Here is a 576716-nt window from a genome sequence, read left to right as displayed (position 1 = left end):
ACTTGGCAGTGAAACTTTTGAATGACACAGTGATCAAATTATCTTGAGTTTTGTGTTAAAAGATGCACAAGTGTAATTATGTCTAATAAGAACTTTGCTGAACTCAAAGATAATGATGAGAGATATTCTTTTGTCTTCTCTGCTTCACAGAATATTTCATAAAAAAATCACACTTTATTAGTTTTATTCTTCAGATGTGCATGATGGTTGCATGTGAATTTGGGTAATCTCTTCAACAATGAACAGCAATTAAATAGTCATTGGGTACGTATTGATTTGCATCAAGCAAAAGGAAGAATCAAGCAGCTATTTAGGAATGCTAATTATAATTAAAATCTATATGTTTTGATAAATTTGTAACAATGAACTGGAAATGACAATTTTCTCTCTAAACATGTAGTTACTCATTTATGACATTATCATGACCTCAAGTCAGATCTACAGATCTACAATCTTCAAATTCTCTGTCTTCTTGTTGAGCCTACTGATGAAGCAAAATGGCAATTTCTTTCTTCCTGCCCTTTATACTGTTCAGTGAAGTGAGCAACTGAGAGTAACCCCTTGATCCTGTGTGGTTTGATGTCAGACCTCTATTCTTAGCAGCTCATCTTCACTCTCTTCTCCTAGAACCTTATTTCATTTGTTCATGGATAGAGTCTGAGATGCTTATAAGATACAAATTCAAAAATTGTTAGAATGTTTAAATTTTCCCAGTAGTCTCTGTTGGCTACTGTAGTATTCCTCCATATTTATTCTTCAACATACATTTTTATTCTTCTCTACATTCTGACCCCAGCCATTCAAACATTATGCCAGTTAAATTTACATGCCTTTATGTTTTGGTTGTTGTTTTGTTTTTTGGTGTTGTTTTTGGTTTTTTTTTGGGGGGGGGGGAGGTGATGGTTTGGTTTTGGTTTGGATTTTTTTTTCCCTTTGTGGATACATCAAAGTGGGCAGATCAGCATAAATGAGTTAGATGGGGAACTTCTCCCCTGCCTGATTCCTACACCGGTGTCTACAAGCTCATGAGTAAGGTGTTCCTCTAATGTTAGCTGGTCATGCATGCTTTCCCTATCGGGAAGAATGACAAACAAACACCACTAGGAAATGATTTATCCTATTCTAAAATAGGCAATAGAAAATGCTTCAGTCAACTGAAACAAATAGTAGAAAATGTTAAGTCATGGGTCATGCCTTCCTTCATAATGAGGATTATATCATCCATTCCTGAACCTTAGTTCAGAACTTTTTGCAAGATTGAGACATCTTTCAGCTGCTGCTACTGAAGCCACACTTTGAGAGAGGAAACAGACAAACTGAGCACGGTTGTGTAGCCAAGAGATTACTGCATGTGCTAGCCAGAGAAATTATTAACTGGGAGACCCTTTGGACCTAGAACATGGGAGAGGCACCCAGCTGCTGGACATAGTCAACACTGAGATACTTATGGACATATTCAGAAGCCAACCTTTAACTAGGGGGTGGGTTTCACTTAGACATCTACACTTGAGGTGCCCAATTTAAAATAACTATTGAATCTCTTTTTGTAGCAAATGGGAAGAGAGAGGCACCTCCTACCTGCCTGCTCAGCTCAGAGTAAGAAAAAGTTTCTCTGCATCCATTTCCATAGACACCATTAGTTTCCTATAGCCTTTCTGTGCCTCTGGAAACCATCAGACAACGAAATACCAGGATGAAGGATAGAGGGAATGTTCCACAATATTCTTTGTAGACAGAATCAGTAGCTGTCCCCAAAAACCCTGGGGGACATATCAGCTCTGAACCAGCATAGGACTTAACAGACCTGCACTCCTACTGCTTAGCAGGTCCTGGTCTGTATGTGTGTGATGATGACAGGCAGAGCTTGCCCACTTTGCTCCAAAATGGCCTCACTTGATCTTCAACAGATTGTAAATATTGCTTCAGTCATTTTTCTCTTAGGAAACCCTTTGCATCTTGACGATGGCAAGATGTTTGAAGATGTTTGCAGTTTGCAGCTTACTCATCTGATGTTTTTAATTCCATGCCCCTTCGCTAGAAGCTACTGCCAGATGTCACTTCACCAACCTTCTTCTATCTCACATTAATCTCTTCCTTTCTTCAGCTCACCATCCATCCCTTCTCCTTCTCTCTTCCTAGGAATTCTTTAGCAATCGTCACACTAGCCACAGGCTCCTGAAGTAAATATACATTCTCCTTGTGTTTCCCACCCTCTCTATCATGCCTATTCTGATAGCCTAATTATTAACTTTGCTAACGGGCAATGGAGTAAACGAGAAGGTAGAAGGCATGGTGATTTGGCATGCCTTCAGGTGCAACACTCTGTTGTGGTTAGAACAGTTCTCCATGGAAATGAAAAATAACAGTAGTAGTCACACTGTTAAATTGACCTAGCACTTGAATTTTTACATTTTTGATTCTTTTCTAATAATGGAGAAAAGCACACAAGAAATTATTAAATGATGTAGTTTATTTAATTTTTTTTTTCTCTAACATGGCATTTTGAAAACTTTCACATTGCTTGATATTGTCTATGCTACAGGAGTTATAAAATGTGTGATAGACTCCTTGTGTTAAGAAAAAAGTACCTTAATAGGCTGCATGCAGTTTAAGTTTCTCCACAGAGCATGCTGAAGGTCACTCTTAACAGCCAATTGTTTATGATTCAAACAATAGACAGATTATACCTGTTTATTTAAAGTCTCAGATAAGAAGAAACAAAACTACATCCTTTTTCTTCTGTCTGTTTTGAAAAGAGATGAATTTGAAAACCTTCACTGGCTGCTGAAAGACATAGAGCAAACTGTATAAAGATCAGAGAAATGTAGGTTAACTTGCTTTCATTCTTAAAAACCATCAGATACAAATGCACATTACTTAGCATTGAAGAGCCATCCTGTAGCCTTCGCCTTGCTGGGTTCACGGGAAAGCCCAAGGCAGGAGAAGGAAATAACTTCTCCCATAAAGTATGCTCAGGTAGAGATTAACTTTTCTTCCTCAGTGCTGATAAGAATGAATCAGAAAGTCCTGTGTCTGCTGGAATTACAAAATTTGTTCTTCTCTCTGTTTCTCAGAATGAATATGGTACAATATTTACTGTACCCGTTTCTGAAGAATAAAATGCTTTTCTCCCAAACTACTAACAAGAGCAAATGTTAGTTTAGTTTTACCTGAGGACTTGTATTGATCATTCCGAGGTGATATAAACTTAATTAAATAATAAACTTATTTGTCCAAATACTAAAGTTAGTTACCAGGGCAAGACCTATTGTCAACATGCTTTACCTTGTACTTTTCAAGCATCTGCCACTGGCTGTCATGGAGACCTTGAACCTCATCTAGTACATTATTATCATATGTTTCCTAAAGTCAGTGGCAGCTTTGCTGGAGATTTTCAATTGGGCCAGGATTTCAACCCAAGATGGATTTTATTCCTTATAAGATCTATTAAGAAAGGAGAAAAAGATTTCTTGATTATACATTTACTGTTGACCTTGAATAGCAGCCAGGAAGGGTACAGAATATCTCTCTTGCTAACGTTAAATAAAGTGCGTTACATTTGCAGCCTGAGGTGCTGTGAAGAGTGTCTATGGTGGTGAGGATCTTGAGAAGCAACTGCATTGCATCTGTTAAATTTGACATTTGTGTCCACTGAACATTATTTTCTTTCCTGTGGTGGGTTTTACTCTTCTGGTCACTTCCACCTGTTTTATTTCAACTCCAGTGGGGCTGCATGAGATTTACGGCACCACGAACAAAGGAAGAATCAAGTCAGCTTTTTAAAAGAAGATCCATGTTCTTCACATTCCTTAGTGCTTACTGGTCTTTGCACACTAAGGCATTTTCAGGGAAAAGAAAAACTGCTCTGGGAAAACTATTTTCCCTGTGTATGAGTGTTTCCAGAACTGAAGTCTAAGAAAGAACACTCTCTACTTGCAAGTGCAGGCATAGACATATGTATCAGGAGGGATTTTCTGGGTTTGGTACTCTTTATGGTTTCCTCATGTTTGCTTTCAGAATGAAATCCTTGGGTTCACAAACATTATCATTGTATTAGTGTTCCCTCCCACCCTTAACTCATCTTGTATTTCTGTATTAAACCTGATGATGCTGTTGGCAGGAAGGCCTGTTAGGTAACATAAAACGTGTTTTGATGCACTGAGTACAGAACTGCAAAACATAGCTCCTATGATTCACTGTCATTCATCCATGCACATCCTCAGGGGAAAACGGTGGCCCGGGAATGCTGTGGTTTTGGTATGTGGGTGCTTCAGATGTGCTTGCTTTTTGAATGGGGAATCCAGAGTAGTCAAACTCATGAGCAGCAACTATTTGCAAGTTAACAAACACCTTTAAAAGACAATGCAGTTAATGAAGAGAAAGAGCAGTGTCAAAAGCTGAAGTAAGAGTGCGTCATAGGGAAGTAGAACATGGCTACAATCAGGAAGAAATATGAAGCAATGGCTAGGGAATTTTTGTTTTGATACAGGATGTCTCTGAACAAAACGTGATCAAGGCTTGTTCTAACCAGGCTAAAGGACCAAAGTAGAGTTCCCTCCCACTCCCATTTTTTTCTCCCCTGTTTTCACACTACACACCAGAAGACTTCATTTTTCATTACCATCATAGTGTACGTCTACTTCAGGTGCAGGTCCAAACACATGAACCTGTTGCCTCCCTGACCATCAAAAGTCTCCGTGAGCTACAAAGGTATGTATAAAACCAGGCTTTTCTTTATGCTGCATACTAAGCCTGCTCTTGAATCAACAGAGTAATCCACCACTGAGTTATCTGCAGTATATGCTTAGGAAGTACTGAATGTAAAATTCTGTAAGTTTACAGAGCGAGGACAAAAGTCCAAACACCACTAGTTGGCAGCAATGATTTGCATTGTTGCAGTGAAGAGGAGACATGATTATTTTCTTCAAGTGCATGCCAGATATTAAACTAAAGCAACGACAATTGAATTTCTAGGATATAGAAAATTATGTGGAAAAAAATAGGCAAGAAATAACAAGTAGGTTTCTAATCACCAGAGGAATGAAGCTCTCTAATAGCTCTCTAGTGAGAAGAGCAATTGAAGTTCAAAGCAGGATTTGGCAAATTTATGAAGGGGATTATTCAATGTGTTTGCCTAACAGCTCTAAACTCAGTGAACCAGAATGTCTTTCACAGCCTGGCTCTATAGGTTTAATTGATAAACATTTTACAGCCAATTTGCATTAATTTTGCACAATTTAAAGCCAGGGGTTTAGGTATGTATAAGGCCAGTTTCAGGAGGTAAGGGACCGTCTGTGTTATTAAACCTCGATGCTATAAAGAAAGTAGTACCAATAATAAGGGTTGGCAAAAGGGAGGTGAAATGAAAGGTTCCTATAGTTTGTCTTTAAGCTACAAAATATTGATAAAAATCAGAATATGAAGTACACTGAAGGAGGCATTCATCTAAAGGACAGTCCTCTAAAGGTCAAGGCTCTCCAGTCTCTTTCTGGAGAGAAGTAGGTCTCTTCAGAGGTTTACCCAAACTGCATACCTAAGAATTCAGCAATTTATGTTGCTTTGCCCCAGGGATCCATAGCTGCTCCTAGCAAGTAACTTCTGATTTGAGCTGTATAGCCAAAGACCCAGAAGGGGCGTATGAAGACATCCATACACTCTCATCTTGGTTAGTGCCCAGGCTTGGGACACGTTGTTTCAACAGAAAGCTGCTCCCTTTAACAGAGACTCCAAGTGGATGTTTTGACTGACATCTATGAAGAGGTCTTTCTTGCAAAAAATTCTTTCTCCATGCTTTCCATGCATGGGAGGGCCTATCTATGCCCTACATGCCACTATAAATTATATGTGGGAGCAAGGTTTTGGGATCCTAGCTTCTTAAGTCTCAGGGTGAAACCTCCGACCCCTTGAGGCCAGTGATAAAAATCACTGATTTCCATAAGGCTTGCATTTCCCTTCAGATCTCTTCACCCTGCTCTCACCAGCTGCCACTCTGTCACAACCCATAGAGAAAAAATCTAAAATACTATCTCATTATAACCTATCTGTGCATCAGCCTTCAGTAAGAAAAAAATATCAGTAAAGTATACTGTCACAGTTTCTTTTTTAACTGTACAGATATGAGGACAAGTTGAAAAGCAGACATTATGTGTCTTCAAAGAAAAAATTAAGAACAACACAAATATTTTTTTCAATAAGCAAAAAAATATTGTCTTGCCTAAAATATTTAGTGGTAATAGATGGGACCGTTTTTCACACTGAATCTGGAAAACATTCATTTTTGTAGACAGCTTAGCTAATACTTCAAAAGTTTTTCACTGATTACATGAAATAAGCTTGCTGTTAATTTCATAAATCATAGATATTAAAAAAATACTTTGTGCATAGTGTGTTGCTTTTGGGATAGAGTTAATTTTCTTCATAGTAGCTAATATGGGGCTGTGTTTTGGATTTGTGCTGAAAACAGTGTTGATAACACAGAGATGTTTTTGTTATTGCTGAGCAGTGCTTACACAGAGCCAAGGCCTTTTCTGCTTCTCACCCCATCCCACCAGCGAGTAGGCTGGGGGTGCACAAGGAGTTGGGAGGGGACACAGCCGGGACAGCTGACCCCAACTGACCAAAGGGATATTCCATACCATATGATGTCATGCTCCATATATAACTGGGGAAGCTAGCTGGGAGGCAGATTCTCTGCTTGGAAACAGACTGGGCATCAGGGATTTTTTTTCCTCCACAGGTGGTGAGCAATTGCATTTATGCATCACTTGTTTTATACATATATGTAAAACATACCCGTGTGCGCATGCGCGCGCGCACACACACACACACACTTACACTTTATTATTACTATTGCTATTGCTATTTTATTGTTATTCTCTTCCTTTGTTATCCTATTAAACTGTCTTTATCTCAACTGATGGGGTTTTTTTTCCATTCTTTCCCCATCCCATTGTGGGGGGGAGGGTGGAGGGTGCAGGGTAGGGGGGGCAGGTAGTGAGCAAGCGGCTTAGTTACCAGCTGGGGTTAAACCACGACACACAGTCACAAAACAAAATACTAGGGAAAGATGTACCACCCTTGTGCAAGTCTGAAACTAAATTCCATCTTTTGCAATCTTTTTTTTAATTCAAAAATTTTGGCATGAAAATAATCAGGAAATAATGAGATCTGAATAGTTCAGGTGTACTATGTTACGCTACAATTCTCAAAATTACATAAGAATATATATTTTCTAATATCCTATTTTGTTTTTAATTAGAATATTGTCATTGTTGATGGAACATCAGTGCACAGCATTTTCCTAGAGTTATTCAAATCCAGTTAGCTCATAAGTTTCTTGCCATATTTATAAGTCCATTCAAAAATATTTAAATACAAAAATTATAGATATGAACTGTTAATTTATAAGTCCACAAACAAAGATGTTTTCTACTGTGACAGAGGTGTCACTTGGAAGCTTTATTTTGATTATTTATAATTATAACACACATTTTCTTTGTACTTAGTTATTTATTTTGATGTTTTAAAATATTTTTATTCAATAACCTAGAATATGTGCAAAAAAAAAAGCAATCAATTGCTTAGTGCATATGATCCCAGAAGTAGTTTCATTTCCTCCACAGAGTAATTATTCCTCTCCTTTCTCTATCCACAAGGCCAGTATCTGTTTAAATGTCTGTTTTCCAGGGGATTCTGTTGCAGTGGAGAGATGGTGGTATGGCTTCTCCAAATTTGCACCTAGGAGGTGTATTACTGAAAAAATCAGACTCTTAATCTAAGATTTTGATGACATGGAGAATTCATCTGTTAAAATAGTACCTGCGTTTCTTATATTGGGAAAAGTAATCTGCCTTTATCTTCATCTTTTATGGACACTGTTGCAAAGAGTTACTGTGTTTTCTCATAGCTTTGTGGCTTTGAATGAGTCTCAAATTCTTGACAAATGTTTCCTTGTGTGTTTATACTGATTTTCAGGATTGCTCAAGAATGTCAGCTAAATTCAATAACAGCAATAAATAGCTATTCCCTTTTATGTTTGACAAATCTTGCTTGCACTTCTTTGCTCAAAGAGCTAGAGATGAAAAGAGTTTTGGTTTTCACTGATGGCAGTAGAAAATAAAGGGATATGTATGCAGGACTCTCATTTGGATGTGCAAAACTGGAGGTTATTTGTAGTAGTCCCACACAGGGATAAATTTGTGCCAGCTTTGGATGATAGGTTTTTTCCCCACTTAGCTTTGTTCTGAAGTAGATAGAAAGGAAGATCTATCCTCAAGAAGTGGGACAGAATACTAATAATCATTCACTGAATTGCAGATACCTGGAATGAAATATAACTGTTTTCTGCATAGGTTCCACAGTTTTGAGGGAAGGCGTAATAGATTTATGGTCCACTTTTACCATGGTCCCAGGTTCTTCTGGGGGTTAAAATGGTTTTTTTTTTTCTGTAATATAAGTGAATGGAACAGAAGCAGAGAGCTGTTGCTTAAATTGCTTTGGGTGCAAGTGTTTTACACATTTGTGGTTTCTCTGTAAGCCTGATCCACTGGCCAGTCTTTTGGCAGCCAGTTAAAGAGTCCTGCCTGGAACAGTTTCTGGTGGAGAAAATTTGTGATTGGCTTACAAAGGCACAAAGGAAGGAATAGGAAAGGTACATATGTTTAAATATAATTTTTTTTGTTTGTTTAATGCAAACAACTGATGACAACAAAAACCACCAGACTTCATGCATATCCATACTTTAAACTATGCTTCCTCAGTGTTTTAATGAGTGATATGCAAATCTTCTATCATTTTTTTCAACTAAATATTTGCGTAGTTACTGTGTCAGGCCTCATTCATAAGATCATATCGTAAGTTCTTTTGAACTAAAATGGAGAAATGGTGGTTAGCTTCTGCTCTGTCATCACCTTTTCCTTGAAGAAAACAGATTGTCTTGATGAAAGGTTAGAGTGAAGAGGTTGCAGACTGAACTACTCCAATAATTAGACACTGGATGGGTGTGAATATTTGCAGCTCTGCTCATCTGTCTTCCATAGGACCACTTAAACCACAAAAGAGGTTCTTCATCCAGAGAGCTGCTCTCTCTGGAATATTTTTGCTGGTTCCGTTGGGAAAGGATCTGATTAGTCACAGCTTCTGCAACATTTTCCCATTATGTCACCATTACCCTGGAAATGCAGGTCTTTAGGATGCAGTCAGAAAGGATTTCTCATTGAATTTCATTAGAATTTATTCTAGGTAGGATAAAACAATATTCTGGGTCCAAGAGTTTCTGAGGTGAGACTGAAGCTCTTCAAAATGCCAACACTGATGTATTTATTGGAATAGTTTTATATTATTAGACTGAGTTGTGGCATTCCTCGTGTTCTGTGTTTACATAAAAAGAAAAGCTTAGAAAAGGAGTAACCTTGTTTCTGGTCCTCATGGTCCAGTTTTCACTTTCTTCTACTTCCATCTGATGATCTGCTGAGGACTGTTACAGCAACCATTCTAGGAACTGGTTTTCATAGCACTAATCTCATTTTCTTTCTCTCTGTCATATTTATAGGTGTTTGGATTAGAAAAGAAATCCTTAAAAATGAGAAAAGGAAAAGAGGAAGTCTTCGTTAGAGGAACTAGCTCATTCTAAGGGCTCTGTTGTAACAGTTTGTAGCTACATATGCATGTTGCATAGTGTTCATAAAATCTGAGTGACTTAATACAAGTCTGTATTTCCAGACTTGTTTTCTAGCAACTTTTTACATTATAGAGCTGTAACCATCCTCATAGAGTTTTAAAAATACAGAATTAGCATATAATGCTAAATTACTAGTGATAAGTTTTAGGTCTGGCAATGCTAAGTTTGGGGAGTCAAGTTCAAGCAGAAGTTCACACCCACAGATTTGTTTCTTTTGGTATAGCAGGGTCTAGTATAGGATTCTCAGATTTGGGGTAGCAGGCCCAAAGGTGCAGGGGAATTAGACGTTGAATTCTAGAGATAAGCTTTTGTCTGCCAAATGAAAGGTTTCATGAATGGGAAAGTCCTGGTTTGGGAGCTCAGGCAGAATTGAGACCCGTGACATCAGATGACAGATAAACAAGAACAGACACATTTGATTAGTTCTCTAGGCTCTTCCAGTGTTTTAATTAGATCTCCATTCACTAATTTACATGTAGAAAGCTATATTAGGTTTAGATACAAAATCAAGTATCTGAACCTTGAATCAAAGCCAACTTGGGGACAAAGTTCAATTGCCCACACATAAGTACATACTAAAATCTGAGGTGCAGTGTCCAAGATGGCTTCTAGGTGCTTCTCCAGAAAGACATTGGCCCCCATTTGTTTTGTGTCATGTCTCCCTGTTCTGTGTGGATGTCTTGGGTACCTGAGCCTTTGGCATTAAGTAGTCAGCACTATGCGTGCAGATACAGGCAATTGGATCTTGCCTCAGGTGTTTGACTTCTGAACAGCTAGTGCTTGATGCAGCTCTCTAAATATAAGCATCAGGTGCTATTTGAAAGGCCTCAGAATAACTTACCTGGCCTTCAGATACCTGTCCAGAAGGCATGACCTTACCACGTGTCTTGTATCTCCCAGCCCCATACATGTGTTTTGGACACCCTCAGGCCTCTCATATGGCAAATGAATTTCTGAAGTAAGACAGGATGAACTTAACCTTCATGATCAAACCAGTTTCTAACTTGATTTAAGATAGGTCTATAGTCTACTTTGAAAGCAATGTAGTTCAAAGACAGCCAAGTCAGCTTTCAACTGAATTACTTGGGTGCCATTAAAAGTCTGAGTAGCTTGAAGCTTGCTTTAGCTAAGGATTTACCCTGTTCTTATAGTACGTGCTGAGCTCCGTGCTGCTGCAAATCGAGGCTGTTCCTGAGGTGCTTTATCTAAGCTTAGCATGAATGTCAATGATATGTTTCGGACAGAACAGACAAATTCTCTCTTATACATCTTTAACTTGCTGTCTTGAAGAAAGATATTGGTGAAGAATTTCTGAGATTGAACCTCATGCTTGCCACATCCTGTCTGTGTTCATGAAATGCCCCTACTGCTATCTGTGGGCTAAAATGTCTGTTGGCAAACCCACATGTATGTATTTGCTGTTGAGTCACTGAGAAGGGTTTCACAATCACCTCTAGACAGAGCTCTCAGAAGCAGTTCCTGCTGTTGGAGAGTATGAGATGTGAGCCCCAGTGAGCACCATCTGCTGTGGACTGAAACATCTGAACATCTGCAGAACATGTTTTGTGTTGGATGCATGTCAGTAGCTGTTGCTACCTGCCACAGGAAAAAATGTTTGCCTGGCTGTTACCAATTCTCTTTTCAGTTTTCTTATGCTCTAGACAAGTTATTTATATTTTGAAAAAAATTATCTTTCTTCTCTAAAGTGTTTAATAACTAAATTCCTTTTTCTGAGGTGGGGGTGGGGGGAGGGAAAGGTGATTTATTTTATAGGAACTTCCTTACCTATTTAGAATCATAGAACCATTTAGGTTGGAAAGGACATTTAAAATCATTGAGTCCAACCATTAACCTAACACTGCCAAGTCCACCACTAAACCATGGCCCTAAGCACCACATCTATGCATCCAGGGATGGTGACTCCACCACTTCCCTGGGCAGCCTGTTCCAGTGATTGACAACTCTTTCAGTGAAGAAATTTTTCCTAATATCCAATGTAAACCTCACCTGGCTCAACTTTAGACCATTTCCTCTTGTCCTATTGCTTGTTACTTGGGAGAAGAGACTGACACCTACCTGGCTACAACCTTCTTTCTTCATTGCAGTGATGCACCAAAATAAACATAGCATAGCATAGTATAGCATAGCATAGCATACCATAGCATAGCATAGAATAGTTCAGTTGGGAGGGACCTGCAACGATCATCTAGTCCAACTAACTGACCAGGTCAGGGCTGACAAAGAGTTAGAGCATGTTATTAAGGGCATTGTCCAAATGCCTCTTAAACACTGACAGGCTTGGGACATTGACCACCTCTCCAGGAAGCCTGTTCCAGTGTTTGACCACCTTCTTGGTAAATAAATGTTTCCTAATGCAAAGTCTGAACCTCCACTGCTGCAGCTTTGAACTATTCCCACACATTCTACCACTGGATACCAGGGAGAGAGATCAGCACCTTCCTCTCTGCTTCCCCCTCCTCAGGAAGCTGCAGAAAGCAATGAGGTCACCCCTCAGCCTCCTTTTCTCCAAACTAGACAAACCCACAGTTCTTAGCCGTTCCTCACAGAACATGCCTTCCATCTTGAACAAACTTCAGGAATTTCCCAGTCTTGCTTATCACAACAGTATGGTATTCCTATAAACTCTAGTATTTGGGATTCAAAGCTTTCTTGTTGGAGCTATCATTGTATGAGATTTTCAAATCATTTTTCAAGACTCAAAAAGGGAAGTTTTTAGTTGCACAATAAATACGTATACAACTTTTTCCTAATTGAAATCTCATAATTTTTGTGTACTGTGCCTTTTTCAGCAGAAAACTGAAGAGAGAGAGAGAGAGAGAGTTTAAAAGTAAAACAGAGAAAAATGCTAAACTAAATGCTGAACTAAATCTTGGGATTTGAAATTATCTGATGATTTCATGGCTCAGATGTGGAGCTGATATGTTCCAGAGTCTTTGTTAAAGCAGCTGGACAGGAAATCTCATTCACTTTCATCACAGAAATAAATCAATAAAAATGCTATTTTTGGAAAAAAACATTGTGCTTATATTAACTTCCTTTCACAAAGGACAGACTGGCAGGATCAGGCCCGTTTGCTGTGTAGTTAAATAGGCACCATTCACTTCCAGTGCTGCATCTATGTTGCTACTGTTTCCTCTGAACTCATTATAAATATTTTTTGGATAGTCTTTCCCATTTTCCTTTTCTTTCATTGTAGCTTTGGAAGAAGAAACAATTATTATAAATGGACCAGCGTTAATGCTGTTTTTTTCATACTTCTGAAAATGTGTTTGGAATGGGAAGACTTCTTCGTTGCAATCAATAAATCTATCAGATGCCTTTGATGATAGAGAACTTTGAATGTGTGATAGCAGAAAGAGGATGGAAGCAGCTCTTTTCAGACTATTGGTGGTGTATGAGGAGGCACAAGATAATAAACACCTCCTTCCTGCCTCTTTCTGCTGTCTCTCCATCAGGGAAGCATGCAACCCTTACACTTGCTCACTCCCAGTAGCCCTGCGACAGCTGCCTAACTAACCTTTGCTCCTCACCTATGCAATTGGTTTTAGGCAATTTCACTTGGATTGTACAGTTTACATAATGTAGTCTGCATGGATGCAGTTAGACATTCTCATACCTTAAAAAAAATGGACTACATAGGCCAGAAAAGGAAATGATTGAGGATTTTGGTTAAATGTTCTAAGTAGAAAATCTATAGGGAGCCACAGGAAACTGCTTGATCTAAAAAAAGATATAGAAACTGCAAGTAAGAAACATCATTAAGTTTAGGATAATAGAAATTTTCTAGGATTGGTAGAAAAGGCTCATAAAAACCAATTAAGTGTTTATTTCTTTCAGAAGAGTAACCCACTGTCAAGTTAATAAAATGGAAAATCAGATTAAAAGCTTTGATGCTACTTTAATGTTAGTCTTTGCAGAAAGTTGGATGCACTCCATAGCAACTTTGCTAAGTACTAACTACAGCAGCACAGACATTTGGTTTAGTTCCATCCTTATTTATTTTATTACCCATACCTATGCCAGAAAATACACACGCTCTGTATTCACCAAGTAAAAAGAATTTAATAACTCCTATAACAATTTTACAGCTTTTCTGAATGTGGTTTCTTTAGAATGAATCAATGAGTTTGCTCAGTGGTTTGAACAGCTGTAATAATATTGCATTCACTCTGCATCCTTATTTCATTTGCTTAGTAAGTGGGCACTGATTTTAAGATAGATGTGTCAGAATTTTCCAGAAAACTTTTCTTGGAAAAGTCATGGATTTTTTTTAATACTTTTTTTTTTTGGAGTAACTGCTGCTTTCTTCAATTTTCAGTTTTCCCCATTTCGTTAGGAAAAGCAAAGAAAACAAATTAAAATTATTTAGACAGGTCAGAAAAAATGCAATATGTTAGATAAGACAGAGAAATAATGTAAATTGTTTAGGAAAGCAAAGGTGTAAAAAGATATAATTGTTTTTTCACTGATTCTCTTAGCATGTTAGTAATTTTAAGATATTTGTATTCTTTATTTCCTTAATATTGTAATTGCATTGCTACTCATACAGGGCTAGAAAATTTTAAGGATGATTGATTCTATTTTAAATGCAGATTTGATTAGACTGGCTTCTGGGCTGTGCATATTTCTCCCCAGCATCTTCCTGGTGAGAGAACGAGCAATAGTGAGGGTGGAAAAGGTGCTCGTGGTAAGAAGGGATCTACTACATGTATTTAACACATTATCTACTGATTAAGGGCCTAGGACTAAGGATTTCTCTGTGACCTCTCTTGCTCTCATCCTGTGGTGCAGGCTGGTGTTTACAGATCTTTAGCTGAACAATTATTTCAGGTCTATTTTGTGTCTTGTACTATTTGGGAGAATATGGGATAAGTTTTTTGTGGATCTTCTGAACATTGATACCTCTGAAACTGGAGGAGCCAAGATTTGATGAACCACATCAAAAGTGGTTAGCCATGACATGAGAATGTGTCTCATTCTGCTTATGAAATCGGCAGCCCTGGGGAGGCTGGAGAGATGGCAGAGCAATCTCTGTTTGGTTTTAGCACTGTTCAGTAGAGGCACCCTCTAAATCATAGTTCAGAGATTACAGTAAATCACAGGTCCAGGCTGAGTAAATTGGGAGTCTTGCTTGAAATAGTCATATAGAGCCATATACATTGTAGACATCTACACTTTGTTGTATTCCACCTTTCCAACACTATTATTTTCTCTGCATTTCCTTAGTGAAAAATAAAGCATTTCTTTTCTGATAGAAGAACAGTCCAAAAGGGTCAGATGGTAATGAATGCAAGCGTACCATTCATCTTCCACAAAGAGCAGTATCTCCTTTTCATCCTTTAGGTAAGTCCACTGCATCAATGTACTGCACTCTTTTAAAAAACCCTAAGGCAGAGATGGTGTGAGGGGGACTCTGCGTTTGAAATCTTTGAGTTACGCAGTAATGAGGGACTTTTTTGTTACACAAAAATTGTCAGTTTCCCAGCAGTGCAGTTGCAGATACAGTTCTTGAATCTGAATTTGAAGGAAAAAGATGCCGCTGCTATGATTCAGCACAAGAGAAAATAAAACTGCTACGTCATGCAACTGGTTGTGTATATCAACGGGATCTTGTGCCACCAGTGCAGACCGGATTGAACGATGGTCTTCCTATATAGCTGTTGGATGTGACTGATGATATCTAAAGTTCTAAAAGGCCTTGGATCTGATTAAAGATGTTTCATTTTTCTATGCAAATTAATAGAAAATAGTTCAAATGCTAACACATCTAATTTAATGAGTTGGGAAATTCTTCATCATTTGATGTCTTTAGATAAAGATTGGACCTATTACTTAAAGGTAATGACTCTTGGGTGGAAGATAAGAAATGCTGGAGAAGTTTCTGATCTGCATGTTGTGAAAGGTAAATTGAAATGATGGAATGTAAATATGCATGTAAATATGCTTGTAAATGGCTCCTTCCTTATTAAACCTTTGGTATACTCACCTTCATTTAGCGTTTAGTAGTGTTCACTTACCTTTAGTAAGTGTTCTCCTCTGTAGGAATAACTTTTCTATACAAAGCTAGAACTTCTGTGCAAGACATGTATTCCTAGCTCATATATAATTCTTCCTGTGACTCTTTAGAAAAATATTATATGGCTATAAATTGGCAAAGTGTGGGCAATATGGCTAAGAAGTAACTTTGGAGAAGGCAGAATTTGGTTTAATTTCCTGTGGTGATTGCTAAAGATGACCTTAACTGTTATATATTTGTGGTGGGTTGACCCTGGCTGGAGGCCATGTGCCCACCAGAGCCACTCTGTCACTGCCCTTCTTAACTAGACAGGGGAGAAAAGGTATGACAAAACGCTTGTGGGTCGAGATAAGGACAGGGAGAGATCACTCACTAATTATTGTCACAGGCAAAACAGACTGAACTTAAAGAAAAATTCATCTAATTTATTGTCAAGCAAAACAGAGTAGAGGCATGAGAAATAAAACCAAATCTTCAAACACCTCCCCCCACCCCTCCCTTCTTCCCAGGCCCAACTTCACTCCCCATTTCTCTCCCTCCTCCGCCCCAGCGGCACAGGGGGACGGGGAATGGGGGTTGTGGTCAGTTCATCACACGGTGTCTCTGCTGCTCCTTCCTCCTCAGGGGGAGGACTCCTCACACTCTGCCTCTGCTCCAGCGTGGGGTCTTTCCCATGGGGTGCAGACCTTCAGGAGCAGACTGCTCCAGCATGGGTCCCCTATGGGCTCACAAGTCCTGCCACCAAACCTGCTCTGGTGTGGGTTCCTCTCTCCACGGGGCCACAGGTCCTGCCAGGAGCCTGCTCCAGCCTGGGCTTCCCACGGGACCACAGCCTCCTTCAGGTGCCTCCACCTGCTCCGGCGTGGGGTCCTCCACGGGCTGCAGGTGGAATCTCTACACCCCCTCATCCTTCCTCCATGGGCTGCAGGGGGACAGCCTGCCTCACCATGGTCTTTTCCATGGGCTGCAGGGGAATCTTGCTCCGGCGCCTGGAGCACCTTCTGCCCCTCCTTCTGCACTGACCTTGGTGTCTGCAGAGTTGTTCCTCTCACATCTTCTCACTCCTCTCACTGGCTGCAATTGCTCTTGGTGGTTTTCCCCCCCCTCCTTAATTTTTTTTACCCCAGAGGCACTACCACCGTCACTGATGGGCTTGGCCTTGGCCAGCGGCGGGTCTGTCTTGGAGCCAGCTGGCATTGGCTCTATCAGACACAGGGGAAACTTCTAGGAGCTTCTCACAGAAGTCACCTCTGTAGCCCCCCCCCACCAAAACCTTGCCACACAAACCCAATAAAATCTTTCACCATCTCCAGCTGACTGATCCACTCAAAAAGACATTGAATGGACAGTTAGCTTTAGACATTCCCTTTCTCAGTGTTGAATCTGTACTCTAGTGCCCCAAACTAATGGTCTAAGTTGTATTTATCTTTCAAGAAAGCAGTAAGAGATCTCTGGAGCTCTGGAGAGCTTTTTCTTTTGTAAACAATTTTACTCTTTTTTTTCTTTCTTTTTTTTCCTCCAGAAACAAATGACCTTTAAAAAGTAAACCAAATCGCTCTCGGGAACTTTATAACAGCATTAAACATGAGCTGAGGAAAGGAAGGAGGTCAGTGAGATTCACAGTGTTGTAGATGACTCTGCTTTGCTGAATAGACTTGCTTGCCAGCTTGAACTTTGTGTTCCCTTCAAATCAAGAGGTTCAAGAAACCTGTCAGAGTCGTACCACTGGGCTAGCAAGAAGGAGAACACTAATGTAGATTACACACGAGTCTTTGTCATACTGTCAGAAGTAGGTTTTGATGTCAAGTATGGATTCATCTCTTCTGACTTTAGCTGTATGCTTTAGAATGAAACAGCTCATTCCCCAAAAGTGCTTGTTTCTCTGCACTGACACTAAGGATTAATTTTCATGTAATCACCTGTATAATAGAAATCTGTGGTTAAGTGAAAGGGATGTTACTCTCCAATGTCCTCCCTATTCTTCACCATCTTCTGCTAGGATGGTCTAGCCCAAGACTCTTCATAACAGATAGTCTGGGGCAGCACAAAGTTCTGGTCAAGAAAGCATCCTCCTCCATCCTTGAATGTGAACATGTGATGCAAGCGGAACATATATAAATGATTTTGCAGGGCTTTCATCTGGCGAGTAGAAAACAGATTTACCTTGTAGAGGATCTATTGAGAGGAAGCCATAGAAAATCTGCACTGAATTTACTGCAACCAGGACTGGTGCCTTGGTTACAGTAAACCCATAGCTACCTTGATGAAGGCTGTGTGGGGTGGGAAGAGGAGTGCAAGAGAGTCAAAGGGCTACAGATTTGCTGAGTGCAGCTTTTCCACGTGCAGCTACTACACACACGGAGCACCCCTGCAATATGTTGGTGGGATCCTGCTCAAAGTTATATAGATATATGCACATGTATATATATGCATATGCTTGTGTGTGTGTCTAAAAAGATTCTGTGCAATTTTACTGGGCCAGATCTCTAAGGTAATCTTGTGTCTGTTCATTTTACCACTAGACCAATGTGTTTCACATCTGTTTTGAATGAGCAGTAGCAGTCTCCAAGGATATCCTGCTTTATAATTTCTTTCCTTTTATACTCTGGTGTCATGGCTTTCTACAAGCCACTGTTATGTTGCCTCTTGTGAAACAGCTGCGGCAGTTGCAACTCTGATTCAAATTCTTGTCAGTCATCTAAATTCTCTTGTCAGACTGCCAGGCATAAAATTAAATGGGAACTAACTAAATGGGCATAAAATTAAGAGGAAGGAGACTAGGTGAGAAGAGCAGAAAGCATTTTGCCTTGTGGGTCTCACTGGAAGCTGCTGCACTGGTACCCGTGAGCCTGGTATTTGATGGAGTGTGAGCGAGATGGATGGATGTTCAGGCTATGTCTGGTATTAGTAATTTTTGTGGCACCAAAAAACGTTCTCAGGCACTAGATCTCAATCCTCTATATTGCTGAATTGCTGGCATGGCTCCTGCATGGTTTCATTTCAGACCAACCAGGGTCAGTTGGAACAGACCAACCCAGAACAGTTCCCAGACACTATTCAGGACATCATGGGTCAGGGACCATTCCCAATAACCAGTTTGTCTGTAGCCAACCTATCTTGGAGATTAAGAGAGTTTAATAGCACGGGGGTGTTGGCCTCCATGTCAGACAATGGTCCCAATTGTATTTTATTTCCTACTACAGGTGTAGCCTTAGGTTTTAGACTCTATTCGAAATGCTTTTTTATATGCTTCAGTCTAGTAGCCTCATCATATCAGTCCTATGATTTCTCTTTGATCTGGTCGTATTGGTTATATCTACAGCTCGAGATCAGTCCCCAGCACTGATTAATGCATTAGTCCAGCTACAGTCATGTTACTTCTGGTCTGTCAGGCACTTTTGCAGGTGGTATCTCCTCTAGAAGCCTCAGAATCAGAGACTGAGGGGTCATAAAAAACTTTTTTTTAAAAAAATTTTTCCCACCAGGGATCTAGGAGATGACTCACAGGCCACAAAGGATATGGCAACCAGTTTATGAAATCTGGGGCATTTTTCAGTTCCTGTTGAAAAATGAAAATGTCATAAATTACATTTTATTTTAGGAAGTTTTCCCTGTTTTCCAAAGTATTTTGCTGACAATCATTTTTTTTGGCAAAAAGTGCTATAAGGCACAAGTCCAGCGAAACCCTGCATGACACCCTACCAGCTCGTGGTGGGCTGTGGTGAAGTGTGGTAGCAGTATACGAGATTTCAATGGACTGTTGCTCCAAAATGGTACAAACATGCTGACTGCTTTAAGTCTGGAAAGCCCAAGGGAAACAGTGATTGTCACAGCTTTAAGCAGAATGCTGATTGACTGGTATCTGAAAGAACTTTACATTTTTCACAAAAGAGGTTCTTGGTCCCCTTGGTCCCTAGTTTTGCAGTAGCTGCAAAGAAGTGGCAGGCTGGCAAAGAGGGAGAAGTTGTCCTAGCTCAGCAGAAGAATTAGGATCTGGGATTTCTGCTGTAAGCTTGGGCTGAAACGGATCCAAGCAATCAATGGCTGCCCTCTTCTAAGTGATAATTTGATTGATGCTCTCAAAGAAAGGGGATGCATCGATCTTCACCCTCCCGAGCCACTGAAGTGTCTGCTCAGGAGGTTACAAGTCCAAGTCAAACGGTGGCCTTGCTTTCAAAGGACTCCTTGTAATGGGAAAGGACCACCTGTCCCACAGACCAGACACAGTTGTCTCTCAGAGTGTTTTTTTAGTTAAGATATTGTAATCCTTTGAAGGCAGAATCTTCCCCCAAGTATAAAGGAAATTACGACTGACTTCAGTGCAGTCATGATTTAACCTCTTTGGAGGAAAATAAGTGTTCATCTCCTTTATCGCAGCTGGACAACAAAGTCTTAGGGAAACATACAGTTTCCATATCTTCCAAAAACTTACCGCCAACAAAAACCCTCAGGTTTCAGCTGTTCCACAATGAAACTATGCAAAACATTGAGAAACTGTACAAAACAAAGAAACTGCAAAACATCTAGAAACACTTCTTGAGTCATGACTAGCATATTGGATAACAGAGGGAGTGTAAACCTTACCCGTCTCTGAAGAAGAGAATTACTTTTCCCAGCAGTATAATGGCATCAAAAGAGGCGGAAACTGCCTGCAATTCTTTTCATTTCATGTTAAGTAGATTGTCCTTTAAGAGGTATATAGAATGTAACATACAATGCTTGGATCCCTTTCACGTCATCCTTTGGCAAACAAAATCAAAATGGAGATTGGTATTTGTAAGTAGGAAACATCAAAGCAGATGGATCAGTGGGATGGCCAAGGCCCAGAGCATGTCCAAATTCATGGGCAGCAACAGTGAATAAATTAAATCCTAAATAATTATAAAAACCTCATAGGTATTTCTATGATGGGAAGATGATTATATTTCTTACCACCTCAGGGTTAGATGTCAGGGTTCTGAGTTTACACTGGTTTTGGAAAAGGTAAAAGTTTCCCATATCTCAGAAGACCAAATTTATTGAACATTTGCAGAAACTTGGAGAAGACAGTGGCAATCTGTGCAAGTGCTGATGTTTGTGTCCTTGGAAATGCTTTCACTTGGGTTGCTGATCTATGGCTGGAGTTGGAGCTATCTGGTAAACTGAGATACTGGAGAAATAATGTGGGATTTGGCTTCTAAAGTCTTCAGATGAGACAATCTATATGGATACTGAAATTAGGCAGACAAAAGTTGAGCTATGGGGCAGGTTAGAAAAAAGATAGTCCTGAGGCTTGGCAGAGAGGTCTGCAGACAGTGGCTTGTCAGATACTTTGGATATGTTTGAAGTTTGTTGTTGTTTTGACTAGAGACGAAGTGACACCATAATAGAAGATATTAGTCTTACGTCTGCCTTGTAAAGAAGGATTTTATAGAATGTGATTGGACAAACACCAGGCATTGAACAGGACCTCCCACGGCAGTAGATTTCAGTGGCACTATCAAGCAAACCCACCCAAACAGGACTGAGATGAATGAGAGGATATGCTCTCAGAAAACCCATTATGAAGCAGTGGGGAAAAAAAAAGGCTTTTGCAATTTTTAGAGGATTTTAAGGTTGGATCTCTGACTTCTAGCTAAGAGTTGCATTTGTTTTCCTTATCAGCTCCAAAAAGAAACATTACTAAAACCTAGATGTGCTATTAGAGCACCCTGAACGGGAAAGGATTGGGTAAGAACCACGTGGAAGACAGAAAACCCATCAGATGGGAACAAAACCTGATGATATAAACAAGAAAGCAGGGTCAGGCATGTCATGCTTATCCACATGATTGTGGCCAGCCATTAAGGTACAAAGAGCAAACATTGACTATCACTGTAATAATAAAATGAAAAGGCCTGAAACAAGTCTCCTCTTACCTAAAATTATCTTTCAAAACAGGGCAGGTACATGCAGATTGCTTCCTGAGGAAGGTATCTGAACCATACTGACTCCTGAGTCATGTCCAAATGCTAGTTTGTCCAGGAGAAAGCTGTGCCAGGGACCAAGTTAATAATGTAACAGTATATATAGATTATTACTTCTCTGACACTGCTTAATTTAGTCTACTGAAGGAACCAGTATGTCCCAGAGACATTTCAGGATTTTTCTCATTAACACTACAAGCTGATAAATGTTCCAGCAGTGATCTTGCAAAACTCTTCAGGAATAACATTAAACCAGCAATCACTCATACTGGGGTCATAGACCCTCCTGCTGCACAACAGGGAAACTGTTATCCAGTGGCTCCTTAGCAAAGCACAACAATAAACAACATGATGAGTTTATATATATATACATCTGTTGGTCCTCAGTGGCTAGCAGTAAAAACTGTGGATTGTGCTATTTTATTAAATTACTCTCACAGATAATGATGGAGCAGATTTTGTCCTCCCACCTCCTGCTACACAATGATAGGTCAGAAATAACTCTTTCAGGATTTATTGAGTTAGTCCAGTTATGAAAGAGTAAGATTAGATCCTTTTCTTTATACTTGTTTCAGTGAGTTTGCTTGGGATTAAGGCTTCTCAGTCTGTTCATATAGTATTCACTTTCCAAAATTACCTCAAATTTATCCCCCAGTGTAGGATTTCACAATTCACACTTCCACATTTAAAATTGTTCATCCTACATCATTATGCTGTTTCTCCCCAGATAGATAGCTCAGGAATAGACTGATTTCTGGATGTAAATTTCAAGGATTGTTCCATAGGAAGTCCTTAAATCTGCAAAATTTACAAGCTACTTCCACGTACCGTTTGTTCCCATGATCCACTCCGCTGCACTGTTGATTGTCCCCTCCCAGTCCTTCACTGAGGCAAAAGCATGTGCCAGGGTCCCATGTGGGCCATCAAAGGGATAAGAGTCACAATGATGTAGCAAATAATAGCAGAAGAAAGAGAAAGAAACCACCACCACGTAGGGTTTCAGAAACTATGTCCTTAATATATACTGAGGCCCTTCTTTCTTGGAAGGAAGTGGGCAAACTTTTTTGTCCTGTACTTGCACACAGAACGTTGCCTTTTCCACATCCCTCCCCTTTCTTGTCCTGTGAAGTTGCGACCACAATGACAGAGGAACAGGATTTATGGTCCAAGGCTGGTCCTTCTGTTGGTTGCCAGGATGTGGTCCAGGGCTGTCTTCCTAACTCTGATCTTTGCACAAGGTCCCTTAACCTGCTATGGAGACTGTTCATCAACTCCATGACATGACATAGAGGATGTACCAAGTCTCGTTTTCTTTACTGTGTCCAGTTTGACAACTTGCTTGGATGTAAACATAGCATGATATTTCATCACCAAGCCCCATAGTGAGTTTTATCTAGCCATGAGCACGGAGTTGAAGGGCAGTGCCACTGAACCAGCTGAGTTATAAATATAGGTAAATCTGTAACGACTGAAGGAACTAAACTTCATAAGTTATTTTTTCTTTATATGATTTTAATTTGCATTGGGTAAGCTCTGTATCTGTTTTCTGTTGTTGTTTGGTGTTAGCATTGTGGCAATGCTTAAAAGTTCCTGTAATGAATAAGACATTATTTGAAACATGCTTTAAAAACAGTGTAAAAGCCCAAAGGAATAAAGTGGCCTCAGGAGCTTTCCTGTATTCTTGTGTGTCACAACAGTGTGATTCTTCCTAGAAGATCAGTAATTTAATACTGCCAAAAGCTACAGATCAATAAAATTACTTTTTTTTTCTTCCCCCTACCACATTTTTCCCTGTGCGATACTTTCCTCTAATTCATCTGTTAAACAGATTCATGCATTTGTGGGACTAGTAGGGCTCTTTCGTAATCTGACATCTAGCGGCAATGTTGTGTAAATAGTAACGAGATAAAAAATAAAACCAGAGAAGGTCAGAAATGTCATGCAGTGGGAAAATTTTAGCCATTAATACATCACGAGATCATTTCATTTTGTGATAGCCAACCTATGTTTTTAAATGTGTAGTCTCCTTAATGTAATGCAATGCACTTAGTGGTGCAGTAACAAGTTTGTGCTTCTCACTAAAACAGATGAAGAATTGTGCATTTGAACTTGCATTATGCCATTTTATAATACAGTCTTCCCTTAATTCTAAGTACTAGTAATTTCTAGCAATATCATGGACACTCACTACAAAGTCCTTGCTGAGTTTATAACAGAGATAAAAGATTTGAAATACAAATAGAAGATAACATTGATAAAAATAAAAAAATGTTAATGGTCCTTTTAAATCATCCAAGCGATGCCTACTCATTTCCAAACCCAGAAAACCCACAACTCATCACCTGTGCATTCATGTATTCTTTTCCCATTTGGGCTGTCCTGGAAAGAGCTGGTAGTTTTCTACGTCAGGAGCTCCACACTATGATCTCTGAGTCATGCTCATAGTGCTGTAGTCCAGATTCCCGGTTACCTGAACACCTATGACTGCCTGTATGTCTCTAAGATTCCTTGTTATGCAGCTGCTGCTATCTCCACAGCCTGATGCCTTCCCTTTTCTGTATAATACTTGCCAAGGTACTCCTAAAAATCCAGAAAAAATCAAGCAAATATTGCTCATAGACATGTCAATGTTCTGATTGTTGTAAATGAAGTATTTTCCACAATTTGTATTGTATGAAATGCTGATTAAAAAAAAAAAAAATGTAGCTGAGTATATGGTTAATAGAAAAATCTGGCAATGAAAACTGGGCAGTTATTAACATAAAGAAACACAAATTTTATACTGAAATTAGGTCTTATGATAAATTGAGGTTCAATTCAGAATGAAAGGAAATTGTAATTTTTGAGTTTTCTATGATATCAAGCATTTGGGTTTTGACAAGCTTAGTTTATTTGCACAAACTTTTATCCACAGCAAATAGAAATTTGGTAAAGAAGTCTAAACAATAACTTTATTCTAGTCTATAGAGTGATTGGTGTTTTGTAGATGGTTACTGCTCAGCTTTGCTATTTCAAATACACAGATCTGAAAAGATAGAAGGGAATTGATGTCTACCTGTAAAATTATTTAAAAACCAAGGATATAGCAAAGAGGTTACATGGAAAAAGCATGTGACATATTTGAGAATAACTGGATCACAACACTAGCACATCCGGGATCCTGAGCAGTCCTGGAGATGTCTGTCTTTAGATATCTAAGTCTGATCTAAAGACTGAGGCAAGGTACCCCAAGAATGATTCACCTTATCCTAAGACAGGCATCCTGTGAAAAGCATTTTCATCTAGGATGATCAGATGAATCATCATCTGGAAGAATCTATCTCTTTCAATCTGCTGCAAAGGAAGCCTATGCTTGCATAATCCCAGAAGTATAATTTTGAAATATTACCCATTAATTTGCCAACATGTAGGCAGCTAGTGCTATTTGAGGTTTCCTAGGGTATCCTGATTGGCCACCAGCTGCAGTTCTTGAAAGTTGTGGGTCTTCTCAAGAATTTAAGCCATGTACCATGTCTGCCAGGATACTCTGTAGTCACTGGTACTAAATGCTTGCCCTTAGGCAACTGAATTAGTTGACCCAGAATTAAGTATAGATGAATCTGCTGTGCTTCTTTCCATAGCTGAGGTTTCTTCTACTCAAAGAGCTTGTACAGTAATGATCTTTAAAAAGGAGGTTGGTGGCATGAGGGTCTTTGCACTGAAGGACTCTCTTCTCTCCATTTTATTGAAGTAGCTTCAAAGTGTGACAGGTTACAAACCTCATCTGTCCTTCCAGGTTTGTAATGGAAAAAGACTGTGAAAACAGCACAAACATGTGGAATCTCTTTGCTCAGCAAGGACTGGGACTGAGCTGGTATTTGTCATCATAATGCAGTAGAGGTGTGCTGAAGGTGAAAGGATACTCTGAACATCACTAATGGCTAAGTCCCAGAAAGACAACTGATGCTTCTGAGTACAAATCTAAATCAGTGTCCTGGTTTTGGCAGGGATAGAGTTGGTTTTATTCCTAACAGCTGCTATAGTGCTGTGTTTTGTATTTAGGATGAGAATAATGTTGCGAACACACTGATGTTTTAGTTGTTGCCAAGTAGTCAAGGACTTTTCAGCTTCTTATATTGCCCTGCCAGAGAGAAGGTGGAGGGCACCCAAGAAGGTGGGAGGGGACACAGCCAGGACAGCTGACCCAAACTGGCCAAAGGGATATTCCACATCATATAATTTCATGCTCAGTATATAACTAGGGGGTGACCAGGAGGTGGTGCAGCTCAGGAACTAGCTGAGCATCGACTTTGGTTGGTGAGCAACTGTGCTGTGCCTCACTTTATTATTACTATCATCATTATCATCATTGTCGTCATCGTCGTCGTCATCATCATCATCATCATCTTCATTTTATGTCCTATTAAGTTGTCTTTATCTCAACTGACAAATTTTACCTTTCTTCTTTTCAATTCTCTCCCCCATCCCACTCGGGGGTGGTGTCTTTGAGCGAACGGCTGTGTGGTTGTTTTAGCTGCCTGCTGGGTTATATCACAACAGGTGGGGCATGAAGGGTTGAGATAACGATAGATCTGACCAGAATGTGTTAAAACAAATTAATTGTGAGCATTCATTATATTAGTTTAATAGTCCCTTGTCAGCATGTTATATTATTTCTTTGCATGGTTGTGCCATGTAAGCCCTTGTCTGCATTATGTATTCCCTGCGGTGTTGTTTATCATCTCTGGGAGCTGGATGAGAATTTTCTTTTTGCTGCACTGTGTTCTACTCGCTTATGATAAGATAACATTATTGGCCGTGAGAACGATTCGGTCTGAGTAGCCAGCACTTCTGCCTCTTCGGTACCTCGGGCGCCATCTCCCGGGAATTATTAATAATCACACCTCTCTACCTTTTTTCCCTGAAGAACCCATCTATGGGCGAGACAGGGGGGAATACTTTCACCTTCCCTGTCTCCTTCAGGCTAGTTACAACAGCTCTTGAGAATTTTTAATGTCCTTTGGATGTTGAAACCAGCGTGTTGCTATTGCTATGTGTCCTGACTGTGCTTCACATCTCGTTTAGGGTTAAAAAAACCATTTGAAAATATCACCCAGGGATCTGGGTGAATAGGCTGAATAGTTATGAGTGGCAGGGTGTGTGGGATAGCATGGGCAAGTACCTAGGGTGGTGGGCACATCCAGTGTACCCTAATGCCATCAAGATATGAAGGGGGAGAACCCATCTGTACTTCTGGAGTGACAGGGGGATCCCAACAGTTGGCTATACTGGAAGCCGAAATGAGTCTAAGTGGGAATGAGTGGCAAAAGCACCCTGTTGTGACTGGCCCAGAGGCTCTGTGCATTCTGGGCATAGGCTACTTCCAGAAAGGGTATTTCAAGGACCCAAAAGGGTAGCAGTGAGCTTTTGGAATATCTGCCTTGGAGTCAGAGGTAATTAAACAGCTGCCCACTTTGCCAGGTCTCTTGTTGGAGCCTTCTGTTGTTGGGTTGCTGAAGGCTGAGGAACAACAGGTACCAGTCGCTACCACAACAGTGCACCGGTGGCAATATCACACCAACCGAGACTCCCTGGTTCCCATTCATAAGCTGATTCATTGACTGGAGAGCCAAGGAGTGATCAGCAGAACATGCTTACCCTTTAACAGTCCTCTACTGGCAGTGTGAAAGTCTAATGGACAGTAGACTGTCATGGCTTGAATGAAGTCACACTGCCACTGAGTGCTGCTGTGCCAGATATGCTGGAACTTCAATATGAACTGGAGTCAAAGGCAGCCAAGTGGTACGCCACAATTGACATCACCAATGCATTTTTCTCAATCCCTTTGGCAGCAGAGTGCAGGCCACACTTTGCTTTCACTTGGAGGGTTGTCCCATACACGTGGAATCGATTGCCACAGGAGTGGAAACACACCCCCACCATTTGCCATGGGCTGATCCAGACTGCACTGGAACAGGGTGAAGCTCTGGAGCACCTGCAATACATTGATGACATCATCATATGGAGCAACACAGCAGAAGAAGTCTGTGAGAAAGGGAAGAAAATAGTCCAAATCCTTCTGAAGGCTGGTTTTGCCATAAAACAAAGTAAGTTCAAGGGATATTGGCAGCACATGAGGGGGTTTGAGTTTCTTTGAAAGTGATTGGTACTGAAGCACAGCTCCTCCTGGCACCCTGACTGCCGGTGCTGGGCTGGATGTTCAAAGGGAGGGTGTCCTCTGCGCATCATGCAACTGATGCTACATCAAATAAGTGGGTCACATTGATCACACAGTGGGCTCAAATAGGAAACCCAGTCACACAGGAATTCTGGAAGTGATTATGGACTGTCCAGAAAGCAGATTTCAGAATATTGCCAGAGGAGGAGGTGACGCATGCAGAAGAGGCTCCACTGTATAATAAACTAGCAGAAAATGAGAAGCAAGATGCCCTGTTCACTCCTGGGTCCTGTTGTATTGTGGGAAAAGATCAGAGGTGCAAGGCTGCTGTATGGAGTCCTACACGACAGGTTGCAGAAGCTGCTGAAGAAGGTGAATCGAGCCAGTTTGCAGAGGTAAAAGCCAACCAGCTGGCTTTAGACATTGCTGAAAGAGAAAAGTCGTCGATGTTCTACCTCTGTACTGACTCATGGATGGTGGCAAATGCCCTGTGGGGGTGGTTACAGCAGTGGAAGCAAAGCAACTGGCAGCACAGAGGAAAACCCATCTGGGCTGCCCCTCTGTGGCAAGATATTGCTGCCTGGCTAGAGAAGCTGGTTGTAAAAGTACGTCTAGATGCTCACATACCCAAGACTTGGGCCACTGAGGAACATCAAAACAACCAGCAGGTGGATCAGGCTGCTCAGATTGAAGTGGCTCAGGTAGATCTGGACTGGCAACATAAGGGTGAATTATTTATAGCTTGGTGGGCCCATGACACCTCAGGCCATCAAGGAAGGAATACAACACATAGATGGGCTCGTGATTGAGGGGTGGACATTAACTCACAGGTTATCCATGAATGTGAAACGTGCTGCAACCAAACAATCCAAGCAGTTAAACCCTCTCTGGTATGAAGGACAGTGGCTGAAATATAAATATGGGGAGGCCTGGCAGGTTGATTATATCACACTTCCACAAACCCACCAAGGCAAGCGCCATGTACTTACAATGGGGGAAGCAACCACCGGGTGGTGGAAACATATCCTGTGCCCTGTGCCACTGCCTGGAACACTATCCTGGGCTATGGAAAACAAATCTTATGGTGACATAGTACCCCAGAAAGAATTGAGTCAGACAACAGGACTCATTTCCAAAACAACCTCCTAGACAGCTGCGCCAAAGAGCATGGCATTGAGTGGGTGTATCACATTCCCTACCGTGCACCAGCCTCCAGGAAAATTGAATGATACAATGGACTGCTAAAGACTACACTGAGAGCAGTAAGTGGTGGGACCTCAGACATTGGGATACATGTGTAGCAAAGGCCACCTGGTTAGGCAACACTAGAGGATCTACCAATCGAGCTGGTCCTACCCAATCAAACCTTTTACGTACTGTAGAAGGGGATAAAGTGTCTGTTGTGCACATAAAGAATATGTTGGGGAAGATAGTCTGGGTTACTCCTGCCTCAGGCAAAGGCAAACCCATCCATGGGATTGCTTTTGCTCAAGGACCTGGGTGCACTTGCTGGGTAACGTGGAAAGATGGGGCAGATCCATGTAATACCTCAAGGGGATTTGATTTTGGGTGAGAATAGCCCATGATTTACATTGTATGATGCTGATTGCTACATAATATTGCATGTCATCACTACAATGATTGCTATATGCCGTAACAAAAGTATTAGACTAAGAATCACCTAGAGTAATGAAGAATGAACTTTGATGAAACTGAGCAAGGTGATGAAACCAGAACTGGCTTCAGCAACAAGTGCCCAGTAATGTCCTCGAAAGTGACATCTTCAGCCCGCAGACTGTGAGCATGGACCACGCCAGGTACATCAGCTATGAGCTTGAAATGCAGCCTGCAGCTATCCAATGTGACACACCATCTCCCCTGCCCTGAGACTGTTAGGATAGATGGATCCCAAAAGTCATGGACTAAATGAACTCAACAGACATTTCAGAGGGATGGCCCATAGACTAAGGGAATGATATCAGTGTGTACATATCAAAAGACAGGCAAAGTGATGGTGATTAGTTGGAATGTATTGGGAAGTACAGGACCTGGACGTGACATAGATGGTATGGAATAAAGGGTGGATACTGTCCTGATTTTGGCTGAGAGAGAGTCAATTTTCTTTCTAGTACCTAGGATATGGAGAAGGCTGAGGTACTCAGTGACTTCTTTGCCTCAGTCTTCACTGGCAAATGCTTGAGCCACACTGCCCAGGTCACAGAAGGCAGGGACTGGGAGAATGCAGAACCGCCCACTGTAGGAGAAGATCAGGTTCAAGAATATCTAAGGAACCTGAAGGTGCACAAGTCCATGGGACCTGATGAGATGCATCTGTGGGTCTTGAGGGAACTGGCAGATGAAGTGGCCAGGCCACTCTCCATCATATTTGAGAAGTCCTGGCAGTCTGGCGAAGTTCCCGCCAACTGGAAAAGGGGGAACATACCGCCCATTTTTAAGAAGGGTAAAAAGGAAGACCCAGGGAACTACAGGCCAGTCAGTGTCACCTCCGTGCCTGGCAAGATTATGGAGCAGACCCTCCTGGAGACTATACTCAGGCACATGATAAATAAGGAGGTGATTGGTGACAGCCAACACGGCTTCACTAGGGGCAAATCATGCCTGACAAACTTGGTGGCCTTCTGTGATGGGGTTACAGCATCGGTGGATAAGGGAAGGGCAACTGATGTCATCTACCTGCACTTGTGCAAGGTATTTGACACTGTCCCGCATGACATCCTTGTCTCTAAATTGGAGAGACATGGATTCAATGGGTGGACCACGTGGTGGATAAGGAACTGGCTGGATGGTCACACTCAAAGAGTTGTGATCAATGGCTCAATGTCCAAGTGGAGAACGGTGATGAGTGGTGTTCCTCAGGGGTCGGTACTGGAACTGGCACTGTTCAACATCGGAGACACAGACAGTGGGATCGAGTGCACCCTCAGCAAGTTTGCCGACGACACCAAGCTGTGTGGTGTGGTCGACACGCTGGAGGGAAGGGATGCCATCCAGAGGGACCTTGACAGGCTTGAGAAGTGGGTCCGTGCGAACCGCATGAAGTTCAACAAGGCCAAGTGCAAGGTCCTGCACGTGGGTCGACGCAATCCCAAGCACAACTACAGGCTGGGCGAGGAATGGATTGAAAGCAGCCCTGAGGAGAAGGACTTGGAGGTGTTGGTGGATGAGAAGCTCAACGTGAGCTGGCAGTGTGTGCTTGCAGCCCAGAAAGCCAACTGTGTCCTGGGCTGCATCAAAAGAGGTGTAACCAGCAGGTCGAGGGAGGTGATCCTGCCCCTCTACTCGGCTCTTGTGAGACCCCACCTGGAGTACTGCGTCCAGCTCTGGGGGCCCCAGTAGAGGAGAGACATGGAGCTGTTGGAGCAAGTCCAGAGGAGGGCCACGAAGCTGGTCAGAGGGCTGGAGCACCTCTGCTATGAGGACAGGCTGAGAGAGTTGGGATTGTTCAGCCTGGAGAAAAGGCAGCTCCGGGGAGATCTAATTGTGGCTTACCAGTACCTGAAGGGGCCTACAGGAAAGCTGGAGAGGGACTGTTTATCAGGGGGTGTAGTGACAGGACAAGGGGTAATGGGTTTAAGCTGAAGAAGGGTTGATTTAGATTAGATGTTAGAAAGAAATTCTTTACTGTTATAAAGTGGTGAAGTACTGGAACAGGTTGCCCAGTGAGGTTGTGGAGGCCCCATCCCTGGAAGTGTTCAAGGCCAGGTTGGGTGAGGCTTTGGGCAATGTAGTCTAGTGGAAGGTGTCCCTGCCCATGGCAGGGGGATTGGAACTAGATGATCTTTGAAGTCCCTTCCAACCCAAACCATTCTATGATTCTATATAGTGCTGTGGTTTGCATTTAGTGTGAGAATAATGTTGATAACACGCTGATGTTTTTAGTTGTTGCTAGGTAGTTGTAGTGTCTACACTAAGTCAAGGACTTTTCAGCTTCTCATGCCCTGCCAGATGCACAAGAAGGTGGGAGAGCACAGACAAGACAGCTGGCCCAGACTAGCCACAGGGATATTCCCCACCATATAGCATCATGCTCCGGGTGTAACTGGGGAAGAGAGCTGGGATGCAGGATCACTGCTTGGAAACAGACTCGGCATCAGGTTTGTTTTTTTTACACCTGTGGTGAGCGATTGCATTTGTGCATCACTTGTTGTTGTTAGTAATAGTAATAGTAATAATAATAATAATAATAATAATTCCTTTGTTATCCTATTAAACTGTCTTTATCTCAATCCAGGAGTTTTCTTCCATTCTCCTCCCCATCCCCTTGTGGGGGTAGGGATGAGCAAGCGGCTGCCTGGTGCTCAGTTACCGGCTGGGGTTAAACCACGACACTAAGTAAATAGAAACGGTACAAGTGAATGAAGGCTTAGACAGTATATCCATTCAGGTGATTGTGGTTACCACCACGAAACATAAACTCACAGTTTTGTCAGGGAAAGCTGCCCAGACTGAGTGTTCATCTGTTTGCCTTGAACACCACAATTTTATTCCAGCATGATTCAAGGCATGCACAATTACATTTTTATAACTGCTGCTGAGAGAAACATTACCTGAGGGCTAAATCCATCTTTTTTATAACTCCCTGCTGTTAGCTACACACAAGCAAAGCATTCAGTAGGAGACTTGGGATTGACTTCTGGTCCTAAAACACCTTCTTTTGGCCATGTGGTTTGAAGGTGTCCAAAGGACCATTCTTTGGTCCGAGCTCAGATCTCTCCATTAGGCACTTGGGCAGCTGCAGCAGAGCCTCGCAGATAGCTCCACCAGGAATCTGATTTTTGTGGCCACAAACTGCTCCACAAACTGAAACCATGCATGGTAAGTGAGGGTGATGAGAAGTCTGGCTTCAAAACCACACCGTTCTGAACCAAAATGCTAATGCAGATTCAGCCTTTCTAGGCATGCTTATCCTAATTCATTAAGTCTATCATTTCCTGGTCCCTCACCCCAAAGAATGCTCGAAGAGATAAAATCTTTATTCCTGTCCATTGTTACTATGTTCTCAAAGTTCCAGATCCACGAGTGTTTTAAAGCTTTAAGAATGGGATCATGATGGTCAAATTCACCCCAAATTGCAGGGACTTATATTTTCCTGATGGTTAAGCATCTTTAAAGACTCAGATCCAGTGCACAAATATGTCGCACGGCATAATCAGAAATGAATGAATTACCTCTGTATTTCCCTTTATACAATTTGTGTTTTATTTAGCCTTCTGCCTTTTAATAGCACTGGTTCGTGAAATTATGACATCCAATAATCTGCACCTGAGGATAACCTGTGCAAAACCAGAGGCAGAAGTGTTTGCAGGGTGAGAGGTTAAGCTATAGGGATGAGAGTTGAGGGGACTGCAAGGGGAAAAAAATGCTGAGGTTCATTCTTGTTTCATGTGCAGATCATTTTGAATGTAAGCGTGTGAGTGCACATCTGTTCAGCCAAGTGCTTGAGGAATGGCCACGCTTTGTGTGAACTTTGTTATGGCATTACATTGCTATGGTCATAAGAAGCACAGATGTCTTCATTAGGATTCTGGCCGAGCAAAATATTTCAAAAGCAGTGTTACTTAAATATGTGTTTGAATTTTGGCTTGAGCTTGAATGCTTTGCTGAATCAGCAGCTTCTTCCCTAGTTAAAAATCTGTCCTCTTTTGCTCATGGTGTACTCAAGCTGCACTGTGATACTGGAAATGAAGAAAGAGTTTATCACTCCTGGAAATGAGAAAGACATCTTTAATAATAATCGTTCTCCTTCCATACTCTATGCTTGTTAAAGTACATGTCCAGGTGATGTTTCTGTACATCTCTGTACACAAACACTCATTAACTTGCAGAATTTTGCTCCAGAACATACCTGTAGCAGTTTGGTCTCCTCCTGAGATCAGTGTAACCCTTCCTTGCTTCCTTAAACAAAGTGTATGTCTTTTGCACTGAGAGCCTGCCTTGTTCACAATATTCTTCTTCACAGTAGTATGAAGTGATAAATGCACTGTTCAGCTGCTTGGAAAAATATAATAATCTAAGCTAAATTACACCATGATTTAAAGAAAAGAATTCATGTATTTATTGTATAAATCACTTCCTCTTATAATCTTGGGTGAAAATCAAAAGCAGTGCTTATAACAGTAATGATAATAGTCTGAAACATAGCTAGAGGTAAATATGCATATATATATTTGTATTATATATGTTTGAAAAATATTTTCCAGTGCTCTTTGTAAACTATATATTTTCATCTTTATTACCAAATTCCTCTGTTTAATAATGACATTTGCCATATGTCTGTAAGCTGGTGGTTTGTTTTTTTTCAAAACCACCTTCCTTTTTAAATATTTATTTTTCATCTTAAGCAGTGTAACCTTCTCAGTGTAGGATAAACCAGCTTTTACCAGTTCCATAATAGCTGCTGACAATTTAGGGGACTCAGTCCTTCGGGCCATAATTTCTAGTACTCTATCAATGTTTTTCTCTATGTTTTCTCTTTTGAATCACCAGCAATATGGTAAACACACCGCTCAGTTTATTTAATTTAAATTACACTATTAATTGATTTAACAAAGTATTTTTTCATTTTCAAATCTAAGTGCTCCCCCTTGCATATATTTCTCTCTTTAAAGTACTTTTATGCAAACTATTATTCAGAAAATTGTGAGCTGTGTAATCAAGACTAAGCACCTGAGGATCTGAGCCGTCAGGAGCTAACCCGGAGCCGATGCTGGGGCAGCTGTGACCGCTGGGTGGCAGCTGGGACCTTCTGCTCCCAGCCCAGGGACCCCGATGCGCGGGGTGGTGGGGACCGTCGGCCGGTCCCTGCGGGCCGTGGCCGTGGGATGTGCACGCTGCGCTCTGCAATGTAACGTTCGCAACTCCATCCTCTTGCTATAATCAGCATTTTCTTTGTCAGCTTGTCCTATTCTTCTGTATCCTCGACAACTGCTCCAAAAGTAAACACCGCACGCATCAGTCCAAGGTCAGACGCCCCACAGTCACTTAATATATCAAAAGCCTGAGTTACCCTCTCCATACGTAGTCTTCAATAGCTCTCGTTGGCTTTTTATCTGATGGTTTAAAACCTTGTGTTTGTTGCTCAGTTATATGGAGGCTGTATTGCCCCCAGACCTGCAAGAAGCATTTGTTTGTAAAATACACAAAAGACATTTCCAAGCAGCTGGTGAGATCCGCTGCACCTTTAGCCCCTGCAGACCTGCGGAGCCCCGCAGAGGCTGCACAGACACACATGCACAAGTGGGCAAGGCACTTTTGTGGGAGCATGCAAACACATACATGCATCTATGTCTATTCACTTATTAAAAGGTAGCAAGGCACAGTGCTTACAAATCATAAAAACACGTGAAACACATGGTGCATGAGGAAAACCCCCAACAGACACCCCTCCTGCACAAGTAGATTTAATTAATAAATGCAGACAGACCAGGAAAAACTCTGATTCACAGCCAGAACCACAGAACCCGCATCTTAAACCTTTAGGTTCTGTCTACAAAGTATGTGTATAGGGCATACTTGGTAATGCCACTGAGATGGTTGTCATTAAAAGTGCTCAACCTGCAAGGGTCTCTGCTTTAGCCAGGTACATTGTGCAGCTCATCTGCATTTCCTGCTGGTGTCCTGTCTCGGTACCTGCAGTGGCTGTACTGAGTTTCACTGCTCTGCCTTGGGTATGGTTCTGGCATACCTGAAGGTTCAGAGATCAAAAAAGTTCAAACTTAATAAGCGGTTCAAAGAGTGTGTTGGCTATCAATGCTTAAATATCAGCCTTGCAGCTTCCTTTTCTGTTATCAGGAATTGGGCAATTAGCAGCAAGAGGTTATGACTGAGTGCAGGGAAGAGTGGTTATCTACACCCAGGTAATGACAAGTCCTTTCTCCATATGCGAGCTCCAATGCTTGTTTTTTCTATTAAGTTACCAAATCCTTAGAAAGATTCAGTACCAGTTTTCTCAAGGCTTTTGGGGTATCTGTCTGTCATCCAAGAACAGAGGGGACAGGTTGCTCACCTGAAAGGGTAAGAGGAAGAGGTGGGTTTTAAGCTCTGCTCTAGCAAGTATTTGATTATAGACAGCTCCTGCCCCACTCTGGTGGCTAAATGACTCCCATCGGTGCTGGGAGACCAGGTTCTTGCAGGCAGAGAAGCGAGCAGGACTTTTCAGGACAATCTGCCAGGGATGCTGTACTTTGTGTGTCTCAGCAACACATTACATTAGCATGCATAATGTCCTCATTTCCTAATCCAGTCTCATCATGATGATCTTATGATCCATTTGAAAAACAGCTGTTAAGAAAACATGAATTGGCCAAGAAACAAATTACCATTTTTTCTTTGTGACATGAAACAACTGGGAAGACAAATGTGGAGTTCTCCCTGGTTTTATGTCTTTTCTACCTTGCCTTGCCTGCCCTTCCAAACTCTTCTAGTCAGCAGTAGGGGGAATATGACTATATAACCAAATGGAAATGTGCTGTGGAAAGCAAGAAGGATGTTTAATAAAAACATTGAGAACATTATTTTAGCTTGACTACGCAGGATCCTGTTTTCTGTGTATCTGTTAGTGTGTCTATCTGGTCCCACAGTAACTGAAGGTACTGACCAACTTCAGTCAAGCCAAACTGAGATGCTGTAGTTCCTACAGGTTTTGTGGAAAATGGCAGCTGGGAGAGGAGAAAAAACACAAACCTATTAATGGGAAGGCTGATAATTCATGCCTTGGCTGGGCTGTGCGGACAGCGACTGGTCAGCCCATGGGTTGACACAGCATTACTCAGCTGGTAACCTAAATGCAGTATGCGGACATGCATTATGTGAAACTATAGGTGGCCTAAGAAAGTGCTGAGGAGGTGGTTTTAGGAGCTCTCTAGACTGTGCGAGGATATGGTGAGGTGCACAACGTAATCTCATGTTAGCCAGGCTCCTGGCAGAGATGGAGGGAAAGGACCACCACTAAGCACCCGTCAGTCACTGGATTTCTGCTTTGACACTCCTATTCTGGTTCCTATTCCTCCAAAAAAATGACAAGTGAAGAGGGAAAACTGAGTGACCAAGCTGTTATCGCTAACCAAAAGTCAAATATTTTAGTGTTGCAAGTGACTTTTCAGGCCTTCTTCACAAAGAAAGGAAAAGCAGTACTCATTGCTTGCTTTATTTTTGCAGGTGACCTGTGAACACGCACCCCACGCTGGTTAAACAGAATGCCAAAGCTGCCAGTCAGAAAACATCATTAACAGCATTTCACTGTTAAAGATTAACTTTCCTCAAGACAAGGGATTTATATAAGTTATGAAACTATGTTTCACCTGAGAAAAGAAGGGCACACAGAGCAATTATGACGTTTGTTTATGTACTTGAAGATAGAGGAACTTGCCCATGTATTACAAAGAGCTGACTAATCTCCTTGATGACTGAATGATGTTGCAGCTCAAATTACCATTGTATTACACACTGAGCAGAGTGTGTGTGAAAGAGTAATCTTGCCTCTGAGTATAAACACGTGGGTGTAACTTGGCAGCTTCTATGATTGTGCTGTTAAACTGTGCATTCTACACAGCCATTAATTGAATTGAGTGCTGGAGAAGAGTTTAAGCAGGCTGGAAATACAGAAATAGGTGAGGAATCATCTCCATCCCATCTGCCTCCAGCATGTTCTGCTCTTGTCTCATGGGATTTCATGGTCACTTCATGGGCAGGTAGTGTCCATCCAAGCAGGTGCCTTCAGACAACTTTATCACTGGTTTGTGGTGGTATTAAAAGCTGTTTTTTTGGCATAACTTGCCAACATCAAAGAGGGCAGAAAAAGGATGTCCTTCTATTTTGGATCAGATAGATAAAAACTAAAAAATACCTAGCAAAGAACACTAAATTTCACCATACTTTAGCTGTCTGAAAGTTAGCTACTCTAAGCTAGTTGGCTAGCCTTCCTCTGCAAAGAGATGTTTTCTCCAGGGTCTGGAGATACGGGTTTGCCCTGTCACAGTCTTTGGATGAGAGAAGTAAAGTCGTGGAGAACTTCTCCCTCTTCTTTCAGTACAGCGATCTTCCCTAACTCATGTACATCAGGTATACAGATGGACAGAAAGCTAAAGTTGTCAGATGAATCTCACCCAAATGTCTATGGTTTCACCCCACTTTAAATTTTGTTAGGGATCTGAAATATGATGGTGTTCACCATGATTAATTTTTTTAGATGAGTGGAACAGAGATGAGACTCTACTTCAATTTCCTGGTGGGAACCAAGCCAGCAGGATTCTCATAGCAATAGTAGCAACATAACGATGCTCTCGCTGTTTACATCAAGTTAGGTAGGTAAGGTTCAGGTTGGGATCATTGCATTGTTGTATCTGGTACTGCAAAAGTACATAGCAAAAAGAAAGTTTTTACTCAAACATACAACAGGTGTGTAAAACAGACAGATATATGAGAACTAGGGACCAAGAGGACAAGCCAATGCTAATGGGACCATATTCTCAGATATGCCCAGGCATGCACACAGTATGGCCAGCCATCTGGTAGTGTGTTCTTGGCCTGTTTCTAGAATTAAATGTAAAGGAAATACTTGGAGAGGATATGGCTGTGACTTTATAGATTTTGCCTGATTTTGAGAGGAGTTTGCTCTGGATGCGATGGCAGCATGTAATAAATCTCAGATATATGTGCACCTGAAGCACATACTATGTGATAGCAGAGCAAAGGTTGTGCTCCATGACATAGTAAATGAATCTATTTATTGAATAGGACAGGGTGGATTTGTGAAGGACGTCATTCATAGCTTCACGAAAAATGGCTGCTGATTAAATGCTAACTGTTACACTGGAAAGACGAATCAGGGTGAGATAATGTGTTTAGACACTGGGACAGGAGAGTGATTTTGGTGGCAAACTAATGATGTGATGTGAAAGGGACAAGGTTGCAAAAGTCAAAGAAGAGCAGGAGAAGACTACAGGAGAGAGAACAGAACAACAAGTGATTAGTGAAAAGCCTGTCTCTTGAAGATGTTTGGACAGAAAAAAAGCAAAATACAAACATTGTATGTTGGAAGGATATTAGCGTATTAACATGAAGTCTTTCACACCTCAGAAATGTAAAAGGCCTTCAACAGATGAAGCAGAAAATTGACATCAATCTGAAAATGTTTATTGCCAAAGATATTTGAAAACCCACCTGGAGTATAAAATTGGGAGTATTGTCAGGGGCTTGGATTATAAGTGTTGCTGTTATAGCGGCTAGGATGGTCACACTCAAAGAGTTGTGGTCAACAGCTCAATGCCCAAGTGGATACCAGTGATGAGTGGCGTTCCTTAGGGGTTGGTATTGGGACCGGCACTGTTTAACATCTTTGTCGGCGACATGGACAATGGGATCGAGTGCACTCTCAGCAAGTTTGCTGATGACACCAAGCTGTGTGGAGCGGTTGACACACTGGGGGGAAGGGATGCCATCCAGAGGGACCTTGACAGGCTGGAGAGGTGGGCCTGTATGAACTGAATGAAGCTCAATGATGTCAAGTGCGAGGTCCTGCACATGGGTCAGTGCAATCCCAAGCACAACTACAGGCTGGGCAGAGAATGGATTGGAAGCAGCCCTGAGGAGAAGGACTTGGGGGCGTTGGTGAATGAGAAGCTCAACGTGAGCCGGCAGTGTGCACTTGCAGCCCAGAAAGCCAACTGTGTCCTGGGCTGCATCAAAAGAAGTGTGGCCAGCAGGTCGAAAGAGATGATCCTGCCCCTCTACTCTGCTCTTGTGAGACCCCACCTGGAGTACTGCGTCCAGCTCTGGGGTCCCCAGTACGAGAAAGACATGGAGCTGTTGGAGCAAGTCCAGAGGAGGGCCACAAAGAGGATTGGAGGGCCACAAAGATGATCAGAGGGCTGGAGCACCTCTGCTATGAGGACAGGCTGAGAGAGTTGGGGTTGTTCAGCCTGGAGAAGAGAAAGCTACGGGAAGACCATAGACCAGCCTTCCAGTACCTAAAGGAGGCCTACAAGAAAGCTGGTGAGGGACTGTTTACAAGGGCATGGAGTGACAGGACAAGGGGTAATGGCTTTAAGCTGAAAGAGGGCAGATTTAGATTAGATGTTAGGAAGCAATTTACTGTGAGGGTGGTGAGGCACTGGAACAGGTTGCCCAGAGAGGTTGTGGATGTCCCCTCCCTGGAAGTGTTCAAGGCCAGGCTGGATGGGGCTTTGGGCAATGTGGTCTAGTAGAGGGGTGTCCCTGCCCATGGCAGGGGACTTGGAACTAGATGATCTTTAAGGTCCCTTCCAACCCAAACCAGTCCATGATTGTAGATGAAATTATGTTGGATATTTTGCACTTAATCAGGGGGAAAAAATGCCTTTTTTTTCTTTTTTTTTTTTTTTTTAGCCTTTGGTGATACAATTAGAGCTGACATGCTCTTTTATTAAAATAGTAGGCATACATGAAAAGCAGTCCTCTTGCCTCTTCTGTATAGCAATGTATATGTAAACAATCTTTGAGAAATCTAGACAGATTTCTTTTTTTACATTTGCTGTGTGTAAGAAAGCTTAATGGTATTAACAGTTAAACCAGCTGTTACTCGTTATTTCGCGGATAACTTTATTAGTAGTAGGGTTGAACTCCCACTGCTTCGATCCATGGAAGAAGTAGAAGAATCCTGGAAATAAAAAAGTAAAGAATTATGTTGTGGATACAAGAAATAGCTTCATTCTGACACAGCAGGGAGCATCATATTTGTACACACAGGAGAGCTTGTCTTCAGTTCTTTGTTTTTCAGGATACAGCAATAATGACATTCATCATAACTTCAGAACTTATATTCTTTACAAGTAAACTGATTTTACTTTAAAGCTTATTTCATTTACCTTTCTGTTGGAAAACAGCATCAACATTCTGGCTAATTCCTGGAAAGTCATCGGCTATCTGCCTAGGATAACCCCTCTCCATGGACTGGTTGTTTTCATCAAACCTAATTCATATGAAGAGAGACTTGTAATTTTACAGAGTTTAGACATCAATTCTGCAAAGAATTAAGCAGGTGCTGAAAGGTGTCCACCATCTGTATATAGTTTGACTGATTTCACTGGGGTTACAGAGAGTAAAGCTAGCTACTCGCACAAAGGTCTGCAGGATGCTGGCCGGCGCATTTTCCATGAGGTGGCTACTTGTTTGCTGATAAAGGCAGACACAGCTCCAAAGAAACACCTGGAGTGAGACAAATTGAAGGAATACCCAAATTTTTGACAGCAGGGATGGGATTTACCTCCTCTAATGATAGAAGTGTGACAGGCAGTGCATGGAAACTGGCTGGGTTGATTCCCACTATAGCACATATTTATTGCATGAATTTTAAACTCCTCTTAGGCTTTGATATAATAGTGTACATAGTTCTCTACCAGCTGACGGATTTAGATGGAAGAAAGGAATCTGACTTATTTCTAATACAATCAGGTTGTTCTTAACTGACCCGGGCCAATATTTGTAAGATGGGGCTGAATTTGGGGGCTGAAAGGAGGATCTAAAAGGTTCTTGAAGATTTGAGGAACCCTCTCAGGAAAAAAGCAAGCAAACAAACAAGCCTTTGTTTACTTCTCCTTGGATACAAGAAATACTTTTTACAGGGACTTGAGACTGAGTTACTAGATAAAAAATCCATGCTGTGGTTTTCTTACATGCCGTCTTGTGACCAAGGCAGTAAAATACCAATGCAAGATATTGTAAATACTCTTTCCAAAACTGTCAAAAACAAAGGACAGGAAACAACATGCAGCTGAAAATCCAGCTGACACTGTATGTGGCACTGAGGAGCCCCACAATTAGTCACGATAAAGTCTGTTTGACCCATGCATGCTCCTGGTTGCCTGCAGAAGGCCTTTGCAGCAGTTGTCCTTGCACACAGGAGGACTCTATCACCTTCCCAAAGCTGACTTTTTGCTTCTGTTTGTCTGGTATTTGAATATCAGGAATCATTCATGACAGCTTGGGAACGGAATTTAAAAGAAGCATGTTGCAAATCCAATGCTAACCAGCCAAAGAAAGGAAAATGAACTATCACTTCTATCTCTCTAAAAGAGATAAAATAATCCAGGATTTTTCAGAAATCAGAGAAATCCTGCACAAGCCATCCCAGCAGCCTTCTGAAATAGGTTAGCTTTCATATCTTTACTTTCTAGAGATACTTTTGTCTATCATATTTGTAAAAATTCTCTACATGCTGGAATTTTTTCATCTTCCAAGCATAATGCACCAGAATGGGTTCATATCCTGAATGCCTGTTTCAGAACACCCTTAAGATCTCAAAAGTCAAAGTTATATTCTTCTCCCTGTACAGGAGACAAAGAAACCTTTATTTGAAAAGTAGGATTATTATCATTACCTAGTTACATATAGTTACCTAGAGGTCTACTTTCTGTTTTATCACACGAACGATTTCAATTGCATTCAGATTATATGGGAGTCAATCAAGAAGACATTTGTCAATTTTTCTTACCTCCAGTACTTGTCACCTATGAAAAAGTCTGTCTTCCCTGTATTTTTATTACAAACAGCTGCATCAATTTTCTTGACACCTTTAGGGAAGCCCAGTGTGTTGATATTCTTTGGATAACCAAGCAACACCTGATATCCGCTGATAACCCAGAATTTACTGCCTGTTAAAAAAATATAATTTACTTTCACCAGTGATTTTGCGACACTAAAAGAAAAAATGCACTCCCTCAGTGTAGGTTGTAGGAAAATTAGATGAAATATCCTAAGTTTTTTTTTATTTATTTATTTGAGAAGTTAATTTTATGCACATATAGCTACCCTTCCTTCCTCTCATCTTCCCACAAAATTAAAGGTAAGAAAAATTTGAAGAACATCTCATACTTCACCTTTGAAAAATAGGATCTGATCTTTCATGTTCTCATATGCAGCTTGAATACCAGATGGCAGCATTGGCCAGAAGGTAGAAATTAATTCAAGTTCAACTTCTGAGTTATCAGGATAGACTCGCCATAAGTGCCTGATTTAAATATGAAACAGCTTTTGTAGTAAATAAGAAACCACAGACATTTTTATATATGCACAAGAATGTGAACAACGTTGTGACTTACAAGCTCTTTCTTGTCAGTGGAGCTACCTGGGTTGATGTGTCAGAAAAGAAAACACTCCCCTTGATGGGAACTGAGGCTTGCTTTATTCTGGCTTCTTTCTGTAGTTATCCCTTCTCACTGGCACTGATTGATTAATGGTATCATTTACAAGTAGCTGAAAACTGCTGGTTGTTCTTGTACCATATAATGAGAGAGTTATAGTGTCCCAGATGAACCTGACTGTAAGTTATTCTATGTATACCCAGATGACTTTGGGCTTGCATAGGTGACTGGAGGAGAGATTGGTCCAACTATATGGTAGAAAATACTAATTTCTTAGGAAATGGTTGCAGCATTCATTCATGTCACTGTTTGGTGTGGCCATCTATACGTTCGCGAATAAAGTTTTATTGGGACTAAACTGTTTTCCGGAAAAAAAATGAAGCATGTTTTTTTCAGAGGATCCTGAAAAATATTAATATAACTCATATCTGCTAACAGTTTTGTTTCCATGAACAGAAATCTATCCATTTGTCTCATTATAAATCCCAAATCATAATCATGTGAACCCCTAAAATATTCAGTCTTTGTAGAAATCATGAAAAATTAAACCTCACAGAGACAAATGTCATATCAATATTTACCTGCCCTTTAGAAAAATGACTTCTTGTCGGAGCGTAGTTATTGCATCGAAAGACATCTGGGAGCCACAGGTTTTAGGTGAGGTAGGGGTGGCTGGCCTTTTATCTGGGGCATTTGGTTGAGATCCTAACGGGACATTTTAGAAAAGATACAACAAATTTGTAGAAACATTAAGATTTTCACATATAAATGCATTTTTTACATTATGAGAATACAATAATTTTTATAGTGAAACTTTGTAACATTATTTATCTCCTGTTTAATTCTTTTTCTAAGCCATGGATTTTACTCACCATAAATGGACTGAATGCCACTTATATCATCTGGAGAGAGGGGAAATTCACTGGGGCTGATGTAGGCATAATTGGGGAACATCAATGCCCTCTGGTCATTAGAATGGGAGAGACCTAGGGCATGGCCAAATTCATGAGCAGCAACAAGGAACAAGTTGAATCCTTAAAAAATGGATAGAGAGAAGAAATCAGTCTAATTTTGGTCTGCAAATGGTTGATACATTGTGCACACAGCAGGGCTATTGCTCAGTCATGGTTTTCATACAATATATTGAAATTCACAAGTGTATGCATATAAGTAAACTTATATTTTGTGTAGGATAAGGTTATGTTATTCCACCAATAGAAGGGAGGGACTTTTGGCCCTCTTTCATGCTGTTCTTTCTGTTAGCTACTGAAAGTATGCGTGTGGCATGAGTAGATGTCTGGGGGTGAGTGTGGGTGCAGCTCTGAGGAATGTCCTGGCAGGGTTTCCTGGCTGAGCTAGAGCAGATTAGATAGTGAGTCAGATCAAACTAACAGCTCTCCAGGGCAAGGATAAGACGATGTGGTCCATGCTCACTTGAGGTATCAAAGTGTCACTCTGTGTCACCCTCCCTCCTACAAATCTGAGAAAGAACAATGAGGTTAATAGACAAGGAAAAACATAATGTTAGTAGAATGATTTAACTTTTTATCATTAGGACTTTTGAGTGTATGGGTTCTTTATAGCCTTGTCAAATAAAATATTGGTGTTAAATATTATGCTCCTGCATGCTTATTCCCAGTGAAATATGTTAACACAGTAAATAGATAAAAATGAGATTTCCTTCAACACGCATCCCCTCAAGCAACACACCTTTCTGAATTAGGGAAGAATGATCATCTGCCCTGCAGACCAAGAGCCAGGAATATCAACAGACTTAGTGAAGATCACAAGTCTGTCACAGAGCAGAGGACTGGTCATTGATTGCCCAAGAAAGGCTGGCTGAAGCCAAAATTTCCATTTCTCAGAAAAACAAAGCGTCAGTTTTTCCACACATATTTCCAGTCCTCCCCTCTCACGAGCCCTCTGAGCTCTCCAATGAGTTCTGCAATGCCTGGCCACTGGCGCATGCTGTTGAGGAACAGCAGCAAAACTGGGGTTGACCCATTCAGTCCCAGTGTGGGGGAAACATTACATTTTATCAGCATGACATGTCCACCCCTCATCCTTCATTTTTTTCCACCACAATAAATCTACATCTCCCCTCCTCATGCAGTGCCCTTACAGCACCTTCCTGTTTATTAGCTCCATGCTTTTCCTGCAGCGTGGCTTCGATTCTCCTACTGCAGTTAACCTCTGCAAGTTTTCCATTCCAAAAACTGGTAAGAAAAGGGTCTAAAGCACAATGGGGTAACATGCCCATGTACTGACAGATCTGTCAGAGGCAGTGTGTGCTGTACGGCCAGCCTAGGCGTTGAGGGAGCAGATGGGTCCTGGCTAGAGGATTGAGCACTCAATGTTCCTCTGAACAGCATGTTCCTGGCTGCTTGGAAAACACTTTCATGTATAAGCCCATCCTAGCCTGAATTCAGAGTAAAGATATAACAGCCTCTAGTCAGACCTATCTTGGTATTATTAGTGAAGACTCTTCATTATCACTGGTGGCTGTAATGTTTTTTTAGGTGGTGGGGATCTCTTCTGGGGGCTGCTGCAAGGCATGATGTGCTTCCTCTGCAGTGTGTGCTAGCACCAGGCTTGTGCCAGCACATGCACCGAGAGGGGAAAAAGAGTCATAAAGTTTTTACCACTGTTGGTGAAGCTGTGGTGGGGACAGTCCCTACCAAACCCCAGGGAAGAGTGGTCCATGTCTGTATCGTGGATATCTGAAAAGAGTTGTGCCATTGGTACATTTGTCAGTGCTAAATACGATCTAGAGTTGATCAGGCTGGTTTTGCATCAGCATCACTGTAACTATTCCAGTTGGAGGAAGGCCTATAATATCCTCAGACTGCTCTTGTTGTTAGTGCTGTGCTTCCTCTCAATGTATTCCTTCACCTAAATAAAATCAGAAAGGAATTTACCCATCTGCATAACACTTCAGAAACCCTTTTTCACCTACCAGCTGAGCCTGTGGTCCAATCTTCATCCTCATCGAAGTGCACATCACCACCAAAACCTTTGCCAGGTGGAAAGGCATGAGCGAGGACACCAAGGGGGCCATCAAAATAACGAGGGCAATGTCCATGAGCTAAATAAATGATGTTGAAACAACACTGAATTTATGTCATGACTATTAGAAAATCTTTGAATTAATCTTACCATGCAGTCAAAGTATTACCTTTGGTCCGAAAAGCAATCATCACATCTGCTATACCCTCATAAATACGGGTGAAAATCAGTGGGGTGACAGTGCTCCACACTTCAAATGCCTTCTGGATGGCTTTATCCACGTCCTCTTTGCTCATATCTGGTGTGTGGTTCACAATTCTACAGTTATGAGGGTTCAAGTAATAATACTTAGTGTTTGCAGAAATAATTTTTCTAATGTTAAAATGATGATCAGAAACGTAGAAAAAATTTAACCTGTAATCCAATAGCTCCCAAGATCCATCTTGGACTCGGTGAGTTTGAGGAATGTGATAACTGTCCAACATGTCTTTTTCATAACAATAATTGTGTACATGGTATCAGTTTTTCTTAAAATGACCCTTAGCCAGGAGGTGGTCTCTTGAACATGAGGAAAATTGTCTCCTCAGGTTTCTGTGACTACTAAACTGTCAGTCTTAGCAAACTTTGAAGATAAGGGGGCTTGTAAAGGGTGCAATTGATATTTCTGTTTGGCTCACAGAATATTTGTCAGGAGTGATACATAACAGGCAAAATACGATAGCTGACTCAAAAAATGTAAGATACCCAGCTTGACTCTCAGAAATTCCTCACAGGAATACACATAGCTAGCAGCTGGGGAAAGAGAAACATTTCTGTATTCCTGACTGGAAATAATTGCTATAGAAATTATATTTAAATATAACTAATATGGATATCCACAAAACCAAAATTTAAACTCAAAAAGTAATTATTGAAATACTACCTATATGTCAGTTTGGTTTTTTTCCATCCTGGCAGAGTAACACCATAGAGACCCACATCAGGAACTCCACACCTGGGTTTCTTCATAATTTCTAATGTCTCAGAGTCTGGTTTTCCAGTCACTTTCAAACCAAAAAATTGTTGCATTTTCTGAAGTTTTTCAGCTGTGGATTCAGCATTTGCTTTCCATCCAAGTTGATTTGGATCTGGCTCAACAGCATAGAATTTATTTAAATAGTCCTACAGAAAAAATAAAGCAAACATATTTCACATTTTGATCTGTTTCTTAAATAAATAACTTAGTACTGATATTGTTTGTGTGCTTTGCTTGCAAAACTATCTGCCTATGATTTTGGAGAACAACAGATGTTTTCCTGAGCATTGTAGCTAAACAGAAACAGACCACATTGTCCCTGACTCTTATTCACTTGACATTTCAAGTTTGTACACATTTATCCTACTTTAGTAAAGTCTGGGCAATGAAATTCTGTGTAATAGCATTGTCTCAGAAAGACAGCAAACTGCTGTGTAGCTGGAACATGCAGATTATATCTAAAAGGAAGGGGCTCAGTAGGTCTGAGATATGGACAATGTAGTTACCTGTACAAGCTTTGCATCTTCTTCATTGTTGTCTTTCTCTGGGTAGATGGGAAGAGCGTTAGAAACAGCTACACACGTTAAAAGCAAAAGGGAAAGATCCTTCATTCTTACTCTTGTCTCTGTCCTGGTAAGAGAACAGTCTGCTTTCTGCTCCGTGTGTATCCTCTCTCTCCAGTTTGTACAGTTATGGGGTGATTTGTAGAGTCGGCTGTAGACTGACTCAGAGTTTATCATGCTCTGATTACCTCCACACATCCTATAACACTGTGCTGGCTGACACAAAACTTAATTAAGCCCATCTGATTTTGCAGACATCTGAAGTCACTTAGTATTTGAATACTCCTAAGCTACTTGGCTACCATTTCAAAACTGGCACTCAATTTTAGTTATTTTACACTGAATTTTAGTGAACCTGAGCAATTTCATGCCAGATGAAATGGCAGACAAATGCAAAACCTTTTAAGTTGTCCCAACTCAGCTGTGTGAAATGGGGCCACCAAATGTACAGGGACTTTTAACCATTCTCAGCCTGGAAAATGGGAGTCATGCACCAGAATCCCATCCAAAAAAATTAAAACTTTGGGAGAAATTACTGTAAGCAGAAAGTTTTCTTTTTAAATCGATCCATAAAGTGAGACTGGGTGTTTTGGAAAGTGGATGAAAACCCCAAATCACTCCCCACCATTTCCCTGCAACTCTTTGAAAAAGTGTGTTTCCTTTAAATTACACTGGTGGAATCCAAGATATACATAAATGAAAAAGATTTTACTCTATAAATCCAGCCTAAAGGATGTTAATGGTCTAATATCTCTGTCTGCATTGATGTTATCTTTCTATCTAGCTATCAATCATCTATCTATCTATCTACCTATGTATCTATCTAGCATCTATCTATCTGGCATTTCGTCATGAAACGTTTCTTCAGTTTAACCACATTAGCCACAGGGGATATGATTAGTTCCTGTCTTAAGTAATTCGGAATAAAGGAAGTTTCAAAAGTCACACAAGCTGTGACAAATTATGGGATTTCACCCTGTGCTGGCCAAGCACCTTCCTCTTCCACGGCAGCAATGGGAGCTGAAGGTGTTCGGCACCTCAGAGGAGCTCTGACAACACGCACTCAACTTTTACAAAACAGCTTTAAGAAATACCCTCACGTGGGACTGCGGCGTTTTCAGGAAATCCTTGCTTCCGTGTTTTTGACTTTTTTGCAGCGAACTTTTCTCCAGCTGGAGGCATTAATGACGAATTTTCTAGCCCAAATTTCACAATGTAGCCTTCTTAGTTAAACTTATTTGTAAATGGCATTTCCGAGCTACCATAAAACCAACCAACCAACCAACCAACCAACCAACTAAGCAAGCAAGCAACCAACCAACAAACCCTTCCCTTAATTTTTTTTATTATCTTTGTATTGTAAGGTAAGAGACCTGTGAGGCCTGGATCCCATTCAGTTCTGTAACTGAGATACAAACTGTGACAACAAATTTTCTCAGATGGAGAGCTTGACTGAACTGATATTGTGTTTATTCAGAAGTACAGACTTTCTTTTTTGAGATTTCTCTTATGTTTTTAAATAGATATATTTGTTTGTCTCAAAGGTTTTAAAGCTAGAAGGAATGACCATGGTGCTATCATCTGACTATATACATGGCATAGGTCACAAAAGACAAACCCCTCTTCAGTGGCTTTTGCACCAAACATACTTTCCTATGGCATTAGAACACATTTTTGGAAAACATGTCTTGGGTGATACAAATTTAATTTTGTAAAAAAACCCAAGGCAGCGTTATGAACAGATTTGACAGGAACTGGGAGAAATGGTTATCTTTTTTCTCCACTGTGGTTGGCCATCAGATCCCCACAGTTGTCTGCTGTGTAGCAGATGAAGGATAGAGACAATGAGAGCAGCTAGGTTAAGATTAGTTACACCTAACTTTATACATTTATTAGTTAAGTATTCTATAGAAAATAGAGAAATACATATGTCTGGAGAGTGATTCAACCGTCTATCTTAGAATAGGATGAACTGGCCTCTTTAAGTGCTCTCTGTCTTTATTGAATGTAGAGAAGCTTAAACTAATTTAGACTACATTTCTGGTTTCAGCTAGCAGCTCAAGCTACATTCATGTTTGCTCAGAAGACATTTGAGTGACAGCTGATGGTGGCCTATGTCGCTCAAAGAACTTTTAGGGTTTTGCAACTTGATCACCTACACAACATAGCAGCGAGTTCCCACTGCCTATGGGAGAGAGACTTGAACACATTTTTTTCGGAAGCAATGTTTCACAAATACATCTATAGCTGGCCTTGAGGTCTGGGAAAAGAAGAAGTTGTATAAGCAGTTGCTGGTTATGGTTTCCTAACACTTATCTTTGACATTGGTTAGAGTTGGTGGATGTTGATCTACCTCGTGACTTCTTTTCTCATCCTATCCATTCTATCCAGACTGCAGTAATGTGACCTATGTTTTAATCGAGAAAGGTCACTGCCTATCCTCATCACGTTGGTAGTACCAAGTGACGCTACACAGAACATCACAGGAATCTGCTATACTGCTGCATCACGGTGATCTTAACACAATACCAGCAGGGATTCAGCTTTCCCAAGTGTTCACAATGTGGATGTCTGCACATGAGTTAACTGTCTAAGCTTGCATTATATCAACAGAATCATAGAATCATGGAATCATAGAATCATGGAATCATAGAATGGTTAGGGTTGGAAGAGACCTTAAAGACCATCTAGTTCCAATCCCCCTGCCATGGGCAGGGACACCCTCCACTAGATCACGTTGCCCAAAGCCTCATCCAACCTGGCCTTGAACACTTCCAGGGATGGGGCCTCCACAACCTTTCTGGGCAACCTGTTCCAGTACTTCACCACTTTATAACAGTAAAGAATTTCTTTCTAACATCTAATCTAAATCGACCCTTCTTCAGCTTAAACCCATTACCCCTTGTCCTGTCACTACACTCCCTCACAAACAGTCCCTCTCCATCTTTCCTGTAGGCCCCTTCAGGTACTGGAAGGCTGCAATTAGATCTCCCCGGAGCTGCCTTTTCTCCAGGCTGAACAATCCCAACTCTTTCAGCCTGTCCTCATAGCAGAGGTGCTCCAGCCCTCTGACCAGCTTTGTGGCCCTCCTCTGGACTCTCTCCAACAGCTCCATGTCTCTCCTGTACTGGGGCCCCCAGAGCTGGATGCAGCACTCCAGGTGGGGTCTCACAAGAGTGGAGTAGAGGGGCAGGATCACCTCCCTTGACCTGCTGGTCACACTTCTTTTATGCAACCCAGAACACGGCTGGCTTTCTGGGCTGCAAGCAGAAAATCTACAAATCTACAGAAATCTAATCAATATGGTCAAATGTCATCTAGAGAGCTTTTCATCTGACCACATGTAGGAGGTAAACTTAGGATGATTTGTGCACCTCTCCAGAACTCAGTAAATTTTTTGACCAACACTGATGATTATGATGCGAGCCTGTCAGAGACTGTTGAAAGGCCATAAATACCCTGTTTTTGTCTCATGGGGTGGTGTCAGAGACTGTTGAAGAGCCACAAGTACCTTGTGTCAGTTGTTGTGTGTGGCAAGTGTTTTACCCGTTATCCGCACAGTTGCCAGTTGTTGATGCCTAGCTCGTAGATGTCAATAAAACTCTTTTACATTGTTCCACTGAGTCTTTACCACGGCTCATTCAATTTGTGCCTCCACTGGGCGGGACTTGCATCTTCAGGGGATAAAAGGTTCACCTCCCTTGCAACCCACTGAGTGGGATGAGAAAGAGCCTAAGCCTGAGATCGCATGAAAACACTAAGGCTGCAGTTAAGCTGCCTAAATAGTGATTTGTGAACCCGAGACATTGACACAGGCCTGGTGGCTGTGACCCAGGAGGTAGAGGGGATATATGGCTTTCAGACTGGTAGTTCGAGTCCAGCTGGAAACTTTCAGGCACTTTAATGGCACTAGATATCTGTTCAGGCAGCTGAGTTGAGCCACTGCTTTGCAGACTCAATCCTAGAGTCAACAAAGCTGAATCATTACTCAGTTTGCATGAAAAACATGGGACAATGGTGAACAGTTCAAATAAGGTGCTTTACCCTTGGCAAATCTTTAGCAAAGACTGCAGCCTGTGAGGGCAGGATTCAACCACCCAAACATAGGTGCCTAGAGACAGTGTAAGCTCTGTGGGACTTTGGGACGTGATGGCCTCCCAGAAGTCTTGTTTCATACCTCCATGGGTGACTTGGGTACCCAACAGCACCTCAAATGCACTAAACACATGTTTAGGCAATTGGATTCCTACGTGAGCAAATCTGTCTCAGTTAATAACAGTATGGGCTATGACTACACACAAAACCAGTAACCAAACACTAGGGCGTGGTACGGTACTCTACCATAGTACAGTAATGAGCAAATAGGACTGTAAACGTATTAAAAGGGAGTAAGAAAATGGCAGGTGATTGTGTGGACTGAGCTGGAAACAACACTTAGATTCCAAATTACTGAAAGCATTGCTTGTGCCTGCAGGCAGGAGAGAGCTGCTGGCACCGGACATGCCCTCCTCCTAGTGAATGGTGTGACTGGAATGAAGCAATTGCCAAGCTCACTCAGGCAAAGGAAATACTCACATAAGTACGGGGAATATTTCTCACAAAGAAATCGCTTAATTTTGAGCCCTTGGTCTTCCTGCTCAAGGGAAAACAAATTTCAAGAAAATGTGCCTGGCAACTAAAATTCAGAACTTCACAGGATACCAAAAGGCATGGACTAAAAATATGCCATTACAAACTTCAACCACTCTTTAACATAATCTTCTATGGTTTGTAAATTAACCTTTATCTCTCTCTTTCCTCTAAATCAAAACCACCTCCTTATCCCTTGTCTGCCATTTAACATTTTCTCTGCCTCATGAGTACCCACTACTTTTTTCTTCTAGAGAGGGATTAGTGTTCTGCTCTAAATTTCAGGAGCTATTCTGGAACTTCCTTGAGATCTTCTGGTTCTACTTAATATCTGAAGGGAATGTGTGCCCCTAATTTTGATTTTTTAACATATAATTGGTCTAGTAAGAAATATTATCTTTCCCCATAAACTTTGTGCTATGTTTGTAGACCATCTCTACTAAAGCAACATAATCAATTTAGATTTATATACTTCTGAAACAATTTTTGGTTTGATTGTCATTAGTAGTTCAGTAGCACTGGGTTACACAAGAAAATATGAAATAGCATTGCTACTAAGATTTTGAGTTAAAGAACTGGTACCTAAATCACCTTGAGAGAAAAGGATTCACATAAATTAACTTCTTCATTAAAGTTTAATTTTATTTTTATTATTTTACAAATTTTTTTTAGGTTTTATAAAGAATAGAATATATTCAAGTTAATTTTCAATTATACAATTTCTTATCTTTGAATAGTATTTAGACTAATTTTTACTCCTGAAGTTAATAAAGGTAAGAACTACCAAGTCTGTTCTTTATTTATGAAGGATACAATTTAATAGGCTTCTAATATAGACAGATAAGTAATGAAAAAATTTGAATGGATATGTTTTTATAAAGTTATGCATTCTTTTCTCAAAATGCAATTACTTCTATTACAGTAACCTGAAATCTTCCTCTGAAGTATGTCGAACAATACAGAATTTGTATGAGATAATACATGGTTATGGTCATATGGCTTCTAATATTATCAGCTGAGCTACAAAGACTAAAGAGAAAATGGATAACCCTTCAAACACCATTTTAATTGAGAATGTTTGAAAACATTGCAGTTAAACTGGAAGTCAAGCTGTCTTTTTCATGAACTTTTTGTATCAGAAATATTTTTGGCCAAGCATTTTCATTTTTTAAACAAACTTATTCATCCTTTAACCCACTGAAATTAGGAGGGATTTACTAACTACTAGAGTAGTAAGCACTTGAAAGAGCCTTGAGCAAAGAGGTTTATTTGTGCATTATATGATGTGGCTACCTGTGATAGCAAGGGACTGGTTTCAGTGATCTCAGGGGCCTCTTCTAATCTACATTTCCAGGTTTAAACCCAGTTCCGAAACCCAAAAAACATGAGAAAAAAACCCTGTTGACACTTGCAAACACATAGACCCTCAAGGGAAGGCTAAGAGTGGAACCTGAGGAAAGAGGAACAGAAAGTGGAAGTGTGATTAGTAGGCTGATACTAATGAGCCCCAACTGGCCTAGTTACCCATAAGATTTTCACCAGGGCTCATGTGGGGTGATGGAGCTCATAGCCAGCTGTCTGCTCCTTTCTCTGGCTTTGGGAAAAAGAGCTGATATTTCATGCCAGAATATATTTTTAGTGTTTGAAAGCTAGACTTGGCTCTTGAGAATCAGTGCAAATAAAACATCAAGGACACAATGATATGACAAACATAATTTCTTAGGAAACTTTAATGTAGCAGGTGAATTTGTGATAAATTATATACATGCGTTAGTTTTACAATAAATAATTATTATGACTGTACTCCCACAGAATTTGGGCAGAAATCCATTCTGACCTGATAGCCATGAAATGCTGAAAAATTCAGCACATAAAAACATACAGCGTGCATATGAAATAACATTGCAATTAACAATTAAACCAGCTGATGCTCTTCTTTTGTCCGACAATCCGTTTGGCACGAGGATCAAACTGGAACTGAGTTGTTCCATGGAAGAAGTAGACATAGCCTAGAAAGAAAATTGAATCCCATTATATTTCATATTTCAATAACTAAGTATTCATATTCCAATTTTGAGTATTTTGGAAAAAAGCCCAACATAAACAGCCTATGTGTACTTGCTATTTTCAATTTCCATCTCATTAAGGTTAATAACATTTTTTTGAAAACAAATGATTCTATCTACAGAAGCCCAAATATTCAAGTAAACACAGATTAAGGGTATGTTTTACTTACCATCTTTCTGGAAAGCTGCATCAACTCTGCCAATTTTTCCAAAGTGGGAGACTATTTTCCTGGGATAACCATGATCCATGGATTTTTTGTTTTCATCATATCTTAACACAAGAAACATCATTACAATTTGTGAGGAAGCAGACAATATTTTGAAAGTCCAAAGCAAATTCATACACATATGCAGCTCTACTGTTACAAAGAAGTCTTATAAAGATTAGCTAAAGTAGCTTTTTGTTTCTTCCTATTAAGTATTAAGGTTGTCACACTATGAGTGTCTTCAGATTTGAAAATCCTGTCTTTGGTAAAGTTTATAACAAGGCTTTCCAGGACCTTGGGAATGCAGCCCAGGAATTTATTAATGCATTTCTGGACTGTCCAGAGCCTCAGCCATCACTTGCACATAAAATGAGTTTCTATTTTGAGGCACTGGATATCCAGTTCTGTATAAAAGCAAAAGCTAAAACTTGGGAGTAAAAGACAACAGCACAGTCCTGAAACATACTTGTATTAGTATCAGCCATCTACTTCTTAAACAAAATTACTCTCTGAAATTTGTCGTGAGCTACACTTGAATTATAAATACAACTAACTGTACAATTGGAGAATATTTATAGCTTGTCCACAGAGAAATTAAATTACACCACTCTCTATTATCAGTTCATTTTGTTTGAAATGTGAATGAAAAGTGGACACTATCAAAACATTGCACAGAAAAGCAGTACTGTTCTGGAGAAAAAGAGAATAATTTACTAGAAAATAATTCTTTTATTGGGCAGGTGTTTCATTCAGTTGCAATTACATTGCTGCTACTGGAATCTAATAAATGGCAAAAACATCCTATAGAGAAGTCATCATTTCCTAGCAAATGCTTAAAATTTTTAAACTTCCAGAGAATCCTGTTTAAATTTCTTGAATATACATGGTTTAAACATCATTGCACTTGAAATTTATAGTAACACATCAGTCCTCAGGGACAAGTGAAAATATGTCTTCTAATAAATGAACATTAAATCTTACCTCCAGTATCTGTCAGCTGTAAAGAAGTATGTTTTTCCTGTGGTTTCATCAGTGTAAGCTGCATTAACTCTTTTAACAGTTTTTGGGAACCCCAAACGATAGATTGGTTTAGGATAGCCAGGTGCAATGTCATATCCCCTGAGAACCCAGTATTTATCCTCTGAAAAATATAAGCACATTTAATTTGGTTTTGCTATTTAGAAACAGCATTTAATTGTGATTTAGATGGGTAGCAAACGATGTATCTTAGATATCAGTATTATTTGTTTCATTTCATTACTTTAGAAAATGGTTCTAATTCTTTCACTGGACTATATCATGAGGACAGTGGAAATGTCTTTTGTTTTTATGAATAAAACATTAGAATCATAGGGTCTATGGATAGTACTTTTCCCAGATTTTATTCAAATGAATATGAAGTATTTGTCAGGGTAACAAAGTGGGGAGGGCTGGAGGTTGATGAGCTAATCCACAGACATTGGATTGGGATGTTGAGTTTATTAAATTCCTGTAATATGCTATTTGATTATAGAGCCATATAATATTTTGAAAACTAGACTGTGCATTAAATTAAACTATTAAGAAGGGCATATGTCTAATCAAAATACTTTGGTAATTTTAGATGCAATGAACATATTTATATAAGGTAATATAACATGTACTGTAATATGTGCATAATGAAGTTATCTGAGACATTTAAAGTGTATTTGAAACCTCTAAAGGAAAGGATTGATTTTTTTTTTTTTTGTGAACAATTTTCCTCTCACAGTATGCTTTGCCACCAATTTTTCTTCCCCCAAAATATCACAAAATACATATCAGTATCAGTATATCAGTAACTGACATCAGCATATTGGTAACAGTAGTGTGCAAATGGCTGTATTTGCCAGTTGAATTCACCAAAAATCCTTCTGTATAAAGTGAAATGCTGTTACCTGAAGAGAACTAGACCTGAAGAAGGGAAACTATTTTCATGTCTTGTTTTTCAGAGCATTGACTATAACAGAGGGGAAGTTTTCAGGATTATGACTGCTGGAGATCCCTTACAGCAGTATAACTCTATGATCCTCTGGTTTAATTATTTGCAGACTTGTAAGATTCTCTGTTTCACTAATCTTCCTTAAAAAAACACTTTGACTTCTGTAATTGTATAGTTTGCAAAGGAGCAGGGAGTAACTGGTCAGAAAAAGCAGAGAATTTCAGATTCCATTACCTTTAAAAAGTAAAACTTCATCCTTCTCGATGTTTTCATAAGCAGCTTGAATTCCTGATGGTAACTTTGGCCAGAACAGTGAGATAAAATTGAGCTCTGTCTCTGTCCTCGCAGGATGTTTGCGCAGCATATATCTGGTTTAAACAAAATTTATGTAATAAAATATTTCTACTCCTATCATAAGTGCAACATAACTATTATAGCTCCTGGAGAATAAGAGGGGGGAGATGGGTACCTGGGTGTGAATATCCCCCTCCACTGAATGTCAAGGAAAACTAGAGTGACTGCACTCATAACTTTAGCACCCCAGTTACATGCTAAAAATCAGGCAAGATGAGTATAAGCTCTTCTGTTTCTCTGTAGGACAAGCAGGCTAAGAGTTGGCTTCAGTGACCACCTAACAGACATCTTTCTACATAACAGTGCTTTCAGTTCTGCCCCTGCTCTTGTATTAAGGAATAGCAGAAAGGTTACAGTGTGGGACCCGTGGACATGTTGCTAAAGGATGCTCTTGCTTTGCTATCAGTTGAATCAACTTCAGAGATAAAGTCTGTTGCAGCAGTGGCCACAGCAGCAGAATAGTTGGAAAACAACCTACAAGCCCTCATCTCCTTCACCGCTCTTGTCAGCTAGGGCTCTTGGGATTAATGATTTGAGAACTCTTGCTTGTGTAAATACATGGTGGTGTTCTAGTGCTACTCTTTGCACTACATTCCAAAAGGATAGTTTTACCCCATGGATTACAATCTTTTCCTAAACTACTGATTATTTTAAAAAGATAATATATGTTCTTATTGTTGTTACCTGCCCTTGAAGAATATTATTTCTCCACGTAGGGTAGTGATAGCATCAAATGTCAAATTTGGGTCACAAGCCTGTGGAGTTATGGGTCCTGTTGGCTGTACAGCAGCATTGGACTGTCCTATAGGAAGAATATTTTATCTTTTAGTATGGACAAATATAAAGACAGCATTCAGAAGATCTCTGAGGACACCAAGAACCCTCTTTACAGAGAATAAGAAGGCATGTTGTTTTAAACTAACGGTCTGTCACTAAAAGCAGGCTTTTAATGTTGATAAAACTGGATGTGTTCATCTTTTCCAAAATGAATTTTTTTGCAGAACTGGACTTCAGCTGAAGCCAGCTTCCACAAATTTTCCATCTTTTGCTATCCATTGTTCAGCAACAGTTAAACTTCCAATTTTGGTGGAATAAGCATATTTTAAATATATTAATATTATTGTTTACCAGGCTCCCAAGTAGAAATATTAAATAATTTTTTTTCTTACCATAGATGGCTTGAATGCCATCAATGTCATCCTGAGGAAGGAGGAATTCATTGGGGTCGGTGTAGGAGTAAGTTGGATACATCAGTGCTCCAGGATCATTTGAATGAGACAGACCCAGTGAATGGCCAAGCTCATGGGCAATAACAATGAACAAATTGTAGCCTGTAGGATAAAAATCATAGGAAACAAGGTAAAATCTGTTTCAGCATTCAGCACAGTTGACTAAATGGGAAACACTTATGCATCCTCCCAAAATACACTATAAGAGAGGCTGTAAATAATGCTATCAACATCAGAACTCAAAAACATTGTAACAGAAGAGCTATACGAGTGCTTAAAGAACATCCAGCCTTAATTGTGATCTCAGTGATCTTTCTCTAGTGTCCTTGTGTATTAAAGGCAAATCCTGTTGCTCCTGCTATCACGTAAACTGCTCAGATCAAGGATCACGTCAACGATGAGTGGAGATTCAGTGATCTAACAGAAAAATCTTTCAAACAAACACTGAGATAACAGTTTTGGTGATACTCAAACACACTAGTTAGCACCAAACTTTGAACTGGTAAATTAAGAAAGATAAAGGATTTGACTTGAGAAGTTTACCACCAGATATTCCTCTATCCAAGTTTTAAGTTTCATCTGAACAAAAAATATATTTTTAAGTGCTTAGTTGCCATTATAAACCACTATGACCTAAAAATCTCTTTTCTGCAAATTGTTTCCTACAATGGCAAAAAAACCAAACCAAACCAAAACAAAAAAAAAGAGCAAAGCAATTTAAAAGGACAAGTTCTGCCACTTTTTCTCACTTTTTACCTGTAATCAGGCTCATGAACTAAGATTGTACGAGGTAAAACTATATAAATGGATCCAGTTACAAAGTCCTTACCTCTTCCATCTTTTGTCCAGGTTTCCTCCTCATCAAGATGCACATCTCCACCAATACCTTCGCCAGGCTGGAAAGCATGAGCCAGCTGCCCATTGGGGCCATCAAAAGGAGAGTTGTCTCGGTGGTCTAAAATGAAGAGGGAAAAAATCAGTTAGAATCCTAAAATGTTTCTATGATTGCAGGTTGCTGTTTAATACAAAAAAGATATCAATGTTACCTCTATAAGCAAAAGAGATCATTATATCTGCTTCTTTGTCCTCAACCTTTTCGAATGTCAATGGTGTTACGTTGCTCCAGACACTGAGAGCTTTTCGGATTGCTTCTTCTACATCAGCTCGTCTCATCTTTGGGGTGTAATTCAAAATCCTTCAAAGCAAACACAACACATTATGTATTTTTAAGAATACAGCATTTTAGCTGAAAAATAATAACTTGTGCAAAAATCAGAAGTCTTAGACATATCATTTATGAATGAAAATTAATAATTACTTAATTTTAGATACCATATTCTAGAGTGCCTGTCTTCTTCCAGGAATCAGTTAATCACTCTGGATGTCCATATATGGCATAATATACTTACTTCACCCCCCACCCCCCGAAGTTGAGATGCTAGATTTATGACTTTTTGAACCAGATTAGGAAAAGTTACCTGTATGTCAGATTATTTCTTTTCCATTTGGGATTCCCTGCTGTGAACACATATTGCTCTATATCAGGTATACCACATCTGGGTTTTTTCATCATGTCCAATGTCTCAAGATCAGGTTTCCCGGTCACTTGTAGTCCAAAGAATTCTTGCATTTCCTTGAGCTTTGCAACAAGGGGATTTTCATCCTTGTTTCTTAAATGAGGCTGGTGATCCCTCTGAAGATTGTAGAAATTCTGTAGATAACTCTGAACCAGAGTTTAAAAAAAGAAGAGCATTGTGGCATATCAGTACTGTCTTCAATCACACTTAAATTTTCTAAGTAATCTTGAACTATTTCCACATCGACATCCCCTGTGTTTACCAGGAGAAAGAATATCCTGTTTTCTCCAGGAACTGGTGTGAAGAGTCAGATATAACTTACAGTTTTCATACAGTTTTCTGATTTTTTTGTTTCACTGATGAAATATATAAAGAAATGTCTTTAAAATCTAATACTTACTATTAATAATTAATTCCACATTATTTTTGGTGCCCAATTACCCTAATGGTGAAATTTATAAGAAAGCTTATAACTGGTCTCATTCAAGGAAACAGAGATTGGCAGTGAGACTCCACACAGCTGGAGCTCCCAACAAAGCAAGTGACTGCTACTAGAGAGTCAGCACTTGGCAAATCATGCCATTTATTTTTAGCTATGAAATATGGTATTAGGAACTCAGGTCTTCCTACTAAATTTCAACAATTGTGTCTCCAACAAATAGTGTTGTGTCTATACAAGTGTTCTATTTCTCATAGGTGTCCCTTTTTTCCAAAGTATTTCATAGAAGATCCATTCAGGAAAACATTGAAATACATGCCGGCTTCAAGCATGTTTCCTCACTTACCTTACTGACACCAGTCATAAATGTCAAAGCACATTCTGAAATGTAAATTGTTGCTGAGTTTGACTATTTCTGCACAGCCACAGAGCCTTGCTGCTGGAACTCATGCTTTGATAGTTTTGTTATTACTTTACCGACAATATCAAAAGAGAAGTTATACAATATTAAGATGACTTTTGGGTGAATACATTCCACATAATTTTCACATGTTTTCTAGATTGATAGGAAAAGCTTTCTCTTGAAACCTCTGCAAAGTGGTACATCTTTAATTTCAAGCCATATTCTTTGAAAAGATTTGCAATTATATTTGTCTCTCAGACTACCTTATGTTTCACTTAGAAATGCACTGAAAAATATTTACCTCTACAAGCTGTAGGGTTTTTCCTTCATCTTTTGCTTCTGGAGCCACAGGAAAAGCAGAAGAGATGGCCACATACAGCAGCAGGAGAAGTGAAAGGCTCTTCATCCTCATCTAAGGTTGTCTGCCTCAGTTTCACTCTTGAGCTATTGAACACACTTCTCAGTTCTGTTTATATAGCTAATTTGTAAATCAGTGACAGTCTGACTCATGCTGTATAATATCCTCTCATTAGTAAAAATGATGCATAACAGCATCATCAGGTAGTGACGCAATGTGTTTAACTAATGTTACTGTCCTTATTTTGCCTGAGCCTTCTGTTTTGGGCAATTTTGTAGTGTGTTTAATAAATAAGGAAATGCTGGACCTGGAGCTACATTTCATAGGTGTTTTTTGAATCATGAATTTAGACTATTTATGGCACAGTCTTTACAAACTGGAGAAATAATAGGAAATAACATATAACAGTAACATATTGTATTATAATGAATAACATTATGCTACATAATACATATGTTTTAAAATTTAACAAAATATAGCATATTATGTCATAATATTTAATAATAAAATATAAAAGACAGTACAAAGAACTGATGTTATCTAGGAATAATCAACATCATAACTCCAGGAGGGCTGTCATAAGCTAACTAAAAGTTCTATCATCTCAAACAATATTAGGATGCAAGGAAAACTGAGCGCTAAAATGATTCAACGTTTTTTGACTGATATTAACAAAAATCAGTCATGTTACTGGAATGTATAAACTGGGTTCCCATATGTATGGTAAGTAAAATAATGTTTATACTCTTCTCAGCGCGGATCAGCTGCAATAGCATGTTTGGATCCAGGCAGAGAGATGAGCTCTGGTCAGAAAGGCTCAATGAAGCCTAACAGGAATTTTTGTGAGTCTGCAAAAGGAAGATTAAAGTAACCATTTTGTGACTTTGTATTCACTGTTTCATTGAAGGAAGAGTGAGAGGAGGCATGATAAATGCTGTTAAATATTTCCTAAAAGGGAAGCAATGACTGTTCTCCAAGACTCTAGAATGGTCTTAAACAACAGTGATTTAGTTTAGACATGAGGTTTGGGATTCATCTGGCTGAGCGTTAGTGCTATTTGAGATGCTCTAGGGAATCCCATCTGATCTCCAGCTGCCCTGGAAGGATGTAGGTCTCCATAGCTCCTGTGTCATGGCAGCCAGTCCCAGGTGGGTGTCTCAAGTACACGCAAATGAGTAATGAGGTGGAATCAACTTTAAGTATTTTTTTGTGTAGATATCCATAAGTTATTTAGGTGACTAAGCTCCCATTTTGGACAATGAATTCTAGAGAGTGATTCAACTGACCATATGACATGGACTTTAAGATGAGAAGACTTGCCCTCTATATTTCATTGACTGTATTGGCTAGGTCTCTATCAACAATAAGAGGACTTTAAATACCCAGGACACATGTGGGAACGTACAGTGTAGACCCCTAAATTGAGGAAAATGTTTCTAACTGCAAGGACAGCTAAGCACCAGAGTAGATGGTCTGAAGTGGCTGCATGTTTGCTAACTGGAAGTTGTCAAGTACAGGCTGAACAACTTTCAGAATGGTTCTGGTGTTGCTGTCCTTGTTAAAAAGACTCCTTGGAAACCTTAAAAGGGAAACAGTAAATGTTAGTGTGAGAAGGAGAAATACAGATAAGTACAATTATCTTTTTTTTCTGATATATAAGCAATTTTTGCACTGAAGGAGCTCAATACAGCATGAAAATTTTAATTGTGTTGGGAAGTACTTCACTTAGTTTCCCAAATGTCAGGGAAAAATAACATATGTAGTATATAATTCTACACTCACTGTAGTGTAGTGCCCCATAATTGTAGCTAGGTAAAGGAAAGCAGACATCCTTTCTGGGAAAAGCAAATTACTTTATACCTTCCAATGCGAGTCACATTACTTGTCTGGAGTGATTGACTAAAGCTAATACATAACATGTCAAAAGCAGAAGCAACAGTCCAGTGCTGGTATTTGAAATGACTAGGACAATAATTCTTCAAATGGTACAGATTTTGTACGTGTAAAGAGATTCAGCCTCATGGTTCATAGTCCAAGGAAACTTCATTGTTGCTTATTCTTAATCCATCTTGATTTTCAGACATGAATAAAAAGAATTGTGTGTGGGATTTGTGAAATGCTACTTAATTTCTCTAACTCTGTTTCTAAACTAGTGTTATTTTCCTGTAAATATTTCTCCTTCATGTGTTTCTATAGGCTGGTTTATATAGTTCCTGATTCAATAGCTCTGTTTCTTTCTTAATTTTTTTTTTCCCTAAGGAATAGTTAACTCCTTATTTCTTCTATCCTTTTTTTCTTTTATTTTCTGAAGGCATTCATAGGCATGTTTAAACACATACAGGCAAAGAAGAGATGCAGATTAATCAGATGCGTCTGGTGGCTGAGACGGGAATGTTAGGAAATTTTGCGTTGCAGCTTGCACAGAGAGGTTCTGCTGACTTGCATGTGTCTGCAAAGGGTCTATGGCCAAATTTTAATGTGACCAAGAGGATATTGAGTCAAGCAGAGGATGAGAGGGGACATCTGGTTGTTTTCCAGGAAACTTTAAATAAATTGCTTTTCAAGGCAACCAGTGGCAGGACTAGAAAGTCTTGGGCTCCAGCACTAGCTGTGGGAGCTGTTTATATATTTAAAGAGTCATCAAGTGAAAAACCTTAAACAACATCAGGAAGAGGAAGAAGAAGCAGTGGCTTCCCTCTGTCTTGGGAATTTCCACAGTGTTGGGCTACAAAGTCATGTCCCGTTTCACTGTCTGCATTGGCTTCCTACTGCGTGTCCTTTGGCACATCTCCCTCCAGTGAGGGAAGCAGAGGTTTCAGTCATCTGCTCTTCCCATGGTGTGGCAGCTAGTACATTGCCACCTTCTCCTTTTCAAGCACTTGCTTTCAGACAAAAAACTCAAAACTCAACAGGAGACATGAACATGCCAAAATGAAAGTGAGACCCCTCGCAATACTTGAGAATTTTTACTGAGTGCCAACTGGTGTCTATACAGTCCCTCACTTTGCCTGTGGGACAGTTGTGTTCTACCTGCACCTGACCAGCACAGTCTGTCCTGGCCTCTCAGTAAACCCCTTTTCTAGCCGTTTTCCTGGGCCAGGGGCTCTGTCCTCTGTGCAGAGGTGTGAGTGGGGGTCTCAGTGAGAGCCCCTGGGGTGGGATCAAGGGCTGGAGGCCCCTATGTCTGTGGTGCTGTGACTGGAGAGGCCAATGCCAATGCCAATTGGGTACGTATGTATGTGTGCAAGCACTAACAAAGATCCAGCTGGATGAGCCAATGAATAGGGTAAGTGGTTGGCAACTGAGTGTCAAAGTGGCCATAAGCCAGGGCTTCATACTGGAGAGACCAGGGTTCCGTGGGTTGGCTACTTGAGGGACCAGGAGCCCGAATCAGCAGGTGGGGAGGCTGTGGCATCTGGGGTCGGCAGAGAGACTTGTTTGTGTATGTGTGTGCATGAGGCAGCAGGGGACACCAGCACATCCCAGGGCAGCTGCTGGATGGATGGGGTGTCTGAGCCCAGCTGCTGAGGGATCCATAGTGTCTTGGTGTGTGTGTACTTCTGTGCATGTGTTTGTATGTGTGTGTGCATGTGCCTACTGGGAATACATGCTTGTCCTCGCTGTTAGCTGGACCTAGAGGCATGGACCTGCAGCAGCTTCACTTCTATCAGGGTACCAGATTTGGATAACTCATAATACATTGGGCCTGCATCAGGGGCAGCTCTTGCCTGGACCACAAGCATCGGTACCTCACTCGGGTCGCCCTGAATCACCCCACCAGGTCTGGCTAAGTCACTGCTAAACCCAAACTGAGTAGGTAAGGAAGAGGGGGTTGACACTGTTGTTAAGAAAGGGCCAGTGTTTTCAAGGGTTTTTCCATTGTACACCCAGACAGTACAGGCTTGTGTCTTCCTGTATTAGCAATAATCTTGCTTTATTTGCACACTTTTTCCCCAGCAAAACTGCACCCTTATTGTTCGTGTTGAGGCAAGAGACATCCAAGTGTCCCTTTTATAGGTACTCTACTCACTTTTCCTTGTTCATTAAGTCTGCATAGGAATGTAAGCACTGCAGATGTCTATCCAGCACATTTCTTCTTTCCAGCATTGACTGAAAAGGACATTCAGGCAGAACATAAGAGGAAACATATTTTCCCAGAAGAGTTTCCTAGCCTCAAACAATTTTCTGTCTCAGTAATTTCCATTTGCTTTGTACCTCACTTACCTAGGGCTTGCATTTGACTCTACAGGCTATTTCCCTTTTCTCCTAGTTATATCTGATAATATTTTAAAATTTTCTAATGGCTTTCATCCTTCTTTCCCTAAGGAGAGACTTCCACCCACACCCCTGACTAAATAATGAAAATATAAATTCACAGTGTGAATCATAGTGGGATTTCCCTAAATCAAAGTCTCTCTCTACAGAATTACTATAGAAAAGGGAACTTTGATTAGTAGTTCTGTAATTTTAATATTACAAAAATTAAAAATGGTACTTCATATTTCTGAGAATTGTTTACTGTTATAATCTGTCACAATGATGTTTGCAATTGCTTTCTCAGTAACAGGTGGCACTACGAAGTAGTCATCATTCTTACGGGAAGTACTTTTATGTCCATTCTGTGCTCTTATGCATATCCTAATCTCTTCATGTGTTTCCAATCTATTTTGAAGCAACAAAATAAAAATCTTTCTGCAAATCCAGCATGTTATCCTGAAACAAGCTATTTTCCTTGGAGAATGTCACTTTTCATGCAAAAACTGAAGTGTCAAAGATATAAATCATGTCACTGTGGAGCAATATTTCACTGGTTGCCAGATATTTGCATGAAGTTAGAGAATTCATTAGGAATTTTAATAAGCTAGGTACATTTTCATACCGAGATGAAAAAGCCAAAGCAACCCTCCAAGTCAGATGTCTTAAAGTTTGCACAAGCTCATGGCTTAACATCACCCAATGTTAAACATTTCCTTTATAGAAATGCTGTTGATTGTGCTCCGAGAGAATGATCAGTCACTCTGTTTACGAACGAGGGTGCCATGCTAGGCAGTGTCAGGAGCACAATGGTATAGTTCAAACCACACTCTAGTCCAAAGGCCACTGCGATAGGGCTCAGGATGTCAGGTGCTGAATCAGTCCTAATTATTCTATTGTACAAAAGAAATTCAACGTGACAAGTCACAGACTGGGGCAGTGCCTGAGTTACACCTCAGTGACTTCCACAGTCTCAGACATGGCATCATCAATGATTTCAGTAAAAGGAGAAGGGAAGGACTGCCACTTTCCATGCCAAGCACCTGTTTACTGAACACACAGGAAAACCAAATCAAATTCTTCAGCCCTGCAGCGGAGCTGTTGCCTGGGATAGGACCCTCCCTGCTGTGTCCTAGGCAGACAGGCCCGGGGATGCCTTGCAGAGCCAACCTTACTGGCTTGAAGTCCTTTGCCTCTAAACCTGGAGGTTGTCACACAAGCTGTGCAGATGTAAAACACAGCTGAAAGAGACAGCAAGAAGAGATCAATGTCTCTGCACTGATATAAATCTGCATATGCCCCGGGGCTCTGGACCATTTGGGACATTCTTGAATTGCTATAGGCTCACAGACCTCCAGCTGGATGCGTGACACCAATGCCATGATGTTCTGTGAGACAGCTACTGCTTGTGAACCTGCATGGGCAGTTGTATTGCTGGCAGGGAGCAAACATGAACGAGCTGGTTGGAAACCAGCCAGATGATAGCAGTTCAGAGGCTGCCAGGGAATCATCTGGAAATAAAGCCTGCATCATGGCAGCTTTTAACTATTTTCTCTGGAATACCAATGGCAGCTGAGACATGCCTCTTTGCAGTTCTGAGTTGCCTTCAGTGCTTCTGAACTCACAAATCTGCAGCTTCTGTCATCAAGAAAGGTTTTTTTTTCCCCCCACATTTCCTTAAACCCAAGCCAACTTTACGCTATGAACAACTTCCTGCAAATAGTAGTTAAATGGACTCGTTTTAATTTTGTTCTTTTCTGTTACCTTTGTCTATTTTACTTAGGTGGTAAACTCTCCGGGGTCTTTTACTTTGGGGTGTCTAAATCATTACACAATAGCTTTTCAGTTCACTACCACAGCCCTACCTATTATCATAATACATATGTAATCACACCAAGAACAATATCAAAGGGCATTTATCCCTTCCAGGCAAAGTGAATGTGTGAAAACAAGCAAACAAATAAATGTTAAGAAAAAGAACACCTAAGCCAAACTTTTTTTCCCTGGGCGTTCCATGTTAGACCTCCAGGACTGTGTCTGGTGGACACACTATGGAGTCCTTGGCAAAAAAAAATTGCAAATAGATACATTCAGATGTAGGCAAAATGTCCTCTAAGACAAGACAGTGAAAACCACAATAAACTAGACCCTTGTAAATAAAACATTGAAAAAAACAAGGTCATTTTTGTTATCTGAATTCTAGAGGAGAAAGATCCAGGTGATAAGCCTGTTCCTGGTGAAGAGACTTTTGTCTTCACCCAATTTTCCATGCAAACAGGCTAGAAATTTGCTATAGCATGGAAAAATCTAGTGTGTTTAGAAGACAGAAAATCATAACTGAAATGCTTGGACTTAGTCTACCACAGACAATGAATATACCAACTCAGATTCAAGGTCCAAAACTGCATCTCAGAAGAGTACAGGATATTGACCATAGGTCAATGATCTTCAGTTCAAAAGCTTGATTTCTCTCAAATGATGAGGCTGACTTGTCAGTAGTACCAGAGATTTTCAAAATAAGAATTGTAAAGTAAAAAAAGGCACCAACATCCAACAATAAAATAAGCTAAAATATATAAAGACTGATACTACTAAAGAAGGTTAAACTCTACTTCTGCTAGAGATCCAAGACTTCATATTCAACAATTAGTATGATCATCTATGTGCGCCATTAGTGACATAAGGAAGGAAAGAATCCCAACTAATCATAAATTGTCAAAACCAAGGAAGAGCTAGTCAGGTAAGTATTTAGGAGCCAGAAAACTATGAAACAATCATGAAAGGTCTAGGACAAGCCAGTTTTGCACTGAGAATTATAATCATCTCTGAAAAAGAATATTTTTAAAAAAAAGTTGGAAAGATTAGAGCCAGAAGAGATTAACCCATTTAAAATAACATGATCTAGTGCAGTTAACCACAATGTCAATGCTATGCCAGGCACAGATAATGTAGAGGAGGATCAGCAGAAGGGATAACTGAAGAAAACAGCTCAAACTCAGAGGTGACAGAAAACTCAGAAACTTCCTTAAGGAACTAAAAATCTATAAAGTGTGAGCCAAACCTTTCATGGATCTTTTTTTGGCTTTTAGTGTTATAGGTGACACCATGGACTGATTAAGTCTTGCAGTTGTGAGACCACTCAAAAAGCCATACCAGGAATGTGAAGGAAAACCAGAATTAGAAAACAAGAACAGCATGGGGTGAATGATAAGAAACAAATAAACAGCACTGAAATATTGTCTACTAAATTCAATAGAAACATTCATGTTAGTTAGAAGAACCTGCTTCCCTGACTGTGGCAATATCAGACACCAGAGCTACTCATTTCCTTTTCTGCAGGTGCCGTAATAAAACTAATCATTTTGACTGTAGTTCTGCTGGGTCAGCAAACTCTTGTTTGCCACCTCCACAGCAGGGTGTGGCAGCAGTATCTGTCTTGCTAGACTGAGAGTACCATAATATGTTTTGGACCTTGGTAGAATTCAGATAAAATTTGCTCAGTGTCTAGATCCACACTGGAGTGCCCCATTTGAGTAGTCCTGCCTCTAGGGGTTTTAAAATTTCATCAGAAAAAAGTTCCATAAACAGTCTTGAAATATGTCATTGCATTAATGTAATTCAATTATATGTATCAATGCAATACAATTGCCTTGTCCTGACAGGACCAGAGACAATAGGCACAAACTGAAACACAGGAAGTTCCTTCTGAACATCGGGAAACTCTTTTTTATTATGAGGGTGACCGACCACTGACACAGGTTGCCCAGTGAGGTGGCGGAGTCTCCTGCATTGGATATGTGCAGAAGTATTATATTCAAAACCCACCTAGAGCCTCAGCAACCCACTCTAAGTGGCCCTGCTTGAGCAGGCGGGTTGGACCAGATGACTTCCAGAGGTCCAACCAACCTCAGTGATTCTGTGTTTCCCCCTCTACTCACTCTCATGAGACACCATCTGGAGTACTGCGTCCAACTCTGGGGTCCCCAGTACAAGAAAGACATGGACCTGTTGGAATGAGTCCAGAGGAGGGCTATGAAGATGATCAGAGGGCTGGAGCACCTCTCCTATGAAGACAGGCTGAGAGAGTTGGGGTTGATCAGCCTGGAGAAGAGAAGGCTCTTGGGGAGACCTTAAAGCAGTCTTCCAGTACCTAAAGGAGCCTACAAGAAAGCTGGTGAGGGACAGTTTACAAAGGTGTGTAGTGATAGGACAAGGGGTAATGGCTTTAAACTGAAAGAGGGTAGATTTAGATTAGATGTTAGGAAGAAATTCTTCCCTGTGAGGGTGGTGAGGCACTGGAACAGGTTGCCCAGAGAAGGTATGGATGCCCCATCCCTGGAAGTGTTCAAGGCCAGGCTGGATGGGGCTTTGGGCAACATGGTCTAGTGGAGGGTGTCCCTGCCCATGGCAGGGGGATTGGAACTAGAAGATCTTTGAGGTCCCTTCCAACCCAAACCATTCTATGATTCTATGATTCACAGATGTCCTGGTTTCTGCAGTGACTGAGTTACTTTTCTTTCTAGCAGCTGGTATAGTGCTATGTTTTGGATTTAGGATGAGAATAATGTTGATAACAAACTGGTGTTTCTAGTTGTTGCCAAGCAGTCAAGGACTTTTCAGCTTCTCATACTGCCCTGCCAACAATAAGGTGGAGGGCACCCAGGAAGCTGGGAGGGGACACAGCCAGGACAGCTTATTGAATGCCTCCTTTACTTCAGTCTTTACTGCTAAGGCTGTTCCTCAGGAATCCCAGACCCTGGAGGTAGGAGAGAAAGTCTCACAAAAGGAAGAACTTCCTGTAGTTGAGGAGGATCGGGTTAGATATCATTTAGGCAAACTCAACACCCACAAATCCATGGGCCCTGATGGGATGCAACCTCGAGTGCTCAGGGACCTGACAGATGTTATTGCTATGCCATTCTCCATCATCTTTGAAAGATCATGGAAAACAGGAGACGTGCCTGAGGACTGGAGGAAAGCCAATGTCACTCTCCTCATCAAAAGGGGCAAGAAGGAAGACCCAGGAAACTACAGACCAATCAGCCTCACCTCCATCCCTGGAAAGGTGATAGAACAGCTCATTCTGGGGGGTCATCAATAAGCATGTGAAAGAAAAGAAGGTTATATCAGGAGTGGTCAACATGGATTCACCAAGGGGAAATCTTGCCTGACCAATCTGATAGCCTTCTATGATGACATGACTGGCTGGGTGGATGAAAGGAGAGCAGTGGAAGTTGTCTACCTTGACTTCAGCAAGGCTTTTGACACTGTGTCTCATAACATCCTCATAAACAAGCTTGGGAAGTCTGAGTTGGATAAGTGGACAGTTGGGTGGGTTGAGAACTGGCTGAATGACAGAGCCCAGAGGATTGTGATAAGCAGCGCAGAGTCTAGTTGGAGGCCGGTAGCTAGAGGTGTGGCCCAGGGGTCAGTACTGGGTCCAGTCTTATTCACCATATTCATCAATGACCTGGACGAGGGGACAGAGTGTACCCTCAGCAAATTCACTGATGATGCTAAGATGGGAGGAGTGGCCGACACACCAGAAGGCTGTGCTGCCATTCAGTGAGATCTGGACAGGCTAGAGAGTTGGGTGGAGAGGAACCATATGAAATTAAATAAGGGCAAGTGTAGGGTGCTGCACCTAGGGAGGAATAACCCCAAGCACCAGCACAGGTTAGGGGTTGACCTGCTGGGAAGCAGCTCTGCAGAGAAGGACCTGGGAGTCCTGGTGGACAAGTTATTCATGAGCCAGCAATGTGCTTTTGTGGCCAAGAAGGCCAATGGTATCCTGGGGTGCATTAAGAAGAGTGTGGCCAGCAGGTCGAGGGAGGTTCTCCTCCCCTTCTACTCTGCCCTGGTGAGGCCATATCTGGAATTCTTTGTCCAATTCTGGGCTCCGCAGTTCAAGAAAGCCAGGGAACTTTGGCTTTCAGTACCAAAGAGTCTAGTGGAGGGCTACAAGGACGATTACGGGACTGGAGCATCTCTTGTATGAGGAAAGGCTGAGAGAGCTGGGTCTGTTTAGCCTGGAGGAGAGAAGACTGACGGAGGATCTCATGAATATTTATAAATATCTCAAGGGTGAATGTCTAGAGGAAGAGGTTAGACTCTTTTCAGTGGTGCCCAGTGACAGGACAAGGGGCAATGGGCACAAACTGGAACACAGGAAGTTCTGTCTCAATATGAGGAAAAACTTCTTCACTTTGAGAGTGACCGAGCACTGGAACAGGCTGCCCAGAGAGGCTGTGGAGTCTCCTTCTCTGGAGATATTCAAAACCCACCTGGATGCGATCCTGTGCAACCTACTGTAGGTGATCCTGCTCTAGCAGAGTGGTTGGACTAGATGATTTCCAGAGGTGCCTTCCAAACCTTACCGTTCTGTGATTCTGTGATTCCCCAATCTACCTTGATACTTCCATTTCCCTGCCTTTGGTGTTTCCCCTAATCACCCCATAATAAATCTTCCACATTCCCACAGTCCCCTTCAAACATGATAGAATAATTTTTACAGAATTGCCAAATGCTCTTCCCCTGCATACTGTTCTCCGCTTCCCTGGCAGTGACCCCTCAGCCTGTGAAGTGATGGGGATCCTTTCCCGTTGACACATGGTGATGAGTGTCCCCCAGCCCATAGACTGAGGCTCCCTCAGGACATCTGGAGGGGAGCAGAGGCAGGTCAGGGGTGACTGAGTCTCCCCAACATGCCAGTGCACCCCTCTGTTCCTGTGTTGAGGAAGATGAGCCTTTAATCATCAATAAATATCTTCTGGTAGGGTTCATCGCACCTATCGCACCTAAGTTTATCTTTCTATAATCAGGCATCTAACATAAGATGCTCAAACAGGTTGCCTCTCCAGTGAGTCATGAGAAGGAGCACTTCCACCCCTAGGCACCCACTGCAGGCTGGGAGGGATTGCTTTCTCTAACTCCTCTCTGTGTCTCCATAATTATGAGAGATAGCTTTGATTAGCCTGCTTGCTTAACTTTGAAATACTTAAAACTGGTTGAAAGCAATTCTAGGAACAGAAATGCTCTTCCTCGTGGACTCCTGGCTGATAGGGGTCTGTTTAGGGTGATGTAGAACACAAAGAGTGAAAATAAGATGGTGGCAAAAATAAAACAAGACACAATTTTGTATCAAAAGTAAAACCTGCATTGTTCTTGGGTAAAGTAGCAATTCTGATGTTAATTATGTACATATATAACATATATCAGTATGTTAAATACTGTTCTTTTGTTTTCTTACAGAAACACTAATTGTGCAGGGGCTGAGGTTTGATGACTGATGCTGAAGTACCTATATGTTCCATATTAAAAAAAAAAAAAAAAGTGTTTCTAGTACAATAACACTACATTCTTTCCAACACCATTATAGATTTCATCTTTTTAACATGGAAACCAGAAGTTTGTCTTTAGGAGGTGTGTAACTCTCTTCTTACCAGGGTCAAACTCAAATTGCTTTCTTCCACAGAAGAAATGAAAGAGTCTATGGAAAAAATGCAGATGAACTATGATATTGCAAGTGTAAAGATTAGTGTGCTTTAACAACATCTAGAAAGAGCTCAAAAAAGCTTTGGATACGCTTGCACTGCCAAAAGAATGTGCTCCCATGTGTAACCTCTGCAAAATGGCGCACAGTGGCATGGGGACACCTTCCATAGTAAAACAGCCACGCACACACTCTGTAATATACTTAATGAATCCCATGAGGTGACCCTACAAAAAATTTATCCTGTGTGTTTCTGCAGTTTAAAATATTTGCTGTTCTGCAATGGCTGTGTTGAAACCCCCCAGAAGCGTGTATTTCTAGCCACCCGTGGGGAGGTATTGCACAGCCTGGAGTGTGGCACAGAGCACAACAAGGGTGCAGGGAAAGGAGAGATCCAGCCTGGGGCAGCTGCATCCACACTGCCCTCCAGGAGTGAGGGCTGCAGTTAAGGATGCCCAGCACCACATGTAATACTCATTTTGGAGGAAGCTGATTGATAGATTTGCTGGGAAGCAATTAACATGCATGGGTTTTGATGATCAAGAGATGAGGAGCCAGGAGACAATGAGAAAGCTGTGTCATTTGACAGCGTGGATGTACCCTTGAGTCTGTTCCAGCACCTCCCTGTCTAAGTAACATTCTCCTTCATAGAGGAGAAGCTAGTGCCAATTATTATTCTCAAAGCAGTGCCATTTTATGTCAGAGGGCCAGGCTGTGATAGCCTTGCTCACAGCAGGTAGATCTTACGTTTTTGAGATGCCACTATTTTGAGTGCTGCTCTTCACGGTATGAGATGCATGTCAACATGAATACAGATTTATCAATCTGTCCCTTAGAGCTGGCCTTTCCAGCTGTGAAGTGATTTTCAGCCTGTCGCCAAAGGTATATCCTCACTATTTTTCAAGGGGGTAAAGTGAAGCATGGGAGTGTTACGTGACTATTTCAGGGTCTTGTTGGTCATCCTGAGGGCAATGAGCAACATTTAGAAATGCCTCTCTTTGTCCAAGCACTCTCAGCCCTACAACCCTGAGCATTTCATGCTGATTTTTTAAAAAAGTAACTCTCTTTCATGTTGAAAAACAGCTTTGATCTTCCCATTAATTCCTGGAAATTCATCGCTTATCAGTATGGGCTTTCTGTCCATAGACTGACTTCTTTTGTCATAACTGAGGAAAATGATAAACAACCTGGTGTCAATGAAAACTGTAAACAACTGATGATTAATTCAGCTCACCTTATTGCCTTCTACAGGTAACTAAGTTCACTGAAGACTTTCAGTATCATTTAGGTAGTGTCAAGACCAACATGATGTGCCATAAATAATCATTACTCTATTAGCTGCACTGGAAGAATTGCTTCTGTTTACATCAGCTCAAGATGTCTAATGCCTAATATTTGAACTATAATCATAGGTCTGCTAAATATTTTTTCTAAGAGACTGTACCTAAAGGAGAGGTAGATAATCTTATCATCTCAAACATAGGTTAGATTTGTAAGATTATAAAAAGATTGCTTTCAGGATTCCGCTCTGTAAGAAATGTTTATCAGGAAAAATCCAATGATTTTTTCTTAAGTTGTAAGTAATTTTAAGTCATTTTACTTAAATTACGTATAGCAGGCTGTTACAATTTTAGTGAAGTGCACTTTATCAGTACTGGAATATGAACACTTCTGAAAGCATTTTCCTTCTGATAACTTTGCTTGGTAAGAGATTTAATGATCAGACAAACTGCTCAGCTGTGAGAGTTTGAACTTAGATTTGGAAGTCTGGTCTTCTGCTTAAACTACAAATATGTGGCTGAATAGTTACTTCAGGATGATCTCTGTATGTACAATGACTGGGGCATTGTGGTGGCAGGAAAGAGAGAAGTCATTCACCTGTAAAAGCTCAGGTTACCTGCTGCTTCTGTTATAGGAGCACCTCCTTTGTTAGAAATATATGTCCTGTAACACAAACCTGAGCAGTAGGGATTGGATTGAAAAGAGGAAATAATAACCATGCACAGCAGATAATTCTGTCAGTAACTGGAAGACTTGCTCACCCCACAGAAAAAGTTTTATATAAATAGTGATGTTCTGACTGATTTCTTGACCTGACTTGTGGAGCTGCAGGGTGGTTCCCCCCCCCCCCCAAGGCAGTTAAATTAAAATAAATAAATAACTGAAAGAAAGAACTGTTAAATAATTAAATCAATTAAAAGGAAAGCTAAAAGCACTGTTTCACCTCCCTTTCAAGTTTTTTCTATAGCCAGTTGTGATACTGAAAGGATTACCCAAAGTGTGTGAATAATGCATCCTAACTTATGACAGGATATTGATCATGTGATTATGTTTGCTTTTATTTATGAAAGTAGCACAGGAAATATTACCTCAAAAATTTGTCTGCTATGAAGTAATATGTTTTCCCCTCATTTCCATTATAAAATGCAGCATCAATTTTGGTAATATCCTTTGAAAAACCTAGGGTGTAGATTTTTTGGGGGTATCCAGGAAGTATGGTATCTCCTCTCACAACCCAGAATTTATTCCCTATCAAGAAAAGTTGATGAAAATGTATTATCAGAATCTTCTTCTGGGAATGACACACCTTTTTCATCAAAGCTAATCTTTTAATGGAAAAATGCAGAGAGAAAATAATGGTTACTTGAAAACATTCTACATACTAGTTCCAGTTAAAAAAAAAAAAAAAAAAGCAAGAATAGTTCTTCACACTACATTTTATGAAAACTGAAATTTCAGTCTTCTGTCATGTTAGTTTTCCACAAGCTAGGAAGAAACAAATGTTATCATTATTAATTCAATAGATAATTTTCCAGAAAAAAAAAAAAAAAGGAAAATAATGACATTTATTTTGGCAGAGGAAATTTTCTATATTGACATTAAAAAATAAGATACATATTCCTTATCTTGGATAATATTTTTGTTATCTCTGTGATCAAAATACACCAATTTATTGGACTAAATTAAAGGTTGTGGAATCCTACAGAAAGAGCGTAAGTGTTTTTCAGGTCAGACACAAACTCTCAAGACTACTTGGAAAGACAACACAGGAAAATAAAAAGACAACATTTTACCTTTAAAAATGACATTTTCATCTTTTTCAGGAATTTCATATGCAGCATCAACACCAGGTGGCAGCCGTGGCCAGAATGACGATATTAAATTAAAATCGGCTGTTTGGACTGCAGGATGCTTGCGCCAAAAATGCCTTACATAAATGTAGAACAGGTTTTAATTAAAATCAGGCATTCACACACATTAATGGATGAAACCACATCATGGCAACCAGGGCAGGATTTATGGGAATAAAGCCAGCCATGTACCCTGAGTTAGTCACCCTAAGCTCCCTGTAATACCAACCAAAAGTAAGTTATTTCCATGGTGGAATTCCTCTCATCTTGATGCAGACATCTAAAATAGGTCAGATTAACTGTTTTGTCAAAACGGTTATTATTTTCCCTTACGCAGAAAGGGAGCCTAGAGAGACTGGCTCACAGGGCTGGTATGGGGTAAGATTTTGGGAATGAAACCCCACCCTGGGATTACCAACACCAGCTTAGAGAAACAGTCAGTGTGCGTGGGGATCTTCTGCAAAATATCACTTTACTGGATTTGTGGACTCCAAAGTCTGAGGTCAAAACTCGCTTTAATGTTGATTTTGGGAAGAGTCTGAAGCAGGGAAAGCACAGCCCGACCACATGAAAAGAGGGCATTCAGCTCTTTTACCTCTTCTCCTCAAGTCTTTGGCTGTCTTTATGCCCTGGAGAGGGACAGTTTGTCTGAGTTTAACGCTGAATCAATTATCCTTTTATTATTACACTAAATCACCACTGCAGGGACTCTTCAATTGAGTATTGTGTCAGGACTGGTAATCCCTCAGCTCTCTCAAGGCAAGGACAGCAATGAAGATGCTGAGTGTCCCAGGTCAGGTGGTGCCTTTTTGCCAAAGCTGAACTCTCCCAGATGCCGAATACTTGGGACTTGCTTACAGCTGATGGTTTCAGAGGAGCCATCTCTCTCCATCCTATTCATAGCATGCCCTGTTTCAAAGGTCATCTTCCTCCTTATACATATCTCTCTTCATTTCTTCACCACCCTCTCTCTTTTTACCTCCCACATCTTATCCTGATAGCTTGTCTCACCTTCCTGCCTAGAATAGCTGATATTCTCATAAAATTATTTTTCCATGCTGCAGGGCATAATATAAAAATGATACCCAGCTATTTTACTTTCAGAATGCTGACTTACTTGTCTTTAAAGAACATTATTTCTCCATGGAAAGTGTTAACAGCATCAAAAGTGAAACTGGGGTCACAGGTATTTGGCAACGTAGGTTCTTTAGACTCAGTTGGGTCTTTAATCTCAGTAGATTCGCGTTGGTCATTGTGGGTGTTAGAAGGTCCTAAAAGAAGCACTTTATGGAATAAAGTAAGAAATGAACCAGGTGTATCCAGTACAAAAAAATGTCACTGAAAGGTATTGTAAAGTCTTTGAAATTATAAGCAGTAGTTGATTAGTAATTGTGAATTACCATAGAGGTACTGAATGCCATTAATATCATCCTGATGAAGAGGGAATACTGAAGGGTCAAATTTCCTGTAAACTGGGTACATCAGAGCATTGGAGTCTTTGGAATGGAAAAGTCCCAGTGAATGGCCAAACTCATGGGCAGCAACATAAAACAGGTTTGTACCTGAAAACAACAAACAAAGCACGTAATAGGAGAGCTGTGTCTTTTCACTGGTCCTGAAAACATGAAGGACATAAGGTAGGTCAGAATCTTTCAGAATTACTTGCCTAAGCAAGTGAAGCTGTTATGGGAAATTCAATTGGAAATTAAATTCTATTGAGAAAGAAAAATAATGAAATTATTACAGCAGAGTACAAGGAAACAGTCTGTAAATCCTGCAAAAGTCAGTGTGGGAGAAGGAGCCTGGATGAGTGCAGGTGAGGTAAGTCTGTGGGGACAGACAAATAGGATGAAGGAATGGGGAGAAGGGGGCTGCCAGGTCCTTCAGCTTTCTCCCAAATAAATCTCCACCCAGTCCATGGCAGAAGTTCAGCTGGGGCCTTAAGTTTTTAAACCAGAGGGCTCAGAGGCTTTTTATAACTATGGAAACCAGCTGCCCAATGCTCCTTCAAATCAGTCCCATTTTTAAGCACTTCTTAAGGAAGAGAGGAGACAGACACTGCACCCTTGATTTAATATACACCCTGCTTCAGGAAGGGCTTGGAGAATTTAGTTACCTACCCTCTGTGCTTTTGGTCCAGGTTTCGTCCTCATCGAAATGAGCATCTCCACCAAAGTCCTTGCCAGGTGCATAAGCATGAGCAATGGACCCTCCTGGGCTGTCAAAGGGGATGAAGTCATTGTGCGCTGAGGAGCAAGTCCCATACACAGCTGACTGAGGGTTATGGAGGTAACAGATGTCAGCCATGCACAGAGCTCTCTGCTCTGCAGATTTTGTAAACTTTCAAGTTCCCCTTCTACACAGATTTGAAAAAAGCTCTATTTTTCACAGGGAAAACTTAGGAAGCTTTTATCTGATGCAGTGGACTTTCCTCAAGAAGTGGGTGGACATTTACATACTTCTGCTGCAAGGGAAGAGGAGGATATGATTTAGGATGAAATATATTTCCTTTTTTCCTTATAAGGTAAAATTTTCACAAACTCTGTGTCAGCAGCCACCAGGTGGTTACCTGAACCTGACTGATAATTTAAGTGTTGATGGCAGAAGTAAGATCCTGGAAAGACTGTAAGCCCTTGAATGTAGTCTCCAGAAAAGGATTTAAGGACATAGAGGTTACGTGCAGTGCCTGCACACTCTGCATAGCCCAGATGAGTGGATATGTTTGGGTGGGAACAGAAGAGCCGACTAGAAGAATGCATGCGTGCATGAATGTTAATGAAAGAGGGAAGGCTGCTGGTAAGTCTACCCCTAGGGCAATGCCAAAAATACAAGCCTTGAGTCTGTCTAGAACTTATTTAGCTCACACAAAACATATGACTAATCCCAGGAGTGTGACTAGAGCTACCCACTCCATAATGCTCTGAGCCTGCTTATATCCTACAAGCCATAAACCTCTTGTTGTTTGTGCACACATTGGGGTCATATACCAGGTATAGATCCAGTGAACTACAGGCAGCACGCTTCATTTATTTTCTCCCTCCTTCTCGTCATCTGCCTCTATATCCTCCCCCAAAGTTCTTCAAGAGTTATAGCCATAGCACCTTGAGCAGGAACTGTGTTTTTCTGTCTACTCGTTAAACCTGACACTGAACTTTGCACATGCTACCCATGAGAAGAAATCGTGAGCATTTCAGTTCAACTGCTCTGTATAGACAGTAACTTGGCAATAACTCATAATGGTTACATAGAGTTTTACCTCTGGCTGCAAAGGTGATCATTATGTCTGCATCACCTCTGTTCTTCTTGATGAATTTCAGTGGTGTCACACTGCTCCAAACACTTAACGCTTTCTTGATTGCTGCATTGACATCTACTGGACGTAGGTCTGGTGTGTAGTTTAATATCCTTTCAAATATAAAGTAGAGAAAGAGTAGTGTTCTTACACTGTGTAGCACACTGTCTTTACATTAAGAATGCCACTATAATTACCTGTATGTCAGAAGAACTTGTTTTGCCCATTTTGGCTCTCCTGCAAAGGTGGAGAACCCGGCTACGTCAGGGAACCCACAGCGACGTTTCTGTACCAGGTCCAAAGTGCCAGAATCCACTTTCCCCGTCACTTCCAGACCAAAGAACTCCTGCATTTCTTTTATTAATAGTCATTGGACTATTACTTTTCCAAATGAAAGATTCCCCATCTTTCTTAAAGCCATAGTAATTTTCCAGGTACTTCTAATGAAAAAAAAAACAAACAAAAAAACCCCAACCATTTTAGGACGGTCAATGGTGCTTGTTTTTGAAGCTTGTAAAAAATTATACTAATACTACCTCAGACATGTACCTTTACTACTTTTCTTTCTACTCCTTGGGAACATGGGTAATAGAGTTTGTTAAAGCCTATATGAATATTTTTCTCTTAATGACAATTTTTTTGCATTATATTATCACTATAAATGTTTTGCAGTTTACTCAGAATACATTCAGAATTAGCATTTGTCTAATAAATTGATTATTTTCTGGTAATGTACCCTCCACTTACCCTGTGCTCTAGGGTTATCCAGAGTCCTTTAGAGCAGGCAGTGCAGAAAGTGTTTGAAATATACGACTGAATACAAAATTTCAGCAGTAGTATCTCATTTACCTACCTTTTTTGAGAGTAATAATTCAGAAAAAATAATATTCTTATTTTATGAAGAGTTATGTCTCATAATACCAGAAGTCACATAAACAAACAAATTTCCATCGGACTACAAATCAATGTAGACTGACTTGGGTGTTTAATTATTTGGAGATCAACACATAAGCGAATGCATAATTAGTTCTAATTGTTCTCTACAAAAACATAAAACAAGAATGAGTCAGGGTTAAAGAAGCCTTTGTCATCATGGTACAGAATGCAGCCCCTCTATTTTGAGAAATACTCAGTCATGTTATTCATTCTACTGGAATTTACAGAACTATCTCCTCAGCTACTACATACAGTTCCAGAGACTGCAAGTGATGCTCAACAGTTGCTAAAGATCTCCTCTCCAGAGGTCTACCTTCCTTACCTGGGTAAGCTGTATACCACCTTGTTCCTTCTGCCTTGTGCCTGCAGGAAAAGCACGAGAAAGTGCTGCACACAACAGGAGAAATGGGAGGTTCTCCATTCTCATTTTCACTTGCCTTTAGAAAAGTCTTCTTTGTAGGCTCCCACACACTTGCTTCACCTTTATGTAGTATACGTTTGCTTTATAAAGCTTTCCAATCCCTGACTCACTGATTCTCACAATTTCTAGTTAGCAACAGAACACATGCAAAAAAATGGTTTTATCATAAAAAGGATTAGTGCTGTCTTTCATCTGGTTCCACCCTTATGCAGGTTTTGCAACACTGAAATATGGTTAATGAGGAGATAATAGACCTGTAGTTCTTTTTAATAAGCTCATTAATCTTTTAGTTATTGAAATGTAGTTTTACTCTCAAAAAACCAAAGCATATCTCTTTAATGTTTTCCATTCAAAGTTCCTATTGATTTCAGATGGGTTGTTGAAGTACCTAAGGGGAAAATCATTCATGGAAGGTTGCAGGACTGTAGACTACAAGTAGAAAAAAAAAAAAAATCTAAGGTTTTATTTTTGTAGTTGTCTGTACAGGAGCATGTACTTTTGCAGATTATTATAGTGCCATCACTTCTCCCTTTGGTACAGTCCTTCAAAATTAGAAACTTAACACTGAAACTACCTGCTTGCTTAAGTAGTGCTTTGTTTATGCAGTTTTTCTTTGATACAGTTCTCACCTGGATGAAACTTCCTTTTGTCTGCAGAAAATGTGGAAGTCCTGCAAGGAAATGAAAACACTTTTCTCAGCATAGCTAAACTCATTAGAAAAACTGAGCCAAGATATTTACATGCCACTTTAATTCAGCGGTTTCCACTGTTCTCAGAGAATTGCCCAATTACTTCATATGTCACAGTCTCCTTCTGTAATTCTTATTTTAAAAAGCACCGAGGTTTTCTGGATCAAACTCTTTGACGGCTTTCCCCTTCAGAGGAGACGGTCTTCTGTTCTCCATGTCTTCCATTGATGGTAAGAACTGCTGAGACTCAACATCATGTCTGTTCTAGCACTGGGTCCACTTTTGCTCCACATCCCATCACACCATCCATGCACTGCCACAAATGAGGACAAAGCAGTGAAAGTCCTGGTAACCATGAAGAGAGATGTCTACTGCCATCAGAGACAGCCTTCTGTATCTGAGATTTCTGTGCGGGGCTGACACAGGACTTAGGGTACACCTGCAGCCCTGCAGGACAGGTGGGGCGTTGCATGTGCAGAGAAATAAACATCCTTCCACAGAGCTGGCAGGATAATAGAGCTGTGAAAAGAGAGGTTATAAATATATTGTACACTTGACATATTTGCTGAAATTGTTTCCTGCTGAAGAGCGCTGTGTTGGTACCAGAAGGATCCCCAGAGCACAACATGCCTTGTGGCCATCCGCAGTGGGAAATGGGGGACTGCTAGGTCTGGGCAGCTGGAATAGGGCCAGATCCTGGCGAGGCTGGTGGGGCTCTGCAGGGGTTGTCTGGTCACTGAGGGCTGAATTCCTGTCCTTGAGAGCAGACAGCTAACCCAGGCATTCACATTAGGGCAGAGACCCCCTTCCTGGTCCTGGAAGGAGAAGGACATACTCAAGGAACACCTCAGAAGTGGGGCAGGTGAGCCAAGGGGAAGTGATCCCCTGAGGGAGCTTTTGATAATGATTCTGCTCACATAATTATTTTAGATGCCCCTAATTGGGTGGATGAGATTAATCTAAAAATTTGGTGCAGAGTTCACCTGTGCAGCTTACACATCTACAGTATCTCTCTGCAGAAATAGCTTCCGGTATTTAAAACCCCACTATATGTTTCCAACTTTTTTCCTCTTCCCACAATATCTCTATGTGTATAGTATCTCTATGATTCTAGAGGAAATAAATAACTTTCCAGCCTGTAGGGCTTGATAAATTTTCCTCACTCATCTTTCTCTCTAATGAAAGGGCCATTAGTGGCTATCAAAACCATCTAGGAAGCTATTGATGAAATTTATACAGTTTTCTGATTAAGAGCCTTCTCAAATACAGCCTCTGTCAATCTCTTTCTCACTTTTCATGATACTATTCACCACTACCCTCAATATATCAATCACTTCCCCAAGCATTTTTCAATCATTTAGAATATTCTTTATGCAGAAATTCCCATAATCACTGAGATCTTCTTTGATGTCATCCTTTGAGGTGACTTCATTCAGAACTAGTACAACATATAATGACAATCTCTTGTTTTGGCTTAAAGAAGTGAGTGTGAAAATTACTGTTCTCCTTCTTTCAATCTTTAAAAGTGCCTGGATAATCTCTTAAGATTGCCCTTATCTTTTCCTCTTCCCAAGTCAATCTTCTGCCTGTGATGCATTCCCGTAGCAGCAGCCCCTGCTAGCTGTACCAAAGACAGACATGTAACGCTGACAAGAAGTGTTAAAATTTGCTCCTTTTTTGGCAAGGTTATTGCTAATGCACAGTTTATATATTTAAAACCTAATGCATAATGTAATACAGAGAAAAGTGAAAGAACATGTCCTGGAGCCTCAACATGATATAATTAAGTTCATTTGTTCTGCAAAGGATGAGGGCTTAATTACTGTATTGGGTTTGGGTGGCAAGGTTTTGGTAATGGGAGGGCTATGAGGGTGGCTTCTGCAAGAAGCTGCTAGAAGCTTCCCCCATGTCTGACAGAGCCGATGCCAGCCGGCTCCAAGACGGATCCGCTGCTGGCCAAGGCCAAGCCCATCAGCGATGGTGGTAGTGCCTCTGCGGTAACAGAGTTAAGGAGGGGGGAAAAAACCACCAGGAGCAATTGCAGCCAGCAAGAGGAGTGAGAAGATGTGAGAGGAACAACTCTGCAGACACCCAGGTCAGTGCGGAAGGAGGAGCAGGATGTGCTCCAGGTGCCAGAGCAGAGATTCCCCTGCAGCCTGTGGAGAAGACCATGGTGAGGTAGGCTGTCCCCCTGCAGCCCATGGAGGTCCATGGAGAAGCAGCTATCCACCTGCAGCCCCTGGAGGATGATGATGGAGCAGATATCCACCTGCAGCCCATGGAGGAACCCATGATGGAGCAGGTGGATGCACCCGAAAGAGTCTGTGACCCCATGGGAAGCCCACGCTGGAGCAGTCTGCTCCTGGCAGGACCTGTGGCCCCATGGAGAGAGGACCCCACGCCAGAGCAGGTTTGCTGGCAGGACTTGTGACCCCGTGGGGGACCCACGCTGGAGCAGTCTGCTCCTGAAGGTCTGCAGCCCGTGGGAGAGACCCACGTTGGAGCAGTTGGTGAAGAACTGCAGCCCGTGGGAAGGACTCACGTTGGAGAAGTTGGTGGAGGACTGTCTCCGGTGGGAGGGACCCCATGCTGGAGCAGGGGCAGAGTGTGAGGAGTCCTCCCCCTGAGGAGGACGGAGTGGCAGAGACAGCGTGTGATGAACTGACCACAACCCCCATTCCCCATCCCTGTGTGCTGCTGAGGGGGGAGGAGGGAGAGAAATGGGGAGTGAAGTTGGGCCTGGGAAGAAGGATGGGCAGGGGAGGTGTGTTAAGATTTGGTTTTATTTCCCATTACTCTGATTTGATTGCTAATAAATTAAATCAATTTCCCTGAGTCGAGTCTGTTTTGCCCATGACAGTAACAGGTGAGTGATCTCTCCCTGTCCTTATCTCAACCCAGGAGCCTTTCATTATATTTTCTCTCCCCTGCCCAGCTGAGGAGGGCAGTGACAGAGCAGCTTTGGGGGCACCTGGCCTCCAGCCTGGGTCAACCCACCACAATTACGTGGAGCTTGAAACTGCCCCACTCCACTGCCTTACGCACTCTCAGTGCCCTGGGCAGGCTGGACTCGTAGCAGTGTAGGACCCCTGGCCAAAACCTGGGAGAGCAGGTCCGTGCATGGGAAGCTTCTGAGCAGCAGAACTGCAGCTTCAGCCTGTGCCATGGACGAGCGGTGCCGAACTCAGCGCCTTTGACATTTCCTTCCTGGCTGTGCTGTAAACCCTCAGACCTGGCTGCCCAAACCTAGCCTCAAAAATATCATACTGCTGATGAAGATGAGTGTGTGACCTACTTCTGGCTTTTATATAACAGTCATCCATCTCCAGCATGGTAATGCTGATTCACTGGGACTCTTGTCCCAGTCAGCTTACACACAGGTCACTCTTTGCTCTCCAGTGCTGAGTATTTAGGGCCTCCTGGCAGCTTAATTCTTCATTTTCTCCTTGCTTGTGGCAGTGCTGTCTGGCCCTGAGTGAAGTCTTGCTTTGTATGCAAAACCTGTCCAAGAAAATCTTAAATCCCAGGCACAGAGAATAGCATTAGACATATCTTTCCAAATTTCCCTCACAACCACAGCAACTGTCTTAAAAATCAGGCCAGGAAGAGGAAACGCAGTAGATCCTTGTCATATCAATTCCAAAGACTTCTGTGTAACACACTCATTCTCCTTCCCAAAAAGCAACATATGACAGCCGCGGCTAGTGGGACTAAACCAGTTTTCCAGCTCAAGAGCAAGTGCTGGTGACTGAACTGTCGGATGTTGATGTCTGGAGCCCATTGCTTTGCCGTAACATTTAGAAGTGCTTGGTATATGTGGCTGAAGTGCCAGGAGAGCAGACACTCCCCAGAATCTTTTTGCTTCTTGTGCTCCTTACGTTTTTGTGTTAGTATGTACTGTTACAAGCTTGCACAACTGATACTCTGTAAGGGCCCTATTAAACTGTCAGTGAAGTCATTAAGTGAGTTTTCATGTGCATGAGATTGGGCCTGGGACAACAGTTGTGCAGTCAAGAATTTCAAATGTAACTGGGTTTTTTTGTGTGTCTCTATTTTTGCATGCCTGGTCTCAGATTGCAGGGAAAGTTCACATTCATAGAGGATGAGTATTTGAAATTATGTTTATAGACAAATTTCCCCTGTTGGTATCCAAAAGGCCTTTAATTCCTGCAATCATTTATGAGTTATAACAAAATCATGCTTACAAGAAATCTTCTATTGCCCATTAAGCTTAGACAGGCAGCTCCAGCACTCCTGTTTCCAAAACCATCTGAATTACGTATTATTATGCCATTTGCCAGGAATATCACTGCTTTTCCCAAACCAAAAGTAATGTTCTTTCATTGCTAAAGTTTAAGACATTAGCAAAGCAGAAATACAAATGGAAAATCCATGGTTAACACCTCCCACCAGTCCACTTGTCCAGGTGAAATCCATGCCATGTTGTCTTTCATTTATGGTCTGGATTAAACCAAAACCCAGGACGCTTTCTATATTCTCCTTCACAGCCAAGTAAATATAATTCACTTTTCAGATACTGGTAGTTTAAGCTAATTAAAACCTGGAGATGAGGGGAGTATTTTAATGTAGTTGTTTCCTTGAGGTCATAACTAAAAAGCAGTACCAGCCTTATGTAAGAGAAATAAGTTAATATAATGGCCAATGTGAGTCATCACAAATATTGTCAATGATCTGCTTCACCACTGCTGAAATATTCTTTTTGGTTCCTCCTTAACCACTTTCAAGTCTCAGCCAACAACCAGAGCCTAAAGGCCTGATTTCTGAAGGTAGCCTTCACACGCAAGAAGGTATCTAGTTAGGATATTGAAGTGTATAGGCACTTTTAAAATCAAAGGGAATTAACTCCATGTACAACCACTACTCACAAGTCCCCTGCCTCACCCTGGAGGCATCTAAAGTCCTTGGACCGAAGGTTCTTCTGGACAGGCTGTATACACAGCACAAGCTATTGAGAAAGATATTGGGAGATGTTGGGGCAACACCAGTTTTCCTGTGTCTCTGGCCTGCCTGGACTGCTGCCAGGTGAGCTCACCCACTTGTCAGTCCATGACTTCACTGTGGTGTGCCACTGCCCTTGCAGCAATGCTGAGCTGTTCAGTCCCTACTTGACTTTTAAGCCCTACTGAGATTCATAGCTTAATTTCTCACCTAGGCTGGTTTCAGGACTTGCTTTAGCGGTGCTCAGTGTGTATCTAGCATGGCACAGAGCATACATGAGGAGCAGAACATGGCAGAGGAAAGGTTTATCAAGATCAGACATGGCAGCATCTCGGCTGCCTGTCCCTGGTCTTGTCTGCTAGCACAGTGAGACAGTGGGTCTGTGGGTACACTGGGAGACACATGGCTTCCTCTGGCCCTGATGAATGGTGTGACAGATGTTAGTAGGTATTTGGCCACATGTCTGAGGGATCTGCTCTGTGCAGAAGATCGGGAGCAAATCTTACCTCTGCCTAATGGGGTTTGAGCTATGGTAACTGGAAGACTGTCCTCATCAGCCATTCCCGTACCCTCTTGCTGCCTTTGCCAATTCTGCTAGAGAAAGAGGAATAGCAAGGAGGAGTCTACTTCCTTGTACAATCCCATCATCAGAGCAGCGTTGTGAGAGATGGGATCAAATCCTTTCAAGGAGAGGACAGACTTCAGCCAAGTTTTCTTACAGCCCAAGGGGTGTTTTAGTCATTGAGCTGTTTCCTTGTGAGGGGGACCCACACAACGTAGATGAAGGAAACGCATGTGCGTTTGTCTGTGCCTCACTACTCTTCCTCTGGAGGCTTCGTCTCTAGTAGTTACATGAAAATCCTGGGGGGGCGTTCTTATAATTTTGGCTTGTTTGCTCTGGAAAGTGGGTCTTGTGAGTAGTTTCTTGTCCAGCATTGTGAGCTGGACCATCAGCTCTGACTCCATTACCATGGCACATGGTCACAGCTCAGCAGGGGTAATTCCCTGACTCTCTGGGATGCCATGATATCTCCATCACTTCCCACCCTGCCTGCGTGCTGCCTCCATCCCCAAACCAGACACCTACCCTTCTTTCTGGTGTTTCATGTCCTGCTGTACCAACCCTGCCTACCAAAACCACCCACAGCAGCACTGGAGCAGAGGTTCTCTTAGCCCATTGCCATGTCCCCCATCTACCATCAGGCACCCATCCCCATCCCTGCCCTGACCACTCTGTCCCCATGCTGTGGGGTCATGGCAGATGAGGCCACAGCCACCAGCCTCTCCACAGCCCTTCCCATACCGTCACATAGGATCTCCTCCTACCTCTTCTGCCTCCCCTGCGTTGTTCCTGAGTGTCTTCATTTCCCTCCTGTGTCCCCCGGGTCATTTCTTATTGCCTGTTGAAACTGTCCATCTACTTCTGCTTCTCTTTAACTTCCCCTGCTATGGACAATGAGCTCTGCTAAAAATGGTGGTGGGGTCCTGGAGCCATCCAGGCTTGTGTGTGATTATATCAGATGTCTTGTCACCAGCAGACTGAACCAAAACACATGAATGCTGCTATACTCAAACAAAATATTTTATTACTCAAAAACAACCTGATTAATAAATAGTTGGAAAACAAAATAAATTAAACCTGTACATTGTTTTATATTTTTAAGATTTTAAATTAGAATTATCAAAGGCCATCATTTCAGACGCACAGTAACAGCTGAATGATATTGTTTGTAATCAAAGAACATGAAAAAACATTTCTGGTACAAATACAGCCCTGCACTATCACTTAATATTTCTGGCAATTAAACCAGCTGTTGTTCTTCATTATACGGATGAGTTTCTTGCTCTTGACGTCAACCTCATACTGGTTTGCTCCATGGAAAAAGTAGAAAAGTCCTAGAATTGGAAGGACAAAATATTGGCAAATCAATATTTCCTTTTTGTATACATATTGATATACACTTGCTATTTTCTTGGGTGATTTAAAAAAAATATCAGAACAAACATTTCATAGATATATGTATTTGAAACATATACATTTTGGCTTTGGTTGGTGATCTTTTATTTTGGTTTTAATTACATTTTAATTTATTTACCATTTTTCTGAAGGGCAGCATCAACTATGTGGCCAATTCCTTGGAAGTCAGCTGCTATTTTTCGTGGATATCCCCTTTCCAATGATTGGGTATTTTCATTGAAACTAAATAAAGAAATTGCATGAAAACAAGAAACAAACATGTGATATTCAATGTTGAAACCAGGTGGAATTTTTACTAAATAAGCCTACTCTCAGCTGAAAATCCAGTAACTCTGAGCATCTGTGATCTCATAGAACTGTATAAATCCTGCCTGTGTGAGCATTCACATCTTCAGTGGCCTATACAAGGCTAGTTTCAGAACATCAGACTAAATAGTTCACTTCCATTCCCTGTGACTGATAACAAAGCTGGATAGGGCTTATACAGAGGAATTAAATAATTATTCAAACCAAACATTTTAATTTTACATCATCCAATCTATGAAGTGGCCTCATGAGTGAAAACTTCTGGTCTAATAATATTCTTTCAACATAATATTACAGATTAATTATTAGGGTTAGCATTATTGCTTAGCTGAACTGTTTCTTAAAAAGTAAATATTTTAACCTCTTTTCATAGCTTTCTTGATAGATTTGTCATTTATAAATTTCAGAGAGCACTTCTGTCCCTTAATTGCTACTGAATGAACACATGACATGATGACAAAGTCTACTCACATTATCTTTTTATACTAATTTCATGTAATACTGCTTCCTAACAGGTAAACAAAGCTCATTTGCTTGTATCTTTTAATCACAGACTGGTAATAGTAAATGGATGTTGTCTTTATCTCAGGTGTTACAGACTTTGTTCTACGAGGAGATATGAGTAATTGCCTCTGTGTTTCAGGTTTATACTAGCCGAGAAGGCTGAAAATGAGAGGCCACGAACTTACTGTACAAATTCTAACATAACTTAACATTTTAAAAGCTATTTTGAGTATCTTCTGTGTAAAAGAGGAATAAGGCTTACCTCCAGTACTTGTTGCCTACAAAGAAATAGGTTTTCTTGGTATTTTGATCATGAACAGCTGCATCGATTTTCCTGACACTTGTGGGGAAGCCCAGGTTCTGAATGGGCTTGGGGAAGCCCGGCTCTATATTATAGCCACTGACAGCCCAGTACTGGTCATCTGCAGGAAAACCAGAAAAAGTTAGTAGGGATTCCTGAGGAGGCTGAGCTCCTTTTTACCAAAGCCCCGGAGGTTTCTTTGTAGGAAATGCACAGTAAATAGCACAGAAGTCCAGCTGAGAACATGATCCTCTAGGGCACACATAAGTTTGAATATTTCAGAGCTGTAGGATTTTCCACTTTTTATAGTCATTAGAGTGTTATATACTCAATTGCTAAAACTCAACATATTTTCTAAGTGTGTTTGGCACCTTTAAAAATGTATTTAAATAATGATATAGGCAATCAATTTTTTTTCTCAGCTATGATCTTCTCTCACTGACAAAAGAAGTGTAATATATTATACAGGACTGTCATGAAGCAGTGTTAGTTAATGACAGTAACAGCATTTTGAAAATGAAAATGATATTAAAAATTAAGAATATATTATTATTTTATTACATAACAAAGTTTTTTCAAGGTAACTGTACTATAACTTTATTAATTTATAAAAAGGACTCATGGAAATATAAGAGAAATACCTTTAAAAAATATTACTCGATCCTTCTTGTCAACCTCATAAGCAGCATCAAAGCCACCTGCCAGTGATGGCCAGAAGGAGGAGATGGTGTCATGCTCAATCTCTGAGAAATATGGACTTTTGCGCCAGACATAGCTGATAGAAATGAAAACAGCAGTGTTTCATTTGTGTTTCACTAAGAGATCAGTAGCACAGAAAAGTACTTTAAATCCTACTGTCTGGGTGCTGGAGCCAGTCCTCCCTGTGAGGCAGAGGTATCACCCCTGTTGGGATACAGTGCTTCACTTTGCCCTGCTCTGTCATAGACATTTGCCCTTTATTACCGATTGTTCTGAGGTCCCAGAACAGTGGAGGTTGGAAGGGACCTCTGGACATTTTGTCCAACCCCTCAGCTCAGGCAGGTGCACCTAGAGCTGGTGGCCTTGTAGACCTCTCCACTGACACCCTGATGGCTTGCCCAAGACAACAGGTGTTGTCTGTGTAGTGCTGACAATTGAAGCTTTGTCTTCACTATGTCTTATGCAGGTAGGCACAGTTGCGTTCTTAATTTCAACTTGGTTGCAAATGTTCATTGAACATTCTTAGGAAACATGTTGAAACTCAGTTTAAGGAGGAACTGCTCCTTCCTTCCCTTCCCTGAAAACTATTAGTTTTTTCATCATGTGTTCTAGAAGGGAAATCAGACCCACACCATCAAAGGAAGCTTGTTCAATCAAAATGCAATTACAAACCCAAGAAGTGGGTGACACCCTGGGCCTCTTCTCCCTCTCCAGGGTGGATGTGCCCAGCCAACAACCCACTACAGTACCTAGTGTCAGAGCGTGCCCCAAAAGTGGACACCTATAACAGCAGGGGCTTCCTACAGACAGTACTGGGCAGTGGTCCAGTATGGACTCCTAGGTCAGAGTGCCACCAAAAGGCAATAGTGACATTTTCCTCAGGTCTCTAACCCACACACATGATGGTGTGACAAGCATGGTGCTGCATGTGAAGCAGCTGCAGGCTTAGGAATGACACTGGGATTATTCAGCCTTGCACAATTTTAACAGACATGGGTGATGATGGATGATGGCTTAAAACTTTTTACTCACCTGTCAGTAAACCATGTTACTCACCCAGCCCTGCTGGGCTAGTAAAACTTTGCAAACTTGCCTTAATACTTTCAGAAAGAAATATCTTCTTTTGTAACCAAGGAAAGATAAATTCCTTGAACTGAGCTTTATCTTTTGCCTTTGTAAGCTTCTCAGAAATGTGTTGCTGGAAATGAAAGCGCTTACCTGCCTTTGAAGAACAGTATTTCCCCACGGAGAGTGGTGATAGCATCAAAAGTCAAATGAGGGTCACAGTCCTCTGGTCTTGCGGGTGCTTTGGAGGGTGTAGTTTCTGTTGGTTCTTCCCGGGGTGACATTTCAGTTGGTGCTTCTGCAGGTGTCATTTCAGTTGATTCTTGTGGGGGAAGAGCTGTTGTTGGAAGTGCAGGAGATTCCCTCGGGGGTCCTTTAGGAAATAGATAAGTGTGGAATTGGAAGGTGAATTAGAGTGTTTCATGTTGCAGAGCTTTAGGATGTACCACATGGAGCCAAATGCATACGTTTCTTAAGGTTAAAACTCAGTAAATTAATGCCAGAGAAAGTTCTTGGGCAATTTAACTTGGCTGTCTGTGTTGCTGACTGTTAAAATGGTCTCTGGCATTGTTTTGCCTTGACAAGCTATTGGCCTCTCAAACTGTATGTGCTCAGGATTTGACGTAGAGCAAACGCCATTTCCAAAGGGCAGTTGTACATGCGATCACTCTTTTGTGGAAAGTAAGAGAGTTTAATACTACAGACACAGGCTGTTTCTGCCCATTCTTTGGAGAAAGGCTGTTGGACTTTTTGACTTACTGGCATAGACACAGCCCACAAATTCCATTTTGCAGATGTAGACTCTTAGCCACAAAGAAACCAAGAGATTTGCCCAAAATAATATCAGGAAATTAAACCTCAGTATCCTTCCTGCAGTAGAAAGTTTAGTACTTTTTAGCTGTTGGGTAATAAAAAATGATGCTTCTTGCTTACCATAAAGGGCCTGAATGCCATCAATATCATCCTGAGGAAGCCTGTAGTCCCTTGTATCCCTGGCCGTATATATAGGATACATCAAAGCACCGAAGACATTTGAATGACCAAGACCTAGTGAGTGGCCCAACTCATGAGCAGCAACAAGAAATAAATTGTATCCTAAAGAAAAAATAACAGCACAAACACTCAATACATTTTCTTGCATGCGAGTGGGATACAGATGCCATCCTCTCAAATGTGATATACCATTCGCAGTGTTAATAAAACAGCAAAATCTAATTGTGTCCCAAGTAAGAGGTTCTCTGACATCCTAGAGAAGAAATGAATTTCCAATTATAAAAATTTATTTCTCACAGGAAAACCAATCAGGGGACATTTTTCCTCATGCTGCAGAAATTTTCCTGCCAACAAACAATCAAAGTTTCTTTAAAATTAATAATGACTGAAAACTGAGTGAGAACAGTTTAGTCATCTGGTCAGCTTTTGGAAATCATAAATGACATTGAATTCACCTGGTAACGACTTCACAAAGAGCAGTAACATGTGGGCTGTCATCCCTGAACATTGCTGGAAATCAGAACACTTCACTGTTATATTTACCAACAAACTAAGGATTTCTTTTTCCTTTGCAAAAATTAAAGATTTCCATCACTTTAAATCATAAAGAAAATTTTTAAAGTGAGAGCTCAATATTACAACTTTTAAGGTTATTAACTGAGGGTCAGAATTCCCTGCCTTACAATGTCATGATGACCCAATATTGCTGTTTAATGCTAATCTGATTTCCTTCACTGGATCTGCAGTTGCAGTCTGGGCATTAACTTCAGGGTACTGTCATGACTGCAGCCCAGGTCAAAATACGCAGAATCATTTTACTGAATTACACTGAAATTTTACATCTTAATGAATACTGGAACTACTGCCATGGAATCTGTTACTTTACAGTGTTTTCAAGACAACAGTGTCTAATAAAAAACAGGCAATGTAATATTTAAGGTTACCTACCATCATAGGTAGTAAATTTGGTCCAGTTTTCATCTTCGTCAAAGTGAGCATCTCCTCCTATCCCACTGCTGGGAGGGTAGGCATGAGCCAGAGTTCCTCCTGGACCATCAAAGGAATAGAAGTCACCATGAACTAAAAAAAAGTTAAAAAAAAAAAAAAAAAAGTGATGCTTTCATCATCTTGGTAAGAAAAAGTGACAAATACTTATCATTCCCAAACAAGAGTGCTCCCTTACATCCAGCTGCGAAGGAGATCATTATATCTGCTTGACCACTGTGAAGCCTGGTGAATCTCAACGGGGTGACGCTGCTCCAGAGCTGGAAGGCTTTTGCAATTGCTTCTTCTACATCAGCTTGCAGCATGTCTGGAGTGTAGTTCAAAATCCTGTAAAATAAAGAGAAAGGAATTAAAAGCAATGAGATCACATGTGGCTGGGGCATATAGTATCAAGGTCAAATATTTTAATTGGTGGTTATAATTATTTGTCTCGAGTTGTTTATTTTCAGATTATTTGCTTATATAATAGAGGAGGTTTTCACAGTTTTCTTTCATGTCTTTCAGAAATCCTAACATATATACTCTCAGTTGTATCCCTTCTATCCACCCAGTATATTATTTAGTAGGCTGTTAACTAATGTAAACCTCCTATTTTGGTAATTTCATCACTGTTTGGAAGCCTAAAGCAAAGGATATGAATAGTCCCCACATTCATGGCTCTTTCATCCTGAATGGGGCTTTTATATGGAGAAATACAAGAATAAATAGTAAAGAACCTGTTGGTATTCTGGCTAGCATTTATAAAGCTTCCCAGTGGTTTAGAGAAACATGCTTTAATATATATTACCGATATGTCACATCTTCTTTCTTCCACTTAGGGCTCATTGGGAAGGTGCTGTATGAACGGATGTCTGGTATTCCACATCTAGGCTGCTTCATCATGTCCAGCGTCTTATGATTCAGCTCCCCAGTCACCTCTAGCCCAAAGAATGACTGCATTTCTCGGATTTTGTCAGCCATGTGATTGAGGTTCTTTGATTTAAATAGAGAATCTTTCTCTTCTTTAAAATCATAAAAATTTTGCAGATATTTCTGATGGGGAAGAAAAAGCAACAGTTTAGAACATAAACATTTCTTTTCAAATGCAGATAATTGTTAATAAAATATTCTACATCACTAATACATCACTATGTTCATTTTCTCAATAAATTATTTCTTAAGTTCTGTCTGTAGTCCTTACCTTAGCAAATTGCATATCTTTTTCCTTTTCTGGAACCACTGGGAAAGCATAAGAACATACAACATATAGTAACCCAAGGAAAGGAAGGATCTTTGTCTTCATCTTTGCCTCCCTGTCCTATCAGCCCTTGCTAGAAGACCTCTCAATCTCTTCTTCTTCTTCTGTGCAAGGCTCACCAGTGTTTCTCTATTTATATCGGTTGTGTGCTCGCTAAAGTCAATAACTGCATGACTCAGTTTATAACATCCTCTCTGATCTCCCACAGAAAAATAGAAAACAAATTTGGTTTTAGAAGCAAGCTAACACATGACAATTTACCTTGCCCGAAAACCCCTGATTTCGCAATCATATTATTGGACAGTATTTTTTTTTCTGCATTCCTAAACTGGACCAGTATTTTAAACTTACAAGTATCTAAATCTATGATCAGTCACCTGGATAAAAATCACCTCATTTTTCAGAAGTGCTAAAGGGACCTGGGTCTTTGTGAGGGACAGCAATCTGTAATTCCTTGTAGCAGACGATAAGAGACCTCCTAAAACTGTCCCTCGGTTTTCTCAGTGTGGCAGCCATGGAGCACCTCAGCATGTCAGGAATGAACCCCTTCCTTTAGCCCACTTTGTTCTGATAATTTTTGTGATGTAACTGATTATACAAATGACTCATTTATCTCTTCTCTTGAACCTGATATCCCAGCATGGTTCAGAACCATCACCTGTGCTGCTACCTGGCCTGTGTAATCACAGATTTATGGCTGCATCCCCTTGTTCTCCTGTACTTGCCCCAGGAAACCTCCACACCACAATGTAAAAGTCTCAGTAGAGGACCCCAAATCATATATCCTGGTCTGCATAGCCTGTCAGCCAAGGGCATTTTCACAACTGAAGATGAAATGCCAGAAATTGCCCTAGACAACACCTTGGGACTTCAGGGGTCTTCAGAGGAACATTTTAATACATGCCCCCCAAGTCAGATGGAAGACAATGAGGATTTGAGCTGTAGATTCCAAGTTCCCCAATTTGCCAGAAGTCTTACTTTTGCTTCCTATGTCCTTTTCTGAACGTGATGCATTGCACTTTCTGCAGGGGTTTGCAGAACCACTGTCACTTGGTTCTCTCTTTCTTGCCTGTCATTTCTGAGACATCCATCTTTTGAAGCAGAAGTCTCCTGTGTTGACTTAATGTCCAAATGCAAGTTCAAAAGGAGAAAAATGAGCTAAAAATAATACTTCTTTCTGAACATGAGAAAAAGAAGGAAAAGAAACCACTTTTCCAGTGAGAGCAAACATTGGAAACTTCAAAAACACAACCCTGGCACCACAGCAGCTGAGCTCTGCAGTCTGTGAGGTGGCCTGGGGAAAAGTCGTGGCCTCCCTCCAAAGGAAACTGGAGTTGAACTGGCCAGCTGGAGTAGGGTCACACTGCATGCATGACCCAGGTCAGAGCCCAGGTCCCTGAACCGCTGAGTTAAGTGGCACAGATGTTTATGTCTAAGGCTGCAGTGGGATGAGGGCAGCTTTGCCAATAGCTCACTGGTGCTGTAAAGGGATGCTCCTGCTCCTCCCAGCCTGCCCAGCACTCTTGCTGTTTCCCTGTGCCCTTCTGATATCAAGTGTGCCCTCACTGAACTGGTTCAGAGGGCTGAAGCTAGAGGAAAGCAGCCCAGAAAAATAACCCCAACACCACCAACAATAGTTTTCTGCTCAGGTTAGTAACTGCACTGCTCCCTAAGGCTTAGAAGAGCACCCAAGCCAGCACGAAGGAGGGGTGGGATGGCACAGATGGGAACAGGGATGCAGGGAGGCAGCCAGGCATGAGGCTGGGATACTTGGGTCTCTCCTTTTGGCAGCAGTAAGGTACAAGATTGTCTCGGTTAGTTGTGGGACAGCACCCCAAACTCTATTCATAGAGTATAGCATGTGCATTTCTGCAAAGAAATTCGGACACAAAGCAGGACCATTTTAAATATTGTGTTTGTATCTCTGCACCTCGCAGCAGCAGTTACCATACGGCACTTATCCTTTTTGCTTTCAGCTAAATGTTTTGTAAACACCCTGCACATTGTGTCCAGGGAATCTGGGGTAAAGCAGTCAGAGCAGCGAGATGCAGCACAACCAGATGGCAAATATTTTAACAAGCCCTTTTTAACGTTTTGGAAGCTATTATTTCTCACTGACTTTTGCATGCCTGCCGATAAGCATGTTGCAGCTCCTTGTGGCTGTTGGCTTCCCCTTCCAGAGTCTGTTGCCTGCGTGCTTGAGCTATCGCTTATGGAGTGGCTGGTGAGTGCTGGTTAGTGCTGGGGGAGCAGAGCTGGGTCTTGCCTTGTGAATGTGTTTGGCAGGATGAGTGCGGAAAATCCACAGCTGAGGCAGCCTGCACGGCTCTGAGACGTGTGAGCGAGTGTGCTTTTTCCTTGTATGTGGATCTAAAAGAGGACTTGCTCTCTTGTGCTGACCCTAAAGTTGTCAGCTTCTTCTAGGGTTCAAATATGAGTACTCAGTCCTGGGTTTAGGCATTACAGGATGCAAACAGGAAATGCGTTGTGGCTTTAATCAGAGGTTTGACGTGCTTGAAAATACCTTGTCAGTGAACACAGTGAAGATTTATTGACAAAGACACAGCTCTGATTTAAATGGGGTTAGCTGAACTGATGACCTCACATGGCACCTTTGCCTTACCGACAGGTCTACTGGTTCATGAGTTCCGCTTCAGGGGTGCCCAGAAACAGTTCTTGACAAGGCTGCACAGGTCGGGTGCCTGTTTCATGCCTTGGCCCCATAGGTAACCCCAATGAGATGCTGATCTTCCCACCTGCCCAGGGAGGCTGCTCTGCTCTGTGCCCCACAGTCGCTGTTGCCCTCCAGCTGGGTTGGAGACCACACAGACTGCAGTGGAGATTCTTGCCAGCTGAAACAGCAGCAAAGCAGCCAGGACGGATTCAGGAATACTGCTCATTTCTTCCCTCAGCTCATCGGCACTCCGACTCATATGTCCCATATCACCATCGAGTGCCTTAATCACAGCACCCAGAGACAAGAGTGGGTGCTTTCCCAGGAAGACCCCTGCAGTAGAACACAGGATTTCACTGAAAGCCTGCCAGCATCCAGGCTAATACTCCTCCACCACAGAACTGTTTGTCCTCTGACAGCGTAATTCATATTATCCTCTGGGGTCTAGCACAAGTGCCAGGCTTTTTAGCAGATGTGTCAAAATTCAAGCTGGGAATTTTGCCATTTCTTATTTTTGTATGGTTAAAATTCCATCCAGAAATGTCATGCCAGTTCTGTTCGGCAGTTTTGACTTATGGAAAGAAGTGGTGGAAGGATACTTAACATAGTCATATAAACAATTGTCATTAACTGTATAAACAACTGCAAATTAGGTCAAAGGAAGCTTGAACTAACTAAACATGCACACACTATGATTTCACCTCCTAAATTTATAGAAGGATCTGTAGATTTCTTCTTTCTGACCTCCTCTTCCCTCCCCTCAGACCTGTCTGTGTCAAAGAAGCAGGATGAGGTATGAAGGTCTTGGACATACCCAGACATGGAAGAAGCTGCAGGTTTTTTCCGCTAGAACGGGACTGGGAGATAAATTTGTACACGCAGATTCTGAAACTTGAGGAACAATAACTGAACAGAAAAAGACACAAGCCCTTTACAACATTATTCAGACCAGTCTTTGCCGGATAACAGCTAGATAATAGCAAAGGAGTGCTTGGGGGAAGTAGGCAAGCAGAAAATTTGCTGCGTGGAAAAAAAAAAAGTTAGTCTACTATTAAAAGAATCATGGAAACCAGAGAATATTTACTGAAAATTAAACAATTTCAATCTATCTCTGCAACATAGTACTTTGAGAGTATTGAAACTGAGCCCGAAATAGGTATTGACTTGAATTGCACAGTTTTGCCTGTATATCCATGTACTTTCCCTCACCAGCGGGATCTCTTCATCCTAGTTTTATAATATAGAGCTGCTGCTAATAATTATGTTAGTCATTTTTCTACTTCATCTGAGCATTTTGTCCTGGTTCCATTGCAAACTGAGAGATGACATGTAGAGATAGCCTCAATGACTGATTTTAATTAAACAGGAATTCAGATTTTTTTTGATGTCTGTATCATCTCCTTGAGTATTATCAACAATAACAAAGCTGAAATCACTTCCGCACTTGCATTTAATATATAAACAAATTTCTTAAGTTTCATGTCATTTCCTCTCAGCAATATCTGACTTAATAGCTTCTTACAGAGCCATGATCACAAAGCGATTGCAGTCCATTGGTGTTGTATCATCCAGCACTGATGGCCAGAATCCAATGCCCAAGAATTTTGCAGGAGTTAAACTGGAGTACAAAATTTTGCCACCCTTCATAAGCGACAATATAGTGGGGCCATACTCTGAATTTAGACACAGCCCTGAGCAATGGGTGAGACAGGAAGGACTATGGTTGTGAGACACAATTAATTCACTGTTTCCTCATTACCATCCTGGCCTCTACTAGATTCAGATTATGTGACTGTCCTAACACACCAAACCATCGAAGAAACTGAAATGGTTCTGAAGGACAGAAAACAAGTCCACAGAAAATACTTTCCCATGAACAGTTGGTCATCCCATCTCTTAACAACTGCTTAAGCATTTGATTTAGATATTATCATAAGCCATATTGTTAATACATTATATGTTAACGCTATATGAACTTGATTGCAATGCTTTGGACTGAGTATTAGGGAGCGATAGGGAGCTTTGTCATTTAAAGAATCTCCAAACTTTTCTGGAATTCCTTTTGGTGTCAACTGGAAAAAAGCTTAAAGTTTTGATAATTTGACATGGAAACCCTGGCTTAGATATTCAGCCAAGATGCTATAACTACATAACACTCAAGAAGCCTGAGTTCTCTGATTCTTTTGGACATGAGCAGGAACAGCAGGGAAGCACTCTGGGAAACTCTCTGTCATCCTGCTGTTATAGGTAATGATTATAATTCAAAAATTTAGGCAATCAGCTACTAGCAACCTTGGTCTCCAGTTCATGTTGTATATTTTAATATTGGAATCTCATACTATATTCACTGTCTTTCATGTGTGCTTCTTAAGCAGAAAGTCTTCTGAATACAGATGACTTGTGATAGATGCAACATATTTATTTATTCTGGTGCAGAGATTAGAACAATCATTTTAAATACTGGGTAATGAACTTGAACAGTGATTGGTGCAGTCTTAAGCTCTGTGTGACTGTGATGGTAGGGGGCTCCATTGTTTTTGATGAGATTTGTATGTTAATACACTTGGAATTCTTTGACAACTTCATATTACCTTCACCCTTTTTTTGATCTGAATATGATCATCACTTTGTATAGTGGTCTACAATGATCCTTAAATAGCTGCCAGTCAACCATGAGTACCAAATATGAATTTTACCTTCATTACTTACCATCTTTACCTGGAGATCAACATCATTTCTGCAATCAATCATTTCTTCACTTTGAAGAATTTCTGTTAGAGAGTGTATAGTCTTCTATCTCTCCCCCTGTGAAAACATATATATGTGGCCACCAGATGCATCACTCAGTTCTTTATCTTGTCCTCACCGCACATGCGCAACACATTGGCCAGGCCTTCGGAGACAGCCCTTTGCCAGAGAGCTGGAGGCAGCAGGGAAACACACGACAATGGAAGTCACCATGATTTGGTTCAAAATTTCTGGTGCCTCCACCACTGACAAAAATATGTATTTTTCAATGGCCCATACTTCTGAATCAAGTAGCTGAATCAATTTTTCCTTTCAGATAGTACAAAAATCACAAGGAGGTAGTATCTCCTGTGGCACTGCTCACCTAGTCAGAAGTGCCAATGGTCATCTTACAGCCCTGTCTGCTCCTAGCAGCCTGGCACCCACAAAGGTTTCAGTTAGCAGAAGGATGTCTTTGAACAAAATGATGAAGAGGGAAATTTTTAAATAATACCACAGACAGCCAAGGGTATAATTTATCAACTTTGTAATAATATTGGCAATTAAATGGTTTTAGAGATTTACTTCTTATCCATGAAGAAACAGACCATAGGACATAAGCATAAGCAGTGTAGCCAAAAGAACTGAATATTTGTTATATGTCTAAAAGAAGGAAAATATTGATTTGTTTAAACTCCTGTTTAAAAAAAAAGGTGGTCAATTTTTCAAACTACTTATTTAAATATGCTCACTACAGTGAAGGTGCTGTCCTTGTGCATTTGTGGCAATGCTAAGGTACAACAAAACAATCAGCTTTTCATATCTCTTTTAAACCTGAATACCAAAGACAATGCTTAGTTTCTAATACCAGTTTGAATAATCAAACACCATAGTTAACACATTAAACTGCCTTGGAACACAATTACAAGAATGTTTCTTAACTAAACAAAAGTCTGAATTTTAATAAATACTGCAAATATTAAATCCATGATCTATTTAATTTATATAAAAATTACATTGAGCATATGATTCTTGTACTTAACAGAGATCTCAAGAATGCAGACTCAGACCAAAGTGAAGACATGAAAAGATCTCATTAATATGTCACTTTCTGGCAGTGGCTTCCTCCAGTTCACCACTATCTGCCTGCACAGAGGTTACTGTCCTCTCAGAACATCTAGCTGAGATATTCAAATGAATTCACATTACCTCACCCAAAATAAGTTGGACTATTAAACCTTTGTAGCTTTAATTGTTTCATCAAATTCAAGTGATTTGAGTGAAGTGTATCAGGGAGGCATCAGCTCTGCTGTACAGCCAAGGGAGGGACTGGTGAGCAGCAGTTTCTCCAGCTGGCACTGCTGAGGATGGCGCAAGAACCAAGCTTGTATGTGCAGTCATGAGCAAGGACAGGGATTAGGTTTCAGATGTTAAATTAGATTATTTTTTCGTGCTCACAAAGTTCTCAAGGAATTGAACTCACATGACTTGGTTGGAAATGATTATCCAGTGGCCTTCAGCTAATTAAAAAAGTACAAAACAGGCTCATCAGGATGTTGCTTCACTATAGTTTTGTAAGAGTTGATCAGAGTCTTCTGTCTCCAGAATCCCTTAGGATAATGCTTCACATGCTAAAGACCCAGTAAACTGTTCCCAGGGCTATAAGAAGTAGTTCAGGTGAATGTGAACAGAAGGAAGTGCTGTGGGTTGTCATGGAGTTTGAGGAATGAATAGGCAGCTGTGTAATTTTTTTCCCTAGATCATGAATTTACAAGACACATAAAGCTTGTCAATGGATCTCTTCTGTCTTTACTGTAAACATGTCATCATAAAACTATTATAATCTCCAGATCATATATGAACTTCTGGCAATGGGAGACACTTCATCGAGCGTACAATGTACTCTCTTGGTAGCTGTGTAGGACAAACTAAGGGAGTCTTACACAATGCCTTCCAAAGATGAGCTGGAAACTAAATCACATGGCTGTGTTGGATACCAAAAACTACAGCATCAACACACACACAATTATGGCACATCGTGATCTCCCTCCCAGTCACTAATTTATCTATTGTCCACAGGTCAGAATTTGTCTTTCTCTTTCTTCCAGAAATAACTAGGGAATTTTTTATTTCCCCAAGATAATTTTGGTTAGCCTTACCTGTCTCTTAATAATAGGTTCCCAGCCCAACATATGCCAACTATCTTTTCCTAGATGATTACTTCATACACTTATAACTAAACTCTAAATAAATAATCTCATATTGTATTTGATTCTGAAGCCATCTGCCTCTCTTTCACACCCAAAGAAAAGTTTCTTAGCATGAAAATTTATCTATGTAATAATAGAGCTTGTTTTATCTATGCTATTTAGCAAATGGATACATACAGCATAAAAAATAGTAATCAGATTCAGTTTGATTGGTATTATAAATATCAAAAGGCCATAGGGTATAGGCTGTGATTTTTAAATATATTTTGCATTTTTTTTTCATATTTTAGTGTTTCTTGAAGTGATCATCGATCTTTGGACTTGCATTGCAAAATACAGGGTGAGAATTGCCTCAGGTGACACAGGAATACCCTTTTAGACACTGATATTCTTAAAGGAGCTACACTGTGGGGAATTTGTTTTTGCAGCATCAAAATTTTGTTGTGTTAGAGCCAGGATGCTCTGTTAAATGGATCATTGGCTCATTCCTCTAACATCTATGACACATATTCTCTCCTCATTCTGCCTGAGAACACAAATAATATTTGTGAAGCAATTAAAAATGAAGAACAAAACAAAACCAAACCAAAAACCCAGATAAAGATATTATCATTCTATTCACACTATATGGAAGAAGAATAAAGTGAATAATATATTTGTTGTCCAAGTTATATTGTTAGTTGACAGCATGCAGTGAAAGGAGAGCAGGATCATTTAAAAACTTGATTTCTTTCTATTTTTCATCTGAAAAACCTCATTCTTTTGACATACCAAAATCCTGCAAGAAGCAGGTGTGTATTCCTTCATATTCTGGAAAAATGTAAAGATGAGGAAAACCCCAATTCATTCAAAGAACTGTTCATCCCAATGCATCTGAAACTAACTTCTAATAAAATATCTGACAATTATTTTCATGGTTTATTTCTTCTGAAAACAGATGCAGTGTATTTGTTTCTGAGTCCTGCAAAGAAAGGACTTCTCTCCTTTGATGAATATTTGAGAACATATTCACATCTTATTGTGGGGTAAAATCATGAAAAGTTTAATTGACATGAAAGATTGATCATTTTATGTAAAGTGAGTGAGAATCTGGTCTGAATTCCCTTTGGTCTTAATAGGCATTTCACAGGTGGAAAAGTGAAATGATTCCCTTAAGTTTTATTGTTGCAATAATGGCTCAAATATGATTCAATTTTAATAGAAATCATAGTTGGGCAGATAATGAAATAAGTTGCTACCCACTTGAGAAATTCCATGCAATATGAATTAGTCATTGAATATGTGTTTAAAGTAATCGTATGAGACTGTTAAGTTGTTAATAGAGAATTTTTCATTATTTCTCAAACATAATATGCTTGGCAACCCCTTGTTTTTCTTTCTTCACCACAGAAGTTTCTCTTTCCTTTAGAAAATATACTAGTCAAATACGCTCAAAATTTCCCAGCTTATATTTTAGCTCTTCCAAACTTCTACTTCACCTATTACTTCATATATTTAGAAAACAGTTTCCTGCCCAAAGCTGACAAATAAAGGGAAAGAACTTATTTGCAACAAATTTTGAAGCCACATCAAATTCAGAGGGTGTGAGTGCCAAGAGCAGTGAAAACATTTGAGGTTAGTTTTTCTCCTGAACTTGGCAAGTTTTAATTTCTGGTTTTACAGATATTTTTTTAATTTTCTTTTTCTTTTTTTTTCTTTTTTTTAACATGATTAGAATTAAGGCATGAAGTCCTACAAAGAATGCATCGCCTGTAAAACACATTTTGCATTTAATAAGAAAGAATATTTTTTTATTCCTTAAAACACAGTATATAAAAGAGTACATAATGTTCAACTAAATGCACAGAGATGGAGACACCTAGCTGTTAAACTTACAGTAGTGCCACAGATGGTACACACATCCATCCATGCTGTGTATCTATGAACCTACCTCACATACAGAGCAACGCAGTGAATGTAAACACAGGCATGTAGATGGGTAATTATGATGAAAGAATAAAATATTAAGTTCAGATGCATCCTTCTCACAGGCTGTCTTTCCTGCACCTGAGTATCAACCTCTGGTATCAATACCAGCTGGGGGATTGAGAGCAGCCCTGAGGAGAAAGACTGGGGGGTGTTGGTGGACAAGAAACTCAACATGAGCTGGCAATGGGCACTTGCAGCCCAGAAAGCCAACTGTGTCCTGGGCTGCATCAAAAGAGGTGTGACCAGCAGGTCGAGGGAAGTGATCCTGCTCCTCTACTCCGCTCTTGTGAGACCTGACCTGGAGTACTACATCCAGCTCTGGGGTCCCCAACATAAGAAGGACATGGAGTTGTTGGAGCAGGTCCAGAGGAGGGCCACAAAGATGATCAGAGGGCTGGAGCACCTCTGCTATGAAGACAGGCTGAGATAGTTGGGGTTGTTCAGCCTGGAGAAGAGAAGGCTCTGGTGCCACCTTATTGTGGCCCTTCAATAGAAAGCGGGCTTATAAGAAAGATGAAGACAGACTTTTTAGTAGGACAAGCGGTAATGGTTTTAAACTGAAAGAGTGTAGATTTAGATTAGACATATGGAAGAAATTTTTTATTATGACGGTGGTGAAACACTGGAACAGGTTGCCCAAAGAGGCTGTAGATGCCCCATCCCTGGCAACAATCAAGGTCAGGTTGGATGGGGCTCTGAGCAATCTGATCTAGTTGAAGATGTCTCTGCTTATTGCAGGGGGATTGGCCTAGCTGACCTTTAAAAGTCCCTTCTAACCCAAACTATTCTATCATTCTATGATTAATCAGAGCTTGTCAGATTGTGGGAGAGGACTGTCACAGAAGATACACATTACATGTAACTGGTTTTTGTATTGCTTTCCATCAGAGTCTACAGGACACAGCCTGGAGATGGAGCATGGGGACAGGTAGGTCTTGCTCTCATTAAGTGTGACACCTTTTATTTTCCTACCAAGAAGTTTCCTTCCTTCCTTCCTTCCTTCCTTCCTTCCTTCCTTCCTTCCTTCCTTCCTTCCTTCCTTCCTTCCTTCCTTCCTTCCTTCCTTCCTTCCTTCCTTCCTTCCTTCCTTCCTTCCTTCCTTCCTTCCTTCCTTCCTTCCTTCCTCTTTATTCATTAACTCTTGAAGTTCTTGCCTTTTCACACTGCTTTTCTTACCTCCAGGTCTCTATTTTGTCTCTATTTTCCTTTGGGCTATTCATTTGAACTTCAGACTCACTCAGAGAAGGTCTCTGGAGATTTGTGTGATACATTCCCTTGCTGGTACATCATCTTACTACCAAAGGATCATAACACAGATGAATAATCACACACGCACAAAAGATTGAAACACAGTGCTAACTAAAAGAAAATGAAAGCAGCCATCTTTGACAAAAACTACCTTGTAACTTCCAGACTGAAATAATCACATCCATCAGAGTGGGGGAGACCAACGCTCAAAGCAATACTTGTGATTTCAGCTAATGGGGAAAACTTAAACACAATCTGTATGCCCAAAGGCAGACAGAGAGCAAGAACAACTACAGTAGCTGTTTATATACCTTGGCTTGTCCTGTCTGCCCTAAAACTTTCTTAAGAAATATTACTAAAGTTGCTGGATGCACAGTTGATCTTGGAGAGGAGATAATTCACAGGTAAAGGGATTAGAGGAAGGAGATTCCTGTACTGCACTAGCAGAGCCTGATGGAGGAAGTACATGAAGGGAGATCTTTGTACATGCAGACAAACTATTTTAGAGGACTGAAAAAATCATTGCAACCATGCCCTTCGTTAGTACTAAAACCACAGCATATCAAGGATGGGTTTCACTTAACCCACTTTTTTCTATATAAAGTCAGGGATCCAATTTGTTAGTAGTGTAGCTCCCATTACTCTCAAGGTTGTGTAAGAGGCATCTGGGGAACATAATTCACTCAAACTGCCTGAAATAACTCCTTTAGGATGGGCTGAACCAACTCTTAGAGAGTTTCCTCTGTTTCTCCGTTGACCATAAAAAGACTTTTATAACAGTGAGTTAAATCCTTTCACAAGAGACATTCCACATTTTGATGCAGCTGTACAAATAATTCTGTATTTTTCCTTTTAGTAAAAAAGATAGTGCCAAAACCAGCTGGCTGTCATGTTAACTACTGAGCCATTAGCGCAGAGAATGGCAAACATGGATAAAAATGTGTTCTGCTTACAAGCAATTTGCAGGAGACTCAATCTGATCAATTAAAGTTAACAGTGGTTGTTATTAGTACAAGAAGGATAATGAAAAGGCAAACCTATCATGTTTACTGGTAAACAAAGAATAATGCACAAAGTGCAACAGGATTTTTATCATCCTATAGCATCTTGTCTCCATGGCAATAAAAGAAACATATTTAGTTAATTTCTCTGGAGAGTTTTCTAGAAAAAAATCTCCAGTGCAATCATTGCTACTGTACTCTAGTTGTGGAATTAAACAGAATATGCCAATATATCTCAATTCCTCCCAGCAGGCATTTCAGAAAAGGAGCATTTAACCTAAGTTGTATTGCTGGGAAATTATTTTGACTTAGTAATCCATATCGGTTTCCTTGAAGCTAATTCTTTCTTAAGAGCATTAAAATGACGCATGACTCAGGTGCTTACAATTTATTTAGCAGAGTGATTCAATTATTAGTATCTGCTTGAGGCTCTGTTCTTGAGCAAAGACTACTGGAAAGTATTTGCATTTTGCTGCAACAGTCACGTACCCACTTCCATGCCTGGCAGAACTATTCTGATAGGACCTGAACAAATGCCCAGAAGACACAGGTCTATGGGAATGAGGAAACACAACTGGGTTGGGGGAATATTCTGAAAATCACATGTGCTTTAATGAAGGCCTAGGCACTGATCCTTCCCAAGCAGTAACTAAGGTCAATAGTTGCAAGGATTTCCTTAGGAGAATACAGTCAATGACAGAGTACAATGTATTGCCTCAAGTCTGAAGCACATCTACATCTTTAAATAATGACAATGGTACCAATGCAGGTGAGGCAGCACAGGCCTTACTACAGAAATCTACACTGTGTGTCATGTAGGTAAACTCTGTCCACCCACAGGGAGAGGGTGATGACATTCTTCTCGTGACACCTATCCAGGTAAATAAATAATCATAGAATCATAGAATCATAGAATGGTTTGGGTTGGAAGGGACCTCAAAGATCATCTAGTTCCAACCCCCTACCATGGGTGGGGACACCCTCCACTAGACCAGGTTGCCCAAAGCCCCATCCAACCTGGCTTTGAACACTTCCAGGGATGGGGCATCCACAACCTCTCTGGGCAACCTGTTCCAGTGCCTCACCACCCTCATAGGGAAGAATTTCTTCCTAATATCTAATCTAAATCTACCCTCTTTCAGTTTAAAGCCATTACCCCTTGTCCTGTCACTACACTCCCTGATGAAGTGTCCCTCTCCATCTTTCCTGTAGGACCCCTTTTAGGTACTGGGAGGCTACTATAAGGTGTTCCCAGAGAAGATCAAGAACTAGTCCTGGAAAGCACGTTGTGCCTCATGCCTTCCTGTGGCCAAGCTCTCTTGCCCTCCCTGCTCCAAAACAGGCACCTTTTGTTGATGATGTCAACTGAGGTGTCTGGATGCCCACAGAGACATTGCCTGCAGGGTGCTGAATGTTACTGGGAATGGTCTGAAAACTGAACAGCATTGTCAGTCACCCACCACTGCTGGAGCCCTGTCCCTATCATAGGGACATAGGTGTAGTCTCTACGGAGTGTCACAGGTAATATTTCCCCTGCAAGCCATAGTAGCTGCCAGGGCTGGGGACCAAATGAAATTGGCTCCTTCCCTCCTTTCCCCAGTGCCATGCCAGAGGTCATGAAACTTGGTCCCCATCCCAGGAGGAGAGCCTGCCCGCCAAGCGGCTGCCACCCCATACGTGGTCTCAGTGCACTTGGCAGAGATGCCACCGCCCTCCTCTTCTACCCAGGGCCCTGCCAGAACATGGGAGATAGACCAGAAGCTAAGTTGGAGTTTGCTGATGTCTCACTTTAGAATATTTAACTGATGGATTTGGCACTTTTTATTTACCAGACACTTCTACAGAAGAAAGATCAATTCTAAAACCAACTGATGTAATAAAGCTGTGTTTTCCTATCTGTAAATCTGAATTTATTACTTGTACAATATTGATCAGTCTGGGCTCTTTCACTGCTTCGTAGTAGCAAAAGCTATGTGAGAAAAGACAGAAAACTGAAAGAGGTGAAATCCAGTAATCCCTCTCCAGAGATCTGCCCTTCCTCCTTCCCTTCCCTGTTATCAACAACAGCAATGATTTGGCTTCTTTCTGTCTTTTCCCACACTTTCACATTATTTGTCCAAAACCATTATTGACCACAGAGGCTTCCTGAATCTTTCTGCATCATCAGGTTTTTATGTCCTCAAGCACAGTTTGAAAACATGTGCAATGGAGATTCACTTATTCAAAACAATTGCTTACAAGCAAATATATAGCTTTTCTTCCTTTTTGTTATTTTACGTTATTTATTTTATACTTTCTCGCCAATTCTTATTGTTTTCTTTTGAAGAATATTCCTGAATTTTAACTCAGAATTTTTTTAACTCAAATCATCTTTAATTTTTGACTGTAAACAGAGACACCAAACATTTAAATGCTGAAGGCTTCCAAATATATTAGATAGTATCTCAGAACAAGATTCCAAGGACAGAGTTAGCAATAACATGACAGAGCAACAAGTGTGAGTGGAACATAATTAGTGATGTGTGCACATTGTGGGCAGGGGTGAGAAGGAAGAAAGGGAAGATCAATGAGCCTTAAGCATTATGATGTGACAGAATAAAAACTAACACGTTCACTTCAAAGGAAAAGGAATTTATCTGGATTAAAATTATGTGCAGTTGAGTATCTGATTGAGATCCCTGAGTAGATCTGAACATATCATTTGGAATGCTTTTAGAGAAATAAAAGCTATGAAAAGCATCTTCAGGAGTGAAATGAATTTTCCTTAATGTTGGATCTCTCCCTTTGAAAGATATACATACCAAGAATGTGATTCATGTCACTCTAAAGTACACACAATACATGAACAGAGCTTTATAAGAAGATTTTTTTTTCTTTGCTTTTACTATAACATCAGACAAAGGTGATTATCATGGGTTTAAACATTTGTGTTTCACCAGAAGGATCTCACCCTAGCTTCCTAGCAAATAATATTAACAGCTGCAGGGTCCAGATGAACCTTAGTATTATAGTCAACATGGTGTTTACCAGTAATTATTATGAAGTATTTTGATTTTGGCTTGGGTTTTACTAAATACAGAGGATATTAAGGAAGACCTGACTACAAAATATGTAATTGCATTGATTGACTAGTAAGAGCATCTTGACTTTCACTAGGCAAAATCAAGGATTCAATCAGAAGTCAACTGGAGTAAAAAGTTCAGATACTTGAATGAGAGGACATCTGAATTTTCTGTTGGTCAAAGGTGAAATGAGAATGGATCTCCAAACAAAAAATACAATCTTAGATAAGTACCTCAGCATATCAGAATACTAATACTTTTATTTAAAAAAAAAAAAAAAAGCAGAGATTATATATGTAAGGGACAAAAAACTGGCTAAATCTACTATAAGTCTCTAGTAAATGTAGATGCTTCATAGATTTGTCTAGGTTAGGAACATAGTCATCTAGTTTCCTTATTAAAGTCAACAAAGAAAACCAGATGTTTTTCAGACAGAAGCTGAGATATTAGTGGGTTGAATCACTTTCTGTCTATCTCTCTCCATTGACTATATGAGAAGCAGAGAATAACTTTACACCTGGCTTAGTGTTTCATTTGGAGGCCTGATGTTTAGTGGAAGAATGCAGAAATTCAAAGAAAGCTCTAATACAGAGGTTAGGAAATGTAGTGATAAAGTGAAAGTTGTCAAACCGAATGAGGCCTTGAAACAATAATTAAGTAGCAAGACAAAAGTCAGTCATGTAGAGAGATTAAAAAAAGAGGGCAAGAAGAAACAAAAATGATATGTGTGAATTGGAGTAGAAATTTAAGATATTCTAGGTATGGCTAAAAAGCAAAATTTGTCATGTCACTTTTCAGTAGGAATACTGGCACTGATCATAAGACTGAACGCCAGATGAGTAAGAGGATGTAGGCATGGAGTAGAAAATAACCTTTTTAAGCTGAAGCATAATTCAGAGAAAAATATATGAAGTGAAAACTTTGGGAAAAGTCAGAAAGCAAATGTGGGAAGAAGTTTGTTGAAAAGCAGTGACACAGAATTACTAGAATTTAGTAAATATAACACCCATATTGGATATGGTGGAACAGTGATCCAGAAAAAAGAAAGCCTGTTAATCAAACCATAGTAGTATGCAAAGCATGAAATGAAGTTGAAGATAAAGATAATTAAACATGGAAGCTAACTGAACTTAGCCTTTCCCTCCCTTTTTATCCCTTTTCCTCATTATTTTGACTTTTTACAAAACAAAACAAAACAAAACAAAACAAAACAAAACAAAACAAAACAAAAAGCAAAAGAAAAAAAAAACAAAATTAACTGTAGGATCAAAGTTGCAAGTAAAACACAAAATTCAAAAAGTTCCTTTAGCATAACTTTAATGCAGCCACATGCATTAGCATTGTATATTTTTTACTATATCTTATTATAAAAAAAGCTGGTATGACTATTATAAATTGGTAGATAATATGTTGGTTTTAATAGAAATGCCTTATTGAATAGTGACTTTCACTTGAAGCATTGATATATCTATCATTTGCTTTCTGATGGGAACAAGTCATAGGGTAGGAGTAAGAGTAGACTTCATTACAACTGCCAATTCATATTTATTAAAGCTTCTGCTGTTATTGCTCTTCATTTGCAGAGTAAATTAGCCTCTCCATAAAAATTAGTGATATGACAATATTTGGCAGCGATGCAACAAAGAGTCTTTAAATGTGAATTTGCTTGTATGCAGTCTGGACTGCCTACCTGGGTGTCAAATCTTAACAGAACACAACACACCTATATGATCGTATATGCAATCTAGATATATTTGAAGAACTGTGTGGGAAACTGTTGATACTGCACGACTGACCTGCCTTTAACAGTGTACTGGGTTTGTATGTGGGAGGGCTACAGTGGTGGCTTCTGCAAGAAGCTGCTAGAAGCTTCCCCCATGTCTGACAGAGCCAATGCCAGCCAGCTCCAAGATGGACCCACCGCTGGCCAAGGCCGAGCCCATCAGTGACAGTGGTAGTGCCTCTGGGGTAACAGAGTTAAGAAGGGATGCGGTGGGAGGAACTAGCAGCAATTGCAGCCAGAGAAAGGAGTGAGAAGATGTGAGAGGAACAACTCTGCAGACACCAAGGTCAGTGCAGAAGGAGGGGGAGGAGGTGCTCCAGGTGCCGGAGCAGAGATTCCCCTGCAGCCTGTGGAGAAGACCATGGTGAGGTAGGCTGTCTCCCTGCAGCCCATGGAAGATGATGGTGGAGCAGATATCCACCTGCAGCCCATGGAGGACCCCACACCAGAGCAGGTGGAGACACCTGAAGGAGGCTGTGACCCCGTGGGAAGCCCGTGCTGGAGCAAGCTCCTGGCAGGACCTGTGGCCCCATGGAGAGAGGAGCCCACACTGGAGCAAGTTTGCTGGCAGGACTTGTGACCCCATGGGGGACCCATGCTGGAGCAGTCTGTTCCTGAAGGTCTGCACCCCAAGGAAGGGACCCACACTGGAGCAGTTCATGAAGAACTGCAGCCCGTGGGAAGGACTCACATTGGAGAAGTTGGTGGAGGACTGTCTCCTGTGGGAGGGACCCCATGCTGGAGCAGGGGCAGAGTGTGAGGAGTCCTCCCCCTGTAGTGTCCTATCACTACACACCCTGATAAACAGTCCCTCACCATCTTTCCTGTAGGCCCCTTCAGGTACTGGAAGGCTGCTCTAAGGTCTCCCCAGAGCCTCTCTTCTCCAGGCTGAACAACCACAACTCTCCAGCCTGTCCACTAATAATAATTTTTCAGTCACTTTTGCAATTTCAGAATAGGCAAGAAAAAAGGACTATTTTTTAATGCTACAAAACCATCTTCAATAATGAATCTGTTATCAGTCTCAACAAAGCTTATAAACAGACAGCTCCAGAAGCATCACTAAAATGAAAATAATTTCCTATTATTTTGTACAGCATGTCTTGCACTTCGGTGCAATGGTATTTTGTGACTCCCACATAGCTATTCTGAACAAATTTCCTGAAGAAATACTTTAATAGAGAGCTATGATTATACATAGTGAATATATACCATTATAATCAATACTTTCAAAGTAGAGAATTTTGAATTCTTTTACTCTGTCAAAATTCTGAGCACTGTGTAGCCCAGTAAATCAGATTTTTGCCATTAGAAAAAGTCCACAGTCTTTGCACTATGGACTGACCTGCACCTGGCACTGACCTGCCAAGGTTTTTCTGGACTTGTTTCAGCCTGAACAGATTCTAGCTTGTTCCAGCTGTGATAGCAATTGTCTAGGCAACTGTTATTGCCAAATTTTATTTTTTTTTAGTTTCGCTTTCGTTCGTAGCAACAGTGAGTAGTTATTCTGCATGAACTGAACTGTGGTGTGGGAAAGTGCGGACAGAGGTCCCAGACTGTAACACAAAAGAAAAGGGGTCGATGCTCAGAAAGTTGTTTTTCAGTGTAACAATTTCAGTGACACCATTCAAGCTTTTTCTGTATTAAATTGGACTATGAGTGAATATCACTGCAAGTAGTCTATAATTTTGTCTATCACACTGGCAAAACATTAAGTATGTCAGTTCATGTGGTAAGAAGCTGCTGACGCACAGGGAGCCCCAAGACCAGTGGAGGGGACCCCAGTAGGAGCACGACCAGCCTCCCAAAGGGATGTGCTTACTGGGAATACGTGCCCAGCCTTGCTACTGGTTGGACCTGGGGGCATGGAGCTGCGTCATAGTCGCCTCTGTCAGGCTTCTGGGTTTGGTCCCTCTCCTAAAAAGGGGAGTAACAAAAAAATTATTAGATCTGTATAGGTGCTGTGTTCCACTTCTGCCCTTAATAAGATTTTGAGTGCAATCATCAAAATTTATCTAGATGATGATTTACTAAGTAAATCTCTACTAAGTGTAGAGTCCGTTACCATGGCTAATCCAAAATACAGGAAATGCATTCGCCGTTACTGCTTGCCCCAGCCACCGCTGCTCACCAGCCGCTGCTGCCTACCAGCCACCATCGTTCGCACTATGTGAACTACTCAGTTGTGTGTCAGCTCTGCACTCAGTTTCATCCTGCAATTTATTTTCATTACAAATGACATAATGCATTTAGTGGCAAAGGAAGATGTTTTATTGGTCTGTTGTTCATGGAGGAAGGTGGTATTGACACTCTCAATTGTACTGAAGTCAGCAGGACTAGACTGAACAATTCTTTCTCAAATACAGATGGAAAAACTGTTTGGTTCTGAAAGTGGCAGTTGTAAGCCACTGATATTGCACTAAGATATTAAAAAGACGATGTGAGGAAGATCCCTTGTCTTAATGCCATATTCAATAAGTCATGATGGCTTCAGCATTTTACCTCTGCTACGGCTTGATCCTCAGTCTGCTGAAAATGAAATACAGGAACAGTGAGTCAAGATGAAGAAATCTCTTGATCAATGGAGACGATTAGGCAACTGCAACTGATTAGGCAATATGATTAGGCAATTGTATAACTGCAGGGATGCCCCAGGATGAGGCAGAAGGAGAACAAGACTGAAAAATAAGCTGAGTCCCTTAGGTAATGTAAGTCAGATTTAGCTTATGTAATGGAGCAGTTCTGTGTTTTGCATAACAAACAAGTACCTCAGTGTGTTGTCCTTATTTAGAGCATTAATCTACTTTCACTAACAACCAAAGCTTTCTACTTTCTTTATGCATTTGGCAATAAAATTTATCTTTTTTCCTTTTTTGTTTTGTTTGTTTGTTTCTGTGCTAAAGGTGAAAATTGTTTCATGTACATAACTCATGGTGCCGGTATGGTCAGTGACAGGACACGAGGAGATGGAATGAAGCTGCATCAGGCTGAATCAGTTCAGATTGGATATTAGGAAAAGGTTCTTCACTGAGAGGGTGGTCGGTCACTGGAACAGGCTCCCCAGGGAAGTGGTCACGGCACCAAGCCTGTCAGAGTTCAAGGAGCGTCTGGACAACACTCTTAGTCATATGGTTTAGTTTTAGGTAGTCCTGTGAGGAGCAGGGAGTTGGACTTGATTATCCTTATGGGTCCCTTCAGCCTCAAGATATTCTATGATTCTAAAATGATAGAAGCTGTCTTCACCAGTTCCCACTAATTCAAAAGTTCTGATGGCTTAACAGTGTATGGGCAGAGTTCATACTGCACTGGTACTATTCTCTTGGCAACAGCATAAACCAGCTAATACTCACAATAGATTCTTTATCACTGACTATCTTACTCACTAGAAATGTAATTGTGTGTCCATTTCTAATCTGGACATCACTGTAGCTTTGGTCAACCTGGCATTCACAGATGCAGTATAAACCATGACAGAATCATGATCTGTGAATCAAATATATTTTGTTGCTATTTTTCCAAGTTACCCATTGAACAGAAATAGCAGTTCATTCAGCAGCTCTAGTCAAACTGTTCTCATAAAGAAACTACATAGAACTCATGGTCTGCCTGGGGTGGTTGGAAGGTGAACCTCCCTTCTTAACAATCCAGCTAGCCTCTATGTCTGGAAACTAATTGTGAAGCCGCTGGATTTTTCTCTCAGATCATTAAATAAGTACTATAAACCAACTCATTCTTTAAGCAAAATAATTTCTATCTTTCCAAAAGAGGAACAGACAATCAGTTCTACTTGCAAGATATATTATCTCGTTCTTAAGCTCAAATCAAAATTAGGTGCAGTTATTTGATTTTAAGTGAACCCTGGTGCAAAGAAATTACATGAATTCAAAACTGATTACATGGACAGAAGAAGTATTCACCATTAATGAAGAAGTAATTAATCCAGTGTGCTGCCTCTGCCATTTCTGTCTCTCAGCTAAGTATGAAAAAAGGAATGTTAACAATTTATCCTGTAGTTCTGTGGCACAAACTGATTTGTTTATTTCTGGTATATAGCTGGTTTATTTTCTTAATTTTTCTGTAACAGCGTGGAAGCATTTCATCTGCTCTGCTGAGAGAAATCTTTATGCGAGTACATGTTGCTTTCTGGGTTTGTACTTTCTTTTACAGGCCTGAAGGTTCTTCCCTACCTTCCTTCGCTGAATGACTGTTTTGCAATCATTCGTTCTAAGAAACAAGTCCCTTCTGTTCCATCATCTGCCATCATGTGTTATAACCTGTTCACTGCCGGGTGGCTTGGGGACAAGACTGTATCTGAGAATTGTTTGAAAAAGTCCCAGGACATTTGTATTACATTTTACCTTCAGGGTGTTTTCTGCTGGATGATACGTGAATTCTGTACCCTTTGAAACTGAACAACATGAGAGATTTTAAGACATAGGGAGAGTGAGGAATGAGATGCCTAATGAGGTGCCTAATTCATGTCCCTTATGTGACAGCAGTGCCCAGGGGATCTACTCAGGATGGGGGTCCTGCTTGCCTGGATGATATCAAAATGCAGACACTGACACAGAAATCACATGTAAGCACATTAACGGCTCAGGGACTCAAGTTGTTCTTTCAACACTAATTCAAACTATATTAATCTTCATGCAAGTCCTAGCAAGCATTACTTCCTGTTACATAATACACCATGTTTTGTTCTTTTGCTGGGTGCAGAAAAGCCCTCCAGGTCTTCATTATTTACCCCATGCCATCTGAAGCAAGAATGCCTGACACAGCAAATGAGAAAAAATTTGTGGGACCTGAGAGCTGAAAGAAAATTAAATCTGTGCAAGCTACTTGATGGAATCTAATGATTCAAAGTGAGGAAGCAGACTAGTCAACTGGGTCATTCTAGACAAGTATTACACCCACACATTAAATTTGGGATGTTCCCAAGAAAAAACCCCAGCGGTCGTTTCTGATGATCTCCAGTATCAGAAATAACCAGAAATACTGCCTGAGCAGTATGGAGAAGAGTCACTTTCTCAGACCTATACAGAAAAATTGTTCGAATTTGAATGAGTTTAGTGCAACTAAGAATGGGGCCACAGCGCCCTGCTGCCAGATGATCTCCCTAACCCTGGGTTTCACTGTCTTCTTGCTGGCGTAATGTGGTTATTTATAGAAGACCTGCTTCAGTGGAAGGACCCAAGAAAATGCCTTTGAGAAGCTTTGCAATTTGGTGATTACAGCTCTCTCTGGGAAGTAGGTGGCAGGTGCTCAGATCTCTTAGGAAAAGAAGGATTTTGAACCTCAATGTCTTGTATTCTGCATAAGCAATCTAACAAAAACAAGTGAGACAAATGGCTCTGCCCCCTCATCAGCCTTCAAGGGTTTTCTGTGGGGACTTGCTTGCTTAGATCACAGCTACCACGTAAGGTGACTGAGACGATTAGGTTGAAGAATGTATGGCTCAGCTGCTGTGCTTCATGACGTGATGCAGGCTGGCTGTACGTTTAACCTCTTAAGCAGTTCTGGCCATGCTCGACATCAGAAATAGCACGTGCCTTATGGACCTAGAGAGTTAGCTGAGGATTTTGCAAATGTGCAGGTAGACCACTGAAAGAGACACTTAGCTGCATAAGTGACACTTAAATATAGTCCCAGATGCTTAAGAAATGTAACAAATTTTGACATTTTTCTGTTAAAAGCTGTGGGAGTGACCACAGTGACTCTGCCTGTGAAGGCATATCTCTGGCATTATCACTCTACCACCACCGTGTGTGTTCACTCTTTCCTCTCATCATTGTAATGGGAAGGAACAAAGACAACAGGACAATCCAAAGCTGCTTCTTAGTTAATCTCACACAACACATACCTTGGCATTATTTGTGTTGAGGAACAACAGAAATTTCTTGCAGAAAGATACAAAATTTCAAACTTAACACCAATTCCCAGCAAATCTCTCCTTTTGTTGAGACAGGGAACACAGGATCTGGTAAACCAGCTTGTGGAGAATGTTTACTGTTTACATAAAAATAACTCATCCTTCTTCCTCTGAAACTTCAAACAGGAGAGTTCAGCCTGACTCTGAAAACAGTCCTGAGAGAATAAACAGGCGGGCTTGGAAACCTCTCTATCTGGCGCTGCATACAAGCCTGCTATTTTCTTAACAAAAGATCCAGTATAGCCCATACTCTAAAAAAAAAAAAAAAAGGTCAGTTACTAAGTGATGTTAATATGAAAGTTTGAAGATATAAGGTTCAGTCATGCCATTTAAAGTGACCTATATGAAAGCCAGGGAACTTAATCATCTTCCCTACATCTAAGCAAAGGGATTTGGGAGCAATTCCCAACTTGCAGGTTCACCTGCCCTTCTCACGTCCCCTGCCCATCTCTCACTTCCTCCCCTTCCCTGCTCCCTGCCAGGCCTTCTTCATGGTGGTCTTTCTCTCTGTCTTTGCTATTCTGCCTAGTGGCTTCTCCATCCAACAGCATGCCATCCAAACATGAGGAAAACAAATAAACTGTGGACGGGCTCCGAATCCTGCAGGCTGGAGCTCTGCTCATGGGTTACTGTGGTTGTACCTGCCAGCTCACTGTGTGTTACATCTACCTGGAGCGTAAACTTTCTGGAGGAGGAATTGACTCATCCCAAACTGGAGTCATGAAGACTGCTTTTACCTGGTCCACAAGAAACAGCATGTCTGTGCCAAAACAAAGCATTTTACCTTGAATTGCCTGATCCCTAAGCCTGCTTCTGTTTCTGCACCAAAATTTCAGAAGAAGCAAGAGTCCCTTTTGGTCATTCTCAATGTGAGTCATTAATGATACAGTAATTGTCATATCATATAGGCTTGCAGCTTCTATCTTGACTACATAGACATACAGTATGTTGTTGTTTAGTCATCAAACACAGAGGAAGTGAAGCTAATTATGTCATTGTGATATTTTTAAAAATAGATATTTTACATGTATACTATTTTCAGTTACAAATTACGTTGCTGGAAATACTGAGAATTGTTTTGATTATATCATGTCATCAAATCTTAGCCTAGCCTTTCTGAGCCTAAACACATCTGTGCCACCTACACAGCTGCGGTTGTTTTAAGGTGTGTGTGTTTGTGTGTGGGGGGGTGGAATTACAGCTCCGTAACCTTGTAGCCTGATCTGCAATGATAGGTGGTTTAATCTGCCGTGTATTTCCACATAGGATCAAATCTGTGGGTCTCTGATATTTGTCAAAGTTAGCTTGACATTTCTTGCTCCTAGGAGTTTTGCTTTATGTATGGTCCCTTTTAAGGATAACAGCACTGAGAGAATTTACTGACAATGACAACCTTCACCCTTTTCCTGTTGCCGCAGATTGTTCCTATCCTGGCCCCCAAAGTTTGCATTCCATACATTCATTAAACTTCTACCCTGTCATAAAGTAGCTTGTTTTCCCAAATCCTTTACTTCTGAGAAGTGTATTTTCAGACTGGATTTCTTTCCTTCTGGCTGTTTTTTAAACTTATTCCCTCAAACCCGGTATCATAAAATTGGCACAGTAACCTGAGTGGTAAGTACCCTGTAGTAAGATACATCAGAGCAAGTAAAACAAGTCATAATTTCACACAGCCATCTGTCTTTGTCTAACGCTAATATCTATTACTTTAGTCCCAAGTTGCGTCCGTTATAACAGGATGGCTGCGCTTTTTTGTGTTTCAGTATTGGCAGTTAGCGTTGACACATATTGAGCTTGTAAATCCTTTAATAAACACAGAGAAAATGGTAAATTACAGATACCTAATCACTGAAGTAATTCTGATGATGTCTTTTGCTCCTTATTTATCTGTAATTTTGGAGGAATTCTTAAATTTGTGTTCCCTTGGCTTGCCTTCCCTTATTAGATGGTATTTCTAATAACAGAGGTTAAAGTAAACATCTTATAATAATACAGCTGCCTATAAACAATAAGGTTATAAAGTATAGAGAAAGAGATGATAATTCTAGAAACATAATGACCTGATGCAGTCTGACCTTAATATCATGTCTAGTTCTGGTCACACAGCCTTACAAAGCAGATATAGCAAGAATAAAAGACTGCTAAAACTGTCAGGAGAATTAAAAAATATTGCTCACATCAAAGGGCAAAAAATTGTAACATCAGTTTTAAAGTTAAAACAAATAAGAGATCTGCTAAAGCAACTTACAGAAAGCAGGTGCTCTTATTTACTCTGAATAATGACATATTCAGTGAACTAGGACAATAATTTAAAAATAGATAATAGGGAAGTATTCTTTCATAAAGAGGACTTTACTGTATTATTTTAAATCTGAGATTCAAGTGGATATTAAGAACGTTTGTATCTATGCAACAAAGAACTAAAGAAAAACAATGCAGAACTCAGCAGCTCTTGAAATATTCCATGACAGGATTTTGTTTACTCCTCACTTCCATTAAGCATAGAGAGGAATAAGACAGTCTGAGATGGTCTCTGATTTGGATAGCTGGACAATTCTGATGTTCTGCAACTGTAATCATCAGATCCAAGGAAAGACTTCACACTTTAAACACATGTCAATATGATGCAAGTCATTCCTTGGAGTGCCATGAAAAATCCAATGCAGAGAGCTGTGAATGGAGCAAGAGGAACCATAAAATTTAAAATTTCTGGTGTTTATTTAGGGCTGTACGCACAGTACCAGTTTGTTGGAGCCTGAACTTTCAACAAATATTTTCCCTCTGGAGTTGATGCTTGTGCAGCCTCACACAGGGATAGTGAGCCCACATCCGATATTTACTTTGTGTGTCAAGTGACTCAGTTTCACAGTGCGTAACTCATATTCTAAGTCTCATGAACATAACACAGAAAATTCCCGAATGTGAAGCGATGAGCTGTGTGTTTCCTCCTTGGCACCCATCAGAAAGTGGCCAAAGGGCTTCTCCTGTCATTTGGTGGAAACACTGGAATGGTACCAGATCCAGGTGCTCTTCCAAAATAACACACATATGTTGTTAGAATCTTCTCTCAATGTGTTATTAAACTTAAGACAGCTTGTACAGGAAGAATACATTTCCCAAGTAGAGTCTGCAAAGCAGCTGTTATCTGGGCAATTACTTCCTGAACCAAAGCCAAGTGAAGTCAATATTGAGATTTCTATTTTGTCTGAATTTTGGTTCAGACCCTAGCAGGGCTTCTTATTGATTATTCCTTTCTTAGTTCTCATGCTTTAGATGCTCATAATAGTTATACAAATTAAGTAATTGGAAATAAACTGATGTTATCACTTGCTTTATATTTCCCACTACATCCTGATTCTGTATATATACAGAATCTGTATATATATATATATACACAGCTCTATATCTCCCTGTTTTACTACTATGCTGTCATTTCACTGTTTTGTATCACTGCAGATACAGCTGAGTGCATTTTATTTCCAAGAAATTATGAGATCCCATCATTTCCTTATGGCTGAAATTTATTTGCACCATGATTTCCAACAGAGTTGTAAACAGGACACTTCTACAGTATTTATGAGAGCCTCATTTAATTTTTGCTTCTCTTAATTTGGAATTGACCTCAGTTGGAAATCTATTCTCGTATGCAAGCTACTTTTTGGACAAATGACCATATTGAAGCTTCTTTCCCTTTGTCTTGGAGCAGAACCTCTACATTGGAACTACAAAAATGTTCCCAAAGCATTTTGCGAATAAAACACTCTGCTAAATTACTATCACTTGTGTGACACACCCAAGTTTTCCATCAGAAAGGTTCCTCGGATGATTCCTGGAAACTACATCCAGCTAGCCCAGCTGTCAGCTAAGTCTCTGATACAGACTACTTTGGGGTATAAACCAACCTTGTGTCAAGGCTCTGTCAGAATCATAAAAATTGTTTTCCTTCATGGCTTTTGCTTGCAGGGTCTAATCTAACAGTGAGACTAATAGATCAGAATATGTAGCTAGAGGGAGAGCATGCATTTTACCAAGGAGAGCACGCATTTTATTAAGCTCAGTTATTGCAGTTGCCTGACCACGTCTTCACTGCCCTGGTGAATCACTTCCTCGGGCTCTCCCGTGTTGAAGCTGCACTCCATGGCACTGCAGGCATCTTCGAGTTGTCCTGGGGTACCAGCACTGCAGTTTACCTTGGGAGACCTCAAACATGACATCTTATGCCATGGATCCTTGGAACTTCCCATGACCAAATTTTTCTGGCATTTGTCTTACCCTTACTTCTCTGCACCACTGATGTCTTTTGACCCCATCATGCAGCTCTGCATGATTTACTTGCTGTTATCCATCCATGTACTATAGCAAAAGAATACATAATCTGGACCAGTGGTAAGATTTATGAATTATCAACTTTCTATGGCCCAGACACATCTGTGCCTGAACTTGAAGGCCTGCAGAGGGTTAGATATCTGGCTTCAGACCTCTCAGGCTTGACCCCTGTGAGTGGTGACATCTTCTCCTCCCCAGTACTCTGTGGCCATGGCTTCACAGCATGTCCCAAGGCTTCTGTGATACCTGCTCATAGGCCTGCATACCTTCTTTTATTGAAGTACCCTACAGGCCCAGGCCAGAATCAACTGACCTCAAGAGTACCCAGAGCCATAGCCAGTGGTAAATGTGGGTGGAGAGATAATTCTCTGGATAGTGTGAATGGAGAAGAAGGGAAGTATTTTGGAGCTAAGTCCTTCCCTGAATCAGCAGTCATAATGCAAGAAGCACACATCAAATGATATTAATTTCAGCCCTGGCAATAACATAACTGTACCAATGTAATTATTTTTAACATTAACTATACAAAATACTATTTTAACATTAATAACCCTCAGTCAGCCTTAAGGAGGGGCATTTTCTGCACCTTCATGTCCTCAACAGCAGCAGAAACCATGGTCAGGAAGGACTTGATCTCCTGATTTACCTAGAAACAGTCTGGAACCATTAATGTAATGTATATGCATAGTATGCCTTGACTGCTGGGGCCCTGAAGTCATGGTTGTCTCCAAAGTCCACCTAAATTATCTTGGTCTCTCTACCAACAGCACTGACTCCACCAGCTAAAGCTACAGTTGCCTATGTCCTTCCTGCCTGAGACTGTGGAGTCTCTGCAGGGACCACTCAGAGGACATGAGCAAACAGCACAGGCAAAAGCACTCCCTAAAATGGAGCCCTCCTCCCAATTACACTTACGCGCATGTGTTCCCTCCCTAATGCTCACTAGGGTAGTGCAGGGCTGTTCCTATGTAGCAAGCATTTTGTCCTTGAACTACTTACCCATCTCAGCATCCTAATAACATCATTTGGGCTCGAGAAAGCAACACTTTACCCTGGAAATGGCCCATCTGCCTCTTTTAAGAAGAGCAGAACAGGATCACGCAAAGTCCAGCAGACACTACACAGTATGGACATGACCATTCTTGGGAAGCTGCTCCATAAGCCTCCTACTTCCTGGTGGTAGGACCCAGGTGTAGTCCGTGCAAAAAGTAAAGCTACAGTTTGAGTGGCTCACTCAGATACACACAGAACTGCATCATCCTGCATTATTACGGCAGTAGGAAATTTATTATATGACATGTAAATGGGAAAGCGAAACCTGGTTCTCTGCTGCCTGGAAAGATTTTTTCTTAGAGTAAAATACTCCCTCATACATTTTCTGTGAGGAAGACAGGGGAAGAGCGCACTCTCTGTAGAACAGTGCACAGGAGATAACAGTGTACGAAGTTGAGGGGATAGCTGAAGTGAATGTCAGAGATACTCCTGAACAGCATTGCCTGGAAATCCAAACTGCAGTATGTAATCGAAGGGCTGTGACTAAAAAGGATGCATCAACCACATGAAGACTCTGTTAGAGAGGAAAGAGGGAGATCCCAGGCCAGACACAGTCTCTGTGGTGTTTGTACCTTCTGCACCATGTTGGGGAGAACTGGTGAGGTCTTCTCTGAAAACATTTTTCATCAGAAACAGCAGAACCATCAAAACCAAAATTTGATGTGGGCTCTGTGTGTGTAGACACCCCATTTTGTAAAAAAACCCAAACAAACAAACATAATTGACAGAAGGGGTTAATCCTACATCCCAAATGAGCTTTCTGATTAGCGGATAGTCAGTCTTTCCAAAGAGTACTGTTTAATTGTATTTGTGTAAAGAGGAAACATCTCCAGCAGGACAGACGGAAAGAAATTCACCACAACATAAGTGAATGTGCAGATCTTTCACTTATAAGACTGAAGACTGAGGTCTACACCCTCTTTTAAATCGGTCTGAGCAAAAAACTGACACAGTATATTCTTCCCCCCCAGAGCCAGTAAGTATGCTAATTGACAATATGGCTACAGACTATCCCAGAGGACAAATATTTTTCCGTTAAAAATTTCCAAAATTTCTTGTTTCTTTCTATTGCAAACAGTAAAGATGTTTGAAAGTCTCAAAAGTGTTTTCAGGACACGAAAATCAATTTCTGCCAAGCTCAAAATTCTCAGTAGTCTTACTGATCTGGGCAGTATTAGGGATTCTAAGATCAAGACCATATTCTTCATCTGTAAAACATTCACAAGCCTGGAAATACTAGCTCAGAATGAACTGTGAAAGGCTTAGAAATTGTCCTTAGTTCTTCCAAGCAGATGTGGTCACATACTTGATATTTCAGACACTTTTTATTATATTTGTACTGTTTTACTTGGGTTCTTTGCAACTGATATATTTGTCCATTTTTGCCTTACTTCCATATTCTGCATATTTCAGAAATCAAGTTGTATCCTTAAAGGCTCTTATGTTCCTGAGGAATTGTAATATGTCTATGTGTGTGTGTGTGTGTGTGTGTGTGTGTGTATAATTTTCCAGTGAATGAAGTTAAATGAAGGGATTGCATTATTCCTGGGACCATTCCCAGAGCATACTGTTTTGGCTGTCTTGCAGTGATGTTGAGAAAAGGACTGTCAATAGACTGAAAAAATAGTGGCCCTGACAATGAATATAACTAGAAGTTGATTCCTAAACTTTTTAATATCCTAACTTATCACTCAGAGATCCATATTTCAAGAGAATATAATCATTAAATTCTCTTATTAGTGTTGGGGCTTTTTATTTCTTCACTAGATGTAAGAATTCACTATAATTAGCTGCAGCTTCCTCACCCACCTATCATTTATGGTTCTGTGTAGATACTCTAAGGAGCAAAGCTGTCAGTGCCATCTAGTGTCCTCAGAGCAAGTTTCTGGAGATTATTCTGAGAAGAAAAGCGTTTTCATGCCGATTGAATTCCTTCTCCAGTTTCTCAGCTAGTAGTAAATCTCATGTAGCTCACAGTATGTTTTACAGTGTTTATTGCCTTTCCAACATATTAATGAATTTAGAGGACATCTGTCTAGCTTCTCACTTTGGAAAGTTTAAATTATGTTTGTTCACTTCTTTTTCTCTCCTGGAATATATATTTGCATCCTCTAAGTCCTACTTGTTCAGGATCATGTAACCAGCACAGAAACTAGTCCTGAGTAGCATCTGACAGATTCCTTTTCCTGCCTTATCCTTTCTCCAAATTATCATTCTAAGCAGAGATCACAATGGATATAAAAGGCACATTAATCAACAACAGTTTATGTACTATTAGGTGGATTTATGTAGTTCCACATAAAAATTAGCACTCAACTAGAAGTTATTGATTCTGCTTGTATTACATCCTGGGATACAGCTGTCTCAGCCTCTCATGGTTCTTTTCTCACTCACAACATCTCAGGGAAAGCAGTCAGTTCAGTCTCTGCCTCAAGAAAAAAATTCGTTTATTTTCAATGCTTGATGGTCTTGGGCGATATCCCATATGGGTCCCCACCAGGGACTCATGCAATGTTATTCTCATGAGATGGCAGCGGGTTCCAGGGCACTGGGTCCTGCAGAGAGTTTTCCTTTCTGGCTCTCAGGGCCCCTCTGCCTCTGACCTCAGCCTTCCACTTCCACAGCACAAGCATTTTTGTTTTCCCTTTTTTCTTAACAAAATGCCAGGAATTGACAGCCTGGTACTTTTCTCAGCTGAGGTAGAGCTAACCGCAGAGCAGCGCACGTCTCTTGCTGGGGATGCAGACGCATGAGGTGGAGCCGTGCTTGGACTGGTGCCGAAGGCTGCTTCCAGTCAGCCGAGCGGCAAACAGGAATCTGACTGTTTGGGCTGGGGAGCAGCTGGATATGATCATGCTGAAGCGTCTTGAAGATCCAGCTTCCTATGTAGTACCTTTTTGCCCTACAAAATGTTCACTGTTAGCAGAAATTCACATACATATGAAAGACAATCATTGACGTCTCCTTGCTTCCCTTTGCGTTCCCTCCTCCAGTGAAGCTCAGGTCAGACCTTTGAAATTCAGAGCACTCAGACTCAACTACTAGCCCTTACATAAAACATAATTTTCCACCAAGTTTTTATACTGAGAATAACTAGGACTAGGGTTACATATCCAGACTTTTATTTGATTGTAATTAAGCTAAATTGCAGCCCAATATCAAGCGTTATTTTTTCAGGTACACAATGTCTGTAAAAAATTATCTTTATATATAAATGAACCAATTTCTGTTTATTATGCACAGAGAATTGTACTGATTTTTTCCCTAACAGTTTTATCAATATCAAAGTCAGTCTGGAGAAGAGAAGGCTCCAGGGAGACCTTATAGCAGCCTTCCAGTACCTAAAGGGGCCTAAAGGGGCCTACAGGAAAGCTGGAGAAGGACTGTTTACAAGAGCATGTCGTGACAGGACAAGGGGTAATGGGTTCAAGCTGAAGGAGGGTCGATTTAGATTAGATGTGAGGAAGAAATTCTTCCCTGTGAGGGTGGTGAGGCACTGGAACAGGTTGCCCAGACAGGCTGTGGAGGCCCCATCCCTGGAAGTGTTCAAGGCCAGGATGGATGGGGCTTTGGGCAACCCGGTCTAGTGGAGGGTGTTTTACAGTCAGAAGAGACAATTAAATCTCTTAGGTTACCTTGACTGACCATCTGTGTTGGTTAAGTTACAGAATTAAACTCACCTAGCCCACCAGTGGGTAAGCCTGGCCATACATGCCTGTTTAAAGGTATTCATTGTTGATGGGCTTTGCTTGGCAGGCCTGGCTGATTGTTTGAATTACGGGCTGGTTTTGAGGAGGCAGAAGAGGACAGTGTAGTTTCAAATAGTTATTAATATTTAGCATTCAAATTAACTTGGAACTGAATTTCACAGTATGCATTAATAATTTCTCTTACTTTCTGTAATGATAAGGACTAATTCCAAATTAGTTCTTATTCTGTAGATTTGAGGAGTCTTTCCTTTTTCCTCTCTTTCTGTCTTTCACTCTTCCTCTCTTTTCTATAAAATTCATTTTCTCAGAGGGAAAAAAAACCAACCCCAAATAGATTGTTAAGTACATGTGAAAACTTTAATGAATAAAATGCACAGGTTAGGATTCCTGATTTCTTTTATCCAATAGCTCTGTCTTGCTTTTATGACATGCAGCATAGGAAATGTTAATTTAAGTAATTTCACAATGTCATTTTATTCCTCCAGTTTATTTAATACTATTTTTTATACTGAAAAATAATTACAGTCCCATGTCATTTGCATTAATTATAAAAAAAACCGCAAACAAATAAAAAGACGAACTTACATGGTACTGAAACAATTGATGTAGACAATAAAAGAGTGACCAACATGAAAAAAGATATTCTTTTTCATATTTTAATTTGAATGTTCAGTTTCACTGCTGGCACTATAACCTCTGTAAAGGCTACTTGAACTATTTCAGTTTACAACGGCTGAAAACGTGGATTGTGTTACCAGATGTAGATTCATGCAAGTTTTCAACCTATATGATTCTCCTGTTGTTGCTACTTCTTTCTGGTTTCCCCAGTATCATACTGGCTGATGATTTCTGCAGGGAACACTTCCTTTTTCTTGCTTTTCTGTCTGCTTTGGAATGACACCTTGCTGCTTCTATACCTTCTGCTCGTTCCAAAGATAACAGGGGCATCCATTTCCAGGGGGACATTCCCATTCAAATGGGGATACATTTAAATACCTTTGAATTCTCTAACTTCAGTGTTGCAGCCTGGTGTTATTCTGCTCAGGGAGTCACCATGCGGTCCTCACTCATTCATTACACATCTGAATTCCCAGTACGTTAACAGGAATTTCACGAAGAGCTGAAGGATTAGTTTAAAAATACAACACTCCTGGGTTTATCAAGTCTATTTCTTAGGACACACTAGGAGATTCTTGAAAGATGCCAGACATGCTCAGATTATGGGGAATTAATAGTGCTCATGATCATGTAGAATGTATCCAGCACCTCACTTTAATACTAGACAAACTTTAAATGGTGTAATGCCCCTTGAAATGCTAATAATTTCTTTTCTTCTTTCTTATTAAGTTAATTCAGTCCCAGACTGACATACAGCTATATAGTTCCATATATACAGTATACATTTGGTGGTAGGTAGCCAGTGCTTGTTCACAGAACCTTGCTATCCTCTAAGAAATCTATATGCCCATATTATTACTTCCATGTACTACAAGCTGCTCTGCAGCCTATGACATGGCACTCAGCTGTAATTAGCACCAAAATATGGAGTTGGTATGCAGGACACGGACAATCCTTTTGCTCCAGATGCTGTATTCAAACTGCAGTGGCCCATTGAAGAAGTAGAGGTAACCTAAGGAAAACAAAAGTTAAAATTAATTAACTCTGAGAAAACTGTGTTGTCATGTTAAAATTATCCTTCAAATAAAAATTGTTTGCTTTCATTTTTAATAACTCTTTTAAATGCAATATTTTAGTATTTAGAATGCTGAGCTAAATTTTCAAAGGTCTTCATTCCATCTGCCAGACCTGGATCGCTGTTTTAAAATAACTGACATTTTAATATAGTGTCAAGCCCTGCATTTTATTACTATACAGCACTTGCTTAGGAAAATACAGGGTTTGCCTTTTAATGTTTAAGACTCTGACTTGGAAACACTCCTTGAAGAGCTGGATAGGAATGGGCTCCATTTGAAGGAACAGACACATTATAACACTTCAATATTAAGCATATCTCTTGAGGTTTCCTAAGCAAGGAGGCAGGTCTACTTTGGCTCCTCAAATATGTCTGTACACGGTTTATAAGAGCAGCTTGGCCAGAGGGCAATTTAGATTAGGAACCTGATTCAGTCAAGAACAGAAATGTTGATGTGAAAAAATGAATATTACAAATGACAGAATTTCCCACAGGATATCTATCTCAAGTTTCAATGACAACTAATTGTAATAAAGTTTCATTATCAAATTATGTACCATTTCTTTGATAGACAGCATCCACTCTATCACCAATTCCTGCAAATTCTTCCTCTATCAGCCTGGGGTAGCCTGCTTCCATAACCTCCGCCTCTTCATCGTAACTATATTAAACACAAAAGAAAATAAAAATTCAGAGGATTTAAACAGCCTGGGAGTTTGGTCTGTGCCCTTTACATGCTTTGAAGTTACCCACGTCAGAAGTAGCCAGCAGCCCTTAGGTATCTTATGTTTATGCAATAATGAAACTCAGGGTAATAACCATGGCACTCTTCCACAGAAGTACAAGTTCAATAAACACAAAACTAATAAAATTAAATTTTCAGAACTGATCTATAAAGTACATATTATATGGAGACAATTGTACTTGGATGTATTGGCACTACAGACCTACCCTGAGGCTGCTTGGCACAGAGATACTGAGAAGGGATGGTAATGTCTTATTTATGCGTCAGACCTGGCTGTAAGTCCCGCTGATGAACAGCAAAACCCAGCCATCCTAGGGTGGGACAGATTTCTTACTCTCACAGCACTGATACCATTTTGTGTCACACAAGCAACTCAAAGAAGCAAAATAGGAATTTTGTCTAGGAGACATGACCATATTACAAACTCTCCTGGATTAGGGCACTTTATTCTCCTTTCCTTTCTTGCACGCTTTCAGCTTTTAAAGGCTGTGCCCATATGTTTATAAAAGTCTTGCAAACACCTTTACGACATATTCTACACAGCTATAGCACCAATGAACACCACAGACTGGAAACAGGTGAGCCACAATCAAGTGCCTGGTTTGAAACAACATGCTCATCTTTTGATAGTTCTGGACAGGTTACAAGTAGACGCACAGCAATCTGTCTCCAGCTTACCTCCAGTACTTATTTCCAGTAAAAAAGAGAGTCTTGCCAGTGTCTTTAATATGGACGGCCGCATCTATTCTTTTAATTTCTTTTGGGAACCCTATTTCATATATCTTTTTAGGAAAGTCTTCAACTATGTCGTAGCCATTCAAAGCCCAGACTTTCTTTCCTGAAAATAAGAACAAAGTATGCATGAATCTTTGGTAAAGGCTCAGCTTTGAGATCAGAATAAAATGAGGATGTCATGATCCCTATTTTCATACAACTAACAGATTCTTAGGTTACATACTCAACAGGTATTAAACTATTTATGCTAACTATGACCCTAGGCATCTGAGCTTAATTGTACATCTCCTAATTCACTGAAAATTGTATAGATTTGCAAGGGGTGAAACCAACAGAGTTTGTTTTCTGAGCAAGGAAGGTAGGATGTTTTCTTCTATTTATTACCTTTGCATCACTGAGCTTGACTAAATATTTATATTTTTCCACCAAAAACAAAATTGAAAACTCACCCTTAAACATGAACACAAGATCTTTGATGGGGTTTTCATAAGCTGCATCTATTTTATTTGGAAGCTCTGGCCAAAAGGATTTAAGTAACACCAATTCTGCCTCAACCATCTGAGGGTGCAGTCGCCAGAAAAACCTAGTTCAGAAAAAGAAAATATATTTTTGTATTGGATCTGGCTGAGATGGAGTTAATTTTCCCCATAGCAGCCCTCACGGTGCAATGCTGTGCTGTGTGTTGGTAGCCAGCAGGGTGTGGATAACATACTGGTGTTTAGGCTACTGCTGAGCAGTGCTCCACAGCATCAAGGCTGTCTCTCCAACATTCCCCCTCAGCAGTAGGCTGGGGGTGGGCAAGATCTTGGGAGGGGACACAGCTAGGACAGTTGACCCCAACTGACCAAAGGGATATTCCATACCATATGGATTCTGCTTAGCAATAAAAGCTAAGAGAAAGAAGGAGGAAGGGGGGACATTTGTTATTATGGTGTTTAGCTTCTGGAGCAATCACCACACATACTGAAGCCCTGCTTCCTGGGAAGTGGCCGGACACCGCCTGCTGATGGGAAGTAGAGAATAAATCTTTTGTTTTCCTTTGCTTCCACGTGCAGCCTTTGCTTTTGCTTTATTAAATTGCCTTTATTTTGACCCATGAGTTTTTTCCATCTTATTTTCTCCCTCTCCCCGTCCTGCTGAGGAGGGGAGTGAAAGACCGGCTTTGGTGGGCACCTGGCATCCAGCCAATGTCAAACCCCCACAATTTATGTTTCTTGTCATACTACAGAATAGCAGTATCTTTGATGTGCTATACTAAATATTAATTAATGGAGAATTAATTTTTTTTCATAACATAGAATTTTCAATACACAGAGCTCCTTGTAGACCTTTCCTTTCCTCATAATCACCTAGCTGCAGACCATTTCTGTCACTCACACAATGATCATCTCAAACAACAAACTGAAATATTTTTTCATTTAGAATAAGAGAAACACTGCTGTCCCATGTAAGGCTTCTGAATGTAGTACAACTTCATTCAAATAAATTTTAGTAGATTTGTGCACGTTGAAGAAAGCTCTGTGAAATGAAAAATGTGTACAAACGGTGTCAGTCCTCAGCCATATCACCTTCACTTCATATTGCTGGGCAATCAAGTCTGTAACTGTATTATAAATCCTGCCTAAAAAGATATATGATGTAGTTTCTCAGAGGCATCTATATTGATTTGTGATTTTTTAAATTGATGTTTCCTCAAATCTTTAGTAAAAAAATGAAATGGTGTTTTGGCTTGCTCAAATTTTATCCAGCACCCACCACCCATGATATGGCAGTCTCTTTACCTGTCCTTGAAGATCAGCATTTCTCCACGAAGTTCTGTTATGGCATCAAGTGATAAATCTGCATCACATTTCTCTGGTGTTTTGGGATGTTTTGGATTGGGATCTTTGTCTCCAGCACCTGGAATCATATTGTATGATCTAAGTTTGACAATGTTCATTTCCTTTCTGTGGATTATGATATTGAATAGTACATGGAAGAGTTCCCAAACAGCACGATGGGCAAGCCATTTGTACTGTGGAAAGTCTGTTCTCTTTTTCTCTCCTTTAGCCAAATGTGTTCATGGACTTTGCAGTTCAGCTGTGCTGCAAAGATGTTAAATGGACTTGCTTTCTTTATCCCTAGTTTTGAAGGTCTCCCAAAGGTTTTATTCTTTCCATGATGAAACATGGATCTCTCTGTTTCTCCATTTAGACTGTTTTGCAGGTCAAAGAGTATAGAGACTCTGCCGTTTACCTCCCCCACTAAAGGAAACAACACAGTGACCAACTTTCCTCTGCAGTGTTACTTCCTTTTTATTTTTTTTTTTTTTACCCCCTCTGAACTATTAAATCTAAGCATCTTCTGTTCCTGAAGTCTGGTTGCCAAGAATCCCATGCATCGGCCCTAATCAGTCATGACTTGCTATTGAACATCTGCAGCTCTTTATTAACTGTGCAGTGCATCTGTAACAGGTTATAAAGACACAGGAAATATATATTATACAGACTTACCATAGAGCTCTTGGATCCCTTGCACATCATCATCAGGAAGCACAAACCCAGTTTTTCCAGTGTATGTGTAAATTGGAAACATCAGAGCTCCAGGGTCTCTAGAGTGTTCAAGTCCCAGTGAATGACCAAACTCATGGGCAGCAACAAGAAACAAGTTATACCCTATAACAAACCACAGTGAAAGCAAATGTATAGCTCCTTGTATCACCAAAGTGGACTCAGACTAATCAACTAACCCTAACATTATGTTTTAACATATGTGACAATGAAGGAGACAACTGAATTAATGGGAAAATTATGTATAATTTGTCTTTTTCAAACTACCATGGGTTTTTTTTTAATAAGGGCCTAATAGATTAAGTCTCTCATAGCTGGTGTTCAACCTAAGTCTTATTTGACAGTGTTGTTCTGTAGGCAGATTTAGATTTCCTGAAATTTCTTAGCAACACTGGAAAGCTCTAGAGTGAAGTCTTAGTCCTACTCAAGTCAAGAACTTGAGTCAGGAATTCATCTTTGGTAGAGAGTCTACATTGTTTCCAGTATTACCACAATTAGCTTTAATACTAGGAGGGTGAAATAACACAGTACTGAAAAAAAAGTGGTTTTTTTCTATTAAAGCTCTACCCTGAATAAACAAGGTGAAAAATTTTGAAATTAGATGTAAGTAGCCGATTTGCAGCTGAGTTAAGTATATGTGTTTTCTATAGGCTTCGGTAAGGTAATTCCCATCAGTTTGTGATCAGAACTAGCTGCCCTTGAGCTCAGTGAAATGTCAAGCTGACAAAATACCTTGTTTGTGGCTTTTTTTTAATCACTGCACTTAGGTGTATATCTTGAAATTTATGCTAGGTATATGTTATACTTCCATTTATGACTGGAGATTAAACACAACTTCCTGTGAGTGGAGAGTGAACATAATGACTAATGAAGAGTAAACAGGCAAACCAAACTGTTTACAGATCTCAAACAGGATGAAATTGTCCATCCACCACCATTTCAAATAATCTCAGGAACTTCTATTACCTCTAGAATCATCTGACCAAGCTTCATCATCATCAAAATGGGCATCTCCTCCATAGTCTGGACCAGGGGGGAAAGCATGAGCCAGTAATCCAGAAGGTCCATCGAAGGGGTAAAAGTCACCATGTTCTATAAAACAACATTCAAAACAACATTAAATCAATTATCCTATTTTACTGGCAGCAGTATAACTGTAACATAAAAATAATTGGTTCACTCTTACCTTTAGTGCCGAAGGAGATCATGATATCAGCTATGCCACTTCGTATTCTGGTGAAGTTAAGCGGTGTCACATCAGACCAAACTTTGAATGCTTTTTTGAAAGCTCGGTCTACTTCAGCACGTCTCAGATCTGAAGTGTAATTCATAATTCTATCAAACAGATTAATATCTCCAGTTAAATTGTGTGAATTGAAGAAAATGTGTAATATACTTTTATCTGACTGTACATCTCATTAAAAAGTTTTTGTTTGTTTCTTCCCTATGTTCTTATCTAAAAACAATGAGCTGGGCAGCCACATATAGTATTAAAAAAGAAAAATAACCATTTCCATTTTTGTTAAAAAGTCATTCAGAGACATCTGAAATGAACAAACAGCTTTTTATAATTGGTTTTATATGCACTAGAAGATTTAGAAAATGAGAGATACATTCTGTATTAAGTCAAATCATATCAGTAACTCAAAACTTTTTTTATGCCATTTAAAATATCTCATGACCCTTGCTTCCTGGAGGAGCAAAACATGATCCAAAGAGCTTTTCGTAGGCTAGAATCATCCCCATTAACGTAATATTTATCACCAGATACTGAATTGATATCTTGGAAAGAGTTCAGTGATTTCATATTTGGAATCTGCTAAAGAAACTCAGGTTGCAGTTGGTCAAAACACCTGTTGATGACCTTGTCGTACTGAAGGAGCTACCGTATGACCTTTCAGCACTGTAGCTTCCTAAGGCCATCTTCCTGAGGTCACGGTTGTGGACTTCTCAGAACAACCATAGATATCTACATCTGGACTATGAGACAGAAGAGGGACAAGGATCAGTCCCTGCTCTCACAGCCAAATTGCACCGACTGTTTTGCTTTTACACTGCTTTGGGATAACCCCCTCTCCAGCAGATTTGTCCACGATGAAGCAGACACCAAACCAGGTCCAAAACAGAGCTAAGGAGTGACCTAAAGATTAAGCACTGTGTGAATCAGTGGCGAGGTGCATGATCTTAACCCTACCACTCTTTCATTTGGCACTATGGATGTGCCCAGAGTGTCTACATAGATACCAGATGAGGAGCAATTAGCTTACACCACACCAACTTTCCTACATGGCAAAGTGCAATGGAAAAAAATCATATTTACTTGCTTGGGCTGGAAGGTGGGTCTGGGGGACCATTCCAAAAATGAGGCTGTAAGGATTTTAAACTGCAACATGAATTTTTTCAAACTCAAACACACCCTTCTCCCATCAACCTCATATACTGAGCAACTTACTGGACAAAGCACCTGTAAAGAAGGAACAGCAATAACAATGAAAATGCCATGCATTTACCTGTATGTCAAATTAGTTTTTGACCATTTCAGTTTTCTAGGGAAAAAGTTATATTCCCCCACATCTGGGACACCACATCTCGGTTTCTGCATCAGTTCATATGTTTCTTCATCTAATTTGCCTGTCACCTCCAAGCCAAAAAAAGCTTGCATTTCTCGAAGTTTAGATGCCACTGTGTTGGCACTCTTCCTCATTATGCCAGCAGGATTTGGACGGAGATCATAGTGAGTCCTGAGATAGCGCTAAGAAGGGGAAAAGAAGTAATAAGCCTAGTTTCCAAAAAGTTGTAACTACACAACTTAGTCTTTATAAAACATGCAAACGAATTATTTCATACTGTACCTCTGCAAACTGAAGGTCTTTTTCTGTGAATTCATGGCTATCTTCAAGGGGAATAGGGATTGTCAGGCAAAATGACAAACCCAACAAGAAAAAGAAGACAGCTGAAAGTCTTGATTGCATCATGTTGGATTTGTGAAGTCTGAAGCCCTGATGTTTTAGAGGGCAGTTGTCTTCACTTTTATAGTCCCAACCCAGTGAGTCACCACTTAGGGACAAGTTAGAACTTCTTTGTCGCTGAAAGTAAACATGCTTAGGCGGCTGCTTTTTCTCTCCTCCCTAACACTGTGGTTTAGGCATCTGTTGTCCCATCGAGGGCTCTGAAACCATATCCTTGTATAAACATAGTCTCTGAATATTGACATAGGTTGTGGGAAGAAATGGGCAGAAGCAAACCACACTTTTTGATTATTTTGCAATAACTTAAACTGGCAGTAACTTTGCAATAACTTACTATTCTCTGCTAGAAAAATTGCCTTTCTACATTAGATAGACAATAAAAATATATAACAAGCTTCATGATTTTCTAAATAAATTCTGCAACTTTTCAGTGTTTACACTAGTTCAACAGCAATTTTTAACAGTTGGAATAGATCATACACACTTCAATTGTTAATAAATGTTGCCTTGCCTGATAAGAAATAACATTTTGGAGTATCAATAAGATATTACATTTCCTTGTTTCTGTAAAGAAATATAACTGTAAAGTATTAATACAAATTTTACTTCAGAGATCCTTAAGGTGACTTCATATGTATCTTTCAGAATAGCTTACTTCTTGAAAGGTACCTAAAACCAGAAATGCTAAATATCAGGAAATAATTTTGAATATTTAAAAATGCTTTTTATTATTAGTAAAGTAGGTCATGTAAAGTGATTAGTTCATACAATTTATTTTCCTTAAAAAAACATCAATTTATTTGATGAAGGGAGCACAGCTATAGATCAATGAGACAGCTAATACTTTGAGAGAGGTAATCTACCAGCTATAGGTAAGCAATGAATCTGTGTGTTTAGAATGACAGAAAAAATGTGATTTTGACTTACGAGGTAGAAAATAGGATAAATCTGGCATTATGACAGACATGGGCATTATTATACTTCAAAGTTTAAAGATGATTTCTGTCTCCCCAGGGTCACTCCAATCTCAGCTGCTGCAAAAACGTGTATCATATCACATGCCCACAAGCATGGGTCCATGGGCAGGTGCTGTTTCGGCTGAATTCTCCTTCCTCTTTCTTGGAGACTGTTCCTGTATGGAAAACATCTAGTAGACACTGGCACACACTTTCTGGAACACATTACCCTGCCATGGATGTTGCCTTGTTGACAAAACAGGAAAAGGACAAAAATCAGTGAAGCTGTACGTGTAAAAGCTCAATTTGTTACTCAAACAATATTAGCCTTCTATCTTACAATGACAAACAGCAACAGCAAATAAAGGTGGGAGGAATTTGCTATATGTAAGTTATTTCTACCCCACTGCCCATCTCAGTCAGTGCTAAATATGGTTACACTATTTAGGGATAGACAACATCTGTTCAGACAGTTTGTATATGCTTTTTTACATTGTCCATCACCAGCACTGAGACTTTTTTATTCAGCAATGGTGGCATAAAGACTGTTAATTATTCCACCTTCTTAAGAAGTGCTCTCCCCTGAAGTGCTTCAGGAGGAACACTGAATCTATATTGCCGATGTTCTGCTGCACTCCTTGCTAATGCAGACTGCCAGATTACGTATATGTCTTATTTCTTTCCTTTCAGCATTTCTGTATTGATATTTACAGCACTGCATTCATTAATGTTGGGGTACTCAGTTATGTGGTAAGCAGGGTTTACAGTGAATTTTTCTTGCTTTATCTGGAGCTTAGGAGCAGTGGTGCTGCCTTGCCATGGTTTTCATGGCAGTAAGGAATACTTTCTTGAGACCATGAAGCTGTGAGTGTCACTGCTCTACAGAACAGCCACCAGACATATCTCAGAAATCTGTGAGTAAAATGAATAACTTAAAAATTAGGAAGAATTCCTGTGAATTCCAAATTCTCTGAAAATAGCTTTCTTGTACCTAACGGAGAACAATTGTACACCACCATTTACATATCACAGCTCTTTTTGCCAGATATAACTAAAAGCTTTTTATTCTGTGTCAGGCCCCTATACCACTACTCTTTCTCAGCTCTGATGTTGGAATCTTTGCTTCTGAAAAAGGAGAAATTAATTTCGTAACCAAATGTTACTGCAAAAAACTCATAAACTATGATCGGTCCATCATACTTTATGAGAGAATGATCCCAAATTATTCTTAAGTGGTTTCAGGATTGTCTAAATAAATATAGATTATCTAACTGGTAATTAAAGGTGAAAACAAACAATTAGAGTATTTGAATGATATAAAAGTAGAACAGAAAAAATTATTTAGCTAGGCCCAAGAGTAAAATTAAAGAGCAGTGTTAGCCTATGGAACAATACTCCAAGGAGGTGTGGAGCTTTGTTCTTTGAAACATTTAAGCTGCAGTAGTCAAAGAGTAGTAAATAGAATTATCTTGCATGAAGAGGATAATAGATTAGGTAGGGAAGAATTATTTTTCACTTTCTACTCTCTGTGATTTTTTTTTATACAGATGGTCTGAAGTCCTTTGAAGTTCACAATGAAAACTCTTTCAAAAACTTTGCCTTCTGTATCCTTTACAGAGCTGTCCTGTGGTATTTCCAAGAAATATTTGAAAAATTGGACAAAGTAAAACCTAAAGGCAAAAGGAAAAACCTAAACCAGGCAGCTTTTCTGAAAGCAACTTCTTGTATTAGATTTGTGTGAGATGCATAAAGCTGGGTCTCTTGCTATTATAAGACAATGAAATGAAGAAATGAAAAGACAGTCCACTGTTTTCAGCAGATTCTGTGAGTAGAAAAACATAAAGAGTAAAAAGGCAGGGACTATGTAACTATTTTGTCATGGAGAGTAAATCAAAATGCTAAAATAGAAATTGATTTCTGAAAGACTGCGTGTAATGAGCCATTGGAGAGTGGACTATGGCTGAATTGTGTTTTCTGCACATTCAGGTGGTTCCTTTGGGAGCCCTGGCCATGTAAATATACACAATCCAATATGTTTTTTTTACACATTTTATTGCTATTTATATTACACTGGTGGCTAGAAGCCTATATTGAGGCATGGATTTTTATGTCCTCTGTACACAAACTGAAGAAGCCCTGTTGAAGGACTGTGCAAACAAGCACCTTAAAGGGCCAATGAAAATGAGCAGTATTCCTCCTTTTTCCAAAACAGCATCACAGATGTAGCGTGCAATTATTATTATTATTTTTTTAAGGGGAGCAAAAAGCCTTGACAGAGCTGGGAACTAAGTGCAGACCTCTGAAGTTACTGTCTATTACCTTAATAGATTGACTCTTCAAAGCCTCAAGCAAGTGAAGTTTTTAAAGTTGGCAATGATAAATGACAACTTCAAACCCTGCCAGTATTGGGCAATGTAAGATATAAAATCTATGGCTCAGGCTCAAGTGATGCCACTGTCTGAGTTTAAAAAAAAAAAGAGTTAAAAACAGTGAAGAGATGTAATTGAAGGTAAAAGCAGTCAGCAGTGGTTCATAGACCTTGTGCTGACCCAGTGCAAACAAGCAAGCATGGAAAGTTACATTTTAAAAGCACTGAAACCCACAAAACTGCTGAATAGTAAAATTTCAACAAGCACTGCAAAATTTCTGCAGTTCTGGCATCTTGTGGGTGTGGGTAAAGTTAGCTGGATTGATGGTAATTTTCACAGGCACAGGAGAGACTGGAACAATCATGCCGGTTTTTCCCCCAAGGAAAAATGTAGAAAGAGGGATGGGAGATGTGGTGAGGTGAAATGGAGTGCCTTAAAACAGAATTCAGGTACTAATTATTTGAAAACAAGAATTGTGCCAACCATATAGTTTCAACATACACTTTGCTACTGCAAGTAATTGAAAGGTGTCATGTTTTGATTTACCCTCTGTGTTTGGTGCCCAAAATAGCACTATATAGTGAACATTGTGAATGCTCTGTGACCCTGAAACAGCAGACACTTCACTTAAGACAAATAAACAAAAGTCAATGAGTCTGTTTGTTAATGTTTCTTACCACAAGTTGTGTTTCAAGTGGAACGTCTCTGGTGCCTAGGGCTATGCCATCACATTTAGATCAGCTTCCTCTGGGAAAAAGGAAGGTATTCTGAGGCCTATTGTGCAGCTGGGTAAATGGAATCCCAGAATAGTTAAAAACACACACTCTGGCTCTACATCTGCAGGTGGGACTCCATCTCTGGGACCTGTTACAAGAAGAGGGTCAAAGACAACTGAGAATGGTTTCCACAAACAGCTCTTCAGCTGGGATGGCAAGGGATGTTACACCAACCTGACTCCTTTTTATATGAAATATGAAACAGCTGCATCCCTGTGCGATTTGCTGGCAAAAAAGATGCAATTGGGATGCCCAGAAGTGTTCTGCAGGGTCCAGTGCCAGGAGAAAGTAACATATAAACATGTTTCCAAGAGGCAATGGCTCTTGTTTGAATTCCTGCAGACCCTGTGAACCACTAGGTCATAAAGGCAAAGGGCACTGTGGATCGCCTGACTTTCTGTCTGCCTACAGCATACAACAGCTTGCAGCAGAACACCTGCATGAGCTTGGCAGGACCTGGGGGCTGCTGCCACACTGAGAGCTGCTGATCAATGTACCCTTCTTCTGTATTCATTGAACTCTAAGATAAGATTCTTCAGGGGTCGGTACTGGGACCAGCGCTATTTAACATCTTTGTTGGCAACATGGATAGTGGGATCGAGTGCACTCTAACAAGTTTGCCAACAGCACCAAGCTGTGTGGTGCAGCTGACATGCTGGAGGGAAGGGATGCCATCCAGAGGGACTTTGACAGGCTTGAGAGGTGGGCCCATGTGAACCTCATGAAGTTCAACAAGGCCAAGTGCAAGGTCCTGCACATGGGTCAGGGCAGTCCCAAGCACAATTACAGGCTGGGTGGAGAATGGATTGAGAGCAGCCCTGAGGAGAAGGACTTGGGGTCTTGGTGGATGAGAAACTCAACGTGACCTGGCAACATGCCCTTGTGGCCCAGAAAACCAACCCTGCAGTCCTGGGCTGCATCAAAAGAAGTGTGACCAGCAGGTCGAGGGAGGTAATTCTCCCCCTTTACTTCACTCTTGTGAGACCCTCACCTGGAGAACTGCATCCAGCTCTGGGGGCCCCAGTACAAGAAAGACATTGAGCTGTTGGAGAAAGTCCAGAGGAGGCCACAAAGATGATCAGAGGGCTGGAGCACCTCTCCTAAGAGGACAGGCTGAGACAGTTGGGGTTGTTCAGTCTGGAGAAGAGAAGGCTCCAGAAAGACCTTATAGCAGCCTTCCAGTACCTGAGGGGGCCTACAGGAAAGCTGGAGAAGGACTGTTTATCAGGGGGTGTAGTGATAGGACAAGGGATAATGGGTTTAAACTAAAAGAGGGTAGATTTAGATTAGATGTTAGGAAGAAATTCTTCCCTGTGAGGGTGGTGAGGCCCTGGAACAGGTTGCCCAGAGAGGCTGTGGAGGCCCCATCCCTGGAAGTGTTCAAGGCCAGGTTGGATGAGGCTTTGGGCAACTTGATCTAGTGGAGGGTGTCCCTGCCCATAGCATGAGGGTTGGAACTAGATGGTCTTTGGGATCACTTTCAACCCAAACCATTCTATGATTCTATGATTCAGCTGTAGATTGAAAGAACTAAATCTGAGCACTTTCCTGAGTGTTGCATGTCTAAACTCTCATTATAAGCAATGAAGTCAATACACTCACTAAAGCCTCGACAGTTCAGCTTACACTGAGAGAGAGAAAATGCCTCAAAGAGGTGCAAGAATCTAAGTTTTCTCTGTCCAAACAGCTCCTGCACAGGTAGAAACTCGTTAGATTCAGGAAAACTGCCCCAAAGAAGGTTGTTCCACGCAGGGCAGCAGCTGCAAACACTCATGGAGGTCCGACCATGCTCTGCTCCTCCTTACCACTCTGAATGTTCTCCAGGACTGGAACTGGCTTCCCAATTTGGTCTAACCGTTCTATATGAGCTACCTATAACTTTTTCTACTTCAGGGTAAATGCAGGATGCTAAACTATCTGTTATAACTTAGCAGTTGTTGCCTTTTTAATGGCATTTTTTTTTTGCCTATGCAGTGGTATGTCACTAGGTGCTAATCTGCTCAAGATCTGGCTCATTTGTTGTGATTCTTATTGTATCCAGGCTGCACTAGCCATCTGAGGAAGACATTTATAGCAGTCTCTGTAACTGAATGCTATTGATTCTTGAAAGAAATAGATGGAACCTGTAAAAAAAAAAGATAATTATTTGAAGAATGATTCAGCCATTATGTTCTGAGATTGTAGAAGTATTTTGTTCTTTCATTACGGTTACTTTATTACTTTATAAAATGTGATACCCAATTGTCAAAGCTCAACAGTCTCTGATTGGGCTCTTTCAGATATTTCGCATAGGCAGGGTTTAATGCTTAATACAAATCATAGAATCATAGAATCATAGAATGGTTTGGGTTGGAAGTGATCTCAAAGATCATCTAGTTCCAACCCCCCTGCCATGGGCAGGGACACCCTCCACTAGACCACGTTGCCCAAAGCCTCATCCAACTTGGCCTTGAACACTTCCAGGGATGGGGCCTCCACAGCTTCTCTGGGCAACCTGTTCCAGTGTCTCACCACCCTCACAGTAAATAATTTCTTCCTAACCTCTAATCTAAATCTCCCTTCTTTTAATTTAAACCCATTCCCCCTTGTCCTGTCACTCCATGCCCTTGTAAACAGTTCCTCTCCAGCTTTCTTGTAGGCCCCGTTAGGTACTGGAAGGCCACAATAAGGTCTCCCCAAAGCCTTCTCTTTTCTGAGCTGAACAACCCCAACTCTCTCAGTCTGTCTTCATAGAAGTGCTCCAGCACTCTCATCATCTTCATGGCCCTCCTCTGGACTCACAAAGTGTACATACTTGAAAATATTTGAAGTTACGTGAAATTTTGATTTAGCACAGTGATGCAGCAATGTACTTAAATCACAATATAAGAGCAAGTTACATCTAGCAGAATATAGGAATAGCAACATACAGGTGAATCACAACACAAATATGATTACCAGTCTCTATTATATATTCACTGTAATCACACTGGGTGTCCACAGTCCCTGGAAAGTAACCCAGCTCAAGACTCTTGTTCTCTTCAAAGTTCTTTGTTTGTTTTTTATACTCAGTGTGGGGCTGAACCACATATACACTACCCACACACATACACCCTCCCATGCTGCTCCGGCTAACTCAGGATTATATTTTGCACTCTCGATTAACTCGGAGATGGACATTTACACAGCCGGCTGATCGACTCAGGAGATGCAGCCTCCAGTCCCATTTGTGTTGAGACAAGTTCAGCTTTCTTTGCAACACCCGTGGCCAGTCCCTCCTTATATTCTTCCCTGAGATTCATAAGCACATCATCCTTAACCATCTCTTCAGAGCCTTGTTCCATTGTAAGGGTTCATTGATTGTTCATATCAAATACAAAATATCCAAATATCTCTATTGCTAGCAAATTGTAGACAAACAATGACTTTGTTTCTAGCCAACATAATTTTGTTCCTAATGGGAAGGAGCTGGTCAACAGTACAAAAAATGGAAAATGAAACCCCAGGAATCTAGTTCAAAGGTAAGAACTTAATTTTCTAAATTTGTTTTTTGAGACATCCACCACCTTACACTTCTATTTTTTAAATCTTGATGTTTACATTTGTAAACACAAAAATATAGTTAAAGACTACCTCAGTAGCACTGTGGCTCTTGACACTCATAATTAGGTCTTGGTATGTTTTGATGTATTTCATTTCTCGTGTCAACCCAGAAATATATATAATATGTACTTAAAACATTTTTATTTTAGCTTTTCTATCATGGTAAAATACGTCCCCTATCTGTCAATTTACTCTTTTAGTAATGTGCTACAGCAACTTTATTCTCAAATCTTAAGACTTCCACTATGAATGGATAGCCATTGCTCATAGAAAGATATAGTTCATTGTAGATGCAGTAAAAATCAGCATTAGGAAGAAAAAAATATTTGATGATTTATTTATATAGAGATTCAACATTTATTTCTAAAAGTTTGGACACTCAAGGATTTAAATAAATTTTTGGGATGAAAGAGAAATTTTGCATCTTAAACAGTATAGTGGATTTTGAATTTTAAATTCATGGATTCTACACCTTCAGAAAACACAAATGGCCCCTTTAGGAATGTGAAATAAAAAGTAATGTAATGTCCTCTGAAACATTTTGTTTCAGACTACATATTTCTGAAGATTGGAACTAGGAACCTAACAGAAACACACACCTCCTTCTCCTGCCTCCACAAGCTCCTTTCTCTGATGTATATTAACACATTTGCTATTAGTAATCAAGACTCCTCATAATTTCTAACTCAGCTTTCTATTGATTACTACTCAAAAGCACTATATCTTCTATACGTCGTAAGTAATAACAAATCAGAACAAGTGCTATCATTACTGAATCCAGACATTTCAAACCATCGCTGGCTTTAGTATCTAACCCTATGGAAGACTTTGTCATCCTAGGCATTGTAAGAAGAAATACAGCAGAGGAAGAGGGCAAGTTAATGATGTGGATTTTGAGGAGGGGAGAGAAATCCTCTCTTTGGCACTGGTGAAAAACATGAGAGTTGTGGCCACTATTCACAAGATAATGATCTCTAATGAATGAGGTATTACCTGACACTTTCCAGATGCATCAATCATTAAAAGTACAGCCTAGCTGAATTGCATGTCTGATGCCTTTTCTTTTTCCAAGTCAATACCTACTGGAATTTCCACCTGGGTGTCTACCCCAGATTTCTTTGTAGGATCGAAGCCTCCCATATATGCACACAAATAGTGTGCACATAGTTCAGAATAATGTCAAATGAATTTAAAAAGTTGCATTGAAATTACCTAAAAGAGACAGCATCACAAACCCTGTGGACAGGTGTTTGTCCTTCACAGAAATGCATGGAAGAAACACTCTTTAAGTGAAGCTTACTGTAAATTTTTGATTTGTAAGGAGTAAACCCATACCTTTTAAAAACATTTAGGAAAGGGAGTATAATTTTTAAAGCCCTGGTTTTTGCTTGCCAACCATATTCATGCTGTTTGTACAGCTGGGCTTTTTAAAAGCAGTTTCTCAACTCTATTGCAAGAGCTCTTGAGAATAAGGGGGGAAAAACCTAGATGACTGATGTATACAGTTTTATAGCAAGTACTACAAGCAAGTGGTAAGCTTCAAAGTAAGGTTTGAATTACTGGTAAGAGGTTACTAAAGGAGGATTTAAGAAAATCTATAAGAAGAAACTTTTTCCCCATGAAGACAGTTGGGCAGTGGCATAGGGTGTCCAGAGAGGTTCTGCAGTCTCCATCCTTGAAGGTTTTCAACCCTGGCTGGGTGAAGCCCTGAGCCCTGAGCAGCCTAGTCTGATCTCAGAGCTGACCCTGCTGTGAGCAGGAGGTTGGACCAGAGACATCCTGAGGTCTCTTCCAGACTGAGTTATCCTGTGATTCTGTACCTTAATATCAGTAAACAAATATCAAAATTAGATATTTTGAAAACATTTTAGTGAGTATGCCTATGTGTGACACTTAAGACATACTGAAGTTCCATACATTACAGATTTTTGAGTATTAATTAGTCTTGGTAAAAAAACCCCAAACACCAGAGTTCTAAATGTTGGCTGTCACTTGAAATCTATCTTTAGTGGATTCTCGAGTTTAAATGCATTGATTAATGTCTTCATGGTATTAGTGGATCTTCAGTTACTGTGAAATACTAGTCAGAAACTGATATAGAAAAATTAAGCAGCTAATACAGTACGAAAATGCAAATTAACTTTAATATAATTCAGACTTAAATTCTCTAGATATGTAATTTCAGTATTTTGAACATCTTATTAACCTATCTAATGCCATAACATGTCTTGCACACTAATAGTGCTCTATACAAATAATGTTAACAGAGCATTTTCAGGCATTACAACAGATTTCCTCATTTCTCTTTCTGCCATTCTCTGACATTCTACTCTTTTCACCCTGACCTCTGCTGTATAGATGCCCTTCTGTATTCACTTTCAGAAAAAGATAACAGCTTCTATTCCTCTTTTTCACAAGATCTAGCACACAATGACCAGCAATCAATTGCAAATACATGGGATGGAGAAAAGATGATGAAATTTTCTCCCACAGAGTCCCTGGTAAAATGTGCTCAGTCTGCCTGTCATGTGGCTTTAAACACTGAGCATTTGGTAGCTGTGGCATGAATTGAGAATGAAAGGGGGGAATTTCTGCAGCATTTTTTACAAGTCCTTAGAAATTAATTTCTCATCACACTATCTCTGTTCTCTACATCTGCTAGAAAGTTCCAATCATGTATTTCCTAGCCTTGGCATTCATCATTTTCTCTTCTGTACCAGCAAATACCAAGAACTGGCATCTTTCACTTCCTCTTTCCACAGCAGGCAGTGAGCTCTGATTCACTACAGTGATAAAGACCATCTGCTAGTAATTCAAACTGTTTAGTAGGGTTAAAGGATTATAGAAATGTAAAATTAGGTATGTTATTAACAGAAGAAGATTTGCCAAGACTGTGACCTTTGTTAGAAATGCTTGTTCATATTCATACTGAAAAACTAAACTTCAATAGCTTAGAGGTTGGAAGGGACCTCCAGAGGTCATCTTACCCAACTCCTCTGCTCAAGCAGGGCCACCTAGAGCCAGTTGCCCAGACCAAAAATGATCAGGGATGGAACACTTCTGTGAAGAAGGGCTGAGAGAATTGGGGTTGTTCAGCCTGGAGAAGAGAAGGCTTATTACAGTCTTTCAGTACTTAAAAGGGGCTTATAAGAAAGATGGGGATAAACTTTTTAGCAGGGCCTGTTAGGATAGGACAAGGGGTAACTAAAAGAGGGTAAATTTAGACTAGATATAAGGAATGAATTTTTTACAATTAGGGTGGTGAAACACCAGAGCAGGTTTCCCAGAGAGGTGGTAGATGCCCAATCCCTGGAAACATTCATAGTAAGGTTGGATGGGGCTCTGAGCAACCTAATCTAGTTGAAGATGTCCCTGCTCATTGCAGGAGCATTGGACTAGATGACCTTTAAAGACCCCTTCCAACCCATACTGCTCCAGAACTCTAGGATTCTAGGATTCTATGACCATGTCCAGATGTCTTTTAAATATCTCCAAGGATGGAGACTCCACCACCTTCCTGGGCAACCTGTGCTAGTGCTTTGTCGTCCTCACAGTAAAAAAGTCTTTCCTGATGTTCAGACAGAACCTCTTGTGTTTTAGTTTGTGCCCATTGCCTCTGGTCCTGCCACTGGACACCTCTGAAAAGAGCCTGGCCTCTTTGCACCCTCCCTTCAGGTGTTTATATATATTGATAAGATCCTCCCTGAGCCTTCTCTTCTCCAGGCTGAACAGTGTCAGCTCTCTCAGCTTTTCCTCATAGGAGAGATGCTCCAGTCCCTTCATCATCTTCATGGCCCTTAGTTGGGCCCTCTCTAGTATGGCCATTGCTCCCTTGTACTGGGGAGCCCAGAACTGGGCACAACACAGCAGATGTGGCTCACCAGTGCTGAATAATCCTATGAGCTTCCTATGGAGTTTCCTATTTCACAGTGTTCAAGTATATTTTAGTGATTTATTTGCTGCATTCCCTCTATGTCTCTCTGTCACAGTGCTTTTTTAGAACTGCTGCCAAATATCTGAATAAAAATTTTTCTTTTTATTGTTAATACATGCCGAAAAACAATTCCGAGTTAGTTTGCAGCTAGATGCATATTGAAATCTGCCCTTTCCCAAGAGACATGCTAACCATTAGATGTTGGGGACTCCTCATAGATGCAATAAAATAAGCTAGTCCTTCTCTTTCTAAAGAGCACCAGAGAGGAAAAAAAAATCAGACTCGTATTTTCACCCCTGCTGAAAACTTCTCTGGTTATTAGTCAATGACTGAGTAAGGAATCATACAGGAGTTTGTATCTGTAAAACACATAAGGAAAATACAGTGGAGAAGTCACCATTTTGGCTATTTTAGCTAGATTTAAAACATCAAAACAAAAAATTGCTTGTAACAGATAATAGATGTCAATCTTTTTCTGTGGCCCATCATTGTTTATTTCCATGTAGACTTTAGCAGTCCGAAGACTGCATACAGTGGCTTATTGGGTTGATTTCATTGTCCTAATGAGTATTATCTGAAGGCAGTCATACTTGTTACCTAAGGACTGTGCTAAATCAATTGGAATTTTTGTCTAAAATCCAGTACAGTCATCCACATTTTGCCCATCTCTATAGTTAACTGTGTTCAGATGTTTCACAAACACTAGGCATATTAAACAGCTGCTTCAAATCACTCCCACCGTGATAACTAGGTATACATCTTAAAAGGTGGTTACCAGTCCACAACTTATACCAGTGATTAACCTCCCAACAAAGGCTCAGAGTTGTTTAATGACCCTAAATTTCCTGCTGTCTTCTCCAGCAATTGAGGGTGCACTAGTGGGAGACTAGAGGCTACTGGGAGTCATGAGCACATATTTCCTCAGATGAGCAAGCAGGGTCCCATTTATTGGAAGATCTAGAAAAAGAAAGGTTAACTGTGTAAAAGAATACACGCAAAATTTCAGGCATTCTTGCGTTTCATAAATGAGAATTACTCTATGATGGTTCATACTTGCAGATTCATAACCATTAAAAATCTCACTAAAATGATATAAGGCCTAAGTCAGAATAGATTCTGTCCCTGACTATTTTAAAACAGTTAGAGCATCTTCTCTTTGCCAGCTTTTGTGCTGAAAGTGATCATGAAATCAGCATGGCCATGACAGAGTCAGACCAAGGTCTTGGGAAGATTTCAAGTCACATACTCCTAAAATTTCAGTGTCCTTCAGTTTGTTTAGTCCACTTTTCTCTAGCCAGATGTGAAGTGTAATTTATTACATAAACAGGTTAGAAAATATGTACCCAGTTATGTCACAGTCTTTCAAGTTAATAAAAAATCTGGCACCATACATCCTTTGGTTCCCTTAGCATATGAAATGGAAATTCCTGACTGAAAGCAAACTATGAGAAATGTTCACTGCAAGTTTCACAGAGCTTAGGCAGTAAATCATGCTATTGCTATATTTCTTTTCATTGCAAAATAATTTATAAAAACTGTTCAAAACTGACATGGAAAACTCTGAATATAAAAAAATAAAAGGACTATTTAAATTTCAAGCTTATATAAATGGTTAGAAATAAGGTGCGTGTATTTTTGTTTTCCTTTAATCCTGGATGAGGAAAGAGGAACATTGAAGCAATATCTTTTAGCCTTGTCTAAAAAACTTAGCAAAATATTACAAAACATCAAGATTTTCTCTGAAGGTTGCTTTTCTATACAGAATTATTTGGAACTATTCCAATAACTCTGAATTAAACAAATTTTTACCACTTTTGTTTAGGAGACATCACATGTATCAAATTCTGACAAAATTACCTGGACAAAAAGAGTAAGTGTTGTTTCCATGTAATATTAATCCAGTTGACTTCCAGAAACTGGAAGTCTTCAGACTGAAGAGGATGTAACAATACAACAGATCTACATTTGGTTATTAGGGAATTTGACTAGGAGACAGAATTTCACATCCACGCACTTAGCAAAGTAGGAACTTGAGGTTCACCAACATCCCAGATGAATGCCCTTGTTGCTGTACTAAAGGGCTGAAGAAGTTCCTCCTGCCTTTGTGTGAGAAGGGATCAATCCAGTTTTTAATCCTGTCTCATGGAGTACCTAATTCCCAGAGCACAAAACTCTGATTGTACCATTAAGTACAAATACTTTCATTCAGTTTTGCTGAATTGCTTCAGTTTCTCCATTTAACATACAAATTACTAAATGATCCATCTAGCTCAGTATTCTGTCTCTTAGCAGTAGTAATAAGAGACAGTATCTAGGGAGAACAGGAGTCTCTGATGAGTTTTTGACTGATGCTGGCTGCTTTCATGACCTTCTACAGTCTTTCACAGTTTTCAGCTAAGTGCTGGGTCCTGCACTTGGGTCACAACAACTTCATGCAATGCTACAGGCTTGGGGAAGAGTGGCTGGAAAGCTGCCAGGTGGAAAAGGACCTGGGGGTGTTGGTTGACAGCTGGCTGAATGTGAGCCAGCAGTGTGCCCAGGTGGCCAAGAAGGCCAACAGCATCCTGGCTTGTATCAGAAATAGTGTGGCCAGCAGGACTAGGGAAGTGATTGTCCTCCTGGTGAGGCTGCACTTCAGGTACTGTGTTCAGTTTTGGGCCGCTCACTACAAGAAAGATATTGAGGTGCTGGAGCATGTCCAAAGAAGGGCAACAGAGCTGGTGAAGGGTCTGGAGCACAAGTCTGAGGAGCGGCTGAGGGAATGGGGATTGTTTAGCCTGGAGAAAAGGAGGCTGAGGGGAGACCTTATCGCTCTCTACAGCTACCTGAAAGGAGGTTGTAGTGAGGTGGGTGTTGGTCTCTTCTCCCAAGTAACTAGCGACAGGACAAGAGGAAATGGCCTCAAGTTGCACCAGGGGAGGTTTAGACTGGGTATTAGGAAAAATTTCTTCACTGAAAGGGTTGTCAAGTATTGGAACAGGCTGCCCAGGGAAGTGGAGTCACCATCCCTGGAGGTATTTAAAAGATGCATAGATGTGGCACTTAGGGACATGGTTTAGTGGTGGACTTGGCAGTGTTAGGTTAATGGCTGGACTTGATCTTAAAGGTCTTTTCCAACCTAAACGATTCTATGATTCTATGCTTCTGTAACAGCAAGTTTCAGATATTCACGTACCACTCTGTAAGAGATGTTTTCATTTCATCTTAAATCAGACTCCTGCAAGCCTCATTCAATGACCCCCAGTTCTAATACTGTAGGATTTGGTATATAACAGTTTTACATTTAGATTAAGATTCATCTTCATGATTTTGCAAATCTTAGTTATATCAAGTTCTTGATCTCCTCTTCTCCAAACTCCTAATTTGGTAGCTGGTCGATTCATTCAATAATTTAAATTGCCTTTCTGAGTACTTTCTTTACTCTTATTATATCCTTTCTGAGATTTGGAGAACAAAACTGCACAAAGTACTCAAGAATTGGACACAGGAAGTTTTTATATAGTGGCATCATTCATATTCTCAGCACTTATCCTGATGATGCCCAGCACTTTGTTGACTTCTTTTGGCTGCCACGGCATATTGAGTGATTGATTTCCGAGTGAAGATTTATTCTTGTAGAGTTCGCTCTTGCTTTTACACAAGAGGCTGTTTATCTTCCAAGTCCACAAGGCAGAAAGAATGTGAACTAACGTAACAGAATCAAAGTTCACATGATTGTAGATTTTGCTATTACTTTCTTAGTGATAGCAAAAAATCCAACTCTAGAAGTGCACAATGTCCTCTAACATTATCGAAACATAAGGATTGTTTTACCTTATTGTACAAGTTTAGCTGCATTGCTTCATTATCATTTACAGGAAGAGAATAAATAACAGTAAGAAAAGCTCAATTTCCCATTCAAAGCTGACATGACAAAAAACCCCATGTGGTTAAACAAACTGTAAGCTAAATTATAGGATATGTGATGTGTTGTGCTTTAGATAAATGTGTGGGTTTTTATAAAGCTGTGTGAATAACCAATTTTTGTTCAGTCAGAACAATAAAAATAAAAAAAAAAAGAATTATTTGATCTGAAGTTTTTTGTGTTTGTATTTCTTGTCAGAAGAAACCCCCCCTGCACATTCCATGTATATTTAATGAGAGCTAAGGCTTAAGCAAAACCAGTTTAAAACCCATGGGTAGTATATAGTAAGTCCATCCATAAGATCCAGGGAAGTGATCACCCCCTCTGTTTGGCACTTGTGAGACCACATCTGGAGTGGTGTGTCCAGGTTTGGACTTCCTAGTACACGGAAGAGGCTGCCAAGATGGTCAGGGCCTGGAGCACAGACGCAGGAGGAAAGGCTGAGAAAGCTGGGTTTGTTCACCCTGAACAGAAGGCAAAGAGGAAACCTTACTGTTATCTGCAAGTACCTGACAAGAAAATGCAGAGGAGATGTAGATGGACTCTTGGATGTGCACAGAGAAAGGACAAGAGGCAATGAACACAAACTGGAACATCAGAAATTCCACTTAGATATTTAGGAAAATTTTCTTCATCATGAGGGAGGTAAAATATTTGAATGGACTGCCCAGAGAGGTTTTGGATCTTCATCCTTGGAGGAGTTCAAAATTTGAATGGTCAAGTCTCTAAGCAGCATGGTCTAATTAAACCCATTTTGAGCAAGGGGTTGCCCATATGACCTCTGAAGGTCCCTTCCAACCTAAATTAACCTATGTTTCTGCAATTCTTTGAATAATGGCTGTTACTGGTCCAGTAGGTCATTGGAAGTCATTTCAGAAGGAACCTAAGTATCTGGCTGAAAATTTCTTGAAAATGGTATCTGCAAAGGCTTTGTAAGAGGATGAAGTGTTCAAAATGGTCTGTTCTTAATTCTTTCATTATGGAATTTACATGTGTGAGTGAGCACCATGTATACGAGAGTTATAAATTCTCTGGGAACATAAACTGAGTAGTTAGGTTGCCAAAGCTGACATGTAGTTGTGCAGGATTAATTATTATTATGCCCACTTTAACCTAAGAGAATTGAAACTATTCTCCAGTGATTTGATAAGACTTGGTTGATGGTTATTTGAGTCACATAAAACTATGACTCAAGTCTAAGTCTGAAACTCAGACAGTATTTTTAGATTATTAAAAAATGGAGACAATTGAGGCAGGGAACTCCTCCGTCTTGTTTACCTAAGGGATGAGAATAAGGTGTTTCACAGACATTTGAAAGCAGAGGTCTTTTCAGTGAGTCACTAGCGAATTTTCCACAACTGCTATTAAGTTATAACTAGATGCATAACAACAAACGGCTGAATTCTTAAATGAGCTGCATGTTAAAGAAGACTCAAATGAATCTCCTCTAAATACTAAGTCTTTCTGTTTGAAGAAACACAGAGCTAAACTTTGCCCAGGCACAACAGAGTGTTGGCATTTTCTCAAATCCTTTAGTCAAGTGATCCATTTGACATGATATTACTTTGTGTTAGTCTTCTTTTTCAAGGCTATGGCTGTAGATAGACACTGCTCTGAAAAACTAGATCTTTTTGCAAAGAGTAAAAAAAAAGTGTTAAAAATGTCTGAAAGATATACTTAATTTATTCACACTAGTAATTTCAAACAACCTCCTTGTGAAATTAACTCTATCTTTGCCAGAACCAGGACAAACACATATCTGATATATATGGTAAATGCAACTTTCTAACTATTTATCAGAACCGCTCCGGAGTGCCAGGACACTGATAAGTTGAAGATTTTTCTGATTAAATAAAAGACGTGTTTTCAAATATATTCCTATGTGGACAGTAATACTAATGTGATATTTATTCAGATATTTAGATATTCAGATATTTATTCAGAACTATCATGTTAAGAGCTTGGATATCTCTCGATGTCATTGGACCAGGCTATGCAGACACTGAAAATGCATCATGGGGAAAAATCCTGCTCAGTTTGCCCCAAATACCTTTTTTCTTGAAACATTCTGTTTAGAGTAAGCATATTCTGTTTCTGCAACAGAATCTGATGTTTCAGCCCTGACATTATTGATCACAGAAGCTGCAGAAGACTTTAATCTGGATATTCTTTGCTGATAGCAATGCAACTACAGAGATGTTGACTTCTCTGAGTAGCTGCTAAGTATCAGGGGCTCTTTGTTAAAAAAGTTTGAGTATTGTCTGACTCAGACTGAAACCAAACCAAACCAAACCAAATAAAGTCATCGCAATGGGCAACCTTACTTGTCAGTCATCTTTGTAGAGTAGGTGCTTAAATTCCAATGTAATGACCCTTATCTTGATTAACAAGGGGCAGACTTCCAGTCGTATAGAGTTGAAACTCTATAGCTCTAGGCTAAATACCAAACCTGAGGTGCTAGAACAGAGCCCAGTACTATTAGAATGGGCATGGCACAGAGGAGAATGCATAATATACGCTGGAATTGTTTACTCCTACTCACCTTGAGTTAATGAAATTTTCAATAGCAGTATTGGAGAGGTCAGTCATGCATTCTTCTTAACAAAAGCCAATAACCCAACAGTCATAAATAAAAAAGAAATTACAGCCCTCAGACTGTAACATCTAATTAAATGGTTAGTTGGGGGGACAAGGAACTTTCATAATATATAGTCATCTGCCTTCCACACCATATTTATAAATATATGAAATCATCTAATGTAGAACAGAAGTTTTCAAGATTACCCCATTTTACATAACTTGGATTCTAAACAGGCCTGGGGACTGAAAAATATCCAGAGATGCAATGAGAGAGACTGTGTTTGCAAACTAGACACTATCCTACGATTTAGCCATTAAGAGCACATGGCATTCAGATGAAGCAGTGAAAAAAAAAAACAAACCAGTGTACGTTGTTCATAAAACGGATTAGCCTAATTCATTTGGGAGGATGATTGTCATGAGATCAAGGAGGAAAAATATGATGGAATTACTTCTTTATCCTCCTCGTGTGAAAGGTGCTACAAGTTGTCCCAAGTACAATCCCAGACTCAAGCAGAGTAATCAAGCAGCAGTCTTGCTAGTGGATGTATTTATTTTTCCTGTGAAAAGGAGACATAGAAGAAAACCTGATTTATGGGTTGAAACTTTTTTCTCATAGATTCAGGTTTTCCCCTCTCCCTTTCTCTTGAAGAACTAGCTCTATTTGTTACAGCAAAATCAAATGTAACCAAGACTATTGCTGCTAAGGACGACTACTGTATGGTCCTACCCCTGTGTTAGTTATTGTTTATCTAAACAATGTACTAATGAAGACATGATTGTCAAGAAGTAGAAGTGTAACTGATAAAATTTTAGTTTGACCAACAAGCCTTGAAGAATCATTGAGAATTGCCAAAGAAATTAGGGGAAAGGTAATTCCAACAGGGGGAGATCGTGACCACCGACCCATGGACCACCCACCCTAATTACACCACCAACTTAAAAGAAAGAACTATTAGTCATGCACACTAATTTACACAGGAGGTGAAGGTTTATTAACGAATCATATAATGATAAATAATACATGTGTATTAGAAAGATGAATGTGTTATGTATAAATAGCCACTGATTTGGAGCTTCGGGGTGCTGTCTTGGGACAGACACCTATATCTGTGCAAATATGCAATAAAATACCTCTGCTCTGTGTGTATATTGGCGTATTGTACACTGTAAATGAACCTCCAGTTTTGGGACAACATAGTTGTATGAAATTATAGACTTTCTAGTTGCAATTCATGGCAGAGAAGCATGTTAAAAATGAGACTTTCTTTGAGGAAGATATGGCCCAAGAAATTTTGCTTAGTTAAATATCTGTAGGTAGCTTCATAATTAACCTATTCTTGGTAAAAAAAAACAAACCCTCCTAAATAGACAGAGATAAAAAAATCATAATAAAATACAGTGTAATTGTGTTCTTTATCTGAAGCCTCTATCAAGAACAACTAATAATCTTATTAGTGTGAAACTATTAAAATTAAAGAGGAAGCAAAGTTAGGGGGGAAGGAAGCCCAAAGTTTGGAAAAGTGAAATATTTGTAATCCCAGGTGTCCTGGAGCTGATGGTCTGTATTATGTCACAAAATGAAATAAAAGTTCTGGTAAACACAACACATGATTCATATCCTGGAACTCAAAACACATAGAAATAAGTAGAATAAGCAAAAAATATTTAATGAAACGTCAGACCCTGATTTCTGAGGTACCTTGAACTTGCTTTGTTTTGTCCTCCATTGGAATGAGTTTTTGCATTCCAAGGAGGAAATATTTACTGCCTGTTACAAAACAAAGATATTTAAAAACATTGGATAAAACCTCCCCGTATCTCACATACAGCACTAGTCATCACAAATTAATGACAAAGAAAGGAAGTATAACAGCCAAATTTATAGCAGCACAGCAGCTGTTAAACACTACATGGCAGTTCCTACATTGTCACGCTAGAGATGTACTTACTGGATGGAGCACATGTAATGGTTGTAAATGCACGAAGTGCTCTCTCTAGGTCTTATGAAGAAGCTTGAAAAACACCAAAAGTGTGGATTCAAGTTTAATATATAAAGCCCATAGTTAAAATCCAAGTGTGCAAGATTGAATGCCCAGTGAAGAAAATTTACCTATAAATACAGGGATTTGAGCAGCGTAAGTACTGACATCAAAGATGAGCTTTTGTGGCCAAAAGGAATATAAAACTACTGCATCAGTTGGGTATGCTGTCCTCAGCCTGTGGTAGCTGGGCCACAAATACAGGTTAATCATCCCGCAGCAACTTTGGCTAATAGAATTGGATATTTCAGATAAGTCAGAAATTCTTGCCAGAGGTTACAAATGTGCCAGGATGGATCCTCATGGCCATTCACCAAATCAGGGGAATGATGACTCAAACATCTGCTCTGTAATACAGAAGCTGAAATATGATGGAGTAGAAAAACTGCATTAAATACTAATAACTTTGACAATGCTTTTGAACTAATGATACTAGAAATAATAGAGATTTCAAAGATTATTTTTCTATTTGATTACCAGAGAATTTAAAAAACTTAGGTTCTATTTTGAGTCCCTGGCCTCAACTAATGATGGTTATGGAAGACATTTAATTGTTCGAGATATCAGAGGTGATATTTCTTTTCAGCAAAAGATAATACCTCACATACTACTACTGATATTTGTGTTGTTCTAAATCAGTCATGAACAGAAGCCCATAAAGAATTTAAGACATCCACTGTTAACACTGATACCCCTATACATGTGAACTACACGACAAGGTTCTGGATGGTTTCAGTGGATATCATGTGAAAACTTGTAAGTGGAAAAAGATGATAGTCTGAAAGAAGAGGGAGATTTTTTCAGAGTGATGAAATTCTACAGAGATTTAGAGTCAACAGCTGCATGAGACAGCCTTTATTGAGTATTAAATGTATTCTCTTTAGATCAGTACCTTGTTGGTCTTCAATAAAAATATACTTTATACATATACAATCCTATATTTCTGTCATATCACAGCTCACTACTTTAAGAAACCAACAAAGAGTTATTAGCTATATATAATCTTTCTTGACTAACATGGTATATATCTTTTTATCTTTCATCTCCCATTTGTAAGTATAGTATTTGAAGTGGGATTGAGAGCTACATTTTTCAAATCTGTATCTTGGAAAAAGATATTAGGAAAAGAGCAGATGATTTACAAACTTGTTTTTGTAGTCGGCTGAAATAAAACAGAATGATTCCATCAATCTGTTTGTAATTCCATGGATTTATTTGTAGTAACTACTTTAGAGTTCTATTAGGATAAAATTTCCTCCCATCACATACTGAGGACTTATTTTTCTGGAAAAAAACCCCAAAGACTGTGATCGTAAGCCCTGAACAAAGAGATCATAAGATCTTTAGGGCATGTTAACTCCCAGTGTAATTCCAGTGGTTGCTGCAGAAAGGCACCATTGTGGGTTTCCTCCTGTCTGCTGATGATTTTGCTATGTGCATTTGTGGAGTGTGACAGGAATGAGAAGCCAGTTTGTGGCTTTCCCATTAATGCAGTCTTCATTTTGGAAGTAAAGAATCAGCAAACTTTATCTTGTTTCTTGGCAGGACCTAAGGAGGAAGGGAATGTCATTAGGCACTTCAGTAAATTCTTCCTTTATTCTAGGTCAATTTTTTTTCTACTGAATAGCTACATTGGTGTTGCCAAAACTATCCAGGATGAACTGAAGTGATCGAGAAAGCCTTCGTCACTGAACATCCTGGCCTTTCCCCTGCATTGTCCTCAGAAAGTGGAAATTATAGAAGTTCTACCAAGCCAGTTGTAAATGAAATATTTGCCTTGAAATAATTCAGCCAGTTAAGTAAAGATTTTTCGTCTCGTGACAGGAGGGAGACAATTCAACAGCTATGTAATCTTAGCAGAAAACAAGGCTAAAGTTATGGCCATATGTAGGTAAACTCAGCCCCATGGTGAGGATGGTCAGGGTGGCTCAGCCGCCGTTGGGCCCAGCATGGGCTGGCAGAAGGTTCCAGAAGGTGCTGTGGTCAGTGGGCGCGTGGCAAGGCGCCTGCAAACCTGAGCCAAACCACAGCTATTCGAATGGCTTCCCAGCCGGCCTGTGTGGAAGTCTGTGACCTACTTCTTGCAACACCCCAGCGCATAAACATACCTCACTACCTGAGCTCTAGATTAATTTCCAACAATCATTGCTTAATACTGTTATCTTGATTTCCCCTTTTCTTTCCTCTCTTGTGCTGGCTGGCCTAAGAACCGACCTATAGTGGCTCCCTTCCCCAGCACTGTTCCTCCCCAGCCAGGCCAAATTCTGTCTCAAACAAAACATAAGTAGAAAAGTCAGCTTTCTCGCAATTAAAGGTGAGAGAGCATGGGATGTGAGGAAATGCAGTGTCAGTATAGTCTGGCCTGACACCAGTAAATTGAAATCTTTTGTGATCTGCTCACCCAGCAGCCCTGAGGCAGAGTCGTATCTCTCCAGGAAATAAACTGCGAGAATCCTGTTTCGTGCTCTTCCTTGTCTCACATCTTAGTAACTGCCATCTCAAAGTCTTGTCCCACACTCTGCAGTTAGTACTATAGCTCACTGCAAGATGACCTCCTAATCTATATAGTGTAGGTAAAAACCCGGTTTGCATGCTGTGCTGGCAGAGGCGGGTGGAGTGGAGACCTGACATTAGGCCCTGTAAATCTTTTTCTCATTCTTAACCATGGTGTAACTCATCAGCAGATTTTTGGGTAATGGCAGTACCTCATTGGTTTCAGGTCCATACAGTATAGGTGCTGTAATACAGACTTCTGAGTGGCTCTCACTGCTTTTTCCTGTTTTCCAAGCAAAGGGGTTTTTGTTCCTATAAGCATGACTTTTGCCAAGAATGGTAACCACAAGAATTGCTGATTACATGACAAATTCAGAGGGCACAGACAGCAAGTCTCTCTCTTGTCAGGGTAAAGAAGAAGAGAAGCTTGAGGCCCTGGATTACCTTAGCGAGGAGATGACCGGCCATCTGAGCTAGCGTGGGAAGACTCCACCACAAGGAGCATGACTCTAGCAGTGGTTTTGCTGCTGCCAGTAAGAACCTCAGAGTGCCACAGAACAGAGCATTTCTTGGACTTCTTTTGTTGTTACATACTAAGGTTTAACTGAAAAATACACCTCTCTCCTCCAAATAAACTTTGCCCAGTTTGAGTATCATAGGGATTGTAAACAGTAGAACTGACAGTAGCTACTGACAGTAATCTGAACCAATAACAAAGAAATCAACTTTGTGGGAAAGAGGAAAAACATGCCAACACACAAAGCATGAAAAGGCAGGAGGAACCAGCACATGCTTCTAAATATTTCTTCAAATTTGTGTCACCTTCTGTCCTGTTTAAGATACACAATACTGCTGAGGAGAAAGCAGGTTTGTATAAATACTTTGTTGTGGGCTCAATCCTGCCATGGTGCTGAGCAGCAGAGCTTGCAGGGTGCCAATGGACCTCCTGCAGATCCTAGGAGCAGGACCACAGTATTCTTCACTTCAGAGCTGAGTCTTGTGCTTGGAATAACTCCCTGTCAGTGCTGGAGAGACTGATTTCAAGTCAACTGTTATTTTTTTTCTTAATCTATTGTGTTAAAGCCAAAGGATCCAGCACCTTTATATTCCTTAATCAGCAAGGCACATTTTAGCCCTTTAGCTTTCCATGATATATGTTGCATCACCTGCAGTTTCTTTCTTCTTTTCTTCTGTGTTTAGTTGAGATCTTCAGAACTGAAGTTGGTCTGATTCTTTAAAAATCCTGTGAAAGCCTTCATGAGAATACAGGTTATTTTTTGTTTTCTTGCCCAAAGTATTTTCTTCGGGTTTTTTTAGTGTGTGTCACTCAGACACTTCATCTGACTGCTAAATTTCAGTAAGTTAGCATCCTATAGAAGCATTAGCATCCTATAAAAGGAATTCAGTTATTTAATATAAATCACTAGCTGTATTTCAAATGAGGTAGACAGTATTCCTCTGTTGGTTTTCATACAGGTTTGAGTAAATAAATATTTATCTATACCTCAGATGTATTAATTTCATAGAACTCTCATGGTTTCATCCCTACTAAATTTTACAAGGTTCTTCTGTATACCTTTGAATGTTTTAGAGATCCTTGGAAGTGAAAATAAACCATCATGATTATAACTGTCAAGAGAAATTGATGATAATATACTGTTTCATCCACTTATACATAACTGAAAATGAATACGAAACAAAAGCTTCAGATTTAAATAAAGCTAAAAAATTACTCACAGATCTTATCACCCATCTAGGTCATTACCTAGCAACTGTAGCTACTCTATATTGTTTGCCACAGATTTCTTTTCTCTTTGCTGCATAAATAATAACTTTGCTTTTAGAAAGAAAGAAGGAATAAGAGCAGTTGGAATAAGAGTAATTGGTTTCAGGAAAGCAGACCGCAACAAAATCAGGGAAGTGGTAGGTGCAATCTTTTGAGAAAATATTCTTAGTCTAAGAAAATAATCTAAAAGTGTAGGACAGAGTAACCGCTAAGAGAAGCAAATAAAGTGCATAAAATGTGTAAAGGCACTCTCTTCTGAAGCAAGAGAAAGTCCAGTGCCAGCTGGACATCATCAGGTGGGAGCACAAGGGGTTCCTTGTGCAGCTATGAATTTCATGTAGTAGTCTATCATCTCCTGGGTCTGGTTTTATTCAACATTTTTCTCCAAAAGCTGGATGGAGGAATGGGGAGTGTGACACAATATGCTACCTACATGATCTTATACAGGTCCTGGATGGCCTTCTCTATCAAGGAACTTGACCATCTTTTTCTGTTTGTTTGAGCAGGGGTGAGAGGGGGGTTGAGGTTTTGTTTGTTTTGTTTTTTGTTTTTACTTTTATTTTTAGATGTGTTTCTTCGCTCTTAAAGGTGCAAAAGCCAATGTATAGTAAATACTTGAGGTGCTGCAGGATTTGGCAAATTGATGAGAACATTTGTGTGTAAGCTTCTACATTTGGTAACATATAATAACCAAGCAAAGACAAGCAGGCGCTGGCAGCATCAATGTTGTTGCAGCTACTCCTGGAAAATGCCCTCTTTCTGTTTTTCTGTGATAGAACCTAAACCATAGTTGGTACAATTTTAATTAATATGAACGTAAACATGAGTAAGGCACCCTATGATCTCTGGCCAATAAATGGCATCACATAACCAATGAGAAAAACAATCATCAAACGAGTTCTAATTTTACCAGTGACGGTATGCTTCAAACACCAGTTACTCCCAGTCAGGCTTATAAAATACATGCATTCACATGAGACAGAATGAGCTAGATACATAGTATAGAGCTGTTGAACTGTAAGCTGGTCTGTAGTAGGTGACCGGCACTAGTGACAACACTGGAATACTGGAAGGGTGACCACAGGCCTCTGGACACTGCTCCCACCGCAGATCTGAAGCCAAAGTTGGAGTCACAGGCAAAGGAGAGACCTGCTGTCTGTCTTCTTGCTAGGAGGACTTCTGTTTAACTTGTGGGCAGCTGCTGCTCCCCCTCCTTCTGTATATTACAGATGGTGAAAATTCCCTTATTTTGCAATTTATTAGTATTCCGAAAGGCATTTTGAGGGGGCTCTTATGAAATAATGTAGAGATGGACTTTGATTTATTGGATTTCTTACATCTTTACCAGTCCAGATCACTGTACAGCATCTCTAAGATCACAAGCTCTCACTTCATTCAGGAACAGGCAGTCGCTTATTGTGCCAGAATAAACTAACAACTACAAGAAATAATTGCTCTCAGAAACTCCCAGTAACAGTGAAATGAAGCCATTTTGGATCCAGGACCTTTGCATTTGTAAAATCAGCTATTGGCTTCCGTTTTCTGGCATGCTGAGTAGTATTTGCAAGTCAGCTCTATTTGATGATGATTTCAGCATTCTCTCAGTGTGCCATGGAAATTGCTGGTGCTTAGTTTTCTCTCACAGTTATATACATCCTACACTATAGCAAATATACCAGCAAGAAATAGTGATACTTCATTTAAGGATTTTTTTTTTTTGCCCAGATCACACAGCAAATGCAAATATTTAGATGAATCAAACTAGTGACACTAACAGTCTGATTTTGTCAATGGTTTTGGATCAAAAATGTATCAGTACTAAAAAAAAAATAATCTTTGGTCTTCCTAGGATTTTAGATCATTTGCCCTCATAATACATAGACATTGATTCAGAGTTGAAGTGAGACAATGAAGCTAACAGCCATGCTGCTCAAAGGAAGGATTGCTAAGGCACACAGTTTTGTGCAGTAGCTTTGCCTTTCATCCTTATGCTGTATTTTATGATGAATACCGCACATAGAATATAAGGTGGGTCCAATGGTCAATCTTTAATTCATCTTCTTAAATGCACTGTGATTCCATGTAATTAATACAAAGAGCAGAAATACAAGAAGGAATGTTTTTCTCCTCAATTATCAACCTATAGCATTATTCAATAAATGAGAGTCATACCGAACACTTAATTTTTTAGTAGTGGGTATTGCAAACAGATTTTACCTTAGCTTTAGCCCATCTGGGCTGAAAGGTTTCATTGTTTGGCTCTTTCCCTGGAATCCTTTCTCATCACATACTTTTGAAGCGAGTTCAGGCATTTTACTAAAAAGACAAACATTCACTAAGTTCTGATCTAAGAATAACTGTAAAAAATATTAAAATGCGTGTTTACCAGTGTCTTTAGAGCTGCCCTGTGGTTCTGCTATTAATTAAGTCTGCTCTGCCTTGGAAAACCATCCATGGGAGCCCAGAAGGATCTAATGTGTTGTTCTATTTGGTGAATCCACTTCTTTGGGTGTAATACTTCTAGATGGAAACAAAGAACACAGTTTCAGTCTCAGCTGTTCCCAGAATTAGTTTCTTTAGGGTAAGGTTGGTAGTGCTTGACACAATGCCAACATATGAAAAATAAAAAAAATATTATGAATGTGTTTCTAGGAGCAATTGGAGTGTTATCACAGCTATAAACTCATGTAACAGGGTAGGATCCCTCTCTATGAGATTCACAAATTCGAAGTCTGACCCTGTCCTTCACAGTACTTGGTGTACCCACATTGATATCATTTGCAGTTCCAAGTCCCAAAAGGACAAATAGGCAAGGGATGAGGAGACGGGGTATTATACAAAGTAATAAAAGTGATAATAGAAGTAGTTATTCTATATATTCCATTCAGGTAATAAGAAAAGTGATCATACGTCCCACAAAAAAAGAGAATTAAGAGAAAAATGAGCAGTAAATCTTGAATTCTGACTGATTATCCCTAAACAGAGAGCTGTGACTTTGCTGCTCCTTGGAATTAAGAAGAAAAATATTTTTCCAATTAGAGATGGAGAGCCAAACCAGTCATTAAACACTGCTATAAACAGTTTGGTATGAGCTGCCAAGCACTGACTGACATTGAAACTGGGGGGTGGGGGGGGTGGGGTGTGTGTTACATGGCTTTGTGCAGAATTGAACAATACAAAGCAGGAATTATTTTAACTTGGAGCACTGATTAGTGCCCATTACCTAACATGGAAATGTAAAAGAATAATATAACTGTAGTCCTTCTACAATATAGAGCTAATTTTGTCTGTTCATTGTTCAGATTTGTGTCCAGATTACTCCTGGCTCTACAAGCAAACAGAAAACACAGAATTGCAAGCGGTTGCAATTTAGGAGCGCTCTTGGTTGAGTGACTGTGAATAGTAAACATGGGGCTAGGCAGAAACTCCCTGGCTGCAAATCAGGGCCCAGCCCAGCTGCAGACCAAGAGGGAGCAAGTCGTTTGACTTCACTTTGCTTTTGCCAACCCATTCTGTTTATGAAGAGTACCTGGAGACACAGAAACTAGGACGTGATATGCCGCACTTGAGTCAATGCTCTTCTCTGCCAACAAAGAGGTAGCCCTCTGCTAGAATCATAATGGAAATCATAAAAATAAGAGATGGGGAGGACTATTGTCATGAATGATCTGATCATCCTCCCTGCCAGTGCAGGATTATTACTACCGTGCCCAAATTAGAGTTTTGTGCCAAGTAATTTTTAAGAAGCCTGAGCTTTGTAGAATTTTGTCTGGAAAAATATCATATTTATTTCCCTTTTGACCTTAAATTTTCAACTGTGTAATGTCGCAGTCAATTCCGCCTATGCTGATCACTTGTAAAATGGCCAAATATACTCATTCTTCTCAACGGCATGAAAATAAGCTGATTATCCAGCTCTGATCAAACTTTTGCTCTTGGTTGGATGCTCCAGGGCCCAAGATATAGAGATGATAAGGATAACTGAGCAGTGACGTATGTGCTAAGAACTTTGGTTCGTTGGGAATTACAAGACTTGATGGACACAGATAAATTTCCTACTTTTTTTTTTTTTTTAAATACAGGATAATGAGCCACCTGGACAAAGGTATATAACAATTCAGACATGCATGTAACTGGATTTTAAAAAATGTGGAGGCAGCAATGGCTGCTGGGTACTCAGGTTCTCTATGTATTTGACACTAAGCTGCAAGGAAAGCACTGGAGTACTTTTAAGACCAGTCATGTTCAACAATTCAGTTACCAAGTTAACTGAATGGAAACTTCCAGGAAAGACTGATGTTTGTGGCTTGTAATGTCTATATGGAATTACAACAGCTTTGAAAGTCTGTACTGATATTTCTTACATCTGAAAGACTACCCTAACTGCTAGTAGCTTCGGCAGGAACCAGCTCTGCATTGTGTGTTTCTTGCTACCTGAATACCCTGTTAGTCTGAGAGTCCTCTGGTATAATAACCTGCAACTTTCCATGGTCTTTATACTGAATTAGTTGTCTACTTTTTGTAAGTCTCTCATGACAATATCATTATGACAATAACAAAGAAAATATGACTGATGTGAAAACAGATTATTTTAGAAATTTGTTTTTAATAAAATAAATGTTATATGGATGTGAACACAAATTAGTAAGTAGGTATGACAGTTGCCTGACTTAGCAGCTAGCTATCTATGAAGATAGTATATAGCAAGAATTACAATCAGAGAAATTAGACTTAGAAACATATTATTAAATTTCTGGTCCCTTTTATTGCCAGGTCATTAGGATTTCTTAGTTTGATTTTTTTAATTATACTTTATTCAGTCTGTTTTAAATGTTTCAAAGTTGCTTTTATGACTCCCCTTGGGAGAGTGTTTCTCAGTCAAACAAATCTCACATTTGGAACATTTTTGCTAATATGCCTTAAAATAATACAATTCTAATTTGTGGTTCCTAATAATAATAAAGAGTGCTTCATTACAGCTGGTTTTGCACTTCAGGCTTATTACTAGATATTTATTTTCTATACTAAGGATTTAAATCACCTGAACTCTTGTAAATGTGTTCTGTCTTTTGTCAAGCCTTGAGTCTGCCAACACTTTGTATATGTATGGTGAGGCTATACGTATACAAAGCTATGACAATGCTAAAATCTTTAGTGGATCAAATCTAGAATTGTCAGAAAAAACACATTATCATTGTATTGTTGTTCTATTATACTATATATATAGTTATCCAAACACTTTATAAACATGTACATGCATACAAATATAAAATATAAAGAGTTTATATACTATAGCTAGGAAAAGGGAATTATACTCATGAAAGCCAACAGCAGGATAAATAAACTCTGGGGTTTAGTTCCAGGTCTAATCACCTGCATTGATCTGCTCTTTCTGATGAGAGTCTTCCCTGAAGAATGAATGTCTGGGTCTTACCACAGTTTGATCATGAACAGTTGTAGCAGTACACCGAGACCTTACACTAGTCTCACGAGTAACCAAGGTGAGGGTTAGATTTTTAGATTACAGTAGACATGGATGATTGCTGAAGAAAAAGAGAAAAAAGTGCCTGATTATAAAATCCACTTGAGCAGCTTTACACATATGAACTATTATGTATCTGTACAGGGTGTCCAGGTCCTAACAGGTAACTACCCAGTGCCATTTGGGAGGTCGTGGGGTGTCTGAGACCCCCAGGCTGAGCAGACCAGCACGGTGCCACATTCACACCAGCCCTGCCCTGCCCTGCTGTAGCAGCTACAGGCCAATGAGGTTCCTCACAGCACCTGAGTGACACTGTGGAGCCTGTTTCCAGACACCTGAACCCTGCTCTGGGCAGCCAAGTGTGAGGTAACTGTCCATGCATGGAGACAGCGGACTGCCGGGTGTTACAGTTCGGATTAAAATAAGCATTCAGTGCATTTTTCCAAGGTCCTATCTGCCAGTTTCATGTATATCCATAGGCTATTAGGCTGTAAGACAGCCCACGTGGCACTAGTCAGTACATTAAACCTCTGAATTGTTCCTCAGTGTTTAGACACCACATTTATTTGTCTGCATCCCCATGCTGAGATCCACCTCACTCTGCCCCGGCTCTGACAGTGAGGAGGAGGCCTAGGGGAGGTGGGGTGGGACAGGACAGTGAGGGGCATGAGGTGACCACAGCCCCAGGCGAGAGGCTGTCCCGACACAGACATGAGTGACAGTGGCTCTCCATGTTGGCTGTTTTCCTCAAGGGCCTGAGGTGTGGGCTTTGTCCATCCTAGGCTGAAGAACGACTGCCCTTTTTCCCTGGGCAGCCAAGAGCTCGGCTTTCCACCAGCTCTGGAACCCCCTATGATGTGGCAGCCGTGTCACAGTGGGCAGAACGCTGGTGGTGGCCTTCTCACAGGGGCTGGGGACACGGCCGCCCAGAACAGGCGTGGAAAGGGCTGTGTGGTGAGCCGGCCCAGACTGGAGGCGAGCAGGTGGGCGAGCGATGGCTGAGGCGAGTGGGCAGGGAGGAGGGCAGGGAGGGGAGGGCAGGGCTGCTGGGCCCGGGCAGGGAGGCAGAGGCTGCCTGTGGTGTGGCAGATGGTGGCTGCTCCTCCTTTGTCTTCCAGAGCCAGAAGCTCGCACAAGGACAGGACCAGACCATGGCACACTCCTGTCCTCAGCCACACAGCCGGAGAGATTCATTGCCTTCGACAGAACACTCACACAAAGTTAAGGCATCAAGAGTCTGGCAGAGCCCTGGGCAGGGTTGCCCATGGTGAGCCAGGGTGGCTGCTCCCTTTGTTTTGTTATCCTGCCTTTTTCAGCCTCAGGACCAGACAGGGACAGGACCATATCATGGCGCACTCCCATCCCCTCCTGCTGCAGCCACTCTGCCAGAGATTTCTGCAGCTTTCCACAAAGCCATTGTCCTAAGGACAAGGAAGAACACACAGGCCCAGTCTGCACTGCGCCATGGTCCCACAGGCAGCTGCAGGCTCCCCATTGCCCTGGACAAGGGCTCCACACTACCCACCCTCTCTGTCTGAAACTGACCTTGAAATAAACTTTTCTGATTCATGAACCATTGGCTGGGTCTTCTGCTTTGTGTGGTCTTTTGGGGGAAACCTCCTGGGCCTTTTCCTTATTGTCATAGAATCACAGAATGGTTTGGGTTGGAAGGGACCTTAAAGAACATCTAGTTCCAAACTCCCCTGCCATGGGCAGGGACACCCTCCACTAGACCATGTTGCCCAAAGCCCCATCCAACCTGGCCTTGAACACTTCCAGGGATGGGGCCTCCACAACCTCTCTGGGCAACCTGTTCCAGGGCCTCACCACCCTCACAGGGAAGAATTTCTTCCTAACATCTAATCTAAATCTACCCTCTTTTAGTTTAAACCCATTATCCCTTGTCCTATCACTACACCCCCTGATAAACAGTCCTTCTCCAGCTTTCCTGTAGGCCCCCTCAGGTACTGGAAGGCTGCTATAAGATCTCCCCAAGAGCCTTCTCTTCTCCAGGCTGAACAACCCCAACTCTATCAGCCTGTCCTTTTAGGAGAAGTGATCCAGCCCTCTGATCATCTTTGTGGCCTCCTCTGGACTTACTCCAACAGGTCCATGTCTTTCTTGTACTGGGGCCCCCAGAGCTTGGTGCAGTACTCCAGGTGGGGTCTCACAAGAGTGAAATAGAGGGGGAGAATCACCTCCCTCGACCTGCTGGTCACACTTCTTTTCATGCAGCCCAGGATAGAGTTGGCTTTCTGGGCCGCAAGGGCATGTTGCCAGGTCACGTTGAGCTTCTCATCCACCAAGACCCCAAGGTCCTTCTCCTCAGGGCTGCTCTCAATCCACTCATCCCCCAGCCAGTATCCAGATATAAGTTGGTAGTTTTGAATGGTTGTTCAGAAACCTCCCTAAAGCACAAAACCATGTAGAATTGCTATCTATTTCTCAACTCCATTAGGAATCAGTTGCATTTTCATCACAAGCTGCATAGCTCAGCAGCAGCAGCAGCAACGGAAAAAACAGTATTTCATTTCCTTTGAAATTCTGTCTACTGCAGCATGGTTTGACCACTTAAATCAGTTCACAAGTCAGTATATTATAAAATGTTTTCTAAAACAATAAAATCCTTAAATGTCATCCCTACTCTGCTAAGAAGTTTGCAGAAGTACTAGAATTTTGAAGTACCCCAATGACTGGATTGATCCTCATTAGCAAGCTTAGGAAGTGTGGGTTGGATGGGTGGACAATGAAGTGAGTAGACAACTGGCTGAATGACAGAGCCCAGAGGGTTGTGATAAGCGGTGCAGAGTCTACTTGGAGGCCTGTAGCTAGTGGTGTGCCCCAGGGGTCAGTACTGGGTCCAGTCTTATTCACCATATTCATCAATGACCTGGACGAGGGGACAGAGTGTACCCTCAGCAAATTCACTGATGATGCTAAGATGGGAGGAGTGGCCGACACACCAGAAGGCTGTGCTGCCATTCAGTGAGATCTGGACAGGCTAGAGAGTTGGGTGGAGAGGAACCATATGAAATTAAATAAGGGCAAGTGTAGGGTGCTGCACCTAGGGAGGAATAACCCCAAGCACCAGCACAGGTTAGGGGTTGACCTGCTGGGAAGCAGCTCTGCAGAGAAGGACCTGGGAGTCCTGGTGGACAAGTTATTCATGAGCCAGCAATGTGCTTTTGTGGCCAAGAAGGCCAATGGTATCCTGGGGTGCATTAAGAAGTGGGGCCAGCAGGTCGAGGGGGGTTCTCCTCCCCTTCTACTCTGCCCTGGTGAGGCCACATCTGGAGTTCTGTGTCCAGTTCTGGGCTCCCCAGTTCAAGAAAGACAGGGAACTACTGGAGAGAGTCCAGCAGAGGGCTACGAGGGTGATGAGGGGACTGGAGTGTCTCTTGTATGAGGAAAGGCTGAGAGAGCTGGGTCTGTTTAGCCTGGAGAAGAGAAGACTGGGAGGGGAACTTATCAATGCTTATAATTATCTAAAGGGTGGATGTCTAGAGGCTGGGGCCAGACTCTTCTTGGTGGTGCCCAGTGATAGGACAAGGGGCAATGGGGACAAACTGGAACACCAGAAGTTCTATCTGCATATGAGGAAAAACTTCTTCACTTTGAGAGTGACTGAGCACTGGACCAGGCTGCCCAGAGAGGCTGTGGAATCTCCTTCTCTGGAGATATTCAAAACCCACCTAGATGTGATCCTGTGCAACATGCTCTAGGTGATCCTGCTCTAGCAGAGTGGTTGGACTAGATGACCTCCAGAGGTCCCTTCCAACTCCTACCAATCTGTGAATCTGTGACTGTTCACTATATTTTGGTGATATTATTGGAATAGCCATGCCATATTCAAAAACTTAGGATTAAAGTCAACAGGAAAATTTGGTTATATGGACAGGAACAGAAAAGTTGTTTAACTGTCCTGTCAAACTGTTTTTACAGTTTATTTCAGCCTCTATAGTGCAGTGGCACAGTTAGCCATACGTAAGTATGCACCAAGTATGTAAAGTGTTCAAATTCTCACATTGTTTTAATTGATTTATTTATTTATTTTCATTTTCGCGATGTGGTAGAGTTCTACAAGAATCATAGGACCTTAATATCAGATATTTAAGATCTTTGAGTATGGGAACTTTGTTTCATTATAATAGCCTACTGCACATTGATATTTCACATGAAAAAAAGTGGAATAAACATTTTTTTTTTCATTCCTAGCATTTCCAAGTACTGGTATGAAGCAAATCACATTTCAATGGGACAAGTTTCTACTGTTTGAGTCTAGGTAAGAGAGTATAATTTTTATTCCTTCTTACATGGTCATCATTCAGTTACAGGTAAAAACAGATATTGACTTCCATTCCAAATCTTATTTTCAACTTTTGGGGTTTTTTTTGTATTACAGCCAGATTTTTAAGTATTTAAGGAGTTAGGTATGAAGATGCTTTGAGAAACCTCCACTTTTGTGTCCTGCTGTTCTAAATACTTTGGGTCAGAGGAGACTTTCTGCTGACTTTCAGTCAAGGCTATACACTTGAAACAGTAAAAATAATACAGAGATCCACCTTATCCATATCCTTGAGTAACTCACAGAACCATAGCATGGTAGGGTCTTGAAGGGACCTCTGGAGATCATCCAGTCCAACCCCCCTGCTAAAGCAGGATCACCTAGAGCAGGTTGCACAGGATCACGTCCAGGCAGTTTTTTAATATCTCCAGAGAAGGAGACTCCACAACCTCTCTGGGCAGCCTGCTCCACTGCTTGGTCACCCTCGGAGTAAAGATGTTTTTCCTCATGTTGAGATGGAACTTCCTGTGTTCCAGTTTGTGCCCCTTGCCCCTTGTGCTGTCGCTGGGCACCATTGAGAAGAGTCTGGCCCCATCCTCTTGACACCCACCCTTTAGATATTTTGATAAGATCCTCTCTGTCTTCTCCAGGCTAAAGAGCCCCAGCTCTCTCGGCCCTTCCTCATAAAAAAACCCTCAAAGAAACCATAAAGCTGGCTTATCTAATGAGGTTTATCAGAATCAGATGGTTTCATGTGGTTTTGAATTCCATGTGTCTAGATCACATTTCAAAATGAGATTTAATCCAGTAACTCATTTAAGTGTTGTAGTGATGCTTGTCCTACACAGAAACATCATTTCATTCATTTTGTCAAGGCTAGACCACGAGGGTGAAACCCAGCGGCTTGCCCAGGAGCGTCAGGGGTTCCTTGCTCCCTACCGCCCTCTTCAGGCAGGAGAAGCGTCTGGCGTGGGGGGCTGCTCGGTGTCTGCGAGCCTGAGGTACTACTCCTTGGTGCTGTGAAAATAAAATAATAATTGTGAACACTGTGGGAATCTGAACCCTTTACGTACTCGCTGCGCACTTACACGGAGTAGGCGAACTGCAACGCGGTGTCAGGGCGACCCCTAGTGGCGGCGCTTTGCCTTCCTGGCGCTGCGGCCCGTGCTAAACTGTTAGTAAGTATTTACCTCCGCGCTACAACCACGACGTGAAACTCTATTGCCAGTGTTATCCAGAAGTTAAAACTACGTACGCGTTTTGGTTGCTCTTCTCCTTAACCTGGCCTTCTCCAACCTGGCCTTGAACACTTCCAAGGAGGGGGCATCCACAACCTCTCTGGGCAACCTGTTCCAGGGCCTCACCACCCTCACAGGGAAGAATAACATCTAATCTAAATCTATCCTCTTTTAGTTTAAACCCATTACCCCTTGTCCTATCACTCCATGCCCTTGTAAACAGTCCCTCTCCATCTTTCCTGTAGGCCCCTTCAGGTACTGGAAGGCTGCAACAGGGTCTCCCTGGAACCATCTCTTCTCCAGGCTGAACAACCCCAACTCTCTCAGCCCTCTCAGGTGCTCCAGCCCTCTCATTATCTTCATGGTCCTCCTCTGGACTCATTCCAACAGCTCCATGTCTCTCTTGTACTGCGGACCCCAGAGCTGGATGCAGTACTCCAGGTGGGGTCTCACGAGAGTGGAGAATGAAGAATGAAGAAAAAAAAAAAAGCAAATAAGCCCCCGACATGAACTTCACGGTTTTCAGGCAGATAATATCTATCAAAAAGGTGGCATAGTTTCAGTGTTTCCCAGTGTCATAGACAAGTTATGGCTATTTTTACGGTTAAACAAAGTTTGCAGGTGTACAAGCTTACTAACTCACTGCAGCAGTCTGGATTCTTTGGGGCTAAGGGAAGAATTTCATGCAAGGTTTAAACAAAGAAAAGGGGCACCACTGATAGATGAACTTCCCTGGGTCTGAGCTGCAGGACTCAGAGTGAGTCTTGATTAAAAGAGGGATGGAATAGCAGACAAAAGCTGGACAGGAAGGAGGTGCAGACACTTGGTTGGTGAAAAAATACATCAGAGCAGAATAGGTCAGGTCAAAGTTTGGTGACAGAGTGACATACATCAACTTTTTATTTTGAAACAAAACTACCAAATTTATATAGAATATTTCTACATTTCTTTAGAGCTATAACTATATTCATTCTTAAAACAACAAAAATACTTATAATCTGGGAAGGGATAATGCCGAATAACAAATCACAGCCTTGTTACTGATAGTAATTTGACATGTGTAACCAGGCTTTCTCAAACCAGCACTCTTGTGACCAAACTGTATACAGACATCACCCACTCCTGCAGTGAAAAAGTCGGCAGCTACTGCAAGAATACTTAATAAAACTGTGCAGCACCCAAGTAGGTCAAAACTGTGGTACTACAGCATTCATAGATACAGAGTTTTCTAAGATGGGGTGGGACTAATGTGGTTCCAGTTTATGTCTAAATTACATGGACCACATGTTACGCTGTGACTTCTGCATCAAAGCCTCAGTTGCAGAACAAGTGATAGAAGAGCGTCTTTCTTACAGGAGATGTGCATATTAGGTAATAAAGAATACACATTAGAAATGACTAGAGCGCATTGTTAAACAATATACATTTTACAGGTTTTGCTGTAGAAGTCTTCTTTCAAAATTTCCCAAGGAACCACAGCCCTCTGAGCTTTCTGGGCTTGTCTCTCATGGGGCTGATGCACTATAAACACCACTTACCATTACATAATGCTTAGTCAAAACAAAGACTGATGCGGTACATCAGTGACACATCAAGGCTGGGAAAAATATTAAACACTGAAGTTGTCAGCAAGTGTTTCCAAATGAGTTATGAATTTCAAAAGGGTCTGCATTTCCTACTTAAAATCTAATAAACAACTGATAACTTTTATGACCCTTCTGGCATCAAGTCCATTTCAAATGAGGTTATGAAGGTGGTTTCCACAGGAACAAAAGGATATAAAACCAGAAGGGGCAAAATTCCCTCCAGAAAATGCATTAGACCTTAAGAACAAAACTTTCATGGTCTCCCTTTACCCTACAGCTGGAACAATAACTGCCCCAAACAGTCTGTGCAGGGATGCTGTCCTACCTGGCTGCAACTTGGTCCATGTGCAGTGGTCCCTTTAACAATGGAAAAACTCACCTTCTGAACAGAAAAGTAAGGACCATTCTAATAACGAGGTTACTTTAGAAAGAAAAATCTGCATGAGATAAAGGAGCTACTATTACTTTAGAGCACAAACTACTTATATTTTTTATTTATTGGGAAGCTTCACAACTGAAATGGTCCTTAGATTTTTCAAGGTATATAGTGAGAAGCAATTAATATGAAGTTAGGATTTTCTTTGACATCAGCTCTTTTTATAGATATCAGATGAAGCCATAGGAGCATCTAACACTTTGTCCTACATAGATAGCAAGTAAAATTCACACTTGAGCAACATTCACTCTGCACTAAAGTGTTAAGAAACCCAACCTACCTCAAAATAGGCTCGTCTGAGTAGCAGAAGTGGGCTGTATAAATGTCATTCTTCATTTGAAGTAATTTCTCCTGCTTCTGTTTTACTCTATTTTTCTACAAATCACAGGGAAAAAAAAGTAAAAGTCCTTAAAAGTTTTTCTATGTCTATATGTTTCCTAAAAATAGAAAAGAAATTGCAAGAGACAATACAAAAATGATGAATGGAAAAGGAAATATGTTTGATCACACTTTTTTTGCTGGTGTTAAAAGCATCATGTCTTTCTCCCTGATGGCCTAGCTTCTCAGTTCATTCTCCTACCTGTGACAGTTTCTTTCATCTGTTAATTCCATTTTTATTACAGTTTCTGAATTTCTGCAGGCCTTGGGCATTTACTTCATGACCAACATTAAATTGAGATGGACTGGGCCAGATCTCCAAGGAAATTCGAAGTGCTGAACGAAGCAGTTTTAGCAGCTTTTTCTCCTTTACCAGAGCTAATCCTGCATCCCTTCTTAGGTTTGGTTGCAGGATAGCTAGTGACATCATCTCCCACAGGAAATGACCAGTGATCCATCTGCTGTAGCTTCCAATGAGTCTGATGAACTCATTCAATGTCTCTGATTCACATCCAACCTGTTTACTCAGCTGATAGACTATGCTGAATAAGTTCAGTTATAAACCTTACTTCTGTCAAACTGCACTTAATGTGTAAGAGTCAAAAGTGATTTTAAGAGAACTTGGAGAAGTTGATTTAGACTGTGCCTATACTCCCTTTGGTAGAGAGGGCACTCATCAGAAAACCAAGCTCTGCTAAAATGAATATTTAAGTTTATAATGCTTAACTGAGTTTTCCTAAAAGCCATATAAGCTACTGGAAAAAAGGAAGCCTAGTATCTCTGTTCATGAATGGGTTTTGTGTGTGGCTCAAACAATTAGGTATAATCTGGGATGCCTCCCATATTTTGCCCAGAAGGAAAATAGGTGTCAGCTCTTTGAACTGCCACAGAGCTTAGACACGATCTAAGCATCTACTTACGCAGAAACATCAAAGGCAGCAACTCTGGGGACACCTGTCAGCAGATATTTGGACACCTTGGGAACCAGCAGAAGTCTGGGCCCATCAGAGCTATAGTCATCTCTAAGGTTAAATATTGCACGTAGGTATACATAAATTCATTTTTCCATTGTAAAACCAGTAAAATTATAATAACACCTAAATGCTTTGGTGGATCTGGATGGTGGCTCCGGATGGTGGCTCCTACTCTCGCTTCAGACAGACATGTCAGCTGAGAGAATTGTGTTCCTGGAACCTCCCTAACAGACCTAGCACATCAATGACTATAGGAAGAAACAAGGAGGTTCATTTCTTACAGAGTTCCAAGGTCCAATTCAGGGGCAAAAGAAACTAGACTGCTTTTGCACTACCACAGCACTCTGCAGATCTGCCTCCATCCATTACATCGAGTTCTATAGGACTCGATAATGACATAAATTTACCTATTTAAATAGCTGGAAAGAGGTATTAAAATCTCATGGTTGTAAATACTGTGAAGTAGTATTTCTTCCTTTTTTAAAAAAAAAGGATTTCTATGTGGGTACAGACCAATGTTTATGCAAAGCTACTCTTTCTCAATAGTAACCTCACTCTGCAGAATGTCTGTCAGCCTTTACATTTTTCCATATTAATTACACAGTCAACTGTGCTTTGTGCATGTGTAGCATTAACACATTTAGAAGTGGACTTTAAGAATATTGCCCCAAGTCTATTCCTCTGTCTGTGATTTTAGCTATACCTGCATGTCCACAACAGCCTAAAGACAGCATTCCTGGATCTCTTTTGAAAAGAGTATTTTAAAATCTTAGCCCTGCTAATAAGCCTCTGACATCAGCTTCTTGAAGTGTGCAGCAGGACTCGTTAGTCATCACTCATTTTACAAGGAGACAGTTCTACAGACAGATGGGCTCTTGTCCCATTAAGAGATTCTGTGGATCAGAAGTTAGGTGTGAATCTAATTGTTAATGAAATCAATCTGAGTTTTAAAAGCACAAAACAGGCAAATTGTGCTGCTGTACTGCAGCATATGCAAGATGTTTGTTAAATGCACATTCTTTAATCAGCAGATGAATGTTCACTGCAACTTTTCCGGTTAGATTTACCTAAAATTTAACTTGCTAAGCTGCACTGTTTAAAGTTCCAAATCCTCCCTCTGGGTTAAAACTGAAAATAACCTGTTATATTTTAGTATTCTAAACCATGGCACATTCTCCTTGAAGTAAAAATAGGAGAGAGTAGGGAGATGATGATTTCTAATTTGGTCACAACAGTGAGTTGCACTGATGGCAGACATAATAAAGGCCCGTTGTAGAAGGCAACATAGTTGTACTAAATCTAATTAATGTCCTTTTTTAATACACTCAGATTAAAAAAACACATTTTTTGAACAGATTTTAAATTCATTATTTCAAAAAAAAAATTTCCATTTTGTTTCAGCTTAACATGTCTCTCATTTAATTTTTTAAAAATAATTTTGAAATGATTTTTCAAAGTCAGATCAATGCCACTGGTGGAAGCCTGAAATACTTTAACACTTTTATAACATAGAGTCTTAGTTCAAAATTTTTGGTGGGATTTTTTTTTTTTTTTACTTGCTGTAGCTAGAAACCAACTCCTTCAATATTCTTCCAAATACTGATTTATTAATACACTCTCTTCTCTCAGTCTCTTGCATCAGATAACTTTGCTTGAACTGTATCTAGCAGATTTTCACAGATTTAATCATGTTACCTAGGTGAGAAACCATGACGTGGTGCTTGTGTTGTACCACCTTTTTTCCATTGGATTCTTTATGCAGAGCAAGACTGAGCAAGATTAGATCCAAGGTGTAATTCCGATGAAAGAGAAACATCTGACTTTGATAGCAGTTGAATTTATATATTTTCTTGAAGATGACTGATCCTCTAATGTCTTTTATTTAAACTAGGAAGAAAAATCATGATTTTAAGCATAACTTCTCCAAGATGTTTACAACACTCATCAATGTTACGCAGTGCAATATTCTAGTTTTAGTTCATTGCACTTTGTTTCTGAAGCTTCCAACTACATAATTTTTCCAATGAAACTATTCAGTAAAATGGCAATTAAAATAAAACTCTCTTGCTTCTAGTCAGTTTCTCTTCATTCTTCTGAAATTTTTCTTCAGGAAATTTCCATTTGTATACTGGAAAGATACACAATTACAGAGGAGGGAAGCAGGGTAGGAAGGGACAGAGGGACCACAGATTTCTTGTTTGTGGGTGTCATTTCTACCCCTTGTCCACAAACTTCTGTAAAGTTGTGTTTGTATAAAATTTACATCGTTAACATATTGCTAATTCACTATAGTTTGGCCTTAAACAGCAAACACTGGCAATGTTTGTACCACTAAGGAACGTTTACAGAATCACAGAATGGTAGGGGTTGGAAGGGACCTCTGGAGATCATCCAGTCCAACCCCCCTGCTAAAGCAGGATCACCCAGAGCAGGTTGCAGAGGAGCGCGTCCAGGTGGGTTTTGAATATCTCCAGAGAAGGAGACTCCACAACCTCTCTGGGCAGCCTGTCCCAGTGCTTGGTCACTCTCAGAGTGAGGAAGTTTTTATTCATGTTGAGATGGAACTTCCTGTGTTCCAGTTTGTGCCCATTGCCCCTTGTGCTGTCGCTGGGCACCACTGAGAAGAGTCTGGCCCCATCCTCTTGACACATGCCCTCTAGATATTTATAAGCATTGATAAGATCCCTTCTCAGTCTTCTCTTTTAGTAACAACAGTAAGCACATACGTATTTGCCAGCACATTTTGTTCCCAAATTGTAAGATGTAAAGCTCTCCTCTGCTTGTTGAAAAGGTAAGCCAAGAAACATAAATTCCACCCATACAGCTGGATCAAAGTCCATTAGTTTCTCCTTCCTGCAGGCATAAAACCCACACAAGTTTTGGCAACACTGTCAAGGTTAGTAAAGCAGGTGAGCAGTGCAGACTCCTGATATGCCAGTGACTTGCCCTGTAACCTCTGGCACATCAGTCTATTAAATGGAAAATAATTTTGTAGCTACAATACTGTGCACAGTGAAGTTTCAGTCATTAATAAAGTGCTTTTAGCTCAGTACATGACAGCATTCTGTAAGTGCTTATCTAAGTCCAAAAGACAGTAACCTTTAGCTCAAACCCATTTATTTTCCAATGTGCATATAAAGTTCTATCTTATACAGACAGAAAATATGCATTTAGATGATGAAACACATCTTACCTCACAGTGTATCGTGGATTTATCTGACTTCTCTTTCGGCTACATTTAATTAGTTAGTTTGTTTAGTGTGAGGCCTTCAAATTGCACTGATGTGCTTAGCATTTGTATTAACATTCAGAAGTAACTTATTTAATATCTTTGGGATAAGAGCAAAACACTGAGATAAAATTATCTAATCATGTTTTAACAGGAACCAATTTGTAAATCCTTTCAAAAAGGAAACCACATGCACTGGAGAGCTGTTCCCCAAACCAGTACGGCATCTCTGGACTGCAGCCACTGTGACTGAGCTATAGCGCGGGCAAACTAAAATTATCTTCCACGACACAACTCAGAGATCTCTAGTTGTTTGGCTGTGATGGTGTGCATCTCTGTGCATACTGCAAAGCCCATACAGGTGGCTAGCACAAGCGTCAGTAAACTTTTCACTCCTGCACTCCTACTGCGGCGCTGCCACTGGGGTCGGTAATCCTGCTGCTTTACAATGGAAGAGCAGAAGAAAATAGTTATGTGGGTGTCCTGGTTTCGGCAGGGATAGAGTTCACGTGCTTCCTAGCAGCTGCTATAGTGCTGTGGTTTGGATTTAGGATGAGAATAATGTTGATAACACACTGATGTTTTAGTTACTGCCAAGCAGTGCTTACAGAGTCAAGGACTTTTCAGCTTCTCATACTGCCCTGCCAATGAGGAAGGTGGGGAGTGCACAAGAAGCTGGGAGGGGACACAGCCAGGACAGCTGACCCCAACTGGCCAAAGGGATATTCCATACCATATGACATCATGCTCATGTATATAACTGGGGGGAGGTGGCACGGCTCAGGAACTAGCTGAGCCTTGGCTTCAGGTGATGAGCAACTGTGCTGTACCTCATTTGTTTTACATATTCTTTTATCATTATTATTGTTTTTCTGTTCCTCTTCTGTCCAATTAGACTGTCTTTATCTCAACCCACAAGTTTTGCCTTTTTTTTCAGCTCTCTCCCCCATCTCACTGGTTGGGGCAGTGAGCAAAGGGCTGTGTGGTTGTTTTAGCTGTCCCACCACAACAGCGGGAATTTTTATGTTCATTTATAAACTGCTGCTCTAAAATTTCAGTTAATAACAGCTGCTCACCTTCTGTGTGTTGGTGAGCTTTGAGTCATTGATTTCCAAGGACCCACCGGTACAACCCATGTTCATGCTGATGAGCACTTGCAAAACTGAATTCAATGGAGTGATGTAAAAAGTCCTTCTAAAACCAGATTAGCAATGTTAAATAAAGCAACCAGGTAAGCCACCGATAACAAAAGATACGTTTTTATGTCCAGAAATTCTAGCTGTTCCCAACAACTATATTTTACTGGCACTACATTGTTATGTAAAACCACAATCACTTCCTTGTTTACAAAATGTGTTGTATATTGCATGGAAATATTTCCAGTTAAAACCCCAGAGCTAACTCAGCAAAACCAAAGCAACTTGGGGCTTTCTGAACTGCAAAAAGGCAATTTCAGCCCACAAATTAAATCTATTAAAGCTGGTTAAATCTAGTCCTGCTTCATTTAGATTTGAAACAGCTGTTGTAATGTTTTTCTTTCAAATTATCTCCCAAGCATTGATGTGTCACAGTTCTGTAACACACAGATGTTCAGGAAACTTTTGCTAGATGCATCACGTACCAATTCCTTACTCCAGATCAAATCCGTCCAAAGCTGATTGTCTCGGGGTGTGTGTGTCACATGTGGCTGGGGACAACCAAAGTGCATCTACTCCTGATGTCCAGCATGACACATCTATCAGGTGTGCAAGAGAAGAATAGGAATCCACTGGTCCTGCGTTTCTTGTAGTTCTGTTACAGTTCCAGCAATTAAATGGTTTCCTCTTCCTAGCAGCCACCAGAATACTATCAAGGGGTTACATTGTTGCAAAGGATAAGCGCCAACATCTTTGGATATTCAAATCTTCTTAAAAACAGGCCCTCTGTGTAGCATGTTAGGCATCTGCATATGGAAACACCCAAAATCTGAAAATTCAGACCAGATAATTTTGCTTGCAGAATGCACTGCACCAGCCAAAAGTTAAGTATCTCAGACACTGCCTTACAATTCCTTCTTCCCCGTGCCTTACCATGCCCCACCATTTCTAAATCTATGAATGTTGCATAACGTACTGTGGCAATCTTTAATTTCTCTCTGCAATATAACAAGAACTTACTTAAAAGAAATACAGCCAGCTTCACACCCGCTTCAAACCATAGCCTGAGGGATGTACACATTAACCCGGCCTGCAATGCAACCTAAATGTGAGAGCTTCCTCCGTCTTCCACCTGGTATTTCCAAGCAGCAGAGGCTTAACAATCTGCTGCTATTGTAGTTAAGGCATCCACTATTTCAGGGATGAACCATTTCAAAATCTAAGCTAGAAGGGCCTAAAATAAATGTCCTGTCAATCATTAGGAACCTAATTTCTCTAAGGATGAAATCTTAAACATGTTTGGAGAACTGGGATCCTGTTATTCACTTCCAAAGGGTAAAATTTAAACAAAATATTCGTGCAACTTGATTGGAGCCATCATTGGTGAACTCTTAACTATGCTAACACAAATCAAATCTTTGAGACAAAGAAGGCCAAAGTCTATAAACAAAGTAATAAATGGGAATGAGGTGATTTTCTCCCTTGCATTAGTAACATTACTACTAGAAAACAAGTTCTTGGTTTAATTACATTTTCAAGGAATATTGAGCAACTACAGATGATGTACTTAAATACAAAAGTATTTAATATCATTGCAGGAATATTCTAGTTAAAAGACAAGCACTATGCAAAGCATAAGCACAGTATTTATTTGTAAGACAGTAGTGTCAGTAGGTTGGGACAACAGTTTTATTAACAACACAGTACCTAGTACAATGAGACTGAAGCCTTACATGCTAATACACTAGCTGCCCCCCAAACTCCCGAATTAACAGAAAAATAATATTCTTCTTGTTATTAAACAAGGACCATGAACATGGTCCCTGACGAACAGTGATCCTTTAGGAAATTAAGATGAGCATAAAAAAATAGCAAATGAAACTGTGTTTGAAGCTTATTCACTGTTTACGAATACCTGACATTTAAGATGCTTCCCCATAACTTCAGAAACCAGTGATTTTCTATCAAGCTATGCATCATACTCACTACTTTACAAAAATATATGACACTCCACAAACTATAACACCCTATATTGTTAAAGTCATAAGCATTTCATTTAAGAATTATACATTGTAATGAAATTCAGTACAGCATATACTCAGTTGTACAGCATAGGCACAGCAATATCCTTGCGTGATTTAATACACGACCTAAAATCACAGTTCCATAATCAACTTCATAAAAAAAAAAAGTCAGAAATACTGGCAAAGGGTAGGTCTTGACACATAAATATCCTGGTGGTTTACTCAAGCGTCAGTAATAATCATCATCCTCCATGAACAATGTTAGGTTTGGCATCTCCAGTTCTACGAGGACATTTTTCCACAGCAGAGTACTCATTCTGTAAGCCAGCAATCCTTGGGGGGTGGGGGGAAGGGACACACCAAACAACCCCCAAACCATATAATTAAAGTCAATGGGTCTTGAATAAGCTCCTGAAGATTCAGGAAGGGAACAGCATTTCACTATCAAAACTTTAAACCAGCTCCTAGGACAAATCCATTCAAACGCAGCAAAACCACCATTGAGGGAAATCTGTGATGTGCATAGGACAGAAAGGTGACCAGCCACCTCCACAGCTCCCAAAACATACATACGCTATAGCAAAGCACTGGGGAGAACTGAAACTCCTTTCTAATTCTCTTACCACCTTCAAACTCTTTATGGGCAGTTCCCACCAGGTTGAACACCAGATGTGAAACATTTATATATTTATTTTTATATATAAGAGTGTGTGCATGTATATAAAGAGACTACAATTCTGAAAACGGAGCAGAACATTCCCCTGGTTAAACAAATAAGCATGGATATAAAGTGAAAAGTGGTAGGATATGACTGTATTTTATTTTCAAATTTATTTCCTATTCTTTCCTGTGTGCTACTGAATACTTCCATTTCATATCATGACAAAATCAGTGTCACAATCCATGCCCAGCCCTTGGAACTCCAGCACTAGTCTTTGTTTTGTATTACTTCTCAGCCCTGATGCAAAAAACCAAACACACATAGGGGAATAAACTGTTTTCTTTGTTTTGTTGGTCCATGCCAGTAGAACCAATACCTCAAACTACCACCTAAAATTGTAACTCTGAAGCAAGCACCAGGAATGCAGAGGACGTACTTGTTAAATAACTAATATTCCTCTTTTTAAATATTTGCAAATTACAGCAACAATAAAGTTATTATATTTCTCATGGATTAATAATTTATTTCAGATGTGTCCTGAATCATGCATTCAGGTGTCCTGACACTTTTTCCACATTCAATTTGAAGTCTGTTTACCAGGTAGACGAGATTTTGACCAGATTTAACTATTGAAGTTTAGCATATTTCTTTACAAGTTTTAATTACTAGAGGCATTACATTATATTTCCTCTTTCATTACAAAAATTGATTTAGAGTTAACTGATTTTGAATGCAAAAAAATAATTTCACATTAATCCTATAATAGCAGGCTATAAGTCAGATCTACCATTTCATTTTATCATAATTACTGCAATAGTCACAGTAAACCATCCTGAAATATTTTAATGTTTAAAAATCACCTCAGTGTTGTTATCGGAAAAAACACTAGCTGGCAATATTATGTTCTAGCCCTTTAATTTCCTATAATAAAATGAACAGTGAAAATAAAAATGAAATAATTCTGGAAACAATAAGGAAAAATAAGTTGTATATTAGCTAGAATTTAAATCAGCTGAAAATACCTTTAAATTATTTTATAATCAGCACTAGTTCACCACTCTGATACAAATACATACAAGAACAAAACCCCTGAAACATGGAGTAACTTTTTTCTTAAATTGTAAAAAATTATCTAAGAAGTTTAATTTAAGAAGCTGAAAAATTTTACATATTTAAAGCACCTTTATCACTAGGCATAATTTCTACACCAACAGGACAAACCCATAACATTTTAATAACGTATAAAGTGGTATGTCATTCTACAGAAACACGGTTGGAACCAACTTCGATTACGAAATAGTACTCAGCTCATCAAGATAAAAATCTGTCCACTGTAAGGCCTATAATACAGACAAATTCAGTAACTTCCATCTTCTGCCAGTGTTGTTATGGTCTGTTGCTATTCAAGGGGAAAAAAGCTAAGGAGATCCCAATATATAGGCAATGCCATACTCTGAGTAGCTAAGATAAAAACAGGAGCAAGACTTAAGCTTATAGTCTGGATGAAGCGATAGACAAATCTGAGAAATTTCATTTTGGTGACAAGCCTGGTAGTGGTTTAAAAATAAAGATCACACTAGCCATCATCTTGCAGTATACATTCAGTCTTTAATATGCCTACCTAACACTACAGTGTCCTTTCCACAGAGGCAGAAAGAAATACCGAAGGATAATACAGAAGACAAGTGTAAAGAGAAGTAACAGACCTGCTGCCATCGCCTGTAGATATAGATATGAGATGCCTGGTTTGCATACATCTAAACATCTGACTGAGCCAGGAAGGCATAGGGAACTTCATTATCAAAAGAAGATGAAGTGGAACTGTGGAGACAACAAACAGGCATTGCCTTAGGTCTGAGAGAGACTGATATCTTTGGGAGGGAAGACTGTCCTGAGGCAGGTATGCCATCTGATCTTAACAACCAGAAAGTGTCAAGTAGTGGAACAAGCTCTATCTGCAAAGAAAACAAATGTCCCTACCTCAAACAGGGTGGGACGCTGGCTTTGGTCCTTTCTGTAATAGGCTCTGAAAGACCCTATGGAAGGGTACACTAGAAAACACCAAGTCCTTTCCTAAAAGCAGATGAGTGTCCCAAGAGATATGCTAAGGGAGGCAGGCTGGAAAGACAAAAAAACCTCAATTCTCTTTTCATTCACATGCATCAACAGGTTGTTGGAGCAGTGTTCATCCAATGAATAATTCAGCTAATTAACAGGACATTATGTTCTATCAGCACCCAATAACAGGGGATGAGTCAAGAATGGTGTTTGCTGTTGCTCCCAGTTGAGATCAGGTTCTGTTTTCTATATATGCACACAAAAGCAAAGAAATTATTCAGTAAGGTCAAGTTAGAAATTAGACTGATCCATTTTGCTGGAATTAAGTCTCTCAAATTAAGTGATTTTAAGAATTATACATACACAAGGAAAAAAACTGAAAGAGGCAGCATGACAAAAAAGTTTTCTGCCCTATTACATACCATTTTATTCATCATAGTTAACAAAGCTAAATCTGTACAAGTTTGTACATATTGCATTGAAAGAATTGTTCACTAGCTTAAAAAAATGAACAAAACAGAAACATTAAACTTATGGTCCCTTTTGCAATTTTTGTGCAGTCAATATATCAACTCAAAGCTTTTGAGAGATATGAAACAACCTTAACAATGGAAATATAGACAATAGTGCCCCCTCTGTGGCCACCTGTGACTGGTACCAAGCTTGTATCCATAGCAATCTCAAATGCAAAATTCAAATTCTGCTACATAGAAATGTGAAATTACAGCCATTAGTAAAGAATTAGATGTTTAACCAGTAAAGATAAGTTGGATCGAAACTACGTATACAGTTAAAGACATTGGTAAACATACATGACTGTTTAATTCAAGATCACATTTTTACATAGGAGAAATATTACATTCCAATCTACCAGTATGGCTTTTTCCATGAATAGGTGGACATTTTCAGATTTAAAACCCAAAACTGTTAATCGTCTAAGAAAACCAGAAAAATTTAGTTATGTTAGGAAGAATTAATATCAAGAAATGAAAGTGAGATTAAAGTGAAGTTTATAACATCAAGATAGACACCACTATCATTTAGTTTTGGAAGACATTTCACCTTTGATTTTTGTCATAACTGTGGCAGCATATTTCACCTGTGAACTTTCATCTTGGAATACTGAAAAATAAGGTGTCACTTTTTTTAATTCAATAGACCGAAATGCACCTGAGCAAAGCAAAATTAAAATTCAAAGACTAAAGAAAACATTTAGCTGAACTCAGTTTTGGCTTGTGGACATGCACAAAATTAAAAAAATAAAATAAATAAACAGCTTTCGGCACTTATCCACAGTAAGCTGTAAGGTGATTTAATAAAAGACAGCTAATAGAAGTGATCAGCTCACAATGAAACTGTACAGCCATTAGTTCACATTTAAACAATAATTCTGATTGCAGTTTTGAGCACAAAACATAACTTAAAAACCTATTTTATTCAAATTTGAAAAACTATATTGATTTTAAGTAGTTTAAATACATTCATTCCCAGTCAAAGTTTTACAGTAACTGATGATTTTCAATCACACACACAACCAAGTTATAAATCCCTGAATCCACGGATTTATCACAGGAATACTGATAAAACCTTAACAGAGACACAAATGATACATCACATAGTGTCTTACACCTTAAGTACTTGACCACCTTGGATTGGTAGATGCATCACTCCTACTGTTAGACTCTAATACCATCCTCTAGGACCAACTGGTTTAAATTGAATTCACAACAGTTTGCAGTTACCTACAAAAGATGATTTTCTCTTTTTTTTTAAATCACATTATAAAATATTCATCTTCTCAGTGGTATTCTGGAAGGAGAATTTCCCAGTTATAACAGGGACTAAACATACTTGGCAAGGAGAGCCATTGCAGTGAATTTAAGAAAGTCATTTCAAAATCAGTGCCTCTGCATAGATTTAGTATACAGCAGTACCTCCTTCAACATAAGTTAATTGGTGTGTTTATCTGCACATCTTGGGACCTCACTCTACCAGCAGATCTTGGGACTCGAAGTTAATCTCATTCTGGCACTAACTTTCTGTGGGGTAGGGCAATTTCCAAACGAAAGGCACTCTGTTATGAGTGAAATCAGAATTATCAGCAATGTAAATGGACAACTTGTAACATATTGAAGGGAACTGCTGCAGCCTACATGAGGTCTAAAATTAAGTACTTCCCTTAAAAAAGGTGGAAAAATACTTAGAACAGCTGTAGTGCATGCGTTTGCATACACACACACTAGGTACTGTACAGACAGAGACCTTCCAAGTATCTCAACTGTTTTTTTCTTTGTTTTGTTTTCGCACCAAGCTTCTAAGGTTCAGCTGCACTACCAGGTGACTTGCAGAGCAGCCCATGGACCACCACTGCACTGCTTCCTGAAGCCCACAGCAAGCAGGTCTGGAGAGTAAGTTGCAAGAGTGGTCCTCTCTAGTAGAACAAGAGCACAAGCACACACTACTAGTTTGTCCCACTTACTATTATTTCTCCACGTATTTTTTTTTCTCTTTTCTCCTCCTTGTAAAAAAAAAAATTCATTTTGGGAATAAAGCTCTCCTTAAAGACAGGAAAACTCACGCTTGTTAGTCTGAATAAGGGATGTGCAAAACAGGAGTCATTTCCCTGAGGCAAAGATCAAGTCATGCCTAGCTTACATTGTCTATTCCTATTTCAAGCTGTTGAAATATTTGGCACAATGAGGCCTTGATCACCAACTGAGTCTCGTGGCATTATCACAGTCTACATAATATATTTATATAATAAAGTAGAAGTTACAAATGCTTCATTCGCTCATTCTGTTTTGGTTTCTCACAGTCATTTATTAAAATCCCTTTCCTTCTCAAGGGTGGCATTGGGTCTCCTGGGCAGGAAGGTAGAGTGACAAACTTCTACTGTATTTAAAAGTTGCCACGAATACTGAGCACCTAAAAGGGCAATTGCAGTAGTTATTGGACCCAATACATGGAATAATAGGGTAAAAAATAATAGCCTGTTACATACAGGTCAAAGGTAGGTGATTTAATAGTCTCTTCTTGACTCACATTATGAAAAACATCCAGGGAGATTAAAAAAAAATCATGTTATGAATGCTTCCAGTCTAAAACACATAAGAAGCAAAGCTCGAAACCAAGTCTTTCCAGCCTTCCCTTTTAAAATACAAATTGCACTTTTTTTTTTTTATACAAAGCAATCCAAAGTCTGAATTGTAATAAAAATTTGAGGCTGCCTTGCTGTACCAAAGAGTATTTCTGTTCACCATCTGAAGTACAGGCAACTAGTTTTCAGCCATTCTGCATATAGAGCCATATGCTCTACTGCCTTCTGCTTTACAAGGGCCTGACATTAAATGCTGTGCCACTGGGTGGGTACTGAATAAAAAAAAAAAAAAAAAAAAAAGAGTTTAAGGCCTTTATCTCCACAAGGAGCTGAAAACTGTGGCACAACCCATGACCAATACTTAACACGGAAATTAGCACACTCCCACCCAGGGCTCCAAAAATCAGTCATTCTTTCTAATGTTTGTCACACAAGACAATCATACCATCAGCAAGCAACAGTGCCAGTTAAGCATTTTTAAGGTCTTCAAAAATTCATAGCAAAGGGCACTTCTGAGAAAGATAATCTTAAAGATTTGGTTTTAAAAATAGACACCACACTCACATTCAAGGGACATTCTTCACTTCTAGGCCTTTGTCACAAATCTGAATCTTTATTGTTCTGAAATAAATGCTATAAACATAAGACTCAAAACAAGAACTCCAACTTTCAGTCTCAGAAGAGGTGTGGTTCAATGCCCATATCACGTGTAACAAGAAATTTTCCTTAAAAAAGGAAAAAAATTACTGCAAAGTCTTTCTTAAGAATGAAAATGCAATCCTTTGTTTGTCTCATTAGTTTGTGTACAGGCGGGCACCAAAAAAACTTTTGCATTTTCTTTTGAATTCTTGCTATGACGCTTGACGAACTTTTTGCCATTCAACAAATTCATCCAGAAGTACAGGCCCTGCAAATGGATGAAACTTGGAGTTATATTTGCCAATGTCTTTCAAACATCTTCTCTTAAAGTATGAAGGTTAAAACTATTGGTCTAGGTAACATCCATGTCAATCCTATGGTCAAATACTTATGAAGACTCAAAGATGACTACAATAATTTCAATCCAAGGGTGGCCCAAAGTGCACAAATAACACTACACAGAACTATGGAAAAAAGCATTCCTGACATATGACCGGTGCACTGAACTGAATGGAAAGCCTAAAAATATGGTTATACTGTAAATCAGCACAACTAATTCCTTCTTCCTAGAGATTTCAAAATCACACATAATTAGAACACAGACCAAAATGGGATGCCTAATGCAATTCAGTCATAGTAGGCTTGACTATCAGCCAGGTGTAGAGTTCAGCCACAAGTACCAGCAACTAGGCTACTCTATAGCTAACTAGAGTTTATTATACGTTAGTATAAAATGGGAGATTGCTGTTTACAATTCTATTTGCAAGTCCATAGTTTCATGTAGCAAGCAGCTTCACTAGATCCTCAACCGAATATAAATCGGCTCAAGTACCCCATCATACTCCTGACATACTACTACAATTAATATCTGCAGTTTGAAGATAGATGGTTATCAGGACAATTTTTCTATGCATTGTTGGAGAAGAGATACTTTTACCTTAGAGTATTATTTCTGTTACAGAAATTTGTTTTATGCAAATTGAAAATACTGAAATAACAGTTGAATAAACAACATGTTATGAATACTTACATGCACCATCTTCATCATAGTTGCTAAGATCTGCATGGACAGTTCTGCTGAACTCTAGCACATTGTACCACTGATCCTTGTTCATAACTCTATACTTCGATTGCTAGGGAAAATAATTTCAGAACATTAAAATGTCAGGTGGTATTGGGTAATGCTGCATCTCATTTCTTTCATTTTATCTTCAATCAGTTCCTAACAAATAATTTAATGGGTAACAGCTACTATTTCCTTGGTTTTCCACTTTTAAAAAGACCACACACATACACATATTTCATAGTTATGAAACTACCTTAAATGGTTTCTTGAAAGATCAGAGCAAAATGGAAATACCAGGGAATCAGGAAGTCACCACTCTTAAGTTTCAAAAACTGGTAAATTTTTATCTTGCCCTGAAGTGGGTCAATACCTAGCTCGGATAATTTCCCGAATGAACTATTACAAAAATCTTCTTTTCTCCAGGGTACAATACAGTATGATCATAAGGACATCTACTTTACAACATCGGTACTGATTTGAAGCCAGGGAATAGTATGAAGCATAGCATGCTCCACAACCTACACGTCCATGTTACTAAGTCACTTGCAGTTGAGCTGACCAAAATCTTCCAAAGACAGCCAGAGCTCAAGGTACCTATGTACTGTATCTACACAAAACAAACTTGAAATTCAGCTGAAGAGACTACTGGGGCTCTATTATTTAATTTTAAATTTACCTTTGTAGTCTAATTAAGAGAGAATTTTAGTTGCCTTTGATAAGAGACAGGAGGCTGAGGCACAGGAAGGGAGAAAAGGATTTGTGATGCATACCAGAACATCACAGTTTCATAAGCATCGAGCAAGGGAAGAGGAGCAATATAGATACATTCTTGAGCAAAACAGAACAAACCCTGAAATCTTTTCACAGAACAGCCCAACTACTATGCCATCATTCAGAAAGTCAAGGAAACTTGTACCTCAAGGTATTGATAAAATACTGAAAACAGTGGCCAAGTTCTTCCAAGCAGAAGAGCTAACATGGATTTTGCAGTATCAATATCAAGACTTCGCTGGTCTTTATCCTAAGGTTGAATAAAGAAAGCACAAAAACCACTCAAGTACAAGCTTGTTGAATAATTAAAGTAAGAACTTCTCTAACATTCCAGTAGTCTTACCCTTGCAAAATCAAAGGCATATCTGTAGATATTCTTAAAGGATGAAATGTCATTCAATTGTGACCGCAGGAAGTCAAATTTACTCTGCAATTTTTCTGTACAGTCACACCTTAAAATAAAGAAAAACAAAGGACGTTAGAAGTTCAAAACACCACATTTGGATAATGAAAAAAATTCCATCAAACATAAAAATTAAAATCACTAAAATGCAATCATCATATGTATAGGAATAATACTATGAAAGTGACTTAAAGAACACCAAACATGCTCAACATTTGCAGCTTACTGAAATTATGAATGCCTGGCTTCTGTAAGCAAGTTTTTTTTTTTTTTAATGTATCAGCAACATAACACAAAGTCTCTGCTTTACTTCTCAAATAGTAGTCTTTTCATGCCATAGTCTGCAATTTAAACTCATACCCAGCACTACCTTATCTTTCAATCACTATGAAAGTGTGCATTAAGGTGGTAAAATCCAGCTATAAATAAGAGCTTTATGCCCTATCTCTTTGGAAAAAAAAATAAACCCTAAACACACACTTCAAGACTACATATTTACAAGTGGCAGGATTGAGCAGGCACTCTGCAAAACTCTGCTCATGTTTTATGACTGATAAATGCAAGCTCTGATAAGCCTATCATCTGGATTAGTCAGTAGCTATTCAACTGAAAACTCACAGGCTGTACAAGAATGTACAGGTCTGCTAGTTGACAGAATAACCCTTTCGCAGAAAAGAAGATCTCTAATGTGTTTTACTTAGTAAGGACTTCTGTTTCCAAACAGAAAATGGGTTATATTTACTAACAGTGGCAGAGGAAAATATAATTTACACATGCTAATCCTCCAGGAAAGACTCACTCAAAAGAACCGTTGTTACATTATACCACATTTTATTCTTATAAAATAATAGCTGCTGTAAGAAAAAAAAAAAAAAAAAAGAAATAAAACATCCACCTTGGCCCTGTATCCTCTCTGATAGAAGCAAACCTTTCAGAAATGCAGATGTACGTAAATATTTCCTTTGGTTGTGTCCCCCCCTTCTGGCAGCCTCCCCATCAGAGAACACATCTGCATCTTTAACAGCTCCTTATGGACTTGTCACAGCAGCTCACACCAAGAGCCCTTCAGGAGTACCGCAGCAGGTTGCCGAGATGCTGTACTTTGCCCACAGTCAATACCCCCTGTTCCTCAGGTCTGCTAGCCTGTGTGTGCATGTGTCTGCCTGTCCCTCTCAGAACAGTTGCAAGAAATGCAGCAGTTCCAGCTGATGGAGTCTTTTGTTATTTCTTGTCTCTAGCAGCATCTACCCAAAGCAGCACTGAATCCTAGCTGCGATCAGTGCTAAGAAAATAAAACTATTAGCTAATTAGACCGCATATTCAGATGACAAGAACTAATATATTTTGCAATAAACCATGCATTAAGTTGGAAAGTAACCTTATTAAAAAAAGCTTCGGTAAATTTAACTAAAAATACAATTACTTTTGTCTTCAGCCATCTAATCAGTCTACATAGTCTATTGTTTAACCCTTAAAAGAGTATTATGTTATGCTATAAAGGTATCTCATTTTATATTCATATCTCTTTTTTTCTGTATTCAGACCTTCATATGCAGTAACACTGTCCTCTACATTTGAGGACAAATCTACCTATTTAACACCTAACTAAATGTTTATGCTGGTATTGTGGTAATGACAGATATAGACTACTTCAAGGGGGTTTACCACACATTGTCAAATATAATTTGACTGAGATGCTTTACCATACCATGGATAAACACAAATTTCAGTATGCTTACATTTCTTCAAAATATTTTGTTAAAATCATTCAAATAATCATAAATCTAACTACAAAGTAAAATCCCTGTTATTGTCTACTGTACTATGGCTATATGTATTTTAATGCAGAAGTGATTCTCTTGAAAAAGTTGGTATGAAAATGTGCAATTATTAAGCCTTAAGACTCCTGAGCTATTGTCAACCTATTTAAACCCAAACAGTCAAACAGCTCATCCTCAGAGACAGATACTACGCCCTGATGCCCGATGCAGGGACATCTCTCTCAAAGCCATTTAAGGCATTTCCATACCTGGCCACTGATTTTCTTCAAACTAGTGCAGTAAGGAGCTGTCAAACTCCTCTTTTAGAGAGATATAGTTGCTTGTGTGGCTATACCATAAACATGACTGAGGTCACACATACTTAAAAAAAAGTTACTATTAGGAAGATTATTCTAAGTCAGAACAACCTTCTAATTAGCACAAGTGAATTAACACCAAACTCCTGTAACAGAGACTAGAAAAAAAGATATGCTTTCTTGTACTGCCTTTACTGATAATGCTAAACAAGGCTACCTCAAGATCAACAAAACTAGTCATTAGCTTACTACATTCTCTTTACATCCCTACATCACATTTAAAACAAAACTTTAATCAGCACCACAAAGCAGTCCTATTTTGACGTCTATTGAGGTAGAGACTTCATTTGAGGCATAGCTAACATGGACAGAGTAATGATTTAATAACTCCTACTTAGATATTCCAATGTTTCATATTTCATAATTATACACACATGCTTGTCCCTTACTAAAAAGGAAAATTAGTAAAATGCATATGAACATTATATATTACCATTAAATACTTTTAGTTTAAAGTAGTTTGAAGGTCTTTTAATCTACGAAAGAGATCCCCTGCCATCATCCAGCCCTCCAGATGGACAAAAGGAAATGCTATCCATCTAGCCTATCCACTCTTTTCAAGCATTGAAACAGGATCTTCTGAAATGTAGTTTCCATGTTATAACTGGAGTACACAGAGGTCTAAGGAAATAACAGCTTAAAAGAGCAAAGAGACATCTTTTCCATGTCCTGATAATACTATAGTTTCACTATGTCAATTAATTTCTGGTCTCCTCACCTGTAAATCGTTCAGACTCCAGTATACGTTGAATGATACACTGGCATTAAAAAAAAAATTCATTTATACTATGCTTTGTGTTAGCCTCACAAACATTAACAGAAAGGCAGTAATAAGCAAAAAACTTGTTGCAAAAGCAGCTGATATTAGGCTATCATTAAAACCAACCCCAAAAAGTTGTTTTTGCTAGTAATTCTGCAAACAGAAAAAAATTACAAACCTGAACTTACTAACCCTCTCTCAGGAGGTTTCTCTTGTACCTAAAAATGTGAGATCATAACCTTACCTTTCCCTCAGCTGGAATCTAATTTGGCTCTCTCCCCTTTACCTGGCCACTCATTTTCAAAAGCTCAACTTTAATGTAAAAGTCAGCTCAAACTCCAAGGTTCAAAAAAAAAAAAAAAAAAAAAAAAAAAAACCAAAACCAAAAACGAGCCAGAGGGAAGTATTCAGACAATACAGCTGCTTATACCTCACTTTCTTACACACAAAATTGTTTCTATTTACCTAGTTCAAACAATGACTTCTGTGGAGTTTAATAAAATCGTGAACTGTAATCCTTTTTCCTTCACATTCATTTTTTAACCAGATTTTTTTTCCCCCTTTGTAGGTCTGTAAAGCCTACAACTGACCAATACATGAGTATGCTTCTCCTTTAACTCAGCTACATAAAGTTAAATGCTCAACTCTAAGTTACTCACCCTCCAATGGCTTTAAAGCAAATGCAGATAAAGAGTCACTTCCTGAGGGCTATTAATTTCATCCTGAGGAGGCGTCTAAAATAGCTGTAATAAATTGCCCAGAGGTACTTGTTTCTCTCCGTTGACTATGAAAAGAGCTTCAGGTGTTTAATTTAGATTCAGGCACCCTGCATTCATATATACACACACACATATATATATGGTAGAATTCACCCTACCAACATGATATACCAGAAACCTCACCTTCGCAGCTTGTTTAAGTTTCATAAGCAGCTACTTAGCGCTTGATCCGCCTTAATTTTGACAGTGTATACATTATCACATATTTATTTTTCTCCTCCTCTCTAAAGAACAAACTTCATCAGCGTATCACAAAACCACACACAAAAAGAATGCCACTTCAAGATTCAAGCACCCAAATGTTGGCATCTAACTGTAGATTAGATTTAGGTGTTGTCATTCATAGAGGTCTAGCAAACCAACCTGAAAGAGCAATTCAGGTGACCAGTCACTAGGTCTTAGGGCAAACTGCATACCTCCCTAGGCTCCACTACATCAACTAGATCTCCAGACATTGCAGTAAGAGTTTAAGAAATGCAGCTCTTGCATATAAACCACGCATTTAGGTGTCTTATTACGGAGCTGAATTCCACCCAACTCTGTTCATGCAATTACCTTATGTGACATTTCACACATTTTGAAATAAGGATTCTGTAATATAAGTCAGACTTAGAATACACTCCAGGCTTTTAATGCATTTCAATGTCATTTCTTCATGCAAACGTTAAACAAAAAATGCTGTGCTAGAATGTAATAATACTCTATTGCTTTAACAGTGTAAGATCCTTCTTCTTCAGAACTTCTGTCAAACCTTTCAAGAGAAACTAGATTCCTCTATCCCAGATAGAATCCCATAATATGATCCTCCTTTCCCAGTAAGCATAAGCAGCACAAGTTGACAGATTAATATTCTCTTTTTAAGCCAACAAATCCTGAATTCCTTTATGTGAGTGTCACTACCTCATCCAGATGCTTAGTTTACTGCCTTCTATTACAGCACACCCACGGGAAGCAAAACATACAGGTTATCTGGTCTAGGCTAGGCAAGCCCTTCGATCACAAGTCTGTTTATATAAAAATACACAGCAGTACCATATTTTCTGTCTTCAACACCTTTAGCTTACAGCATGACCAGCTTTGTTCTTAAAAGAACCAGAAGATTCCTAATCACAGCAGATTATTAGAAACAAAGTCTATAATATTGGCTCTGAAGAGATGCCTATTTCATATGTTTTTCTGCTTGCATTCCACTAGACTGGCTAACTCTTGACAGCTCCCATTTGGGCATAAAAATTAAGTACTTCAGAGAAGTGACCAAATTATACCCATTCACTGCATCTAAAAATTCATGCACCTGAATTGATTCTGGGGGCCACGCACCCAGAATTTAATCTCCATCATCATGAATTTCAGACAATTTAATCATTCCAGCTCTGACTAAATTTAAGAGCTTCTGATAGTCACAAAACAATCAAGGCATCTATCAGAAGTCTAATCCCAAATGAAACAAGAAAGGCCAGAGTCACTTACTCATTCTCGCATAACCAGAGAGTATCTCCCAATACAATTTCCCAAACCAATTCACAATTGATAAGGCAATTGTGCCAACTCCAAGGATCAAACCAGCCCCTCCTTCCCACCATGCTGTAGCTGCAACAGTAGCTCCCTGACATTTTTAATATTGAATGCAGTGTCATAACAAGTGACTGTGAAAACAGTCATGTACCATAAGTGGTTCCATGAAGAACAAACAAAAAGCAACAACTGAACTAAGCCTCACAAGAAGTTGATTAGTTTCATGAAAGAAACAACCTCTTTAGGCAGAGCATTATCTCACCAAACATTCTTACAAACAGAAGATATTTATTTATAAATTGAAAAAATGTTATTTAACCTAAGAATTAAGCACAGCTTGAGACCTGCATCTAATAAATAACACTAATAACTAAAATTATTATCAACGCAGTCCTCATCTATAAAGCTTAGAAAGCAGTAAAAATTTTCTAGAGTATCAGTGCTGAGATATGCTTATGGGTATCTCCAATCTACTTATTTGTGTCTGCTAACTAGAATGATATTGTAACACACTTTTTGTAAGAAAAAGAAGCCACCAAAACCTGACTTAGTAGGCTTAGACAAAACTTTATCATTTGTGTGAACTCAGCAGATTCACAACTTGATGAGCAACAACAGTAGCTGCTTCTAGTTGGTGACCAGGACCAGTCCTAAAAGCAAGACTTTCTGCATCTTATTGCCAATGCACAAGAAACTGAGGGCAAGAATAATGAAGCTACTGGTACAAACATAAAATTAGAACATTCTATTATACATGTAAAAACACTCTTACTGTAATGAGGTCATTCCTTTTAACCATTCTTCCTTGGTAAAAAATCCCATGCTTTCAGCCTCTAGTTTCCAGGCTAAAACTAACATAATAATCTAAGGGAAAAAAAACACAAGGGAAGAAAAAGGAATCAGTATATAAGAAAAGACTAATTTCTAGATGTCCAAGAAGAAAACTCCAAGCATTCAAACATTCTAACAATTGTTGTACATGCTTGCACTTCATATGTGTTACCATTTAATAATTCAGCTAAGTGCAATCTCTCCCTTAATTTCAATTTCTGAAAATGAAGTATTACTATAATAAAACAAACAAAACCCCTCACACAACAGCCACGCACAATTAATTTAGCTGAAATATCTTAGAACAGTTCCTGAAAGCAGGAGGATAAACAACTCTTCGCTTACTGAAGTTAACAATTTTACACAGAACTTAGTCTTATCCAATATCACCTTGTAAAGTGTTACCAGTATTGTCAAGAAACCTACATTTTCAGGCTCAACACCGATGTCTTCACAGAACTTTTCCATTCCTTCAGGCCCCACAACTTCATCAGGACCTTCAAAACCAAAAAGAAATCAGACTGAAATCTAAGTAACATTCACTGCTCACATGGGTTACACACAACAAGAATTAGACTATATTTCATACAAGTTATCTTTAAAAACACTGAATTACATTATATAAAGTAGTAGTAATGGTTAGAACCATTACATCAACTGCAACATGGAGACATGTATATTACATATGAAGTAACACTATGAACTAAAAGCAAAACTAAACCAGAACTTTCATGTTGTGCACTGCCTCCCGCCAACAGCAGACAAGCTATTTTAGTTCGTGTATGTGAGTTTTCATAAGACTCCACTGAGCTTTATACTAACATAGCTCAATTCCAGTAACTGGGGGGGTCAATTGTTTTTAAGACAACATGGGTACCGCTACTCTGTGCTGAAGTTATTCTATGAATAGTGTTCTTCAAAGACATATTTTATCAACAATAAATAAAAAAAGAATCTGTCTGAGCTACTATTACAGATATTACTCTTTCAATGGTGTTCACATTATGGGTTTGCACTAACACAGAAAAGGATGAATTTTCAAATAATGTATGTTTAGTTTTATCATGCTAAGTAATATGAGGAGAGTGATAACAATACATCAGAAAAACGTTAAGCACGTTAGCCCTGTACAGAGCAGAAAAAGGTTTATGACCGCAATGAAAATAACTTTATTAGGACCACAACAGTTAGTGTTATGCTGTCATTTTTCCATTTTAATATGAAGAAAGCCTCTAAAAAGCAGCAAAATAGCATATTTATAGAACACACACAGACACGCCCTACAATGCTTGGTTTCTCTGAATCTCTCTCTGGTTTCAGTTATTTTGGCTAAGTCTTTTCCAAAAATGATTCCTACTGGGCAACCAAACACTATTAGAAGGCCTGTTGAGATGCTATTTTGATGTGTCTTGGATCATTATGTTAACATTGTTTTAGCAAATATGAACCAGGTAAAAGGTAAAGGCATTATCTTCTAAAACAACATGCCATTTTTACAATTTTTGGCAAATGTTGCTCTTTATACATAGACAGAACAGTCCTTTTTTTTTTTTTCCTTCCACTTTGATGATACCTGTCTCTACTTCATCTGTATCCGCTGCTGTTATTTTAAGTGGAATTCTTTTTAAGAGTTTGGATAACGTACTTTTAATAATTACTCACTGTGAGATAAGAACATAGTCAATAAAAGCTATTGAGAATGGCTACTTTTACAGGAAAATAAAATGCAATTGGCATTTAAGATCATGAATCCCCACCTCTTGAAAACCGTTGCAAAGAAGATTTTGCCTAGGTAAGCAAAGCAAAACGCTGCCATCTAGTTTTGAGAAGCCCTTACACAGAATGTGTTTAAAAAAAAACCACGCAAGTTTAAGTTATGAAGAGAAACATATACAAGGGTTCACTGGTAATAACAAGTATAAACTTGAATCAGATTTTTGGCCCAGAAATCGTATGTACAATTCATATATATGTGTGTGTGTATGTAATTTTCTCTTTTAATGGAAACCTTTAATCTCCTATGGTGTATAATTTCACTGGAATTCTATTTCATGCTAGAAACACGGCAGATTTTGATTGTTGGTTAACTGACAAAGTATAACCTCCTACATTCAGTTCTTCACTCAACAGCAAAACCAGAATTTACAGGCCTTAAAAAAGTTAAAAGTATGTGCAGGTACATTAACAGAAGAAAATTAACTGAGAATTTTTTTTCCTCAGAAAAGACTCTTTACTCCAAAATAGCATGCCTCAAACCTAAATTAGAAAGCAGATTATTAGAATCAGGAGTAGTTCATTACTCTGCAAAGACTGCAAGGAAAATATTAGTTTTGATAAATATGCTCAAACCAATTGCTGGCAGATAAATCATCAGCTCATTTCATACTAAGAACTGGCCATTAATGAGTTTTAATCACCAACTAGTTTTGATGGACTTCAAGTAGCGATTAGACAAGAAATTAATAACAGTTTACAGGTCCTGAATTTCTAACCCTATAATTGCTAAATAAATGGCAGTAACAGTCTAATAAATTCTGCAAAATATACTGCATATTCATGAAAGCAACTATTACTTGGATAGCAATTTTGATTTGAGAGAGGCTAGACCTAACACTTTTGAATGAAACATCTGTTATTTAGAATATCAAAAATGTTAGGGCAGATTCTCCGATAGGAAAAACAGTCCTAATAAGCATCTATTATTTTATTTTGTAAAATAGAAAACCAAGGGGCTCAAATCATGACTTATTTCATTATCCTTCCAATTTGATTATAAACAAGGTCTAGTTAGATAAATAAACTTAGATATAAGTTCTCTTTCAGTGTCCTGACTTCTACTTGTCCATTTCAAATCTAGAAGTAGAATTGTTCAGTATATCCTGGTGCAACACTGTACTGTCCAACATCCGTTATTTCACTTTAAAGAGCACCATGGTAAGTTATAGAGCATAGAGTAAAGAAGTCAAAAAGAACAAATACTGAAAAGGTGATAGTAAAAGCTCTATTAATTCAAGTGCATGTTAAAAGGAAGCAAATACAGACATATTTATGTCTACATCAGCATAAAAACCAAAATGGAAATAATATTTCATGTATTCATTTGTTTTAAATAAAACCATATAGTTTGATATGAATCCATTGCATATTACCTGCATATTCATAAAACCAAGCCAGGCACTTTTTGCTTGAAAAATGTTCCTCTCCACTTATGACTTTACCAGAGGCTTGTGATCTGCAATAGCTTATAGAAACACAAGGATGATTTTAATACGACGAATGGGACATAATTTAAAATTAAATTCCAAATAGTTTATTATTAAACTGTTTGACGAAGTCAATATACATCAACAATGAAGCTTTATTTGTTAAAGGGCAACTGTCTGTCATCCTATTTCAACACTTGTTAGAACATAAAGTTACCCTGAAACACAATCCTCTGATAGCCAAATTTGTTACATCTATTATTTTTTCTGAAATGCAAAAGTACTGTTATCTTGTAGATATTAAACCAAAAAACCCACACACAGATGGTCAAAATATCACTACTCAGTAATTCAAATGCCTTATTATCTACTTATATTTTTATATGCAGGCATTTAAAGTTAGGTCTCTAATAAGCAGCATGATCTTCAAGAGTGCTGAATATGCACACATCCCATTTAGGTCAACAGGAGCTGCAGAGTTTGACATATTTAAAAGCCAGGCTATTTATAGTTAAGCATCCAAATTTGGGAAGAAAACTCGGCCAATTTGTTTACATTAAACATGTAACTAAATATCTGTAAATTCTATAGATGTTTGGTGTACATACCAGAATAGTAATATGCAATCTATGCTAAGACTAAAACTGCTCAGCACGCACAGCTTCCCCCCTACATTGTTTTCATTATGCAACACACAACACAGTTTGCCTAGGAAGTGAATTTTCATAATTTATCATTCTTTAAAAGACTACATAGAATAACTGATTTTTTCCAGTAAAAACACTGACCACATGAAAGCATCATTAGCCAGTGAGGAGTTGCAGCACCTTTTCAATACATGCTCCTTTCAAACACAAGTTACAGACGTTTCGAACAAGCTAAAATTATTTCTAAGAATGAAGTGGAAGTTAATTGTATGAGAGGATTTAAAATTATGCAGCTCCTACATTGCAATTTTAAAATGAAAACGTCAAGCAGGGAAAGAATAGTTCAATTCTGAGAGGTGGTGAACAACTTTATCTCCCTTGTACTGCCTTAAGCTTCACTGGAAAAGAAAGCAATGCTCTCCCAGATAGAGCATTATGTACTAAAAGCAAGAATTAAAGATGTACTACAGACAAACATCCATTAAAGCGCCATTAAAAACACAAGTCACCAGAAAGAAACAGAGCCATATAGTATGCTATTGCCTGTTGGTTTTATCCAGTTTAACATACACCCACTTGTAATCACTGGTTTTATTAAATAATATTAGCAATATATTGCTACATAAGAATGCCACATCAAAAACGCTTGTGTATAACATTTTGTGATCAGCTAGAATGAACTCTCATTTACATCATAGTTTCTGCCCAATGACTAATAGCTTCCTGTAAAGTGTTTTGGGGTTGTTTTTTTTTTTCTTCTTTCTTTCTATTGAGGAGCTTTCAAGAGATTTTTATAAAGTAACAGAAATTAAGATCATAAAATCTTGGTCAGCGGTGTTCAAGAAAGATGAACTGAAACTAGAACAGATGCAAAGACTCAGCTACAACGAGCAAGGAAACTGAAAAATCTGCATTACAAACCAGGATTTAGCTTGTTTCGTTTAACAAAATAAAGTATAATAAAACATAAGCTGTCACTCCCAACACACTATGAGGCAGAACCATGAGGGAGAAGTGTTATATTAAAGGGTATCACAGGCACAAGAACTGTTATTAACTGGCTATGAATAAATTTAGACTGAAACTAAATGATCATTAATGACTGCATAAAGTGAGCTCTGGAACAGTTATCCAAAATGAACAGTTGTAGCAAAATAAAAAGCCTGGGAACTTCTCAGCTCAAGCTTGGTCAATCTATGAGAAAGGCCATACGCCACAGTGTCTTGCAATAGCCATTCCTGTAGCACCGATTTCGTAAGTCCTTTGTATTCTTATGTCCTCAGGACGTTTGTCATAACTACTGGTTTACTGACATACTTGAAAAGTTCTAATAAATGAAGAAGGCATACAGTTACTTTAGGGAAGCCACACTGGAAGCTTCTGCTACACCATACTAATGGTTTATCATTCTAACCGTAATTGTTGGATATCATGACATAAGCAGTCTTTTTATGGCAGTTAACGAACAAGATGCTCAGACTCCTGTATTTATTAGAAAAACCTTTCCTGATTTTGTTTTGGAGTGTGCTGACCTCTCCTTCCATTTCACTGGAAAAAAAAAAAAAAAAAAAGAGACGGTTTAACACAGACACTCCACGAGTATCGGGAACCTTAAAAGGAGACCTGCCTACCCTGGGCAGAAGCTTAGAATGAATACGGGGACAAACGCTGGAACGGGCCCTGTACAAGGCAAAGCCCGCAGGGGATGGCAGCAATTCCGTAGCGTTTCTCCCGAGGCTGAACAAGCCAAAGGCAGACACTGCAAGGCGCAGCCCGCCCCGACACCGGGACGTGCCCGCCGCGCTGCGCCAAGAGCAGGCCCTACAGCACGACCGAGGCACCGCGCGGAGCCAGCCGGCCCCACGCCGCCTCACCGGGCCCCACACCGCCCCCGGTGCGAAGCCCAGCGCCGGGCTCCCCGGGCCCCGCACAAAGGGATGCCGCAGCCCAGGGGCACGCGGTGCGGAGCCGCCACACGGCCGGGGCCACCGGGGCCTCCCGCCCGCGGAGGAGCGGCCCGTCCCCGCGGCCGCTCGCCCGGGACGTGACAGTCAGCAACAGCCGCCGCCGCGGGCCCGACCCGCCCCGCACGCCGCTATCCCCCGGGCAGCGCCGCGCCGCAAGACGGTACCTGCCGAGTTTACATTTCTTGAGGCCGGTGTCGTCCGCCGCTGCAGCCGCCGACCCCGAGGACTTCCTCTTCTTCTTCACCGGCATCGTCCTGCCTCCGGGCGGGGGCCGCCCCGCTGCCGGGGCCCGCAGCCGAGGCCCCCCCCTCCCCGGGCTCACCGCCCCCACCCCCCCCCGGCCGCCGCCGTCTCCCGAGACCGGCGGTGAGGAGACAAGAGGAGCCCCGTCCCGCCCTGCTCCTCTCCACCCCCCGCCGGGCCCTGCCGCCCTCCCGCTCGCCGCGCGGGGAGGCCCCGCCGCCGCACCGGTCCCTGAAGCAAGTGTCGCGCCCGGCGCAGGAGCGGCAAACGGGGCGGTAGCGGCTGCTCAAGGAACGGCGAGCGACCCGGACACAGACACCGCTGAGCAGGAAGTGACAGCGCCGCCGGGGCGGGTCCGCCGCCGGGGCCCCGCCTCCTAATGGGCGGAGCTAGGAGAGCGCCCTTCCCGCACGGCCCCGCCCTTTGCCCCGCCCCCGCGCCTGTCACAGCGCCGCTCCGCGTGGCCGGGCACGGCGGGACGGGGCTGCTGGGGGGGCGGGGGGGCGGTGAGGTGTCCGCCGCGCGCGATCAGCCAGGCCGGCGGCTCTGAGGGCGGCTAGTGGTCGCGGGGGTGTGAGCGCGAAAACGACGAGCAGGGCGTTTGTGGCCGTTACAGCGCGCGTTCACAGTGAAATAAAACAGGGAGGCGTGAACCTTTCGTTACGGGTGCCCGCGGAACGCCGCGAGCTGCTCGGGCGGCGGGGCTGGAGCAGGGCGTGAGGCTGGGCCTCGGAGGCGGCGGGGCTGGAGGACGAGTTGAAGAAGAACTGCCGGAGCGATCGCGATTTATCACGATTCAGATTTATTCTTCGGTATTCGTTGTTGGGTGTGACCACTGCACGCTCACGGCTCCTCGCAGCTGCCCCAGCCAGCCGCTGCCCGCGGAGGAGCCGGGGGCCGCGGGGCGGGTGTCCCTGAGGGGGCAGGCTATGGCTGACGGGAGCACGGTCCTCCGCGGCTCCCGGCTGCTGCTGGCCGGTGTCTGGAAGCCCTGAGCGCTCGCCCACCGCCTCCCGGGGCCGGGCCCGCAGCCATCCCCCGCCGCCTTGCCGTACCGAAGCAGCGCAAGGCCGGGAACCGCTGGTTCGTTAGCGGAACCTGATCGGTGACGGAGCGGGGGGCGGGCAGAGGGAAGCTCCCCAAGTACGGCGGTGCCCGTGACACCGTGACGCCGCTGATGGCAGGAGTGATGCCTCGGTGGCTCCGAGAAGAAAGCCGTGCAGCAGGTCGGGACACGGCCGAGGCGCGGCGTGCCGCCGTGCCGGGAGGCGGAGGGGCCTCTCCCGCCTCCGGCGGCCCCGGGGCGGCCTGCAGAGGGCGCGCGCCGCCAGGGCACCGCCCACCACCGCCCCGCCCCGCCCCGCCCGGCCCGGCGTGCCTGCCGATGGCCGAGCGCTGCCTTTCTCCCCGCCGGCGGCAGCGGCGCTTGCGCGGTGCCACCCGGAGCAAGCTCGCGAGCGCGCCAGGGCCGCCATTTTCAGTCACCATAGTGACGGGCCCTGGCAACACAGGGACGCCGGCAGGCCGCGGGCCTCGCCCTGTACCCGGCGTGAGCTGCCGTCCTTCCCGCCGCCCGCCCTTTGGGTCTTCTCCCGTCAGCCCTCCATGTACTCCCGTGGGGTTCTGGATCCACCTCCGCCTTGATCCTGCCTGGAGAGGGTGCGTCCTGCCAGCATGGCCGGGGAGGGAGACAAGAGGAAGCGCTTTATTTCAGCCACGGCTGCTAACTACTTCGGACTGGATCCATCTGGGGGTGCCGCTGCCTTGGCCGCGGGGCTCCATTCCCGTCCGGAGCTGACCAACTTTCTCGACGACGGCAATGAGTTCCTCCTCGTTGTGCAGCACTCGGGCACCCAGCTGACCGCATCCAACAAGGTAGGGTAGTGTCCGGGCGAGTGTGTGCAGGCATCCGTGGATCCATCGTGTCCACCGCATCCCAGTGTGCGAATGGGGGATGCAGAGCCTGGGGTCCAGCACCGATTTAGTGGTCAGAAAAGACTGGGGTCTAATTTGGGAGACGTCTTCCTGCTGCAAATATCTGTGCTGATCTCAGCGTCTGCTTCATAAATTACTGTCCCAAGAATCTGTGAAGACCACATGGTTAACTGAGACATATATTTGTTAGTGGATTGTGCCATGCAGACATGTAGTATTAGTGTGCTGTGCGAATGTAATACAACATGGAGAGTGGCATGTTGTCTTGCTGCAAAGGCCAGGTGGAGTCTGATGTATGGGTTGTTCCTGGGCAAGGGTGCATGCAGGTGGCTGGAAGGATTGCATTGCTGATGTCCATGCAGGAAACATGGCCCACTATGTGGCACATTGGATGATATTTGACAAGTCCCAAGGTGGGTGTTTGTCCAATTCATGCATTTTGCAGATTGATATGTCCAGCTGTGAGGAAATCTGAGATTCATTGTGTGAAATGTCCTGCTCTGAGTGTTTGTGTTCAGCGAGTGACTCATCTGAGTGATGCGGTGGGGTGTGATGTGCAGTGAATGTCACCATGTCATCAGAACACGGTGTGGTGCCTGCCACGTAGAGTGTGCAGGTAGCGCACCGATCTTGACGTGCGTCCCATCGTTCAGCTGTGAGACCAGTGACATTATGTCAGTGACAGTTTTCTTCTGTGCTGAAGACTAGTGTAACTAGTTGTTAACATATGAACTGCTGTGTGGACCAGTAACTTACATACCTCCTACTGTAAATCGCCTGTGTAGTCTGTGAAGTCTAGTGCATGGTCTACTCATGCAAGGATGTTTATGTGTACCATGCTCCCCCCCCCCCCGGCATTAGGAGTGTCTAATACACAAAGCCAGTGTCTAATATACAAAGCCACTGTCAGCACCTGTGGAAGATCAGATGTGTATCGGGGCTATAATGTATGCCTGTTGTCTCAGTGAAACGATGTCTGTAGGTGTTGGGCTGAAGACTTGATAAGAAAGTAAAACTGATACTGTCCAGTAAAATTGAAAGCTGTTCTTACTAGCCCTCTGTTTATTTTAACAGAAAAAAAGTTCACAGATCTTTACAATTGCACAGAATTGGGGATTTCAGCTGGCGTATCTTCTTGCTATTGTTTTATCAAATGTTTAATAACATTCTCCTGTTTTGTGAATTCTCTTTGGCCACAAATAGTTTCCATAATTGATTTTATAGCGATTTTTGGAACTTTGCCCATAAGTTGAACTGTGATGGGAACAAGTCATGTTACAATTTATAATTTTACTGATGAAGGAGCATTCCTTTCTCTGTCCTTGAGAAATCTGTGAATCGCAATAGACTTACGTATTTACAGACTCAGGAGAACAATACTGAATATTTAGAAATATATTTATATATTTAGAAAAATATTCCCAAAGCTATATAGTGTAAAAATGCAATCAAAAAGATAGACTTCATGCTTAGATTTCTCTAGGAACAAGATGCAGTTTCTGGTTTGTCCCCAGGATTTGGTAAGTGGAGTGTAAGTGTATATAATAGTGTAAGTAATTATGCTATTTACAGATATTTTATAATGAAAAAGGCATTACGTATTTGATGTTGGAATTCAGGTTCCTATGAACTCGGGAATTAGTATATGAAAGTTTTCATTTTCTGAGCAAATCAGATAGTACCAGACTCTTATCAGAGCCCTTAGGGAGTAATATGGTATTTTATAATTTTCTCCTTGATGTAAATCATTTGTGTAAATGGTGCATGTAATTTAGTATAATATGCAGTCAATGACAATTTTCTAAACGAGTCCTGTCTTCTTGATTATTACAGATTGAAGCTACTAATTCAAAGAATAATGTGTTGGTGTTCTTTAAGCTGCGACCTGATGTAATTACAGAAGATAATCTTCATAGTAATATTCTTGTGTCATCTATGCTAGATTCACCAATTAACACCCTTTATCAAGCTGTACGACAAGTTTTTGCACCAGTATTACTGAAGGTGAACAATATACCAATTTAAATGTTCTGTAGATTTATATGGAAGCATTGAAATTCCATTGGATGTCAGCTACTCTGAGATAAATATATTATGTTTCAAAAATACAATATTTTAAGAGCTTAAATAATGCATGATAGTTTTAATTTTGAAGTTGAAGAAGTTACTTCACCTGCTATCAGTGAGAATGAGAGGAGGATTCTGGTCATATATATGCCTGGTTAGAAATGTGGAATACACTGGGTAGTGGTTAATGGAAACAACAGCTCCTTACCTCCTTTCCACCAGTAATTCCAGTCTCGAGTACTTTTCTTGTTTTAGGTATTACTATATTTTGTATGAAATGCATAGGTCTGTATCATGCAAACCATGATTCTGTAATACGTGGCAGGTAGGTGTGCTAGACTCTATATTTTGTACAGCTGCATTTTTCATAATTTTGGTTTTTTTAAATGTTCTGAGGCTTTTCATTCTGTTCCATTTAAAAAATATATTTCCTTTGTGGATTTTTTGTCAAAAACAATGACCATGGCTGTATTTTATAAGCTGAACAAGCAAAGTGTCAGCATTTAAATATTTTTAATTTCTGGTATGTCATAATATTAATAAAATAATTTTAGAAAAACACAATAACTTTTAATATTTGATTCTAGCAATGTCTAGATTCTACTATAGAATTAGATTCCAAATTTATTTAACTTAAGAGAATTCACTAACAAAGAATTTTGAACACAGAGTGCCTTTATAAATCCAACAACTGATTTTTGGTTTTGTGATAAAATTTTTTTTACAGTATTGTTCTGAATTGTTAAGTGAAAAGAATGAGGTGCTTTAAGAAAAATAAATTATTACATTGTCCTACCATGTGGTTGGTTAGTGCTATTAATCTGAATATTATTTTTTTTTGAGATTAATGGGAGGAAAATAATAATTGTTCTATCATGCGTGTCACAATTTTTGAATTCTTTTTCAGGATGAGAGATGGAGTAAAACATTTGATCCCAAACTCCAGAAACTTTTAAGTGAGCTTGAAGCTGGCTTGAGTACTGTTCTCAGAAGATCAGATCCTAACTACACAGGAACAAAATTCAGTGAAGATGATGTGCGAGGTTTGTTTTGCAGTTATGTATTTTGTAGTTAATTTTAAATTAGGAGTAAATAATTTATTTGTAGGTTGAGTTTTCATTCTTCATTATACCAGTGACTGCAGAGCGTGAAAAATAACAGATTGTGATGAGGAGATGGAATTAGCGATCATCAACTCTGGTTCTCTTGGTATGAACTTGATACTACATCTAGTCAAAGTCAGAAGTTGAAGGAAAATTGCATAACCATATAGTAAAAATTTGCTTTAGAAAGCATGTTCTGACTGAAAATATTTTGTGACCATTCATGTATTTCATATTTAAACATTTTCCATTATTATTTGCAGCTATACTTACACCAACAGATGAATTTCAGTTCTGGATAGAATGTGCTCATCACGGAAGTAAATGGTGTAGTAAAGAGAGAGCTGCTCATTTTAAAGACCTATTTGAGGACATTGCAAAAGTATGTTTTCTTTTGCGTGATCGGTGATATAATTGTAGACTTACTAAAAAGCACTCTTTTATGAAATTCTTGTTAGTATATGTACACTCTTTTCAACTATATGAGTATATGACTGTTTAGTTATTTTTTCTTAGGCAAAATTTTACTTTAAATTACATTCATGTATTTTCTAGTGACAATGGTGCAGGGGAATGCCAACATTTAATTGGGAGCAGATTTGACCATTGAATACTAAGAGCTGCTGTAGAAATACAACAGTATGCTACAGTTTGTGAACTAGAAATTGACTCATGAAATTATAAAAAGGAAAACTGAAATGCAGATGATAATAGTGAATGATGTCATCCAAAAATTTTGGTACCTGTAAAGTACTTGCTTGAATAGTGCTTCAGATATCAATGCATTGTTCGCATGAATAAACTTAAAACCCATGAAACTATAGCAATTACCAACTTCAGAAAAGTATAAATGTTTCTACAGTACTAGTTGCAAAGTAGTTGTATTAAGGATATTTTTTTCTAGGATTATTACAATTTAGATAGTCTCTCACTATTTGAAGTTGTGGATTTGGTGGAGACTACCAAGGATACCGTTGATGGTGTGTGGAGACAAACAGAACATGATCCTTATCCACAGCCACGCATGCATAATCTCCTGGATGTAATAGGTAAACCTTTATGTGGTCTTTATTAAATGAACAGTTGAGAAAAAGTAGAATGAATCCTTGAGCAGAGACTTTCTTCCTCCTAAAGGCACCAGTGATAGCCTGCAGCATTAAGGTGGTCTCTTCTTGTAATTATGATCCATGGATATTATTTGCCTTATAGCATCCAATAATCCAGCCAGTTCTGGTAGATGCCTTCACACATGCTTAAAAAGATGATAGATAATAACAAGATGGAGTTGGATATCTCTCAGCCTCTGGACTGAATTTGTCTGGGTTCCGTTTGACTCCTTGTCTTTCTTTCAGAGAAGAAAATTTATTGCCATAAACCCCCATGTGAAGGTTGCATGGAGGTGAGAGCAGGATGTGCAGAGAGGTTGTTTCTCTCATTCTCTTGACAGCAGTCCCACGTTCTGGGACAAGGATAAGACAGGGAGTTGTCTGCTGCTGCCAGATGTGTGTGTGCGTGAGGGGAAGGATTGCTGGAGGCAGCCAGCTACTGCCATTACTGCTGATAAAGACAGATGCTCGTGTGTGGATTCCACACTACAAATCCATCAGCTTCTGATGTTGGACCAACCTCTGTTTAACTTGGAGATGTTTTATTCAATCTGAAACAAAATAATCAGTTATTGATACATTTGTGTGGTTTGAAATCAAGACATTACAATGTGGTTGGAATGTAGTGTAGCATTAAAGAAATAATTTTAAACAAACATAACATTGCTTTTGTATACTTTTTTGTGTTCTAGGTGGCTCGCTAGGTAGATATGTTCAGAGAAAATTAGCAGCTTTGAATTTGTGGGAGGATACTTTTCACAGTGTTAAAGAAAATCTGAAGGCAGGCATCTTGATTTGTGAGCAGTGGGTGTCAGCTTGTGAGTACCTAACTGGACAACTGTGGCAACGTTATACTCTACATCCATGGAAAAATGAGAAATATTTCCCTGAATCGTTAGCCAAACTTGGCAAACGTCTTGATGAGGTAGAGATTTGAATTACACACATTTATTTAATTAGATGCAGAATTAAACAACATTGTTTTAAGTTAAAAAAGGAAATTAAAACACTTTTATAGCCTTTTCAGAGTCAGATAGCATTCCGTAATCCGTGTTTGCCTGAGCCTTTCAAAAGTTTCTTGTAAAAAGGAGAGGGATGGGATGTGCTGCTTGTGCTTTTTGCTTCTAAATGTAAGTTTTATGTAAAAATATGTTGGATATATAAATTATTTTTTTCCGTTATAGGTGCTAACTGTTAGAACACTGCATGAAAAACTTACATTCTTTTTGCCAGCTGGAGAACAAAATGCTTTACATCTTGCCCAGGTGTTTGAACCCTTTGCTGGCCTAAATCCTGTACACTATAATCCTTACACAGAGGTATAATGCTTATTTTTATTTTGTTCACATTCTTTCTGTGAGTTTTTATGATGCACATGGATAGTCCCAAACTAACATATGAACTCATTATCTCTAGCCGTTATGGAAAGCAGCAGTCTCTCAGTATGAAAGAATTATTGCACCAGCAGAACAAAAAATAGCAAGCAAACTGAAGAAATTTATTTCAGAAATTCAGGACAGTCCTCAGCAGGTATGGGTATTTTTGTAGTCCAAAAACTTTCCTAGAGATAAAGTTACTGAATTCTTAAGTAGTCAGTTTAGAGCACAGGAATAAGTACTTAGAGCCAAAGACAGTACTTATGAACAGCACTAATGAGTAGTGGCAGAATATGTTGGGTTTTTTTTTCAGGAGAAAGAGATAACTTTTTTAAACTTTATATTCCAGCTTCTTCAAACATTTCAGAAATATAAGGAACTGATAAAGCATCCAAATATAAGCAAAGAATTGCTTTTTGAAAGGGAAACATTGTTAGCAAGACTTCAAGATTATGTCAAAGGTAAAAATGTATTTAATTGCTTTAGTTTTTTTGCAAATACTAGAATTCTTTATTTACTTTTAGAATTATGTCAATATCCCTAGTATAATTTTGTAACCACGGTAATAATTTTAAGCTTGTTCTATTAGGTTTCTGGTCTAAAATGAATCTTTTGCGTGTGTTTAGACTATCAGACAGACTTTGAAACTCGATGCCATGGTGTTCCTGGTGATGTTTCTGGACCACTGTCAGGCAAAAACCTTTCTGAAGTTGTCAATAATATTGTATGGGTACGGCAGCTGGAGCTGAAGGTAACAGATTCAGTTACTGCTTAGACACAATGTTGTCATAGAACTTAAAACATGGTATTTGAGACTTCTGTGGGGGATTCCCCGCAGAAAAATTGTGGGTTTCCCAGGAGTTGTATAATCAAGATTCCTTAGCAGTGGTGCTGTTTGCTAAGTTGAATTTTATTTACTGACCCAGAAGACAGTCTCTTCGTAATACACTGAACTGCCTGCTTTTTCTTGGTAGTGCCTTTTTGAGTTGGTGCCTACCAGGGAATTTACTAGAGAGACAGTAATAAAAGTAAATGTCAAACAATTGTGTGTTCTCTTACAACAGAATGAGTTTAAAACATATTTGACTCTATTTTAACTTACATTATTTTTGTTAGTTTGTATTTACACTCTAGTTGGAAACTCTGGAACTTTTATTGGAAAATATTGACTAGTTAAAAGCAAAATATTTTCTATAAACATAAGTGCCATTTACAATAGCTATAGATTTGAATGAGAATAGAATAACTATTAGCCCATTTTTTTTGCATTCCCCTGTGATTTGCGGAAATCTCAAGGGTTCATTTTAGCTGAATGTGACAAAGGGTGGAGATCTTAAAGGTGTTACTTTGTTATGTGTCCTACAGAGGGAACAGCAGCAGCTCAGGTTTCACAACTATTTCTTCTGCTTGCTCTGCTGAAGACCTAGAGAGCAGTTCAGCTGATGTGTGTCAGCTGTGTGTCTAATTTAGGCTGTGCTAAATTTTTTAATTGTGCTCAAATCTCCTCTGATTGTATTGACTAGGTTTTGATTAAGTTGTTCATACATAGGTGTGAAATCCTATTTGAAATACTTTTGAGTATTGGCATGGACCTTATAGATACAACAAAGGACACACGAGAGTTCTGTACCTTTATGGACAATTAACTAAAGAGCAGGCAGGATACTCTGGGGTATCTTAATAGTGGTAGACACCTGTGGTGGACAACTTCTTCAGACCCAATTTACTGTTACGGGAATTTGAACATCTGGGACACAGTTCAGAATTCACTTTTTTTTTCCCCAATTGGTTTTTGAATCCCACTTGGATGTTTTGTAACACTGATTTTTATTCTGGTGATTTTTCTGTTCTGATTGACTACTAGGAAGTTAAGCTTCTTTTCTTCATGATTGTGTTTAAGGTGGATGATGCTATCAAGCTGGCAGAGGCTCTTCTGTCTGACTTACCTGGTTTTCAAGCTTTTCACCAAAGTGCAGATTCTCTTCTGGAGCAGTTAAAAGTATATGAACAGGAACATTTTGATGATTGGTCTAGGAATATCCAGTCAGAATTATCAAATCCCAAGTCAGGACTTTGGTAAATACATTCTTGTTTAAATAACGTTTATGCTGAAATCTGTAGTGTGGTGTAAGTCAATAGAACCTGATGAAGGAAATAAAAAATTTTACAGAATTGAGAATGAGTGGAGGAACAAAATAGAAGAATTTATTATCATTTTATCATCCTGCAAGGCTTGGTTGGTAAGGTGAAGTGTACTGCACAGTGTTCATAACTAATCTTGAAGTTTCTATTAACACCTGGAATGAAAGACATGTTTGGTTTGCTTGTTGTTACTGCTTGTTATCCATTGTAATCCATGTAGTGATCATGTCTAGAAACCAGATGAGATTAGAGTACAGTTGTGATATACAGATGACACAAAGAGAGTAACAAATGAATTGCTATTCACAAGAAATTCTGTAGTCTAAATAGAGCAGATGAAAGAAGGGTAAGAAAATCAGTTTAAACTTCATGAATTGTGTTCCCCAAAATAATGAAATTACTTTATGGGATATTAAAATATATTTTAACAATTTTTTAATTGATTGGCCACATAGCTTCTGTCTGCATCTCTGAGTGTTGCAAACTTTCTTTGAAAAAAGAGTTTGTCCGCAGTTTCAGAGGATGCAGAAGTTGATACTTATATGTAAACTTTTGTTTTATGAAAATCACTCAAATATAACAAATAGGCAGATTCAGCATACTCAGTCAGGTAGCTCACTGCGAAGTGGAATGCAATGGATATGGGAACGAGAAAAAGATGAGAATAACAGTGAAAAAATTAGTGAAGTTGAAGTTTTTATGAAAGAAGCGTAGAAGGATGGTGGTAGAAGCATTACTACAGTAGAAAAAAAATTGAGTAAAATCTAAAGATAGGTTGATGTTCTTATTAGCATCTGATTTTGTATACCAAAACATTCCACTGATCCAAGTCCTGGTTCTTGGATTGATTCCCTCAGAGAATTTCTTCCCCTTTGCAGTGATGAAGGCTGGGGCCTGTAAAGTGCCTGCTTGAGAGAGTATGATGGATTGAGTGTATTTGAGAAATAGCTGTGAGTTACATGTTAACTATTGTAACAAGCCAGAAAAACTTTTTGAGCAAAATCAGTAGGCATTGTTCATTTCTTCCTGTCTTCACTGGCTTTGAATTAAGAGAAAGGTTACTGGAATAATTTCTGAGTAAATTAAAATGTCAATAAATGTAGAAAAACATAATAGAATGTCATCAAGCTTTTTAGAATTGTTTATTATATTATTATAAAATGCACCTAAGAAAGAATCAATATCAAATTATATTCAATAATATGTTTAATTTGATTTTGGTTTAGCATCCAAGCTAATAGTCCTGTAATGGAGTTGGATCATGTTTTTGGAACATTAAACATACTTTATTCAGACCGTTTGGTGACTCTCCTAAGAGAAGTACGTCAGCTATCAGCACTTGGTTTTGCTATACCAGCCAAAATACAGCATGTTGCAAACACTGCACAGAAGTTCTGTAAGCAGGCGGTCATCCTCAAACAGGTATAAGATTAAATGCCATTATAACTTCCTGTTCTGACTTCCCAGCTTTAGTAGTAGAGCTTTTCTAGACTATTATCTTTTCTGACTGTGGTTAAGCTTTTTGCTGTGATTGTCTGCATGAAAGTGAGTTGTTTCTTGAACAAGAAGTTTCTTGAACTATATAAGTCCTTAAAAGAAAAAAAAAAATAAATGCTTTACAATTTCGGGACATGTCTTCTTTTGAAACCAAATGAATTATAGTATTAAAGCCATGTGGAGTTACTGTATGAATATACAAAAACAAGTAATTAATTGATCTCCTGGTTTTAATCTCAGTTTCTGATTATTATAACTGAAGGAAACTGTCATAAAATGGACCAGCTTGTCCTCACCATTGCTAATTTTCAACTGAAAATATTTAATTAGTATTTTAATGGAAATGTGTGTTTGGTTTTTTTTGAGGGGGTATTTTTTAATTAGATTCCATGCTACATAAGTTTTTATTGGGCTTATATTTCAGTTGAAAGACCATGTCAAGTTTTCTTCTGTTACTGTAAGATGTGAGAATAAATATGTATATAGTGGTAAAAATTCTAATTGGATACATAAGCTCAATTTTGTTTCACATGAAGTGTCATTGGTGTATGAGATACCTGCACAGCTAAGGCAGAGATGACACAAGACCTACAAGACACCCATGCATCTGGATCATTAACAGGTGCCCAAGTGGAAACCTTAGTCATCTCAAAAGGCACTAGTTGTCTATGTGTGGACAACTAAACCGAGTTGTAGGGTATCCCTCTTATTCCAGCTGCCCATCTGGAAGTAAATAGATGTTTTTTAGGTCTCATGTCATATCCTGGCGGATGGCATGGATACTTGAAGGCCTCTGAAATGGCACTAGATGCCTACACTTGCATAAAATAGTGGAACTGTTCCACTTATAATAAATCAGAGACTGAACTTATTTCACTAAAGGTGAAATATAATTGCCTCAGACGCGTGTAAGTAGCAGTCTTTTTTGCTATTAGAATTCATCACTGGAAGAAGATAGGATCACATTAGCATTGCTTATATACTTTATTTTTGTAAACATTTTACTAGTATAGTTAATTCTCATTTCTTAATGGTATTGATTGGGCAATACTTTCAGAAATATCCTGCATTACATTTATTGGCATATAAATATTTTTATCAGTTCTTGTAAATTTAATCTTTCCATTTTTACAGGTGGCACATTTTTATAATTCTATTGATCAGCAAATGATTGAGAGTCAGAAGCCAATGATGTTACAATCTGCTCTGGCATTTGAACAGATAATTAAGGTGAAAGAATTCTCCTCTCTTTGTATTTTCAATTTCAATGGTATCTGTGCATATTCTATTTTCTGTGTTTATTGCTGGACTTTTTAACTGCAGCCTTCCCATGCAAGCAACACCATCTGTTTAATTAGTATTTATTGAAATCAGTGGACTTTTTTTCATATTGTCGTTTAAACAACTGCTTGTCCTTTTTACTTTGGATATTAGTGTAATATGCTCTCTCAGGAATTATTTTTAGTATTTGAATTTGCACACGAAGCACAATGTAGTCAATTCTTTAATAGTTGGGAATGTAATTCCTGTCTTAACAGTTTTAAATAATATTATTTTGGCCTATTTTAATAAAAATGGCATATATTTTATTCTGGAGATAAATTAGTGTTAATGGTTTCACTGTTTTGACTGTTACTAGATCTCTGTGGATTTTGTAATTCTCTTGAATTTTTCTAATTCGTGTTTTGGGCAGGTCAAAAGTGGATAATTTCTGGTTTAGATTAAGAACAAAGAATCTGTGGATCTACCTGATTATTGACTTATGCATGCAGTTTGTTACAGTGGGTTGGTGTTCAGGCATAATAAAGTTTCTCTGAGAAGAGGTTTTGGGTTTTTTTTGTAATTGCTAGGAAGTTCACTGTACTTAAAGAAGTTTTAGATTCTTTTAAGGAATTGGGAACAATTTGGAGGAATTTATTTATTTTCATTTTTCTGCTTTGAAGGGACAATATGAACTTAAAAATTACAGTACACTCTACAGTTTTTTAACACTGTATCTCTATTTTGTGTCTGGAGAAACATGTTGTGTATCATGAATTTCAGTTTACTGGTTTTAATCAGTTTGAAGCATTCCACCCTCTTCCAATACTCTTACAATGTGAGAATGGCTGGAGAATTATAACATGCCCATAAACTCTGTATTGGGCAAGAGACTAATGCCTCCAGAGCAAGCATTACAGAAACAATTGGGAACTTGCTCCTGAGAACCATTTTGCAAGAGAGTATAAGGGAGGGGATGTCTGGGATTGGGATTAGTTCACCACAAAATGGTGGAGAGTCCAGACCAAACTGTAGGTTCAAAAGTGTCCCAGAAAATGTTCCCAAACTGTCTCTTAAATTTTCCTTGGGCTGCCTGCAGATTATGCCACAGATTCCTTTAGGGTGCAGCAGACCCTAAGACAGTGGTGGTGCAAAAGTGTTCAAAGCCACAACATATTCTCCTATTTGACGTGATTTCTGCCCTACATATTTTAGAGATAGGTCCAGCTGTGGAACTTCAGATGCTTTTGTCTTCTGATTTTCTACTGCAAACGTAGCAAAATGCATAAAAACCCTAGAATCTTGATAAAAAGCTCAGAGAAATAGAAGTCCCCAAAGCTGCTTATAAGTCAGTGAAATTTTACAGTGTAATTTAAAAAAAAAATAATTTTTGTGATAAACAGGTGCAGTTGGATAGCAATTATTAGTGTCACATTTTGTTTTTGGTCTGTGCAGAACAAAGAGAAAGGGAGGAGTTTAAGATGTCCTCTCAGCTTAAGATGTCTGCTCATGTGTGTGGGGCAGGAGTCTCAACATCAGTGAATTTATTTCAAGCTCAGTTAAGAGTCTGGCATTAATCCTTTCCCAGTGTGTTGATGTAGCTATAATGATATGCCCGTATGTGTGTGTGATTGGCCAGATTATTATGTCTCTAGTGCAGTAATGAGAGGGAGGTCTTCCATTTTTTACTAGGAGTAAAACCATCTTTCTCATATTATCATTTCCTATATGCTAGCTGGTAGATACATTTGTTGTTAAATCATACAAAATTTGTGTGTTTTTTCAAGCATTCAAAATCTGGTCCTGGAGGAAAAGCTCAAATAACATGGGATAATCCTAGAGATTTGGAAGCCTATATCCAAAAGCTCCAAGCTGCTGCTGAACGGCTTTCCACTGAAAATCGAAAACTAAGAAAGTGGCACACAAACTTCATTGAAAAGGTATATTTTGCAGATGAAATTGAAATCACATCTTTTATAGCTTACTTAACCCTTTCTTTAATTTATGTGGTGATTAATATGTTTATTATCCTTTAAAATTCTTTTAACAGGTTATATCACTCATGAATGTTGATCTACTTCGGCAGCAGCAGCGTTGGAAAGATGGACTCCAGGACCTCAGAACTGTTTTTGCCAGCCTTGAGACACAGGCAGGGTGTCATTATCATATTGCAAACTGTGAACATTGACTTTTCAACAGTAATCAAGATTTAAGACTCAAACATAGCATGATTTAATTAATTTTGATTAAGGAGTTACTAGCTAGCTCAGGAAAACTGACTGTGTACTAGTTGATGTCAGATGTGAGGAGATTCTTCTGTTGGAAGAATTTCTCTGGGCAGACTTGAATTGTAGAACAGACCTTAACCGTGTAAGCTTTCTGCAGCAACCTTGGACTGCCTTCAAAACCCTGGCTGGAAATCTCTATCCAATTAAATAAGTAGAGAACCCATTAAGCTGGAAGACATTTCTAATTTCTTTTTTAACTTGTGTCACCCTTTTGAAAATCCCTGGATGGCTTACAAGTGACCGTTTACGGACTTGAGCATATGATATGGCTTTAAACATTATTACAGTGCAATGTAGCAGATTCCAATGAAAATCTGAATTCTTTAAGATAAAATCTTATATCTACTTGTAAGTTAATGTTGATCTGTGAAGTTGATCAAGAATTTTCTGAAGTACTGTTTAAAAGGTAGCTTACATATCATAAGAAAACAAAAGGTGTGATACAGGTTTAGATGTCTCGTTCAGCCAGCTCTCTATCTTACTTCTAGCAGAGTCCTGTGCATTTTAGAGTAACCCTGAAGAGTTTGACAGTAAACCAATGGGCAATGAACCTCAGTGAAGTTGTTATGCTGAACTGCCATAGAGGCTGGTTTGATTTGGATTTATTTGTAATTTATTCTTAGATTCATTTGAAATAAATGTAATAGCTCTAGATCTTCTTAATTTTCAAACTCGTCGTAGAATCATAGAATATCTTAAGTTGGAAGGGAACTCATAAGAATCATTGAGTTCAAATCCCTGCTCCTTGCAGGACTACCTAAAACTAAATCATATGACTAAGAGTGTTGTTGAGATGCTCCTTGAACTCTGACAGGCTTGTGCTGTGAACACTTCCCTGTGATGCTTCTTTGAATTTTACTAAGATCCTGGGCTGCAGGCATTGTTCTGTGCTCAGTTTCAGCTTATAGTTATGGTTTGAAGAATAAAATAAAATAAAAATAAACCTTGTTAAATTTTAGGGTTTCAAATCACGTGATATGAAAGCTTGGAGACAGCACTGGAATCATCAACTTTACAAAGCTCTGGAGCATCAGTATCAAATGGGCTTAGAAGCACTCAATGAGAATTTACCAGAAATAAATATTGATCTAATGTTCAAGTAAGAGATTTTCTTTTTTCTGTTAAAGTATTCTAGCTCAGATTACATTCAAATATTTGTTTTTTATGATTTATTTCACTTTTTAGGCAAGGCCAGTTGCAATTCAGACCTCCTTTTGAAGAAGTACGAGCTAGATATTATAGAGAAATGAAGAGATTCATCTCCATTCCAAATCAGTTTAGGGGAGTAAGTGAAGCAGAAGAAGAGTCTATATTCACTGTTATGACCGAAAGAAATGCAAATGGATTTCTGACTGCTTTCAGTAAAGCAGAGGATTTGTTCAGAAGGCTGACAGATGTTTCTAATCAATTCAAGGTATTTTCAATATTTGACTGACTCATGCTATTTTTTTTTTTTTTAGATTTGTACCATTTTAGGCTTCAGACATTCTAGAAGCAAATACATTTGTGCATTATTGTTCTTTTCTGCAAGGCATATAAGCAAAAGCGTTGTAAGTCCAACCATTACTCTTGTTCAAAATCTCTTTTGATTATCCTTAAATGCGTGAGTGTGTCAAACCATTTTGTACATTCTGATTTTTGCACTAGGGGAATCTGTAAGTAATTGAAGGAGCACAAAGGTTGAAGAGAATGTAACTTTAAAACATTATTAAAGTATTTTAGTATTTAAAGTATTTTAGAGAAACAGAGTTATTTAGTCTGGAAAATATTTCTTTTCCATGAAATGAAAAATAACGTTGAAAAGGAATGGATCGTAATTGGCCAAGTAGATATGGAAACTCTGGTGAAGACACATCTTTCTAGCAAACAGGACTGGGAAAAAAACTTCAAAGCATTAAAAGTGAGAGGGAAAGAAGCAGAACGTCTTCCAAGGTATAGTGAAACTCTTTGGTTGGAATAATGTATTATATCAAATACTTTAAAGGTAATAGTAAAATAGAAATATTCTTTTTACGCGGAGATATAGGTAGAATTTCAAGTGTTTTTAAAATATTGATGTACTTTTAAAATGTTTAGGTTTTTGTTTTTCAGTTTTGTCTTTAGACACTTATTCCCTTTTATCTGCACAGACTTCTCTGAAAACTTTCAATGTCTTTAATATGATGGGAAACCCCCTCAAAATTCAGAGCTAATTCTGAAATACTGCATAACACGGTGATATTTTAACAATTCTTTTAGCTAAGTCCTGTACATGTGGAATATATATGGCAGTTAGGAACAGACTTAGTAAATGTTTGTACATGAAATAATTCCTGTATTGAAGCATTTGGTTACCTCTTATAACTTATAGTTTAAGATATGCTAGTGTAGGCTTTTGTTCTTGCATATATGCACATGAAATTTAGTGTATTGCATGGTTAGAGGTCTCATGAAACTGATGGGAATCATGTTCAGACCAAGGACAAAAAGATGATGTTTCATGTGGGAGAATGGACTGGTAGAACTTGTTTGCTAAGTGATGTTCTGAGTAGTAAAGATTTTAATGGGTTTAAGGACAGGCTGGGGTGAATAGGAGAGAAACTGCCTGATGTATTTTATAACCAGAAACCACATGTGTCCATGAAGTGCCATGAGTTGAAAATAATTGGTATTGAGGGAGGATAGTCAGGAAGGTATCAAAAAAGGTAGCCCTTTTTCTTAGCATTCTTTAGACATCTACTTATGGTCACTGTGAGATACTAGATATGGGGCCTTGAAATGACTCACGATGGCTTTTCTTATGTTCTTAGGACTATTGAGGCTAGTAAATTCTGTGTTAGTAAATTCTCATGGAAATTTGAGATGTAAACACGTGACTGTACAAATAATTAAAATATTTTTCTTTTTGACTATAGAAATAGTCCTTTTGAATTTAGTAACATTGGCTATATAAAATCAAACAATTTTCTAACTTTGAAGGAACAGAGCATTAGACCTTAGCCCCCATAAAACTGCATATATATGCATAATGATTATAAATATTTCAATACTATGAGTAATTTTCCCAATGAGCTATGGCTTTTATTTGTAGAATTATGAGGGAAATTTTTTCTTATTAGCCTACAAAATCAGAGTAAACTGCAGACATGCATAGATCTTAGAGATATTGACATGTAAATATACTACTGAAAATTTGCTATTTTTTAATATTTTGTCTTGAAGCACCATCAGGATAGATTGTTTAACTGTTAATTGCAACCCTGTGAAAGCTGTAATTGATGATTTCATCCAGAAGTTGTATGATGTTCTTGTTATTTCTTTGAGAAAATCTATTCAAGGTAAATAACTTCAGTGAATTGTTTTGTTTTATTTCTGTTGTACTTGTGGACATTTGTGTTAATGTAAATACTCTTTTTAAGAAATATTCTACTCTCGGGCACACTGAGCTGCAGAAATCACAGTGCAAAGAAAGTAATCTGTTACTAATTTTTCATTATAGGCCTAACCTAAGACCCCTTGATGTCCATGTGCATCTTTCCCATTCACTTGTTATAACCACATCTGTTATGGATGTTATATACATATGAACATTATTTTGCTTTTTTCTTTTGTCTGAAGGAAAATTTCTTTGTCATTTCAGGGAGACAAATTTATTTGATGTTTGATGGAAGAAAATTTCTTAGGCATTTGAGGGTAATTGAAGGAAGTGTCATGAAATCTTGTAATTAAAATATATTATTAGATTTTTCTTTCACAAATTGAAATACTTCATGAAGAGTCTTAAATAATCTAGGCATTCCATTATTACTTGTCAGTTAGGTTGTCAAAATGCAGAATCTTAAAAAGTGCAAAATATTTCCCTATTTTCAGGTGGTCTGTCTATATCTGGAACAGGTAGACAAAATGGAATAAGGTGTAGATGATGAGAAATACCAGTCCCTTGTGCTTTAAATGTAACAATCATCATAGGAAACAGAACAGAGGTTGTGCACAAAGTGTATTATTTCCATAGCCTGAAAGATGAATTGTTTCCTGGAAGATGTATTATTCCCTGGAATTGTACAACTCCTTTCTGAGTACCAAAAAGATCTACCTTGGTAGAAAAATACAACATTATAGCTTAATCAGGCTTTTGTTTGTCAATCTTCTCAATATTTAAAGCAAGGTGGCTTTAGTTAGTTGGTTTCTTTAAAACAAAACAACCCCCCCCAAAAAAAACCCCAAAGCAATTTTAACATCTGTTTTTCTCCTTTCACCCAAAAAAGACATACAGATTTTGAAAGTGTATAAATAAATGCCTTATGTATTTATGTTTAACTCTCAGAAGGTACTTTGATTCTTATGGTCTAAATCATACACTGAACACAGTAGATTACATTTAAAAAGCTATGTGTAAACACAAACATGCAATTTTTGTTGAAGCAACATATAAGACTGAGGTCTGCAATTTTTTAAACGAATACTTTGTGTACAGTATCATATCTTATGACAATGTTGTATCACAGTACATTTGTCTGACTTGGATATTTATTACTACAAGTATTTTCTGCATGATAACTTTGTTTTCCACCTTTATATAGCTCACCTATGTGATGTTTCTTCATTTCTCACTGATGCCATGGAAACTTTAGTGATTAGGCCCCAGACTGTAGAGGAAATAGCCGAAGACAATTTAAAATATTTAAACCTACATGAACGAAAAGAAGGGGTAAGATACTATTTTATCATATCCAGAACAACAGCTATCAAAAATGTAATTGCTTTCTAGTATGGAAACTAAAAATTAATATAACTAGTTTAGAACTTGCAGTGGTTGTATGGGGTCAGAGCAGTGGTCCATGTAACAGGCACAGTATTTTGTCTCCAGCAGTAGAATAACGTGGCTGCCTAGGGGAAAATACAAAATTGGGGTAGCACATTTGATGCTTTCCAACATGCTTCTAGCCTCCAACCAGAACCTCTTTGAGTTTTATGTGGTTCCTGAGCATATAGTAACACTCAGTGGATTTCTCTTCCATAACCTTACCTTGTCCCCTCTTGAAAGCAAATACACCTTTGGCATCCAAAGTATCCTCTGGTAAAGTGTGGATCAATTACCCATTACATGAAGGGCACCTCCTTTTACTTTTTCTTTCACCTGCCGTATGTTAACTTAATACCATTTAAGTCTTACATTGGAAGAGTTATAGACCAGTCAGACCCTATTCTTCCTTTTCGTGACACACGATCGTATTGTTCTTTGTTGTGTCCTGTATCAGCCATCACTTTTCTAGGGTGAAGAATTTTAGTTTACCTAATCTTTTCTTACACATAAGCCAACTCAAAACTTTGATCATCCTTGTTGCCCTTTGGTAAATCTTTTCTAGTTTTGCAATAATCTTTTTCTGTGGGACCAACAGAATTTTGTGCAAATTTTAAGATATGAGGAAACCATGGATTTATATGATGAAACAGCAATGTTACCTCTTTTATTCTCTTTTTGATCCTTGTGACTCCTAACATTTGGTTTACGTTCTACTGCTCAGATTAAGCTGTCATTTTTGTAAAACTGGCTGTCATAATCCCAAGATACCAATCCTGAACTGCAGTCATTATCTCAGAACTCAACTTATACATGTGAAATTTATTTTTTCATGTATATGTCACTTCATGATTATCTACTTTAATTTTGTTTGTAACTGGTATCATCAGTTACTCTTCTAAGTTCATTCTGCAGTTCTTCACAGATGAATTATTTTAATACCTGGAATAAGATAGTATCATCAGTAAACTTTATAATCTCACAGGTTAGTCTCATTTTCCAACTCTTTTATAAACACCTTGAGCAGTCCAGCACAGGTACCTACAGAACTCCATGGGTGATCTTTTATTGCCTCCTATCTCTGTTTTCTGTCTTTTACCCAGTTAATTATCTCTGCAAGGACCTTTTTTTCTTATGTCAAGGTTAGATTTCCTGTGCCTTTGGTGAGGGTTTGTGTTAAAAGCTTTTTGGAAACCCAACTGCAATATATAATTTTAATTTCCTTCATCCATACCCTTACTGATGCCTTTAAAGAACTCTGGTTTTACAAAATTGTGAAATTCTAGAAAAGCCACATTAACTCTTCCCAACCAGACAATATTTATCCAGAAAATTTCTAAATGAATGCATCTTAGTTCAGGTGTGTATGTGCAGGTGTCTGCAGCGTGTATGCTGTTAATATGCTCGGCAGAAGTCTGGTTCAGTTGCCCACAAGTGCAGTTCTAGAGTTACTGAGATGCGTATCCAACATCCACACAAGACTGGCAGACATAACGGAGGAGTTCTGGGAGGCCTCTACCTTTCTGTAGGTGCATCTGGAGAAACTGACTCAAGTCCCTAGTGAATGTAATCAGTTGTAGCCTAGAGCAATCTACTTCACCGTCAGGCGGACACCTTGTGGCTGATCCACCTGAACTGATTTCTTAGCTGCATTAAGAGCTCAATGCAGTTGTTCATATGTAGGTGTCTACTCTTTTGGGGATGTCCTGGCATATCTGAGAGCTCCGTCCAAGGCTGGCAGATATGACACAGGATGTATGGAAGACCCATAACTTTTGGGGCAGTGGATGTAAGGCAGATGGGATACATTAGGGGATCTCAAGTAATGCTGGAAACGTGTCATTAAATGATCAAGACCTTGGTGTCAATGATCTTCTTTAGTGATAATGGAGTTTGAGATGCCTACTTAACAAGCCCTTGTACAGACGTCTAATTTTAGCTTAATCTTCATCTTGTATACAGTTTAACTGTTTGGCTGTTATCTCAGTAAGGACTGTGTTAGGTTGGGTGTAAGTATTTACATTTTGTAGCAACTCTGGATGAATTGTTGGATGTTGAAAAGAATTAATAATGTACAAAACAGTATTGCTCCTTAGCATTAGTGCCTGTTGTCACCTCTTAATTTTTAAAGGAAAACATACATACCAGGACATTTTGGTAAATGTGTAAAACTGTGTTTATTTCAGTTTCTTCTGACTTACAGTGTTTGAGAGTTGTTTTTTTTATTAAATTTGTTTGGCTCTTAATATATGGGGAAAAAAATGGATTTTTTTCCACATTATCAGGTGAAAAACATTGTGCTTTTTTATATGAATATAATTTCTGTTTATTTGAAGTGTCTCTATTCCTGCTTTTTGTTATTCCATATTGTTGTGGGTTAATCCTGGTAGGTAGCTGAGCACCACACAGCTGCTTGCTCATTTCCTTGCTCACTTGAACAGCCACACCACCCCTGATGGGACAGGATAAAAGGAAAGGAAGAATAAAAGTCAGAAACCTCATGAATCGAAATCAAAATATTTCAATAAGGGAAGGAAAAATGGAAGAAAGAAAAGAAAGAAAAGAAAGTGCAAACACTGTTCAGCAATAGGTGAAACATCAGCGTGTTGTCAGTATTGTTTTCATCACAGATCTAAAACAGAGCACCATATGAGCTGCTGTGAAGGAAATGAACTCCATGCCAGCCACATATATACATATTTACTAAATTCTGTTGCTCTGCCGCTGTTCTTGAATCTGATCTCCGCAATATATAAAGAGGCACTTACCTGTTTCATAGTAAACATTCACTTCTATCTCATATCAGGATCAAGATTTAGAATTTCTCTAAATACCTCAGATACTATTTTTCCCAGTGTTTTAATGTTATTCTATAAACAGTATTAAAAAAACAGCTGTATATAAGCATATATTCTGTGCATACACAGTTCATGATTCTTATGTATTTGCTTATAGTTTGGATAAACAGGATTTGCTGCATTTTTACATACATATTTTTAATCTGTTTGAATTTAGATTTTTCTCCTGTTTCAAGAGGCTGAAGATAAAAACAAACTTTTGCGAACTGTGGCTGGTACAGGTTTGGACACTGTCAGTAATCTAAGAGCTACATGGGATAAATTTGAATTAATGATGGAAAGCCACCAGCTTATGATTACAGAACAGGTAACAATGAATAATTAATGTTTTACCTAAAAATGTTGAAATTATTTTGAATAAGTCTGGAGAAATATTTTTTTTCTTAGATTTAATCCATAAATGTTCTCAGTTCAGTGTTAACATCAACATTACTGAGTTGAAGGAGAGCCTTTAAAGGAAGAATACTTAAACTGTTTAGACAATAACTAGGTGAAACTTCTATAGAACTCATGCTGAAATGAATGTTACATTGTTGTACTTTTGTCTCAGGGATGGTGACAGAAATGCCTTTCTGCTGACAGACACAGCTTAATGAATGCAATGGTTAACTGAAGAAAACAGGATAACAGTTAAAAGATAGCATTTTTATTACGTTATCATGTTTTTAGTACTGAAGCTTGTTATTTTCTTTTCACACAACTTTGCTAAACTATGCACAGTCCTGTAATTCCACTCCATAGGCAAATTGCTGAGCTCATTTAAAGTTCTACTGAAGATACCAATATGCTGTACAAATACAGCAATTTTTCTCTGTGCTATCAGATACAGGGTAAATAGGTAGCATAGGCTGAATAAATAGGTCTCAAATACCAGCATAAAAAAAATTAGTGCCCCCTTTAAAAAAACAAAACAAACAACAAGCAAACAGAAGAATAAAGATGAACTGTTTCTTAGGGTATTATATGGGAAGTTTTTTGAGTTTGACTTTGATCAAGTTGTAATTATCAAGTTTTGAAGTTGATACTTTGATCATAGTTGTAGTTACAAACCATTGAAAGAATTTAATTTTAACTCTTGCTTTACAGATTGAAATGATGAAAGGAAATGTGATTTCACGTATTAATATATATCTTCAAGACCTGGAAAAGTTTAAAGCTCGTTGGGACCAGCTAAAGCCAAGTGATGATGTCATTGAAACAGGTGATCAGGATGTGCTTGAGAAAAGTGCTCAGATCATAAAGGAAAAAAAAAAAGAATTTGATGAACTCGAAACCATGAAAGAAAAGCTCATGTATGTATGTTTATTTCCCTGTATACTTTATTCATAAACGTATAGATCTTTTGCAGCAATAGTATCTTAGAACATGTTAACTAATTTTTATTACAACAGATAACATAAGGAATTTAATTTTATTGGTATTACATGTTTTTCATAGTTTTTCAGGGTCCTTTTTGTTGATTTTACATAACATGAATTTCTCAAGCTAAGTTTTTCTAGAGGTTTTTTGAATGAAAAGTTCAAGAAGTCTCTTAGGCTTTCACATGAGGGAGTCTGTACACTAAAGACTTGATTCTGACTTCTGAAAGTCTCACTAAGAGAAGGTTTGGGATATTGGTCCAAGAAGGGAGAGTTACTACTTTGATCCTCTCGTAACTTAAGTGGGCAAGAGCTCATGTTTCCTATTTCTTGAGTAAGTGTCCTCTCTGATAGACTGTTGTGCAAAAGGAAAGGATTTTTGCTCTAGGTGCGTACTTTCAGTAACCTCATTATTGCAAATCTTGAGTGGGCAAAGTTTTCTATTGAAATTCTTAGCTTGACCCTTAAATGTGATATTAAATAAAATTAGCATATTCTTTCTACCTAACAGGTAGAAACAATCAATTAAAAATTCTTTTATTTCAAGCTTTGTTTTTGGGGGCACAAAGTCATTCACTTTTTTCATAAATGAGAAAGAAATGAAAGTTTATGGAAAATAATTGTTAATGTGGGAGAAGATCGCTGTGTAGGAGAGTTATCCCGTGTAATTCCTTTGTTATTTCTGTTCAGGAAGGAGACTATAAGGAAATTGCAGTTGGCAGCAATGTTCTTCAATGAAGCCAGTGGCTTTTCTTAAAAAAGTATAATTATTTCCATATGCTATCATCTCTTAAACCATAAATGTGTAATGGAATCATGTAATGTATAATACAGTGATCTTTTTATTCAGTGAAGAATGCCATCATTTTAAATTGGAAGAGCCTGACTTCTCATTGTCAAAAGTTGTATGTCAAGATATTAAGAGTTGTGCAGAAGTCTGGGCATTGTATGAAGAGTTTTATCAAGGTTTTCAGGAAAAAGCCAAAGAAGACTGGATTACTTTTAGGTATGATTTTGTTACTTTATTTTTCACGGACATACATGTTGCAGTGGTTGTAGTACTGTGTTGTTATGACCTTTTTATATTTTATTTTCACGCAGGAGTAAAACATACCTATTTGAAGAATTTTTGTTTAACTGGCATGACAAAATGAGGAAGCTGGAAGAACATACTGTAATGACAGTAAAGTTGCAAAAAGAAGTGGACAAATATAAAGTAAGTTGCTAACCAGAAAAAGGGGTATAAAACAAAAATTGGTTTGCTATTATGGGGTAATATACTTCATTCTGTAGCTTATTGTTCAGTTCTTATAATAAAATAAGTTATAATTTAATAAAATATTATCTGATACTGCTTTGAACATTTCACTTACTTTTGAGAAGCTTTTAGTTCCTTACAGTGAACAGGAGGGTCATTACAGTTTACATAGGCACACAATTAGCAGTAAGTTTTCCTCAGAGTTATACTCCTAAACATTAAATCCAGGAATTGAAAAGAAAGTACTTCAGTTTAAGAATGAAAATTTTTAGTTTATTTGAATAGCATGTCACTCTGTAATCAAAGAGATACAATTTTCATAAAGATGGACTCACATATGCATTTTTCCTATAGGGGATAATTCCACTTCTAAAATATGTAAGAGGAGAGCATCTTTCTCCAGACCATTGGCTGGATCTCTTTCGTCTTCTGGGTCTTCCCCGAGGCACTACACTTGAAGGTTTGTTATTTGGAGATCTGCTAAAAGTGACAGATGCCATTATAGAAAAAGCAATGGAACTTAAGGTATGAATAATTTCACATAAAGGTACTGTATTTCATTTTATGGTTTATTTTATGTAGTATATCTTGTTCTGTACGCCTATTTATATTTTTATTACTATAGAAATATAATTTATGTTATATTTTTGAATGGAAAGTTTATTGCAAGCTCTGTAGTTTCAAATGAAATCTATTTATGCTTTTAAATAGGATTTGAATTGTCGGGCCCAAGGTGAAGTCACAATCAGAGAAGCATTACGTGAACTTGAACTCTGGGCAGTTGGAGCTGTCTTTACATTAACAGATTATGAAGATAGCCGAGGCAAGACTATCAGGCTTATTAAAGATTGGAAGGACCAAGTCAACCAAGTTGGAGATCATCGCTGTCTTCTACAATCACTCAAGGACTCTCCATATTACAAAGGTTTTGAAGATAAAGTGTCCATCTGGGAAAAAAAGCTGGCTGAGTTGGATGAGTATCTGCAGAACTTAAACCAAATTCAAAGGAAATGGGTCTATTTAGAACCTATATTTGGTCATGGAGCTCTGCCCAAAGAACAGGCTCGTTTTAACAGAGTTGATGAAGACTTTAGGTTAGTATTATGGAATGTGAATAATTTTTTGCAATATCTTTGACACATGTAGGCTAGAACATTCTTCCTGGTGGAAATATATGGAACAGTTGGAATATGTATGGAGATGGAGGTCAGCAACAGGAATTCAGTAGGTATAGATGTGTGGCAGTGACGTAGATCTGAATAAAGGTGGTAACATAGGTTTCATTTAAGCTGGTACATATGAAGAAGGGAATCCCATGAAATGTCAAAGATCACGAACAAGGCAGGCAAACACAAGGTCAATCTTGTTAACCAAAGCAGAGGTGATAAAATTGTTTTTTCAAGAATCATTTCTTGTTGAAGATAAGCACTTTGTTCACTAACAAAGTACACAGATGGACTTTTGGGAGAAACAGATGGTTTATTTGTTCCAAAGAAGTCAAGGAGATAAAAAGGGAGGAGATTTTAGAAATCTAGAAAGATATGTACCATTTTCTGTCTTGGTTTGAGTTGGAATGACTTCTTAGAAAAAAATAAAAGCCAAGAATTGAATATTCTTGGTTTTGAGTAGATAAATTTTAGCAAGAAACAGTTGTTATTAAATTACATTGGAGAGACATTGATGTAAATTCTGAAATGTTTCATAATTAATACTGAAAACTGAAAGTTATATATCAGATATTTATATGACTTGTGCTTTAATTATTATTTACATAACTACTTGTATATCATATTCAGATTGAAATTGTAATGGCTGTTTTATGAATTATTCAAATTTTTTTCTGTCAAGATCCATTATGTCAGATATCAAGAGTGACAATAGGATAACATCACTGAATGCCCGGACAGGAATAAGAAATACTTTAATTACCATACTTGACCAGCTTCAGAGGTGTCAGAGATCTTTGAATGAGTTTTTGGAGGTACACCTGACATTAATATAGTTTTCTATACATAAAGTCAATAAGTTTGAATTTAAGTCAACAAAACTGATTTATTTTTTTTTATGTAGGAAAAGCGCTCAGCATTTCCAAGATTCTATTTCATTGGAGATGATGACTTATTAGAAATTTTAGGACAGTCCACGAATCCTCTGGTTATCCAGTCTCATCTTAAGAAACTTTTTGCTGGTAATGCATTAATCTTCATTTGTGAAATGTACTTATTTAGACAAAAGGTTCTTCAAAGCTAAATAATCTGTTGCAGGCTTTTTTTCTTCTCTTTCTGCTACTAGACACTAAGGAATTAATGTTTGACTTTAACAATATATAACTTCATTGCTGTTTTCTGATTAATAGGCATTAATAGTGTGGGCTTTGATGAAGAATTTAAATACATAGTTGCCATGAAGTCAATAGAAGGAGAAACTGTTCCACTTAGAAATAAAGTTCTTCTGTCAAATAATGTGGAGGTAAGAAAATCACATCCAAGTATAGTTCAAGCATCTTTAAGAAATTATTTTGTAAGATAACTTTTGAGATTTTTCATCTCTTTGTCAGGTGTGGCTAAACAGTTTGGCTTTGGAGATGAAGGAGACCCTGAAAAAAATGTTAATTGATTGTGTCGATGCTGGAAAAAAATCACAAGGTTCAATTGATCCATCACTCTTTCCTTCCCAGGTAGTAGTTGATCCAGTAATGTCACTGTGTATTCTTAGATTTGCCAAATAAGGGTTTTTTTAAAGTCTTATAAAGAAGTATACATATGGATTTGGAAGAAAATAAATTCTATTCATTCATAGTATAGAGAAATTCTTAAAAATATGTGTTCTTGTAATTCTTTTGTAAACATTTGGAATACTTAAGTCTTTTACATGGCACCTGATCTAACATCCATCTATTTATTAAATTTGATGTAAATCTTGATCTTAGTTGGTAGTGAATGTTACGTGCAGGGCTGCTAAGACCTAGTAACATAAAAAAGCCCTTTCTGAATCTGATTAAAATATAGTTTCTAAAGCTTAGCTGTATAAGCAGAAATAGTCAGGAACATGAAATTCTTTTATGCAATTTTGACAAGTAGCAGAGAAAATGACACAGAATCACAGAATGATTGTGGGGGGAGGGGACCTCTAGAGCTCATCTGGTCCAACCTCCCTGCTTAAGCAGGCCTGCCTATAGCTGGTTCACCCAGGACCATGTCCAGAAGGCTTTTGAATGTCTCCAGGAATAGAGACTCCACCACCTCCCTGGGCAACCTCTGCCACTGTTCAGTCACTCTCGTGGTAATTAGTGTTTCCTAATGTTCAGACAGAGCCTCCTGTGTTTTCAGTTTGTGCCTGTTGCCTTTGGTCATGGCACTGGACACCTCTGAAAAGAGCCTGGCTCCATCTTCTTTGCACTGTCCCTTCAGGTATTTGTAGAAATTGATAATATCACACCCCGAGCCTTCTCTTCTCCAGGCTGAACAGTGCCAGCTCTCTCAGCCTTTCCTCATAGGAAAGATACTCCAGTCCCCTAATCATCTTTGTGGCCCTTCACTAGACAGTGTCCAGTAAAGCACATGTCCTCACTGGCTCCTCTATCACTTGGAAGAGGAAGTTGTCATCCATGGACTCCATGAACGTCTTGGATTGCTTATGTCCTTATTGCCCCTCCAGCACGTACTGGGGTGGTGGAAGTCCGCTATGAGGACCAGGGCCTGTGAATATGAGGCTGCTCCTATCTGTCTGTAGAGGGCCTCATCTACTTGTTTTTTCTGGTCAGGTAGCCTGTAGCAGACACCCGCTATAATGTCACCTTAACCTGTCCTGTCTTTAATCCTGACCCATAAGCTGTCAACTGGCTCCTCATCCATCTGCAGACAGAGTTCCATACTCTCCAGCTGCTTTCTTACGTAAAGGGTAACTCCCCCTCCTTGCCTTCCCTTCCTGTCCTTCCAAATGAACCTGTATCCCTCCCTTGCAACACCCCACCACATCTCCATGATCCCAACAAGATCATAGCCCTGCAGCTCTGTCCTCATGGCCTTTGCGTAGTGATCCTGGCTGTCATTCCCTCACAGGACTGCTGGTTACTCTCTCCCTCCCCCAGAATGTACTTACCATTACAAATCTTCAAACTGGCATAATTGGTGCAATTTTTTGTTGCTGATCTTTCCAGTTCCAAGTTTGATTGAACATTCATAGCTCGGACAGTAATTAGAACATACGTGTTAGAAACTGGAATACAAAATACCATATTAGCAGATCAATGACACAAAAAGTCAGAGGTGCTCCTGAGTCTGTTAAATATGGGCTCAGCGTGCCTACAATGTGGTAGTTTCCATCTGACATACAATTCAATGGGAAAAGATACTCTAAAAATTTTGCTACCACATGCTATAGAACAGTGAAAGGACTTACTGTATTAGATTACATTGCAAGTTTTTGCTAAATTTTGTCAGGTTTTAAGATGGCTATATTTATTCTTAGAGCATAGCAAATGTGTGGCTTTGTTTAAAACTTATACAGTGAAATGCTTTAAGTATCAGACATAAGAAGCAATTATAAAGGAATTGCAAAACTGTTTTCTTTACATCATCTGTATTTATAAAATGTAATTCGAACTTTCTCTTCCAAAGATTCTTTCCTTGGCAGAACAAATTCAGTTCACTGAAGATGTTGAAAATGCTATCAAAAACCATAATCTGCAACAATTAGAATCAGAACTCATGGCTAAACTGGAACATTATACTAGCATTGATACTTGTATAGAAGATACCGGGAGTACAGGTATAAAAATGATAATTAATATATAATTCTTTACAATGGCTATGTAGTTGTATAGTATTTAACATTCTGTTTATTTAAACAGGAAATTATATAAATCTATCTCGATTTGAGTTCATAAAGTTGAGTTACATAAAGTTACCCACCTATTACTGTGAAAATTAGTGCATTTAATATTTCAGAGTGAACAATGGATTTTTATTTTGATTAAAAATGAACTTGGAACATTTATATATTTGCAAACCTCTCTATTTTTTAATAACTTTTAATATTTTTTGTTTTATATATTTACTGATAATTTGTCCTTACCTACTGAAGTGTGCTCTAGTGTTATATTTCATGGGAACTGGCCAAACAGCAGTTTGGGTACATAATGCCATGACAATATATTCTGTACAACTGTGTAGGTAACTTTTTTTCTCTTAGATGTATACATCTGCATCTGAACTAATAATTCTTGAGTACGTCTGTAGCAAACCCAATAAACTAGTTATTCTCAAGACATGATTGTTCTGAACCTTATATAGTCCAAATGGTTTAGAATAATTATGCCTTTGAGTCCTTATTCCTCTCTGTTGACCAGAAGGGGAGCTTTGAAGACTACCTCACATGTAAAATTCTATAGTGTAGGTAAAGTGAGATGGCTCTTATCCTATAAGACTCAATTTGACATGTAGTTGGCAGTCTTACCCCATATTTGTATAGCTTACTCTATTAAATTCTGGTTTAAAATTTATGAACTGTTAACATCTGATATATTAATTAGGAATAGGATTCATATCACCTACCTTCAGCTGTCTGTAAATGTGGTTCTTCATCTAAGCTCCCTTTCTGTGCTCTTTCTATAGCCATTGGAGAAATGTCATCAGTTATAGAAAAGTGTTCATTCTGTCTATTTTATAATTAATTTACAGTAACTTTTGAGTTTGGATAATATGTGTGATCTTGAAGTGAGTTGTCTGATTATCCCTACTTACTTTGGTTTAATTCCCATCATGGCATGGTATAGGAGCACAGAAACTGGATTTCTTTCAAATGAAGCGAAGTTAAACAACATGTTCTCAGAGTACACTGAATGCACCCAATCTGTTAATGAACATTCATTTCACATCACCCCAGTTAGTCTGAGTAAAATCTCCATAGTGGTGTAGTATGGTTTTCAGATCCTCCACAGATCAATTAACAGATTGTGCCACACTGATTACTGAAGTGGACATAGCTGTAAACACTTTTGGAATGTTAATTTTTTTTTTGGGGGGGGGTTATTTGCAGAATCAGGAATCCTTGAGCTCAAGCTTAAAGCTCTCATTTTTGATATCATTCATAACATTGATGTCGTGAAGCAGTTGAATCAAGCTCAGGTTCACGATGTTGAAGACTGGGCTTGGAAGAAGCAGCTGAGATTTTATATGAAGGACCAAAAATGTTACATTCAGATGGTAGATGCTGAACTCCAATATACTTACGAATATCAGGTGTGGTATTTTTAATTTTTACCTGGTGGCTTTTATATATGTGTCAATCACTTCCTCATTTCATGCATGATGCTGGTTGCATTCCAACTGTTGCCATTTTTTTCAAATTTGTTGTGTCCTTAGTATGCTGTTTCATAAAAACACTAAAAGATAGGGTAATCATTTTCATTCTTGATATTGATTGGGTAAATGTAAGTTGTGTGGAAAGCAGCTACATTATCATATAAATATGCTTGCTACTTATGTATATCAGAGCCCAGTTTCATCTGTGTTGACCCCTTTTCTGTAATTCTAAAAATATTTGCATAATGCTTTGACATTTTATATAAAATCAAGAAAACTTCATAACTGTAAACAAATTCATATACTTAATGAGACAGTAATCTTGACTATTGCGTTATATTTTCAAATTAATGATTTATGAATTCAATTAATGAAATTACATCGTCATCAATTTCTGTCTACTAATCAATATAATTTTTTTTGTTTCTGCAGGGTAATTCCCCTAAACTTGTTTATACACCTTTGACAGATAAGTGTTACCTGACTCTTACTCAGGCTATGAAGATGGGCCTTGGAGGAAATCCCTATGGTCCAGCTGGAACTGGAAAGACAGAATCAGTAAAGGCCTTGGGTGGACTTCTTGGAAGACAAGTATTAGTCTTTAATTGTGATGAGGTGAATATGGTTCTGTATAATTTAAGAAATGGATATTTATGCCCATACTTCATAAAGCAATATTATATTCTAGAAATATTGATAATTTATCAGTTTCCATTAGAAATTTGTGGATATTTCCAATGATATTTTTTAATAGATGGGAAGACAGTCTCATCATTTTCTTGTTGTTTGAATTTTGATAGTATTCTTTTTAATTTTAAGGGCATCGATGTGAAGTCGATGGGGCGCATATTTGTGGGCTTAGTGAAGTGTGGTGCCTGGGGCTGTTTTGATGAATTCAATAGACTTGAGGAAGCGGTTTTATCTGCAGTATCCATGCAGATTCAGACAATTCAACATGCATTGAAGAAACATAGTCCTGTATGTGAGATGCTTGGCAAAAAGGTACAGCAAAACTTATTTTATTATTATTTATTATTATTATTTTCTTATAAAAACAATCTATAAACAACTGGGTCAAACTTAAAAACTGACTACTGTAATGAAACATAGTCCACCCAGCATTTCTAAATACTGTTTCATATAACAATATACTATTACAATGCACTTCTAATGATAGGTTGAAATGGATCATAATTCTGGAATTTTTATCACACTGAATCCTGCTGGAAAAGGTTATGGAGGAAGACAAAAACTGCCTGATAACCTCAAACAACTTTTCAGGCCAGTTGCTATGACTCATCCAGACAATGAACTCATTGCAGAAGTGATTTTGTATTCAGAAGGCTTTAAGGATGCTAAAATACTTGGTAGAAAATTAGTGGCTATTTTTAATCTAGCAAGGTAAGCTTCCCCCTGCTCCCCTTAGTCATGTTACTTTTCTAATTCTCTTCCTTCTTTTATTTTAGCATTGATCTTTGTAGTTATCTTACTGCCATCTTGTTTCTTCTCTGTCTAGTCTATGCCAAAGCATGACTGTAGGGATACAATCTACATATACTTTCTGTTAATTTTCTGTAATATTTTATAACTTGGCTATTGCAGAAAGCTATGTGTCAGAAACAAAACTAGACATAAAAATGGAAGTTTGGAGTCATCTAAAGTTTTGCATTCAATACAATTCTTAAACCTGAGCGGTATACTATGCAAATCTTTGTAGATACTGATTTAACTTATAAAATAAAAATATTGCAATATATTGGAAAGTTCAGGTGTGAAAATATCTGGAATGCAGTTATAATATCAAGGTAGCAAAGTACTTCTCCCCTATTAAGCTCACTAAATGTGAATGTGAGCATGTGAATGCTCACAAGCATTGTGTTGAATTTAGATTCTTGAAATTGTTGAAATGCAAGTGAGTATTTGGTTATAAGTATCCATATTACAGAGAACAAAGTTCAGAGGTTTTAATTAATGATATTAGGGACAATAATAAATACATTAGCTGTTTAATATACTCCCTCAGAAAATTTCAGAGTATCATTGCTTATATCTGACATGTATTTGAGATGGCACTACGAATACTCATCCGTTTCACTTTTGCCCAAAACATTATTATGAGCAGATTCGTTCACCAAACTAAAATTTCAGGTGCTGTCACCTAAAGCTTATTATGACATTGCTGTTTTTAAATTTAGGGAGCTTCTGACACCACAGCAGCACTATGATTGGGGTTTACGAGCATTGAAGACTGTTTTGAGAGGCTGTGGCGCTCTTCTTCATCAGCTGAAGAAAAGTGAAGCAAAGCAAGAAAGTAAGGTTGACCATGCCAAACTTTTGATTATTTAGGATATTGTACAGATACCATTGACTGCACCTTTCTTGTTCACTGGAGTTTTGAGAAGCTGTGGCTTGGATCTGGAGGCAATTTAGAAAAGCAATAAGTATCTGTGAAAGTTCTTCATTAGGAGCTCACAAAAGACTGTTGTCGTATTCTAGATTGAGTGTTTATATGGTAAGAACATAGATATAGGACTTTATTCTGGGATGATTTTGAGTGATTCTCAAAGACTCTTGTTTTCACTTGGCTTACAACAGGAAAGTTGATCTGATGCTGCCATTATTCATCAGTCATCAGATCATTTTGATTCTGTTTGAGGTTTGCTAAAATTGTCACATGGCATTAGATTAAGATTGGTAGACAGAGACAAATATAAGAACAGGTAGAAATGACAGAAATGTGTTGAACTAGAATGGGTCACTATTTTTTTTTTAAGATTTTTTAAGATTGTTGTTGTTTAGATGTTGAATTAGTGGGAATTCAGAATGTGGGGGGAATGAGCATTTCACACCTTTAGGACACAGCTACTGCTTCTTGTTTAAACTGCATATATCTGAAAGTTTTTAGAGACAGCCTTGGTTTACAAATCTTGGCATAACAAATGGTCTGACAACTTTAAAGAATTTGTAATTGACTTCAGTTTGGATCTGCCAAAGAAGAATTACCAGCAATGTGTTTTAGAGCACGTTCCTATCACTGTTACTTGCTATGACATTTTAGCTTCATGTTTAGCTATATGTAATTTGCTGAAATTTGTTTGGTCTAGTTGAAAATATAACTTTCAGTAACCCTGCAAAAGGCATTTAGCTTATGATTTGAACCCAGACATTTTTCTTTTTTTTTTTTTTTTTGTTTTCCATCTTTTAACTTGAGATGCTTAAGATATTTCCAACAAATGTGATTTTGTTTCTTTATGTTTGCTTTTATTGTTGAATCAGAATCCTTTGGCATGTCAAAATGTTGGTCATGTTCTTAAAAGTTGCTTAAATTTCATATTACTTCCTTTCATAAAGCAGTTCAACCTTTCTAAATCAAGTTCCTTCATGTCAGCATTTTTCCTCTTAACTGTTTAGAAAATTTGCCTGTAGAAGCATTTGCATTTCAGACATTGTTCAGGCTGAAAATCTTTGAACTTTTTCCAAATTCTACAAGAGTTTAGTAATCTTTAACCTCTGGAACACTTGGGGAAAAAGCTGTAGGAAAAAGGGAAGATAGGGAATGGACACTTTCTGCCCTTGTGTCATATTTGGGCTGTAGTGTATTCTGGTTTGGGGCAATCTTGCATTCAGAAGGAGGGCAGAAACATAGGATGATTTTCATCTGTGGTTCCTAGTCCTGCTTTCTGAAAATGTACATGTTTTACATGAGAAAGTAATTTGATTAAAAAAGCAAAAAAACATAGATCAGAGCCTCGTACTTTTCCCATCATGGGTATCTTTATTTTTCTGGCAGAGTAAAGCTTTCTTGTGGCTATTTTCATTCTGGTCCCAAAACACTTACATTTCCATGGTACTTCAGATCCAAGAGGAGTTGTGAAGAATGCTTACTTCTGGAATATTCATAGTTAATTAGGACATACTTGAGAGATGTGACTTCAAACTGCCTCTGGCAGAGTAAGGTTTAGAATCCAGGTCCTCAATTTCTTCCATGAGTGCTTTAACAAGTAAGCTACTCTGCTTACCTTAACACTGCTACTCTTAGTCTCACTTTAATCATTAGGCCATTATGTACTATCTGGCCAGCATCATAACCATCTCATGCTCACAAATGCATTCTATACAGATATATATTTGATACTTACAGTAAGGCACTCATCTAACTTCCAAGTAGAGTGGTACATAAACTGGAATGTAATCTGCACCACGATTCCACTTTCAATGTCTTAGCAGTATGGCCTCAAGTGCTAATGTATTCCAAGGCAAAAAACAAACCAAACCAAACAACAAACAGCTTAAACTGATCTGGCTTCTTTGCTTTTGTTTCCAGTTAATGAAAGTCACATGGTGGTTCAAGCTCTGCGGCTTAATACCATGTCAAAGCTTACATTTGCAGACTGTGCACGTTTCGATGCACTGGTTAAAGATGTATTTCCTGGCATTGACTTTAAAGATGTGGAGTATGCTGAGTTAACTACAGCTTTGCAACAAGTCTTTGAAGAAGCAAATTTGGAAATTATAAGCACCCAGGTAAACATCAACTACAGCAACAAACCAATATGACTTATTCTGAATTAGAACTGATTAATATTACATTCAACTCATTTCTGTTTACTTTTGAAAGCTTATATAAAAAAGTGAGAATAACTGATAGATTCTAATTACGTATATATTAAAAAAATAGATGTGTGTGTTTGAAGCAAGGTAGATCAGTTGTGTAATTGAAAGAAAAATAGTGCAAGGAAAATTAAGATGTGAACGTGTGGCACATAGTTTCATTCAAGCCAGGTACAAATGCCAATGAATGTTTTGGACAGTGAGAGAATTAAATATGTGAACATTTGGTTTTATCAAGGAGTTCAATGTCTCATTTATATTTATTTATTGTAGGGGTGGATGAGGTTTTATGACTAAAGGTTCATTAATTTCTCAGTAAAAACATGCCCAAAGAGGGGTGATATTTTTATATTCATAATTTAGTGAAATACTTCTAACATGGAAAATAAGTTCCTTGATATTCTTTAGTATCGTAATTTTAATTTCCTCTGCAAATATCTATTGTTTCAAAAAATAAAATTATAGAAACAAAGTAACTGCATGCAAAGTAAATTGGAAACATATTAAAAAGGAACATGATTGATTTAGCTTTACAACACTACATAGCCATTATCTCTTTTATTACCTAGATCAAGAAGGCTTTGGAATTATATGAACAGCTACGTCAAAGAATGGGTGTAGTTATTGTAGGTCCAAGTGGTGGAGGTAAATCAACGCTTTGGCGGATGTTAAAGACAGCACTTGGTAAAACTGGCAAAGTAGTGAAACAGTATACTATGAATCCCAAAGCTATGCCTCGACATCAGTTGCTAGGCCATATTGACATGGATACCAGAGAATGGTCTGATGGCGTGCTTACACATAGCGCTCGACAAATGGTACGAGAACCCCGAGGTACGTTTGTGAGAGAGTTATACGTCATTATGCTTAAATTACTGAAATTTTTTATTTTCAGTTACATTTTTATATTATTATTTGTGGATAGCATAAGGTAAGAAAAGTGGTGACTATCATAGTCAAGAACACTAATACATATTTTCCAAATTTTGTGATAAGAAAGCAAAAAGACAGCAGAAAGTAAAGCATGTAAGGAATATCTTCATAGAGCTTATATTTAAGTTCTAATGAAGGAAGACTATTAAACAGTGTTAAAATAGCAAGGGGTGATATTCTTTAGAGTGCTTTTCTTGGGTTTGATATTTTATTTTTGTGTCTGGAAATAGATATTACTTCATGGATAATATGTGATGGTGATATTGATCCTGAATGGATTGAATCTTTGAATTCCGTTTTGGATGACAACAGATTGTTGACTATGCCCAGTGGAGAAAGAATTCAATTTGGCTCAAATGTCAACTTTATATTTGAAACTCACGATCTTAGCTGTGCCTCTCCTGCTACAATATCTCGAATGGGAATGATCTTTCTGAGGTAAGTCACAGGAGTATTAAATACTTTTAAAGTAAGCAAATATACTTACTTTTCTTGAAAGGTAGTCTAAAGTGGATGGAGCAATTTAATTACTTGCTTACACTCATGAAGCAAATCACTGAGGAAGTTTGCTTTAGGTTGCATGTCCCTTCTGTGCTATCATATTCTAATCTTTTGGCTAATATCTCTCAGAATTTTAGAAAGAGACATGGTGGATTATTTGTTTGTGTGTGACCCAAATACTGATTAGAAATTCTTGTTGAAGTGTTTTTCTGAACTTTTCCTGGAAGCCTGTTGTTCCTTGGAACCTGTCTCTGTGGACATGTGGATGCTTTGTACTTGTCTGAATCTTGTTTTGGTTTGACTTAGTGATGAAGATACAGATCTTAATTCTTTGATAAAGTCTTGGCTAAGAAGTCAGCCTGAAGAATGCAGATACAACCTTGAAAACTGGATTGGGGACTACTTTGAAAAGGCTTTAAACTGGGTTGTGAAGAAGGTTAGTAACTGAATACTTAATTAAATGTCAGCTTCTGTTAAGGATGACCCATTTTTCCATGTTAACGCTGAAGAGATAATTCATATTTTTAAATTTTAAGTTAAAAAAAAACTCAGTGCTTTTTTGATTTTCTGTTTTCTTATTAGAATAGTTCCGGTATTGATCTTATTCAGTTTCCAAAAAGTGATTGCTGTACTTAAAGTTTTGAAACATTTAATACAATTTTAACTAATGAAATGCGTGTATTTCTGTGAAACTTAATATATATCCTTAATATTCCATACAAGACATTTTTCTGTATGTTTTTAAAGATCTGAAAGATCTGAACATTTAAACTAAAAAATGGAAAAGTGAAGAAATTGGTTTTCTAGATTTAATTTATTGTCAATAACAAAAAAAAAAATAGCTAAAATTTGAGAAGTTGTAGAGTGTAGACTGAAGCTTCTAATAGGTCAGGGAGAAATGTAATGCTAGATACCCGAAAAGATTGATAGAGGCATATCTAAAAAAGTAGTCTGCTTGTTCAGAATGTTAAATTTTAACAGGTCCCACTAATTTGTCCTGGATTTAAGTATATAACTTTAGCTCTTTAGGATTCTACTCAAAGCCTTAACTGAAAGATGTTTTAATAGGCAAATGGTAATATGTAATTACAATATTAAAAAAGGATAGTCCAAAACCTTGTACATTATCTGGATTCTGTGATTCTGGGATGTACATCAAGATAATTGTTCTGCATATGCTAGATTTTCTTAAGGATTCTAAATGCTTCCTTGCCTCCCCTTCTTCTGAATGAATTGATTTGCATTGAACAAGTGGTTATATTGCACAAAACATTATTTAGGAGAAATCCCCACTGCTGCGGACAGTAAGCTAGTGTTTGGGAGACCTGCATTACCTCATCTTGGGGAACATATGTAGTCCTGTTGTGGTTTTAATATTATTTCCTCTCTTGGTTCTTTCACCCATGGAGATTTTTAGATGTTTAAAGTATCTTGAGGTGGATACAGAGGAAAAACCATGACATTGACCCTGACACTGCAAATCCCTTTTGGTGCCAAAGAGCAAAATCCGTAAAGAATCCATTCACAAGAGAGATTTCCAGTATACAGTTATGTTGGTTTCTTATAGATTCTCAAAATCTGTAAGGAAAGTTCTTATTCTTATCCAAAATTACATCAGTACATAGCCTGGAATTAAAACTTCCAAATCAATGCTTAATAATTTCATGCCAAGCGCATTTTCTAGAACAGCAGCAGTGTTGAGATCTTTCATCTTTTGTGAAAGTGTCAAAGAACAATGAGTAGTAATCTGCAAGCAATGCATCACATTTATTTTTGGGTATGTATTTAAATCTACTAAAACTTGCAATTTACAGAATGACTCTGTGGTAGAAACCAGTTTAGTTGGAACTGTGATGAATGGACTGTCTCATCTTCATGGGTGTACAGATCGTGGACAATTTATTATTAACTTATTGCGTGGTCTTGGTGGTAATCTGAACATGAAATCACGACAAGAATTTGCAAAAGAGGTAATAATCTTTTTCAGGAAGTTTATTAAAAATTTCTCAGTATATATAGTAGGAATAGTATTTTTCTGTCTTCTAACAATGCATATTTACAATAATAGAATATCTGTGCTCTAATTTGTTGGCAATCTGTGTTGTCTATAGGGAAATAACTGAGAAGTAAAAGGATGTTTCATATGTCATTAATATGCTGCTAAGTGCATCCAGCCCATAGAGCAATACTTTGGTGCTGCACCAAGAGATAGAGAATGGCCTCTGTCCGTACTGTTTAATGCAAGGACTCACTATAGCAGACTCTGTGTGTGTATGTGTATTGAGTATATGTAATACAGATTTATTTTGTGGTTTGTTTTTTTTTTTTTCTGTTCAGAATACTTCAAATAGTAATGTGGCGGCTTTGTTGCACCTCACCAGGGACATGTTCTTACAGCATTATTTTGAGGTTATGTGTTGTATGCACTGGGGTGTGGTTCCTTTATGGAGATACTTGAGGGCACAAGGACAAGAGAATAGTGTTGACAAACTGTGGGTATACTGGTCCATGGAGTCTGCAGAAGGCTGTCCCTGGAGGTAGTTGTCTCCACAATCACGCTTGGGTTTTGTGTTGGAGAGAAAGAAATAGTTCCTTCCAAAAGATAGCCTGGAGCTATAACATATATACAGGACAGATGGTAAAGGTTTAGACTCAGCTTTTTGGAATTAGCTATTGATGCATGTGAAGGTGTTATTTCATTCTTATGATTATTATCAAGTATGTTGCCTAATATGAAAAAAAAGTTTATAGAAAGCTTTTCTAAATAAAATTCATTTTATATTCTTTATATTATGAAAAAAGTAATACGTGGAAGAGTAATATTTTACAGTTAGTTAAGGACTTAATCATAAAGCATATGCATAACGTGATTAAAGTTTCAAAGGCAGCCTTAAAGCTATCAAATTGAAAAATTAAATGTTTGATTTTACAGAAGTATTCTTTGAACATTCTTTAGATTAGCTTGAAGTTGTAGATCTTGTCATTAAGAGTATGGATTTAACAGAAGCTTTATTTTTATTTTTTTTAAAGATCTTCAGTTGGGCACAAGAATCTCCACCAGATCCGAGGAAGCCCCTGGACACATATTATGACACTGACACTGGACAGCTAATGCTATATCAGTTGAAAAAACCTGAAAATCTAACAGCTGATGACTTCAGTAATCTCCAAACACTTCCTGTCATCCAAACCCCTGACATGCAGAGAGGTTTAGATTACTTTAGACCCTGGCTAGACTTTAACAATAAGCAGCCATTTCTTCTTGTGGGTCCTGAAGGATGTGGAAAAGGGTAAAAAGTATTTCCTATTTTAAGCAAAATATACTTCTAGCTATTTGACAAAGTTTGTAATATTTTGTTATAATGGTTTTATAGTATGACTTTCTGCTAGAATATCACTTATTTAGGTTAGTAATCAAACAAACCTTCTGAAGTGGCAAATAGGTAAATTCTTATGAAGATCTACAGGGAAAGTTCAGGCTGCCACTATGCATCTAAGACATGTGAATGATGCTTTCAGACATGAAACAGGACCTTTGGAAAACCTGTGCTGTCATGGAACAACAGTTGAAAGGCACATGAGCTGTCTGGTCTCATCTCAAGAGGCACTAGATGTCTGTGTGCAGGCAACTAAATTTAGCTCATCCTGTTGCCTATCTTAGGTTGCTTATTTACATGGGTTGGATCACATATACAAGGTATTTACGCTATGTATGTGTTTTGTGTAGCTGCGTACTACACTTTTATTGAATTCTTGAATGGAAAATGTTACAATTTTAGAAGCAAGAACGTTGAATTCAGCAAACCTCATGCATCACCTATTATATTAATACAGTGTGAAGTATATGTATTTTAATTCAAAAACTATACAGTATCTTTGGATACACAGTATTTTAATGCATTTATGTATTACTTATGCTTATATGTATATACACATTTGCTTTTTTTAGGATGCTGCTTCATTATGCATTTTCTCAACTCCGATCCACTCAGATTGCTACCATTCACTGCAGTGCACAAACTACTTCTCAACATCTTCTACAAAAATTAAGTCAAACTTGCATTGTAATCAGTACAAACACGGGGCGAGTGTACAGACCAAAGGACTGCGAAAGGCTTGTTTTGTACTTAAAGGATATCAATCTACCTAAACCTGATAAATGGGGAACAAGCACTCTCGTGGCTTTTCTACAGCAGGTGAACACTTACATCTGTTATTTATATTTAAGTATCCTTGAAATAGTTTAGTGTATGTAGTAAGTACCTACACTGATTATTTTCAGAGTTAACATCCTGCATCTGTATTGACATTTGTTTTGTTTGTACTTTCATAGAATATGTAGCTGAAATAAGATACCACTTTTAATTGGCTTATATGCATAAGTAAATAAAGACAGTGCTTGCCTCAATGAGTTATAATGCAGTAGTCATATGAATGACAAGAAAATTATCAGGGGTAGTCAGCGTGGATTCACCAAGGACAAGTCATGCTTGACCAACTTGATAAACTTCTATGATGAAATGACTGACCTGGTAGAGGAGGGGAGAGCAGTGAATGTAGTCTGCCTGGACTTCACTAAGGCCATTGTTACTGTTTCCCAAAAGATCCTCGCAGAAAAGCTGTTGATGTACGGGCTGGATAAGCAGATAGTGAGGTGGGTTTAAAACTGGCGGAACAGCCAGGCCCAGGGGTGGTGATCAGTGGCCCAAAGTCTAGTTGGAAGCCAGTACCTGTTTAACGTCCTCATTAATGATCTGGACAATGGGGCAGCAAGTTTTGAGCTAACATCAAATTGGGAAGAGTAGTATACCTCTGCAAATTAAGAAAACAGTAATAATGGTATACTTCGCACTGATTTATTTTTTGTACCATACTCTGTTGGCTTTCTTTTAATGAAATATTTGTTTAATTATTAAAGGTTCTTACATATCAAGGATTTTATGATGAAAATCTGGAATGGGTTGGTTTAGAAAACATCCAAATTGTGGCTTCCATGTCTGCTGGAGGAACATTAGGAAGACATAAACTTACCTCCAGATTTACTTCTATTGTTCGTCTCTGTGCAATTGAGTAAGTATGTGGAAATTAGTTTGACTCTCAGAACTCAGATTTAGTCTCTGTTTATAGGGCCCTTGCTCACTTTAGTCTGTGAAGATGTGGCTGTTCTAGTCTTTCATCCTTTCTAACAGTTTAGGATCTTCAGATTTGGTGCTGTTTGATGCCTCTTGGCACTAGAAACCAGCTAAGGAGCAATCTGTAGCTACCTCTTGATAGTGAAGTGTTTGAAATATGTTTTCTGCTGGATGATTTTGCTTTCAGTGAACTGCTCTCTGCAGCTGTATATCAAGGTGCTGTTTGGTTACAAAATTAGAGAAATTGAAAAGAAGTTGGTTTATTTGTTTGTTTTTAAGTTTGAACACGCTTAAAGATGCATTTAGAAAAATTCTGAGGCTGGCCTATTGCAATAAAATGATAATTTTACTTAGCTGCTAGATGGAGATGCTATTAATTGAAATTTCTCAGTAATTGTGTCTATAACTTTGAATCTTTTTAATAAAAAAAATTAACAATGATAATCCATAATGATTACTTTTTTTTTTTTTTCATTTGTAGCTATCCAGAAAGAGACCAACTGCAAACTATTTATAGTGCCTACTTGGAACCTGTGCTACAGAAAAACCTAAAGAATCACCCCATTTGGGGTTCTTTACCAAAAATACATCAGCTAGCAGGATCTATGGTTCAAGTATATGAACAGGTATGAAAATTTAATTTTTTTTCATGGAGATGGAGAATTCAGATTTTTGTAAAAAATAATTGGCTTTTGATTTTAACAAGAGAATAAAAAATTTTATCAGTATTAAAATCCAAGTATATATCTTTTTCATAATGTTGATGTCAATTTTAGAGCTACTTATTTGCAGAGCATCCTAGGTATTAGAGGCAAACTGAGTAAGTGGTAAGTGCTCTTGCTTTCCCACAGATTTATTGTATGATCTTGGCAAGCTTCTTAACCCATCTGTGCTTTCAGTTCCTCATTTATAAAATGGAGATAATAGTGTTTTCCACTTAATGGATGACGAGACGGTGTACTTAAAAGACTGTTATGCACTCAGATGTTGTGGATGCTGTTATGAATAGAGAAGAAAAATATGAGGGTGGAGTCCTTTACACACATCAAGGACTACCTAGTAAAATTTTACACTGTTAAAAATAGGTGTTTAGACACGCAAGTTCATTTTATCCCCCCACTTAAAATTTTATGGACTTCTATCTAGCAAAACATGTAAGTACTTGTTTTCCTTAATTATGTACGTAGTGTTACTGGAGTAGGTGCTGTGGGGATGTAAGTGCTTACTGCGTGTTCCAAGAATGTATGCACGTCTCCATCTAGACAGAACCATGATATAAAACTGATCTTTATGACTGGAATGTGGGTATAGTCACTGGCTAGCATATGCCAGTCAGCAGGAGTTTCATATGATATAATCAATGTATTTGAAGAAATCTAAGTTTAAATTTCATCACAGTAGGACCAAATAACTGAGGAAGACAGTTACTCTTTGAATTAAATGTATATTAAATGTATAGCTGTAAATTCAAATATCCTCTCTGGGGGAAGAGTTAGTATTTCTATGAGAAGTCTTTTGTAGTGACCAAGTTACTGATTTAGGTAGTTTTTTATTACACTTTTATATTTTCTTTGCATTTTATATTTTGCAGTTGTTTGCATCAAAAATGGTACAGAAGAAATGTTCTAGTTATAAGAAAATCTTCTGTGGTGAGAAACCACTATTTAAACAATTAATTTCTGCACTTTTCAAAAAACTAAAGAGTGCATTAATGAAATATCTACATATATAGACTAAATATAAAACTAATTTATCTGGTATTTTAGAAAATTTCCCAAGTGTGTTACATTTCAAAACATCACTTTTCCTCTCCTCTTAAACTTCCGTTTTTAGGTACGAGCGAAGTTCACTGTTGATGATCACAGTCATTACCTTTTTACACCATGTATTCTTACTCAGTGGGTTCTTGGTTTATTCAGATACAATTTAGTAGGTGGTAAGTAATTTGTTTGGTTTTCATTGATAAAGCAGTTGTAAAATAACCTAAATTACTACTGATGTCAGTCTGTTGACTCCACGTGCAACTCGTTCATCCATGGTATTTTTTCTACACTGTGAACTGTCTATAACACATTAGAGGAGAAAAAATGCCTAATAGTTCATTCTGTAACATATTAAACAAGTTTAAAAAACTCCAGTGATGTTTTAAAATACATGTGGGAGCTATTTATAGATTATACTGCTTTCTGTGCTATGAAAACTTGAAGTGTACCTCCTACTCCCCACCATTTTCTTCTGTTTTCAGAGAGTTTTGGGTTGGGTTTCTTTTGAACATATCTCTTGTCTTCTGGATTCCCAGACACTTCCTATCATGCCTGTCTTTTTATACCTGGTTCTATAAACTTGGTGAGGGGACTGTGGAACTACAACTGATACACATCATCTGTGAGCTACTTAACAAAAGAAGAATATAACAACCCTCAAACATATAGAAAACATCTAGAAAACTCTCATCTCTGTAAAACTTTACATATATATATATGAAAAGAGCCTAAATATTCTAGTTGGAAGTCTAGTCTGAAAGTTCTTCTTTTTTTAACTTTGGAAATGGTAAAATTTGTAAAGGTATTCAATTTTGTGCGCTTTTCCAAATAGCATAGGCTTCTTTCTAATCTTGTTTGTGTCTCTGAAATTGCTATTATTACAAGATCATGAGCAATTACTCCTTATTATATTTTAGCTCTTACATTAATTAAAGGGTTACATAGAGGGCTGCTTAAAGAGTACAAAAGTGATAGGAATTAATTTTCTGGATTCATCAAATTGTAGCTTGAATGAGGTCAGGAAAGCTACACTGATAATCAACGAATGGGTAATCTCAGCCCATTTAAGGATTCCGTTGTTGTATCTGAAGGTGACATATGCATACACTTTTTCAGTGACTGTATTGGGTTTGTGTGGCAAGGTTTTGGTACTGGGGGAGGCTACAGGGGCGGCTTCTGTGAGAAGCTGCTAGACTCTTCTCCTGTGTCTGATAGAGCCAATGCCAGCCAGCTCCAGGATGGACCCGCTGATGGCCAAGGCCACGCCAATCAGTGACAGCGGTAGCGCCTCTGTGATAACATATTTCAGAAGGGAAAAATAACCTATGGAGCTTTTGCAGCCAGAGGAGTGAGAAGGTGTGAGAAACTTTGCAGACATCAAAGTCAGTGCAGAAGGAGGAGGAGGAGGTGCTTCAGACGCCAGAGCAGAGATGCCCCTGAGAAGACCATGGTGAGGCAGGCTGTCCCCCTGCAGCCCATGGAGGAAGGATGAGGGGGTGTAGAGATTCCACCTGCAGCCTGTGGAGGACCCCACACCCGAGCAGGTGGAGGCACCTGAAGGAGGCTGTGACCCCATGGGAAGCCTGTGCTGGAGCAAGCTCCTGGCAGGACCTGTAGCCCTGAGGAGAGAGGAGCCCACGCTGGAGCAGGTTTGCTGGCAGAACTTGTGACCCCATGGGGGACCCACGCCGGAGCAGTCTGTTCCTGAAGGTCTGCACCCCGTGGAAGGGACCCACACTGGAGCAGCTGGTGAAGAACTGCAGCCCGTGGGAAGGACTCATGTTGGAGAAGTTGGTGGAGGACTGTCTCCTGTGGGAGGGAGCCCATGCTGGAGCAGGGGCAGAGTGTGAGGAGTCCTCCCCCTGAGGAGGAAGGAGCAGCAGAAACGTGTGATCAACTGACCACAACCCCCATTCCCCATCCCCCTGTGCTGCTGGGGGAGGAGGAGGTTGAAACCAGGAGTGAAGTTAAGCCCAGGAAGAAGGGATGGGTGTGGGGAGGTGTTTTAAGATTTGATTTTATTTCTCATTGCTCTACTCTGTTTTGCTTGATAATAAATTAGATGAATTTTTCTCTAAGTTCAATCTGTTTTGCCCGTGACGATAATTAGTGAGTGATCTCTCCCTGCCCTTATCTCGACCCACGAGCCTTTTGTTATACCTTTTCTCCCCTGTCTAGTCAAGGATGGGGAGTGATAGAGCAGCTCTGGTGGGCACCTGGCCTCCAGCCAGGGTCAACCCACCACAGTGACGAACAATATGGTGTGTCATTATTTATCCATCTCACCTTCCTTCTTACTTCTGTGAAGAATATCGAAACTTTGTATTCTCTAGTGGCATTTTATAATACAGACTGGTTTGGGTATTAATTGTTATTTTAGTATTTGTTATCAGTGTTTCTCTTCCCCTTTAAAGCAGTCTCCTGGATTTTCTTGTTTTCATTGCCTGGAGTTTTGTCTCTTAATTTTTACTTTGTGTGTAACACCTTGCTCATTTTCATTAGAATGCTGGCACTAAACTGGAGAACTTGTTTTACTAGGATATGTTTCATTTTATTGTGTAATAGTCCATAAAGATATTATTAAAAAGCACTTCATAATGTTTACTTTTTCTTTTATTTCTTCCTTACTGATGCTCTCCTGCTGGTATGTAATTTCACTTACTCATTTTCAATCTCATATTTTAAATGAAAAATTTGAGAAATGTAAAATTTCTCCTTAAATTTTGTAGGATCATTAACACAAACTGCAGACCATGTATTGGAAATTGTTGCTTATGAAGCACGTTGTTTGTTCCGTGACAAAATTGTTGGCATGAAAGAACTTCAAATATTTGATAATGTTTTGATGAAAGTGTTCCAAGGTGATTGGGGCTCAGATGTTCTGGACAATATAGCAGGTAAATCACTTGAGGTGTGCTACACAAACTTGAAATACTTGTTTAGAACTGCCTAATCGAATCAGTCTGATCAAGTCAGATAGCATATGACCTGAGCACCTAATCTTTCAAATGCTTCCTTTTATTTTCACAGATATCTTCTATGTAACTTGGGGAGCTTGTCAAGAGGCATTCGTCACACCAGGACAGGCACTACCACCACATGGAAGGCCACTTGGCAGACTAAACTCATCAGACCTGAAAGATATTATTCAAAAAGTGAGACAAAATTAAAGAATATACACAGCAAGGATTAGTCTAGACATTTTTTTGTAGGACGTAACATGCGAGCACCAGATTTAGAGTGGGGTCTGCTGCTTGTTTGAGGAATCATCTTTTGCATTTGGTCAAGTGAGGGAAGGTTTGTAATGCATGTGGCAGGCAGTAGGAAGTATCATAGCAGGTTATTTTAGTGAAAGGGCATCAGTTGTATTTCTGGTGATTTACAACAGTTTTATGAACAACATTTTGAGAAACATTGATATGCATGTATTTGTGTATTGTTTGAGTACCAAAGTGTTATTAAACGTTTACTTTTTGAATTTGTAATTTGCTAATGTAACTTTTATTTGAAGAAATACAAATTGATTGTTTGGAGATTTGGCATGCTTTTAAACAGTAAAGTACAAAAAATGAGTTTGAGGAAATGCAAATTGTTAACTCTGCTAGGCTGACTGATTTTCAGCATGAGAGCTTTGAGATCATCTCTCCTTATTAGTAGTGTTTGATGGACTCTTGTAGAGTGGGGAACTCCTCCCTCTCCTTAATTGCCAACTTGTGACCAATAGACTTTATGGGAAATGATGAAGTTCAATAGCCTCAGTAATCAGAGGGTGGTGTTTTTTTTTTCTTTTTTCTGACTACACAATTGTGTTGGGCTTCAAAGATGAAGTTTTATTAAGTATAACAAGGCCAGAATTTAATCTTAGGATCTGTTGTTATGTGTGTTTCTCTAGGAAATTCCATAATCTGCAGTTATGCAGCAATTAGCTGCCTAGAACACTCTTCTAAGTTATGTATTAATTAATCTGTAGTCAGAGACACAGCTCAGACTTTGTTCTGGTCCATTATTTAATTTTATTTAATTCAGTGGTAGATTTCTATTTCAATATATCAAAGACTTCTAGGGTATCCTGGTGCTGGGGGTAATGTCATCTGTTCATTACTGGTACAGGGTATGTGAAATATCTGAATTCTGTCACATAAATAATTTATTTCTAATGAATACTAGCATGGTCTCTTAAGCTTTCAAGCCCTTCTTTTCTAAACTTTTAAATGGTGGATGTTTTCATATCTTACTGCTTTTATTTATTACTAGTGAACATTTTTTTTTTCTTTTTTAACAGGGTATTATTCATTATGGGCAAGACAAAAAAGAGATAGAGATTTTACTGTTCCAAGAAGTCCTCTGTTATATGTCTAAAGTGGACAGAGTGCTAAGTTTTCCTGGCGGATCACTTCTTTTGGCAGGACGGAGTGGTGTAGGTCGTCGAACAGTTACCTCTTTAGTTAGTCATATGCACGGAGCTGTTCTGATTACTCCCAAAATTTCCAGAAGCTATGAGCCAAAGCAGTTCAAAAATGATCTTAAATATGTAAGTCACTCAGTGTCTTCCATTTTGTAGTGTTGTGTGTATTAAAAAAAAAAAAGTATATGGGAATTTTGAAGGACACAGAAGTGTTGTGTGAAGAGGTATTTTAAGAAAAGCAGAATGTCAACAGTGTAAATGAAACAAGTAGATTTCAGACACAAGTTCTCAGTGTCTAGATATGTATACTGTTCTTTATAGTAATTACCTGAAACTTGACTTGTTTGAACACCAGAGCTGTTTTTATGAGTGATATGGACTTCATAAATTCTAAGTTTATGTGCATATCGGGAAGGTTTTTTTCATGTCTGTGTTTTCATATTTGTATATAGTTTTATTTTTTCTCTCTACTATGGTCTGCCAGTTAATAGAATAGTAACTGAATCAAATAAAATTGTATTGATCAATGAAAATGTACATTTTATTTAAAAACAAATGCAAACCTTGAATCAGAAACTTCCCAGTGCTTTCAGCAATGCTAAAGAAAATTCTAAGGCTAAGCCCACACAAAAGAGCAATACGACTATATCATTGAGTCACATCTGGAACATAAATATACTCTATGAAAGAGTCTGATTTAATTATTTTTTCATTACCAAGCTGTACATTTATGTAGAATGTTCTTTATATTTGATATCTCATATATCTGAATCACCTAGGAATCTTTTGTAAATATATAATAGTGTAGATGCTGTGGAGAAAATATATATCTGATATTATAATCAAGGAAAGATTATCATTCTTTTATGAACAATACATATATTCTATATACTGCGATTTAAATGTCTTCCCTGCTTCTAGGTGATGGAGCTTGCAGGCATTGAAGCTCAGCAGGTGGTACTGCTGCTCGAAGACTATCAGTTTGTTCATTCCACCTTCCTTGAGATGATCAACAGTTTACTGTCTTCAGGTGAGACAAGTCCAAAAAGATTACGGTACTACTTTTACCACTGTCCTGGTTTTTGGCTGGGATAGAGGTAATTTTCACAAGAAGCCGGGAGGGGACACAGCCAGGACATGTGACCCCAGCTAGCCAAAGGGATATTCCATACCATATGACATCATGCTCAGCATATAAAGGGGGCTGTGCCAGGAGCAAATTGCATCGTGTATCACCTGCTTTGTATATTCTATACTTTATGTCCATAACAGAAGTGTTAGCTTTCTACACTGTTTTTGCTAGAGTGCTTGTACATGAGAAACTGACTTGAAGTTCTCTTAGCTATCCTTTAACCTATCCTACAGTAGGGGTGCTTTCAATTCTTTGACGTTGCCAGTTAAGTAACTTATTTCAAAGGAGTTCTTTATAGTAATGTAACGACAAAATGGTAATGTATTCTACTCCACAGCTTCCCTTTTCTAATAACATTGAAAACTGAGAAATGTCCCAATGTTTTATTAGGTTGTATAGACTGAGTCCTTTACTTAAATGAACACCAGCAAAGCCCACTTTTCTGAAAGTAATGAGACGATAAATAATAATAAAAAATAACAAAAGTGACTTTATTTTGTTATCTAGCTTTGTTCCTTGATCAGAGAGATCACGGAAGGACCAAGTCTAACTTACTAAATGTTTTTTGGAATTGCAGTAGTTTACGAGCTGCTTAACAAGAGCACCAGATTCTCCTGTCTCCCAGGTGCAAATCCAAGTCTCCTTACAGTATCAGATTCTCATTATCCAATGTTAAACCTCTATGTCTGAGTACCTAGATAACTACTCTCTTTCATGTTTCTGTTTTCTGGTGTATTACAAAGCATGATTCGATTTGTTTTGTATGCAGTATTGGATCACTTTCTTTGGGTAGATTTGAATGAGTTTTTGAAGTATATTTCAGTAATATAAACAAAGTAGGCTGTTTAAGTTAAATGGAATCACTATAATTTAGTCTGTTGTTTTCATGATATCAAGAAAAGAATGATGAAGTACATGGGATGATACTCATGGAAGTATGGAGGTGAATACTGCCATATTCAAACTCTATACAGAGGATTCAAGGGAATCCTTCAGAGGAATTTTTATTATAGTGTATTTGATCTGACATTTTAAATTCATTCTTGAAATAGGAGAGGTTCCTGGGCTGTACAAAATAGAAGAATTAGAACCATTGCTATCTCCTCTGAAGGATCAAGCTTCACAAGATGGATTTACAGGACCAATTTTCAACTATTTCACATACCGTATGTGAACAGAATTATAAGTTATAATTTATTACAAAGTTACAAAAGTGATGTAATAATGGGCAAATAATTTCTAAGTGGTCATTGTTTTGTATGCATTTTTAACTTTCACTTAGTTTTTAAAAACCAGGCAGGAATAACGATTACAGTGTGATATTCGAGGGCACAGACCCCTCAGCTTAAAATTCATTCTTCTGTCTGAAACTTTGTATCCATGAATGTTCTACAAAGCTGTTATGAAATCTGCTGTTGAAAGTAATTAGAAGGAAGAAAGCTTTGATCCCCATCATTTTCTGGTTTGTTTAGCTTATATATCTAGTAACAGAATTTTCTTCTATTTGTCAATTATACTTACAAATCACTTTGGATTCTAAATAATCATAAGCGAGTTTAGAGATAGATTTCTTAATTATTTGTGTTTCTTCCTTGGACCAACAAGAAGATTAAATAGTTTACAAATAAATGGAAGAATGTGACTAAAAGAAATCAGATGTTGGTAGTCGTACTCAAGGGCCCTGGAACTACTTCTAATAGGTTCTGTTGGTCTATATTGGAATGAGAACTAGTGGTATCTATTTAAATACAGTCAGCTCTTCTAAATTAAAAAAAAAATACTGTAATATACATAATGAAAATACATGATGTTAGATTAATTTGTTTAAATTCTGTTTATAAACATTCCTGCCCTAGTCTGATGTGATGTAATACTATCTTTTTTTCAGAAATTATCTTGTGATAAGTATTTGAAGGACAGTAAATTATGTTGTATTTGCAATAAATCTACCATCATGTAATCAGATTGTTATCTACAAAATACTTACTATGTTGCATTTTCTTAGGCATCCAACAAAATCTGCATGTTGTCTTGATCATGGATTCTACCAATTTAAATTTCACAATAAATTGTGAAAGTAATCCAGCACTGTACAAGAAATGTCAGGTTTTGTGGATGGAAACCTGGTCAGAAAACAGTATGGAAAAGGTAAATTGAATTAATTAAAAATTATGATTTGTTTAAATTAGTATCTCCAAAAATAACTGAGCTTTGGTGAATAAGATCAAAATATTTGAAGTTGTGAATGAATAATTGTAACTGCACTTGTTTAATCCATTTATGCAGTCCTAAAAAGCCAGAAAATTCTGCAGAACAGTTAAGTAATATTAGCATTGTTATTTTACCAGCAACATTATGTTTTGTTCTCTCTGCGTGCTGACTTGAACAAAATGGTGACTGCTATGACTGATCAAACACAGCATTTAAGAACAAAATAGAAATAGACTGCAAGCAAAATGTTAAAGCCAGCCATGCTGATGGTATCTGCTGTCACTTGTATGCTTGACAGCTAGTTTAAAAATAGGTTTGTTTATATGTGTATGAGCTGCTATAGATCTAAGATTGCACTGTAAACCTTATGTTATTCTTGAATCTTTGTTAAGTGTTTTGCTTGATGGAATGGAGTCAGTATATTCTTTTTAGGATCAAAATCTGCTTATTTCAGGATGTTCACAGTGTAAGTTTGAGAAAGATATATATATTACTTCTATATGTTAAGAGATTGCCAAATCCAGTACCTAGATGGGGCAAGGTTGCCACAGCTTCACAGCCCCAGCTTGAATGAGTGGTGAAACTGTAGGCATGTACACAAACACACCTATACAGCACATATATACATGTGATTGGCCACACAGAACAACACAAACAGAAACCCTTAGCACAAACTGATGAGGCTTTGGGCAATGTAGTCTAGTGGAGGGTGTCCCTGCCCGTAGCAGGGAGGTTGGAACTAGATGATCTTTAAGGTCCCTTCCAAACCAAACCATTCTATGATTCTATTCTATTCTATGATTCTATGAAACACAAACAGGCATCATCCTGTTCCCCTCTCTGAGAGATCACAATGAAGGACCGTTAGTGGGAAATACATATGTGTGCAGAATGTGGATCCCCCTGCTAGCTGGGCACAGACACACAGAGCCTCCAGTGGTTCCTTCAGCATCCCCTGGCCTCCACATTTGCTGGCATCTGGATGTACAAGCTCCTGAGGCTGCAGCCCCACTCCAACTGCTGGTACAGCCTGCGTTACTGTGTGTGCACAAACATACTTATAGGCACACACAGACACACAGTAGATCCTTCTAGTAACTGGGCTTAGATATCCAGTCCATCCAGTAGCTGGCCTTGCATCTAGGATCCTCCCTGTTGCATCCTGCACAGGCACATATGTACATGTACACATGCAGAGACACATGCAGGTGGGTCTGATTTGACTCCCAGACTCCACAGTCTCTCAGGCAGTTGGCCTGGACCTTCTAGTCTGTCTGGCAGCCAACTCCTGCAAGTGCCTCACCAACCCTCAGTAATTCTTGTGCAATCTGAAAAGCTCATTCCATAATGTGTCCCCAGACTCCTCTGCAGTAACCACCTCAGTCTAGTCTGGAAGGTGATCCGGCCTCTCCCATTGACTCATCATGATAGATTTCACACCTGCACCACAGCGTTGGTTGCTCTGCTGGGAGAGCCATGGGAGTAGATGGTGCAGCGTGTCCATTTCTGCCTGGGTTACGGGAGCTTCTCCACCAGCCATTGTGCCTCAGTTTCAACGTCAGGTTGTACTTAAAGCCAGCAAAAGCTACTCTGCTTGAGAGAACAGGAAGTTATCAGTGACAGGGAAAGGCAGAATTGATCTTTTTAATGCTATGAATATCTGTAAATACATTATTCTGAATAAAGCTATCATATTCAGTCTTTTCAAATGAGAAATTAGATTGAAAGTTTGTTGTTTTTATTTTAACTCAAATTTTCATTGCTCATAATTTTCATACAAAAAATCATGTTCTTTTTTTTAGATACCTGAAATGTTTCTGTATGATTTAGATGAGCAAGAAAAGACTGGAAAAACACATAAGGAACTTAAGAAAAAACATTCAGGTAATATTTATGTGGACCTACTAGTTATTATTATTAACCACTTATTCAGTCCTGTGTTGGGGATAGATAATAGAATAGATACTTTGAGTATGTTTTTGCCAGCATATTGATAGACTTTAGTATTGTTCACATGGCAGGCATTTTACACAAGGGAACATTAGTCTGGAACATACATCCTGACTGATCAAACCCAGTCTCTTCTGGCACAAGCAATCACTATGTATATTCAATTTTATAAACTGATTAAGCTGCATCTTGTTTTGTTCTGTATCTTCCTTCTATGTGGGTGTTATTTCACAACATCAAAATGTGATATTTTGAGGTTTTTAGTCTATACGTTTTCATTATTCTTGTCCTAGACCTGCTCATTTTACTTCAATAAGTCTTCATCTCCAATAGCTAATTTCTTCTAAGTAATGCTCCCTTTTCAGAATAATTTGGTTTTATAATAAAATTTCAAATTTAAACAATTTAAAAATAGGGTGTCAAACATCACCTAGGAGACCAGTGCCAGTGCTTTTTTGCATCATACAATTTTTAGTCACTTTATAAAAAGCTTTAGTCTAAGTAGCACTTAGAAGTTATGGAGCCTACAGAGTATAAAATGGTAAGTGGTTCACTTGGGATTTCTTGTTTTATGGTTCACTTGGGGTTTCATGTTTTGTATTGCTTTTTAATAGGCATTCAAGCCCATCAGAATAACGGACAAACTTAGGATTTAGTGTTCATGCTACCATCAATCTTTATCCTAGATCATGGTAGTGAATCTATGCCTCTGTACTTACTAAAGGCATTCGTTTACATGTAGATATGTTTTAGCAATTTTTTCTTTTGTAGGGTAAAACAATTTATTTTACAGTATCTTTGGGCTTCTTTTGAGAAACTGTTCAACAAACTGAAGGACCTGGAATGTTCAGAAAGATCTTTTAGTCTACTGGCGATCAGAGACAAGGGAGAAGACAAAAATATATGGGCTTCCTTTCTAAAAAAGTCCAAGTATTTTCAAATTCAATTTCTGTGGAATTAAAGTTTCTCTTATGATTAGCCCTCAGTAATCTGCAATTAATTTTGCCTTCTTTTCCAAACATCAATGAAATATATTACAGCTTTGAAATAATTTCAGTATATTTCTTTCTGAAGATTATGTATTTCAAATGTAATTACATGTTGTTTGCTTGAGAGAACTTTGAAAAAAGTATATACATTGTGATATTTTGAATGCCTTTAATTCATATGTAAAAAAACATACTCTGTTGCTCTTCCTTAGCTATTTTAATGTGAGATAAGAAAGAGTATATTATTATCGGTGTAACAAATTATGTTGTTCAGGTGATTCTGATTTTCTGAAGTCATTTCTGGCAATCCATGAGTCATGTAAAATGTATGGAGCAACACCTAGCAGGTATATGACATTCCTTCATATATACAGTTCCATCAATAACAATAAAAGAAGAGAGCTAATAAAAAGACAGAACCACTTGCAGGTATGTATTTAAAACATTTTTAACATATGGATTTTCAAAATACTCTCACATTTGGAAATGTCTTGTGTATTAATGAGCTGTAGCTGCTGACATGGTTGTGTGAGGTATCTTCTGTTGGCATATGCTCATGCCGTGTTTTCAGTAGAGGAATAGTATGAATCTTAATGCACATCTCTGTTCAAATGCCTCAAAGAGCGAAGAGTAGTTTCTTGTTTTAATTAATATTTTTCCTCAAGGATGTATCAGACTGGGTATGTTTTCTTGGAAGAGTAAAAAGTGCTTGAAAGCACTTTAAACTTTTTCACCCATATGTTTGGAATATGTTGCAAACAACCCATCATCTCCATCAGTTGAAGTCCTGCTTCTGCTTGTATAAATTTTCCCCATGTAGCTCTGTATTGCATCCCTTTCTTTATATCTTTACAGCAACTTCCTGCTTTGTGTGATTCTTACTAGTTCAACAAGCTGTTATCTTACACATCATAGTGCTCTTGCATAGCTTTGGCCAAGATTCCCTTTGTTGTGATTTTTCTCTCATTTTGTGTTTTGGAATTGATTTCTAATTCCTTTTCCATACATCAAACCTTTATGCAGTTCTAGACCAAATGCAGTTCACCTCACAGATGTCATTTCACTCCCGGTCTGTATGCATAATGTGCTTATTTTTGAAACTTATTTGTTATCTTTCCAGTCATACTTCCTTCCCTCCCCCCAGTGTATTTCTGGAAAGATCTGTACGATCCTTTAGGACATGTAACTTTTGTCTTTACCCTTTTCCCTTCCCTTTCAGCTCCTTTTCCCAGTGACCCTTGCTGCTGTTCTGAATCCACACTTGCAAAGCTGTATTGCTTCTTAAAGCATCTATCAAAACAAATGACTTCCTTGCCTTGTATTCTACTCTGTTTTTATTCTGCTTGCCAATATTTTTCCATCACTGTAGTAAGCAATTCAGGAAGATTTAGGTTTGTAATGATAGAAATTGGTTTTTTATTTATTTAGAAACTAGCTGTGGTTTGTTTGTGACAAACACTCATTTACTTGTTAAATGCTCTTGTTAAATAAATGTAATCATTTATATGAAAATTAGGCATGCGTATCCTAAATCAAAACATCTTCCAGGTAATATTTTTTTTTCAAATATATCTTGAAATAATTCTGCTATCAGATTACCATAGAGTAAATAATTTAGAAAGTGTGAATAAAGAAAATAGTTAAGCATAACTGAGGCTTTGTTTTATGTACATCTATGTTCTTTACAGAATGCACAAATATGTAGAAATAGGATAATTTAATTTGTTTCAATTTGTTTAATTTTTGTAAATTGGCTTTTAGAGGAGATGTATGGTGTTAATATCAGTTAGCTGAAATACTATTGAATTAATGAAAAAATGATTATGTACTAGTTGCTGTTTCATTAAAAGTTTGTTATGCTGAGAATTTTGGTTTTAGCTTTTTGATGTAGTAATACATCTTACAGCAACACATCTAGGAGTGTCATCTCATTTTTAGTTTAAATAATATTAAGAAAATGTAAATAATATCAAGAAAATGTGGAACATAAAAAGTAAGAATATTAGTCTACATTACTCTTAGTTTGTGCAATACTATTTGTAACCAACCTTCATTTAAATCCATTTAAAATTCATTGCTAAATAACTGCTTCTTATAAACTTTTATAGGCAGGTGTTTCAAAGCTGAATGAAGCTAAAGCCCTGGTAGATGAACTGAACAGAAAAGCTGGAGAACAAAGCATTTTACTCAAAACGAAGCAGGATGAGGCTGATGCCGCCCTTCAAGAAATTACAGTATCTATGCAGGTGTTGTATACAGTCACTTCAGAAGTGGGGGGGAAAAAAAAAAAGAGATGCTTTTCTGTTTGCGGTGTCCATAACTGCCTGTGCTTTGTATTCTTTTCAAGGGTTACAAAACCTGATGCTTTTAGAAGAATTTGCCTAAGGGTATGCATGAGTCCTGAGGCTTGAATAAACTTGCAACAGGACAGAGGATTATATAATTTAAATTATATTTCATGGAATCATAGAATAGTTTGGGTTGGAAGGGACCTCAAAGATCATCTAGTTCCAACCCCCCTGCCATGGGCAGGGACACCCTCCACTAGACCATGTTGCCCAAAGCCTTGTCCAACCTGGCCTTAAACACTTCCAGGGAGGAGGCCTCCACAACGTCTCTGGGCAATTTGAACTGAATGAGTAGGAAGAGACCAGTGCAAGTTTTGCATTTGAGTAGTATTTACTCCTGTAGTTTAGTCTGAAAGTTTTTCTAGAACTTCATAAATGCAAACTGATCCATTTTACAATGTTTATTACTGTTGCGGATAGAGAGAGAGGGATGCACTTCGGAAGAGAGAAGCAGCAATCTTTTATTGATAACAAAGTGAGTTAACAAAGTTCAATGGTAAATGCAACAGTCAATTAACAAGATTTGATGGCAAGGTACGCTTGATTATTTACTGCATAGAGGACAGGGTCAGACAAAACTGTCAGGGAGACCCTCCCGTTGAGTCGCGAAGTTCAGAGAGGACCCCCCCTTGCTTTCTAAACTCCTACTCAGAGGCGTCTAGGTGTGGCTGGATCCAGTCCTAGTCTCAGACTTGGTCAAGGGTTTATGTCTAAAGAATTATACGCGCACAATCAATCCTTTATATCGCTTAGCTAAGACGTTCAAAGTACTTATTCCCAATTCACTTACTGAGTATCTGACGCGATAAGGATTCTCTCAACTTCAAGAAGTAACCTTGGGAGGTGTCCCTACTCAAGGGGAGACCCTGGCGTGCAGCCCGCTCCTGTGCAGGAGAGCTCAAAGAGCTCTCAGGCTGCTCACTATTCATGGGAGTAAGATGATTGACTAATAGTCATATTTGCGTATCAACCACAGATGTTTGTTTCTTCCAAACTTGGCTTGAGTTGGACATTGACCAGCACTTGGTTAGGTGGGCACATTCCTCAAATTAGGCCTTGGCTATTGTGGTGTTATCTATCTCCAAATCCACTTTGAGCAGATGCAGACATCATGACCAGGTGCCTCCATTACCACCACCACTGGTGGTTATCGCCTGAGCAGTTTTGGGAAATAAAGGTCAGGTCGGGGGGCGAGGGGAGAGCACACCATCACAATTACAGGTAGGAACTTCAAACAAAACACTGACAAGTAGCACTGTTTTAAGTAACAAATACCAGGACTTAAATCTGTGGACTATCAGAAAGTATGTATTTCATGAGATCTGATCCTCAGAAGTTAACCTCAAAGAAGGTTAAATAATACCTCTGTGTTTATCACTTCTTGAATTTTTATTTTACAGCTCAGAGGTAGACCTTCTGTTTTTTGAGAAGGTCATTTTCTTTAGTAGTGTTTTTCTCAGTTAAATAAAACAATTGTGCAGAAAATAGATCTCTACATTAATACTTCCAGGAATTATAAATATAGGATAAGCTGTAATGAATCTGTTGTCACTGCACTGTTTGTTTTGTCACTGGTTTAGTCTGATAAGTCTGAAGCAAACTTAAATAAAGAAGTTCAATGACAAAGACATTCTCTGTATGCAGTAAAGTGGATGCCTGCTCTTTCAAACCATTTAGTTCACAGTGCTTTAAAGATGTGTTACTTCCCATTTTTATAAGTCTACTTCTGTTGGCAATTTTTAGTACTTTAAGTTCTATCTGCCTACTCTACATGAATTTGAATAATGGTGATTGGCTTCGTGTGTTCACTGCTGGCCTCAAAGAATTTATTACGCCATTTTCCCTCATTCCTGTTTTAAATGTATGTCTGCTGTTGTCCACTAGAGATACAGGTTGTGTGGATAGCACATATTACATTGTAGGACAAAATCAAAGAATAGGCCAAAAGCAATGAAACATGATGGGCCCACTGACATCAGAAAAATTACTGTAGAATTCTGATTGATTATTTAGATTAGCATAAAGTGTAGGTGCCCTCTAACATTTTAATGGAACTTCAAATGTTCTAGTTTATGTAAGAGAGAGGGCTCTAATACATACAGACTCTTTTGATCTTCTTTCAGAGCAAGGCTTTTGACCTACAACTGAATTTTAAGGTTTTCTTATTGAGAGCTATCATTCAGTACATGTACATTTGCATGAAATTTCTAATCTGGTTTTATGTAGCTGATGTTTTATGGATTTGAATGTAATCTTCAATGACATGCTGGTCTATAGCTTGGGTTAGGTGCTCAGAAAGATTGCTATTAATCTCAAGGTTTTCTCTGCTTACATACATCTGTTACCTCCTGTTACAAGTTCAACTCAGCTCGACAATTGCTGGTTATAATAATGTGTTCTATACTGGAAAAACATAAATTCTAGGCTTTGTTATCTTGTATCTTTTAGGTGAACTGAGCCTAGAATATTAAACTTGTCGTTTATGCATTTTATGTATTTATCCTCAGTTATTTGTTTTGTAGCTAGCATTGGTAGTCCGTGTTTTAGGGGGTTTTTTTGTTAACTTAAGGATACGTAAGGTCCTCTTTATTGTGGTTTTCTATACTAGGTATTTATCTTTGTACTGAAGTGCTTAGGAGTCCTAGGGATGGCTAATAGTTACTGTCTGCTGTATGGTAGGCACAATACAAATCCAGGGGGAAAAAAAACCCCAAAAAACCAAAAAAGATGTAATCCCAAACAGCTTACAATAGATGTGTAGGACATTAGACGAATATCCTTACAGACAGATGGGTGCAAATTTACAAGTAAATAATGTATGAGTATTTTTAGACTAATAGGTTGTAGTTTGAACACAACTGCTGCTTTTATGAACATTATAGAAAAGGAGAGTTTTAATGGTGTTGTGAAATAGAGATGTGAGCAGCTACAAAGTCAATGGCAGGAAGATACTACTTTCAAATGCAGTAAGAATGTTACAGAGGTTGTCATTCTTACCCGTTTAGAGAGCGACTGACATGCTGATAAGGAATGGAAAATCAGAGGCAAGGACAAAAAAGGTCATAATGAGCCTCAAAAATAGAGGTATAGTTATTGTCTGTGGTGAAGAAAGGGAAGGAGACATGGTAAAAGTAAAAAATGCATATTCTATATTATTTAGTTACCTAGTCAACCTGTCTAGTATCAAATAGTCTCAGATATTTTATTGTAATTGGTATTGTGCAAATTATAATCAAGACTAAAAGAAATAAAAGTTGTAAAGGAATAAAATCTATGTAAGTTTGAAAACTAAAGGTATTCTTTTTTTCACAGAATGCTAGTGAGCAAAAAACAGAAATGGAAAAAATAAAACACCGGATAGCAGAAGAGGCTGCAGAAATAGAAGAAAGAAAAAGAAAAATTGAAGATGAACTAAAAGAGGTTCAGGTAAGAGCTGATAAGGATAAGCTGATAAGCTGATATTTTGCAGTCTGATGTTACTTGACTTACTCAAGTCCTGCCATGCAAAATGGTTCTGCAAAATTTGTCCTTGCATTTCTTAAATTTTACTCTAAATTATCTTGATGTTAAAACTTTTATGCATTAGAAAACATGATTCTATTTGCCATATTTGCACTGTAATTTTGGCATTTGTGTTCTATTAGATCTTAATTACAGACAGATTTTTCAGGCCAAATCTTACCTCCAGTTGCTATTTCTATGCTACCATGGTCTACAGTTGGGTTATGCAGATTTTATGGATGTTTTCCAATGACTTATATAGACCAACTACATTACTCTGCCTTGGTCAAACTGGTAGTATCATAGGGCTTAGTTAGAGAGACTTAATTTCCAGTTATTACTAAATTCTGAAAATTATATATCCTAATGGCACTTTAGCAAACTGCTCATTCAAGAGACCTTATGGCCGTTAAGCATCAGGATTTTTGGGAGGTATGTGTGTTCAGTTATTGCTTTTAGTCTATTTTTCATCCCATCCATTTCAAAATTGCACTAATTGCACTAATATGAGAAAAGTCCAGCAACTTAATTTTTTTTTCCTTTTAAATATCATAGGTACCAAGGAATTATATTCTTCTATTGAAAGTGACATAGAACTACAGGATTAGGGTAAATCCCTTTCTGTGGTCTTTAATATATATGAAGGATGTGCAAGGTGTGCACAGTCTTTAATGATAATCTTTAATTTTCTTCTGTTTTCTTATCATTTTGTTGATAAGGCCGAAGGCTGTCTGGATTTATTTAGCTACTTAAAATAGAAAGCTTTTGTGACCTGTACTTCTACGTATCTTTAAAAGATACCCTGAGGCATGCCTATAAATAGTAATTAGCACCATTATTAAAACATATCTGTATCACAATGAACTTTCAAGCAATGGAAGAAAAGAGCAAACAAACATGTTTGATACTAATATCTATATAATGTTTAGGAATTACAAGGCTGAATGAAAAGTTAGAGAATGTCAAGATTATAATATGCTGTTTTATATGGAAATATTACTATCATTTAATAAACACATGGCAATGTTTAAACAACTTGTGCACAGGAATATGCATCAATGGCAGTTGGTTAGGTAATAAAATACATAAAAGGTACAAGAAATTGTATGAAAACTGAAATGGCAAATGTTCAGTTTCTGGTATCCTTATCTCTTTTTTTTTTAATGTGTTTTTATGTTTTAAGCCACTGGTTAATGAAGCTAAATTAGCAGTTGGAAATATAAAGCCAGAGTCTTTGTCAGAAATCCGGTCTCTACGGATGCCTCCTGACATAATCAGAGACATACTAGAAGGAGTTTTACGGCTGATGGGGATTTTTGATACATCATGGGTCAGCATGAAGAGGTGAGGATTCTATTTAAGCTTTAAACTTAAAAAATAATTTACAATATGCAATACTTTCTGTTATATTCAGGAATAACGTGTGTGCAGAATTCTTTGGTTTCATAGGGAAATAACCTCTTGTAACATTTGTTTCTTCTTTACTTGGTTATTGAATTCTTTTTACAGCTTCTTGGCCAAAAGAGGCGTGAGGGAGGACATAGCAACCTTTGACGCTCGTAATATTCCAAAAGAAATACGAGACAGTGTTGAAGAACTTCTGTCAAAAAACAGAACATCTTTTGATCCAAAGGTAATTCCCGATTGCATTACATAAAATGAAAAAAGACAAAAAGAAAAAAAGGAAAAAAAGTCATGATTGTCTGATTTGCCAACATAATGTTTAGAATGAACTTAAACTGGAGAAAAAGTGAATTGTGCTTACAGAATTTTTCAGTATAAAGAGATAAAAGTGTAGCAGAGATTACAGTGAGAATTTTGTTGGTGACTGAGGAGTGGTGGGATAATAAGTTATTACGGACACTTTTGTCACTGGTATAAATTCAAACTCAGATCAAGGAATTTAACTGGTTCCTTCTGGCCTCCTTGTAGCAGGAAGAGTGTTAATAGTACACTTAATTAAAAAGGGAGGACTAATGATGATCAAATGCATGGGTGATCTTTGAGAATTAATTTGGCAGTAGCTATAAAAAGAGAATTCTTAAATACTAGTTCCTTATTTTTAAAAGGACAGTTGTAGTTCCCTGAGAAGGAATGCACTTATAAATTACATGTTAATTTAAAACTTAACTTCAGTGACGCTTCATAGTTGTAAAGATACCCATTATTATTATTATTTTTTAAACAGACTGATGGCCTACAATATAATCTTTTAGTAACAATTTAAAAGATTAGTTCAGTAAAGGAGCTGGCTAATGGGCCTATTTAAGTTGATAACTCGTAAATCTGTTGCAGTTATTTATCCTGTTTTTCTCTCATCTACATTATACTTCAAGGAGTTTCTTGTAACTGTTACTGATTTTTTCAGAATGCTAAGCGAGCCAGTGCTGCAGCTGCTCCATTAGCAGCTTGGGTGAATGCCAATGTCCAGTATTCCCATGTCCTAGAACGAATTCAGCCTTTGGAAAAAGAAAAGGCTGGCTTGGAAGCGTAAGTTACACACCGTTACAAAATAAATTTTTCTTAATACCACTGGTGGTGGGTGAAACTAAAGCCACCAAGGAGGAATTGAAGTTTGGTAAAAACAAAAGAGATAAGAAACCATACCTCATCCATAGATAATAAAATGTTCATGCTGAGACAGAAAGAGTAAATGTGCAATATTTTGTTTTTTCTGGAAGCTATGCCTTGGATATTTTTTGGCCAATCACAAGTTACCTATCTCAGTTGAAATGTGTCAGGGAGAAATGAACATTACAGATATACTTAAAATGTATTCTGTCAGTGAAACTCATGCTACTTTATGGGTGTGTGGTTCTTTTTTCAGTTGTGTACCAAGCATAATCAGTTTCTCCTTAGGATCAAAAAGATATGACATACCCTTATGACCATCCATAACCTGAGGGATCTATACTGATTGTTTTGCGAGGTCTAAAAATTCTTTATTGGAAGAATTTGTTCTGATCTTTAAGAATACATTTGAATGGGGTGTTTGGTTTCCATTTTTAAAGCTATGTGATGAGTAGTAGTCAAAACTTGAAAACAGATTTTTGTTAATATAAATCACAAGAAAGAACTACCTCTGAACTATATCAATGTAAGTGACTTTCCTGTTACATTTGGTCTTTTTTTTTTTCTTCCTTTGGATCCATAGTCTTAAAATAAATGTTACGTTTTTGTAGTAATCTCAAGAAAACCAAAGACAGAAAACAGAAATTAGAAGATCTTCTGAACTCTGTTGGTCGAAAAGTATCGGAACTGAAAGATAAGTAAGTTGGATATGTTTATTTCAAGTTATAAAAAAAAAATTAATGATTTTACAGTATGAATAATGAAATTTATCTAACCAAATGTAATTCCTTGCTGTGCAAGATATTTACATCAGAAGTAGTGATAATTAGGCAGTGGAGATAAATAAATACTATTAGAATACAGTTCATCTCATTGATCAGATGAAATGCTCCTTAAAAGTACCTGCTTCTCACTACTGACTGTGTTGGAAGCCTTCAGTGTAGACATAGATGTCAAAGATAAGCAGTATGAGTCCACCTTTTAAATCTAGAAGGACTTTAATATCTCCTTAGGACTTTGGAAACATGCCTGTACAAGACTTCTACTCATCACAGATTGAATAATGGCAGTTCTATTTCTTTTAGGATAGCCTGCTTTTCTGATAGCTAGTTAGCTATCTCCTTTTTTCTTAGCATCTCATCAAGTATGTGACTCACAGTGGCATAAAAATTGCTGTGGTGAACCTTTATATTTTCTCCAAATTCAGTTTAATCCAAGTCTTTTAGTTCGATGTTTCTATTATGTAGTGAGTATAGGAAATACTTTACAACCTGACATATGTGCATGTTACTAAAAGTCATGTCTTTTAGTCTGAAAAAAAAATATCGGAGAATTCTTCTTGTCATTCAGCTATATAGTGATTAACTAGATACTGTATACTATATATTACAGTTAAATATATTACATTTAAAAGGTGGATTATTAAATGCATTAATTACTTTAATTAAATATTAAGTTAATTAGATATTAGAATTTACAAAATATTACCTAAACCTTGCCTGTTGTTTGGGGCATGTTCTTACTTCATAGTAGTTTACAAAATAGATTACTGTGTATTGAACTGAGGACATCCATGTGATTTAGCAATATTCTCCTTTAAAGCTTTCATAGATTAAATTTACTAAAAAGTTACAAATATATAGTTTGGTGTTGAGCCTGCTATTGTCCTGACTAGGTGCAGAACAAAACTTAACACAATCACTACAATCACATCAGGCTGTTTAAGTAGAAGAAGGAATGATTTTCAGACATTATAGTCTATATTGCAAATTTATTTTTAAATCTCATCTGTGTATCTGTACAAATTTTGTTAGTTAAAAGTCTAACAAGCTCATCTGTCAATTAGAAGCAGAAAGTATAAAAGAGAATTGTAGTTGTGTTCTTCATGAACAGTAAGGGAGGAATTTGTTACAAATTCAGTTAAACTGCCTTGAAAATAACTGTCCACAAGTTTAGTAGTTCATTATAGCAATTACAAACAGTAGTTGTTTTACAGGTTCCAGAGTAGAACAGCAGAAGCAGCAAAACTTGAAGCGGAACTAAGTAAAGCTCAGAAAACGTTGGAAGCTGCAGAGGTACTGATAAATCAACTTGATAGGGAACACAAAAGGTGGAGCACACAGGTTAGTGAAAATTTTCATGAATACATCTTATAGCTGATAGTTTGAAAATACAATTTTTACACTGTTTGGGGAATGTGAGTTATTGCCATTCTGCATGTCTCCTAAGTGTACATTTATTTTCTCATTAGAAATAAAAGCTTTTCTTCTTTCTGAAACTTCCTTTTACTTCACTGTACAAGTTACCTTACCTATAACATATAGCTACAGAATGTGTAAAAAAACCTTTGGTATTTAATATAAAACATACAATGTTCTTTGACGTTTTTCAACCACAATAATAATGTAATTGTTATGATGGTTGAACATGTCAGCAGTTGGACCGTCCAAGTTGAGATAAAGTTAAAAGAGACAGATTTTGGGAAAGAATTAAACAATCACAGTCTTAAAACATATCTCCTTTATGGCATCAATGTTGGAAATGGAAGTGTAGACCTACCCAAAATGTTGGGTTGCTTTTGAAGTCTTCACTTATGTGTTTGAAACTTTTCTGCTTCTAAAGTAGGGAAAGTGAGCATATCTTATTTGCTCAAATTATATATTTGGGAAAAACTGGCAAGCCTTTGGATACATGGGACCTTCTTCAGACTGAAACAGAAAAGAAAATTTCAAGATACATACAAGCTGAAAATAGCTGTCACCTCCAGAAGGTGATACCAAGCTTGCTTGGGTATCTTATAATGGAAAAAAATCTCCCTGCTGAGAGACATGGTCGTGTCTCTCCATTGACACTGAAAAAAGCCTAAACAATTAGTTAGACTAAATGCGTGCATTTTGAAGAACCAAAGTTAGGGTTAGATGAATCCTTCTTGTAGGTTGAGTAGTGTAATGGAAAGAAATGGAAGATTTTCCTCTGAAAGTAGCTTTTCAGCTATTCCATCTGCTATAGCAAGGATTGGGTATATTTGAACCCCGGAGTTTACATGCTTCCAAAAGTGATTCCTCACAGTTTTTCACTCTGGTACATTACCCCTGTCTTTAGAAGGTTCAGACTATCTATTAATGGTATGCTGTAGACCATATTAGTCAGGAACTCATCCCATATTGAGGACAGTGAAAAAGCAGTATGCATCTCCCTTTAAAGTAAGGCGGAAGTAATAGAAAGTTCATTTTTAATTTGTGTATATCAGCTTTATTTTTATGTCAGTTTGATTAAAATAAAAAAGTGGCAGTACTTTCAAACCAATTATGGCAGTCTTCTATGTTATTTTGATACACTGTATTTTTCTCCAAAATTTCAAAGCAGAGGTGATGTAGTGCAGATAAATTATTTGAAGGTATATGATAAATGTATTTTATCATGTAAGTCTGCAGTGAATCACATTTTTAAGTGTAATAGATACATATGGTATTTAGTATTTGTATACATCTTGTAAGTGATACTCGCTTACTGACTGTGACTAGGTTCACGTAATTCTTATTTTTCTTACTACAGTACTGTTTACCCAGTTGCTTATAAGTGACAAGGTGAACTGTTCTCAAATTCGTAGATTTTTAGTAGCTAAATTATCAAAAATATCTGTCCATGCTCTAGCCCAGAGCTTAAAAGAACTTCTCCCATACTTTCATGTGTGTCTTGCTGTGGGTTAGCTAGGTATAGATACCTGAAATGCAAGAAGAGAGACCCTCTCAACCGTATTCTCCATGGCAGGCAAATTTAATTCTGACTTTTTAGTAACTGATGAGAAATATTAACAGGTTTTGCTTACAATACACCGATACATTCTGTACTTTTTTTTTTTTAAGGTGTCAGAGATAACAGATGAACTGGCTACACTGCCTAAAAGAGCTCAGTTGGCAGCTGCATTTATTACTTATCTTTCTGCTGCTCCTGAGGATCAGAGGAAAACCAGCTTGGATGAATGGACCAAATCAGCAGGCCTTGAAAGTAATTTTGTGTCTGTTTGTATTTCTCCATGCGTGTGTAAGTAAGTAAGCTTGACTGAGTGATTGAGGAAGTGAGAAATGCCAACGGGTTCTAATGAACAGTCTCAACTGTCTTGATGTTCCCAAATGAAAAGTGACAACATTTTCTAATTCAAGAAATACTTATATATACAGACAGACTATTTCTTAGGTTTATTCTATTAATTATTAAGATTATAAATACTTATATATTCTTTAAAATGTCATAGTCCTTGCTTAAAAAGAAAAGTTTACAGGAATGAATGTATTCACATTAACTGTTATAAGTTTGCCAATGCATTCTTAATGCTTCTGCTCTTTCAGTTATCGTTTTTATCTATGTATGTTAAGAACAGCATTAAATAATTTTATAACATCAGCTAGTTAATAGTAATAAGTTCAAGCAATTAAATAGTAAATTTAAGCTTGATCTACAGACTTGCACTGTGTTAGACAGAGTCTCCACTGTACATAGAGTGGTAAATGCTTAAAAATTGTGCAGACTATAAACACTAGCACAAACTTATACTCTTTCATTTATCAGAGTTCGATTTACGGCGGTTCCTGTGTACAGAAAGTGAGGAGTTAGTTTGGAAAAGTGAAGGTTTACCTTCAGATGACCTTTCAATAGAAAATGCTCTTGTCATCTTGCAGGTAAATTTGTGGGTTTTTTGTCTTCTGTTGGAAGTTTTTCAATTTCTACAGATTTCAGTAACACAGTATCTTTCTGGAATTTTGAACTGTTTCATTTGTGTTATTTTATTAGCACCAGAGAACACACAGAGAGAAACAAATACTTATGTAACTCTGGGTGTTCTGTAGCAAAAGGAAAAAAGCAGTTAAAGAAAATACATGTTTTTCTTTTTTTTTTTTTTTTTTTCTTTTACAATTTTCTTCCAAATGTTGAACAGACAAAACCTGATACCAGTCTATTCAGGCTAAAAATGTAAATAAACGTTAACATCAATAGAGTCAGTGGAAGATTATGTCCTACATATGTTCACTTTGACATATCATTTCTAATACTTTTTTTTCCTCACAAAAAGGAAAAGGCTGCGTGCAGATACCTTTCACAACATCTGGGGTTTAAACTGTCAGGTTTCATCACATTAGCTCTGTGATACAGAATACAAAATTCCATTCACTTAAGGCCAGTAGCTAATAATACTTGAGAAAGGGATGATAATACTATGCTTATAATCAAGATTCAGTTTTATCTTATAGTTATATATAAATATATATTATATAACAAATATACATATGCAATTGCACAATTATGTACATAATATTGTAGTGACAATGTAGTCATTTATTAGATATGCTAGAAATTAAGATTTAATACCTTGAGGAGAATCTGCATTTGCCACAGGTAGTTTGCTGGGATGACTGATGGTTATCTCAAATAAGTTACAGACTTTTCTCCAATTTAAATTTATCTTGCTTTATCATCTTGATATTAGATGTAGTTATTCCTTTCTTAGTTTGATTAAAAGGTTTTTCAATCAATACCATTTTGTACCCTTAAAGCTACTTATATGCTATAATAAAATCTTATTTTCATCCTTTTCCTTAGTTAAATAGATTGTGCTCTTAAAAATCTCACTGTGTGTGAAGAGGTTTTTCAAGCCCTCCCTCAGCTCAAGTAATTTTCTTTGTGTACAGTTTTTTTCAGCATCCTTTTAAGACTGGAATTGGACATGGTGTTTTACCAATGTCATCTACAGTACAGTTCTCAAGCTTTTGTTCTCATCATCTTTTGATGCTTGGATATTGTCTGTGTTTCCCTGTCTTTCAGTTTGAGATCTGTGTAGTTACTCAGTTTGGAATAGCAGGACTCAGAATCTAAAAAAAAAAAAAAACCAACACTGAAAGTATTCTTCTGTCAGACTGAGCCAGAGAATTGCTGAAAATACATATTTAAACCCTCAGCAAGGTTGCTTATGACACAAAACTGGGAGGAGTGGCCAATACACCAGAGGGTCAAGCTGCTGCTTAGAGAGTCCATGACAGATTGGAGAAATGGGCTGATGGGAACCTCATGAAGTTCAGCAAGGGGAACTGGAAAGTCCTTCACCTGGGGAAGAATAACCCCAGGTACCAACACGTGCTGGGGGCCACCCAGCTGCAAAGCAGCTTTGCAGAAAAGGACCTCGGGGTCCTGGCAGACACTGGTTTGTACGCGAGCCAGTAATGGGCCCTTGCTGAAAAGAAGGCTAATGGTATCCTGGGCTGCTTTAGGCGAAGTATTAGCAGCAGGTCAAGGGAGGTGATACATTCCCTCTGCTCAGCAGTGGTGAGACCACATCTGGAGTCCTGTTTCCAGTTGTGTTCTCCTCAGTACAAGAGAGATGTGGATGTACTGGAGAGAGTACAGTGAAAGGCCACAAAGATGATTAAGGCAGTGAAGCATCTGTCCTATGAGAAAAGGCTGGGAGAGCTGGGACTATTCAGCCTGTAGAAGAAAAGGCTCAGGGGGATCTTATCAGTGTCTAGAAATACCTGAAGGGAGGGTGCAAAGAGGATGGAGCCAGGCTCTTTTCAGTCATGCCCAGAGACAGGACCAGAGACAATTGGTACAAACTGAAACACAGGAGGCTCCATCTGAACATGAGGAAACACTTTTTACTGTGAGGGTGACGGAACACGGGAACAGGTTGCCCAGGGAAGAGATGAAGTCTCCATCCCTGGAGATACTTAAAAGCCATCTGGACATGGTCCTTGGCCATCAGCTGCATTTGGCCCTGCTCAAACAGGGAGTTTGGACAAAGACGACCTCCAGAGGTCGTCCAAAACCCCTTGGTTTTGGTTTTTTAGGGTTTTTTTATTTTGTTTTGTTTTTTAAGAAATACAATGAAAGACATAAAATTCCTTTGTTATCATTTTGTTATTAGGCTGTTGTTGTTTCTTTAAACAGTTTGTTAATGAAAAAGATTTTAAAATTGTTGTACAATTAGTTTGGGGAAATAAAAAGGGACTCCAATTTTATTCTTAAACAAAACAGATTTCAGTAAAAATATATATGTATGTTTTTCCTCCAGAGTAAAGTTTGCCCATTTTTGATAGACCCTTCTTTCCGGGCTACTGAATGGTTGAAGACACATTTGAAGGAATCACGTTTGGAAGTTATTAACCAACAGGTGCAATATTTACTTTTGATCTTACAATTCTGTTCTGCTTGAGCTCGCTGTATTCCAGACTTTAGACAGCAGTTTTTAAAGGAGTTGATAACAATCACCTAAAATAGTGTTATATTCCATGAAGCATATAATTTCTCACAGAGTTCTAGGTTACAATGATTCTTACATAGTACTGAAAATTTGTTTACTCAAGGAGGAGATCAGAGCATTTAAAATTGGAGAGTCAACATCTAGTATTATTTCTACAAGTTTGCCTTTTCGTGCTGCCCTCTCCAAGAATATCAGTATTTCCTGCTGAGAGAGAGAGATAGTAAAAGATTTGCAAACGGGGAGGTATTCTTGGTTGCAGTTCACTGGATTTCAGGATTATGTATACACTTCTTCCCTATGATTTTTGTATTGTATTATCTACATTGGAAATAGTAGGTTGGATTTCAGTTTGAGTTTAAGGTACCCAAGATTAATTGTTTACGTCACTGCTTATGTGGATGACGAGTCTTGGCTCCCTTGGCTCACACATAGGCAGGTACTTAATGCATTCAAAAATCCCTTATTGAACCCCACCTGGCCTCAAGATACTACAACAGAACGTAGGTCTTCCAGAGATCTCTGCCAGCTGTGCAGACCTTTTAGCGACTCTCTGATGATACTAGATAGGTATCTTAGGGTAATTGAATGCTTCTCCTGCTAGCTGATTGGCTTGATTACCTTTTAGGCTCTGTTATCTGTCTTGTTTAGGATCTTAAACACCATATGCATGTTTAGACACCTACACATAAAAGACTACATTTAGCTATCTTAGTGTGAATCCTGTCCTTAGGTCTGGATTCAGTTTTGAGACACAGCTACCTAATAACATTTGGGATGCATTAACTAGCCAGGGCTTCCAGGTGTGCCTGTCAGACCTGACACAAGACCTATGGTAGACCTGCTCTCTGCTGCTGCAGCACTTGGATAGCTAGGCATGTTAAATAGGTTGCCTGTATGTCAGTAGCTAAATAGATCAAACTTATTTAAATTAAACACTTGTGGCTAAACCCTGAAATATCATATGATGCTTGTAATAGAATTTTTCAGCTAAACTACTGATTTTTAGATTTAGACCCCCAGTATAATGCCTTCCTGTTCATTCTGAAGTATTAATATTTCAAAAAAACATGAATCAAAGGAATTTATTTTTATTTGTCCAGGACACCAACTTCCTAACCGCTCTTGAGCTGGCAGTGAGATTTGGGAAAACGCTAATTATACAGGAAATGGATGGAGTGGAGCCTGTACTTTACCCGTTGCTAAGAAAAGATCTTGTCGCTCAAGGTAAATGACCAAGATCTTTACAAATGCTTGCTCTAAGCTTTTGTTGGTTATCTATCTATCTATCTATCTATCTATCTATCTATCTATCTATCTATCTATCTATCTCCTATAAAATTCCATTTTTCTGAAAATGTGAGTATTGTGGGTTTTTTTCCTTTTTTGACATTAACCTGCTGCTAACACTTCAGTATATGAAACACATCGGAGATATGTTCTTGTTTAGTAAGTGGAAAAATATTGAAAAGTATTTAAAGATTTTTTTGACTGGAATTAGCATAAAGTGTTTTTATCAACTCTTCGCAATATAAACTTTAATTTCTAGTGATAATTTCAAACACGTAGTTTTACTGAGGAGCTTGGTCCTTAAATAGACCATAAAGTACACAACTGGTTGTGCAATTAGAAATCAGAGTTTTAGAATGTTGGTGTTGCTGTTTCTTTTTCATTTGTCTGAAACTACAGAAGCCACACAGGTCTGGCCCTGATGCGACTTTGGAATTGGGGTGTGTGTGTTGTGGTTTAACCCAACAGGCAGCTAAATACCACACAGACATTCTCTTGCTCCCCCACAGTGAGATGGAGGAGAGAATCGGGGGGAAAAAAAAAGGTAAAACTCGTGGGTTGAGATAAAGACAGTTTAATAGTACAGAAGAGGAAAGGGAAAAAAATATACAAACAAAATGATGCACAGCACAATTGCTCACCAGCTGCCAAACGATGCCCAACCAGTCCCTGAACAGCAGTCCCTCCCCATCCCCCCCAGCCAACTCCTCCCAGTTATATGCCAAGCATGATGTCATATGGTATGGAATATTCCTTTGGCCAGTTTAGGTCAACTGACCTGGCTGTGTCCCCTCCCAGCCTTCTCAGTCAGTAAAGCATGAGAAGCTGAAAAGTCCTGGACTTAATGTAAATGCTACTTAGCAACATCAGTGTGTTATCGACATTATTCTCATCCTAAATCCAAACCACCTAAATCTTCTTCCTAGGAAGAAAATTAACTCTGTCCCAGCCAAAACCAGGACAGGGGGTCATAAATACCAGCAAAATAGTGGAATTTGGTGAAAGGAGTTTCCTTAACTGATGCAATGAAAGGATAAACCCCCACATTTACATTTGACAGTCTCTCTGCTTTGGAGAGATAATGTACTCTATATGACTATATTTAACTGCTTTGGGTTTAGTTGCTTTAAAAAGGTTGATATGAAAAATTGTGTTGAAAGTTTAGCAAAGATAAATAGTAATAAGTATCTCAGCATGAATTATGTTGAATTATGTTGCATATTTTGAAATTATATCAAAAGAACTGAATGGATTAAAAAATACAACAATGTATATTTTAAATACTTTCTAAATTATTGTAATTAAAGTATATTTACATTATCATTAGAAATAATTATATTTCTGCCTCAAGTGTTAATTCCTCAGCATGTACCACAGCCTGCGCATGAAATTTGAAGTATGAACTTTGGGCCCTGAAAACATCTGAAGTCTCCTCTTTGCTGTCATTTCATCTAATACTGAGATCTAATAGTGGGTGAGGTAGCAGTAATTCTTTAAATGTAAATACATTGTAAAAATAAATGCAAATGCTGTGGAGTTCTTAGATAGATTTATGTCCTATATTGGAAAAGTCTGTTTAGTACAAAGAAAATGGTAGTTTAAATCATTCTTCCATTTCAGATGTGCTGGCTTGTTTATCCTCGGTAAAAATTTAGAGCACGACCAAACTGGTGACTTCAGGGATCTGTAGGAGGATACAGCTTTTTTTATCCACTAGCTTCTGCTGAACTTTGGAAAGCGGAGATACAATATAACAGGCATCTTAACTGATTTTACTCAATGAATCAAATTAAGAGATTAATATGTCTGCAGAACTGTGGAGAAAGCAGATTAAATTAAAATATACTAGTTTATTCAGGGAAATTGCTCATAATACTCAGGCATCATCTTTTGCGTGCTAATGAGCTATGTTAATGCCAGGTCTGTGCAAGTCCAAACTAGGGAGCTGGTTTTTGAAAAGGGAGAATGGGTCACTGTTTGCGTCCTTTTCAGTCACTTCACAAGCAAGCACATGCTGCTTCTATTTGTCAAAATGTGGAGGTGGGGACCTGTCTGCGTTATTTTGCTTGTGATGATTGTACATCTTTTCATTACTTGGAATGAAACGTTAAGAAAAATGTGAATATATTTACTGCAATAAATTTGTCCTTGCACAGCTTGCATTTTCTGTTTGACATTTTTACATCATAGGCCTAAAATTTATTCTGATCCTTGGCACAGAAGCAAAATTGGTGTGTGATTTTCATCTCTACAACTGTTTTAGCAAGAGATTTATACTTAGAGCATTTCTGATCTGCTCCTAATGCTAAAAATAGAGAGGCACATAACTATGCTACCTCAGAAATTTTCTGGAAAGGATATTTTCACTTTGAAACTTTTCATCTTACAATTCTTTTCTTCCTTCTTTTTTACTATCAGGAGGCAAAATCTTACTCTATTTATGTGATTGTTTGAGTCTGTTCTTTTCTGACCCTGCTAGGATAGAAGGAGATTGGTGAGAGGCCATATATATAGTTTCATTCTGTGACAGGCATGTTGAGAAATGTCAAAATATTAGAAGTATAAACAGATATTGAAACCATGACAGCAGAAATTTAATAAATTAATTGTTTCTTTCATACTGTGATTAAATTAAATGTATTTCTAATAAGAAAAATTTATGAGATATTTCATAATTGCATATTTTTCTTTCAATCTAATGACTAGATAGATATTCCAGCATCTTTAGTTTCATAGACTTTCTCTGTAACAATTATCATAGAAAGTAATATTTTAATAGACTTATGAATGTACAGCAACATCAACCTTCTACAAATAAATGTAACAGATCCAGAGATGAAATCTAATGGTTTTGGATCATATTCAGAAAACGTCGAATTTAGTTAGTCAATATATAATTATGGCTAGTGTGTTTTGATAGAGTGGTATACCTATGTGGAAATGTAAATTAATGTGATTAAATTATGACAGGATTCTTACACAAAAGGGCAATTCTCCAGTGCATCTACTGTGGTGTTTTGTCTTTTCCTCATTATTTGAAAATTCCAAAGATTGATTGCTATTAATTTCACTTCAAGTGCATTTTTTACCATTTATGTTTTTTGTACTGGGTAAGGATAATTAAACTACCGCAGTGTGTTAAATGTTCTCACTGTGTAACTTTCTTACACTAGTGCTATATTACTGCATTTTTTGTCTAACAATGCAGGATAGGTTATGTTCCATAAATTTTTTAAATTTATTTTTATTTCTGAACAATTTATAAAAATTTTATAGATGCATATATTTGCATCTATTGGTCATAAAGTATTACACAAATACCATTATTTTCAGATAATTCTAGAATGTTCCAATCAGAGTGACTATAACATCTATTTATTATTTACAGGACCTCGTTATGCTATACAAATAGGTGAAAAAATGATAGATTATAATGAAGACTTCCGTCTTTTTCTATCGACAAGGAATCCAAATCCCTTCATTCCACCTGATGCTTCTTCCCTTGTTACAGAAGTAAACTTTACCACAACAGGAAGTGGCTTACGAGGACAGGTACGCATTTAGAATAAAAGCAATGTAGGTATAGCTGACATTCATAGCTACATCTGTCTTCTGGAAAAAGCCCTATAGTGCAGTTTGCATTAATGGTCACAGAGATATTTTCTCGCACACAAATATAAATGGTAAAATTGATGCTGAAACTGAATTTCAATTTTAAAATCTTGTTTTTATGTACTTTGAAACCAAGTAGTGAGTCAAACAGAGAAAATGGAAACCATGTCATTGACTTCAGTTGCACCAGATTAATTGCTAAGCTTCTGTTTTCTATTCAGGATGCATTTATGGTACCGTGGAAACATCTACTGCTCTCCAGTGTCCTAGTTAGAGAGTAATGGTAGCATCAAGATACTTTGTGTGCAGGAAAACTGTAATGAAACCAAAAAGACGTATATTTTACTTTCTCCAAAATGCTAGTAGCTTTTGAGTTTTTTTCTATAGTATTTAGGTATCAAAATACAGCGTAGAGATGGGAGAGAGGAAAAAAAAAAAAAGGAGAGATAATTAAGGGAAGAAAAAACTCTCTTTATTTAATATGAAACAAGTTTTTCCAAACTAACAAGAAGCTTAGAATGGAATGTAAATAAGATGTTGATAAGTGAGGTATAATTTAAAATGTGAAGCACGGATAATCATATCGATTTGCTCCCTCCACTGGAGATAGGGAATCAACATCATACAATGCAACCAAGTGAATTGACTCCCTCTTTAAGTGGAAATACAGAAATAAAAGTTTTGTTTTTTGTTTTGTCTCTTTGTTGGAGGGAGAGGGGTTTGACTTTTGGTAGACTTGCTAGAGAGAAATTCGCTGCCATTCTTTCCAGTTTATGCTTTCTATCACCTACTTCTTTTTATATCTGATAACAGCATATACACAAGTGAAGACTGCCAGTCATTTAAACACAGGTGTGATTCAGATTGAGGTGCAAAGGTTTAGGCCTCATCATAAAAGGGTGTGAATCAGTGTCCTTATTAAAGTGTTCCAGTGCCTTTGGAGATGTCCTTGAGTATCTCACTTGCCTTGCACCTGCTGTAACACACAAGGGCATGGTTCACAGTAGTTCCTGGGTTATACTTGCCACTTCAGAATATCCTGGATATCTACATAGAATTAAAGCTATTGGATGTCTGGTGCAACTGAGTAAACCCACAGAAGTCTACTTTTAAAAATACAGACTATATACTGCTATATGATTAATGAGTATATATTTGCTGTATAATTAATGAATATATATTACAGAGTATTAGAATGTTTTTTATCCTGTTGAATAATGTCCTTTCTTTTTAGCTTTTGGCTTTAACAATTCAGCACGAAAAACCTGATTTGGAAGAGCAGAAGACAAAACTGTTACAACAAGAAGAAGATAAGAAGATACAGTTAGCTAAGCTTGAGGAATCTCTTTTGGAGGTAAAATAAATTTACCTCTTTTATATCTGTTAGATCAATAAGATAATGTTCCTATTGTTATGTGTTTGAATGAAGGTGGTAAAAGTATTGGAACAATGAGCCCTCAGAAGTTTTATTTGAGAAAATAAAAGCATCTTTTGCTTGGGGCTGTTGGGAGACTCAAGTATATAAAATATGTACATCTGTTAGGAAACTGTAGTATTTCAATACATTAAGCATTCTCAAAGTCAAATGTATGAATCATTGGCCTAGATATATAGGCTGGTTTAGATTGATTAGAAATTTCATTAATGCATTAAAAAAGAGAAAACTTTGTTAAAAAATATACTATTTCTTTTTCAAATTATGAATTTTTTAAAATGCCACATTTTTAATCTTGTGAATCGTGTCAAATGAGACTTTCTCAAGTTGAGAAATGAGGCAGATCTGAAGGGCAAAGGAGTCCAGGAAGACTGGACATTCTTCAAGAAGGAGATCTTAAAGGCACACAGGAGCAGGCCATCCTCATGTGCTGAAAGATGAGCCAGCCAGGAAGACGACTTGCCTGGCTGAACAGAGCTTTGGCTGGACCTCAGGAAAAAAACAAGAGTTTATGATCTTTGGAAGAAAGGGTGGGAAACTCCAGGGGACTGCTGCTCAGTGGAAACTGGCAAGTGCTACATGGACTTTGTCAACAAAGAAGTCAGTGCTGGAAGTGATCTAGCTAAGTTCAAGTTAATCCTAAAGCAACATTAGCATTCCATCTGAAGTACTGTACTGGTTTTCTTCCAGAAGCCTCAGAGTAAAGACATATGTGCTTTGGCTATCATAGCTCACACTGTGACTCCTCATGGCAAAATTGGACTCCTTGAAAAAACAGATGATCTTGTCCTAAATGCTTTTCAACTAGAGAACTAAGTGCATTCTACTATTGTAACTGGTGAATCTCTGCCTCCAAACATCCTGAAATGCTGTCCTACAAGTTGTTCAGCTTCTCCAACACACCAGTTTGTAAGACCTATAAATAAGCAGTATGAAACATTACATTTTGCTAAATGCATTTTGCCCAGAGAAGTTGTGGATGCCCCCTCCTTGGAAATGTTCAAGGCCAGGTTGGATGGGGCTTTGGGCAACCTGGTCTAGTGGAGGATGTCCCTGCCCATGGCAGGGGGGTTGGAACTAGATGATCTTTGAGGTCCCTTCCAACCCAAACCATTCTAGGATTCTATGTTTTTTATTTAAAATGTAGAACACATTCAGAAGAGTAGTTTAACACTCTTCATTCAGTTGAGCAGATCTGAATCTTTGATGCACAGTCCAAAGTATACTATTTTCTGATTGCTTTCGGGGTCATTTGCTCATAGCTGAGGCACATGCTTGAAGAAAAAAGAATGGTTATTAACTATATAGTAATTACTTTAATTTTAAAATGTGCTTAATATGGATCCCAAAACTAACAATATTCTTCCTTCTGTGTGATCTTCAACTGTATTGGCTTTGAGTTGTAAGAAGGTGAGGAAACCTCATGGCTTTTATTTTTTCCTTGGCTGTCCTTACAAATCTTGCATGTTAAGATATTTTCATACTATGTTAAAATAGTTACAGGTATATCTGTTATGTAATTTTAGGAAAAAAATGATAAAACTTTAAATTAACTGTCTAATGTGTATAAAACCTATTTAGTTTTCACTTTCAGATGAAGCCTGAGAGTAAAAAATGACTGAGAAGACAACAATTTTGTGTTGAGTAAAAAATTGAAGTTTATTTACTGAAGATTAGTAAAACCCTAAAATAATAGTGAATCATTCAAGTTTTTCCCACTTATAATAAGAAATTAACTTGTTTGCACAGGAGAACTCAGGGAAAATGTGAAGTAATCTCAAGCATTTTGAAGGGATCTCTGGTTACAATACTGAAATTGTAATTATGAATATTCATCTCAGTTGGAATAAGAACTAAATTGTATAAGGGATATTGGAATGTTTTTGAAGGAAAATGAATTTATGAATGACTGGGTACAGGAAGTCATTACAAATAGCCAATTTCAGGTTAAATTGGTAGTTAAATAGAAGGAAAAATACGCTAGTTTGTATTTACCATGGGGATATTAGTGCATAAGACTGATCATAGAAATCATTCGCAAAAGCTTACTGACATTGAAGTTTCAGAACCTGGTGGCAATCTGGATTTTTGGAGTTTGTTCTTGGGTTTTATTTTCCATGCTTCCTTAAAACAACATATCAGGTTTTGGAGTAACCACCTGCTTTCTGGTACTCTTGATGCATTCAATGACTCAGAAATATGTACAGGTCAGAAACAAGGATAGATTCCAAAATTGTTACTTTACAGGAGTTTTTTTAAATGTAACATAGATGGCTTTTTTTTTTTTTTTACAGACACTTGCGACATCACAAGGCAATATACTAGACAATAAGGATCTGATTGAATCTTTGAATCAGACTAAAGCAAGTAGTGCACTCATCCAGGAATCACTTGCTGAATCTCACAAACTTCAGAGTTCCCTTGATAAGGTAGAAGAATATTCTAATCTTTTATTGCTGTTTTTTTGCTGCTAAAAGTAGTTTTCTGCTATATAGAGAGGATATATACATCCACAGGAGTCTAAGATCAGTAACATGCTAAATTAATTTTTTGGAGTAAAGGATATTTGGGATATGCAAGTACAGAAAGTATTTTCAGTAATTAAATTCCTTTATTTTACACATGGTGAATAGCTACACAATTTAAGGTCTGCCAGTTTTAATTAAAGGAATTTTCCCAAGGACTTATTGGCAAGTGATGGGTTTTGACTTTATTTTTGCCATCTGCTGTTTCAAACAATATGGCTCATATGGATGTTCTAACTTACTCTATCCCTTGCTATTGTAAAAATTTAGATCATTGGTGGTGCTATTCATCTGGCATGCTAGTTTTGTAACTCATTACAGAGTTTTCCTCTGTCATCTTTTTTTTTAGTTTAAAATTTTCTATTGAATTTTGGGATGTGTTCTGTGGTGAGAAGAGGCCTCAGTGCCCTAGGGATTAATTTCCAAAATGTTCTTCATAATTTAAAGAATTTTAAAGAATTTTTTGCTAAAAATTCTTTCTGCCAAGTTTTAAATCTAAAGAAGGTGTTTAAGTTTTGAGTGCATGTAACTCAATTTGAAGAATCGCAGAGTTTTCTAAAGCAATGGGAGTCATCTGAATGTTTTTTCAGTGGGATGTTTATGCAGTAACCAATAGATGGCAGTAATGTACTGATTTTTTTATATATGTATGGTGTTTTTCTTTTAATCCACAGGAGAGGGATGCCTATCTCCCTTTAGCTGAGAGTGCTAGCAAGATGTACTTTATTATCTCTGACTTGTCCAAAATTAATAATATGTACCGGTTTAGTTTGGCGGCTTTCCTGCGGCTTTTCCAAAGGGCTTTGCAAAGCGAGCAGGTATTTTCTCTATTCCTGAAGTTGTGAATGCTGCAGAAGAATTAATCTGCTTTGATCCTTAGAATTTGTTAGTTGCTTTGGACATTTTTAGAAAATAATTTATAATAACTGATCATGGAATGTATAGTAAGTAGTGAAGCGGAACTGTTATGCCTTAGATATTCAGTACACATGCACGTGGAATTTTTGATGATCTTACATTACATATAAATTGTAAAATTGCTGTGCCATCTGAAAACAAAGTAACTCTTATTTGTAATTTCAGGCTTGCTCTTTGTCTAAGGTGAATTACGAAAAACAAGGTTGATTATAACTTTACTGAAGGTTTTGTTTAAATAAATTAATAATCTAATCTGCAAATAACACTAATTCTATCAACAAGGGGTAGAGTAAGAAAAACACTATATTTCTACATGGTTCAGTTACCTGAAGGAAGATCAAAATTTTATCTGCTTTTATAGAGTTTGTAAGCATGCATGCAGCCTGTCTAATTGAAAATGTATTTTTTACTTTTGTATATTCTAATGGCCAGTATATTATTCTTACCTGAGGCACAGAATTATGGATTTATCCCTTGTCACCTCACTCTTTAGATCTAAAAACCTACACTGAGTAATGATGCATTTTCTTTTTATTCAGCATCTTCAAAATTCATCTTATTTCACTTTGTTTCGACTTTAAAAAAGCATTCACCAGCCTTTCATCATGTCACTTTTGCATTCCCCTTTATTCTGGCATCTGTACTTACAACTTTCCTTCAGCTCCAGTCTTTACCAGGAACATGGTTCTGACTATGTGAACTTGCCCTCTTTTGAAGTTCTTTACCTATTACTTCTCTTCCACAACATGAGCTTCTAACTTCTTGTTCTTACTTTCACACGCTTCCATATTTTCTTTCCTTCTTTCCTACTATGTTAACCTATTTAAAGCTCAGCTTCTGGTTTTGCCGCCTTTGCTTGCTTCCTTTTTTTCTTCTCCTCTATGCAGTTCTTTGTTTATCCCTAGCTATCTTTTAGGCATGGGAAAGGTATTAGTCAAATCAGCTTGTGAATTCAAATTCCCCTCTTTTAAAAACTCATCTCTTCAAATTCCAGCATGGTAGAAAGGCACTTGTTTCTGATAAATCTCATACTACTTGTTACCTCCCCCACCTTTATTTTTTTTTTTTGTTTTACCTCTTCTTTCTTCTTTTATGCTATCATTCTTTCCATTTTCTTCTCCTGTTATAATTAGTCTGTAAGCTTTGAAGAACAGGGTATATTTACTGTTTTCTACAATGTTTACTTCAGTTGGGCCAAATTTGGCAGGAAGTTTAGTAACTGCATTTAATGTCAACATACCTGTTTAATAACATTGAATATAGTAATTTAATACATAAACAATTTTTTACCAAGTGAAAACTATGAGATGTCAGGGATATTAATGTTAGGAGAAGAAACTGTTATCTCATTCTCTACATATTTACCTTGTATATAATATTGTATAATGTTCACAATCAAAATATTCAAGGCCAAAATATTCATTTCTTAATACTTCAGCATGAATTTCTCATTTCATCATCTACTCATTGATAGCTGCAGCTGAGCTCAGTAATATGTTTTTAGAACTAGCAAGTATCACATAGAGTCCAGATTATTTGTGGTCATACTGGTGAAATTTACAGGGTGCATAAAAAGATTTTAATTTTCACATGAATTTTTGAAATCCATACTTTCTTTTTAGGATTCAAGTAATACTGAAGAAAGAATCAAGTTGCTTATTGGGTCATTGAAACATACAGTGTATGAATATGTTTGTCGCTGTTTGTTTAAGGTAAGATTGTACTTTTTCTTGCTTTTATACAGTGCACTGGGTTTGAAAATATTCTTTCAGCAACCAATTTTTGATCTACTTCAGATAAGCAGTATTGTGTCAGTATGTATGTAAATACCTGCAAAAAGATAACTCTTATAATATTTAAGATGCAAAATGAAAAGGACTAAAAATTAGGATATGACAGAATTAAGATTGCTTATGCACATTTCTCCACAGAGCAGTTTTCTAGTGGACAAGGCTGTTCTCAGTTTAGTCCTGTTTCTTCCTCATCTCTGCTTCATTCTGGCTTCATAACCAGTCCCAGGCTTCACAGTCTTCTGAGCACTCTTATTCTTCATTCTTACTTCTAGCATTTCCTAAGTATGAGTGTTTGACCTAGCTGTCATGATAAGGTCTTGTGTGATTATTTGTTCTTTTTTATTTTTTTAAAAACCCAATTGTAATATTATTCTTTCTCTTTTCACACCCTGCCCCAAATTTCTACCTGCTGGCTTGTTTTTTTGTGTCTGTTTCCCTGTTCTTCCATGTAATGTTCCTAATATATTTCTTGTTTGCTCTGTATTTGAATCAGGTGGTTTTTCTCTTCTTACTTTCTTGGTGAAAACCTAGGATAGATATGCCCTTCACTTCCAATTTTAATTTTTACTTTTACATGGAACAGTCATAACAGGAAGTGTTTATCTCATAGTACCAGGCCGAAAAATGCATAGCAGGTCTGCACAGATGATTTGAGCAGTAGTACAAATCATGCAGGTCTGGAGTTTGATCAGTGAGAATGGAGAGATCTTGGAAAATTTTACACCACCTCCTCCTCTCTCACCTAGTGTAGCAGCACTATATTCAGGATGCATAGGTACCAGTCATTTCTGAGGATTTTGGTTTATCAAAGTCCAGATGGATTCTCACTAAATATTCTCATAATAAATTAATGTCTGTGAAGTCATGAGTATGTGAAGCTTTCCAATAAGTCATCATATCTTGTGAATATTGGAAGGCAGCTATTTTTAGATATCAGAAAAAATAAAAGATTTCTAAAGCAAGGCACAGAGAGGGGAATTCTAGTAGGAATGCTTTTTACTGTGAGTGATCAGATTGGAGTTTAGAAAATACTGAAAGTGTGTTACCATGCATCTTCATGGTCCATCCAGCTTAGTATCATGTTCTGATAGTGGAGAGCACAAACTCCTCATGCCCTCAGCAATCCGCTGCTAATACTGCCTTTTATCCATGTAAATTTTTAAAGACTGCTGTGACACTGAGGCTTTACTAGTGTCTTCATAAATGGTATAGCTGATACAAGTTTATACCTTTTTAAGCATATTAGAATTGGGAAGGATTCTTTTGTTTGTGGTTAATATTTATGTTTGTGTGTACATAGACTTCATCTGTGCTAGTAAGCGAAGTGGTGCCAAGAAATTTTCCTGAGCACTGGAACTGGCCCACCTGTACTATTAATTTGTCCAAGTAGTTGTTGACATAGGTTTGTCCTGGGCCAGTTAGTATTCTTCCAAACAATTCCCATTCAAGTTCATCCAGGAACCATTCTAATAGGTGGTTTGGATTTGGATTTGCGTGCAGATCTTGTCTGAGAGGATGAAACAGGTGAATGAAGTGGACTTCAGCCATTCCATGGCAGTTGTTCCGAGTGTCATATGATGTTCATAGATGTATTTTATCAATACAGTTCTCAGAGTTTGATTCTGATTGCTAGTTGGCGCCTGTTTGCCCTCCAATACTACCCCTGTAACAAAACCAATAGTGAATATGTGTAAAAATAAAAGTCGATATAATTTATTTGCTTTAATTGTATCCTTGGGAATACTTTGTACCATATGGTTTTGTAATTGAAAGAATTAATAAAACAGAACTATTTAAAACAGCAAACAACAACTTAATGGATCGGTATCCATAGAGATACAGATTATGCCAAGAGTTTGTTGTGGCTGCCATCATGCATTTCTGCAGTTACCCAAATTCAGCTTAAAGCAGCTGTGGCTCATATGAATCAAGTTATAGATAACCTCTTGGTTGTTTCTGAGGTCAGTCATTCCAAGGGCAATTGAAACTAGTAAGGATGTGGTCTTTAAGCCACATAGGTCCCTTTAGTCAGTCAACCATAATTCTGGAGCCTAATCACCAGGTAAATTATTAAATAATACATCTGTGTTATTCAAAATACAGATGCAGATGAAATTACTTTTACTACACATGAGAAAACTTCCCAAAGATGATGAACATCTTGAACATCCTTACTCTGTGATTTTGTTCTATGTTGTTCTTATGTTTATCTGTTTCTGAGCTGATGTGTCAAGCTTGTAAAAAGACATCTACATGAGAAAACAGTAATAATAAAAAGAAAACAAAACTAATTTGGCCCTCATGTAATTTTGGCCTCAAAAATATAGTAGACATTGAGATGAGAAAGTCAGTGTTAGTCAAACAGTTCATCTTACACCTTATAACATATGTAATATTTTCCTAGAGTATTCTTCCTCATCTTGTCCTGTCTCTTCAGAAAAGTCCCATATAATTCATTTTTCCACCATATTGGTAATTTAATATTCTTCAGAGTGGTAATTCTCTGAAGCTAAGGACCATCAGGCTGTCATTTTGAGGTACACATAAGGCATGTATGTGGGAAACCACACCATGGAAAATTCAAACAACATTCTTTAGAAGTCAAGAATAGAATTATTTTCTATAGGAATGCAGGTGTGCTGTGTTTATCAGCTGGCTGCGATGCCTGTGCTTTGCAGGTTTATCCCAATCCCATGATCGTTGTTTTTTCATCTATTTTTCTGTTCTTCACTTTCACCTGTACTTTATGCATTTTAGTTATGTTTCACTTTCTTGAAAGGAAGAGGTACCAGCTTCCTTATGCTTACTTAAAATTTTAATGAGAGAAAATACATGTATATCTTGTATTGTCTGGTGAAATACATCTTGCAGATTACAGCCAGACTTTGAAGATTGGAGGCCTCAGTCTAGGTTTCTGAGTGGTCCTGATTTTCCAGAGTACCAACTTCCATTTTTTTGTGTTGATTTCATTACATAGTAATCTGTGCTTTCCAGCACAGCTTTGGTAAAACACATCTATAAATGTTTTTGCATACGGACTTAGGAATCGCAGTTTTAACAAGCTAATATTCTTTTTGAAAATATTGTCTTGAATGTTTGCGTGGTTTATTCTATGGCTCCAGTAAATCTTTATTCCTGGTTTATTGCTGGTTGAAATTCTATTGATGCAACAGATCTAGGAAAAAGTCAGAAGGTTACAGTTGTTGGTTTTTTGTTCATTTGTTTGGTTTTTTTTTCAAAATTCTGTTTGAAAAATTTGCTATAAAAAGATTTCAAGCATTTCCTGTGCACAGTTTAAAAAATAATGAATTCTGTTTAGTATGTTTGCTTTATTACAAGTACCTGTTTTTTCTTCTTTCCTTGAATTTAGTTGTACTTAGATACAGGGTTTGGGTTAGTGTTTGTCTGTAAGTTGCAGAGTTATGTAGCAATTTTGAATTAGGATATATGTCACTAAGTCACTACCATAAATGTATTTTATTAATGAAATTTTATTACTTATAAAAAAAGCAAAAAGGTGAATTTTGGTGAACAGATGAATACATTTTTACTGCTTTTATTTCAGGCTGATCAGCTAATGTTTGCTCTACATTTTGTACGAGGAATGCACCCTGAACTTTTTCAAGAGAATGTAAGTGCTACAGGAGAAAATCCCCAAGTGATTTACTGAAACTTAATATGAAGAGTGAATAAGTAGATAAAAAAGGTTTTGTCAGTAAGGTAGGACTTGGGATTTTAGATTTATATGCTACTATTTTTCTATGATAGTTACTTTTGGATGTCAATGTTATATTTAAGCAAAGATTACCATGAGAAAGGTAGGTAAACTGTTGCCTTTTAAATAAGAGTCTGAAAAAGATGTTTATGGAGAGTTCTTGCAGTTTTTTGCAGGCACTGCATCAGTGTTTCCTGCCACCATGTGGCCAGATATTTATCCATCTTTTCAGTTAAATACGGACATTCCTTTATAAGTAAAGTGATGGATACACATCTGTTTCACCAAGAGTTACTTGCACGTCATGCCTTGGTATTGAAATGCAGAAAAGGAGTGCAAGAGCTAAGGAGAAATTAAGTAAAAGTCTGATTCTGCAACCTGTAGTTGAATACACATAAAGCAAAGAGTCTTCCTTGAAGGTGAAGTAATGAAGTTAACTTTTGTGCATTTCAGCCAATGATTCTTCAGCGTCTTCAGAAATCTCTGTAGCAGTGATCATTGATGTCCTCATTTGCAACAGTGTCTTCAAGAGTACACTGTACAGAGAGTGTTCTTCTTGTATGTTCTGAGAGGAACGATGGACTCATGCTGGAATGGTTTATATTTTTGATAGCATAGTGGGATGCAGTTGATAAAAGTTCAAACCACATTTAATAAAAATGGCTGTCCATTCAGTTTTCAGGCAAGTGCTGCATTATGAGCATAGTCACAAAAAATTGAGAGATGTCACGTGACATTTTTGACAGTGGTCTGAATGAGGCCTAATCTGAAAATGACTAAGCTATGGGGAATTTGCCTGCTGTTTAGAGGCTACCCTATTCCCAATCAAACTGCAGCAGAGCTCAAGTACTGCTAACTCGTATTTCTTCCATAGGGCAGCACGCATCCCATTAACAGCATGTGCCTCTCTTTGGGTGTTAGATGATGCTTTTGCCCAACACGGAGGTTCATCATGAATTTACATGTTTCTGGTAAAATGGTACTTTTAGTGTTAATTGAATTGGTAACTAAAGTTTAAACACCTGTCAAAATTAATCTGAACAGGTTATCCTAGATTGTCTTTGTCAGAAATGGGAAAAAACCAGACTTGTCAAAGAAGCATTTAGTTTCATCATAAATTAATTTTCTAAATAGGTCAGATGGATTACCGCTAAAATTGCTTACTTCTCTCCTTACAGGCAGTCTGAACTAGCTGACTGAGATGTAGATGCCAAAGTTATAGTTGTCTATAGTGTAGCAAAATTAATTCTATAAAGTCTTCCTGCAGTAGAACAATGTGCACAATGGACTCAATACAATTGCTTAAACATGGCTGATTAGTGTGAGTCAAGACATATATAATTATCCAAAAAAACCTACATGGAATGAAGAGACAGAGCCTGCAGGACAGCCATGGCTTTCTGCAGCAGAAGCTGGAGACCAGGAGTATCAAATGGTAGTAAATGTCAGTTGGCTAGAGTGCCATCCAGTATAGGCAAAAAGGCAAAAACCACGTAATGGATTTGAAGGAAGTAATGGAACTCAATTATATGAAGGATGTGGGTTTAAGGTACAAGGTTTAAGAAGGGTTGGTTGAAACTTTTCGATATTATAAATGCAATGTAGTTTTATTGCAAACATGGATTGACCAAGTGAAATCCCACAGTCTTTCTACAGTGAAGCTGCCTGATAAAAATAACTCAGATTAATCTTATTGGTAGAAGCATACTCTGGCTTCTCTTCATTATTAGAACTTCCCTAATTCATCTTTATTATTTCTTTTCAACTTCTGAAAATATCTTGTTTTATCTTTCTAGTCCTTGAGTTTATGAAGTATGAAGGCAGCAACTTGGAAATACTTTTCTGACTAAATTAAAGCTTGGCTGTCTAGGCTACTTAAGTATTTCTAAGTACTGCTTTATGTGCTGATTGCTGTTTTTTAGTGTGCATTTCCATCAGCTGTTAGAGCTCTTAACCAGCTTAATCTAGATTACATATAATGCACATTCCTGCAGTATCTGACTACTCAAAAATTAAAACAGGCAAATAATATCTATAATTCTCTTACTTCTCTGAAAAGTAGAAGTTATTTTAATTAAGTTGTTAAGAAAAGAGTGCTTGAGCAAAATATTTATTGATAAAAATGAAGCTGAAGTGGTTATTTTAAAGTTATTTCTTTTAAACCTTTCAATGTGATGAGACTAGAAGTCACTTATTATGCTGCTAGAGAATTTAGTATTCTAAGTCCCTGTCCCAAAAGAGTTCAACCTCCTGTGCTTATGAATTTTTGCATAGTGATGAAAAATTTTATGGTACAACTTCAACATTATATTAAAGAATGCCTTGGCTCTTAGTAGAGACATTCTTTTTCTGAATCAATATGTATAGATTTTTCTGAGGTAGTTTTACATGTCTCTACATATTATACTTCTGCATTTCTTCATAAAAATATGACACAATTTCTGGTTTTAAAACTGGGGAGCCTTCAGGTATTTTTCTGTGCATGAGCATTTTCCTTGTAATTGGGAGAGGATCATCAGTTTGTAATTGAAAGAGAGAGTTGTTTCAAGACTCAGCTAGACTGATGGGTGCAAAAAGCTATGCTGTGGTCTGTATCAGAGTAGTACTACATGATTGACTTTTTCATTTGGAATGTTACTATTGTCTTTTAACAATTAAAAAAAAATTCATTTTCATAGACTTATAGATACCAATTATGCCACATTACAATACTTATGAAGATTTTTTTAGTATATTTCTTACCACCTCTGAATGTAGGATTTCTAGTATGTTTTTTAATACTTTATTTAATCTGTTTTAAAATTATTAAAAGCTGGCTTCCTGGATACAAATACCATGTCTAAAAGATTTAATCATACATAAATTCAACTTACATTTCCCTTTCTTAATGCAACCGAAGTATTTATAATGCCAATCTATTATATTAAGTATTCTTCCTGTTCCAATAACTGCATCTTTTGGACACCATAACATGAAACACTACTGAAACATGGATTCTGTAGTTATCTGTTCTGTGTCAGCTGCTGATGCCCTATCAGGCAGTATGTGTGTCCTTGCCAGCCAAGTATGTTACTTCTTGTTAGCCTATAGTTAGGCAATCTGGGTGGGAGCTGTGGGTGCTGAGAAAGGATAGGGCTTCTCCTTTCAGTTTATTTTCCTGTAAACCACTGCAGTCAGTTTGGATTCTACAAAAGGAATTACATACTGATAGTATCACGTAGAGTTTTAAAAATGTCTTATAACTTTTTCAGAATCTAGGCTTTAATTTGTTCATCTTCCTGTTTTGCCTACATGCTACTACTACATGTTAATCTTTATTCTTAAAGATGTTTTGTGACTTACCTGAGTTGTTTATTTATTCCCCCTAGGAATGGGAGACTTTTACAGGTGTTATCATTGGAGATACCATAAGAAAATCAGTAAGCTACACTTATTTGTGTATTTTGAAATAAGGAACACTTACTTAAATCCTGAAAAGTTAAAGTTGAGTTCTTACTATGTTGCTAATTAATTGTATTCATACATTAAAGGAACAAATAACTTGTCACATAGTAATATAAAAATATAAAAACTTTTTGAATTTTTTGAACATGGCAACTCATTTTCTAATTTACATAACTTTTTGCCTTTGTTGTTTTTTTCTTTTTTTTTTTTTCTTTTTCTGTTACCAGGATTACAATTTGGTTTTTCAATGATATGTTTGAGAAGGTTTTAAGCCCTCTTCTGTAACTAAAATCAGTGTTTCTGAATCCCTCTTCCAGTATCATATATGAGTTGTACTTTTTGTATGGATTTATGGAATTGTCCACACACTTTGCTAACTCTGACATGCTTTTTTCCCCAGCCTCAGAGTTCTACATCTGGAGATGTATTTATATATTTTCATGACAGAGCTAGCTTAAGTAATTTCTATTGCATGCCTGAGCAATCATGCTGTAGTTCACCAAGTGTCCCTCAATTCTGTTAAATCTGTATACTTCCAAAACAGCCTTCCAGCAGAAAAGGGTAGAGAAAAAAACCTGTGCTTTGCATAGTCGTATCCATTATATCCCTTCTTTGACCAAATATTTTGGCAAAGGCTTTGAAAGGTGTTTTTAGGAAACACATTCAGGAATCATGAGCTCAGTCTTTGCCTATTCTTTTACTAATCTCCTCTTCTCCTTCATTCTGGGTCAGGCTAGCTCATTTTCCTCAGGCTTAGCTGCAGTTTCCCTCATTTCCAATTACTTTTAACCTTTAGCCTTGTTTAGATAACTGTATTTCATACAGTTATGAGTATTTCATACATCCAGTGGTACAAGACAATGACCAGTGTGAGTAGCCTGTTTGTAGAATATTCGTGACACCAACTGTGTTCACATACATGCTTGCAGAAGTGGCAAGTCACTTAAAACACAATGTACTACTTGGATTTTCTTACTTAGGCAGCTGGTTGCTAAAAAGATCCTTAAATTCCCAGTTTCTGTAGCCCTTAGATGACTCTACAGGTTTTGCATTTCAACGTGAATACAGAAGTCCCTCTTCCTCTCTATGGAGTCTTTATAATTCAGTTAGATGTCAGTGCCAATATATTGCAGACCCATCTCAAGTTTATTCCTAGAATTGCTTCCGAGTTTCCTACTTTCCTTCTTTCTCAGACTTCGTAACTCATGGCTGAGAAATCCTTTTGCAAGAAAGCTTTCCTTTTTTCTGCTGAACATTTAAAATCACTCTTGAAGTTGCTTAATGGTTGAGAGATCCAAGTACATTCCCATACAGAGACTGTCATACTGGTTAATGGGTACAGTAAGAATTTTTATAAAAAATGATATGGTGAATACAGAGATTCCACTGGAGCTTAAGCTGTGTTGTTCATCCTTAGAATTTTCTCCATCCCCAACATCTCAGGAGCAGAAAAATAGAGCTGTAGCCAAACTTTACCAGTGCAGAGATGTCCAGAAGTGATGTTTTGCATAGTGTATTACATCAGAATTACCCTTTGAGTGAAGAACCATCCTCTTGATGATTGTGAATATGTATAGTGGAGTTATTTTTTTAAGTCAGTTGCTCAGAGAACATATGCAGATAGCCAGTCATTTGGGTCCCTTGTTTTTAATGGAAAACTACGTAGAGTTAAGTGTGTCATACAGACATTCTAAATGATAAAATATTTTCAGGCTGAAGTAGTTAAGCAAACATTAATGTGAACAACATATCTCAAATTTAAAATACTGGTAGATTTGTTTTCTTATGCCATTCATGAACTTAGCAAAAGACCACAGAAAGATTCCTGTTATGACTGCTATTTTTATTAAAAACATGGGTTTCACAATCTTATTATTGAACATACTGTTTCACAAAAATTTGTGTAACTCATGTGTGTAACATGTAACTTGCTTCAATAAGGATTCACAAAGAAGTGTTCGTGACCAGATTCCTTCTTGGATAGAACAAGACCGAGCCTGGGCAGTAGCATCTTTGAAGGTAAATATCATGTGGTAGGTGCTCAAAAAGCCTTTGTTTTTAGCAAATAGTAATTGGACTTGAATACTCAAATATGTATTTGTCAGATGGAAATATTTTATTTTAAACTGTTTATTATATGTTCTAGAAACCATGGCTTAATATATACCCATTTGAAAAAAAACACACCACACTGTATTTTTTAAATTTCATCTCATTTTTCTGAGCCTTTTCATGTACATCTCTACCCCATTTAACAAGGAATTTCAATGCATGTGAATGAACCTATCATCTTATGTAGATTAGAAAATACTGTAAGCCTACCCAAGGTACTACAATTTCTATCGGTAGAAAAATATACAGAGGAAAAATTGCAAAGAATATTTAAGTTGCAGGTTTCTTTTACGTAATGACTTTTACAAACCACTTCATATTGTATTAAAAACCATAAACTGTTTATTGGGAAACTAGATTTTTTACTTATCAGATTTCCATGCACACCTTTAAAGGTATTTCAGAGTTTGAAATTGCTCAGATCAAGTAATTTCAAACTAAAACAAAGGACACTTTCCTGCCTTGATTCATCCTGCAACAGTCAATGTTGATGTCCTCTGATCCTGAAGGGAACTAAATGAAGATACTAGTCCTTGAAATTCTGTCTTAAGCTCTTCTCCTGCATATAGCTCAGCAGCAAGAAGGAAAACCTTGACTGATCTTTGGCAAGGACTTTTGCTGCTAAATCCAGAGTTCATTATTTTTTGTTTCTCTTCCCCAGGGATCAGGAACAATTGCAATAATGGTGTGGCAAGCATGATTGTTAGGAGTTTAAAAAAACCAAACAAACAGAAATTGAGTAACTGGGTAAATCAGTATCATGTACAGATAGAAAAAGAACCTGGTCATGATTAAAGGAAAGGACTACAATTGGGTAGAGCCCAAAGTTTAAAACCAAAGAACCTAGAAGTTTAAAAACAAAAATATAGAGCAAACACAGACATAGCATTTCCAGGGAATAGGTAAACAAATGGTCCATTTTAAAACATACCCTTTTGTTCTTTAACTCTGAGGATAAAATTGAACTGTTACGTGTTACACACAAGTATTTACAGGTTTAGGGTCATAGCGGTGTTTGTAAATTCCTTAAAATATACGATGTCCAAATGGCTATTATTCTTTATTGTTAAATATGCAGTATTTGGTTTTGTAGATTTCTCTCCCAGGTCTCTATCAGACACTTTGCTTTGAGGATGAAGGTCTGTGGCGCAGTTTTTCTCAGAGCTCTATGTGTGAACAAGACTTTCCATCTACGATTGTAAAAGGAATTTCTTTATTTCAGCAGGTAATCTTTCCATATTAATAAGTTCATCATTGAAAGTAAGTTTTACATCTTGGGAATTTAGGCTTCAGGCCTGGTTGAATTATAGGCAGTGACAGTATCTACATTGTCTGACAGCTTAACTAGTTAATTTAGTCTAAGGATTTTTTTTCCTGTAATACATATTTAGTTCAGTCTTATCTGAGTCTTTTTTTGTGTTGGCATATTGGCTGCAACTGAGCATACCCTGTAAGGTAACAAGCTCTTTATTAATATTCACAGAATTAATTTTATGAATAGGTATTAAAATTCTTTCAGGGTTGCCTTGTTACTGCAGAATTTGTCAGCTTGCTGAGCATCATTAATTTAATCCATCATTAAATGTGCAAACTCACACTTCTGACTGAAAACCACAAAACCCAGTAGCAGCAATTGTTTTTCAGAATAGTAGTCATGAAATACTACTCTTCCTGAAAGCTTGGTGATTAGAGAACTCACCAGGAATGTTGGGGTGGCAGGTTCCTTCCTCCACCCAGGGATCCTTCTTCTCCGGAAGAGAAAAATGTCATCCTTCTTGCGTTTATGGAAGAAAAGGTGTCATTACTTTCAAATCATGCTGTGATTTTTCATTTGAAGTCATTTCATATAAAATGAAGGCCCATCCAAAGAAGGGATGGGGTATAAGGCTGTGGTGGGTTGACCCTGGCTGAGGGCCAGGTGCCCACCAGAGCCGCTCTATCACTCCCCTCTTTCATTAGACAGGGGAGAAAAGGTACAATGGAAAAAAAAACTTACCGGTCGAGATAAGGACAGGGAGAGATCATTCTCTAATTATCATCACGAGCAAAACAGACCGAACTTAGAGAGGGAATTCATCTTATTTATTACTAAGCAAAACAGAGTAGAGAAATGAGAAATAAAACCAAATCTTAAAAACACCTCCCCCCACCCCTCCCATCTTCCCGGGCTCAACTTCACTCCCGGCTTCAACCTCCGCCCCCCCCAGCGGCACAGGGGGACGGGGAATGGGGGTTACGGTCAGTTCCTCACGCGGTGTTTCTGCCGCTTCTTCATCCTCAGGGGGAGGACTCCTCTCATCATTCCCCTGCTCCAGCATGGAGTCCCTCTCACGGGAGACAGTCCTTCACGGCCTTCTCCAACGTGAGTCTCCTCCACGGGGTGCAGACCTTCAGGAGCAAACTGCTCCAGCATGGGTCCCCCATGGGGTCACAAGTCCTGTCAGCAAACCTGCTCTGGCGTGGGCTCCTCTCTCCACGGATCCACAGGTCCTGCCAGGAGCTTGCTCCAGCGCGGGCTTCCCACAGGTCACAGCCTCCTTCAGGTGTCTCCACCTGCTCCGGCGTGGGGTCCTCCACGGGCTGCAGGTGGAATCTCTACACCCCCTCATCCTCCCTGCATGGGCTGCAGGGGAACAGCCTGCTTCCCCATGGTCTTCACCACGGGCTGCAGGGGAATCTTGCTCCGGCGCCTGGAGCACCTCCTCCCCCTCCTTCTTCACTGACCTTGGTGTCTGCAGATGTTCTTACATCTTCTCACTCCTCTCTCTGGCTGCAAAAGCGCTCTCTAACTGTTTCTTCTCTTTCTTAAATATGTTATCACAGAGGCGCTGATTGGCTTGGCCTTGGCCAGCGGCGGGTCCGTCTTGGAGCCGGCTGGCATTGGCTCTATCAGACACAGGGGAAGCTTCTAGCAGCTTCTCACAGAAGCCACCCCTGTAGCCCCCCCCGCTACCAAAACCTTGCCACGCAAAACCAACACAAAGGCAACATCATTTCATGCTGGTTGGCTCTTAGGGGCTCTCTATTTGGCATATTTGTGGAGGAGGAGAATTTCTAAAATAGTATGCCTGGAATTTAGGAACAAACCATTTTGCAAAGGAATTTGGCTGAGTCATGTTTGATTTGATGAAATGCAGAAGAGCATAGAAGGAAAATAAATCCAGTATGATCAGTATATTATGTATCTAGTTCCTTGCATAGAAAGTATTAAGAATGCTTCTGTTGATGAAGTATACTGAAACTACCTGGTTAGATTTATATGCCATTCAAAAGTTAGGTTTTTTTCAAACTGTTAAACTTAAAAATAGTGCAGTAACACTTAGTGTAATCTCAAACTTAAAAAGTAGTACTTTCTTAAAAATTTAATAAAGTTAAATTTTTCCTCCAAAACTAACAACAGATATTCCAGACCTGGAAACTGGAATGTGATGATAGGTTCAGAATTGAGGCTTACAGGTCTGCAAGTAAGGGGGTAGGAGAAGGGGTGGTGATTTTAACAAATAACTGAAAAAGAGGTAGCTGGTAGGGAAACTACTAATATAATTTGTATCTGAATTGAATACCTGTTCATATTCTGTAGTCTTTTGAAGAACAATAAAAGCATCTGCATAACTAGGACGTTTGAAAGTTAGAATGCCTCAGAAAAAGAACTTAGATGTAGAACTCTAAAAATGTGCTTAAACAAAGGAAATTCTTTCAAAATGGATTGTTTTACTGTATTACTGCATTGAAATCAGAAACGTTAGTATTCCAGTTAGGAAGTTACTGCCTAAATACATGTGTAGAATTTAGATTACCAGTATAAAGCTAAGTTTGCTTTCTGTCATTCTAGCTACTCACATAGCTACCTTTTTTCTAAAACACTGTAGAAAAAGTTCCAGCTTACAAATAGACATTAGCTGTGGATCTATATTCTGCTTCTATTAATAAGACAAGTTACTTACGAAAAAACAATTACATTAGATTATCTTGGAAAGGAATGATCAGATGGCTCTATATATTCAGAGAAAATAACTGTTCTAAAGAGAAGTTTAAAGAATTCAGCCTTCTTAGAAGAGTCTTGCTTTTTAAATTGTCACAATATACTTTTATAAACTCATCTGCCCTGAATATATTTTATTTTAAGGTACTTGTGATCCAGGCTGTCAGACCAGACAGGCTACAGAGTGCTATGGCTCTTTTTGCCTGTAAAACCCTAGGTAAGTTAATTTTTCACCAAGGTGTTTCCACACAACAATTAAATACTTTTTTTGTCCTGTGTTTCTCTTTCATTATATAGTTTTTATGGAATCCCTAAGTTTTAGGATTTGCAAATATGCTATAAATGGATTTGCTGCTTTTGTTCTTGTAGTTTTCTTCTTAAAAAGTGCTTTTAAAATGCTTTGATTTATGCTGCTTAGTGATTTAAAATATTATAAAAATCTGCCAGATTCTTTTAATGAATTCTTAACTACTGGAGTAATTAAGAAAGGAAGATAGCTGGTTTTCTGTAAATTTTACACTGCAGCATTTTTCTTAAGACATAAATTTTCCAAAAAGATTATTTCATTTGTCATTTACCATTTAAAAACCATTAGGTTTGAGGTTTTGTAAGTTGGATCTCAAAAAGATTGTTTCATATTTTCAGTCATTTTTGTCTCTTGGACTGTAATACAATTTCTATTGTCTGTTTAGAAATACTTGTGATTTAGAGTGATTCAATACTCCGATTTTGTATTCATTCTAGTCTCTCTGTCTATTGTATCTGAAGTTTGGGACTTATATTTCAAATAATCTTTGCATTGCAATACAGCACACCAAAGCCTTCCTTTAGTTTTTAGCACTTAATGACAATACACATATGGAAGATGAATTATGAGTGTCTCATTGGGGTGGACACTGTAGTTTTAAATGTCACCCTTTGTATTATGTAGGGACAAAGCAGAATTTGTTGGTTTTAATGTGGTACAGTGTCACGACAGAAGTGGGATTGATGGAAGGGAAAGAATCTAGATTTTAAAGACCTTAAATGTAAGTGGCAAAGGCTGTTTTTAATGTGGTAGAAAATGAACCTGGAAAATTGACTCATAGGCTGCCAGGGAAATATGGCTGGACTTAATATTTCCAGCACTTGCAATGATCTGCAGTTTGAATGATCTTGAGATGGGTGATTTTGCATGATAATGCAATAGATAAGTAACATACAAAAAGCAATGACTGTGGTAATTTTAAGTTCTTGAAATACATGTCATATCTTACTAGTATAAGACTATACGTTTAGATCTCTGATTCTTACATTTTTAATGGCATTTGTGTGAAAGTATGACTTACTCCCTCTTTATGCTCTGTCTATGGGCATTATTTGTTGGTCAGAATTCTTTCCACTATTTTCAGGAGTAAGGTTAGCCTGCTCTGTCAAACATTATTAGTAGATAGAGAGGGTACTTTCATCAGGGTGAGTGTACAGGTCCCACATGGACAATGCCCCTACCTGTTGGAATCAAATGAGGAGTGCGATCTGTAGTACATGCATCTCAAAGCCCAGCAGAGACCTGAATTCAGATCAAGTTTATTCACCCACTTACTGTTTTCCAAATCTTAAAGTGTTACATAAATTGGTTAGGTCTGTCTTGATACCAGTTCCTTTGAGGCATTCCACAAGGGAATGGTTTTTGATGAATGAAATTACAGCTTCACTGAGGAAGGCAGAATACCATTGACTCCATTTGGTCTGGCCAGGGATGTCAAGGACAACAAGAAAAACTTCTATAGGTATGTCAGTGACAAGAGGAGGACAAGGGAAAATGTGGATCCCCTCCGGAATGAAATGGGTGACCTGGTTACCCAGGATATGGAGAAGGCCGAGGTACTCAACGACGTCTTTGCCTCAGTCTTCACTGGCAAATGCTTGATCCACACTGCCCAGGTCACAGAAGGCAGGGACTGGGAGAATGCAGAACCGCCCACTGTAGGAGAAGATCAGGTTCAAGAATATGTAAGGAACCTGAAGGTGCACAAGTCCATGGGACCTGATGAGTTGCATCCGCAGGTCTTGAGGGAACTGGCAGATGAAGTGGCCAGGCCACTCGCCATCATATTTGAGAAGTCCTGGCAGTCCGGCAAAGTTCCCGCCAACTGGAAGGGGGGAAACATAAGCCCCATTTTTAAGAAGGGAAAAAAGGAAGACCCAGGGAACTACAGGCCGGTCAGTCTCACCTCCGAGCCTGGCAAGATTATGGAGCAGACCCTCCTGGAGACTATGCTCAGGCACATGGAAAGCAAGGAGGTGATTGGTGACAGCCAACACGGCTTCACTAGGGGCAAATCGTGCCTGACAAACTTGGTGGCCTTCTATGATGGGGTTACAGTGTCTGTGGATATGGGAAGGGCAACTGACGTCATCTACCTGGACTTGTGCGAGGCATTTGACACTGTCCCGCATGACATCCTTGTCTCTCCAATTTAGAGACATGGATTTGATGGATGGACCACTCGGTGGATAAGGAATTGGCTGGATGGTCGCACTCAAAGAGTAGTGATCAACGGCTCAATGTCCAAGGGGAGAACGGTGACGAGCGGTGTTCCTCAGGGGTCGGTACTGGGACCAGCACTGTTTAAAATCTTTGTCGGCAACATGGACAGTGGGATCGAGTGCACCCTCAGCAAGTTTGCTGACGACACCAAGCTGTGTGGTGTGGTCGACACGCTGGAGGGAAAGGATGCCATCCAGAGGGACCTTGACAGGCTGGAGAGATGGGCCCACGCGAACCACATGAAGTTCAACAAGGCCAAGCACGACTATAGGCTGGGTGAGGAATGGATTGAAAGCAGACCAGAGGAGAAGGACTTGGGGGTGTTGGTGGATGAGAAGCTCAACATGAGCCGGCAGTGTGCGCTTGCAGCCCAGATGATAGCCAACCATGTCCTAGGCTGCGTCAAAAGAGGCATGACCAGCAGGTCAAGGGAGGTGATCCTGCCCCTCTACTCCACTCTTGTGAGACCCCACCTGGAGTGCTGCATCCAGCTCTGGGGGCCCCAGTACAGGAGAGACATTGAGCTGTTGGAGAGAGTCCAGAGGAGGGCCACGAAGCTGACCAGAGGGCTGGAGCACCTCTGCTATGAGGACAGGCTGAGAGAGTTGGGATTGTTCAGCCTGGAGAAAGGGCGGCTCTGGGGAGATCTAATTGCAGCTTACCAGTTTCTGAAGGGAGCCTACAGGAAAGATGGAGAGGGACTGTTTATCAGGGAGTGTAGTGACAGGACAAGGGGTAATGGGTTCAAGCTGAAGGAGGGTCGATTTACATTAGATATTAGAAAGAAATTCTTGACTGTTAGAGTGGTGAGGCACTGGAACAGGTTGCCCAGAGAGGTTGTGGATCTCCCATCCCTGGAAGTGTTCAAGGCCAGGTTGGATGAGGCTTTGGGCAACGTGGTCTAGTGGAGGGTGTCCCTGCCTGTAGCAGGGGGGTTGGAACTAGACGATCTTTGAGGTTCCTTCCAACCCTAACCATTCTATAATCCTGTGATTCTATGATTTGTAGGCAAGGTTTTGTCCACAGATTTTTCATGCATATCAGTGAGATTTTGAGATCATGTCATAAACCATGACTAGCACTTTCCAGCTAATAAAAGGGGTCATACTTGTACGAATATTTTTTTCCATGTCTTTTTCAGGGTCTTAAAAACTTCTTAAACAACCTGTTTCACTTAGTTCAAAAGGGAATCGTTAAGTTTCCAATCTTCTTTTGACTGTTTTCCTGTGAGAAAAATGAGTTCCAAAATAGCTGTAGTAGCGTACAAGAAAGGCTTCCACTTCTGTTTCATCCAGATATGATTTTTTTCTTTTTTAATCTTTAACATATATTTTTAAACTTATTGATGAAAGGGGATTAAAATAATTTCTTTCGAAGATAAAGTTTATAAGAATTTTCTATAAAAGTATTTTGTGGGCACCCAAAGTATGCTAATTTCTTTATTTTACATGCTATACTGAAATGCACCATGTTAGCAAAAATCATATTTATAGTATACTCTCAAATAATTTCATATCACTCATTGAGTTTTGGGTTTTTTTCATATATACTTCAGCTTAGTTTTTTGAGTCTGGCTACATCAGAAATACTATTTAAAGAGGCTTGATTTTAATTAACTACATTTTCATATTCTTCAAAAAAGCAGTAGAGATACACGGAAAGAAAATCAGTGCAGGCTAACAAGTCTGTATTTCATTCTAACAGGCCATTTTCTATAAAGTAGACCAGAGTTCTCATGGTCACAGCACATCTGGGCCAACATAAAATACTTGCCAAAATAAAAAACCCCTAACCTCTCCTGCTTTCTGTCTTGGAATTGTGAATAGTAATAATACATGTACAGATATTTTTGCACATTGTTTCTCTGTGTGCTGATCATCAACAGAAGGAATTTTAACAATCACTTAGAGTTCAAGTTCTAGCAGCTGTAAATTGATTTAATTGTATTGAATTTAGTAGAGAAGTTATGTGAAAAGTTGTTCATTGATTTTATGGAAGCTTCATCAGTTTATAAAAAAACCCGTGAGTTTGCATCCTGTGCCAAACTTTATATTTATATGCCAGGTTTGTTTTTTTTCCCCTTTGATTCCCCCCCGCCACACACACACTTTAGACACTTTCTGAAAAGTTATTTGCTCTTACATAAGCTTTTTCTTCTTATATCAGGGCATCAGTTTGAATAGTAAGATTTAAGAAATTCTGTCAGAATGGAACATGGAGGCAGAGAAGTATGTCAGGAATTCCCAGTCTGACTGCATAGTTATTATGTGGAATATGAGTGCTTATGGATTTACCTTGAAAACACTGTCCTTTTTTTCAGTTCTCCAAATGTAATCCTGGCTGTAGCTTTTAATTCTAATGGCCAGGCATAGACAGGGCTGTATTGTAGTTTTTCTGTATTTCACTTCCGTTGAATTTCCTTCAAGCAAAGTGCACCTTCAGCATAGCTATGCTTTTTCTAAACATTGTGTCCAAATTTCTAAAAAAACTCAAACTGCTTTATGGAAGAAAACTTACACTGTATTAATTTTCTAAATGATGCATCTCAAGATTACTACAACATATTTGGCTAGGCAGTTACTCATTTATAATTGCAGCTCTTTTAAATTAGCATCATTACTATAAATACATTATTATAATAAACTTAGATTGCAGGTGTACACACAGTCATCTGTTGCCCAATCACAACATTTTAATCTGTTCTCCAGTTGATGCAAGGCCAAGTGGTAGGCCTAGTTAATAAGAAGTTATGTGGGATATCAAAATTCCTAATCAATTCTGCTTCTCAGCAATCTGCGCACCTTCTGCTTACACTGCTAAAAATAATAATACAGCCAACAGTTTCTGGTTTATCTTGACTGTAGTATATTCGATGCACCTGTTTGAAGCAGCAAAGCAGCCTTAGGAACAGGGACTTAAGAACAGTTGAACAAGTGAAGAAGAGAGGCCTCTCTAGCGTGTTACTGTCTTTGTCAATGACAAATAATAAATGTCAAGGCAAGAGTACAAGAACATCACAAGTCTATAGTGAAACCTTTTCCAGTGACCAGTGTTTTATGTCTCTAAGGTTTCTCAACTGGAAGTAGTAATACAGTACTTAAAAGACCCGGTGGATTTCCCTTCTATAACTTCGTACATCTGTTCTGCAGCGTTGCATGATGCTCATTCCACAATGGTCAGAGAGATCTCTGTTTGGTTTTTGTATCCTTGCTGCCTGTTGACTTCAACAGATAGTTTTAGTCCTGTGTCTTTCATAGGATTTGAAACAGTAGTGAAGATTTTCCAAACTATTTTCTTCACTGAAATAAAAGTTAATAAAGATTAAAATTTACCTTTCCAAGACCTTACTTTTAATCAAATTTTGATCTAAAATTTGGTGTTAGGATTCTCAATATATCTTTATAGCTTATGTAGATAGTTATTCAATTCTGATAGTGCTTTATGTCGTGTTTTAATATTTCTTTAAATTAATATGGAAACATCTATATTTTGATACTTGAACAGTGCAATGTAGTTACAGTGAATACAACTCAGTACAGAAGGATTTGATGAGATGAAACTTGCTTAAGGTGCAAGACAGTGGTTTGTAGCCCAAATATCAGCATGCATTACAAGTACCTCTTCTTCGTGGTCCTCATCCACAAAAAGAAACATTTGATGTTGGATTTTCTAATTATATTCATAATATTGTCTTCCATTTTCAGCAATGCAAGCACTTTCATGAAAACTAACCAAAATAAATGTTCTTATGCTAGAGAATGCTATCATGTTCTACTTCCTGATGTTTTTCTTTTATTTCTTAGAGTGACTCAAGTAGCTTGAATTATTACTGTAGTTGAAAAAAACCCAAACCAATCTCTCTATATATATAATTTCTTTTTTTTTCTTAGCTAATTTGTCTGCTTTCTTTCTCCCCTCCCTGCCAATAGCTTAGCTATTTCCATTTATTATGTTAGTGAAGGAAATGTTAAATCTAGAGTAGCTTGTATTTGTGAAAAATGTTACTATAAGCTCAGTGTGGAGAAATGACTAGAAAGCTAGTATGCTGGGCAGCTTTCATTCGAAGTGTAAGCTTTTTTCAGGCCTTCTGAAAATGCATCCAAATTTGGCCAGTACGGGATTCATTGAAAAACAACTTGCAGATGTTTGTCAGGCATTTTTGAGATTCTGACAGTTGAGAATCCCTGAAGAGTCTTCCTCACTGAGCATGCTTCAGTCCAGCTCTGAACAGCCCTACTTTTAATTTCAGTGTCATTTTATGGATCTTCTAGGGTTTAGAGCTTATTGGCAGTGAGCAGCAGAACTCAAGGGAGCTACACATATCAATTGCCTTATGGCCTCAGTTTATATATTTATCTCTGCTTATATTACCTCTGTACACCTAATGAATGTAAAATGAAAATATTTTCCAACATTCGTCTTGCTTAATTCAATTTTTTAAAATTATTTTCATTGATAGTGATGTGTTTACATGCATCTGTTAGAGTGTCTGTACAGTTACATACAGAGAACCCAGACTTCATACTTTTACCAACCTGACCTTTTATATTCAAATTATATAGTAATGTTCTATGTGGAGATAATAGCTCAAGTCTGAAAGCAGATTGTGCCCTCAAGGAAATGTGTATTGCATCTTTAAGTAGGTATGGTATACATGTCACTGATTTGGGCTCTTCTTTATGTTGTGATTGCTTATGTCTTGCTTTATGTTGTGATTTCCCATTGCACCTAACACTTCAGTATTTAAGGACCAGTCTAAAGACACATTGAAAATATGTGATTAACACTGTTTATGATACACTTATAGCCTTGGGCTTGTGTATAAATGCCTTGCCTATACTAGGTCAGCATTCTAAACATTTAAGTTGTATATTAAAACAAATAATAGACAAAGTAATTGTAGTAGCAAGAACTTTGGAAAGTCAAAGTCTAATAATTAATACAGAAATTCTGCATGTGGAGAAGTTCTGCAATTAGTTTTAGCAAATAACGTAGCTTCTCATATGCTTATATTCCAGCTCTTCTCTTTTTGTATGCTTTCTTGAAGGCTATACTCTAAATGAAGACTGCAGGTTTTATTTGTCAAGCTGGAAGTCCAGGCACCATATTGGTGCTTGTGTCTTTTTTTTATCAATATTGGGTGCCTTCTACCTGCATATTGTAAGGATTTTTCTTCTCTTTGTAGAACCCATTTTATGGGTTCAAAAGCTAGATGACCTCTAGAGCGGTTAATGAAGCACTCCATCCTATGTAGTCACTATTTCCATAACAATTCTAATTCTAGGAATAAAAGAATTATCTCCATCACCTCTGAATTTGAAACGTCTGTATAAAGAGACTCTGGAAGTTGAGCCCATCTTGATAATTATTTCTCCTGGTGCTGATCCTTCTCAAGAGTTGCAAGAACTTGCAAGTGTTGAAAGAAATACTGAATGCTACCATCAGGTCAGTCTTAGATAAGCATAATGATTAAATACCCCAATGTTTAAAACTTTACAGTAGTAATATCTGTTTTACCTTCATTTTTAAGGAAGTTAGTATGTAAAAGCATGGTTTTGTGTCTATGTGTTTGTTATTCCCACCTATCTTGCCACTAACTTCTGATTCCATTGGCAAAATAGAGTGGAGAAGAGAGACACAATTAGTGATCCTCTCAGAAGCAGATTCCACATGAGAGGCATTCCTCCAACTTGGAGAAAGGGAAAATGAGAAGATAGATGGAAGAGAAAAAAAGAGACTGAGAATTGTTATACATGCTGAAGCATTATCTTTTTTTAGTGTGGAATAATCAAAATATGAACAAAACCCACTGAAAACTAGACTTCATAATTTCCTCTGCTTATAGAACTTGCATATATCTTTCTTCAACAGAAAACATAAATCAGATGTTCAGTGTTTGTGAATACTTTGGTATTTTGTGAAATTCTGTAAAATATTTTGAGAAATTTTACAAGTAAATGTTAACCAAATAATTGTTGATGTGAGTTCCTGAACAGAACTTTTATATCGCAAGTCTCTTTTGAAAAGGTTTTAAGATTGACCATGTGGGAAAGCCCTCATGTTTCAGGAACAGGCATACAACACTGATTTATTTATGATAAATAGGCTGAAATTATTTGCTCAGCCAATATAACGGTTGTTTATTGTCATGTTTTACAACCTCTTCCCTGTTTTGCATTCAACAAAAACCAGAACTGGTTGAAGATAATTGCCCTTGAGTAGACTTTAATCAAGAATTGTACTGTTAAGAAATCACTTTATATTTTCTGTGTCTGCTTCAAAATTGGATCTGTGCAGAGGTGATGAAAACAATGTTTATTTTGTTAAGAAGAAATTTACTGTAACTGTTAAATTCATAGAATAACCAAGGTTGGAATGAACTTCTGGAGACTATCTACTTTAACTCCCTGCTCAGAGGTGGGAGGTTCCCCCTCTAAGGATGGACATCCCAAAATATCTCTGGGCAACTTGTTCCACTGTGTGATCACTCTTACAGCAGAATGTTTCTCCTAATATCAAATCAGTATTTCCTGTGTTCCAACTTCTGTATATTGACTCATGTCCTATCACCATGTGCCTCTGAAAGAGTCTGCATCTATCTTCTCTGCATCCTTCAGTCAGGTAACTGTAGACAGCAAGAAGGTCTCCTGATTGAGTGGCTAAACAAACACTGCTCAGTGTGCCCTGACCATGATAGTGGTCTACTCTAGAGTCACTTCAGTATGACCATGTCTGTCTTGTATTGGGGAGCCCAAAACTGGGCACAATATTCCAGATGTGGTCTTACAAGTTCCAAAGAGAGGGGAAGGATCACTTCCCTGGACTTGCGGATTGCTTTTACTAATACAGCCCATTATGGGATTGGCCTTTGTTGCAAGGGCCCATTATTGACTCATATTTAACTTGTTGTCCATTAGGGCCTCCTTTTCTCCAAAGCTGCTTCCTAGGCAGACCCCAGCCTGCCTGTTGTATGGAGTAATTCCATCCCAGGTCTAGGACTTTGCATTTGCCTTGCTGAACTTCATGAACTGCCGTCCTGTTTCTCCAGCCTGTTCAGGCCCATCTGAGTAGCAACCCTGCCTTCCAGTGTACTGGTTGCTTGCCCTCACCCCACACTGTTTGCTGTTATCCATTAGCTTGCTGAGAGTGCACCCAGTCACATAACCCAGGTCACTGATGAAGACATTAAACAGTATTTGTCATAGTACTGATCTCTGAGGGATACCACTACTTACTGGCTGCCAGCTGGGCTCTGCACTACTGCGCATCCTGTGAACCCAGGAGTCCGCCCATTGTTCTTCCTGTCTTATTTTTCACTTTTCCAGCCTATAGTTCTCTAATCTGGTGATGAGGAGGTTATGGGAGACTCTGTCAAAAGCCTTGCTAAAGTCAAGGTATACAACATTCACTGGCACCCCCTTGTCCGCAGTGGCAGTCACCTCATCATAGAAAGCAACGAGGTCAATCAGGCATGAGTTGTCATTAGTAAATCTATATTGGCTGCTCCTTATCACCTCTGTGTTCTTCATGTGTTTAGAAATGGCTTCTAAGAGGACTTGCTCCATAACCTTCCCAGGGACTGAGTGGAGGCTGACCAGCCTGTAATTACCTAGATCTTTATCCTCTTTGCCCTTCTTGAAGATAAATGTATCATTTTCTTTTTTCATCAGCAAGCACCCCAAATCAACATAACCTTTTGAAGATGAGAGCAAGGAGTGACATTAACTGTCCCCTCAGCACTCTTGAATGCATCCCATCTCGTCCTGTTGAGTTTTTTATTTCTAAGTGTGTTGAGTGATTCCTAAATCTCTCTGTCCCTATTGTGGGTATTGCTTCACTCCTGCTTGTGGGTTTATGAGACCCGGGAGGCCTGAGAACAAGTCTCAGCAATGAAACCTCAGACTAAAAAGTCACCGAGTACTTAAAACTTTTTCATGTGTCTTGTCACTATGTGCCCTGCCCCACCAAGCAATGGGCTCACAACTCTCCTTGGCTTTCCTTGGCTGTCAGGAACCTTACAGAACTCAAGAAATGCAAAGTCCTGCCCCTGGGAAGGAAGAAACTCTTGCAATGATACAGGCAATGGATTGACTGGCTGAGGAGGACCTTTGCTGAAAAGGACTGGAGAGTTTTTGTAGATGACAAGCTGTAGATAAGTCAGCACTGTGCCCTGCCAGCAGAGAAGTCTTTGTGATGACCTAGTAACAGCCTTTCAATACCTACAAGAAGGTCACTGAGAAAATGGACCCAGACTCTTTGCAATCAGTCATGGTGGAAAGGAGCAGTGGGCATAAATGGTAATGAGATAGGTTACGAATGGATATGGAGAAAATTTTTCACCATGAGAACAGTCAACAGATTTCCCAGTGCAGTCTCCATCCTTGAGGTTCCCAAGAGTCCACTGGACAAAGCCCTCAGGTCCCTGTCTGATCTTTCATAGCTGGCTCTACTTGAGCAAGAGAGTCAACTAGAGACCTTCCAGGATCCATTCCAACTGAAATTATTCTATGATACAATTGGTTTCCTAATATTCCTAATACACAGTACCGATATGCTTTTTGCCTTTCTGTAAAACGTTATTTTCTTCTGTCATTTGAAATAGTCAGGGTAGGGGAGTTGTTATCTATCTGATCACTGGTTAGCATAGAAATGGAAAATGTCAAGTTTAATGTTACTTTTAAACAGTCCTTGAAATTGTTCCTTTCCTGGAATGTGCACTGATATAATATATTTTTCCCATCAAATTGTAAAGATTTAGATCCTACTGCCAGCTTATCTAGCCGTGAAAGTTTCTGAGTGCATATTTCTTACTCTGCCACATGGCTTTTTGAGTTTATCTCTAAATATCCTTTACAAGTTAGACTTCTAAAATGTAACACGGTATGGTATTTGATTAAGGAGTGGTACTTAAAGCTAAGCCATCCAAAAGTTGTCTTACTAATGAGAATATTTTGTTGTTATTTTTTCCTGCACTTCCTCATGCAATTTGAATAGAACATAGAAGATCAGATTTTTCTTCTCTGTTGAATCATTTCTCATATGGGATAAAGAACAGACCACTAAATTTGTGTGGTGTACTATCATATTGTCTGGTGACTTTCAGTTATCTTCTTTTGGCTATTTTAAATTATTTCAAGATATTATACTAAGTTTTATTTAGGATATCCCTGTTTCATCATATAAAGCTAAGGCCCCAATTTTCTTTGATTCAGGACAGTTTTAGGATGAAAAGGCAGGATGAATTTCCTATTAAAGGATATTTGATGAAGTCATAATAATCAAATTAGTTCTGTTTTGCTATAGCAGTAATGCTAAGACAAGACTTTTCAGATTGGCTAACACCATTTTCTTTTCAACCTGTTGTTTCAGGGTTTTTTGTTATGTACAGCTTCCAATTAGATTCTAGGGGAGAACTAAGGTGAATGTACTCTACGGGTAGTCTAACATAAATTCTTCTAGTAATTGTGCCACAGAACAAGTCTGTCTATTTTCAGTTTTCACTAATTTATCTGAAAATTCAGTTTTTGCCCTTTGTATTTCCATTTGAAGATCCAAATTTATTTTAGCAGCAATATGGTACTACAAAAATGAAGATAAGACTGTTTGTTAAGCTATTCATATTTCCCAGTTAGAAAGAGAGCAGCATTAGTTTTTCACTCATCTCAATATGAAATTGAGTGTTTCTCTTCAGAGGAGGTACTCCTAACTTACAGTCAAAAGGAAATTCGTTCTCATTTATCTCGGTTTTATTGTATCAGCAGTTCTGCAGTAATACGGTTCAGTCACTGATATTTAAATTACTTTTTGAGTTATAAAATACCATCACTGTCACCAAGTGATGTATGTTTTTTCCATAAAAAGACTAGGTAATGTGGTTTCATAAGAAACTCTGGTTAGATAGGTTGCAAAGAAAAACCTACATTTTCATTCATCTTTTCCCTACTGTAGTAGCCTATCGCATTAGAGAAAATTCTGGTCATTATTACCACATCTTCTTTTTTACATATGCAATCTAACTTGGAAACACAATTTTGGATTTAGCTGTTAAATGAGGTATGATAAATTCCTGATACAACTGTGTCTTACATTTCAGATTGCAATGGGCCAAGGCCAAGCTGACCTGGCTATTCAGACTTTAAAAGAATGTGCACGCAATGGAGAATGGCTGTGTTTGAAGAACCTGCATCTTGTTACATCTTGGCTTCCTGTATTGGAAAAGGTGAGGGTAAAAAGAGAAGAATGTATTGGAAACTAGAGCATTTCAGGCATTTCCATGGTGATGTTTAAAATTCCAGCAATTTAAAAATAAACCTTGGCAGTTTTCTCAATCAAGAATAAGGTGAAATGCTTCAGATCTAAGTGGCTCTTTCCCTCCTTCCTTCATGCGAACACTTTAATTTTCATACAATGTAGAGTATTTCTGCCACAATGAGTGAACAAATGATCCTGTTAGGACTTCTGGTACTTTATGGGGTACTGCCCATGTCTGCTGAACTCTGAATCTATGTATGGTTTGGTTTTTTTCTCCATCCAGTTCTAGGACTTTTTTTTTTTATTACTTCTTTTATGTTAAGTGTAGCTTGTGTCTGAGTCACCAAGAGGTTTTTTACTAGTTTAAAATTAAAATTTCTAATGTTTTATAGAAACACAGTCTTAACTTATGGCATGTAAAATGCCTAACTTGCTAACTAGATCAAAGTGACTTTACATGTATATCGCTGTGAAATCCACAAAACAGAATAACTCAAAAAAAGAAAGGTGGCAGATTCCTATCCACGGTTACTACAATCTTAATTTTCCAGTTTCTAACGATTGTCCATAAAGTGTACTTCATGCACATGAGCTTGGAGTCTATCTTCTGTCTGTCTAGCAACGACCATGTGGCATGCATGTGCCTTTTTCACATTTGTATAATCCATATTGAAAAAAAAAAAAAAGGGAAAGGCAAAGCAAGATTACACTGATATGTGTCATCAAGTTTGAATACAGTAGTGAATACTAAGGAAGCGTCTGTATGCCTCTTACTAATTATAAAATTTCAGATCTTGTAAGTATTTAAATATCGATATGCATCAGAAGTTTTTTATTCTTTCCACACTACATAATACTGAAGGTGTTAAACTTCCTGCTGAACTTAATGTAGACTGAGATTTGCTCATATTTGACTCAGCACATCCCCTTGTCTGTTTTGCATACTATTAGCAAGTGTGAGGCTATGTAATTTGCATGTTTGAACATCCTCTTGGGAGAGACCTGCCTATTTATAGGTTAGTTCCATCCAGGTACTTAAATTTAGTTCTCACAGTCTTTTCATTTGAGCAGATGAAATATGTGTTCTGACACACCAGTCAATGTGAACTTTTATCAATATGAAGATTATCGCTTCACAGCTTACAGCTGACTGCCCTTAGCTGTCTTCTCGCCAGACATGATGTATCAGAGGACACATGCTGCAGATGATTGCACTTGAACCAGCATGTAAATTCCCTTGTTTTCTTCTGTTATATCTCCGGATTCCAAGGCTGTGGATCATTTTTTATATCTTAGTTTGTCTCCCGTGACATCCTCATAGACATGCTGATAAAATAAATATGGACTGGGTGAACTGCAGAGCTCAAAGGGCTGTTGTCAGCAACAAAAATTCCAGCTGGAGGCCAGTCATCAGTGGTGTCCTCCAGGGGTTGATACTGTGGCCAACATTGTTTAACATCTTAATTAATGATGTGAATAATGGGATGGAGTGCATTCTCAGCAAGTACAGATAATGAAAAACTGTGAGGAATGATTGTTACAACAGATGGGTGTGCTTTCATTCAGAGGGACCTTGATAGACTGGAGAAATAAACAGACAGAAACCTTGTGAAATTCAGCAAAGGGAAATGCTAAGTTCTTCCACTGGGGAGGAATAACCCAGGCACCCCTCCTCAGCAGGGCAGGGGAGAGAAAATATAACAAAAGGCTTGTGGGTTGAGATAAGGACAGAGATCACTCATCAGTTACTGTCAGGGGCAAAAAAGACTCAACTCAAGAGAATTGATTAATTGCCAACCAAATCAGAGTAGGTTAATGAGAAATAAAACCACATCTTAAAACACCTTCCCCCAACCCCTCCCTTCTTACCTGGGCTCAACTTCACTCCCAATTTCTCTCCCTCCTCCCCCACAGCAGCAGAGGGGGATGGGGAATGGGGGTTACGGTCAGTTCATCACACGATGTCTCTGCCGCTCCTTCCTCCTCAGGGGGAGGACTCCTCACACTCTGCCCCTGCTCCAGCAGGGGCAAAAACACTTGAAGAAAAAGAAATCGATATAGCTATACAGTTGTTGAAAGTCATTGAGATCAGTTGATATGCAGCCCACATTCCAAGCCTTCATCTTTTGAGATGTAGCCTTCTGGTGTTTTTTTTACTTAAAAGAAGTAAAGAACTGATACATATTTTTATGCTCTGTGTTTAGGGTCTGGGGGGGAGATGCAAGTATTTTGGGACTGCTAGGATGAACTTCAAACTTGAGAACAGTGAGCATATAGAATGTGTGGAGACAGCACATCTTGAACTATAGTCTTTTGAATAACTGTATTTGTAAAAACAACTGAAGAATTTTTAGGCAACCCTATCTTTCTAATTTAGGATATTCTGATTTTGTAAATACAGTTCTGTATATCAAATAAAACAACCCAAAGCCCACTTCACTGTATAACATCTCTTTAATAGGAACTGAATACATTACAGCCTCAACCAAACTTTCGCCTTTGGCTTACTACTGAAGTTCATCCAAAATTTACTCCAATTTTGCTTCAATCAAGTCTGAAAATAACTTACGAAGTAAGTTCTGTTTGGGAAGCTTTTCTTACATATTTAAGATGAATGAACTCACATGTAAGTAAAATATATGTTTAGATAGAATAATGTTTGGATAATGTGGACTATTTGCATAACTAGTTTGGCCTTATATTTCAATTAGATGTAATCCAAAATATGCTATGAATTTACCTTGAAAGACTTTTAATGATCATTTGTGGTGTATATGTGGAAATTTGTAGAAGCTGTGCTTTAAAGGCAAGTAAACTTCAGTAAAACTTCTTTCCAGATATTTTTTCCAGTTGAAAATCTGAACTGAAAGTAAATTTACTGGGGGGAAGTATTTGTTCTGGTTTGTATTCCAAATTCTTTTATGCATTTAATCAGTGTTTCTTAAAAGCAAATACCTACACAGGTGCTGGAACATGGATGAAAAACAAGGAATTCCTCCTTCTTGACGAATATCCTCATCTGAAGATCACAGAATCACCCTTTCTCTTCTTCATTTTTCTTTCTGAATTCACTAGACCCTTTCAACAAAAATGGCTCTCTTCCCATACAGCGCAGAACACACAGTTAAAGGCCTTGATTAAAAACTGAGAGCATTACTTTCAAAATGGCTCAACCTAAGGAATAACTGGGACCATGCTTCTCCAACTTGTTGGAAAGTGCTCTAATTATTAATGCACTTATGCATTAATGTCCACTAATGAAATCATGGATAGGGGTGCTACTAAATCTTCCATTGGTTATGGAGTGTGGAGATTTTGCCTACAGCTAAACCAAGAAGCTCTGACCTTTTGTAGTCCAATAATGCTGACTTTAAGAAGCCAAAATTGTTAAACTTCTATATTGGCAGCAGGTATTTTTAAGCTTCTGGACTACCTTCTTGCTTATACTGAGGTCTTCAATGGAACAGAAACTACACGACTGTGTAGGATTGTCACATTTCTTTTCAGCTACCTTCTTGAAGTTACTGATCTCTATCTTTGGAATAATTGGAATTTCACACTGTTGCAATGTTCTAAATCCTTTTGTTACCTTTTCATTTATAGTAAACATTTTGTTACCATGAAAGGGCAATGATAGCCAATGACTCGGCTAATAATATTTGATTATTTTATGGTTGTGGTATGTCCCTTAACTGTTAACCAATCAAGATGTAGATAGTTTAAAAGAAATTCATCAACTGACTACAATATTTTGCAATTATTTGCCACAACTGTGCATATGTAACATATGCAACTATGGTAATCTTATAGAATCATAGAATCATAGAATGGTTTGGGTTGGAAGGGACCTCAAAGATCGTCTAGTTCCAACCCCCCTGCTGCGGGCAGGGACACCCTCCACTAGACCACGTTGCCCAAAGCCTCATCCAACCTGGCCTTGAACACTTCCAGGGATGGGAGATCCACAACCTCTCTGGGCAACCTGTTCCAGTGCCTCACCACTCTAACAGTCAAGAATTTCTTTCTAATATCTAATGTAAATCGACCCTCCTTCAGCTTGAACCCATTACCCCTTGTCCTGTCACTACACTCCCTCATAAACAGTCCCTCACCAGCTTTCCTGTAGACCCCCTTCAGAAACTGGTAAGCCACAATTAGATCTCCCCGGAGCCTTCTTTTCTCCAGGCTGAACAATCCCAACTCTCTCAGCCTGTCCTCATAGCAGAGGTGCTCCAGCCCTCTGGTCAGCTTCGTGGCCTCCTCTGGACTCTCTCCAACAGCTCAATGTCTCTCCTGTACTGGGGCCCCCAGAGCTGGATGCAGCACTCCAGGTGGGGTCTCACAAGAGTGGAGTAGAGGGGCAGGATCACCTCCCTCAACCTGCTGGTCACGGTTCTTTTGATGCAGCCCAGGACATGGTTGGCTATCTGGGCTGCAAGTGCACACTGCCGGCTCATGTTGAGCTTCTCATCCACCAACACCCCCAAGTCCTTCTCCTCAGGGCTGGTCTCAATCCATTCCTCGCCCAGCCTATAGTCGTGCTTGGCCTTGAACTTCATGTGGTTCGCGTGGGCCCATCTCTCCAGCCTGTCAAGGTCCCTCTGGATGGCATCCTTTCCCTCCAGCGTGTCGACCACACCACACAGCTTGGTGTCGTCAGCAAACTTGCTGAGGGTGCACTCGATCCCACTGTCCATGTTGCCGACAAAGATTTTAAACAGTGCTGGTCCCAGTACCGACCCCTGAGGAACACCGCTCGTCACCGTTCTCCCCTTGGACATTGAGCCGTTGATCACTACTCTTTGAGTGCGACCATCCAGCCAATTCCTTATCCACCGAGTGGTCCATCCATCAAATCCATGTCTCTAAATTGGAGAGACAAGGATGTCATGCGGGACAGTGTCAAATGCCTCGCACAAGTCCAGGTAGATGACGTCAGTTGCCCTTCCCATATCCACAGACACTGTAACCCCATCATAGAAGGCCACCAAGTTTGTCAGGCACGATTTGCCCCTAGTGAAGCCGTGTTGGCTGTCACCAATCACCTCCTTGCTTTCCATGTGCCTGAGCATAGTCTCCAGGAGGGTCTGCTCCATAATCTTGCCAGGCTCGGAGGTGAGACTGACCGGCCTGTAGTTCCCTGGGTCTTCCTTTTTTCCCTTCTTAAAAATGGGGCTTATGTTTCCCCCCTTCCAGTTGGCGGGAACTTTGCCGGACTGCCAGGACTTCTCAAATATGATGGCGAGTGGCCTGGCCACTTCATCTGCCAGTTCCCTCAAGACCTGCGGATGCAACTCATCAGGTCCCATGGACTTGTGCACCTTCAGGTTCCTTACATATTCTTGAACCTGATCTTCTCCTACAGTGGGCGGTTCTGCATTCTCCCAGTCCCTGCCTTCTGTGACCTGGGCAGTGTGGATCAAGCATTTGCCAGTGAAGACTGAGGCAAAGACGTCGTTGAGTACCTCGGCCTTCTCCATATCCTGGGTAACCAGGTCACCCATTTCATTCCGGAGGGGATCCACATTTTCCCTTGTCCTCCTCTTGTCACTGACATACCTATAGAAGTTTTTCTTGTTGTCCTTGACATCCCTGGCCAGACTAATTTCTAGCAGGGCTTTGGCTTTCCTAACCTGCTCCCTGGCTGCTCGGACAGTTTCTCTGTATTCTTCCCAGGCTACCTGCCCTTGCTGCCACCCTCTGTGGGCTTCCTTTTTTTGTTTGACTTTGCCCAGGAGCTCCTTGTTCATCCATGGGGGCCTCTTGGTGGTTTTGCTTGACTTCCTCTTTGTTGGGATGCATCGCTCCTGAGCTTGGAGGAGGTGACCCTTGAATATTAGCCACCTGTCTTGGGCCCCTCTTCCTTCCAGGGCTTTGTCCCATGGTGTTCTACCAAGCAGATCCCTGAAGAGGCCAAGGTCTGCTCTCCTGAAGTCCAGGGTAGTGAGCTTGTTGAGTGCTCTCCTCGCTGCCCTGAGGATCCTGAATTCCACCATTTCGTGGTCACTGCAGCCAAGGCTGCCCTTGAGCTTGACATCCCTTACCAGGCCCTCCTTATTGGTGAGAATAAGATCCAGCATGGCACCTCTCCTCGTACAGAAACACCTCTCCTCTCTCTCTTACAGAAACATTAACAAGCATTACTTTTCAAAAGAGAGAACATTATTTCAAATATAAAAATTTGATTTAAATCTCTTTAAAATTTACATTTGCCTTCAAACTTGCAAGTAATGTGAAAATGGCTGGGTATTTAATCAGTTTTTTTTGCTTTTAAGCACTGTAATCTTTGTTATTACGTACACTTTAACTGCAGTTATTTCTACTGATTGTGGATGTTACCTGCCACTACATCAGAGAACTGGCATTTTATCATACATATATACTATATCTACATGTTAGCTGCCAGAGTGTGGAGATGGCATAAGGCAAGTTGGCTCTGAACACAGAAAAGATAATTGGTAGTTCAGCTTGTAAAATCAGAAGAAACTTCTTTTTCTTGAAAAAATTGAATTTACTTTTAAGCTTACATATTTTGATAGAGTACTGTTCTTTCACTAAGTTCTTTCAGTGTAGTTCAGTCCTCCTATCAGTAGCTATTTCCTTCAGTATGTTTAAGTTATTTTCAGCGTAAGATCATTCTGTTGTTAGGCCCTTTATTATAAGCAGATTTTTTTTCTTATTAAATTTTGTTTTATTAAGTACTGTTTGTCATTTCATTAGGTTATAAATTGTAAGTTAGAATTTAAGAAAATAGTACATAAAATGTCGGGTTTTCTATCTAGAACAGTGTTTTTCCTTCCAATGTAGGCACCTCCAGGCCTCAAAAAGAATCTCCTGCGAACCTATGAATCTTGGACACCAGAGCAAATTAATAAAAAGGGGAATTTGTCTCGAGCGCATTCTCTCTTTTGTTTAGCATGGTTTCATGCTGTATGCCAAGAAAGAAGAAATTATATTCCTCAGGTAATAATATTTTTTCTACCTTTTTAAAAATTTACCCTATTTATTAGCTTTTATAGTTGGAAGTATTTTTTATCAGGTATATGTTGAGTCATGTTCAGAGATGAGAAAAATGTGGATACTTCTAATGCCTACCTTCCTTACTGTCTCTAAATTCATTGCAAAATAAAATCTTGGTAGCCTAAATTCCTGTCCCTCTGAAAATTGCTACTGCCTGCATGGGGTTATTTTGTAATTTGTGTATTGAATGATACTGATAAAGAAGTGAGGTCCCATGGAACCCATGGTTCTGTGAATTCTGTTTGTTAGGGATGGGAAAAAATATTTTTGAATCATACAGGATTGAACGGAAGATGTGAGAAAAGAGACACTTTGGTGGGAAGGAGGAGATGACATTGTCTACTCTTTCTGCACAAAAACTCTGTTCAAGGAGAAGGAAAAACAAGGGAATTTACTGGTTTCTTCTGAGGCTTACAATGGTTTTCAGACACTGTGATATGTTTTTTCCTTAGATAAGTTTTTGTTTAAAGCAAACATTTCTTTCTGGCTGCAGATGCTTAAATTCAACAGAAACGCCACCCCACCCTCCCACCCCTCGACCAACAAAGTGTTCTATGTCTTGTTTATTTTATTTAGACTGGGGGTGAAATTAACCTGTCATACGAAAGATTCAATCTGGCAGAGCCTGGAATGTTTGGGAGGTTTTTTGCTAGTTTTGACTTTGTGATTTATAAGGTTGTCTGCCTTTTGCAGTAACGGACTTTGAATATGGTGTTCAAGAAATAGAATAGGTGAAAATATTTAAAGTACTGATCTGACGCATGAACTCTCATTTGGCTTTGTTCAAATTAATGTTCATTTACGGCCAGCTTTCCAAGTGGCACCAGATAGGATTACTGCTTTCTCCCTAATTGCACTGTAACTGTGTTTGTCTCATGTGCAGGCTTAGCAATGGTTTTATATTTTGCTTAAGATTACCAGCTTCTAATATTGCTGGACTGCAATTAAACACAGCTATAAGCTCTTGTAATTTATAATGAATATACAGACCTGTGACTGTACCCATCTCACTGAATATGTGCATGTTATCTGACACATTTGCACGTTTCTCATCATAAGCTATATGCTCCTGTTCCAATGATATGATCCATATACAAAGGTACAACCTTAAGGATACAGCAACAGGAGATACCTTTGAGATCTGGATTTCCTACATTCTGAATCATATATCAATATTTATTTATACTTATCTGTTTACATTAAAAGGTTTTTGAAAAAATTACACATTACATTCTATGTAAAGAATAATGCCAGCAAGAACAGAAATATGCATATGGTGGTCCGCATTTTTGCTGTAATAGTAGCAGTAATTGGTTTTCTCATGATAATTTTTACTGTCAGTAGAGAAGTGATATGAATTAAGGAGTCAGATGATTAAAATATAATGTAGAGTCTATTTAAAGAATCAGACCTTTTACTAAAATCCAAAGGAAACCGAAATGCAAAAAAGCCTTCAGAAATAAAATCATAACGCAGTGCATGATCTAGTCACAGATGTCAGCAAGTTTTAGTTGAAGTAAATACTGTTAAAAATAAAATAATCTTAAGTTTGTGTTCCTAATATTCAATGGATTCAAGTTTGTATAAGAATGTAAAATTAAATGCACTGGTAGAGCTGATTTTTTTTATACTGCCTCCACTGAATGTTTCCAAAGATGCACTTGAGAGGACATAGATTGTCTCTTTTTTCATTCACTATTAAGTATTGTACAGTATTCACTAACGACATAATATTTGTATTTTACTTCATGATCATCACTGTATGACTAATTAAATTCTTTGGGTTTCTTTTAATGGTAGGGTTGGACCAAGTTTTATGAATTTTCTTTATCTGATCTCCGTGCTGGTTTTGACATTATTGATAGACTCTTTGAGGGTAAGTCACTTCTTAAGGACAGATTTCTCACCTCTGTATCATAAGCCTTCTGAATGTCTCTTATTTAAAATTTTTAGAATATTAATAACTTTCACGATGATTTTAATAAATTGGTTACTTCGCATGATTGTTTTGTTTGCAATGAGGCCATTTCATTTAAAGGCTGCTTTGAAGGTATTTGAATTTTGCATTTGAATCTTCATTGGAATATTTTCACAAATATAGACATATGACCAGGTAGTTAGGTAACTGCTTCAGTATGGGAACTAGTCTGACCGTGAATCAGCTGTGTGTAGGCTTATCAGACTTTTCTGGATGTAGATCCATACTCTCAGGATATGTCTGTATTAGTAAACTAATAAGAGCTGGGCACAGGCTCAAAACCATTCCATGATCAGGTGTATTTTTCCCCATATTTGGTTTATGCAGTGACAAGACATGGTTTGTCAGGTAGCAGGACTGGGAGACTCTTTCCAATATGCAGCAGATAACAGGTTACCTTATTTTAGGGCAAAAGAGAGTTCAGCTGTGTGGATGCAAGCCACCTTGTGCCATTTGACCTTGGGTTCAAACAGGACCTGTCTCATTTTGCCATTAGCAGAGATGTTACATGAAGAACTTTATCTTTCTACAACACTCAGATAAGAATGGAGATACTGCAGGGCTCATCGCCAGTAAGCAAAGCTAGAAACACAGGGTGAATCATAATGCCATTTTTGGTTAGGTTGGGTAAAGCAATAATTTCTTTGTGCCAAGAGCTATTCTGCTCAGCTTCTTGAGCCCAGAGGAATAAAAAGAAAATACAGCAATGCCTGGAAGATGAAGTCTTCTGTCTCCATTCCTTCCCTGTGTGAGCTCCCCCATATTTTGGATAAATGAATTGCATATGAATGAATTCTTCATATTGAAATTCACAGTTAAATAGAGTCCACTTCATTGTTCTGTTAAGTAGTGCAGTAATTTCTTAATATTAGTTAAGATGAAAAAGGTAATTTTTTCTAAAGTCTTTGAATTTTATATAATTTCAAAGTTAGGAACTGATAGAGATAATTTATGATCATTGACTTAAATAAGATTTATGGATAATTAGTACTTTTGGAGTTGGACCTTAGTTTTACAGATTTGAAACACAATGATGTAAAGAGACTGAATCATGAGCTATCAATGATAATCAGTATTCTAATCGTTAACTATTGCTGTGAAGATAACTTTTCTTAGGAAGGAATGACTAAAGTATTTGGAAACAAGTTACCACCAAAAACCTCACCTTTTAAAGTAATTGTTGCTTCCTTTTTTCAAGGGATTTTAAGAAGTACCTTTCTGATCAAGCTTTTACCTGCACATGAAAGCTATAAGTAGATCATTGTCCCATGAAGTTATTTTGCACAACTGTTGTAGCAGGGAGGGGAAATAAGTTATTTTGAACTTGTGGGATATAGCTAACCTATATAAGCTAAATTGCAACATCAGTCATCACGACCAGGAAACTAGTAGTACCATGCTTAGTTTTACGTGCTATGTTGTGTGATTTATGATTATTTACAAAATACCTATCCTGGACCTCTTTGTGTTTGAAAGATAACATTTCCGGTAATGTTACCTGTCTCAAGCATGATCTGGTTTTGGTTCAATCAATCAGTTTGTTTTATGAGATCAGGTGGGACTGTGATATAAGTGTATAAAATTTTGAACATGGGAAGTTATTTTTATTTATTACAAAGGAGCACATAATTAAAATTTTAATAGCATCATTTTTGAAATGCATATAACTAATTGGTTAATTGGCAAAAAAAAGCACTTAAAGACTTAGGTATTATTTTTAATAAGTCATTTTGAAACACAGTAAGTGTTTGTTTTATCAATGACAAATATTTACCAACTTATTGAAGTTTGTGCAACTTTTATTATTTGGAAATATATAGGAGAAACACAGTTAGAAATTAATTATGTGATGTGTTTGTATTTTTTTTATTTCACTGAAGAACTGCAATGGCAAGAAGAAATGCTTGTAATGCAATGCTATCCATTGATAGAAAACTAATATTGATTAATTTATAGGTTCCAAAGATTTTCAGTGGGAATTTGTGCATGGCTTGTTTGAAAATGCAATTTATGGAGGCCGTGTAGATAATTACTTTGATATGAGGGTTCTTCGGTCCTACTTGGAGCAGCTTTTCCATTCACGAGTCATTGGCAGTTTAAATGCTAGAGGCAAGAAGATGACTGGTTTCCCACATTTAATCTCTCTACCGAATTCCTGCAGTATTTTGGTAGGTATACATCTTCTGTCATCTAATATAGAAACTAAGATAAGTTATTTTCAAGAATTATTCTTGGAAATAGTTCCACAAAGAAAACCAAAGTTACATTCCAAAGGATGCCTCCATTTATTTGAGACTTCTTTTGTGTGGAGCACTGATTCTTAAGTTGTCAGAACTATTCAGCTAGTCTGTTCGATCAGTCTCCTTTTTATGATACCTGATTGGACCGTGGTGCAGGGCAGCATAGCTATGAAGAACTGAGTAAAAGAAATTGGGACAATTTATAACAAAGGAGGATATCATTAAATTTTTATATAACTTAGTATATTAACATAATAGCACTTTTGTACAGTTTGCTGAACATTCTTCTGGATGAAATAGGAAAATCTAAATATATCTCCTTATTTACAAAATTTATCAACATTCTGATATAATCTGCTAACATGCTGTGGAGGGTGTATGGAATTTTATTGGGAGATAAATGTGGATTCTGATTCTCCTTTAGTATTCCTTTAGTGTAAATGAGGGAATTTAACCGAGTTTGAAGAACTGATCTCTCCCTATCCTTTCACATACTATTGTTGTTACTACTACTAAGATTCATTTGCATTTTAATGTAGGACTCCATACTAGACCTCTAATATGACTCGGTGTAAATGGAATTATGCCAGTTAAAATAAATTAGTGTTGTTTGGCATTGTCTATCTGGATTCTGACTGTTGAGATTTGGGTTTTGTTTATTTTTTTACTTTAAACATGATGGTTATTTTCTGTAGATGTGCTGACTTAATGTCATAAAGAGAGAAGGAATAAACAAACCAGGGAGGTCTCTATTGTTGTAGATAATATGGTCAAATAGATGAACCTTTCTTCTTGCCTGCACTGCATTTAATATCTCTCAATTTCTTGTATGATTATGTGAGTTTATATTTTATGTCTTAAATATTTTTCCTGCAATTAGTTTTGATTAATAGAACACTAATAATAAAACTATGTTTGATTACTTCAGCTAACTGGAATAATATTTCTTACTAAATAGTGTTCCCTCAGTGTTTGGTGGAGAGATCTGCTACTGTTGTTATCTCTAAAGTGACATTCTATGTCCAAGTAAATCATGCACACCTAGGACGTGGTCCTGCAAGCAAAGAACAAAATGCACATGATATAACGCAATAGGATGAAGCCAGACTTTCAAATAGTAAATATTTGCCTGTAAAGCCACAATAAAAGAAACATCCAACACCATTAATCTACCTTAACCTGCAAGGCCTCTTTATGTTTGTACAAGAAGAGCATCTCTAGTGACTGTTACACTGGAACCACTATTGATGCTACTCTGCATCTCCAATGATCATGCAAACCTATTTTTAGCTAAATGATTTCAGTTTGAATGATACTATCTTCATAGATTTAAATAGAATTGAGTGCTCTTCATTTTATAAATATGTAGTATACTCTATTATTTGAATTCTAGATCTTTTTTAATTTGTCATTAATTGTACTTTTAAGTTTTCAACAGAATTATTGTAACTACTTTTCAGAGGCAGTCTTAGCATATTTTTTCTTTCCAGTTGATTGATAGCATAACTGTAATCAGAATTGCTTTTTGCTGTTTTAGAGTGGAAACACTATATAAAAGAAGATAGTTTTTTGTAAAAAAAAATTAAGAAATTTATAAATAAGATTACCAAGATATGTCATGTACTATATACTTATTTTAATCTTTGTGTCATGCACTGCATTTAATGAAATTCTTTTCAGCATATACTATTAATTTCATGACCTGAACAAATGTTCCCTCAGTTATGTTTATTCTTTTCTTCCAATGTAGGATTATCGTAATATTATTGAAAGCCTTCCAGAAGATGATAAACCTGACTTTTTTGGCCTGCCTGCTAATATTGCTCGTTCATCGCAACGTATGATCAGTTCCCAGGTAAAGTTACAATTTTCATTGACCTCTGAATCTTTTCTCTGTCCAGTATAAGCTAGAGAACCCAACCACCTTTTCATAAATATGAATTTCCATAAGAAATTCAGACTAAATGGAGAGGTTTTTGGTATATGTTAACTTTTATCTGTAGAATAGTTTAATGTAATAGCAATTACAATTTCATAACATAAAAGAAACTCTACAGGTACCTTGCATATAGAATAGAGTTACATAGATTTATTAATAGCAAGCTTTTAAAAAATATTTTATTCCAATCAAATTATTTTGTCTTAGTTTTTATTATATCTATTTATTATACAGACTTTATTAGCCTACTCCTGAGTAAATCAAAGCAGATGCCATAAGATCTCTGACAGCATGATGGAAAAGCCTTCCAATTGAACATTTAGCAGTCTGCAAGGCAAAAATCATTACCTTTATAAAGTAGTATAAAGTATAACAGTTATAATGTAGATTTTCTTTTAACTCTTTTTTTACATTTATAAAAAATAATTATGAAGTGATTACAAAACAGGAAAACCTAGTTGTTCAGGTATGTGCTTCTCAGTGAGATTACTCTATATCAACATGTTTCACTATCCTTCATTTACATTCAAGCTTTGTCATACCTTCCCATGATGGACCTCTGGGAGATGCTGAGCTTCAGAAGATAATGTATCCAATAATTTCATTTTTGCTTGACACTTCCTGCAGTTTCCCATTCCAAAGGTCATTTTGTTAGTGTAAGAGACAGTGGTTTATTTTTATATCTATGTCTTACAAGCCATTTTGTGAATTAGCTGCAAGTTTACTAAGGTTAAGTCTATTCTGAGTGTTTTCACCTTAATCTGTAGAGAGAAAGTTGCAGTCTAGTCCAGATATGAATAAATGTTTAATACCATTCTAATACCATTTAGCTCAAAATTAGAGCAAGTTTAAGACTTTGAGGCAAAGCTTAAATTCTTTATTCTTTTCTTTTTCCATTGCTTTTAGTTAAGTCTGAATGAGAGCACGCAATTACTGTATAAGCAGTAAATAAACAGTACAAATCTTTAGTGATTAGCATAATTTATTTCATTGGTAAATTAATCACATTGGATAACATGAAAGTTGATTGAATTGAGAATCTTATATCGGAGCTATGAAGTGAACTGGTCTGTATATCAAGGCTCGCTTTAATTTTCTGCATACTGTCTTATATAAGGACAAGTTATAGAGGGGGAAAAAACCCACATAAAAATAAATCATGGAATCATAGAATACCAGGTTGGAAGAGACCTCAGGGGTCACCTGATCCAACCTTTCTTGGACAAATCAATTGGAAGTTCCCTATAATTGCAATTTCCTATAATTTCAAGACTTAGAATTACATTTTTTTGCAAAGTATCTAATTGTTTGTTCACATTCACCTAAAAAGAGCTCCATGCAGAAATTTCTTATTGGTATAAGACCTTTGATCTATTAAAAAAATAAATAATTGTCTTTGAGTATTGCATTTGTTGAATATCAAATATAGTACTGGTAAATTTGTTTAAAATACATCTATTCACTTAAATCCATAGATGTCAAATTATTTGTTTTATTATTAACATATGAAACTATAAATCTATATAAAGACAAATCAGTAGGATGAAGGTGCATAGGCTAATACATTGAGCTCCAGAATTCCTCTATTACACAGCCAAAAAATGCACCAAGAGTCAGTGTAGCTCTGTTTGGTGTTACCTTAAAATCTTTTACATAAACATCAACTTTAAATGCTTTTGTTTCTGTCAGATACACTGTAGTCTGCTGATTATTTTATTTATTTCAGCTATGCTTACATAATTGTTAAGAGCTGCAGTGGTTAAAAATGCTAGTATTTGAAAATAAGTCCTTAGTTAACCTCCATGAAATCAGAATAGATTCAGAGTTCCTGTGTGAAGGGAGGTAGGTAATGAATGCATTTATATGTGGACTTGCACTCTACTGAACTGGTCTGTCATGGCATTGATTATAATCTTGAAAACATGAGACTGTTACAATTCTGTGAGATGCTGCTTTGTCATATGAGAGATTTCCTCATCCTTCCAATAATAGTTTGTGGTGGTACTTAGGCAATTTAAATAATGGAAATGGGAGACTTTTCTTATATTGTGTTTCTACCTATGAATCCTACCTCCATTCAATTTCTGACAGTTTGGCAGCTGTTTTAGATCCATAGATGATTCTATGGTTTTAGATCCCATGGTTCACAATCTGAAACTGAATGATTGCCTTCTAACAGGAGGGTTTCTCATAAATCCATTACCAAGCTAAAGCAAAGCAGAGCTGAATGAATAATGTAGTGAGAAATAAGTTGTACCAGCTCAATTGCCATGTCAGTAGCATCAGAAAGGTGAAATTTAATACCATGTCCACTACTTCACTGATTCTGTGCTAGATATGTGGTATATTCTCTTATAATTAGTCTACTGTCCCATATAGTTTCTTGTCTACTAGCCAGTATAATTTCTCAGTCTGTATTTTTACTAACATCTTTTTCCTTATGCAGAGATGCACAGAATTGTATTGGCTACACTGCTGAACTCAGGATTAGGGGAAGTAGGTTTTTTTAAATGTACTTTGAAGTTACTTGTTTAAACCAACTGACAGCAATTTCAACTTTCATCATATGTTTAGGCTCAGAGATTTAAAACAATCATTCAGATATACATTGATTTTAAGTAAATTGTAATTATCAATCTTTTATCAGTTCAAAATCTTTAAAAATAAGTATTAAAACATGTAACACTATGATCTATTTATTAACCATGGAGTTAAAGTAAAGTAATTCTATTACAAGAGATCTGATATCATTTGATGACATAATTTCACTACACAAGATGGAATACTTAGATAATAGACTTTCTGTGAATATTATTTATTTTTCATGTATAGGAATGGTAGTTTGCACTGCTGCAGCAACACGCTTTGCTGTGGCAGAAATTTGCTGCAGCACAGTGCAGCATTTTGCAGTCATGAAGAGATCTCTTCTGTAACCTACTGCATTGCAAATGCTTGGGTAAAGATAAATCAGCACTAAAAAGAAATGGACTTTTTTTTCAGTAGCCTTGCAAATATTGATTATATTCACAGCTTTTCTTTTTTTTCCAGCAGAGAACTTCAATTGTAATTTAAGAGGTGAATATCGCTAGATGTAGTATTTTAATATTGGTAATTACTAATTGAATTGTTAGAAATTACGTCTTATGGGAGATTTAAATGTGGTGAAACTGAAACTAGCCCTCAGACACTGAGGTGAGCAGCTCCAGTGCTGGCACAATCTACAGCAGAGTGCTCTAGTACGGTGCACAGGGGGTTCCCAAACTGGAGGATCCTCAGGGGGAGCCGAGAGAGCTGCCAGGAGCCCACATCTTGCGCAACAGTGGCTGTTGAGACCTGGGCAGGTTCAGGAATAATGGTGGGAGATTTAAACACAGTGAAACCAAAACTAGCCCTCAGTCGCCGAGGCAAGCAGCTCTGGTGCCGGCATGATACCAGCACTTGGCAGTGCTAGGTTAATGGTTGGACTTGATGATCTTAAAGGTATTTTCCGACCAAAATGATTGTATGATTCTATGATTTTTCATATGCAGTACAGAGCAGCATTGGCCAGCAGCCAGGGGTGAATGTCGTCTGGATTTCCTTGATTTGAGTAGAATCATAGAATCATTTAGGTTGGAAAAGACCTTTAAGATCATCAAGTCCACCTGTAAACCTAACAGTGCTGAGTTCACCACTAAACCATGTCTCTAAGTACCACTTCTACATGTTCCTATATACCTCCAGGAATGGTGACTCAACCACTTCCCTGGGCAGCCCAGTCCAATGACTGACAACCATTTTGGTGAATAAATTTTTCCTAATATCCAATCTAAACCTCCCTCAGCACAACTTGAGGCTGTTTCCCCTCGTTCTATCACTTGTCACATGGGAAAAGAGACTGACACCCACCTCCTTGCTACAACCTCCTTTCAGGTAGTTGTAGAGAGCAATATGGTCTCCCCTCAGCCTCCTGTTCTCCAGACTAAACAACCCCAGTTCCCTCATAAGATTTGTACTCTAGACCCTTCACCAGCTTTGTTACTCTTCTTTGGACATGCTCCAGCACCTCAATGTCCTTCTTATAGTGAGGGGCCCGAAACTGAACCCAGCACTAGAGACATGGCCTCACCAGTGCTGAGTACAGAGAGATGATCACTTCCCTAGTCCTGGTGGCCACATGATGTCTGATACAAGCCAGGATGCTGCTGGACTTCTCAGCCACCTGGGCACACTCTGGCTCATATTCAGCTGGCTGTCGACCAACACTCCCAGATCCTTTTCCACTGAGCAGCTTTCCAGCCACTCTTCCCCAAGCCTGTAGCATTGCATGGGGTTGTTGTGACCCAAGTGCAGGACCTGGCACTTGGCCTTGTTGAACCTCATGCAATTGGCCTTGACCTATCAATCCAGCCTGTCCAGACCTCTCTGTAGAGCCTTTCTACCCTCGAACAGATCAACACTCCCACCCAACTTGGTGTCGTCTGCAAACTTACTGAGGGTGCACTTGATCCCCTCGTCCAGATCACTGATAAAGATATAAAAGAGAACTAGCCCAATACTGAGCCCTGGGGAACACCACTTGTAACCAGCTGCCAACTAGATTTAACTCCATGTTCATGCATGAGTATGCTCATGTTCTCTAAGCAGACTGTTTCTCTCCCATTATTAGCTGCTCCTTTCCTTCCTAAACCATGGACAGAGGCCATAGAATACTTCAGGCTTTTATGTACCATCCCTTGCTTATGTTCTCTTGCATTTGTCAAATGCCCCATGTTTTCTTTGAACTTTTCCATATGTACCGAAACCCGTCTCACCCTTAATGTTCCCTGCTAGTATTATCTCCTGCTGGGCTTTGGATTTCCTAATATCATGCTGAAGTGCCCAGGCAGTACTTTATCATCTTTCTTTCTCTGTCCTTGATTTTGCTTCTTACATGTTTCATTTTTGGGCTTTAAATCCATTGACACATTCACTGCTAACTCAGTCAGTCATTCTGCTGAAAGTCATGGTCTTTCTGCACAATGAGGTGATTTGTTCTGAAGCTCACTCGGAAATACTCCTTTATTCCCCTTTTTAATCAGCTGAAAGTAATGTGCTGTCCAGTATATTGTCTCCAATTTTCCTTCTACCTTATGCCCACTGCTCATGGGATTCTGCTAACAGTTCCCTGAACAAACCAGTGTCTGCTTTCCTAAAGTCCAAAATCTTAACTCTGCAGTTTACCTCATGCCTATCCTCAACATACATATAAATATAAATAATAATTCCTGCCTGCATTTGCAATGTTGGCTATTAACTACCACTTTAGAAATTTCCCTCAGTAATGTCATCATTAATAACACAGCTTTTTCACATACATTTTAAAATATAAAGATATACAGTTACAAATAATAGTATTAAAAATTAGTATGACTGAAATGTAACTCTTAATTTGATTTAAAATTTTATAAGCTAGCATGTCTTTCATGAATTTTATGCAAGTTTTTAAGATATAATTCCCATGAAAAATTTGTTGATGCAGTTCTTTGACATAGTATAAAGCTTGTATGTTTTATTTCTCATACTCAGTAAAAATCTCATCTTGCAGATCACTGCTGTAAATATCAATTTGGATGTGTACAGGACTAGAATGCCCATTGTTATAGAGAGCATTTAAAAGTGTGTAGAAATGACCCGTGTCTCTATTCATACTTATTTTCATGTATTCATACTGTGACATTTCATACTCATCATGAATGGCAGCTGAATCATTTGAAAACTTAAGAGTTTGTTCTAGCAGAAACTCGACATACAGAAATAGTATTCACACATTACATCAGTATGACTTAAGTAAATTGTATTATGTGAACAAAGTCAGGTTTACAAACTGTGGTGGGTTGACCCTGGCTGAGGGCCAGGTGCCCACCAGAGCTGCTCTATCACTCCCCTCTTTCATTAGACAGGGGAGAAAAGGTACAATGAAAAAAAAAACTTACGGGTCAAGATAAGGACAGGGAGAGATCATTCTCTAATTATCATCACGAGCAAAACAGACCGAACTTAGAGAGGGAATTCATCTTATTTATTACTAAGCAAAACAGAGTAGAGGAATGAGAAATAAAGCCAAATCTTAAAAACACCTCCCCCCACCCCTCCCATCTTCCCGGGCTCAACTTCACTCCCGGCTTCAACCTCCGCCCCCCCAGTGGCACAGGGGGACGGGGAGTGGGGGTTATGGTCAGTTCATCACGCGGTGTTTCTGCCGCTTCTTCATCCTCAGGGGGAGGACTCATCGTTCCCCCGCTCCAGCGTGGGGTCCCTCTCACGGGAGACAGTCCTTCACGGCCTTCTCCAACGTGAGTCTCCTCCACGGGGTGCAGACCTTCAGGAGCAAACTGCTCCAGCGTGGGTCCCCCACGGGGTCACAAGTCCTGTCAGCAAACCTGCTCTGGCGTGGGCTCCTCTCTCCACGGATCCACAGGTCCTGCCAGGAGCTTGCTCCAGCGCGGGCTTCCCACGGGGTCACAGCCTCCTTCAGGTGTCTCCACCTGCTCCGGCGTGGGGTCCTCCACGGGCTGCAGGTGGAATCTCTACACCCCCTCATCCTTCCTCCATGGGCTGCAGGGGGACAGCCTGCCTCACCATGGTCTTCACCACGGGCTGCAGGGGAATCTTGCTCCGGCGCCTGGAGCACCTCCTGCCCCTCCTTCTGCACTGACCTTGGTGTCTGCAGATGTTCTTACATCTTCTCACTCCTCTCTCTGGCTGCAAAAGCGCTCTCTAACTGTTTCTTCTCTTTCTTAAATATGTTATCACAGAGGCGCTGATGGGCTTGGCCTTGGCCAGCGGCGGGTCCGTCTTGGAGCCAGCTGGCATTGGCTCTATCAGACACAGGGGAAGCTTCTAGCAGCTTCTGACAGAAGCCACCCCTGTAGCCCCCCCCGCTACCAAAACCTTGCCACGCAAAACCGACACACAAACTCAGGCAAAAAAGCGTGTTGCCTAACTGTATACTCCACAGAAACTATACTGGCACAGAAATCTCACACTGAATGCATTCTTTTTGTAGATGTGATTGCTTAAAGAGAAACAGCAATTTCTTTAATGAAATCCATTAGAAGTCAAAACGAATAGCTCATCATACCTTAGTGTAGCTGCTAAATATAGTACTCATTTAGAATAATTACTGCTACTCTTCTGTGCTTGAAACTTAGAGATTTTGTAGAAAAACCCAATTATCTTTTTTATAGCTATTTTTTATTTTGTGATGAATACTTGTTTAGTTAAAATTAATAGTAAACTAATAACGGAAAAGAGCGTAGGGCAATCTAGTAAGGCAAACAAGGTAAGAACCAGGGTCAGGAAACATGAAGTGCATCTTGCCTCATTAAATGTGATTGCAATGATCTCATTGACTTCAGTAAAACAGCATTTTATTCCTGGGTTCTTTTTTTTTTAACCTTAGTTGCTGACCTGCTCTTATTTTCAGCAAGTCACTGGCTGGTTCTGTACCTCTTCCCACCACTCCTTGCATATCTTGTTTAGTTAGATTAAAACTGCTCTCTGTCTTCCTAAAACTAGTCAGATGTATGATTGTAGTATAGTTCCAGGGCTGGTTTTTACCTTGTTAATGACAGCAACAGAGAGAGCATGTATAGGGCAGGGTGTACAAGGACACCTGGAACTCTTAGATTGCTGGATCATGCTTGAGATTATACACCAAGTCTCCGCTGTTGCTATTTCCCAAGTCAGCTGAAATAAAGTTAGTGAATATGTCCACTCGATATTAGGGTCATACATCAGACTGCAGTGGTTCTACTGTATAGAGAATAGTGAGGCTGTGCTGCATGATTATTTTTCAAGGTGCAATTGTAATATAATGATAGCTGTAGTTTGTTGTGTGTTTGTCAACAAACTAAATTTTCTCTTTCAAAATCTAGCTCAACAGGACTCTGAGCACTGGTACCTAATTTTGTATCATCTACTGCTCCTCCGGAATTCTAATCATGCCATGTAGACTAATATGGGCATGATTATTGAAAAGCATGCAATTGAAATTATTCTTGATCTTGTTATGTTATTGCTATAGATGTCAGGATGAACATAAATATATTGTCTTAAAATAATTTAGTATTTATATAACCCTTGTATCAGCTGTGCAGAGCATGTAATTACTGACATTTTTTATATGCATCCCACATCACAAACACATGACTACTAGGCTTTAGCAGAAATTGATGAGTAATGCCAAAAACTATTTATTATTACCATGAAATTCAACGATCTGAGTACTTCAAAAGAATTTTTAAAATATGGGGAGTATTTTTTATATAAACTGTGGTGCTGCATGAAAGAAATATGCTGTGCCACATAATGAAGTGGAAGGCACAGTACTGTGCTCTAAAGGAAAACACAGCAAAGGTGCAACTAGAATACTGGCTGCGTCAGTAGTGGGCTTGTGCTGTCCATTTGCAGCATTCTGCTGATTTTCTTTCCTTCTCCACTGAATCTCTGCTCTACAGAGCATCTTCCTAGCGTCAAAGGTATACAATCCTCTTTTGTATAAAGAAAAATACAGGTGGTGCTTTCCCTCGTTTGCTTTTGTATTTTGATTAAGGCAGCATGTATCTCTGTATTGACTCTAGTCTTACTTCACATCCTTATCGAGTGAATGAGCAGCTTTGAGATAGCCTTGAGGGAACAACAAAAGAGCAAGCATAGACCTACGCTGTTTCTTACTCATCCATATACAGTATGAATGATTTGGTTATGAATGCCATTAAAGTACTTTCGTGCTGACATAGAAACCTAGAATGGTCTGGATTGGAAGGGACCTCAAAGATCATCTAGTTCCAACTCCCCTAGACCAGGTTGCCCAAAGTCCCATCCAGCCTGGCCTTCAACACTTCCAGGGAGGGGGCATCCACAACTTCTCTAGGCAACCTGTTGCAGTGCCTCACCACCCTCACAGGGAAGAATTTTTTCCTAACATCTAATGTAAATCGACCTTTCTTCAGCTTCAGACCTTTACCCCTTGTCCTATCACTACATGCCCTTGTCAACAGTCCCTCTCCAGCTTTCCCTTCAGGTAGTGGAAGGCTGCTATAAGGTCTTCCTGGAGCCTTCTCTTCTTCAGGCTGAACAACCCTAACTCTCAGCCTGTTTTCATAGCAGAGGTGCTTCAGCCCCCTGATCATCTTTGTGGCCCTTGTCTGGACTCACTCCAAAAGCTCCATGTCTTTCTCGTACTGGGGAACCCAGAGCTGGACGCAGTACTCCAAGGTGGGGTTTCATGAGAGCGGATTAGAGGGGCAGAATCACTTCCCTCGACCTGCTGGTCATACTTCCTTTGGTGCAGCCCAAGATACGGTTGGCTTTCTGGGCTGCAAGTGCACATTGATGGCTCATATAGAGCTTCTTGTCCACCAAGACGCAAAGGTCCTTCTCCTCAGGGCTGCTCTCAATCCATTTTCCACTCAGCCTGTAGTTGTGCTTGGGATTGCCCCAACCCATGTGCAGGACCTTGTGCTTTGCCTTGTTGAACTTCATGTGGTTCACACAGGCCCACCTCTCAAGCCTGTCAAGGTCCCTCTGGATGGCATCCTTTCCCTTCAGCGTGTTGGCCACACCACACAGCTTGGTGTCATTGGCAAACTTGCTGAGGGTGCGCTCGATCCCACAACCTCCGTGGACCTTGTTTTTGCAGAGAGGGTAAGTTTCATTAGCAGCTCAGTCTTAGACTACTTTCCCAGCCATGTGGGTAACTGCAGCCAAACTATGAAGAACAGTATGGAAGCATGTGGTTCTGTCAGAAGGCATATCAGCCTGAAACCCATTCCTTCTTTTGACACAGTAAAGACATAGTTGCATTGCACTGAGTTACTACTTTCTCAATATTTACCAAAGTGACTACGTTATGACTTCATATTTTAGTTTCAGCTGTAAAGTCTTATAAAAACAGAAATATCTCCTTGAATGGCTGTGTAAAGGGATATATTGTTTCCTTCAGAGAAATGAAACGTAGAAGTAGTTGCTGTGCTATGACTACATCCTTTTAAAACTGGTAGATGGCAGTAGAGTATCTGCTTTGACATTGTCTAGATTTACTGAGAGGAGTTTGTTAGCTTTTTGTGCAAAAATAAAAATCCTTTTATCAGTTCCATAGTCTTGAAAAAAATAGCAGTTATATGACTAGCAAATCTTTTCTGGTTTGTATTCTTAGAACAGTGATTGTATTTAGTTCAGAAATTATCGATTCTAGATTTTTAAATTATTTTTCAGTGACAATGAATTTCACAATATATTTTTAGCTTTATTGCTTTCCTCTTTTTCAAATTCTAACACTGTGTAAAATTTTATGTTTTTGTATGATTTGTAGGATAGATTGCTTCTGAAATAAATAAAAGACTTAGATACAAGCCTGTGTTTATTATATATTGTATTTGTGAAGTAGCAGTTTTTGCAGTAGCTGTGAGTTACTGAAGGCAAGACTTTTTCCTCCTCTTGTGCATGAGTAAAAAATAGGAATAGATTTTGGGTTCCTAGATATCTGTTGTTATCAAGGTTCCAGGGCATGAAAAGTTAAAATCTTGACATTTCCTCCTTTTTATTTTCCCATGAATTTTTAGTTTAATTTTCAGGTCTAATGTGACTTTCTAGTAGTTCCATATGAAGCCACACGGGATTGTTCATTGTTTTTGTTGCTTTCCATTCTGTTCATTATCTCTCTTAATTTCTCTAAATGTGTGGGGTTTTTACTATAATGTGTTGTTCAATATTGTAGCAGCATATATCCATAGAAACCCATAAAGTATGCAGTACATGAAAAAGCTGAGATGCACAATTAGTTTAATAACTAGGTAAATAAATATTGACATTTTAAGTTTGACTACCCCACCTTTCTTAATTTATGCAATTTATATTTTTCTGTGCTGACAATGCAAAAAAGCATACAGTGTACGAATTTTCCACTAAGAATGGAGAAAATATTCAGTAGCAGTTCCTGCATGCTGTTCATAGTTGTTAGATACACTGTTTACAAATAAATTACTCTATTGAATTTTTTATATAAATACTGTTATAATTAGTTTACCTTACTTGAAACAGGCTGCTTCTAAAAGACTCACGGTTCTGAATAATCATCTTCTCAGCCCTCTTTAAACAGACCTTTACTGGTGATTGCTTTTATATTTTGCTTACCTTTCCATCCCTCTCATGTTTTCCATGATGGTACTGTTTTCTTGCTTTATGGTAGATTTTTTCACTCTTATCATTTATTCAAAATATTTAGATGTGTATTTGAACTAGAATAGCACAACATATAAGAGCTTTTAGTGTATAATATATTAAAAGAATATATTGCAATAACAAAGGTAAGCATTCAATGGTTAGGTATTGTAAAAGTATTCTTATTCTGACTACCCTGTATTATACAACTATGATTAGATTTTCAGGTTCCTTAGTGTTATAATTACATACCTCGGTACCTTTCCAAACTAGAGTGCAAAGGATATGATTCAACAGGCCTAGATGTCTGCATGTGTGCTAGTCACTTCTAGTCTCTCTTTGTGGTCATAGGAGTATTGTGTTTAAGGCATGAGTAATCTCATCCTAGAGTAAGTACCTGACGTTGCTTGTAAGTTGACTTGATGGTAACATACATATATATATATATAGTGTAGTGAGAGGAGCTGAATTATTCTTGAGTTTTGACGTTAGGTTTCCGGGAAATGAAAATCCTCATTCTAATTTCCACAACATAGACCCATCTATCTGATGTACCTATGTAAGGAACTTAGTTTTCCTATATACTCAACAGGATAGCCTTCCAAATGACAATTTAGCCCACTTATAATCTGTCTATTGATTATATAGAGAGGCTAAGGTGGCAATCTTTGCAATTGAAGTAAATTTTAAGTAAGCTTTAACTAAGTGCCTAAAGGTAGGTGGGGTGAATTTGTGACTGTCTGGTTTAAGTTTAAGTGACTATGTACAGTGCCCTTCCCTCAACCCGTCTATGCATTTGACACTCTTGTTTTTACAGGACATAAGCTGAAACAAGGAAGGTCCAGACTGGGTAATAGGGAAAACCTTTTCATCATTAGGAGAGGAAAGCAGTGTAACAAGTCATCCAGAGAGGTTGTACAGTCTCTGTACTAGGGATTTTTCAAGATCAAGCCAGATGAAGCCCTGAGCAACCTGGTCTGATCTCCATCCTCACCCTGCTTCAAGCAGGAGGTTAGACTAGTGATCTCTGGAGGTCCTTTCCAACCAGAATTATTCTATGATCCTATAAAAAAATCAATTTCTCTTTTAATTTGCATAATATTCTGGAAGAGATTGATGTGAGAGTACTAAGTAAACCTTTTCTCAGGCTTCATCTGATTCTAAGTAGCATAGACTGGTCAGCACTGTGAAAATCTTCACTGTGATTTGTGAGAATAAAATCTTTATGCCATTTCAGTTCTAAGTTCAAACTTGTCATCATACTTAAGGAGTAACATGAGTTATTATTTTACATTCTCTAATTCCTTCCTAAATTTGGACAGATTCAATGGATGTAAAAAAAAGTCACACACAAAAATATCCATCAAATTTGTAGTCCCTTAGCAAAAGTTTGGAATGCTGAAGCAGTTAAAAGATGAGGTCAACCTAAGTATTTTAACACGACTTAAGTGTATTTTCCTCTATTTCTTGAAGGTGAATGACTGTTCTAGATTAAAATTTTCAAAAAGTTGAAAGAGTCACCAGTACACAAAATTTCAGCCCATCCCATTAATTTTTTTTAAAATTACAGTCAACTGAAAACAGTGTGCTGTCATGGAAATTTTAGTAGTAAGTTATGCTACCATCATACCTGTTATACTTGAGAGAAGAAATGGAATGAACTGGAAAGAGTTAAAGAATTTCGGTGAATATTTGATGAAGATCGTAATATGATACAGTACTCTAGAACACTGAGAGATAGAACTTGATTTCTTTTGTTTCAGTACTTTTCATTTAAATGGTTAACTTTTGATAATCACATCCCAATATTTTTGGGCTGCTTCGATAAAATATAAAAGCAGAAACAGATGTAGAATAGAGATTGAAATAATGGATAGATAGTGTATTTCCTATTTAATTACACAGACAAAGTCTGTAATTAGATAATTAGAAATAGACAGCTAGCCTTATTCACAAGAGTTAGAAAATACTTTAGTTACTTGATCTTGCAGTCACTACTTCTCAAATTCATTTCAGCTATATGGAGCTAAGTGTTTATACCTATGAAGTCACTTAAAATAGTACAATCCCTCATATTCACAAAGCAATCTTATAAACTTTCTGCAGCTTTATAGTATAAATATGCAAGTTTATATGAAGTACTGCATACTGAGTTACCAGTTAAAGTATATTTGATAAATGTTTTATTTCTTGGCAAATGATGTCAGGCAACTATCTGAAAACAAATTATAAAAGCCAGAACTATAGCTAAAAGAATGATATCTGGAAGGCACAAATGTGTGTTTATTATCTGTATTGCTTGTCAGAACATTTGCATGTGTGCAGAGTGAAATAGAGGAAGAATAACAAGAATGATAAAGATACTATGATCAAAACATTAATCAGAGAATATAATTTTTTGCTAAATTAAACAAGAATCTTTTCTGCTATACACAATAGCTGGAGCACACAAAGAATTATTGAAGTTTAAAATTAAGTTATGAGAATGAGAGGATGAAATGGTATTTTCCATAATAGAAGCTATATTGAGCAGTGGCTCATATTTTCTTTTCCTCCCTTTATCTACCAGAATCCTTGCAGAAGCCCTTCCTGTAGGCCTTTGCATCCATTGCTAGTTTCTAACCTAGCTGAAATTTGGCTTTCCATACTCCATCCTAACACAAGTGAGCACTGTCTTTATATCCCTCCTGGGTACTCCATCCCTGCCTCCATTGGAAGGGACCTCTGGAGATCATCTAGTCCAACCCCCCTGCTAAACCAGGATCATCTAGAGCAGGTTGCACAGGATCACGTCCAGGTGGGTTTTGAATATCTCCAGAGAAGAAGACTCCACAGCCTCTCTGGGCAGCCTGTTCCAGTGTTCAGTCACCCTCAGAGTGAAGAAGTTTTTATTCATGTTGAGATGGAACTTCCTGTGTTCCAATTTGTGCCCATTGCCCCTTGTCCTGTCACTGGGCACCATTGAGAAGAGTCTGACCCCATCCTCTTGACATCCGCCCTTTAGATATTTATAAGCATTGATGAGATCCCCTCTCAGTCTTCTCTTCTCCAGACTAAACAGACCCAGCTCTCTCAGCCTTTCCTCATATAAGAGATGCTCCAGTCCCCTCATCACCCTCGTAGCCCTCTGCTGGACTCTCTCCAGTAGTTCCCTGTCTTTCTTGAACTGGGGAGCCCAGAACTGGACAAAGAACTCCAGATGTGGCCTCACCAGGGCAGAGATGGGGAGGAGAACCTCCCTTGACCTGCTGGCCACACTCTTAATGCACCCCAGGTACCATTGGCAGTCGTGGTCACAAGGGCACCCTTCTGGCTCACACTGTTTGCTTCCCTGAAAGAAAATGAAAAACAAAACCAGAAAAAGAAAACACTACATCATTGCACATCTTTCAAGAATAGAAAATAGGTAGCAGAAGCAACTTGACTTCCTCCCTCATTCTGTCTCACAACTAAATAGTCCAGTTCTTCTGAATGATTAATATTTTTTTATCAAGTTTATTTCTTTGAAGTCAAGTTAAAGAGAAGAGAATTAGTAAGTTCTCTTAACATGTCTTGCAAAAAATGCACTGTGAAAACTAACTGAAATTTAGCTAAAATACCTACAAATACCAGGAGGTTTATGTGCAGTTTAAGGGATAGACTGAAATATCACTGAAAAACTTTAATTTCAGTATTCTTTATAAATGTATATGTATATGTGGTCAGTTTATGTGTAGAGTTACCAGGGTTGCTAACAATGAAAGGGAGTTGGACCTGATGAACTGGGAGCTCCCGTTCTTTCTGAAAGTTTTGCAGTTATTCTTTTAATTGCTTGCTTGGTTTCTTTGAACTAATAAATATGCGTTTAAATAATTTGAGGTAGCATGAATATCTAAGTAAGTAAGAGATCCGTGGGAGATCAGAATGAATTGATAATTATTTTGGAGTTTTGATGACTGATAGGTACTATATGTATTTAGTAACATTCTCAAGGGTTTGTGGTTTGTTTCTTTTTTTTTTTTTTAATTACAGATGGAGACTAGTTATAGGCAGAGCTTGAGTTTTGTCTGTAGATTTTGTGGACAAAAGGCTTTTTAATTAACTATAGACCTCATTAGTTTTTAAATTACTGTTGAACAAACAGAATAACTGTGTTAAGAAAAATATGCATTTGTTTGATTGTTTGGGCTTAATATGAATGAGGCTCAAGTATGTTATATATTTGGATATGGGTATTGTTTATGTTTTAAATAGATCATGATTAGTAATTAAGTATGCAGAAAAGTATAGTCCGTATATAAATTGGAGAGTATTTGCTATTGTATCACTTTTTTGTACTAAAATACGCTTGTTTACCTTCTTCAAGATTTGTGTTTCTATTCTCATCACTCAGGTTATTTCACAGCTTCGGATCCTGAGCAGATCAGTAACTGCTGGCTGCAAATTTGACAGAGAAATATGGTCTACTGAACTTTCTCCTGTTCTCAACCTATGGAAGAAACTTAATCAGGTAGGAAAGTAGCTAATCTAAAAAGACAACTTTTTTTCCCCATTAACTACCTTAAAAGCGAGGTCTAAGGAATTATCTTGAATATTGAAACATAAGTGAAAAAGGAAATGAAATGCATTTGAGGTGGGAAGTGCAATGTTATGTGTATGTAATTGGCTATGAAGTCTGTGTGTGAGATAACAGACTATCCCTTTTTCTCCACATGGAGGTGAGGCCAGACTCACAAGACATGGGGCTAAGATCTTGTATGTGTTTCCAAGAAGAATGCTAATATATTTTAGATTTGAATTTAATCTCTTGATTTCTCTGATATTCACAATGCCATGTTTAATGATTTTAAATATCAAATTAACTTTTTCCTATATAATATTGAAATATGGTACTAGCTTTAAATTGAGCTTTATTAAAATCCTTGCTACAAAGCTTGCAATATCCAATATCACTTTCTTTGTATTCCTTTGTTGTTCTGGGTTGGGTTGGTGTTTGTGGAGGTTTTTTACATATATTATAAAGCTTGTTTTCCAGCCACTAAATTCTTATCGTGGGTGTCCATCTAGCTGTAATGTGTGCAAATTATCTTTAAAATGCAGATACTACACATACTTGGGAAGGATCCCTCCCACCTAATGCTAGGTTTCTACCTAGACATTTGGCCATTTATTTTCTGTTCAGTGATAACTAATAGATCAGAGACATTGTGGCGTAAAAATGTATCTGTACACAATACTGGGATGAGAAAAACCTTTATACAAACAAGTGACATGAGGTGCACATTAGAATTTGCCATTGCATTTTGAAATCTCTTATTAAATTCTTTAATCCATGCGAAGTGTAGGATACATCATGTTTTTGTCAAAACAATCTTTTGGTACTAAATAATTTCATGTTGAAATCTGTGGCCTCTGAAAATAGACCACTGCTAACCAGGTCTGTGATTCTGTAAAAAAAGCAGTATATTTCAATGTGACACCTTCCATTATATCTTATTGACTAGAGTTAAATATACCTTTAGGCCTGCAAACCTGCCTGGAAAGAGCTCAGGTGAAACTGTTGCTTGTATGTATGTGTATGCAATCAGAAAAATAGAGATTTTGACTGTAGTGTTTGGAAGACTGATAAATGAGGCCAGTTTTAAACAGTAAAAAAGTCCTGCACTACATTAATGCTCATTAACATCACACATTGCTAATGGTTAGTTCTCTGACATTATTAATCAATAGCACTGCAAAAATCAAAGCACTTTTTAAAAAAAAAGCTTGTGTCATGAAGCTGTGAGTATACAGTACCATGAAGCTGAAGCCACATAGTCACCGCTGGTGGCTATGGTCCTTCATGGTCTTGGTCACCCAGGTGGAGGTAATCAAACCTGAGAGCTCTTTGACAAGACAAGCTGGACCTGACACAGGCCTCATCTTTCTTCCCTACTTCCCTGCTTAAATACAGGAAAATGAATTATGCAATATTTCTGTGTTCTCTCCTCTCCAATATTTCTAGAGTCACCATATGCATCTGTATTTGACCTATATTTTTACTGCTCATAGTATCTTAAAAAAAAAGGCTCCCATATTATCTTGACCTTTCTTTAATTTTGTAACATTTTTATGCTGTTAAGTAGATTAATTTATTTACATTTTGAAGATTTCCTTTAGAATAGGATGGCTTCTGACATTGCATAGGGTTTTTTCGGGGATGTCGGCTTGAGTAAGTTTCAAAAATTTGAATAATAATGCTCTTTATCAAAATTAGTTTTCATAATCTGTTCAACCAGTACTTGCTTTAAGCTTTGAAAAAGTCTAGGTATCCTTAAAATTCTACATACAGTGCATACAGTTCTACATTCTAATTCTTTATTGATAGCTCAATAAAGGCATCATATTTGTTTTCAGAAGTTTTAAATAAAGACCTGGGAATTGGAATGAAGAAAATAGCTGAACATCTGCTTAAGTTAACAACCATACAATATTTTATTTATGCATGAATGGATGCAGAATATGAGCTAAAATGATTTCCCAGTTATGAAGAAGTAAAAATCACAAAAACTATCTGTTCCTGAAGTTTGTAAAAACCATTTTTTTCATCTCAGTTTTAGAAGCAAGTTGCAGACTGTTTTGGAAGCAAATTAAAGTTTTGGAAGTTTAGTTGGAGACTCTTTATTAGAGAATCATAGAGTCATAGAATGGTTTGGCTTGGAAGGGACCTCAAATATCATCTAGTTCCAATTCCCTGCCATGGGCAGGGACACCCTCCACTAGACCAGGTTGCCCAAAGCCCCATCCAACCTGGTCTTGAACACTTCCTGGGAGGGGGCATCCACAACCTCTCTGGGCAACCTGTTCCAGGGCCTCACCACCCTCACAGGGAAGAATTTCCTCCTAACATCTAAATCTACCCTCCTTCAGCTTAAGGCCATTACCCCTCATCCTATCACTCCATGCCCTTGTAAACAGTCCTTCTCCAGCTTTCCTGTAGGCCCCTTCAGGTACTGGAAGGCTGCTATAAGTTGTCCCTGGAGCCTTCTCTTCTCCAGGCTGAACAACCCCAACTCTCTCAACCTGTCTTCATAGGAGAGGTGCTCCAGCCCTCTAATCATCTTCATAGCCCTCCTCTGGACCATCTGGGATACAGTGCTCCAGATGAGATCTCAGGAGAGTGGAATAGAGGGGGAGAATTACCTCCCTCAACTTGCTGGTCATGATTCTTTTTATGCAGCCCAGGATATGATTTTCTTTCTGGGCTGGAAGCACACATTGCTGGCTCATGTCCAATTTTTCATCCACCAGTATCCCCAAGTTCTACCGCAGGGCTGCTCTCAATCCCTTCATCCCTCAGCCTGTATTGATATTGGAGATTGCCCTGACCTAGGTGTAGAACCTTGCACTTGGACTTGTTGAACTTCATGAGGTGGTGGTTGTTGTTATTATTATTATTTATATTATCTTCTTTCTTTTATCTGTTTCATACAGATAGTAAAGTAGAGGCAGATGGGATAGATACTGACAATGCATTTTATTTACAAGAAGCAAATATTAGTCTTCTATGTCAAATGAACTTATCACTCAGAGTAGTTGGAAATAATTGTTGAATATAGATTTCAAACTACTGAAACTCAGGAAGTGTCCAGTATAGATCTGAATTGAATCAAACTGATGTATTTATAAATTCAAAGCTCTTTTTAAAATCAGCTACTTTTTGTTCCAGAGGCAAAAAGGCTCACAAGCTTGTTAATACATAGACAAAGATTAATTGTGTTTTTAAACATTTTTATTCCAGTGCTGAGTATGTAAATCAAGTATTAAATCAAAAAGGATTATCTTACAAATACCTTGAAAATAGGTATTGTACATCTAAATACTGATGATTCTGAAACATAACAAAATTTACCACTTGACATAGGTTTGGCCTGTAGAATTTATACTGGAATAATTGATCATAATCTTTAAGTGTGGACATATTTTTATCTGTATATTCTCAATACCATATGGTGATCATTTTTGTATTTTGAAACCTAGTGTCCAAGTTTAGATAAAATAATAGACAGCATTTGACTGGGTGTTTCTCTGGACTGAGCATCAGTGTTTCATCCTACAAAAATCTATCTAAATAATTTAGAGTACACAATAGAGCTAAATTGGCACAATGTCTATAGAATTTGTATAGTCAGTGAATTTCAGAAATCAGTGATAAAACAAAAATTTTACCTAATATTGGCCAACATCTCACAAATCTATACAGGGACTATTTAACTTCTTAGTGATGTGCCCACTGAAGAATTATACCACACTGAAGTCTGTAAAATAACATTCATATTTTTTCATGATTGCAAATTGTAATCTTTCAATCAATAGTATTGAGTGCAGGTAATAGAGGCATCAAATGCACGCAGCAGTTGGCACAGCAGTTTGTGCAGAAGAGCTTACAAAAGACCAACAACGTTGCTGAGTAGAGGTTATACCTTCTCAGCAATGGTAGTGATGTGCCACAGGGCACGGTGCCCAGCTGCTGTTGGAGCAATGAACCCTCTAAGATGAGAACTTTGACTCAGACAGAGGACTCAGGAGGAGGATGCAGCTTTACATATTTTGAGCTGCAGGGAGTACCTGGTGCCTTTTCCTGAGGCTGGGGCAGCAGGAGGTGGTCTTCTAACCTGCAGGAGATGTGTGCTTGTTGAGAATCTGTGTCACCAAATTAAGATGCTGTGAGAGGAGGTCAAGGGACTTTGCAGCATCAGAAATAGATCAGCCAGATCTATTCTGAGACACTGTAGGTTAAAGAGCCAAGCCCCTGACTTGCCTGAAGGATGTGCAGGCAGAGTCTGTGCCTGTTGATGGGAAGCGAAGACTTACAGAATGGCGAAGGCTGGAAACTTGTGGCTTCTGGCACCAGGAGGAATGCTTCTGCTCCACCTCAAGATTTACACTTACAGAACAGATTTAATGCCCTCATAGCTGACAAGAGGCTGGGAGCTCTGTCCAGTGAAGCTCCCAAGCCAACCAAACCTGATCCACACAGAAGCACCAGAAGGAAGCGATAAGGAATAGTAGAGGACAACTCCCTGCTGTGGGGAGAATGCTCCCATTTTCTGACCTGACCTGTCATCTAGGGAAGTTTGCTGCTTGACAGGGGCTCAGATCTAAGACATTCTGGAAAGACTGCTGAGGCTTCTCTGGCCCTTGGGCTATTACCCTTGATGCTTTTCCACATAGGCCCCAATCATACTGCCAGGGGTAACCTGGAACATATGAAGCATGACTACATGAGCTGGGGGTAGTGGTTAAGGGCATGGGGGCCTAGGTTGTTTTCCTTATTGATCGTTACAGTGAAGGTGAAGTACATGAGGAGGAGTGGACAGGTCCTACAACTGGTTACACAGCTGGTGTCAGCAACAGAGTTTTGATTTTTATGACCATGGGACCCTTTTTGATGATTGATGATTGCCTACTTGAAAGAGAAAGGGTCCACCTGACTAAGTGGGGCCAACAGGCTGGCCAACTTGGGGAGGAGAGTTTTAAAATAGAATTATAAGGTAGGGAGAGAATGACCAAAAATTATGCAAGAAAGTCGCTGACCAGGTTGGTAGGCAAAGTATGTCTGTCAACATCATCAACTAAATCAACAAATCAGAGCTGAAAGGGGGACCATCTAAAGTGTGTCCATATAAACTAGGAAGTGCCTACCTGACAGAATTATGGGGAAAGCTCTATGGAAAATGACCATGATGGAGTGTCTCTCTGATGTGCCTGTACACTCATGGGTGCAGCATGGGGAACAAAGAAGAGGAATTAGACGTTTGGATGGAGTTGCAGTTATGATCTCTTAGGGATCACAGGGACATGGTGGGATAGCTCACACATCTGTAGTGCTGCCACGCATTGATACAGGTTCTCTCAGAATGAAAAGCTGGCAAGGTGAGAACATGGAGTTGCCCTTTATGTGAGAGACTGGGAATGCATGAAGCTCTGCCTAGAGATGGATAACATGCCGACTGAGTTTGTGAATTAGAGTTAGAAGGCAACGTTATGGTGGGTGTCTACTACAGGCCACCTGATCAGAAAGAAGTAGATGAGACCTTTTTCACACACCTGGAAGAAGCCTTACATTCTCAGAGCCTGGTCCTTGTAGGGCACTTTACCCCCCTGATATCTTCTGGAAGGACAGCGCAGCAGGGTACAAGCAATCCAGGAGATTTCTGTAGCGCATCGGTGACAAATTCCCAACTCAGGTGATGGAGGAAGCAATAAGGGGAAGCACTCTGTGGGACCTCATACTTGCTGACAAGGAAGAACTGGTGGAGGATTTGAAAGTTGGGGGCAACCTTGGTTGCAGTGACCCTGAAATGGTGGACCTCAAAATTGTAAGTGGAGGCAAACAAGCAAAAAGCAGGATGACAACCCTAGACTTCAGGAAAGTAAACTGCCAATTCAGGGATCTACTTGGAAGAGTCCCATGGCGCACTGTCCTGGAGAGCACTCCTGGAGAGCTGGTTGCTTTTCAGGGAATACCTCCTCTAATCTCAGTGGTCAATCTCAAAATGCAGGAAGTCAAGTAATGGCAGCAGGAGGCCTGCATGGATGAGCAAGAAGCTCTTGGCAAAACTCAAATGTAAAAAAAGTGTAGAAGAGATGGAAGCAGAAACAGCTGACATGGGAGGAATATGGAATATAGAGACACTGAGCATGTGGGGATGGAGTTAGGGAAGCCAGAGCATATCTAGAGTTGAATCTGGTGAGGGATGTGAAGGACTGTACTGGGTCCAGCTGGGATGGAGTTAACTTTCCTCATAGCAGCTGATATAATGCTGTGTTTTGCACTTGTGGCTAGAACCATGTTGATAACACAGTAATGTTTTGGCTATTACTGAGCAGTGCTTGCACAGTATCAAGGCTGTCTTCCTAACCTCCCACCCCCCTACTAAAGCTGGTAGGTTGGGGTTGGGCAAGAGGTTGGGAGAGGACACAGCTGGGACAGCTGACCCAAACTGACTAAAGAGATATTCCATAGCATGTGATGTCATGCTCAACAATAAAAGCTAAGAGAAAGGGGAAAAGGGGGGCATTTGTTATTAAGGTGCTTGTCATCCAGAGCAACCATTGTGCATACTGAAGCCCTGCTTCCCAGGAAGTGGCTGGCCATCGCCTGCTGATAGAAAATAAATTTCCTTTGGATTTGCCTTGCTTCCGCATACAGCCTTAGCTTTCTCCCCCCCCACACACACACCCATTAAACTGCCTTAATCTTGACCAACAAGATTTTTCATCTTATTTTCTCCCCATCCTGCTGAGGAGGGGACTGATAGAGTGACTTGGTGGGCACCTGGCAGCCAGCCAGGGTCAACCCACCACAACCAGGTATGGCTGGGATGGAGTCAGCTTTCCAGCCTGTAACTTAGCAGCAGGTGTGGTGCTGTTAACCCATCTCAGGAGCAACAGGGAAGGGTTTTACAGGTATATCAGCAAGAAAAATGAAGATTAGGAAAAGTGTAGGCCCACTATTGAATGGAAACGAGGACTTGGCCACAAAGGACAAGGCTGAAGTACTAAACGCCTTCTTTGCCTCTGTTTACCTGTGAGTCTGTCTTTCACCAATCCCAGGATCCCAGGTCCCCAAAAGCAGTGGGAAAGTAAGAGCAAGGAAGACTTACCCTTGGTGAAAGATGATCAGGTGAGGGAGTGTTTAAATAAATGAAATATAAACAAATCCACAGGCCCTCATGGGATGCACCCATGAGTGCTGAGGGAGCTGGCTGCTGTTGTTGTGAGACCCCTCTCAGTTATCTTTAAAAGATCAGCGTGACTGGGGGAGATTCCTGAGGACTAGAAGAAAGCAAATGCCACTCCTTTCTTTAAGAAGGGCAAAAAGGAGGATTGAGAGAATGATGTGTCAGTTAGCCTTACCTGGGAAGGTGATTGAGCCTGGAAGTGATTTCCAAGGGTTTCCAAAGGTGATTGATTAGGGCACAAGAGCATTTGTTATGGGGAGAGGGTGAGAGAACAAGGACGGTTTAGCCTGAGGAAGAGAAGGCTTAGGGGTATCTTATCAGCGTGTGTCAGCTGATGGGAAGGAGTAAAGGAGACAGAGCTAGGCTCTTCTCAGTGGTGTCCTGTGACAAGACAGGGGGCTATGGGCACAAACTGAAATACAGGAAATGCCACTTAAACATAAGACAAAACCTTTAACGTGAGGATGATCAAACTGGAACAGGTTGCTCAGAGAAGCCTTGGAGATACTGAAAACCTGATGATACAGTTCTGGGCAACCTGCTGTAGCTTTGAGCAGAGGATTGGATTAGACGGTCTCCAGAGGTTCCTTCCAGCCTCCACTATTTTGTGATTCTGTGAATAGTAGTCCTTTATGCTCAGTGCTGAGAGCTATCACAGTCTTTGTGAACAAAAAACAAAAATGGCAGATATACATTGGAACTTTTAGCTTTTTCATTTCAGACGTTTTAAAATGGGAAATAATGTGTATATATTAATACATTACTGAGGACTTCTGTGTTATTACTTCTACAGAAATATTTCTGGAAATTTACAGGACTCATTTTTCCTCTCAGTGGCATACATTTTGCAAAGCCCTGTTAAATGTTACTATCGATTATTCAGACATTCTGAAGTTGTCGAGCTGGAGAGTTTATTATTCTTTCTCTGTCCATAACAATAGAATCATGGAAACTGCCTCTCTTTCATCCATAGTTTATTAGTCCAGCCAGAATGCAGACTCTGGAATTTTTCATTGAATTTTACTTCAGATTAAACAGATAGTGAAAATCTGATTCAAATCAGTGTACTCCTGTGTCGAAAGTTACACAAGCAAACTTCCTCTTTCTATTTAGATGTTCTAGACTAATACAGAATGTCTTGACATTTTCATCTATATTAGCTTTATTTGAAAAGATACATTTTAATTCTTGTCAGTGGAAAACACCCTTGCAATGAATACTGTCCTGAAACTGCTTCTGCAGTGCCTTTCAGTAGGTTTTAATAACAGCATAACACTAATCACATTAATTAAACTCTCATGAACCTGCCATTAAGTTAAAAAAAACCCCAAATACTCAGATGCTCAGTATAATTTGTACGAAAGACTGTTAACTGAAAAAAATGAAGCCATCACTGAATAACTTGTCAAACACGTTACACAAATTAAAAAAAAAATAAAAATCTTCCTTCATGTGTAAGGATGGCCCACTACAGCCTGTTGGCCATCACAGTAATTCAACCAGCCTGTGTCTGGTGTCTGTTCTCTTCCCACATAGCCTTCTGCCATGACAGAGTGTGTATCAGGACCTATGTAAGTGCTCCATTGTCACGTAACTGGATCAGTTGGAAATCGCTGTCCAAGGGAACTCAGGTGTTGTCCATCATATGATAGTTTTCAGAGAAGCACAAAAATATCAGGACACAATGGTGCTGCACGAGTGTCCCATCATGTCCAAAAGTGTATCTGTCATGAGCAGAGAGACAGGAATCAGTGCTATATTTTTGTTGCAAGGTGGATGCATTGTCTGCCTTGTTTCAGGGAAACCCTTTAGTACGTCCATGAAAGTTAGAAGGCCCACCCCGTAATAAAAATTTGGAAGCAACTGCTTCAAAATGATTTTTGCTAAATATATGTTCAAAAGCTGTCATGATGTGTTCTGCCTTAAAAATAATTACGTATTCTGCCTTATCTTTTGTTGTGTTTGTAAATTGAAGGCTAACTAATTCTTTTCATAAATTTGGATAATGCTTCAAGACAATTGCAAAAGTAGTTTTGAAAATTAATGGGTTGTTGCTCTTTTATCTAAAATATTAGCAATCTCAGGTTTAACAAAAGGACAATGTTTTTTTCACCAAGGAAAATCACTGAAGCAGAAATATAGGGTCATTCTTTTTTGTATTTTCAACAATGAAAAATCTGTGTAATAAACAGTGAGAGGCTGATATCTAAAAGAACAGGCAGAATTGGTACATCAAAAGGCCCATGAAGGTTTCTAAAACCCACCACCACCACCAAAATTGAATTTTGAATCAAATGAAGAACTAGTGGAGGTATATGAGTTTATTTTCATTATATTTGTTACATTTCTGAGGGGGCGATTTTCAGATCATATTGGAGTTTGAAAAAGCTTGAGTTTAGAAAGGTAATGAAGAAAAGCTCTGGGCCAGCTTAGGTGAGACTATATGAAGTCTTACATTGTACTGAGATAGTAAAGAGTACAGAAGTGAAAGACAGAAAATGATCAAAGTCTCAAAATACACCTAATTTAATATTGGTTGCATAATACAGTATTTAATGTTAAAGATTAGAACCTATCTTCAGTTTCTTATGATTAGGAAAAGCACTCAGTACTTCAGCAGTACTTCATCTTAATTCCCAAGCAGGTCATGAGGATATTTTTAAAGCTGATGTGAGTTATATACATAATGGATTTTAAGGGAATGTAATAGAACGTTTAATGTATAAGCTGATATCGGTGTTCATGTTTAATTTTCCTATAAAAATGACAGATGGCTTGTTTTAACAAATTCTCAGGAGAAAGCATTAAAAAGAGTCATGAAATGAATATGCAATTCATAGGAGACTGTTATGTAAAGGGAAATATTGAGGAACTTGGAGGCATTTTCTTTCAGTAAGTTTTTCATGAATTAAGATAGTATATGTGAAAGAGCAAAGCCTGCAAGTTGCAATGTCTTTGTTCTTCCTGTTTTGTGTAATTAAATACTCCAGTAAGAAATCATCAACTAGCTTGTGCTGCTTTTACATTACATTTTATATATACTCAACAAACTGGTCTCAGAAAAATTGAAGGGAAACTGGTACTGTGATTTCAGGATGTGTGCAAAGACAAAATACAAACCACAACATTTCTAAATACTGTATGATTCTTACACTTTGAATAGTAAGTAACTTTGTTGTATACCCTTTTAATAATGTGGGAGGCAAGACCTTATCCTTCATTTTTTCTGTCAGTCATAAACCAAAGTATCTGTATTAGTCTTTCACTTAGCTTTTCTCATATTTTTTGCTTGGTATTTGAGTGCAGTATGAGCTTGAAATGAAAAACGTGAAAGTTCTGACAAAATTAACAGTGCCTGGGAATGATTCTGGAGACAGACATCCTGTGTGTTCTGGAAAGCAAGATGCCATACAACAATTCAGAAGTTTATTTAATCTGAAAAAAAGACAAAACTACTTGTTATTTTACGAAGAGATACTTTAGAGAAAGTAAAATCTGATTTTACCTTTAATAAATTATTAGAAATTGAAATAGAACATTTTTTTCCCAAAGGCTAGGGTTTTCTTTTTGCATTTGTGCCTTGTAAAATTTTCCAATAAAGGTTTAAATTCCCTAACTGGACTTCAGTGCAGCATCTTGTCAGATGTCAGGTTGGCAGTTTCAGAACACATGCTAAAATATATTTATGTAATAAGCTGTGTGTGAATTAAGATTTGCAAAATGATATAATCTCTGGAAATTATTGAATAAATTTGGATTTTCAGTGACTGTAATGGACTGAAAGTAAGTAATAAAAATGTCAATGTGAGAGCAGCAGTACCTCTCAAAGTCTGAGTTACTCAGGATTTACACATAATATTCTATTTGTTCTGTATTTATTTTTTGTTTGTATGTAATTTTCTTCCAGGTTGAACTAGTCTTATCAAAGCAAAAGGTATATCTATCAGCATGATTTATAGTACCCAATACAATCTTGTTTTGCTGAGTACGCTACTGCTTTTTATATTGACACATTGTGGTGGGCTGACCCAGGCTGGAGGCCAGGTGCCCCCAAAGCCGCTCTGTCACTGCCCTCCTCAGCTGGGCAGGGGAGAGAAAATATAACGAAAGGCTCCTGGGTCGAGATAAGGACAGGGAGAGATCACTCACCTGTTACTGTCACGGGCAAAACAGACTCAACTCAGGGAAATTGATTTAATTTATTACCAATCAAATCAGAGTAGGGTAATAAGAAATAAAAACTAAATCTTAAAACACTTTCCCACCCACCCCTCCCTTCTTCCCAGGCCCAGCTTCACTCCCCATTTCTCTCCCTCCTCCCCCCTCAGCGGCACAGGGGGATGGGGAATGGGGGTTGTGGTCAGTTCATCACACGCTGTTTCTGCCTCTCCTTCCTCCTCAGCGGGAGGACTCCTCACACTCTGCCCCTGCTGCAGCGTGGGGTCCCTCCCATGGGAGACAGTCCTCCACCAACTTCTCCAACGTGAGTCCTTCCCACAGGCTGCAGTTCTTCATGAGCTGCTCCAGCGTAGGTCCCCCATGGGGTCACAAGTCCTGCCAGCAAACCTGCTCCAGCCTGGGCTCCTCTCTCCATGGGGCCACAGGTCCTGCCAGGAGCTTGCTCCAGCGCGGGCTTCCCATGGGGTCACATCCTACTTTGGGTGCATCCACCTGCTCTGGTGTGGGATCCTCCATGGGCTTCAGGTGGGTATCTGCTTCACCATCATCCTCCATGGGCTGCAGGGGGACAGCCTGCCTCACCTTCACCACAGGCTGCAGGGGAATCTCTGCTCCTGCACCTGGAGCACCTCCTGCCCCTCCTTCTGCACTGATCTTGGTGTCTGCAGATTTCTTCCTCTCACATCTTCTCACTCTCTGGCTGCAATTGCTCTTGGTGGTTTTTTTCCCCTTCTGAACTCTGTTACCCCAGAGGTGCTGCCATCGTGGCTGATGGGCTCGGCCTTGGCCAGCAGTGGGTCCATCTTGGAGCCGGCTGGCATTGGCTCTGTTGGACATGGAGGAAGCTTCTAGCAGCTTCTCACAGAAGCCACCCCTGTAGCCCCTCCGCTACCAAAACCTTGTCACGCAAACCCAATACACACATTAACACAAATACTAAAAGCAATAATACAGCTAAATTAATATTTTTCAGAAATTCTTGTGCTTTTGAAGTAGTTGAGTAGACAGAGTTGTCTCAGAAGAGTGGTGCCTTTATTGAACATCTCATGGACAATACTGAAAGTATCATTATGGTTTTAATCCAGTGTCAGAAAAGGGGAAATATCTGAATTACTTCAAAGCTAACAAGGTCATATGAAGTATTACCAATTAAACAAATAATATGTTGTAGAACATAATAGTTTCCCTGAGTTTATTAACTGGACATCACATGTTCTTTTTTAGAATTCTAACCTGATTCATCAGAAGGTGTCTCCTCCTGTGGAGCAACAAGGATCTCCAATCTTATCATTCATTACTCTGGAACAATTCAATGCCATTCGCCTTGTGCAAAATGTCCATCAGTCACTTGCTGCTTTAAGTAAAGTCATCAGAGGTACTTCATTACTGAGTTCTGAAGTACAAAGGCTAGCAAGTGCTCTGCTAAATCAGAAGGTATGTAATTTTGTCATGAATTTACATTATAAACAATGAAACAACAAAATTCTGATAGATATTTTCATGTCACAATTTGTTCTAAGTTCTTTTATTGATAGAGACTATAAAATGAAGTTCTTTTATTGAGAGTGACTTTAAAACCCAGAAAAATCTTGCTTCAAGTACTTTCAGAAGCTTCTGAGTATATTATGCTTTCATCAAGTTTTATCTTAAGGACAAATCCACTAAGATTAGCAGTTGTGGAATAGTATTTCCATTTCAAATACCAAATCATGCTAGATAAGTCAAATATATTAGCCAGTAAAACATGTAAATCTGTCCATTTTCTTAATTTTTACAGTTTCGTAAATTTAAGTTTCACTGTAGTTGTAATCACAATTTGCTCTCTGCATTTATTCATTATGGATTATTGCCATATCATACCAGAAAAGCTGTACCTATCACATCAACCTATTATCTCACCCTGTATTCTTGTTCTAGGAGAAAAGCAACCAAAAATTGTACATGTACTTTTGTACATGTTTTCTGTCATCAAACTGGGCGTGTTTGTAAACTGGTACTATTCATGACTGCAGATGTACATGCTCTGTCATTAATATCTAGATAACTGAATTCCAAAGATAGTCACACATTGGCGTGAAACTCCGTGGTTTTGTTTCACCTGCAGCAACTGATAGATTGTGTTGATGCTAATGCACAGATACTGAGACTGGCCTTACAATGAACGATAATTCCTATTAATTTCTTGTTTATCTTCATGTGAGGAACAAGTACTGTTAAAAAGATTGTTATGCATTTATTGATTTATCAAATTTCTAATTAAAACAATAATTAAATTCTTTTCAGATTCACAAGACAGCATTTGTTAGCAAAATAGCAGTACAATTAGAATAAATTAACATTTTCATGTTAGCAATCTCATTGCCTTTTTAAACACATTTTGACTGTGTGGTAGAAACTGATGCTAAGTACAAGTCATAGTGAATGTGAATGATACATGTAATGGCCGTTTTTTAGTACTTAGAGTTACATTTCTTCATACTGAGCAAGAAAGTATGGCTTTCTTGTGTGCTTTAGTTGCGCACTTAAATTGGAAGCAGCAGGAGCTGTGAAGCTGATCACTGTCACAAAAATGTAAAGATTCTGTGCATTTGTATCTTTCTCAAACATCAGTTCAGTGCTTCCTGCTATATTGAACTAAGTGTTTCTGGCATTTTATCTGCTTGCTTACCCACTTACCTTGACACAGATGACTTTATTGGATTGTGACCATAAAGCAATCTTTTCAGCAGCCCTCAAGAGAGGCTAATGCTACGCTCTTGGCATGACAGCTAAACCTCAGCATATTTATCATCTTAAGTGATTTGTTTCATGTATTTTCTGTACACTGTTCTTGTTTAGTTTAGTGTGGTCACACATTATGTGACAAATGACTGTTTTTAAAAACTTAGATTTTAAAAGCACCAAGGTTGTAGTTCTTTTAAGATTATAGCACCTGAAGAAGCTGCTAGATTACCAATAGAAATGTGAAACCCAATAAATGCATGACTTCTAATATTCTAATGGTTTCAGCAATGTGCTTTCTTTATGCAAAATTGATCTTATTGTACATCTGAAATATGCTTCCATATTAACAATTACCTAAGCTATTACTTTAAACTTAGAGTAATTTAGAGTCATATATTAGCAAAATTAGGTGAATGCTTTCTAAATGATGGATTGATAAGCTGCCTATAAATGCATATCTAGCAAAAGAGTCTGCAAAAATGCAAGGATAATACAAAAAGTTTTCAAAATGTCATAATTATGCAAAAAATCATGCAGTTAACTGTGCTTTACTACTTGTCTTTTATGTATTTTAGTTTATTAAATTCACTATTAATTAGTGTCCACAGATGTAGATATTTCCTGGTTTTTATCTATAAAAGGTACACATGGAGTATTTACTTTGAAAGTACTTTTTCTTACCAACTTCCATAATCAGATTTTGAAAATCTGTTCAGCACATATGCTATTAGATTGTGAACCTCCTTGAAAATGCAACTGTAAATGTTAAACAGTATAAACTGTTTATTCTGCTCAACATCGTCAGTATTGTGCAATATTCCCCAGGTAATGATTTACATCAATTCTCTTTCACTTAAGTAGGAGAATCTTGCAGAGTGAATTTCAGTGTGCTTTATGGATTCCTGTGGAGTAGGTACGATTAATGTTTTTATCCTTCTTTTTAAAGGACGAAATCTAACAGAAGGATCATTTAAGCCTTTCTTTTTGAAGGCAATGAGAAATTTGTATGGGGAGGTCTTGCACGATTTTGTTCTCAGGTGTTTTTCTAGAAACACTTTAAAATGAGAAAATAATCATGTGGAGGAATTGTACCGGATTCACTTCACCACAGAGCCACAACTGCATGTTCGAGTCTGAGGAGGCAGCAGCAAAGGAGTGGGAACCTGGGGCTGCAGATGAAAAGATGGCATTGTAACTTTCAGAGAAAGGATCAGCTGAGGCCTTTTTGAAATATTTGTGGAACCCACTGATGTTTCCTTATTGAATAGCAGAGGTTCTTGTACATTCTCCATCAGCACTGTATCTCTGTGGGCCACATAAAGAATTAGCAGGAATATGACCTTCCTATTAGTGTTTGTGTGCTTTGATCATTATATTACTTGTTTTGCCTTTTTTCTTTGTGGATATATTTGCTTTCTAGATTATTTAATTTCATTCAAATTGCTAGCTTAAATGATGATGGTTTTGAAATTGATACTTACAGTAAATACATTTTTATTTCAGTGTCCCCTTACATGGCAAAGCAAGTGGGAAGGTCCAGAAGATCCTTTACAATATCTTAGAAGTCTTGTAGCTCGAGCACTTGCTATACAGGTAATTTGAAGGAGTCATTTTACCTCAGTACACTGGTGTTTGGTGACATGGTGTATTATATGAATCGCACTACAGTAAGCCTTTCCAAACTTAAATCCCAAAGAGTTTTAGAAAATGTGTGAAAAGGCATGTAAAAATTTAAAGATAGATGAGAAATGTGAAGACAGCAGACTGAGAAATTTGTAAGTCAGTAACTTTAAATACAGTAATGTTGTTAGTTACTTCACAATAGATTTACATCTTAGATGTCAGTCATTAGTCTTTCTGATGAAGTGTGGGGGAAAAGGTAGATTTATTTACTCACATGGATCTTTACATCTAAGTCAAGACACACTCTTTAATCTGGTAGAGAGACATGTAAAGAGATAAAGTGAAGCAATTCTAATGGAGGTAATGTAGAAATTAATAGAAGACTAGTCTTTGAAGCAAATAAAGGAAACATCTGCATTCTCCAGGCTTACAAGGGGCTGTAATAGAACGTGCAGAGTCTCACAACAGCTCTGTCAACCTACAGTGTGACAGTGAAGAAGAAAATTTTTAGTTAAGGTAATTCTATCTATACCTTCGTTAACAGAAGAGGTATATTTAAGATAATAGGTAGAAAAATAAAAAAGTCATTTATCTATATTAATTAGTATTTAAGGAAACAGATTTCATCATGATGGATACATAGAGAGGAAACTGCAAGAACCTTCCAGAAAGGAAGTTTCCTTTAGGAGGGATAGATCTTCTATTACCTCCAGGCAAGAAACAGAAAGCTACTGGGTTTGACCTTGATTAACAGAGTCTTGTCCAGTAAGATATGAAGAAGTTTTCTGTAAAAACTGTATTGACTGTCAGATTCAGAAGGAAACTTTTTCTAAAGAAACTATCAAATGGATGTTTCCAAAGTATTAATAAGTATTAAAGTATTAATAATTAATTGTTTTGTTATACAAACCATTTCTGTTGGCTAATGTTTATTTTTTCTTTATCCTTTCGTTCACAAAAAGGCTTAAATTATCAACAATAAAGTGTAAATATATATAGCAACAAGTGATAATGCATGTTCAGATGTTATATTGGTCATATAATTAGAGTTGAATTAGTCCCTTCTGACCGATTATTAGAGTCATTATTATTAAAAAAGCATCACTTCTGACTGAGTCAGCAGTGTTCATAATCTTCAAGAATTCTCTGCAGTTTGTTACTTCTACCTTTATTTGGTTGTGACCAAATTGCATGCAATTTTCCTTACTTATACGAAGTTTTGTTAAATGGAAGCCTGAGATTACAGCTCAAGCTTCTGTGCAGAGTACGCCTCCCATACAAAGTGGAGATAATGTAGCAGAGTGTAACAGGATGAGATTAGTGTTAACAGTAATAGATGATTTTCAATCAAGCATATTCAAAAAGATTTTATTTCCATATATTACTCCAATCAAATATTGACAAATATTCTGCATTATATTACCATGACAGTAATTTTCCTTTTTCGTTGTTCAAACTGCTGACAACATTGTACATTTGGATTACTCATTTTTATGTAAAGTTATTATGAAGAAATAATTTACACTTACATATTTAAACACTTATTTACTGCAAGAGAGGGACAAATTATTAAGGCAGAGCTTTACAATAGATATTTAACTGTCTCCATAAGCAGTGAATTGTGTTAATTTTTTTGTTAGTGACAATAGAAAGTAGTGACAGATACCAGATACTGGTTATTATATTTTTATATGATTTTCTTGATGTCAAATATGTAATACAGTTGTGTTTGAACCAATTCTTAATAATAAATTATCAGTCTGTTTTGCTTCTCAAGCTTCTAGTCAAATCACATCTGAAATACAATTTCTGGTTTTATTTTTGTATGTATTTTACCAGAAAATGTTGATTATTTTTAATTATGCATGTCAGTTAAATAATCTTTTTCTGTAAACATGATTCCAATTCATATTTATGCATATTATACCAAGATTTTTATTAGCATTGATTATTTTTAATTAACATTCCTTTTTTGTGACTTTTCATTATTGATTTTATAAATGTAATTTATCATTAGTTAATTATAAATTTAGTATTCAGAAATTCAATAAAGGCTTCAATAAAGATTTTCTCATAACTCTGAAAATTATCATCAGATTCATATTTCAGTAAAGTCCATATTGCGGATTGGTTTAGTTTTATATGACCAACTCCATCATCATGCTTTTTTGATAGTTACTCATACCTTCCTCTATTTCATTCTCTATAAGACATTAAATTCTACCTTCACCACTCAAGACAGCTTTGATTTAGGCATTTTTCAAGAGAAAAATAGGAGCCATTGAAACATCAAATTTGTACTGAAATATTACATATACTGAGGATGCAGTAAGTCTTTACTTAGGTTATTAGTTAAAGGCTGCCTTGTGAAGACGTTTGCTGCCAGTGCAGAAAATAATAAAACCAACTGCTTTGTTACAAATGTTTAATGGGGATGGGGAGGAACCCAAAATATAGGCCAGATGGTAGAATAATTATAGCAGAATTTATAGAAGTGTGAAGATGTTCTGAGAGCATTACACAGCAACAGACAGAAAAACAACAGGTGTTTCATTTTTTCAGGTCTGAATTCAGTCAGTAAAAGCAAAATAAAAAAAAGGAAATCTGCGTACTTAAAGTGTGAACAAATCAGTATACACAAAATGCAATAGAGCCATGTTTTGCTGTGTATTATGTCATGGTGATGGAGCTGATAGAAATACGTGATTTCTTCCCAGCTGGAAGTTCTGATATTCTGATATTATTAGCTTTTTCTTTAAATTAAAACAAAAATTCTGTATATTGAACATTCTTCTAAGATGAAGAATTCTGACTACTTCCAATTAGCAATGCTGACATTGAACTTCAAAATATTGTGTTTCAGCTTGTCTGTCTACAGTGATTTATTTGCTATCAACGTTAAGACATGAAGCTTATGAATCAGCATAGATCTTTGTGTTGATTGTAATTCTTGGTCCTTATAATCCCATAGTCCTCATGCTGGCATCTTAAACGTATTCTGTGGTTTCCCTCTCTCATGGTAACATGACAATAGCTCAGCAGTATTATACATCAGTGTATACGGAATTTAAGTCCATCCCAGTCTATAGATAACTATCTTCTCATGGCTATGGATACTAGCAGAAGAGGGAGAGAGAAGAGACCCAGAACTACCGCTTTTAAGAAGCAAAACAGTAGCCCAGGCAAATGTCAGATGAATATCAACACTGAAAAAATATTTGAGGTCAACAAATTGGAACTTACTTTTTGTTTCCACAAGAACTAAATAAAGAGCTTAATTTAACTTCTTAAAAAAAAACAACCCACCTCTTATTCCAACAAGACCTTACATTTTAAATGAAAATATTTATTTCATTCTTTTGGACTGAGGTCCTTTTAAGTCATCTGTAAAAACAGTTCTTTCTTTGGATGACTGGTCAGACAGCTGCTCAAAGGCTTACATCATACCCTGAAAATGAAGATTGTTTGACCTCAGAATCATAAAGACTACTTTCAGAGTTCTAATCAAGGAAATATTTATGAATACTGAAAGTTTTTATTTGCATGTTATGATTTTTTTTTAAAAATGTGTTTGTATCCATAAAGTACTCAGACAAAAAAATTATATTTCATATTTTATCAAGAGACTTGTATGTAGCTACCTGGGATGCTGTTATGTCTTGTCCCCTCCCATCCTGAGTGAAATCTAGGGTGGTAATATTTAATTTCAATACCAGTTTGACCCCTTAGTATAGGACTTTTACTCTTTTACTAATCTTTTACTATTTGATGTAGAATGACTTTTTTTCTGCTTTGGAACCCTTACTCTATTTCAACAGTTAGGTCACCAGAAAGGTAAATTGGACACCCAAGTTATATGAGGTTTGAACTCTTGGACATTGCACCCTGAAGCTACTAGAAAACTTTCTTTGAACAGAAGATGCAGGATTCTTCCTTCACACCCAAGGCATCTAGGCAAAGAGGTTCAGTTTTCATTCACTGATAGCAAGCAGAAAGTCTGCTTTTAGAAAGCCAAGGAAGTCAAGTCTTCCCACTTTTCACTGAGTTAAAGAACTCTGAGGACCAGCCTGTAAATCAGTCTTAACGCAACAGTAGATGTACATAAAATGTACATAAAATCTGAGAAATAGAGGCTGAGCATGAATCCCGAAATAGGCATTCACACATACTCTGTCCAGCCAGCCAGCCACACACAGGCTAACAGGGAGAGGAGGACAGAACCCTTACAGGAGCTGCATAAGCACAACCACCACCAATAGCCCTGTCTGACATTGATGGTTCACTGCTAGAGGAAAACATCCTTCACAAGTCTCACTGATGTTTGGTCTCTCCACTGTCTTGCTTGCAGTCCCTGAGTCTGCAGCGTGCAGCTCCCAGACCTCTCGTCCTCTTGCTGACTGGTACTGCTAGAAGCTTGCCAGTGGATTCCCTTCCCCCACATAGAAAACACACTTGCACACAAAAATAACTAAAAATAGAGCTTAAGAGGAGGATAGGACAGACTCTATCCTATAGGATCGAGTGCAAGGTTGGCCATACTGACCAGCAGCCTCCCTACATGTGACCTGCCCTTTTATACCTCTGTTTTCCCATTCTTCTTCATCCCCCATCCACCTTTCCTCACCTTTGGTCCTTCTGCTAAATATCCTATAATAAATATTTTACAGTCCCTGAACTGGCATGTTCAGACCCCAGATTCACCCACAGGGGCACTCCATAAGAAGTCCTATACCCCTTTAAGTAGTAATCCCACTTAGTTTGCATAGAATTTCGGAGCTTTTTATGATAGATTGCCTTTGCAAATTTTGCAGCAGGGGCAATAGCTTAATGGCTTGTCTTTTATTGTTTCAGGAGTAGCTGATTCAGGTGGATTAGGTTGGCTGCCTTCCCCACCTTGTCATTGTTCCTCTCATCACTCTCTATTTGAACAGCTGTTGTCTAGGTATCCGTACAGTACAGAATACTTCAGATTTAGTATTATAATATTAAAGTACAAAAATCCATACTGTGTTTTAAATCCATCCATTCCATTATTTTAATTCAAAGTTCAGAATGCTATGAAGAATCCACCATATTCTCAAGAATTAGTGGGTTTTTTCCTTGCTTTTCTTGGCTTCTCCTCTTCAGCTGCCATGAATACCAAAACAAAAATAAAACTGCAACCTAACATTATCTGCTAAGAAACTGAGCCTTAACTGGCTCCCACAGCTCTCATCACATTGCAGCATGATTTCACTTTGTTCAGAATTTATCAGCCAGGATATAACTTTCAAGACCGTTTATTTCAGTGATAAAAATTGGTAAAATTGCTTGGTAAAAACCTGGAAATTTGCAAGTACTACTATGAAAATTTAGATGCTTTGTCTCTCATGTGATAGGCAAATTTGAAGCTCTGATAGATCCAACTGTCGTATCATGTCCCTTTTTAATCACTGTTTCAGTTAGATTATATTAGTAAGTCATGGTCAGTATAGAGTGGTAGTAATTTATAAAGGTACACCATCCAAACAGGAGGTGAAAGGATTCCTTAAATTTTCTTTTTTGTTTTGTGCACCAATTTAAGACTTTACTTTCCAGAGGTACTGAAATCACTATTTTTTGTAGTGAAATTATTCTTTTCCTGCAGAATACAGTGGGTTTTCACCCTAAATCTGCCAACTTTGCTGTTTTATATGGAAATATTTTTTGGTTGTTAATGAGCAAGGATTATCTCAAGTTTTGGGAAAACAATCTGCTTTATGCATGGAAAAACAGTTTTTAAAAAGCAGCATTGGAAAAGGAAAGATATCTCAACTTACATTTTGTTTGATTTCATTGTGAGTTATTGAAGCTTAATCCCAATGAAGTTTAGATGCTCTGTTATATTCAGGCATCTACAAGTTATGGGCTTTTCTGTAAACGTCAGGCTTAAATGTTTTGAAAAGTAATCTATTTCAACAGAATTCAACTCCTGTTGATTAAACTCTCAGAATTCTGAGCATGTTTTGTGAGAATGGCTATTCTTTTTTAATTATTAAATACTTGTAAGCAGATGTTTGAGCAGCATCCTTTATCATACCACTAACCAATTGTTCAGCTCTCTTGATTGTAGAATATTGATTGCAGAAGATGATCACTCATAAAAAAGATATTAATAAGTGTTGCATAAAAAAGAAGAAAAACCCAGGTCATTGTCTCCATGCACTTCCTGAGAAATTACCTTATTTTAAAGAAAATTATCTTCTTTTCTCACTTTGCTTTGAATTTAAAAGCATGACATTTAATGTTCTATATTTCTTCTATGAATGCAAGTTAGTATTTATATACTCCATAACTTACAAGAAGCTGTACCATGTATTATATAAAATTTAAAGCTGTAGTTGATATACTTTATTTAATCTAACAAAATAATCACCATTCATTGTTTTTTCTCCTTAAGCTATAAGATGAAGTTTCACAATACGGGAAGAAAACTGAAAAGATACAATGATAAAATATTTATAAACTTTATGCATTTAAATTGTTTAAAGTGTATATTGCTCAGTTTCTAATAACCTGTTTTTCATTGTATCTCTTTCCTTTATTGTGGACAAAGCTGTCTACAAAAGAGAAAGCAGAGTAAAATGGATAGTCTTGTCTGACAAAAGCTCAAGCAAAGAAAGGTTAATTACAGTACAAGTGGTAGAAAAGGATGTTATTATCATTTGCATATGAAAATGAGTCTCCTTATGTTATGCTGTCAAAGACTTTGGTAATTTTAAATTCCAGCCATTAGTAAATGAGAAGGCTGCAACACATGCTAATACACCAATTTGCAGGTACGTTCCATCAATCTGCTTTGCTTTTTTTCTGGACAACTCTGTTGCAGTAACTTGCTCTTCTGATCATCACTATATTGACACAAATGTTATGTCTAGTAATAATAAGCAATCTATTCAAAATCCTTTATTATCTAATTTATAATTGTTATTTCATAGTCACATGTGCATACCTAGAAATAAATTTCTCAGAGTAATAAGACAGCTTTGTAACTAAAAAGTTACTAAAAAGATGTGATCATGGTTCTGTTTTGAACAGTAGATGTTTTGGTGGAAACCAGCTTGGTGAAATAGTTTACAAAATATTTTATCTCTTGATTTGAGATTTTATTGGTCAAGATCCATGGTAACATGATATAAGTATTCCTTAAATAGCATTTGCAGATATATTTTAAAAGTAAGCCCATTTTCTAATAGAAACACGTTGCCATTCCTCAAGTAAACATCATCCCTGATTAGCAGTCATCTTGGCATTTCTTTGGGGGAAGGCAGAAATGCAGCTGTGTGTTGACCTATCTTTCTCTCTTTGAAGGAGATTCCATATAGCTAGTTTTGAAATGATAACATAGTTTCATATTGTATGCCTGTATGAAAATAAAAAGATTTAAAGTTTTAGACCTATTAAAGTTTCAGAGCTGTCATCTCGAAATTAGTTTGTGAAGAAAAAGCTTCATAGGAGTAATTCTTGACTAAATTCTTGTTTATCTATCTGTTGTGTGTGCAGTAGTTTTACTCTTGGGAATTCACATTCAAATAAAACAACCAGTGCAGGATGCAGGTGCACTCAGCAACTCTGCTGTCATGACTGTATTTTAAAACTGGAGTAAACACAGAGGCATTCTGGTTTAGGGTTTGGGTTTTGGGTTGTTTTGGTCTTAGTAGAGTTGTTCTTGTGTGTTCATTGTCTCTAAATGTTCAGCAAGCTACATAATTGTGGGAAATAAACCCAAAACCTTGAGTCAAAGGAGAAGAGTTCTTATGAGTGATAGGAAGCTTAGATCCCCGTTTTAGGCATATAAGTGATGCTTAAAGGCAGGAAGGGTAAATACCCTCCTACTCTATAGTATGTTTCCCAGTGTACTTAAATGAATAATATAAATAGAAACTTAATTAGAATGTGTGCCCTTACATGGAGGAGAATGTATAAGAGCACATTTGCAGGCAGTGATATTTCATGTTGTTAATTCCATGTAGTCACTGAACTAAAAGAGTTGTGATCCAATGAGGAATCTGTTCTCTACATCAGATTTTACTGTTGTACAGTGTTGTATATGCTTTTCCTGATGCCTACAATGTATTTTCTTATAGGTTCTCTGTAATTACCTTTTTCAGTGTCATTTCATGATCCCATATGATAAATTTAATCAACTGAAATTATCTATGTATCAGGTAAAATGTAGTAAATCATTTAGCACTAAACCAAATATTTTTCATTATTCAGATATGTAGATTATCAAGCTAGAAAAAAAAATTATTCAGTTATCTGTATTCATCTATTTTATTCTCATCAGACTGAGAGAGTAAAAATTGATGGTTTGAATATTTCAAGAGAAGAATCCATCAAGTAAAAAATACAAGATATTACTAGAACAATAAAAATAAAATTGTGGTGTTTGTTAGCTGTAATTTTTTAAAAAATGTGTCACCCATGATATCACAATACTATAGAAAAGAAACATTCTTAATGAACTTGTTACAGGTCAAAAGGAGTTGTTATTTCTTCCTATTCCGCACCACATCTGAACTTGTCCAGTTTTTGACTGTTCAGGCAAAAAAACCCATGGACCAGGCTGCTCAGAGAGGTTTGTGGAATCTCCACTTTTGAAGGTATACAGAACTGGAGTATACAATGCCCCGAGCAACCTAAGCTGTCATTGAATTTGGCCCTACTTTGAGCTACAATTGGATCAGATGACTTTCAGAAATCCCTTCCAACCTAAATTCTATAGTTTCGTAATTTAGAATTTCTCCACTGTTCCTATTGGGCCAAACCCACTCTAATGAATAAGCACTTGATTTGCACCACTTCGGTGTAGTACTTCTCTCTTAAATGTTAAATATTCAGTAGTGATATATCTAGTTATAAGCCCGAAAAATTTCAAATGTTTCATGTATTGCTTAGACACCCCTAGTGGCACTTACTAAGATCAGTCACGAGAAAACAGACACAAGTTGCCGGAAAGGAAACTCTGATTAGACATTTAGAAGGAAAAAATCATGTTGGAGGGTGGTCAGACAGTGGAACAGGTGACCCAGAGAAAGTTGTGGAATATCTATCATTCAAGATACTTAAAATATCATTGAACAAGCCCCTGAGCAACCCACTCTAGGTTGGCCCTCCTTTGAGGGTGGGGAGTTGGACTACAAGATCTCCAGAAGTCTTCCAACTCTAATTATTCTCTGATTCCATCATACTGTAGGATACTTTAAAATTTCATGCTATAGGTATCAAGATGACATAGATATTATTGCTGCCAAATATTTAATTTTATGAATAAATTATTTGTATAGCAAATAATTTTACAACTAAAACCATTATATCTAAAATAAGGAAACAAAAATACATTTCAAAATAAAACAAAAAAGTGTGCTGTTTAACAAAATGTGCAACATTTTTTCCCTAAGTTACTCCATTATGTCTGTTTCTCTGAGTTACTTCCTGAGAACAGGTTTGAATGAAGCTTCATGCCATGCTACTGCTCCCGAGCATTCTCAAGTGTGACAGGACACCTGAAAGAGACCTACAGCACTGATGATGAGCTGTTTTGTTGGGACTGACTGCAATAAAAAAATTCCCTTTCTGGTTTAAAGAAAGGCATAAATGGGCTATAAATAGCTCATATACTGTACTTGAGGTACTTTTACTCTAAATGCCTTGGTTACTGTGTAGGCACAAACCACAATCCAAACCAACTTATTACACTGATTAAAAAAAAAATCTGAATTTCTGTAACCACACAAAGATATGCTTGATTGAGCAAACCATTTGATAGAGCAGTAATCCCATGTTGCAATGCTCTGTTCAATGGAGTGTAAGTAGCTTGAGCATGAGCCAGCATGGTGTGTCCTGGGATGCCGTGTCACAGGCATGGCCATGCGATCATATAGTTCCTTTGTTTAGACTGGGGTTGCAGCAGCCACTGTTTCCATTCTGCGATCTCTTTGTCCTTGTAGAGAAGTAGATTTCCTTCTTTGCCTTTTCATTGTCGTATATTTTGAGATATGTATCCCACAGAGTTAAACAATTTCTGATTAGATTGCTTTAGTGTGTTTGGTAAACATCGCATACCTATCTGAGAGTTAGGTAAAGCCTTAATAGTTGCTAACAGAGTTCTGTGACACAGACATGGCTGAGAGATTTTCTCTGAATTTTGACAGCCTCAAGAGAGGGTGTTAACAGAAAATAAATGACTGGTAAACAATAAAAAAAAAAAAAAGGAAAAAAAAGAGAGAGACTGATGACTGCTGCCCGAGGGGTCATTGTTTCAGAAGAGGAACAAGGACTGTGAGGGAGATGCTAAGCGGAAAATCTGTATCTCATGGGAAGGTGACCAGAGAAAATGAACCCTAGCAAAGTTAGCAGTCCTCTGTTGTCTGTCTTTATTGTAACACAGCCTTCAAGCTAGTACTATAAAACAAGTTACCGCGATGCATCCCATCATTACTAGTGCTTAATATAGTGAGTATTCTGTACCCCTGTTTAGTCACACCAGCACCATCACAATATAGATTTCAGCAAAGGAATTCTGTCTGATGTAGTCCTGACTTTGCCCAAGGATTATGGTAGGCAGTCTTGTCTGTTACCTGCAAATGATGATTGTGTGCCACTGTTTTCCCTGCCCTGCAGCTCCTTAGCAGTGGAGGTGGGAAGTAGGACCACCATCTCTTTCAGAAGGAGAGAACACTGAAGATTCTTTGAATCTTCGATTCTTTGAATGTTTGTTGCCTTTGCTCTGCACATTTTTTTAGTTTCTGGTTCTACCAAGAACTAGTTCCACCTCTTATACTTCCTTACCTAGTTATACTCTACGTAACTGCAAATGCAATCTAGAACCTAGATGTATCTAGTTGTGGAGAAAGAACAGACTAGAAGGTATTGTCTAACAGGATTCTGTGTTTAGTGATCCTATAGGAAATATCTGAAAGTAGGTACTTTTGGCATGCATCAGTCATGGTGTATGTCAGTGTGATACTACAGTTCTTATTCAGCATCATCATTCTGGTATCCTTATTAAATGTAGGAAACAGCAATTCATGGAAAGTTAAGTTCCTGTTTCGATAAAAATAAATTAATACAGTAACCGGAGTGAGATGACATTTGCTAATGCTTCCCTCAGCTATGCCGTAGCGTGCATCTGCTCCTGGCACATTGTTAGCTAGCATCTTGATGCTAACGGACTCAGAATTTTTATGCTCTAACACTGCCTTTGTGTTAGTATTCAGGCGTCCTGAACAAACAGGGGTTTTCTGAGGCATGTCAAACTAAAATAAAGAAATAATGGTATTTTATGTAAAGCACTAACCAGCAGTTTTGGTCTGGATAAAAAGGAAAGGGAAGGGAAGGGAAGGGAAGGGAAGGGAAGGGAAGGGAAGGGAAGGGAAGGGAAGGGAAGGGAAGGGAAGGGAAGGGGAAGGGGAAGGGGAAGGGGAAGGGGAAGGGGAAGGGGAACTTAAAAAAAAAAGACTCCGAATTAAATTCCTGTGTGATTTATCATTTGAAAGATAGTATGTGCCAACACCTTACCATATACCTTAAATACTGCAGTATTCACATGTTCATTTAATAACGGATAACTAGCTCAAGAACAATAGCTCAAAGATTTCACATACAAGGAAAAATTACCACAACTAGTTGTATGCCATTTGCTCCTGAGAAGCTATACATTGCCCCCTCTGTGCTCAATGCCAGAAAAATATCTCTGTTTCATTTCTTAGCAGTGTAACACAATTACTCCTGCTGGCATTTACCACTGAATGCCAACACTTAGGAGCACACCTACGGAACAGTCACTGCACTGTGAGGAAGATAGGACTCTAGCACAACTGCCTCATTGACCTTTGCTTAATCTAAACTCTGGTTAACTCTGCTGCTCACCGTCCTTCGCTCTCAGGCTTATCCAAGGTCCTTCATCTTTTTTCCCTGGTAACTTTGAATCCCTTTGAAACTGGTGGAAATGTACTGTATGGTTTCTGGCTATGCATATTCATATATCATTGAATACAATTTTCCATCTAGGCACAGAAATGAAATCAATTCCTTTGTGATTTATATGATTTTCTCTTTCAATAAAAGTTCTCTTCTGGGACCACACCAAGGGAAAAACACTGTAGAAGAGAATACATTTGGAACGAATTAAAACAGGTGAAGGAAAAGTACTTGATTCATCACAGAGGAGTTCTGTGAGCCTAAAGTTGTATAAATGATAATGTGAAAATGTGGCTGCCTCTTTATTCCTTCCACTGTTCAATATGAGGTGCTCAGTTTGCTTTGGGATTATAGAAGATAAGGAAGGCTTCTCCCTGATAATGGAACAGATCCTTCCCGGATGTTATGATACATGAAAAAATATTGTTTGAACCACTTGAGACTGCACTTAGAGATTTATTTTTGTTAAAAAGAAAAAAAAATCCTTTTATTATAATGAACAGAACCTCACATTAATTGAAGTTTTGAAATATCCTGTTAGGAATTGCTTTGCAAGCATTTTGGTTGCTGATAATATATTTATAATTATATATATTATTATATTTATAATCATCATATGCTAAATTAATCTATCATGGACAGTTCAAACTTTAATTTCTAGTTTCATTGTAATAAGAAAGATTCAGAAAATATTGAAATAATGAAATACTGAAATAAGCAGTTACAAAGAAGAGTGTATGATAGATTTTTTTATTTTATTTTGTGATATAAATCTTTTCAGGGTTAGGAGATTTGGACTTGTAGACCACATTATTGGTATAATATAAACTATTGATATAATGTGAACTTATTTTTTTACATAAGTTATACACCATTTCAGCTTTCATATGCCTTTTCCCAGATATTATAGCTGCCATATGTAACCAAAGATACAACTTAATTCATACACTGAAAGCTGCTTTTAGTGAGTTTAGATCTTGACTGTTAGCTGTTTTAAAGAAGGAAAACCAATCCTGAATTGCAGCAAACCTGTTAAAGACCATCTTAGGGGAGGTAGGGGTGAGGGAGAAGTTGGGAGAGCAGGGGTATTGGCCTAAGCCACAAAGAGACAAGTAACTAGATTTTACACCATCGGGGAGCTGATGGTGGTCTTCTCACTATGATCCAGCTGGCAAGTGACAAATGCATGGATTATTTTGGCCTGGCTGGCAGGAGTGGCAAAGTTTTCTACTGAGTTGGTGATGGAAGAAGGCCCTTCAGACTGAAATGGTACATGGCCATCCAAGATCAGTAAGAAGTCAAACAGTTTTGCATCACTTTTTCACAAATGAAGTCAATGTATGTTTTCATTGGAGTTGGGATAGAAGAGGGGAATGAAGATACTGTAGCTCATCTGTTAGAGGAGTTCTCCTTTTCAAGAAACATCGCTTCAGTCTTTCTACAGCTTAACTTAAACTTTCTTCCCTTCAAGACCTGATGTCTTCCAAGCGTTATGGCAGTGGCAGTGGATGTACTAGTAACAAATGATCCATTTAATGGAGTATTGTTGTCTTTTGAGACTGTAGCACTTCACTGACATCCTGCCATGTGGTCATATAAGATGAAAAGGAGAATAAGTGTAAGGATATTTTTTACACTTCGGTTGTAAAATACAATTTATTATCATTTTTATTGCATTTAAATCTTAAATTATTTCTTAAACATCTGTGAATGAGCTATGTCTTCAGCTTTATGTAGAGCAGCACAAGCAATTACAAACTCTACTTTTGTGATCTAATCAAAGGTTTGTTTATTGTGTATTTCCTAGTGCTACTTAATTATTTCAGTTCAGAATTGGTATCACCCATACTGGTCTTTTAATTGGGTGGAATATAAACATCTATGTTCCTGACAATGTTTCTCTTTAGCAATTACATTAAAAGTTTATTTGATGACAGCAATAGAACAATTATATTAAATACAAGTTGAAATGATTGTGTCTACTTTTATTATACAAAACAATTTACAAAATCTGTCCTAACCAGAATGCAAAGTTACTGCTATATGATAAAAGACATTGTTATATGAAGTCATTAAAAGCATCATGCAGACAAGAGTCATTAACTGTGTACATTTAGCTAATGAAAATGGAAAGCAAAAATCTCCTAACTGATTCATAATCATTGGGGTTGAGGGCTCATAATTGGTGGTGTGACAGATAAAAAGATCACCGATTAAATGTTTGAACATGGTGGAAACATTATGGAGATGTGTCTGACACACTGACAAAACAAAATAAAATTCACTAAGTGATATTTACTTGTATTTTCAATTATTTTTGTCACTTCCAAGATGCTTCTGTGGAATTATTAATCTGTCAGCAGTTCAAAGAATACAGTAAAGTACTGTTGAAACAAGATATGGATGCCTGGCAGGTGCATTGTGTAATGAGAGTGTAGCTTCCAAGATTTTTTTATCCAGTGACTAGAGTAATTTTTCAATCTTCTGGTAGTTGATATTTAGAAAGGAGCATGGTTTATCTTTCTCTGTTTAGTGATAGTGTGTGGAATCTTAGTTTCTGATTATTATTTGGCTTAGTATTAAATATTAATCTTTCTGTGCAGAAGCATATGGCTTACAACTACGTACAGAGCTGGTTATACAGTAACTTAACATTTATACTACAGTACCATAGTCAGGAATGTGACTATACTGTGCAAAGAAATTGTACCAGAGATATATAGTATAAAAGTTTCAAAACATAGGATTTTGAGTGTGGACTGTTGTATAACCACTCAGGTACCTAAATAACTTGTCTGAAGATAGCAAATTGTTTAGTCTGAGATTGTTAGTGATTGAGGGTCAAACTCAGATTTCATTACTTAAGACACATGGTTTATCAAGATTGCAAGGTACAATGTGTGTCTCTCATCATGTTGGCACATAATGCATTGCACTGACTGCAAATTCCAAGCTGGCTGCTCCTAATAACAGGCTTCATAGCCACATGTAAGACAGGGTGAAAGAAGTAGGTTGGGACATGTGTTCTGTAAGGATAATTGAGGCCAGTTATTCCCCCCACCTCTATTTGTTTCATTTATTGCCAAATAGAACAGAGGCCAGGTTTTATCTTATCAGAAATTCTGTGAATTCATGTCTCAAACTAATACATCAGAAACATCTTTTGAAACTCCACACAGTAAAAATGTCAGCATCAACCTAATATTAAGAGATTTTTTTTTAAAAAATGTAAGTACTTGTAGAAACTCTTACTGCAGATTGAAAATCAAGTGTTTCTTGAATGTAATGTGCAGTTTACACAAAAGAATGATCTTAAAGCATACTTGAAGGGCATGGAGTTATATGCCAGAACTTAGTAAAGACAGTAACAGTAACCATTTTGATCGAAAACATAAACTCTCCTGTTAGTAAAGGTGAGATAGGATTTCAAGAGAATGTTAGAAACTTGATAAAAGTTTCATTGTACAAAGTGAGCTGCACTGTACAAAGAAAGGAACAGAAGCTTATTTAGAATGCCTGAGTCACATTACACATAAACTGCTGGTTTTCTTTATACTTTTAAATGGTGTTAATTTTCTGTTTACCAGTTTGAAATAATTGAAATTAATATTAATCTTTGAGGTTACAGTGTATTTACACAAGCATTGTTTCATTAATCATCATAATTAACAAATCCACATTAACTCAAATTGTTGAAAAATCAGGCAATAACTTCAGGATTCTTTATTTTCATTTTTTTTTTCTCTTTTAGAATTGGGTAGAAAAAGCAGAGAAACAGAAACTACTGTCAGAGACCCTAGACCTTTCAGAGCTGTTTCATCCAGACACATTTCTCAATGCCTTACGGCAGGAGACTGCAAGGTGAGGGAAAAATAATTACCTATTTATGTGTGCTAATGTGCCATTATTCCCTATGCTTGAGGATGGTTATTTCATTTTCAGAACACAGATCCAACAAATTTTGTCAATTGCTGTTATTAGGTGTCTCATTTTTATTACTTGCACTTAAATAGAATAGCTGTGAGTTACTTGTTTCAATGCTGATTTTTTTTTATTATAGATGAAATAAAAAATGTGTTTTTCTTCAAAGTAAGACTTAGTGTGATATGGTACACATTGAAAATACATTGGGTTTGGTTTTGAATTTCATTTCCTGTTGTTATATGTCTCTAAGATTTACTGTATATATGTTTCCCTTGCAGAGTAATGAGCTGTTCAGTGGACAGCCTTAAATTTACAGCATCATGGAAAGGGCGAATACAGGAAGGCAAGCTCCAAGTTAAGGTATTTTACTAGGATGTTTTACTAGAATTTTATGAGGACGTTTTATTAGCATAGTCCAAGTCATCTGTCGATAAACTTTCTGGAAAACTGAGCTATAAAAACATTGGTGTAACTAAGATACAAAAGCTGGTTAATGGTATACAGCTACAAAAATGGTAGTGCAAAAATTCTGTAGAAATGGGAGAAGGAAAGCAGTTATCTTTTTACCCCTCCCTACTCAGAGTGCTTATTTAAAATTTAAAATTTAAACGTATTCTTGCTTCATTCTCTTCATCCACCTCTCAGATAAAAATTGAAGCTGAAATTCCAATAGTTAATGTCTAACTGTTGTCCAGAAAGTAGTTGTCCAGAAAGACTTGTAGCAAGTAGCAAGAGGAAATACACATGTAAATCTGTAAGTCTAAGGCCATGTGTTAGCATTTCTCGAATCATTGAAAAGAGACTTCTAAGGAAGTAAACCAAAGTAAACTGTAATATGACTAGCTTTTGATATGATAAAGACCAAACATTTTTTAATGGGCATTTAGGGCTATAGCCAGCAGCCGTAAAGTCACTACTGATTGCTTAGGCGGCGAAGTGGAGATGAATCCTCAGATGGTTTAGTTTAGCTTCTTAACATTTCGGGTGGCACTGCCACTTTGACCGAATCCAGATCTCTTTGCACCTTTTTTTATACCTAATTTTGTAGGGAATTCATAACAGAAGTTTTCTGTGCTACGTCTTCCAACAGGTATGTTGGTCCCATGATAATACTGCACAGCTCAAAGTGCTGTGTTCAGCACAGAGCATGACACTTCAAACTGCGTTCTTGCAGAAACACGGGTGAATAATGCAGGGCACTCACCACGCGAGTGTGTACTGATGTGCAGCTAAAGCAGAGAGATTGCTAGACTGGGAGAGAGAAAGCAAGTGGCAGGGCACCCTTGCTAATCTGATAATGCAGGCAGATATTAGAGTTCTGGGTTGGCTGCTGACACTGTTGATATTTATTAATACAGAATGCCTAAGAATTCATATTCCTAAAATATTAATAGATTGTGAGGCGAGAAAAGATAACTGTAATCATCCAATCTGACTTTTATACAATGCAGTCTTTTGAACTTTGTTGATTTAATGCCTGTTGGAACTAGAGAATATAATTATAAAATTATTCGATCTTGGGATTTAAATAAAAGTAATGGTTGCCTACTTCATTTAGTGAGAAGCAGATTGGAGTCTAGAACCTGGAGATATATAAACCAAGGGACTTTTAGGGCAGATTGGTTCCCTGGGATAAACCTGGGATATGATAAACCTCGAAGCGTGCAAATCACATGTTCTGAGGTTCCAGATTCAGCCAAGGCTTCTAAGTTCATAGCAGTGAGCCAAAATTGAGTTTCACATCTCAGACCACTCATTCTAGTAGGCTAACTATCAGCTGCAGATCCTAGAAATCTGGGCTTCTTCAAAACCATCCTACCATCTTTGAAAAATGTCGGAAGTCAATGTCAAATACCTGGACTCCATCCATGAATATTATCTAAGTATTTTCATATGCTAAAAAATATTACCATATTTTACAGTTGCTAGCTGCTTGGAAACTAAAGCATTAAAGGGTAATTAGAGGAAAGAGGTTTATAACAACACTCCAGTCAGGTGTATTGAAACTTATAATTTTTTCTTATATGCAAATTTATATGGTAGATTTTTGGTAATTGCTGGTAAGAAGACTTCTTTAATAGGAAGTGTAATACATGAATGGAAAATCTTATGTAGGAGTGAAATAGAAGAAAATAAATTGTAATCACAACAAGATCTTGTGAAAACAAGGTGGAAAGTGTTAGCAAAAAATAACATGTCTACCTTTGCTGGCTTCGGCTACACATTTAAATGCATTTAAATCCATTTAAATGCATACCATCCTTAGTGAACTGGGCCACTATAAGTTTGACATCGTGTACCTGAGCCTGCTACTTAACTTACTTCCTCATTGGAAGTGTGAAGGGTGTCCCGGCCTGTGGCAGGGGGGTTGGAACTAGATGATCTTTAAGGTCTTTTCCAACCCAAACCATTCTATGATTCTGTGATATTTCTGTCTGCAGGTAACACTACTAGAAATTTTTCTCCTTTAAAAATTCAGTTCATAAGCAAAAGGAGATCTGTTTGCATTTCAGTTGTGTGCAGAATAACTAAAATAAATGTAAAATTTTTCTTGGCATCCTATTGTGTATGCATCTATCAATGTGTTTAGTTAATAGTATATATGCACAGATATACTTTTGTGTTTGCACATATACCTTTTTTTTGTTTCCTTTGGAAATTTTCTTTTCATTATGATTTATTGTGTTTCAGTTTAGAACCTGCCTGATCATTCACCTCTTTGTCTATAAGATAAACTCACATATGCCCAATCCTGCTGGTTTCCTACTCCTTGGCGATTTTCAGGTCTTCAGATTATATTATCGAAGTAGCATTAACCTGCATTAATTTCTCTTTGCTAAGCCACTCTCTTCTTATGTAAGATAGATCTTCAAACTATCAGAAAGTTTGTGATAAAATAATTGGTAGAATTGGTAAATATGAATTATTTTTCTCAGAAGATTTGATTTATTGATACTACATGGTCCTTCTTTACATGATTCAGAGTGCAGGTTTAAAATGGGATCTCTCACATCCCCTACAAGAACCAGATCATGGTGTAGGCTATTCTGAGGTTTGTCAGTCTCAGTTTATGCTAATGCTACTACTTCACTTTCTGTGACTATTCCCACCGAGATACTTGATTCTTTACTCACATGGTTGGGAGACTCTGTTTTGGGACATGGGATGGTGATGCTCAAGTCCCTGAATCAAAAGATATGTTATTATTCTAATAGAACATCTTTGTTTAAGGATTGGAACAATTAGGAATGTGGATGGACATTGAATTTAAACCTAAGATTCACACATACTTTGTATAACTTTCTTAGTCACACTGTCAGTTAGTGACTGTTTTGAAGACATGTTCTTTGATTTTTTTTTTCTTGCCTTTAATTTTAAAAGTTTTTGATGGCTTAGAATTTGTTCTGACAAGGAAAAAAAGATGGAAATCTCATTATGATCTTGTCGTGGTTTTACCCCAGCCGGCAGCTGAGTACCACGCAGCCGCTCGTTCACTCCCCCCCGTCGGGATGGGGAAGAGAATCGGAAGAGTTAAAGTGAGAAAACTCGTGGGTTGAGATAAAGACAGTTTAATAGGTAAAGCAAAAGCCGCGTGCACAAGCAAAGCAAAGCAAGGAATTCATTCACCACTTCCCATGGGCAGGCAGGTGTTCAGCCATCCCCAGGAAAGCAGGGCTCTATCACGCGTAACGGTTACTTGGGAAGACAAACGCCATTGCTCCGAACGCCGCCGCCCCCCCCCCTCCTCTTCCTCCAAGCTCCTTATAAACTGAGCATGACGTCATATAGTATGGAATACCCCTTTGGTCAGTTTGGGTCACCTGTCCTGTCTGTGTCTCCTCCCAACTCCTTGTCCACCCCCAGCCATCCCGCTGGCAGGGCAGTGCAAGAAGCAGAAAAGGCCTTGGCCTCGTGTAAACACTGCTCAACAATAAGTCCATAGAACAAAAACATCTCTATATTATCAATGCTGTCTCCACCACAAATCCAAAACGTATCCCCACACTAGCTACTATGAAGAAAAATCAATCCTCTCAGCTGAAACCAGGACAGATCTGTATGATCAAAATGAACATCCCTCCCCTTCCTGCTTCTTCTTCCTCCAGCTTTATATGCTGAGCATGATGTCACATGGTATGGAATATCCCTTTGGTCAGCTGGGGTCAGCTGTCCTAGCTGTGTCCCCTCCCAACTCCTTGTGCACCCCCAGCCTACTCACTGGTGGGGTGGGGTGAGAAGCAGAAAAGGCCTTGGCTCTGTGTAAGCACTGCTCAGCAATAACTAAAACATCTCAGTATTATCAACACTGTTTCCAGCACAAATCCAAAACACAGCCCCATACTAGCTACTATGACAAAAATTAACTCTATCCCAGCTAAAACCAGCACAGTAACAATAGCTTTTTTGAAACTAAACTGGTACGAGTAGTTGCAAAATCCTTTGTAAGAATAAAATTTTAAAAATTATGGTCAAGTCCAGCCATTACTCTGACCTGAGCTGCAAAAATACTATGCATGGTAATTGTAGATAGTGTGAAATCCATATCTTCATAGTAGTGGTAATTTCTCTACACCATTTATCATAGAAATGAGAACATGGCTATGGGAGTACTCAGCCAAACAGCATCAAAAATTACATTGTTCCAGTGTTGGGGGGGTTTTCAGTGCTTTTTAATATTGAATCAAAGTAAGAATTTTGGTCTTCATCTTCAAAGGAGTTTCTGTGATTGGTTGAAGATTTCCAGGAGATCAAATGATTTTACATAACTATAATGTCAAAGGAACTGCCAATATCAAAAAAAGAAATGTCTTTGCAGTAGAAAGAGATTTCTCAATAAATGACCCACTTCTATAGAAACTTCTTTTAGAGATGTTCAGGACGGCCGGACCTTTGAACACCCTAACAATAAATTTTAAAACCTCTTCATCAGACCAGTCTTCCCTCAATAACTTTGCCAAAATCACATATTTATCAAACTAAACTCCATAACAAAATTCCCTGCAGAATGCAGGAAGGGCGGAAAGAAGAACATATGAGATGAATTTTTCTAATATTTGTGTGATAGGGATAAATAAATAAGAGCTTTGAAACCATTTAGTCAGAAGTATAGTGAGATAAAGTGTAATCTAAAGACCTGTACTTATAATAAAGTGAGGCCTTAAGTATCAGTGTTAACAGCAGAGAACAGTAGGAAGGAGTCTGTGGGAAATCCTCAGTATAATCATTAGTAGGATTTTGTTCCTTTTGTGCCTTTTCTGATATTTTTCTTCATATTCTTTTTTCTTGCAAGACAGAAGAAGTGACACTGGAATGCACATTGACACCCAAACTTCTCTTTTACTAGAAAAAGCCAGCTTTTTCCAAAATCTCTCTGAGCAGCGAGAATTTGAGTTTGAAAAGAAATGGTACAAAATATCAAATGTTATATGATAACACTGTGCCTTAAAAGCAACAAACCTGAAAATCTTATGGAAGATTCAAAGGAATGATCACAAAAGTTTGGCAGGAGAAGGGAGAGGAGTGTTACACTTTCATAACAAAGAAAAGACCTTAAGCTTTTGACAAGAGGTTGAAGGAGAAAAAAAGTTTTTGCAGTTCCAAATAGAAAGTCTAAAAAAAATTAATCTATTTCACTGAGGCCTTGTTATAATAATTTGTGGAAGTTAAAGTTAGAAAAAAAGTCATACTACACTGAGCTTTACATTTGAGGTTGTTTTGGTTCAGGTTATCCACAATTTTGGAGGCTTTGCTGTGAGTCCTATTCTGTATGGAGCACAGATTACTTCAAAGAATGTTGCAACTTCTCTGGTTACTGTCTGTCCAAGGAGAATCACAGCTTTTTTCTATAGCTTTTTAAAATGCAATCTTTTATAACCTTATTTTTCACATTAGAATTTGTATATACGTGTATTGCACATTATAAGGAAGAGTCCTCAGCTTAGAGTTAGAACAGAAATATGACTTTAAAGCAACAATTTTTTTATGACTGCAATGCCTGTTCTCAATGAAAAGAATAATTAGTTATTAAAAACGCGAAACATAATCTTAGCTAGTATACAGTTAATAGACTATTAACAAAAAAACCCCAACACTTGAGAGGAAAGCATTGCTTTTCAAGCATGAGAGTAACCCCTGTTGTACTACTCTTTAACTGCAAGATTTCTTATCAAATAAATAATTTTAGAATACTGTAATTACCCAAGCAAATTATTTCCATTACATCTTCTGTGATACAGATCTTCATTGTAACATCATACTTTAACCACTTTTTAAAATTTAGTACACTTTTTAAAATTTTGTGCAAGAGAAAATGTATTAGAAAATGATACTTTTCTCCACTTTAGGTATGTGGTCACTCATCTGGTTTCCAAAAGCATTGTATTTCCTAGGTCCAGCACCACTTTATGAACCTTGTATTTGGTGAAAGCCTATCTCAGTATCATGTATTTAATTCAGGTCTTTAGTATGATAGTATAACAGACAGACAATTTTCAGATTGTAGCTTCTGTTAGACATCTGCTCCAGCTTAAGATTTTAGCCTTTTAATAAGCTGCATGAAAGTTATTACTGAGTTAAGTTTTATTATTGCTAAAATTGAAGTTTTCACTTCAGCAGGCCACACTGGCTATTATTAGAATCATAGGATCATAGTGTATCCTGAGTCAGAAGGGACCCATAAGGATCATCGAGTCCAACTCCTGGCTCCACACAGGACCAGCCGAATCAGAGCATATGACTGAGAGCGTTATCCAGACGCTTCTTGAACTCAGTCAAGCTCGGTGCTGTGACCACTTCCCTGGGGAGCCTGTTCCAGTGCCCGACCACCCTCTCAGTGAAGAACCTTTTCCTAATATCCAACCTAAACCTCCCCCGTCGCAGCTTCATGCCGTTCCCTCGGGTTCTGTCACTGGTCACCAGAGGGAGGAGATCAGCGCCTGCCCCTTCACTCCCCCTCGTGAGGAAGCTGTAGGCCGCGATGAGATCTCCCTTCAGTCTCCTCTTCTCTAGGCTGAACAAACCAAGGGGCTTCAGCCTCTCCTCATACGTCTTCCCCTCTAGACCCTTCACCATCTTTGTATTATTTATACTGGCAAACTATTATTATTTGTACTGAGAAAATAAAATGATCAACAGATACTGAAAATTTTGTTTGGAAGAAATCCAGAATAGATATCATTGGCATTAATTTATGCAGGACTTTAGTGAAGGAAAGAAGAGAATGTTTAGTTCAGAGGCTGCAAGTACTTATTAATTAAAAGAAAGCACTTAGAAAATGTTACATATAAAGCATTGTCTAGTTACTTATAGAAGCACGTATGGTTCTTATTTATTTTTTCCAAACAATAGTTTATCTAAGAAATCTTGAATCATGTTAAATAAGTTTTTCTACCATATTATTTCAATATACTTTGTTGGCCTCTGCAGAAGCTGTGTAATCGTGCATTCCATTCTTTGAAAGCTGTGCTCAGACTTCCAAGCAGGAAGTCATGCTTATTTCAGTGATTGTTCTTCTCCTCTTCTTGACTTTGTAATGATTGTGTACTTGGCTGCTGCTATCATATTTCCGTTAATCTAATGCCAGGCAACTGCAGTTTCATAAATGATGACATTTACAGGTATTTTTCTCTAACATTTCAAAGACTGTGACTCCAAATCAGAGGAAGTTCATGCTGCAGCATGGTCCAGCTCTTGCTTTTAAATCATGTTTCCTATTCTCACACAGAACATTACAATAATTAGTTTCCTGTTATTTAAAAATTTGGTCACAGTAAAAATGGTTGTAATTTATTACTGACATTTCAAGTCTGTTATGTATGTTTGAATATTTTATATTTCCATGGCAGATCAGTGGCTTACAACTGGAAGGCTGCAGTTTTGATGGAAATCGACTTTCAGAAAATCTGCATGATTCTCCCAGTGTGTCATCTGTTCTCCCTTGTTACATGGCCTGGATTCCACAGGTACTAAATTATTAAAAGCCCAAAACTTTCAAGACCCATAATTCACTTTTTTCTGTGTAGTAGCTTTTCAGTATGATGTTGTCGACTTGTTATCCTCCTCATTTCAAAATAAAAATCCCTGTCTTTGATAGGAAAAGCAGTTACTTCTTTTATATAAAACTCATATAAAGAACATCATTTTGTCAATACTGTTTAGCCTCTATTGTTTAGATTAAGACAAAGGCTTTATTTCAGTCATACCTTTATTTCCTTGTCTTTTAAAGAACATTAACCTATTTTCAAAAGTGTATTTAGTAAATGTATACATGAGTTTGGGAGTTCATTCCTAGAATATATTTTCTTTGCATTTTAAACATTAAATTAAAATGCAACAGCAATAAAAATATAGAGAGCATGATGTGATCTGTAAGCAAAGAAAGCCTTTCCCCTATTTACACTAACTTAAAAAAATGCCAATGCTTGCAGCACTAGGTAAGATGAAAGTGAAGCAATCCAAATGGTAAAAATTGTTACTGCTTCTGCTCTCCAATTATAATAGCAATCTCTGATAAATAAAGCAAAAAGTTATATAGAACTTATTCAAGGAAGTGTAGGAATTATAAATTCATGTACTTACAGTCTCATATCTACCAAGCTTATTGTAGAATTAATCTCATCTAAATTTAGCTGTCTAAAAGTTAATTGCCCGGTATGACTTAGATGCCTTAGCTCCTTCTTTGGCCTCAGTAAAAGATAGGCATCGCAGGAAGTCCATCCCATCATAAGGTAACTGCGATAAATCTCTGTCTACATGTGCCTCTAGAGACAGCCTAGACCACTAACTCTGGGACAGACAGATGAGAAGAATCCCACATACAGATCTAACAGAAAATATATTAAGACTTTTACATAAAAAATCAGGTCTGAGTGTAGAAAGTGAAAAATAGGGGTGAATGCAGGTTTTTTCCACTTCTTTATCATGATAAGTAAAATTAGCTATATACAAAAATTGAAAAATAATGTAATCTTTTATCCTGTCCTGTAGACATTAACTCATCAAGCAAATGAATTTATTAACTGGAGAACTCTGCAGAGTTCTCTGTAGAGAAGGGGCTAGGTTTGGTTAGAAGAATGTTAGAGAAGAAAGTTCACTGGACCCATGGAGTTGAAATTTCACTTAGAATTGAGTTTATTAATTATCATTACTTATGACAATGATGAGATTTGTGATGTATTGTGATAGATATTGTGCAAGGAGCTCCATTACTAAAACTCTGCTGTATCCCAACTTTTTTTTTCCTCATTGTTATTTCTAGCACTGGAAGTATAGCATTATATTATAGTACAGCATTAGAAGTATGATAGTCAAGATTTAGACTTTGGTTACTAGCCACCATCTGCCCTACTGCTCTCAGCTTCGATGGGAAAGAAAACACTGAAAATTAAGAAAAAAAAAACACCAACAAAAAAAACAAACAAAAAAATCCCACAAAATCTATTACAAAGTTGATCAGTGAAAGATTTTTCAGTTCTTTAGTAGTTCACAAGGTTTGTTTCATTCAGAGAAATAAACAGATTTCTAATTTAATTGAAAGATGTTGTATGGGATAAATACAGAAGTGCCAGGCGTCTTAATATAGCCTCAGTGGTGGGTGGGGGAGGATGGCAATATACCTGGTTTTACATGGTAACACCAAATGTTTATCTTATGCACACTGAAAATGAGGATTATAAGTAATCCTCTCTTCATTCTGAAAAACATTCATCTTGTGTTAGAAATAAAACAGATTCTTAAGTGTTTTTCTGGATAGCAGTCTATATTCTTTAAACGTCAAAGATAAGATTCAGAAGTTATGTCTGACATCAGCAGAGACCTTTATCTATAAAACATAGAAGTGAGATAGTTCAATAATTAGTGAATTAAACTTCTTCCAATGTACTTCATATTTGAAATGAACAGCAACTAAAGTATTTTGTGTTGGGAAAAAAAAAAAAATTAATTATTTTAAAACGCAGGCCAAAATGTGTCAAATGCCCAGATTTTAAATATAAAGAATCTCTAAGGAGCACATTTCTGAATTGCTCTGCCAATAAGTTGGTTTGCTATGGGCTTCACTGTAAAAATTGTCCACAATCAAACACTGTGCTCAGAAACCAAGGCAGAATCGGGACATTATGCACTTCCCCTTATCTCGTTATCCTCTCCTTAGGAGAAGAGTGCATGAAGTAGAACATATTATCTTAGGATTCTTAGGTTTTTAATTTGTTTTCTTTTCCCCATAAATATCTCTTATGAAATCTAGTGAGCAAAAAATCTGTGTATTTATAATGCAGTACTTTGAGGTCATTTTCAACCAAACTAAAATAAAGTGAAGTCTCTGGGGGAAAGAAAAAAAAGAAAAGTAAAAAAGTAGCCTACAGGATTTCTCTGAGAGAACCCCCTCAAAAGGCTGCAATGCTCAAAATGGAGTATTTTAAGCTACTAACATGATGCTTGTTCTCATTAAACTGTGAAGGTCCTTTCCAGTTTTAATTCACTGATAGATCCCAAGCTGTGAAGGGTGTCGCTAAGGGGGATGGAACCGTGTGTGAGGCAGCCTAGACAAAGAGAATTTTTGGACTGTGCATAAGCCAAGGACATAAGGATTTGTGGTTCAAAAAGACTTTCACCGAATGAATGGTTTTAACCCTGAAATAATGTGATTCCTTAAAACATCAGTGGGATTGAGAAAGGCCCGAGAACAGCTATTTTGACCCAAAAAAGGTATAAAAAGAGGTCTTTGAGGCCTCTGGGAGCTTTTGGCCTCCCAGCTTTGGCAAAACTTAAAGTCCGTGATTAACATTTTACTCTCAGACTGGCCAGCATTTTGTTTACTTGAGTAGTGGAATAAATGTGGTAAATATAATCCTTCTGAGAACAGCTGAGTTCTTTTGATAAACTTCTGGTTATTAAGTTATTCTGTACAACTCCTACAGTGCACAGACCTTCTGTAAGGATTTAAACACTGATGTTCAAAGACATGGGAAGTTGATTTTCAAAAGGAACAACAAGATTCTTCAGAAATGACTTACACTTGACATACAAGGCAAAGTGTTTGAAACAATTATTGTTTGCGTGTTTCCTTTTTCCTGTTTTTAGTTATTTTTCTAATATTGGAGCTTCACTAACTCACATTTGATGTGATTTGCATTAAAAAGGTGCTCATTCTTGTTTCAAATTCCTTTCTGACAAGTGTGCTGCTTTGTTACTTGATTCTTGAAAATCTGACATCTTTTCCTTGACAGGAAAGGAGATTTTGAGTGTGATGGAAAACATATATATCAATATATAGGCAGGCAGATCACAACTGGGGCTGCAGCAGAGGAGGAGCAGCGGGGCTGTGCTGCAGGCATGGCGGGCAGGCAGCCGGGCTTGCCGAGCGTGGGCTGCCCCAGGACTCCAGCCTGCAGCACAGCCCTGGTGCTCCCGAGGGGCCTTCTGCCCTCCGGGAACTGTTCAACGCTTCCCTTGCCCCTGGTTTGCAGAAGCTTTTGACATGTAATTTTGGGGTTTTTAGCTGAAAGAAGATTTTGATATGCAGTTCATAGGATCACCCCTATTAGGTGTTCTTGTGGTTTCGGTTTAAGAAACTGGAGAGAAAAAGTAGAGGCTTAGATATGGAGTAGTCTAGTGAATTTTCTGAAGTCTCTGCTTCGTTAGTAATCCTTCTCCTTTGCAGCTTGGACCAAGTGTTGCCTGTCCAAGGCTGCAGTGTCTATCTTAGGGTCCAGCTTTAGATACCATATCATTGCGGATTATTCCTTTCTCATGTTTTGTTGTCTAAGTGATAACTAAGTGCTTGTTTTTTGACAGGATGCATTTGGTCCATATTCTCCAGAGGAATGTATATCTTTACCAGTCTACGCTAGCGTGGAGAGAGACCGTGTGGTGACAAATATTGATGTACCTTGTGGAGGAAACCAAGACCAGTGGATTCAATGCGGCGCTGCTTTATTTTTAAAAAATCAGTAATCTGAAACTGCATTAAATTAACTCTTAAAGTTAAGAATTATTTAAACATCTCAATTGTTTCTTATTAAAAGAAAACTTTAGATTCATTGCTTATACATTTTTAAAGCAATGGTTTATAAATTCCCCTGTTAATTTTTTTAAGATATATAAATTCTCTTTGAATAGAACTTCATTGTATCTTTGTGGGATATTGTAAAAGTTGACATGGCACTATTCAGCAAACTGTTAATTTGGGTTGTTTCTCTAGATTGTAATGTGCTGTATTTCTTTCTCAGACTTGCTGAAATCTCTTATGTTTTGCCCATAAATATTAAGTATAAATTCAAAGTCAGCATTTTTTCTTTGATAATTTTTTTCATTATTCTTTTTGAACTGTTATGCCTCCATTATTTAATAAAAGAAAATTATAAAACTTACCTGTTGTAATTGAAATTGAATATTTTACTTGATTATATAAATCAGGATAAATGTTTCAATCTGTTTTAATGATGTTTTACTTGTAATTGTATTTCTTTTTATTGGTAGTAAATAATAGGAGCTTCATAAACTTCGTGTGGAGTTACAAATTCCATTAGTCTACCATCACGGTTGTTATCCAGAATCTACTGAAAAAAAACATTTTATGAAACTGTACTACATTCCAGTAAGAATGTGCACATAAATGCCCAAGATAGACAAACAATTCCGTAGGCAAACGAGATTTTCACCCAGGTGTCAAGTGATTAACAGAGGGATAAAATTTTGGTCTGTGATGTGAGAAACCCTTGGAATCTTGTTCTTAGTGCAGGATACTCAGGTTTGATTTCACTGAGTCATGATGTATCATGTTGGGATGCTGCCATAGTTTCGGTGTGCAGTTAGACAAAATCCCAGAAGAAGCATGAAACCAAACTCCAGCAGGAAGCAACATTACTGAAGAATGATGAAGTCTCAATATAAGAATTGACAGTGTCTAATTTTTAACTCTAATTACAGAGTCAACTCATTAAGATATTTTTAAAAGCCAAAAGCATAAACACGCTCTCTTGGTTTGCTTAGAAAACAAAATAGATGTCTTGGCTCCGATATCTCTGATAGATTTTATATTTATTTTAAAGTAGCATTTAAATTAGGACTATATTTCACTTGTTTGATGTTTTGCATGGTGGTTTGAGGGAGGGAGAAGGAAAGCAGACAAAAGATTGGCCACATATCCAGGTTAGCTTCCTGAAGAAAGTTTTTCTCTGTTCTGCTCTGTTGTTCATCCCTTAAACTTGGTCTTTTGTCCTCTGTTTGGAAAGTTTCCCATTTTAGTTCTTCTTCTAATAAAAAGATGTCCTAAAATAATTTGATACAAGTGCACATACATTTTTAAAATTGAATCCTATCTAAAAGCAGAATAGATTTACTTGATACTTTTCAGATAATTGTCTCATCTTCCTTTATACATTTGACTCTGATTCACTGAAGAATAAAATTGTAGCAAATTTGGAAAAGAGTTCTCTGTGAATAAAATTTTGGAAGAAAATGACATTTCCAACAGAACAGAAAGCACTCATATAAATGTGTGTACAAACTCTGTGAGGATTTAGAGGGTGACTTGTCCAGAGAAAGTTTTCTGTCATAATAGGCTTTCTTGGCAAAACATCACTCAGAGAAGAAACAATTTTTACTGAGGGCAACTGTGCTTTCAGTTCCCTTAGGGACATGTAAAGATCATGTTGCAGCCCTCCCTTTTGGATCCAACATATTCGCATAAAGCAGAATGGATTTTAGCTTTTGTATTTCTCAAAATTGAGGGATCTACTGACTCCTACTAGTTCCAGCTTCTTTTTTGTGGACAGGTGGAGAAATACAGATATTCAGATAACTACCTATGTTAGGGAAAAGATGTCTGGAAAATAGACATCATATTTTAACCTACCTTGCACAGAAAGTAGAAACCAGAAATGTCATAGGTGGTTTTGATGACCAGTCTTGCTTGTTATGGAAAATAAAAAATCTGTTGCAATGGGTTGTAGAAACCCTGAAATAAAACATTAGTAGAACATCGTGGGGATTTTCTTGGTTTGGTTTGGTTTGGGATTTTTTTTGTCTCCTAATTGTAAGATTCAAATATGCCTTCCATCCTGCCAAGTGTAAATATGAATATCAGAGCCTCTGGTTTCAAGTCTCCTCTTTTTATATATTCGGACAGGAAGTCTTTACTGATTCTATTAATATACAGATATTGACTCTATCACAAAACCCACTTATAAAAGAGACTCCTCTAGATCTACCACACTATCTTTAATTCTATTTCAAGGTCAGGAACTGACTCAATTTCTTACTGATAACCTGTCTGTACCCTAACTCCTCAGAACTGGGCTGTCTCTGCTGTGGAGGGTCCTTACCTCTTGTATGTGTCATCTCTTACTGCCTCAGATTTAGAACTGCAGGATATTTCTCAGCTCACACCATCAAGAGCTTTGTTTTCAGGACAGTACTGTTAGCCAGCTTGATTAAATCTCTTGTTTGGTTAATCTCTTAGTTTAGAGTTCTTCCATATTACCAAAACTGTCTGCTTGCTTCTGCTCCTTCTGAATCCTTCCATGAGTGATATGAAAAAAAACCCTCTTAATGTTTAGCTATAACTAAAGCATTGAATTATATTTTTATTTGGGCAGAAGTCCTTTGGGAGCTCATCTAGACGGATCTACGTTACAAATGTGAAAGGTGCTCTCTAGGTGTCTTGGGTGTGTTTATTTTTTTTAGCACAGGACAAAAAACTGCTTTAAGTAAATTTCAAGCTAGTTTGGCAGCTTGAAATCTAGTGGATTTTTAATGATGTAATGTTATCATCACAAAAAACTTGAGAGCTGTTGTATTGGGTTTGCGTGGCAAGGTTTTGGTAGCGGGGGGGCTACAGGGGTGGCTTCTGCGAGAAGCTGCTAGAAGCTTCCCCCATGTCTGACAGAGCCAATGCCAGCCGGCTCCAAGACAGACCCGCCGCTGGCCAAGGCCGAGCCCATCAGCGACGGTGGTAGTGCCTCTGGGATAACAGAGTTAAGGAGGGGAAAAAACCACCAAGAGCAATTGCAGCCAGCGAGAGGAGTGAGAAGATGTGAGAGGAACAACTCTGCAGACACCCAGGTCAGTGCAGAAGGAGGGGCAGGAGGTGCTCCAGGCGCCAAGGCAGAGATTCCTCTGCAGCCCTTGGAGAAGACCATGGTGAGGCAGGCTGTCCCCCTGCAGCCCATGGAGGATGATGGTGGAGCAGATATCCACCTGCAGCCCATGGAGGACCCCACGCCGGAGCAGGGGCAGAGTGTGAGGAGTCCTCCTCCTGAGGAGAAAGGAGTGGCAGAGACAACATGTGATGAACTGACCACAATCCCCATTCCCCGTCCCCTGTGCCACTGAGAGGGAGGAGGGAGAGAAATGAGGAGTGAAGTTGGGCCTGGGAAGAAGGGAGGGGTGGGGGGAAGTGTTTTAAGATTTAGTTTTTATTTCTCATTACTCAACTCTGATTTGATTGGTAATAAATTAAATTAATTTCCCTGAGTTGAGTCTGTCCTGCCCGTGACGGTAACTGGTGACATGGACAATGGGTTCGAGTGCACCCTCAGCAAGTTTGCTGACGACTCCAAGCTGTGTGGTGTGGTCGACACGCTGGAGGGAAGGGATGCCATCCAGAGGGACCTTGACAGGCTTGAAAAATGGGCCTGTGCGAATCGCATGAAGTTCAACAAGGCCGAGTACAAGGTCCTGCACGAGGGTCGGCGCAATCCCAAGCATGACTATCGGCTGGGCAAGGAATGGATTGAGAGCAGCCCTGAGGAGAAGGACTTGGGGGTATTGATTGATGAGAAGCTCAACATGAGCCGGCAGTATGCGCTTGCAGCCCAGAAAGCCAACCGTGTCCTGGGCTGCATCAAAAGAAGCGTGACCAACAGATCCAGGGAGGTGATCCTGCCCCTCTACTCCGCTCTTGTGAGACCCCACCTGGAGTACTGCGTCCAGCTCTGGGGGCCCCAGTACAGGAGAGACATGGAGCTGTTGGAGAGAGTCCAGAGGAGGGCCACAAAGATGATCAGAGGGCTGGAGCACCTCTCCTGTGAGGACAGGCTGAGAGAGTTGGGATTGTTCAGCCTGGAGAAAAGGCGGCTCCGGGGAGATCTAATTGCGGCTTACCAGTACCTAAAGGGGCCTACAAGAAAGATGTTGAGGGACAGGGAGTGTAGTGACAGGACAAGGGGTAACAGGTTTAAGCCGAAGGAGGGTCGATTTACATTAGACATAAGGAAGAAATTCTTTACTGTTGGAGTGGTGAGGCATAGGAACAGGTTGCCCAGAGAGGTTGTGGATGCCCCCTCCCTGGAAGTGTTCACGGCCAGGTTGGATGAGGCTTTGGGCAACGTGATCTAGTGGAGGGTGTCCCTGGCTGCAGCAGGGGGGGTTGGAACTAGATGTTCTTTAAGGTCCCTTCCAACCCAAACAATTCTATGATTCTATGATTCTATTATCTCTCCCTGTCCTTATCTCGACCTAGAGGCCTTTCATTATATTTTCTCTCCCCTGCCCAGCTGAGGAGGGCAGTGACAGAGCGGCTTTGGGGGGCACCGGGCCTCCAGCCTGGGTCAGCCCAGCTGTATATTATGCTCACAGTCTATTAAGCACTATGTTTGATACTTATTTTGACTAAAAGTGATTCACTGCTCTTTCCTTCTCGTGACTCAAGTCATAACCCTGATGTTTTGGAAGGCTCCCAGGTGACCTAAATAGGAAAAAGAGATTACTTCTCATGTGTTCCCTGATATTTATTGTCTTTATGCATTATGTGATGTGCTTGCTTTCTACACAATGTTGTAATCTAAATGAAAGATACTATAGCTAAGTACTACTGTATATCATAGGAATGGTATTTTTGGTAGTAAAAGATAGAACTGTAGAGCGTTTATTACCACCAAAGTACAGCTGTATCACAAGCGTAGGCCATTCAGAAGTATGAATGAGGAAACATAAGAAATAAAAACATCAGAAATGCCTTAATGGTCTGGCTAGTGTTTCAATGAGCCTCTTCTGCTATTCAGTTTCAAGGGTATAGGAACTTGTAAGACTAAAATATATAAAGAGATCTTAGAAAACACAGATTACTACTCTGCAAACATCCTCTTTTGAAGACTTGAGAAAGAGGCATATCTTGAGCAAGTACAAATTGTTACTGAAAGAAATCAAACTGACAAAATGCTAAGTGAAAAAAACTTTAAAAAATAACAAAACCTTTGAAAATAATGAAGATTGTTCAGTAATATCTGTGTTTAAAATGCAATTTTTATTTTTTTTTATTTTTTACAAATGCATTTATTTTATATTTAAAGGGAACAATTTCTGCCTTTTACACTCTATAGCAGTCAATTATTCATCAGGTATATTGGTGCTGTCATCCATCAGAAGGTGTGCTGTTTAGTGCATTTAGCAAGTTCACAGCAAGTCTACTGTCACAGACCACGCCATGTTCCCAAAAAGAAGAATACACGTTTATTGAAGAGTCAGACTCACTTTTTGTTGTTATTTGAGATAAACTACCTTTCAGAAACAAGAAGCACATTTTAGTTGTTCTCAGCTGCTCTGTTGTTTGCAAAAGACAAATACTTGTTCTTTCTCATTCTTTTCATAGCCTGTAAATCTTAACATTGGCTACTGAACTGCCACTTAAAATGTTCCAGAACAGAACCGCTATGAGTGGATTACCTGGATAAAAACATGCATGCTAATTTTATCAACTGAGTTACCTATGGTTACAATAGAATATCTCAAATTGTTTAGTGATACGGGAAAACTCTGTAGAGTTGATGTAAGATATTTTCTAGAACATTTTTAGAATTTCACTAAAATCCAAACGCTGCAGTGGAAGTTACGCAAGTTATGCTGAGTACAAATAGAACTGGTCATGCAAATTAGTCTTTTCCCCTCCATTTCTTTATTTCAGCTTTCAGATAATAGTGCTCAGAAGAGCAGTAATTTCTCCCAAAACAGCTATATAATTGTTTAGAGCTGAAGAGGGAAAAACCCCTGAACTCCATGCTCAAAAGCATCAAATATGAATCATCATAAACTGATGAACCATCATAAACTCTTAAACTGATAGACTGTCTTTGATCAACAAAAATGGGTTTACGTAAATTATACTTAATATTGCTTACCACACTAAAAATGTGCAGGCTTGACTAAGGCTAGAAATTCTTATATGAAGTTTTACAGATATATTTTGTAATTATTTTATTTTTTTCATTTTAAATCCTTTGAAAACGAGAAGTGTGAATAAGAAACTAGATGTAGAAGAGTCTGAAGACAAATAGAGTGGGTCACATCTGAGAAAACAACCTCACCCTCTGTAAGTCCTTGTTGCATTCTCCTCTGAAGGTGTACAACTTCGTGAGTGTCCTTGTGTTCTTCACATGTTAGAAGGTTCCTTGGAAACTCTGCGGCTGTAGAGGCCATCCTCCTTCACCTCAGCCATGGCCTCCTGTGTGTGCGGTTGCATCATGCAGCTCCATTTCCTGTATCTTCTTTTCATTTCAGCCACTGAAATTTCAAGAAATGCCTCTCTTTAAGGTCTAGATTTCTTATTTCTAGTTCTCATGACCTCTATGTAAGATGCCTAGAAAGGAACAGAACAGGTTGGGGTTTTTTTTTTTTTTTTGCTTTCATTGGGTTTGATACAAACAGAACGACTTTTCACTAATGTGTTTTAGAAAATCAAAGAATGAAGTTGGTGTTACTTATTTGAACAGTTTCACGACAATAATTACTGTTAATATGGACCGCACTTTGCCTGAGGAATAGTTCTTAGGGTATGATCTTTGTGGAAATTGGGGTGTTTTTTAACTTTTTTAAAATTTAAATTTATTTGATTTTATTTATTTGATCACTTTATAATGCATAATGAATCACAACAGAATATTCAGAAAGCTTTGCATAGGCTTATTCTAGAATGGCGTAGGTATGAGAGGCTAGTCAATGCAAGAATTCAGGTATCCATGCTATGTTACAATACACTGCTTTTCCACTTTTTTGTTATCATCAAACCCATTACTGTGTTCTTGTTCAACACATAAGTTAACTGAGAGCACATATAATTTGAGTACAGTGTAAATGTACTGCCCAGTGCTCAATCTAGCTTGATGATCCTCTAAAGGAAGTCGCCTAAACAGCAATAACCAGGTGCCCAAGATGATTGTCAGATATGCTTACTCAAACTGGGAGCAGTTTTTGAAGAAGAGTGTGTCAGAATTACTACTGGAATTGCATGTCAGGAGAAAGCAAGCTCCTCTGGTTGTATTCAAAAGAAGTCTCAGAGGTGTTCTTCGTATCAGTGTTAGATTCACTTATTTTTTCATAGAAGCCAACAAGAATCATCTTAACAGGTCATCTTTGGGAAAAGTAATTAGCAATGATGCTTATGAAGCATACCACATAGGCAATTACATTGTCAGAGCTGTCTAACTCATCTCAGTCCCTGACAAGGTGAGTTCTTCTCGTGCTATCCCACATGGTACCAAGCATAAGAGGGTGTTTCATGCACTTTTATCTCTCTGCTGAGATGGCTAAGAAATGTCAACGGTTAAGAGCGTTTTTGCGATGGGCATGGCCATATCAAGGCCTGCCACTAGATGGTACTGTGGACTAGACCCTCGTGCGGGACGGGCACAGAAAAGTTACGGAGGGGTTGGATGGTAAAGCCAATTTATAGTATATATAACACTGCATCAACAGTCTGTTCCGAAGGAAAGTTTCTTATCAGCAGTGCTGAATAAGCAGCTATGTCTTAAAAAATGCTTATAGTTAGTTGTGATGTAGTTCTTTTTAGAAATAAGTGATTCACCAACTGAATTTCTTGGTACTTAGAGATGCCTTGGTTGTGGAAGTGGATAAGGCACTGACTGACCACTCTGGCCTGTTTGCAGCTAGTTCTGTACATCTTCAGTATCTGCATGGGAACAAGGAACAGTGAGGAGAAGTATGCCCTTGCAGCAGGGACAGCCAACAACTTCCTGGGCTGCATCAGGCAGAACGTAGCCAGCAAATGAAGGGAGGTGATCGTTCTCTGCTCACAATTGGTGAGACATACCTGGAGTTCTGGGTTCAGTGCTGGGCTGCCAGTACAAGAGACACATGGACATATTGGAGCAAGTCCAGAGAAGGACCACAGAAGTGATTAGGGGACCAGAGCATCTGACGTACAAGGAGATGCTGCCAGAGCTGGGACTGTTCAGCCTGGAGAAGAGAAGATTTGGGGGCACTTACTTCACTGTATATAAATATCTGATGATGGGAGCGGGGGAGTAAAGAAGATGGAGCCAGACTCTTCTCAGTGATGCACAGTGAAAGAAAAAGAGGCAATGGGCACAAACTTAAATGCATGAAATGTCATTTAAATATAATACATTTTTCTTTATTCTTAAGGGTGACCGAGGACTGGCACAAGCTGCCCAGAGAGTTTGTGGAGTCTTATGCTTAGAGATATTCAAAGCTCAGCTGGACACTGTCCTTAGCCACCTGCTCTAGATGACCATGCTTTGAGAAGTGGGGTAGGACTAAATGATCTCCAGAGGTGCTTTCCACCCTCGGCTGTTCTGTGACTGTATAATCCTGTGAAATGGCTGGAAATGAAGAGGAGCCATCTAAGCTACCAGTATCAGGAGCACTATGATGTGAGACCAGGAAACCCATTTTAGGGAAGACAAGTCTCCAGTAAATAGTGAGCCTTCCAGTTCATTGTAGGTAGGTCTCTGAAGTGATGTTCCTATCCTTTGGGTTCCAATAAGGATGAAATGACTGAAAAATCCCAATATCGTTTACTGATGCTGCTCTGTCCACTCCATCTTGTTCTTAGTCAGTTGGTTTTGAAATATTTTACTTATGATTTTTGTAAGAAAATTGCATATAAAAAATGAGAAGAAAACTCAGTAAACTGGAATTTAAAAGGGTGTTTGGACTCCAGTATATTTCCAACATAATAAAGATACAGCAAACACCTCACTGATACTATGAAGATGGCACTTCAGTTATACATACAGTTTGTGTAACTCTCTCTAATAGTTAGCATCTATAAAAATAAGTTACAAATCATGAGAAGACTGTATGTTAGAGAAAACCTCAGAAAACTGGAAATCACAAGTCAGCCTATATTTACTTTAATTTCAGCATTTTCAGAGTATACTTATATTACTGTTTAACCCCAGACAGTAACTGAGCACCACGCAGTTGCTCGCTCACCCCTCCCAGCCCCTCAAAGGGCATGAGGAGGAGAACAGAAAAAAAAACTTGTGGGTTGAGATAAAGACAGTTAAATAGGATGACAAAGGAAGAGAATTAATAATAGTAGTAACAATAATAACAATAACAATAATGATAACAACATCAACAAAACAATTAATCACAGAATCACAGAACGGCAGGGGTTGGAAGGGACCTCTGGAGATCATCTAGTCCAACCCCCCTGCTAAACCAGGATCACCCAGAGCAGGTTGCACAGGATCACGTCCAGGTGGGTTTTGAATATCTCCAGAGAAGGAGACTCCACAACCTCTCTGGGCAGCCTGTCCCAGTGCTCGGTCACCCTCACAGTGAAGATGTTTTTCCTCGTATTGAGACAGAACTTCCTGTGTTCCAGTTTGTGCCCATTGCCCCTCATCCTGTCACTGGGCACCAGCAAGAAGAGTCTGGTCCATCCTCTAGACATCCACCCTTTAGATATTTAAAAGCATTGATAAGTTCCCCTCCCAGTCTTCTCTTCTCCAGGCTAAACAGACCCAGCTCTCTCAGCCTTTCCTCATGCAAGAGACGCTCCAGTCCCCTCATCACCCTCGTAGCCCTCTGCTGGACTCTCTCCAGTAGTTCCCTGTCTTTCTTGAACTGGGGAGCCCAGAACTGGGCACAGAACTCCAGATGTGGCCTCACCAGGGCAGAGTAGAGGGGGAGGAGAACCTCCCTTGACCTGCTGGCCACACTCTTCTGAATGCACCCCAGAATACCATCAGCCTTCTTGGCCATGAGGGCACACTGCTGGTCATGAAGAGTTTCTTGTCCACCATGACTCCCAGGTCCTTCTCTGCAGAGCTGCTTCCCAGCAGGTCAACCCCTAACCTGTACTGGTGCCTGGGGTTATTCCTCCCTATGTGCAGGACCCTACACTTAACTTTGTCCAATTTCATTTGGTTCCTCTCCACACAACTCTCCAGCCTGTCCAGGTCTCACTGAATGGCAATGCAGCCTTCTGGTGTGTCAGCCACCCCTCCCAGTTTGTATCGTCAGCAGCGCACAGTAATGCACAAATGCAATTGCTCCCCACATGCAGAAGGATAAAAAAAACTAACCTGAAGCCTAATCTGTTTCCAAGCAGCGATGCTGCCTCCCAGCTAGCCTCCCCAGTTATATATATAGAGAGCATGACATTATGTGGTGGGGAATATCCCTGTGGCCAGCCTGGGCCAGCTGTCCTGGCTGTGCTCTCCCAGCTCCTTGTGCACCTGGCAGGGCGTGAGAAGCTGAGAAGTCCTTGACTTACTGTAGACACTACAACTACCTAGCGACAACTAAAAACTTCAGTGTGTTATCAGCATCATTCTCATACTAAATCCAAAACACAGCACCGTACCGGCTACTAGAAAGAAAATTAACTCTATCTATCTAGGCCAAAACCAGGACAACTCAAGAAAAAAAATATTTGTAGTTGAAATTTTTTTCAGTGTGAACTTTTTTCATTGGAAGGAACTGTCAGGCATTGGGAAAACACAAAATGTCCCTTGTAAGAGCATGCTTGATTTTCATCTATCCAGAAACAGTTTTTTATTCATCACTTTGAGCACAGTGTAACACACTGGGACATCTAGCCTACATGCCCTGGAAAGAGGAGTTTTACTCATGGTTACATCAATGCTGGGAAGAATTTTCCTGATGAGTTAAGGAGGGAATGGGATGCAAAAAGAGTAAAAAGCAGTAAAAGTCATATCTATCATGAAGAACACTGTGATCTATTACTCTTTCAATGGAGTTTAAACAAAAAACAGACACTGGCTAATTGTGTTCCAGTAGCATCTACATGAAAACACCTCTTATTCTTTTCTAACTTTTAGCTTCCAGTTTTATTTTTTCCTCTTTGTAGAGAATCAAGAAACTTTTCCCTCAAGCCCTTTGTCTAGGAGTAACTTCACTGGACTTCCTGAAACATAATTCTGTGATGCTTTCTGTGGGAAGGAGAGATTACACTTTTCCTTTTGGCATCTCAGGTTAAATGCCATAATTTGTTGTTTGTAGTTGGAAATTATATTTGCACTAAAGAAAGATCCTCCTGCACAGATAATTCCTCTTGCAGTCAGAGTTCCATGAAGAATCAATAGTAGAAACAAGGGAGCCCCAAAGTAAATGTGATCATTGCTTTTGTGCCCTTCATAATAAATGGGAAACCAACTCATCAGTAGGATTGTCTTAGGAAGGCACTTCACTTTTGGTAGTCATGCCTTGAAGCTATGATTAAAATTTTTAAATAAAAACAGGAAACAATGCCATGACTGCCTCTGGAAGCATTACAGGGATATTAGTAAGTAGCTAATGCCCTGTTTTGACTTCTTCGTTAGACCTTTCAGAGTTGTGCTTTCATCAGCTGCACACAGGGATGATAACAATCCCTACTCTCTTTCACATCATATGGGTAGCACCTACACTTCCCCACCGAGCTACACCACAGAGCAACCCATGCCCAGGTTTCTTGCTCTTTTCTGTAGAAGTCAGGATGCAAGAGAGTGCCTGATGCATAACCCGTCTGTCTCATTGCAAGAGAATGCTGACAAGATAACTTGGGAACATTCCTAGATCCCCTAGTTCAGACATAGCCATAGATTCCATGGCTGGTTTTGGCTAAGATTGTGGAATACTTAGAAGCTGCATTGGGAGAAAGGGAACAGCAGTCAGACACCAAAAATTGTGGTTGACTCTTGAGAGTGGCAGAAGCCTGCAGTGTGCTGAGGCAAGAGAGGAATGCTTAGCTCAAGAATGACTACACAGTTCTGAGTCCTCCAATACAAGAAAGACATTGGGAAAGTTGAGACAGTTCAGTGGAGGCCACCAAGATGCTCAGGGGGCTGGAGCACATGCCTCATGGGGGGAGGCTTAAGGAACTGGACTCATTTAGCCTGGAGAAGAGACAGCTTTGCTGGGAGTTATTATATTATTATATCTCTGCTTTTCTGGGACTTACTAGCAGCTTACCATTGCCTACAAGGAGGTTATCAAGTTCCATGCAGGAAGACGGGGGAAAGGATATAATGTTATAACTGTGTACAAGGAAAAATATTTTCATCATGAGGACAGCCAGGCAGCGGCACAGGTTACCCAGAGAGGTTACGCAGTTGCCACGCTTGGAGGTTTTTAAAGCTTGACCGGATAAACCCCTGAGCAATCTGTTCTGACCTCAGAGCTGACCCTTCTACTGAGGACCTCCCAGGGTCCCCTCCAACCTGAATTATACGATGCTTCTATCTCTGAACAGAAGAATGGAGGATTAGTTACATGTTCATTGTTCCAAGCAAAGTGTATAAATTACAGTAAGAAAATAATGTCATTCTGCTCTTTCTACTTTGTGCTCCATATAGAAATGACCTGCAAGTCCTTCAGTTTTACTGCTGCCTCATAAGCTATCAACAAGTTCAGGGGTAAGTCAATGGAAAATTAAGCAGTTCACAGAATAAATGGATGAATGAAATGTAAAACCATAATAGGGCAGGCCAAAAACAATTCAGAGGAACCTCACTTAAGGCATAAAAACAAAAAATAAATGTTCTGAACACATCAGAAGCAGGATGACTGCCAAGGAGAGTATTGGGTTATTAGATGGCTGAAGTATAAAAGGAGTACTCAGGAAAGGTAGGACCACAATACAAACCTAAATTCTTTACATCAATATTCATTTCAGAAAAGCTGAGGGAGGTTCCCACACTGATTTTTTTTTTCCTCTCTCTTTTTAAATAAGAGATGAGCCTTAGGGATCATCTTAAATTGACCTGCCAAAATAAGAAGTTTTAGAAGAAACTGAGAAAATGACTAGTAAGTAACTAGTTGTCAGGGCTGGATGGTCCTCTTCCAAGAGTCCAAAGAAACTCAAGGAACTCAAGCATAATGTTGCCTCAATGCTCAGTATGATGTCTAATCCATTATTTAAGTGGGCTGTGGTTCTAGGGGAATGAAAGGTTCACTTTTTTAACAGTCGTCCATAAAGCCTTTTTTCTATGTTTGCAAAACCTACTGAAATTGTAAACCAATACAATTTGATAATTATTTTAAAATCAAGAAAAGTCAGCATGGATTTTAGGTCATATTTTAGAGGAACCACTTGCTAACTTTTAAAAAAGCTTTAAACTTACTAATGGAGTCAGGAAAATAATTTGATACAGTGTACAGGGATTTGCACAATATGGGAGAAGTTGGGAAAAAGAAACTAAGCTGTACAACAAAAAACTTGAGTGAGAAAGAGAGAGAGATGTAATGAGAGAGTGAGTAGTGTGCCATTTTATAAAAGCTGAGGATCTCGATTTCCTACTTGATCTTTACCAGAGCAGAAATCCTAGGCCAGGATATTTGCCGTCACTCTTCAGTATAACGGCATACTTCTTCAAGGAGAAGTCTGCATTAATTTTACTGCTTTTGCTTATGCTGTCCCCCAGGGTAGGCTATCTTTTAACCTCTGTACCCTCTGTGCCTCTCTCTCAGATGCTGAATAATTGATCATCCTGAAGGTGGAAAAGGGGTAAACAACCAATTTTTACTTTGCATATACTGCTACTTTGGTAGCTAATTGGTGCAAAGACATACTAACAGTAAGAAGGGAGATCCATGTCTTCCTTCCTTCCTTCCTTCCTTCCTTCCTTCCTTCCTTCCTTCCTTCCTTCCTTCCTTCCTTCCATCCTTCCTTCCTCTCATCTGATATCTAGTTGGCCATTAAGGTAAGTTAAAATGAGGGAAAACCTAAATTAAATAAGTGTTAGGAGACAACGAAGAATCTTTTATCTTGGTAATATGATCCAGTTCATATAAAAGAATAGACTGTATCACACCTGCTTCTAGGGATTGCCTGAAGCAGCAAAAACATAATCATAGGAACTAATATGAATAAAAGTACCCTGACTGCACTTCCTGACGGACTCCTGAAGTAACAGGGAACAGACCGAAGGTTTCAAGCTGATCACTTCCTAGCACAAAGCTGATTTTAGGAGTGAACTGATGAGATTTGAAATTTGTATTGCCACAGGCAAGTCAAAATTACCCTGTCATGTGTCTGTGATGCCAATGTAATTAATCCCTGTAAAGCTCATTTTTAAATAGCTTAAACTAGATGTTTGAAATATATTTTATTCTACTATTCATTCTAGTCTTTCATTGAATGGAAATGAAAAGTTCCAAATTGGTGAAACCGGAAACCAGTCTAAACTGAAGTACAAGAAAACTGATGCAGACTTCAAAAAAAAGAAGTGAAACATGACAATTAACAAACCAACAAGAAGTTCATGGTAAAACAGAATAAAATTAAATAAAAAGAAAGCTAAAAAGAAATGGAAAAAAAATAATCAAGTAATTGAAGGATCCCAAATAACGAATCTGCCATGCTTGTTGAGGAATAGTAGAGCGTGCTTCACTACTCGAACCTGATGCAATTGCAGTCTGAGGACCCAGTCAGCCACTGGCATCATGCTGGATGCCCTGAAGAGTAGAATCTAATCAACAGTATAAAAATATCAACTTGATGAATGTATGCCTTCCAATACAGAAAATACTTGTGCAGCATAATAATGCAAAAAGTCAAATTTAGGAAGCACCTGATTAGATCTTGAATGGATGGTGAAAATTGCTGGTTTAGATCAGGACTATGTGCCAACTGGTCCAGTGTGCTGCCACTGTTGGCCATTGGCCACTATCAAATATTACCAAAAAATAGTAGTGTACCCAGAAATAGGGAAAGAGAGTACAGTAAAGCTGTTTAAGTTTCCTTCTCTTTCCTACAAACTAAAGGTTGTCTTAGTTTTTCCAAAGGGCAGATTCCATTCCCTTTCCAGGGGACCCTATGTTAACTAGTATGTCCCTGTAATGCATATATTTGTCAGTACAAACCTTCTTTGAGTTGTCTGAAATGTTGAGATACTTATGAGAAACTGGATTTCTTTTTTCCTAGAGTCTACTTTATACATGTTTATGATATCCCATCTTAATAATTTCCTCCTGAATGAAACAATCACATTCTTTCAGAGTCTCTTGATAGAAAAAAAAAAATAAATTATTTTCCATCTAATCATCTTCAACTCATTTTGCAATGTTTTTCTGAATTCCGAATTGTCTTTTTTTTTTTTTTTTTTTTTAATGATCAGGTGGTCACAATGTTTCAGGTGCCACCATATCATCTTTCTATTTCATTTGATGTGTGCATACTCAAGTAAATTGCTTCCCCACAAGGTTCTCATCCTGTTGAACAGCACTATCCCAGTGCTCCTTCATTGACAAGACAAGCCAAATATCACCTTTCAATAGATGAAGGGAGTTAGCCAAGTTCCATTAAGCCAATACCTCCTTATTTTTGCAATTTTACTTTAAAGCAACACTGACTTTAAATTTATCTTTAAATTACCTTTTAATTTTAAAGTTATTTTTAAGTAGATCACATTTCATTCCCACCTACAGATGGAACTGCATTAGAGATAGGTGTTTAGCAGAGAAATTCTTATTTTCTCTGTAAAAATACTCAGGATAAAAGAAAAGTTAAATTGTTAATTATTTTGCAATAGCTCTGCACAGTCCTCTCCAGACATCTCAAGAAAATTGACTTTCCTTCAAATCTAGAGGCTCAGGCTTTGCTCTTTGCTCTTTGCAGAGGCCACCCAGTTTCTGGTGGTGTAGCAGGGCCCCTGCCTCCATCTGCTTTCTCTGCCCCGTTCTCCAGAAGGTCCCTTCAACTACAAAGGTCCCCAGGCGGAAGGTCCCCCCATGCCCCAGTGGTTCCAGCTGCCCCAAGCAGGCAGACACCTTTTCCTGCTGCCAGGCTCCAATCTTCTAACAGAACAGCAATGGATTAACAGAGAATAAGGACAGGCAGGAGATATATTTCTGTCAGAACTGCAAAAACATTTAACTGTTTTCTTAGCATATTGTGCATTATCTGTTTTTAACATTATGGAAAGCATTTCCAGAGCGTAGAAAGAGCCTTGCGGTGGTTTTATTGGAAGGCCAAGAAGAGAGAGCTATATATCTGTTGATGAAGCATCTTCGCTCTCAGCTCAAAGCATCTGCTGCTGGTTGTTACTGGAGCCAGGGGAGGACTGGGAGGTGGATCTTTGGCCTGACACATTGTGTGTGGTGCTTAATCTGTGTGAGATTTTACAGTAGATCTCCTATCACACAAATTATTTGTTAGCTATATTCCATTACGACCACCTTGAAGACCTGTCTAGGGGAGCATCATTCACATAAATCATCAGAAGGGATGGATCTGGTACAGTGCTATGGAAAACTTGGAAAATTTACATGGGCACTCGCAGCAACTATAAATCCATGTCTTTTTCTTGTCTTCAGGAAAACTGTGCTGGTTCACACCAGCTGACAAAATACCTCACTAAATTAATTTGACCGTAAACAGCTCTGTGCCATGGGGACCATTGCTGGGGTGAACAGCAGAACTTACTGGTTGGGGGTTTTATTTCATGGGGCTGATTAAGAAATTTATGTTGATTTTTTTTTTTTTCCATTGGAAAGTGATGATTCATTAGAACTAAAATGCTCCTGAGAAGGAAAGTACATTGAAACGAGTCCTAAATAAATGATTAAAAAGGTTTTTAACACTTGAGAGTGTCCCTTTAAGATAGCTGCAATACAAAAGATTTCATTCCTCAGTTCGAAGGAATTGTCTGTTTTGAAATCTAAACATATTTCTTCACATCTAAAAGGATACCAAAATAAATTAAATGAAATATCTAGGATGAGCCTAATTCAGTTTCTTTTACATATTATCCAATCACAAAATAAAGTGTCTTCAAGCAGTTAACGCTAAAATTACATGTCAAGAGAATTAATTTGCTTTGTAAACAAAGATTTGATTCAACTCAGGATACACGAGTACTTTTTTTGTGGATTTCAGGGACCCATTTCTGTCATTAACTTGGTGTCCAGAGCCAGGACACTTCAATGTACATATTGTAGCTTTTCCTCCAAAATGTGACTACGATTTTAGATTCCTTCAGGATAAATTGTCTACCTGCTTATGACTCCAAAGCATGTGGTGCTGGAATCTCTTGGACCAGATTATACTAGCATGAGTACAGTACAGCAAAACAGGCTTATGATAGGAGATAGGTTGTATTCACTGTATTTGTTAGGGCATAAGTCTGGGTTTTTCATACTATTTTGTTCCTACAAATTACTACATTATTTTGGGTTTGTTCTGGGTGCTGGAACAGAAATATAAAAAAAATACATATTTTCCAGACAAACAAGAAGACTATTAAAAATTTCAAATTCAGATGGTAAAATGGCGGTGTGCCACAGTACAAAGTACAGAAAACAATCTTGAAACCACTGACACTGCCATTTCCCTTCAGAATTCAGAATATGAGATACGATATTTTGATAAAATTATGAATGGGGCTTCAGAAGTGCCTCAGGATCACTAATCCTTTGGAGTTATGAACCTTATGAAAAATCCTGTCTTGTGCTTTTAAAGATTTCATGAGGATTTGGTACTCAGCAAACCCCGGATCTCGCATGTTTTTGCTGCAGTGTTGACACAGGCTTTTACTTGGGAGTAATACCAGGGTGTTTTTCTCTGCACAAAATTACTCTCATCTGCATTTGAGTGTTTTCCAAACAAGTTAGCTGGTCCAAACTGGGACAAGATATAGCTTTCACTTGGCCTGGCAAGTCACTGTCAGCTGTCAAGATGTGACCTAAAATCCTGGTGTAGCTGCTGTCCCTGAGAGCCTTGTCCCGGTTCTCCTGGCCTCCTGGGAGCAGGACCGCTTGCTTTGGCACCAGCTATCATTAAACACTCCCTGTGACTGGGTTTCACTCACCTTTATTTTGCAGCCCTATTTATTTTTTAAAGCGAAGGTGTAGCAGTCATTTCATCTTATGCTAAAATTATTAAATAAGGTAGGTGGAATGAACCATCTCTTGAACTTATAAATATTTTCCTCCATGAAGTCCTCAATAAAAGGCCTTTTTCACAATCTGAAAAGAGATGCCTCTTTCTCTCCAAGTGCTTTAGATAAAGCCTAAATGGCCAGCTATGATGTCTTGACACCTTACTTTCAGAGCAATAATTTATATAAAATGCATCACATCCATGGTGATCAATGTCATCTACTAATTCAACCAAGACACTTTTGAGGGGATTGCTGCTCCAAGAAAGTGAGTGTTTATGAAACCTGGGCTCTTAAAAGTATGATGAGCAAAGTAACCAAAGTACAGGGAACGCTAGAAAATGTAGTCTTCTAATGTTTTCTCTTTTTTTAAATAGATAATTAGAGTAAAAAATCACAGAATTTGGAGAGATACTTTAAGTAGACAAATACTCTTATTATTTAAAACTCTTTAAAAAGGGATGAAGTTTCAAGCAGATGGTGTAACTTAAAACAAGTAACGTAGGAAAGGATGATCGCCACATAAGAAAGCTGTTACCAGAGCCCAGAGTCCCCAAGTGTGGGAGAGTGCACCCTGAAATACACTTGGACACTTCGAAATACAACTTAAAAATCACTGAAGACTGGTGTACTGGAAATGTTAGATTATGTTCAAAAGCAGCAAACTAGAGCCTTTGCTAGCTCAAAGTGTGTGGGATTTTTTCCTCTTTTTCCTTTTTTCACTGTCTTTTCTGTATCATTTAATGGTTCACACGCAATGGCTGACAGCTAAAGGCAAACTGATATTGCATATCAAGCTTTTGTAACAGAAGACATAGACCTTTTAATGTCTTTTAAATCCCAACATAGATGAAATTAACTGGCTTTGGAATGTATTTTCTTTAATTCCTCATGTCTAACTCAAAAAGTAGGAGATCCCCATTGCAATAAAAGGAATATTTCAGCCATACTTCATTGGTTTCTCCTTGTTCTGTTGGGCACAGAGGGGCATTCTGCCAGAAATAATTGTAAATGGCACCGTCCCTGTAAAGGACAGTGGAAATAATTGTGTTTTCAAAACCCTTCAGTTGTGACCAATTCTTCCTAAAGACCTCTTGGGGGGTTCTACAGAAAGAACAGCTGACAGGATGTACAAAGGCTATAAAGACATTTAAACATTGTCAACACATCAGGCCGCAGAACCACGCTAGCAGCAAACCTCCAGTAGCACACCCAGACCATAAATTTTGACTGAAGTCCTGTATGGCTTAGGAACAGTAAAGGGTACAGGAAAGCGTGGAGGCAAAAAGTGCTACCATTATCCATCATAATGAAAAGGAGTGAAAAGAGGCTGAAAGGCTTCTCTGAAACGTGTGCACTGAGGAATGCAAAACGTGGCAGAAAAACCACAGTTCATGCTCTTCCCTCCTTGTGACTTCCTGTATCATACTATCAAGATGACTTACCTTAACAAATTGCTGTATTGTGATGTTTTATGTTGAATTGAGTTAGATTTTATAGAATCATAGAATCATAGAATGGAAGGGACCTTAAAGATCGTTTGGTTCCAAGCCCCCTGCCATGGGCAGGGACACCCTCCACTAGACCACGTTGCCCAAAGCCCCATCCAACCTGGCCTTCAACACTTCCAGGGATGAGGCATCCACAACCTCTCTGGGCAACCTGTTCCACCACCTCACAATAAAGAATTTTTTCCTAATGTCTAATCTAAATCTCCTTTAGCTTGTGGCCATTCTCCCTTGTCCTATCACTACATGCCCTTGTAAACAGTTCCTCTCCAGCTTTCCTGTAGGCCCCTTTAGGTACTGGTAAGCTGCAATTAGATCTCCCTGGAGCCGCCTTTTCTCCAGGCTGAACAGCCCCAACTCCCTCAGCCTGTCCTCATAGGAGAGGTGCTCCAGCCCTCTGATCAGCTTTGTGGCCCTCCTCTGGACTCTCTCCAACAGCTCCATGTCCTTCTTATGTTGGAGCCCCCAGAGCTGGATGTAGTACTCCAGGTGCGCTCTCACCAGAGCAGAGAGTAGAAGGGCAGAATCACCTCTCTCGACCTGCTGGTCACGCCTCTTTGATGCAGCCCAGGGCATGGTTGGCTTTCTGGGCCGCAAGCACACTTTGCTGGGTCGTCTTGAGCTTCTCATCCACCAACACCCCCAAGTCCTTCTCCTCAGGGCTGCTCTCAGTCCATTCTCCACCCAGCCTACAGTTGTGCTTGGGATTGTGCTGACCCACGTGCAGGACCTTGCACTTGGCCTTGTTGAACTTCATGCGGTTCGCATGGGCCCACCTCTCCAGCCTGTCTAGGTCCCTTTGGATGGCATCCCTCACCTCCAGCTTGTCGACCACACCACAGAACTTGGTGTCGTCAGCAAACTTGCTGAGGGTGCACTCGATCCCACTGTCCATGTCGCCAACAAAGATGTTAAATGTGATGCGATGTTATGCTCTAACTGAACTAAAATAATACATTAGAGGATTCCTGTACACAAATAATAATTCAAAGATTTGGCATTCCTACAAATAGAATATCCCTAACAGCCACAGACAGAGAGGTCTCAAGATATAGCAGTGAGACAATATATTACAATTATTGAATAATTGTAATATACAACAATTATTAAACAACACATACTGGTAGGTTAATGTTAGTGGAGAATTTTATTGGAGAAAATGGATAGTAGTACATAAGAATACAGCAGATGAGGTCATATAGTGCTTTATCAGGCAAACGTTTTACTGCAGTCATAGGGACAAGGTGAGGTCATGTATAAAGAGGTACAAGCTCATGGGTCAGAGACAGGGTACCATCTCACCTGCATGGTTATAAACTGGATTAACTCCTATAGTCAACACAGTTATGCTACAAAAATGAGATCTGATGTTGGTTCTGAAAAGTTTCTGTACAATATATTGAGCTGTACTCCAGCTAAAACGAATCAGGAAAACACTGTTTAAGCCAGGCTGGTTTTCACCAGCAGATAGCCTGACACGTTGACTGAATGGAAACTTGTTGAAAAATAAGAACTGTAAGAATACGTCCAATATTTAGGATAACAAAACTACAAACCACAAAATGAAAATGTAAAACCCAGCAAGGCACCTTGGAGCCGTATTTGCACCTTGCAGTGTTGACTATCTCTGTATTATATGTCTGTCCTCATTCCTACAGCCTCACATTGCTCTTAGGACACAAGCAAAGCAAACCAGAAATTGTATAACCTGTTATGTTCATCCATGATTAGGGTAATGGTTTCCCATCTTGGTGGCTGTCTAAGCACTGCTTTAGTAAACAACATTATTACAAGAGCAGGACGCACTGTTTCTCTTTTCTTACAGCATTTTGGAATACGTAATTTGCTGTGCATTTGTTTCCCTTGCTCAGGATACATCTACTCATGTTTGCATGTTGTGATCTGAATTCTGATCTTCCTAAGGATTGTTAAGTCTTCATCTGTGTCTGGATGATTCAATTACATTCAAGTTGCCTTTTAAAAAGCAGAAGTTAAGTTCTTTTTTTTTTTTTTTCCAGAAATGGAGGAACTTGATACCTGGGACAAAAATATTCATAAGCACAACTCCATATGGATATGCTCAGTGGAGAAATATTTTTATCTTGTTAAGAAAAATGCATTAATGCAAATGTGAATACAAGAAGTTATAAACATTAAAGGTAATTCCATCTCAAAGCTACTTACAGAGACAGAAAATATTACACAGTCTTTATAATGCTCTAAATTATGTCTGATTTGAACTTCATTTTAAACTCCATAGTGAAAGAGAAATCAGAATTTCTAGTTAAATACAAAAGCTTAAATGAGAATTCAGCACACGGGAGACAGCAGGCTGACAATATACAATCTCACTGAAGCTTGAGTGTGCATAGACTAGCACAGTTAATCAAAAACTCCACTCATCTGCCAACTCTTTATGCATTCATCAAAGCTCAGCAGAGAGTTATCAGCACAGAAGATTCATACATCAAGGCTTCAGCTCTGGCTTCCTTGACATCCCAAGCAGATTAGTCTGTGACAGATTTCTGTAGCCCAGCAGGCATCCCAAAGTGAAGCTACAATGGAGATGACAAGCAAATCCTTGGCATCTGATGTCATGTCCACTTGTTACATCAAAGCCAACAAGGCTCCACTAAGGTTATTGAAGTCATGCAGGTTTAGAACCTGTGTTTTGATTTAGACAGTGTGACAGGACAAGTCCTCAGTGGCTTGATGCAGGAGATACCTAGTGATCCTCTCAGAGACCACACGAATAAATAAATGCCATTCAGACTCCTTTCAAAACAGCAATATGTCTCCCATGCAAACAGACCAAAGGAGGGCTGGCTCTCAAATAACTGTTCAAAAATGCTCTTTCTGTTCTAACAAGGTATCCTGAAGGGAATCACTGTGCACTTCTCGGTGCCACAAGGAAGCACCAAGAGAGCAATCATCTCCCCACATGTTTGTGCCTCATGTGGCTGATGTTGGGCAGTTCTGGACAGATGCAAATCTTTTGATCTGAGTTTGTAGGCAGTCATTGAGGATCACATTGCCTGGGAAAATCCCACAGTCTACCTACACAGGAGGTCAGGCAGTCTTTTTCAGCATAGGACCAGGGTCTGGGGTGAAGAAAGGACCATCCTCACCTAGGAATCTCAGGACTAGGCTCTGGGCAAGAGCAAGTATGTTTGTCTTGCTCAGTATGAGAAAAAAACCCATCCCATTTGTTTTGCTTCCCTAGGAAGAGTGTAACATCTCCATTTGAAAAGACACCATCATGCCTGATTTCTCTGCACCATGGACACAGAGCCACCATCTCTGAGGTTATTCAGCCTGGAGAAGGTCCAGGGAGACCTTATTGTGACCTTTCAGTATATAAAGGGGCTTATAGGAAAGATGGAAAGAGACTTTTTACCAGGGTCTATAATGGCAGAACAAGGGGCAACAGCTCTACACTGAGGGAGAATAGATTCAGATTGGACATAAAGAAGAAATTTTTCATGATGATAGTGATGAGGCACTGAAACAGGTTGTCCAGAGAAGTTGTGAATGCTACATCCCTGGAAGTGTCAAGGTCAGGTTTGACAGGGCTTTGAACAACCTGGTCTAGTGAAAGATATCCCTGCCTGTGGCAGGGTGATTGGACTAGATGACCTCTGAATTCCCTTCCAACCCAAACCATTCTGTGATTCTAAGATCTCTCCACTGGGAATTCACAGAGGATTCCAAGATAATAAATTTACACAAAATTTTTGAAATTCATTGGAGATAGATAGTTTTTTGAGTGGAGAAGAAAGATAATATTTGTGTGTCTGGTGGTGGATATATCAAAGTGCTAAAGACTGTTTCATATCCTTTCTTTTCTGGTCTCCAACCACAACTCAAGTGTTTGGTCATGCATCCTGACCTGTCTTAAACGTGCTTTAGAGTTTCTTCTCTCTCCATACCCATACAGACCCTCTGAGTTTTTAACTCTGCCACCAGAAAGGCACATAACAGCTTTCTCTAAACAGACAGCAGGAGTGAAGTACCACTGTGACTTCCTGAGGTGTACAGGACTTCCTTTCTGGCATCTGTAGGTTGCAACTTCTTGTTGCTCTAGGGGTCTTGTTGGGCTTTGCATTTCCCCTTTTAGGACCACATAATTCTACTTAATAGTTTTCCAAACAAATAAACATTTTTCTTAGGCATTTCAAACACCATGTTGAAGAAAAGGGAATTTCGTAAGCAAGTAGTATGCTCATACTCTTGGCCTTATCTAATCTTACCTCTCACTGCCAGATACAATAGTCAGGTCAGTTTAGACAGCTTTTCTATTCAGTTACAAAAGCAGAGGCAGCTTGGAATCACAGAATCATAGAATCGTTTTGGTTGGAAAAGACCTGTGAGATCATCAAGTCCAACTGTTAACCTAGCACTGCCAAGTCCACTACAAATTCATGTCCCTAAGCACCACATCTACATGTGTTTTTAATACCTCCAGGGATGGTGACTCAACCACTTCCCTGGGCAGCCTGGTCCAATGATTGATGACCCTGTTGGTGAAGAAATTTTTCCCAATATCTAATCTAAACCTTCCTCAGCGCAACTTGAGGCCATTTCCTCTTGTCCTATTGCTTGTTACTTGGGAGAAGAGACCAACACCCACCTTGTTACAACCTCCTTTCAGATAGTTGTATAGAGCGATAAGGTCTCCCCTCAGCCTCCTTTTCTCAAGACTAAACAAGTCTAGTTCCCTCAGCTGCTCTCATAAGACTTGTGCTCCAGACCCTTCACCAGCTTTGTTGCCTTTCTTTGGACATGCTCCAGCACCTCAATGTCTTTGAGGAGCCCAAAACTGAACAAAGTACTCAAGGTGCAGCTGCACCAGTGCTGAGTACAGGGGGACGATCACTTCCCTAATCCGGCTGGCCACACTATACCTGATACAAGCCAGGATGCTCTTGGCCTTCTTGGCCACCTGGGCACACTGCTAGCTCATGTTCTTCCAGCTGTTGACCAACACCCCCAGGTCCTTTTCCACTGGGCAGCTTTCCAGCCCCTCTTCCCCAAGCCTGTAGCACTGCATCAATTCAGTGATGATTCTTCTCTGTGATTGTGTTTAAATTTTCTTATTGTTTTACTTGGACTGGGATAGAATTAATTTTCTTCATAGTAGCTAGTATGGGGCTGTGTTTTGGATTTGTGCTGAAAACAGTGTTGATAACACAGGGATGTTTTAGCTATTGCTGAGCAGTGCTTGCATGTGTCAAAGTCTTTTTTTCTCACACTGCTCCACCAGTGAGTAGGCTGGGGGTGCACAAGAATCTGGGAGGAGACACAGTCAGGACAGCTGACCCCAGCTGACCAAAGGGATGTCCCATACTATATGATGTCATGCTATATATATGCCTCTCTATATATGTATACACATCTATCTGTAGAGATGTATATATATACCTTTCCTATGAGGACAGGCTGAGAGAGTTGGGGCTGTTCAGCCTGGAGAAGAGAAGGCTCCAGAGACACCTTGTTGCAGCCTTCCAATACCTGAAGGTGCCTGCAGAAAATCTGGAGAGGGACTGTTCACAAGGGCATGTAGAGACAGGACAAGGGGTAATGGATTTAAACTGGAAGAAGGTAGATTTAGATTAGATATAAAGAAAAATTTTTTCACTATGAGAGTGGTGAGGCACTGGAACAGGTTGCCCAGCGAAGCTGTGGATGCCCCCTCCCTGGAAGTGTTCAAGGCCAGGTTGGATAGGGCTTTGGGCAACATGGTCTAGTGGAGGGTGTCCCTGCCCATGGCAGGGGGGTTGGAACTAGACGATCTTTGAGGTCCCTTCCAACCCAAACCATTTTGTGATTCTATGATTCTATGATTCTGTGATTATATGATTCTATGACTCTATGATTCTATGTTCAGCAACAAAACCTGGGGGAAGGAGGAAAGGAGGGATGTTCGGAGTGATGGGATTATGCGTGATGGAGCCTGGCTTTCCTGGAGATGGTTGAACATCTATGTCGATGGGAATAGTGAATTAATTCCTTATTTTGCTTTGCTTGCATGTGCAACTTTTGCTTTATCTATTAAACTATCTTTATCTCATTCCATGAATTTTCTCACTTTTACCCTTCAAATTCTGTCCCCTATCCTACAGGGTGGAGGAAGGGTGAATGAGTGGCTGCTTGGGGCTTAGCTGCCTACTGGGGTTAAACTACAATGCTTGTTCATAGTGGTCTGGATGCTGTTCAAAGGATGAGACTGCAGCTATACTCATTTTGGTATTGCCTTGTAAGGCTCATTAAGTGTAAGCTGTCAGACAAGCTATTAGAAAAGGATGATAGATCAATGTACTATAAGAATCTATAAAACAGTAACTTTCCTATGCAGCTGACTGACCAAGCATCTCCACATACAGAAAGGAGAGGTTTCTATGACCTGTTGCTTCCTGCAACGCAGCAAGGAAGAAGTCTGGATTACATGAGTTGCATCAGTCACATCAATCACTCACCTCACTTAAAAGAACAATCCAAGTAAATTCTCTAGAATTGATATATATTTACTTGTACTAAAACCACAGTGCACAAAGAAATACTTTAGATACAGGAAGTTCTGTATTTTCCTTTGGTAAAGATAAAATTATCAATACCTAATCAATGAACTTAGTAATGGTTTTTTACATAAACTCAGATTTAATCTATATGCTAGAATTATAGAGAGACATGCTTGCCTTTTAGAAAGCAGCCAGAACAGATAAACTGAAACCTCCAGGTTGCCATGGAAAGTTCTTTTATAGACAGCCTTAGAAAATGTCAATTCCAAATAGACATAAATATGCTATAAAAATTCTTTCAAGAACAGGCATAAACCCTCAAGACTCTCAACAAAATTTTCTTCCTTATCAATACTATGCAATGGACTGAATAGTTTTTATGGGTGCTTTCTCCTCAGAGGTAGCTGTGCTTCAAGGGTCTCAGACTGGTGAAGCCCATTCAAAACGGAATTTAAATGCACATGTAATTAATGTAGAGAAAATGGTTTCCTGATAGTGATGAGGATAGATATATTAAAAAAAGATTTATTCTGGAACCATCTCTATTTGCAAGGAAAAGTCTAATTGCTGCACATATTAACAGGCTCACTAATTCAGTTAAAAATGGAAATGTAACAAGGTCTAGGATTACTTCAATCCCCTTTAGAAATGCAAAGTGCTTTAAGAATGTATTTTGCTTCCCCAGCTCGCAGGAACCTGAGCATAAGGAGAGTGGCAGCTGTTAAAACTAGCAATAAATTACAGAAACTGAGAATCTGAGTCAACTGGGCTGATAATCCGATTACCAGAAACTGGCTTTTAGTGGACTGAAAACTCACGTAAATTTTCTCTTCCTTTATGTTTTATTTCATACACACATGCAAACACACACAGGCACATTGCACTCACAAGGGAATTGCTGTAATTAATTTCCTTCATCCACCTGAAGTCTGCAAACATCCTACCTGTAGGTAGTCCTGTTTAAGGACCAGAGACTATTTAAGATTATTAAGGATGTCCCTATGAGCAAGTGTGGACCCCAACAGCCACTGCACAAAGTGGGGTACGTGGCCAGCAGTGATACCCAAACCTTTCTGAGCCCAGGAGCCGGGAGCTGCCATCAGATGGCTCTGGGTGATATCTGGCTAAAGAAAAATGATACTTTCTAATTTAGGCAGTTCTTGCCCTGAAGACATAACAATATTCTGACATCCCCATGAGCTCATGGCTTGGTTCATGTGAACTTAGCACACATCTCACAAAGAAAGTTAATTCACAGGTGTAGGTGCTAGTGGGATCTGGGTCTCCAATCAAAAGCAAAGCAAAGGGCAGCCAGGCTGAGCCAGGAGAGCAGCAACCCTGGCAGACACAAAGGGAACCCCCATGTACCTCTGGCAGGCTCAGATAAACCAAACAGACGATGTTGGTGGCACACGCTGTGCCTGCTTTGCCTTGGCTGCTCACGAGGGAGAGATTAGATGCAGCTGGAGTGTGGAAAACTTCTGCAGAGCTTGTATCCCACCTTTGGGCAGCAACGTATGTTTAAAAGAAAGACCAAGCACTCCAGTAACGTGTGTCAGCATCTGCTCTGGGCTTTTCAGGCAGCCATTGGGGAGGTAAATTCTTGCCTTGCACCCCAGAGGTGATCAGCTGGTGCCCTCAAGCAAGGAATTTAATTACCCACATCTTGTCTTCACCTGCCCGCTTGCAAATGCTTAAGTGATGAGATTTTCCAGCCTTCCTAAAAACCAAGTCACAGATTTTGCCTGAGTGAGCTCCTTCAGCTATGAAGAGGCAAGGCAGCTCCCTCTCTCCACTTTGTGTAGCTTGTACCTGGGCTGCCCTTTCAGGCAGGAGGAGAGGGTCATGCTGCATGGCCAGGGTTTGCTTTAAGGGCAGCTGTCTGAAAAAGGAGAGATATATTTTTTATAACCATAAAATACTTCTGCGCTGAACAATTCTGTTATTGGCAATATTAAAATGTGATCTGAGATATTTTATGCAGCTGTTATTAAATAGTCATTAAACATTTCTGGAAATTATACTGCTAGGGGATTTGATGTTGAAGAATAGACTCTCGAGGCCCAGTCTGAGCCATGACTTATAAAAATATAAGCCTACTAAATGCACTAAACTTGTCTTCATCATCAATAATCTCTGAATTCAATGATTTTCTACACACTATGCAGAGTTTGGTCCAGGGCATCTACTTCTGTTCCCACCTCCCCCCAGAACATTGTGTCCTACAGGCACGCGTAGCACATGGCTTTGCCATGTACCACAGCAGGCTGCAAAAAGACTACAAGGAGTCCATTTGTCTGAGGATCTCAAAGCTCATTTTTGGACTTAAGGATAAAGTAGCATTTATCTCACCTAATTTTAGATCTCTACAAAGCGGGCCCCCACGCCAGTGCCAGGAGGCAGCATGTGGGAGCTAGGGGTGGTGGAGAGACACAAACTGATTTGGGCTTCAGCTCATCTGACATGTCAGGCATATACTTCATGATGGTTTGACCTGTGCTTTCATGATAACTGTTCCTTGGCTGATGATGAAGGTAACTATCTCAGGCAACTGGTTCAGATGTCCAGACTTTCTGTCTACCAAGCTGTCTCTGTCAGAGACCTGACTCCCCTTCTTCTGCCCGCAAACCCAACCACAAATTCCCAGCAGCAACTTAAAGTTTCTTCCTTAAATGTCAGATATCAATTTATCAGACTGATAAAGATGATAGAAGGTTTTGTGCCTCTTTCAGATTTATGCTCTCCAGACGCAGAGGTAATGGTGTCCTGTCACAGCTGATGGGAGCACACAGTAGATCATACTATTTTTACCTAATTTTTATGTGACTTCAGGAGAAAAGGTAGTGCTTTCTGCTGTCCCTTTGAACTCTGCAGGGATTTCATCTGCAAGGAAAATCCTCTCTTATTTACAGACTAGTCCAGATTCCCAGGGTGCTCAAACTCTCATTCCTGCTGCCAGAGATGTGGCTCACTTGTAACCAAGCTGTTCATCTGACTCCACTGGAAGTTTTGGTCCTCTGCTCTCATGCAGATTGCTCTGCTAAGGGAGAACAATTCTTCTTCTTAATGAATATGCAAAAAAAAAAAAAAATCCACACTCATAAGTCTCTCAGCTGGTTAGTTAAAAGCCTCCACTGGTGGTATACAACAGCAAGAATAACAGCTTGATTAATCCCCATCTACTGGTCTAAACTAAAACCCATGCCATTTTGTCACATTGCATGACAGAGTCATCATAAACCAATACAGCTTGAAATGGCTCCTGCAGATTCAGAAGGTTATAATGGTATCCCCACTGACCCAAAACATCTGGAGGTATGCTAATTTTTCCTTTGCTGAAATGAACAGGAGACTGATGTTGAGATTTCATTGTTATGGAAATATATTCTGCTCAGGACAACTACATTTGTCTTTTTTCCCACCCCCACAGAAGCATCAAGAATATTTAAAATGCTACCCTGATTAACAGTGTTAGTCTCCTGTTTCTGGGGTAATTTGTCTAGGTAATATATGCACAGAGAATACGGCAGAAGAGAAACTACAGTGTTTCACTATTGATCCTATTATCAAATTCACCTGAGAAAGCCCTGCTTTTCTGCTGGGAGGATCTCAAAGCATGAGTAATAGAAGCCTTATGACTCTTTTTTGGGCTCTGCTTAATGACATTAATGCTTCTTAGTTACCCCAGCCTGTGAGGACACCCATGCTAAGAGCAGACTTTGAATTGCATGGTGGGATATAGGCCTGGACACAAGTTATCTGTGGAAAACTTCAGAGATCTCCTCCAAAACTGTGCATGTTCTTGGGTCTTTGTATTCATCATCATGCCTTGGGGAAGAGATCTGTATTGCTATAAAAGCCATTGTGCCTGGGACTGAATAAAGAACAGAGCAGTGACTTCACCAGTGGAATATTTATAAGTTTTAACATGATTTGGAGAGGGGTTGGGAAAAAAAAATAAAATCAGTGACTGCTTAGTCAGATCTATCTATCTGAAGATGCTGACAACTCTTTTTTTTGGAGGGGGTGGGGGTGGGGGAGGGGGGCCATCTGCTCCAGCAGTATAACTGGATTCTGCCAACTGTACTGGAGCCACTGCTGTACCCCAGCTCCAGGTTCATGTTCTGCCTTTCCTATTGATTTCAGCAAGGCAGAAGAATCAGGACATTCACAAATATTCAGAATATCTGCTTTAATTATTTTTACCATTTATTCTTTTGGGTAATATATTTACTGTCTTAGGAATAAACACGCAACCACAAAATGTGAATCAGTTTGCCTTTTGTGTGGTTTTGCAGATTACACGTTAAAGCTGAGTTCCAATTCTGTTTAGAAAGAAAAGACAACATTTCAGATCCCTTGTGTTTCTAAACAGTTTACCTAATGAAACTTGCAGTAATAGAGCATGCCACAGTAAGATTTTTTCAGGACTGATATTTCAGGACTGATGTTTCTTAAGGGCAGTAGGAGGGAAGAATAAACAAGAGCAGAGAAGATGTGGATGTGTATGAACAAACATCAACCTACACGGCTGTGAGTAAGATCAGAGAGAATAAGTTGTGGGTTTCTGACTGCCAGAGCAAGGGGTCTCTGGGACATCTTTTCTCTCCAATGGGAGCATCCTTCAGCATTTCAGGATGGAGTATGATCATGTAAGGATTGGGATTACATGATGCAGGCCCCAAGGACTGCTGCCATCTAGAGTCAGTGTCCCAGAGGGTCACTCCAAGTCTTGTGCTACCATCTATTTCATCTTTCCTTTGCTGATCCTCTGCCATCTACTGCTCTTCTCCATCCTGTGGCCTGGATATTGCACTACGTCTTCTCAGAGTATGTCATTTTCAGATAGGTTTCTCACTTCCATTGTCTAGAGAAAATGGCAGAGGAAAGGAATTTTTTACAGTTCCCCATCCCATTCACTTCTGCATACCCATGTATCTCCTGTTCATTTCTCTTGGCCAGACCACTGAGGCTGATGGGATGATGGGAGAACAAGATAGGTTAGGTCTGGGCTGGCTCATCAGTTGAGGAGTTTTAAAATTCTCTGTGGCTAGTGGGACATGGTGTATTCAACCATCCTTCCCCAGGACTTCTTATGTTATGACAATATGGGAACTCAGTGCTAAGTACATCTATACGAAGTGCTGTAACCCAGAAAGACCAGGAAGCTCAGTGTCACCAGACACTCAGGAGCTGTGCAACCATTTCCCTCACTCTTTCAAAGGCTCTGTTCCTTCCCAGGAGTGGACTGGTTTAATCACAGTGTAATAGTCCTTGTTTCTTCCTCTCTGTTTTGATACAGATGTAGAATAGGTAGCTGGAATGGCAAGTACATAATTGATGACTTCCTGTAGCTTGAAGTTTTTCAAAATGCATGGGCCTGGAAGTCTTCATTTTTTTACTAAAAACCTGGAAACATCAACACTCTAGTGTGGTGTTTCCTATCTAAAATACCTTCACAATGAAAGACTAAAGATCGCATCCTTTTGGATCTGTACATACATTACTATACTGATAGTAATCCAGAAAAATACATTTAATTTCCACTTTTGAACACTACAGGGCTTTTTGAATTTTCCATGAACACAATTTCCCACCTGCATTTTTGCATTCCATGATAATTTATTGCTCGTTTTGCCTCATTCATACTGGGGAAAGTACAAGCTAGTAAGGGATAAAGCACCGTTGATGCTACTCCCATCAGAGACAAGGTGAAGTTGCTACTCCTTCTCCCAATGTGGTTTCAGGCAGCCCGTGATGTCCTGATGAGTTTATTCTGTTTGGTGGTGAAGCACAAATACACAACTTTGGCCTTTTTTTCCCTGCTCTGTTCTTCTCTCTCAACATCCCCTCCCCAGTGCGATGAAGAAACAAAACACGTCGGTGCGTAAGGGTATAGACAGACAGTCTGTTTATTTAGAGCAGCTGTGAAATACCAACCAGATGCCTGCAGATGTATATCAGGTTGCCCTGTAGTTGTAGCACTAGCTGCAATGTGCTAGCTGTTTTCTCAACACCAAGGAACAAGTGTTTTCTGCTCTGAGAGCTCACGGCCTTAGAGATAGATGGAGGAGGAAGCAGCAACTCCAGAAGTTTATAATTTAGTCTCTCTTCCTTTGTAGGAGGGGATGGTGATGGCTTTGAAGCCTGCTCTGGTCTCAGTTGTAGCTCTGGCCTGCTGTGCTCTCCTTCCTGTGCCCTTTGATCTCCCCGTTGCTCTATTTAGATCACAAGAGTTTGTGGCTCGGTGGATGAACAGCCAATGGGACAATGGTCACTCTGCAGGCTCTGGAAATTTTTGCAGGCTGAACAATAACTTGTGCAAAATTGAAATCTCTTGAAGTGGCCTGTCCAGAAAGGGCAGAGAGCTGAGAGAAGGGGTTTCATGTGGAACAGGGCACAACAGGGTGTGGGAGGTGCTCCTCTGCTCCTGGGAAGCATGGGAGAGTCCTGGCCATGATCATATGAGGGGCTGCTGCAGGGATGAGCCGCACAGAGAGCAAGGCTCTGCCCAGGTACCAGTTGGGGCCTGAAGGAGGTAACGTATGCACATGGCTGAGGGTCCAGAACAGACCTGTCCTACAAAGCCACCGCTCGTTGCCTTGATGGATAGCAATCCCCGTTAGCCGATGCATAGGGATTATTCTCCACAGGACTCAAAGAGTCCAATTCATTATAGCAATGCCTATTTTTTCCCTTTTTCCACTCCAGTGGAGCATAAATGACCTGAATAAATCCTATTCCTTTGGCACATGTAATGCACGGAATGTGTTCCCAGTGCTGTATCAGGATTTATCTCTTGGTGCATGTTGTGAACACACATTTCTTTCCAGTCAGTAGAATTGTTATAGCCATAGAGCTTGATTATTGAAAGGGGAGCTGGTTGGTGGAAGGAAGATATATAAATGTGATATACACAGTACACATCAGCCACACCAGCTGGAAAAATCCATTTATTTCCACTGACTGAATAACTCACTTTTGATTCCAGTTTATACAGGTAGGAACATGATTACTCAGTGCCTGTCTCCAATAACTCAAGTAGTGTTGAGCATTGTTTAGCCTTTGTGGCCAGAGCCAGCTCCTCTCCAGAGCCTTATGCCTGCAGTCCCACTGGTGTTCAGGGGTGGGAACTGATACAGACCGGCCCTGCTCCAGGTTTGACACACATCCGAGGGCAGATGGTGGGATCTTGTGTCCAGAAGGTAAAATGAACACATATGTAAAGGTAAAAGGAACTGAACAGGGGCATAAATGAACTTGTCTTGTACTTCCAGCCAAGCAAAAACATCAGAAGTGTGGTGTGATGGAGGCTGTGCCACAGGAAGAGAGAAATGCCTTTTAAGGTGTCAGAAATGGCCACTCAGTTTTGCAAATGCCCATCCTGGGATCCCTTGCTTAAGCAGGGGCTATGAACAGAAATGTCTGGGAATCACCTAGAAACCAAAAGCCTTCTCACCAAGGCTTCAGTGCCCCCAAGCCTTCTTGGAGGAAGAGCTCTTCTGTTTGCATGTGGATTTCTGTGGGTTGTGGCTCAGTGCTGTGGCTGCCCCAAGCAGTGGTGGGCCACCCAAACGGCTGTAGGGCACCAGGCTGGATTCTCATCTCCGAACAAGTGTGATAGCTGAAGTCTTGTGAACCCCATTACTCGCTGCTGCTGTGCCTCTATCCTGTCTGTGAAGTGTCTGAAGTTATTTCTACTTCATTTCTTTCTTTTCCCACTCTACCTTTACTCCCCAGCTAAAAAGTGACCTCCAGCTGCCTTTCTCAGCCAAGGCAGAGATGCCTCCCAAATGCTAATAACTCCAATCACGGTGATTTCCAGACAGCCAGTCCTCCATCGAGACCCAGGGAGTGGTCAGAATAGAACATCTATGCTTTACCAATAGAAAAGCTTGCACACAGCAGGTGAAAATACTCGTAAGGATTTTCAGCCCAGCAATCACCAGGCCAGGTGTCTCATTACTGTGTATAATAAAATAGTATCCCAAGGAGGGGGAACAGATAAACATATGTCATTCAAAATTCCCCTGATTATGAGAAGTGTCCACCAACAGGGCGCCCAATTAGTCTATGCAGCTTTATATTTTGCCCATCTGTTTTTACTAATCTGGCCTCAAGTGGGTAGTTTAGTGCTGTAAACCTTGGGTCAGGACTGTTTTATTAAACTCTGTGGCTTGCGGCATCTGCTTCCAGCTAGGAGAATGGTTTTGAAAGCCTTCCAAATCACAACTCTGGTAGTTACATTTTCTGCACTCTGAACAAACACACTTCTGGCCTGGTCTGTGCCTCAGTTTCAGGGAAATATCCATATATCTGCACGATCTTTTGAAAAGAGGGAGTCTGCTCTGCAGTTTTTATGCACTAGGCTCTCCACCTGTCTGGGTTCCCCTGCTTGGCTCTGCCCTCCGTGCTGGTGAGGACCTCAGAGATCAGAGCAACCAGCTCCTCATGCCACACACGGTCTGCTCCAGGCACCACCAATCATCCTCCTGTGTGCATTTTGGCTGCAGACAGAGGAGCTTCCTGACCTCTTGATCCTTCCTCTTCTTCAGCAACCTCCCCGTTGTCTCCATGACCAGGGTGGCCTCTGCTCCCAAGCTAATGGGTAGTCCTGGTCTCTCTGTGAATACTCACTTGTGAGTCTCCTCGCAACTTTTCCTTGAAAATGAAAAGTGAATGAAAATAACTTCTTAGTTCCCCTTTTTCCTTTATTATTGAAGGTTGTAGGCTGAGATCAGGGCATCTAGATAGGCAGGATCCACACAACAAGGTAGAAAGCTAAGCCAAGGATCGGGAAACCAAAATGACAATGAAGAATGAGAGAAATAAGAAGCACACCAAGATGCTGAGGAAAAGACTGCACAAGGAATAAGGACTACAACATGCTCAAGACCACTATTCTGTGAAACACTGACCTTTACGTGCTTGTCAAGCCCTACTGGAGGAGCTGGTCATCAGCTGCCTCTCTGTGTCTCCAACAGCCATACAAGCTGCAGAACCATGCTATTGGACCCTCATCTGGCAAGACTCTGTGAGTTAATTTAGCATTTTGCTAAGTGCTGCACACAAACCCACAAGGCAATGATGGTCTGTGTGTACAATCACAGTGTAATGTGCAATAGTGTTGCATACAGAAAAGGAGCATGATGAAGTTGTGAAAGAATATTGATCATAATGAACACTTCATAGGCATGGCCTATTTATTTTCTGTAGTCATTCATCTGTGGAGAGCTTGTGGGAAGTTGATGCTGCAGGGTTTTTGTGACTGGTTAAGATGATATTTTCGTAATTTTGAGGACATGTTTGGAGAAAGCTTGAAAGTGACTGTTAGAAAATCTAAGAGCCAGACAGGGGCTGTTAACTTGGGCTGTCAGATGTAGAAACCAACTTCATGATATGAAGGATGTTTTCTTATCCTTTTCTTTTCTTACTGAGCTTGTGTCCCATAGTAACAGTAATTCTTTGCTGTCAAAGTATCTAAGATACACACTCCCATAGGCTTGTTAATTTGGCCATCTGGGAAGAAGATACTGGATTGCTTTAGGTAAACAGAGTTCCTTGCTTTGTAATGGAAAACTCTTCTAGCAGGAGCTCTGCAGTTGCTGCTTTGAGACAGGTTGCTTTTGGATACAATGGGGATATAAGCTTTGACACGTTCATCACAATTAGCTGTATTGCAGAGATGCAGCTGAAATCAATGTCCACTGCTCGAGCATTTCTGAGGTAGAAGAGCTCTTCTTTGGAAGACAGAAAGCAATTGCCTAAGTGAAAAGTTTGCTGCCGAGTCACATTTGTACAAACTCTCAGTAAGCTTCGTAGTACTTGCATGTCTTCTCTTAAGTAATTTAAATTTTTATGATCTACTTGGTGAAACATAGTGTCACATAAAAAATTTAAAATGAAATTTATCTTTCCTATCAGGGACCATATTAGAAGGTGTTTGCACATCTCTTTTTATGGCATTGGGAAAGATACTGGACATAAATGCTGAAACCTACTCGGTGGTTTACTGGGTAGACGCTCCATTTGTGATTTGCTTCAGAAAGTAGCCCAGAGAAACAATTTCTGTTTCCTGCACTGCAGCTTTGCACCAGGAAGGGGCATCAGCCTTTGCCTGTGCTACTTGTTGGTCCTCGCTCAGTGCCAGGGACCAGCAGCAGCCACTGCGACAGCTGGCAGGAAAGCAACACGTGTCGGTGAATTGTCTGTATACGGCTCGTATTGTCAATAGACGGCAGGAACTGAATAACCTCTAAATGGATGTTTGTGAATAGTACTCTGCAATATTTGCTTGTTTCCAGCCTGGACACAGATGTTATGGACATGCTGTTATTGTCCATGCTGAAATACTTCCCAGCACTCACAATAATCGGGGCAATAGGAAATATTTCTGCATAGAGCAAAGAGGATTATGCCTTATGGCATATATGCATAACACATGTTCATATGCTTTTATTAGCTGTCGCCTGTGCTTAAGGCCAAATGAGGCATGCCATTTTGCTAATGGACACCTGTCTTGTGAGGCAATTGTTCATTCAGTGCTCACGGATGTGAATAAACATCTTAGACCAGTATCTAGGCATTTAAGGAACGAGTTGTGATAGTGCACCCAGACAGATGTCAGCTTGGATTATTCAGCTGTACTTGTCTCAGAGACTACTGCAGTCCTGGTGTATTAGACACACAAGAGAATTTCAATCTCATAACCTTTGTGATCAGTGTCTTCTGGAGAATGGATATAATGTACATTATCTCTTCTGTCAATTCATAATTACTAAATTATTTTTGCTGTACTGAACTCTTGATTATATGTTAAAAAAAGATTTAGTTTTCTTCAATCAATAGTTGCCATGATATTCTATGATAATAACTCACTTATTGAATAATAAATTTTCAAAGACTCTGGCAGTGTTGTCCTAGAGGGAAGAAAGGCATTCACAGTAAGACAGATGTCTTTAACAAGCACACCAGCCATTTAACTACAAAGGCGGCCTTTCTACAAGTTGAACATGCTGCCATAATAAAAGTTCACCAGCCATGTCGAGTTTATGGTAACAGTTGTTTGGCAGGATTTGCAAATCCACAGAATCTACGAGCAACCACAATCTGCACAATATGGGATGGCGTCCCTTCTGCTCAGGGCATTGATACCTTGAACACACAGCTGTGGACCAAATTTAAAATACCTCTGAACACCCCAGGAGTACCCCTGCAGGGAGCAAAGAGGACTAAGCCCATGATACTTCCCACCAGAGGTTAGAGGATCAGAAAGATCTCCAAGAAAAGTTATTAAGACATGTTACCAATTGTGGAAACTTAACTATTACAGCAAGAGACAAATAGAAATGAAAGGACGCGTTATGAAACATACTGATTTTTGCCAACTTAGGAGAGAGGTGTACCAGTGGAGACCTAGTCAGGGCGATGAATCTGGCCACACCATGAGCCCAGATATGTGAAAGCATATTGTTTCGGCAGAAAGATGAGCTAAAAAAATTACACTGAACACCATGACCATATTAATGATTAGAAGCTCGATACATCTCTCTGGGGTGTATGTCTTCTGATAGGCTTCCAGTCTGCATCTGAAAAGCTGCCTGTGTTTATGATTTGTGTTAAGCAGCCCTGCAATGAAAAGTAACTTCCACACTCAACACCAAGTGCTTCTGTAACATTTGCAAATTTAGTGGCTGTTTAGCAAAGTCTGAACCAACTGTATAGATCTTTTAGCTTTTTGCTTCTCAGGTATTGTGTTCTGTTTGAGAAGAGGTTCAATTTGTGATTACACAAATGTACTCTCCTAATGCCAATTTTAGTAGAAACTATTTTTGAGTAAAAAAGAATAGTTTGACTTGCCCTGCCTGTGATATTAGAGTGTTTGTTTTAAGAGAGGATCATGTTAAAATGGCCACTTTTTTCTCATGAAATAGAATTCTTCATGAAAGGGGAACACAGAAATGAACATGTACAATTGGGATTTATCACAATCCTGCACTGGTTTCCCTTCCGGGTCTGAGTTCCCTGCAAGACCCTCTCTTTCCCTGTTAGGACTCCTGAGACTGACCAGGAGGAAGAGCATCTATCCCAGGTGCCCCATGACATGGACATGCTCTGCAATGAGAAATCAAAATGCAATTTAAAGGTGCCTTTAAGGCAAGGGACAAAGGAACCAATTAAAAGTCAAATTTCACAAGGAATGATCCAATTTTCTTGGAACATATGTGAATCTTGCTAAATTCAGGATGAGGTAAAATAAGCAAAATTTATTCTGGATTTTAGTTTTTTGACTGATGCCTATGCACTAAAGGGATGGGCTCATTAAATGTGCATAGCTAGATAATTTAACTGAAGTTCTTGGAGGGGGAACTTATTCAAAGTAGAAAGGATATTTTATTCAGAAAGGTTTGTATGCTAAGGTATTTTCTCCCAGCCAAATAAGATGTGACTGAGAATTTGCTTTTAATTAATACAAGTAAAACTAGTGAACAGGGAAATTAAATTCCTCCAGAAGTAATTTTGCAGATTTGTTTAGCCTTAGGTTAAAGCTTCAATTGAGGGAAAAGGAGAAGAGGATCTATAACTGTCTATGCTCTGCTAGAATTGTGGTGGAATCCATATTTGCCAGTTCATAATAAGTGATCTGTGTCTAGTTAGCCATGGACTGAGGCATGAGTCAAGATACTTGTGTTGGTTTTGCGTGGCAAGGTTTTGGTAGCGGGGAGGCTACAGGGGTGGCTTCTGTAAGAAGCTGCTAGAAGCTTCCCCTGTGTCTGACAGAGCCAATGCCAGCCGGCTCCAAGACGGACCCGCTGCTGGCCAAGGCCAAGCCAATCAGCGCCTCTGTGATAACATATAACATATGACCGTAACCCCCACTCCCCATCCCCCTGTGCCGCTGAGGGGGGCGGAGGTTGAAGCCGGGAGTGAAGTTGAGCCCGGGAAGATGGGAGGGGTGGGGGGAGGTGTTTTTAAGATTTGGGTTTATTTCTCATTCCTCTACTCTGTTTTGCTTAGTAATAAATAAGATGAATGCCCTCTCTAAGTTCGGTCTGTTTTGCTCGTGATGATAATTAGAGAATGATCTCTCCCTGTCCTTATCTCGACCCGTAAGTTTTTTTTTCATTGTACTTTTTCTCCCCTGTCTAATGAAAGAGGGGAGTGATAGAGTGGCTCTGGTGGGCACCTGGCCCTCAGCCAGGGTCAACCCACCACAGTCTTTTTATCCCAACCCTCGAGGCTTTGCTGTTGTTTTTCCGTTCTCCTCCACATCCCGCCGGGGGAGGGGTGAGCGAACGGCGCGTGGCACTTAGCTACCGGCTGGGGCTAAACCACGTCAATACTTCATGGGAGAGCTGGTCTGAGCAGCAAGACAGAAACCAGAAAGCCTTCAGACCATGCTTGAAACTGTTGTATGTGGATCATCAGCAACACTGTCACAGTTCATGGTCAGAAAGGTATTCCAGAATTTCAAAATTAATTATTTCATTCAATGGAAAATTTGTATCGGTGTTGCAACCACTGGCTGTGTTTACACTGTTGGTTTGCACTGCTCCTCAGTTCACTCCAGGACCCTATTCTCCTGATTGGCCATGGTATTGGCCATGCTGTATTACTCAACAAATTTCAGACTGGTCCTTGAAGAGTGTCCCAGTAAGCCTTTTTTTTTCATTTCCATATGCCCTCGTGCTGTGATGGCATTTCACCCTCGTGTTATGTTACAGAGGTAACAAACATGGCAGGTTGCCACAGAGTCAGTCCTCTCATTGTTTCATAACACAACATGAACTCCAAAAGCATTTTAAATGACAACTTGTCTGTGACTCAAAAAGAAGCCTCAAAAGGGAAAAAGAGTGCCCTCAGTTATTGCTGATGAAGGCAGAGGTTTGTGGTATCGGAGACTCCCAAGGCTGCCTCAGGACACAGGATGTGGCCTCATACTGAGAGGGTCAAGCATAGCCCCGAGCTGTGCTACTTGACATGTAAAATGAACTATGCATGTGGAAACTGCCCCGGTCAGTAAAGCAACATGCTTTTCACAGTGTCACAGACATGCAACACGGTGTTGCGTGTGATGTGTTGAGCATGTTTCAGATGCACTGCAGGATGGTGCAGCCAATCTGCTTTTGATGGCAGTGTGGACACAAGCCTCCCCATGCCACCTGGCCCCAAAAGCAGGGATCACCCTGGAAGTAAATCACAATCACAGTGCAGAAGGAGCCATATGGATTCCTGTCCATCCTTATGTTGTCATTTAAATGTATCTCTGAACCTGGACTATCCACACTGCTTTCCTGCGCTCCAGGGCAGGGCTAGGAGCGCTCCAGGGCTCCTGCCTGGAGAAGCTCATGCTTTAGCACAGCCCAGTGCATCAGGACATCTAGTCTGCACCAAGTATTCCACAGTGAAGCCTTCCTCAGTTCTTCCTAAATGTTGCATGGATGAGCTTCAAGCCAATGTAAAATTGAGCAAATGAACAGAGCATGTATGGACCCAGCTCGTGTAAGGTCACACTTCAGCCCAAGGATAGTCTAGTGGTGTTTGCCATGGTATGGTGAAGACAGGCTGTGCAGGAGTCATCAGGAGCAAGAATTCATCTTGCACAAGCACAAGTAGAGACTTTCTCACTAGTGAATGGGGCTGTCCCCTGCTCTGTGCAGGTTAGCCGAGCATGCACATGGTATCTGAGAGACATAGACCGGTGTGAATATGTACTTCATAGCTGACCTGTGTTCACAGTGGTCACTCAGCAGAGGTTTATAAATGGCTGACAGCTTGGGCTGTTGGTCATCAAATGCAGCAGAAATGTGGCAAAATACTGCTGAAGAAGAGCTGTTGGAGAGAGTCCAGAGGAGGGCCACAAAGATGATTAGAGGGCTGGAGCACCTCTCCCTAGAGTTGAAGTTGTTCAGCCTGGAGAAGAGAAGGCTCCAGGGACACCTTATAGCAGCCTTCCAGTACCTGAGGGGGCCTACAGGAAAGCTGGAGAGGGACTGTTTACAAGGGCATGTAGAGATAGGACAAGGGGTAATGGCCTTAAGCTGGAGGAGTGTAGATTTAGATTAGGTATTAGGAAAAAATTATTTGCTATGAGGGTAGTGAGACACTAGAACAGGTTGCCCAGAGAGGTTGTGGATGCCCCCTCCCTGGAAGTGTTCAAGGCCAGGCTGGATGGGGCTTTGGGCAATGTGGTCTAGTGGAGGGTGTCCCTGCCCACAGCAGAGGAATTGGAACTAGATGATCTTTGAGTCCTTCCAACCCAAACCACTCTATGATTCTATGATTCTATAACAAAGAATCTGCAACTAAACGTAAATGCTTCCAAAACTGAGATGAAAAAATGAAGACCCACCTGACCCTTCCCATCTTATGGCAAGATCATGTCCTCCATGTGCTACAATTTAGGGCAGCCCTTGGCAAATGTGCCAATCATTTTAGCCTGTAGATTGCTCTGTGACAATATTCAAGCCTTGGTTTCTTTCTGCAATTGTAGAATCACAAATTATACAGATCTAAAGATAACGCAGAGAGTCTGTAGTCCTACCTCCTGCTTGGTGTTAGATTAAACTGAGAAGCTGTGGATTCTTTCTTCTGACTTCCTTTCTGCTAGCTTTGGAATATAATTATATGATTATTTCTTTCTTACAAATGTTTATGTTTTACTTAAATGTTAAGTATCTCATAGACCATCAGAATTCAGGTCTGATGGTGACATCGTTCTTTCAGAATTGGTCTATCTTAATGGAAAAATAGAACAATAAAGGAATTTAATCATACAAGAAAGTATATAAACTGTCAAATACCACTGCTAAAATTTGAACTTTGGTAAATAAAAAGCACAATCATCTAAATACAGTGGGAGCCATCATTTCTGAGTAGGTAATTGTTATTTTTTTATAATTCAGTATTGGCTTTTACCTTAAAAGATGCAATAAGCCTTACTGCATTTCATTTAAGGCTCAAATGTATTGAAAGCATCAATCTAGAAAAAGCTTTGTGAAGGAGGTAAACACCACTGTCCTTTGCTCCAAGGGGTTACAAGCCTTGGAGAAGTGTGTCTGTGGCCTCTAATTTGTATAGAGATGCCATTTCTGTTTTAAAAAGTATTTGTGAGGAAAGTGAAGTTTTTTCTCCAGGGAGGAGACCAGTCAGAGGAATTATATAGAAAGCAAGGAAGAATTAAAGGAAAGGGAGAGGGAACACAACTCAGTTACTTTTCTCCAAGGATCACATTCCTGAGGACATTGTTCCTAGAAATACAGTATTGTCCGTGGGAGGGTGTCTACAGTGTGAGTGTTTTCCAGAGCAGGTGCTCTGCCACTCCCCTCTCCACAGCCTTTCCATCCCATGCAAGCCTGGCAGCCCTGCCTCCAGCCCAGCTGCTGACCCCTGAGCCACAGCCTCAGTCCTCTCTGGGTGGTTCTGCCACGTCTAGCCCTCGGTGTCACCCACACCCCTTTCTGGAAACGGACCAACTTCATGCTCACTGTCTTATTCTATCCCAAGCCATGGTTTATATAGTCCCATGCCAATGTCAGAGACCTCTTGGCAGGTCCCAAATTTTATTTGGTCAGGTGCTCCCCACATTGTTAGCTGGTCTTCCTCTTGCCCATCCCTCAAAGCATCTTTGTCACCACCTGAGACTGCTCAATAACCACATGTAAATCAATCAGTTGCATATTTAGCTCTGAGTGTTGATCCAGGAGTCATTGCTAGACCAAACCCATTACACTGTACAGCTTGGAGGAATTACTTAAATAAGTCAGCTACAGAAAAAATGTTTAGCTTTTCTGATTCACCCTGTCTTACAAGATCAGCTGATGCAGATACATCATTTGAAGGTTAATTGCTAGTGTAATCCTATATTAATAATATTTTTTGACCAAAACATTGTATTGAGATTTAGAATCATTTACCAATGAGTAAGACATTTAATCTATGTTACGTAGTGCTTTAAACAAAAGGGTTTTTTTCTAAAAGTTTCTTGCTATCGACACTTTGAAAATTTAACTAAGACCTTCATCTGCCTTTATCTAAGGCAGATCCTGTGGTACACTTCTCCCTTTATTTCAAAATGGTATGTGCCTGAGGATATTTCTTTTTACAGACCTAGTAAAAGCCTTTTCAAGGACTGCAACTTTCTTTGATACAGTAAGCAAAATGTTGGAGGCCTCAGCAGGTGTAAAATAATGAGGCAGTGCATGCAAATGAGCCTTTGATGTGCAGTACAGCATTGTTCTCGCTGTGTTGGAAGAAAAAAGCATGTGACTGTAGATGTTTAAATTTGTAAAGTGATGCATCCTTCTACACCAACAGATTGCATGAAACTTATCAGTATCAGAAAACTGTGCTCTACTATAAAAGTCAGTTAATATTTTCTTGCAAGCCCAGCAGTCTTACAGGTGACTTATACTGTTTGTTTTCATGAAGATCTCACCAAGATAAAATACCTGTGCTTTGAATTTTTTCTGCTGAAAAGATGTTTTCAAATGTAAATGATTTGTTTTAGTCTGTTCACATTCCCATGTGCATTCATCTTGTTTGCTTGAAACTATAAATGTAGAAAATTATGATCTCCAAAATCCAATTGATTTCACTTTGGCTTGAGTTATTGTTGAAACCATGACTAGGATCCCTGGTTCATTTGGGGGGCTGCAGGGGAGCTTGAAATGTTTATATTGCTGAAGGCTACACCTGAAATGGGCCTGATTATTGCCAGTTTCAGTGCCAGTTGCTGGCAGGGCTTCAGGGGACTGCCCCATTTAGCTGAGAAAATACCTGAAAATTTTGGAAGGCCTGAGATGGTGAAACAGGGAGCCAGGTGGCCCTGGCAGCTTCAGCACTTCTTGGATGCGTTCACATCATTGCCATGGAGCACCTAATCTCAACAAATTCCCAAATTCTGATATTTTGTCGGATCTTTTTTCTAAACCATCCTCAAAATCTGTCTCTTTTAATAGACACTGAGCATCAGCAGTGGAAATTCAGGACACTTTTTATTTTGGTGTGTAACTAGCTGCGGTGTATAAGTCAGTTTTAGGCTGTGAGCTGAAGCCTGTGCTATGCAGTAAATCATACCGGCTAATCAGATCTCTCTTGTAAATAAATGACAAAAATTAATCTAAAATTTTTTAAAATAATTGTTTTAAGGCTGTTGCTTCTTACAATATATGTTCTTCCCACCAATCTATGTCTTCTGTAGGAAATTGGCACACCGTTAAGAGCCTCAGAATTATAACAGGCCTTACATAGGTCAGTGTTTAAATTGCAAGGGACAAGAAAATCATGGTTTACAGGTGGTCAGACCTTAGCTTCAGAAGTAGAGTATATAGAAAAGAAGATTCTGCATTATGCAGGGGTTTCTCTTGTATCATAAAATAAAATCTGCATATTCCTACCATCCAAATATTTTACTTTCCAACATTATTAACTGTTGTACACAAAACTACTATGGAAAATAAAGATATGCTATTTCACTTAGACTGTATTGTTCCAAAGGAAAGTAATTACATTAGCATTTTTCCTGCCTTTACTCTCAATGGAAATCAGTCTCTGCTACTCATAGATTAAACCAGCATTATCTCCCCGTTCCACGGCTTTCCTGGTTTCATTGAATCACAATCACAGTATGGTTATGCTGAAAAATGTTCATTTTTTTCCTCTAAGTACAAATATGCTGCCAGCAGTGCAAAATCAGGTATTGTTAACCTTCATGCTCTTCAATATTTCTAATGTCTACCCCCCACTTTGCCTGCAAATGTACTGTAAGTAGAAATTACTTTCTTTTTGTATTATCTTGATTGTTCAATTCATTCAGAAAAATATGCTGATTGTCACCTAAAAGCTACCACTTTTAATGCTGAGTGGCTGATAGCAGTTTGTCAGGAAAGTGAATTTGCTCAGATACACCTTGGGGAAAGAAAAGAGAAATGCAATGAGAGAGAAATCAATATTCACAAAGTACAGCTGTTCTGGATGTATAGAAATAGTGCTCAGTAGCTCTCCTTTACATCGCAGCCTGCAACAGGATCTTAGCACAGACCTACTGAGAAACACCAGTAAGCAGCGAGGTGGGGACACAGGGTACACAAGCGGGTGCAGGCTGCTCCTGTCCCAGCTGAACCGATGCTCAGGAGACCATGGAATGATGCAGGCGAAGCCAGTGCTCCTTGCTTCAGCACCTCTTCCCACTCTTTGCTAATGGTGACAAATGAAGGTCTTGAGAGTTCTTCAGGTGATGGCATTGGATTTGAAGCATCCTGCAGAAGGGATAATTTCTGGATGTACTCCTTTCATACAGAGACTTTTCTTCCAGGAATGTATTTTCAGGTGATGCACAAATATGGGAGATGCGTGGTGGGTTGGGTTTTTTTGTTTGTTTGCTTTGGTTTTTTTTCTCAGGATCTGACCTCAGATTTTTTTCTGGGAATCAGCACAAATACCTGGTTTGCCTGACTGGTGGGAGTGGTCAACAAGCTGCAAGGCAGGTCTGTCATTCAGAGGGACCTGGAGAGGCTGGAGAAATGGGCTGACTGGAACCCTGCGAAGGTCAGCAAGGGCAAATGTGAAATCCTGCTGGGGAGGAACAACCCCATGCACCAGGAGAGGCTGGGGCTGACCAGCTGGGAAACAGCTCTGCAGAGAAGCACCCAAGGGACCACAAACAGAACAGGAGTCAGGAATGTGACCTGGCAGCTTCCATGTACTGAGCTGTATCAGCAAGAGCATTGCCAGCAGGTCGAGGAAGGTGATCTTTCCCCTCTGCTCAGCCCTGGTGAGATACATCTGGAGTGCTGTGTCCAGTGCTGGGCTGCCCAGTACAAGAAAGCCATAGGCATACTGGAGCAAGTCCAGTGAGGGGCCATGAGGATGATGAAGGGGCTGGAGCATCTTACATGAGAGGAGAGGCTGTGAGAGCTGAGACTCTTTAGCCTGGAGAAGAGAAGGCTCAGGGGGATCTTATTTAGTGTTTACAACTACTTGATCAGGGGATGCACAGAAACCAGGCTCTGTGGAGGTTTCTATGAAAGACAACGGGCAACAGATATGAGTTGCATTAAGGAGAAAAGAAAAACTTTACAGCAATAGTAGTAAAGCACTGGCACATTGCTGCCCAGAGCGGCTGTGAATCTTCATCCCTGGACATTCAGCCCTTGGCTGGCCAAGACCCCAGGCAACCTGATCTGCATCAGAGTTAGCCCTGGTTTGCATGGGAGGGTTGAACCAGATGACTTCCAGGCTTCCTTTCCAGACTCTGTGATTCTGTGAGGTCAATTGTCAAATGTGAGGCTCCAGCTACTGAGGAATTTATAAGCTGGGTGTTTTGCTTTTCATGAAAAGATTTTTCAAACCGATGAACCTTGTTTATCATGTCAGGAGGTTGAGTGAGAAAACTTGAATTAATCAATACGTTTAGCAGTATGTTCCCTAGAAAGATGGCTTTGGTCTGAAAATCTAAGCAGTATAAAGCAGGAATTAATAGTCTTTATTAATCATTCTTAGGTCTCCAGCATTGACAAGGGACATACTTCATGGGATCCATCTTGTAATTTGTGCCAAAGCTACACCTATGAACTTCTGCAGTTATCTTGTATAGAGAGATATGCTTCATCAGTGACCTTTGCCATGTTGTCTCTTGCTGATGTGACCTAAGAAAGTCTATTTTTAGTACAACTTAAGCTAGTTTTGTTTTGTTAATGATACTTTTCTTTTCATGCTGCACTCATCCCTCCAAGACCCATCATATGTGCATCACAGCACTGAATTAACTGAATTACTTCTGTGGGTCTGAGATGGCTCTGTTATTTTTTGTGTCTTCCAGCTTCACAACATGATGCCTGCTCAGTGGTGAGTAGCATGTTATGTGCTTGGGACAGTATTGACAATAATCTGTATGATCTTCTCTATGGTATTCTGCTTTCTCGTGGCTCTATCACTCTCTGCTCAGATGCTGCATTTGAAAAAAACAATGTGTTCCTCTGTCACCCCTGGGATGTGCATTTGAGACACTGTACCTTGGAGCTGACACTACTTGGGAGCACAGCCGGTCAGTCTGGAGGAGGAAAACAGGCTTGCACTAAGCTTTTTTGCTGTCTTGCCGTAGGACTCCAGGTTATTCTCATCTGCTTCCTGGTTCTCTAATCCATTCACCCAACTTAAGCCTTTGATGTATTATAAACTATTGTACCTAAACACTGTGAGCCTTGTTGATAAAAACCAGCCTGAAAATAACCATTAGCCTGGCTGTATGTGGTCAGCATACTCTTACACTTCCCAAGTCTGAAGGTTAAATATAGCACACTGCAGTGCTAGCCTATCTCTCATGCAGCTGATGCAATTCTCCATAGCCTATTAATTTCAGGCTTTCATTTTGTTTTCACATTATGAGATAATATAAAAACTGTTGCCCATATCAGATTTTTAAAAGGGAATCTAATCAAATCACTCTGTGTTCTGCATCCAACACCACAGTCAAGATACTTTAGCAGCATGGTGACTCAGGGTAAAGGCTGACATCTGAAAAATATTCACATCATGCTAATGGCAAGTGGGTAGCTTGTGCAAACAGGAGAAAGCTAAATATTGAGGGACATGAGGGGAATTTAAATTGAAAAAATCTTCTTTGAAAAAGCTAAGGACAAATCTAAATCCAAAGTGCTTCCTGTAGCTTCTTGGTCTAGAGAAAAATGGTGGGTTGGTTGGGTTTTTTTGTTGGGGTTTTTTTTGTTTGTTTGGTTGGTTGGTTGTTTTTTTTGTTTGTTTCCTGGTGGCAGGAAGGAGTTTGTTTCTTGAGAAGGCTGTGCTTGCTATCTTCTTCCAAAGAACAATCAAGAAGTTAGGAAAATAATTATCTTGATTGCAATAACCCTCCACCTGGAGACTGAAAGAAATGTTTCTCTCCTTTGCTTTTTATTTCAGTCAAACTTTATGGTTACTTAGATTTTATTTTGCTTATGATCTTAGCCTTACACAAACAACAAGCGGAATAAAACAAATCCCAAAGCATATAGTGTTACATCTCCCAGGCAGATGTAATTTACAGAAACAGTAGGCACACTTCAGGAGTTCCCTGTGGTTTAAGAAGCATTTCCAATTCCAGCTATATTTCCCACGCTTAAATTGGGGTTCCAGTAGTATCTCAGTAGCCAGAATTAACTTTGCAAGTGTGTACGTGCTGCGGAGCAGCAAAGCTTAATACAAGCAGTAAATCTGCTGCAGTGAGGTGGAGAGATGCTGCTGGGAGCCTGACACAATGGAAATTAAAACCCGTTTTTCTAAGAATCTGACATTTTATATGGGTTCTCCAGGAAAGAATGGGGTGCATCTGTATAGAGGTGTGCACGTACACACTGAGTATGTGTCACATGCTCTGGTTAAGGCTTTTTGAAGCTACTGACAAAGTGCAATTTTCTTCAGAAAACATGATTTTGTAACATAGGTAAATAATTTCTCTGACCAAATATTAATTTCTGTTATTAAAAAATAAAAAAACACAAAAAGGGAAAAATTGGTGCCAACATTTCAAAAATTAGTAAGTCACAGGAACACACTATATATTTGTCAGGTTCAAATTGATTTTGTTCCAGCAAATGGTATACTTTCAATTGTATTGAAAATGCCAGCATTTTTATTTGGCATTTCCATTTTTTACAGAGGCATTCTTCTTTCCATAGATTTTAACATTCTTCATAAACAATCTAATTCAGAGTAGAAACTAATTTCAAAATGCTGCCATTTCTCACACAATGAAAATCTTATTTCTCTGAGCAATCACTGGTGTTAAATATTTTTCCTGGATTTTGTAGGATGAGAAATATTTTCCTGTGGTAGCACATCAGAGATGTCTTGTCTGGTGCAAGGCTTAAGTGTCCTTCCTAAGAAGAGCCCCCAGAACCACTTATGACTGTTCTCTGGAAATTCGTGTTGACTTACTGAAGATAGCAGGAACCTACATTTCTTACAAGGTACAAACTGAGTTAAAAAACTATGATCTCTTTCCTGCTGTTTGCATTAACCAGTCTCCTGTGGTCCATTTTCATTTTTCCTATACCAAGGTGAAATGCCAGCCAGTTGCCCTGTACCAGCTTGAAGGATGTCCCAGGTCAAAGAGGAGAGGGAAAGGGGCCTGGCTGAGACAAATCAAAGACCAGCTTTGGGCAGCTGGCAACACAGGAAAGGTAGGCGGGAATAGAGAGGATACAAGGACATGTGTAATGGTGCACGCCTTCCGGTAAGCGTACGAATAACTGGCAAACAAAACAGAAATGCTTGGCAAGGAATGTCTGCACTATCATCTGATGTGGTTTTCAAAACAGGCCAACAGGATCCCATCTAGCAGCTGTGGTTCCCAAACTCTTCTGCATCTGAGAGCCTCTGGGATTGGTCATGGGCCTGTGTGTTGCCTCTCAGAGCATGTTTCCACGGGTTGGTATTATGCAAAGATGGAGCTGTCCTACACCAGTGTTTTGGCGATGAGTAAGGCTGGAGACCATTTTGACTGTCAGAGATTGACTGTAATCTTGTCTTCTGAAAACATTAATTGTATTATTTTTACATGCATTCAAAGTAAATATTATAACTAACAATAAATGGCCACTTTTCATTGTTAAGGTAGCTACCTTTTTCTAACTGCTCATGAACTCAACAACCTAGCAGATGTTTAGGGTGTCATCAACAGTCAATGGATGGAAATAAGCGCTGGTATTAGTCTCGTATTTTTAGATAGTAGATCTTTGGAGGTGGTGTCTCTTCATTGACTATTAGGGAGAGCTTGAAAGTGAAGTCTTGTCCAGAGTCCAGAGAGATGGGGTTGAAAATTGTGGCTTATCTGGAAAAGTGGGATAGTCCTAGACTGCAGCTTGATGGTGAGTTTGAAACAGATTTTATTCCATAGTTGCATGTACATATACATTTTCCCTTTAAAGTTTCTGTCCTTCCAACAACTTTGGATGTGGAGCATTGTTTTTGCCTCCTGAATCGTGTGTGTGGAGGGGAGGAAGGAGACAGGGAAGGAAGAGCTTTGAATATGTTCTGCGTGGTCTCATAAACATGGTATGGGCTTTACATCCACTTTTGCTTGAGTGAACAAGAGATAAATTATTCAGTAGAAATGAAGTCAGAAGGTGGAATGAAACAAAGATTTAGATTCATGGAAATTTAATTATTAAGTCTGTGCTATGTAATCCAGTCCCAACAGAAATGACCACTGGCATGCTGTACTGCAAACACAGCCACAATAGAACGAACAAAAGGACCAACTCACAATGTTTTATCCCATGAAATTGATGATATGACAAAGATTACGTTCTTTATTCTGCTAATTTTGAAATTAAAATGCACATTTTCATGAGAAACAAAAGAATAGCAGAAGAGAATATTTATTGTCAGGAGTCAAATGAAGCTTTGAAATAATTCCAGACTTTCTATTGCCCCCAAATACTGTTCTCTTTAACAATGGTACGTGATGGAGATGGTTGGTGTTTTATAACTGCTTTTCTCTCTGTGAAGGATCACACCCAGCACCTGAAATAGCAGCCAGCCTTCTAAGAGTGCTAACACAATAAATTGATACCAAAACAGGAAACATATGGTAGCTTTGTCGGTGCTGGGCGGCATGCAGTGTAACAGTACAATAACTTTGCCTTCCAATTCTCATCTTTGGGGAATGATTGCCTTCATGCTACTGAGGAAAGAATGTCATGTCAGTATCAGCCTTGGTGGCCTGTGGATGCTAGGCCTTTTTTTCTATATATGATGTATTTAAACCTCCCACAGTAAGTTCACAGGTTAACCATGCTAGCTATCCATTCTAGTTGTTCATCTGTGATTCATGCAGCTTATAGTGAGGAGGGCTAGCCTATCAACGGATCAGTTGGCCGTCGGGAATCCACAGTGTGAGCTCGTCCTCTTTGACTGCAGGGAATGCTATTGAGCTGACTGAAGCCTTACTCTCTCATCGTAGACACCAACCCTGTGGACAGCGTTTGTTCTTCAGCTGTATCATAAAACACCATTATTGTCTCTACTGGGGAAGCGAAAGATTCTACTGGCTGGATTTAATACATTGTTAAAATTTCCTCCCTGTTGCCCAAGTCCTTTTTACATTATTGGGATCTTTCAGAAGTGTTTAGTAAAGTAAAAAATATTACATGCTTTGAAGTAATAAGTGGGAAAGTCTAAATGGCAAGGTTTATTGGATGCAGAAACAGTCCCTGCAAGTGCAAATACATTGTTAAGATGCACCAGTATACTACGCCCAGAAGATCCGTACTGCCTATATATGTTTGTTAGTTATGGGTGGGATCAGGTAGCTTCTGTTAATGGAGAAACCTAGGCACAGATGCCACACACATGGGCTTGGGAAAGTTGGCAGTACTTACCCAAAAGTCATGGCATGCTCTCCACCACTGATGGTGTAGGCAGTAGAGATGTTCCTCAGAGCTTTGCTTACCAGCCAGAATTTCAAGCCAGTGGAAGTACATGAAATGCATGAAGTATAAAAAGCAGAGCAGGATTTGGTTTAGGTGGCACAGTTTAATTCCAGTCAAAAATAAAGGATGCTCAGTGATTATAATAGTGTTGTGGTTTAGTCCCAGTTGGCAGCTAAGCACCGTGCAGCTGCTCGCTCACTCCTCCCTGCCCAGTGGGATGGGGAGGAGAATTGGAAGAAAAATGTAAAACTCATGGATTGGGATAAAGACAGTTTACTGGGACAGCAAAGGGAAAGGAAAATAACAACAATGATACTTTTAACAGAATATAGAAAGCGGATGATTCATGATGCAATTTGCTCACCCAACCAATGCCCATCCCATCCCCGAGCAGCAACCCCTCCTCCCCAGCCAGCCCTCTTTATATGATGAGCATGACATCATATGGTATGGAATATCCCTTTGGCCAGTTTGGGTCAGCTGTCATGGCTATGCCCTCTCCCAGCTTCTTGTGAAAATTAACTCTATCCTAGCCGAAAACATCGGCATCTTCCCTCTGAAAATCAGGATCTTTTTAACATTTGTGAAACAAAGTACCTCCAAAATGAAGGAAACAATACTTTGCCATGTTTGAAAGTCTTGTGCAGCATTTTCTTTGAGACTGGAGTTAGAGACTTAAGAGAATGACAGTGTTTTAAATTCCTTTTTTTCTTTACATTTCTTTTATATCCAGTGCATAGCTCTGAGCATATCCCAGCAGGAAGCAGGGTCAGACAGCTCTGGAGCAGGTGAACATGACAGTTTTAGGAAAATCGTATGTTAAGAATCAGCTGGGTTAATACAACAGTTCCTGCAGCTCCCACATTATCAACACACAAGGGCACAGACATTTTTCTTCCAACTAGGTAGACAATGCAAATTGATCTTAAAGCTTTCAAGAAGAGAAATGGTAAAAATAGCTAATTTACCTGATTTATGTGAGCCATTAACAACATACTACCATGCTCTGGTTCAACTTGGGTTGTAAATTTCACATGACAAAGAAGACAATTAAGGAAAAACAGGTAAGAAAATGAACAAATCGTTATTTTACTAATTTCTACTTAGCAAAGATTTCTCTCCCTTTTGAGCAAAGCCTCTTTCAAGGCATCTCAAATTGTTATCTGAATGCGTATGTCTTTGTACCTCTTGCTTTAGCTGATAGAATGAAGATTGCTAGCCTCTGGAAGTGATTTTAAGTTCCCTTCTTATGATACAAAATATCCTTCCCTGGTTTATCTACCTATTTTTGTACCAGATCAGCCTACTTTACATAAAATTAAACTAGTTTTGTTGTCATAGTTCAGAAAAATCTGCATTTTTTTTCTGTTTCTTGGATGCTGGTCCTACGTTAATCAGAAGCTGCATTATGTTGTGTCTTTGGGAAGGCACCACATATCCTTTGCGGTGCTCTGTGGGAAAGAAAAAGTAAGAACTGGGGGGGAGGGAGGAAATGTTTGCTATTCTGACTTACATTCGGTCTGTGCAGGTAAACAGAGCTTTAATAAAAAGTTTTAATAAAAGAGAAGTCTCTTGTCCTTCTCTTTCCACCAAAATCAAGCGCATGTTTGCACTTGGTGTGTGGCTTGCCCAGATCTCTAAATGAGTTGTGCTCCAGAAACTTAAAGATGGCCTGCGTATTGGCCACTTTTAGTTTTTGGTCAGAAGTATCATTGATACTCCTCAGTCACTTTTTAGGCAGATAAGCTTTAACACCTCCAAAGGAAACCTGATTAGGACTGTATCCTTCTTGCTTGTTATTCTTACAGTCTTTCCAGTACATTTTTTTTTTTCCTGACTATGAACGTTCACTGAGAGAATTTATGAACTAGTAGAGGGAAGGATAACACCTAGCTTTTTTTTTTTTTTATATATATGGTAGAAAATGTTCCAGCAACCTTGATGGGAGAAAGTCTTACTCTGTAATAACACTCCTGCAGTGATTACTGAAACCTCTTGGTCAAGATCAGGAGCAGCCCTAGAGCACACAGAGTGGAAGCTGGGAGAAGAGAATTAAATTCATTCTGAACAAGGTGGACTATTAAAATATATGTTTCTTTTTACATGGTATTTCTTTATGAATTTTCTTTTTGTTTTATTCTTACAGGATTCTGAAAGGAATTTCTCTGCAGGCACCGGACCTTTCCTCTGCAGACCTTCCCTTCAGCTGTGGCTTCTGTTTAAATCATGGTACATGTGAAGTGATAAGGGAGAACAGAAGGTATGATATTCTTTTCCAAGAGAAGCTTTAAAAGATGATAAATATTTGTCTAAGAAGCAGAGCATTCAAGCCATATGCAAATTTGCATAATGGCACTCCAGGTGATGCGATGCATGGTAATTACTTGTAACCTGATAAAACTGAGAAATTCAGGAGTATGCTGATGACTGTAAACATTCATCTGAGAAAAACAACACTTCCTCTTCATTCCTTAATAAGGGTATTATGGGGAAAAGACATGTCTTTAGGGAAGGACATGAAGGACGTGTCCAGCTGGACATGAAGGACACGTCCTTGCCGCCCTGCAGGAGTGTGACCATTGTATGCACCCGCTCACATCCGGATCATAGCCGTGTCCTTTGAAAAAGCTTTCAGCTTTTCAACTTGCATCCATTTCTTAAAATCTTAAAGATACTCATCATCCCCCAGGATTGCACATATTGGCCTGACTTTTCCAGCTCCCACAGCAACGCGCCTTGTGTTGTAATCAGCTACTCTTAATTAACAACACTTGCATTGTCAAGGCGAAGAGGAACACATTGGACCCACTCGCCTGTAGGCAATTAAATTGAACAAACAGCACCTTGATGCTTGAGACATGGCAGGGGAAGGTCAATAGTTCAGAGCAAATAAACAGTGGATTGTAGCAGTGTAAAATGATATAATGACATTTCCATTTAACATGTATTTAAAGTGTATAATAGAACCATATGTCTGAGAGAATGTGATGAGATTTTGCCATTGTCGTTACTTCGGCCAGAATTTCACTCTGGGACAGATTTTTACCTACTGCAATACTTTTTTCTACATCCGTCTGAGCGAAGGAGGGGAGGATTTAAAATGGGTAACACAATTGTCTTCACTTTAAGTGTCTTGGCAAGTGAAAAACACATCAAGATCTAGGAAAAAAGAGTCATGCAAGTAGTTATGGTAGTACTCATCACTCAGTTTAAGTGTGGAGTGAGAAAAGGGACTTTAGGGAAACAGAAAGAGATCAGTAAAAGCTCATGGCGACTGATCCAAAATGTGGACTTTGAAGAAGAGAGTTTCTCATGTGCACTGGCCTACATCATTTGCACAGGCAGATCCATTCTTGAATTGATGGCACCTTGGATTCTGAAATACTGGAGCATAAGTGTTTTCTGCTGCTTGTGCACTCCTAAGAGGCTTTAATAAACAGACACAACACTGAAGGTGATGTCCTGGACTCCATACTGGAACGAAAAAGAGTTTTTCTACTGACTCCTTTGTTACCAGAGTCTTACTCTTCTGCCTGCTTCATCTATCTCTTCAGACCCCTCCAGCAAGCAAGGAGCACTGGGGCTATCTTGAGAATGGTGATGGGCAGGTCTGCTCTCTTTATTCCTCTTTACTCCAGCATCATTACTGGAAAAAAATCAAATGTAAATATTCAGGTTTTAACCAGGGTTGCTCCAAGCAGAGTTTCACCTCATGCCTTTATCTTTTAAGAATACAATTTGATTAATATGTATTATTTTTAGGGGAAGGATTGTCATACTTTATTATACCATGGGAACAAGAACACTTTGTTTATGTACAAGGTACGTAATTAGAAAAGAAATCAAACAACAAATGCCTTGTGAGGGTGAGAAACAGTGAGTGTGAAATTATGAAGAAGTTTTCAAACCTTTTCTTTTGGAAAACTAAACATGGAATAGAATTCACAAACTGCATGAGCTCACCTGTGGGCTCAAGGTAAGGCAGATACCTGAAAAAAAGAACAGAAAGGAAACGTCTACACTGACAAATACTCTTTCCCTGGTATTGTTCTTTGGTACTGGGACCAAGTGGTGTGGAATAGCCTGGATCCACACTATCAACCTTTTGTATCTTCCTACACCATGAGGGTATCTAACTTGCCTGTAGAGACTGGTCCTTGGCCTGTGCTAACAGCCAGATTGTGCCTATGAATTCTTTGTGCTAGTCAGCCTGGACCAAAACATACTACATGCTGTAATACACTGCAGTAGTGCATGGCCTGGCACCTTCCCTGGCATTGTTTAATTTACAATTATAGATATATCTGAAATATATTCAACCAGAACAATTAAAGGGCTCTTGGATTCCTTCCTCCTGGCACTTGTATCCCTGCTTAAAAGTTTTAAATTTGCTGGTTTGTGTTTGTATCATTAACCCTTTTCAGCCACATGCTATGACATATCCAATGGGTGCAATGGTGTATCGCTGCCAGCTTGACACACTGTTCCTTCAAACCTTGGCCAGTAAGAGATGTGCTTCTGGGATTTCCAAATACAATCTCTTATAACCTATCCCAAACAAAGCCCTTTCTTCCCTACCTTTTGTTTTCTTCTACTTCATATATTTCCCCATTTAAGCTCCTAAAAAAGGCTCCCTCTTCCTGAGCAAGCTGAGAGTCTCAGGCTCTGTCTTGGACTGATTTCATGTAGCCTATTTGGGTTTCATGCTAGAAACACTCCCAGTCTCTTTCCTTGCTTTTACAAACAGTAGCAGAACTCAGTGCTGAGGAAGCAAAGTTCATGATGAAGGAAAGTTAGGTTAGCTACAATTCCCCAGGGGCAGGAATCTCAAACTAGCTCTTTTGCATCCTTCCAGTGATGGCCTTCTAGTTTGTCATTGTCCTGTCTTACATTGTCAGGTGCTGGAGGATGCTTTCTTATTTGAGAATAAGGCAAAGCTAAAGTATTTCTATTCAGGCTGTGTTAAAACAGCAAAACCAAAAATGTAACTGAAACCCAGTCCAGCTAGCACAGCCACAGGTATCAATTGTTACTATCTATCTACAGCATTGTGGCTTCAGCCACTCGGTTCTTGGGCACAACTCCAAGCAAGCTTTGGATCTGCTCAGATAAGAAACTGTATATAGAGAGACTATGCTGGAACCTGTGCTGCTGTGGTTACTGTGTGGGTCTATGGGGGCTGGAAAAACACCTCAGTAACTGAGTTTGGGTGTTCCTGGGACTGACCTCTACACTTAGCAGCATGCACCATGGCGTCTTCCAAGCCATCCCAATCATTCAGCTGCTCTTTGGGAAGCAGAAGGAATGATACGCTTGGTTTTTTTTAAAAAAAGAAAGGCTGTGCTTGACTCACATTTTCATGTCCACAACATGGCAGCTGTTGTCTTATGCTTACACCAGCTATTGCCAGATGGGTTGCGCATGAAGGGACTGAGGCATTTGACATAGAATGTCTGCTGAGCAACAGAGAAGGCTCCTGGCCAGAGCAAGAAATCGCAGTGTGTGCTACAAAGCGATCAGATTCAAGAAGGTCAAACAAGATCTGGTCACCTTTTTTTCACTATTTAAAAGCATAAAATAGTGCAAAAGCGCTCTGTGCTTAAACAATACAGGACATTATCTTGAACACTGATACAGCTGCTGGACTTTTGTAAGTGAAGCCATACTAACAGACTGTTGCTATCAGAATCTTAGGTCCCTTCCTTTGTGGTGTGCTCTGGATTCCTCAGACCTACCATGCAATGGGAAGTTCTGAGCATTCATTCCATGTCTGTGAAGAAAAAACACAGCTATAGCAGAACATACATATGCTAACATTGCTAATACGAAAGTATGATCTGAAGTCACAGAAGATCCAGAGAAGTTGTGGATGTGTCATCCCTGGAAGTGTTCAAAGCCAGGTTGGATGAGGCTTTGGGCAACCTGGTCTAGTGGAGGGTGTCCCTGCCCATGGCAGGGGAGTTGGAACTAGATGATCTTTGAGGTCCCTTCCAACCGAAACCATTCTATGATTCTAAGATGTTACCTGGCTATAATTGTGAAAGACTAATTATGGTTTTTGCTGCTGTGTACAGCCAGAAGCTGATGGACTGCATGGCTTAAAAAACTAAAGTGAAAACAGAGAAGGAAACATCAGAAAAGGAAACAGCAAAGCAAGTAACTTGTTGAAAATTCTCATACTAGAGAAAATAGTCTGAAATCCAAATAATCAATAGGAATCACTATTCTGGGTAAAAATATATGCAAATTATAACTAATAAAGAGTATTTTTACTACTTTAATGTAAGGCAATCCGGCAGTGATTGCTTTAACTTACCTAACAATTCCTATTTTAAAACATCCATAAGAAATTTTGTATTGGGTCTGGCTGAGGTGGAGTTAATTTTCCCCATAACAGCCCTCACAGTGCTGTGCTGTGTATTGGTAGCCAGCAAGGTGTGCATAATGCACCAATGGAGAATAAATCTTACCTTTACTTCCAGATGCAACCTTTGCTTTTGCTTTATTAAACTGCCTTTATCTTGACCCACGAGTTTTTTCCATCTTATTTTCTCCCCCCCCCCCCCCCAATCATGCTGAGGAGGGGAGGGATAGAGCAGCTTGGTGAGCACCTGGCATCCAGCCAAGGTCAACCCACCACACTTTCGTAACTAATTGTTTGTAATGAACAGCAGACAGAGGACATGGAATGTGCTGGGGGCCAAGCATGTGCCTTTTGTTGCTTGTTATTTGAATTTTGGTCTTACATTTCCATTTCCTCTCTTTTTCTCTCTGTTATTGTTTTGCCCCCGGGTGAGAAGGACTCCCTCCTGCATTGTCATAAGCACAATAAGTACAGAACTTCATTTGAAACTGTAATTTGCTACAAGTTAAGGCAAAATTAAATTCACCAAGTCAGAATTGCAGATATGTGGGGTTTGGCAGAGGAGGAGATGTTCTAGAAAGTAGGGTCATGTAGCCATTCTTTGAATTCTTTGTCAATAACGGTATTATTGGCACACTTCATGATTTCCTAGGAAGCAGCAGAACATTTGATGTCCATATGATACCAGTTTCTTTAGGTATTAGGTTGTGCAACCTGAGCAGCAAGAACCCGTCACTCTTTCCTCTTCTAGTTCCAGTAACAATTCTTTTATTGAAAAGGAGATTGATACTTGTCTCTTAGTTTTGCTTTCCCAAATTTATATTGGTTCTTTGTTTCTGTCAGATTTTTCTTTTCCTTTTTTTTTTTTTTTCCTTTATGTTGAATGAAAAGAACATATCTCAATAAAGGGCTTACTTGTCTGATACCCACTGGCAACTTTACCCAGCTAAGCACGTCAGCTAGTGGATATTGCTAAATACACTACAGAATTGCACTATCTTCTGTGTAAGGGCAGCAAAGACCTAGTCTCAAAGTCTGGTTGAAATATGTATTTATTCTTCTCATATAATAGGAATCTGAAAGAATATTTAAGATGGTTAAAGTGATTAAAAAATTTCAAAAAGTGACAGGACAAAACTTAGTATCAGGGATCACTTGAGGGATAGCTGCAAAAGGAAAATGATGGGAATCCCATCACTTTACTATCAGTGACTCGATGTGGTGCTTCTTTAAAGGTCTGTAGATAAGGGCCTGACATTGGCACTGAAAAAGCAGATCAAGCAATGTTTCTGCTTCCTGTTTCCATGCAACTGCCAGACATGTGCTGTAGAATTTCTGACTGTGAAGCAAAAATGTTTTTTTAAAATTTTTAATCATTTAGTCCTCACTGGGAAAGATTAAAATCTAAGATTTTTTCAAACAGAAATTGTTTGCTTTCCTTTGAGTTTTTAACTGACGTGTCTACTCCTTAAACAACCATAACTGCTATCTGCAGTGAAATTACCCAGGTGGCTCTGTCTGAATATGCTATTTCTTGCTGATCCAGTAATTGATGGATAACAGGAAGCATCTGAACATGGATGTTAAATTATATTCACGGTAGGAATAGATTGCTTTGCCACCACTGTTGCTATATTTATTTAAACCAGTAATCATTGTTGCCATTGTATGTGCCCTCAGGAATTGGATGCTGCCATGCTTGCCCAGCATGTCTCTTTTTCCAGAGATATAACACATGGATGGGAAAATGGATCAAGGCAATTGCACAACGAGAGGACTTCAAGATTTGCCCACGTTTACATAAGATATGAATAGACTGGTCAAGCACAAAAACATGCACTTCGACAAGAATGGAAATGGCACTGAACCTTTGAAATTCAACAAATTAGTACTGACCTCTGCTTACAGAGATGCACCTTGCCAGCAGAACGGCGCACTAGTTGCCAAAACTGACACCAGGCAGAATTCGCAGCAGGGCCTTTTGCTCATGTTGCTGATCTTATAAGATTGTCTACCAACCCTTATAGTTTTGGCGATTCTGACCACTAGAAGTAAAATTTTCCATACATGATCATCCATCTTAGACATGTCTTTTTGGGAGGGAATGAAAGTTGCATTTTTGGTAGATCATCTCCTAGCTTTACTTAGGGCTGGTATTTTCACATGCACTTAAACTGCACATCTATAATCATGGTGAGAAACAATGAAAAAAACATTACTGGTACCAATTCACCTGTAGGAAGAAGCAGCAGTGGGTTTCGAGACCACTCGAAAGACTTAGCAAGAATGAAACAAAAGATTTTTTTTTTCCATTGTTCTTGTACACGTGTCTGTAAATCTCTGCCTGGGAAGCCATGTGCAGTCTGTGAGGTGTGGGGAGGAGTTGCTTTCCCAGCTGTGGACATTCTTAGCAGAATGTGTGGACCACAAGCCTATGAAAATCATAATTTCCTTCCATATAGTGTAAGCTAATCAGAGAATGATGGCAAGTATGATCAGGGCTTTAAAATAGCATGGGTGTAGAGATTGAATTGACAAGGACTCTTGGTTTGGAAAAGAGACAACTGGTATAGATACATAAATATATAAATGGCATAAAAAGAGCAAGAAGTTATTGGGATGCAAATTAAACCATCATCAGGAATGAAAGAAGGATCCCTCTACTGCTCTGAAGCACAAAGGAGCAGAGGAAACCTCTGGCTCAGGCAGTCCCCAAACTGGAGTTTGCTGGAAGTGGGAGGATGTACTGGTGGGAGGGTAATTTGGAATTTGCCCTGCTCCTACATTTCTGTCATGCCCACAACCTGCCAGTCCCAAAGGCATGGTGCCAGGCTGGGTAGCCCTTTCTGTGTGGACCTTGCCGTGATTTAAGAGGCAATACATTTTTATAGCATCTCTTGCAAGTACAAATAGTGTTAGAAATAACCAGACCAGTCTTCTCCATATCCTTTTATGTACTGTCAGGCTTTCAAACACATATACTTAGAGTATATTCTGCAGTTCCCTTACCTTATATATGTTATACGTGTCATGAGTACAACTGCCACGACAGTTCTGCTCAAGCTCTGAGAGAAGAATAGGCTGCATTTCAAGGTGAGTGTACCTCCAGTCGTACTACTTAAACTATTTCAATATAGGAAATGACATAATTAAAAGTTGTTACCCTAGGTGTGGGAATAGGATAGAAATAGCCTGTATTATTAAATACTTCTGTTTTGTGAGAGTGAATTGTGTTAGGAATGTTTGTTTATAGACTGATTAGAGAGCTAATGATATAAAAAATATGCATAAAACATAAATGGAGTCTCTCATAAGACTTTCCTGTATGCACAAAGGGTTCATAATCTGTTTCTCTCTGGCCTTTCTACTGCACGGAAGGCTTAGAATATAATATTAACCCTGAAATGACCTTTAATTAGGACAGGACTGGATTTTCTCTGTTATAGTGACATATCCTACGGGTGATTAGTAGCTGTCATTGAAAAATATCTCATCTATATTTCTAAAGCTATTGGGTTTCCAGCTGAACACTTTGACTGAAGGTATTGCAGGGAGACCAGCCTGAGTAGGAAAACTGGGACCACACGCTTTCATTCCTTCTGAAAATCTCAGGGAACCGAGGCAGACTGTATTTTGCCCAGAGACTTTTACTATGGAGTTTTCAGCTCTTTCTGTCATTAATAAAATCAGTTGCCAGCAATTATTCAACTTGATGAACTTTAACTGCTGTACTAATTCACTTCATTATTGTGTACATTGCTATTGATATTGCTCTATAAATCTTCCCTACTGACTTTTTGTTTACAGTGTCACAGGTTAAAATGTCTTGTCTGCTTCCTTCCCACATTTAATTAAACTAAAACTAAAATAAAAATGAAGGTAAAGGTAAGACTAAAAATAAAAAGTAAAAATAATAAAAATAATAAATAAATAAATAAATAGTTGCCCCACTGTGATCCCATGAGCAGAGTGGTGACAATGCTGATTCTCATACAGGAGGACACATCTATTTGCTTTCAATTCTGCTGTATTTGATATCTATGTGTTCAGTAGATGCAATGTGTAGGAATACCTTAGCATAGGAGGTTTCAGAGTTGGTCACATGCTGATTACATAATGAAGTGTTGCATTGCATCTCCTCTACACTATCTTTTTCCTCAGCTCATCCATGTGTGTGTGTGTCCATGAAAAATACACGGCAAAACTGAGTTTATGCCTGGGCACCCCTGGCAGCCATCCCACAGTACCCTGGCTTCCAGAAAGCTGGATTCTCTCATGTTTGCAGAATATGGGAAATTTTCTAGGTACCTTTTAAAAATCCCAGGTGGATGCCTGGGACTCTAGGACTTTTTCTGCAAGTCTTTTGTCTTTACTGGACATTACACTTTTTCCCAGATGAGAACCTCCATGCTATTTCTGAGTGCTGCACTCACTTTCCAACTTTCTGTCATGGTTTAACCCCAACCAGTAGCTAAGCACCACGCGGCTGCTTGCTCACCCCGCGCCCACAAATTGGGTGGGGAGGAGAATGGGAAAACAACAAACTTGCGGGTTGAGATAAAGGCAGTTTAAGAGGATAACAAAGGAAGACAGTAACAATAACAACAATAACAATAACAACAACAATAATAATAATATAAACCAAGTGATGTACAAATGTAAGTGCTCACCACATGCAAACAAAACCTCCCATGCCCAGTCTGTTTCCAAGCAGCAACACTGACTCCTGGCTAGCCTCCCCAGTTACACCCAGAGCATGATGCTATATGGTGGGGAATATCCCTGTGGCCAGCCTGGGCCAGCTGCCCTGTCTGTGCTCTCCCAGCTCCTTGTGCACCTGGCAGGGTGTGAGAAGCTGAAAAGTCCTTTACTGAGTGTAGACACTACAACTACCTAGCAACAACTAAAAACATCTGTGTGTTATCAACATTATTCTCGTACTAAATCCAAACCACAGCACTATACTGGCTACTAGAAAGAAAATTAACTATCTATCTCAGCTGAAACCAGGACACTTTCACACTGCATCGCATAACCAGGAACTGGAGCATCAGCTTGTCCCAGGGTCATCACAAACCAGGCTTGGATAGGAAGCACTTACCAGTACAGAAGCCTCTGGAAGTAAGGATGCAGGACACAGAAGAATCTGGAAAAGCTTTATCTTTGGCAATTGATGATATTGATGCTGGGTGAGCACAGCTCACACGTGAGTTGTGCACAGCTATCTATATAATCACTGTATAAAAATATTTGCCAATATTTCAATTAAATCACAAAATTTATAATGCGATTTCAGTTTGTTGTCTGCTTTCAGACTACTCAGATTGTTCCTCATTAATTCAAAGCTGATTTCCTTCTAAGTTCATTTGCAGTCCCAGGGTCTTGGTTTTATCCCTGACTGATTGATCCAAACTTTACAAATTACATTTGTCTTTTCCTGAAATGAAGGACATCTTGTTACAGAAAATAATTTGGTTTAGTAACTGAGTTTCAGCCATGGTCCTGGAGTCCTTTTTCCATGAACAAAGCTCAGGTCACTGGGATATCTATAAAATCTGCTGAAAAGGAGAAGGTGGAAAGCATGGAAACAGCATGCGGCTAAGAAGCTCATCTGTGGTCAAGGCTATTCCTCTAGCATTCAGATCCAGCCTAAGCAGGATGCTGATGGACTAATATTGTCTGCCATATGAACCTACAGCTTCTTCTAATGTCTCCAGGCAGAGTTAGGACAGTGCCTGAATGCCAAAGTGGCACTGGTGAACCTAAGAAAGAAATGAACAGTAAGTGTCCCTGTATTGCTGACACATGCTGCACGGGGTTGGGTTATGTCACCTGTTAATTATGCCCTATGGACAGCTAGAAGTAATCAGAGGAATGTGATGAGAATCAGAAGTAATAAGGGTAGGAGGAAAATAAGGAAAACACTGGAATAAGGAAAGGACTGATTCTTGTCCTTCTATCTCTTTCTTCTTTTTTTCTTGGTTTTCGTAATAATTCCGTCCACAAATGATTTCCCCGTGTCCTTATTTCTCTGCTGGCTCCATGCGTTCCATCTCTGTAGAGCTGTGTGACACCAACATGGAGCACGTCAGTCTCCCCTGCAGCACAGGGGTGCCGTGAACAGGCAGCCTGAATCCAGGCCCAGACACCGACTAGCTGTTTGTGACACACTGAGCTGGGTGTGAAACATGGGACACAACCTGGGGGGTACTCACCTGATAGGGGATGCATGAGACCCCACGGGGGATGTTGGACATCTGATGTAGTTGCTCTGAGCGGCTGATGACGTTGTGCCTGCCACTTGTGCTGCCGGTGAGGAAGGTCCCTTGGAAAGAACTGCCTGGTGGGGGTATCCTCGGCATGTCAGGGTCTGAGTGGTCCTAAAATGACCCCTGCTGCCCATTGCATTTTTGATGAACCAAGCAACTACAACTGGAGCAAAGGCACATCACCTGCATGTACATAGCCTGGATGCTTTGTTGAGGTGGAGGACCTGGGACAGGTGCTGCTGTCATTACTGCTGGGGAACAACAGCAGCTGTAGTCTTTGGGTTTGTTTTTTTAAGCTAAGATCATATTTAATAAACATATATTAATACAAGACTTTTTTTCTTTTTTTTTTTCTTTTCCCCCCACAGAGGAAAAAGCTTTGAGGACCATAAGAGGAAAGATATTGTCATGTTTTCTTGTTCCCCTTGTGTCACTAAGGACTCAGTTTCTGCAAGCTGCCTCTGCTGCTCTTTTGTCATTCCTGACGAAGAACTTTTGTAGCAAACCACTGAGCTACTTTGTCATTTCAGAGGGTGGCTATTTAAATTTTTAAGAAACATGAAGCTACTGTTTTAACATAGCTATTAGTCTGCTGCTCTGCTGACAAGAGAAAAGTAATTTCACAGCAGGGTTTTAGAGTTATGCCACTGAGAAGATGGACTTGTCCCCAGATCTCTCACCCTGAATGCTTTCTTAGCAAATGACGGCTATAACCTGTACATATGCTAGATATTAATGGACTATATGGTTAAATAAATGAGTTAAAACAAAAGAACAGTTACTGAAAGTTGGCTTTAAATTTGCACTGATGAAAATCTCCCACTAACCTCTCTATTAATTTTTTTTTTGGTATGCACCTCTAGTCACTGCTGTTCAGACTCAGCTCAGCAAGACAACTCAGACATTTAACTTTTATAGTTGTGGATACATCAATCAAAGCAGCTCTTGTGGCTCATTGCTGTCCTGTCTCTTTATTTGGATTCATTTTATCAACTTGAGAAATCAATGATGTGGATATTTGCAATATACCTTGTGGCTTTGAGTTGCCGAGGGGTATCTGCAATGTACACAGATGCCCATGTCCTTCAAGACCAGCAGCTGAAGGCCAGGTAGGTTATCTTAGGTCATCCCAATGTCACAAGACACCTAGATATGGGCAACTGGATCAAGCCCCTAAAATCAGGCAAAATGGATTGTGCCCATGGTGTCTGTGCTGTGTGGGGATGGAAGCTGGATGTATGCCTGTTTCTGGGGTGGATATGCTCGAAGTGTTCACAGGCAGTGCCAGGACTTGTTTGTAGTTACAACAAAGATTAGCTGATTTCATGAATCTCTACCTCTTGAGGGCATCTACATTAACTGCTGTCACTCCCAGAAGTCTTCTTACATTAAAGTGTGTAAATCCTCTCCCCCTCGGACTGGTAATATATGTCAGTAAATTGCCTATAAACATGAAATTATTTTTCCATTTTGGTATATTTTCCTGCAATTTGCTACCAGAAATATAGAATTGCAATTTTCTTTAAATTACGTCATTTTTACCTGAAAGAAGATCCCCTTGGTTACACAGGGCAGAATTTCACAGAGTGTTGATAGATGAGAACATTTTCTTGTGCCTGAAGTCACCTTTGCAGACTTTCCTATTGCAAAACAGGTTAACCAAATCCATGGCAATGCTCTTCAGGCATTTGTCTCAGTTTTCCCTGTGCCTAACATGAGGTTTCAAGACCCATGTTTCTCTGGCAAGGATCTGAGTGGACTCTGTGCGCCTATAGCCTTCCAATCCCTCATCTGTGGAGGCAGAGCCTTGCCATGCTGTGTGCTGTGGAAATAAGTGTCTAAGACCCATCTCTTCAGCAGGCAGTGAATGATGCCATGGGGACAAGCGCTGCCCAGCAACATGACTTGGGAGCTGCTGGTCCTGTGAACCACCTCCAGGACTTGGGACTCTGGGACAGGCCATTTGACAAAGCCGGAAGAACACCTTTATTTTGAAAATGCGCAGTGTACTGGAAGGGATTCAGGGGTGACATTAGCCCTTCTACCTTTCCCAGCAACTAGTACTACCTAGTGCAGTGTGCCCCCATTTTAGACGATTTCTTTCTGGAAAGAATTTGGAAAAAAAAAAAAAAGATATCTGAATTGGACTGAAATCAAAATCTGAAAGACTAAAATTTTCAGTGAACTGGAAAACCTGCTCTTCATCTAGATTTATTTGTTAAACTAATAAACAATTTTAGAAGTAGAGCACAAATAATTTTAGATGCACATAAGATTATCCAGCAATACAGATACTTATGATCCTATTCAGTCACAGAGTCAGAATCTTTTAGTACAATTTTTTTGGTAAATGGTCTGGGAGGTGATGTAAATTTCATTAAATCCTGTCCCCAGATTCAGCAGACCTGTGTCTGAATTTAACATATTTTGTCTACAGCACTTCATCTCCCTTTTAATTTCAAGGGTAGCAAGAAGCTGGGTAATCATTAATACATGTCACATTCATTGTTCCAGCTAAACTGACGGTTTTACTCTAAGAGACTTGCCTGTTTGTGTGACATTGTAGCCATGCAAAAAATTATTCTGCTTTGTTTTTACTGGAATGTCTCTTAGGTTTTCCTTATCTTTTGTTGCACTTCATTAAATCAGCTACATCCCTGCATTAAATCAACCAGAGACCAATCATTGTCGACAAGGGGCACTCTACCCTTTGCTATTAAAGCATATGGACCATAATCTGTTAGCATTATTATATTTGACAAATATAAATTCGTTAAATCAGAGGGCATGAGTCTTGGCCTTCCTAAATCATCCTGTAGTCTCTCGCTGCTTTCCATTCCTTCCAACAGCAGTCAAATTATCCTTGCCTTGCAGTAAAATATGGCATTTATTTGTCTAAAATAATAATCTATTCTCCAAATTACTTTTCATCTGAAGGTCATGAAACCCTTTACTTCATAGAGCTTGCTTGCTCTCAGTTTGAGAGAGAGAGAAGTAAGGGGAACCAGAAAGAACCTTGAGAAGTGATTACTTGACTTGCCCAAAATGTCCTCTGTTTTGACACAGAAGTAGGATAATGTAGTGAGAACAGTGCCACATCATTTAGTCAATTTTGCATCTGCTTGTATTTTCCTCCTAGTGATATTTTGAAATGCAGCCATTAGCTATACATCATTACATCAGCTTAGACTGAAGTTGTTCTTAATCAGTTGATTTGGATGATAAGATTTCAGCCACAGTTTTGCCCCTAGGTAGTTGGGGTAGAAAGAATAACAGAAATGCAATTGCAGCTTGCTTTTCATTTTGACTTTTGGAAGAAATTGTTATCCCTTTGACTAAAATTTGCTGTCAACACACCAATCTTGTTTGCTGTAGCCTGTGAGGTCATAGGGAATATGTTTAAAAGTAGAATTTGGCCTGTTAGATTCACAGCAGCAAATATTTTTTAAGACAAGATGCGTAGCTGTTCCTGGTCTCATCCATAAGAATGGCAGAAGAGCTTTCGGGCAGCGTGTTGCTTCGGACTTCCTCTGAAATCCTTCTGCCTGAAATGTGCAGAGCTCTGCTTGTTGCGTTTGCAAAGCCAGGGCTGAAAAAAATATCTTTTAGCATTAACTTTTTACTGCTTATTTGGGTTTATGCTATGGCTGTAAACTCTGTTGTTGTTTTATTTGCTGATCTATTTTATTAAGTGTCTACTGATGAACAACAAGAAGCATGTAATAAAAACCATCCGTGGTATGATGATGACTTCTTTCTCTCAGTCACAGATTTTAAACTAGTCCCTAGTGTGCTGCTATACACAACCCTGCCTTATTTCTAATACTTGTTACTGAAATGTTCATCTGGGTCCTGGCTGGCATTTTTGGCTGAATTTCCATTGTGTTGCTATTAAAGGAGATCCTCCCCTGGGAACCACTTTCTGGTTCATTTGTAACTTCTTCTACACCAAACGCCACTGGATAGATGCTTGATGGAGTACATATCATAATCAGAAAAATGCATGGAAGAATGAAACAATTTGCATTTGGTAAGAATCTGCCCCTTATCCTATAGCAGCAGATGTTGAAGTTCTGATTTTATTTTACCTCGTTCAGCACCTGCGTACCACACACAGTATTTTATTACACAATCAAGGCCCATTTAGTCCTAACTCTACCCCTTGCTGCAGAATTAGCTGCTGTAGTCAAAGCTTAAATGCTAAGGTGTTTCTATGACTTCCATGGAAACTTCTACCTGGTCTAATCTAAGAGAACCCGATGTCTCTCCTCACTTTGTACTCGTTGAGAAAAAAAACCAAGAAGTTCCTGTTCATCCCTTTGGAAATGGTGTGTTGATGTCTGGGTGTTAGGGAGTTCATTCAGCCAGGCTGCTCCATGTGATATGGTCTTCTGGGAAAGGAGTCCTATTTTCATGTACGCTATTAGTGAGGTGATGTACAGGACTTCAATGAGGCAGTGTTTAGGTTTCGTGAAGATCACTGTGGCTCTCCTACATAGTAGGAAATGCCTTCCTCAAAACTCCCAGGTAATGCACGCCTTCTACCAGTGCAGAACGTATCCATAAAGAGGCCATTAACATTGATGGACACAATCTCGTAGGGAAGAGGACTGAAGATGCAGAAACCACTTGTGAGAAGCTTCACCAGGAGGTGTTTAAGGTAGGTAGTGGAATTTAAATGCAGCTCAGTGAGTTTTTTTAGAGAGGCTGAGTGCCCAGACTTTACAAGGGTTTCAAATTTTGATGAAAACTTAGTGACTGATGTAAATGATCCATTTCTGCTACTGCATCTTCACAAGATTGACCTTGCTTTCTGGTTCAAACTTTATTTCAACTAAATATTGGGGTAATGAATGAGTTAGTATTTTATCACAATTCAGCTCATATTGGTGGTGTATGCAGTTAGATCTTAGCCTATATTTTTTGCTACATTTTCAGAAACTTTGAGAATCCTCCAGTGGTCTGTAATCTAAATACTAAATGATGACATTTAAAGTTTGAAAGAAAAAGAAATATACTGCTGCTTGCCATAAAGGTCCATTAATCACCCTCCTTTCACATTTAATAGCTCTTTATTCCCTGTAAGCCACTCCTAGAGACTGGATCCGGGCTTACCATTCCTTAAGTATGGAGTTTGAACCATCATCACTTCTTACACGCATAATTCATAACAAGAAGTTATTCCCCACTTATTTGTTCCTAATCACTTTCCTTTATACAACAGCAAAATATAATGCTATATTTGTGAGCCTCATGTCTTTTTTAGGACATTACAGTGCTCTAGTGTATGTTTTTCCGAAAACTACTTTGGAAAATTAATAAAAAGTCATTTTGCCTATGTAGCAACTACTGGCAGCAGCAGCCAAGTCCTCTTTGCTGTGACCTCGAAACATCCTAAAATATGTAATGCAATTACAACTTTTTAGGACTGACTCTTTTTCTCTTAATTTAATGTTAGCACTAAATCAAATTAATCTTGTTTAATGTTTCAGTATTGCAACATCAGGATCAGTTTTTATTTTTATTTGCATCATTTTTAATTACATTAACTAATTTGTTGCACTAAACCTCAGTGAAAAGAGATGTAAATCAGAAACTTTCTGTCATTAACAAATACAATGAACCATAACAAATTCTTTCATCATAACATAACTCTATTTCAGAAGTAGTGCCTCAGATCTGAGTTGGGACCTGCTTCTTCCATGAATAAAAGCATTTGTGTTTAATGTTTTCTACCAATGTACCTTTGTTCATACATTTGCAAGGCAATATCCACTAGTAAGTATGACAGTGTTAATTCTATTTCTTGAAAACACTGAGCATATCTATACCACGTAGCACAGAAGCTTTGAGCTTGGCGTTGAGCTTGCATTGATCCCAGAAGTGATGTCACACCAAACAGGGAGAATCAGGAAGGATGACAGTCAGACCAAATGCAGGGATGTGTGTTCACATAGTAATGACAGAACTAACGTGGCTAAACTTCCTCCAGACTCAAGCCTAAATCAGCAGTGGCTTTTAGGTCTCTACTGGTTTGATCACCCCTGTGTTGGGGTCGACTTTAAAAACAGAGCTCTCCACAATTGCTTTGCATCTATAGATATTAACTGGAAAGATTGTAGGCAGTTTTTTAAGTTATTTGGGTTCTTAGCTCTCTTAAAAACTGTGCATTTGAGGGAAGAAAAATAAATTTGGGCTCCAATTAGTGATTTAAAAGCCTTTTAAGTTATCTTAATCAATTTTTTCACCTTCATCAGTCTGACAAAATTATCCAAGAATTGCCTTTTCTCCTCTCCAAAGTTTTAATATATTTCCATTTATGAATGTCTCAAAATCCTTCCATCTTTCACCCAAAAGGAAATGCCTGTTCAGAGCTGACTTTTTATTTTTTGCATTTGTGTATGTTTTAAGCCTACAAGGTTGATGATAGAAAGAAAGATCTTTTGCGTGCTACTGCCATTTCAGTGGATTTCCTTACTCTCTGAACAGCACTGCTGTCCTGTTAGCAATTTCTCTCTTGGCTTCTCCAAAGTTAAAAAAAATGCCACACCTACTATTGCTTTTGAATATGACCTGTAACTCTAATTGGTTCAGAATAACATGAAAACTGTTGCTGTAAGAAAATCAGCACTGTAAGAAATATCTGTTTGCAAATTACGTCCAGCCCCACATCCTTAACAGGTTAAACACTTAACAGGCTCCACCGCCCTCTGCTTCTGAGCAGTTAGCTCTTATGAACTCTGTGATGTGGGCTGTCCCCAGCATTACGGTTACTGCAACCACACAGCACAAGTCTTGCGGTCCTCTACACATCCAAGCTCTGCTTGTTTACACCAGGGAATGGGAAGAACTTTGAACATATGATGGCCAATAGAAAGCATAAGATATAGGATCTTCCCATGTTTTAGGAACTTATGTCATACCACTGGAGTCCCTACATTTTGCTCATGGCTGCTGGTGTGAACTTGAGGGGTTGCTTTTACAAGCCAAGTTCAGAGGTGCAGATGGAAACACAGAATTCTGGTGTTAATTGGAAGGGACTTCAGTGGTCCTCTCATCTCTCCTCCCACTCAAAGTGAGACTGTCACCAATGCTAGACCAGGTCAGTAGAGCCTGTAACAAGGATCCACCACCCCACTGGATAACATGCTTTGGTGTTGCACCACGCACCAGTGAAAAAATTTTCCTTAAAGTAGAAAATGAACCTCTCAAGCCACAACATGTGGCTGCAGCTCCTTGTATATGTATAACATATACCATGGCCAAGAGAGTTTGACTCTGTCACCTTCATAAGTCCCATGCATACACCTGTAGACTGGTGTAGACCACCTCTTTACCAGACTAAACAAGCCCACTGTGGTGGGTTGACCCTGGCTGAGGGCCAGGTGCCCACCAGAGCTGCTCTATCACTCCCCTCTTTCATTAGACAGGGGAGAAAAGGTACAATGAAAGAAAACTTACGGGTCGAGATAAGGACAGGGAGAGATCATTCTCTAATTATCATCACGAGCAAAACAGACCGAACTTAGAGAGGGAATTCATCTTATTTATTACTAAGCAAAACAGAGTAGAGAAATGAGAAATAAAACCAAACCTTAAAACACCTCCCCCCACCCCTCCCATCTTCCCGGGCTCAACTTCACTCCCAGCTTCAACCTCCGCCCCCCCCAGTAGCACAGGGGGATGGGGAGTGGGGGTTATGGTCAGTTCATCACATGGTGTTTCTGCCGCTTCTTCATCCTCAGGGGGAGGACTCATTGTTCCCCCCAATCCAGCGTGGGGTCCCTCTCACGGGAGACAGTCCTTCATGGTCTTCTCCAACATGAGTCTCCTCCATGGGGTGCAGACCTTCAGGAGCAAACTGCTCCAGCATGGGTCCCCCATGGGGTCACAAGTCCTGTCAGCAAACCTGCTCTGGTGTGGGCTCCTCTCTCCACGGATCCACAGGTCCTGCCAGGAGCTTGCTCCAGCGTGGGCTTCCCACGGGGTCACAGCCTCCTTCAGGTGCCTCCACCTGCTCCGGCGTGGGGTCCTCCACGGGCTGCAGGTGGAATCGCTACACCCCCTCATCCTCCCTCCATGGGCTGCAGGGGGACAGCCTGCTTCACCATGGTCTTCACCACGGGCTGCAGGGGAATCTCTGCTCTGGCGCCTGGAGCACCTCCTGCCCCTCCTTCTGCACTGACCTTGGTGTCTGCAGATGTTCTTAAGTCTTCTCCCTCCTCTCTCTGGCTGCAAAAGTGCTCTCTAACTGTTTTTCTCTTTCTTAAATATGTTATCACAGAGGCGCTGGTTGGCTTGGCCTTGGCCAGTGGCGGGTCCGTCTTGGAGCCGGCTGGCATTGGCTCTGTCAGACACAGGGGAAGCTTCTAGCAGCTTCTTACAGAAGCCACTCCTGTAGCTCCCTCGCTACCAAAACCTTGCCACGCAAAACCAACACACCCACGTCTCTCAACATTTTCTCATAGACCATGTGGTCCAGATGCCTGGGCTCTCAGTCAGAATCCTGAACCTGCTGGGTTCCATATTAGTAAAGTTTCTAAGAAGTCAGGCATTACAATGTCTTACCTGTAAGTCCACAGCTTGGATTTGTGATTCAAAGCACTTAAGTATGTGCCCAGGTGCCCTATATAGCCAACAGAGTGATACAGGCACCCCTGAGGGTCTCTCAATCAAGAGTGGAGCATTTACTTGTCTCTGCTGACTGTACAGGGAGCCTTTGTGCTTCAGTGGAGCAATTCAGCCCTCTTTCGCATTGAGCAGCAAGCTGTCTGGAGCTAGATATTGGGAGACTGCGCACAGGACTGCACCGGAAGAGGCATCTGACTCAGAAGTGCGCAGCAGCCGCCCTGATTCCCTGGGGAGCTGGAACAAAAGGTCAGCCTCAGAGACTAGGTGTCTGACTGGAGAGGAGGTGTATGGCACAGAGATTTCAGATGTAGCTAGCATTTCCATTTGGATGGCTATTAGGTGGGAAAAAAACCCACAATTCTAATATTTTATTTTATTTTATTTTATTTTATTTTATTTTATTTTATTTTTATTTTATTTTTTTAGTAAAGCTGATGAAATTTCTTAGCAAATCTATGAGTATAACTGGCCAAGACTTTGAGGCTAACTGCTTATATTATAGATTAACAAAGCTATATTCTTGTCCTCAACATTTCTGAGCTAATAGAGTAATGAAGATAGCCTCTGAGCTTCTGCTTTGTTTGGTGTTTTGGGGTATGTTTCACACACTGTTGGAAAATGCTGATAATGTTCCCTCTTTTTCAACAGTTGAATAATATTCTGTTTTGCAGGTATTGGACACTGGATTCAGTAATTTGAAATTCTCCTGAAGAGGTGCAGACTAGACAAACATGAAATTGCAGCCATCCAAAAATAAAAGGTGGGCTTTATTCAGATAAAGTTGGTCTCCTCCAGCTGTACTGACGCTCAGTGATCCTTCAGTTTCTTTACTGGTGGTGTATTCCCTAGGACATACTGTTACTTCATGCATTTTTAATAGAAAAAAAATAAAATATTTTTTATAAGCTTCCAGCAGCTAAAAAATGACCATTCTAATTCTTTTGGAGTAATTAATTTAAATATTTTTAAGATGAAAGTCCAGTCCCTTTACTTATGCTGAATAGTAAATTGCAATGTAAATGGGAGGTTACAGGTATATTATACAAACTGGAAAAAAAAGATGGGGGCTGAAAAGATTGCAGGAGAGGTTGGAATTTGAGATAATTTAATATACATGCTTCATAAACCACATAATCTTTATTACAAATTTGTAATATGTACAAAGACTGTGAAAAGAGTAAGAAATGGTTTCAGAAATATATTTAAAACTTACATGGTTTCACTACTCATTACCCAAATAATGTAATGGAATTTTTGCTTTCCAGAATTGGGTATATATTTTCATCTATCATTGGTCCATGAAAGATTTCCTTTTCTTGGTGCCTTGTGTACTGAATTTCACCTTAGATCTCTGCAGGTAACCTTAAAGTAATGAGAAAGGATTGCACAGTATAATATTAGCCTATATATAGTATAAATAATCTGATAAAAAGTGAAAGCCCAAAGTGGTAACAACAGAAGAGAGGTATTTCAACATCAAAAGCTACAGTAGTTAGTTCTGATTTACCTACCTTACAAATGTTCTCATTTGCACAAACGTTTCTTTCTAGGTGTTTAAAATATGTTCTGTTGCTGCAAGCAAAACTTACATATTTTGAACTTCAAACAAAATATTGTGAAGCTATATTCTGTGTGATCTTATCTAGGCCAGGTAAAGTGAAGCAATTAACGGCGTCTGATCCAAGAAAGGTTCAATGTCATCTGAAGCTTGATCTCTCCTTCTTCCTGGCCCATATGGAGGTCTGGCTGTAGCTGCAATCATGTACGTGACTCCAGAAGAGCCTCTCTGGAGGAATGACTATTTTTTCATTCTCTAACAAGTTCCATGTTATTTCATAGTTTTCTTAAACTTATCTTAATCTGCCATCTTAAAAGTATGATTTTTTTAGTCCTGCATTGCTCCCATAAAAATTCTGGTTCAGATCCTTGGTGTAGTGCTTAATTTTTATTTGTTTTTTCTTGTTTCCAGCCTAAATTTATTCATAGCCAATTTATATCCATTTGTTCCTGTGTCATCATGGCCTTTAGCTTAAACAGTTGTTTACCCTGCCTGATATTTACATCTCTGAAATGCTTACAAAGAATGGGAGTGAGGACAGAAGCTGACAGATGGCTATTGCTTAACCTGTAATTTGTATTAATTATAATAATTAATCAGGTTTTCGGAGTTCAAGATGGTGTGATTGAGCAGGATTTAGTATCCAGCTGAAATTCCTTAGCAGAAAAGTTGTGGATGGAAGATTTTGAGTTAATAAATAAATCAACAATCCTAGTAGTAAATGTTTGCTAATAGTGGTTATTACTGAGCTTAACTGAAACAATTATACCAAGAGAGAAAGAAGTGATACACACAGCCAGCGTCTGCAGTAGTTTACAGTCTCTCAGACCCAAATGGGCCACAGAGGGTGCTGATAAGTGTTACCACTTGGGGGTTTCTTTTTTTCTGGGGCACTGAGGAAGCCCTTTAAGGGTGTGCCTGCATTGCCATATCCGTTTGCATCAGGAGTGCAGTTCTGCAGTAAAAAAGCTCCTGATTGTCCCTGCTACCGATGCTTTAGCTCCCAGGGCAGAGTGGTCGTGGGGGAATGAACTATAATCCTCAGAGACGAGGCGGAATGGGGTGGTGCATGCCCGAGCCCCAGCTGGGGCACTCATCTGTGGGGGCTTTCAGTCCACAGGACCAGACCACAGCCAGTCCAAAGCAAAACCTCTCTACTGGTCCTGTAGTGTGGATGTCAGGACCTCAGGACAACACATATCGCTCCACTTCTGTCTTTAATAAGTGGTAATAACTTAAACACTGCTCTAATTTTATATTTGTTTAATTAGATTTTAATTTTACTTATTTAACCTGGCACTCTGACTGATGGCTACTACCTTTAGCTGTTAAGCATCCACCCTGTGTCACAAACATCACCATTTCCATGAATGAGGTGCTTAAGCTGCTCTGATCAGAGGCAGCCCAGCTCCGGCATGGGCACAGGTCTGGCTTTCACAGCCCTGCCTGCCCCACGCTGACTCTGCAGAGCTCTCCTGGAGCTTGCCCCCAGCGTGGTATTGAGTTGCCTCTTCTAGATCTACGTGGAACTTTATTGACTTTGCAGGGTTTATTGTCTCTAGTTTATTTTGTGTGGAATCTAGTACATTTTTCTAAATGTGGAAACAGCATTTTGCACATATTTACACAGTTTCATTAACAAGCAAATAAGAGGTAATTAGTCCTTGTAGTTCCTTGTCTACAACTATTCACCAAAGAGCTAGCCCAAGTATTTCTCCTAGTCTTCAGCAACCTCGATAAACCACCCAGGGTTGTGTTGACTGTCCTTAAAACTTTTATAGCTATTTGGGTTAAACATTTTTATGTCCTAGTTTTGTTGATCCATTCATTAAATTACTTCCACTTTATGTCATCATTGTTTCAGATACACAGCAAGATGTTTTTAACTTCTGCTCATAAAATGTTCAGAAGACAGACAGCAGACCACTAGATCATCATCTTCCATCCCATCTAGTGCTGTCACAGGAACACAGAATTCCTCTGTATGCTCTTTACAGCAGAGTTATATTCTGGTATCTGCCTGGGTAAGATCAAAAAGCTTCAGTGTGTTGGGAGTTTAATATTAATTTCTACTCTTGTAATGACCTGGGAATTTTTTGATTGTGAGAGATTAATCTCTTTGTGACCTTTGGAATTTGCAAAATTTTGCTCCTGAAGGAAGCTTTGTACCTAGAAATTGTACACTCAGTTGCTGAATGAAAAGCCCTCTTCCCTTGCCCCATATCTGTTCTCTTGCTTCACTCAGCTTTAGTCTTGTATGCAACTTTCTGTGAAGATGAAGATACACAAAGTGCTACAGTTTAAGATACTGTAGAAATAGCCACACTGTAGATATATTTTTCGGTAGTTCCACAGTAAAGAATTCAGTGCACTAATTCTTGAGGAAGCATGTGATAAATTATGAATAGTTGTTATTCAGGCAGCACTGTCTGTTCTAGGCACTGAGTCAGTCATGGATATTGGAAGGGGAACTATAGTGAATATGAAACCTGCAACTCTCTTCTCTTTTCTGTCTGAATGCTTACATGAGGACTGAACTTAGATTTTATATTTGAATAGTTCCCTTTGTAATGTTTTCAGGGTTTTTTTTAATTACCTTTACAAAAAAGAAAAAAAAGAAAAAAGAAAAAAAGAAAAAAGAAAAAAGAAAAAAGAAAAAAGAAAAAAGATAAAGAAAGAAACAGAATAAAAGAAAAAAAGAGAAACGTGAGACAATGCTGACCATAAGTGAAGTATCAACAAGGTTGACTTTGGCAGATCAAATTAACCTCCTGTGATTTCTTATTTTTTTGTCTGCATGCCACAAAGGCACATTAGCTACAAAACTGCTGACCATCTGCTAGCACAGAAGAGAGCGCAGAGATTTGAAAATTGCAAATTCAGTTGCACATTTTGCAGTAGTTAAATACTTTCGCATCTTTGCTCCCTGCTTCTGCCTAGATTTTCTTCTACCTCGTCAGTTCCTACCTAGAGGTTCTCTTTATTCTTCCCATCTACACTTTCAGCTCCTGTCTGAATTTTTAGCTTTGTTATCTTTTGGTTCTTAAGGGCTCTTTGTATGAGTTGAGTGGCTCCATCATCTCCTTGGGCCAACTGGAAGGGCTGTAATTTGGCTGAAGAAGAGGCAATGGGGAACAGACTCCACCTCACCCAAATGCATTATCAGCTAGGGACTGATATTGAGGGGCAGTCCCTGAGCCAGGATGCCCTTGGGCTGAAGCACACTGAGTCGCTCAAGATTCATAGAAAGGACACAACCTGGTCAGCAGAGGGTCACCAGACAGGGCAGGGTCTTCAGAGAAAGAATAATGCTGCACTGACTGTGATTTTTTTTCATAGAGTCATGGAACGGTTTGGATTGGAAGGGACCTCAAAAATCATCTAGTTCCAACCCCCCTGCCATGGGCAAGGACACCCTCCACTAGACCAGGTTGCCCAAAGCCTCATCCAACCTGGCCTTCAACACTTCCAGGAATGGGGCATCCACATCCTCTCCGGGCAACCTGTTACAGTGCCTCACCACCCTCAGAGTGAAGAATTTTTTCCTAATATCTAATCTAGATTTACTAACTTTTAGTTTCTTCACCACCTTATGCACAGGTCTTTATATCTTCCTTTACATCCCCAAATCTGTAAAATATGCATTCTTAAAACTGAGGCAACACATCGTGTCCTGCCTAACATTGCCAATTCAAAATGTCTGGTACAAAATGACAAAATGTCAAAATCTTGCAGGGAAACTGCATTGGTCAGAACAAGACTGAGTTTATCCTCTAAGAAATGGCAATGTTTTGTGGATACTGACAGACCCATTCACTCTGAAACAAAGTTCATCAATCTGGATCTTTAAAGCTTGCTAAAGTCTTAACCAGGTTAAAACACTAAAACATGAAGCTACCTGTTGTACCTGTGTCTGGTTGAAAAAAAATTCCCTACTAATTATAAGGCTAATTTTAAGGTATTTGAAATGTGTATTTCAAAGCACGCAGGACTAGAGTGGTCCACTGTATCTTAAGAGAAGCAGAACATTTTACTTGAGCTCATAAGTATGAAAAGAATGTATTTGAGAAAGTGGCTTTTAAATCAAAAGGGTTTTGAAGTGAGGAACCATTTGTGTTGTCTGTGCTGTCCATTATGAGAGCAGAAGTTTCAGTTTTTGAGGGTGACTTGCATTTAGGGAAAAGTTCTCAAAAATCAAATACATGTCATTTTGGCAGCGCAATGGGAAGAGGTGGTGTGAGGAAGCTAAGCTGCAGAAAAAGCTTAGTTCTACAGCAAGTGGACACTAGGACACTTCTGTCAGGAAAATATAGTCAAATTACATGACTCTGAGCAGCAATAGTGGAGGGAGAAACACGGTCTGCAAAGTCTAGCCTATGTCTGATAGGTTAGAAATCAAGACTCTGAAAGCCTACTTAGCTTTTTTTTCCTTTACTTTTATTTTTTCTTTCATTAGATGATGAAGGAACCTAATTCAAAATATTATTCATGAGGATTTAAGTATGGCAGGCTATGTAGCCTCTCTGGCACTCTGGAAGTATACCCTGCCATCATCTTTATCTATGTGACCACGAGTAGGTCTGCCTGAAATCGCTGGATTCACCAAAGTGCTTGCCTAAGAGGGAAGAGAGAACAGAAAAGTAGTTTGAAAAAGCAGTTCAAGGGCCAAGTCTACCATTTGTGTTATTAATATGCAATGTGTGGTCTCTATGAGAAGTCTTTATCAAGATGGAAATTATAAATTAAATAAGACAAAAGTACATTGGTATTTCTTCTATGTTGCCTATAAACTACTATAACAGTCCTGGATAAATTGTAATCTAGAAAAAAGCCAGTAAAGTGAGAAGAACTTGTAATTCCTACAGGACTACCATAGGCATGTAAACTTGAGGAACTCCCATGAAGGGGAAAGGAACTCAGCAAAGAGCTGGTGAGTTGGGAAGTGTGATTCATCACAGCTGGAGTCAGTGCCATCCCTCAAGTTGGATTCCTGTTAAATGAAAGAGGAGACAAGGAGGTGGAAGAGAAAACCAAGTGGGAGAAGGACGACAAGCTCTGTTCTCTTCAAAACCCCCCAAAGGGACACAAGGTTAGATTTACGCAGATGAGACTGTCTGAGGATGGAGAGGACCACTCTGCCAGCTGCCAAGGAGGTTGCAAGTCTGCTCTGGAAGGAAGCACTGCTGAGGCATGGCCCTTTCCACATGCAGCTATGCAGTGCCTCAGGTTGGTTTTATGTGACAACTGGGCAAAAGCTTGGGTTTGGGTTCATCTGAAATTTTGCATAGGTGGCATGCCTTCTCAGCTGTTTCTGGTCTTATGAAAGAATACGTCACATGATGCAACCTACTTTCATGACTATACTATGCATGTAGCCTGAAAGAAAATAAGGCAGAGGCAGGCCAAGGGCCAGATAAGCCAGTGTCACAGACAATATTCAACATCTGTATAATGCTTAGCACAAGGCAATGTAAGTCCCAGATGAGACAAAATTATACCATCATATTAAATAAGAATATCTTCATTGTTTGCTTATTTACTTTCCATTCTCTTAAGTAAGTGGTAAATGGGCATTAGTGCTTAGGAAAGAACCTCCCATTTGAACTAAGCGGAGTAGCTGAGCACACAAAGGAGAAAGATTCCTCCCACTTTACTGCTTTTCTTCTGGCAGTGTTGTTTGTTTAAAGACTAATTCAGAAAGAATTTGATTTCAGTTTAGTGGCAAATGCTTATCAGGTAACAGGCAGTCTCTGCTCTGGTGCACAGTACTCCTTCATAGGGAACTGAACAGTAAGGTCTCACAGAGCTCCTCTCAGGAGTCAAAAATTCACTGCTGGGTTTAGTCAGACTAAGTGCATAGAACGGTAATAAGCCAAGCACCCTGTTTTGAAAGGGATAATTATTAAACCATCACAGTGGAAAAAACACAGGTTTCTCTGTGAAGTACTAGGTCATTCCATCACATAAGGAGTGGGCATGAAACCAAGGGATGGATAACTTTTTCCTAAGTCTGATAATTTTCTAAAGATGTCAAGGAAGGGGAAAAAATCCTAATGTTATAAACATGTCAAATGCTTGTTTGTTGCGCAATGGGAGTGGCAGATGTACTTTCCTAAGAAGTGGGTACTGTCCTGCTGACTTTGGCTTCTTGTATCTCCATGTGACCTTGGGACTATGTCCCTTTCCACACTTTGCTTTGATGTTGACTGCTAACACAGGCGATATGATTTTCCATTAATGCATCAGCTGATCCTGTGAGAACTCATTCAAAAGCTAGAAGTATTTGTCTGTTTCACTCTGGGAAACCAAAAAAACATGAAAACAAGCTGATCTATTAGCAACTCATCAAACATTTTGTTTCCTGCATGTTCATTTTGGTTATTTGATAACAATGATCTCCATAGGAAATGGTCTATATGAATATAAACGATCAGGTGAGAATGCCACTGGATTTTTAATGTGGGATATTACTTTACTGAGAAAAGTGAGTGAAGACTAATGCAAATTTAAACCTAAATTTAGCCATAAAGCTGTTGGCTTAACGCAGTCCTCTGAATCCAAAGTCACCTGCAGGGGTGGCTCCTTTTATAGTCAATGGAGACAATTAGGTCAGATTAACCATTTTTCAGATTTGCCTACATTAAACGTTTTGTTTAGAGTGAGATGAACCTTCTTGGGGTGTCTCTTCCCCTCTTTTGGCTGCTGACACATCACTGAGTGACAGGCTCAAATGGAGACATCTATATTGCATGTACTGAATATTGGGTGAGGTGAATCTCCAATCCTAACTCAGTACCAGACCATTTTTCCCTTGTCTTGCTGCCCACCTTTCTATATATTCCACTGTCTAATGATTGATTATATTACAGCAGCAGCCAAAAATATTTAGGAGCAGTATACAGAGACAAATCTTGTCCTAAAAAAATTACATCTGAGGAGTAGATGGAAAGGATGGGACTTGTGTATGCATTTCAGGTTTTATATATTATTCTTTTGAAATTAATTAGACATTAATTATATATATTAACAGTCCCCAGTGTCTCCTCTCTCAATAGCTTTGAGCTAGTTTTCCCAGCCACAAGTCATTTTGCTTTACAGAATAAAACCTCTCCTATACAACTTGTTTTGGGAAATTACAGCCCTGTGTTTTAAACAATGTTCCTGTCTGGTTTTTTGCTTCAGACATAAGGATGATGATTTCTAAAGCTCTGATCTCAGCTAAATACTGGGAAAGTTTGGTTGAACAATGTTTTATTGAAAGTTTTGTTACAGATAAAGACTTTGGATCTTAAAGTATACCAAAGAAAATCTTTTCTGGACGACAGAAGACAATTCAACACTTCTACAGTCCTGTGCAGGTACACTTGGAGAGAAAAGGACTCAGCCACTTTATTTTCCAGAGAAAATCTTTCACTAAGGAAATTGGTCTCTGGCCAATTGGTTTCATGGTCCTTCCAAGTGGACTCGTTCGGTTAAGACTGGTCTTAGCCGAAAGAAATTGCCAATACCAAGAGCGCAAACTGGATAATCGCTGAGTAAGGTCTTGTTCCTACTCTACTCCCAACAGTATAACACCACCAACCTTACTTAATTTGACAGCAACAACTGACAAACTTCTAGGGTTTTTTGTTTGTTGAGTTTGGGGATTTTTTTTTTTTTTTTTTCTGCATATCATGGACATACCTCAAGAAGTCAGGTCCTGTGTCAATCACTGCTCAAAACCTGGCTACATGGCACCTTTACCACCTGTGTCTCAGATTGCTAACCTGCATTGTCCATTGAAGAAAAGAATCTATCTTAATTTACAAATACCATGTTTTCAATTTTTACTGAATCTCTGGCAAAGAAAGTTTTCAATTTTGTTGTTTTCAGTAACACCAACCACACAGCAAAATATGACTATATAGGGAGATAAACTCAAAAGAATGGATGATCTGATGGGTTGACCTTGGCTGACTACCAGGTGCCCAGCAAACTGCTCTCTCACTCCTCCTCCTCAGTGGGCCAGGGGGAGAAAATAAGATTAAAAACGCACAGGCCAAGATAAAGGCAGTTTAGTAAAGAAAACCAAAGGCTGTGTGCAGAGGCAAAGGAAAACAAAAACATTTATTTTCTACTTCCCATCAGCAGGCAATGTCCAGACATTTCCTGGGAAGCAGGACCTCGGTATGATTAGCAGTTTCTCTGGAAGTCAAACACCTTAATAATGAATGCCCCCTCTCCTTTTTTCTTAGCTTTTATTGGTGAGCGCAACATCATATGGTATGGAATATCCCTTTGGTCAGTTTAGGTCAGCTGTCCCAGCCATTTTCCCTCCCAACCTCTTTTCCTCCAGCCTTTGGTGGGATGGGGGTTGGAGAGACAGCCTTGATGCTGTGCACTGCTCAGCGGTATCCAAAACACTGGTTTGTTATCAACACCTTCCAGCTACAAAACACAGCGCTATGGGGGCTGCTATGGGCAACATTAACTCCATCCCAGCCAGATCTACAAATAATTTTTTTTTTCCCTAAATAATGATAATTTCTTATGGAGACATCATGAGTGTAGCAAACATGATGAACACAGTATTGGAATTCTCATGATAAATTGGAATACTACCTTATGTATGCTTAAGAGAGATTTTATATACCTGAATATCACAGTACAAAGTAGAGATGTTTAGTGTTTTCTCTCTGTAACAGAGACTTCTCTTTGTTCTGAGGATGGTGTTAGCAGACTGTGGGACAGGATGCCACTCCCAACCTTGGAAACCCACCTCCTTCTAACCGAGACACTCTAGAGTGCCCAAGACCTCTTCACAGGCCTGGCAGGATGCTGTGGGCATAGTGTTGGCATACAGGCAGCGTTTGGAGGCCACAGAGCATTAGGGCAGCTCAGATGGTGTTTAAGCCCATGTTTAGGCATTAGAAACACTCTCCCAGTGTTTACAGATCCATTTCAAGTAAGGGAAATTACATTTATTTTCCGTAAGTACAAAGAGTGGTGAAACTTTTTGAGTCAAGTGAAGCTTTTATCTATTAACAATCACTCATTGACGTACAAAGTTATACCTCATTGCGCAGAATGTATCTTTTTATTATTTTTTGTTATCAATGCATTGGAAGTGCTGTGGCTTCCTGTCCCAGTGCATGTGCAGTATAATACAAACAAGAATGCCTATTGAGCGTGACTCCTAAGGAAATCTGTGTTTGTATTTTTGGAAAAAAAAGGTACTACGCAAACCAAAAGGACTGATATCCTGGGCAAGGAAATGCACTGCACCAGGAGATTTCAGATTCAGTTCTTGACTGCGCCTCTGGGGATGATGGTAAGACTTTGTAGTGGACTGAAGAGCTGGCTGCAAGCTCCCTTTGCAACGTCTGGTTTCTGGTTTAGCTGCTCCCCAGGGCTGACCCTTAGCACAGGTCTGTACAGTCTGACTTCACTCCGTCCTCCTTCGCCGTTGCCAGCAGCCACGGTGACGTGAGTACTTTCTGACATAGGGCTGCCCTGGCCTTGACTTTCTGTCTGATATTAACAGCCAGAGCACAATGTGGGAGACGTCGGGTTGGCGTTGAGCCACGGGAGAAGTCCCTCTGCTCTTGGCTATGCACCAGCAGAAAGTTGTTGTGTTTTCTTGGCATGGTGAGATGGCCTCTGTATCACTGTATTCTCCATGGGATGACTGGAGATATTTTACTGGATTCCTTCTTCTGACTTCATAGAGTTTCATGGAAATGTCAGACATTTCAGGGAGTTAATTGCCTTCCTCATGAAAGCAAAGTACTTCTTGTTGGTAAATATAGCCATATCACAGTAGCATTTATAAAATCATGAACTGGTTAAATTACAATTTTGGTAACTTCTTTTTTGTCATGAAACACACTATGGAACTGCTTGGGGAACAGTCAAGTTGGTACTCATTTTCCCCAAAAATGCTACAAGAAACTGAAGATTTCAGTTTGTTGGGGAATTGTGGGTTATTGTTTTAATTATCATTGAAAAATCTGTTACTGTATTCACAACATTTTTCAACATTGCATAACTTGAAAACATTGAAAAATGTCTACAGGAATTAAGGGAATATTCTGCAAAGTGTCTGTTTTTCTTCCTGCTTCAGTTTTGTACATTTTGAAGGGAAAAGGAATGGAAGAGAGAAGGAGAGGATGAAATCTGAATTACAGAGGAAAATCAGAATTCCAAAATGAATCCTGTTACACTGAAAATCTTGATGAAGACTAAGGTTCATAGGTGAAGACAAGAATCCATCATTAGTCTAATTAAAACCTGAACAGTCTAAGTTATTCTTCGTTCAGTTACAATAGTGCTAATGCTGTTAACAATACGTTTAGGGCTGATGTATGCAAACTCTCTGGTACTTACCTCTTTTCCCTGCTGTTCTGTTCACCTATCCTCTTGCTCCCTCTTGCCACAGCCCCCTCAAGAGGATGGTGGAGGTCTTTGAGAAGTCATCAGTGTCCTGATTTTTTTCCACGGAGAAGTGTGGCACAGGCATTCCTCAACCTGGGATCTGCTTAGATTATTTTTATACACCATCTGAAACAATAGGCTTGCTTCCTTTATCTCCAGTGATTCCCAATTTCATATCTTGCTTGCTTTTCTATTCTCTTTTATTATCCTTAAAAAACATTTTACCAGACACACATGGTTGCACTCCTACAGTGCCAAGTAATTGGCCACTGCCATTTGTGTTTACAGTCCTGGGGTTTTTGGTTTCTGTCTGTTGCTATACTATGTTACATTTTTATTCTAGGATCATAGGCAGTTCAGCCTACACAGAATAACTACTTGTTATCATTACCTATTAGTTAGCAGTAGGCATTGCACTGCACAATTGCACACTTCTAAACTAAAGCTAAAACAATTTAGGATGTAGCTATCTGACCTCTAGACAATTGCTGTCACAGCTGTGGCATGCTAAAATCAGCTGAAGCCAAGAGAATTGCGGACAAGTCCAGAGAACCTGTATCCCTGGGTTAATACAAAGTCTGTGGCCTCTTACCAGTAATGGCAAACTCATTTTTACTTGGCTATAGGCCTCAAATTTTGGTTAGGGAGTTCATGTCAAGGTTTTCTGAGTCAACAATTTTTCTGGAGGTTCTAATTGTTGAAACATTAAATGAGTCAAATAATTAATACAAACACTTCATGAAAGAAATCTATAAACTTTGAAATTGTGTAAATAAACAATTTTAATAAGGTTATTCCTATACATTTTAAATATTAAGAAACACTCATGGGTTGTCTGCTCACGAAGGCGTAATCTTGTCCAAGCTTCAGCTGTTAAGCCATGAGAAAATGAGTATCTCATTACAACTGCAGATTGGAATTTTTATCGTCTAATCACTGACAGAAAACTTCATTATTACAAATGTGATAAGTGAATGTGCTAATCATCTGTCTCTTGACAAACTAAATTTAACCTTTAGCCTAAATTTTATCTTCAGTGATTCTCTCACCCTATTTTTCTCCATCCTATTTTCTGGTTTGTTTAGATGCATGAGCACAAATTCAACCCTCTACCACATATGGCCATTTCCTTCGATTCTTCTTCTCTTCGCATACTTTTTTTTTCTTTTTTTGAGGAGGTCCTAGGACATAATTTTGGCAGTTTATCTTAACTTTGGCAGCCTTTTATAAAAAGTCTAAGCATGTTAACATTTCCACACCCTCTTTAGCATGCTTCAAATACATTTTAGGTTTTTTGTATTAGCATCAGTCTTTGACTCTCTAATCTAAAAGAATTTGGAGCTCTGAGATACTGATTAAGTACTATAATGTGCTTAGTATTTGTACTCATTAGTGTGAAAACCATAAAACACGAAAAGCTCTGCTAGAGTCATTTGATATCTAAAAAAGCATGCCTTTACTTGAGGAAGTATTATCAGCCTGCTGCTGCTGAGGCCAAAATGAGTCCCCCACACAGGGTCAGCTGGCCCTTGACATGCAGTTATAACTGAACGGCCCGTTGAGCTGCCCTAAGCAATTAATTTGCACCTGGAGCCCACCTTGCAGCCTGAAGATTCAGAAATGGTGGGTTTGTGGGTGGATTTGGTTTCAAATATACACTTCTAAAAATGTCAGTAGAGATGACATTCTTCTGAGGTCTCAGGAGCCCTCTAGAAAGTGTCTGTATGTAAACGCATCGCTGTTGCTTGTAAGGGTGTCAGGAAATTATATTTTAATGAATCTGTATTGTTCCAGTTCTCTTGTTTCTATGAGACCTATGGGAACGCTTCTTCAGAATGTAATAGTCCTTAAGCCTTTATGAATTGTTTTAAGAGACCATCAAGTATCCAGAACCAACACTTTTATAATACATGAGAAACTTTACTGAGCAAAATTGTTTGTTCTGATAAATGTTACTCACTCTTGCAAAAATGCTGTTCTGAGACTGGCTAGTTGATCATTTTAGGAAAAACTGCTTGACTACTCTTTGATGGGGAGGGGGCATGAATGAAAAGGAGATTCATGATGCTACTTGATTTCAGCATTTTTTTTTTTTTAATATCTCAATTGCATCTAATGAGATAGAGCAGATTCTTGACAGTTTTCAAAACTGGAGATTTATAGTACAATAAAATCACTCATGGATAAGCTTGTACCAAGCACAGGTAAAGTGATTTATCTCTGACACTGTTTTAGTTTTTATATCAATATGTCTTGTGTTGGTGGGATAAATTTGAATGATTTTTTTTTTTTTTTTTTAATTAAAAAAGGGTAGAAAGGAGGACCTTGGGAACTACTGACCTGTCAGCCTCACCTCTGTGCCTGGGAATATTGTGGAGCAGATCCTCCTAGAAGCTATGCTAAGGCACATGGAGGACAGGGAGGTGATATGAGACAGCCAGCGTGGCTTCACCAAGGGCACATCCTGCCTGGCCAACCTAGTGACCTTCTATGATGGAGTGACTACATCAGTGAACAAGTGAAGAGCTATGGATGTCTTCTATCTGGACTTCTGTATGGCCTTTGACATGGTCCTCTACAACATCCTTCTCTCTAATTTGGAGAGATATGGATTTGGTGGGTGTACTCTTCGGTGGATGAGTAATTGGTTGAATGATGGCATCCAGAGGGTAGAGGTGAATGGCTCAATGTCTAGATGGAGATCGGTGTCAAATGTTGTCCGTCAGGAGTCTGTACTGAGACCAGTACTGTTTAATAACTTCATCAATGACATAGTGATATCAAGTGCACTCTCAGCAAGTTTGCAAATGACACAAAGCTGAGTAGTGCAGTTGACACACCTGAGGGACAGGATGCCATCCAGACGGACCTGGACAAGCTCGAGAAGCAGGCCCATATGGACTTCATGAGGTGATTCATGAGACTTCATCAAGGCCAAATGCAAGGTCCTGCACCTGGGTTGGGGCAACCTCTGGTCTCAATACCAGCTGGGGGATGAATGGATTGAGAGCAGCCCTGCTGAGAAGGACTTGGAGGTGCTAGTGGACGAAAAGCTGGACGTGAGCTGGCAATGTGCACTCACAGCCCAGAAAGCAAACCATATCATGGGTTGCATCAAAAGAAGCATAACCAGCAGGTTGAGGGAGGTGATCCTCCCCCTCTACTCTGCTTTTGTGAGATCCTGCCTGGAGTACTGTGTTCAGCTCTGGAGCCCTCAGCACAGAAAAGACATGGACCTGTTAGAGCAGGTGCAGAGGTGTGCCACAAAAATGATCAGAGAGCTGGAACACCTCTCCTGTGAGGAAAGGCTGAGAGAGTTGGGGTCATTCAGCCTGGAGAAGAGAAGGCTCTGGGGAGACCTTATTGCAGCCTTTCAATATATAAAGGTGGCCTACAAGAAAGATGGGGACAAACCTTTTAGTAGGGTCTGTTGCAATAGGATAAGGGGTAATGGTTGTAAACTAAATAAGTAGATTTAGACTAGATATAAGGAAGAAATTTTTTACAATGAGGGTGGTGAGACACCTGGACTGGTTGCCAGAGAGGTGGTAGATGCCCCCATCCCTGGAAACACTCAAGGTCAGGTTGGACAGGGCTCTGAGTGACCTGATCTAGTTGACGTTGTCCCTGGTCATTACAATGGGATTCAACTAGATGACCTTTGAAAGTCCCTTCCAACCCTAACCATTCTATGATTCTATATTTCTATCATTATATATATTATATATATAAGGACACTAAGAACCATTGAGAGATGTGCCCAAGTGATCTATGCTTGCCCCACTCAAAGAAAGGTTATTGCAACACTAGATCATATGTTCTTTCAGAAGTGGCTTCTGGTGGAGCTAGTAATTTGTGGGTTAAAATAAAAGAGAATCGAAGAACAGAGATGATTGCGGCCAATAGCTAAATTTTTCTGACACAACAGAGAATAATAGGAAAGACTTTCCTACAAGGGAAGTGGCTGTTGGTACTGTGAGGTATTGGGCCTGAACTGTCAGAAATATTATTGTCTTTTTGCATCAGAAAAAGGTGTATATCTTTTGGTTTGTCTTCTGATACAGAAATGCATAGGAACACCTTCCTCTTCATCAAAGTAGCAGCAGTCTAATCACCAACCAAGCAAAATTGCATGTACTTTTCGGAGGAGAAAAATATGACTAGCAAATCATATGTAATGATGTAACAAATTGAAGACATTAGGAATCTGTGGTGATAAGCATGAGAAAAGAAACTATGTGAAATGAAATAGAACTATATTAACTTCATAATAATAAAATCATAGGCTTATGGGAGAAATGTTCTGAATTTGCAGACAACATCAAGTTCTATGGGAGTGTTGATCTGCTTGAGGGATCAACTACTGTGGGAGTGTTGATCTGCTCTACAGAGGGAGCTGGAAAGGCTGGATTGATGGGCTAAGGCCAACTATATGAGGTTCAACAGGGCTGTCCTGGTTTCAGCTGAGAGGGTTAATTTTCTTCACAGTAGCTGGTATGGGGCTGTGTTTTGGATTTGTGCTGAAAACGGAGTTGATAATATAGAGATGTTTTTGTTGTTGTTGAGCAGTGCTTACACAGAGCCAAGGCCTTTTCTGACTCTTACACCGCCCTGCCAGTGGGATGGCTGGGGGTGCACAAGGAGTTGGGAGAGGACACAGACAGGACCCCTGACCCCAGCTGACCAAAGGGATATGCCATACCATATGACATCATGCTTACCCTATAAGGGGGTTAGGGAAGAGGAAGGATGGCAGGGATGCTGATGTTCGGAGTGATGGCATTTGTCTTCCCAAGTAATCGAAATGTGTGATGGAGCGCTGCTTTCCTGGAGACGGCTGAACACCTGCCTGCCTATTGGAAGTGGTGAATGAATTCCTTGTCTTATTTTGCTTGCAAAGCAGCTTTTGCTTTACTTATTACACTGTCTTTATCACAACCCATGAGTTTTCTCACTTTCACTCTTCTGATTCTCTCCCCCATTCCACTGGAGGGGAGTGAGTGAGTGGCTACCTGGTGCTTAGTTGCTGGCTGGGGTAAAACCATGACAAAGGCTCAGTGCTGGGTCCTGCATTTGGGTCAGAACAACCCTGGACAATGCTACAGGCTTGGGGAAGAGGGGCTGGAAAGCTGCCTGGTGGGAAAGGACCTAGGGTTGTTGGTCAACAGCCACCTTAATATGAGCCAGCAGTGTGCCCAGGTGGCCAAGAAGGCCAACAGCATCCTGGCTTGTATCAGAAACAGTGTGGCCAGCAGGACGAGGGAAGTGATTGTGCCCCTGTACTCAGCACTGGTGTGGCCACACCTCGGGCACTGTGTTCAGTTTTGGGCCCCTCAGTACAAGAAGGACACTGAGGTGCTGGACTGTGTCCAGAGAAGAGCAACAAAGCTGGTGAAGGGTCTGGAGAACAAGTCTTATGAGGAGCAGCTGAGGGAACTGGGGTTGTTTAGTCTTGAGAAAAGGAGGCTGAGGGGAGACCTTATCGCTCTCTACAGCTACCTGAAGGGAGATAGGTATTGGTCTCTTCTCCCAAGTAACAAGCAATAGGACAAGAGAAAATGGCCTTAAGTTGCTCCAGGGGAGGTTTGGATTAGATATTGGCAAAAAAATTCTTCACTGAAAGGGTTAGCAAGACTGGACCAGGCTGCCCAGTGAAGTGGTTGAGTCACCATCCCTGGAGATATTTAAAAGATGCATAAATGTGGCGCTTAGGGACATGGTTGGACTTGGCAGTGCTAGGTTAAAAGTTGGACTTGATCCTTAGGGTCTTTTCCAACCCAAACAATTCTATGATTCTATGATTCTATTAATTCTATTAATAAAAACGAACTTGTTTTTGTCATGAAATAAGAGGGTTTTGTTCTTATTCTTTTTTTCTGCACTTTTTTTCTGCATTCTTTTTTCTTTTTTTAAACTTAACATGCTATCCTGTGTGCCTTCAAGAACAAACAAACAAACAAACAAAAAACCTGCCTTAGAAATTCAATTTTCCATTACCCATCATAGCAAGTGCTTCAACTTGCCTGTTGATGGCTCTGAGAAAGTGCTAAATCATTTATTTATATGGTAAAAATAACAAATGGCCTTGTTTAATGTAAGATATAATATATTAGTTTTATACTTTAGGTGGATAGTAAATCCAGCTGACACCAAAGAATGTCAGTTCTACACATGGTTCTGTAAGAGCTCTAGGAATGAAACATGGAAGAATGACACCATTTTTCTCAATGGCAGTTGGAATCATCAGTCAGTTCAGGGGAATGTTGTGTTAAAACTTTCCTGCTAACAGATGAGTTAAACACTTCACATTCGCTTAAGCATTAAATCACACAGCAGATGCTTGGCTGATCCGTGTTCTTTCCCCCACTTGCTCATACATGCCCAACAATATGATAAGCAACAGTTAGACTGAGCTATATTTTGAAATCAAGTTATCACTTTAACCTGTATTTACTCTAAGAAATGTGTTTCTGAATTCAGTATTTCGAGGAAAATCTGTATTTTTAATCCTCTTCTTATAAGGGATGGTCAAATTTCTACCACAATACCAGAATTTTTCCCTTGAAGTTATCAGATGTGTCCTAGGTTAATAAGAAAACAAAGCCATTTCCTTATTTAATACAGTTTGCAGAACTACAGCTCTCTAAAATGGAACTTGGAGCTAAACTATACTAAGGTTTACATTTTTTTTACTAAGCTGAATAATCACATTTGGTTTTGGTTTTTTTCTTGTTTTTAATCTCAAAATTTAATGAATTCAAGAGTGTTCCTGCTTCTATTTTTGTGAAGAACATCTTAATCTTCACTGACCGTTTCACAAATTCGTAGCATCATGCTGCTAGTATTATTTTTTTCCAAAGCTCAGTATGATATTTGCACTATGAAGGGAAGATCTTTGTTTATTTACATGTTCTTTCAGTCTAGTTGCCTGCTATAATGAAAATCTTTCATTCATTCAGAGCTGTTCATTTGAAGTAAAAAGACCAAGCTGTAACTGAAAAATTCCAAGTTCACTTTTATTTCTACCTTGTAGGGGAAAAAAGAAGTCAGAAGGGTTTTGAAGTTCTCATTATAAAGATTGAAAGGCCACAGGGTTATATTTTCAAACTTGTTTAGACATCCAAATGTATAGTTAGCTGCCCAATGAATGTATGAATATATATGCATATCTGAACATCTAACTATCTTGAAATTTTGGCCAAGGATGATTTTGGCCAAAGCTTATTAAATTCTTTTAATTCTGGAACTGTTATTCAAGAACAGATATACGTGATATCCTAAACATGTCATCATGGTTTTGCCCCAGCCAGTAACCAATCACCAAGCAGCCGCTTGCTCGCTCCTCCCCCCCACAAGGGGATGGGGAGGAGAATGGAAAAAAACCCAAACTTGTGGGTTGAGATAAAGACAGTTTAATGTCTCTCCTGTACTGGGGCCCCCAGAGATGGATGCAGTACTCCAGGTGGGGTCTCACAAGAGTGGAGTAGAGGGGCAGGATCATCTCCCTCGACCTGCTGGTCACACTTCTTTTGATGCAGCCCAGGACACGGTTGGCTTTCTGGGCTGCAAGCGCACACTGCCAGCTCATGTTGAGCTTCTCATCCACCAACACCCCGAAGTCCTTCTCCTTGGGGCTGCTTTCAATCCATTCTCCACCCAGCCTATAGTCGTGCTTGGGATTGCACCGACCCACGTGCAGGACCTTACACTTGGCCTTGTTGAACTTCATGCGGTTCGCATGGGCCCATCTCTCCAGCCTGTCAAGGTCCCTCTGGATGGCATCCCTTCCCTCCAGCTTGGTGTCGACCACACCACACAGCTTGGTGTCGTCAGCAAACTTGCTGAGGGTGCACTCGATCACGCTGTCCATGTCACCGACAAAGACGTTAAACAGTGCCGGTCCCAGTACCGACCCCTGAGGAACACCACTCGTCACCGTTCTCCACTTGGACATTGAGCCGTTGATCACAACTCTTTGAGTGCGACCATCCAGCCAATTCCTTATCCACCGAGTGGTCCATCCATTGAAGCCATGTCTCTCCAATTTAGAGACAAGGATGTCATGCGGGACAATGTCAAATGCCTCGCACAAGTCCAGGTAGATGACGTCAGTTGCCCTTCCCTTATCCACAGACACTGTAACCCCATCATAGAAGGCCACCAAGTTTGTCAGGCATGATTTGCCCTTCGTGAAGCTGTGTTGGCTGTCACCAATCACCTCCTTGCTTTCCATGTGCCTGAGTATAGTCTCCAGGAGGGTCTGCTCCATAATCTTGCCAGGCTCGGAGGTGAGACTGACCGGCCTGTAGTTCCCTGGGTCTTCCTTTTCACCCTTCTTAAAAATGGGGCTTATGTTTCCCCTCTTCCAGTCGGCGGGAACTTTGCTGGACTGCCAGGACTTCTCAAATATGATGGCAAGTGGCCTGGCCACTTTATCTGCCAGTTCCCTCAAGACCCATGGATGCAACTCATCAGGTCCCATGGACTTGTGCACCTTCAGGTTCCTTAGATATTCTTGAACCTGATCTTCTCCTACAGTGGGCGGTTCTGCATTCTCCCAGTCCCTGCCTTCTGTGACCTGGCCAGTGTGGATCAAGGATTTGCCAGTGAAGACTGAGGCAAAGAAGTCGTTGAGTACCTCAGCTTTCTCCATATCCTGAGTGACCAGTTCACCCATTTCATTCCACAGAGGGGACCCACATTTTCCCTCGTCCTCCTTTTCTCACTGACATACCTATAGAAGTTTTTCTTGTTGTCCTTGACATCCCTGGCCAGACTAATTTCTAGCAGGGCTTTGGCTTTCCTAACCTGCTCCCTGGCTGCTCGGACAGTTTCTCTGTATTCTTCCCAGGCTACCTGCCCTTGCTGCCACCCTCTGTGGGCTTCCTTTTTTTTTTTTGACTTTGCCCAGGAGCTCCTTGTTCATCCACGGGGGCCTCTTGGTGGATTTGCTTGACTTCCTCTTTGTCGGGACGCATCGCTCCTGAGCTTGGAGGAGGTGACCCTTGAATATTAGCCAGCTGTCTTGGGCCCCTCTTCCCTCTTGGGCTTTGTCCCATGGTATTCTACCAAGCAGGTCTCTGGAGAGGCCAAGGTCTGCTCTTCTAAAGTCCAGGGTAGTGAGCTTGCTGTGTGCCCTCCTCACTGCCCTGAGGATCCTGAATTCCACCATTTTGTGGTCACTGCAGCCAAGGCTGCCCTTGAGCTTGACATCCCCTACCAGGCCCTCCTTATTGGTGAGAACAAGGTCCAGCATGGGACCTTTCCTTGTGGGCTCCTCTATCACTTGGAGGAGAAAGTTGTCATCGACACATTCCAGGAACTTCCTGGATTGCTTGAGCTCAGCTGCGTTGTCCCAATTTTTCAAGTGTGATGGGTATGCCAAGAAAAAAAATTCAAATTAATTTTAAGAAATGCAACAATTCTTCTTTGGTTATTTTCAGTTCAATTGCAGTTTTCTGCCTAATACAGTCCAAGACAGCTCTCACATTGAATCATGAACAAGGAGTGCACCATTCTAAAATATCAATAGAAAAATCAAGTTCCTAACAATGTATGCTAATTTATACACTCTCTCAAATAAATATATATGAAAACAATATACCATCCTACTCAGCAAAAATTATCAAATATGCCATTAAGGTTATACTAGATGGCAAATAAATATATTTTAGAGGCTATGCTGAAGAGGCAAATTCTGATTAAAATGATAGTTTAGATCAATTGACTTGAGTCAGTCTTCCCTGGTGATAGAAAACAGCTTTTTATAATTACCTATAAATATTAAACATGACCTGATGTTTCATGCTTCTGTGTTTGGGGAAAAAAAATCAACACAAGGCATTTAGTAGCACGTAGGAAAAAGTTGTACTGAGTACCTTGGTGCAGTTGTAACTTACCCACACTGAAGTTAAAGGTCTAACCATGCCCAATACGTAACTAGAATTTAAATGGTATTTTTGGATGGATATCTGGATTTTGGGGAGGCAGGGGTTGTGTGGTTCTGCAGCAAATCAAGTGTTGATAAAGGGGGCTAGTCTCAGTGCAATTAATGCCTCTCATTCTAATTTTAGCTGTTGTTACTTTAGTGCTTGTAGGAGGAAAGTATGTCTCCCTCCCTTGCTTCTTGTTCTTCACCTGATGGAAAATGACAATGCCATATGCTAGTAAAATATGCTGAGACAAATTTCAATATGTTGAAAAATACATGAGACTTCAAGACTATTTCCAGATTCCATTAATATATTACAGTTTCATTGCATAGTAATAATGGGCTGAACATTACATATGGATGCAATTGTTGCTATTTCTTACAAAATATGAGAAGGTGTGCAGTTTGCTCAATGCCTGTGTTACTATTTCAGGAGAAAAACTTTGGCTGAAGATCTCCAGCATTGAATATAACCTGACCTCATTGGAACAACTCTATAAACCCCGCTCAAAAGAAACCAGTTAGAGTAATTAGAATGAGATTCAGTTCTTACCCGAGGTTGACCTGTGTATAATGACCATACTTGCTTTTCTTTCTCTGCATGAAGTTTTCAGATCCATAGAGGGTGAAAACGTGCACATAAAATGCTTGTTCTGTTTTCTTTAAAAGCACCCCTTGAAGGCTGATGTGCTCCATAAGTTTCCCCAAAGTTCTGAATACTGATGTTCAGTTCAGACTGGGACTTATTATGCTGAGCATCAACTTGCCAAATCCTATTATAGTGAAAACCTTGAGATAATGTTTAATGGCATGAAGTGAGACTGCTGCAGTGAAGTTAGATGACGTGTGCCTGAAGAAGTGATTTAGCAAAAATCTTGAAATCATTAATCTTACACATAGCTTCTTAAAAGTGTGTTTCTAGAGAAAAATAAAGTTTTTCCGCTCCAAGAGAGAAAAATAAACAAAAGCAATATCAAAATGAAACAGCTATTTTTAGTTTTAGAAGTTTATTTTCTCCAAAAGGGAAAATCTGCAATGAGTCACTCCAGCAGCTGGTGCTAAAGCTGAGTTAGTCACACACCTATGACCCTTTTAACATGGATCCAAACACCAAAAGATTCCTGAAGGAACTACAACCAGAAGTCCATAAAACACTTATTGTTAGAGTGGTGAGGCACTGGAACAAGTTGCCCAGAGAGGCTGTGGAGGCCCCATCCCTGGAAGTGTTCAAGGCCAGGTTGGATGGGGCTTTGGGCAATGTGGCCTAGTGGAGGGTGTCCCTGCCCATGGCAGGGGGTTGGAACTACATGGTCTTTGAGGTCCCTTCCAACCCAAACCATTCTATGGTTCTATGATTCTATATGAAGGTCCATGACCAATAGATATTATATATTCAAGTCACCTCCACATTATCATCTCTGTTTTTAACCAGTGCTTTTAATCATCTGTATTGTTAGCTGGGTATTGCACCAAGCAGAATTAAGTTTGGTTTACTAACAATAGCTTTAACTAGTGCTTACACCTAGCAATATGTATTATTCTGTAAACTGTATTTGTCACTGATCCTAGCAAGTATGGCAGCGTCCATCTTTTCTGCACATATTCAATGTGCAGCAATTCTCTTTTTTATTATACTGCAAAGCCAGTTTTCCTTTCCAGGTTTGGAAATTCAGTTGGTCTTCTAATGAGCTCAGGAAACTGAAAATATTATGGATTGCTCCTTAGAAGTGCTTCCAGATTACTCATAGAGGCTAAGAGAAGCAGGCTGATTGCAAAGAGCTAATAGTTGCTTACTGTGCATGGTGGCTGAGAAGTCAAATCCCTGATGGTGAGTCAAATTCTGTTCTTCCAGCCAAATTACTCTAGTAAAGTACAATCTTTGGATGCTAAGTGAGATTTTTCACCCCTGTGCAATAGCTTTGCCAGCACCTTTTCCATTTAACCTAGGCCCAGTGCCTGGCCAGGAAAGATCAGGGCTGTCATGATTCATATCACACTGCCCCAGGTTAAATGATGTGGGGCAGCCTGATCCACAGCAGAGTGCCCTGAGTACCTTCATGTATGTCATGTGTGTGGTTGAGCTGGCAATCCTGGTGTCTAAACCCAGCCAGGGATTAGTTACATATAATTGCAAGCTCAAGAAACTGAACAGTTGGTAATGTTTATTTATTTAAAATGTTGAAATTGTTGCAAATGATGATAGATCGCAGCCAGACAGTGATGTGTGATGTCTCAGTGACCCTGCTCCACAGGAAAAACATGAAATCATCTGGGAAATCATTTTAATTCTAGCAGCAGCAGGAGTGGCTATTTACAAGACTGCAGTGGGTCAGCCAGGCTGTTAGGCCGTTCTAAAAGGGAAAAAAAATATAATAGCCAAAATTCAGTATTTGCAATTGTTTCATTTCTTCAGTTCAGTAAATTTTGTTATTTATTTTTAGGATGTACTTATTAGAACAAGCTCAAAAGAACTTAGTTCATTACAGCTATGGAGGGCAGTGAAGCACTAAACAAAAATGTATTCGTAACTCAAAATCAAAGACAGTTTCATCAGTATTTTTCTGCACTAGTCCATGCTCTGTCAATGCTTTATCTTATTCATGCGGAAGTTTTGTTTAATCTGAAAAGTGTGATTATACACTCTCTAGTGAAACAGGCAGAGACACTTATGGGCACACACTTTTATTCTAAAGTAAACTCAGTCTACTTGAATTCTGGTTAGTGTCATCAATTTCTTCTGTGTGTCCACAGGTTTCAGCTGACCCAATTTACCAAAATCTCTCTTTTATTTTTTTATTTTTTTTAAACAAACTCACTTACAGGTATCTAGATGCAGAAGAGTTGGTGAGATGATTAAATTCTGATGCTGAAATAAGTATTACTGAAGTCATTCCTTTTCATACCTAAATTAAGAAAGTGCACTCTACCTTGCCACTGGGACAGCGTGCACATGCTCATTTGCAGGAACTCACTTGACAGGTGGTAACTCGTTAAGCCTGTAACAGGTATTGGTGAGTGATGTGTCAGAGTCCAAAAGCCCTGACTGGGTCTTAGATTTGGCACTGACAAAAATCAGTGGTTCTGAGTCGGCCAGAAACCTGTCAAGGTTAGGTGAGTTGTGTTTGTGCAGTATTTCTTAACTGTTTTCTTTCTCCCACCATATCTTTCCATTTCCTATCCAAACAAACCTCTAGTGAGGAAACTTCATTTTACACATTATAATGTAACATTTCCACACCCTTGAAGCTTCCATTATCTTTAATAACACATCCCAGGTTTATGTTAAGCTATTTAAGTACTGAGAAGAAGGTATTAGGAGTGTGTGTTGGTGACTATCATTGGTCCTACTCTATCTAGGCGATATGCTAGGATTTCTTACAGCACTGGAAATTGGCACGTATTTATACATAAGCATACCTTCTTTACAGATATATTATTTGGAAATGCAATTGAACTTCGCTTTGCGATACAGGTCATCTGTACAGATGAAGTTCAGAATTGTCTGTATCAATGAATAGGTAATCTTGCTAGTTTTCTATGTGAAATCCTACTGGTGCTTCATAACAGCTTTGCACCATGTAATACTATTCAGCCAAAAGATAACCAGACTCCAGAATGTATATGAAACCAAGGATGGGATGACATAGTACTCTGATCTCTTCAACAGTTGTTAATAATAGTTTTCAAACTGGATTCATCTTTTGTCTGCTCTTGATGTTTCTGTTGATTATTTGTGCTAATTTAAGTTAAAGCAGAATGAGTCTGCAATACCACAAAGACATTCAAATAAGCTATTGCCAGATCAATGACAACATACAGCAAAATCTTTAATCATTAGCAATCAGCTGTAGCTCTAACACAATCTATCAAGTTTGAACCAGTTCTATCGACATACAGGATACAGTCGTGTGGCGAGTTGATCTTGGCCAATAGCTAAGCTGCTCGCTGACTGCCCACCCCTGCACAGGATGGGGGAGAGAATAAGAAGAGCAAGAGTGAGAAAATTTGTAGGTCAAGATAAAGACTGTTTACAACTGAAAGAGAAAAAAACCCAAACAAGTGATGCAAAGGCAATCACTCACCACCTCCCACAAGCAGACCAATGCCCAGCCAGTATCTGAGCAATAGCTAACATGGAAGACAACCCACAAACACTTTTTTTTTTTATTGTTGACCATGACATCTGTATTGGGTTTGCATGGCAAGGTTTTGGTACCAGGGGAGGCTACAGGGGTCACTTCTGTGAGAAGCTGCTAGAAGCTTCCCCTGTGTCCAACAAAGCCAATGCCAGCCGGCTTCAAGACAGACCCACCGCTGGCCAAGGCCGAGCCCATCAGTGACAGTGGTAGTGCCTCTGGGGTAACAGAGTTAAGGGGGGGGGGGGGGAACCACCAGGAACAATTGCTGTCAGCGAGAGGAGTGAAAATACGTGAGAACAACAACTCTGCAGACACCCAGGTCAGTGCAGAAGAAGAGGGAGAAGGTCCTCCAGGCACCGGAGCAGAGGTTTCCCTGCAGACTGTGGAGAAGACCTTGGTGACGCAGGCTGTCCCCCCGCAGCCCATGGAGGGTGATGGTGGAGCAGATATCCACCTGCAGCCTGTGGAGGACACCACACCAGAGCAGGTGGATGCAAACAAAGTAGAATGTGACCCTGTGGGAAGCCCATGCTGGAGCAGGCTCTTGGCAGGACCTGTGGCCCCGTGGAGGACCCATGCTGGAGCAGTCTGCTCCTGAAGCTCTGCACCCCATGGAAGGGACCCATGCTGGAGCAGTTCACGAAGAACTGCAGCCTGTGGGAAAGACTCATGTTGGAGAAGTTCATGGAAGACTGTCTCCTGTGGGAGGGACCCCAGGCTGGAGCAGGGGCAGAGTGTGAGGAGTCCTCCCCCTGAGGAGGAAGGAGCAGCAGAGACAACATGTGATGAACTGACCACAACCCCCATTCCCCGTCCCCCTGTGCCGCTGCGGGGGGGAGGAGATAGAGCAATGAATGGAAGTCTTCACTGCCAGGTTGGATGAGGCTTTGGGCAACCTGGTCTAGTGGAGGGTGTCCCTGCCCATGGCAAGGGGATTGGAACTAGATGGTCTTTAAGGTCCTTTCCAACCCAAACCATTCTATCATTCTATGAGTCTACAAAGTTGAGCCAGGAAGAAGGGAGGGGTGGGCGAAGGTGTTTTTAAGTTTTGGTTTTATTTCTCATTACTCAGCTCTAGTCTGATTGGTAATAAATTACTTTTCCCAAGTTGAGTATGTTTTTCCCTTGACAGTAACAGGTGAGTGATCTCTCCCTGTCCTTATCTTGACCCAGGAGCCTTTCATTATATTTTCTCTCCCCTGCCCAGCTGAGGGGGGCAGTGACAGAGCGGCTTTGGGGGCACCTGGCCTCCAGCCTGGGTCAACACACCACAACATCATAAGGTATGGCATATCCCTTTGGTCAGTTTGTGTCAGCTGTTCCAGCTGTGATCCCTCCCAAATTCCTGCCCACCCCAAACCTTATTGCTGATGGGGGCAAAATGACGAACAAAGAATGCCTTAATGCTGTGTAAGCACTGTTCAGCAACTGCCAAAGCATTGGTGTGTTATCAACACTGTTTTAGTCACAGATCCAAACCACAGCACCATATGGGCAGCTATAAAGAAAATTAACTCCATCCCAGCCAGATCCAGTACACTTCAACAGAGTGCTTAGTGGCTAACTTTTTGGAAATAGACTTATATTCAGCAAGTGAATGGACTAAAAAACTGAATTTTATAAAATGAAGTGCAACTCATTTCTTGGAAACCATGATTACTATTTGCTATTTTTCTGCTAACTGTGTAGACAACAGCTGCTCAGAGTGCTTGGTGCCTTCTGGTAGGCTCCAAGCATGTGGAGAATAGCATGTGTGTCCTGGGGAGTAGGAGGGAAGCAGCAGGAGCCAGTTTGTGCTCGAGTCTCCACACGTGATGAGGTTTAGGAGACAGCTGTGTTGTGCACTTGGTTCCAGGAACTAAAGAACATTTCTGGGTTTTGTGGTACAGATTAGTCAAAAAAACCCCTTTATTTCATGTAAGATTGGCAGCAAACCAACACCCTATGGTAGACAGAGCTGGCAGACAGTCTCATCCACAGCTGAACTTGAATGGGATACCTTCATTCACAAGACAGTGACCTAAAGTCAGGTATTAACACCAGACTCTAGCTGAAGCACAGTATAATTCTAAGTTTGTAAACAGGGAAAGGAAAAGGAGATTCACAGACTTCAAGAATCAATGTAGTGTGCTTAAATCTTGTTTAATACCTTCTCTATAGCTTGACACAGCCCAGCCTTTCATTAGCAGTTCTGCAGATTTGTATTCACTTGCATTGACTTTCATTTCAAGAATGATGACCTGTTCCTGCAGCAACTGTGATATAACTGTTATGAATGTGAGGGTGTACAATGCATTCTGCTAACAGAGAGGAATTATGTTTTACTGGAAGTGTTGGAGGAACTCTGCCTCACCCCTTCATACAATTTCTACACAGCAGTTGGCAGAGAACCGTGCTTTGTGTTCATGAAAGTACGGCATGGCTTCCTGAATTGCTTTGTATGTGCATAATCTGAATGCAAATCACAGCTCTGTGTTCATTATAGGTACTATAAAATAGCAGTAAGTGCTGAAATTTATAACTGACTGAATTTGCTATAAATGATGTGTGCTTTATTGCCTGTTAATGCACAGTTGCTGCAGTAAACTTTGCGGTCTTGTTATTTTATAAGGTTTTACCATGCATATTAGAACAGCGTGCTCACACTGGCATAGTTAAGAATGAGTTGCAGTTTCCATTACAAACCTCTGTTTTCAGTCATAAAGACTCACTTGCTGCTGTAACATAGTGCATGAATCTCAGATTTGCATTTTTTTAATTTGAAGCAGCTAGATTGGCTAATTCCAAATAATTTATGTATGGATATAAGAGAGTGGGGCATTTGTTGGAATTTGGATTAATTTTCAATCTTGTATATAAAAATGCAAGTGGCTTTAATTTAAACAAGGAAAACAGTTGTTAACAGGAGCTGTTCCAGTTTAGTTAAGTGAATTCTTTTCCACTGTTTTCCCAGAGAGTAACGGAGGGCCTACATGATGTAAACACATAATGACCTGATGTAGACCTGTATTTTAAATGAGTCAGTCCAGTTGGTCAGTAGGGCTTCTGCCTTAGTGAAGAGTACAGGACCAGTGTTATGAGTTCAAGTCCATATAGAAAGATGTTTCCCAGAAGTAAGAAAGGTTTTTATGAATGCTTAACAAGGAAGAAATACAGATAATCTTTTTTTATTAATCATGTTGCATTCATGTTACATTTTGCTCCCGGAGACTTCATTACACTATAAAAAAAAAGGGTATTGAAGGTACCGCTCCCTGCACTTACTCTCTAAAATTGAGGACATAGGTACTAAGCAGACAAAATACACAGTGTCAACTAGTGACTCAAAATCAGAAGGATGAATGTAGACTGCTGGTTAGTTGCTGGGCAATATTGATATTTTTTTTTTCTTTCCTACCTCAGGCTCAAGTACTTCTGAAGAAGCTCTAAAAGTCAGAATTTCTTTTATTGGTAAAACTAAATGTGGTTGCTATAGCTCTGGGAGACTACAGAGATGTGCATCGGTGTCCCATTCTTAGCAAAAATTCATGGAAAATGTGTTGGAAAAAGAGAAGAATGAGGCAAGAGTGGAGGTCCACGCTCCAAGACATGTTCAAATACAAGATTTTGGGAGGATTTAGGGTTTCATAAATCTTTCTTTGAAAGTCAATGAGAAACTCTCACACTTCCTGACTTTATTCGTGTGTTATTCAGAGGTATGGGATTTATTTTGGCAAACTGAAACCACTCTATGAGATTCCCTGACAATCTATTGAAGTTACAGGTTCACCATGGGCAGCATCAGGGTGAAACAGGGCATAATGTTCCACTGAGATGGCAACTGAGGGATGAAAGGGACAAAAAGTATCTTAATGTACTTGTCCATGAAGTTCTGTATTAACCGACTGAGTAGACAGTCATGTGCTCAGCTGCAGCATCTTCCCAAAATGTTAGTGACTCTTAAAGAAGACAAATCAGGGTCTAGTGTATGTGCCAAAACATGCTTCTGGGCAGCTCTGTTCACATATGTTAAGAAATGGTGGAAGTGATTAGCCTAGAAAAATAGTTGCTATCTGCGAAAATTTTATGCGCAAATGAGGCACAAATCACATTCCCCATGCCCACTGCTGAGCTGCTGTGTCACAATGTGGACTTCCATTTCCTCTGCAAAATATCTGAAAAGCAACACAAAGAGGTGACATTCCTTGATTGCTCAAAAGGCAGTCAGACATATGGATGCACAAGAATTGCAAAAAATTCACATCAAAGTAATTGTTTCAAGGGCCAAATGTTTCCTGAGCTGACAGAGACAGGGGTGGCTCAGCCTTGCAGATCTTCTCCACCTTTGCCCAGAGCCTGCATGCCAAGCTGTGAGGTGGCTCTTCATCCGCATCCTCACCCTGCACTGGTGAATGCTCATTAAACAGGACATGTTTTGTTTAATCAGAAAATCCCTTGCATCATCTACTCTGTAAGCCAGCTTCCCTTGGACTTCCCCTGAGTTAAAGCATTACGTTCCTGAGCAGCTGAAAGCCCCCGAGGCAGAGTTAAGCTGAGCTGAGGACAGCTGAAGAAAGAAGCAGTTTCCATCTGCAGAGGCTTTGTATTGCATTTCAACTTTACTCTAAATACTTTTCCCTTTCGAAAGGATGAGTTAAGCAATGCTTTGCAGTTACAGAAACATCTTCGAAATAAGCATTTGCTGACAAAGGCAAGTCTTTCAGTATACACATCACAGGGTGACCCGCAGGAAGAGGTGTGGGTAGTATCAAAGGGGGCTACAACTTGTGTCCCAACTTAACCTCTTCACCCAACTTTTAATACCCATAATCAAGTGAGCCTGTAGGAAACTCCACAGTGCTTTCAGCTGGGTAAGTGCAGGGTACACAGTACTGGGGGAAGCAGAGCTGAGCAGAAGCCACCAACCGCTCCCTGTGTCACCATCCCTGTTCCTCTAGTGCAAACAGTACTCAGAAACCGTGTGTGCTGGGACACTGAGCAATGTGGGCATTTTCCATTAGACATCTCTCTCTGTCAGGAGAGGCGGAAAGAGCCGATCTATTGAGCACTGTGAACTCTTTGTTCATCTACCTACACAGCTGATCCACTTTTAATGACACCTTCAGTTATCGAAAGTGGCACACGAGCATGAGATTAGTACAATTTCTTGCCCTTTCCAGTTGTTTCACATATAACATGATTAGGAGCAGTGACAGTCTTCACAGCACTTGTGAGATCCATGTGGAACTTATTTTCCAGCTACCTCAACGGTGATCTGGCAATGACAATAATAACATTGCTGACGTAGTGGCAGTGCTATAGCCGTGAAGGTCTAAGGATGTAAACAGTGCAAGGTCTGGGGAGAGTGGTTATAGCTTTTATCAGACCTACTAGATGCAGCTAAAAATACAGATAAGCTTCCAAGCGTGCAAGACTCGATACCACATAGAGATATCTGTTTTCTCCATCTATGAGTAATTCTAATAAAAATAAAAAAGGAGGGCTCATTGTGTAACCTTCCTCCTTGCTGTCAGAGGTTAACGGTTCTTAAGGACACTGTAGGGTGGCTCAGACAGACAGCAAGCCAGAGGAAAAAATTCTTGAGGATTAATGTGTTTTGCACTGTACACTGTAGGGCAAACCCTCGGTGATTGCTGCTCCCTTTCTGCACAGAAATCGTCTGTGCACGGCATGCTGAACTTCCCTCCAGCACAGCTCAGGTGAAAAGCTGTATCTGCTAACGCAGACTGAGAACAGTGGTACTTCCTTTGATACTGATGCTTTGGGATCAGCTTCAGGAGATGACAGTGTACAAATCCACAGCTTTGGGTCTCCCCCTGTCTGCCCCAGGCTGTGGTGTGGATAGGGACAGCCCAGCACACAGTTCTCTATTGTACAGCCAAACAGACTCCAGTTGCAAGATACTTCCACAGCTGTGATTCCTGCAGCACCTTGTTTGTCCTAATTCAGTTGCCATCAGTTCTTCTGTGGCTCTTCCACAGGACTTAGATGTGGTCCTATGTGGAAATGCCATGCTTAAATCCTGCTTCTAATGAAAGAAGTAAAAAATCAGAACAAGCTGAACACCAAAGCCCTCTCTTCTCCAGGCTGAACAGCTCCAACTCTTTCAGCCTGTCCTCATAGGACAGGAGCTCCAGCCCTCTGATCATCTTTGTGGATCTCCTCTGGACTCGCTCCAACAGGTCCATGTCTTTCTTGTACTGTACACCCCAGAGATGGACGCAGTACTCCAGGTGGGGTCTCACAAGAGCAGAGTAGAGGGGCAGGATCACCTCCCTCGACCTGCTGGTCACTCTTCCTGTGATGCAGCCCAGGACACGGTTGGCTTTCTGGGCTGCAAGTGCACATTGCTGGCTCATGTTGAGCTTCTCATGCACCAACACTCCCAAGTCCTTCTCCTCAGGGCTGCTCTCAGTCCACTCATCCCCCAGCCTGTATTGATACTGGGGGTTGCCCTGACTCAGGTGCAGGACCTTGCACTTGGCCTTGTTGAACTTCATGACGTTTACATACAATGTCATCCAGGACAGTGTCAAATGCTTTGCATAAGTCCAGGTAGATTACATCAGTTGTTCTTCCCTTATCCACCAACACCATAACCCCATGATAGAAGGCCACCAAATTTGTCAGGCATGATTTGCCCTTAGTGAAGCCAAGTCACTTCATCTGACTGCCACAGCTTCTCAAATATGATGGATAGTACCTTAGCAACTTCATCTGCCAGTTCCCTCAGGACCTGTGGACGCATCTCATCAGGTCCCATGAACTTGTGCACCTTCAGGTTCCTTAAATGGACTTGAATCTGATTTTGTCCTACAGTGGGTGGTTCTTCATTCTCCTAGACCCTGCCTTTGCCTTCTGTGACCTGGGCAGTGTGGCTAGAGCACTTGCCGGTGAAGACTGAGGCAAAAAGGTTGTTGAGTACCCCAGATCCTAGGTAACCAGGTCTCCCATTTCCTTCCACAGAGGGTCCACATTTTCTTTAGTCCTCCTTTTGTCACTGACATACCTATAGAAGCTTTTCTTGGTGGCCTTAATATCCCTGGCCAGATTATATTCTAGCAGGGCTTTGGCTTTCCTAACCTGATCCCTGGCTGCTCGGACAGTTTCTCTGTATTCCTCCCAGGCCACCTGTCCTTGCTGCCACCCTCTGTAGGCTTCCTTTCTGTTTTTTGAGTTTGTCCAGGAGCCCCTTGTTCATCCATGCAAGGCTCCTGGCATTTTTGTCTGACCTCCTCTTTGTTGGGACGCATCGCTCCTGAGCTTGGAGGAGGTGATTCTCGAATATTAACCAGCTGTCTTGGGCCCCTCTTCCCTCTTGGGCTTTGTCCCATGGTATTCTACCAAGCAGGTCTCTGGAGAGGCCAAGGTCTGCTCTGCTGAAGTCCAGGGTAGTGAGCTTGCTGTGTGCCCTCCTCACTGCCCTGAGGATCCTGAATTCCACCATTTCGTGGTCACTGCAGCCAAGGCTGCCCTTGAGCCTCACATTCCCCACCAGCCCTTCCTTGCTCATAAGAACAAGGTCCAGCATGGCACCTCTCCTCATTGGCTCCTCTGTCACTTGAAGAAGGAAGTTATCATCAACACATTCCAGGAAGCTCCTGGATTGTTTATGCCCTGCTATATTGTCCCTCCAAAAGATATCAGAGTGGTTGAAGTCCCTCATGAGGACCAGGGCTTGTGAACGTCAGGCTGCTCCTGTCTGTCTATAGAGGGCCTCATCTTCTCGGTCTTCCTGGTCAGGTGGCCTGTAGCAAACCTCCACTATAGTGTCACCTGTCCCTGCCCTCCCTTTAGTCCTGACCCATAAGCTTTTAGTCGGCTCCTCATCCATTCCCAGGTGGAGCTGTATACACTCCAGATGGTCATTGACATAGAGGGCGACAACCCCTCCTCATCTCCCCTGCCTGTCCTTCCTAAAGAGCCTGTACCCTTCCATCCCAACACTTCAGTCATAGGAGCCATCCCACCACATCTCTGTGATGCCCGTAAAATCACAGCCCTGCAGGTGTGTGCATGTGTCTAACTCCTCTTGTTTATTCCCCATGCGACTTGTGGGAAGAGGCATGTATGTCGGGCCCCGATGAAGCTGGCTTACTGGCTGGAGTTCTTTTGTGCTGCAGTTCAGGTGCTCTCCTGCTGACCTGTGATCCTTCTTCTGACTGTGGGCATCTATTGCTGGCACTGGCGTCAAACTGGTACGAGTGGGATGGATTGAGGTTCCCCTCCCACAGCAATGGTTAAACACAGCTCACGAGGCACTTTGTACATGGTGCTACTAAACTATCAATTACAGAGAAGTCAACATGCACTGAAGGGAAAGTAAGATCCAAATTTTGTAAAAGGGTGAAAAAGTACCAAGGGAGTATTATCACAGTGACACAGGGAGAAAAATGAATAAATTAGAAGTAACAAGGGAAGTACAAGTTGCAAAGAGGAACTGCTGCATAATCCCTGCATCTGAATTTTAGCTCTAGCTGAATGTAATCTTGCCGTTCTAGTCTGACAGGACATGGCTTTGCAAGAACATTTGGAAAGTAAAAGCTCGAGCAAGAAAAATGGTGCTCCATCTGGGACTAAGCAAAACCTCTAATCAGGATGGGCACACACAGGGTGGGCAGCAGCACCTGCAGTTATGAGGGGTCTAGAGTAACATAACACTCAGGAAACTGGGTTTTTTTCCTTTTATTTAACTTTTCTGTGCATGTTATTTTTATGTGGTTTGACTTTTCACATATATTTTTTATATATATAGACACACAAAAACATATATATTTTTATATTTTTTCCTGCATTATTGGCTTAAAAAATGTGCTGTGCTGGAGAATATCACACAATGAGTTTTGCCAAAGTGGAAGGGATTGTCCCTCCTCACTCCTGCCCTTACCTACCATTTTTAGTGTCCCAAGTCTGAAGTGACAGAGCAACTGTAGATGAGCTTTTAAGAAATACAGAGTCTTCCTTACTAGACAAAGTATAAAACTTTCCTCTGGCTTGAACTAAAACCCTAGATTCAAACACCCTTCAATTTTGAGAAAATTCAGACCTCAAATGAAATTGACAGATCTACTTTAAGATTTTCTCAGGCAGGAAGAAACGTTTTTGACTGAAAGAGATATTGCTGCAAAGATGGTGGCTTCAGATTGACACAGCAGCTGAGCCAGAAGCTTTTGGTATTTCCATTTAGGACTTCCTTGAGTTCATTCTCCCTAAATGCTACTTTAGGTGTCTGAGGATTTTTTTTTTTTTTTTTTTTTTTTTTTTTTGAGATTGTGACCATCAGATATATCTGAAATACTTATGCACTCTCAGCCAAAAGAATTGCTCAAAAATTGCTGGTAACAGTAGATTCTTATCTTTTATGTAAGCCAGTCACTGAAAAGGAAAATGCAATTTTTGGCAAGGTCGTGGCAGGAGGAAACATTCTGTTTATCCAGTTTGGAATGCTTTTCACATTTAGTAAGAGTACAATTTAGGTAAACTTTTCAATTATTTATGGGAGGTATGTTATAAACAGACACTATAAAAAAGGAGAGAAAACCTACAAGACTGGATGTCTGGAAAAAAACTTCCTAAATGTGAAGTTCATTAAGTTGCAGTAAAATGTCCCAAGATTAGCAGTGATCAGCTGCTCAGCTTTTTGGTCAAATAAAAGTAGTCTGGACAAAGTATTGTAAAATACACTTTAGGGAACAATTTTGTAGTGGCCAGGAAAATGGCTAACTAACAGGTCTTTTTCATCTCCATGTTCTATTACGGCATGGTTGTTTGAAGCAAATATGTGTATTTAACCTCTGGTTCATGAGTCTGAGAAAGCTGTTACAAAATCTATGTAGCCATTAAAAGTATACAAAGATACAATAGAATCTACATTTAAATGCAAAGGAAACCCAAAAAGACTTAGGTACGAAATGTATCTGTATGTAACGTTAAAGTCCTGGTCATCTATTACTTATTTGGTAATTTCAAGAAGCTTCTGGTATTTTGTTGGGGAATAATTTCCAGCAGCCATTTGGAAAGCTTTAATAACTAATAGCAAGTTCTAACTGCAACCAGCCTAAACCAGCATCTTTTTAAATGCCCTGCTGTCCTTTTAATTGGCACCTTTAGAGCTGTGAACCAGAGACAAATGGCTTAAATGTCACTCAGGTTTACATCTTTTTCAGGGCACCTGGGGTAACAAATTGACTAGCGTCTGTGCAAATGAGGCAATTTGTTAGTGTGGGCATGACTGCTTTGATTGTGGAAAGGGTGAGAGTGACCCCGAACTGCATACGTGCTGGCGTGAGTAGAGTTTTGACTTGGCTGCCTGTCTGGCAAACAGGTTGCCAGTCCCTTTTACAAGCATCCTATTTCATCAAAGCTCCTCCGCTGGGCTCTGTTTGTAACTGATGCCCTAAATTGGCTGTGTGGCGGCTTCCCTGTGTTTATACTGCATGGCAATAGCTGAGCTACAGAGTTTGTCACCAGATTACACCACCAAAGGTATCACGAACATGACGTGCTTGCTTACACTTGATACTTTTCTCCAAAGAAATTTGGAAATGATGTGCTGAAGTGCTTTGAGGGCCCCTTAGCTGCACCGGTTACTTCTCTGCTTTCTGTAATGGAGTGCATGGCACTGTTGGGCAAACATCCCATACAGACACCTAATCCTGGTGTCTGCATTGCGCATCGAGTCTCAACATTATCGTGTCTCAGTTTCACATTGGCTGTGTTCAGGTTAAGGAAAAGAAGTGCCTTCCTGGGTGCAAACCATGCTGACAGCGCTGAGCTTGGCTCTCTCCTTCTGGTGGTGCCTCCGTGGGGACTGAAACTCAGCAGGTCAGGTTGTGCTTTCTGCAATACCCTCTGCTGTCAGTAAGTCTTACAGGTGTGAGTGACAGGTTCATTACCTCCAGTTATAGGGTCCTGTAGGGCTTCTCTCAGTGATGCATAAGGAGGAACAGAGACCACAACATACATATTTATAGAGGTTCAGACTCTGCAGGGCTCTTGGTGTAAGAATAGTCAAACACACCTTTTTGTGCTATTGTCAGTAATAGCCATCCAGTAACCCAGTGATTTTTTACAATAATGAGATCAAGGAAGAGCTGAGTTACCTGATAACTCAGTCAGAGATGTCACAGTTAATTAAAACAATGGTCCCAACTTTCCCTACATGCTAAACAGAGGGAAAACAACTGCACTTGCCCTTGCTATGCCTTGCTCTGACGTGCTGAAATGGCACATATGCCTTGCTCAAGAGTGAAGTTCATTACAGTCATCCTTACAAAAAGCTTTACCCCGTGTAATTTGGACCAGTGGGGCATTAAGAAGGTCTAAAGCTTGCTCTCTTTTACGTCAGCTTTTGACAGAGTTCAGTTTCTGTTTCATTTAAGTACATTTAATGCTATTCGGAGTTGCTCGGTGCCTCCCAGCAGCTGCCATGGAAGCAGCAGCTGTGGCTCCTGCAGCCTGCCTTTGCTTTCCATTCAGGCTTTTGATGCAGCTCAAGATTCAACTCTTTTATTCTTTTTGTCAAATGCTCTATTTTCTTCTTACTTTCTTTTCTTCTGGTGCCTCTGGACAGTAGTATAATTCTGACACCAACAGTCATTATAAATAACATAGTTCCCGCTCTGGGGAATGAAGACTTGATGAAGGGAGGCATTCTGCATCGAAAATAACAGGAATGCAGCAGATCTGTCATGCAAGACCACCAGCCCTAAGTGAGCTACAGTGGAAATTCATTCGGCTTCAGTTTGCCTTTGGCTTCTGTGCTTCAGTTGAGAAAGGAGTAATGGATTTTAGATTATTCTTCAGACTTTAGGACATATCAGAGCCGAGTACTTTGTGATATATGTCCATGACAAACCTATGTATTTACCATAGATCTTGGCAAAAAGACTCTTGCCTGACACTGGGGGCCCTTTTTGTTTTATAAAATATATAAGGTCACACAAAGGGAGACATTCCTTAAAATCTGAACTGCCAGTCTGGCTTCTTAATTTTTAGGTTTAATTCTCAGTGTCAGGGAACATTTGGGGCTCAGTTTGTGTTTACCCTCTGTCATACATCAGTGAGGAAAACTCCTTACTTATGGTACCTAAACGAGAAGTTTGGTAACATTTCAATTCTCACTTTACTCTGAGGACTAGTCCTTAGTTTTCAGTTTCTCCCATTTGTACACTTCACCTCCAGCTTGAGGAGTCAGTAGCAGGACACATTTCCTTTTATGCTGCAGTTCATCACGTTAACCATTTTGTGTATTCATTCTAGGTACTTGTTTCCAGAGAGACTGTGGTGGGTGTATCTATTTGTAGAAGTAAACAGTGAAAAATATTTCCATCTGGAGAATAATAAAAACATTCCTTCAGTTGAACCTAAAGTTTGACTCAGAAGGAAACAGACTTTTGCCATATTTTGAACTTCTAGTGGAAAATTAGAAGACAATTTAAGATACGACTGAAAATGATTTTCAATTGCTGCTGTGTCTGTCAGACATCTAATTGTCAATGACTTTTCTCTGGGAAAGTTTTAGGCCCCTGGCTAAAGGTCTTTAGTACCTTTGAAAATCTCTTCTTGCCACATCCTGTGTCATACATGCTGTGTGGAAACAATTCTGATTATCCCAGAGATGCTTTCCTTAGGATAGTCTAAATGCAGCCATTTAAAAGGCACATGGCTCCAATGAGCACTCCCTGGTAGCCCATTTCTGCAAAGCCTTAAAGGCAGGGATGAATCCCACATGAAAATTCATATAAGATAGACCACTGCTGTTTGAATAGCAAAATCAGCAAGGTTGTTACTTTGAGGAAGCAATGAAAATTGGCACTACAGTGTGTCAGAGTAAGGTTAAGTGAGCTAAAGACTGCAGGCCTATTTAATTAAGTAAATAGGCTATCAATCACAAAGAATAACAGTCCTAAATAATAGGTTTATAAACCTTGCAATCTCGTTCTAGGGATTCCAGTGTTGTCCTATATTTATAGAATCATAGAATGGTTTGGGTTGGAAAGGACCTCAAAGATCATCTAGTTCCAACTCCCTGCCATGGGCACGGACACCCTCCACTAGACCAGGTTGCCCAAAGCCCCATCCAACCTGGCCTTGAACACTTCCAGGGAGGGGGCATCCACAACCTCTCTAGGCAACCTGTTCCAGTGTCTCAGGATCCTCATAGTGAAGAATTCTTCCTAAAATCTAAACTAAATCGACCCTCTTTTAGTTTAAAGCCATTACCTCTTGTCCTATCACTACACTCCTTGACAAAGTGTCCCTCTCCATCTTTCCTGTAGGCCCCCTTTTAGGCACTGCAAGGCTGCTCTAAGGTCTCCCTGGAGCCTTCTGTTCTCCAGGCTGAACAACCCCAACTCTCTCAGCCTGTCCTCATAGGAGAGGTGCTCCAGCCCTCTGATCATCTTCATGACCCTCCTTTGGACTTGGTCCAACAGCTCCATGTCTCTCCTGTACTGGGGACCCCAGAGCTGAATGCAGTACTCCAGGTGGGGTCTCACCTTTTCATTGTGCAGAACTGGAGATTTTCACTGAGGAATCAGTCCTCAGCAGGACACTGGTTATAAACTCCTGGCAATTTAGGAAAAAAAAAAAAAGTCTAGATGCTCAGAATAGGTTTGAGACTTAAAATGAAGAGATAGATACTGTATCACCAGTCCCAAGTGTGCCAAGCTCATGGGGGACTTTGGAATTTTAAGTTTTCAGAAGGTGATAAGTATCCTCAGGACCTTCCTTTGTTTTCTGAATTCTGTAACTTCTTCATTGAAATTTTCAGGCTTGAAGGGCGAAGCTTGCTTTATGTATTTTTAACCAAAAGTTGAGCTTCTGCTGTAATTGTGTACCTCCTGTAGCTTGGTTCAAATAAAAACACCAAACTGCAGAGCCTCTGAGATCAAATGATGAGGGCTAACAACAGTGTGAGCTGCTTAAGAAATTCCAGGGAGAAGACATAACAACAAATTCAAGTTGTTAGGAGCCATTTTTAAGGGAAATGCCCTAGATCTGATGCTAAATTCTAAAGTATTCAACAGATTTATTATAACTCATGTACAATCCACAAATGCTCTTCCCCTGCATCCCATAATGATGCCATACCTCTGCAGGCAGTGACCCCTTCCATGATGATGGGTGTACACTGGTCTGAGGAGGTGACTGGGGCTCCCCCCACCTGCTGCTGTGCCCTTCTGTTCCTTCACGTGTGGGGATGAAGATTAAACTACAAAACCTGACAGTAATAACTATGTAAAAAATCAGACCTCAGCTACACTTCCTGTGATCATAGGATGGCAGAAAATTTCCCTTAGGACCTTTGTCTGCACGAAAGAATTATAAATATGTGTAGATAATCCCTAATAGATGTTCATGTTATTATTTGGGTTTTTTTTTTAATCCAAAGAAGGGAATTTTCCATTATTCTTGGTTAGCCTGCACTGTTGTTTATCCAGCCTTAGAATGGTATTAAAGATACTTTCTAACTCTAAACTGCCTTGGTGAAGGTTAATCTTGCTGGTCCTACTCCAAGCAGCACTGGAGAAATACTGCTCGTTCTTCTGAAAGACATGCTAACAGACCTGTAATTTTGCCAGCTTAGTTGAAGCAGATCTTAAACTTTCCATGTAGGTTTCTGAACCTCTTCTTTTTATCTTCCTCTGTATGCCAGATCTGCACTTCATCTATATGGTCCTTAAATTATTGTGTGGGAAATGGGATACAAATCTCCCTAGTGTAAAGTGAGCAGGAAAGTTTTCTTTCTGAGGGTCAATACTTCACTCCTATTATTGGATAGAAGGGTGAAATTTCAAAATGCATGGCACTCTTTCTGGATATTTCTTAACTGGACCACTTGCATAAATAGGTGCTGCCTAACATAAGGAAGACAAAATTGGGTCTTTGTCTTTTCTGATATTTACATAGAAACACATGGACATAGAGGTCCTGATTGACTGGAAGTTAGCCAATGTGACGTCCATCCACAAGAAGGACCAGAAGGAGGATCTGGGGAACTATAGGCCTGTCAGTCTGACCTCAGTGCCAGGAAAGGTTATAGAGCAGATCATCTTGAGTGCCATCATACAGCATGTGATAGCCAGGTGATCAGGCCCAGTCACCACGGGTTTATGAAAGGCAGGTCCTGCTTGACTAACCTGATGTCCTTCTATGACAAGGTGACCCGCTTAGTGGATGAGGGAAGGGCTGTGGATGTTGTCTACCTAGACTTTAGTAAAGCCTTTGACACCATTTCCCACAGCATTCTCCTGGAGAAACTGGCTTCTCATGGCTTGGATGGGCATATGCTTTGCTGGGTAAAAAACTGGCTGGATGGCTGGGCCCAAAGAGTTGTGGTGAATGGGGTTAAATCCAGTTGGTGGCCAGTCACAAGTGGTGTTCCCCAGGGCCCACTGCTGGGGCCAGTTCTCTTTAATATCTCTACCAATGACCTGGACGAGGGGATCGAGTGCACCCTCAGTAAGTTTGCAGACAACCTCAAGTTGGGCGGGAGTGTTGATCTGCTTGAGGGTAGGAAAGCTCTGCAGAGGCATCTGGACAGGCTGGATCGATGGGCCGAGGCCAACTGTATGAGGTTCAACAAGGCCAAGTGCCAGGTCCTGCACTTGAGTCACAACAGCCCCAGGCAACGCTACAGGCTTGGGGAAGAGTGGCTGGAAAGCTGCCTGGTGGGAAAGGACCTGGGGGTGTTGGTTGACAGCTGGCTGAATGTGAGCCAGCAGTGTGCCCAGGTGGCCAAGAAGGCCAACAGCATCCTGGCTTGTATCAGAAACAGTGTGGCCAGCAGGACGAGGGAAGTGATTGTGCCCCTGTACTCAGCACTGGTGTGGCCACACCTCGGGCACTGTGTTCAGTTTTGGGCCCCTCAGTACAAGAAGGACACTGAGGTGCTGGAGTGTGTCCAAAGAAAGGCAACAAAGCCGGTGAAGCGTCTGGAGAATAAGGCTTATGAGAAGCGGCTGAGGGAACTGGGGTTGTTTAGCCTGGAGAAAAGGAGGTTGAGGGAAGACCTTACCGATCTCTACAACTACCTGAAAGGAGGTTGTAGCCAGGTGGGTGTTGGTCTTGTCTCCCAAGTCACAAGCAATAGGACAAGAGGAAATGGCCTCAAGTTGCACCAGGGGAGGTTTAGATTGGATATTAGGAAAAATTCTTCACCAACAGGGTCATCAATCATTGGAGCAGGCTGCCCAGGGAAGTGGTTGAGTCACCATCCCTGGAGGTATTTAGAAATCGTGTAGATGTGGTGCTTAGGGACATGGTTTAGTGGTTGGACTTGGCAGTGTTAGGTTAACGGTTGGACTTGATGATCTTACAGGTCTTTTCCAATCAAAATGATTCTATGAAAGTCTGATAAAAGTGCACTTAAGTCTCAGCTCAATAACAGCATAAAGGCGGTAACTTTTTCACAAATTTAAAATTCTTGTAAGTAAACTTTTTTTTTCAACAGTACAAAGCTGCTCAAAATGTCACCCTATAAGACACTGGCTTACTTAAGCATTTTACTGTAAACTATTCAAATTGACTGTCTTACAAGCTAGACAAACTTGTCTGTCAAAGCTTACTTGGAAGCTGTATGAGGTAAGTAGCCTGTCCAGTAATATTGCTGGACAGATTTTCCATTTTTTCTCCTAGGTCATAGCATGTTGGGCAAAAAAAAAGACACTGAAAACTATGGAATTTCAAAGTATAGGAAATACAGTTTTGTAGAGATATTAAGGGCAGTAAGGGCAGCTTCTGTTTAAACTAAGTTGACTTTCCCCTCTGTGTTGTACATTGCACCTGATCCTGAGGAAAGCTGACCTTTCATCTTCTCCTGTTCCTGTTAAAATTGATGGAAGTTATCCTGTTATATTATGAGTGATTGTGAGCTTCAACTGTAGTGCTCCAAATTAACTTAACTGGCACTGAAGGCACTGTTGATCCTTGGTAGTCCGGAAGAGTTACATTGCTGTGCCCTCTTTATCTGCTTCGTATCTTGGACTAAGCCTCCTGTTTCTGCTCTCACCAAATATCTAAACCCCTATCTTCTATAAATTAATTAAAATAAACTTTGATCTACCTGAAGCATGTCATTTTTTATAGAATGACTATTCCGAACCAGAAGAAAAGGCAATTTGCTTTTACCCTGAAGTTACCAATACATGAGGTTGGAAGGTCTTATTACTTAGATCACCAGTCAAGCCTGAGTATCTCCTAGAGCAGCACACTTGCAGGTAATCAAGAAATTAATTAGAATGGTATTAGGGAAATATTCTAACTCTAACTTCTTTGCTATGGTTATACATAAAAGACAGAATTTTAGAGCCCTTTTTTAGAATGTAGTTGGGAGAAAATGTAATAGTCAGTGGCAACAGGAAGACAAAATTTTATAAATTTTTTATCAGTTCTTCCTCTGCCTTTTCAAAGTCCTGTTTGTCTTCCCGTATTTTGGGTACCTAGTAGTCTAAGATGACCTATTTTTGGACTTGAACCTTGGAGGAAGAAGGAGGTTGCATTTTTGTCTGCTGATCCAATCCATGGCCACTGTGTTGTTTCTGAGTCAAATCCCAAGCAGGAAGAAGCACCAAAACTTGGATGCTGCTAAAATCTTGTGTAGTTTCAGCACCTGGTAGATACAATGTTCCAAGTTCCATATCTTGAAGTTTCCTGGCACTCAAGACAATGATCTCTGATATTTTATCTGCTTCTGTGATAATCCCAGTATTTGGGATCAAATCTCATGGGATCTGGTGAAGGGAATGGGGAAGTGAAGAAAACATCTGCTCTAGATTATACTTAATCACGCTCCAAATACCAGCTCTTCTGCAGGGCTCTTTTAGTGTCTTTCCCATGACATGGGTTATTCACAAGTAGACAGCAGCAGAACACAACATGATTTTAATTCCCAATTTATTCAGTCAGCCACTAACTTTTCCAACTTTTATTTTTAAAAACCTCCAACACTCTCGCTAATTAGGACTCCCTTCTTCCTCCAGCTGTTAATGGGCACAAACATGGCCAATTTGAAATATGTCTAATCAGAGCACTGCCTGATTCTGTCTTCATTCAGCAGCTATTACCCTGAGGGACAAATTATGTCTTCAATTGCACACATTCATCCCATTCACCAAAGACTTGACAGTCCATCCATCAGAGGGAAAATATATATTGCAATTAGCTGCACAGGTTATATGAATATACATGTGTATTTATTTATTTAAGATTTGGTTTATAGTTTATTTTTTACTCCAGTGTGCTGGAGTTTCTTTAAGACACTCTCCTTTATATGTCTGCTCAAGCCTACAAAGAACCTTGAAGAAATCCACTCTCTTTAAATGTGTCACAGAACATACTCACATGAACCCAAGCTACTCTGTAATTGCAAATTAATCTCAGAATAATTGTGTTTATTAACTGTTAAAGCTTGATACATGGCACTTTGCAGCAGAAGAAGGTTGCATTTTGGAGGAAGGGGTAGGGAGGAGAAGGGAAAACATCAGGGCTCAGCTGTGAGTGGAGGTGGGGAAGGAGGGCTTGGAGCATTTGTGGCCTGAAGAGAGGTGGACTGGAGGCTGGAGTTGTAATCCCTAAGGTTAGGGGGTGGAGAGAGAAAGGCAGGGCTGGGTCAGGAGTGGTTTTGATCTATACTCCTGCAAGAAACCCCTTTTCACCTCTCGTGTCAGTGCCTTTTGCTACTGCTTCACTTGTTATGGACTACTGATAGGCAAAATTTCTAATGCCTTCACAGAGGAAGGGAATGAGAAAAGCAATGTTTAGAATTAGAATTTGAAGCAAGTCTGAAGCTGATTTCAAAATACCTTGCATTAGGGTGACAGAGGCTGCTGAAAATGAAGGGAAACTGCCTATCAGTCAACTTAAATCCCATGTCCAGTGAAAGCTAGAAAGCTGAACGTAAACTCTTCACCCCAAAGGTGAAAAGTAACTTAACAGGCATTTAATTGCCATGTTCCTTTTTGTCTAACTTTTGTCCTCATGTTTTTCTAATACTAACCTACTTCTGATATCACTAAATTCAGCTTCCTAGTCAGTGTGTTATGCTCTCTCTTCAGTGCTGGATCCACAGATAATTTGAGTGTCACAGCCCCCAGTGGTGCAAGTTAAAGGCAGTTGTATTTTAGCTGTGAAGGTGTCGGTATATCAGCTGAGGTAGCAGCTATTATACAAACACCTGCTTCCAGAGATATCTGCAACTGGATCCAAGGGGCAATCTCCACAAGATAATGTGTGTCTGTAGGTATAATGGTCCAGAGCCTCATTGGATATCAAATCCCATCTAGGTACCCCCCTCTACGACTGTTAGCTAAGGGTATAATGTGCCCTGCAAAGTCGCAACTGAGGAACTAATAGTTTGTGGAATTAGGTGGGATGAAGGGGGGACGAGCATGGTTATGAGGTAATAGCACTCTCCCTTATAGAAATATTCATGGCTTTCTAAATATTCCCTGTCCTTGATGATCTTTTCCAAACTAATAGCATTATCAAGACTTTCATAGTCTCACTGGCACTGCGAAAGCTGTTAAAAATATAGGTCTTCTGGTGATCTACATGCTAGACAAAAGGTTTGCATTATCTGACAAGCATGTAAAATTGATTCTGCACCTTCAGCCATCTGATTGCTTTCAAGACTTGTTAAAGGTAAAATCCAGTCCATCGCTGTGGTCTCTCCTAGTATGATCTACCAGTGCAAGGATGGCCTGGGATGTAGGCAGGATTTCTGCTAACTAGATGGATGGATCAGTGACAGATTAAATACAGTCCAGAAGAAACTATTCATTGTCTCGGACAAAGATGAAGACAGCAGCTGGTCTCTGCTACATGCCTGCAGGAAAGAAATGGATTGGAATGGGTAAATGAGGAAAAACTGTGGACTGAGCTGGTCTGAGCATCTCAGCTCAGTGATTGGAAGAGCTTTCTTAAGATGGCTTGCTATGGGCCATAGCCTTTATCATCACTGTTGCTTGTCAGGGAAAGTTACCTGCATCCTGACAGGGAGGGAAGAACAGGCAGGCAAGCAGCAACAGCATTTAAATGCAAAGTGTGTATTAGCATAAACTGTCAGATAGTGAAATACTGCTCTGTTGTTGCTCCTGACTGTAATCGCAGTTGCCATGAATTTGTAGTCTAGCTTGTAAGTTAATGTATTAGTTATATTTCTGCCAACACAAGAACACAGTTAATATTCCTTGTAACTAGCAAATACTATAGTTTTGTTTGCTCTTTAAGTATTACAGAAGTTTCAGTGATTTCAACTAATTTGCATTTTATCTTTTTCCTACCATGACTTCAATAGGTGACCCTAATCCTTCGCAAACCAATGTAAAAGCATGTTGATATTTGCACATAGCAAAAGCTCTGCTCAGGATTTTTGCTTAAGAAGATATTGCTAGGAAAGAAATAATATAAGTTACTTTTTTTCAAGGAAACTGCTTCTGAATAGGAGTTATTTATAGGATATCAAGAACAGTTTGGCTAGTAATCAGTTTTAATTTGCTTGCAGATAAAACAGCCCAGGTGAAACTGCCTGAACTTTTGTCCTAATCCAAAGTTTAAAGAAAAATCCAGGTAACTTTTTATTCTGTTTTGCAGTTTCTACTGGTTCCAGATGGGCAGTTAAACTTGCATTTTGCAGCTCGTTTCAAAACTTGTTAAGTGGAATCCATGAAACTCCAGTCCTGGGAAGAGCACACAGCAATCGTGGTGGGTTCCAGCTCCCACTGAAACCTCTGAGAGTCCTTCTGTTTTTGTGACCCAGACTAGCAATGGTGAAAAGTGTTTTCTTCCATTTACTGATAGTCCTAGGCTTCTGTTCAATGTGGAAAAGTCCAGTGGAAAGTGTTTGCACCGTATACATGTGTCAGTCGTTTGAATCAGAAGCTCAGCTCAAGGATCAAGTTACTCTGGTTTTAGTCAGTCTTAGTTCCCACTGAACTGGTACCTTAAGATTTCTCATGCTACTTGATGACTGCTTTTAAAATGCCCTGCATTTTTCTTGTAATATATAAGTAGAGTAGAAATAGGCTTATAATTTCATTATCTAAGAAGATTTTGATCTGGGGTTTTCATACTGAAAACTTATGAGAGCACCTGCTTTTCTGAGGTTTCTTCTAAGATTCAACTTCCATGAATGCACAAAGCTTGGAAATTCTAGGGAATTATATATATTAGACACAGACTCCACCCTGCCCAACTTCTGTAAAAAAGTTAAATGTCTAGTCTGAACTCATTATGTGGCCTCGCTTGGTAGCTAATGGTGAGAAGGACACCTGCATGTTAAAACAGATACTTTTGCCTATATTGAACTGCTTTCATAGCATAGAATAAAATGCTAGGTGAAACTTCTTATTTCTTTCTGCTGATATAGGTTAGACGATAAATCCCATTAGACATTTCACTCTTAACCAAAAGAAATTAATTGTGATTAATTCAATCATGGATATTTGCATGTTTTTTTTTAAACTCAAGTACTAAACAAGACGATTCGATATTAATTCTTGATTAGTCAGATATGATTTCTTTATCTGAGGATATAATTTTCCATTTCTGGCACGTGAGTATGGAGGATTTGAAACAAAACAAAGTAGAGTGAAAAATTATTCCCTATCTTCATGTTTTGTTTTATTGGTTTGGTTATACTTATTACAATTTGGAATGAAAAAAACCCACAAAGGCTCTTTTCCTTTTTATGAGTTTACTAGCTAAATAATAATAATAATAAAAAAAATCAAAATCTATCAGTATCAGATTAAAATTTTATCACTGTAATTAAACTAACTAAATTTGAATAATGCAGTCCTCCAGACTAAGATAACTGAAGTCCAATCAATGAATTGATGAATTAACAATAGCATGAAATTAAGTCAACACTTAATTCACCAGTGTTGGACACCAGTTAAGATTCACTTAATGACAATCTACTACATATAAGTGACTCTTACAAATGATTAATTACAGAAATAAAAAATAATGTAACCTGCTTCCCTTTTACTCTGTGCTATGGAGGAAGAAGGAGTCTTAAGGTTCCTGTTCAATAAGGGATTTACACAGTTCACCCTTGGTCCATGCTTCAATATAGCACACATGCTTAAGGGTTTCTGGTAGATTTCTTTTTCCCATGGTTACTTCATTAAGATAAAGTGATGCATGGAGTGGTGAAGTGACGTTTGCCAAAAATAAGGATGTTCTTGTGCATTTGCTGAATATGCAAGGATATACATTTGCGTCTCTACAGATTAGGAGAATATCAGAACAATAACTGTAGGCAGAGGTAATATTTTTATTAGACAATCTTGTATAGCTGGAAGAATGTGACAGGCTTTCAGATGGACAAGTCAATTTCCAGATCTGCAGTAGAAATAGGAAATTTAGAAAGTAGTGTTCAGAGTTTAGTGAGATTTGCATTAGATAAGTAGTATCTCAATGAGAGAGCAGTTGGTACTTGTGGGTTTGGAAGGAGGGGAGAATGGGAAAGAGTCAAAAGGTAGTTACTCCTTGAGGGTAGAGAGACATCCATTACTCAAGATCGTATAATTTCCTGTATTCTCAAACCATGCTTAGTGTAATCATTAGCAAGTTTTCCCCTGTGCTTGTAGTTCTCGTGTCTTTTTATTCTCTCACTTTAACAGAAACAACATAGATATTCTTGCTGATGCTGATAAAGGATAAGATAAAGGATTGTCTGTCATGGTAAACAGATTTTGCAGGAACAGAATTCAACAAAATTCCAAGTAAACAGCTAAGAATTTTCAAAAGAAAATTTGAAAGTCATATGCACTAGTTCTTACCTAATCTATACCCCGCCCCCTCGCCATTTAAGACAATAAGAAAGTTATAACTAGTTTAAATAGGAGAAAATCTGAAGATTACTCAATGAAATCCAGTGTACTTTACCAGTATCCATGTGCTACATTCCTTCTCAGCTGTTTGAACACTATGGAAAGGATGCTACCAAATAGAAAAAAAAGATCATTAAAAGATAATTTATTTGTCATGTATTTTAAGACAGAATATCTATGAATAACCTGTAAAAAATTATGGGTGATAGTTCTTGTACAGTCTTTGTCAAGGATACTTAGACTGTAGTATTTTTTGAAGCGTGCAAGTGAAAGTTTATTTATCTTCTAATGCCAATGGAATAATTATTGAGGTTTACTTTCAGCAGAAATTAGTCCCTGAATAACCCTGCCAAAATCAGGTCAGGAATGAATTTCACTGATTACTTTTTGTAAAGAAATCATTCTAATTTGCAGTTACACATTGCTTGGTATCAAAGGATCTCAAAGCATATGACTTTTAATTAAATTTCATGACCTGTCCCTGTGGAAGACATGCCTAGTTTTATCATTTAAACTTTTATTGTAGTCATTAAAATCTTGGTATCCCTTTTCACCATTACTTTCCCATGGAAAATGCTTACCTGAACTTGGTATGAAGTTTGTTTTCCTCAGTTGTACCCCAGTGAAGTGACTACATGCCAGCCTATACAGAGTGATAAACTTTTTAGGTGTGGTGGCCCTTGGAATGGAATCCCAAACCATATTTTAGGACTCAGTAAAAACATCTTGAATATGCAACAACCTAAAATAATTCCAGGAAATACTGAGGCAAAGAATGAGTCTTGAGATCTTGCTTCTTAATCCCCTCGTTTAAAGGTGCAGGACATATTCCCTCCATGTGGCATTCATAGTTCTAAGTTTGTCCTGCAAAACAGGTCTGCACCTTCATTTGAAATACACTTTTAAATGCAGGCACTGTAGAGGGAGATAATGCTGCTCTTCTTTTCACTGTTAGTTCTCTTGCAAGAGTAAGTATCATTTTGGATTTAGGTAGCTAAAGTTCACCCACATCCCACTTACAGTATTACTAGCCTTTTCTGGCTCTGGCTTATTAAAACTAAGTAAATGTAAAAAAAAAATAAAATCTTCCACAATAGCACAACACTGCAACAAATTACCCAGGAAGACTGCACAATTTCCATCCTTGGAGGTTTTCAGGAGTAGGCTAGACATAGCCATGATTGACCTGATTTCATGTTGGCAACAGATCCACTTTGAGTAAGACTTAGGAATAGGTGGTCTCATGATGTTCCTTCCAAATGACTATGATTCTCTGAAATCTTCCCATTGTGGATATCTGTTATGGGTAATCTGGCAGAAACTTGCAATGCATTGCCAGTGTTTTAGCTGATTATGACTGCATTATGTCAACCCATCTGTGAACAGCCAGGTTGATTTGGGGGATTCTTATTGCTCTGATTCATTTGAGTTTACCTTGTGTTCAGCTTCTTACTAGTTTTTGTCTGCTGAGAATTCTCTTCTGGGCTCTATGTCCTTATTTATTTACAACAAGAGAGAATAAGTCAGGAAATAGTGATTCATGAGAGACGCAATGGCATAGTCATAAATACAAACCAGAAAACTCAACTAACTCTCAGTCCTTGTGATGGTGTCTGCACTGAACAGTAGCATTTCCAAAAAGGCCTGTTCTGGAATGCTCAAGAAAAATGGAGCAGAGCACAATTATGGGAATTAACGCTCTGCTTCTTGGCACTGTGTGTAACCCCAAGGCTTCTACGTAGTGATAAATATTCAGTAGTCAATACTACTTGCAGCCATCACTCACAAACAATAGTGCAGTTTTTCTTCCTCTAAGCATTTAAGAGGGAGAAAAATCATATATAATGCTTCTACTTCGACTGCAGTGGGGCAACTAATGTCAATGTAGGACCCTCTATATTTTTGCAATTCATTGCCCATAGAAAGCTTCACTAGGCTCGCAAGACTTTTCAGAGTCTGATGGTGATCAGTGATTTGACTGCCACTCACAGCCTACCATCCTGGCTGAAAATTAAGAGGAGGAGGATGAAACTAGCATTAATTTAGGTTTTTTTTCAGGAGGATTTTTTTGGTCATTACAGGCATGAGTTCATCTGAAGATGAGCAAATAGGCAGTCACTTGCAGTTCAAAGCAATTTGAAGATAAATGGTAAGTATATGTACATAGATAGAATCATAGAATTGTTTTGGTTGGAAAAGACCTTTAAGATCATCAAGTCTAACCTAGCACTGCCAAGTCCAACCACTAAACCATGTCCAAAGCACCACATCTACACATCTTTTAAATACCTCCAGGGACAGTGACTCAACCACTTCCCTGGGAAGCCTGGTCCAATGCTTGATGACCCTTTCAGTGAAGAAATTTTTTCCTAATATCTGATCTAAACCTCCCCTGGCACAACTTTAGGCTGTTTCCTCTTGTCCTTGTTGCTTGTTACTTAAGAGAAAAGACCAACACCCACCTGGCTACAACCTCCTTTCAGGTAGTTGTAGAGAACACACATATATATACACACACTCATAAGACACATAGTACAAATGTGTTTTTATTATATTCAAAAGCACTGGACAGGTAAATTTGGCTTCCATTGCTTTCTTACATTGATTTGTTTATTAAAATTTAATGCCTGGGTAACCACAGATTGGGAATAATCCCAGCTAACCACAGCCAACTAATTTCAAACTATTTTCCTTCTATCGTTAATGGGGAGAAAGTTGGCACCATAAAAGTGTTTCATCCCTTAAGTGTGTAAAACAGATGCATGGATACAGATCAATCCTAACCAGAACCTTCCCACTTCAGCTCAGTTTTTCAATAATGTCATCATCTTCTTAAGTAACTCTTCCAGTTGCCAAAAATTTTGACATTTAAAAACATGGTGTAATGTCTTCTGCTTTCTTCTGTATGGTGCCTTATACCATCTTAGTGGATTCTCTATCTCTCTTCCTAAGACTTATACAAGCATCTCTGTCTCCAGGGATGTACTGTGACCAGGTTTTTTCAGCTTAATTTTATGCCATAATGATTTTGTACCTATTTTTTTTTTTTTTTTTTTTTTTTTGCATTGCTCTTTCCTTTTTTGGAACAGTCATTTGAATCCAGATATCAAGTAAGAAGCAGAAGTTGATCTCTGTTGTCAGAAATCAATATATAATAACTAAGAAATTAAATATTGATGGGTTCCAAATCAATGTGAATATTAAGGAACAATACATCTTGCCATGCACCAAAACAAGAAGTGAAAATAGTTTTTCCCTGGTATACGTGCAGCTACCAGTGAAATTCACTGTATCTGTGCATTTAAAGACACCAGCTGATCAGTTATGCCTTGCTACATGTATTGATAACCATATTCATATTTCTGTATTGATGCATCTAATTTGGACCTCCTAACTGAATTAATGAGTCACTTAGTTTTTGAAATGAAAATTCTAAAGAAGAGATTAAATTAAAACCATAGAAAAAGAAAAAATGGCACTTCTCTCCTGTAAAGTCAGCAGTAAATTTGATAAAGTTCACTGTTGTGAATTAGGGTTGAGTGAAGTATCATGACTGGAAAAATGTATTTCCAGGACCTATTATTGGACATTACTCATGAGTTGAAAGAACAGACAGTTTCAGCTCATGCCAGCTAGTCAGGAAATATTAGTATGCTTCATACGTGTAATAATACTAAATATTTCACAGTAATTTGTATTTATGTGTGGACTTTACAATTACTTTTTGATTTATTTTCTTTATTAATTTCTATATATCCATACTTTCTGGGACTTTACTTACTGGAAAAGATACAATAATCATGAATGAAATACAATTATGGGAAATAGGACTCATGGAAAAATGTACTTATCAAGATAAGCATGAAGAGAAAAATACTATAAGAAGAATTTGGCAAAGCTAAAATAAAAATAGAGCAAAGCTAAATTCTAAAAATTCTGTCTAAAATGTCCTGATTCATCTAAGATAAGCAGTTGGTATGACTCAGGAGAAAAAAGGCATCAGTCCTCTTATGTTTAGAATTTCACCCATTAGCCCTGTTGTTTTGGAGAAAAGGCTTCACATTCATCAGGAACAGCATTTATGCCAGAGATAACTATTTTACTCCTGTGGAAATTGCTTCAGTGGTAGCAGAATTACATGCCTTCACAAAACGTTCAGTTCCCACACACTCCCCAGTGACTCGATGCCTTTTAGCAGCTGTACTCTCAGTGCATTCCAGACAACTTTGAAAATCCATCATCCACTTTGTTTTCCTGGACGATGAAGCTGTTATCACCCCTAAATACACTCCAGGAGCAAAGCTGCACCTTCTCATTATTGCTGCCTCTTTCTGCTTGTGCCAGAGTGCTGCTATATACCAGAACAATCCAAGAAACTCTTCTGTATTTTTCTGCTAAATAAAAGTCGCACAGAGCGAATTTGATCATCCACATATTGCTTTATTTTAAATTCTTCTGGCTCTGTTTTGGACTGCTCCATGTAGCTTATTGCAAGGTGATAGCCTGGGAGGTTCAGTAGGCAAGTCACTTCAGGGACTGTTTCTATAAGGTAGTCGGAATGGGTCTGTACGAGGTCTTCCTGTCTTCCAGGAGTGTCCCAAAAGACTTTGCACTCTCAAATCCCATGAAGAATACCTTAACCCAGTGAGTGTTATACACTCTCAATTTCAAGAAAAAACCCCGCATTGTTACGTACAGACCTCACATTATTTCAGATGATTTGAACTGCGGAAGAACAAAAGAAACTAAGTTTAAACACAAAATGATAATTCTGCTGTACTGCCGCAGGAGGTCCAGAGGAGACCCCAAACCAAGTACTGTGTAGTATGGATGTGACAATTCTGTGCTGTCAGTGGAAGAGCCTGAAGGTAGCTTCTCTCCTTAAAGCCTCTCTCCGCTGTCCCGATCAGCAGCCAAACCAGCAGGCACTGCAGGAAGTCAGCTTGGCTGAACGGGGAACTCCTGATGGAGGTCAAATGCAAAAAGGAAGCTCAGGTGAAAGCTTCAAGAGGAGGTGGAAATGGGGACAGGCTACCAGGGAAGAATTTACAGTGATTCTTGCAGTGATGAATGCCAGGCCTATACTGGGCTCCTTTAGCAACAACAAAGGTTAAGGGAAAATAATTATTAGATATCTTTTTGCCCTCTATTTCACGTATGACCCCACTACATGTTCAGGGACCTGCACCACAAGATATGTGAAAAGAGGGACCTGGGTTTATTCAGCCTGTAAAAAAGACTAGAGAGGGGATCTGATTAATCTCTTCAACTACCTGAAGGGAATTATAGAAAAGATGGATCCATTTTTTCCCCAGTGGTGCATGATGAAAAGACAAGAATCAGCAGTTGCAAGTCATAATAAAGAAAATTCGCACTGGGCACAAGGAAAAAAAAATAAAATCAGACTGAATGTGACAAAGCCCACAGAGGCTGTGAAATCTCCATCCCTGGAAATGTTCAAAACTTGTGTGGAGAAGACCCTGAGTAGCCTAAACTGACTTTGAAGTTGGCCCTGCCTTGAGCAAGACTTTGGACCACATGGTCTCCACAGAACCCTCCTAACTTCATCTTTCTCTGTGCCACTCAGTTCTAGATCAAGATATTACTTCCTGTCTGTCTTTTACCTAGTCATATAAATGTGCAGTTAGTGACTTCCATCTTGTGTTTGGGTGGTGTGAAAGAAGAATACATCAGTCTCAAAAGCAGCAAGGACACGAGCCAGACCGGGACAGAAGAAAAGGAATATTTCAGTACAAGAAACCTCAGACTTCTCCAATGAATGGAAATCTTATGTGTGCAGCTTAAGCTGTGGATCATATAATTGGGATGACTCTCTTTACTCAGTGGATATGAAAATGATGCATCAGTGTGGGCATCACTGGGGTACTGATGCATGATCAATGAAGCCCCACAGCTCTAAGTTTTTGCTGGAGAAAAAGTCAATAATAGCACAGGGACCTGGAAGCAAAGAGAAAAGAGTGTTACCATTTTCAGTGTGTAAAAATGGGTACTCTGATTGGGAAAAGAACAGGCAGGCAAGACCTGCTGCGTATGAAGATTGTTGCATATCAGAGGGGATGGAGAAACTGTGAAACGAGTTAGCAGTAGCTGGAGTTGGCCAGGCAAAGAGCCAAGCTGAGGATGGGCAGCCTGAGAAGTGAAACTTAGTACAGGCTTGTCAAGGGAGGAGATTGGAATGGAGATGTGGAAGAAATGAAAATAAGAGAGTCAAACTTCATGGGAAAGACTCCCTTTCTAACTCCATCTGAGAGATGGAGCACAGATCTGGTGAATATACCATCAGCAGAGGTGTGTGAAACCTACTAGGAAGCATGTTTCTCATCCCCGTCTTAAACTTTTTGATATAGGTTGTGTTTCAATTCAGCTATACATGTATACCCTGCAGCATGCTGAGGACCTGTTTCTCTATTGCTCAGGCTGGTGAGAGCATGCTGCCTCTACCGAATGCCTGATTTTCCTTTCTGTGGAGACCAGCATGCAAGGACATGGGGATGGGAAACCAGTGCATATCTGATGGCTGCCATGGAGTAGGAATGCAGCCAGTGTGTTCAGCTGGGTGTGGGAGCCTGAATGCAGTCTCACAGTTCATACTGGGCTGCAGAAGGTACACCTCAGACTACTGGTAGCAGCCACTTCAGCAGCTCAGGCATCTGAGGTCTGCAGGGGAAACTTCTAAGTGTCATCCTTGCTGTGTCTCAGGGTTTGTGCAATGCAGTGTGATGGAATTAAGGGAAGTAACAGCAAAATGGCTCCTATTTCTTTTATAAAAACTCACACTCTGTACTTAAACCAGCTTAGAGACCTTTCTGAATTTGCAAATTCTTTTTCTCAAGCCACACCTGCCTGCAATACAGCCAGGAGAGGAGAGCAGCCTACAGCAATATTAACGGTGATGCCTACTTTATTAAATGTTGAAATGCCTCATGCTATTTCTGAAAAGGTTGATAAGATTTTTATTTCTGTTACTGTGGGTGTCCCAGGCATGTGCAGGTACTGTAAAGTAATGCTCCCTACTGCAGCATTTCCTGATTTATAGGATCTGCCTCATCCCCGCCCAGTCGAGATGCTCAAGGGTTTCATGGAAACAACAGAAGACGGGAAACTTACAGAGGCGATGTTACGGGGTGTGCCACGGGAGGTCAGTGAGTGCTAACCATGTTTGGGAAGAGGCTTATGAATACTCACAGGTATTTGAGCTGGAAGACATGAAGCAAAATTATTTATTTCTTTCATTGCCAGTGGGCAGACCCACATACTTCACGGGAAGCCACAAGCCCATAATAAAGAATAATAGGATAGTTGTTGCACAGAGGAATGTCTTTTCTAACTTGAGAAAGTTTGCATTTTGTATTTGAAGCATGGAAGCTTATGTCCTCTCATAATTTTTACACTATCTATCTAGTGCAACTCAGGTATTTTTTTTTTTTCATTCTGCCTGCTATTAAAAAAAATAAAATATATATATCTTATTGAACTCTTGATTTTGGTAATTTTTGGTGGCTCTTTCTCAGGTTAATTGATGCCACAGAAACACTATTGTATTCTAAACCTTCTGCATTTGTCACTTTTCTATGTGAGTCTTTCTGTGAGTCTTGCTCATAAAGCTAGAAAAAAGTGTCACAGGAGCCGTTCCAACTCAAGAGGGGCGAGACTGTTTTCTGTGCAGTTGTTTTTTAATCTTGGTTTTTGCACTCCATAGTTCACAATGCTTGGATGCAAAAGGGTAAATTCTTCACAAAGACAAAACTCTCACGAAATGTTTCTTGTTTTGGAATATGGAAAGCAGCCACAGGCTACATTTGTTTTATTAGTGTTTCCTCCGTTTTTTAAGTTGAATTTCAAAAAAAGACCTGAAACTGTAAAATCACTTCTTTGGTTTGTTTCCTAGCTTCCTGTGTCTGAATAAACATGTCAATCAGCCTCAAATCCTCTGTTTCTATCTTTCATATGCCTGGGAAAAAAAAAAACAAATAAAAGAAGTTTCTCTCCTCTTTCATCCACTTCCCCTGTTTTCTTGACTCCTAGTCCACAGAGTCTGATTGGAAAGAAATTAAGAGTTCTGTCATCTGCTTTTTAAAGTGCTGAACCTGTTTAATCTAAATGTTCCCCAGGCCTCATGCACAAAACATTTCACATTAGCACAAAACTAACAGAGATCAGTGCCTGGCATCATAATGGTTTGGTTTACTAAGTGACGTTGAAATTAACTCCAGTGGAGTTAATTTTAATTTCTCATGTGCAGAGAAGTAAGCTAAAAAGAAAAAAAGGAAAATGAGAGGCAAACCAAATAGGTAAACAATTATGGTCTGGCTTACTTGATGGGAGATTTCTGTATGCATTTTTCAGGTTCACTTGGAGTATTCTGGTCGATTCCATTCTTTCATTCAGCAGCACATTTTGCCATTAATTATATATTAGTACGAAGTACCTATGAGTTATGCTTCATTAGTAGTCAGGCGCTTCTTTGTCCTATAAACTGGATAATAAGTAAATGAACAAAAGACTGCAAAATTTCATCATCAGTCTATTTGGCTTTAGTTTATGGACCCTCTGCTTTTCATGTGTATTTGCTCTGTGCTCTTGTTCTGCACGTTTACTTGTATGCAGATTTTGCTATACCAAGTTCCCTTCCAAGGTCCTTCTGGAGCACTATCAAGGTTTCAGTTCAGAACTGCTTACACAGGCAAAACTTGACTTCACTGAGAGATTTCCTTGAGTAAGATGCAGTCTTACTTGATCAAGAGTACTTGACTTGCCTCTACAAGAGGTTAGAGGGGGAATGGCTGAATTTTATTTCTTTTGAGAGAAGCAACTCAAACCAATGTGATTAACAAGTGCTTACAGAATACATTTAACACTGTAATACAATGTTTTTACACCAAGAGGTATCTATGTCTGTGAACAAATACTAGCTGACAACTTGTTCCCTTCCCAGATCTGTGTGCTGACTTCGTACTTCTAATCTGTTAATTTTGTTTCCACTGTGAGTCACAGAAATATATTTCATGTTGAAGAAACTCTAATTGGCACTTGATGTTGAGAATAGAGGCCTTTTGTCTTTTCCTCAATCTTGAGCTTTGACTGTAATTTCAGGTTAGGGTGTGCCTTGTTTCTTCTGCTGAAACTGTCTATAAAACTCACTTTATGTTAAATTGTAAATATATTGGAAACTGAAAGAGACTGCCTAAAATCTGAAAGAAAAAATTTTGAAGCCAACACAAGATAAGAGCAGGTTAGACAAAGAGGATGTTTTCATTTTGATGCCTATAACCTGGGGAACTACAAGGAAGTTGCAAATCCACATTTCTAAGTCCATACTTGCACGTCCAGTATGTTCAGTACTAACAATGGACTGGAAATAGCAGGTGTTCCAGAGACATGTCTAAGAAATCTTTAGCAGAGGGAATCAAGACAAATAGCATAAAGGATGAGGTCTTGTTCTAGTTTCTGAAGTGTGGAAATCCATGTGTCCGTTCTGATAACTCAATAGTCTTTAGAAACTCTTGGCTTTAGAAACTCCTTATAGCAATAAATTCCATAATGTGTATACATATTTTATGGGAAAAAAAAGTAGCCTTTTTTTTTACCACCTTTGAATTTCTCACTCTATAAATAGAAGCTGCCTTGTGCCACAAGACAGGGTGAAGAAGCAGCTGAAGCTCCTTTGGTATTCCATGTAAATCCACTGCCTTTATACATAGCTCCCTGCTGTTGGTGCAGAAATTAATAGTTTTGGTAAATAGGTACAGAAAATGCTAACTGCAAAGTGGAAGACTCTCCCAAAGTGACTTTCCTTGCTATTAAAATATATCCAAAGTGAGTTTTGTTTTGGTGTGTTTTGTTTGCATTTTTTCTTCTCAACTTATTTATCCTGCTGGTAAACCTGAATCAAACTGTCAAACTGAATTTCCCCTTGGCTCAGTGGGCACAGGTGATGTCTGAAGACTGCAGGTCATCCAGGCAGAGGTGTGTACCCTGTAGCTTTTGCATTGCAGAGGGACAATAGCACTTTCCTTCCCTTCCCAGGGAAACAGCATAGCATTGCCTCCCCTTTCCCAAAGAACATAAAAAAAAAAAGTGTTCTTTTGTACCTTTTATTCTTATTTGTACATGAATTAAAAATCAGTTGAAGTTGCTTGACTGCCAGCAAGAGCATCTTGCTAGCTATAAAACAGCATGGGGAGCACTGGTGGAAATCTCTCCACCCTGCTGTGAGCCTTTCTGAGAAGCTCCTTGACTGGTTCTCTATGTTAAGACTGGCAGTTAGTTTTCCAATAAAGGCTAGTTTTAGTGGTAGCTTCTCAAAAGTGAAGCCACGGGACTCCTTTCAATGAGCCACTGAGCAGCTTTTATGCATCTTTTCAGGTCTATCACTGTCAATAGGAGCTAACACCAGTAATGGCCAAACTTGCTGTCATTCAGACATTACCAGCTGTGTCCCAGGCACTCTTAATGGTCACTTAGATGTCATCTAGTTCCAAAGGAACCTGCGGCTCATCTATCACTTTAAAATTGCTCAGCTGTTATAATTGCACAGCTGACTCAGCAGGGATTGTAGCAAAGTCTACAAAGATAGTTAATGGGGATCAGTAAGGACTAAAAGAAATTGGCTGCTGGCCACTCAGTGGAAGAGTTTCTCTCTGTGGGGTTGGATGCTGGGTTCTGTTTGCCCCCTATTTAGCAGTGAAAGGCTAGGTATGCAACCAGAATAGACCAATGCACTGGGATAGACGTGGGTCTTAGTTCCTGAAATCCAGAACTGGGTTCCAAGGAAACTTTGCCCATGATCCACCTAGACATGCTAGATTTTCCTTTGAATCTGCTTGCTAAACTTTCTAATCACAACACATTTACATAGAGGCAGCCATCATAAGTCCTACCTCCTGCCAGCTATGTTTAGAAAAATGTGGGAGCCATTGAACCATTCAAATACAACGTACAGGTACTTAATGTAGGAATGAATTTTGCGTACTGGACCCTATATGAAGAGACACCTGTCTTGTAGCCCTAAAGAATAGGGAAACTCAGACAGATTTCTGTGTGAAGCAATTTTTATTGTGGCTTCTGCTGACTACCTAGATTTTGCAGATTTTGTTTTCAAGGTACTCTCTCTATAATAACGGTCACCTTTGGGTTTCCCATTGATGCCAGTCATCTAAAACACTTGTGCTATAATATCCAACTTAAAGGCAAGTAAATGTATGCTGAGACTTGCTCTTCCCAAATCAAGTGAGCCAGTACAGCAACAAGAAATGGGCTGGAGCCCCTCCACTTCAGTGGAAGAGAAACAGTGGTGGGTGGAATTATGGCAGAATCTGTATTATCTCTGAGCCCCTGAACAATTAAAAATATCAGTTAGGCTAATTAAGTGCTTACCCCTGAGACAGTCTATCACTTTTTCTTCCATTTATGTAATGACTTTACCTCAGGCGAATGGTTGAGGTCAGAAAGCCTGAAGAGATGATACTGGCATGACTGTCTGGCTCACTCCTCAGTGGGTCTTTCAAGATGGCTGAACAAAGCCTTCTCACATGGAAAATGAAACTTTTGAACAGCTCTTGTTATTAGAAAATGTGAGGATAAAATTAAAACTGCGATTGAAAAAAAAAAAAAAAAAGATGCCTCTTAACTAACTGGAGCTGCACCAACTTAAATTTTCTCAATATTGCATATTGGAAAATGCCCAAAACGTTAATATACCTTTTTGAAAGCAGCTATTGCAAGCAACATTTTACACTCTTTTCTTATCCATTCTGCTAAGATATTCACCTGGAATACATTCTTCCAGCTAGTTATAGCCCCCTGCCCTGGCCTAAGCTCTGGCCTAAACCCTCATGTGCCTTGCAGATTGTTCAGTACATTTTTTTCCTCTGCTGATTTTGTATTGTCCCTCTTTGCTGAAACGTGAAAGAGACCTACCAGCAGAAGCAATTATTGTAGCTTTCCCCTCTGACTTCAGAACATAATTATTATTTTTTTTTGTTCCTGTTGGGTTTTTTTTTTTTTTTTTTGATGCTTTGGAAACTCTTAATTGACTTTTAAGTAATAGCCAAACTAGGTACAACTGAATATTCTTTAACTGGCATATATACCTTTAGGATTGACACACCACCTCTAACCTGCTTTAAACTGTGCTTGAGCATGCTAAGATTATGCGGACTTATTCACAGAAAAAAAAAAGCTAAGAAGGGCAAAAGTTGCAACCATATGCTTCCTGGGAACTTATCAAACAGAAACAAAGTCTAATAAAAAAATACCAAGGTTATTCCTTTGCCCAGGCTAATCTGTTGTGCTCTGACAGCTCAAAACTTGAAAGTACAACACAGTTTTGGAACAGAGAACTGCCGTAAGCCATGAATTTGCAAAAGTGGAGCTGGCAAAACAGGGAAGGTGAGAAGGCTGGGCTTAGCTTTAGATGTGTGATTTTAGACTACCTTTCTCACCTTCAGTTGCTTATTTAAAAATATATTTGTAGCCATGGAATTTTTGCATGAAAGGACATTACTTCAAAGCTTTGCATAATTTGCATTTGTCTCCCTCTGATCTCTGTGTTGGCTGCTTACAAAGAAAACCATAATAAATTATCACCGGACTAATCAGAAAAAGGCAAGAATACCAATGCTACATTTTGATGCTTATAATATCTCTCATATATTTCATCCTTATATCCAATGATCTTAAATGATTCCAAACATTTTCATATAGAACACCCACAAAACTGTACCCAGAAAGCCCCTGTTGAAATATTTAGTGCATACAGGAGCTGTCAACCTCTATTCAGGATACTGGATCCAGCCTTCCAGAAAAATTCATCTACATAAGCGTGTTCTTTCATGCCTTTTTTCTTCAGAAGCCCCCAGACATGGGTAAAGCGTGGGCTCTCATGTTTTGGCCATGTGATGAACACTCAACCTGTTATGAGATGGGTTTAGGTGTAAGTACTCGACCAGCTTGATAAAAAGAGCTTAGTCAGCTTGATGTAAAGAACCTACTTATGCTTAATGGCAATGAAAAGTTTGTGCACAAATAACACAGTTACATAACCCCATGCTATTTGTTTTTAAGCTGCAATATCCACTGCTTCTGAATAGTGTTTGTCACAGGTAAATGCTCTCCCTTTGTACAGTTACTCAGCCAAAGCAATCTGAATTTTCAAGAGAGATTCATGAGAGCTCTACTCCTATCAAAAGAAGCTCAGTGGATGACTAGCAACTCTGTGTTTCTGAACCTGTCCCTCCAAGTTGCACACTGGCCATACAGTGACTCAGCAGCACAATATAGGACCAAGAAGTCTACTCCACACACTTCCGGTATCCTCTTTTCCTCATCCATACAGCTTCTCTATCATCTTTAACTCCTCTGCAACTTCATTAGGGATAATTACCTTCTGTAGCTTTTCTAAAAAATGAGACTGTGTTTATATGTGTATATATAAATATATTAGTGTAGCCCAGTATCTCAAAGGTGTTTTGGTTCATAAAACTCAGGAACTTAAAAGAGTCTAGGTGATACTTGTAGAACCCAATGTGGTATATATAAAACAGACCTGAGGGGTTGATCATGCCTTGGAAAGTCTTTCTGCTGATTTTAGAAATTTCTTGTGAACCTTCATGGAAAGGGGACTCAGATGTATTAGCTTTTATGAAATGATCAGTTGCCTTGATGGTAACACTTCAGAAATGTTTGTTGTTATCAAAGAGCCTGCATAGCCAGCCTATGTCCATTATTTTCTACACTATTCTAATTATTTTCATTACATAGGTCAATTTAATCGGCCAGTGAATGATTTTTAATATAGCTTGACATGGTCTTTTAGGATGTGAATTTTGATTTCATGATGTGCCGATTTCACTGGTATTACTCTCAATTTAAACTGGTGAAAAGGGAAATCAGAATGAGCCCAAAGTTTTTATGAACCAAAGAGATTGATGGAATATGCTTATATATTCATAGGCAGAATTGGCTGTGCAGCAATCATCTGGCATTTTGCAACTCTCACACTACCTGAATACAGAAAATGATGAAGTTTCTGCAACTCAAATAGGTCTCTTTACTAAGTGATGCATGAATACTCTCATGTGCACAGTCTGTAGCACCTAGGAGATATGAAAAATTAAGAATGGCATAAAATTAACACAGAGCTTGCTGTTCCTGTATCTCTTAGGATGCAATTAAATGATTAATTCTCCTGAGAATAGACTCTGTCAACTGATCAATGCAAATGAAAACTGTTGACTGGCTAATACCTGCAGTGATGGTTTGAAAGGAGGATGTGTCTACAAAGTCTTAAGCATCAGAAATAAAACTTGTATTCCATTAACACAGACCCTTTCATCCTCCTTTATCCTTCCCTCAAAGAAATGCTAGTGTGCCTGTGGAAACTAGGAAACACAGTGCTGACAAGCATTCTCTGCAACACAGGATAAGTCAAAAGGGTTTGATGGGACATCCACTCAGGTTGAGTATGCCCCTATATCTTCTGTAAACTAATCTCATCCATTATCTCTCATGTGAGAATATAACTTTCTTTACCTGTCCATCTACAAGCTCTCTCTGTTTCTGAGACCTTGGAAGCGTCAAATTTGACTTAAAGCAGGAAATCATAAGGATTTTGGTACCTAAATCTCTTTCACTGATATGTTGAGAAACATGTAGCAAGTAACTCAGCTTTTCTGTGTGAAAATATCTGCATGTTGTTTTCTGTTTGTACTGCACAGTGCCGTTTTAAGAATTTCTTCATCAGTACACTTTCATGTACAATGTCATCATTATGCATATTGACTTGAAATTCTTTAAAAATAAGCATAGTATTGGATCTTATTTAAAAAAACCCAAACAACCAAACAACAAAATAAGAGGAAGTTAAGACTTGACATTAGAAAGTATTTCTTTACAGGGACAGTGGTCAAACACTGGAACAAGCTTCCTAGAGAGGTAGTTAATGTCCCAAGCCTGCCAGTGTTTAAGAGGCATTTGGACAATGCCCTTAGTAACATACTTTAACTTTTGGTCAGCCCTGAAGTGGTCAGCCAGTTGGACAAGATGATCCCTTCCAGATGAAATAGTTCTGTTCTGCTCTTCTCTTCTCTTCTCTTCTCTTCTCTTCTCTTCTCTTCTCTTCTCTTCTCTTCTCTTCTCTTCTCTTCTCTTCTCTTCTCTTCTCTTCTCTTCTCTTCTCTTCTCTTCTCTTCTCTTCTCTTCTCTTCTCTTTTCTCTTCTTTCTCTTCTCTTCTCTTCTCTTCTCTTCTCTTCTCTTCTCTTCTCTTCTCTTCTCTTCTCTTCTCTTCTCTTCTCTTCTCTTCTCTTCTCTTCTCTTCTCTTCTCTTCTCTTCTCTTCTCTTCTCTTCTCTTCTCTTCTCTTCTCTTCTCTTCTCTTCTCTTCTCTTCTCTTCTCTTCTCTTCTCTTCTCTTCTCTTCTCTTCTCTTCTCTTCTCTTCTCTTCTCTTCTCTTCTCTTCTCTTCTCTTCTCTTCTCTTCTCTTCTCTTCTCTTCTCTTCTCTTCTCTTCTCTTCTCTTCTCTTCTCTTCTCTTCTCTTCTCTTCTCTTCTCTTCTCTTCTCTTCTTCTCTTCTCTTCTCTTCTCTTCTCTTCTCTTCTCTTCTCTTCTCTTCTCTTCTCTTCTCTTCTCTTCTCTTCTCTTCTCTTCTCTTCTCTTCTCTTCTCTTCTCTTCTCTTCTCTTCTCTTCTCTTCTCTTCTCTTCTCTTCTCTTCTCTTCTCTGTCATGCAAGGTCAGCTGCTAACCATTTCCCCCTCCACACACACACTGATTCTAAGTTGATCTGAGAGCTCTTAGTGAATCTTCATTAGGAAATTTTCTTGATTAACATTGCATTATTGGTAACTACTCTCTTGTCCTTTATTAGTTTGTCTCTATCAGCTGATGCTACTCTGAATCTCCAGCTGCTTGTTTCTCATTCCACTGTTTTCTATTTTTCTTCTGTGATCTTTACAGTCTTAAATTTCACTGATGCACATTTTGTAATTTTCCTTTTCTTTCAATACATTTATTTCATGGACTATTACTTGCAAAAATTTTCACATGACTTTACAGATAAAATCTCTCTTGGTTGAAGATTGCAGTAAGACATACTCATTCAGAAAGTCTTGTCAGTTATCATCAACTTATATACATCCCATTTTTTCTGAAAAAGCTTCCTTGCTTTTAGACCTTTAATATAAAACTGCATTCCTTACTTTTTATGCTTAGGAGAATGAGGGATAATTTAAAATCAACCATAAAGATGGAATAGAATTGAGAGCAGAAAATGTAAAAGAACTTTTGAATGACTGATTGTATACACTGAAAAGGGCAAAAAGTAGAGTACAATATGATGTAGTGTAGTGTGGTATATAACCATCTCATGAAAAATCTGTTCTGCTGAGAAATGGCAACCAGTTGATGTTAGCTTTGTCATACATACGAGATTTCTGCTATGGGCAGAATACATTCTGGGCAACGTACTGAGAAGCAGAAATAATTGCATGATATATATGTTTCCTTCTTTCTGCAAGAATATTATGCAACCATCATTAAGCATTTAGATTTCATCTATGATGGACTTCTCAGTGGAAATCAAAAGCTACTACCCTGAGTTCATCAGCTGTATCCTGAAAGCTTGTTAGACTTTTATATTTGGATACACATATAAGTTGGAATGCAACTCCCTGACCTCATAGGATGGACAGTATCAACAGCAGCATTACAGGATACTTTGTGAACTTGGCTGTGTTTTCCAACAGCTGAACACCAGAAAAGGATCTTAAATGCATCTAAGTTTTTTTTCAAAGCTACCTTAGCAATATAAGCTATGTTGGAATAACCTCTGGCATGTGCGATTATTACTGTTGGATGGGTCACTGCAGGACTTAACACAAAGCTGCATCCAAAAGTCAACCCAAATATTGCCTAACAGCTGCAAAACAAATGTTGAGGCTAGTTTTGGAAAAAATTACATGGCAGGAAATCATGAAGAGCTGGTTTGAAGCTGACAGCTGCTGCATCTGCTTTTGAAACTCTTTGCAAGAGTGATTATATTAGGAAGAACAGAAAACTTTATATGATGTTTTCCTCTTGCTCTGATCAAATTCTTAGTTTAAAAGTGAACCAAAACTTGGTTAACAGTTGCTTAAATAAGAAGCATGGATTGTGTTAGGTATCATACACTCAATCAGTGGCAAGATGGCTCTTACAGAAGTTTGTTGTTAAGCCCAAATCAAGTTACTTTGCATGAAAAGTCCATAGGTTTTCGTCAAGGCTGATGAATTGCTTGCATACCTTGACAATAACCATACGCACACAGGTGGAGGCAGTTTCAGAAAAGCACTGATTATAGGGAACTACTCAAGACTGCAGATCAAAGACTGTGAAGACATGTCAATTTACATGATCAATATTTTTGTGGGGATGTGATTGTCAAACAGGTGCGTGATTTGAGGAGCTTGTTGCCATTTTAGACAAGCTGGGACACATGGGGTTCAGTGTCTTCGTGATAACCTAGAAAGATGGTTAGATATTTGATCCAGGCAGCAACCTCACAAGTACAAGGCTACATTAACTTCTCTGTCTGATTGATGTTGGTGAACACTATGTCTCTGGACTTTATAAGCTGTAAGTCACATCAAAGACTTTAAGGGAAAGAAGAACCTGACGGTAGCTGGCTTGGTCATCTCTTAGATGTCCTGGGCTGAGCAGTGCTCTTGTGGAAAAGAAACTTCTGGAATTGTAATGTCACACAAGCACCATTTTTACACCTTTAAAACTCCTGGAAGTGTACCCAAGGCAAGATCTAAAGATCTAAAGATCTGAGCATTTTTTATGGATTTGACACAGTGAGCCAACCTGGATTTCAGAACATCATGGTAAGACTGTCCTAGCCAAGAAAATTTTGTTCAGTGTTGAGATATCACAGAATCACAGAATGGTAGGGGTTGGAAGGGACCTCTGGAGATCATCTAGTCCAACCCCCCTGCTAAACCAGGATCACCCAGAGCAGGTTGCACAAGATTGCGTCCAGGTGGGTTTTGAATATCTCCAGAGAAGGAGACTCCACAAACTCTCTGGGCAGCCTGTCCCAGTGCTCGGTCACCCTCACAGTGAAGATGTTTTTCCTCGTATTGAGACAGAACTTCCTGTGTTCCAGTTTGTGCCCATTGCCCCTCATCCTGTCACTGGGCACCAGCAAGAAGAGTCTGGCCCATCCTCTAGACATCCACCCTTTAGATATTTTAAGCATTGATGAGATCCCCTCCCAGTCTTCTCCTCTCCAGGCTAAACAGACCCAGCTCTCTCAGCCTTTCCTCATGCAAGAGATGCTCCAGTCCCCTCATCACCCTCATAGCCCTCTGCTGGACTCTCTCCAGTAGTTCCCTGTCTTTCTTGAACTGGGGAGCCCAGAACTGGACACAGAACTCCAGATGTGGCCTCACCAGGGCAGAGTAGAGGGGGAGGAGAACCTCCCTTGACCTGCTGGGCATGCTCTTCTTAATGCACCCCAGGTACCATTGGCGTTCGTGGCCATGAGGGTGCATAGACAGCTTGGTGGTGGTACATATAGAACAGACCTTTCCTGTATAATAATAACCCAATAATAATTAAAATCAAAATTCAATTAATTATGTAAAGTTATAGAAATTATTGTGAATTGTTTCCTAGTACAAAAATCCAGTTTGAGAGTGTTCAAAATCCTTTCTATATTTTCTTGTCTTTCATTAAAACTGTTTTGAGTCCACATTGGCTCTTCAGTGAACACTGAAGGTTTTTTGAAGCTCCAGCTCAGCAGATAGTTTTAATTATTTCAGTAAGCCACATCAGGCACTCTAAGTAAGGCCTGTAAACCACATTGAGCTTTGGAATTCTTTTTTACTGCCCTTGTTTCAGTCACTACCAGGAAGTAAAATCTGTACATCTGAGGAATTTTTTTCCAGGAAGACCTACTTATATTATATATAGATTTTGTGTTTGCAAACCAATTGTGTAAGCTTCATACTCATTACTGGATAGCATATTCCCAAATGTTACCTCTAGCATAAATATTGGCAAGACCTAACCAGATTATCATATAAGAAAAGTTTAATTTGCATGTACACATTTGTATCATATTGCTAAATATGTTAAGATCCTGCTGTAGTCATAACAAGGTCAAGGTTAGTTTTTGAGATCTCTTCTCAAAAGGTCTGTGGAATGTTCTCACATTGCCATTGGCTGCTATTTCATTGACCAAGTTTCCTGTCAGCTTGAAAATAAACAAAACAAGTTCTCATATTGCACAGAGGTTGTGGCCACCAAAAAATAATGTTTATATGAGTATGGTAAAAAGTTTCATGCCAAAAATTTCTTTTACACTTCCTGACTTGGCTGCTTTCACAGTGTTGGATGTGTTACATTTATGATCTTATAGCACCCAAAAGCATATTACATGCTCTCCAAAATGCCTCAGTTCATGGTCTTTCTGATTCCAAGACAAAAAAAGTGGTTCAGTGATTTAGACCTGAGGATTTGAAATAATTTTGCATAAAAAGAACCAGCTGATGGAATCAAGTGATTGCATATGAATTTAATTTTTCATATAAAACTTTTCTTAGTTTTTATTATTGTAAATCAAGAGCCAAGTGTAATCTCAAATACTCAAGAGACATATTTGTGTCTTAAAAGAGTTGCCTCAGAATACGTAGGCTTATGTCATATTTTTTAAACACTGCAGTGTTTGAGACTGTTAAGAGAGAATCATTGAAAACATGTAGCCTGACTTGCATTTCCCAGACTATTTAATGTAAGAGCTCCTGTGTTAACCCATTTTTATCCTCATTGTAAATATTTTGTGGTCAAGGGTGACGGTATTGTGGAAGAGGTAAGTTACTTAGTCAAGTGTGTCTGTGATGATCACAAACATTTTCCTACAAATTCACAGCACTACCTAAAATGCATACTGATGATGGTCCTTCTATTCTGCAAAGCTCCAGCATATTCTTGCTCGTATTTATAACACTATATGTATAGACTCTTCTGCCTTTTTTTATGTGAATATTCATTGCTATCTATTAAAAGGCAGAAGATCAAAGGAGATCCTTCTTAGAAAACTGAGCTCCCTCTTGTAAGGTTTCGGTTCACTGTAGGAGAGCTGCCTGGGTTTTTTGGCATCGTTCATCAGAAGCACAGGAGGGATTCACCTTACGTAGCTGTAGACATCCTTACTATTAACAGCTATAGCTGAGTTGGCATCTCCAGTGTGTTCATAATGACTGCAGGGAAATGGTAATATCTGTGGTGTGCATCAGCTAGTCCATTCTAGACATCTACTCAGGATAAAATCCATCACAGAAACACTAGAGAAGTTAGTTTCTTCACTGATTATGAAAAGAGTCTAAGGCCACTACATATCTGAATTCGAGATATCGGCATTTACTCGGATGACTTATATTGTCAGCAGAGAATTTGTCCTACTGCTTAGGGTAAAGCAAAGCGGTACTCAGTATGAACGTCTCCAGCAGACAGGCAAGCCTCCTACACAGCATATAACACTGGTCTTTCAGAGTGAAAGACAGATTGGGTTTGACTGACAGAGAAGGCTGTGAGAAGGATTTAGGATGGAAGAATGGTTAAGGAAAAAGTGCAAATGTCACTTTTAGCTGTATGTATGAGAAAGCTGTCAGCTAGCCATACTTTTTTCCTTGACTTTGGATAGTCTTCTGAAACCCAAATAACCACATTTTTCAGAGTGCTGTGAGTTTCAATAATCTAGTCTGAAATTCCTAATCAGTATTTAGGTAAAAGCAGCCTGATATTTTGAAATACAACAAGCACCTAAAGTTCCTTTACAATTCAATGGGACTTGTTGACAGAGTGTCTAATAGCCAGGCAAAGGAGAGATTTAAGAACTAATTTTAGGCACTGAAGACAGACTCTGGGGCACAAGAATCTGTAGCATTTCTAAGCTAATATTGCTATGATGAGAGTTATTAAGTGACCATTATTACAATCGTTGTAGAAAGCCAGGGCTTTCAGAAAGACTTCGGCAGCTTCCTGGCCTTTTGACAATGAAAACTATTATACAGCTATTTCAGCATGTACATGTCTAAGAGCAGAACTAAGAATCCATAAGAGCTGTAACCATGGAACTATAAAGGATACAGTGCCTGTAGTATCCTAGAGTAACATACTTTCAAAAGAAATCTAATAAATAATAACATTAACCTGAAGATTGACAAAAATAATATCAGAGCTTTCCTGGACTAATACAAAACTTTAAAAAAATGCAAATTATTTGCATCTGTCTTTGACCTGCATTTTGCAGACCCATTGTCTTGCACAGAATCTAGAATATAATCCTGCACAGGTCTGGAATACAGGTTTACTTAATAGATATAATCATGCATCCCTCATAAGCATTGCTATAAAAAAGACTGAATCATAAACATGCATTTAATGAGCTTTTTTTATGAGCCTATAAGAGAATTTTTTAATCCCATCTGACCAGTGTCCTATTCACAATGAGTACAACGTGTTTTAACATGCCCTCAGGGAGGTGTCTATTTATGGTTCATTAATAAGGGCTGTTTTCCAAAGAGCTATCTGTTATATAATTGTAATGAACACTAAAAAATGACCTCCGGACTTCTGTGATGGGGTTGTTCAATGTTTTCTGATGGCATGAGAACAGGTGAAAACATCTGCGCAGACCTAGCTTCTTGCCTAATTGGGCAGCTCTTGTATATTTGCTTTTCCTAAAACCATGCAAACAAACTTTTAAATTACATTATCTTATTTGTAGTCTCTTGGGTGTAGGGGTGAAATGTAAATTACGCTAGTTAACTGTCTGTCTATCTGCAGACGTGTAGCATTTCTCCCTCTTTTGTGTAGCTGTGAGTGGCATGCCGGATGTTGTCTGAGGACCTCAGGATGTGACTGTGGCTGACATATCATTGAGGGGAATAATATGCAGCAGGAACAGCAGCTGAGAGATGAAACTGCTTTCTTTTGACATCTGCATCACATCTGAGAAAAGAAGGAGTCATGACAGTCCTGAGGCTGGGCAGGAGCCTGCTTGGTAGGCTCAGCGAGCAGGAGTGCGTCTTACTGATCACTGGCACGAAGCACGTTCAGCAGCTGAAGCATCCCCTGAATCGCTGCTCAGAATACCCAAGGCAGCCCTCCTGTCTCAACTATCAGAGTGACTTTGAGTAAGGCGCTGGTTTCCTTTGCCAGTCTGTGAAACAGTAATGCCAATACATAATTATCCAGCCTACTGTGAAAGGGTAGTTTTCTGTTTGCAACAGGCTTTCAGCTTCTGGAATAAAAGCTGCCTAGTAAACACAAAATATTATGATGGCTTTAAAGTTGAATGGTATATCAAAACATGTAAGGGAAAGCACTCTGCTGGAGACTGCATGGTGCCTCCAAATACACATTTCTATTTGTGTTTTCTGGGAGTTTTTTATTGCTTTAAAGTTCCTTGTACAGGTCTGAGGAACAACAGGGTGACCAGATCTTGTGTTATTTCCACTAGTAGGTAATAGAATTACCCATAAAGGAGAAAGTCTCTCTTTTCTTTTTCGTAGTTTTCCTCCAATCTTACAGTGTAGTTCTTAGTAATGAAAAAGTCAACATGAATACCACCATATTGTGTTTTCCTTTTCAGCTCTGCAAAACAAATATTTCATATTATATTCTTTTCAGATCATCTCATAACATATACAACACTGCTCCATAGTAAAATTTGTCCTGGTTTTGGCTGAGATGATAGAGTTAATATTCTTCCTAGTATCCAGTATAGTGGTTTGGATTTAGTATGAGAATAATGTTGGTAACACACTGATGTTTTCAGTTGTCGCTAGGTAGTTGTAGTGTCTACACTCAGTCAAGGACTTCTCAGCTTCTCACGCCCTGCCAGGTGCACAAGGAGCTGGGAGAGCACAGCCAGGGCAGCTGACCCAGGCTGGCCACAGGGATATTCCCCACCATATCGTGTCATGCTTAGTATATAAAGCTGGGGGAAAAAGAAGGAAGGGGTACATGTTCGGAGTGATGGCATTTGTCTCCCCAAGTCACTGTTATGCATGATGGAGTCCCGCTTTCCTGGAGATGGCTGAACACCTGCCTGCCCATGGGAAGTGGTGAATGAATTCCTTGGTTTGCTCTGCTTGTGTGCATGACTTTTGCTTTACCTGTTAAACTGTCATTATCTCAACCCACAGGTTTTCTCACTTTCACTCTTCCGATTCTCTCCCCCGTTCTGCTGGGGGGGGGGGGTGGTGGTGAGTGAACATCTGCATGGTGCGGAGCTGCCAGCCGGGGTTAAACCACAACAAAGTTATTAAATAGCATTTCAAGCTATGTTCTGAGTCATTACTGCATGAGTAGGAAAGGAGGCATTTTTTCATGCTTTTTATTAAACTTTCATATATAAATTAATGTATAAGGGTTTAATAGCTGATTAATAGATATTTCAATAAATAAATTATTATAGACTTCATCAGGTCAATGGTTTGCCAATTATCATGGTACTTATGTATATGATGTACTTATAACCATCTGGTACATGTACAGCTTAGACCTGTAGCATGCTCTTAACATCTATTAATCATTTAAAATAATTTATAAATATAATATTTCAATGATGTGTGGTTTTTAGTGTATGAAAAAATACAGATTTCAGGTTTCTTAAATGGAAAGAACCATTTGGTTCTTGGTTGTGTGTTCAATATGCTCAGCATCTAATTTGATTTGTAGCTTCTCTTGGTTTATGACAACATGATCTTTCCCTGACAGCTTTCCTTTGACAGTGCCAATACTTGCAGTTGCTTGTCCATGTGTAAATATTATTTGATAAGTCTCTATATTCATATGCTGTCATTCTACAGCAGTAAAATAAAGCACTATCTTTTTCAGACATGGGTAGAATCAGATCATAGCTTTTCTTTTCACAGGAAGATAGAGTAAAATGCTGAAGGATACTATTGCTGTGTTTTTGGATCATAGTGAACTGAGCTGATGAGGAAGTAATTAAAGACAGGAAAAAACAATCCCACTGAATCCATCTCATACAAATTACAGGAATCAGAAAAGCTTTTCATATGTAGAAGCTTGATTTAAACACTCTGAGGGGAGAGGGGTAAAAAGAGGTTTTATCTTTGAGCAATGCACAAAATCAATGGATTAGTCCGCACAGGCATTAGCTCCTGGAACCTGGAAACTGTGATTCACCTCTATTGTGTAGCAAGTGTTTTGGGGACTTAGATCCTCAAGTCCTTTCAGATTTGTTCACAGAATCTGAACAATAAAGGAAAATTCTATTATGATTGCAAAATGCCAAATATTTCCTCCTTACATTTCCTTCAGGGATTAAAGGCCAACACTGCACCCTTCCAGACTGAAACAGAGGTCAAAAAGGTGGGACTGACCCAGGTTTAAAAAGAAAGTCTCATTCCCTGCACGCTGGAAGGAATAGTGCTACTTATTAAGAACTACATATATTTCTTCCCTCCAACATGACTTTTAGGGGGGGACACATGACTTACTGTGAAAGTCAGGCAGCTGCCTCTGAAAGGGAGTATTACCCAACCTGTGCCTGGGCTCAGACAGACTCACACCACCAGAGCTTACTGCTGCTGAGAGCATCACGTGTCTCATACATGGGTTTGCAGAGTCCTCTGCAGACACAGGGAGGACTAATGCTGCACAGGGTATGATTTAACTCAGAAGACTGAGACAGGGAGCAGGTGAGGGTGGAAATGGCTTTCGGGATTTTTCAGCTATGTGTAGTAGTCCACTTCTCCCTAACAGCTTCCACGGGGAAATAGCTGCAGCAAAGACACTACAAGGCTTGCTGTTTCCAGGGTAAAGATAAAGAAAGCTCGAGTATAATGGGAAGCACAAAAATTCAGCAGATGCCTCTCCCCTTTCGCTTCCCCTTCCCCATCACAGGTGAATGTAGATTAAACAGTGATGAAAAAGTGTTCGTAGCCACAGGTACTTTATTGACCTGTTAGTAGGGTCCCCCAAATGCTTTTTGTTCATACTAATCTACCCTCACCCACACTATTCCTGGATATGGCACAAGGGCTATTTCCGAGGGGCTGCCTGGATACAGCCACCCAATGATGGAAGCTCTGAGAGGTAGCTCTATGGACGCAAGTTAGTCCAGGTCTGTTGGTCTCAGGGCCAAAGAAAGACCTTGGGCACATTTAATTCACTGATTCATGTGCACACTTTGTGCTTACCTGGTACATTAATTAGTCTGGTCCCTCCATAACCTCCCACAGTGTGGAGGATGGAGCAGACTGTCACCTCGGCTCTCCCAGCTCTAGGTGGCTTTGGCGATGAGGAGCGCTATGCAGAGCTGCGTGACCAGGAAGCTCACATGCCTCTTCACGCTCTCATTAGGGACTGCTGCTCCTGTCACTCCCACTGTTAAGGCAGGATTGTGTAAGAGTAATAAAAGTAAAGGAGAGAACAAAGCTCCTGACCATCACCAAACTAACACAAATCAATGAAAAGCTGGTGAGAAAAATATTTTGTGAGAGATGATGTTGAGTGCATTACTTTTGTTAAAGGGGTGGTAAGATACATTTTTTTGGAAACCAGCATACATGAGGTGATTCCAGCTGAGGGAAGTCAGGGGGAAAAATGCCACACTGTAATTCAAAGATACCCATACAGCATGGAAATTACATAGCTGAGGAAGTGCAGAAGTGAATGCAGCTGTGACATTGGTGGGACACTGCACAACAGCATAGCATTGCACCAGACTGGGAAGATGGAAGTGGACAACACTGCAGCTACTGCTGTCCCCTCCAGCAGAGCCAGAGTGAGGGTGGTAGAGGCAGCCCACCATGGGAGGACCAGATTACTGCAGTTCACAGTTTCATCAGAGCCTCGGTGCACAGACAGGCCCCTAGGCAGCTCCAGTTTCAGGATCTGTAAAAGCACAAAGGTACAAAGTAAATTGATGTCTAGAGGTGAAGAGCACCAAGTATTCTTAAAGTCATTAGTGGGAGGATCTCAATTGCAGGGTGTTGCGGTTTAACCTGGCAGGCAGCTAAACACCACACAGCCATCCGCTCACTTTCCCCCAGTGGGGTGAGGGAGAGAATTGGAAAAGAAAAAGAAGGTAAAACTCATGGGTTGAGATAAAGACAGCTTAATAGGACAGAAAAGGAAGGGGAAATAATAACAACACCACCACCAACAATGATAAATAATATACAAAACAATTGACGCACAATGCAATTGCTTACAACCTGCTGACTGATGCCCAGCCAGTTCCCGAGCTGCAACTGCTGCCCCCTGGCCAACTCCCCCCAGTTTTTTTGTTCAGAATGACATCATATGGTATGGACTATCCATTTGGCCACTTTGGGCCAGCTGTCCTGGCTGTGTCCCCTCGTAGCTTCTTGTGCACCCCCAGCCTCCTTGCTGTCAGGGCGGTATGAGAAGCTGAAAAGCCCTTAACTTAATGCACCTGACTTAAGCACTGCTCAGTAACAACTAAAACATCAGTGTGTTATCAACATTATTTTCATTCTAAATCCAAAACACAGCACTGTAACAGCTAATAGGAAGAAACCGGGACACAGGGAAACTTGTCACCATTCAGAAACAGCAAGGTGATATTTTTATGCTCAGATTTTTTCTTGAATCCCCAAATAGCAAAATCTAAGACCGATCAGACAGTAAAAGCTAAGACCCATTAGCTCAGTACAACATCACAAACAAGTACCTATTTACAATCCTAGTCCAACAAGTCATTTTCCTGTTTGTTTTAAAGTTTTCATTAAGCCTGTGCATGTGATTTTTGGCAAAAAAACTTGATAAGATAATGTTGTAAAATCAAGTCTATTTAACACAGGATACCCTATATATGCTAAATAATGTTAATTACAAACAAACTATACTTTACAAGATCGTCTATAAGCGTAGTTTTCCATTGCAATTTGTGCATTTGGACTCCCATATATCCCTGATCTGGAGATGTGGGAACATTGTAGTATCGTGGTACGACCCCTTAAGTAAGTCAAGATCAAGCTCAATGATAGTTCATTTAAAGGATTGTGTTGGTTTTGCGTGGCAAGGTTTTGGTAGCGGGGGGGGGGGGGGGGCTACAGGGGTGGCTTCTGTAAGAAGCTGCTAGAAGCTTCCCCTGTGTCTGACAGAGCCAATGCCAGCCGGCTACAAGACGGACCCACCGCTGGCCAAGGCCAAGCCAATCAGCACCTCTGTGATAACATATTTAAGAAAGAGAAAAAAACAGTTAGAGAGAGCTTTTGCAGCCAGAGAGAGGAGTGAGAAGATGTAAGAACATCTGCAGACACCAAGGTCAGTGCAGAAGGAGGGGGAGGAGGTGCTCCAGGCGCCGGAGCAGAGATCCCCCTGCAGCCCGTGGTGAAGACCATGGTGAGGCAGGCTGTCCCCCTGCAGCCCATGGAGGGAGGATGAGGGGGTGTAGAGATTCCACCTGCAGCCCATGGAGGACCCCACACCGGAGCAGGTGGAGACACCTGAAGGAGGCTGTGACCTGTGGGAAGCCCATGCTGCAGCAAGCTCCTGGCAGGACCTGTGGATCCGTGGAGAGAGGAGCCCACGCCAGAGCAGGTTTGCTGACAGGACTTGTGACCCCGTGGGGGACCCACGCTGGAGCAGTTTGCTCCTGAAGGTCTGCACCCCGTGGAGGAGACTCACGTTGGAGAAGACCGTGAAGGACTGTCTCCCGTGAGAGGGACCCCACGCTGGATTGGGGGGAACAATGAGTCCTCCCCCTGAGGATGAAGAAGCAGCAGAAACACCGCGTGATGAACTGACCGTAACCCCCACTCCCCGTCCCCCTGTGCCGCTGAGGGGGGTGGAGGTTGAAGCCGGGAGTGAAGTTGAGCCCGGGAAGATGGGAGGGGTGGGGGGAGGTGTTTTTAAGATTTGGTTTTATTTCTCATTCCTCTACTCTGTTTTGCTTAGTAATAAATAAGATGAATTCCCTCTCTAAGTTCGGTCTGTTTTGCTCGTGATGATAATTAGAGAATGACCTCTCCCTGTCCTTATCTCGATCCATAAGTTTTTTTTTCATTGTACCTTTTCTCCCCTGTCTAATGAAAGAGGGGAGTGATAGAGCAGCTCTGGTGGGCACCTGGCCCTCAGCCAGGGTCAACCCACCACAAGGATAAAGTTCCTTCTATTTCTTACAGGGATTATTATGTATTATGTACTAACTTACATTAATTCACAGATATTTAAACACAAGTAATGTGACTCGCAGCACATGTAAAAAAACCCCAGAGGATCTCTTCCTAATGAAGGTTACATATAGCTACAAAATTTCTTTCTACTTTTGCTGTAAGCAAGAACAAAAGCAGGCAGCAGTTACCTTCTTCTGTCCTACAAGGGCAGGAGAAAGTGTGTGGTAAAAGGGTTTATTTATATAGTCCATGCAGAAAGGACTGACTTGTAGTCTACCACCACTGCCAGAGGTGGGCACTCAGAAAGTCCATGAAGTCAAACTTACCATTGCTATTGTAATTGCTGTTATTACAGTAATTTCAAAGATTACCTGCCATACATCAACACCCCACAGTGCCAGGCCCTGTACTAACACAGCCCAAAGGGTGATCCTTCCAACAGCTTTACCATTGAAAAGCAGAATAAAATACTCTTTGTGCTAACACTTGCTGATCCATGCTGACCTGAATTATGATACGAGGATGCATGTGAGGCAAGCCAGTCTCTTCAGCAATGTGAATACTAGCTGAATCTTAATTTTTAATTTATCTTTGCTCACTGGTCTTCCAGTTTATGTGGCTGTCAGTGAGCTGCAAGGCCATTTCTGCATGCTGCTGCTGGACCTATCCATTCTCAGTCATCTGCACTTTCTTCCATTTTGTTTGTTTGTCTGTTTAATGTGTCCTCCTGATCACTCCCTACTCCTCCCAGATGAGTTTCGTACTCTTCATTGCAACAATTTCTCCAGCATCTGGATGTTTCTGGCATATGGAAGTTGGCAAAAAAAGAGAGCTTTTAAATATGTCACATAGTTGCCTCTTACATTATAAGAGATTGCCAACTCTGAAGACCTTTTTTTCAAGACAATCAGTGTTGAGGGAATTTATACTGCATGTAATTAACTGTGTATGTTTTATGGAACTAAGGCTGGGCACCCAAAACAAGTGCATTAGCAGTGATTCTTCTTCCACTGAAATGGGCACATCTAGTGCTCAGAATTTTATTTGCCTAGGAAAAGAACAAGGGTGTAGAAGGACATGAAATGCCAGTGATGTAAAATACAGAGAAAAACATTCTGAGCTCAGTTAAGGGGTAATGTAACAGTAAACAAAATCAGGTAAACAGAATAGTTTGTGCACACAAAATATATTGCTTCAAATGAATAGCATAGTGCAGACACAGCTGACAATGAGCACAGCCATGTATTTGTCTTTGTCATAACTGTGCATTGAATACTAAATTAACTCAAAACCCAAATTAAGTTGGGGACATAGAAAGCTTGTGTCTAAGTCATCAGCGCAGGAGTGGTATTGTAGAGCCAGAGTAACAGTAAGAACCAGGAGCTGAGATTAAATCAATTGTCCTGGGCTGCTGCAGTTCTCAGAGGAAAAATAACTTACTACTTTTGTGTAGGTCTCTGAGTAAAGACAAAGAAATGCAGTGGAGTGATAAGTAAAGAAGCTCTGATGCAGCCAAATTGTAGCCTGATCCTGTGGTTTTAATTAGGAAAAAAAAAAAAAGAAAAAGATAAATTTTCCCAAGTACTGAAAGATACCAAAAGAAACAGTATCTGATTCCCCTATTTGTTTTCCCTCTTCAGTTCTGATCATATTCATGTTTACTTTACATATAAACAGACATGAGGTCAAGATAGTCTGCTCAGGTCATAGACATTCTTGCCTTACCTCCATTTATGTGAGCAGAATCTTGACTTCTGATGGCAACATGGAAGAAACTGTCTGGGGAGGAATGGTAAAAAACAAAGACAGACTGTGATTTTCCCAAGCTGGAACTAGAATTCATCTGTGAAGATCTGTGCTCTTGGCACAGTGTGGTCAGCTGCTTTTGTCTGTGGATTAATCTAACTAGAAGTCTGGGGACAAAGATCAGGATTGAAAATCCTAATAGTGAAAGAAATTAATTTTCTCCTTCGTCCTTCAGAAATGAACTGGAATGCATTCAAAAACCTGACCAGAGTGGGTAGGATCCTGCTTGACTCAAGTGATGTAAGGAAGCTTCAGCATGGGTGGTTGTGGGGCAATGAACCAAGCATGCCACAGGAAACAAAAGCCATCTCTGTTGTTCAGAAATAGTTGAAGTTTTGAGGGTTTGTTCTGAAAAAGAAAAAATAAGCTGGAAAATGTAAGGACCTTTCTCAGCTACATCTGGTAACAAGCAAAGAATTGGGCAGGTATGAACAAACTGTGTTGGCAGTCAGCTAGGTGGGTGGAAGTCAACTCCCTTAACTCCGGGTGTCCAAATCATCTTGTTTCAGGCAATCTCAACTTCCTTTGGAGTGACTGTAGAGACAGAGAATGACAATGACAAATTGCTCTCTGGATGCACTTACCTTTTTCCACTGACTATAATGGAGCTTAGACAACCAGCTTGGACTAGACACCCAACTTGAGATGCATTAAATTAGCTAAGTCCTATCTTTAGTAACACAAAACATGCCAGAAGCTTGCCAGTCAAAGAGGTATTATAATTTGTCATCAAAATACAAATATGGGCAGAATGGGCTTTTTTGATTTGCTGTATTGTCTGTAGAAATGGTCCCACCCATAGTTACACAGAGACATAACCCAGGGTGAGCCAAGCAAACAGAAAGGTAGCTTGCAGAATACTGGGACCCAGGTAAACAGAAAGGTAGCTTGCAGTATACTGGGACTGTTCAGTACTTAACTCTGACTAGTCTAAATTGATTACATAGGAGATTTAAAAAAAAAAAAAAAGAAAAAAAGAAAAAGAATATGAGGTAGATCTTGGAGCTCAACACAGAGAACAATACTAGGCTGGGGTACGCAGTATGTCTGAAGATGAAATGTGGTGTATTCATTCACTGAAGAGTAAAGTTCAATTTAGAAGCAGTACTTTGAGAGGTGCATTAGTCTGACCCAGGCAGAACTGTTCACGCTTGCAAGACACACACTGCTCAAACTCTTTGCAATTGCCTTCATGCTTGTACTTTTCTCACAACGTGAGTTGCTAGGACTTCTGGGCTGGGGGCACTCTGCAGGGTCCTCAGGTGTGCCCACCAGGGAATTGTCCTGCTTTGAATCATAAAAGCTTTCACAAGCCCTAAGGAGGAGTGTTCTCCAACCACTCAAACACAAATGTTTTTTGCTCCACTGTTTCCATCACAACCAACAGAACATCCAGGTATCAGCAGCAAGGCAAATGCTGTACCAATAGCACAATTTAAATTCAGAGTTTGTAATGAAGAGAACGGAGTGTTGGCAGCTGCTCACAGTCCTCAAATTTTGCAGTGTATCCAGCTACACGTAACCTGCCATCTTTATGTATGAGGTGCCTAACTGAAGTTACGATGGTTGTGGATTCCCCTGTGCTCACCAGAGGGCTGGGGTCACAGAGTGGTGGGGCCACGCCAGGCTTGCAGCTATCATCAGGACCTCCAAGATTTCTGTGTGAGAGTCGATGCGGGACAAGCTAGCTCTCAACATCAGCCTGGTCACACAGGTCTACCAGTTCAGAAGCAGGTTTCCCCAGCCACCTGGAAGCTGATCAGCCCAGACTCCTATGAGCTGATGATGCTCAAAATTAGTGAGTCAGTGCTGTCTTGAATGGGAATGGTAAAGCCACTGTGGTTATAGTTACCAGAGCTGGTGGAAATTGCTAATTTCTGGAAAAGGAGATCTGAAAAATAGATCCTAAATATAAAATCTGGTTTCACATGAGCAACTTTTCCATGAGGGCCCACAGTACACCCTCTTCACATCCCCTCTGTACCACCAAATAGTCCATGCATTTGTTTCTCCATTTTCAAATGTGAGCTTCTGATACTTACTTTGTAAAACACTTTAAGCTCTATGGATGAAATATGCTATGTAAGATCCAGGTACGATTATCCTCACTGTTATTCTTTAATCCTCCGAGAGGTTTGCTGAAATGACTCTGTAGATTACTTTTGAATGGTTCTGACTTTATTGTCCTGTGTTCACATGTGAATAAGCAGGTGCCAGATGTTGACTACAATATTTGTATGATCAAAATTAGCAATCATTGTGCATTATTTTGTTTGTCCCCCCTGAAATGTATAAATCAGAAGCTGAGTGGTGAGCACTGACGGCCATGATCCCAGACGTGGGAAGGGCAAGCGTAGCAAAGATTTACTTAGGAGTCCAACACCTAATTAAATGAAGGGCTGGAGAGAGGAAGAATAAAACAGCTATGGGGGTGAAAATAAAGAAAGTGTTTTACAGGTTTGCCCATACTCCAGGGGATAGCTCTAGTTCAAAACATAAAAGGGATACTTTGGCTTACAAGCATATGGCATGCTCATTCAACTTAGAGGCATAAATCTGCAAAAATTAAATAAATATTCTGGCAGCTTTATTAAGCATTCTGCTTTCTCTAGAAAGGCATATCCTGTATTGGACTCAGTTCAGAGACAGGTTCTCAGGCTTTACTAAAGGCACAAAATGCAGCAATTATATTACTCAATCGATGGAGCTGCCATCACTTCCCTTGGGAGGCTTTTCACAGTCTGGTAGACCTCACTACAAGGAAAATCATACTAAAATGTCAGGTTGAGATTCAGCCTATTTTCTCTTTTTTTTTCTTCTCTTCCTCCTCCTCCAAATTAATGCAAAATCTTCTTACAATCATCAGTCCTGACGTATAGGCTCTTGCACTTCTGACACTTAGTTGTCTTTTTCTTGATTTTTGATCCTTTTGGGTTAAAATATAATCATTTGTAGTGCATTTCCTTTGACGGACTCAATCAGGACCTTAGCTGCTGCAGTGACCAGCTATTCCAGCCAGGAAAACTCTCTACCTTCAATACAGTATGTGGGCTCCTCTGTGCAATTCAAGGAGACATATAGGCATGTAAGGAGGGAATTTTCAGAGAAAACAGTGAGTTAAACATGATATGGCTAATAGGAGAGGACCTCTCATGAATCCCTACCATTTAAAAGCAGTGGATACCCAGTTGCACTTGTGTAAGGCCCTGATAACAAGTGAATGTCGCAAACACCCGTCTTGACATGGACAGGGATGGGCTGATGATGACCAGGGAGTGTGGAACAAGAATGGAGCCTGCGGAGGCAAGATAACATCTTGTGAGACCACTCCTCTATTCCTGGAACACGTAAACAATGACCATCTGTGCCCTGTGAACCATGTGCCTATGACAGATCACCACTCACTTGGTCAGCCCTGAAGGGGGGGTGGGGCAGTGAGACCCCCAGGACCCCCACAACCCACCGACTCATTTCTAGAATGTTTATGAACATTCCTGAGCACATACTGGCCTGCTCAGTGATGACAGACCCCCGCCTATGCGGCAGGCACATCGGGTTATAAAAAATGGAAACATAAGTTTTTGGCGCACCCACCACTTGAAGACTACAATTACGAGCAGAGAACATGGCTGGATCCGAGGGTGGTGATATCTTTTCTCTCTCTTTTCTTTCTCTCTTTTCCTCTCTATCACTCGGTCTCTAACTTAATTTTTAGCTCATTAGGGTAATATCGTTACATGTTTTGCTAAACCCTTACGTTTCACAGTTCTGCTAAATTTTGAGCATTGTTATGACCTTTGCCAAGCCTCTATCTTTTGTAGTTCCACTGAATTTTAAGTAAACTTATAGTTGGTTTGAACCTCTAAAGTAATTGTCGTTACTTCTGATTACTGCGCAGAGAATTAAAAAGTTAACCTCACCCTCACCCCCTGAGTGGGACAGGACAACTTGGCATTCCCGGTCAATGCGTTCTCTTTGGCTGCCGGAGCTTGATCTGGGTCAACCCTTTACTATGAAGGACCTCAAAGGCTATTGCCAGTGTGTCCCATAGATGTGGCCTGTGCCCTCCCTCCTTTCCCATCATCTCTGCTGGGGCATACTTGAATAATTCATGGCTCACTCTCTGCCTGTGCTCCCATGTTTCCTTCCAGAGAGAAGGAAAGCAGAGTGTACATTCCTACTAATTGTTGCCTCAAGTCACTGAGCTCTTGGACTGAACCTGCTCCAAGAGATTTACTTGGCTGTGTTTTGTGAAGGCAGGAAGGGCACTGATGATATTTAGCCTCAAATGAAGTCAGCAGCAGGGCACTGAGCCTGTGATGTGAGCTCTGAGCAGCTCATCAGGGACACATCATTGTGGGTTGGAACAACTGCACAGACATGGATATAAGCACCTAATGGGTGTTGCTGTTTAGGCTCTAGGCTACTGGAGAGTTAGGTTGTGGCTGGGAAGAGGGCTTGAGGACTGACATGGTGCTTAGACAGTCCAACGTGTCTCCAGAGAGACCTGAAACCTGTAACCACAATGGCACGGACGTCTGGTTTCCCGGAACTGAGACAAACTTTTCTAGAGCAGAAAGAAAAACATGTCATTTGAGGGAGAAAGTAGATTTACATTGATGCAAGAAATTGAGATTACCTCAGGTTTTTTGTTTTGTTTGGGTTTTTTGGTGTTTTGGGGGGTTTGTTTGTTTGTTTCCAAAAGCATTGAAAGACAATAGCCAGGTAGGTCCTACAAAGAACTTTGGTGGTGGTGTGAAGATTGCATGACTTTACATGTTACAGGTTTATCCTTGGACCTGAGGTGGGTTCTGAAGCAAAGCAGCACTCTCTGTGGTCCATGGTGACACCTGGCCCCTGGTCCCACCGTGAAGCCAGTGGGAGAACTCCAATGACCATGGAGGGTGAGCAGCTTTGATCATGGGAACTAGTAAGTGGGATCAGGTCTGCCAGCTGTCCTGTCTGCTACTGAACCTCTGGCAGTGCTGAGTTACAGGTACTTTGGAAGAATATACTAAGTGTAAAATACTCGATTCCTAGGGCAGTATATTGTAGCCAAGACATCAATTCAATGCTTTTTGTCCTTAACCATGGTTTTAGGTTATCTAGATATGTTTTAGGTTATCTCATTATATGAGGTATTACATGGATTCTAGAGTCATGGAAAAGCCACATCCTCAGCCTTGGAGACAAACAATTTCACATTTCAGCCTCTTTTTTTACTGGGATTCAGGTGATAATTTGTGGTCTCTTTGGAGGGGAATACATTTTTTCATGGTCCAAACTACAGTTTTGTCATATACCTTCTGAGCTAAACAAGTTTTGCCTTCCAAACCCCAATGACTCATTACCAAACCCCACAGGATACCCAGAGTGCTATGAAGGTTGCTTCTTTCTATTTAGCATTTAGCATGTGAGTTGGAATGGGAAATACAGAGGATGCAGAGCCCCAAACTGGTCTGGCAGGGTTGCTGAAACATGTCAATTGCATCAACGTATGTCGACCTGTGCCAGGTTTTGCACAGGTCCTGACGCAGGGTGGGAAGTAAGGCGGCCTCGGTCCTGGTCACCACCTCCCTCCTCCCAGGGCAATTCAGTGCATGCTTGCGAAATGCCGCTGAGGGGATGTCGCTGGCTGGGGGCGGGTGTGAGAACATGGCAATGGACACAGCTGTTTTCCTCATTCCACGTACAGAATTTTTTCCTTTCTTGTTTACAGCGCTATAAATTGTTTTGTAGTTGGGCCTTTGTTCTGGGCGCAGCACAGCCTTGAGCTGGGTTTGCTTGTTTGTTTCCGTTCCTGCTCTGTTTCCTCTGCTGGTCTCCCAGCATGACTAACACCGTCTGTGCTGTTTCCCTTGTCTCCGCAGCTTCCCCTCCATGGTCCGCCACGGACACGGGCAACTGCCGTGCTGCTCCTCCGTGCACTGCCATGGAGCGACGTGTTCAGTGTGGAGCAGCATGGAAAAGTGTGCTAACAGCGACTGAAAGGTGTCGCTTCATAGTATAGATGCAACAGACCTTTAGTTTTAGTTAAGCAAACAAAAGCTTTGCTAGGCTTTCCTATTTTTCTCTCACATTTATATGAGCAAAGCAAGATGCACGTGTGACGAAGAGAAAGAGATCTTGTTAACTGCATTACCTGAGGTAATTTCTGATGGATTAGCGTGAGTCTCGGAGATGTAAAGTGGCAGCTGCCTTCATTTGATCATTTGTATTCCTTTGAACCAGATACGTGTTTTCCTTCTTTCACTTTGTCTTATACTTTGCTGGTCTGGGCCAAGCTATAATTGATATGATACACCCTCTTAAACGACAGCTCACTTTATCATTTCAAGCCTCCTCGTAGCCCGGCTCGGTGCACAGACCTCTGCCGCAGCGCTCCAGACTCTGCAGCGCCTTTGCTGCCTCTGCAGCTGCCGGCAGCCGCTGGTCTTAACTTCTGGTTCATGGGTTTTCACCGCTTCTCAGAAAGTGCAGACTCCTCCTTAGCACAGGAATGGCTTCATGTGCTAATGGGTGTCCATGCTCTGCAAGCATGGACCTTCTGAGTTGACTGGCTTGAGCAAAAAGGGTTGAATTATTTCTCATGTTCGCTACTGCTTGTATTTCATGTGTTTTGCAAATTAAAGTGAAAATGAACTTGGACTGAATCCCACTGTGGCTGGTGAACGAATTCCTGCCAATTTCAGTGGATGCTGGATGGTGGCCCTGAAACCTACAGCTCCTCTGGGTACTCATCTTGACCAGCTTTGCACCTCAAGTTATCCCACTGACTTCAGGCAAGTATTTAAAAGCTTTGCTGAATCCATTCTGGGTTCACAGAGACCACGCTTCAAAGCTTGTGTGGCAACAGAGTGATGACAGCTCAAAATGCAGGCAAGCAATGGGAAAACCCAGAGTTTTGTTCTTTAACAAGAATGATTCAACAGAATAAAAATAAATTTGTGAGTGGATTTAATGCAGGTTTTGCCAAGCCTAGTGCATGTTTTGCCAAAAGATCATTGTTCAAGGAATTTATCTCTGTTTTGCTTATTGCTCTGATATAAATTAAAATATTGATAGCAGTGTTTTTCACTCTGGACTGCTGCCTGTATCCTCACAAGGGTGGACAATGAAGTGTTGGTGGAGTGAGTGTTCCCAGGGCCTAGGACGCTGGCTGGGACTCAGAGGACCTGGATCACTTTACAGCTTCATCATGGACATCCTAAGTGGCCTGTGTCAGCTACTGCACCTCGTTTCCTCATTTATAAATTATGGGCAGCAGTGCCTCTCTGTTTTAGAGAATGCTGTCAGGATAAAGCCTTTTAGTGATTATGAGACACCATAGGCATGATAGCAATTGAAAGCACATATGTAGATAGATGTAACTTGTTGGGAGACTTAGATTGGGAATTGATCTTGACAAAAAATAAATGGGGAGAATCTAAACACAGAGAATGTTTTTCTACTGCATTACACTGTAACAAATCTAATATTACACACATCACCTCAACACACAGCTGCATATGTTTTGTACATCCTTTATAGGAATCACTCTGAACAGATCTTAACAATAAACAAGGGAAAGTAATTCAGGATATTTTCCCTGCATGATCTCACTCATTACTCATTGGTGAAAAGTGAGCAAGTTGAACATTTCCCCAGCTTGTCAGCTTTCTGGGAAGCTGAAGCCATGTCACATTGCTGCACAGGGCTGACAGATGCCGGCTGCTGCCCAGGACAGCTTTCATGCAGCACCAGTGTGCTCCTGCTCCTGCTCCTGCTCCTGCTCCTGCTCCTGCTCTGGGAACACACGTGCAGCATGTCTTGGTGAGAGGATGGTGTGAGGAAACAGAAGTGCCATCACCAGACTGGAGATGTGTGAGACACAGAAGGGGATCATGAAAAGGAGGGCATGTGTGTGAGTCTGACTTGACAGTATCTGCTAGCAATACATTTATTCTTTTATGGAGCAGAATCATGAAATAAAGTTTTCAACTACATTAAGTGGTTAGGGGTTGCTATTTATTTAAATAAAAGAGGGATCAAGCTCTCTGGCTGTCTCTATGCTACTGAATGAAATGGGCTGGGGACCGCTCTTTGGCCAAAGGACAGGGGACATGGTGTCATTCATCTGCACATGGCTAAACTCTCTCCTCTGTCAGAACAGGGTGGCCTCATCGATCGATCAATCAATCGATCGATCAATCCATCCATCCATCCATCCATCCGCCCATCCACTCACTGGGAAACACTTCCTGATACTTGCCATCTCCAAACTGCCTGAACATGGTCAGGAAGAGGACTAGCAGATCTGAGCCAAAACTATTCCAGGGAACATCCTTGTGATCAAACCCTGGCTGATTGCAGAGCAAGGCTTAGTCCTGCACCTCTTTTTTTTACCAGAATATGTATATTGGGTAGGTAATTCTGTGTTTGTAGCATGCCTTATATAGAAATGTTGTGGTCACTACATAACTAGTGACAAATCTTCTCAGTGTAAAATAATAAGTAACAAGAAAGATGGCAGATGTTTGCCCCCTCCATGGTAGTGTTATCTCCTCAAACATATTCCTGTCTGAGGTGCAAGATGGATGAAATTCAGTCCTACGGTAACAACCAGTGTATAAAAAATCGTAATGTAAAGGTCTTGCAGTTCCCATTTTTATGGAGCTAAACCCAGAAACTTTATGAAATTGTAGGAGTGATTCTCACTTTTCTATGAGATATACACATTCTTCATTTCTAGCCTAAGTACCAGGGCACTAAGAGATGACATTTTGTGGAACCAAAAGGTATTTCATATCATTTATAGAAAGTTTTATGGTGGTCTCTGAATCTGGCTTTATTGAACTTGTGATGAGAACACATGACTTTAATACCAGAAGGATGTGAAGGCATGTTGAAATAATTTTTAAACATCCTTAAACTTTCATAGCATAAATATCTGCAGCTTCCTTGGCATGTGCAAAATTCATGAAATGAGACTATACCAGATGATGTGGTGTACTTTACAGTCATGTAATGTTGGTTAGCCAGGAATCAAGTTTCCACTGTATAGACATTACATAAAACAAACCCTGACCCTGACACCTTCCAGTTTAGGCAAGACTGCTGACCATATATAATGGATTTCTGATTACTCACTTTATTCCTGTATAGGTCTGTTAAAATGCTCTAGCATGGAGGCACAGGAGCTTAAATAAATACTAGAATGCAAATGAAAAGGCTGAGTAAATCTACTTGTATTTTAAACAATGAGGGCACTGTGCTGTAGGGCTCTTTTATGCATATCTCTGCAACAGGAATAAGGAACGTTTACCCTTATTGATTTAAAATCAACTGCTACTTCAAATTTAAAAAATAAACTAAAAAATAATATTAAAATTCAAGTGGACTTAAAAGTAATGGCTGTTCCCCTTCCCGGCCTAAGCCCAATACCTTGCTTGTATGAAGTATGGTTGCCAATTACAAATTGTATAGTGCACTGCAAATTCCTAGTATTGGAACATTGTATTGCCCAAGTCCTTTATTCAGAGTGCCAAACAACCTGTTAATAACTTGTTTAAATGCTAGTACATCCAGTTGTTTTATGATACTATGTTTTAATTTACTCTCTAATCATATTAAGAAAACTGAGGTGGGAGAAGGAAAGAGAAAAGGGCAGAGAAGGTGAGCTCTGAATGTAAATGTTAATCCAGTGATGATTTGGGCCTGGAAAGAAAGCATACATCCCACAATCCATGCTCTTTTTCACAAAGGTAAGTACAAAGATACATGGTTTACCTAAAAATGGTAGCATCTGGACAACTCATCTTATGGACAACATGGAGTGAGGGGAAAACTGGCTTGCTCTAGAGATCTTGTTCAGGAAAAACTAGTTTTTGAGGTCGCGAAGAGAACAGGAAAAAACTGAATAACTTGGAATTAATTAAGAGAAAAGCAAAAGAAAATATATCAAAATAACTCTGTGTGGACCTCAAGACAAACAAGATGATAACCTTCCAGACTCTCCTGGAGAAGAGGAGGAAGACAGCTCTGCTTCCAGCCCTTCTCCACCCAAAGACCCCAGGATGCTGACACCCCCAGATGGTGACTGCCAGCATTAGCACCCAGAATAGCACTGGCAGGGGGAGCATAGCACCAAAGAAAAGGAGGAGATACTAAGAAGGTTTTTCTATATAAAATATTTAACAGTTATCGAGGGTTTTTTGTATTAATTTGAGTTCTTAGTGTATAGTGTTGTTATCAAGCTAGTAAATGGGATTATTAGCCTGTTTAAACATTAACTCTACTATGAAATTCTTGTCATCAGATGTAAGGTGTTCTCTCTTCTCTGCCCATAGTAAAATTTTGAGTATAACAGAAGGTAAGAGGATGGTCTTCCCATAAGCCGCCTGGATTAATTTCAGAAATGGTAAGAAAGGTGAAAGAAAAATATGATAGTGCTAGGAAAATTTCAAGGCAAAGAGCAGAATAGAGGAGAGCGTGCTTAAAAACTGAGGTGTTTCTTGGAGCTGCCTAAATATTACAACAAACTAAATTTGTGTAATTATAGAAACTGCCAGGATTAAAGCATAAGGTAAAAGGACTTCCAATGAAAAAAAAAAAACCAAAACCAAAACCAACCCAAAACCCAACCCCCAAAAAAGACAAAGAAGAAGAGGTGAAATATGTGAAAGTAATGCTATTTTTTTATACCTGTGCTATGGACGTTTCATTAGCTAAATAAGCTCCTAATACCAAGTGGTTTTTAAAGTCATACTGCCTTATCAAATTGTGATTTCTCATCTGTGACTTATATCTTGAATCAGTAACTTTTCAGAATTATTCTTTACATTATAAATAATTTATCTTACTTTCTAAAAATAGCCTAGCTGTTCAGCAAAGCAACTTAAGTTCCTCAGAACATAGGGAGCCTGTCACTTTTTATATGACCAATTCACACATTGTAATCATTCTTCTTTGCAAGGCTAAGATGTGTTTTATTTCTCTCTGGTGGCATTATGTACTAAGATATAAGATTTGGAGTACAGCATTTCAGTTTAAGGAAAAAGCTTTTTTCTCTGGATCATTGTAATAAAGCTTTTTCTGTAACTAAATTATGATTCTGCTAGCAGCTCCTTGTCCTATTTTATTATTATAAAAAAGAACTTCATATTAAAATGAGTTTAAAAGAATATAAAAATATGGTTTACTTAGGAGTTCAGCTCCATCAGAATGGGTTCATTTTTGTCAACTTGCTCCCAAACAGTTAGTTTGGCTTTTTAGAGGGCTCATGCATAGGTGAAGTCTGGAGTCACCTAGGTACTTCATACCAGTCCTGTAGGTAGAAACGCTTGCTATATTACAGGAAATACACTTCCTCTGGAGCAGCACTTTCACAGAGAAACCCACTTAAACACAAGAGCACATTTTAGGAAATGAGTACTTAAATGACTTTCTTCAGATGAATATTTTCAAATGTAGATTTTTTTAAATCAAGGTTTCAGTAACTAAAAAAAGAGTAAATTTTCAAAAACACCTAAACTACAGAAAACTTTCAGTGAAGTAATCGATCCACTCTAAATGTGTAGCCTTAGGCAAATCATTTAATAGTTTTTGTGTTAGGTTTTTTGGTAAGAAGCTGGTCCACACACAGAGAGGAGCCCCTGGGATCAGTGGGGGGGACCCCAGTTACCCCCCAACTCTCTGATCCGGGAGCATCGAAGGAGAGTGACCAGCCCCACAAAGGCTCATCCGCCACCACGAAGGACCCCGAGTCACAAGGACCGGGAGATCCCCAGTAACCCCATCTCAAACACAAGCCCCAGCGGCCCCCCTGGGCTGCCCTGGGGAGCCTCAGCCCATATCCTGGGGGACACCCATCATCATGAGCCAACAGGAGAGGATCTCCGTCACCCCAGATGGAGGGGTGGTCACTGCCAGGGCTGTGGGGACCACCATAGATGAGCAGAGGAAGGGTATCTACAGATTGCACAGGACTTATTATGGGATGTTCTGGGGAGGATGGGGAAAGGGAGGATCAAGGTGTTCTAGGGAGCAGTGAGTGGGAAAACAGCGGGATAAGGGGACAGAAGGGGCCGGTCGTGTGCAAGCAGGGGCTGGTCAGTGCACCTGCCTGGCCATGCCCTGTGTGTGACCAGCGCAGTCTGTCCCAGCCTCTCACTAAACCCCATTTCTGGCCATTTTCCTGGGTGAGGGGCTCTGTCCTGTGTGCAGGGGTGTGAGTGGGGGGGTCTCAGTGACAGGCCCTGGGGTGGGACCAAGGGCTGGAGGCCCCTGTGTCCATGGTGCCAGTGACTGGAGACACTGAGTTGGCTGTTGGAAGGACCAGAGGGTCCAGGTCTGAGAGACCATGGGGTCTGGGGTCAGCTGAGACCCACCTGCACCTGTGCGTGTCTGTGAGCACACACACTGGAGAGATGTCTGTACCAGCAGCTGGAGCAGGGCTGCAGCCTTGGGGGCTCGTACGTCCAGGCGCCAGCAGCTGGGGAGACTGGGGTCCTGGGACAGCTACTGGGCGAACTGAGCGTCTGAGCCCAGCTGCTGGAGGCATCCACCTTGCGTGATCGTGTTGCCTAGCAAGGCACCTTCCACCTGAATTGCCAGGTGGGAGGGCAGGATGAGGCCATTGGTGCTGTTTGGGTCTTTTGGACTGCTATGTTTTCTGTCTTTGCTGATGTGTGTGGCCAGCTAGGTATATATGTATATATGATGTATATAATGTATGTAGAAGGTGTATATATGTGGTCTGTGCATGTGTGCCTCCTGGGAAGTCCGGTTCAGCCTCACTGCTGGCTGGGCCTGGCGGTACAGAGGTGTGGCAGACTTGCCACTGTTGGGCCGCAGGATTTAGCAACCCCCTAATGCCATGTGAGGCTTCACCTGCCTGTAAACGCCAGTAACAAGGCAGTACTCTGCTCCCCTGACATAAAATTAAAGTTTAAATTAAAGAAGCTCTCTTAAACAATTTTTTACTGAGAGCAGAAATCTGGTATTCAGAGAACTCAGACTGGTGTATGACCTGAGCTGAGATGTGAGACCAGGCAGCTGAGGTGAAGAAGGAGACCGCCTGGTTTCCAGGAGCCGTTCTCAGGGAAGTCACTGGGAACCCCCAAGAGGAGGGCACGAGCGGTCCTCACACTGAATCATGAGAAAGCTATGGCTATTTGACTCTAGTCTTTTGTATTCAAATTAAAAACCCAAGTCATGGCAATTTCCTTATCTGTGTTTGGCTTTTGTTTCGTGAGCTAGTGCAAATAATTGTATTGAGAATGACAGTAATTACTGGAAAACAAAGCTGAAATCCTAGAGTGTGACTCTCGGGTCAAGCCCTTTATGCAGCTTTGGCATTTATCAAAGACTTTTTTCTATCGTGTACCCTAGCTGTACAGATGTGACAACTTCCTCTGCACCAGACAATAGGGAGCAATTCCTGGGACTGAAAACACCAGACTTACACAATGACTAATTTTCAGTTTCTTTTTTCCTCGAGAGAAGAAGGTCATTTTATATTTCATATTTCTACCCATGTCTTGCTTCCTGAATGGCAACAACATTAATGACATGCGAGATGGATAGCTGTGATGGATTACTTCAGCAACAGTGTCAATGTGGGGAGAATATGAACAATCTACAGAGAGAGAGAGAACAAATAGAGCAAGAACCAGCTGACAGCTGGGATGCACCTCTGTAAGAAACCTTTGTCAAGCACCAAACAGAAGCTCAAGAAGGTCATTTTATACATACATTTTATGCATTGTTTGGTGCTTGTTCAAAGACTTGCCACATCTCTTTTCCAGTGAGGCCAGACTGCAGAAAAAGCTAGCAAGCAGTTACACGTGAGATTTGGCCCATGGATTCTGGTTCAATCTAGTATTGGTGTCTAATGGGCAGTGGACATTCAGTGATGTAAGAGTAAGTGTTAAAAATAAAGGTCAAGTGGTTTCCTGTTTCTCTGGGTCTCACAATGCTGTGGGTATATTGCTCTATTTTTGCATTCCTCAGGTTTCCCATAGAACACAATGATAATTTCTGTTCCCCACAACAAGAAAAGCCTGACCCTACAGCATCTCTTTGATTCCATATTCACAATTATTGCTCTGTATCTCTCCTGTGCGCTATGTTTCAAACGTGTAACAATACCCTTAGACATGCTGTTTGATTATTCTGTTGTGGTTTGCCTTATTTACTTATAGAGCCTGGAGAAATCCAGACCCGTGTCTTGAAACTTTTATTCTTCAATCTAAACTACAAACTAAAGCAAGCTGAAGGGGATGATTGATAAATCCTCCTGAAGACAAATACAGCGAGGGTCAAGTAAGCAATATATTCAGCTTATTGGTAAGTAGAATATTGCACCTGGGAGAGGCACTCCAGCTTTCCGTGCAGCACAGAAAAAATGGGAAGATGCCACATGGTGCTTGGTTAAGCAAAGAAACAGAAAAGCTGTGGGGAGTTCAGGTCTTTTATGCACTTAGTGACCTTACCATATAGTGGTGCAATACTGCAGTGCTCAGACAGTTATGTAGGCAAGGGAATGCTCAGGAGCCAAGTATCCTTATGTAGTCATCACACTTTATGAGATGGACTTCAACATTTACAAGTTAGAGTAATTTATTACCACCCTGCAGCCTTTTGACGCAATGTCTTTAAGAACAAACGCTTTACTGCAGAGCACAGTCCTGCTCCCAGTCCTTGCCCCGACTTCCCAGGATCTGTGCATCCCAGGGGAGCGGGTTGCTGAAGCTTTCTCTGCTCTGGCAGCATGGTGTCTGCTCCTGGCATCAGCTACTCAAGCCTAAGAACAATATGCAGATTACAGCACCTAAGGAAAAGGCCTTGGGTATTTGTATTCACACAGATGTGTGTTACAGGGTAAGGGTTTGAGCCCAAAACATCGCTCACAAAAAATATGATAGAATACATCAGTCTCAGAGTCTTTGGGCGTTTTTTTTTTTCTTTTTCAAAGCGGAATGTGAACTGAATTTCAGCAGTTTCTTTTCTCATGATGACTGCTCATGTCTGCCAGATTTTCAAGAGTTTAGAAGGTTAAAATGGGTTAGCAAAAGTGGCACAAGGTTGATCTCCTGATCCTCATCCTGCAGTAGAGTAACGGGGACTAACTGTGCTGAGTACTGCTGACCGCTGCAACTTGCATGAGTCCATGCTCATTTCTGCATTTTTTTTATGCACACGTGTGCAGTTTGGCAATGGCATGGTGATTTGTTAATTCTGCAGCTTTGTTAATTTGGGGAGTTTCCATGATGATCTCAGTATTTCGGATTAAGAGGGGTCCCTTTGTGGTCCCTGGCCAGCCCCTCCAGCCACCACTGCGCTGCTTCTGGCCCAGCAGTTTGGCCACTCGCACCCAGCATGGTGTGCTGCTGGCGTAGACGAGGCCTCCGCTGCTGAGCTTGCACTGGCACAGCCGCAAATTCTGACATTCTCGGGTTTTGCTCGTCTTTTACAGAGAGGCACGGGCTGCTTCGCAGCAGTGGCTGATGGGGACGAAGGTTGTGCTGTCACAAAATCTTAGCCCATGGTACTGACGTTACTGTGATGGGCACGACCAGATTCATTATTAGATGATGGCATACAACCCCTACAGACTGAGAGACTAGATAGTGACAGTGATTGAGTATCTTGGTGTCCAGATGCATAGTGTTTGTTGAAATCAATACCTGTTAGCTATCTAAGCACCTCTGAACATCTGGGCCAATGTACTCTAATGCTTCATCAGCTCAGCAAGTGGAGATTTTCCTCTGAAAAACAAGGGCAAAGGCTCCCGCTGGGTGTTTAATAACACCTCATTATGCCTGCTGGTTTTACATAAAAGGTGATCAGACCATCTGCAAGTGGACAGCAGCACAAATCTTACAGGAGCTGCCTGGAAAACGCAGTGTTGGTTTTCAGTCCGTTGGATGCTGCTTTTAACATCAACACTGATTTCTTTTCTCCTTATTACAGCAGTGATAAACTGTTAGGCTTATCAGCAAGTTCTCCTCAAAGGTGTGACTCGCATGTGCATTTAAAAATCTCTCTTTTCAGTCCTACCCTAAAGTTATCTATCGGCATAAATTTTAATCATTGTTATCTCAAGAGGAAATGCTATACTCCAATTAATGGCTCAAATAATTGTGCTCAGTATGCAATTTGGCTGACAGTTGCAGCTTTTGTTAACTATATGATCGCTGTTGTGGCTTGTACTGGAAAATCATGCTATTACCATTTCAAGATAATCAGCATTTACTCTGCGAATTCAGGGGCTGAGCAGGGCAGAGTCATGCACACCAGAGTAACTCTATGTAACGTGCTGCATTGCAGCAAGACAGCTAATAACAGTGCAGCGAAGCACATTAGCTGCCAGGCGATACACTGCACTGGGGAGAGTAGACTGATACCGTGTCATATTTTGTAATCATGTATACGTTGGGGGATTTTTTAAGAGCTCAGGCATATTTCTAACAGGGATGCTAATGAGCAGTCAAATGCATTTCTTTCACTCTGGTTATTTGTAAAATATTATCACTCTGCTATTTGTAGTTGTTGGTGAGACAATTCTCTATCTGCTGGAGTGCACTGTTTGTCTGATGGCACATCCCATAGGGGACAGAGAATAATGCGACAAGCCTGTTGCAGTAACTATACCCTGGTTTAAAACAAAATCCAGCAGTGAGAGTTATAGAGCTACAACATTTTAGGATTATAATACCTTTTTTGCGAGGATATTTTCAGTCACACAAACCAGAGTTGGACATTTGTTTTCCCCGTGAATTTCAAAAGAAGTTTGGCACTTAAATATCAACTGTGCCTTTTGAATAAATAGTAATTTCACTGGATAGTTGTCATTGTTGTAATGGTTGTCACTGTTTTACCTCATAATTGAGGATGCAAGCAGCATAAAAAGTATCAGAGCTAAATCTACTCCTATGAGTAAAAAACTGAAGACCACACTACACCTTTCCATCTCTTTACAGGTGATTTGGGAACTCCCTGTTAACTCGGCTTCACTTGAGCTGTCCTGGACTTTCCTACAGACCCCCTAATAAGGGGGGTGGCAAGAAGAAAGGTAGGTCAAGTCTGATGGATGCTTAAGTGCCCCTGCAGACCTGTGCACAGTAATCACGGTTTGCAGCGCTCTCCAGACTGCGAGTTGATCTGCACCTTTTGCTTTGCACAGTTTCCTCAGCCAGCAATGTGTGCCAATCTCAAGAAGTGGAGGTTTTCCCTCCCTAGGGCATGGCATTGCTACCTGTTAGTAGCTATGAGTACAAAAGGACTGGCTAATAAATTGCTCTCAGCCAAAAAAGCCCTTAGCCCATCCTTAGAAATCTGTCCAGAACAACTGTCCTTCCACTTTCTACACACAAGCTTCCCAAAGAAGCACATACAGTCCATCTAAATCACCTGGGAATGCACTGCTAGGTAAGATTTAAATAAAGGCTGAACACTGCTTGACTATATAGCTGTACAGTAACATGTGCTTGGTATTACTTGGGAGAAAAATCTGCTATTTTTCTATGAATACATGGAGAAAAACATTCAAAATACCTTCAGAAAAATTAATAGAAGATGACGGGTTTTAAATGGAAAGTGAATCAGGTTGTACATTTTTGCAGATTTGATTTTGTTGTGGTGAATAAATAAATCAATTTTCAGAATTTGCACTGAAGTTCTGAAACTGCTTTTAAAGAGCTCACGTAAACTACAGTGATCCAAAGGAAGAGAATCAGAACATTTCAGCAGGAACACTGTAGACAAGGCTTAGCCATTCACAAGGACACAGATAACAAAACCGCTCTCATTTGTTGTACACAAGAATAACTAACCAAGAAAACCAAGAAAGGAAAGCATCTCAGTGTATTAGATATATCAATATATTGTTGCATTGTGTATACAAATTATGTATACCAAGTTTCAGTGGAAACATAGAAAAGAGGTATATCTGCCTAGTTGCTTTCTGAGATTTCTGCTGACTCGAAAAGGTATTATCACGGAGGGAAATTTAACTGGTCTACGGCTATTAAACTTTATCATTAAACAAATGAAGCATTATGCATAGAAAGTTTGATCTCTTTAAAAGTGGTTTATATGAATGGAAAATGTTAAAATTTAACAAAACAATGAGCAACAGCAAAACCACAAAGGTTTTATTTTACCATTTTAATGACATGAAGGGATTTAGCTCAAACTCCCCCCAATTTCTCCTCTTGTTAGATATAAATACAGGACATTCCAGGTTCAAAGACAGCTTTTTGAGAAAAATGAGGAGTATATGATAATAATTTGCCCAAGTTCATAACCTTAAATATAGTGTGGGGGTTTTTTTCAAGAAATTGGAATTTTTTTATTTCAGGAATATAGATTTGACTTTGTGTTCACAATGTCTATGAACATAATGATATTTTTATTAAGATGTTTCCTTAAAGTTGGTTAGTTTTTTCCCAAGCCGATTTTAGATTATGAGTCATTTGCGAGCAGTTCTCTTCACTATTTCTTGAGCTGTGTGACAGTTATAAGCCAACATGATGCTTTTTTTCTAATACTGAAGAAGACAGAAGATGAAATTAATTCCATACAAAGAACCAGTGCAAATTATTTATACCCGCCATGAATAAATTGAGCATGATTTCGCAAGCAGTATATCTCAAAGTATGATCAGGGAGAAGTTTAAAGTGCTTTTTATTCTACTACTGCTATTAACATTTTTGCAATGGGCTTCTGTAACATCTATGAATATCTTATCTCTAATTATTTCATTTTGTTAACATGTAAACACAGTAATCAAAATGCATTCTGCTCCATGTTCAGGATGTTAATCTTCAGGATCCTAATTGCTGACCAGTGCAAACATCTGTAAAGTGTACATGTGAGGAAATACTAATGTAACTAAAAAATCTGGAGGTGAACAAAATACCTGCTATTGATTTCCTGCAGTGTGGAGCTGTAGAGATCTGTACTCCTTATTTTAGCCTCATAGTGAGGGTTTTTTTTTTCTTTTAATTAATCTTTAGGATTTTGGTTTGGAGAGAAAACTATACAGCTCAGCTAGGAAACACCACTTTCCCACCAGTAGCCTTGATTTTTTTTTTCACCAAGTAGATAACAAAATGAAAAATACTAGAGATAATGTTATCTTTCTTTAAAACCATTTGGACAAAGGAATGGCATCAAATAAACAATTTCTGCCAAGGATTCTGGGCTGGCTAGCAGAGCTTTTTGTGCTGGTTTGGGGTCAGTTTTGGCTCAGGCTTAACCAGCTAATGTCTATCTGGAATATGAAATACCATGCTGGCCTGAGAATAGTCTGGCTCCATCTTCTCTGTAATCTGACATCAGGTAACTGTAGGCAGCAATAAGGTCTCCTGCTCTCCATTCTCTTCTCCAGGCTGAACAGTCCCATCTCACTCAGCTTCTCCTTGTATGACAGATACTCCAAGCCATAAATCAGCTTTGTGGCCCTTTCTGGACTCATCCCAGTATATCCACATCTCTCTTGCACTGGTGAAAACCCTTCTTGTACTAGTAATTCTCAATATCACAGCAGTATTCCCTTCCCTTCCCTTCCCTTCCCTTCCCTTCCCTTCCCTTCCCTTCCCTTCCCTTCCCTTCCCTTCCCTTCCCTTCCCTTCCCTTCCCTTCCCTTCCCTTCCCTTCCCTTCCCTTCCCTTCCCTTCCCTTCCCTTCCCTTCCCTTCCCTTCCCTTCCCTTCCCTTCCCTTCCCTTCCCTTCCCTTCCCTTCCCTTCCCTTCCCTTCCCTTCCCTTCCCTTCCCTTCCCTTCCCTTCCTTTCTCCTTAGGCTGAAGCCACTTGTGATCCATGGGAACCAAATTTGGCAGAGAACTTCTATTTTTTTTGCATTTCCCCTCACTTTGAAGAGTTGTACTCTGCAGAGCTTAGTCAAAACTATCACACCAATGGTTCACATCTAAACATTGGCTGAAGAAGAAGTAAAGGATTTGTGTGTTCATCATTGCTGATGACACATGATGCCAATGACATCACTGCTGTCATTGGCCTGAACAGTAAGATTTTCAGCAAATCCAAATAATTAGCATCACTGGTTTTAAAAAAAGATCTATTTTTTGCAGCTGTTTTTTGAATTAGTCCTGGCTTTTACTCTTTTGGTCACAGAGAAAGAAAGTGTGGTTTTGAGTCACTTGACCATTCTTGTGAATTATGAATTTCTTGTATTCTTGTTTACACAGAGCCTTGACATGGTTCACTTTCTGCCTGCTCTGGTTTGAAACAGATGCCGAATACAAAAGAAACAATGCATGCTCCCTATCTACTCCTGCAAGTTGCTTTTCTGGGCACAGGTATAACAAAGCATCCACAGATTAATTTGTTTCGTGCTCAGTAAAAGAGTGTTAATCATGATGAACTAATGTGATTTTAATGAGAATGTCATAAGTATCCCTATTGAAATTCTATTTTAATGTAGCAATTAATTGTACTGTGATTTCACAAAATGAGATAGCTTGCAGTGCAGCATTACAGCTGGTGCTCCGAAATATTGTGACCTTTGATGCAGACCTGTGCTATTGACAGGATCTTCCTACATAAACCTTGGAAACAGAGTGGGGGCCAGGTGGCTGGGAGGGGGGATGTACAGACCAAATTTGATTCTTTACTCTTGGTGTCTACATTATAATTAATCCAATGAAGGAATCAAAAGCAGGTGAGTAGAGTATAACTGGCCAATAGTTGTGGTGGAGAAACCTAGTTTATAAATCATTCAGGACAAGAATTTCTACTTCCCACAAGGAAAAGGACCTCTGCCTCCACTGGCCAGCATGACTTCTTCCTTTGCAGTCACTTATCTCTACTTGCACCTTTTCCCCATTACTTGCAGTATTTCCAAAACAGCAGAGACAGAAGACTAGACTCTCCCGTTTTACCAAAAAATGTAGAAGTTCCCTCTGTAGAACTGATGAAACAATTGGCTGTCTTCCCAGAGAGCTAGGACAGTAACAAGGGTACCCTTAGTATCTGCATCAACAGCAGAGAAATATGTGTTTGGAGAGGTGTTTTGAGGCTGACATGCTCTTCTGCACACTGCTACTCACATACCTCTGCTGAGGTGGTCTTCTCACACCTCCCTAACATATGGGACATCAGTCATGACACTGTGAGGAAGGGAAGGGAAGGGAAGGGAAGGGAAGGGAAGGGAAGGGAAGGGAAGGGAAGGGAAGGGAAGGGAAGGGAAGGGAAGGGAAGGGAAGGGAAGGGAAGGGAAGGGAAGGGAAGGGAAGGGAAGGGAAGGGAAGGGAAGGGAAGGGAAGGGAAGGGAAGGGAAGGGAAGGGAAGGGAAGGGAAGGGAAGGGAAGGGAAGGGAAGGGAAGGGAGAGAAACAAAGAGAAACAAAAAGAGAAGAGAAGAATCAAGAACTAGGGACTCAAACTCCCAAAGCCTGAGCAGATGTAAAAAAACCCTCACCTTTTTTCTGAGCAGCAACCTGATTGATAAGTAGTCTTCCAAAGCAGACCTCTTCTGAGGGGATTTTGAATGGTCAAAGGTGCTGCTGTGCTGCCTAGGATCAGTTGCCAACTTAGACATAGGTTTTCTGGGCAGACAACTCTTCAGCTAGAAGGCAGAAGCTTTGGTTTCTCCTGTAGACTAACACATTGCTCATCATCCAGATTGTTCTCTGAACCTTTAAAATTTCTGCAGCATCCCTTTTGGGCTGTAGGAAGCAGAACTGCACCCAGCAGTCTAGCTATGGTTGAAACACATTTTTATTCAAAAGCATAAGTTGTTTTGTGTTGCTTTCTGAATAATTCTTAACATTTGCTTTTTGTCTGCATTTTTAATGTGCAGGTTCCATTCATTTATGTATGTTAGGACAAATTCAAAAGAATTTCAAGTCTCAGGACAGATTGCAAAACAGTTCGGTCTCTGGCATGTCTGAGCTTTAACCCAATGATAGATTCCCATAGTACCATCTGAACACAATTATCGATAAATGCTTTATTCTGACTTTTGTCACAAGGCTTATACATAGCTGTTTGTTTGTTTGTTTGTTATGTACACTTTGTGAGCTCAGGCCATGAAGTGTCTTGGAAATAGGCAGAGACCTTGAAAATTATTTGAAATTTAGTGAGAAACCAGAATGCAGACTACAGAGCCAGACCGAGATAGCTGTGTTAGCATGCATGGCTAAGACATACTACCTGGGTTCCTACTAGCTAGAATTTCCTACATACTGAAAGTTTATGCTCACATTTTACTATTGTCAGTAAAGAAATAACATAGAAATAAATAATGAAAACAAACTCACTGCTTGTATGAGTGAGACAGTCTTCTACCGAACTCAAGATGAGTAACACTATAAATGCAATGATGCACAAACCTACCGGTAATGAGGAGTCAAAGAACACTTCTCAGCTTGGCCAACTGGAAGCTTCACTTCTGCTTCTTTGGTATTATGAGCTTTTGGTGCAGATGTCTTCAATCATAAGTTAGTCTTATCCAAGCACAGGGCCATAACGGTTTGACTATACTTGAAGGATGGGCAGTGCATGTCATCTGTGTATTTCTAGCACCGAACATGTTTGATCAGTCTAGTACATTATTTCATCACTAATTCACCAAATGTTTATTTCTAGTTTCTGAAAAGGACAAACTCTTATGACTTTGGATATCCATAAGGAGCAGGCTTACCTTCAGGGCAGGCCATTTTCTCTCACTGTAACCTGTCTCAGCCATGCTGAGCACTGTGGAGAGGTAGAGGAAGAGCATAACAAACATGTCTTCTCTACCGCTGATGAATGGTAGAGCCACTGAAGTTTTTTTCATATCCCCTCCTTCCTGAATACAGATTGTTGTACCTAAAGTATTAGATTCAGTAAGACAAACTGACAGTTGTTCTACTTGGAAATGAGATTGACAGCACGAATATGTTCAGAAGATATTCAGAAGATATCCAGAAAAGACTCCTTTGTTAAGGGTTGGGACTGTGAAGGAAGATATAACAAATCCTTCTCCAATTGCTTTACTGGTATGTGCAGGGTATAGAAGAGGCAACCATTGTGTGTGATAAACTTCAATAAGTCAGAATAATGGTTTAAGGTTTGTTGCAAACAAATGGGAGTGATGCTGGCTCACTGTGAAAACATGGGGTGATATTTCTCCAAGATGGGTAAGAGTCATTTGAACTCTAAGACTTTTCTGTCAGGAAAACAAATTGGTATAAATAGGTTATAAATAAAAATAGGCCAGAAATTACAAGAATTTTTCTAAACATATGAAGATTGAAGCTTTGGTAGAGCTTTCCAAAGCTCCTCCAATTGAGGAGAGAAACCAAACTCTGTTTAAGGTAGAGTTTGTTAAAGACAATGAGAAGAAACTTATAACATGCCTGAATGTAACATCAAGAGACTGAGCTGAGTGATTCAGGAAAGTCTTTTTTGGTTTAAATTCTTATAGTCATCAATTTAGCAAGTGCCTTTGGGGCAAGATTTGGCAGCTTACATGGAAAGATTATGAGGAAATTGCTATTTTTCATCCAGTCTAGCTTACCTGTTGTTTCTGCCATTTCATTTCCACTTCTCATCCAAAGTGATACCTGTGATCAGGTTTTGTTTTTCTTGTTTTCAATCAGGATGAACACAGGCAATAAACACCTGAGATAATCCCACAGCTGTTAGCAATTGGATTTCTTTTTTTCTTCAGGAAAGCGCTTACAGCTACTGAATTGGAATCAGAAATGCATTTGGAAGTCAAACAGTTTCCTGACTGATGCACATTCCTGTTTTCTAGATGAGACTCCCTTCCCCCAGAGCAATGAGAGCTGCATGCAACTCATACAAAACTTGAGCCTTCACTTGTGGCTGTTTCCTGCATAATGTTTTCAGAGCAAATTCGTTCTGCAGCATAGATCTCGATTACACATTTATTCCAATTGTTAGATGCATTGTCAGGAGGATAATAAGGATAGTAGGGATGGGGAAGATTTATCTGGCTAGGAAAATCACATTGTGTTCAGACTCCCTGTAGAGCTTTTATTGACTCTGCTGCCAGCAGAGATTAGCGCAATGCAAAACCGTTAAATACGCAGCCCAGCACTTCCCACTATTTAAGTGGTTCAAATAATTAGCAGTTCTCAGCCTCTCCATTTACATCTTTTTTCCAGCTGGCAGACTCATTTTTAAAAATATATCTACATGGATTTGTGTGCCACTTTAACACTTTTGAATTCAAAGGCTTCTACTGGGCAGTCAATCACTTTGGATAAACATCTTACCCACTGCAACCTCTTCAGGAGACTATTAAAAGCATTAAGTTAGCGCCTCTTCACAAAATTACAGAAGCCATGTTTCATATGTAAATTAATTTATTCATTTATATTCAGTCACATAACTGCTGCATCTACAGTGGTTTACATCATATGATAACATGAATACAATAAATTACTTTCCAATTCTCTTTGAATAGAATTTCTTTCCATTGACAATCTAGAGACTCTAAAGATATTGAGTCCTATCTTGACTTCAGCACCTAAAAGTATATAGAAAGGTGTCAATGTTTGCTGTCAGGAGTGAGGCAATGCACCCATTCAGACAGCCTGGTATGAAGCACAGGATGGAAAGTGGGTGAAGGAAAGACGGGGCTAAATTTCTGAAGTGTATTACAGTAATCATTCTCAGCTTTATATCAAACCCAAAGGGTTATACTTCAAGACAGGAGTGTTATTGGAGTAAACTGCTTCTGTGTGTTCTTGAGTGTTTCATTATATTGTGTATGAGCAGCACTTCCTCTGCATTAGTTTGTACAGTGCAATATAAGGTTTTACTTCTATTTTCTTCTTCCTGTCTGGCTGAATGATACTCTAGTGTCACAGTAGCATCACAGAATCATAGAATCATAGAATGGTTTGGGTTGGAAGGGACCTCAAAGATCATCTAGTTCCAACACCCCTGCCATGGGCAGGGACACCCTCCACTAGACCAGGTTGCCTAAAGCCTCATCCAGCCTGGCCTTGAACACTTCCAGGGAGGGGGCTTCCACAGCTTCTCTGGGCAACCTGTTCCAGTGTGTCACCACTCTTATAGCAAAGAGATGTCCCCAGAGCCTTGTCTTCTCCAGGCTGAACAATCCCAACTCTCTCAGCCTGTCCTCATAGGAGAGGTGCTCCAGCCCTCTGATCATCTTTGTGGCTCTCCTCTGGACTTGCTCCAACAGCTCCATGTCTTTCTTGTACTGTAGGCTCAGAATTTCAAGATACGTGGGAAAAATGGTGGTAGAGAGGAGGTACACAGTATATTTAATCTGCCTACCTAATAGCAAGAATTGCTTCAGACAGTGTGGGACCCTGAGAAAAAATGAGAAATGGGACCCTAAATTGTTCTTAAAAAAAGAAATATAACTGCTCCCCCCTCTGAAAGCCCATCCATCAGCCAGTTCAACTTCTTTTCCTCCTTTGCATAAGCTCACTTTCCCCAAAAAGCATTAGTGTCAGGAACGAAGAGAACAGCACATACTTTGGCTATACCAAGAAAAAACTTCAGATCCAGCACTTAATGCACTAGTAATTCATTATTAGCTTTGATTTATGTATTGCCTCCTGCTAGACTCTTTTGAGTTTGAGAGAATTGCCCCCATGAGCTTGAGGGGACCACTTTGCTTAATCTGTTTCAAAACTGCAGGTGACTCCAGAGCGTAAAATGGCAGGCATTAATTGATAGCTGTAAACACCACACAGTCTAACCCTGTAAAAGTTGCTGCCTTCAAATCCTCTGACCTTGGTATCATTGTACGCTCCCAGGCAAAAAGTCTTTACACTGGTAACTGTGGAAAATCAATCTCAGTTCCCTAAAGATGGGAGTGCTGTCGCTAAAGGTCACTGAAAGTTAGCAGTTGCTTTTCACTGCTGGAGTGTTGAAGAGAAGTTTTAAAAAGCAAACACTGATTTGGTGATTGTATGCAGGTTCAAGTGTTTGTGTTGCTGTTTCAACTGTGATGTTTAATTTTTGGTATCCCCATCCGAGGAGATGTCCTCTCTTTGTACACTGTTGTCTTTACCTTTCCTAGATTTTTAGTGTCTTTGGGAGTCATCCATAGCGTTTTGTGGGTTCTCATTTGTCCTGGTTTCAGCTGAGAGTGTTAATTTTCTTCATAGTAGCTAGTATGGGGCTATGTTTTGGATTTGTGCTGGGAACAGTGTTGATAATATAGAGATGTTTTTATTCTATGAACCTATTGTCGAGCAGTGCTTACACAGAGCCAGGGCCTTTTCTGCTCACACTGTCCTGCCAGTGGGATGGCTGGGGGTGCACAAGGAGTTGGGAGGACACACAGACAGGACAGCTGACCCCAACTGACCAAAGAGATATTCCATACCATATGACGTCATGCTCAGTTTTTAAGGAGTTTGGGGGGAAGGGGGGGGGGGGGGGGTCAGCAGCATTCGGAGTGATGGCATTTGTCTTCCCAAGTCACTGTTACACGTGATGGAGTCCCGCTTTCCTGGAGATGGCTGAACACCTGCCTGCCCATGGCAAGTGGTGAATGAATTCCTTGGTTTGCTTTGCTTGTGCGCGTGGCTTTTACTTTATCTATTAAACTGTCTTTATCTCAACCCGTGAGTTTTCTCACTTTAACTTTTCCAATTGTCTCCCCGATCCTGGTGGGGGGGAGTGAGCGAGTGGCTGCGTAGGGCTGAGCTGCCGGCTGGGGTAAAACCACGACACATTCCAGAGGCCAGGCAATGAAACTGAGCGGGACTGATGATCACATTATTTTGTTCCAATAAATTACTCTGTGAAGACTTGGTCAAACCAAAGACCTGAATTCAGTGAGAATATCTTCTTTTATTTAATTGAACCAAATCAGACTCAGAATTGGAACAGACTGGGGAAAATACAAGGATAAATAGTAGTAGCGCATATACATACCAGCGTATCTGAGTTTGTGCTTCCTGCTGGGTATAATAAGAAGTGATTGAGTTAAATCTTCATGTCCTTGTTGGTCTCTGGATGATTCATATTTTAGAAAAATAATAATAATAATAAAACAACCTAAGGAATAAAAAAAAAAGTACAGGTGTTTAAACATGAAATTAATAATGAAAAATTCCAGCAGTCCCTACATCTTAGCTAAATCGCTATATTTCCCCAGTGTCTTTGGCAGCTCTCGAATCCCTTTTCCCTCTGGAGTGTGGGCATAATAGCAGCTATTTGTCTAGTTCATTGGAATTTGAGGCTTTCATAATAAATATTTTCTTTATGTCTTAACTGTTGCAACTCCAGTCTTTTTAACACTCCAAACTGCTGAAGCATACTGTCAACACAGTACCTTGAAAACAAAAAGCTATGCTTGTCTTCTGTTTTTTTCTCCTTCTGTTTAATTTCTCCTTCAAATTCTGTGAGCTGTACACCAGCAAATTACAACCCTGCCCAGATAATCCTCTATCTTCCTCTTCTTCCCAAATTTGTAGTATTACAATTATTAATTTGGATGACTGTTATTTATAATCACTGGTGTCAGCCTTGAATACACAGATTACAGAGTTAAAGGAAAATAGTGGTTAAAATCTAGTAGTGCTCTCCAGGATATTCATAAATCCTTTTCAGTCTGTGTTTGATGACAAATACTTGAAGGAAGTGTCCTAAGACCTTGCAAATGGTTTTAAATGAGATATCACAGTTTTATGTTTTAATCAGCAGTAGCAAGTTATTGCTAGCATTAAATGTTTGTCACAGCTGACACACTTAAACAAAAAAGCTTAACCAAAATGTTGTTCTAGCCATTCTGACACCATGCTTTCTCAGATTTACAATAAATTATTTGACTAATAGCTTGGGATGCAGTCTTCTAAATATAGGTTTCAAGCTGCCTCCCCAGTAGGGCTTAGGACTCTGCAGACTTTGTTTCACATCTGCTGGTCCCAGCTGGATGTCTGGGATAACGCAGAGCATCTGAGAAATGGGGTCCTGAACACCAGTGTTCAGGTAACTGAACTCCACTCCTTAAATGTCTTATCTATCAGTTGATCTGTCCTGGGGGAAGGAAGGTAGAAAAAGAGGAAGAAGATACAAATCAGTTACCATTTTCATAACTGCTATCATTTTTAAAAGTTGTGAAATTACTTAACTAACTTCTGAAAATTAAGTCCTCAGTCATTCCTACTTTTCCTATGGATCAGGACTATGTGGAAGTCTGAGTTACTTAAATGGTTGAGAGGAAGTTCTGGAGTCCTCTTGTCCAATGTTTTGCTCAAAGTAGGACTGTTGCTGACAATAGATGATAGCTGCATGGCTTTACTGAGCTCCAAGGATGGAGATTTGACATCCTCTTTGGGCAGCCTGTGCCTGGGCTGCACCAAACAAATCTGAGAAACAGATTTTCCTCATGTCCAGGCAGAATGTCTCAAGCCAGGAACTGTGACTGTTGCTTCTTTTTTTTTTACACCATCTGCTGTTACCAAGAGTTTCACTCTGCTGCTTCTGTAAGTCTCCTTCAAGCAGTTGCTGACAACTATTAGATTTTCCCTCAGCCTCCTCTTCACCAAACTAAACAAGCCCATCTTCGTCAGCCTTTCCATATGGGTCATGAGCTCCAGGTCCCTCTCCATCTTGGTTGTTCTCCACTGGACTGTCTCCAGTTTCTCAGTATTTTTCTCTAACTATAGGGGGCTAAAACTGGATTCCATGATATTGCCTCATCAGTGGTAAATGTGGGGGGACACTACCTTCTCTTCTGCTGATGACAGTCACCCTAAGGTATCCCAGGATGCAGTTTGCATTATTTTCACTGAGAGCACATAGTTGGCTGATGTTCAGCCTGGTGTTACACAGTGCCTTCCTTTTTTCTACCTCCAATTCAGTGTCATTCACAGATTTGCTAAGTTTTGACTTTTCCTTCACATACAGGTCAAGGATGAAGACACTAAAAAAGACTGCCTTAGTACTGATCTCTGGGTAAGGCACCATGTTTACAGTCTTGCAGGGAGTTCACCATTGTATCATCAGATTTACATTATTTTCCTTTCAATAGTTTGTTGTTTGTTCACATGTATCAGATTACATTGGTACTGCATATTCTTAACCTCAATGGACCTCTTAAAACCAAAATAAAGACAGTTTAGGTATAAGTGCTGGGAACATATACTTTCCACAGAAAACAAAAACAGCTGGGTGAACTCAGTAACTTTGAAAGAACAGAGAAAACAATAATTTAAATATGGTTTAGGTACTAAATTTTTGTGATTAAATATCATATTATTTATGAAATTTATGGCTTGTATAGTCTGCAGATAATGCACTAATTTCTAAAGTCAGATACTTGACATAGGTGTATAAGGCAGAAGCTGTATTTTACTACTAAATTCAGTAGTAGGAAGATAAGAAGAGAAAAACACACTTCCAGCCACACATACCTTTCTCCAGTGGGTACTTCATCCCGCCTCAGCGGCATCTTTGACTCCTATAGTGGGATTCATGTCACCTGATGTTAAAGATTTACACTGTAGATGCTAAGGATCCTGTTAAAGTTGATGTAGAGAAATAAGCATTTTTGAGCATAAGTCTTCTAACTGAATGTAGAAATCCACTTTAGGTTGCCTGTTTCTCTCCCTTGGTTATATATGGGAGGTTCTTATCATTGATTTAATTGTGGATGCTTATGTTATGGACATCTACACTTGGTCAACTGAATCTCATCCTTGTTGACTATAGAGGGATCCTGTGGTCTACACAAATTCCAAATTTCCATGCCTAAAAGTAATTTGAATAAATACATACGTTCCTTCTTTGTGGTCTGCAATGGAATGCAGATATGGAAACTGTCTTTTACTGATTTTCTTGACCTCAGATCAAGTAAGCTTAATCTGTTGCTGTCAAACTTCTCATCTTAATGCTTTGCAGCCATTTAGAAGATCCCATCTTTGCTGTACTCATCTCTGTGCACCATTTTGGTCATTGTAAGAATGAGAGTGTCTGCAAACGTCAGGGCTATCCCTTCTCCTCTACAGCCGTGTTGAGAGGACACCTCAGCATATTATCAACATGCAGCCTAGAAAGACATGCAGTGTTGTTATCCAAACTAAAACAAAGAGAAAGCTAATAGTAGTTGAAAATGCAGGTGACAAAAAGAAAAATCTTTGATAGAATCAGAGAGGAAAGGAGTCAGGAGAAACCTTTAGAGGGATGACAGAACTCAAAAAAATACAGCATCCATATAGAAAATTAAAAGAACTTAGCTTCTACTCAACTGGGCAAGACTGACTTCATCACAGTAAATAAGCCACTTACATAGCTGCCATTTTAGTATTAGAACATATGCACTGTGTTTTTATTTCTCATAAATCTACAGAACTGAACAGAGAGCCTGAATCACTGATACTAACTGGATTTAGGTAGATACCTACTGGTATTGCATCAAATATACCATATGGGAAGAATAATGGGGAGCATATAAACATAATACAGCGCAGTACCATCACCAGCATTAACAAACTACAGTCTTTTACTTTTTTTCTCAGGGAGTATGAGCAGAAAAGGTATTTCCTGTTACCTGGGATCTGCTGCCCTGAAAACTTCCCTTCTAATCCATGTTGAACTTCTGCAATCCTCACCGTCGTTTTGGGGTGGAAGATCCCTGAGACACTCTTGAGAGCACTCAGAGGCCTTTTTGGGCCATGCCACCATGACTTTGGACTTCAGCAGGGAAACAGGATCCTTCACAAGGCAATGCCAGACACTAGCTAGAAATCATAATTTGTTTGAAATACAACTATTTTCTGCTGTTTCATATTCTGTTTATTACAGAGAATCCCTAGTCTGGGAATTGGACACTTGCCCAATTGATCTCAATGGGAATTTGTGCAGTGAAAAAAAGATAGTTTATGTAGTGATGCATATGATAGAGCTCCTTAATGAAATCATGTTTTTATTGGCAATAAAACACACCCCTCCTGCGTGTAGTAAAGTTCTGTAGGTTCTATGGAGGGCTCTGGCGTGGGTTGCTCAGATAGTATTTCTCCTCTGGCAAGCTGTTCAGAGTCCTGACTCAAAATCCAAAGTGGTAATGTATACTTTTGGCAACTAATAAGGTGGTTAAAGTTTCTACCGCTTTTAAAGACTGTATAAAACTCACAGCATATTTCTTCTGACTGCAGAGCTTTAAGAATCGTTTGCTGACTGCAGCACAGCATTACTCAAATAAAATTTGTTGAGAAATTGGCACTATTTACAGTACAGCCAGCAGGGGTGGCAGGTAACATTTAATTACGTATTTAAATGCCTACATGTTTTGCTATGAACACTCAAACAATAAAAAATATCACATTTTATTAATAACACTAATGCCTGGTCTGGCTATTGTTCTCATGGCAGGTGGTATTGCCTCGGATCACAAAGCTGTAATCAAAAGGATATTAAAGCCAGATTGATCATTTTCTGAACACTTAGTTTTTTTCAACTTGCTGGATTTTTACAGTTGTTCAAAATTGTTTCACTTTGTGCCATGCAATTGCAAAATTTCATGCAGTTGTGTGAGGCTCTGATAACAAGTGAATGTCGCAAACACCTGTCTTGACATGGACAGGGATGGGCTGATGATGACCAGGGAGTGCTGAACAAGGACGGAGCCTGTGGAGGCAGGATAACGTCTTGTGAGACCACTCCTCTATTCCTGGAACACGTAAACAGTGACCATCTGTGCCCTGTGCACCATGTGCCTGTGACAGATCACCACTCACTTGGTCAGCCCTGAAGGCGGGGGGGGGGGGGGGGGGGGGAGGCAGTGAGACCCCCAGGACCCCCACAACCCACCGACTCATTTCTAGAATGTTTATGAACATTCCTGAGCACATACTGCGCCTGCTCAGCGATGACAGACCCCTGCCTATGGGGCGGGCACATCGGGTTATAAAAAGTGGAAACATAAGTTTTGGTGCGCGCCCACCACCTGAAGACTACAACTACAAGCAGAGAACATCGCTGGATCCAAGGGTGGTGATATCTTTTCTCTCTCTCTCTCTTTTCTTTCTCTCTTTCTTTTCCTCTCTATCACTCTCTTTGTAACCTAATTTTCGGCACATTAGGGTAATATCGTCACACGTTTTGCAAATGCTTACTTTGCATATTTCTGCTAAATTTTGAGCATTGTTATGACCTTTGCCAAGCCTCTGTCTTTTGTAGTTCCACTGAATTTTAAGTAAATTTATAGTTGGTTTGAACCTCTGAAGTAATTGTCGTTACTTCTCATTACTGTGCAGAGAATTAAAAAGTTAACCTCACCCTCACCCCCTGAGTGGGATGGGACAACTTGCAGCTCTTTTCTTCTTTTCTTAGGCATTGAATTTTTTTTTTTTTTGATACATGTGTCTCTCTCCCTCAGACCAATTTTCCTTCCTTCTTTCCTTCTTTCCTTCTTTCCTTCCTTCCCTCCTTCCTTCCTTCCTTCCTTCCTTCCTTCCTTCCTTCCTTCCTTCCATAAACAGTTAGCAATAACCTTGGGTTTAGTTAACTAACACAATTAATTATTAAAATTAACAAAATTGTGATAAAGAATTTATTTCCAAGTGCAGGAATATAAAGTTGGACAAGCTCAGCACTGTGCTGTTGGGGATCAGTGGTCCTGCCTCCCCCCAGACAGCTTTTCCTACAAGCTCAGAGAGCTGATTCTGATTTTTTTTTTTTGCTTTTTGGTTAATCTTTATCCAGATACTTCCATGGTCTAGCTCACTGCACAACTATGTAAGTGTTAACAACAGCAGAGGTGGAGCAGAAGAAAGTAATGTCCACTGGAGTGATATCAAAGATGTTGGAACTTAGCATTTTGGATGAAGCACAGACTGTCCTAAGTCAAAGTGACAACATTACCAGACCTCATTACCTTCAAGAAATTAACTTAAGCATGAACACACAAGCTTCGCTGAATTTCAGTCATAAACAAGTCTTTTTGAGATTCAGAGATTGAAGCTGTAGCCTCTAGACATGCTCAGTTCCATGAAACCAAACCAGAATGAACAGCACCCAAATTAACCTGTTTTCCAGCTTATGAAGAATTTTCTTCTCAGCTTCCAGCTTTTGGATCCTTCTACCCCTCTGGCAGTACTCTTCTTCTTTAAAGCTTTAAATCCAAAATCTTTTTAACTGCAGAACCTTGATGCTTTATATATTCTGTATATAAATAGTGTATCGCTATTTCTACCTCAGTGTGGAACAGTTCTCGCAAGTGGTCTTTCTAGCTGATGTTGTTTTCTGTCTCAAAAATTGCACAGGTAATATTTTTTAAGCTCACTTATGATACATAATTCGTATAATTAAAAAAAAAAAAGTTTTGAGAAATAAACTATAGCGCAAACTGGTTTTAGGGTTTAGAAACTGTCTCTGTTTACTAGATCAAAACAAAATTATTCCAGAGTTTCTCTACAGTTTGAAAGCATCACTAAATTAAATGCTATCCACTCTATCATGCTGCCAGTGCTGCTAAGAAATACAGCATTAGAAATAAGATGCCACAGTAACTCTCTTGCACTTTAATTCCTTCAAGGCTTCTAGCATTTGTTTCTTTGCAATCTAGGATTTCTTTAGCACAGTAAAAAGCACAGACAAGATTTTTGAGGGGGCAAAAGGATAATTTATAACATGCTACTTGACCCATTCCTCAACTAATAAGATCGATTCTACCCTCTGTGATACCTGAATGTCATGAGGAGTTAGTCATCACAGCTTTTGGTCTTTACATAGTTCCCATCAGGTTTACTGCACCTAGTATCTCTTCTCAAATTCACATTGCTCGTCCTCTCCACGTTATCCTGCTGAATTATTTCTTTGGGCTTTGTTGTGATGCATCACACACTCCAGTGGACCCAACATTGAGTAAATTAACATAGTCTACAAAAATTCAGATTTACAAAGGTAATTTTCAATACCCATTTTGTCCATTAATGTGACTGGAATTTGTAATTAGCTAGACTAGTCAGCTTCCAGATAAATAAATAATTTTTTTTTCTTTTCTTTTCTTTTTTTTTTTTTTAAATTTTCTGAAACCAGAATCAGAACTTCTCTGTCACTTTAAAAAAAAAATTAAAAAAAAATAAAAATCTTGTGAGTGCTAGCTTCCTGTCATTACATCTGCAATATGTACAGTTTCCCTGAATGCTCCACAGTTTAGCCTTTTCCAGCAGTTTTTATTGGCACCTGTTGCTCGTGAGTGAGCACTGGCAATGCCAATGAGGTTTGAGCAAGGTCGCTGCAGGGACAGTAGGTGTGATCAGGGCTTGCAAATCACCTGCCGTACACAGTTTGGGAATGAACCTGTTTAAAATTCAGCTGTTTTTCTCAGACAAATGGTTTTAGGTGAGATTTTATCTTCATCCTCTCAGGAAAACCTCTACAGAATATAAATATTTGTGGGGAGGGTATCACAACAGTTTCTAAGTTTCACTATTTTTCCAACTTATATCACACATCAGAAAAGCTGGGGAAACTGAAACCCTGATTTGTATTCATTTTTGGATGCGGGCACTTAGAATGCTTTTCTAGCTTGTGGTGATATCACGTTAATGCATGTAAATAAATACTCAGCACAAGCTGAAAACTTTGGCTTAGGTGAAGCGTGGCTGTTCTGAATTGCACAGAGAAGTTTGCCCTGTCATTTCACCAAAATATCTTTCTTGCCTTCAAGATCTAATGTAAAATAATCAGCAGGACTACAAGAAAGAATAATTTTTTCTTTGTGGACCAGAATCAGCTAACTAGCGAAGCCAGTGGTTAAAAAAAAACAGGGATGGGAGTGAAATGAAATCTTGCTTCTGAACGCTGCTTGATATGGAGGGACCTGAAAAAAGTGGAGAAAACCAGTTGTGTTGGATTAGAAATAAAAGTTAGAAATATCAAGCTGTGAGTTGTGAGCATATACCCAAACTAGGCTTGGGAACTGGGGTTTTCCTATAGAACTATCTCTAGAAACAATTGTAATGATCCATGCCATGAATGACATGATATATGACATTGTATGCCTGAAAAGAATTAGTACTCCACAAGCGTGATAAATCCATCTGCCATCCGTCCCGAAGGAAAGAGAAGTCGTACAGTTCCCTCTGCATCACTCCATCCATTTCAGCTGAATTCCAAACAACGTTCAGGCATGGAAGATTTCCCAGCCACTTGTACATTCTCTTGTAATAATTCTTTTATGGGAACTTAGTCTTCCTGTTATTAGTTGGAATGTACTTTGTAACTGCCCATTGCTTCAGCCTGTCCTAACGGTTCAGAATTAATAGACAGGAAGTTTACATTTTCTGCAGTTTTCATGGGTTTTTTGTTACATTGCATCCTGCTATTCAGTCATCACAGGGAAGTGAACAGAGAGTATTGTTTGCCAATAGACACGGGAGAGGACTTTGCAATGATCTATCATTTATTTTTAGTTTCACCAGATTTTAGCATGAAGTAAGGGATGATGTAACCATCGTAGTCAGTGTAGTTGGCAAACGCTGCCTTGGAATAGGCAGTGTGAATAAATAGCATTGTATCACTCATTTTCTTCAATGTGGAAGATTATTTATTTGCAATCCAACAGTGAGCTTGTGCTTAAATTTACCTCACCATCTAAAAAGCATGCCAGTATCTCTGCACTCTGGTCTGATAAATGCTATATCAACACCATATTTAACATGTATAACTGTTTTTAACATCATATTTAAGTTCAAACCTGTGTAACTATAGCATGTTAAAACACTGTTAGAAGGAAGAGGTAGGGAATCTTTACATAATCAGGTAGGAACTATGAATCTAGATGACCTTTCTTCAAAGCCCAGGGAGTGGTGTGTTTGGTTACCGGTGACTCCTCAGCCCGGTTATTCAGCTTTCCATCTACAAATGTGTCTACTGGGACCAGCCTTCAACCTTCAACAAAAACAAGACTTAAACTAACCCTTCCATCTTCACTTATATGAGCTGCTGTCCCTGTGCATCACCAGTCCCTACTCCTTGTGGTACCACTTGCTAATTAGCTGGATGTACCAGGAACTGAACCTGGGATGGGTCAGCCACAGCACTTGCACTCAACTGGGCTGTTGGATGATCTTGGCAAGGGAGCGCTTGTTCCTCTCTCTCTGTTCTCCTGCCCTGACTTGGTTTAGATGTTTGTGTTACAGTCTGGGAGGCTGCCCTGCATGGACCTGTTTCTCTCCTGTGACTCTCATGGGATGTAGGCTGGGCCAGAGATGTGCATTTAGTCAGAGGAATCCCTTGTCTTATCAGACATCTCCACATTGCTAGGTTTCTGGGCCAAAGAGGCAGTTAATTTTCCAGTGTCAATAACTTGTAAGAAGTAATGTACAATCACAATATAGAACTGAAACAACGATTCCTGAGGCCAGACTAACCTTCTTCCTGCTTTTGGAGGAAGGAAAGCTCATATTCATCATTTATCCTCTGTTTGTCTTTTCCCATTCTGTCAAGTGAAGGCTGATGTAGTATATATTGGGTGTTTTAAGTCTTCCTCTCTGCATAGGTTGTGGCTATTTGAACTCAAGACTGGTTATCACCTTAGATGAAAATGATAGCGCTAGAAGGTTTTCAAGGAGTTACAGCTCAAGGTGTTGCCCCTTGCGAGTGAAATGCAGTAAGGAGGATGTTCAGGTTTTCATGCAGTTCACAGTTTTCCTAAGATCTTCAGGCTTTGCTAGTATGTGGGGACAGTAAGACCTCTGGGTTCTTCTAACAAATGTCTGAGGTCAACGGCAATGCCTAATTCAATGACCTTGGCAGAGGTATATGTAGCATTTCCTCTTTTCTTATGTACTGAATTTCTCCAGCACATTTCTTTGATGTCTCGTAGATTTAAACACCCAAAAGGCAAAGCATGGCTGCTAGCAATCTTTCAAGACTTGTGCAGAAGCAGCAAAACTGCAAAATTCAGTAAAAGAAATTCAGCTGAAGAGTTTCAATAACTACAACTAACAACCTTCAGTAACTACATTAGCACTGAGTAGACTTCTCAAAATTTCCCGTGTGAGCAATGGAAGCCTGGAAGAGGAAGACCACGAGAAAAAATGAGAGGGTCTTGCATAATACTTGTATTAAAAGCCTTTGGTGATTTTCAAAGACAGACAGAAAATTTAGCTGTAGTGTAAGAACAGTATTTCTCTTTGCCTGCTGATGAATTGTATCTTGATGGAGTAGGATTTAAACTTTTTCCTGCCGTTGTTTAACTTGGAGTTATGGAAAAACTTATATACATGTGTATGAAAAAAATTGTGTAATATGTATTTTATTTATATATATGCATACATGCCTTTATTTATACATACACAGATCTATTAGCAAGATGTATTCGATCAGAGGATTGTTCCATTTTGGATTAAATGGAGGAGAAGCAACTGCTTGGAACCAAACTCAATTAAAGAAATTACTCAGAAAACTTTCTGACACTAGGAAAACCCCCACAACTTCAGTGTAATATATCATACACCATTGTGCAGCAAGTTTCTCAGTTATTCAGTACTGTATCAGGTGTTCTACACTCAGGAAATTTCATAAGGTCCTTGGCAATTTTCAAGGACCACCTAGATGATTTGGTTTTCTTGGAGCTTGCAGTCTTCATGAGTTTTCGCCAAGTTCAAGGCCTTAGCATGGTCTTTTTAAATTTCTATTATTTTTCCATAGGCAACTTTTTGCCAATTGTATGTTGCACCCACATAATCATGTAGCTGACACAGGTTTTATACACAGCAAATAACCATACTGTGTGTCAGTCTTCACTTTGATAATCTAAACAAATGTCAGGTGGCTTCTTCGGTCAAACCAGTTGCAGAGTGTCTACCTGTGTGCCCCTGAAGGCCAGTGTCACTGGGTATCATCAGACATGGCAGTTCAGAGGGTCATAATGCAGTGGAAAAGGCAGGTTGTGTCAATGGGAGTAACAGTTCACTTAGCAGATGCCTCACAAACATAGTTTATAGGTGGGTTATCACTTTGCCAACTTGTAGCCATTGTTGATTATTCAGAAGGGTCCTACATGAATATACAACATTGTATTTTGAAGTCTAAAAGCAAATTGTTGTCTTTAAACACATGCCAGCAAGAAGAAAACTCCCTCAGCACATACACAAATCATTCTAAACTTTTTTTTTTTTTTTTAATGTAGATATTTGCATGTCCATGTGAGCTCTGCTGTATGCAAGGAGTATTCTTTGGTCTCTGTTTTTCAATAAGCACTGCTGTGAAGGGCAAAGAACAACAGTTTCATATTAGATGGAAGTTGCATAGCTTGTTAAAATGCTTGTCAGACAAAAGAACTTACATACTCAGATAAAATAAAAAGCACTTGATGCTGGCCAGAGCTCAATGCAATCAGCTAGTGATATTAAAATGCAAAGACTAGTTTCCATTTGCTTCTTGAATTAGCTTTATGTAGAAGGACTTTTTAAGGGATATTTCCATTTTGATTATTAAAATTGCTGACTTAGCCTGCATTGTTCAATCCTGAAGATTTCAGGTACGCAGTAGCTGCATTTCTCAGTGAAACTAATTTGCTTACCGTGTCTTGTTGGGGTCTTAATTTGGACCCAAGTGTCTTAATTTTAATTGGAAAAAACAATTAGTCTTCTTCATGGAAGCCTACATGGCTTATCTTCATTTAATAATCAGTTGTGTAATTGGTGTTCAGGTACAATTTAACTGGGAAAATTGCAGCATTTTGCCTATGTGGGGTTATTTGAATACTGAAACTGCAGCTTCCTATACAGCAATCGATTCCTTGAGGACACACAAATCCTTGCTTGACCTTTTGAAATAAATTAGCAACAGAATCCAAGGGTTGATATTTTGATGTAAAGGTTGCAGTGAATGCCATCTGTCGAGTATCAGAACAGTTTAATGAAGGCCTCTTTTACATCAGGTGTGAGTTCAGGAGGATGCTCTGGGGGCTGTGCTGCAGCCCAGCCTGTATATTCCACTAAAGCTGGACAATTTGCCTTAGTATGACTTAATGAGAAAATCTATCTGGAAGCAGAAAAATACTGCGGTCTCCAATCTTTTCACAATTTATGAAAGATTCCCCTGTGATAACTCACTGAATGGTGTTAGTGGCTGCTGAGTCTGGTGGCCTGATGGGGGAGAGGCTGCTGCAGCTTTGTGCACCCATGTCCAGCCAGCAGCGGGGCTGAGCACGTGTTCCCATAGACGCACACACACAGAGACATGCACACACATACATGCACACACACACACACACACACACGCATGCAGGTGGGTCTCAGCTGACCCCAGACCCCATGGTCTCTCAGACCTGGACCCTCTGGTCCTTCCAACAGCCAACTCAGTGTCTCCAGTCACTGGCACCATGGACACAGGGGCCTCCAGCCCTTGGTCCCACCCCAGGGGCTGTCACTGAGACCCCCCCACTCACACCCCTGCACACAGGACAGAGCCCCTCACCCAGGAAAATGGCTAGAAATGGGGTTTAGTGAGAGGCCGGGACAGACTGCGCTGGTCACACACAGGGCACGGCCAGGCAGGTGCACTGACCAGCCCCTGCTTGCACACGACCGGCCCCTTCTGTCCCCTTACCCCGCTGTTTTCCCACTCGCTGCTCCCTAGAACACCTTGATCCTCCCTTTCCCCATCGTCCCCAGAACATCCCATAATAAGTCCTGTGCAATCTGTAGATACCCTTCCCCTGCCCATCCACAGTGGTCCCCACAGCCCTGGCAGTGACCACCCCTCCGTCTGGGGTGACGGAGACCCTCTCCTGCTGGCTCGTGATGATGGGTGTCCCCCAGCCCACGGGCTGAGGCTCCCCAGGGCAGCCCAGGGGTGAGGGCCCTGGGGACTCCATTGGTCTGATGAGGTGACTGAGACTCCCTCCCGTGCCGGCGTGCCCCTATGCTCCTTGTGTGGGGACAAGCCTTTAGTCATGCAAGCTGTATTGGGTCTGGCTGAGATGGAGTTAATTCTCCCCACAGCAGCCCTCATGGTGCTGTGCTGTGTATTGGTAGCTAGCAAACTGTTGATAACACACCAGTGTTTTGGCTACTACTGAGCAGTGCCAGCACACATCAAGGCTGTGTTTCCAACATTTCCTTTTCCCCAGCAGCAGGCTGGGGGTGGGCAAGATCTTGGGAGGGGACACAGCTAGGACAGCTGACCCAAACTGACCAAAGGGATATTCCATACCATATGACGTCATGCTCAGCAGTAAGAAACTGAGAATAGGGGGAGGAACAGGGTGGGGGCATTCGTTGTTTTTTTTTTACAATGTTTGTCTTCTGGAGTAAGGGGCGCGCTTACTGAAGCCCTACTTCCCAGGAAGCGACTGGACATTGCCTGCTGATGGGAAGTAGAGAATAATCTTTGCTTTTTTTGCTTTGCTTCCGCGCGCGGCTTTTTGCTTTAGCTACATTAAACTGCCTTTATCTCGACCCACGAGTTTGGGGTTGTTTTTCTCCATCTTCCTTTCTCCCCTCCCTGCCTTGCTGAGGAGGCGAGTGATAGAGTGGCTCTGGTGGGCACCTGGCCCCCAGCCAGGGTCAACCCATCACACAAGCTAACAAGTTGTGTCTGTGCTATTAATGAACCAGACATTTACTACACTTTCGTGGGGAAAAATCCTCCTGCAGGGATGTTTGGCCCTTTTTTCCACTTCCCTAAGATATGTGGCTCTGTCCGGTCCTTGAATTATCATACCACTGATACTGCTGGGTAATTGTGGGGTTAGGAGCTTGAAATCCTGCCTGCCTTGGCAGGGAGAAGGGCTTGGTCTCCAAGGACTGTAGAGTCTTCCCTGAGCCACAGCCCTCGCTGGAGGTGCAAGACTTTGTTAGACTTTTCTCTGTCTCTTGTTTCCACACAGTTTGTCAAAACAAAATAATGCCTCCCCCTTGCTCTATATTAACTCTAATAATGGAGTGGAGTCTCTGTTCTTGGAAAAACTCAAAACCCAACTGGACATGATGGAGCTACCTGCCATAGGTGACCCTGCTTTGAGCAAAAGGTTGGACAAGACCATCTCCAGAGGTCCCTTCCCACATCAGCCAGTCTGTGATTCTTCAATGCATAATAGTTTTTCATTTTCGGGGAGGGAATCCTCTTTCTTCAAATATTAGGTACAAGTGGAAACACCGTATTACCAAACCAAATTGATTTGCTTATTCTTTGTTTTGTAAAAGGGTATGACTATGACAGTGGATAGAAAGATTTGACAGAATTGTATCGGTGTAAAGAGTGGTTCTCCAGACCACCTTCATCTTGGAGAGGGTAAACTGATTTCAGACTGAGCTGAAAGAGCTCATCTTAGTGCACCTGCTACTTGAGATGATACTCTCCCAACTCAAACACAGAAAAGGTCAAGATGTCTGCTCTTACCACTTATCTAATAAAATGCAATGAATAAAAGTTAAGGTTTTTTTCTTATGTCATCACTCTTTATAGCAAAATATTTGAAAGGTACCCTGTTCTTTTTACCCTCTTCGTACTGGTTCTGAAACTGAAATTCTTTCAATTGAAGCAGAAATCCTTTGTCAGCTTGAAATTGGAGCATCTAATACAGTAACTTATTATGTAACTAGTTCCATTTTTATTAAAGCATGGCTGTGCCACAGCAATTTTCTATAAGCAATACATAAATGAGGTTTTGAAACTCAGTTTCAAAAATTGAGTTTTATAAATTCAGTTTTGGAATATAATTTTTCACTACCTAGAAAGGATTTTCAGACCAAGTCTTAAGTCAAATCAATTTTAGAATATAGTCTAAAACCTAGAATACTTCCTTCCTACTATTCATGGCAGAATATTTGCTGTTTGGAAATCCCGTTTCTTGAAGAAGTCTTTGAAAAGAAATGCAAAATCAAATTTGCATTTTCAACACTTAAGGCAGATTTTCAAGGCCCATCAATGAATGACCAAATAAATTATGAATGTTATGTATTTCAGTATATTTGACCAAGACTAACAATAAACAAAGTTAAAGTTCGGAGAATGAAAGACCAGAATAATAATGTCTGCATTTTCATTAGCTGCTGCGCTGGAGTCCCTGGGACAATAAGTACAAATTGGACATCTGTTGAATTCGCATTACAGCAGTGTGACTGGACAATGCATTCCAGAGAAGAGCGATGGAAATCTTAAATTAATTTGCACGGAAGTATTTTTATAGCTGTTGCAGATCTTAAAATCAGCTAGAAGAAGATTCTTTATGTTCTTCAAAAATGGGAAGAATAATATTTAAAAGATACATTATTTTTAAAAAGAGGTAATAGTTCCTGAGTGACCTCAGGAACCATGTACATTTTCAGCTGAAAAGACACAGGGCTATTTTCATGTTGCAGACTTATAAAAGCTTTCATTCATGTGAGCACAAGGACAAACCAATAATGTTAGCTAGCCTTTAGTTATTGTGGTGGGTTGACCCTGGCTGAGGGCCAGATGCCCACCAGAGCTGCTCTATCACTCCCCTCTTTCATTAGACAGGGGAGAAAAGGTACAATGAAAGAAAACTTACAGGTCGAGATAAGGACAGGGAGAGATCATTCTCTAATTATCATCATGAGCAAAACAGACCGAGCTTAGAGAGGGAATTCATCTAATTTATTACTAAGCAAAACAGAGTAGAGGAATGAGAAATAAAACCAAATCTTAAAAACACCTCCCCCCACCCCTCCCATCTTCCCGGGCTCAACTTCACTCCCGGCTTCAACCTCCGCCCCCCTCAGCGGCACAGGGGGACGGGGAGTGGGGGTTATGGTCAGTTCATCACGCGGTGTTTCTGCTGCTTCTTCATCCTCAGGGGGAGGACTCCTCTCATCGTTCCCCTGCTCCAGCATGGGGTCCCTCTCATGGGAGACAGTCCTTCACGGCCTTCTCCAACGTGAGTCTCCTCCACGGGGTGCAGACCTTCAGGAGCAAACTGCTCCAGCGCAGGCTTCCCACGGGGTTACAGCTTCCTTCAGGTGCCTCCACCTGCTCCGGCGTGGGGTCCTCCATGGGCTGCAGGTGGAATCGCTACACCCCCTCATCCTCCCTCCATGGGCTGCAGGGGGACAGCCTGCTTCACCATGGTCTTCACCACAGGCTGCAGGGGAATCTTGCTCCGGCGCCTGGAGCACCTCCTCCCCCTCCTTCTGCACTGACCTTGGTGTCTGCAGATGTTCTTACATCTTCTCCCTCCTCTCTCTGGCTGCAAAAGCTCTCTCTAACTGTTTTTTTTCTCTTTCTTAAATATGTTATCACAGAGGTGCTGATTGGCTTGGCCTTGGCCAGCAGCGGGTCCGTCTTGGAGCCAGCTGGCATTGGCTCTGTCAGACACAGGGGAAGCTTCTAGCAGCTTCTTACAGAAGCCACCCCTGTAGCCCCCCTGCTACCAAAACCTTGCCACGCAAAACCAACACAGTTACGTAGGCACAGAGCAATGCCAGATGGGAGGAGCTTTATGCCACCCTTGAACACTTAGCAATTGCTGAGCTGCTGTCTACTCGGTGTATTCAGTGCATTTCTGAAGGGCAAAAAATATCTCCTCCACCCATTAAATATGTCCTTGTTCACTGTACAGAAGAGAATGGCTTCCTTTGTTAGGAAATGTCTCTTCTGACTGCCTTTTTTTTCCCCCCCAAAAAAAAAGAAAAGATACATGAATTATTTCTCTGAGTAACAAGGACCAAACCAAAGGGGATAAATATGCTCATCTGAATGGCTGAGTGTTCCAGGTCAGTGGCACTGCCGTACAGCGCAAGGCACACATGCATGAGGACAGGCTACAAAGGTGGATCCCCAGACTGTATGCTATCTGTATTTCCCTCATCAGACAGGGTGACTAGCTAATGAAGAATTTAGAAAAAATTCTATGTCCTTATTCAGTCCAAGATACAGTGAAGGCCTAAGGCAGCTTTAGCTTAACACAAGAACCTTAAATTCAAAGTTAGTTAGCAAAGCTATGAAAGTTATGTTCCAGATGCAACACAAAATTTGCTTCTGCCAAAGTTGGGGGAAATGCCCGAATTCACAAGTGTTGATTAAATTTCCCCATCTTTAG

The 576716-nt window shown here is 39.5% G+C and overlaps 6 protein-coding genes, 2 long non-coding RNA genes and 1 pseudogene across 11 annotated transcripts in view; 2 read left to right on the top strand and 7 right to left on the bottom strand.

Annotated features, from left to right (window-relative positions):
- The window catches only part of LOC142599922 (uncharacterized), a 19515-nt gene extending 6800 nt beyond the window's left edge, over nucleotides 1–12715 (top strand). Inside the window, exon 3 of the long non-coding RNA XR_012833407.1 lies at nucleotides 12490–12715. This is a non-coding gene — a long non-coding RNA (uncharacterized LOC142599922). The remainder of the gene's footprint in view (nucleotides 1–12489) is intronic.
- Nucleotides 12716–40132: 27417 nt separating this feature from the next.
- Nucleotides 40133–47638, bottom strand: LOC104633769 (matrix metalloproteinase-27). Its single transcript, XM_010300075.2, has 10 exons — nucleotides 47483–47638; nucleotides 46884–47122; nucleotides 46131–46279; nucleotides 45912–46040; nucleotides 43828–43989; nucleotides 43537–43660; nucleotides 42692–42822; nucleotides 42307–42466; nucleotides 40682–40785; nucleotides 40133–40473 (listed from the first exon to the last, which is right to left on the bottom strand). Exons 1-10 carry the CDS (start codon nucleotides 47585–47587, stop codon nucleotides 40373–40375), a joined length of 1404 nt encoding a protein of 467 aa, XP_010298377.2. The 5' UTR covers nucleotides 47588–47638; the 3' UTR covers nucleotides 40133–40372.
- Nucleotides 47639–53648: 6010 nt separating this feature from the next.
- On the bottom strand, nucleotides 53649–60833 carry LOC104633768 (interstitial collagenase). The gene is made up of 10 exons (XM_010300074.2): nucleotides 60704–60833; nucleotides 59462–59706; nucleotides 59030–59178; nucleotides 58813–58938; nucleotides 57924–58085; nucleotides 57439–57556; nucleotides 56635–56768; nucleotides 55422–55581; nucleotides 54405–54505; nucleotides 53649–54177 (listed from the first exon to the last, which is right to left on the bottom strand). Exons 1-10 carry the CDS (start codon nucleotides 60812–60814, stop codon nucleotides 54077–54079), a joined length of 1407 nt encoding a protein of 468 aa, XP_010298376.1. The 5' UTR covers nucleotides 60815–60833; the 3' UTR covers nucleotides 53649–54076.
- An 11570-nt stretch (nucleotides 60834–72403) lies between these two features.
- LOC104633767 (stromelysin-1-like) lies at nucleotides 72404–80292 on the bottom strand (annotated as a pseudogene).
- Nucleotides 80293–87500: 7208 nt separating this feature from the next.
- On the bottom strand, nucleotides 87501–94136 carry LOC104633765 (stromelysin-1). The gene is made up of 10 exons (XM_010300072.2): nucleotides 93966–94136; nucleotides 93573–93817; nucleotides 92964–93112; nucleotides 92729–92860; nucleotides 91721–91882; nucleotides 90941–91160; nucleotides 89665–89798; nucleotides 88985–89144; nucleotides 88031–88134; nucleotides 87501–87830 (listed from the first exon to the last, which is right to left on the bottom strand). The coding sequence occupies exons 1-10, from the start codon at nucleotides 94065–94067 to the stop codon at nucleotides 87721–87723; spliced, it is 1518 nt and encodes a 505-aa protein (XP_010298374.1). The 5' UTR covers nucleotides 94068–94136; the 3' UTR covers nucleotides 87501–87720.
- A 31915-nt stretch (nucleotides 94137–126051) lies between these two features.
- On the bottom strand, nucleotides 126052–134448 carry LOC104633764 (collagenase 3-like). Its single transcript, XM_010300071.2, has 10 exons — nucleotides 134288–134448; nucleotides 133946–134187; nucleotides 132622–132770; nucleotides 132402–132527; nucleotides 131379–131540; nucleotides 130668–130785; nucleotides 129336–129469; nucleotides 128830–128989; nucleotides 127964–128067; nucleotides 126052–127343 (listed from the first exon to the last, which is right to left on the bottom strand). Exons 1-10 carry the CDS (start codon nucleotides 134408–134410, stop codon nucleotides 127243–127245), a joined length of 1419 nt encoding a protein of 472 aa, XP_010298373.1. The 5' UTR covers nucleotides 134411–134448; the 3' UTR covers nucleotides 126052–127242.
- Nucleotides 134449–134872: 424 nt separating this feature from the next.
- On the bottom strand, nucleotides 134873–161329 carry LOC142599923 (uncharacterized). Its single transcript, XR_012833412.1, has 3 exons — nucleotides 161213–161329; nucleotides 138407–138593; nucleotides 134873–135606 (listed from the first exon to the last, which is right to left on the bottom strand). It is a non-coding gene; the product is annotated as an uncharacterized LOC142599923 (long non-coding RNA).
- A 21780-nt stretch (nucleotides 161330–183109) lies between these two features.
- DCUN1D5 (defective in cullin neddylation 1 domain containing 5) lies at nucleotides 183110–200710 on the bottom strand. Of its 3 annotated transcripts, XM_075742315.1 has the most exons (9): nucleotides 200293–200710; nucleotides 199672–199709; nucleotides 197461–197547; nucleotides 194738–194808; nucleotides 194253–194344; nucleotides 188230–188338; nucleotides 188032–188136; nucleotides 187080–187182; nucleotides 183110–186317 (listed from the first exon to the last, which is right to left on the bottom strand). In XM_075742315.1, exons 1-9 carry the CDS (start codon nucleotides 200376–200378, stop codon nucleotides 186262–186264), a joined length of 747 nt encoding a protein of 248 aa, XP_075598430.1. In that variant the 5' UTR covers nucleotides 200379–200710; the 3' UTR covers nucleotides 183110–186261. The 3 variants fall into 3 exon arrangements, with proteins under 3 accessions (XP_075598430.1, XP_075598429.1, XP_075598431.1); XM_075742314.1 differs by lacking the exon at nucleotides 199672–199709 and having other exon boundaries at nucleotides 197461–197552; nucleotides 200293–200707; XM_075742316.1 differs by lacking the exons at nucleotides 199672–199709; nucleotides 200293–200710 and adding an exon at nucleotides 198123–199542 and having other exon boundaries at nucleotides 197461–197552.
- Nucleotides 200711–200828: 118 nt separating this feature from the next.
- On the top strand, nucleotides 200829–381434 carry DYNC2H1 (dynein cytoplasmic 2 heavy chain 1). Of its 2 annotated transcripts, XM_075742293.1 has the most exons (90): nucleotides 200829–200970; nucleotides 201971–202246; nucleotides 204140–204310; nucleotides 205281–205416; nucleotides 205740–205858; nucleotides 206381–206525; nucleotides 207275–207507; nucleotides 207767–207901; nucleotides 207999–208112; nucleotides 208308–208419; nucleotides 208585–208709; nucleotides 209859–210034; nucleotides 211327–211522; nucleotides 212732–212827; nucleotides 214645–214797; nucleotides 214908–215006; nucleotides 216105–216244; nucleotides 216331–216559; nucleotides 216950–217077; nucleotides 218347–218462; nucleotides 219705–219832; nucleotides 222941–223090; nucleotides 223870–224075; nucleotides 224992–225147; nucleotides 225243–225357; nucleotides 225754–225924; nucleotides 226111–226493; nucleotides 227248–227380; nucleotides 227470–227587; nucleotides 227756–227868; nucleotides 227957–228076; nucleotides 230019–230169; nucleotides 231439–231641; nucleotides 232137–232319; nucleotides 232524–232706; nucleotides 232882–233105; nucleotides 233900–234015; nucleotides 236029–236228; nucleotides 236885–237149; nucleotides 237479–237686; nucleotides 238056–238185; nucleotides 239564–239719; nucleotides 240780–241039; nucleotides 241699–241945; nucleotides 242668–242819; nucleotides 243363–243507; nucleotides 244715–244817; nucleotides 247374–247541; nucleotides 247675–247799; nucleotides 248927–249175; nucleotides 249971–250079; nucleotides 251234–251347; nucleotides 252187–252329; nucleotides 254195–254276; nucleotides 255606–255760; nucleotides 257440–257577; nucleotides 260992–261105; nucleotides 262364–262524; nucleotides 262690–262813; nucleotides 263549–263670; nucleotides 264363–264449; nucleotides 265748–265874; nucleotides 267618–267759; nucleotides 268321–268430; nucleotides 270815–270913; nucleotides 272104–272227; nucleotides 275679–275842; nucleotides 277137–277256; nucleotides 279632–279766; nucleotides 280537–280680; nucleotides 282403–282492; nucleotides 286139–286204; nucleotides 289657–289707; nucleotides 291674–291751; nucleotides 292938–293069; nucleotides 295971–296043; nucleotides 303641–303801; nucleotides 308450–308575; nucleotides 311069–311179; nucleotides 315415–315570; nucleotides 317428–317503; nucleotides 319562–319773; nucleotides 321596–321700; nucleotides 337341–337457; nucleotides 350077–350286; nucleotides 353080–353169; nucleotides 368894–369003; nucleotides 369345–369426; nucleotides 376911–377027; nucleotides 380860–381434. In XM_075742293.1, the coding sequence occupies exons 2-90, from the start codon at nucleotides 202046–202048 to the stop codon at nucleotides 381016–381018; spliced, it is 12921 nt and encodes a 4306-aa protein (XP_075598408.1). In that variant the 5' UTR covers nucleotides 200829–200970; nucleotides 201971–202045; the 3' UTR covers nucleotides 381019–381434. The 2 variants fall into 2 exon arrangements, with proteins under 2 accessions (XP_075598408.1, XP_075598407.1); XM_075742292.1 differs by lacking the exon at nucleotides 200829–200970 and having other exon boundaries at nucleotides 201794–202246.
- Nucleotides 381435–576716: the final 195282 nt, after the last annotated feature.

Source organism: Balearica regulorum, chromosome 1 (assembly GCF_011004875.1).
Source record: "Balearica regulorum gibbericeps isolate bBalReg1 chromosome 1, bBalReg1.pri, whole genome shotgun sequence".
NCBI lineage: Eukaryota > Metazoa > Chordata > Aves > Gruiformes > Gruidae > Balearica > Balearica regulorum.
Note: the sequence above shows the minus strand (reverse complement) of the source record. Positions and strands in the feature narration are given on the sequence as shown.

Excerpts from the sequence above, each read along its gene's own strand:
- LOC104633769 (XM_010300075.2), bottom strand. The coding sequence starts at position 47,587 with ATGAAGGATCTTTCCCTTTTGCTTTTAACGTGTGTAGCTGTTTCTAAC. Across the intron at positions 47,123-47,482 it reads AAGATGCAAAGCTTGTACAG|GACTATTTAAATAAATTCTA; the intron begins GTAACTACATTG and ends TTTTTTCTGTAG. Across the intron at positions 42,823-43,536 it reads GTCATTTTTCTAAAGGGCAG|GCACTTATGGCGAGTCTATC; the intron begins GTAAATATTGAT and ends TATTTAAATCAG.
- LOC104633768 (XM_010300074.2), bottom strand. The coding sequence starts at position 60,814 with ATGAGGATGAAGAGCCTTTCACTTCTCCTGCTGCTGTATGTGGCCATC. Across the intron at positions 59,707-60,703 it reads AAACCCTACAGCTTGTAGAG|AGTTATCTACAGAATTTCTA; the intron begins GTAAATATTTTT and ends ACTCTGGTTCAG. Across the intron at positions 54,506-55,421 it reads ACAGCTGACAGATACTGGAG|ATATGATGAAAACAAAAAAT; the intron begins GTAAGATTTAAT and ends TCTTGTGTTAAG.
- LOC104633765 (XM_010300072.2), bottom strand. The coding sequence starts at position 94,067 with ATGAAGACAAAGATCCTTCCTTTCCTTGGGTTACTATATGTTGTATGT. Across the intron at positions 93,818-93,965 it reads AAGATATGCAATTTGCTAAG|AAATATCTGCAAAATTTTTA; the intron begins GTAAGGACTACA and ends CTTCCCCATCAG. Across the intron at positions 89,799-90,940 it reads ATACTGTTCTTCAAAGGCAG|CTATGTCTGGCGCAAAAGTC; the intron begins GTAAGCGCTTTC and ends CATTTCTATCAG.
- LOC104633764 (XM_010300071.2), bottom strand. The coding sequence starts at position 134,410 with ATGATGCAATCAAGACTTTCAGCTGTCTTCTTTTTCTTGTTGGGTTTG. Across the intron at positions 129,470-130,667 it reads ATGCTGATCTTCAAGGACAG|GTTTTTCTGGCGACTGCACC; the intron begins GTAAAGAGACTG and ends TTTCTGAACTAG. Across the intron at positions 128,990-129,335 it reads TCTTGTGTTCATGTTTAAGG|GAAAGAAAGTCTGGGCTTTG; the intron begins GTGAGTTTTCAA and ends TCTTATTTTCAG.
- DCUN1D5 (XM_075742315.1), bottom strand. The coding sequence starts at position 200,378 with ATGCCGGTGAAGAAGAAGAGGAAGTCCTCGGGGTCGGCGGCTGCAGCG. Across the intron at positions 197,548-199,671 it reads CAGCACACTCCAAAACAAAA|GCAGATCACAAGCCTCTGGT; the intron begins TCAGGAAAGGTT and ends CTATAAGCTATT. Across the intron at positions 186,318-187,079 it reads CTATGATGAAGATGGTGCAT|GGCCTGTACTTCTGGATGAA; the intron begins GTAAGTATTCAT and ends ATCCATTTGCAG.
- DYNC2H1 (XM_075742293.1), top strand. The coding sequence starts at position 202,046 with ATGGCCGGGGAGGGAGACAAGAGGAAGCGCTTTATTTCAGCCACGGCT. Across the intron at positions 255,761-257,439 it reads AAAGACAGAACCACTTGCAG|GCAGGTGTTTCAAAGCTGAA; the intron begins GTATGTATTTAA and ends AAACTTTTATAG. Across the intron at positions 319,774-321,595 it reads CGAATTCCTGCAGTATTTTG|GATTATCGTAATATTATTGA; the intron begins GTAGGTATACAT and ends CTTCCAATGTAG.